The sequence below is a fragment of the Balaenoptera ricei genome, chromosome 1 (assembly GCF_028023285.1).
Source record: "Balaenoptera ricei isolate mBalRic1 chromosome 1, mBalRic1.hap2, whole genome shotgun sequence".
Classification (NCBI taxonomy): Eukaryota; Metazoa; Chordata; class Mammalia; order Artiodactyla; family Balaenopteridae; genus Balaenoptera; species Balaenoptera ricei.
This window is the reverse complement of record NC_082639.1, coordinates 4,053,926-4,609,104: the sequence shown is the minus strand read 5'-3', so window position 1 is coordinate 4,609,104 and position 555,179 is coordinate 4,053,926. Positions and strand designations below refer to the sequence as shown.

Sequence of the window (555,179 nt, the reverse complement as noted above, 5' to 3'; positions counted from 1 at the left end):
TGACCCTTGGAGGCCTCCCTGGGGCCTTTGCTCTGGGGAGCTGGGAGCCACGCCTCGTGCTTCCTGGGGAGGGGCCCAGCCAGGCAGCTGAAGACAGCTCTGGGGTCATTCCACAGCACCCCATGGGTGCTTGCCCTCCTCAGTGAGAAATCCTGCAGGGCCCAGCTGGGGCTGGGGGCTGGGGTCAGAGGTCAGGAGTGGGGGGCTGGAACTGCTCCTGGAGCAGCACATTTTTCTCCTCTGAAAACTTATCTTAGCACAGAGATCACGGAACAATCGGACTCTTTTCCGGGCCTCTGCCGTCCCCAGACGGCCAGCCCGTCCCCTTGGGGGGGGCTCTGAGGGGGCCGGGAAGTTGAAATTTGTAAAATGTCTGTAGGAGGGGAAGAAAGGCGCTTTGTGTGGGGCTGGGGCCCTGGCCATTGGTCAGCTCCGAGGCCCCCGGCCGCTCCCAGCATGCTCCCCTCCCCAGGGAGGGCCGTGCTCGCCGGCCCGTGGCCAGCCCCAGGGTCTCTGCAGCCCCTCTGCAGTCCCTGCACCCACTGTGTCCAGGCCTCGGGGACCCGGGTCCCCGGGGCCGCCCAGCCTCTGAGGGCACGGGCCCGGCGGGGAGGCCTCCCCGGGCCGCAGCATGTTTCTCTACTGGAAGAAGCGGGGTGCCTACGCACTGGAGGCCCTGCCCGGTGCCCTGGCCGAGCTGGAGCTGGGGGCCGTGGAGCGCTTCTCCTGGAGCTCCACCCTGGACATCATCGAGGACCTCGGGGGTAGGTGCAGTCCCACTTTCCCGGGAGGGCTCTCAGGAGGCCCGGACAGCTGGTCTACCCGGCCACCTCCCTCTGGCCAGAGCCTGCGGCCCGCTCACCATGCACGTGCTGCTGCCCGTCACATCAGCAGCGGTGGGGGGACAAGGCCCCTCCTGAGAGCCGCCGCTGGTGGAGGAGAGGGGCCTGAGCACGAGGACCCTGGGGCCTCAGGGGCAGACAGGGCAGGCCGGGCCAGGCAGTGCGGGCCCCGCAGCTGGGCTGGGAGCAGGGCAGCAGGGGCTGGCTCTAGGCTTCAGGCCTGGGCTCTGCCTCTGTCCTCTGCCTCCAAGATCAGGGCCAGGTGGTGGGACGAGTCTTTCTGGAATGTTCGTGTTCGAGGCCCCAGGACACGTGCCATTTCTCGTATTATCCCCATTGCAGGTAAGGGAACAGAAACACAGAGAGATTAAGCCCCTCGAGAGGCAGCACAGGTGGTGCGGGATGCTGAGCCCGGCGGCCGGCGTTTGGATGCCGACCTGGCCGTGTCAGTGGGGATAAAGATACAGGTGGTGTCGTGCGGTGGCTGAGAGGACTTGCTGGGGTGACACGTGGAGCCCTTCCAACACCGCACGCCACAGAGCAAGGGCATGGTCCATGCTGGCTGTTATCATTGCTGTTTTATCATAGCTCCGCTAATGAGTGGCCCAGCAGAACGTTCAGCCTCGGGCTGGCGACTCCCCTTCTGTCAGGACACCAGTGCCAGTGATGGAAGCCCAGGTCTGGCTGGCGGAAGCCAGCAGGGCGCGGCGTCTCGGGCCTCGTTTCTCTCCTCTGTTGGCCTCATCTGGGGCCCCAGGCTCTGGCACGCCCACACCCCAGGCCGCAGGCCTGGAGAAGCAGGAGCCTCTCAGGGGCACAACTTCCCAGCCCGGCGTGGTCCTTCCCTGACCCCTCCCTGTAGCCAGAGGGCACGGAAAGTGATGGCTAGGCCTGGGATCCACCACAGAAAGAGACCACGTGGGGCACGGGTTCCACAAAGCAGGGCAGGCCATGCTGCTCTCAAGAGGGAGAATGGGTGCCTGGTGGGCATAAACGACAGCTGTCGAACCTGTGAGGAGGCCCCTCTGGGCAACCTGTCCCATTGGCCAAAGTGGACAGAGGGATGTGGCTGCTTGGAGGGGTGCGGTGGGCATAGCGCCCACCTGTGCAGGAGGCTGGGAGAGAGGAGCCCGTGATGCTGGGCAGGGGGAAGCGGGAGGACCGCTCGGGGCAGGCGCGGGCCAGCCTGGCAGAAAGCTCCCCCTCTCTTTCAGCCGGGCGCTGTTCTGGAACCAGAGGGTGGGTTGGGGGAGTGGCCTGGGGGGCACACTGAGTCCTGTCTGCTTGTACGGCTTCACCTGGCAGGTTCCTGTCTACTGAGGCAGGGAAGGCAGCTGAGGTCCGGCATGAGATCACGCAGCCAGTCCCAGACACAAGCCAGGGAGGCCCAGCAGGGGTCTGTCCCCTCTTCCTATTTGTGCTCTTCATCTCAGTCACGGCAAAGTGCCAGGCTTTCCTGCTGCTGGGCCCGCACCCACCCCCGGGGCTTTGGAGCAACCCCTGGGAGGCCCGCTCCCCCCCCTCTGCCCCCAGCCTCTCCAGGCAAGGCGGTCCCTGCCATCTGTGAGGCCTCACAGCTCACATTTAGAGGGGACTAGCCCCGTGCCAAGACTTCCCTTGGCTCCTTGCATCTTCACGCCCACCTTTGGAGGCAGGGACCATTCTTGGTGTCCCCTTCGCTCTGGAAGGGAAGGCAAGGCTCAGTGGGGTGGTGAGTGGTGGTACCCAGATCCACAGTTCCCGCCCTCAGCCTCGGAGCCACAGGACCAGGCCCTGCTCACCCACCATCACGACCCCGTGCCTCTCGGCCCCGGCTGGGAAAGAGGTCCCGGCACACGGTGGGTGGGTCATGGCGCGTGAGCTGGCCTCGGGGGCGAGCTGAGGCAGGCAGGTGGGAGAGCCGGGCACACAGCTGTCTGTGTGGGCTCTGTCCTCTGCACCCTGCCAGCCCCTGGCCTGGGCCCAGCACGGGTGGGTGGTGGGTCCCAGCGCCAGCGCAGCCCCGCAATGGGGTGGGGCTCGTGCCCGGAGCGTGATTGTCCTGAACTGGAATCTCACACCCGTTTCTGCAGTCCTGCTCCTCCCTCAGCCACTCTCTGCTCCTCTGAGGAGCCTGGGAGGAAGCCCGCGGTGGTGGGCAAATGGGCAGGTGCCCACAGCAGCCTCAGCCAGAGGAAGTGGCTGGCTGGCTCCAGGCCTGTGGGCAGACACTGTGTGGACGGTTTCTCGGGCCCCAGAAAGGAATTCTGAATGTGTCCTCCCACCTCTTCTTACTGAGTCCAAGGCGTGTGGGTGGGCAGGGCAGTGCTTGGGGGTCTCTAGGCTCCAGGGGACGATGACATCTTTAGTCTGGGCTGCAGGCAGGGACAGCATCAGAGGCCATGGTCCGGGCTCCTTCCTCCAGCTGGGTCCCCACTTGACGGCCCTACCCCACAATGCTACATGGGGCTTTGGGAAGGGGACCACATTTCTTTCCCAGGCCACCTGTGATGCTCTGACCAGAGTCTGGGGTAGGGAGAGGCGGATGGTTCCTGGGGTCAGCAGCCATTTGCCCAGGACACACCCCTCTGGCTCTTGGGCAGGTTTGGGTCAAATCTTGCCCTTCTGCAAGCTGCCCTGATGACGGGGTTCAGTCCTAGCACAGCCCACAGCAGCTGCCCAACCATAGATAGGCTCTCAGGAGGGCTGGGTTTGCGTGGGAGGGGGCATTCAAGGCCACAGCTGCTTCCTGGGAGGGGCAGCCTTTGCCTGGCCAGGCCCGGGGTTGGGAGGTGATGGGCAGGGAAGCTCTGCTTTCTTGAGGCTCATTATGCCAGGGCGTGCTCACAGGTGAGGGGCTCCCCTGAGGAATGACAAGGGTGGTTTCTTGTACGCTTGTCTCAGCCTGCAGCCAGCTGGGAAAGGGGGTCTTATGTGACAATGGGGGCATCATTTCATGTGTGCCAAGCACCTAAACATGCCAGGAACCATGGGGGCACCATGGGGGCAGTGTGGCCTGTTGGTTAGGAGCACAGACTTGGAGTCTTCCAGTCCTAGTCTCAAGTCCCAGCCTCATCGCTCACTAGCTGCATGACCTTGGGCAAGTCGCCCAACCCTCTGGGCCTCAGTTTCCTCATCTGTAAAATGGGCAACAATCAACATACCTCCTTCTCTCAGTTGTTTAGAACAGTGCTATCCCCTAGAACTTTCATCATTTTAATGTTTTTACTAGCCATATTAAAAACAAAAAGCAAAAAACCTAAAAACAAGCAAGTGAAATGAATTTTAAGAATATATTTAATTAACCCAGTCTATTTCAAAAACATGACCATTTCAACATGTAATCCTTATAAAAAAATCATCAATGAGATTTTATTTTATTTTGCTTTTTGGCCGTGCCACACGGCATGTGAGATCTTAGTTCCCCAACCAGGGATTGAACCCATGCCCCTTGCAGTGGAAACACGGAGTCTTAACCACTGGACAGTCAGGGAAGTCCACATCAATGTGATTTTACATTCTGTTTTTTTTTTTTTTTGCATGAAATCTTCAAAATCTGCTGTGTATTTCACACGTACAGCACGTCTCAATTTGGATGAGCCCCATTGCACATGCTCAGTAGCTACAGTGGCCAGCAGCTGCCCTTTGGGGTTAGACCATGCTGCAGAGGGTTTGACGGTGAAATTAGACCACGTGTGAAAGGCACAGAGTGCCCAGCAGGTGCTGAGTAGGTCAGAGCTATGGTTATAGGCAGGTGTTTCTGGAGCAATCTGGCGGGGAAGATAGGTCCAAAATAACAGGTCAATTCAAAGGCCCATCCCAGGACAGTGGGATCTAGGAGGGAGAGATTCATCTGAAATTTGGATATTCTGAGATCAAGAGGCCTTCCGGAAGGTCGCTGCATTCAACTTGGGCCTTAGAGAGTGGGCAGGATGTCAGTTGACAGTAGACAGCGATGGGAAGGATGTGGCAGAGGCAGAGGAACAGAACCAGGAAGGGCTGGGCCTCGGTCAGACGCTCAGTTCCCTCCCAGGGGAGGTAGTGAGTAACAGAGGGAGGGGGCTGGGGTGAGGCGATAGGGAGTGGTGGGGACTGTGGAGGGTGGAAGGGTGTGTGCCAGTCTAAGGCAGACACAACTGGGGAGCTGGAGCCATCAGGAATATGGGTCCAGAGCTGCCAGGCTCCTCTGGTTTGTCCATGGAAGCCAGAAATCTGGATTTTTATGTGAAATCTGACTTTTCAAAGTTGGCAACCAATTCAAATTCTTTTGAAGCACGGTGCTTGGCCAAGCAAAACATGTCTGCCGGCCGGCTTCTGCCCAGGCGCCCTGTCGGCCAGTTGTCGTAGAGATCGTGTTGGAGAAGGAAAAACGGCATCGTGTGACTAAGATAGAGGGTGGGGGACGCTGGCGTGTGGGCTTGTCTGCCTGGCTGAGGGGCCCTGGCTTTCCCCAGGATGCTGGGAGCCGCAGGGGCCCGAGGAGGCCAGGAGGGCAGCTGGGCTGTTTCAGACCCGGAGAGACAACATCTGGCACCCTGGGGGTGGGCAATTTCCAGGTTCCAGGTCTGCCCGGGGCTGGCCAAGGGCCAGCAGCCAGAGGGGTACTCCGGGGCAGGGACCCTGGGGGGAGCGAGGGCAGGTGGTGGAGGCGGCCCCTGGGAGCTGCCCCGCGGTCACAGAGCTGCTTTTTGCCCTTCCTCTCTGCTCTAGGGCCGTCTCCACTGACCAGGTGCTCCTATGGGGCCCCTTGTCCTTGCTCCCCATCAACTGCGGGGCTCTGTACCCACTCAGACTGACTTTCTGTGACCTCAGGGCTCCAGGGCCCAATAGGAGTTGCCCGTCTCAATTCAAATTCTCAAGAGAGCAAGTCCAATTGAACAGGCTGGCCCAGGCGGCCACCTCTGGCCCAATCAACTATGTCCAGGGTATGTACCACCTGGTACAACGTCTCCCCCTTACCAGGCCCACCCGTTCTGCAGGGCTGCAAACCGGGCAACTTGTCAGAGGGGAGCCCATGGCAGGCCTGGGGTGGGGACAGTCCATCCCGATGCCTGATTCCTCCCTGGCCCCCAGAGGCCCGTCTCCGGGCCCTGAGAGCTAGCAGGGTCCTCAGCGATGTTCCTGTGTTTGGAGTCTCTGGGGAGAGAAGCACACCTAGGGGCTCTAGGAGGCTGTAGCTTTCATGTGGAGTGCAGGGAAACTAGATTCCAGAGGGGCTGGGACCGAGCAGTCCGCAGAGGCCGGTGGGGGGGGGGGGTCTAGAAAGCAGACTGAGCACCTTGAGGGAACTGAAAACGGGGGGGACGGGCGGGGGGGGGACGGGGGGAGGGCGGGAGGGCAGCGGGTCGGTGCTAGAGGCCAGAGAGGTTAGCCACGTAGAACTTCAGTGCTTGGAAGAACCAGGATAAAGAACTCCAGACCCCACGACCACCCCACGGTGGCCGAGGGGAGTCTGGCCCTGGAGTGGCTGTGGCCTGGGGCGGCCATGGCAGGACCCAGAGGGCTGGCAAGGCAGCTCCAGGACCCTGTGGTGGAGTAAGTAGCCCAGAGCCTGCTGAATTTAGGACCAGAATCCAGAAGTCTTGGGACAAAGGGTGTTAGAACCCAACCCCAGGCCCCGAGTTGTGAGAACCCAGGGACTCAGGGTTACAAGCAGACCTCATCTGGCTGAGTTCCCCAGATTCAGGTAGGGTGCATGGGAAACTCCCCCAAAGCTGGCTGCGGTCTCCAGGTCCCTGGAAACCCAGATGGCAGAGGAGATGCTGCTGGATGGTGGAGAAGAGCCCTGCTTCCCACCCGACCCTTGAGCCAGCTACGGCTTGACAGGCAGGGCTGGGGCAGGGCCAGCAGGATCGCTGACCCCAGGGACCCCGTCAGGGTCCTCACAAGGCCGTTTCCCCCCTCAGCTGCCCCTGCCTCCGGGCTAGAGGCAGGGCAGGCATCCCTGGCCCTTCAGACAGCTGAGATTCCGAGAGGGAAATCAGAACTGTGTGATTCTGTGAACTGAGTGAGGCAGGGCCCGCCTGAGAGTCCCGAGAATTAGCAGGGGCCCTTCTCAGAACGCCAGGTTCCCACTGCACAAACAGCAGACTGGGGGACACTGGGGGACACTGGGGGACACTGTGCTGTCGCTTCCCTCTCAGCCTGGAAGCTTCGGAACACCGAGCAAGGCCTCTTGTGCAGCTGCTCCCTCAGCCTCCTCCCCCCAGCCGTGCCAGGCCCCACATGAGGCCCTCAAGACTTGTCAGGGTCACCAATGGGTCCCCAGTGCCCAGCCTGGGGCTAGGTACATGGTGGGCCCTCAGAGGACCCTTGCTGTGTGTTTGCTGAGTGAACCCAGAGAACCCAGAAGACTTGGGATCCATCACAGTTCCCTCTGTCACGAGTCCCTGAGGGCAGGGACGGGGTCCTGGTCACCCCTGAGTCCCCAGGGCCAGCCCATGAAATAGATGCACATAGAAAGGCAGGCGCCCTACTCTGGTTGGGGAAGGGACCAGGGGAGACTTTGGGAGAGAGACCCGGGTCCCATGGGAAACTGGATCTTCCACACCTGGATCTCATCTACCCAGAGCCTCCCAGCACCAACTTGCAGGTGGGATGGGGTCTACGCAGGCTCAGGAGAACTCTGAGTCCCTTGGGAGAGTCTTGGCCACCTCCCCCCAGGCTCCATTTCTGTAGCGAAAAGTGTTTTGTAAACATTAAAATGTTGTCCAAGTATCTCATGGTGCCATTTACATGAAGTACAAGACCAGGCAAAACTAATGGAAAGAGAGGTCAGGACAGCATCCCCTGGGGGGTGGGGAGTGGCTGGCAGCTCCCATGAGGGAGACTTCTGCAGGGGGTCTGGTGATGCTCTGCTTCTTAACCTGGGTGCCAGTTATTTTGTAAAAATACGTTTTGTGAAAATTTTCTGAGCTGTGTACTCATGAGAGCTGCACTGTTCCGTACATATTTATTTTATACTTCCATAAAGTTTTTAAAATGCTAACCAACACAGAGATGACAGTAATAAAACAACAGTAGCCACCAAGCCCACTCCATTTATGGAACCCTTACCCCCACCGCTGACAGCATCTCTAAATGAGGGGAGGGTCCTCTGCTGGGGGTGGAGGACGAAGTGTGCAGGGAGCTGTCCTGACCTGCATGCCTATCTACAAGAAGGCACCGTTTCCACTTAGACGGTACCTTTGGGGCCAGGAGAAATAGCAGAGTTGTCTAAAATGCCTTCATTCCCACTTTCCAGGAGACTGAGAAAATGTCTCCGGACCACATCAAAAACAGAGGTGTTTTCTTTTGAGGTGGCTGGCAGGCTGAGGGAGCTGGGGGGCGGAGGGATGGCCTTTGGTCACACCCACGACTTTTCAGAGAGGAGGGGGAGGCTCCAGTTTCGGGGAGGGAGGATGGGTCGCTTCCTCCCGGCAGATGCCCCGCGCCCGGGGGCAGGCTCTGCCCAGCGGGGGTCCAGTCGGAGGGGCGCAGGGGGCGGGGCGCGGAGTCCCGCCCTCCGCAGGCGGGGCCGCCGCTCGGCTCCTCCCACCGCCCACCTGCCCCGCCCCGCCTCTAGCCGCAGAGGGTCCCGCGGCCGCGGCGCTCCGGCCTCTCCCCCGGCGCTCGGCCGGCGTCCGCCCCACGCCGCCGTTGCGCTCGCCCCCGGCCGGCCCGCGGCGGCCCCCGCACCGCCCGCGTTCCCGGCCTCCCGGCGCCTCTTCCATGGGTGAGTGCGGGCCCCCCGGCCGGGCCTCGCCATGCAGGCCGGCGGGCCTGGCCGCCTCCGCGCCGGCTCGGGGAGGGGCGCGGGCGAGGGGCATCGCGGGCAGGCCGGGGAGTTTGGGGCGGGGGAGGATCAATGGGAGGGCAGGGCCAGCTCCTTCCCCTCGGCAGGCGGGGGCTCAGCCTGCCGCCTCCTTTGGGGAAGGCCTGCTCGCGGTGGGAGGTAGACGCCGGTCTCGGAATCAGGGCTGCGGGGGTCCAAACTGTGCCCCGTGTCGGGGCGCGCTTCATCACCCCTTCCCCTGGCCCTGCAAGCTGACCGGGGCGGGCAGCCTCTTCTTCCCCCTTCCTTGCCCCCTCCGCTGCTGCGCCCCAGGAAGAGAGGCAGCTAGCTTGGAGGGGACCAAATTCTGGGTCAAAGACGGACAGCGGGTGAGGGGGACCACCCCAGGCTTCTGCGGGGGAGACCATCAATAGAGGCAGCGATGTGGAGGACAGGGGTAGGAAGGGATCTTGGGCCCCTGGCATCCCCCTTCCCCCCGCAGTCTTGCAGGGATCCCCCAGGAACCCTGGGGCCCCAAGGTCACTGAGCCATCCCCCTCCCCAGACTAGTGGTACAGAGAGAGGGAGCTGCTCATTTCCAAAGACGTTTTCTCCCCCTGGAATCTGGATACTTTCCCTGGGGAGCTGCTACAAGAAAAGGGCTCTGCTAACAGATTCCCATGCAGATAAGTTGGCATTTAAAAGAGAAAGGGACACTGCCCTCCTTTGAAGGGTGCATTGAGGAGATGGCCCCACCCATCCTCTAGTCAGGAGGCTCCTGGGGCCCCGGGGAGCCTGGGTGCCCCCGCCTGGGGCGCACCCTCCCTGGGCCCCGCCCGACTAGTAACCCTCTTCTCTCCTTTGCAGAAGACCGGAGCCTGGCTGAAGAGAAGGGGCTGTGCTGTCAGAACCCCGACTGCATGGACAAGGGGCGGGCGGCTAAGGTAGGGCGGCTGGAGGGCCTGGGAGCAGCTGGGGGCAGAGGGGACAGGGCTCTAACCGCTCTCTCTGTCCAGGCCCGGAAATCCACAGGGCCCTGGCAGGGGTGCAGCTGGCCTGGCTACAGGGTCGTGTGGGTTCAGGGGTGGGCAGGGCCATAGGGTGGCTGGTTTAGGAGGCAGAGGGGCTGACCCCGGTTCAGAAACAGTGGGGCGGGGGGACTTCTGCAAGGGCTGCTGGAGCAGGGGTGCCCCAGAGCCCTTTCCTGCACTGCAGTCCTTACAGCCCTGAGGTGACAGGAGCTGCCACTCTATGTCACGGATGAGGAAACTGAGAATCAGCAAGAAGGGACACCCCCCCCCCCGCGCCCCCCACCAAGGTTCCGTTCCAGTGCCCAACGGGCACTCTTCCTGGGGCACCAGGCCACTCTTCAGGCCTGGGCAGGGGTCAGGGACACTTTGGGACTTTGTGATAGTGACTGTGGGCCTGGGGATGACAAAGGGAAGAAGGGACCAACTGGTCATGGAGTGTCAGGACTTGGGAGCTACGAGTGGACAAAACAAGAGGGATAAGGAAAACAGAGACGGCGGGGCACTTCTGCCTGGTTCGTGCTGGGCTCTGTGCCTTCTGTGCTGTGGCAGCTCTGCTGGGAAGGCGTCGGTCGTTGCCCTGTTTTCCAGATGAAGATACCAAGGTTCAGAGAGGTCCTGTGATTGGAGGAGGCCCCACAGCTCAGGAGAGACCGAGCAAGGGTTTGAACCCAGGTTTGGCCCCTCCCAGCACGCATCTGAGTGACAATAGTTGTAACTGCCACAACTCACTGTGGGCACTGCGGACTCTGTCTCCTCCCTCTGGCCTTCTGACATCTGTCCTGTCATTATTCTCATCCATAGTTGAGAGGTAGCAGCCCACCTAAGAACATATCGCTAGGATGTGGTAGAGCTGAGATTTGAACCCGGAACCCAGATCTGTATGGTGCCAGAGCCCTGTTCCTAACCACTGTGTGGCTCAGCTCTGCCAGCTGCAGGAAATTAAAAATGCCACCCTGTTACCCCCGTCCATCCAGACACACGCGCTCACATTCTGCACAGGAAGACCACGGTTAGAAGGAACGTGGAGGACTGTTCCGCGGGCGGGGAGAGGAGGGGGAGGCTTCCAGTTGCCGTGGTCACCAGGCAAGGGGGTGGCTGTGATGTCAGATGCAGTCTGCTGGCACGGATGGTGCCTGGCATCGGGGCTCTGGTGTTGGCTGGTTGCCTCTCCCCTAGATGGGGGCTCCTGGCAACAAACTGGCCTCAGTTATCCTCAGTTACATCCTGCCAGGGGCCTGCAAAGCCTTGGGCCCTCTGCCTGACCCGCAGGGGTGACAAAGGGGGCCAGGCCACACTGTCCCAGCCTCTCCTGTGGGCAGCTGCTCCTCCTGGGGCGGGCCCACAAGCTGCCGCAGGAAGGGCCAGGGGTGAGGCCTGTGAGATGAGAGCTGGTGTCAGAGCATGTGTGGGTCCTCTGCAGCTTCCAGGTCCCAGCCCTGGGCTGCCTGCAACTCAGCATGGCTGACATTGGCATCAGCAGCCAGAGGGTCACCCAGCCTGCAGGGGGAGAGCCCAAGTCCTATCACTGGTGGGACCCACTCTGGGACAAATGACACAGACTTGGGGGACAAGGATGCCTGAGCCATCAGAGGGAGAAGGGCTAGTCAGGGAGGACATCCCGGAGGAGGTGGCCTCTGGTGGAAGTGAAAACGTGGATAGGCAGAGCAGAAGGCAAGGGCCCTCCAGGAAGGGGGGACTGCCACAGGCAGAAGTGCAGAGGCAGGAGAGAAGGGGTGGGAGGCAGGTCTTGCCAAGGGTATGAGCAGGCTGGAGCAGAGGGTGAGAGGAGGTGAATGACACCCAGGTTTGGTGAGAAAGAGGAGCGAAGAATATCCTATTGTTGTTGTTTTCTATTTTCTGGCCGCACCGTGTGCACATAGGATCTTAGTTCCCCGACCAGAGATCGAACCCGTGCCCCCTGCAGTGGAAGCGCGGTGTCCCAACCACTGGACTGCCAGGGAAGTTCCAGAATATCCTATTGTTGGTGATAATAATAACCACCAGGCAGGTTGTTAGGCCCTCATGCTTGTCTCACTGAACCCTCGAGAGAACCTCAGAAGAAAAGCATTATTATTATTCCCACGTGAAATGTAAGGAAACTGAGGCTCAGAGAGACAAAAGAACTTGCCCACATCACACAGCACGACTGGCACAGCTTGGCCTGGAGTGAGACGGAGAGCATCGTTCTCACTCTCCTCCCCAGCCATTCGAGGAACGGCTAGCAGGATGTGACTAGCTTTCTGAAGGAGATGACGTCATTCATTCATTCACCAAATCAGCTTTAAGCACCTGCTGTGCCAGGCCTGGTTCTAGGCCCTGGAGATCTCCAGGCAACAAAGGTTCTGCCCTCCCAGAGCTGCATCCCAGCCCCACTGGGAGGAGGAGGGAAGTGAGGACTTGGGTTTGTCAAACTGGCCCCCCAGGCTACCCTGGGGAAGGGCCATCTTCCAACAGAGCTGGACCCTTCCGCTTCCAGGCCCATCCTTGAGGGGTTTTTTTTGTTTGTTTATTTATTTATTTATTTATATTTTTGGCTGCGTTGGGTCTTTGTTGCGCGCGGGCTCTCTCTAGTTGCGGCGAGCGGGGGCTACTCCTCATTGCGGTGCGCGGGCTTCTCATTGCGGTGGCTTCTCTTGTTGCGGAGCCTGGGCTCTAGGTGCATGGGCTTCAGTAGTTGTGGCTCGCGGGCTCTAGAACTCAGGCTCAGTAGTTGTGGCACACGGGCTTAGTTGCTGCGCGGCATGTGGGACCTTCCTGGACCAGGGCTCAAACCCGTGTCCCCTGCATTGGCAGGCGGATTCTTAACCACTGCGCCACCAGGGAAGCCCCACCCTTGAGGTTTTATTTGAGCCTCTCCTGGGTGCTGAGGCTTTTGAGATGAATCAGCCACCCCACCCCTACCTCCTGTCCCTGGAGTTCACTCTAGAGGGATGGGGATAACCAGGATGGGCTTCCTGGAGGAGGCTGCTGGTGTCGAGAGAAATGAGGGGGTATTGAGCTGGAAGAAAGCTGAGTGAGCCAGGAGGCTTTCTGAGGATGTAAGGAGCGAGCAGGGCTGAGGAGGGGATGGGGAAAGGGAGGCAAAGCTGAAGAGGGAACACCCTGATGTCCAGGTGAGGTGTCTGGATTACCTGCCTTGGGGATCACCGGAGGGAAGTTGTGTCCCTACCCTTCCCCAGGATGAAGATGTATAGAGTAGCCCACACCTGGGAGCTCCAGGGTCACAGCCCACCCCTTTCCCGCTGCGTGACCCTGGGCAAGTCACTACACCTCTTTGAGCCTCAGTTTCCTCATCTGGAAACTGAGGCTTCTCAAGTTGCAACAAGGATGAAAAAGAGGGCTGACATGTGAACTGCTTAGCACAGTGTGGCTTGCTGCAGGTGTTCAAGAGGATGCTATCTGCAGCCACGTGTCCATCTTCCTTGCAGGGGGAGAGAAACCCCTAGACTTCGCGCGTGTCCTCCTTCCCCTCCCTGAGATCTGAGACCTCCTTGGGTTCCATCCCAGACCCCAGCCAACCCCACCCAGCCAGACAAATGTTTATTGCACATCTGTCCAGTTCCCAGGGCAGGTGTCCTGTCAGGGAGACGAAGGAAGTGTTTGCTCCCTCTGTCCCAGGGGGCCGGGTGATGACACAGTGAGTGACCCCGCCCTGCTGCAAGTTAACCACAGGGCAGAGTCTGGGCTCCCTTGAGCTGGGCACTCTGATGAAAGTCTGTACAGGGCACCTCGGGTCAGAAGGGGACATGGAGGAGGGCTGACACTGGCCTAGGGGACCACATTTGAGGGGACAGAAGACTTGGGGGTGTTTATCCTGGAGATGGGGCCCTAGGGCATCATCCTTAAAGGTATTAGTTCTAGCAGCCACCATTTACTCAGCACCTACTATGTGCCAGGCCCTGCTTTAGTGCCTCACCACGGGGACCTCATCTAGTCCTCCCCCCACCCTGTGCAGTAGGGACCATCCCATCTCCATTTTAGAGACAAGACACTGAGAAGCAGGGAGGTGCAATGACTTGACCAGGCAAGGCCAGAACTCAACCAGGTCTGTCTGTCCTCAGAGCCTACCATTTCTAAGGAACTGTCAGGAGGAAAGGGAGGTGAGTTTTTCTGCATGGGTCCCAAGGGGCCTGGCAGGGAGGTGAGCTTTGGTTCAGTATAGGCAAGAGTTTCCAACAGCTGAAGCTGTTCCCTGATGCACATAGATAGTGAGTACCCCATCCCTAGAAGTATTTAAGCAGAGAGAGTGGAGATTCAATTTGATGACTTCAGAGCTCTCTTCCAGCTTAACAGTGGGCTGTGAGGTGGCAGGGATGAGTCGGGAGGGGTGGTGTGTGTGTCTAGCGGAGGGGTTGTCAGATGAAGACCAGTGGCCACAGGGCAGAGGAAGGGGTGGATCTGAGGTCCTTGTGGAGAAAGAATGGGCAGGATGTAGTGAATAATGGGAGAGGGAGTGACCTATTCTCCTGGGCAATGCTTTGGGGGTAAGAGGTAGGAGGCCAGCCAGGGTGCCCTTGAGAATGGCCAGATTCTGGGGATCTCTGGAGGTGGCTGGTCTGTGGAGATGCTAGTCAGCTGTAGACAGGGGGCAGTCCAGTGTGCAGCTGGAGAATGGGGCAGGACCAGCGGAGCAACGCAAGGGGAATTTGGGGGCTTTGGCTAAGTAATTTGGAGGGGAGAAGGTGAAAGCCCGGGGTGCCCAAGAGGCAGAGACAGAGGACCCACCTCATGCTACCTGGCGGAGACGAGTTGCTCTGGTGTGGACCAGCCCCAGGAAGGTCAGTGCTGACGAGGAGGGTAGCTCCCATTAGGAGGGGGCTCCAGCAGCCTGGAGGCCCAGGCCTGGTGAGGGGCCTGATGGAGGTGGTCTAGAATTGGGAAAATGCAGGTAGGCCTGAACCCGGAGGCTCCCACGGGGGTCCCAGCCCAACCACGCCCATCTGCTAGCTTCGGTAATTAGGGAAGCAGGGAGGTGTGCTTGGGGCTGGGTGGCCTGCCTTCTCAGTGGGATCCCTGTGTCCCCAGACACTATCTCCACCTCCAGTCCTGAGCACAGAGTTATTCTAAACTCAAGATGCTGGGAACCACCAAAGGGCAGAATGGCCCCCTTTTTCAGGACCTGCTAGGCGTGGGCCAGGAAAAAAGAGGGAGGCACGGAGCAAGGCGGGCCCGTTTCTCAGGCGCCGTGGAGGGCGCCGTTCAGAATCCAGCGGAAGCGAGCCTGGCTTGGGGCGATTCCCGGGACGGGCTGGGCCTGCGGGTACCCCCCCCCCGCCTGGACCCCGGGGGGCAGCGTCTCGCCGCGGGCCCTAGTCGGGGGCGGCCGAGCTCGGGTCTTCAAGCCCAGGTTAAAGACTACAGACTTTGAGCTTTCCGCAGGTCTGTAAAGGGCAGGCCCCTCGGAAACAGTGACAAGAGCCTCCTCCCCTCTGTCCACAGCGCGGACCCTAGATTAGCTCCAAGCGCCGGCCGGCCCTCCTGCCACCCCCCTGGGCCGCCGGGTGGGGCGCCGGGCCCTTCCCGGGACCGCAGACCCTCCCCCGTCCCAGCCGGGCGCGCCGATGGTACGTCCCGGCCCGCCCAGGTGGTAGCGCCCGCGCCGGCCTACCGTAATTCCCCTACGCCCGGCGCCCACAGCTGGCGCAGAGCGGACCGAGCCCGCCCGGCGGCTCCGGTCCCATTCTCCCTGCGGGCCCGTCGGAGCTTTGGCAGCCTTGGCCCGAGCCCCAGCCACTGGGGAGGAGACCCTTGTCCCTAGGTGAGTCTCACGGGGAAGCTGGGGTCCGGACGGGGGTGGGTCCGGGCGCCAAGACTCTCCCTGAATGAATGGACAGAACCCTGGGTGGAGGGTCCCGCACAGTCCTAGGCCAGCAGGTGGGTGTCGATGGGCGCCACTGGCCCCACCTCCGCTTACTTGAGGGTGGAATGGGCTCCAGCGCCCGCCCCCACAGTGACTCTAGGGTGCGGTCGGCTGGGAGACATGATCGTGAGGAGTCTGCAGGGCCCCAGCCCTGGTGTGAGGGCTGCTGGTGGGGCGAGGGGATCTGAAGGGGCTTTGGCGCGGCTTGGTTGGGCGGTTTCGGCGACCTTGCCCCATCTGGGCGTCTGAGTCGGTCCCAGGCGGAAAGCCCTGTCGAGGCCGGCAGGGGGCGTGAGAGTCTGCACCTCAGGCAGCCTGGGCCAAGCCTGGCCCCCGCTAGGGGGAAGGGCAGAGGGACAGGACCCATGAAGCCAGGAGAGGCCCTGGCCCACCTTGATGAAAGACTGAGGACGTGGAGGCCCAGGGGGCCCCAGGCCCTACAGATTCCTCCATTGCCTTCCCCAGGTTTGAGGAGCTCTAGGAGGATTTCACTATTCCTCTGCCCCTTTGCCAGAGTCCAGACACACAATAGGACCCAGCAGCCATCCCTAGATAGAAAATTCTAGAGAACTGGCCAGTGCCCTCTTCACACAGGTGGGGAAGGGCAGAGGGGTAGATGGGCCCCAGAAGCAGGTCTCCCGCAACCCAGGCCTGTGCTCTCTGCCCCACTCCCTCCCAAGGAGCCTTTTGTGTGGCTCTGAGGAAAGAGGCGCCAGGAGAAGGGCACAGCCTGCCACGCCGGGGTCCTGGCTCCAGGATCTGGCATATCTGTGCAGGGACTGGGCAGGAGGTGAAGTTCATGGATCACAGCCTTTCCTTCTCCCCCTAGCACCGACCAGTCCCAGCTGGTCAGCTCCCTGGGGAGGAAGGGGCCTTGCTGGCTTCTGCAGCTGGTGCAGTAGGGCTGGCCTGCAGAGAGGTTCTCTACACCCCTGCCATCTGCCCGGCACAGGGCAGGGCCGTAGGGCAGGCTCTGCGTCCAGGTGGACCCCAGAACCCAAGGATGAGGGGTGAGGCCCAGGCCTAGGGGAAGGGAGGAGCCAGGTGGGCCATTGGGAGCAGGAGAGCAGCCTGGCAGAGCTGGCTCCCCGCCGGGCAACATGCCCACGCATGCAGCCTCCGCCCCTGGATTTCCAAAGTACCAGCTGGGGCCCTGGGGCTGGTAGGCTCCCAGGGGAGCTTAGCTCAGGTAGGGAGCCCCTGGGCAGGGGTGTCCCCCTGGCCAGGGAGCCCCAACTCCTGGTTCTAGGCCAGTCTCCTGTGGACAGAGCACAGAACTGGCTCCAGACCTTGGCCCAGACCTGTGACCTCTCCTAGACAAGGAGCTCCCTCTCCCACTGCAGACCAGGCTGGGGCCCCAGCCCATTGTGGGGGAGGGGATGCCAACAGGCCTCTGCTTTTCTGGGGCTGGGGAGGTGGTGCTGGGCGGGAGTGGGAGGGGGGCTCCTGCCTTGGTGACTCCATTATTCATCAGCCCCAGCATCTGGTTTCTGGGTATCAGTTTCAACAAGCCAGTCCTGACTCATGAGCCTGGAGCTGCGGCTGGGCTGGGGAGGGGCCCCCTCCCCAGGGAGTCAGGGGCCGGGACCTTTTGGGCCTGCGCATGGGCCATTTCAGCTGTCTCGTGTAGAGAGGAGGTGGGAACCTCAGAGCCTGCTGAGGCCTCCTCCCTCCCTCCCCTGGTGCAGGGGCCTGGGGTGCCTTTCCTCCCTTGCTCTGCAGTTTCCTTGACCCTGCACTCTTGGCTCGGGGGCAGCAGGGCCCTGGCCTTCTAAGGAGCAGCCCCAGCCCTGGATGGAGGACCCAAGCAGGAGCATGATTCAGGGTGGCCAGAACCTGGTCACTCAGGTGACCTCTGGTGACCTGTCCTGGCCCAGCCCTGATGGTCTCCACTTGATGCAACCTGGTTACCCCAGGCCAGTGGGCTTGGGGATCTGCCCTGTCCCCAAGGGGGTGGGCCTCAAGACCCTGCTGCCCAAACCACCACTTGGCTGGTCTTCATGTCCCCAAGCCTTCCCTGTGCCTGAGGCACATGGGTAGTGGTCCAGTGGGCATCTGCTGTTAGTACAAGTCACTTTACCTTTCTGAACCTCAGTTTCTTTGTCTGTTGAATGGGGGTAGTACCAGTGTTTCCTCCTTATGGTCTTTTAGAAGAGTGAACAGAACTTGGCACAGGCCTGGGCACTTGGGACTGCTCCGCGGCTGGCCGGTGGGGGGGGGGGGGCAGCAGCAGGGGCAGGGGGCATGTTCAACACCTCCAAGCTTTGAGGTGGAAACTGACCTGCCTGGGGCCAGCAAGCCAAGGTCATGGATGCTAGGAGGAAGGAGAGAACCTGTGGACAGGCAGTGGGGAAAGCTTTGTTGACTGTTGGCCACAGAAAGGGACATCCTGGCCAAGACCTTTCAGGTCTCAGTGGCCTTCTCTGGCATGAAGCCCCTTCCTCTTCCTCCGCTTTCATTCATCCATTTATCATCTAGTCTGCACGGAGCACCTGTGGTGGCCAGGACTATTCTAAGTGCCGAGGATGAAGCGTGGGCCAGACAGCCAAGACTCCTGGCCACTGGAGAGGATAGTCTAGCAGGGAAAAGTGATAATCAAGAAGTGAACAAAGAAATAAAATAATATCAGGTAGTAATAGCTGCTTCGGAGGGAATGATTCAATGTAAGGGGTTTGAGAGTTTCAGGGTAAGGGGCTATTTATTTTGAGAGAAGGGTGAAGGCCTCCTCGAGAGGTAGCAGTTAAGGTGGGGCCCAGTGCCAGCTGTTGGAAGATCAGGGGCACATTGTGTCCCAGACAGAGAATGCAGAGGTGCAGGCTCTGAGCTTGGTGAGTTGTAGGGGTGAAGGAAGCCAGCATGGCGGACCACCCTGTGGAACTGGCCAGAAGGCACGGTAGGAGCCAGGCCACAGTTGGGATTTTATTTTAAGCAAGATGGGAAGCCACAGGAGGGTTTGTGGGGGAGTGACATGAGCAGGCTTTAGTTTACAAGAGATCTGCCAGTGGTGTGGACAGTGGATGGCTCAGGATTTGGGAGCAGAGGGGGTCCTCTAAAGCTCCTGGCCCGAATAAATTGCTGCTCTCCCACCCTCTTTCCACCCAGAACCAGATTGAGGGGGAGCTGACTAGGGGATGGGGGGGCCGATGACAGCATGTCCCCCTCCCCCATGGGTCCTGAGGAGTTCCCCAGGGAGGCCATTCCAGAACCCCAGAGTCAAAAGTCTGGGTGTCAGTCCTGCCTGTGGACTTTCCCCTCACTTTATCCGCCACGCGATGAATGAAGATAACAGTGCCCGCCTCCGCCTCCCGGGAATGAGTGTAAAAGCGCTTTGACAACCTACAGTGGGGACCCCGGCACCACACCCCAATCCTGGTCGGCGTCCTCGCCAGTCTCTGATGAGCGCCCCCTGGCGGTAGGGCACCCGGAATCCCGCGTGGCCCCTGGCCTGGAGGGACCAGCCCGCAGCAGCAGGGGCCTCACGGAAAGCTGAGTTGGGCTGCGGGGTTTTCCGCGACAGCCCCGTCTCACTCCGCTCCTGGATGCTCCCCAAGGACCACCCTCTCCGCCCCGCGCGCCTGCCTTCCGCCCGCCGCCTCCACCTGTGGTCACCGGCGCCCCTCTGCTCCTCTGCCAGCACCACTGGCCTGGGCAGTGGGATCGGGGGTCCCCCGGGCTCAGGCTCTGAGGCGGGGTTCTCTTGGATTGTGGGCGGGCACTAAGATGACCCTCAGGAGGGCCTCTGAGCGCCGGCGGTGGCTGAGGCGGGGAAGTCGGTGGTCAGAGCGGAGACAGATGTCCTCGGGGCTGGACAGGGATCGGGGTCTGAGGACCCGGAGGGGGATGTGTCCCTGGTCCGGTCCCCCCTTTTCTGCCGCCAGCATTAAGGGAGCTCCCTCGGGGGAGGGGGAAGAGGTCCCCCGGGCTGAGGCTCTGGGGCGGGGGTCCCCAGGGCTGGAGGGAGGGGACTGAGATGCCCTTTCGGCCGGGAGGGATCTCCTGTGCTCCAGCCGTTTGCGTTGGGGTCGGGATGGAGGTGTGAGCAGAGTGGGGCGCCCGCGGGACTGGGCGGGGGCCGGGATTCCGCAGTCAAGGCGAGGGCGTGTGTCACCGGCGGGCCCCCTGCCCCCAGCATCCAAGGAGCTCCCCTGGAGGAAGGAGGAGGCCCGGGAGGGACCCTCTGAGGCCGGGACCTTTGGGCTGGGGGTCAGAGCCGGGCTGCGGGCGGGAGGGTGGGTGTTCCCCGCCCCCGGGGTCCCGGCGCGCTCAGCGGGCGGGCGCGGCCGCACAATGGCAGGAAGCGGGGCTCCGCGCTTTGTCCGGCGGGCGGCGCAGACCGCCGCTTCCTCCGGCCGCCATGGGGACGGGTCCCGGCGTCTCCGGGCGCCGCGCGGCCTCTAGGCCGAGCCCCGGGCTGCCCTCCGGGGACTCCGAGCCCGGCTGGGCGGGGGGTCGCGGCCGCCACGGGGAAGGCCAGGTAGGGGAGCGGGGGGCAGGGCGGGGAGGCCGGGGCGGGTGCGCGCGCCCTCGTCCGCGCGCGTCTTTAAGCGGATGGGCAGGCGGCGGCCGAGACCCCTGCCCCGGGTGCACACCGCGGGGGTGCGGGGGGCGATGAGGGGCTGGGGGCCTGGGATGTGTCCCCCACCCCGGCACCAAGGGTGCCAGGCAGCGGAGGAGACCGCCAGCGCCTGGCCTTTTGTGTCTGGGGCTGACTCCGGACACACCTGTGGGTCCCAGGGCCTGGACTGGGCCACCCCTCCCCCTTTCCTTCCTCTGCCCAGGCCCTGCCCACACCCCTCCTACTCCTGCCTCTGGCCAACACCCTGGTGTGACAGGGAAGACTGACTTCTTGTGCCCCCATCCCTGTGGGGATCAGCCTAGACCATGCTCCCCAAAGGGCCCGGCCCCCTGTTATTTGTAAAATTGTGGTCCATTCTTTGCCTTTGGAGATGCAGCGTGACCTGGCTGTTCCATCTGGTGGGCTCGCCCCTCTTTGGCTGAGTCCTGGGAACGTTTGGTCCCGGACCCTGCTATCCGTCTCTGGCTGGCTGGGGTGCTGTTGCCCTCAGAGGGTGGGCGTGGTGGGCAGCAAGGAGGTGGGGAGTAGACCCTAGGTCTGAGAGAAGAGGCCCAGGGGTCTGGCTTTGGGAAGGGGCTGCCCTGCTATAGTGCTGGGGAGACCCCCAACCCTGGAGGGGGTGGAGGTGAGAGAAGGGGTGGGGAGCAAACAGTGTGGGCTCTGCCCACCCGAGCCTCCGCCTCCCAGTTGGGCTGGGGGTTCTCGGAACTTCATCCTCAGCCAAACCTGCTGAATACTCACCTGCTTCCGATCCTGGGCCTGACTCACATCGCCCCTGGTGTCCCTGAGCCTGGGGGCTGCTGGGAGGATGGGAGCAGAGGGGGTCAGCCACCAGCTGGGTTCCCGTCGTTATTATTAGCATTGGTGTCTGGTAGTAACAGTAGTAGCAAGAGGAGAAGGAGAAGCTGTGGCGGAGTTAAACAAGGCCCACCACGGTGCTGGGAAATGAATATTCCCGAGTCTCTCAAGCCCAGTGTCTTTGCAGGGCAGGGTACATAGTAGGTGCTTGATAAATATTTGTTGAATGCTAAACCTGCCTTAAAGAGTGAATCTTTGTGAAATCTGCCATCTATATACTGGATTGGTTTAAAAACGAGATTGTGGCACAGAACCAGGGACTTGGGCCGGAAGGGTCCCAGAAACCCCACCCCCACCCCGCAAACCCTTACAACCTAGCATGGCTCCTGCCATGTCACCCCCCCACCCACTGTGAGACCAGGGCCTGGGCAGCTGGTAGGTCCGCAGTCCCACTGCCCAATGCCAAGCCTGGAACCAGAAAAATGAAGCTGTCAGGGAAATGGCGAGAGGCCTGGAAGGGGTCAGGGGGGCACCTGTGCCAGCCTGGCTGCCAGGCTGGACACAGAGGGCGAGAGGGCTGCCGAGCTGGCAGGCTGTGGGACTCCTGGGAGGAAAAGACAAGTGCTTTCCCCAGATTTGTTGTCAAGAGGCGATGCTCACGGCCGTGGGTCCCAGCATCTGCAAAGCTAGGCCATCTGTCAGAAGTGCCCTGGGGATGCCAGAGGGTGGGGGGCAGAGCCATGGAGGAGAATAGGGGTTTTCACACTTTTAAAAAAATGTTTTGGTTTGTTTGTTTAATCTTTTGGCCACACCATGCGGCATGCAGGATCTTAGTTCCCCGACCAGGGATTGAACCCGTGCCCCCTGCAGTGGAAACGCGGAGTCTTAATCACTGGATCGCCAGGGGGGGTCCTCACACTTTAGCAGTAGATCAAGTGAAGATAGAAACAGCTGCTCTGCTTAGAGTGCCCCTCACCCTTGCCTCCAGCACCGAGAACACACTTGAAGACCCCTCAAGAAGGGTGTGGAAGTGCGGGGCGCCTGGTGCCCAGGCTGCCATCGGGAATATGGGCCATACTGCCCAGGGCCCAGCCCCCCAGAAGCCAGCGCCCCCTGGAGCAAGTGGCTTCTGTAGTCTGCCCCCTGCCAGCTGTCATTTCTGTGTCCATGTTCCCTTTCTGTGTGATGGAGGAGTGGAAGGGACACAAGAGCCAAAACAGCAACCATAAAACTATTCAATATAATTGATTTCCTCTTGTCTCCTTAGCCCCCAAGGCTGACCCGAAGGCAGCCTCCCCCACTCCTCTCTCCCTTCTCCCCTACCCAAGAGATGGTGTGAATGTGGTGAAAATGTGGGCTCTGAAGCTACATACCCTGGGTTCAAGTCCTGACTCCACTGGCTGTGTGACCTTAGACAAGTTACTTAACCACTCTGAGCCTCACTTTCCTCATCTGTAAAGTACAGACAATCATAGCCCCTACGTTCTGAGATGAGGAGCCCCCCAGTGCAGCCCCAGGCACATGAGGACCACGTTATCAATGATCAGACTTTTTCAGTTCCCTCTTTCCTCCTCTCTCGGGCCACTTTCTCTGCTGTCTAACCCATCCTCACCCTATCTGTCATCTTGAAAATCTCTGATCGGGCTCTCTCCAGCCAAGATCTCCAGTGATCCTCCATCACGCTACTTAATAATTGAACCAGTATTTATTGAGCGGCTAGGACTGGCGACCAGGCAGCGAACCCGACGGGCCAAAATTGCTGTCCTTGTAGTGCTGGCGGTGTGGAGGCAACAAAGTCAAGCACACAGACTGTCCACCAGTGGGAGGCCTGAAGGAGAGGAGGGCGGCGGGGTGGAGGAGGTGACCGGGAGCGCGGAGGAATGAAACCTTAGAAGGGTGAGATGAGGACTTTTGAGTGAAGGTCTGCAGGAAGGGAGGCGGCTGGTTATCTCAGCGTCTGAGGAAAAGCATTTCAGGCTGAGGGATTAGCAGAAGCCAAGGCTCAGCGGTGGAGCACGTCCGAAGAAGCACGTCAGAAGGCGGGAGGCCAGTGGGCGCAGTGGACAGAGCCAGGATGGGAGAGCAGGACCGGAGGCCCCTGAGGTCACCAGCCTCGGCAGGAGATGGGGAGCCGCTGCGGCGTTTTGAGGAGGTACGTGTGACTCCTCTTTGACCTGGGTCCACTGTGGCCGCTCACGGAGAGCAGACTGGGGTCAAGGGCGGAAGCAGGGAGACCAGCTCTGAGGCCTTGTCACCCTGCTAAGAGGCCATGGGGGCTGGGGCCGGGGCCTGAGGTGGCCTGGAGAGGGTGGCCGGGTTGAAGCTACGGATATTAAGGGTGGAGCCCGCAGAAGTGTTTGCCTGAGTGGGGGAATAACAGAAAGATCACGGGTGACCCCAAGGTGTTTGGCCTAATGTATTCTTTTCCTGGGGCTGCCGTAACAAATCAGGGTGGCTTTAGAGCAACAGAAGTTTGTTCTCTCAGTTCTGAGGCCAGAAGTCTGAAATTAAGGTGTGGACAGGGCGTGCTCCCGCTGAAGGCTCCAGGGCAGGACCCTTCCTTGCTTCTCACAGCTTCTGGCACGTCTAGGACCCTCTCAGTATTCCTTGGCTCGTAGATGCATCAGTCTTCTTGCTGCCTCCGTTGTCACATGGCCTTCTCCCTGTGTGTCCCATCTCTGTGTCTATTCTCCTCTTCTTTTAAGGACAGTAGTCATACGATTACTCCATACTCTATGCTGTATGATTGCAGACCCCAGTATGACCTCAACTTAACGAATGACATCTGCAATGCCCGTCTTTCCAATAAGGTCACGTTCTGTGGTGCTGGGGGTTAGGACTGAACCTGTCTTTTTGAGGGACGCAATTCAACCCATAACATCACCACACCCGGAAGGCGTTGCTAGTCATTGAGATGGACGGAGCTGCGTGGAAAAGTTCAGGAGCTCATGCAGACGTTTTATTTATTTATTTATTTATTTATTTTTTAATTAATTAATTAATCAATTTATTTTTGGCTGTGTTGGGTCCTCGCCTCTGTGCGAGGGCTTTCTCTAGTTGCGGCAAGCGGGGGCCACTCCTCATCGCGGTGCGCGGGCCTCCCACCGTCGCGGCCTCTCTCGTTGCGGAGCACAGGCTCCAGACACGCAGGCTCAGCAGTCGTGGCTCACGGGCCCAGTAGCTCCGCGGCACGTGGGATCCTCCCAGACCAGGGCTCGAACCCGTGTCCCCTGCACTGGCAGGCAGACTCTCAACCACTGCGCCACCAGGGAAGCCCTATTTTTTTTATAAATGTATTTATTTTTGTCTGGGTTGGGTTTTCGTTGCTGCGCGCAGACTTTCTCTAGTTCTACGCGAGCGGGGGCTACTCCTCGTTGCAGTGCGTGGGCTTCTCGTTGCAGTGGCTTCTCTTGTTGCGGAGCATGGGCTCTAGGTGCGCGGGCTTCAGTAGTTGTGGCACGTGGGCTCAGTAGTTGTGGCTTGCGGGCTCTAGAGAGCAGGCTCAGTAGTTGTGGCGCATGGGCTTAGTTGCTCCGAGGCACGTGGGATCCTCCCGGACCAGGGCTCCATTGGCAGGTGGATTCTTAACCACTGTGCCACCAGGGAAGTCCCTGTGCAGATGTTTTAAGTTTGAGATGCTTGGTCCCGACTGGAGAGTTCACTGTGGGAGCCTGCCCCATGAGACTGACTGAGTCACTGGAGGGTGGATGTGGATAAAATGAGAAGGGGTCCACGGATGGCGAGAGATCAGGAAGCAGGCAAAGGGGCTGAGAGGGGAGGGAACCAGCAGAGCACGGGTCCTGGGGGCTGAGGAAGAAATGGTTCCCGAGAGACCACCTGTGTCAAATGCTGGGTCCTGGGAGAACAGACGAGAGGACTCAGAAACGTGGACATCATTGGGGACCTGAGAAGAGTGAGTTGGGGAGGGGGCCAAAGCTTGATGGGAGAGGGTCTGAGGGAAAACGGAAGAATTAGAAAATCTCCAGTTGCAGCCATCGTAGTAATAATTGATTTAGGCAAAAGCCATCAACAAGGGCTAAAGCCCTGGAGTGTGCGATTGCTGGGGAGCAGAGTATCTCAAAGTGTCACCCCGATATGACTTCCTCATTACAAAGAGAGAATGCGACTTGACAAAGTACAGCGAGATCCCCAGATGATCTGACGCCAGGGCACACTGAGGAGGACACAGTCCACTCCCTGGCGTCCTGGCCCAAATGCTCAGCCTGAAACTATCCCAGACCTCCAGACAAGTCCACGTGGAGGACCTTTCTGCCAGACTGCTGGCCTGGCTGCTTCAAATATGTCAGTGTCATGAAAGACGGGGGCAAAAAACTAGGGCGTTCATTCTTTTTTTTTTTTTTTAATATTTATTTATTTATTTATTTTTGGCTCATCAGGTCTCAGTTGTGGCATGCCGGCTTAGTTGCCCCGCGGCATGTGGGATCTTAGTTCCCTGACCAGGGATCGAACCCGCGTCCCCTGCATTGGAAGGCGGATTCTCAACTACTAGACCACCAGGGAAGTCCTGGGCATTCATTCTTTTTTTTTTTTTTTAAATGTTTATTTATTTATTTGGTTGCACCGGGGCTTAGTTGTGGCAGGTGGGCTCTTTAGTTGCGGCTTGCCAGCTCCTTAGTTGCAGCATGTGGGCTCCTTAGTTGTGGCGGGCAGGCTCCTTAGTTGCGGCACACGGGCTCCTTAGTTGTGGCATGCGAACTCTTAGGTGTGGCATGCTTGTGGGATCTAGTTCCCTGACCAGGGATCGAACCCGGGCCCCCTGCATTGGGAGCGTGGAGTCTTATCCACTGCGCCACCAGGGAAGTCCCTGGGCATTCATTCTTAAAGGGATAAACAGACAAAACCAAATGTACGTGTGAACCTTGATTGGATCCCATGTGGGAAAAAAAATCTATAAAGGACATTATTTAGACAGTTGGGAAAATGCCAAGGTAGACTCTAGGTGGACTAAGTATCATCGCTCAGTTTCCCAAGTGTGACAGTTGTGTTGGGGTTTTGCACGAGCAGGTCTGTGTTCTCAGGTGGTGTCATGATTTCCTCCCCAGGGGAAGGGGGGTCATGAGCCATTGCGCCAAATGTGAACAACTGGGGAAGCCAGAAGGGTGTATGGATGTCATTGTACTATTCTTATAACTTTCTGTAGGTTTGAAATATTTTTAAACAAAACGTCAGGGAGAAAGAAAATAGAGGGTAATGGGAGGAAAGAACAGGAAGGGGTGAGTTTAGCTGTAAAGGGAAGGAGAGAAACAGGTTGGTTTGCCCGTGGGAATGATCCGGTGAGAGGGATGAATGCTGAGCGGGGTCCCCATTCTTAGGCTGGAGAGGGGGGTCTCGGTGGAAGGCTGGCCTGGGATTGGAGCAGGGCAAAGCCCCTGCAGCCCGGGGCAGGTGGGTGGACGTGGTGGTAGGAGCTCGTGGACCGCCTTCTGATGGCTTCTGTTTCCCTAGAAAAGTAGGCAGTTGGGTTGGTGGGGAGTGAGTTAGGGAGGGTTGGGGGACGGAGAAGATAGGACAGTCATCCATGGTGGTGGGGATGAGAGTAGCCTGGGGCGATTGGGTAAGTCTGGGATCCTGTCACTAAGCAACGGCCCGTGGGTACCACATAGGCACCCAGAGGCCAACACCATTCCCTGACTCCTCCATAACCCCCTTCACACCCTAACTTAGAAATCCAGGCGGGGTCAGCTGCTCGGGGGCCACACAGGTCATAGAATTGAGGGCAGAAGCCCTGGGCAAGGAGGAGGGGGAGGCATTCTGTTTCAGACAATGAGTTGAGCAAACCAAATGTCCTCCCCAGCTCCACTTTTTGGTGCCCTTTCTGCCTGCGCTCTGAGAGAGGCCCTGGTAGCACCCGCCTCGTGGTTACCTACTTGAAATCTCCCCTTTGGCATCGCATTCCTTGCGGGCAGGGCTTTGCTTTCTCTGCATCTCCCAGAATGGACACCTAGTAGGTGCTCGGGAAGCATTTGATGGGCGCTCTGTGGGGCGTGGATGGTTGGACCTGAAGAGTCGCCCCCGTAGGGGCCAGGAGCCCCGTGTACTGCAGTGGTCTGGGTCCACCCCACCACCCCATCCTTCCCCTCACAGGTATGCCACCACGCCGACTGCCAGCAGCTGCACCGCCGGGGCCCCCTCAGCCTCTGCGAGGCCTGTGACAGCAAGTTCCACAGCGCCATGCATTATGATGGGCACGTCCGCTTCGACCTGCCCCCCCAAGGTGAGCACAGGGAGGGGGCCCAGCCCCCAGAGCTCCCTGCCTGGGGGCGCAGTGTCCTGCTAACTGTCGGCATCACGACAGGGCCATCAGAAGGACACGAGTTGACTGTAAACGATGAAACCCAAGTCCACTGCCGTCCCTTTTGTTCCACAAGTTTTTTAACAAGAGAAAAAGTTGGGGACCGGCCCAGCTCGAAGGCAGGTCTGTCTCCACCAGGTGCCGGCTCCTTCTCGATGGGTCTGCACCTCCCACAGCTGCCCCCGCCTCTGTGCCTGCCCGGCCCAGCACGGAGAAGGTCCCCTTCCCTCTTGTCCTCAGGGCAGGGGATCTCTGGGCAGATTCTCCAGCCAGGCAGCCAGTGAGCAGTGGGTGGGTTGGGGATGGGCAGGTCGGAAGGAACTTGCAGCAGGAAACAAGAAACCCCTCCTGCTGAACAGGGACCTGGCCCAGGCCTACCGCCAACTGGCTGTGCTGGGGTGGCTCTGGTCTCCTTTCCCAGCTGGTCAGAGGGACCAAAGGCCTCGTCCCCTCTGCCAGGGCCTCCTGGGACTTTGGGTGTGGTCACCGTGGTGGGGGAGGGGACGCCTGCAAGAAAGAGCCATGGACTTGGGTTCCTTCCTGCAGCAATCCCAGAGGCAGGGCGTCTTTATCCCTAGTTAATAGATGGGTAAACTGAGGCGGACTTGTACTGGGGGCAGGGCATCACCCGGGGTGTCATCCCAGGGCCCTTGTGTCTTTTTGAGTCTGGGGGTGGATAAATGATAAGCAGTGACTGAGTCCCTCCCCTCACAGAACTGAGGGGCCCTGGCTAGTTTGGGGTGGGGTCCGAAGGTCGGTAGCAGGCCCTGGTCCCTCTGGAGTCGGCCGTGTTGGAAGGCTAAGGAGGGGGCCAGGGAGGGAGCGGGCACAACCCCACTCCCACTTTACACCGAAGGCTCTGTCCTGGCTCGGAATGTGTCCACCCGGTCATGCCCCCCGCGCACCAGCCCTGCAGTGGACGTGGAGGAGGAGGAGGAGAGCTCTGTGGATGGCAAGGGGTAGGTGAGGGGTTGGTGGGCACGGCAGACACCTGGGGGGTCCCAAGGCTGGGTCTCAGATCACAGAGCCAGGGACAAGAGGCTTCAGAAGAGCTGACTGGAGACCCCGCCGGGCCCCTGCTGCTGCCCGGATTCCTGGAGGGTGGGCCTCCAGGGCTTCTGGGATCAGACTCTACCTGATGAGGTACCGCTGGGTGTGACTCCCGGGTCGGCCACCAGAGGGCGAACAGCCCCTCGTGAGTCCTGGCTTGCCTGAGCGAACCTGAGTTACCTGGTCACCTAGGGCCAGCAACGGGTGGGCAGCCAGCTGGGGCCCGCCCATATCCCACCCTGGTGAGGGCCCACCCAGGCCTCCAACCTCTGCCCTCACCGGCTTCCTTGCAGGGACCGGAAGAGCACAGGCCTGAAGCTCTCCAAGAAGAAAGCCTGGAGGAGACACACAGATGTAAGGAGCCCCCAGGCTGGCAGAGCAGGCGCCCACAGCCTCTGCCCCTCCCGGGCCCTTTCCGTTCCCGAGGCTGGGCCCGTCTGCTCTAAGTTCCAGGACCAGGGATGGGGCCTGGAGTGAGCGTGTGCCTCCCTCGCCCCCAGCCCTGTAGCCCGGTCCTGCTTACCTTAGCCCAGGTGGGGGATGCTCCAGGAGCTCCTGCCTCCACGGAGGGATGCCGGGTGCCTCCCTGGGGCAGAAGAGGGCTGGGAGACCCCTGCGTTCACTTCCCTGCTGGGGTTCCCATCCGGAACCCTGGGGTGGGGAGGCTAGGGGGCGAGGGGTGCGGAACTGAGACCCCTGTCCTGTTAGGACCCAAGCAAGGAGTGCTTCACGCTGAAATTTGACCTGAACGTGGATATCGAGACAGAGATCGTGCCAGCCATGAAGAAGAAGTCGCTGGGGTAGGGCTTGGTGGGGAGAACGGGGCTGGGGGGCAGGTGTGGCCTCCTGCAGGTGTGACTGTGTGTGTCTGTGTGGTGGCCTATGAACAAGCATGTCCCCCACCTGTGGGCACCCCACCCATGTGCAGTGAGGGCCGGGGTGCCGTGTTTGTATCCCAGCCCCTGCGCGTGGCCCAGTCCTGCGGGGGTGAACGGGTGTGGACGGACATGCAACGGTGTCTGTCTGCCCTGGTGTGTAGACGTGAACATGTGAGGGCAAGGGCGTGTTGTCTCGTGTGTAGACGCACGCAGGAGCGTGTGAACCTCTGTGGGCAGGTGTGTGTGTGCGCACGGACCTGTGTGTGATCCCCTGGGTGTCTCCCTTTTCCTTTGGGTGGGTGGGGTGGCGCTGGGGCTGTGGACGGGGTGGAGGTTCACGTGACTGCCCCCAGCACACACGCACCTCCTGTCCCGGGCAGGGAGGTGCTGCTGCCAGTATTTGAAAGGAAAGGCATTGCGCTGGGCAAAGTGGATATCTACCTGGACCAGTCCAACACGCCCCTGTCCCTCACCTTTGAGGCCTACAGGTTCGGGGGACACTACCTGCGGGTCAAAGGTGAGCAGATGACTAGATGGGCCGGGTATCTGGGGCATGGCTGGGTCCCTTGGGGAGGGTGCTTCTTCCCAGGCTCAGGTTCCCGTTGGCCACGGCCTTGAGCAAGCTCATTACCATACAGGTGTCTCTGCTGGGCGGCAGTGCCAGGCGTTGGCAGGGCGGGGCTTCAGGGGAGGGCAGCCAGGCCTTGGTTTGGATCCTTGGGGGAGAGGGTACTGGGGCCCCCTTCTCCACTGGGCCTGGGCGTTGAGGACCTCTACTTGTCCCTGATGCCACCCCAGCCAAGCCAGGGGACGAAGGGAAGGTAGAGCAGGGGGTGAAGGACTCCAAGTCCCTGAGTCTGCCAATCCTGCGGTCAGCCGGGGCCGGGCCCCCCACCCAGGAGCGCGTGGACCCGCAGAGCCGCCGGGAGAGCCTGGACATCCTGGTGAGGAGGGGCTGTGTCGGGGCTGGGGACGGGGAGGGGCCAGAGGAGAGGTCACCTGGGCGCCTCGCTGCTCCCTCTGGGGGCTTTACTTTCCGCTTCTGGGAAATGGGGCTGGCCTTGAGGATACGGGGCCCTCTCTGGATCTAACCATACCCCACGGTGATGGGCCTCGTCTCTGAGAGTCTGCTTGTACCCGAGGACTCTGTGTGTGTGTATGTGTGTCTAAGCAGACATTGCGTGGGGAGTGAGACTTTGTGTGTCACTGGTTGTGTTCATGAGTGTGTGTCGGGGATCCACTTGGATCTGGGCTGCTGAGTGCATCCGAGTGTGTGTGTGACTCTGCGTGTTCTCCCCACCCGCTTCATGCTGCTGGCTGGGGCGGCAGGCGGGAGGGGGATCCAGCTGCATCTGTCTGGGCCTTCCAGCCCCCAGAGCACGTGTAGGTCTCAGGAGAGGCGGCGCCCCAGGGTGCGGGGGCGTGCAGAGACCCTCCTGCCTCCCAGGCTGGCCAAGGTCCCGGAAACCCACCCTGACACCTGCTCCCCGGCCAGGCCCCTGGCCGCCGACGCAAGAACATGTCGGAGTTCCTGGGGGAGGCGAGCGTCCCTGGGCAGGAGCCCCCAGCGCCCTCCAGCTGCTCTCTGCCCAGCGGCAGCAGTAGTGGCAGCAGCAGCAGCAGTGGCGGCAGTGACAGCTGGAAGAACCGGGCGGCCAGTCGCTTCAGCGGCTTCTTCAGCTCAGGCCCCAGCACCAGCGCCTTCGGCCGGGTATGTGGGCGCGTGGGCCCTGGGGCAGGGCAGCTGGCTGGCCTTGACCCCTGACCCTGACCACAGGCCTGCTTTCAGGAAGTGGACAAACTGGAGCAGCTGGAGGGCAAGCTGCATGCCTACAGCCTCTTCGGGCTGCCCAGGCTGCCCCGGAGGCTGTGCTTTGACCACGACTCGTGGGAGGAGGAAGGTGACGAAGAGGAGGACGAGGACGACGCCTGCCTGCGGCTGGAGGACAGCTGGCGGGAGCTCATCGACGGGCACGAGGTGGGTGCCGCCCGTGGCCTTCCCCTCCCCCCTCAGGGAAAGGGGGACGTTATCCCCCTACTCCACGGGGCCCTTCCTAGGGTGACGGGATGTTCCACGGGACAGCCCTGCCAGGCTGCTCTCACCGTTAACCCGCTTTGGAGGAACTCAGGCGAGGTGAAAATGTGGCTGGCCCAGAACTTGGGGGACCCCTGTGTCTCAGCTGGGAAAAAGGTTGCGTGCAGGGCCGCTCACCCTTCTCCGCCTGCTCCGGCCATCCGGGCACGCGCCAGGGCTCCTGGAGACACCCTGCCCTTCCCACAGAAGCTGACCCGGCGGCAGTGCCACCAGCAGGAGGCGGTGTGGGAGCTCCTGCACACAGAGGCCTCCTACATTAAGAAACTGAGGGTGATCACCAACGTGAGTATGGGGTGGGCCCAGAGCCACTCCGCCTACCCACCCCCCGTGGCCTCCTCTGGGTGCCCCTGAGCAGAGTTTGGGCCTTTGCAGAAGAAGCAGGTGCCAAGCAACAGAGGGGAAGGAAAGCGGGAGAAGGGCCACACCCTGGGGTGGAGGTGATTCCCAAGGGCCCCGGGGAACCTGCGAGGGGGCTTGGGGTGAGTTTGCCAGGTTGAGCTGATTAATACAGACCTCATCCTCTCACTCATCCTTTCGTCGGCTGTTTCTGAACACCTGCTATGTGCCAGGTGCCCAGCAGCCCACACCCTAGACGAGGAGGCAGAATGGGTAGGCACTGGGGGATGTGTGTAGGGACTTCGACCTTGGGGGAGCACCTGTCCTGGGCTTGTGGGTTCAAGGAAGGCACCCTCGGGGCAGAAGCTCCAGACTGAGCCAGGGCAGAGGTGGAGGGGACAGTTCCAGGTATGGCTGCAAGGGCAGTGTCCCAGAGCTTCCCTCCAGGAGGGGCCTGGGCAGGGGGACCCCCAGGTGGGCCGTTGGGGCCGTCTTTTCTCAAAGTGTGAACCCTCTCTGTCCCAGGCTGCCTCAGGGCCTCCCAGGATGGGGAAAGGGTAGAGGGGAGCCTAAGAGTCTGGGTGGGGCGTCGGGACTGGGACCCCCCCCTCCCCTCCATCAGCTGCAGTGCTCCCTGCCCCCCACAGCTGTTCCTGTGCTGCCTCCTGAATCTGCAAGAGTCAGGGCTGCTGTGTGAGGTGCGTCAGGGCCTGGGGGTGGGGGGGGACAGTACCAGAAAGTAGCGGGGGAGGGGGGAGGGGCTAGAGCAAGGGAGGGGACAGACAGGGGCAGGGCTGACTGGTGGAGTAGGTGAGGGGTGGGGCCTGGCCTCAGGGGGTGGGGCTGGGGCTGCAGAAAGGGTGGGGCGGCGCCTGGAACCAGGGGGTGGGGATGGGAGCGTGCTGAAGAAAGGGGGGAGCGGGGCCAACGGGTGGTGGGGGGGAGGGGAGGGGGACGGTCAGGGGCGGGGCCCGGTAGAGGGGCAGGGCCGAGCGCACCTCCCACCCACCCACAGGTGGAGGCGGAGCGCCTGTTCAGCAACGTCCCGGAGATCGCGCGGCTACACCGCGGGCTGTGGGGCAGCGTGATGGCGCCGGTGCTGGAGAAGGCGCGGCGCACGCGGGCGCTGCTGCAGCCCGCGGATTTCCTCAAAGGCTTCAAGATGGTACGGGCCGGGTCGGACGCAGGCAGGGACACTGAGGCGGGGCTGGGCGCCGATCCCATCTGCCCATCACCCCAGCCTCCCCCTGACCGATGGCCCGAATGACCCTTAGTGGTCAGAGGCGTGGAATTCAGAATCGGTTGCCCTGGTGTGAACCCCACCTGGCCATGTACCCTTGCTACCTGGCCGAGGGTGATCGCTTTCGCTGAGGCTTTCCTCACGTGGAAAACAGGGATAATAAGCTTGCCCCCTGCGGTGGTCGCGAAAGGCAGTAAGGAAGAGCGAGTGCCGAGCCCAGCCCGCGGGGAGCGCGCGGTAACCGGTGCTGTGCTTGTTCCGCCCTGCGCCAGTTCGGCTCCCTCTTCAAGCCCTACATCCGATACTGCATGGAGGAGGAGAGCTGCATGGAGTACATGCGGGGCCTACTACGGGACAACGACCTCTTCCGGGCCTACGTCACGGTGAGGGCGGGTGGGGCTCGCTGGTGGGCCCGGGCACAGGACGGTGGGCCCACCTGGGCGGCAGGTGCAGGGGGGGCTGGAGGAGGCGTGGCCTGCCATGAGCCCCGCCCCCGCCTCCCCGCCACAGTGGGCCGAGAAGCACCAGCAGTGCCAGCGGCTGAAGCTGAGCGACATGCTGGCCAAGCCCCACCAGCGGCTCACCAAGTACCCGCTGCTGCTCAAGTCGGTGCTAAGGAAGACCGACGAGCCGCGCGCCAAGGAGGCCGTCGTCACCATGGTAACTGGGGCGGCGGGCAGGGTCCCTCCCTGGCTTGCGGCCCCTTCCGGCCCTGTACCTCAACTGCCCTGGCCCACCCGTAGATCGGCTCGGTGGAGCGCTTCATCCACCACGTGAACGCGTGCATGCGGCAGCGACAGGAGAGGCAGCGGCTGGCGGCCGTTGTGAGCCGCATCGACGCCTACGAGGTGGTGGAGGGCAGCAACGACGAGGTGGACAAGGTGGGCGCCTCCGTCTGTGGCCCTGCTGGGAGCGAGGAAGGGCCAAACTGGCAGACAGATGGGAGGCTATGCTGGGAATCTCTCTGGAGGACTCCCCGCTGAGATGAGGAGTCAGACTCTGACCTCTCCCGCACCTGCGCCCCCAAACCCCCAGCTCCTGAAGGAATTTCTACATCTGGACCTGACGGCACCCATCCCTGGCGCCTCCCCTGAGGAGACACGCCAGCTGCTGCTGGAAGGGAGCCTGAGGATGAAGGAGGGGAAGGACAGCAAGGTGACTCCACCCCACACCCAGGGCCCTCGCCCCACCCCCTCTTACCCTGTGGGTTTCGAACACCCCTTCCTTGGGACCTCTTGTGATTCTTAGCTGCCCGGTCACTTGGGTGGCAATTTAAGAACTGGTGACTTTATGATCGTATGAGGGATGATTATCTGCCTGACGCTTGCTTTTTACAAATACAGCAGCTGGGTCCCAGCCCATCAGGGGCCATTCTGGCCCACTTACCAGTGCCACATGTGTTCCTGGTGGGAAGGAGGGGGCACCTTCCGTGAGCAGGACAGGAACAGCCCAGAGTCTTGCTACTGAGCTATTAATTTTTCAGGCACTGTGTAACCCAGAGCCTACAAAGCGTGATTTTAAAACCACCTTCCTTTTCCTCTTTAATGTAAACTTTTAACTGGCATAAATCACAAGTATATCACTTGATGAAAGAAAATCAGCTTGCCCTTCATTTGAATTTTACTCTCAGATTCGTGGGGAGTGGGGGAAGGGAGGTGTTTGACACCAGTACCCCCAGGAGAGGGTGTTGCCGCAGACAGGCTGAGGGTCCCTGCCGTGGCCCTGACCTCTGGCCTCCCGCGGCCTCCCGTCCCCCAGATGGACGTGTACTGCTTCCTCTTCACCGACCTGCTCTTGGTGACCAAGGCGGTGAAGAAGGCAGAGAGGACCAAGGTGATCAGGCCACCGCTGCTGGTGGAAAAGATCGTGTGCCGGGAGCTTCGGGACCCTGGTGAGGAGCCCGGCCCCGCCACCCCTGTGCAGGGCCTGGGACGGGCAGGGGCCGTGGTCTCAGCCAGCGCTGAGGCGAGCCCTTCCTAACCAGGGTCCTTCCTTCTCATCTACCTGAACGAGTTCCACAGCGCCGTGGGGGCCTACACGTTCCAGGCCAGCGGCCAGGCCTTGTGCCGTGGCTGGGTGGACGCCATCTACGATGCCCAGGTGAGAGCAGAGCGGTGGTCAGGCTGGCAGGGCGGCCTGGTGGGGGCCGCTGCTCACAGCCCGCTGGGGCCCTGTGCACCCACACCCGCAGAACCAGCTTCAGCAGCTGCGCGTGCAGGAGCACCCAGGCGGCCAGCAGCACCTGCAGAGCCTGGCAGAGGAGGAGGATGAGCAGGAGGAAGAGGAGGAGGAGGAAGACGAGGAGGAGGAAGGAGGGGAGAGTAGCACTTCGGCGGCCAGTTCCCCTACCATCCTGCGCAAAAGCAGCAACAGCCTCGACTCGCAGCGCTGGTACGTTTGTCCAGGACCACCCAGCCAGCCAGAGCAGGGCAGGCACTCCAGCCAGGACTCTTGACCCCGAGGCCATTAGCACTGGACAGGGCCGGTCACATCCGTTTCCTCTGAACGGCTTTATGATGTGAACCCAGTGGGGGTGGGGACAGGGGCTCTGTCTCCTACCAGAGTCCGGGGGAGGATGGCAGACGGTTTTCAACTTGAGTGCCAAATCTGGTACATTAGTGGTAGCTGCCTGGAGCTGAGCTGAAGATTCTTAGACTGTATCCAACAGGAGATGCCGTGGTCACGACAGACACCATTATTGATACCTGTGTTGTGGGCTCAGGTGCCACCTGCTTGCCATCTCTTGAGCCTTGAGCTCCAGGAGGGCAGAGGCTGTAGACTTCTGCATTGCCCAGCGTGGGCTGCACCAGGCCGTCTCGGTTTCCTTCGGCTGGGCTGACTCTCCTCTCGGCTCCACAGTGTCTCGGATGGCTCCACGGAGACCCTGGCCATGGTGGTGGCGGAGCCTGGCGAGATGCTGTCCTCTCCCGAGTTCGAGGGCGGCCCCTTCAGCTCCCAATCAGACGAGACCTCTCTCAGCACCACCGCCTCATCTGTCACGCCCACCAGCGAGCTGCTGCCCCTGGGCCCAGTGGATGGCCGCTCCTGCTCCATGGACTCCGCCTACGGCACCCTCTCCCCGACCTCCCTGCAAGACTTTATGGCCCCAGCCCCTACGGTGGAGCCAGCACTCCGGCCCCCAGAGTCATCACAAGCCCCTTCACCCCCACCCTCGCCCCGCCTCCGCCGACGCACTCCTGTCCAGCTGCTGCCCTGTCTGCCCCACCTGCTCAAGTCCAAATCTGAGGCCAGTCTCCTCCAGCTGCTATCGGGGGCCACCACCCATGGAGCGCCCCCAGCCCCTAGCCGCAGCCTGTCGGAACTCTGCTTGGCTGCTACCGTCCCTGGCACCAGGACTCAGGGTTCCCCTCAGGAAGCTGGGCCCAGCTGGGATTGCCAGGGGGCACCAGGCCCTGGCAGTGGCCCCGAGCTGTCAGAGCTGGAGGGTGGAGCCGGCTGCCCAGGTGGGGAGCCCAAAGGACCCACCAGGAGGAGCAGAGAGCTGTCCTCGGGGGCCTCGCCCAGGGTCCAGCCTGAGCCCCCCCCAGGGACCTCTGCCCAGCACAGGAAGCTGACGTTGGCCCAGCTCTACCGAATCAGGACCACCCTGCTGCTTAACTCCACCCTCACTGCCTCGTGAGTGGCCTGGCCTGGGGCGGAGGACAGGTGGCCCAGTGTGCTGGGGGCACTATCATGGCGGGGAGCAGGTGGCATTTGGGGACGGGTATGGGAGAGGGAGCCTGAGACCGGCCTCAGCACCTGGTGAGGGTGAAACAGTGGGCAGTGGTGAAGAAGAGGCCTTAGGGTTCCGGTCGGGAGGAGAGGGTGGCTGGAGCCCCTCCGAATGCCTTCAGCCAAGGAAGGACCACCTCTCCCCTCCTCTCCACTGCAGGGAAGTCTGAGCAGAGGGAGGCTCCCAAGGGTGCCACTGACCAAGGGACAGCAGACAGCACGCCTCCTGGGGTGTGCCGGCCCCTGCTCCAGCTGCCGCCTTATGTGTGCACGAGCCGGAGTGCTGGGCAGGACCCCTGCCACCGCCCCCAGGGCCCAATTTGCACTTTGCCAGACTGGATGGAAGTGGAGGAGGGCTCAGCAGAGGCCCAGGCCCAGGCTGCAGGACCCCCTCACAGTTGTCACTGTCACTAACCTGCCTGTGCCTCTGCCCCCCAGCCTAGGCAGGGTCCCTTGCCCCCTACTCCCTGAAGTCACCAGCTCCTAGCCTCTGGGCTGGGCTCCAGGGCTGGGATCCCAGGCAGCCCTTCCCACCTCCACCCTCATCTGGCCCCAAATGGGACGGTTCCCGTGCCCTCACCTCCCTCCCTCCCTCCCACCTACTCACCCACCTAGTCCTTGGGTTGGGCTCTGTGTAAAGTTGCATATTTATTGAGCGTTTGATTCTTTTATAAAGACTTGTATATACTCCACCGGAAAAAGTCCTTTGCTTTTGGAACGCCCCCCTTTCGGGACTCAGGTGCACTTGGGCGGGACTCAGGTGCACTTGGGCGCCTCCCTGGGCTCCTGCCCCCTCCCTCTGGTGGGGCCCCGCTGGAAGAGACTGTGGGAGAAGTGAATTAGTGGGGCAGAGATCGCCTGACCTGTACTCCCAAGATCAACCCCTGTCCCCTGCCGCAGACATGAGGTCCACCACTAGAGCCCCTCACGAGGTGCCCTCCCCCACGTGGTACCTTAGAGGGCCCTGCCCTGAGCCACCCCTCTGAGCTTATGCCAGGGTGGGCCATGGTCTCAGGCTCTGCTGAGAGTGCCCCCTAGGACTCCCCTCCAGGGCGGGGTGGGGGGTGGGGCACGCAGTACGTGGGGAGGGTGGGTCTCCCACCTGGGTACTTCTGGCCCAACCCCTCATGGCTGAGGGCGGGCTCTGAGGCCCAGAGAGGGGAGGTCACCTCCCTAGGAAGCGTTGGTCTCAGGGTTGAAGCTAGAACCCAGGCGTGGGACCTGGCTGCAGCCCTGTGCTGTGTGCACCTCGCCCACCAGCCGCCTCAGGTGAGCTCAGGTACGGGCTTCGGCCTGGGGGCTCGCTTCCCGGTACCGGCGGCCCCGCCCTGCCCCCTCCCCCTCCCCCTAGGCGGGCTCCTCGGGCGGCGCGGGGTAGGCGGGGCGGGCCTGCGGGCGCCGGCCTGGGCCCCACCCGCGGCGGGCGGAGCGGGGAAGCCCGGGTCGGGTCGAGGGCCCAGCGTGGCTCCCAGGGCCATGGAGCCGGGGCCCAGGGCGTGTGCGGCGGCGCTGACTGCGGTGAGTGGGGTCGCGGGGGCACGACCTCGAGCCTGGCCGGGGCCTGAGTCCCCGAGGCGGCGGAGGAAGGGGACGCGGGGATGGGGTGGGGGTGGGGATAGGAGTCTTCGATCCGGCCTCGCTGGGGGCTGGGCCGGCCCCTCTTCCGACCTAGTTAGAGGTTCAGCCGGGGTGGGGCCCTTCCGCCGAGAGGAAACACCCTCTCGGGGGCCGGAGGGATCTGGGGGCCCCAGACAGAGAAAGATCAGGGCCCCCCACCTTACCAAGGGCGTGGGTGGGAGTGGGGACCGCCTGATGCCCAGCCTTGTGAGAGGGGCTGGCGGGAACCCTCTTCTCTGCTTCTCCCAAGCCTGGTCTGTGCACAGGGGAAGGAAATTAGTCCAGAGCCCCACCCATGGGCACCCCTTTGGGGCAAGAACCTGAGAAGTGGGCTGCCCTGTGGGCAAGTGCTGGAGCCTCTGAAGGGTGGGGAGACCGGGTAGAGAGAGTCCCCTGCCTGGGCAGCCAGGCGGAGAGCCAGCAGCCCCTGTCCCCCAGGCCCTCCTCCTCCTCCTGCTGGGTGCCCAGGGCCAGGGCAGCACTCCCAGCCCCATGTGTGACTGTGTGCACAGCTTCCAGAAGAGGAGTGGTCTGGTCTGCTGCAGGGGCTGTCCAGCAGGTGAGCGACTGAAGGGGTGGGAGGGACGTGGCGGGAAGTGAGGGCCCATGGGGCAGGCGGGGGTCAGGAGGGCTGGGGAGTGGTGGTAGGCAGGCCAGGGATGGGGCGAGGGGAGGCTGGGGGGGAAGTAGGGAGCCCGGGATAGGAAGGCGGAGGGAAAGGCGGCAGCCCTCTTTGACCCCCGGTTGGGTTCCACAGGGCACTACCTGAAGGCCCCCTGCACAAAGCCCTGTGGCATCCCCACCTGTCTCCCGTGCCCCCGGGGCACCTTCCTGGCCTGGGAGAACCACCACAAGACCCGCTGTGCCCGCTGCCAGGCCTGTGATGAGGAGGGTGAGGGGCTGCCTAGTGCTTGGGGGCAGGGCGGCTCTGGAGGACAGGCCCTGGCCAGGGTCTTTCTGAAGAAAGTGGCTGGCTCGAGCCCAGCCTTTGGCTGGGAGAGCCCTGTGCCCACCCCACCCCGGGGCCCTCTACCCTGATCCTGCCTCAGGATGCCTTTGTGCCCTCTCATCCTGGTGACCTTCCAGCCCCTGGTCTGTGGTGATCCCCACATTTCTCTCACTTTGCGGGTGGCCCTGTCTCTGGTCTCCTCATCTCCATTCTCCAGGGGACCTGTCCTGCCTCTCTGTGGGGCTCTTTGGCTCTGACAGTCTCTGCTCTCCCCCGTCTTCCCAAATCCCCCTGCCAGCCTCCCAGGTGGCCCTGAAGAACTGCTCGGCGGTGGCGGACACCCACTGCGGCTGCAAACCAGGCTGGTTCATGGACTGCGTCGTCAGCCAGTGTCCCCACAGCTCTCCCTTTCGCTGCCACCCGTGCCCAGACTGTGAGGCCCTGCACCGCCGCACACGGGCCCCCTGTGGGTACCCCCGATCTGGGCCGTCTACTCCCACACCCTTCCCCTGCCTCCTTCTCTCCAGTCCTGACCCACACCATCTCCCGGACCACAGGTTCCAGCGGAGACACTCACTGTGGGACCTGCCTGCCCGGCTTCTATGAATATGGCAACAGCTGCGTGTCCTGCCCCACGTAACTTCCTGGCTGCCCTGGGCTGGGGGAAGGGAGGCTGGGAGCAGAGTGGGGATCGAGGGTCAGGGAGGACGGGGCTTGGCCCTGTGGTAAGTGGGTCCCACTTCAGGCAAACACTGGATGGTAAAGAGAAATTTGAATTCACCTTATGTCAGATAAATAAGGGGGCATATCTTCACTTTATGTCATACTTTCCTTTAGTAATCCTTCCAGCCCTACATCAAGGATAGGATGTGTCACTTACAGAGAGAGTCGCGTTAATATAGTTTCAAAACTTGGGCTGAGACTCAAGATCTGCCCCTTGTTCTCGGAGGGATCTTGGGCAAGTTACTTCACCTCTCCGATCTGTGGCCTCCCCATCTGAACATGGGGGTGTTAGTGGCTCTCCCCAGGGCTCTGATTAAGGGGTGACTAACTTTATTCACTCATCTGCTCCACAAGTGTTTCTTGAGCATCTGTCATTTCCAGACACCGTTCTAGGTGCTGGGGAAACAACAGGGAACAAAACAGGCAAATCCCAGAGTTGACATTCTAGTGACCCTCAGTCTAGTCTAGAAGAAGCTCAATAAGTAGTGTTTGTTGTTATTGTTATGGACACCAGTGACGTTTCAGCAGTACTTGGGGAACATTCTTGGGTAGAGTGAGGCTCTCTGGAGGGAAGGGCCTCCAGGATGGAGAAGATGTCAGGTGGTCCTGAGCAGTCCCCCCCAGTGTGTACTCCCTCACCCTCCACCGCATCCCCTCCCCTTGCAGGAGCACCCTTGGGGGCTGTCCTGTGCCCTGTGTGGCTGTCTGTGGCTGGAGGCAGGGTAGGTGGTGAAATGGAAACGCCAGTGGGAGAGCTGGGAGGGGCTGAGGGGAGGGTGGGGGATGGCTACCACCCACCACCCACCAGCTGCTCTTTCAGTGTTCTGGGTCCAGGTGCTCCTGGCAGGCCTGGTGGTCCCACTCCTGCTTGGTGCCACCCTGACCTACACATACCGCCGCTGCCAGCTTTGCAAGGCCATGGTTCCTGGTAAGCACACACGCGCCCACGTTCCTAGAGGCCTGGCGTCAGGATGGGTAGCCCAGAGCCCATTCAGCCTGATGCAGTGGGGGAAACTGAGGCAGGGAGTGCTGGGAGTGGGTGCAGAGGGACGCAGTTTCCGGAGCCTTGCCTGGTGGCTGATTAGACTCTCTTTGTGTCTCTCAACAGGTGAAGCTGGGGTGGAGGCCCTGACCCCCCTGCAGGTAAGATTCTCAGTAGTGTTCTAGGATGAGAGTGAGCAAGCCTTCTGGAGCTGAGCGGTTGGGCCTTATTATAACTCGTGATCCCAGCACGGCGCCTGGTAGCTGGCACGGGGTAGACCTCACGAACACATGTGTTGAGTTATCAGTGAGTGAGAGCAGCTCAGGGCCCGTCCTCAAGTGGCTCTGAGTCTACGGGGGGTCCAGACAGGTAAACAGGAGCGAACAGTTCAGTAGGAAGAGTGTCACCACGGCGAGGCCTCTACCAGGATTGGCGGAACAAGGAGGAGGCAGCGGGGGCAGGGCATTCCAGGCAAAAGAGATAGCTCTGCTACTGGGTCACAGTGAGAGAGCACGGCCACTGGGGGATGTTTGCTGACTGAGCCAGGGATGCCCACCCCTGGCCAGAGGCCCCAGAGCCAGGCAAGCGAGGCTGACCTGGGGCCTCTCTTGGCTTCCAGGCCACCCACCTCTCACCCCCGGACAGCAGCCCCACCCTTCTGGTAACACCCAGCAGCAGTGAGAAGGTCTGCACCGTCCAGCTGGTAGGCAGCAGCTGGACGTCTGGCTCTCCCCAGGCCCAGGAGGCACCCTGCCCGGAGGTGACCTGGTCCTGGGACCAGCTGCCCAGCAGAACTCTTGGTAAGGGATTTCAGGGGCCTGAGGCCTTGACCCCATTCTCCTGAGTCCGAGGTGATAAGCTGTGCTTTCCTGAGGCCACTTGCCCACTTCCCGTCCCCTAACTGACCAGGTGGACCTCCCTGCCCTGCCGGGCCCCTGCCCCTTGGCCCCTGCCCGCATTCCCCATTGGCTCTCTCTGGCCGCAGGCCCGCCGCCCCCGCCCTCGCCAGCGCCCCCTGCAGGCTCGGCGGCCGCCATGCTCCAGCCGGGCCCGCAGCTCTACGACGTGATGGACGCGGTGCCCGCGCGGCGATGGAAGGAGTTCGTGCGCACGCTGGGGCTGCGCGAGGCAGAGATCGAGGCGGTGGAGGTGGAGGTCAGGCGCTTCCGCGACCAGCAGTACGAGATGCTCAAGCGCTGGCGCCAGCAGCAGCCCGCGGGCTTGGGCGCCGTCTACGCCGCCCTGGAGCGCATGGGGCTGGACGGCTGCGCCGAGGACCTGCGGAGCCGCCTGCAGCGTGGCCCGTGACGCCGGGGCCCACCCGCCACTTCGAGGCTCTGGTGGCCCTTGCAGAAGCCCTAAGTACGGTTACTTATGCGTGTAGACATTTAATGTCACTTATTAAGCCCCTGGTACGGCCCTGCGTAGCAGCGCCATCCAGCCTCACCCCTGCGCGCCCCCAGGGTTCCAGTTAAGGGGAGGAAGCGCCAACGACCATCAGCTGTTTCTCGGCCTGTGTTTGGCTGAGGCCTTGGTATTATTAAATCTATGAAAAAAAGCTGCTGCTTGGTGTTTCCGCGGAACAGGGGGTGTTAAGTGGCCCAGGCTTGGTTTCCCAGGGGTGTCGAAAGGGCCAGAAGTCTTGCCACCCACGGTGGAGGCCAGTGTGGCCCTTAGCCCAAGCCTGCCCCTCCGGCTCCGCCGTGGCCCAGTTACCCCGAGGAGAGGAAGTCGCGGTGACGACGTGTGAGAGTGAGCCTGAGCCCCGGGCGGCTGAGAGAGCTTTAATGCGGGTGCGAGATGGCGGGGACCGGGGAGGCAGCCGTTGGAGACACAGGTTCAGGATCCCTCGTCCTCCACTCACTGCACCAGGACAGTGAAAGGGTCCGGGGAGTGCGGGGCCTGGCTGGGGACGGCGCGCAGACTTGGAGGTGGGGCGCCGGGAGCGGCAACTCTGTCCCGACAGGTAGTTTGCAGTTTTCATCGTTTCTGGTAAACAGATGACTGAGAGGAAACCCTCGGCGGGGATGGGAAATGCGGCCGGGGCTGGGCCGGGCGCTGATCTGGGTCAGGGAGAGAGGAAAACCCCTTCCCCGAGCGCGGGGCCTGCCTCCGCCCAGGATGCGCCAGCGACGCGGGTTCCGGGGTGCAGGGGAGGGGGCGGCAGCCGGGCGCGCGACCCGCAGGAAAACAAAGTCACCACCCACGGGGCTGGGGAGAGCTCTGCACACTTTGACATTCAACGGACATGCAAATATATGTAAGTAGGCATGCAAATAAGCAGCGTCTTTTTGCGTCAACAGCTTGGGCACTTTTTCTGGGCGACTGCGGCGGCGGGCGCGCTCCAGCGTCGCCCGGGGCAGGGGATGCGGGTGCCGGGGCGGGGGGGGGGTGGTTGGGGAGTGGGTTGCCCGGGGAAGCAGTCAAGGAGGGGTTCCAGCGCGGGAGGGGAGGGCGGCGCGGCTCCCAGCCCTTCGGCCCAGGCCTGGCAGGCCGGGGCGGGGTCTGGGGGCGGCCCCAAGCTCGCGAGGCTGCGAGCAGGAGGGCGGCGTCTAGTACTTAGCGATGTCCCCCTTCTTCAGGATGATCTGTCGCTGCCAGGGCGCCAGCTTGCTCTCGTCGTAGCCGAGCGTCCGCAGCTTCTCCGACTGCTCTTTCTCCCGCTGCATCTCCTCCTGCTTCTGTCGCGCCTCCTCTTTCCTGGGCGTGGGGTGGGGGGCATAATCCCGGGCAAGGGTGAGAGGGTGGGCCAGGCCCCATGGGGGGGGTCACCGATGGCAAGGAGTGGGTTACCGAGGGCAGGGGTGGGGTTGCTGGGGACAGAGGCACTAATGAATGGTGGGCAGGGCAATGGGTTGTAGGGGTAGAAGGTGACTGGGGACAGGGGGTGGGTTAGGAGGCATGTGGGCGGGATTGCTGGGGACAGAGGAGCTTGACTGGGGGGCAGACTGGGGTCACTGGGGGACACACAGGAGCTGGGAAAGCGAGAGGCTGTAGCTGGGTTATTGCTGGCTGGGGGTGTTACTGGAAACAGAGGTGCTGGGTCACAGTGTGACAGAGAGTGAGGAGGGCGTGGTGCGGGGGCTAGGACCCGAGTTCGTGGGGACTGGGGTTGGGCTGCTGGGGAACAGAGGGACCACATTATTGGGAGACAGGGGCTGGGTGATTAGGGGCAGGTTATTAGACCATGGCTAGACCTGCACTGCTGATGAGGTAGCCGCTAAGCACGTGTGGCTGTTGAGCATATGAAATGTCGGGACTGAGACGCACTGTAGGTGCAAAATGCTCATCCCATCTCGCAGACTTAGTTTTTAAAAAGAGTGTAAGACATCTCAATGATTTTCATAATTATTATTATTGGGTTAAGTAAAATAGACTATTAAGTTCACTCATCCTTTTATTTTTTCACTGTGGCGGCTAGGAATTTAATATTACATATGTGGCTCAACTTATACATCTATCAGACAGCACTCGGCTAGATTACTAAGGGCAGAAACTAAAGATCTGAGGGACAGATGCTCTAGGTTATCGATACTGAGGTTGGGTTAACTGCAAGGCAGAAAGGCTAGGTTAACGGGAGATGGGGGCTGGGTAATTGGGGACAGGTCATTAGAGCGTAAGAGCAAGACTTTGAGGTGCAGTGGATAAGTTCCTGGGGGAGAGGGGTCTGGTGGCATTACTGGGAGCAAAGACACTGTGCTAACAGGGCTGAGTGACAAGGGGATGCGCTCAAGATGGGGCTGGAGGAAGGGGCAAAAGGACTGCGACTGGGTGGGGGGAGGGGACACAGGTTGGGCCCAGCCCCACACTCACCGCTTCTGCTCCCTGGAAGAAAAGAGATGGTGTTAGTTGGTGCCACCACCTCAGGGACACGATCAAGACACCCTGCCAAGCCCCGCATCTTCCTCAGCTCACCTCTCCTCTTCTAGCTTCTTCCGCAGGATGTCCCGCCTCCAGGCGGGCATGCTGGCCAGCCAGGCCTCCTCCTCCTCCTCCTGAAACACAGCACAAGGCTTCAGGGCCAGCATGGGCTGGGACACGGGGGTCAGCGGGGGTGCTCCCCCACCCAGGGGACCTGCATGAGTCAGGGACAACGGGACACAGATGGGGTCGCAGGAAGAGACTCTTTTGATGCCCTTCTATAGGGCAAATGGATGAAGACTCAGGCCCCCGTGTCCCAGAGGCGGCGCCGGAGAGGTCAGAGCTGAGTGTAGGAGGCGTAGGAGAGGAGCAGAGGGGGAGACTCCCCAAGGTGGGGGGCAGGGGGGGTGGATAGATGGCTCCAGGCCCCTGGCCCAGAATCTCTGGGCAGACTCATACTTGGGCCTCCACAGATCCTGCCTGCTCAGAGAGGCTCAGGCCGGTCCCTGGTTCCACTGTGAAGGACCTTCTGTCCCATGCCTGTCCTATTCTGAGAGGGGGTCGACGCTAGCTCTACAATCGTGTGGCTGCAATGACATGGGGGTGGGGCCATCCAACACAGGCAGCTTACAGCAAAGTGTTTTATTACTTTCATGTTACAGAGGAGAAAGGGTCTGGACACGTCACACGAACACTGCACATGTGGCTCCCTTGACCTCAGCCAAACAGGTAGCTATGAACTCCAGTGAAAAACCAAAGAGAGAAAGAGAGCCACACTGCCCCAACGGGGACCCACAGTCCCGCACTCAGAGGGGCTGCTTCTTCCACCTGGCTCCACACGGAGCCGGGCATCGCTGGAGAGCCAGAGGGGGACACCTGGTTGGCTCTGTGCCGTGCCCTGCCCATTCCGGCCAACACCCCACAACCGGCCACCGTGGGATCTCAAAGGCTGAGGCAGCCTGGTTCTGGGCACTCTGGCTTTTCCAAGGCCACTCGTCCGGTCCTGGTTTCTTCCTGCCGTATTCTGACCTCTGGAGGGCATCAGACAGGCATCCAGGCCTGGGTGAAGACGCTTGAGGGTAAATTCCGAATTCTGCGGCTCAGATGTCAAAAAGCTCTGCCTCCTTCTCCTTCCAGAAGGAGAAGCTGCGGTCGATGTACCGGCAGATGTCCTCATTGCTGAACTCGCCCATCTCAGATACCAGCTCCAGGGGTTCTTCGGCGGGGGCTTCGGAACTAGGAGGGTCCGGCGTCGGGGGAGGCGCGGCTGGCGGGGGTGGGGACGGGGGCTGCGGCGCAGGGGCCGGCGCCTCTGGCTGCCCTTCTGGCCAGTCGCCCGTCTGAGCTGGAGCGGCCTCTTCGGTGGGCTCCCTCTCTTCCTTATCTGTCCCTTTCTTTTGCTCTTTCTCCACCTCTTCTTCCCGGGCCGGCTCAGCCTCTGGGGTGTCTCCGAAGAACTGGCGCCTGAGGTCCTCAAAGCCGTCGCTCCAGCCGCGCCGGCCGGCCTCCACCTCCTCGAGTACCACGCGGTGGAAGAGACGGATGAGCTCCCACGGGTGGCTGCCCAGCCGGTCGAACATCTCGTAGCACAGCAGGTGGCGAAACTTGCGCTCTTCGCGGCTCAGGCCCATTTCGAGCAGCTGGAAGTAGCCGAGCATGAAGAGGTCGAGCGTGAGGCTGTCGTAGCGCCGGGGCGCGCCGCCGTCGAGGGGCGGCAAGAAGTGCTCGGGCCAGTACAAGCCGTGTGCCAGGCTCGGGCCGCGAGGCTGGCGCGCCGGCACCTGCCGCAGCAGGCTCCGCCAGTGGCCCAGCAGCTTGCCCACCACCTGCCGCTGCTTCAGCAGGCGCAGCAGCCGCTCGTCCGGGCCATCGCCCGCCGGCGGCTGGGAGGCGTCGGCGGCCTCCGGGCCGGGGTCGGCGCCGGCGGCCACCACGCGGGGCAGCAGTCTGCGCAGGCGCACCTGGGCGTGGCGCCCGGGGCCGCGGAAGGTCCACTTGCGCCAATGCTCCAGGAAAAGGTAGACGATGCGCTCCTTGCGCATGTCGATGTAGTCCTGGACGCCTCGCAGCTCGGTGGAGGGTGGCGGCCTGCGCGCCAACTGCTCGGGCTCGGGCAGCGCCGCCTGGCGGCCTGGCGCCTCGGGCGGGCCCAGGACGCCCAGGGGCTCCCCCGCGGCCGGCAGGCCGTTGGCGGCGGCGGCACTTGGCTCGCCGGTGCCGGCCGCCACGTAGTCTTCCTCGAGGATGGGCTCGCGGCGCGGGGCGCCGGCGGGCAGCGAGAGCTTTCGGGGCGGGCCGCGCGCGGGCGCCGAGCCCTGGGCGCGCCGCTCGTAGGTGGCGCGGAGGTGCCGCACCGAGACGCCGCACTCGAGGATCTCGCGCGCCACGGCCTCGCGGCACCAGCTGAGCGAATGCGAGCGGCCCAAGCAGAGCGGGCCCGGCCGCCAGGGGGCGTCGGTCAGCGGCGGCAGCGGCTGGCCTGTATCGGCGGCAAGTAGCTCGGCCAGGTGCGCGGGCCGTCCGCCCAGCGCGGCCAGCAGCGTGGCCATGCTCTTGAGCAGCGTGGAGATCTTGCTGCACCAGGCAGGCAGGCTGGCGGCGCGGCCGTGCATGCGGCGCGGGTCGACGGTGAAGCGCGGCGCCGACAGGGCGGCCGAGATGGGCAGCAGCTGCTCCAGCTCCAACTCCAGCTGCTCCAGGCGCGCCTCCAGCTTCTGCGCCTTGTGCAACACTTGCAGGTTCTCGATTTGCTGCTCGATGCGGAGGATGTCGGCCTCGGTCATGAGCTCGCCGAAGGGCCCAAGGATGGCGTTGTGCTCGCGGGAGTACCTCCAGCCCTCGCGGGGGTAGCAGCACGAGCTGGCGGCCGTCAGCTAAGGCGGGGAAGACAAGAGAGGGGAGGGAGGCGCGTCTCCCTCTGGCCCGGCTCTCGCAGCGGCCGCCGGGGGCGCCTTTTGCATGTCCCGGGTGGTGTAATGGCTCCGCGGGGCTGCGTTTGCAGGGACGGGCCGCGCCTGGCCGGCGGGCGATTACACTGGGACGAGGCTTCGGCCCAGGCCGCCGCTCCAGGCGCTGGGCAGTGTCCACTCTGGTCGCTGGCGGGGACACAGCCGGTCGTTGGGCGCTGTTGCAGAGGCAGGGCCGGCAGATGGGGTCTCCACACCTGGCTCGGTCGCTCATTACACCACCAAAGGAACATGCAAAAGGCGTTGAAGCTGCGACAGACGGCAGCCCTCTCCCTCCCCATCCAAGGTCTGCGATTTCGAGGCCAGATCCCAGCGAGGCCGCTCCTCACCCGAGACAGATGACCCCTAATCAAACTCCCCTGTGGCCCAAGACCTCCCTGTCCATGCTGTCAGTTTTACTGCTGAATGAGAGGCCCTTAAAGTGGCTGAAGCTGTGGCTTTCACCCCTGTTCCCACACTCTCTGACTCCTGGAATAATAATACAACTTACAAAGCTAGGTTTGCCAGGCACTTACAGTCTCATCTGTTCCTCATTTTAGTGCCAGGTTTTTCCAGCCCAGGTGGGGGGGGGGAGGGGCTGCCGTCACCTCCTCACAGGCCTCCCAGTTCATCCTGGCCCACCACAGTCCCACACACAAAGAAGTTTCCCAAATACAAATATGCCGATGCCAACTTCTCCGCTTAACCCCACTCCCAGGCTCCCCACTACTCCAGGAGAAAGTCCATCGTCTTCAAGGCCAGGACTTAGTGATCTGGCCACTCCTGACGTCTCCACTCCACCCCCTTCAGTGGTACTGTCTTGGAGCTACCACACCCACTCTGACTGTCAGACCTCCCCGGTCCTTCCTGCTCGCTCTTTGACCCACTATTTCCCCTGTCCACTTCTTCCTCATCTTCCAAGTCTACCTGAGACATCACTTTCTCCTCGCCTACCACCACCCCAAACCCGAACAGGATGGTCGGTTTAGGGCTGCCCCAGTCCTCTGCCCTCCCCATCAGAGCACCTCCCCACTTGCTCACTCTCTCACATTGCCCTGTTTTGTCTCCTTGGGGGCACTTATCACTCGACTAAGGTCCTGTGCTTGCTTGTTGGTTGACACCCCCCGGCTCTGACATATTCACCGTGAATCCCCCAGAGGTGACAACAGTGTGTAACACATAGATGGCGCGGGGGGATGTCTGTTGAGCAGATCAATGGCAAACTATCCTGCCAGCCAGGGATGATCAACCCATCCAACAGATGAGAAACCTGAGGCTGGATGAAGCTCAGTATCAGTGGAAAGTGGTAGTTCAGGGAAAGAGCCCAGGCCAGTCTGACTACGACCAAAAGCCTCTTGGTTACTCATGTGGTCCCTTGGATGAGTCAACCTCACCCGGAAGCTTATCAGAAGTACAGAATCCCATCCCCACCCAGAGCACCTGAATCAGAAAAAGCATTTTAATAAGATCACAGGCGATTTGAGGGCATCTTAGACTGTGATAAACACTGCCATCTCATTAAAGGACAGGCTGTTGGGGGGTGGTGCTGGCGGTGGAGACTAGGAACCGTCCCAGGAGAGGGGTGGTGGCCCAATCGTGCTTTTTCCCAAAGGTAATGGGAGCCGTCTGAGGTTGAAAGGTCCCGGGCAGATTGGGGGATGATGTAGGGCATGGGCTGTGGACCCAGGTGCGGACCCCAGGGCCCTCTGGGAAGCCCAACCCCGCCCACCTTCCGCCTCTGCTCCTCCTCCTCCTGCATCTTCAGCTGCAGCTTGCGCACCATCACCTGGCGCTTCCACTCGGGGATGGGCCGGCCCTGCTCGTCGTGCGTGGGGATGAGCGCCTCCACGTCGAGCTGCACGCCCGGCGCAGGGGTGGCAGGCGGCGCCGGCGCCACACTGCCGTTGAGCAGTGGCTGGGACCCCGCGGCCGGCGGGGTGGGGCTCCGCGCCCGTGACGGTGCCGGCGAGGCCAGCGGCAGCGGCGAGTCGGGCTGCGGGGAGAAGCGGCGGGGCTGAGTGCCGGGTGGGCGGGGTCGAGGGGCTGGGGCGTCTGTCGCATCGCCTACCTGGGAGGCCGGCTGCCCACTGCCCGAGAACACCGTGGTCAGCCCCTTGCTCTGCGGCGTCGGCTTCAGACTCTTGCCCGCCTTGATCTCAGCCAGTAGCTCTGAGTTGTCGCCCGTCGGGGACATCATGTTGAAAGACTTGGTGCCTGCGCGGAGGCAGGAGAGGAGACGCTGGCCTGGTGTGAGGCCCGCGTCCCCGCCGCCCCCTACCTGCCCTCTGCTGCCCCCTTCCCCAAGTCAGCGCAGGCCGGGGCCTTCCCTTGGGCTCAGAGGGCAGCTCTCCAGGTCCCGGGTCCCGCAGGCAGCTCTCGGGGACCCCAGAGGCGGGTCCTCAGCTGGCAGCCCGCGCAGCCCAGCCATCCTCCCGACCCTACTCACGGGGTGTGGAGCCCCCGCCTGGAGGCCCCTGGGAGTTCATGATGGCTCCTGGGCCGGCCCTGGGGCCTCTAGCGAACGTCTCCGCGCAGCGCACTGACTGCCCAGCTCCAGAACACTACCTGGGGCCAGCCACCCGACCTTTGTCCCGGCTTGCCCGGCCCGGCCCCGCCAGGGTGGAGCCTCCCTCTGGCCATCTCACTGCACCAGCAAACCCCAGTGACCCTTGGACTGAGTCACCTGGGGCGTCCATGGCTATAGACTCGGGACCCTGGATGCCAGAAGCCAGCCGGCCCCCTCCCCACCCCCGCCACAGACAGACACACGCGCAGACGCACTGGTTGCAAGCCCAGACGGAGCACACTTATGGCAAAGCGCAGCGCAGCTCTGGCGGACCCGGGAAAACCGAGACCTTACTAAGGATATGGGGTGGGGGCACTCAGGACGAGGGGCCAGGCGGACGACATGCAAATGCGCGGCGCGGAGTTTGCATTTTCCGACGAGGCCGGCGGAGGTGAATGGAGTTGGGGGAGGGTTGCCTTTAGAGACAGACTGAGGAAGGAGTCAGGACTGGGTGAGGGGGAAAAAAGGGGGCCAACAGCTTCTGGGTTCCCCGGGCTGGGGATCCCAGAGCGCGGTAGTGGGAGGGGAAAAAGGGAAAAGTGCCGGTGGGCCCCGGCTGCGGGCTCATTTCTTTAGGCAAAACCGTCTGCCCGGCACAGAATGCGGGTAGAACCTGTAGTGTCCAGGACCCCTCGCCTGCCGGACCCTGGTCCCGTCCTTTCCTCAAGACCCCAGCCCGTCAGCCTGGCTCTTCCTGAGCGTGCCCTGTGCCCCACCCCCGCGCCTCAGCCAGGAGCCGCGCACGCAGCTACTCACTCTTCCTGTGTCTCAGCACTCTCACTTCTAGGGACCGAGAGGAGAGAAGTGACAGCGAAGTTAGGAGAGGGAGGGGGCTGGGGTGAGGCTAGGACATCACGGAGAGCAAGAGAGGGCCAGGGAGGGCAGGAGGAGGGGAGATGCGTGGGGGCAGGCGGGGGGGGGGGGGGGTGAGAGGAGGAACTTTCCAGTCCATCTGACCCTGGCTCAGGCTGCTCTGGGGCTCCACAAGGGTGGTCCGCTCAGTTCCCAGCTCTGTTGGTGCCCCTGAGGGCTGGGCTGGGCTGCCATTGGCCCTGGCCCCCCTAGCAAGGGCCTCAATCTTGGCATTGGGATGGGATAGGGCACCCAGCCCAGGCTCTGCTGCGAAGGGGTGTCTGGAGAAGCCCAGAGTCTATTTTTCTTCTGTTCCTAGTTTCAGCCTTGCTCCAGTCTGCCAAGGGAAGACACTGACCTCAAAGTTGGGGGCCTTTCTGGAGGCTCAGCTGACGGTGGACATGCTACCATGGGCTGTGGTCTGCAGGGGCTGCGGCTCCATAGGTACCCCAAGGAGCCCAGGCTGGCACTACCTTGGACGCTACTGCAGCCTTGCATCCCTAGTCAGGGAAATGAAGCTTTGGATGCTACCACTAAGCATGGTCCCCGAATCGAGTGGCTGGGTGAGGAAGGCAGCTCGGCCACCCCCTGCCAGGCTGGAGTGGACGCATCAGCACCCACATACCACCTCCTGGGCCTTCCAGGAGCCCTGGCATGCAGGAGACTGTCCCGCATTTCAGAAGAGAAGCCCAGGAATCCTGGTCACCAGTCTAGCTCTTAAAAAAGGATGCTCAGGGGATTCACCAGGAGGGGGAGGGCAGAGTATGATGGGTTACTGGCCTTGACCCTATAGCCAGGCCCTGGGCTGTAGCTAGCTTGGGAGAACAAGAGAAAGCAGCCAGGAGTGGAAGAGTGACTCAGGATAGACGTGGGGCAGGAAGAAGGTTGGCCAGCAACCCTGCCTCCTTGAAGCTAATTCTACTTCTCTGAGCTTCCCTCTAGCACCAGCTCATCAGAAACAGCAGCCACCAGAGCTGGGAGGCCTTCCCTACTGGGTGGAAGGCAGGGCCAGAGAGGGAAGGGGACTTGCCCCAGGTCACACAGCCCAGTCCTGCTCTGGCAGGACCTAAAGCAACTCCAAGCCTCCCCTTAGGGTCAAGTCCTCATTGGGGTGGGGCTGCAGAAAGATCGAGAAGGAAAAGAGGAAGCACCAGGGCAGTGGCAGCTGCCCGGGGCGGGGGGTCGGGGGTGGGGAGGAGGGGGTCTTGGTTTCCCTCCCCCTTCAGGGCTAGCACCGCCCCCCACCCCTCAGCCCGCCCCTACTCACTGCCAGTGGACGAGGAGGAGCGACGCTGCCCGCAGCCAGGGCTAGAGCCCTCGAAGGACAGAGGAGGAGCGGGCGGCGGCGAGCTCAGGGCCTCGGGCAGGGGCGGCGGCGGCGGGGGCGGCGGGGGCAGTTCCCTGGACGTCTTGGGGTCCGCGCCGCAGCCGTTGTGCACGTGGTTCCCGGGGAGCTGCGCCGCCTGCGGGGGAGCGGAGGGGCCAGCGAGTGAGACGCGGGCAGCCCGGCCGGGTCCCGGGCGGCCGGCTGGTGCGGGCTGGCGGGCACGCACCTCCTCGCTGTGCGCCATGCCCGGGCGCGCGGCCAGCGGCTCCCCGGGGTAGCGGCCCAGCTGGCGGTAGTAGTCCCCCGTGCTGGGCTGCTTGCTGAAGGCGCGGGGCTTGCGGCTGGAGTCCTGCCTCCGCAGCCCGTTGCGGCCGTCGCGGGAGCTCAGCTGCGGGAAGACAGCGGGCGGAGTGAGCTTCGGGCACTTGTCCCTTCCGCCTCCCACATCCCCCCCCACCCCAGCCCGCCTTCCCAGCTCTTAACCTTCCGGCGGCTCGTGGCCAGCCGCGGTCCCAGACCCTCCTGTTCTCAGAGCGGGGATGGGGCGAGGGTCCTGCGGGCCTCGGTGAAAGGGCACTCTCGGTCGGCCCCACAGGGAGGGGTTCTGGGCGCGGGCCAAGGGGCGCAGGGGCCCCCACTGTGGCTAGAAGGGGCGGGCCGAGGGGCGGGGTGGCCCAGCCCAAACGCCAGGGGGAGCTGGAGAAGGGGTAGCTCCCAGCTTAGGCAGCGCTAAGGACTCAGCCGCACCCCACTCCCGGCGACCAGCCGGTCCCACGCGAAACCAAGGCTTCGCGGAACCCTCTCTCGAGGGAGTTCCGCCCGGAGGAAGTCCACTGCTTGCCCAGGGCCCTCCGCCGCCCGGCCCCGGCCTGGGGCTGCTCCTACCTGCGACCGTGCCGGTGGCCCCCGCTGTGCACCTGGCAGCGGGGGCGGCATGGACTCGACACCTGCGCTACCTGATCCTTCCTCTCAGGTTACAGCCCAGCCCGCCCGCCCGCGCCTATGTGCGCCTAAGAGCTCTGCCGGCCTGACATCACCCAGGGCCTGCCAATCCCGGGCCGAAACCCCCAGCAGTCGGGAATGCCACGGGGGCCCACTGCTCCGCCAACACCTGGCCGCTGCGCCGCGCCTACCCCGCAGGCCAGATGTGGCCCCGCCCCCCTGCCCCTCTCTCCCTCCGTTCTGGGCTGAGCACCCCAGGCTTCATCCCCCCACTCACCCCCTCCATCCGCCAGAGACAGAATTTGGGCCTCACCACGGGCAGTGGAGCCCCCCACGTCTGGCCCCCCGGGTTCCGGGTCACGCCCCCGCCCTTTCCCTCCCGCATCTGGAAACCATCGCCGGCTGCGTAAGGGACACCGACACCCGCGCCCAAGCCTCGGGTTTCAGGGGCGGCAGGCCGGGCTCGGGTGACAGCGCGGGTAGTCCACTCCGTCGCAGCTGCCCCCCACTAAGCCCAGCCCGGGAAGAAAGACAGGAGGCGGAGGGGCCAAAGACCAAGTCACCTGGCAGGGGCTGTCCCCCGCCCCACCCCCAGACCGAGCGTCCCCACGGTGGCCCCGGACCCTCCAAGCCCCACCCGGCCGGGTTCACGTTGCAAGGAAACGCGACACCGCAGGATTTGTTTTCTGGGCCAGCCTGCCCCCTCGGCGCCCCCTGCAGCCCCGAGGCGCGGGAGCCACGACCCTGCTCCTGCCCGCGGTCCGGAAAAAGCTGGGGAGTTGGGGGGGGGGGTGCGGGGCACACAAAGGGCCCTTGTGGAGCGGCCCAGCGCCTGCCGCCGGGCACGCACACACCGGGAGAGGCACGGGACCTCGCAGTCCTGGTGCTCTGGCTCAGGGGAGGGGCCACAGGCCGGGCCGCCTGTCCTGTGGCTTGGGGCAGGGCCCACACGCCTGGCCTGCAAAGTCCGCCGGCCCTAGGCCCCCTGCAGGTCTCTCCTGGGCCCCCTTCACCTTCTGGAGATGAAAGAGGAACCCACTGAGAGCCTGGTCTGAGGCAGCAAGAAGAGTTGCAGTGGTGCTGTGTCCTCCCCCTCCCCCAGCCAGTGGCCCTGCGATGTGGGTCACCTGTGGGAACTGTTTACTGAGCTTGGCCCTGGAGCAGCTTGCCTTGGGCTCGAGAGAGAACTACAAGGTCGGGGCTCCCCCAGGACCCTAGGGGGGCTCTGTCTGCTATCCCACACTCAGCCGCCTGGGGCCTCAGGCTGCCCTCCCCTCTCAGACCAGCCTCCCTCTGTCCTCTTGGCCAGAACCCCAGGGCTCCCTCTGGGCCTCCTTGCCCAGGACTCTCAGAGCTGTGCAGACCAGCCCTCTGCCCCCTCCCCTGCTCCAAAGCCTTAGCCAGGAACCTACAGGCCCTGCGTCCGGGCACCCCACACTCAAAGTGCCCGCACCGGATTCGGCCCCTTCTTACAAGCTTGCTTCTCCCCACGGCTCCCATCTCAGGACTGGCTTGTCTACCCACCTGGGAGCTGAAGCCCCAAACTGGGGAGCCAGCCTCCATGTTACCCCCACGTCCAGCCCCCAATGCTGAGAGGGTGCTGAGCCCTGCGGGTGCTCCCTGCCCTTGCCTCCACCCTCCTCCTCCCAGCCCTCAACTTCACACCGCCTGCATCTCCCACCTGGAAGACACTCCCTTGGGACCCTTTCTCCACCTGAGCCCGGAGCTGGACACATGTACGTCTGTGGAGAGGCAGTTTGCACGTATTCTCTGCCGATTCCATGAGCTCCCTGCCACTCTGTGCAAGAGGTGGTGAGGACCCAGCTCCCGGAGAGGCATGGTTATCTGAGTATATGTTCCTTCCCCCCGCCCTGCCCCCCAACTCCCCAAAGGGTGCTGGCTTTGTCTTCCTCATCTCTCTGTCCCCAGTGCTCAGCCCTGAGCCGCCATGGGGCTGACCAGAAGCTTTGACTCCTGAATAGGCCATTGGACCAGGGACCACCGCCCCCCGCCCCCCACCCCCCGCCGCCCGCCCTGTATCCACGAGCCGGGCCACTTGTTGGCCTCTGCTGCCCCCGCATCAGCCCACTCCCGGGGCCGGAGGGCAGGCAGGTTGGGGAGGGTTCACTACCTCCTTCTTGAAGGCCTCGGTCTCCACATGGCGGAGTTTGTTCTTCGTCTGCGTGTAGATGTCAGCTGCCTGTAGCCCCGCGGGGGGCTTGGGAGCTGGGTAGCCTGGCGGGGGTGGGGGCAGCTGGGTGCCTGGGGGTGAGGGCAGTGGAGGGAAGCTGGGTGGTGGCGGTGGTGCTTTGGGTCTCTCCATCCTGCTCCGGGGCAGGCCCGGCTCTGGGCTCAGCATGTCCATGTAGCTCTGTATGTCTGCAGCTCTCGTGCTGGGAAGCCCTGGGACAGAGGGAAGGCTGGGTTTGGGAGTTTGCAAAGAGGCTGCCCCCAGGCCCAAGACCCCCTCCTGCCCGGAAACGACCTGCCACGGGAGTAGGCAGGCTCCGGGTGCAGCCTGACACGGCCCCACTGTGGGCCCCGCAGGGCTGGGCCCACCCTCACCCTGGCCCTGCCCACCTGCAGCCCTGCACTCGTTGGGGAAAGGCCTGTGCTCAGGTTTGAGGGGAACTGGCAGGGGGCCGCGGGCTCCAAGACAGGGCTGCGGAGCAGAGCCACCTGGAGGGTGGAGGGGTGGCTCCTCGGGGCAGATGTGGCCAGATGTGGCCGGGCAGGCGGCGGGAGACGGCCACACCGCATCTTTGCAGGGGGCCCCAGCAGCTCTGCAGGCCACCACCTGGCGGCGTAAAGCAGGCATCGCAGGTGGACAGACATCTAAGCTCAGGGTGCGGTCAGCATGTGTGAACACGTGTGCCTGGCTTCTGCCTGAGTGTGCCTTTGTGTATGTTCGTGAATGTGTGTACGTGCTTCTTTGTACTTATGAACGTGTTTGCACTGGTCTGTGGACCTGGGGAGCGTGAGTGCGCACGTGTAGCGTAGGTGTCTGTATGGCTCTGTACGTGTGGCTGTGCACTCATACCTGGATGTTGTGTGCACACATGTGTAGGTGTGCACTCTTGAGTGTGGGTAGGTGTGTGTAATGTCTGGGGAGCATTTTGTGCGTGTGTAAGTGAGGATACTGAATTGCGTGTGGGGTGCATGCGGCTTTTGTTGGTGGGAGGGTACCTGTGGATGTACAGGCATGTCTGTGACGGACACCCACAAGCGTGAGTGTCGCCTGTCCTCACCAGAACCAGCCCTCCTGGTGACCTGGGCAGCCTCCAGTGTCAGCTGCGGGCAGAGTGGGCCCAGGGATGGTCCTCAGGGCGCAGTGGTCTGACTCCAGTTTGCTCTCCCTCCTCCCTCTTCCCAGGCCCACTCACCATGAGGGGGGCACCGGCCCTTGATGCTGGAGTGGCTGGAGGAGCAGGAGTCGTAGTTGGAGAGGGTGCTGGTGGGTGAGCTGAGGTCAAAGTTCGGTGGCTGGACCGACATGGTGGTGTTGGGTGAGGACATGCCCGAGTCAGGCTGCTTGGTCTCCAGGTCAGCGGATGGATCCCGTGACAGCACGCGGTGCTCCACGCTCTGAGCGGGAGAGGGGGCTGTGAGGGCAACCCCGCTCCAAAGACCAGCACACCCTGCGCCAGGGTCCTGCTCGGGCACACCCTCGCTGTGTGACCTCGGTCAAGCCACTTCCCTTTCTGGGCTCCCTTCCCCATCATCTCTCAGGTTCTTCCCAGGCTAAGATTCAAACCTAGCCCCCCAGTGGCAGGACCATGGATTCCTGGGAAACTCCCAGCCCTGGCTGGTCTCTGCTCAGGGGGGTTGAGAGGCTAACAGAAAAGAGAGAGGACGCTGGGCTGGACCCCAAGCGAGGGCGGCCACGGCACCAATCTTACTCCCTTCTCATCAACGGGCAGAGGGCCAGGCTCTGGCATGGCGAGGAGGCACAGGCACTGCTGCAGCGGGTGGGAACATTTGCAGCAGCTGGGGATAGGGGAGGGGTGCACGGCACTTGCAACTTGCAGGAAAGACTGATCCCCCGACCTGGCCAGCAACCACCCTGTCTCTCCTTGCCGGACTGGGGCAAATCCCAACACGAGCCTAGCCCCTGTCTCCTGATGGGGCCTTTGGGGAAAGGATGGGGCCTGGGGTGGCCCAGCTGAGCTGGGGGTGGGCAACCTGAGCTCAGCCATCCCCCACCACTGCCTCTCCCCTGCCCACAGGCCTGACCCTCCCGCCTGGGAGCGGGCTGGGGTGGGGGCCAATGCTTACGTTGCCCATGCTGGCCCTGCTGCCGGCAAGGCTGCTGCTCGCTTGCTTGCTGCCTCCTGCCCAGGCCGGCTCCTCCCTGCCCTGCGCCCCCTCCCTGCCTGAGAAGTGTCACAGGTCCCCCGGGAACGCGAGGCAGGCCTGGCACCAGGTAACGGCTCAGCGGCCACGCTCATTGGCCCCGTAATTAGGGGCTCTGCGGGAGTGTTTGCCTTTTCTGGGCCAGTATCCTCCATGGCTTGGATCTGTCACTGCCTTGTGAGGGGGCCAGGTCCTCCACATCCCACCCAGTTCGGGGGGGCCAGGCCCTGCTGCCTAACCCCTGAGCCAACGGGAGCCATAGGAGCTGGGCTTGGGGGGCAGCCCGAACACACTCTTTCCTTGGCTGGCTGCAGTGGGTACTTGCCCAGCCCTGACAGAGGTTAGGGGCAAAGGCTTTGCAGCCTGTGGGGATGGCTTCAAATTTCATCTCCTCCACTTACTAGCTACATGACCTTTCCGTCACTTGTCCTTTCTGTCTGTACCTGAGTTTCTTCATCTGTAAATGGGTATAACAGTACTGCCTGCCCCATTATGTTATAACAAAGATTTTAAAAGTTAGTGAAGTGCCAGGGCATGGTAGCCAGTAAATGCCATATGTGTCAACTGTTAGTATTAATTCACTGTGAAGATGAACTGAGATTACATCGTAAAGCACTAGGCAGGGTACCTTACCGGGGTCAGAATTCAAGGAATGGTGCTTGTTTGCTCATTGCCTGCAGCTAAAGCCTCCATCAGGGGGCGCCAGAGGGCGCTGGGGCTCTGTGGACCACTACTCTCTCCGGATGGCCCTTTCTGCGGGGAAGTTCTTCCTTGGGACCAGATGCCATCTCTGACCCCTGGACCTTGCTGTGCTCTGGAGTCCCCAGAACCAGGGTGCCCCCATATACTCGACGACAGGGCAGACAATGCTCTGGGCAGGGGGTCATCGGCCTTCTCTCCTCCAGCCTCATTCCGCAGCCCCTCTCGTGGCCAGGCTGCCCCCCTTCTGAAGATGCCTGTGAAGCCAGCCCTCTTTCCTCCCTCCTGCGCCAAAGCAGACGTTGCACCAGAGGAGCCAGAGCCCAGGACTGGGAGCCACCCACATCTGCGCTCAAGTCCCAGTGGGTTCCTTCATGGCTTTGTAACCATAATAAAATAATTTGAAAAGAGTAACACAGATTTTCAATTATGAAGTAGCCACACAGTGAGCAAACATACAGAGTAGTGGTGAAGAGAGGTAGCTCCAGGCCCGGACACCAGGGCTCCACCATTTAATGATTGGGTGATTGGGTCTCCCCAAGACTCAGTTTACCCACCTGTGAAATGGGGATACGAGCACTCCCTACCTCAGAGTGTGGTGGTGAGAGTTAAATGAGCTAATTAATACCTGTGGGCAGATGAATGCACTTTACTGTTCCCACTGGTGTGTAAGTGTCGTTGTTTCTCCGAGCCTTGGTTCTCATCAGGACGAGGTTGGTCCTCCTTCCCTCGACATTTCTGCCCGCACACCCTCACTCCCCAGTGGTCAGTGGTTCTGGCCTGAGAGGTCATGTGGGGTAGTGATCTAGGGCACTTACTCGTGTGACCCCGGGCAAGGGGCTTCACTTCCCTTAATCTCAGCTTCCTCCGTGGTAAAAAGGGTAACAACACCTACCCCTGCGGGGAGGTGGGGGCAAGCTGTGGGGGGAATGCAATAATGCGGGGGAGCAGCGCCCGGGGCGTACCAGGTTCTCCACGGTGCGCAGGTAGCGGGTGCAGTGGCTGTGGCCGTTGTAGTCCGCGAGGTCGGCGGCCGTGTACCCGTCGCGGTCGCGGACGTCCAGCTCCGCGCCGTTCACTACCAGGATCTGGCAGCACTGCAGGGGCGCGCAGTGAGGACCCCCGGCCGACAGCCAGGACCCTGGCGCCGGGGCAGCGCTGTGCTGAGAGCGCGGCGCCAGCAGAGGGCGCCCGCCCCTCCCGCGCTCGCCCGGCCTCCCGGCCACGCCCCCGGCCCGCCCTCACCTCCAGCTCCCCGTTCTCGGCGGCGTCATGCAGCGGGGTCCCGCCCCACAGGTCGGCCGAGATCTCGCCGCCGTGCAGCAGGAGCCAGCTGAGCACTTTGGCGTGACCGCGGCTCGCCGCGAAATGCATGGCCGTGGCGCCGTCCTTGTCCTGCTCCGACAGGCTCACGTCGGTGCAGCTCACCTGGGGGGGAGAGGAGGGGGCACAGAGGGGCGGGGGCTGGGCGCCAGGCCCCTCTTGGCCCCGCCCCCGTCCCGCACAGGCCCCGCCTCTCCCGGGCCCCAACCCCGACCTGTCCCCGAGCTCACCAGCCACACGATGACCGGGCTGTGGCCCATCTGCGCCGCGGCGTGCAGCGGGGTCATGCCGTCGTGGGCGCTCAGGTGCGGGTCCGCGCCGCACTCCTGCACCAGGTACTGCGTCACCTCCAGGTGGCCCTCCTGGCATGCCAGGTACAGGGGCGTGGCACCGTTCTTGGTTTGGGCATTCACTCCCCTGCGGAAGACGCAGCACCCACCGTGGGCTCTCAGTGCCCGTCCCCCTCCAAAGCTTTCTTCACCCCTCGCCCGCTTCCGGGGAGCTCTGGAGGGCTGGGAGGGTGGGTTGGAGAAAAACCTAGTGGCTGGGCCCGGCTGCCCAACCCCCTCTGGACTCAGTCTTGTGCCAGCCTCCCTGGGTGGGGGGGCCCCTCTGGCTTGCTCCCCACCTCCCCCCGGCAGCCTTCTTTCTGCAATGCACATCTGACTGAGCTAGTCTCTGCCCTCAGTAAATAGCCCACCTTTTTACCAAGGTCTACAGGGATGTGGTGACCTGGCCTCCTCCTACCTTTTCAGCCACACTGACCCACAGTCAGTGTGAGTCCTCACACCTGCTGTCGGACCTCTGTGCCTTTGATCATGTCCCCCCTCTGTCTGGAATGCCTTCCCGTCTCTCTTGAAGACTCGGTACAGATCCCTCCTTCATGAGGCCTGCCCTGATTTCTCCAGCAGAACAGGCCTTTCCCACCTCTGTGCCTCATACTGCCCTGGGCTCACTCCACGGGCCACCTGCCATGCTCGATCATAACTTATTTTGGCCTCTGCCTCCCCCAGAAGACTGAATTCCCAGAAGGCAGAGTGGTAGTGTCACCAGATAAAACACAGGATGCCCAGTTACAATCTGAATTTCATATAAACAACAAATAATTTTCTAGTGTAAGTCTACCCCCAATGTGGCATGGGATGTGCATATACTAAACCATTATTTGTTGTTTATCTGAAATTAAAATTCAGTGGAATAGTCTGGTTGTGGTTGTCATCAGCCTGGCAACACAACAGGTGCCGCCATCCACTGAGCACCTCCCATGCGCTACGACACTAGCACGCAGGTCCTCACTGCATGTCCTAACTTAGGTCCTACCGTCATCCCCATTTTGCAGTGGGGCAATTGAGGCTCAGGGGCTGTGACTTGCCAAAGGTCACACAGCTGGTAAGTGGCATTTGAGCACAATCCGTCTGCGTGATGCAGACCCGGACGCACAGCAGGAACGAAGGGAGCGAGGAGAGGGATTGGGGGAAGGGCCATTCCATGTCTTCATTCCCTCAGCCTTCCCTCGGGCCTAGCTTGCAGCTGTCACTGCCCCTCATCCCTGCTCCCCAGCTCCCACAGAAGGGTCCTAACTGGGGAATCAGTCCCACGAAGTAGAGTGCTGCTGGGAATTAAGGAAGCTGTCCCTGCCGCTGGCTTAGCCTCAGTTTTTCTGACTTCACAATGGGTGTGGATGCCAGGGTGCAGTTACCAGATACAGACACTAGGTGGCGCCACAATCTAGGCCCAGACAGAGGAGCTCGCCGCGGGTCTAGGACACAGCGGGTGCGGGGTGGGGAGTAGGAGCTGGGTCCCTCTGGGCTGGATCAGCCCTCTGGGCCCCAGGAAGCGCAGTTCTTCGTCCGACTTCATATCCTCCCACCCACCCGCCTCTCCCATCTATTTGCTCACGGCCTCGATCACACGCTCCACCCCCACCGTCCACGCCCTCCCTCCCTCATCTAAGTGCCAGCCGCGTGTACAGTAACGTGGGCACCAGGCCACACACTCCTCCTCCATCTGCCCCCTCACCCACGCTCTTGTCAGCCACCCACGACTCGGCCCCTCGCTCTCACACAGCCCTCGGACCCTCCCGTCTGACTTCTCCCTGTCCCTAAAGCCCCAGCCCTGTCCACTTCCCTGACCCCTGACCCCAGGCGGCTTGCAGCGCCCACCAGGCACGCAGCCCCAGCTCTCTCCGTCCTCCTGACGTGGGAACACCCCCTCCTCAGACACAGAGCTGCCACTTCGGGGCTGACACCGAGTCTGGGACGGTGCCCGGCTGCCTGCCACTACCCCACCCGCGTCGGGGGCGCAGCGGTGTGCCGAGCACGGCGCACAGCGGCAGACAGGGTCGCGCCCACACGCCGCACCGCGGGAACGCGAGGGCTCTCAGCCACCGGCCTCCACGCCCCGGTGCCAGCATTGCCCCTCTCCCACCTTCACAAGCTGGTGCGTCAGGAACGGCCCGTTTAATATTTCATGACCGACACTCGATGGCCTGAATTATTCACCCCGTAACCAAGGCGCAGCGAGTGCTGGGGTCCTGGGGCTCGGAGACTGGAGGGGCCACCGCCCAGGGCCCACCGGGCTGTCTCGGGGGAGGCCTGAGGCAGTTCACACAGCTCAGGGCGCCGGCTCTGCCGGCAGCCCTGTTCTCCCAGGCCACCCTGCCTGGCTGGGATCCATGACCCAGGGGTGCCCAGCCAGCCTGAGGAGGTCTCAGAAGGTCTGATAAGCTGGCACAGGGCAGGAGCCGAGCAGGAGGGGGAAGCTGTGCTCACAGCCTCCTGCCAGGCCACTGGCTGACAACCCCAGCTGGCGTCCCTGGTACGGAGTGAGCGCTCAGTAACCCATTCAGGAGTCACAGCCCCCAGCCTGGGAGACTCCAGAATAAGGGGCAGATTCGCTGATGAGCCGGGGTGGGAAAGGGGGTCCTGGTCTTGTTCCTTTCTTCTGTGTCGACCTGGAGGCAGGAAGAATGGGCACCCTCAAACTCACTGGGGTAAACTCTAAAAATATGGAGGAGGGACTTCCTTGGTGGTCCAGTGGTTAAGACTCCACGCTTCCAATGCAGGGAGTGCAGGTTCAATCCCTGGTTGGGGAACTAAGATCCCATATGCTGTGCAGCGTGGCCAAAAGATAAAAAACATATATATATATATGGATGAGCACAGGAACAAAGTAAATTAATGAATTTCGTCCTTTTTTTTTCTTTTTTTTGGCGGCGCTTGTGGGATCCTAGGTCCCTGACCAGGGATTGAACCCGGGCCCTGGCAGTGAAAGCGCCAAGTCCTAACAACTGGACCGCCAGGGAATTCCCAACACTAGTCTTTAAATTATGAATTTAGATGGAGAGAGAGTGAATTTATATAGTAGTAGAGATGACGATAACGGATAACAGTGACAGTGGGTACCATCTACTGAACAAACTGCTCTGCGCCAAGCACTGACACATGGTCTCTATCTAGTCCTCCTAAAGACCTTACCCGGGAGGTGTCAGCATCGTTCCCCTTTTACAGTTGAGGAAACTGAGGCACAGAGGGCTAGGATCACTTGAGAGGCTGAGGGGGACCCGGTGTGAGAAGGACCTGGCGTGTGTGCCACCCACAAGTGGTGTCTTGCCTCCCATCTCTGTTCACAAAGCCGTCCACGAGTGGGGATAATGATCGTTGCTGAGACATGCTTGCAGAGCCCTCAGCAAGGCCTGGCGCCATCGCTGTATTTTAGGATCCCTCCTCCCTGTGCCTCTGTGAGGGCACTGCTGACCTGGGGTGTCCAGGCCCCAACAAGCATGGGTCAGGCCGGGCAGCATTTCTGTTGCAGAGAGTCGCTGCCTAGAGCAGAGGGATGGGGTCTCGGGAGACCTCTGGCCTCAGGACCTGCCCGGCTCCAGCCCATCGAGTTCTAGCCATAGTGGCGCCATGGGTGACCGGTCCAGTCCCAGCCCCTGCCCTTGGCCCTGGCCTCCACCCACCACCCCAACTCTGTGGCTCACTGTGTAGGGCCCCAGGGCGTCCTCTAGCCGCGCCCCCCAGCCTCAGTTTCCACATATGGCAAATGGGCATCACAACTGTTGCCTCTCCAAGCCTCTTGTGAGAGACAGAAGAGGAATCTTTGAAAATTGCAAGGTTCCTCCCAGGGAAGGCAGGGCTTGGCTTCCTGGTACCGCTGCCACAGCCTGACCCGCCAGCCCCCTCACCCGTCCCCTGGGCCTCCACACCGTCACCTCCACGCCACCAGCCTCGACTGACGTGGCCACGCCCTAACAGGCGCCCCTCACCCCGCCGAACACCTGCTCCTCTTGGCTACGGACAGGCACATACCAGGCCTTCTCAGCCTCCCTCGATGGGCCCTCGACCCTTGCCCAATCTCCAAATGTTGGGGTGCCCCAGCACCTCCTTTCTAAACACACTCTGCCCCTGGTGAGGTCATCTACTTCCCAGGGTTAAAGGTCACCTGTTCCCAATGCTGCCCATCCCCCCAGCTTGGACCTGGAGTACATGCGGCCCCTACATCAGCTCACTCATCCATCTGTGCATTGAGCAGCTTCTTGAATTTTACTTGCCTTTTTTTCTTTTAATTAAAAAAATTTTTTGGCCATGCCACGCAGCTTTCGGGGTCTTAGTTCCCCGACCAGGGATCGACCCGCGCCCTTGGCAGTGAAAGCAAGGAGTCCTAACCACTGGACCGCCAGGGAATTTCCCCTTTACCTGCCTTTACATGGAGCAAATCTCTCCACACTCTCCCTCAAACTACCTTCCCCCCTTACTATCCCCATTTCAGTAAAGGACACCAGGCCACCCTCCCTTGAGTCCAAGCTCTAGGAGTCTTTGGCAACATTTGACCCTTGAGTTCTTTATAAGTCTGAGTCTCCTAGCAAGCATCACATAAATCATGATACTTTTCTTCCTCTTGGGAACAAAGATGGTATAGACAAACTGTAACTATTAAGCAAGTCACCCTGATGACACAAGAAACATGGAATGCTCGTAAACGTTTGATAGAAATCTCCGTCCAAGATTGGTGCCACCTTACTGTGACCGTTGCCACTAGGAAACAAGGAGTGATCTGCCCACAGAAGCAGACTCCGGTCAAAGAACAGCGTTTCCAGTGGCCCTCCCCACTGGCAATCATTTCTGCCCCAAGGGAGGTCTGGCAGGGGATGATCTCCACAAGGATTAGTTCTGGCTGTGAGGTAAGTCCCGCTCTGAACAAAGACTCGGAGCCTTTGGCGGTTCAACCTCTCTTATCCTCTAATCACGCCTGACTTATTTGAAATGAACTCAAATGAGGCCTGGCCCAGTGAAGCAATGCAGCCCTGATTTAAGGAAGATTCTAGAACAGTCAGCTTTACACCCAATCCATCAGGAAGCCTGGAATATCCCCAGAAGCCTTCACTGGTCTGCAATTCTCCCAGCCTTCCAGGCCCTCCTGGCTCGCGATGAAGCCAAGCGGGATCCCCCCCCTCAGGCCTCTGCCCCGGCCAGCTCCACCTGCAACGCTCCCAGGCCAGGTCTTGGCACGGCTGGTCCTCTCCCATTCAGCTCTCACCTCCTCAGTGGGGCCTTCCTGGACCCCCTCAATTTAAAGAAACCCCCCAACCACTTCCTACGAATACCCTGTTTCACTTCATAGCACTTGTCCCTCTTGAATTGTCTTGGCACTTTTTTCATGCATTCCAGGGATACATATCACGAGGCTGCCACAGGCCAGGGCGGGGCAGAGCTTGAAAACAGTGGAGACCTGCCCTCTCAAGCTTGGTTCCACCAGGGCTGCCGGACACACCCTGACACACTGGAAAATAAGCAAGAACGTCTCTGCGTGTACACGTGCTCTTGACCTGGCTCCTTTTTTGTCCCTGGGAGCCCCCCCAAGTTGGCCATGAAGTCGTGAGGACTCACTACATCCTTAACGCTAGCGGGGCTGGGCACTTAGGGTACATGTGGATGCTAGTTATTGAGTGGATAAATGTGGGGGTGAGTGAGATGGGCAGCCAGGCCCAGAGCTCTGTGATGCCGCCTCACACATGGCCTCAGCTGGTCCATTTGCCAGACGGGCCCTGGGAGGCCCAGAAGGGAGTTCCGTCTGAGGTCACGGGCAGTGAACTGCTTGCAGGGCCGGACAAGACCCAGGGATCCCAGACTCCTCAGTCCTTCAGTGAGTATTTACTGAGTATCAGGCACCGGGCATACAGGATGTAGAAGAAAAAGAGATGCTCTCATTGCCCGGGGAGACAGATGGTAAGAGGGTGTGCTGAGATGCACAGAAAGTAATGCCAGGTAATGAGGAGGGTGCGGGAAATCAGGCGGGAGAGGAAGACCGGGAGGGAGGGAGGGCGAGCGTCTTCTTCAGGGTGGGTGATGATCCGAAGGAGGTGTGGGGCCGGCCTTACTGAGAGGCGGAGATGGAGCAAAGACTTGAAGGGGAGGAGGGAGCGGCTGTGGGCTCTCTGGGGAAGAGAGTGAGGCAGTGGGAATGGCCTGTACAAAGGCCAAAGGTCGGAGGGCAGGAGCAGCAAGGAAGCCCAGGAGGTAGAGTAGAGGAGGTGATTAGGGCGCAGCTGGAGGTCAGGTATGGGGGTGCCAGAGCGAGGAGGGCCTCTGGGCTGCTGTAAGGAAGCAGCCTTCCCTGTCCGTGAGAGAGGAGCCTCTGGCCGGTCCAGGGGTCTGACTTGTGGTCTCCAAGGTGGGCACAGCCGGACAGGAAGTGGGCAGGGGAGGGCAGAGAGGCCAGCTGGGGCCCCAGTGACATGACAGGCTTGGACCAGGAGTTACCGGTGGAGGTGAAGGCTGTCCCCACTGAGAGGGGCTTCTCCTGACCCCACCAGGCCCCTCCTTTCTCAGAGCCTCCACCTGGGTCAGGGCCCCCAGTGTGCCAGTGTGGCTCCCCCCAGGCCCTGCTGCCCAGGGGACCTCAGCAAACACCAACAAGTGCCCGGCAGGGAAGGGCAGCCCCAGGCCCAGGCCTTCTAAGGGGGAGCTGAGCCATAGGCCTGGGGCTCCCTAACAGGTGAGCAGCTAAGGTTTCCTGTTCAAGGCAGGGGCTGCCTGAAGCCCTTCCCTGGACGGGGCCCCAGGAGCAGCCAGGCCCCATGAAGGAAAAGGGGGCCACCCAGGTGAACTTGAAAAGGCCCTCAGAGGTGAGCGCCTGGCCCAGGAATGGGAGACAGACCCAGAGAGGAGGTGCAGTTTGGCCCAGGCCACACAGGGAGCTGGTGGGACCCCGGGTGGTCAGTTAGCCTCTCGGAGACACCATTTCTGTATCTTCAGCACCATGAGGCAGGGACATTTGTCTGTTTGGTTCACCGATGTATCTCTGACACTTGGAATATTGCCTGGCCCAGAGCAGGTGCTCAAGAAACATTAGTTGGATGAATCAATCTGTAAAATGGGCTGATTATAGAGCTACTGCCTAGTAGCAGGTGGGGCTCAGACTACTGCTTGGTGTCAGACCCCTAGTAGGCATTCAGCAGGTGGGAGCTGGTCCGAAACCTTTGCGCAGACTGGTTTTCCAGCTCTCTATGACTGGTAGACCACGGTGGGGCCCCAGGAGGAAGGAAAAGCCTGGAGCCCTGCCCCCAACCCTCCCCAGCCTCAGCGCTCAGGCTAAGGGTCCCAGCTGAGCCCAGGGCTCCCCTCTGGTTACTGAGGCCCCCAGCAAGCACATGGTCGAGGCATGAGATGGTTCCTGGGCCCCAGGACCCTGCTGGCTGGATGGTCAGGAGCTCTGAGGGCCACCTGCTCCTCGTCCCGTCTGAGCCCCAAATGGGGATGTGGACTCGTGACTCTGCTCCACCAGCCACCAGAGCTCCTGGCCAGGAGGGCTGACCCTCCTGACTCTGCCTCCCTCAGACCCAGGGCCTGAAGCAGCCCCAGCCCAGCTCCTGCCAGCCCCGTGCCGCTAGCTGAAGGACTCTTTTCCCCAGGGGGCTCAGAGGACGGGTCTCATGGGGCAGCAGCCCCTGAGGTCACGGTGGCAATTCCTCTGCCTCTGGGAGGACTTGCCCAGTGGACGGGGAGAGACTGGAGGAGGGGGGGGTGGGTACAGGCCACTCCTGCAGTCCTTTCTAATTCCCCAAAGTGCAGCCCAGCATTAGCTGGGCCCTCCCCCGAGGCCGCCCAGCCCTCCTGCCCCTCTGTAGCTTGTCATGGCCACGGCTCATGGCTGCCCACAGCCTCCCGGGCTGGATCGGGTTTCCCACCGGTAGGAGCTCTCCCTGCATCACCTGCTGCCAGGGAGAGCTGAGCCCTTGTGAATAATTCACAGTGTTTCACAGAAGGCCAGGAGGCTCAGGAGAGCGGGGCAACGGCGGCCTCTAAAGCCAGGCTGCCTGGGTCCCCTGATTGCACCCTGCGGCCTGGGGCAGCCTGCACCTCTGCCCCTCCCCAGCTCCCAGCCCTGGGGTCCCCAGCCTTGGGGGGGCAGGAGTCGCTACCTCCGAGTTAGGGTGTGGGCACTGGCCCCAAAAGCCCCCCGCCAGCAGGCCCTACCTCAATTCCCAGCACCCCCTCCTGCCTGAGCCCAGCCTGGCAATCACACAAAAGTGCCTCCTTATCAGCCAGGTCACGCGTCGTCACTGTGGGAATGGAGCCCCAGGCCTCTGTCCGCTTCCCTGAGATTCACGGGGGGCTGGTGGCTCACCAGCCCAGGCCATCTGGCCACAGAGTCGGCGCCAGGGCCCAATCACGGCCAGCACCACAGCCTGGCCTGGGGGCAGCAGGGTCTCCCGGGCCCTGAGCCTTCGAGGGTGTCCGCAGCACAGCCAGAGCCTTCCGAAGGCTGGAACCCCAGCCATGGAGGCTCATCCTAGGCCCCAGCCCTCTCAGGGAGGAGGGGCTCAGGGGCCAGCCTGGGGCTTCACCCCTGCCCCCCACCAGCACTTCCCGGGGCGGGGCAGAGCCCCCTCAGTTCACACCATTGGAGCTAAGTTGGCATGGCCATCAGCCTGACTTCCTGGGGCCCATCATGTGTGATGCGGGAGGCCGGCGGGTGCGAGAGGATGACCACCGCCTGTCTCTCTTCTCTTAGGGTCTCAGTGTCCTCCGTGATAAGTGATAAGTGAGGGGGTGGTGTCAGAACCACCTGGGTGCGGGGGTGGGGACATGCACAGGGCAGCGCCCCAGCCCCTACCTGGGGAGTTTACGTCGAGTCTGGGACCAGGCCCCCAGGGTGCTGATGGCTGCAGGTTGGGAGCCTGCACTCGAGGGTGTTTGGGGCCTCCTCCTTGAAATCCCACTGATTTTGGTGTCACCCAGACCCTAGCTTGTCCAGGAGCAGAGGATTCACGCCAGAGTGGTGCCCAGTGGCCTCTGGCAGGGACGGCTGTGAGGAGACCCCCGGCTGGTCTCCCACGAATCAAACCAGGGAACCCCCTTGCTTAGCAAGAACGAGCCAGGCTCAGGCGTCCTGGTCCCGGCCTGGGGGCTTTAAGCTGCTCTGTATCCACACCAGCGTGCCTGCGCCCAAGGGGCTGCCGGACGCAGCCACCCTGCCACCAGGCCACAGGGCCAGGCTGGCCTCCTGCTGCTCCCTGGCGCCCAGTGGCCGGGCAGGTGCCCTTAGGAGTGGAGCCAGGGGTGGGGACAGACCCTCCCGCCTTGTGACTGCTCTCCTCCTGAGGCTGGGTCCTCTGTCACCACTTATTTCCCAGGTACCCCCTTGAACTGACGAAGGTCCCCAGTCAGAGCCCCGGTCTGTTGGGTCCCCAGGGCCACTGATGTCCCACTCCCTCAGAGAGGGTCTGGGTGGCTTTCCCCCAGGACCCCTGCCTCCCTCCCTCCCCCAGGACCACCTCCCCACGACTCCCATGCTCTTCAGTGAACCCCATTCTTCTGCACACCCCACCCCACCCCGGGCCGTGCCCAGACTACTGCTCAGCTGCGTTCTCAGAGCAGCCGCTCGCCGAGGGCCGGGGAGGTTCGGGAGCCCCATCCCCCTGGGGAGTGGGAATGAGCTGCCGGCCACAGGAGAGGACAAGCTGCCCTCTGACAGGCCGGGAGCTGAGAGCCCAGGAGGCAGGCTGGGGGTCTGGGCAGGGGGCCTCTCCCATCACTGCTGGATAACTGACGTGGCTCCTCCTCCTTTTTGACGGTGGGTCCAGGAGATGCTCTTCACCCCTACGCCCCACTTAGGACAGTCTTGCAAATTAGCACAGGTCAGAGCCAGAGAGGCGCCTGCTGTAGGCTGTAAGCACCCTGGGGACGAGCAAGGGGTCTGCGTGCACAGCCGCTGCAGCTCAGGTGCAGCTCGTACTGGGGGAGGGTCTGCTTGCAGGGCTCTGGGGCATGTGTCTGCGGGCAGCCCACCAGGAGGGGAGAACTTTCAGTTTGGGTGGGAGCTGTCTCTGGCCGGGCCCCTGACCACGGGGATGGCCCAGAAGCACTAATTCCCCTGGCGTGCTGGAGGGGCACGGCCGACTACAGGCACCCCCCCCACCGCCGCCGCCAGAGCCCTGGCCCGCCCCACCCAGAGGCCCCCTGAAGCGGAGGGTCCTTACTCAGGGTGGTGGCCGACGAGAAGCCTCAGGGAGGGGAAGTCTCCTTTGGCGGCGGCGTAGTGAACAGGCAGGGCGCCCGTGTCTGTGGCCACGGTGGGGTCCCCACCGCCGTGACGCAGCAGCCAGTTCACCACCTCAGGGTGGCCGAAGCGGGCAGCCAGATGCAGGACTGTGGCACCAGAATTGTCTCTGTCCTGTGGGAGGAGAGCCCGTTAGTCCTAAGGCCTGGCCCTGCCCCCATCCCTCGCTCAGACCACGTCCTGCATCCCACCAGCCACTGGGGCAGTTCTGTCCTCGGGCACCTAACTGGCCCTCTCGGAAGTTCAGTCCATAGCGGCAGCACGGGGCCATCCATGCTGGGCTTTCTGAGGCCTGCAGGACACCCTGTCATCGCCCCAGCAGGAGCACCTGCCTGTCACCCAGGTGCTCGGGGAACACCTGAAGGAGCCGCTGGGCCAGGAAGAGTGGGCTGTTGGGCCCTGCTGTCAGGGGTTGGGGAGCAACCCCTGCCTCCTTCCTCTCCTCCTCCCCAGGTCTCACAAGGGAAGAGGCCTCCGGGTTGACGCATCTCCAACGACCCAACCTCAGTGCAGAGGACTGCCCCACGGCCAGCAGACTCCCTGCTCCCAGCCCCACCCCGAACAGGCTATGTCCTTGCCTCTGGCTACTGGTGGGCAGGGCCGGGGCAGAAGCCAGCGGTGGTACGTGTGGGATACAGGCAGCCCCTGGGAAGGGCTTGGGCAAGACCCCTCTCAGGCACCCCAAAGGGGACGGGTGGATGGTTTAGGTGCTGAATGAGTCTTCCGTGAACATCCAGGTGTGTGTGTCTCTTGCGGGAGGGGGTTGGCAAATGCTGTTTATGTGACCTGCAGGCCAAGACGGGCAGACACCCAGAAGCCTGGACTCAGAGGCTGGGAGTTTGGGAGAGTGGGCACCGGTTCTAGAACAGAATGAGCTCCCAGCACCAAGCACGTGGGGTGACGGAGAGGTGGGCAGGGAGCTGGGCAGGGGCACGGGGAAGGGGGTGGGGCAGCCGTGGAGGCGGGCACGGGTTACCAGGGTTCAGAGAAGGGAAGCTGCTCTGTACGCCCACCCCCGCCCCCGCCCAGAGAGAGGGCACCATGGGAACAGGTGTGGCCGAGGCAGGGGGCGCTGGAGAGACCCTGAGCTTCAGGAAGGTGAGTCTCAGTAGCGTGAGAAGCTCCTCTAAGAAATGCAGGGAAAAGGGGGGACAGAGGGAACGGGGTCCAGGGGCACGACGGGGAGGTCACATTTAGGGGATACGGGGTGGGGGGCAAACAGACCGGCTGTTGGGCAAGAACAGAGGCAGGGAGGAAGGGGAGGCAGAGAAAACAGTCCAGAGGAAGCAGAGGCCGATGCTGAGACTCCTCTGTGTGTGGAATGCCTGGGGAAGACCAGAGACAGGTGCAGTCTGTCCTCCTGAGCCCAGGGGACAAGGCTGGCTAGAGGTGACCCAGACAGGCCCATAATGAAGTATGCCCTGCGCCCCAGCTCTTGAGAAAGGCCCTCACTTCCCATTGGCCTTGGGGACTGTGGGTCTGAGGCTCCAGGGGGTCCTGATGGCTCTGGGCCTCTGGGTGAGGGTGGCAGTAAGGAGAGAATCACAGGCCTGTGACCGGTCCCCAAGGCTCCAACAGCTACGTAGGCCCCAGGAGCCTCCCGTGCTATGGCCCGCACCCTAAAGCTGCTTATCTCCCTGAGCTGAGCAGGGCCCCGGATCTAGGTCATCCTCCCACTACACACACACTTCGCCCCCAGCACCCAAGCCCTCCGGGGCGAGAGGACGGGAGACTTGATAAGCTGGGCACAAGGCCGCCTGCTCCTCCACCTCCTCTCCAGTGGCTGGGGAGGCTTCTGGCCAAGGCTGGACACCGGGATCGGAGAGGCATGCCACCTCCCAAAAGAGTGGGCAGGGACCATGTGCCAGGAACTCCTGATAACAGAGCTGGCCCGGAGATAAGGGGCCGGGCCACCTCCCAGGAGGGGTGGGATGGGAGGCCTGGCCATCCTGAGGCCAAAAGGTGGGGGGATGGGGTCTGGGCACCGCCATGACACAGCCAGCCAGCTCAGAGTCGGCCCTGCTTCCTCTCCTTCTCTATCCAGTTAACACAGTGGTCCCTGTAAGTGGGAAATCAGTTTTGTTCCTCCCTCCACTGGCTTTGCCCTACAACCAGAGTATCATGCAAATTCCTAACGCCAGCCTATGAGACGCTCTGGGACCTGGCCCTGCGGGCTTCTCCCTCCCTCACCCCGCTGCAAACATGCTCGCCTCCCTGCCGTCCCTGCTACAGGACAAGATGCGTCCCCCTCAGGGTTTTGTACTTCCTGCTCCTTGGGCTTGGTCATCACCTGGCCACTTCCCTCCCATCAGCCAAGACTCCCTTCAGAGGCCACTCCTCAGAGGGGCCTCCCCTGGCCACCTTGCCCACGCAGCTCCTGTCGCTCCCCACCACGTGGCCTAGCAGTACCTGGCGTTACCTGGTCTACTTTCTAGACTGCGTGTTTGCTGTTCATTGCCCCCATGGACCGGCAGCTCCCGGAGGTCAGGAGCACACCTGAATCCCCGGGCCTAGAACCTGCTGGATGTTCTGCGTCCAGCAGGATTGAGCAGGAGAGCTACACAAGAGGGCCTGAGCTGCCTTCTCCAGCTCAGGAGAGGCCAGGCTGGCTAACACCAGCCTGGTGGCCACTGAATGAGACCCACTGGGGTCTCAGGGCAGGAAGACTCGGGCTGGGATGAAGAAGCTGGGAGGCCAGAAGGGATGATGTCCTGGGATCAGCTCAGGTCCTTGGGAGGTCCCTCCCCCATTACCAGCCTCAACCCTCCCCTCACCTTAGGGACACATGCACCTCAGCCTGGGGTGGGCTGTAGGATTTTGTGCAAACCCCCCCACCCCCCCGCCACTTCCCAGACCTGATCCTGGAAGACATGGGCTTCTGACTCCAGGCCCTTTGTCCCCCTCCCCTGCCCACTCTCCGGGATTCCCTGGATCACTGTGTTTCCCCCACCCCCCAGCTTAAATACTATCCCAGCTGAGCCCCATTCCATTCTGGTTTCCTATCACCCAGATGGTCTTCTAGGCGGTGGCCAGGGCTTGCCAGGGCATCTGCCCGGGTACTCTCAACCCGGGGAGCCCACCCCGCCCCAAGCCCTCTGGAGGGAGCTCCCAAGCCCACCCACCCTTAAGACCCGAGGGCTCCAGACCAGAACTCTCTCCTGGGGAGGAAGCTCCCCCCCGGGTGCCCCGTGCGCGGCGCGGACTCACCTGCACTCCGCAGCCGCCCTGAGAGAGCAGCCACTTCAGGCAGCAGAGGTGGCCGGTGGCGGCGGCGTCGTGGGCCGGCGTGGCGCCGTTGCGCGCGCTGGCCGCGGCGGGCAGACCGGCCTCCTCCACCAGGAAGCGCAGACAGTGCAGCTTGCCGGCGCGGGCCGCGTGGTGCACTGGCAGCGCGTCCAGCGGGTCGCGCAGCGAGGGCCCCAGCAGGCGGGCGGCGTGCAGGGACCTCAGCACGTCCAGGTCGCCCTGGCGCGCCGCCTGAAGCGTCTGCTCCAGGGCCATGGTGCCGCCCGCGGCGCCGCGACCCGGGCTCAGCGCGTCTCCCGGGGCGCCATGCGTCTGTCCTCGGGCACCCGGAGAGCCCGCGGCGCGACCGTCGGGGCCTGCGAGTGGGGAGGCGGAGCGGCTGCCGGCCCGGCCTCTGCCTCGCGCTGCCTCGCCCGCTCCGCTCCGCCTCCGCCGAGCTCTGGGGCTGGGGGCCCCCGCCGCGCCCAACCTAAGCTTCGGGCCCGCCCCCCGCGCCGCCTCCGCCCGGCCCCGCCCGCCGCGGTCCGAGTCCCCCGCCCGCCCGCCACAGCCGCGCCGAGGGCCGGACTCCGGCGACAGAGGCGGTGCGCCCAGGGACTTCTCTCCAAATTTACCTCCGGTCAAAAAGCAGACCCCGGGACTTCCCTTGGTGGTCCAGTGGTCAAGAATCCGCTCTCCCAATGCGTGGGGCGCGGGTTGGATCCCTACTCGGAGAACTAAGATCCCACCTGCCACGCCGTGCAGCCAAAAAATTAAAAAAAAAGCGGACCCCGGTGATCAGAGCCGTCCAAGCGCTGGCGGGCAGAGCCCCCAGACGAACTGACTCATCGACCCAGTGCCAGTTCCTAGGCGCTGGGGACACGAGCCAGCAAACGATGACCGCAGTTCCAGAGAGTGACAAGTGTGATCAGAGCCGGAAAACGGGGACTTAGTAAGTTATAGGGGCTACGTGGGCAGTTGGGGAAAGGGGAGGTGCGGTGGGCTGGGCTTTATTCAAAGGCACGTACCTAGGCGCATTCCAGGCGTGGGAGACTTCGAGGGCAAAGGCCGTGCGCTAGGAACAGGCCTAACAAGTCCCTCAGGGGCTCTGGGGCTCTGGGTCTATGCCCTGGCAGGTGGCATGGGTGCTGGGCCCTCAGCCCTCCTCGGTCCCTCCAGACCCCCCAAGAACTGCCCACGTAGCCTCCCCGAGGCAGGGAGGGAGAGAAAGGAAAAAGGGCAGGAATGCCTGGTGGGCTCTGGTTTCCGGATCTAGACACCCTGGCCTCAGAGAGCGCCCAGAGCTGCCGCTGGGTGTCTGTCTGAGGCGGGGGAGTCAATCGTGAGCTTGAGGGCCCGGGGCTGCCGAATGGAGAGAGACGGGAAAGCAAGGGCTGGGGGGCAATGAGGAGGTGCGCCAGAGCAGTTGCCCGGAGAGCAGGGCCAGGACCCCTCCCCAAGGGGGCAGGATGGCCCTGGGAGGGCAGTGGGCCAGGAGAGCACACATGCGCCAACCACCCTGCCTGCTTGGCCGGAAGCCCTTCGTGGGAGCTGGAGGGAGGCACAGCAGGCTGGACAGGAGGAAGAACTGCTAGAAGATGGGGGCTGTGTAGCTGTGGGAGCACAGTCAGCACATCCTGTGCCCTTCCTCCCCGCCCTCCCCGTCACCCCCCACCTCCCCACTGAAGCCCCGTGAGGGCTCTGCACTGGGCTGTTTCACCCAGCGGGTAGCGGGGCAGGCACAGGATGGTGCTGGAGATGCCTTAGAGGGAAGCGGCTTCCAGGAACAGTGGGAATCCAAGTCCCTGGGACCAACACCAGGTGGCGCCATGTGCAATGGGCTCCAGCGCTCCATGGCACCCTCCTAAACTGGAGCCTCTGGGCCTGAGTGGCCAGGTGGGTTTCCAGCTACTTTCACCTCGCCAGACCCACCTCACTCCCCCATGGGACCTATGACGGCCGAGACCCCTACCCAAGGGGACAAGGGGAGGGAGGAGTCTTATCCTGGCCACCTCAGTGCTTCGACTGGCTCTTGGTGCCTGCCAGAGCTGCCCTCCTCTAGCCCACCGAGCGGAGCTGTACCCTGAGGCCTGCGAGTGGCAGGGGTGCTTTGATGACAAAGAGCTAAATGGCTTATCTTGAGGGCCCCTCCCTTGTGCTTCCTTCATGGAAAAAAAAAAAATCCCTGCACTCCCATGTTGGCTCCCCTGGTCCTGGACACTCTCAACTATCACATGGTTTTGTCATTTTGGGGTCCAGATCAGGGTGATGTGCTGCTGCTACGGCATTGGGCAAGGCAGGAGAGAAAACCCTGAGCCGCTCCCGCTGCTGATACGGGCATCTCCATAAAAGTCACGTGTGAGCACTCATCCTTGCTGACCATCTTCTCAGACTCCTTTCTGAGGATGCCACTCAAAGTCAGGCTGAGATCCAGGCCTTCTCTGTCCTCTCTGGGCTGCACTGGGTCCACGGGGTCCCGCTCAGCATCTCTAGCGAGCCCACGCCAGCAAGAACATATTTTTGGAAACCCTACTGCTTACCAGGCACCATGCCAGGCTTCACCTGCATATTTAGCTCCATAAGGATGCTATGAGAGAGGTACAACACTATACCCATTTTACAGCTGGGGAAACTGAGGCACAGGGAGGTTTTTGTTTGTTTGTTTTTTAATTTGTTTGGTTTTGTTTATGGTTTCCTTTGCTGTGCAAAAGATTTTAAGTTTAATCAGATCTCATTTGTTTATATTTTCATTACTCTAGGAGGTGGATCAAAAAAATCTTGCTGTGCTTTATGTCAGAGGGTGTTCTGCTGATGTTTTCCTCTAAGAGTTTTATAGTATCCAGTCTTACATGTAGGTCTTTAATCCATTTTGAGTTTATTTTTGTGTATGGTGTTAGAGAATGTTCTAATTTCATTCTTTTACATTGTTTGTTTGGTTTTATTTTTAATGTATCTTGTCCACACTGGCACTCTGTCACTGTGGCAAATAGAAAGGGGCAAATTCAGGGGCTGACACGCACAGAGGCTGACCCTGCTGTGCCCTTCTTCTCTCTGCACCTGCAGTTCCCCCTGCCCAGAGCACCCCCAATGTCTCCCACCCTCCAGATGTCAGTTGAGGGGCTCCCTCCCCCACCAGGAGGCTTCCGCTCATTCTTCTGCTGGGATCAGGCCATCTGCCCACCTGTTATGTGGAAAACACCTGTTCAGACCTCTCCCCCCACCCAAGAGCAGGCACCCAGGTGGAGTGCGTCCCCACTGTACCCTACGTGGTTCCAGCTTCCCTAAAACCTGCACCCCCATACTCCGTCCACTCGGTTGTCTTACCTAAGTTCCCCTGGTTATAAACGACTCCTTCCTCCAGGTAACCAGCAAAACCCCCAGAATCCTTTGGTTGAAGGGAACAGCAATGGGAGAAGACAGGAGAGACTTAAAATCTGGGGTAACTGAAAATGCAGTCTGCTTCCCCACCCTCCAGGCTTCAAACGGTGGTCCACAGGCATGGAGGGGGATGTTCTAGGAAGAACCTTCTTCCCCAGGAGCTAGTTTCAGGGTATCTCAGCAAGGATGCAGAGGTTGGTGCAGGGGGGCCTGTCGGCACAGAGCTGAGTGAGCCAGTGTGTGCGGCCAGGGGTGGCATGTGGGGCATCAGTTAAGGATCCATGAAGTCCTTTTCTTGAGCCCCTAAAGAATAATTAATGAGGGAATTCTATGGTGGTCCAGTGGTTAGGACTCCGCGCTTTCACTGCCAAGGGCAAGGGCTCAGTCCCTAGTCGGGGATCGCAAGCCAGGCGGTGCGGCCAAAAAAGAGAGAGAGAGAACAATTAATAACCTTGGAGGAGGCCGGGCCATAGGTACCCTGAGCTCAACGATTCAATTTGAGGAGACAGTGACTCAGGCATGCCCAGGCCCTGCTCCGCTAGATGTGTTGACTTATTCTCATAGTTAGGACTGTTACGGGGGTTAAAGGAAAGGAGGGCCAAAAGGCGCTTGACATACAGCATGTGCTCCATAAGTGGTGGCCAGTCAGGTACGGGTGGCGCGAGCTCCCACTCGACCGGATGCTCCGGGCCCCTTCCTGATGGGTGCGCTGGTCTTCTCAAGCCCTGCTTGGGGAGCACGCGGCCGGGGGGACTTAGGCGGAGCGTCGAAGGTGGGGCGCGGAGATGGGGTTTGCGCGGCGGAGGGGAGGGCCCCCGTCCAGCACCCAGGACAGCGCCGGTCGGCTCCGCCCTGTGGTTCCTCCTCCCGGCCCGGCTAGGTGGGTGCAGCCCGCCATCCGCCCGCGGGTCGGCCCGGCAGTCCGCCGTGCTGGCCGTTGCCCGGCCAGCCGGTTGATGGAGGGCAGCCCCGAGCAGATGGGCGGGGGACGCCCAGCCAGTTTGCGGCAGCACCGGCCACGCGGCGAGGAGGCGGGCCCGGAGGGAGGAGATGGGCAGCAAAGAGATGGCACCCAGGACTGCCCCGCCCCGCCCGTCACGTGAGCTCCGCCTGTGCTGTAGGTAGGAGCCCGGAGGGGGAGCCAGTGAAATGAAAATGAGCTCCGGGCGCCCCTGGGTTGCCTCGTTTTCTCTGGGCCTCAGTTTCCCCGTTCAAAACCGAGGACAGGGGAACCAGGTGGTCCCTAACTCGCTGAGGGCCGGAGGATTCTCTGGAGCCACCAGGGCCCTAGTTCTGCCTGGCCAGTTTCCAGCCGTTAGAGCCGGAGCAAGTTGAGGTCTCTTTCCGGGCCTCAGTCTCCCCTTCCAGCCCCGCAGAACAACTGGTGGGGCGAGTCCCTCCCCATAGTAGAAACCCGAGTGGTAGCTCCCTGAGGCCCGGGACTTGGGGGTCCTGCCGCCGCTGGCTAACCTGCCCAAGCCCAGGGCGGGGCTCAGAGGAGGCGCTGATCCCGAATGAGGGAAGAAGGGCGGCGTTGGACAAGAAGGGACAAGGGCCTGGCGCCACCCGCTCGCCTCCTGCCCGAGGGTCAGGGCAGCGAGGGCTTCGATGGCGCCCACACACACCCCTGCAGGTGCTCTGGGAGGAGGGCGCCCCGGGCTCGCAGCAGATGGGACTCGAAGGCCTGGAGCAGGAACCCGGGGCCTCCGCTGTCCCCCCTTCCGCCCCAACCCCGCGCAGGAACAAAGGCGGAGGTGGGACCCACAGGCGGCCTGACTCCGCGGGGCGGGACGGGGCGGAGCGGGCGCGCTGCCTCCTTAAAGCCGGGCTGCGGGCGTGGCGCGCGCTCCACTGGCGCCCGCTCCGGCCGCGCAGCAGACGTCCCTGCGGGCCTCGGTCTGCGCTCGGTGTCTGGGCGGGCACAAGTCTCCCACGCGCGGGCCCCGCAGCGGCGCCGCTTTCCCGCCGAGCATGGGGCTGCCTCGGAGGGCAGGGGACCCGGCGGAGCTGCGCAAGGTAGGAGCCGGGGCCTGGCGTCTGGGGGCAGAGCGGCGGGGGCGGGGGCCTGGACGGCGACCCGCGTAACCGCGGCCTTCGCGCCCGCCTGCAGAGCCTGAAGCCACTGCTGGAGAAGCGCCGCCGCGCGCGCATCAACGAGAGCCTGAGCCAGCTCAAGGGCCTCATCCTGTCGCTGCTGGGCAGGGAGGTGAGTGCCCGGGCGCTCGGGTACAGGCCGGGCGCACTGGGGCTGGGGGTAGGGGGTCCCGGGGCGCGGGGCGAGGAGGCCGGGCGGGCCGAGATGCCCTTGCCGGAGAAGCCGACGAGGGGACAACGCGCGGCGCCCAAGGCTGAGCCCGGGTCTGACAGGCTCGGCGGAGCCGACCCACCGCGGGCTACGGCAGGCCCGGCACCAGCTCCTGGGAGCGCGGTACTCACGGCAGCCTGCCGGAGGTCTGTCTTGTTTGTCCCTTTCTCTGTCCCTCTCCTTCGTGGCCGGGCGCAGAGCTCCCGCTTCTCGAAGCTGGAGAAAGCGGACATCCTGGAAATGACCGTGCGCTTCCTGCAGGAGCTGCCTGCGTCCTCCTGCCCGACGGCAGCGCCCAGTGAGTGACCCTGCCCCGCCCCGGCCCGGCTCCGCGCCCCGCGCCCCTCTCTCTCTCCACCCCGCGCCTCACGCCGCTCTCCCTCCGCAGCGCCCTCCGACAGCTACCGCGAGGGCTACCGAGCCTGCCTGGCGCGCCTGGCCCGCGTGCTACCCGCTTGCCGCGTCCTGGAGCCCGCCATGAGCTCTCGCCTGCTGGAGCACTTGCGCCGGAGGGCGGCCAGCGCCACCCCCGACGGCGGGCGCGCGGGGGACTCCTGCGGCCCGCCCGGGCCCTCCCCGCCGCCCGCGCCCTCACCCCCTGCGCCTCCTCGGGACCCAGGCCTCTGGCGGCCCTGGTAGTCCCCTGGCCGGTCCACGGGACCCTGCTGACAGCGTGGGACCAGGAATGCTGGACAGACTGAGGAAGCTCTTGGTGGCGGCTCTCCTTCACACCACGAGGGACCAGCCTGGTACCTACAACCTGGCCAGACCCGGATGTTTGTGAGCTGTGTGGCAGACTGACCTCCATGCGGGCTCAGGAAATAAGAGGAGAGGCCCACTCTCAGCCCCAACTTGGGGTGTCTGGGCTAGAGGTAGAGGGGCAGGTGGCTGCAGGGAGAAGAAAAAGCCTCCCACCCCAGTTGGTGGAAGGGTTCTAGGGCTGGGCCAGCCACTGCTGCCTGAGCAGCCCACACAGCTGCCCCAGCGCTGGCACCAGCCCAAGGGCTGGGCCAGGAGCTCACCTGAGCCAGGTGCAGCAATCTGCTCTGACTGGTCACCACTCTCCCAACCCTGCTTGAACCTGCCTTCTCGCCAGCTCAGCTTGGTAACCTCTGGGCACACAGCAGCAATGGCCTGAGGGGCTCTGAAGGCTGGGGAGTCATGACCTCCCCTCCTGGGCTCCCTGCCTAAGCTTCCAATTATAGGGACAGGATGCAGCCAGGGCTCTGTTTCCCGGGGGCTGGGGGCTTCCTTAGGTGGTCTTGGGAAGGATTTATTTCCCCAAGCATTAAGTTAACACCTGTGTACCACACACCAGGCCAGGTGGTCTTGGGGTGTGAAAAAGGGGTGGGACAAGAATGAGGGTGCCCTGTGGCCTCAAGGAAGCTTGCCACCTTGAAGGGCCCAGGTCCAGCACAGAGCTGGTGCCAGTGTGAGGTGAGCAGGTCCCATGTCCTGGAGCAGCAGAAATTCAAGGGCTGACACAGCAGGTTAAGGAACAGGAATCCCCCTTTCTCATTTTCTCTTCTGAACTGCTCTCTGCTACTGTCAGGACAGATAGCTGGAAGCAACTTGTTCTTAAGACTTTTCTTTCTTTCCCATGGAAGCCAGAGAGCCTTCAAAGGTCCAGTGGTGGTGGTGGGGTGCTGTGGATCCCAGCAGTGGGTGCCCAGGAGAAGGCCGGAGCAGCTGTGGCCCACCCTCAGTCGTGTTCCCAGCATCTCGTGGGGATTCGCTGAGCGTTTGTGGGAGGTTGCGAGTCCTCCCCCCAGTCCCCGGTCCAACAGCCTGTGCGAGGGACCAGGGCACTAGGGGCAAGAAGATAGAGCTGTTGGGGGGGGGGGGTCACTAAATTGAGCTATGCCACATAAACCCATGATGACCATGGCACTGATTCTGGTGGCAGGATGTGGGGAAGCGGTGGGCATTACTGAGGAAGTCAATGTGAAGACAGCAGGGTGAGCCCACAGCAAGGGGGGCTGTCCTACCGCCTGTCTGGGCCCAGCTGGCTGGACTGCAAGCTCCTGCGGGGCAGGGCCGGGGCTGAGTGTACCGCCTTGTCCCCAAGGAACTCGGCACGTGGTGGGTCCTCAATAAACATCGTGAGCCAACGAATGGGTGATGTGACGGGCCCGCTCCACTGAACCCCGACAGACTGGTTGTTGCCTCAACGCCTATCCCCAGAGCCCTAATACCACTTTGAAAAGCTGCTGCCCCAGAGCATGAGCTCCCCGGGACAGATGTGGGGAAGGGTGTGGAGAGTAGGGAGGGCAGTTCCTTGGAACGCAAGCCTGCTTTCCTGAGCTGCCAGGAGCGAGTGGAGGGGGCACGTAACCCACAAGCCCATGCTCGCCACGAGAGTTCAAGTTTCTCCCTTGGGTCAAGGACGCCCATCCATCGGCACAAACTGGGCCGACTCCCTGTCCCTTTAAATAAGAGCTTTCAGTATGGGTTGAAATTCGGTAAAAACTGACCAACCAGAGGCCCCTCTCCTCCTTTCGACCACTGCTTGCTTCTGAGCCCCATCTGGGTCCCCAACTCTGTGACTCTCGTTGATCTGACCCCAATCAAGCCACAATACAAGCGGTCAGGGACGGGGCGTGTAGGTAGGCCAGTGACACACAGGGTCAGGCATTCCGGGGATCTGAGCTGGCGGCCAGCCAGGCCTTGGCAAGGAGCTGAGACATGCCTGGGTGGGTGAGGCTCTGGGCCTGAGGCGAGAAGCCAGTTTCCCAGCAGGGACGTGCAAGAGCTGCCTAGAAGGTCTCAGCTGGTCCTCTGAGTTGGGCTTGTGAAATAGGGACGCCCACATCCCTCCCCTACAGGGCCCCTGCAGGTGCCTCCCCCTGGCAGCTCCCCAGGTATTCCCAGAGCCCCGTCTCATGGCCAAAGGTGAGCCCAGGGCAGAGCGGGCTTCTTCTGCGTGGGAGGGAAGCCGCCTCACTCAGGGGCATTTAATGATCCTTATAAGGCTCACAGAGTGCCCAGTGAACAGCTCTTGTAATGTCCTCTCTGTTCTGGTCCCATGACTCAGTCTAACTCTGTCTGGTTATCATGCTTGGTTAGAGGCAAGGCTCCCATGTCTCATAAACCAGTGGGTGAAATCGTCCAATGACCTAAGCACAATCAGAGCACTGAGCGGTCGGGGAGACTCAGGCTGGGGCCAGGCCCCACCTGTCCCCCGGCACCAGTTAATTTGGAGAGGGCAGATCTCGTTTCCATGAGGGTTGCCAGGGAGGACTCCCCTAATAAACATTTACAAATTACTCTGCTCCGCCTGTGAAGCCCAGACTCTGAGGATGAGTCTTCCGCTGGTTTATCTGGAAAAGGATCAGAATGAACATAGCCTGCGGGGAACGCCTGGAAGAATCTGTGGCTTTGAAGAATCCTCGCCACCGTGCTTTGGGGTGACCACGGCACCTGGAGACAGCGGCGGCACGTCCCCATCGTGCGCAGGCAGCCACCTCCTACTCGAAACGTCAATAAGCAGCCATATTTACTTTTTATTTATTAAAAAAAAATTTTTTTTTTGGCCTTGCCGCGAGGCATGTGGGATCTTAGTTCCCCGACCAGGGATCGAATCCGTGCCCCTTGCATCGGCGGTGCATAGTCTTAACCACTGGACCGCCAGGGACGACTCCATATTTACTTTTTTTTTTTTTTAATTTTTTTTTAACTTATTTATTATTTATTTATTATTTATTTTTGGCTGTGTTGGGTCTTCGTTTCTGTGCGAGGGCTTTCTCTAGTTGTGGCAAGCGGGGGCCACTCTTCATCGCGGTGCGCGGGCCTCTCACTATCGCGGCCTCTCCTGTTGTGGAGCACAGGCTCCAGACGCGCAGGCTCAGTAGTTGTGGCTCACGGGCCTAGTTGCTCCGCGGCATGTGGGATCTTCCCAGACCAGGGCTCGAACCCGTGTCCCCTGCGTTGGCAGGCAGATTCTCAACCACTGCGCCACCAGGGAAGCCCTACTTTTTTTTTTTTTTTTAATTAAAAAAATTTTTTTTAATTAATTAATTTTTGGCTGTATTGGCTCTTCGTTGCTGCGTGTGGGCTTCCTCTAGTTGCGGCGAGCGGGGGCTACTCTTCGTTGCAGTGAGGGCTTCTCATTGCGGTGGCTTCTCTTGTTGCGGAGCACGGGCTCTAGGTGCGCAGGCTTCAGTAGTTGTTGCACACAGGCTCAGCAGCTGTGGCTCGTGGGCTCCAGAGCGCAGGCTCAGTAGTTGTGGCACACGGGCTTAGCTGCTCCGTGGCACGTGGGATCTTCCCGGACCAGGGCTCGAGCCCGTGTCCCCTGCATTGGCAGGCGGATTCGTAACCACTGAGCCACCAGGGAAGTCCCCCATATTTACTTTTTAAAAACACACCAGGGTGGGACTTCCCTGGTGGTCCAGTGGTTAAGACTCTGCGGTTCCAATTCAGGGGGCGCCGGTTCGATCCCTGGTTGGGGAATGAAGATCCCACATGCCGCGGCACAGCCAAGAAATTAAAAATAAAGTGACAAGAGATTGTTAAAGCAATAATTGGTTATTTAACACACACACACACACACACACACACACACCAGCTTGCTATAGCCGGTCCAGAGAACTAACCCACCCAATGGTGTTATTTCCCTTTTTGCCTGGCCCCTTCCCCGTGTGGGTGCATCTCTGGGGTGCTGGGTGCCTGTGTGTGCGTGTGCATCCCTGTGCAGCCAGGTGGCCACGCTGCAGAGAGCTGCCCGGGCACTCGGTGTTGGGGAGAACACAGCCACCCACTGAGGGTTCCCAGTGAGGAACTGGTTTCACTCTGGGTTTTGAGAGGCCCTGGCAAAGCCCCAGCCACTTAAAGCAGCTATAATAAAACTCTGAATGGTTTCAGGAGCGTTGAGAAAGGCGCTAGAGGGCACACCCTAGGTGCACTCATGGTGTCTTGTCACCAAAGGGCCATTGGGGGGCAGTAGGGAGCAAGGGCTGGTGGCTGGTCACAGGACCGCGCTTTGTGAGCGAGGGGTTCCCTGGCCTGGGGGCTAAGGAAGGAGATTTCCAGCTGAACAAATGCCTGCCGCTGGTTCTGTTTGGAGGGAGGGCCCGAGAGCCACCTGTCTTGGTGCTCGGTGAATTAAAAACCTCAGGGAACACAGGACAAAGTTCTTAAAGAACAAAGAACCATTCTGGACCTCAGAAATCAGAGACAGATTCAGGTTTTATGGGGACTACATTTTGAGGCCCTCTGTAAGAAAACATGTAAAATTATGAGTATAGATTTAGGATGGAAGTGAATATTTATTCAGAAGGAAAAAATAAGTCACTGCAAACTAGTGGTGCCTGCAGGTTGACGTCCCATCCCTTTTGGTTTCTCCTTAAGCAATTTACCAACATACTTCCATAAATATGCTTCCTGGTGACAATCCTGGCCTCCCCCTGCTCCTAGAATTATTTTTTTTTAATCCTGGACCCTCGGCAGTGAAAGCACAGAGTCCTAACCACTGGACTGCGAGGGAACTCCCTCCTAGAACATTCTACTACCTGTCCTTGCTTGTGGGCGATCCAAGCTTAAGCCTCATCAGCCTCATGGTAAATCCACCCCTACCCAGAATGGGCTCTGGGTCTCCTGCAATGACAATAACGAGACAAATGCCTTCCATTTGCTTCCTCCACCCATTTCAGGCTAAATATTACAAGGTATAGACTCACACAAACATTGACATCATTCACGGCATTTTTCCCCCTTTGCACCACCTGGAAAGCTCGTTAAATGCAGATTTTTGGGTCCCACCTCCCGGGGTTCTGATTCCCTGTGTCTGAGTCAACAGCCTCATACCTTTCACCTGATGGGGGGTTAATCTGCTTGAGCGGAAACTCCCTGGTGGTCCAGTGGTTAGGACTCGCCACTTTCACTGCCGAGCGCATGGGGTTCAATCTCTGGTCGGGGAACTACGATCCCATGGTGAGGCCAAAATATATATATATATATATATATATATGCTTAAGCAGAGGCCACTCCTCTGAGTATGGGGGCAGCTGGGGGCTGGGCTGGGCGGGGGTGGGAGGTGGGGGTGGGAAAGGGAAGTTAGCATTCAGCTGGGTACAGAGTGTCCATTTTGCAGGATAAGAAGAGTTCTGGAGATGGAATGGTGGTCATGGTTGCACAGCACTGTGAATGTACTTAATACCACTGAAGTGCACGCGTAAAAATTGTTGAGATGCTAAATTTTATGTGTATTTTACCACCAAACAGTAAACTAAAAGATACCTTATCTGGAATTGGGGCAGCTACTCACCTGGGTCCTCTGGGATCCATCTGGTTTCCCAGGAATCAGACTGGTCAAGTAAATGAAGCCGCGATGCATCCTTTAGGTCTTTTAAGTGTGGCATTAATTCTTGCTACTCTAAGAATCTACATTGTTTTGATTTACTATCTTGGTTGGGGGCAGTTTGGAAGTTTGCACTTTTTTTAAAACAATGTGTTAGTAATTTATTTTTTTAAATTTATTTATTTATTTATTTATTTATGGCTGCGTTGGGTCTTTGTTGCTGCGCGCGGGTTTTCTCTAGTTGCGGCGAGCAGAGGCTACTCTTCGTTGCGGTGCGCGGGCTTCTCATTGCGGTGGCTTCTCTTGTTGTGGAGCATGGGCGCTAGGCGCGCGGGCTTCAGTAGTTGTGGCACGCAGGCTCAGTAGTTGTGGCTCGCGGGCTCCAGAGTGCAGGCTCAGTAGTTGTGGCGCATGGGCTTAGTTGCTCCGCGGCATGTGGGATCTTCCCGGACCAGGGATCAAACCCGTGTCCCCTGCATTGGCAGGCGGATTCTCAACCTCTGTGCCACCAGGGAAGTCCCGGGACCTGGCTATTTAATCCGGAACCGCTCAGTCTAGGAATTTAGTCCAGCAGGTGGTCAGAGCCAGGCTTTTTGTGTCCGGGATTTGTCCCCCAATCAGATTTTGAGCTTTCTGAAAAACAGAATGGGGACTTCCCTGGTGGTCCAGTGGTTAAGACTCCACGCTCCCAATGCAGGGGACTAGATCCCGCATGCTGCAAATAAAAGATCCCACATGCCGCAACTAAAAGATCCCACATGCTGCAACTAAAGTTCCCACACGCTGCAACGAAGATTCTGAGTGCCACAATTAAGACCCGGTGCAGCCAAATAAGTAAATAAATAAATATTAGAAAAAGAAAAGAACAGAATGTCTCCAACTCTCCCGGTGACATGCCCACCTATACAAGTAGGGCAGGGCCTCAGTAAATTCTCGTTCCATTGCACTGTCTGGGAAGGGTTATTTAGAGAGAAAGAATGAGCAGGGAAGGTGAGCACAGAGAGGAAGAGAGGCCCTAACTTATTCGTGTGCTGGGCCCCTTACTTTCATTATCTCATTTAATCTTCCTAAAGGTCTGGAAGGTGAGTATTATTACACCCATTTAACAGATAAGGAATCCGCCTTGCCTAAGGCTCCAAAGCTGGCTGTTGCTCCTGGGTCCCATCATAAGAAATTCATCCATTTCAGGACCCATATTGCGAAGAGGTGGTGGTTAAATAGGCTTGGTGACCCTAGACGCTTGCACACTAGAAAATGAAACTTTCAGTGTAATAATCTTGAAATGATAGGCATGATCCGGTCAGCTCCCTCTGTTCCTGGGACTTAGAGACATGTGGTGGGCCACCTCGCTGGTCTGGTAATGCAGGAGTAACCAGGATGAGCTATTTAGTTCAGTATAAATGGGCGAGCTTGAGTTCCATGGGTTTTGATTTTTAAAAATCTGACTACAGAAGCAATTTACGTATATTGTAAAAAATTGGGAGAAAGTCAAGTCTCATACGGGGTAATGGCTCTCCGAAATTACAGCACATTGGGACTTCCCTGGTGGCGCAGTGGTTAAGAATCCCCCTGCCAACGTAGGGGACACGGGTTCCAGCCCTGCTCCAGGAAGATCCCACATGCCACAGAGCAACTAAGCCCATGCACCACAACTACTGAGCCCACGCGCCACAACTACTGAAGCCCGCATGCCTAGAGCCCGTAATCCACAACAAAGAGAAGCCACCGCAATGAGAAGCCCGTGCACCGCAACGAAGAGTAGTTCCCGTTCGCCGCAACTGGAGAAAGCCCGCGCGCAGCAAGGAAAACCCAACTCAGCCCCAAAATAAATAAATAAATAATTTAAAAAATTTACAGCACATAGATGTGATCCCCTTTCCCCTCTTTTCTGGGTGGATTTTGAGACACCGACTTGGCCTGGACTCCACTGCTGAGCACAGGGTGTGCAACAGAACAGATCAGCATCTTTAGAGCTCCTCACTGCAGGACACGCACCCCCAAGCAAACGCTCAGCACTCTCAGGAAGTCCTTCTGGAACAACCCAGAGGTGGTGTACATCGGGCGGTGTAGACGGACCCCAATTCCTGGCTTCTCTCCAGCAGCTGCGTGTTCCTGCAGCAGAGACACTCGCTGAGGCCTGATGGTTCCTGGCTCCCCGTTTTGTGCACCCACGTGCCTCCCAGCTCGGCCATGAATGCTCCTTTACGGGAAACCGCCCCCAATTTCCTCTCAGGGCTGATCTGAGAAGGCGAGTACCGGTCGCGGCCTCCCGAACTGCCGGGCGCGGGCAGGGGGAAGGCCGCATACAAACACGCGCCACGCGGGGCGAGGCTGACCCTCGAGGTCGCCCAGCCCCGCGCCGGCTCCGCCCAACCGCCGCCGAACCTTCTGGAAGCGGCGCCCCACCGCTGCCCCGCCGCCGCCAGAACCGGACGCCTGGGGAGCCGGCGCCGGCCCGGGGGCGGGACGAGGGCGGGTGCGCGGGGCGGGGCTTCGAAGGAAGCTGCGTTCGATTCGCCGCCGGCGCACAGGCCCCGCCTCTCCGGCGCAATGGCTCCGCCTCTCCCCTCCCCCTCCACGGCACCGCCCGGGCTAATTCATTCAGCGCCGGGCCTGCCAGACACCTGCGCGCTCCCTCAGGCTCCCGCCGCCGCCACCATGTCGGGCCCCGCCGCCGAGACCCCGTCCGCCATCCAGATCTGCCGGTAAGAGGGGCGCGCGGAGGGCGGGCGGCCAGGACTCCGAGTCGCCGCCCGGGCCTGGCCGACCCCCACCGGCCCCGCGCCCTCCCCTCCCCAGTCGCCGCCCACGCCGGGCCGGTCGCCTTCGGACCCCGCCCGTCCGCCCGCCGCGGCCGGGATGCGCCTCGGCTGCCGCAGATCCGGCAGCCTCCCCGCGCGCCGCCGCGCCGGCCTCCGGAGCATCTGCGGGGCGGCGCCGAGGTCACGCAGGCCGTTTGCGCGAGGAAGCGGCGCGGCGCCCTTCCCCGGGCGGGGGTCGGAGCGCAGCCCCACCACGTCCCGCCCCGCCCGTTGCCCGAGCGCCCCGGAGCCCCAGCCCAGGTCCCAGTGAGCCCCCTAATTCGGGGTCGTTATCCGGGCGGTGGTGCAAAGCCAACCGGATCCCCCGACATGTGCGGCGCAGGTAACCCGCTCGCTGGGCGGTGGCCGGAGCCGGTTGAGCCCATCGGTGGGCGCCCGAGTGGGCGGGGGCTGCACATATGCGGTCCCTTCAGTGCCCTGCCACGGTTTTGGGCGGGAGGCGGCTGAAAACAGGAAGAAGGGTAAATACCTTTCCCCTCTAACAGTTCACGGCTAAGAACAGAGGATGGTCCATTGAGCCCGGAAGCATCTCACACAAAGGGGGCAAGGGGTTGTTCTTGTCAGGGGACCATCCCTGCCTTCCGCCACCGGCACCGGTATATAGAGGGCCCCGAGGACGCCGGAGATCACGAGCCGGCTCATTTCCGACAGATGCGGGAGGGCAGCCTCAAGGTTACTTTCCATTCCCTTGGAAAGAACGGAAGCAGGCATGGTGGCATTGGAGCCTGAGCTAAGGAAAAGCGAGGAGTCTGGCAAGGCCGAACAGGCGCTGGGGCCTGCAACAGGGCCTGTGCTGCTTGATGCACTGTTGATAGTGACCCCGCCTTCCTGTTTGGGGCCCGGTGCCTCAGATTTGGAGACCGGGCGTCACACTGACCTTGGGTCCAAGCCAGGTTGGTTTCCTGTGGATGGTGACATCTCCTCGGAATAGGCAAAGACTGGGCAGACAGTGCTGGGTCGTGGGATGCCCTGAACCCACCCCCATTTCTGACTGAGTCAAAGTCCTGTCCTGACCTCAAGGTCAGTTTTGACTTTTCTAGGGAGAAGAAATCTTTGGGGGAGCCTTGAGCCATTGATTTGTTATTGGCTGTGTGGCCGTTTTGGCGCCACCCACTCCAGGTTCCGAGGGCAAAAATAATAGAAGTAACTGATATCAGGAGACAGACGGGCCTGGAATCAGGTCCTTGGATCGGTCTCTGCCTCATATTGGCCGGGTGACCTTGCAGTTCGTGATTTGCTAAGGGCTCGTAACATCTCTCATCTCGCTTGGTTTGCCCAGCACCCCTGGGAGGGAAGATGGCAGGGAGCCCACCACTCTTGCCAGGGAAGAGGAAACTGAGGTCCCGGGAGACCCATTGCCTCTGTAAGGTCATCCGGGCACAAGAGCCCAGGGCTCTTGCGGGGTGGGGAAGCACAGCTCCTGATGGGTCTTCTGCCTCCAGACCCACTTTCTTTCCACTGCATTCCCAACAAAAGAACATACTGATTTCAATCTACTCGTGGAAGGCTGGGCTTTTATTTACTTCATCAGGATGATGAATAGCCCGTCTATACATATTACCTTTTTAAAAACCAGCTTCTAACATAGTTAATAGGCTTTTGGATAGCCTGGACACTTCCACATGTACGCGCACACTTCTTCTTACCCACGGTGCTTGCTTGCCGGGCTGCCGCTCATATATTCACAATGGCATATTGTCTCTGACTGGGGACACGTGGGCAGGATACCTGGCTGAGGTGAGCCTCAGGTGGCCAACACACCTGCCCAAGGGAGTTGGAGGGGTTGTGATGAGGCCCGTGGTCACAGCGGCTTGGCCCTGAGAAACCCCAGGACACTGGAGTGGATGTAGCAGGGTGGGGAGCCCTTTAAGGACATCTGAGCTGACACCCCATGTTGAAAGAGGAGCCTCCTGGCCTAGGGCAACCCAGCCCATGAATTTAACAAGCTTCACTGGACGCCTCCAGGGGGTGAAGTGCCCTGAGGGAGGGACACGGACCTGGAAAATTCAGTCCCCAGCTTAGCGGGTTCACAGTCTAGCAGGGAGAGGCTGCCACGCCCACCACCATCCTAGACGATGAAGAGGGTCCCATGCTCTCAGTTCAGAAGGAGGTGTTGAAGGGCTAGGGGCCCTAACGTCTGGGGAGGGCAGTGGTCAGAGCCAGCTCTCCAGTCCCAGGCCTGGGTGTGAATGTGGCCTCTGCCCCTTGGAAACTGCCTAACTTTCTGTGACCCGTTTTATCATGGGTTGTTCTGAGTGCTAAAGAAAGTGTATCTAGAGCCTGGCAGAACGGCTGGCACCTTGTAAGTAAACGGGAACTCTTTTTGTCTGAAAAGTGGGACCCAGGCTCAGGAAGCCAAGGGCCTAGGTTCGAATCCCAGCTCTGCCTCCTGCAGGTGTGGGCTTTAGGCCTCAGTATTCTTGTCTGTGAATCGGAGATAATAACAGTGCCTGTTTCATGGTGGCTGTGAGGATTAAAACCTTTGGCACAGTGCTGGGCAGTTAAAAACAGAGGGGGGAGTTTACGCCTGAGAGCCCAAGCTTTGGACAGCCAGACCGCTGCGGTGCGCTGTACCCTCCTGTACCCCCTGCAGTGGAAGCGTGGAGCCCTCACTGCTGGACTGCGGGGAATTCCCACGTCCCTCCTTTTTTATCGAGCCCTACAGATGCAGGCTCTGGGACAGCATTTAAAGTCTCAGAAGAGCACTTTTCTTTTGGTTTATTCTGAATGATGTTAGTTCACATTTTGTTAGCAAATTGCTTTTTTCCTTGTTGGACTCAGAGTTCTAGAATGTCAGAATCAGAATGACCCCTAGGAGCCCCCAGCCCAACTCTGTTACTTTACCGATGGGGGAAAATGAGGCTCTCAGAGGGTAAAGACTTGGCCTAGGGTGGCCTCGGACTCTGACAGCCAGGGGAGCGAAGGCAGCTGGTGGGTTGTTCCCTGTCCGGTGCTCCACTGTCGTGCTTTTCCACTGCTCAGCCTCACGTTCACGTCCGGTTGTGAGGCTGGATCATGGCATCAGTGTGGGCCCCTAGTAGGAGCCCCTGGGTGTTGGTCGAAGTGAAGTTGAAGGACATGTCCCATACCAGGTTGGTGGAGAGTACAACGTCCACTAGAACTTTCTGCAGTGATGGAGATGCTCCGCGTCTGCGCCGTCCAGTACGCCAGGCACTAGCCACAGGTGGCCAATGAGTGCCTGAAATGCAGTCAGACATGGAGGAACTGAATTTTTAATTGCATTCATTTAAATTTATTTAAATGTAAACGGGCTGGCCTCCTGTGGCTGGTGGCTACCTTATGGGATAGTGCAATAAGTAGAGGAATTTAAAAACCAGAATTCCTGGTAGGCCTCTGAGGGGCAGGGTTTCCTAAGGGAAGCTTGGAAGCTTTCTGGGGACTGTAGGCAGCTCTCCCAACAACAGAGCTAACGGAGGGGGACCTTGGCAGGTACATGGCCCAGGGCAGACACCCTGGAGTCCTTTGCAGGTAGATGTGTGAGGTCTGCAGAGTTTCCTTTTGCTTGCCCTGCTTGTAGGTGTAAATCCACTAGGAAGTGTCTTCAGCTCAGGGATTGCTTTGTTCACTGCTGTACCATGAATGCCCAGCAAAGTGCCTGGCATCTGGTAGATGTGCCAATAAAGATTAGTGGAATGGACTTGAATTTTAGTACAAGCACACCTCATTTTATTGTGTCTCACTTTATTGCACTTTGAATATATTGCTGTGTTTTTTTTGTTTTTTTTTTTACAAATTGAAGGTTTGTGGCAACTTTGCATTGTCAGGTGATGGTTAGCATTTTTTTTTTTTTTTTGATGGTTAGCATTTTTTGGCGATAAAGTTTTTCTAACTAAAAAAATTTTTTTATTGACGTATAGTTGCTGTACAGTATTACATAAGTTACAGGTGTACAATATAGTGATTCACAATTTTTAAAGGTTATACTCCATTTATAGTTATTAGAAAATATTGGCTATATTCCTCTTGTCATAGGTATAAAATAAAGTGTTTTTAAAATTATTACACATTTAATAGTGTAAACATAACTTTTACATGCACTAGGAAGCCAGAATAGTCATGTGACTTGCTTTATCTTCGAGGTATGCCCGTTTGGAATTTTTTCTCTTTGGGGCTTTGTCTTTGGGTTTACAGGGAAGTCAGTGAAAACACAGAATCTGAGTTACAGAAACCGCACTCGGAGTTAGTATTCTGGCACATTCCATAACGCGATGCACAGTGCTGGCTCCCTTCCTGCGGGGATGCGGGAGCTATGGGTGAAGATGCAGTCTTTGCAGCCCAGGGAGCCTGTGGTGGGCCAGGCTGTGCTCACCCACCGTCCAGCCTCCCATCAGTGGGCCAGGCAGCCTGGCATCGCCCTCGCCTTGGCACCACTGTTTCCCAGCTCCCTGGTTTCAGTCAGGCCAGGAGTTGCTTCCCCCTGTGGCTGGCGCTTCTCTGGGTGGGGCCCAGCCTGGGGTGACTATGCCCTGTGCCTCCCGGTCCACTTTCTTTCACTCTCAGAGGTATCCTGAGGAGGAGGGTAAATTATATGGTCACCCCGCCTGCGGGCTACCTACACCTGAATAACTGAGGAAGCTTATTATAAATACTGATTTCTGCATGCAAATTATGCTTCAGTAGAAAAGTCAACAACATGCAGATTTTTAAAAAAAAGAAAATTATTTATTTATTTGGTTGCACTGGGTCTTAGTTGTGGAAGGCGGGCTCCTTATTTGTGGCTCACGGGCTCCTTAGTTGTGGCAGGCTGGCTCCTCAGTTGTGGCACGCGAACTCTCAGTTGCGGCATGCATGTGGGATCTAGTTCCCTGACCAGGGATTGAACCTGGGTCCCCCGCTCTGGGAGCGTGGAGTCCCATCCACTGAGCCACCAGGGAAGTCCCCAAAATGCAGATTTTAAAACATTTATGAGATCCTTGGGGAAACGTGAATAGTCCCTTGACAGTTAGGGATACTAAGGAATTTCTGGTGGTTTTTTTTGCCCTGCCATGAGGCCTGTGGGACCCTAGTGATCTCGGAGAGGCAGCAGCAGTGAGTGGTAGTGATCTCGGAGAGGCAGCAACAGTGAGTGGTGGCTTGAAGCGAGATCTTAGTGCCCTCCCAGGAATTGAACCTGGGCAGCCTGGATGAAAACCAGGAATCCTAGCCACTAGTTCATCAGGGGCTAGAGTCTAGAAGCAAAGTTCCCCTCGTTCTTACCCCCACTGAAAAATGCATTTCTCAAGGAGGCAAAAACTGTAAAAACAGGTACAAAGTTTATCATTAGAGACACAGCACAACACGTGGGAGAGCTCACAGAGAAGCAGCTTGTTTAGTTAAGACAGAAGCAGGGCAGAGATGCACACCCGGAGAGAAAGGGTGTGGGCGTCCCCCCTAATGAGGAGGAACAGTGAAGAGGCGGTTAAGTCATTTATATAGGGCAGTTCTTCCGGGTCTTTGTTTACCTTTGGCCAATTACCTGGTTTCTTTTTCCACACCTGACCTGCCCTAGGACCCTCCCCAACCTGTGTGCACAACTTTTTTCCAAGATGGATTCTGGTCCAGAGGCCTATGGGGGGCCTTGGCATCACCTATTCTGGGTGATTTTTGACCCCCAAGGAGCCTTTCTGCACAGGTGCAATGTCTCCCTTGCCCCAAGGATGGGAAATTTAAGATCTCTTGATCTTTTACTCAAGCAAGGTTTAGCCCCTCTCTGTTCCTGCCATGACTGTTATCTTAAAGTGTCCACAGGAGACAAAGTCCAGCTATTTACCCTGTTCCTCTTGTTATTTCTATCTCGAAGTGCAGACAGGAGGCTGGTCATAAATATCTAACCTGGAGCCCACCTATCTCCTGTCTCAGGAAATGCAAACGAGAGGCTAGATGTAAGTGTCCAGCCTGAAGCCCACCTTTTTCCTGCCCCAAGAGAAGTAAACAGGAGGCCAGTTGTAAATGCCTAGCCTGGAGCCCATCTGTCTCCTGCCTCACTAGTTCCCTGACCAGGGTTCTAGGTATCGAACCCGGGCCCCCTGCAGTGGACACGAGAAGTCCTAACCACTGGACCGCCAGGGAATTACCACCCCCCCCTTTTTAAAAAAAATTTAATTAATTAATTAATTAATTAATTTATGGCTGTGTTAGGTCTTCGTTTCTGTGCGAGGGCTTTCTCTAGTTGTGGCAAGCGGGGGCCACTCTCCATCGCAGTGCGCGGGCCTCTCACTATCGCGGCCTCTCTTGTTGCGAAGCACAGGCTCCAGATGCGCAGGCTCAGCAGTTGTGGCCCACGGGCCTAGTTGCTCCGCGGCATGTGGGATCTTCCCGGACCAGGGCTCGAACCCGTGTCCCCTGCATTGGCAGGCAGATTCTCAACCACTGCGCCACCAGGGAAGCCCTGCACCTATTTTTAATGCACAGTTCACTTTTTTTTTTAAATTTTATTTATTTATTTATTTATTTTTGGCTGTGTTGGGTCTTAGTTTCTGGGCGAGGGCTTTCTCTAGTTGCGGCTAGCGGGGGCCACTCTTCATCGCGGTGTGCGGGCCTCTCACTGTCGCGGCCTCTCTTGTTGCGGAGCACAAGCTCCAGACGTTCAGGCTCAGTAGTTGTGGCTCACAGGCCTAGTTGCTCCACGGCATGTGGGATCTTCCCAGACCAGGGCTCGGACCCGTGTCCCCTGCATTGGCAGGCAGATTCTCAACCACTGCGCCACCAGGGAAACCCTGCACCTATTTTTAATGTACAGTTCACTTTATTTATTTATTTATTTATTTATTTATTTATTTATTTTTGGCTGTGTTGGGTCTTAGTTTCTGGGCAAGGGCTTTTTCTAGTTGCGGCAAGCGGGGGCCACTCTTCATCGCGGTGCGCGGGCCTCTCACTGTCACGGCCTCTCTTGTTGCGGAGCACAAGCTCCAGACGCGCAGGCTCCGTAGTTGTGGCTCACGGGCCTAGTTGCTCCACGGCATGTGGGATCCTCCCAGACCAGGGCTCGAACCCGTGTCCCCTGCATTGGCAGGCAGATTCTCAATCACTGCGCCACCAGGGAAGCCCCTACAGTTCACTTTTGACAAATGTGTACACCTGTGCAATGATCGCAGTTGTGACATAGAACTTTTCCATCACCTCAAAAAGTGCCTTCCTGGGGACTTCCCTGGGGGCACAGTGGTTAAGAATCCACCTGCCAATGCAGGAGACACAGGTTTGATCCCTGGTCCGGGAAGATCCCACATGTCATGGAGCAATTAAGCCCGTGCGCTACAACTACTGAGCCTGCGCTGTAGAGCCCTAGAGCCACAACTACTGAGCCCGCATGCCACATTACTGCAGCCCGAGCGCCTAGAGCCCGTGCTCCACAACAAGAGAAGCCACTGCAATGAGAAGCCCACGCACGACAATGAAGAGTAGCCCCCGCTCGCCACAACTAGAGAAACCCCACGCAGCAACCAAGACCCAACACAGACAAAAATAAATAAATAAATAAGTGATAAATTAATTAATTACATTTCTCAAAAAAAAAAAAAGTGCCTTCCTGCCCCTTTGCAGTTGGTTTCCTCCCAGCTCTGGCCCCTGGCAAACAGGTCTGCTTCCTATCACTAGAGTTTTGCCTTTTCTAGAATTTCTCATCAACGGAGTCATAGACTGAGCATAGTGCTTGTGAGTTTCACGTGTGTGTGTGTGTGTGTGTGTGTGTCCGTGATTCTTGCTGTTGTTGCCTAGTAGTCTTCATTATCTCTTTATCAGATAGTGAACATTTGAGTTCTTTACAGCTTTGGGCAGTTATGAAAACAGTTCACAATTGCAGATTTCAAAACATTTAGGACGTAGCTGAGGAAACTTGAACGCTTACTTGATATTTAATGATATTAAGAGGAGCTCCTGGGCTTCCCTGGTGGCTAAGTGGTTAAGAATCCGCCTGTCAATGCAGGGTACACAGGTTCGAGCCCTGGTTTGGGAAGATCCCACATGCCATGGAGCAACTAAACCCATGCACCACAACTACTGAGCCTGCGCTCTAGAGCCCGCGAGCCACAACTACTGAGCCCGCGTGCCAAAACTACCGAAGCCCACGCGCCACAACTACTGAAGCCCGTGCACCTAGAGCCCGTGCTCTGCAACAAGAGAAGCCACCGCAATGAGAAGCCCGTGCACCGCAACGAAGTGTAGGTCCCGCTCGCCACAACTAGAGGAAGCCCGCGCACAGCAACGAAGACCCAATGCAACCAAAAATAAATAAATAAATTTATTTTTAAAAAAATAAATGTTAGTTTAAAATAGAAAAAAGAGGAGCTCCTTTCTGCTTGCTAGATGGGATGCTGCCCGATTCACGAATTGTTGAATAAAGCCAATTAGAAAAAAGTTATATTAAGGAGTTCGTATTTCAGGTGGGATAATTGTTTTCTTTTTTTTTTTTTTTTTTTTTAATTTTTATTTATTTATTTTATTTATTTTTGGCTGTGTTGGGTCTTCGTTTCTGTGCGAGGGCTTTCTCTAGTTGCGGCAAGCGGGGGCCACTCTTCATCGCGGTGCGCGGGCCTCTCACTATCGCGGCCTCTCTTGTTGCGGAGCACAGGCTCCAGACGCGCAGGCTCAGTAGTTGTGGCTCACGGGCCTAGTTGCTCCGCGGCATGTGGGATCTTCCCAGACCAGGGCCCGAACCCGTGTCCCCTGCATTGGCAGGCAGACTCTCAACCACTGCGCCACCAGGGAAGCCCAGGGATAATTGTTTTCTGATTCTGTTTTTATTTTTATTTTTTGGCCGCACCACCTAGCTTGTGGGATCTTAGTTCCCTGACCAGGGATCGAACCCGGGGCCCCCAGCAGTGAGAGCACTGAGTCCTAACCACTGGACTGCCAGGGAGTTCCTGTGGTTCTGTTTTCAAACGGAGTCTTTATCTTTTCGAGGGAATGCTGAGATATTTACGTTTCATGATCTGAGCGCAGGTTGGAAAAGAATTTCCAGACACAAGGCAGAATGTAAGGAAGACAGAGTTTATTAAAGAGAAGGGTTGCTGCCAGAACAGCTGGCCGACTTCCTGGTAGCCAGGGAAGGTCGACCATGAGCATGGGTTGCTTCTCTGTTTTTATAGCCAGGGAACCTGCGAGTCATCTGCTGACCGGGCAGAGTATGTATACTTTCAGCGTGCTGAGCGGGAGGAAATCTGGGCAAATGTCTTTCCTTATATGGGATGGGAAAGGGACAGGGCATGCTGCTTGGGAGGGCTCTGGGACATGGCAATGGTCCCATTGTGACAGAGTGATGGGAGTCCTGTAACTCTTTGTTCCGGCAATATCGGCCCTTTGAGTTTATCTAGTTCTTTGTCCTTGTAGCACACTACATTCCCCCCTCTCTTTATTTACAGGGCCAATTCTTTGGCCTTATTGGATACCCTGCTCACGTCTACCTACTTGCCTAGCTCCTTCTCAGGCGTTCAGGAACCCTTTTTGTAAGGAGAAGCGGGTGACAATCTCTCTGGCTACTTCCTGCTGGACAGGGGCGTTGTGGGGCCCTGGGTCCCAATGCCCACTCTCTATCAGGGTATATTTACGGAGGGAGATGAGATCCTGCAGAATGATTAGGCAGCTTGTTCCAGTGTATTCTGTGTGCCAACTGGCTGGTACTCTTGTTGTAGCACCATCTGGAACTGAATCTTTTGAACCTGTTGAGAGATGAATTTAGATAATGTGTTAATAATGCAGGGACCAAACAACAAAACAAAGGCTATCAGGATTAATGGTCCCAACAAGGGCAATAGCCATGTCCATATCTGGATCCCCATAGAGGAGAGGAGGTCGGAAAGCCAGCTTGGGGCCCTGTCCTGCTCTCTCTTTTAAATCTTCTATTAATTTGATGTTTTTCTTTAGAATCTGGAGGTCTTCTTCAGCCTGGCCGGAGGTATTAATATAGAAGCAGCCTGTCTCATTTAGTAGGGCACAGACACCCCCGCCTCAGCTGCTATAACATTAAGGGCCCTCCTATTTTATAAAACCACCTCGGCCAGAGAGCCTAGGGCTGACTGCTCTTCCTCAGTGGCTGCTACTGTAGCCTTCCAAGGTTCCTGGACCACGATGGTGAGATGGAGAACGCTCCTCTCTAAGGTGTACGCCTGCAAACCAGGAGAGCCCTCTAAAGACGCTACGTATTATTTCAGGCTGATCAAGAACTGGGTTATCATAAGCATGTCCCCACCAAGCAGCGGTTCATTTTTGTCTCTCCAGGACAGGTCTTAAGGCCTCTTCAAGGAAGAACCCAAGGCTGGGAATGCCTCCCAAGGAAGCTAAATCCTTTGTAGTCATAATGGTCGCCTCTGGGACCACGGCAGTAATTGTGCAGGAGCCTCTCCAAAGTGTGGGAAGATCCAGATAGACCCCGTTACCACATAGAAATGAAAATCTGGTGCCCCTCAAGGATACCCCTGCTGTGGGTCCCCAGAGCCAGGCTCTGACCTTTTGGGAGTTTTCCTCTGGAAATAGAATGGGGTCCCATGGCCTAGGATTATATTGGGAAGGCCAAACTCCGAGGAAATAATCATCTATACATAAAGGGGAGAATCTGGGTTCTGACTGATGAAGAGTGTGACGGGCGGATTGGCATAACAAATTTCTGAATATTAGCTGAATTATGTTATATTTTGGAGGAGAATCTTGCCGGGAGGTTAAACTAAGTAAGTGTCTGGTGGTCACACCGATCCCCACATATTTAGTTCCCAGGACCGAGCTGTTTATGGGGATATGGTCTTCATTAATATTTTCTTAGTCACATTTTTCCTCGAATTTCCCCAACACAAAGTGAAGTTACCTTCATGTACATCATATTTATTTTCCTCGGACCAGGGATCCCACTCCAGGCTAGTCTGATTAAAATTGAGGGTGTAGTTACAAAGAGAGTCATTTACCCAGCCCCAAATGGGTCCCCAAACCATCCAGGTTTTGGAAACAGAGCTGTGCCTCGTCTGCCCAAGCTTGGGCTGATGCCCATATCCTGTTTTTCTCTTCATGAGTACAGCAAGCGGTCAGGACTACATGAACGTCTCGCCGGGTCAGGTCAAAGGTTATGATGAGGGCCTGAAATTCCTTAATAAAAGTGGTGGGATCCTGACTGAAGGAACCTAACTTGTTTTGAATTTGAGAAATGTCCGACATGGGAAAGGGAACATGGAATCTAATAGTGCCCATGTCTCCATTTGCTACTTCCCTTAAGGGAAGCATATTAGAATCTGTTTCCTGGCGTTGGGCAATCCTCGATCTTGTGTGGGGAGGGGAGAGGGGGCTTTCGCCCTGATAAGGGGGTGGCTGTTGGGAGCTGTGGGTTGAGGCGGGGGCAGGGGCTGAAGCAAAGGGGGTTGATGGGGTGGGGGACAGGAAAGGTCTAGTCGAGGGTTGCTTAGGAGATCTGATGGAGAGGGAGGCAGAGGGGGTCGGGGTGATAAGGTGGCAACAGAAAGACACATGGCGGCATGAGTCCCTCAGCTCCAGATTCTGACTAAGGGCCATAAAGTTCTGGATGTAAGGAACCTCTGAGTCCTTTCCTTGTTTCCGGCAAAAGAGATCAAGTTGGAGGATCGTGTTATAATTTAGTGTGCCATTAGGAGGCCATTGTTCTCGGTCCCCCAGTTTATACTGGGGCCAAGCCGTATTACAAAAGAAAATGAGCCTCCTCTTTTTGAGATTCTCAGGGTCAAATTTTCCCAGTTCCTGATGATACAGCCGCGGGGTGAGTCTGAGGGAGGCTCCCGAGACATACCAGAACCCATTCTTAGCCTGTATGCCATAGAATGGGGGTACTGAGAGTCACCGGGTGACAGAAAGGCGTCCCCTTTGTCCCAGTGATCTCTCCGTGCGACTAAGGCACAAAATGGGCCGACCGTCCCAACAATCGCGTCCGACCATGAGAGGTGACCCCTGAGCATGCGACTAAGGCACCTTGTGACTCAGGCAGAGAAAGAAAGGAAAGAGAGAAAGATTCCTGGGACCCACCGGGTGACTCACTGTTTGGCGATTCCCTGAAACGTGAAAAGGCACTGCTGGGATGGCTCAGAGGCAACACTTAGGCTCCTGTAAGTCAATCTGGACCGAGAAGAAGGTGAAAGTAACAGAGAAGAGAGGCTGAGGAATTGGCCTTGTAGTCCTGCGGGAAGGCGGCGGCCAAGGGGAGGGGGCTCAGTGTTCTGCTTGAACCAGTGTGTGCCTCACGGTGCACGGAAGTTGTCTTGCTGGGGGCAGATGCTCTAACAGCCTGGTCCGTTCCGTGACCCCCTTATCCTTCATGGGAGTCTTCAAGCGGCAGGCGCCCTAATGTCTTTTAAATGCCTGACCCGTGCCCGCACGATACCAATCGGCCTAGTCCTCAGTCAGGAGGAAGGCAGAGGGACCCTCACCGCAGTTACTGGGGCAAAGTGAGCCCCAGTAACTGGGCGGCAGTTACTGGGGCGAAGTGAGCGTGGAGCCTTCGGAACACACCGGGGTGTGGCCCTGGCCAGAGTCCTCTGTTGCTTCCCCGGCAGCTTGCCTGTTCACAGAGAGTCCCAAGGAATGAGGAGAGGAGGTGGGGAAAGAGATCCCCCAAGAGATATCCCTGTACGGGCCACCACAATGTCGTGGTCCGAGCGTGGGTTGGAAAAGAATTTCCAGACACAAGGCAGAATGTAAGGAAGACAGAGTTTATTAAAGAGAAGGGTTGCTGCCAGAACAGCTGGCCGACTTCCTGGTAGCCAGGGAAGGTCAACCATGAGCATGGGTTGCTTCTCTGTTTTTATAGCCAGGGAACCTGCGAGTCATCTGCTGACCGGGCAGAGTATGTATACTTTCAGCGTGCTGAGCGGGAGGAAATCTGGGCAAATGTCTTTCCTTATATGGGATGGGAAAGGGACAGGGCATGCTGCTTGGGAGGGCTCTGGGACATGGCAATGGTCCCATTGTGACAGAGTGATGGGAGTCCTGTAACTCTTTGTTCCGGCAATATTGGCCCTTTGAGTTTATCTTGTTCTTTGTCCTTAGAGCATACCACCCCGACTCCAGTCGCTAGTTCCCCTCTCAAGGGCAATGGAAGCTTCCGGTTTCCCTGGCCTCCCTCCAGGGATGGTCTACACGGGGCCTGCAGGTGTAGTCAGTCACCTAGTTGCCATCATTCTGCGCTTTGCCTTTTTTCATCTAACGGTGCTTCTCCTAGACGGTTCCTCCCTCTTGCTTGGGGCTGTGCACTCTTGTATTGTGTGGATGTAAGTTAATCTGAGTCCCTTATTGGTGGACATTTAGGACACGGCCAGTCTTTGCATGATAAACAGCTTTGCAGTGAGTAACCTTGAACACACTTGGTTTAATCATGTGTGCAGACATCTGTAGGGTGAATTCCTCTCAGTGGAATGGCTGGCTTAGAGCAGCCCTATGCATTTGGAGTTTGGACGGATAACGATAACAGCAGGTTGCCCTCCGGGAGGTTGTAGCCACTCATGCTCCCCGTTCATCGATGAGCCCCTCGGGACAGGTGGGCACAGGCAGGGCGGTGGGAAGGTCCGGGTGTGCCTGGCCAGCAGCGCTGGTCTGGGCAGGTGCAGTTTGGAGCCCTGCAGGGCAGTGGGAGATCAGGCGAGGAAAGTTCCAGATCACTGAGGGCTTCAAACGCCTCACTAGGAAGTTGAATCTTTTGTTTTTCTGGCCACCCCGCACGGCATGCAGGATCTTAGTTCCCTGACCAGGGATCAAACCCACTCCCCCTGCGGTGGAAGCGCGGGAGTCACTGGATCACCGGGGGAAGTCCCGGGAGTTGGATGTTGAATCTTTATTCCGTAGGAGGGGCCCTGGAGGGTCTGAGCAGGGGAGTGCACTCCTGCTTAAGAAGAGGGACTCTTGGGGCAGTGGGGTAGGCGGTGGGTTAGGGCTGGGAGGCAAGAGGCAGACGAAGAAGCCCCCCTGCCCTGGTCCCCAAGTGACTCCCCACATACCAGCCCTGCCTCGGTCTCCCCGAAGCCGCCCCATCCCCCAGAACAAGTCCAGACGCTGTCCCCAGCCAGCCCCAGGCCCTTGTGCCAAGCTCCTGGCTCCATCGTTCCACTCCGCCCTTCACCCCCGTCCCCGCACAGGCCGCTGGCCAGCGCTGGCGGGTTGTCATCTGTTTCTGGACCCACCGAGCTCTCCCAGCGCTGGGGCCTTCCCCTGAGATGCGCCCTCTTCTTGGAACAGCCCCTGCCCCCTGTCCCCGGCTCAGCCCTGCTCCCCCTCCGGGACTTGGCCCAGGTGTCACGTCCTGTGCGAAGTTTTCCCCGGCGTCCTGGTGAGCGGCTGCCCCTTCTGGGAGTGACTCCTTGACCCGGACCGGTGCAGCTTCCTTCGCGCCCCTGCCCTCAGCTTTGTGTCTGCTCCGGAGGGGAGCGGAGTCGGGGTGGTGTGTACCTCGCTTAGCCATGGGCCCAGCCCTGGCCATCTCATCCTGTGCTCTGGGGCAGGAGCAGCTGGAGTAGAAGGGGAGGGGCAGTGGGTGACATGGTGACATTCAGAGGCCACTGCTGGGAGGCGGGGGGAGTGGAGGATGGTGAAGGGGATGCGCGGGGTGTGGGCCTGCTTGCCAGAGGCAGTGTCTGTGCCGCCGCCGGCCGAGAGGACGTGAGGGGTGGGAAGCCGCAGGGGCTCCCTGGGCTGACCTTCCACTTTCCTCTGAAGTTTCTGGGGTCCAAGGAGCGAGGGAGTCGCAGGTTGGCATGGGCAGAGGGGCAGAGAGAGGTGGGAGGGAGAATGGGTCACACAGAGTCTCCCCCCAGGACTGGGTCAGGCCCGCCACCTGCTCTGCCCCCCGCCCCCCTGCCCCCCGAGCTGGCCTGCGTGGGGTTGAAACATTTCAGCCGGGCGTGGCCTGTCAAATATCAGGAGATGTCACGTTAGACTCTGGATTGCCAGCTTCTCTTGAAAACCCAGAGCTTCGGCATCCTGGACTCAGACCCCTGCACGGCCGCAGCCGGCCAGCGTGCGTGCCCAGTACTGCCCCGTTGCGTCCCTGCTCAGACACCCGTGGGCAGTGCCGCGTGGCATCGTGCTTGGTCTGCTGGGCTGTCTTTTCTTCTTTTTTAATGTCTTTACTAAAAGTGGGAAAACAAAAGCTCCACAGAGGGGCCACATGTTCTCCTGGCGGCCCTCGTTCCTCACCGTCCTGCCTGGAGACGACCGGCGTAGGGGGAGCTCTGGGGAAGGCGAGTTGAGGAGGACCCTGCCCAGCAGCTCCTGAGCCCTTTGGAGGGAGGGAGGGCAGGTGTGGGGTCACAGCTCAGCATGGGGATGGAGGCCAGGAAGGAACCACGGTGAGGCCAGGGGGAAGGAGTCTTGATTTGGGGCCACAGGAAAGGGGTGAGTGAGCTGGGCTCCGGCCCCCCGGTGTCTGCAGGAACTGCAGAGCCGAGTCAGGGTCAGGTCCTGGGGGAAGGTTTGTGTCTGCGCCGCGTGCCTGGGTGGCCAGCCGGCCTGGGGGGTTAGGACGGTCCTTGGGGCAGGACCCAGGGTGACCAGGACGGGAGGGGGCTGGAGAGTATGCATTCTGGAGCGTCTGGCATTTACTCCTAAGTGCCCAGGGACCCCGGGGGCAGTGGGATGTTGACGGCGTGGGGTCCCCAGGGACCCCCAGTGTGGCAGAGTGGCGCAGGCGCCATCCCCTGTTTTCCTATTTCAGAGGCCACCTCCTTATCAGTCCCTCCCTCCTCAGGGCCCTGCCGGATGCAAGCACTTCCTCCTGCACCCTGGGGCCCTCTGTCTGCACTTCTCCCCCTGGCCCTGCATCCCTCTGCACCAGCCTGGCGTGGGCAGCCCCACTTTACAGACCGGGAAAGGGAAACCCACAGAAAGGAACCAGGCTCCGCCAGAGGCAGGCTCTGGTACTCCTGGTGTCAAAACGTTTCAGTCCTCACCTGTCTGGACTAAAGCCCTTACCCCACCTCGGCATCCACCAGGCACCTGTTCCCTCATGCAGAGATGCACCATCTGGTCTTTACTAAGTTGAAAACAAATACAAAGGAAAGAGTCTGATACAGCAGTTTTGTTATTTGAATTGGCTACCTCTTAACTCAAACTTAAAAAAAAAAACAACTCAGTATAAGCTCGAAGTTTTTAAACTTAAAAAGTTTTTAAATTTTTTAATTATTTTTTCAGCTTTATGGATATATGATTGACATATAAAACTGCACAACATGGTGACCCGGCACACGTGTGTGTGGTGAAATGATAAAACTGCACAACATGGTGACCCGGCACACGTGTGTGTGGTGAAATGACCACCACAGCAAGTTCACTTAACACCCATCATCTCACATCGCTATGATTGTTTTTTCTTGTGATGAGAACTTTTGAGATCTACTCTCTCGGTAACTTTCAAATATATGACATAGTGTTGTTACCTTTAGTCACCATGCTGTACGTTACATCCCCATGACTTATTTTATAACTGAAAGTTTGTACCTTTTGACCCCCTTCACCTGTTTTAACCCATCCCCCCTGCACCCCTCTGGCCTCTGGCAACCACCAGTCTGTTCTCTGTATCTATGAGTTTGGGCTTTTTAGATTCCACATATAAGTAAAATGATCTAGTTTTTGTCTTCTTCTGTCTGACTTATCTCGTGGAGCTTAATTGCCTTCAAGGTCTATCCATGTTGTTGCAAATGGCAGGATTTCCTTCTTTTTTATGGCTGAATTATGCACACACACACACACACACACACACACACACACACACCCCATGTCCGCTTCATCCATTCATCCATCAGTGGACCCTTAGGTTGTTTCATGTCTTGGCTACTGTAAATAATGCTACAGTGAACGTGGGGCTGCAGATCTCTCTTCAAGAGAGTGATTTCATTTCCTTCAGATTAATACCCAGAAGTGGGATTGCTGGATCATATGATAGTTCTAGTCTTAATTTTTTGAGGAACCTCCAGGCTGTTTTCCACAGTGGCTGCACCAGTTTACATTCCCATCAGCAGTGCACAAGGGTTCCCTTTTCTCCACATCCTTGCCGGCACTTGTTTCTTGTCTTTTTGAGAATAGCCATTCTAACAGGTGTGAGGTGAGATCTCATTGTGTTGGGTTTTTTAAAAATGTTTTTATTTTTTGGCCGCACCATGCGGCATATGGAATCTGAGTTGCCTGGCCAGGGATCGAACCCACGCTCCCTGCTTTGGAAGCGAGGAGTCTTAACCACTGGACCACCAGGGAAGTCCCCTCATTGTGGTTTTGATTTGCATTTCCCTGATGGTTAATGATGCTGCGTATCTTTTCATGTGCCTGTTTGGAAAAATGTCCATTCAGATCCTCTGCCTATTTTTTAATTGGATTGTTTGTTTGTTTTGCTATTGTATGAGTTGTATGAGTTCTTTATGTATTCTGGATATTAATGTTTTCTCCCATCCCACAGGTTATCTTTTCATTTTGCTGATGGCTCCTTTGCTGTGCAGAAGCTTTTTAGTTTGATGTAGTCCCACTTGTTTATTTTTGCTTCTGTTGCCTTTGTTTTTGGTGTCAAATCTAAAAAAGTCATCACTAAGGCCTATGTTTTCTCCTAGGAGTTTTATGGTTTCGGGTCTTGTGTTCAAGTTTTTAATCTATTTCGAGTTGATTCAAAAATCTTTTAAAATGAAAATTTGAGAAGCCAAGTGACGCTTCTTTCCCGTGCTCTGGGGGTTCCCCTGGTCATTGCTTGGTGACCGTCGCGGCTGCCCCTGAGCCAGTGATGCAGGCGAGAAGTAGGGGGCCTGAATGCCCGCCCCCCAGGATGAAGGGGTGACATTTGGGATGGGCGACAGGTGCAGACAGCTGTCAGTCACCCCAGGATGTCGGTGCTCATCTGCTTCAGAAAATGGCAGCTACGGCTCTTTCTTGGAGCCTCCAGCCTTCCTGCGGTCAGTTGGCTGACACTTAGAGAAGAGGGAAGAAGTGCTGGTGAACGTTTATGTCTGACCGTGTGCCAGCTTGTTATCTGCATTGTCTTGAGTGATTCAGTCTTCCCCACCGTCAAATGCGGTGCTGTTGTTCCTCTTTTACAGACAAGGAAGCGGAGAAGTGAGGGTTTTGGCAGCTTTGCTCAGGTCACCCAGCTAGTGAGAGTGGGAGCCAGGAACGATCTCTGAGTCTGCCTGAAAGGAGCCAGACCCGGAGGGCAGTGGAGCTCCGTGGCCCAGAGTGGGGGGCCCGGCCTTGGGGGCCACGCTAGCTAGCGGGTTGGAACAGGCTGGGTGGGCCCAGGGATGCTGGGCACCCAGGAACCGCACACTCGCTCATTGCCTGGTACCCGTCTCTGGGCCTGAGGCTGGTGCAGGCAGATTTCATCAGCCAGACTGGAGTCTGGGAAAGTGCCAGCCTCTCTGGGGTTGCCCAAGGCAGGAGCACTAGGCTGGCTTGTTGAGACTCCGGGGATTTCACGGGGCTTCCCCACTGCCCACGGCAAGGACAGGGTTTTTCTTCTTGGGGAAATGGGGTGGCATTTCCGTCCTTCCTGACCTTGGGGAGCCCCCAGCTCTCAGTCCAGGGAACCGGGCCCCTCTGGCGCTGTCTCAGAGCCCAGGGGCAGGTGGCGAGCGGGCGTTCGCCTGCTGATGTGTCTGGGTGCTGCGACTTGTTTCCAGTTCTCAGAACATCTGTGGCCGCACGAGCCCAGCTCCCCTGGGACTCCTGATGGAGGTGGTGGTCCTGGGAATTTGTCCATTTTCCAAGGGGTCAGAGCCTGTGTGCTTGTGCTCATTCAGCTCTGCTGGTCCTTGGCAGTCCTGGAAACCAGGAGGGGCAGGTGCGCTGGGCACCCCACAGCCGGGTCGCCTTGCTGCCACGCTCACGGCCTTTGCGGAAAGTCCCCGCCACCCGCCCTTCCTGGTACCTGCCGGGCCGGGTGCCTGCGGCCCTAGGGCAGGAAGGTGGAAACACGTGGAAACACAACCCTGCAGCCCCTTGTCTGGCTGTCAGATCAGCACCCACCCTGAGCAAACACGCGGGAAGTTCTTTTTCCCTTTCTGGGAGCCATCGGGCCCTTTGGAGGACCTTCTGCCCCTCCCCAGGGTTGCTGCTGTTCACGAGTGACGTCCTTCCCGAGGCTCACCCTGCTGCTTCCCCCCCCACCACCCCCAGGATCATGCGGCCAGATGACGCCAATGTGGCCGGCAACGTCCACGGAGGAACCATCCTGAAGATGATCGAGGAGGCAGGGGCCATCATCAGCACCCGGCACTGCAACAGCCAGAACGGGGTGAGCGTCACGTGGAAGATCCCGGGCCCTGGGGGCCTAGCGTCCCCTCTGGCGATGCCGCACCCCTGTCCACTGTCGGGTCAGGAAGGGAGTTTGGGTGGAGGCCAGGCCTGGAGCCTTCCCTGCCCCGGTCCCCGGGCCTTGGGGGTTTTGGGAAGCTCCGGCCCTGGACTGGGGACCCCTTGGGTTGGCAGTTGGTTTGGGGCTCAGCGAGGAGGGGTGGGGACCTCCAGAAACTAAGCTGAGAGCTGCCAGCTGACAGAGCCACCTTTCCAGCCCTCCCCCTGTGTTCAGGGAGAGTCAGCTTCCTGAGCCCCCGGGGGCCCAGCCCCCCCAGAGCCTGCATGGGCGGCAGTTAACCCTGGGTGTCACACGGCCTGGACCCACATCCCTCCCCTGCTCCACTGACCCTGGGTCCACAGGCAAGTCTGGGCTCTCCCCTTGGTGGCTTCCGGGCCGCACAGGCCAGCACAGACTCCTGCGATGGTGCCGGCTCTCCTCCCGCCGCCCGGACAGGGAGGGCCAGGCTGGTGGCTTTAGGCTTCAGGGCAGCTGCGGGGCATTCAGCCCGTCATCTCCTGCCCGGCCCCCAGCCCTGCGGGACCTGCCGTTCTCTCTGAGGCCCCTCCCCTCGGGTGCTGGGGGAAGGAGTCAGTCTTGTGCCCCAACTGCCAACTCGGCACCAGGCAGGCACGGAAGCGGCTCTAAGGAAGCCTGAGGCTTTGGGTACCTGGGGGCCTCGGCTAGCCACTTGCTGTGTCATCGTCCTCCAGGCCCAGAGGCCGATTCCGCGCCCGCGCAGACTGTGTGCACACGCGCGTGGATGTGCAGCGCTGCACGTGTGTGTGTGTGTGTAGGATGAACCGAGCCGGGTGAGTGTGTGTGGGTGGACGTGGGCCTGGGGGCCTCCGCCTGGGGAGGAGTGGGAGTCGGTTGGGCTGGGCCCTCCATGTGAGGAAGGGGCTCTCCCGCCTGCTAAGAGTTTGCCCCTGAAGTTCTGGGGCAAACCCGGCCACGTTCAGAGAGCGCCCTCTGGTGGCTGTGAGGACAGGCCTGAGCCCGAGGGGCCGGGGCTGAGGTGGGGGCCGGGCCCCTGGTAGACGCTCCGCGAGGGAGACAGTGAGGCCCCCAGCCAGGCCTGGCAAGAGAGGCTGGACGCTGGGAAGGAAGAGCCCCAGGACTGGGGAGGGAGGGAGGGAGGAGGGCTCGGGGCGCCAAGTGGGTGACGGTGCCCTGGTAACCGCCAGGGTTCAGTGACCACCTAGGGTTTTGCAAAGCTCTGTAGCATTTAGCCTGTGTCGTCCTCACGACACCCCTTAGAGATCGAGGTGGTTACTGTATTATCCCCACTGCACAGATGAGGAAGCTGAGGTCCAGAGAGCTTGGATACTTGCCCGAGGCCACATGGGGAGGCAGGTGGCTGGTCTGGGTCTTGAACCTGTGCTTTGAATCCCTGTTCGTTCTCACTCCTTCCCCAAAGTGAGCCTGGGGTGCAGGTGTGACCTGTTGGCTGGGAGATGCCTCTGGGCTGGTGGCCCCAGGATAGCGATCTGGAATCCCAGGCTCAGGAAGTGGGTGTGAGCCCCAGGCAGCTCCAGGGGGCTGAGGCTGGCCTCTGAATGGCTCTGCTGGGGCTCTGGGTGGCTGGGGGCACTGCCATCCACACTCCCCTGGTGGTCTCATCCAGCCTGTGGCTTTAGTACCACGACACAGCCCCGAGGTCCTCTGTCCAGCTGGTGCCTCTTGGCTGGCTCCCCCTGGATGCTTAATCAGCCCTCGACCTGGATGGGCCCCAAAAGACTCTCGGGGCCCTCTCCGAGGCTGCTTCTCCCACGGCCTCCCTCTGCTGAGTAAATTTAGACCTCTGGAGCCTCCGTTGACCCCCTCTTCCTCCCACCCGTAGACACTGGCATCCAGTCCTGTCGACTTCACCTTGTGGATAGTTCCAGGTCCGAGCGCTGCACACCAGCCCCACCGCCATCTGGGCCGAGCCACTGTCACTTCCTGCCAAAATTGCCTAAACAGCTTCCTAACAGGCCTCCCTGCCCTTGTCTGCTCTCCAGCAGCAGCCAGAGAAACCCATCCTGTGTGAAGTCAGGGCACGTCAGGGCACGGCTCCTACTCCTTGCCCTCGTCACGCCCCTGGGCCACGCCAGCATTCCTGCCCCAGGGCCTTTGCACTGGCCCTTTCCCCTGCCTGGACCGCTCTTCCCGCAGAGACCCACGTGGCTCCCCCTTCCTTCCAGTCTCTGTAAATACGATCTCCATGCCCCCGACGACCGGCTCCCTCACCGCTCCCAGCTCTCGTCCACAGCACTGTCCCTCCTGGCACACTGTGTTTTGCTCATTTAGCTCTGGGCTGCTTCCCTCACTAGAATGTAAGCCCCACCAGGGCAAGGACTTTTGCCCGTCACTTCCCGGCTGGATTCCCTTAGCATCTAGGCCAAGGTCTGGAACGCAGTGGGCTCCCATTAGCTGTGTGTCTGGAGTAGTCGTCTGTGGAGAGCTTCTGTTTAATGCACACTTACGATGCACCAGTGGCCGCACTGCGTGCTTGACCTTCCTTACCTGGGGAATCTCCTTAACCCCATTTTGCAGGTGGGGAAACGGAGGCCTGGAAAAGTCATGTGGCTCCCAGAGGTCACAGAGCTGCATCCTCTGAGTGGGCATCAGCCGAGAGGGCCTGGGTGGGTGAGGGGGCAGGTGCAGCTCAAATAACAAGAGCAGTAGGAGTTAACCCTTTCTGGGCCTTGATCCCTACGTTTCTGTGAGAGCAGGGCAGCCCACCCCTCCTCTCCACACAGCATCCGCTTGATTCCTGGCAGCAGTCACTGGTACCATTTATTATCTGTATTTTGCAGAGAGACCAGGTCAAGAGCTAGTGTCAGAGCTGGGATTTGAGTCCAGGGCGCAGACCTGTTTTCTCTGGCTCTGCTTCTGAAGCTGCTGTCCCGGCTTAAAGCCCCGTGGCCCCTCAGGAGCCCAGCCCCGTGGTTTTCCAGGCATCTGTGCCCAATGGGCAGTGCAACTCAGGCTGCCTTCGGGAGCATGGCAGAGGGTGCTTCTTGGGCTAGATGCTGATCAGAACCCTCACGGCTGCTTGCCAGGTCGGGGCTGCTCCTCCTACTTTACGCCCCGAAGCAGGGAGTTACGGGTGTGTCTGAGCCGCTGGGAGCCACAGACACCTACAGCCACAGACACCTACAGCTCGGAGATGCTCACCCTGAATAAACATTTGTCAGCCTGTGTTTTGAATTTCTGGGTCACAGAGGTCTTTATGGAGTGCCTGGGGTGGCCCGCTAGGTCTTGGGAAACGGCAGCTCCCAGTCATGTTGGAGCTGCCTGGGTCCCAGCCTGTGCCGTCCACACCCAGCTGGACATGGATTCAGCAGCAGCCTCTAGCTCCCCCGGGGTCGCCCTGCCCTCCCCTCTGCCTGGGGTGTCTGCACCCCACACCTTCTCCTGCCTGACACCTCAGCATCCAGGTCTCAGCCCCTCACCTGCAGCTGCCCCTCCCACATCGGCACCTGCCACGTGCTTATCTGTCATCCGTCCCCCAACCAGACCCCAGGCCAGGGGCAGGCACCGAGTGCAGGGCCTGGTTCCATAGATACCACCACAAGTGAAGGAATGCCTCTGTAGCCCTAAAAAGGCTGGGGTCCATCTAAGGCTCAGATGTTTAAAGGCACAAGAAACGAGCTGCATTTCCATTTAAAATATTAACGTATAGGAGTGTTACCTGTGTGCGGACATATCCATTCCATAGTTTAGCCACCCTTCAACAAAGACAGCTGCTTTATTTCGTTTTGGGTCTTGCAGGTGGAGCTTGGATAGAAGCTTCCAGAAGTGGCTGGAAGTTCCAGCCAGAGGCTGGCCCCGCATTCTTGCCCACCTTGCTTCGCACTTGCCCTTCCAGCTTTCTGCCAGTGGGTGGCGCTGTAGCCACACAAATGTACTCGGGGTGACGCCCAGCAATTCCCTCGCGTTGTTTTAGCTTCAGGGGTGACACGTCTGTGTGGGGCGGGGGTGGGGGGACAGGGCCCCGGCAAGTCAGAGGGGGGGCGCCACAAGCTGCGCTTGCCTGCTCAGCTCCTGCTCTGCTGCGTTGAGAGCTGATTCCAGGACATTTATAGGAACAGAAACTATCAGAGGACCCCCGTGTGTCTGAGGCTCTCCGGGGAAGGGGTGAAGATGGAGGTCCCCAGGCGTCCCTCCAAAGAGGCAGGTTCTGCGGGTTTGGGGCGGGTCAGGGAATTTGCATGTTTGCCAGGTGTCAGGTGAGTTCTCGCGCAGGTGGGAGAGCTGTGCATTGGTGCCACAGGTGGTGGCAGGTGGCCGGTGGAAAGAGTGCAGACATGCCAGAGCTTGAACTGACTGTCACCTACAAGCTTAATATCTCCAACCCCTGCAGAAGGGGTGCTGTGAGGACCAGCTGGAAAGGTGAAGCCCAGCGCTGACACAGCGCCGACAGGCCCTCAAGAGTGGGCCCATCTCCTGCTCCCTGCTCCCCACCCAGCCCAGGGGTACCCATGCTGTCCAGTGTCCTAAAAACCCTGATTGGTTTCTGGTAGAAAGTCAAAAAAGTGCCAGGTGCTGTGTTTGGCAGTGAAGATCCACGGTCCTGTGGCTCAGACATAAGATTGTCTTTTGTGTCATTCGGTTAGCATGGATGAAAAGGAAGCTGATTCCATAATATATGAAGAATTCATACAACTCAACAACAAAAAATAGACAACCCGATTAAAAAATGGGCAGAGAAACTGAATAGACGTTTTTCCAAAGAAGATATACTGATGGCCAACAGGCACATGAAAAGATGCTCAACATCACTAATCATCAGGGAAATGCAGATCAGTACCACAATGAGATATCCCCTCACACCTGCCAGAATGGCTGTTATCAAAAAGACAACAGATAACCAGTGTTGGTGAAGATGTGGAGAAAAAGGGGTCCTCATGCGCTGTTGGTGAGAATGTAAACTGGTGTGGCCACTGTGGAGAACAGCCTGGAGGTTCCTCAAAAGCTAAAAATAAGAGTTGCCATATGATCCAGCTATTCCACTTCTGAGTATGTATCCAAAGAAAATGAAAACACTAATTCGAAGTGGTATCTGCACCCCTGTGTTCATGGCGGCATTATTTACAGCAGCCAAGACATGGAACAACCTAAGGGTCCATTGATGGATGAATGGATAAATAAATTATGGTATACACACAATGGAATGTTACTCGGAGGTAAAAGAAAAAAAGATGAAATCTTGCCATTTGTGACAACATGGGTGGTCCTTGAGGGAATTATGCTAAGTGAAATAAGTCAGATGGAGAAAAACAAATACCTGATGATTTTGTTCATAGGTAGAATATAAAAGACAAAAAATAAACGAACAAACCAAAAACACATAGATAGAACGAGGCAGTGGTTAGCAGAGGGGAAGGGGTGGGGTGGGGGAGTGGCCCAGGGGCAAAATGGGTAAAGGAATCGACTGTCTCGTGACGGATGGAAACTATACTTTCGGTGGTGAGCACGCTGTAGGGTATACAGTAGAAATATAACGTTGTTACACAGGAAACTTACACAATGATATAAACCAATGTTACCTCAATAAAAACTAAACGTAAAAAAAAAAAGCTGATTTTCAGTGCTGGTGCGGGAGTGCTGGGGCCACGTCAAGCCCTCTGCCCTGCTGAGAAGCACTTTGGGAACACACACCGAAATGTTTGTCCCTTCCGCCCAGGAAACAATCCCCAATACTGAAAATGACTTAACTAAAAGGACCCTAATCACAGGGTTATTTATAATGAGACAACTGAGGATTGATACAAATCTAACAACAGAAGAATATTTTATTTGGCCCTTAAGAAATATCTTTGCGATGGAGTATCGTGAAGTGGCAGTCGTAGAAAGTGTCAAGAAAAGAAGTGAGGAAGTAAGTCCCTCACATTCATAGAATGTGAGCTCCCAAGTGGATCCAGCTGGACCCCACGCGCACGTGCTGACTGGCTGCGTCCATCCAGTTACCAAGGGGTCCTGGGTGGCCGGGGACATACACCCTTTTGTTCCTTTTGAATTTTGAGTCATGAGAACGGGTTGCCTATTTGAAGGATAAATAACATTTAAAAAGAAGAACTGTGATTGCTAAGAGCTTGTCATAACACGGGCAGGTTATTTTTCCTCCTGTTGAGTGAAAAAAGCAGATTGTGAAAGTATATATTTAGCGCTTGCACAACTACGTAAGACTATATATGACAACTGTACATGACTGTAAGTGACAACTATCTATGACTAAAACTGCAAAACAGGGAGCCAGACAGCCAAACAAGTGAACCAGTAAAACCCCTGTTCTTGGGGCAAAAAGCCTGGAAAGAAAGATCCCAAAATAGAAACCATGGTTATCTCTGGATGGGAGGAGTGATTTTCCCTCCTCTGCCTCCTTTTCTGTACGTCCCAAATTTTCCATAATAAGTATGTATGCCTTTTTTCACGTTTCATTATACAAGTAATACGTATCTTTTGTAGAAAAGTCAGAAAAAAGAAACAGGCCGCTCGGAACCCCACCACTCAGAATCGCCTGTATCAAATGCTTTGCTGTGTTGCCCTCGGGCAGTGCTTCATCTCCTGGTTTTGCATGTAGGAGTGTGTGGTGGCAATAACTTGCGTTACTTTAACAGTGGGGAAAAAAACCAAGGGCCGTTTTGGGGGAGTGTGTCCAGGTTGGGGCCTCATGGGAGGCTGACCCGCCTCTGGTCTTTGCAGGAGTGCTGTGTGGCCGCCCTGGCCCAGGTGGAGCGCACGGACTTCCTGTCGCCCATGTGCATCGGCGAGGTGGCCCACGTCAGCGCGGAGATCACCTACACCTCCAAGCATTCGGTGGAGGTCCAGGTCCACGTGATGTCCGAAAACATCCTCACAGGTAACTTCCTCTTGCTGAGCCCGCGTGCGGGGTTGGGAACAACGGTGACAGTAGCAATAAGGCAGCAGCCGCAGCCCACGTCCATTGAGGGCTGACTGCCCCTGGATGGTCCTAACACTGTCTGTGGGTGACCTCCCTGCATTTCCACCTCCACCTGTGAGCAGGGACTTCTGCCGTCCTCGCTTTGTTTGCAGACGGGGAAACGGGGGCGCAGACGAGTTAGGCAACGAGCCCAGGGTACGGCCCCCCTGCCTTCCTGGGGAGGAAGGGGCCTGGCGGCCAGCTGGTCTGGGCAGAAGGGTGGGAGCGGGCTGGGAGGGCACATGCCGCCCTCCGGCCCCCCTGCCGTCTCCCCAGCCCCCGCCTTGCCCTTCCCCGCACGGTGGAGCTGCTGCCCCTTGGAAGACGCTGCCCTGGCTTCTGCTCTGCTCCCCTGGGCCCCGCAAGCCAGGCCTAGGCTGGCGCTCCCTGGGCGAACCTTTGACTCTGCTTTGATCTGAGTATTCTCTTCCTCGGAGTGGTAGCCATGGAAACCCCTTCTCACCCTCCCACTGGGCACTGCAGGGGGGTGTGGCTTCGCTTCACAGTCGCTGCTTTTTATAACGAAGATGCTGATGAGGCAGGCAGGCCCCTTGGGCCCCCGCACTGCCCGCTGCCTCGTCCCAGGCCACCCGCTGTCTCACCCAGAGGAGAGTCCGTGCTCGTTCTAGAGGGAGGAGCTGCCTGGGTCCTTGTGCCTCCTCCCGATGCCCTCTCCTCGGCCGTGGCTGCCTGCAGAGCTCTGTGCTCAGAGATCTTTAAGGGGCTCCAGGCTTCTCCCCGACACGGGCCAGGAGCTCAGTTATTCACCTGGAGCGTTGTGGTGACCGCAGCAGGCCCAGCCACTGCACAGTGAACGATTTAGCCGAGCCACGGCCTGGGGCGGGGGCGTGGGGAGCGGTCAGTGGGCTTGTGCCCCATGTCCTGCGTCTGTGGCCTGAGCCCGGTATTTGGCAGGCAGCTCTGGCATCGAAGGGACCTTGGATGCTGGTCTCGGGCTGTGGCACAGAAAGGGGTCCTCTGGCCCTGACTTCCCACATTGGGGCTGGCAGCCCACTGGGAGGAGGCCCAGTGCGGGCGGGCCCCTCCCCACCATCCCCCCTCCACGTGACCCAGCCCTGCTCTCCTGGGCTGTGCTGGGGGTTGAGCCTCCCTGCTCCTGACACAAGAGGGGAAATGGCCGTGCTCTCCCGTTGGCTCATGACAGCCGCGGACTCAGTCATTGATGAGTGAATGAATGAAGGAGTGGATGAGTCAGGAAGATTTGGGCCTCTGTGCTGAGGGGAAGCGGGCAGGGGGCCTTGTCTACAAGGACGTGCTCCAGCCCACTTTCTGCGGGATCCCCCCTCTGGGGGCAGGAGCGGGCAGGAGGCAGGCAGTGCTTGCCCAGAGCTGTGGTGGCGAGATGACAGCCCCCGCCCCGCAGTCAGGATGCTCTCCACCCGCCAGTGTCCCCAGCCACCCTGACCCTGAAGGATGGACACACAGAGCCTGAGCTGCCCCAAGAAGGAGAGAAGTGACTGTGAGGGGCACAGCCTCCCGGGACAGCGGGCCGGGCGTTGTGCATGTGAGAGGGACCGAGCTCAGAGGAGGAGGGGACCGGCCAGCACTGCCCAGCCTTTCGAGACGGGGGAGGCCCGAGGCCCCGGGAAGACCCCAGGGCAGGATCACAGGATGGGGACAGCGAGACCTGGAGCCCTGGGGCTGTGCCTTCTCTACACGTCTCAGTCACCTTGCCCGCCTTGCCCTGGAGCCCCTGCTGAAGGGCCAGTCGCCCCCTCCCTTACTCTCACATCCGGGTGCCCCTCTCTGGGTCTCAGCACCATGTCTGTGCATCTCTCAAACTCTCTCCGTCTTTCCATGTTTGGATCTGTGTGAGTCTCTTTTACTCTGGGACCCCGTGTCTTGAGGCCTTCCTGTCTTGATGCATCTCTGCCCGTGTGTCCACGAGGATGAGAGCCCTACGAGGGCAGACCATGTGGCCGCCTGGTCCAGGGCAGTCCCAGCGCCCGGGGCAGGGCCGCCCAGCAGGTGCTCTGTGAACACGGGCCGGGTGGGCGGGTGGACTCGGACAGGTGGGGAGACCGGGCTGGGCGGACAAACAGGCAACCAGGCTGAACCCTGAAGCTGTTCGTGCGCCGTCTCCGTGTTTCGAGACCCCAGGGGGCAGGGCCCCCGTTCTGTGCGTCCCCCTCGCTCGGGGCCTTGCCGCCTGTCGTGAGGCAGCCGGGCGAGCATGCGCCCAGGCAGACAACCAGCAAACCTTTGCTCATTCATCTCCGGCAACTGTCAAAATATTAAGCTAACTGGGACGTGATTGCTGCGAATCACTCCAGAAAATAGCTGGGAGCTCTCAAGATTTCAGAATAGATGTTTTTAGCGCTGCACTTGTCTTTTGATGGTTTTATTAAATGATAAAGTACAATTAGCGTGTTTTGCCTCATTTGCTCCACGGTGTTCATTTGGGTCTGGAGGAGGGCCACTTGGGGTTTCCATGGAAACCAGCTTGTCAGGCTGGCTCTAGCTGAGTCGAACAGGAAATCTTTATTCCCCAAAGCAGGCTGTCAGATTCACTCTCAGTCAAAGCGCAGTGACGATATTTCTCCGTGTTATTTGCCTGTGGTCCTGGTGGTGCCGTGGAGCCCGGGCGGAGCGGCGGACATCCTGGCGTGAGGAGCAGGCCTGGGCGCCAGGGGCCTCACCCTCTTTCTACTTGACCCGCCAGGGCTTGGCTTGGTCCTTGGGGCTACGTTTAAGGGGAGGAAACTGAAGCCCCAGGTTCGCCTTGGGAAGGCAGGTCAGAAGGAACTGGTAGGAAGTGAGTTACTGCGGGGGACTTTACGGCAAGCCCCCCACCACCCCGGGCTGCTCCTTGCTTCTCCACTTCCTTTCTCCATCCTGCAGTTCTCCTGTTCTCCGCTACATTGGGAATCGTCCATGACGAAGAGGCAACTTTTAAAAAGCATCCTTGCAAACACTTCTCTGAAATTACTGGGACCTGGGAGGTCCGGGTCTGTACTCAGAATGGCGTCGAGTTGCTGTGTGAGCCTAGGCAATCCCCTTGACCTCTCTGGGCTTCAAGCTCCTCCTGTACAAGTGAAGGGTGTGGACCAAGTGATCTCCAGGCTCTTTTGGCCCACGGTTTTCAGCCCAGACAGGCCTCCCGCCCTGACGGCACCACTCTGCCCTGAGGCTGGGCTCAGTGCCCCAGAGAAGGTTCTGTTTCCTGTCCTTCAGCCCAGAGCAGAAGCCAGCAGCCCACCGCCCTCTCTCAGCCCCCACATGGAAGCTTCTGCATTGGAGCGCTGAGTTACCAGCAGCAGAAGTGTCTGGTGTGGTGCCTCCCACCTGGAAGGAGGTGGCCCTGGGGAAGGGAGGGGCCGCGGGGGGCGGGAGCTGTGATGAGCCGACCCCAGGCTGTGCTCTGGGCTGTGGCCCCGCTGCCCGGGTGGGCTCTGCCTGCACCACCTCTCCGCCTCATCAGGCCCATGAGCTGCTTCCTGTCCCGCCGGAGCTCCTCTTGGTGGCCAGTCTGCCCCTCCGCACAGCCCTTCCCTCCCTCTCGCTCTGGAGGCTCCCGGGAGGGCTTCCTGGAGGCGGTGCCCTCCAGATGCGGGCCTTCCGAGTTAGAAAGGGCTAGAAAGCCGACAGGCCCAGGCCCCCCAGGCTTAGACCGCGTGACCTGCAGTCTTTCCAGCGGCCTCAGCGTGGGGCAGCATGCTGGCGTTGGGGGTCCCCAGGCTGGGGGCCACGCCTCTCCCCGGTCTGTGCCCACACGTGCACCTCGCGGCTGAAGAAGGCCTTGGGGGTGGGGGCCAGAGGTGGCATCGGCCCTGCCTGCCTTGTGCCCGGCGCCCTGCTGGCTCCCAGCCATCACTCACGTGTTTGTCTTCTCTGAAGGTACCAAAAAGCTGACCAATAAGGCCACCCTGTGGTACGTGCCCCTGTCGCTGAAGAACGTGGACAAGGTCCTGGAGGTGCCTCCGGTGGTGGTAAGGAGGCCCCTCCCACTTCTCCCGGGTGGGCGGCAGGGGCCCGGGTCCTAGGAGAGCAGCACCGGGCGGGGCTGGGCCGCAGTAGGAGGCGCCATGGGAAGGGGCGTCCCTCCTGGGATCCTTCATGCTGGGAATGCCAGTGGGGGCTGGCCTGGGCCCCGAAGACACCCCTCCCGGAGGAGCCTGGCCGGAGGGAAGGCGGGTGACGGGGCTGTGCCGGGCGTCCAGTCCTGGGGGCACAGGCTGGGACGTCTCTGCTTCAGCCCCGCTCTCTCCCCCTGCCGCGTCCGCTTCCTGCCTTGGTTTCTCTCATTTTGGTTTTGCTGTGGACAGAGGCATCTCTGGGTGAAGAGACTTGGCCACGTTCACTCCCGGGGGCCCTGCTGCAGGCAGGCTCGGGGGGCAGGCGTTTGGAGGGGGCACATTGGGCTGATAGAGGGATTTAGCGCCTTCCCTAACGGCACCCCACTCCTCCTCGTGTGGCTCCCCCGGCCCTGGATGTCCCAAGGACACGCCTGAGCGGCTCTCCCCGGAGGCCTGGTGCTCTGCTCTAACCCCTGTGAGGGAGGGCCGTTCTCAGAGGGCCGGGGCCTGGCTTAGCAGTGTCTGCCCTCAGGGAGCATTTTTCTGTGGTCGAGATGTCTGTAGAAGAAACTTTTAAGAATAATAAAACTGGGCACCAGACAGGAACTGGATAGAGCATTAAAAGGTCCCCAGCTTTTTAGGCACCAGGGACCGTTTTCGTGGTAGACAGTTTTTCCGTGGAAGGGGGGATGGATGGATGGCTCAGGTGGTAACGTGAGCGACGGGGAGTGGCTGATGAAGCTTCACTCGCTCACCCGCCGCTCACCTCCTGCTGCGCGGCCTGGCTCCTAACAAGGGGGTGGGGACCCCTGGTATAGAGCACACGGAGGAACGGTCCCTGTCCCCTCCCCCCCACTGCAAGCCCTCCCCACCCCGTCTCCCCCCTGTGCACCTTCCTGTGGGCCTGGGTCACTTGGGGCGATGGGGGGCTTGCTCCTTGAGCTGCTGCAGATGTCAGCCTGGGGGCCTTCCCTGCCCTCTCCCTGTGCCAGCTCACGTCTGACCTGGGACCCTGCCTGGGCCTCTGTGGACGCAGTCAAGGCTCCGGTGGGGCGTCTCCTGGGGGGCGACCAGCTGCTGGGCTCCAGCTGCCATTTAGTCTAGACTTTAAAAAAGAATCTTGGTAGCAGGAGCTCTCTCCATGCGGAACAGGAAGTGTGCTTAGACCTTGGTCTGCACTGGGTTGGTGGTCCAGGGTTTGGTACCCTGAGGGCAGGGCGGTAGTGCCAGGGGCACCAGGCCAGCATCGGTGCCACCTGTCCCTCCACATGTGAGGAGAGAGGGGCGCTCAGGGCCAGGGTGTGAGCCAGATGGTTCCCACGCTTCCCACCTGTTTGAGCTTCCTGGGGGCTGCTGTGACACAGTCTGGGGAGCTTAAACAACCGAGTTCATTCTCTCCCAGTTCTGAGGCCAGAAGTACAAAATCAAGGCATGGGCAGGGCTGGGCTCCCACTGGAGGCTCTGGGGGGGATCCTTCCTGCCTCTTCCAGCTCCTGGGGGCTGCAGGCATTCCTTGGCTTGTGGCTGCATCACTCCAACCTCTGCTTCTGTTGTCATCTGGCTGTCTTCCTGTGTGTGTCTGTGTCTGTGTGTGTGTGTGTGTGTGTGTGTCTGTGTGTGTGCGTGTGCACGTGTCTTAACTAATTACACCTGCACAGACGCTAGTTCTCAGAAAGGTCACATGCACAGGTCCACGTGGACAGGAATTTTGACAGGACGCTGTTCAACCCAGAACACTGGCCTTCCGTCCAGCCCACCTCTCTCTGTCTTTCTTTCTCTCTCTCTCTCCAGCTCTCTCTCCGTCTCTGTCTCTCTGTGTTCCCCCCCACCCCCACCCCCCATTCTTCCTGGAGCTGCTCTCCTCTCTGCTGCTGGCAAGATGGAAATTGCATCATTTTCAAGCAGCACTAACTGAGGGGTTTTCAAACCCAAGAAGCAGGCGTGAGTCTGAGGCGCAGTGACGGTTCCCTTTAGAGATTACAAGCGTGCTAACCCCCGCTTTCATCTTTCCCACTAAGCACTTGGTGTTAAATTATCCACATCACACGTAAATACTCAGGCACATTATTTAACTGATTTAATTTTCAGACGCTACACAGTTTAGAAATCTCTAGCAGGCCATATCTCTGGTTTCAGCACCACATGGTGGTTCTTAAGGGGTTGCTTCTGAAGGAAGATTCCTGGGCCAAACACATTAGCTTTTGTTTCCTTCTGGCTCCTCAGGGGCCCGTGTGCTGAGAGCTGGTGGGTTTTTAGCCGGTGGTGGGGAGTGAGGACGGTGGGGGGGTCAGGCAGCGTCAGTCTCCACTGTCCCTGCAGGGACAGGACAGCTCTCTGCATCACCCCCCTCATCCCCTGCCCTCCCTCCCACCTCCTGGCGGAGACCCCGGTAGTTCCCATTCCCTTTGTTTAGCCGAGTTTGATAAGACATAAATATCCACTCTGCCCGTGTTAGAGGGGAGTGTTGGAAGCGTCCCACTGGGTGCAGAGAGAGCTCCAGATGGGAGAAGCCACACGGCTCCCAGCTGCAGCCATTGCTAATGTTTATTTGCGCTTTCTTCCCCCCATACATGCTAGGCCCACGTATAAGCCTTCAGTTGATTTGAACTGTTTTTGTTTCATCATTTCATTTGAAATGTTTCATCCTGCTCTTTTCATTGGCATGGCCCAGCCGAGTCCTCACGCGACGGTCCTGGAAAGCTCAGGTCTGGCTCTCATGGGCATTTACACTCAGGTGCTGGTAGCTTGACCATCAGACTTCCTTATGTCCTGCCAGCATCCTTCTGCTGACCCTTCACAGGTAGCGGTCATTTATTAAGAACACATATGTCTCTCTGTCTACGTGTGTATCTTACACGTCTCACACATGCACATATATTACACACAGGTTGATCATACGTATATCTCACGTACACATACATAGATATCTCACACACAGAACACGCATCACACACACACACACATACACACCCGCTGTCACACATACATGTGTGTGTGTGGACCGACCACATGTGTGCGTCTCCTCGGGGGAAGCCCACCTCCCACCCTGCAGTGTCACTCAGTGAGGACTCTGTCACTTTGCTCCACCTCCTCCCCCAGGGAACAGCGACCTCAGTGGCCCAGTGATGGAAAAAGAGACCCCTGCGGTGGCTGGGGACAGCTGTGGCCCCCGAGAGGCTGGGGGCCATTGGAGAGTGGACGCTGGTTTTTATCAGTGTCTAAACATGAGCTTGAGTTAAAAGGCTCGCACTGACTGTCACCTTGGACGTTTGAGCTGAGCTGCCTCCTGCTTCAAAACAGCTGAGTCTGATGAGTCCTCGGGGGTGCGAGTTGGGTGCCAGCCCATCATCAGGACGTTCTCGTGATGTTGTCCCCAGATGTAAAGCCAGCAGGAGGCGTTTGTTTGTGAACAGGCCGCGTTTTCTTGGTCCTCGTCGCCCGTGTCAGGACCGGGGCCCCCATCGGTCCCCGTGTCACTGCAGAGGTCTGAGGCGTGTGCTGGATGTGAGGATTTATTAGACTGGGGAGCTTGGCTCATTTTTAAAAAAATCTCTTAAAGAGGCATTTCTTGAGGACACGTAAGACATCCGTGAGTTTTACTAGAAAGGCACAGCACAAACTCTACTCTTAGAGGCATTGCTCTGCGTGCTGGGACGTGGGGGAACCATCTGTTTATGGAGGAAGAGGCTAATTGTCCACGGCGACTTGAATCGTCACCATGCTTTGTTTCTTTTGAACAAACCACTCAGCTCCTTTCACAGCCTCCTTTAGAGACGGGGGTCGCAAGCCCAAGATAATGGTAATTAAGCCACGGAATGTGTTCAGACCTGGGCGGTTTTGGAGCAGAGCCACGAGCAGGAAAAGCAAGATGTTTAAAAGCGGCTTTTGGAAGAAGGTCTGAAATTGCAAGGGGCAGAGAGGAGCACGCGGGGCCCTGAGCCTGGCGGCTACTCCGCAGGCTCAGCGGGAGATGCAGGTAGAGGGGATGGAAGGGCAGCAGTCGGAGCCCAGCAGAAGGAGAGCGGCCAGGCAGGGGTCAGCAGGGAGGGTGAGGCCGGTCAGGGGGCCTGTGGACCCCGGGCCTGTCTGATGGATCCCAGGGTAGGGGGTGTTCCCTACACTGGACCCCAGGACGGTGGGCACCAGAGGGCCCAACATTCTCCATCGTGCCAAGCTTGACTGTCACCCTTATTTTTAACCTCTTGGGTCAGAACCCCCGTGATGCATCAGGAAAGCTTCAGGGGGGCTGTTTTAGCTTTGGCGGGCGTCGGCTGCCCAGGAGTCAGCAGAGTGAGGCTGCCCAGTGTCAGGGGCACACGGGGACCTGTTCCCTCCTCTCCCTGTTTGTGGGAGAGGGGGTGCAGCCTTCCTGGGGCTCCCTGACTCTGTAGTTCTATGTCCAGGAAAGAATCCCAGGAAGGAATGGGGTAGGTATAACATGGTAAGTGGCTGAGATTGTCGGTATGATTTTTTTTTAATATACATTTATTTATGTATTTATTTGTGGCTGCGTTGGGTCTTTGTTGCTGCGCGCGGGCTTTCTCTAGTTGCGGCGAGCGGGGGCTACTCTTTGTTGCAGTGCGCAGGCTTCTCATTGCGGTGGTTTCTCTTGTTGCGGAGCACGGGCTCTAGACGCGTGGGCTTCAGTAGTTGCAGCGTGCAGGCTCAGTAGTTGTGGCGCACGGGCTTAGTTGCTCTGCGGCATGTGGGATCTTCCCGGACCAGGGTTCGAACCTGTGTCTCCTGCATTGGCAGGCGGATTCTTAACCACTGAGCCACCAGGGAAGTCCCTGATACTGTTTTAATGGTGAAAAATTGGGAGCAAACTAAAGGCCCAGATATGATGGATCCATCACATAAATATGGTAGGAGGATACAGTGAGAGGAGGAAATACCATGACTTTGAACTTCACATACAGCATGGCAGAACCTTTTATTTATACACGGGCGTGAAAATAATTCTAGGGAGGACGTAACGCAAACATTTGACCCAGGCACTCTTGCAGGGGGAAGAATTCATGATATTTTCCCCTTCTCTGTGTTTTCGTTATTTATGTTAAACATATGCTATCAGAGAAAGAATAGATAGTTCCAGTCACAGAAAGGCAGCGCACACAGGAGCCGAGCCTGCGGGCCGGACCTGACCCTCTCCCGTGCCCCCCGCAGTACTCCCGGCAGGAGCAGGAGGAGGAGGGCCGCAAGCGCTACGAGGCCCAGAAGCTGGAGCGCATGGAGACCACGTGGCGGAACGGGGACATCGTCCAGCCCGTCCTGAACCCAGGTAGGGGCTGGGGAGTGGGCTGGGGCCGAGGCAGCGCGGCCACTTCACCAGCGTCCTCTTCCTGGGCCGGTGCGCCCCCTGGCGCTGTCTCCCGGGACAGGCCCTGGGGTCCCGGGGGCGCTGTCCCCTTGGCCCTGCACCTTGCAAGCCCCTTCCCGGTCGCACAGCCGACCACGGGGATGGGGGGACAACCACGCAGGCCTCGGTGCGTCTGCTCCCGTAGAGCGCTGACCTGGAGGCCCCCGTGGGGAGAGGCCCCGCTGCCCAGGCAGAGGGACGCACGCCCGGCCACGGAGAATTTGTCCCCCAAGTTCGCCCGAGAGTGTGTTCTGGACGGGGTTTCCAGCTCATGAAAGAGACAAAATGGCAGCAGCCTTTCCCACATGGTTGTTCCCCGCCCGCCGCCCAGACGCGGCCTCACGTTAGACGGACTCTGAGCGCCCGGCTGGCCGCGGGGGCCCGAGGGCTCTGCCGGGCCCGGCTCCTCGCGGGGCTGCTCCCTTCCAGCCTTCATCCTTGTGCCTGTAAGTCCGGGCTGCCGGCTTTAACAAGACGCGCCTCCACAGTCCAAACAGGTGAGGCAGGGCTCCCGAGTCCCTGACAGAACACCGCTCAGGGCGGGGCCTGGGGGCCTCGGGGCCGGTGACGCACATCACGCTCCTGTGCGCATGCGCACGCCGTGAGCACGGCTCACCGTGTGGAGAGCGGGCTGCGTGCCCGCAGCCTCTCCGCGTGGGCCGGGCTCCTGTGATGCGTGTCCATGTCCCATGCTGGGCTCCAGAGCGACTCCTCAGGGGCCCTGCACGCGGCTGCTGGGGTTCCTGACCTGGTCCTGGCCTGCCGTCTGAGGACCGGCCCCGGGCATCCCTTTCCCCTCTTGGTGCTGCTCCGCGTGCCCCGGGCGCTGCCCCCTCACCGCTACTGAGGAGCGCGGTGAGCTCTAGCGCAGGGGCTGGAGGAACTCCGCCTGCCCGCCCGCCTGCCTTCCTGGCTGCGGCCCACCTTTGGCATCAGGGTGGGCGTAGGGGGGCTGGGACTGGTGAACACCTCGCAGGCGCGCAGACTCGGACAGGGCTTTCTGGGTTTCGAATTCTGTCGTTTATCGGGTGTGCACTTGACTCCTCTGGCGGCGTCTGTGCCGTTTGGGTAGGGGTCTGCACTTTGCGGTCTCCTTCCTGAGTTCCACCCTCACCTGCCCACAGTGAAGGCCAGGGCACTGTAGGTTGGTGTCTTTACTGTTCTGCTCTTTTATTTATTTTAGTTATTTATTTTTGGCTGCATTGGGTCTTCGCTGAAGCACGTGGGCTTTCTCTAGTTGCGGCCAGCGGGGGCTACTCTTTGTCGTCGTGCGCGGGCTTCTCATCGCGGTGGCTTCTCTTGTTGTGGAGCACGGGCTCTAGGCGTGCAGGCTTCAGTAGTTGTGGCACATGGGCTCAGTAGTTGTGGCTCGTGGGCTCTAGAGCACAGGCTCAGTAGTTGTGGTGCACGGGCTTAGTTGCTCCGCGGCATGTGGGATCTTCCTGGACCAGGGCTCGAACCCGTGTCCCCTGCATTGGCAGGCGGATTCTTAACCACTGCACCACCAGGGAAGTCCACTGTTCTGCATTTTCAACAAACACCAAAAAAAAAAAAAAAAAAAAAAAAAAAAAAAAGAAAGGAAGAAAAGAAAAACCTATAAGTATAAATAGAATGTTGCTGTTTTGATGAAACCTGATAAAGTTGTATCTTTTAACAATAAAATGTAAATAGATGGTAATCCACAGGCCTTCGGGCTCTTGTGATGACTCAAGTGTATCCAGGCCCTGGGGCACATGCCACCATCAGGCAGCGACCTCAGGCCCAGCCTCTGCTTTCAGGAGGCAGGTCAGGCAAAGGCACGGAGGACTGCAGAGGGACTCAGGGGAGCTGAGAGCTCTCGGGAAAGGCACAGACTCGGTGCCGGGGGTGTTCCTGGGAGAGAGGCTGGAGCGGGCCCAAAGGCAGCGCTCCCCACCCTGGAAGACAGGTCCACGCCCGGTCCCTGGGCCCTGTGACTGTGACCTTATTCACAGAAGGGGCCTTTGCAGGTGGAATCAAGTTAAGGACCTCAAGATGAGGTCATCCTGTGTTACCCACAAACATGGGGTGGGCCCCAAATCCAACGAGCAGTGTCCTTGTAAGAGACAGAAGGGTAGAGACAGTGTCAGCCCAAAAGCAGCAAAGAGGGGAGCTCGGAAGAGGCGCTGGCTGGCATCTGGGGGCTGGACCCACCCATCCTTGGGCGGTTACTGGCCAGTGCTGGTTGGAGGCCGGGGCCGAAGGCTCAGTCTCGGGCTTTGAGAGCCATGAGGTTCATCCTGGTTTACTCCTTTGACTGACTGTCTGGGGAACTAAGATTACTCAGGGTTTTCAGTCAGTTTAAGTTCCTTCACTCATGAGATAATTTTCTGTTTGCCGTCCTCTGATTGTAAATCTGATCCATAATATTTTTCAGGATCTGTTATTCTCTAATGATATTAATGGAAAGTGGCATTCTAAATCTCAAGATTTCGTGATAGATTTTTACAAGCTTTTATTTTTTCCTTTTCTGGCCCTAATAAAAACGCATCTTTCTCAGCAATAGGGACTGGCTTTTAACCACTTCTTAAGGAAGTCACATATCCACTCTCTGGTCTTTTTGAATACTGCAGTGTGCGCTTGTCACTGGGGTCTTCTAACACTCTCCCCTTTCCTGGGAGAACCCCCGCCCCGCCCTGATGAGGCAGGCTTGGCCCGAGAGTTGCCACCCCTCCCCCCCCCCCCCCCCCCCCCCGACCTGCAAGGCCCTCTGGACCTGCGGCTCTCTGTTACTTTTGAAACGAGAATCACATTTCAGCCTCTGTGGCTGTTGCCTAGCAATCCCCACGAGGGGCCGACCTCCTCTTTCAGGTGTCTTTTCAGAGAGTCTGGGAGTTCTTTCTTATTGTTTTCTCCATCTGATGAGACAGAATACAATTACCTTGAATTCTTCAACCCATGGCCATTAGTTGTCCAGCTTTAACTGTGTAGGGACTATTTGGCCACGTGACCCACCATTCTTTCTGGGAGCTGTTGGGTTTATGACAAAATCAGCCCTGGGACTTCCCTGGTGGTCCAGTGGTAAAGAATCCGCCTTCCAATGCAGGGGACGCAGGTTTGATCCCTGATCAGGGAACTAAGATCCGACATGCCATGGGGCAACTAAGCCCACGCGCCGCAACTACTGAGCTCGCGCGCCTCAGCTAGGGCCCGTGTCCCATAAACTACAGAGCCCACGCGCTCTTGGACCCGCGTGCCGTCAACTAGAGAAGAGAAAACCTGCACGCCACAACTAGAGAGAAGCCCGCGCACCACAACAAAGAGCCCGCGCGTCACAACGAAAGATCCCGCGTGCCTCAACGAAGACCCTGCGTGCTGCAGCTAAGACCGGAGGCAGCCAAAAGTAAATAAAATAAATAAATAAATCTTAAAAAATCAGCCCTGCCTCTTCCCCGGCCTTTGTGTTTGAAGCAGTGTTCACCTCTAAGTCCAGTCCCCACTACCGGGACAGCCGGGGTCTTGGTGAGTCACACCCGCCCCTCATTCCTGCTCAGGCCCTGGACCCTGCCTCCCTGAGGTCAGCCAGTGCCCGGCCACCCTCGCAGGCTGATCAGCCCTGAGCCGCCCCTAAGAGTGCTTGGTTCCCGTTAGGGGCTTGCCCTGGGTGGGAGAGCCTTCTCCCCAGGGTCTGGCCAGGCCCTGTCACCCCGCTCTCTGCAGCACTTGACCTGGGTCAGGGGAGAGGGGGGAGGCAGGAGGGAGCAGGAGGAGGAATACAGGGTCTGGAGCCGGACCTCTGGGCTTGGATCCCAGCTCTGCTCCGTGGGGACTTAGCCCTTCTGTGCCTCAGGTTCCTCGGCTGCAAGCACGGAAGAGGGAGTTCTGTGCTCGTCTCTGGCTGCCCTGGGGACCTAACTCAGGTTCTGGACCTCATTTGGAAATCGCAGGCTCAAAGATTAGGCACTGCATTAGTCAAGGTCATTGTAGCTGCTTACACTCTAAAATCCTAGCTCCTAACTCAGTAGAGGTTTATTTACTGTAAACTCCTAATCGGGGGATCTCCTCCAGGAGGTGGGGACTCGGGATTCAGGCCCTTTGGTCTTGTAGCCCCGCACCTTTGATCAGGTGGCTCTCGGGGCACCTCGGGAGGGGAGAGAGCAGGGAGGCTCACCTCTCGGCGTTTTGATGCCTTGGGCCTGGATGCAGCACTTCCACTCACTCTGCTGTGTCAGGAGAGCAGCCGTGCAGCGGAGGCTGGGACACGCGGTCTAACCGTGCACGGGGGAGGGCGAGGAGAGGGGCTGCCCGGTCCTGCCTTCTGGTCACACGTGGTACACCTCACCCTCAAGGACAGCGACCCGGAATCCTGTCCAGCCCCACCATCTATTTGTTAAGGCAGCACTGGCAGCGATCACGGATAACCCCCAGATGTCTGTGCCTTGACCTTGAACTTCGAAGATCCTCTTCACGGTTGCCTTTAGTTCCCCTAAGGAACAGGACGTGAGGAACGGGGGAAAGGCCACTGAGGACAGGAAGTGCCTGATCCAGGGGCTGTGAACCCACAGACACGGTCCCACCCTGCGGAGCCCCATGAGTTACGGGCCACGGCCCAGGGAAGGAGGACTTGGGTGTTGGGTGTGTGGGTGTATTTTTTTTTTTCCCATCAGAATTTTGGTGTTTTCCCTCGTTAAAAGCTCATCAGTGCCAGTTCCAAGAACACTAAATCATTAGACACAGCTTAATTGATATTTTAAACATGACTGCAGAACAGTGGGGACATCTCTTTGACTAGGTTGTTATAGTCATTTCAAGTGGCTTGTCACTTGAATAAGTAGATAGTTGACATGACAAAGATTTTTGTATGCTGTTTCCATTGTTTGAAATTTTAAAAAATTCTTTTGTCATTGTGCACACGCAAACCTCTTAGCTGGTCAGAGCAGTTCCTGAGAGCAGGCCAAACTTGAGGCTTTTCATTTCCATTCATGCTGTAAAATAGCTACTTTGATGTCTTTTATGAGTGGGACCCAAAGCAAAGAAAGCATAGTAGGGCACCCCGTGGCTCTCGGGGCCTTTTTGTTCTTTGAAGAGAGAGGCCCAAGGGAGACAGTCCTTGGAGATCAGGGGTGTCGTGGGCTGGCAGAGCTGGCCTAGAGTGTTTCTCTGATGGCTGTGGTGGCAGAGGGACTTCGCTGGCATCTTCTGTGGCCCTTGGGCTGTGCCCCTCCACCCAGCCTCCCCAGGCCGGGTCCAGCCGTCTGAAGCCCCGAGGCCACAGTAGGCGTGGCCCTGGGTGCACCCTGACCTGCCAGGGCTGTTACCCGCACTTCCTGAGCACAAGGAGGGTTTCGGGTGCGTCTTCTCCACGTGGAGTGAAATTAGGAACCGGGCAGGGCAGAGTTCTGGACGCCTTCTCAGGGCCTCCCTTCTCATCCCATGCAGCGTGTCCGGCGACATTACCCGAGGCCCAGCGTGGTCTCGGATGATCCAGGCCATTCTGGATGCCCCGGGGCCTGGGAGGCAGCTGCGAGAGGAAGCATCTCCTCCCTCCGGTCGTCTGCACTGACCGAAGCCCCTGGGGATGCCAGGGGACCCTGGAGCTCCCCTCCCAGAGCCTTTGGAGTCGTCCGTGTCATCTGTTGGCTGGTTTTAGATAGCATCCTTGCGCACCTGCTCCCGCGGGGCCCACATGCAGGTGGGTGGGCTGGATGGCGGAGTCCTCAGACTGTGGCCTCTCGGGAGGGAGTTCTCCACTCGGCTGCTGACCACCAGCTCCTGATGCCGCGACAGGCTGCTGCTTCCGACGTCCCCGGCTTGAGGGTTCACCCGAGGCAGGAGCTGGGACCTCCCGTGGCGGCTGGCGCCCGCCTCTGCCAGTCACACTGAGCCAGGGAAGCAGGCGGAAAGGGAGCAGGCCTGTCGCCAGAACCCCCGGAGGTGGGAACTGACTGTGGATAATACTGAGAGACCCCTCCCCCCATCCCACCCCGCACCCCAGGCTGGAGCCACTTCGTTGCCTCTGACACAGCCGAGGGCCCTCCCGGCTGGGAGCATCCCAAGATGCTTGAGTCCTTCCCGCAGGGACCTCTCAGAGCAGATGGCACTTCACACACGAGCTCGCAACTTGAGTCTAAGTCTCTCTAAGCCGTGAGGCTTGAGAACAAATAGAAAATATCTTGAGTTTGGAAGTCAATCCTTAAGGCCCCAGCTCACCGGAACTCCAGTTTTTCCTGCTTCGTGACCCCTTCAGGCAACCACACAGTCTGAGATCCCACGTGGGGGAGCATCAGGAAAAGTCTCGGAGGCAACTGTCGATGCTTAAGAGACCCAGGCCCCGACCTCTGGGTGGGCGTCCCTCCTGGGTCCTGAGCAGCGTTACTTCCTGCACAGACTTTTCTGTCTACCGCCAAACACAGGAAGGACCTTTCTTCACCTGCAGGGTGTCCCAGCCGTTCGGGGGCCCCGCAGGCTGGCTTCCTCGGCAGCTTGGTCTTGCTGGGGCAGGAAGGGCCACACCAGCTGTCCAGGCAGGGAACAAATGGGCGTCATCCCTCCCGGAAGGCTTTGGGAAGGTGGAAGCAGGCACAGCAGTGGGGTCTGCTCAGAAGACCCTACGCTGGTGTTACCCACCCCGTTGGAAGAGTCTGTGTCGAGGGATAGTATCGATTTCTGGAGACGGGGCTTTATCTCATCTTTCTTTTGAAGTGCAGCCTCTTACAGATATTTCAGCAGCAGCAGTGCCGCGTGGGTGAGGGATGCCCCCAGAGACTTGGTGCTCTGGGAAGATGAATGGGGGACACTGGAGGAAAGGCCAGCACACCTTTCGGTGCTGTGTCTCCGGGGCCGGGTCGGGACTGAGGGCTGGCAGGAGTCCCAGGGTGAGGTCTAGGGATGCACGTCTGTGGCGTCTCTATCCAGTTCCGAGTCTCCACCTACCATTGTGTCTAATGAAGTCGAAATTTAAACTTTTGAGAAGTGGCATAATAAATTACTAAAATATTGTCAGTGCCTGTTTACAAACTTGAGAATGAAGGTCAGATGGGTGACTGTCTCCTAACCGAGGGTCGTACCAGCCCTGGGGGCTTATAGGCAGGAGGTGTTCCCTGGCTGCTCGGGAGTCAGGGCAGGGCCTCGCTGGGGACACTGGTGTCCCCAGGGAGTAGTGTCATGACCCACTAGCAGAGTGGCTAATTAATTCTCGAAGGCCTTCCCCCCTCACGGACTGGAGCGTTTTGAGACCACGGTTTTCCTTAGAGAAATCCCACCTAAGGTGATGGCAATGGGAAGGCTTCGGGGACCACGCGAACATCAGGGCACTGTCGCCACTGCTGGGCCCTTTGGCCGTGGGAATCCATCGGTCCCGCGGCCTAATCTCTCTCCTTTGTGATTCCAGAACCGAACACGGTCAGCTACAGCCAGTCCAGCTTGATCCACCTGGTGGGGCCTTCCGACTGCACCCTGCACGGCTTTGTGCACGGAGGTAAGGACCAGTGATTCTCGCTGTCCCCTTCCTGCTCCTGGTTCCTTGTTAATCCCCCCAGGAGGCCATGCTGCCATCTGACCCAGTTTAGGCTCTTGTGTTTAATGAAGTGTAAATTTAAACTTTTAAGAGATTGCATAATGAATTGCTGAAGTACTGTCGGCGCCTGTTTTCAAAATTGGGAATGAAAGTCAGATGGGTGACTGTCCTAAGGGAGGGTCACACGCAGCCCTGGGAGCTCATGGCCACGAGATGTTTAGTGGCTGCCCGTGGGTCAGGGCAGGGCCTTTTGGAGGACAGTGAAGTCACCAGGGAGTGACAGTGTGACCCGCTAAGAAAGAGGGCGTAATTCAGCACGTTTTTGCCTCTGGCGTTTGCATGTGTTTCTTCCTTTAATCAGATTCCACCTCAGACAATACAGGCCTTGAAGTTCCCAGCTTGGGAACCACAGCTGGAACACAAGAGGACTTAGCTGCAGGCTCACATAGGGACACTTTTTACTTTAACAGTGTGTAGTTATTTTTTTGGGTGATTTAGGGAAGATATAAGTAGCACATCAAATCCATAATTTAATGGAGATTATCATCTCAGATGAGATCAAAGTAAACCTTAAAAAACAAGTCGGTTTAAAGAAAAACATAAGGGGAAATGTTGCTAAGTGGTGTAGCCGTTAGCAGAAGTTGTGTCGGTGGTATGTGGGTGGTGGAGTCTGGGCACCGCTCCTCCGGGGGTACCAAGCAATTCATCGTCCCCCAGGCATGACTGGCACTTGCACATGCCGTTCATCTGCACTCTTCATTTCCAGTGGCCTGGAATGCCAAGTTCTCCTTTCTTCTCCACTCTTGAAAACTCCTATTCATCCTTCAAAACCCAGTTCCAGTGGTACCACTCTGTGCAGGATTACATTGATACTTCTACCAGGGGATGCCTCAGGAGCAGGGTTCAGTCTTATTCTTTGTGTTGGCTCCAGGGTTTCACACAGAGCCAGAGAGGTGCTTTGCAGAAGCTTGTTCCGTGAACAAGAGGCACAGGTCAGGCTTCGGTTGAAAAGCTTGGGATGAGGGGCCCTGGACCTGTCAGAATCAGAGAATGGGCCCTGATTTGAGATATATTTTTCAAGTTTGTTTCTTTTTTTAACTAATCCTCTTCTGTGTATTTCTTTTTTCAATTTCATGATTATTTTCCTCTTTCAACTAAACGCTGCTCGCGAAGCCCTTAGATATGATTAACTTAGTCCTACCTAAGGGAAGCTCTACTTTACAACAAAGGGTGCTTTCCAGCCCTGTGAATGTTGTGACAATCAGGGTATCTTTCTTCTCTGAGAGCAGCCGTGGCCTTACCAGCCTTCTTGTTCTTCGCCAGCCCTTGCCAGCCAAAGGCCGGGCTTCTGTAACTGCTAAGAACTGTCTTTGAGCCTCATAGAGCTCTGCTCTACCTGAAATTTGTGAAACTATGCTAGAGGAGTTTTTGCTTATTTCATCCAGATGTTGGAAGTTCACTAAATGTGGCATTTCCATCATCACTGTCTCCTTGGCAGAAAGTTTATACTCTTCAGTCCCATCTTTCCTCACATGCTGAGAGACGTCCGTGAAATGCAGGAAGCGAGGGAATTGTTGGAATCCCCTGGAAACCTACAGCACATCGTGCTTATTTACGGAGCCTGTGCGGCTGCATTTAAAACAAACGCGTTTTTTTAATGTGTGTTAAAGAAGTGTTTACAATGGCTTTACAATATTTAGTGCCTATTTTAGTAGCGATTTTGTGCTCATGATTTAAAAACCATGCCTAATAATTTTACGAAACCTAATCACTTCTTATAGTGCCTCGTAACTCACCAGGCGCGAAGGAACAAAATAAATACCGTACTGAAAACACTGAGCACTGTGATTTTATCGTATTTTCCTATAGAGAGAATACTGTCGGCAAGAATGGTGTCTAAGCCATTTGAATGAACGTCTCCTGTAAGCTGTAATTCAGTAGATGCCAATCGCAGGAGGAAACGGTGCACTGAGATGGATGCTAATTTGGCTTTTATTCAGTAATTCTGCACTGCGTATGGGTCTTTGGAAACCTCCTCCCGTCCTGTTTTCTGTGATTTTCACGCATTGGATAGTCTTCATCTTGAGGACTGGCTCCTACCCTGCCACTTAAAAAAACACACACCACACAGATCTTGGCAACGCCGAACTGGTGAGAGATGTAGTGGGAAGGGTTGGAAATCACAGAGGGAATCCAGGACTCCTGTCAGACGCTGGGTCTTCCCTCCTTTCCTGGCTGCAGGGACAGAGCCTCCGATAATTCATCGAGGGGATAGAAAGGGTGCAGGGGGTGAGCAGAGGACGCTCGTTTTGCCGTGTGGGAAGGCGGGCTGGCTGCTTCTCCGTGGTTCTGAATTTCAGGGCCTCTGCGCAGAAGCGCTGGCCGGGCTTTTGGCTTCTGCCCTCAGAGTCCTGCATGAATCCATGTGCAGTCCTCTCTTTCTCCTCTTGGTAGTTCTGGGATCTCAGCCCAGAAAAGGCCGTTCCCCCTCCGCTCTCCCCTCCCCCATGGCCGGCTGAAAGGGGTGACCCAGCAGCTATCTGCGGGGGTGTTTATGTTCTTGCCACAGTCAAGACCTTTTTATAAACTCACCCGGACACCCATCCTTGATAAAAACACCCGGAGTAGGAATTGATTTTACTTCCCGGACATGATAAAAGCCCTAAAGTGAACATCTTACTCAGAGGGGAGCTCGGAGGATCTTCCCCTGAGGTTAGGAGTAAGGCAAGGGACCCCAGTTAACGTTGTTTTGGGGATTTTAGCCACTGCAGTAAAACAGGAGGAAAAAAATAAAGGCACAGGAAGTGGCAGAAAAGAAGTAAAGCTATCTGGCTTTGCAGATGGTGCAGTAACATACCTGGAGAACCCAAGAGATTCAGTGATAAAAATAACTCAGATAATTAAAAATTCAGTAAGGTAGCAGCACATAAAATGAATAATCATAAAAAAGGCTTGCCTGAAATAGAAAAACTGCTTTTCATTGTTTTTGCTTGCAGGTCTGTTTGTTTTCTAAGGTGTGTTTTGTGTCGGTGAATTTTAACTCGGATCATGAAACATGACTTTTTCATAATTTGATGAAAAGGGGGCGTGGTTTTGTGTGTGCGCCTTTGATCCATCTTCTTGAAGATGGCGTTCCCTTCTCCGTGTTGGTTCCTGAGATGTCCTGCGCTCTGATTTCTCTCCTGGGGGGGCTCTCCTCGCCTGGCCCTCCGTCGGCTGTTTCCACGCGGGTTTCCCAGCCCGAGGAGGAGTGTTGATGCCACAGCTGGCCGGATGTGAAAGGAAGCGTGCTCCCCAAAGCCGGGACTGCTGTGCTCTGCCAAGACCCATCTGGCCGCGAGGGCCGGATCGGAGAGGGGAGACCCCGGAGACGGGGGCACCACAGCTCTGCCCGCGGCGTGTGTGGCTCTCAGCCGGGGGCCCCTGCCGCCTCGCGGCTCACGGCTCCCTGCGCTCACCCTGTGACTTTCTTTCCCTCAACGTGCCTCTTGCTCTCCTGCCTCGGTGTCTTTGTTCACCCTGTTCTTCCCGCCTGGCGCCGTCCGCCTGCCCATCCCAAATCCCGCGCCCTCCTGGTGCTCCCTGAGCCCCTCCCTCCCAGGCAGCTGCACGCCCTTCGCCAGCCGCCACGCCACGGCCTCTCTTGTCCTGCCCCCCCGTGCTGGTTGTGGTTTTCTCAGGCGCTCGTCTCCTGGAGGTCCCCATCTCCCTTGCCGGTCTCGCATGGTGCTCTGCAGAGAAGGAGCTTGGTGAATGGCCACTGAGTGAATGAAAGAAATCTTTTGGAAAGACGGTTTGAGTTGACGCTGCCCGGTGGCCACGTCCTGAGCCATGGGCAGCTTTTCTCTGTTAGAATCACGGGCCGTAAATCCAACTGGGCACGTGGCTCCCATGTCCTCAGACTGAGCTGCCGGGTTGGGCCCACTCGTAGGACAGGCTCTGCCCCGTGCTTCACGGCGCCCTGTGGTGCCCACGCTCCTGCAGGGGACGCGTGTCCGTCTGCCTGACACCCCCCTCCCCACCCCCAGCACCGGCGCTCTCTGCTCGGCGCCCTGGGGTGTCTGCACTCCCGTCCCCCGAGTCCAGTCCCTCTCAAGGTCCTCCCTGGAGCCGGCTCCAACTCGTGCCTCCCGTCAAGCTCATTTCTGAACTGCCGTTGCCAAAGCCGGCGGGCGGGTCTGGCCCTCACAGTACACCTGGCTCCCCTCCACCCTGCCACCTCCTTCCCAAGGCCCAGGATCGCCCCCCCCTGCTTTCCTCCGCCCGCTGCCACCCCTTCAGTCCCTGTGCCGTTCCGCCTTCCTTCCTGTCCTGCCCGGCGTCGGGTACCCGGGGCCCCATCCTCACCCCTGCACTCCCTCCCCCTGGGACTCCTCTGTCTCATGCCAGCCTAGGCCAGTGGCTCCTGACTCCAGCTGCTTCTTCGGGACGGGCCTCTCCGACCTGATGTCAGGCACGGAGCCCCTCTGCTCCCCCTGTGGTGGCGGCCAGGCCGCCCTTCCGGTTGTCGAGCCAGAATCCCTGCGGTCCTCCGGGACTCGGTCTCTCTTCAAGGGTCTCTGTCTCATCTGTCGGCCAGTCCTTCGGGCTCTACGTTCAAAACGTCAGAACCTGAGTTCTCGCCACCTCCACCGTCACCTCACCTCCGGGACATGCGCGTTACTGTGGAAATGGCCTCACACCTGGTCCGAGTTCCGTGACCAGGAGCAGCCCAGCAGCCTCACGGGTCCACTCAGAGCCGAAGGCAGGTCAAGCCGGCCCTGCTCAGCCCCCTCGGTGGCTCCCGTCTGACTCCAGGTAGAAGCCCGGCCTTCCGTTCGTGCCGCTTCTGCGCTCGCAAGGCCTCCGGGACCCGTCTCCCCACACGCCTCCCGCTCCACCGTGTCAGCGCCCGGGCTCTGCTCCTCGGCTTCCCGGGACACGGCGGGGGTGGCAGGGGCACTTCCACCTGCGGGCTTTGCACCTGCCCTTCCCTCTGCCTGGGTTGTGGTCCCCAAACAGCCGCGCAGATACCTCTCTCCGTCTTCACGTCTCTGGAGAAAAGGAGAGGGCTTTCCTGACCACCCCGTGTAAAACGGCCCCCACCCCGGTCTGCTCGCTCCCCGGGCCTGGACGGATCCCTTCCCTGAGGTGTAGATGGGCCACGTGCTGAGTGAAGGGGCCAGAGAGAGTGAAGATGAGAGAGAGAAGACTGTCCCTGAGTGGGCAGAGGGGCCCCAGAACTGACAGGGGCAACAGCAGGTCAGCCCCCCCAGCCCCCCAGAGGACGCGTGATGACGGCCCCTGACTTGGTGAGCATCCGGCAGCCCCTCCCGTGCGCCAGCCCCGTGTGGGGCTCGGGGACGCAGTCACTGCCCCGCCTGAGACGTCCAGAGACAGAACTGCTCCTGCAATACGTCCTGCACACGAGCGTCCAGCCGCCGAGGGGACACGCACGGCTGCCCCAGGATCCCGAGGCCGGGGGACCTCGCGGGACCTGAGGGAAGAGGGGGAGGCAGAAACGGCAGCCCCGGGGTGGCAGGGGGCACGCGGGCCGAGAGGAGCCCCGGCCAAGCGAAGGAGGTCTGGGAGGCGAGGCGAGGCGTGCGACCCTTGCACAGACGCTCGTGTCTGCTCGGGTTTCGTGGGGTGGTTATGAAAAAGCGGTCCTCTACACCTGGAAGAGGAACCGATTTCACGGAAAAATGCAGAAGGAGGCACAGATGCTCCTCTCCAGCTCTGTGACCTCGTTTCGTCGGAGCCCCTGCTGCGTGCTGGAGTGGGTGTCAAACCTGTGGCCGGGGAGGAAGCAAGGAGGCCAGGAAGGCGTGTTTCCTCCTTCTGAGGAGCTTCTGGTCTCATGGGGTCAAGAGGTGAGGGCGTGAAGGCCGGTCTGGGCCCCCGTTTCTTCATCGTAAGGCTGAGTTTTGTCAGGCTATGGCCCCCGTTCCTTCCAGTTCTCACTTTGCAAGAATCCTTGTTTCTGAAAACACCATTCTCTGCCGCCCAGGCTCCAGTGAGCAGCGTCCTGTGCATGTGGACGGAAGGGCGGGAGCCGGGGTCTGGTTACAGCCCTGGAACCCCAGGCGCTGTGAGCTGCCCGTGAGCTTCCTGCCTCCCCGCTCAAAGGACCTGCTGACACCCATCCCGGAACTGGTTTCCTCCTGCCCGCACTGGTCCCCTGAGCGGCTGGGGACCTGTGTAGCTCCCGGTCCCTCTTCTTCCTGAACTGCAAAGCATCTCGCTTGAGAAACCCAGTCAGCTCTACAGCCTGCACACGTCCTTCCCTACGAATGCACCGGTGCTTGGGGTTTTGGTGCCCCGTTAATCAGCTTTTGCTTCCCCTTTGGTTGCGATCATTAGGGGCACACAAGGCAGATGTCCCCTAACGGTGTCTTTCCTGTTCAACGTCAGGAGCATGAATCCTTCCGTGTTAGCCTTCACCCGTGCCTGCAGCCTGGACTCCTGGGAGGAAGCTGACACCCTCCAGAGTGGTTATGGGCCGTCAAAGGCGTGACCTTGCCTCGTGTGGACTCCGGCGAGGCCACCACGTCCCACTGGGAGGGGCTCGTGCGTAACCACTGCCACCTTTCCCTCTTCTCCATGGCATTTGGGGCAGGAACACGCGTGCCCTACTTCCCCTGTTGTCTGTTCAAAACAGGGAAGGCATTGATTCTCAAACAGCAGTAAGCAAACTTAATTGTGACCTTCTCCAGTTCCCTGACACAGAAGTAAGACGTGGCCTCGTGGCCGGGCAGCCCTTCCCCCCGGCTCCCTGGGCCTGCGCTGCCCCGGGGCGGGGGGAGCCACATCCAGCTGTGCCTGAGGCCTCCGCCAGATCCCACCCTTGACATTTGTCATTAGAAACCAGTCGTCTTCACCCTTGACATTTGTCATTAGAAACCAATCGTCTTCACTCACTGTGCATTAATTTCCAAAAACAACCTTTATTAGCTACCTTAATTAATATTCCTCTGCCCTTGGTCCCGGTTCCCAGAGACCTGCAAGTACATTTGGAACCTGAAGGGGGAGAAACCAGACAGTCTCAGGAGGCTGTTGCCTAACCGGCTCTTAGAATAACTCCCCCTGTGCTTTCCAAACGGTGGGCTAGTTAAAATAAGATGAACTTACTAGCGTTTTCTTAATATAGGAGGCCGGCACCCACACTCCTTCAGCTGGGATTAAATATAGAAATGGGGGCATCACGAATTGCCCCCCACAGCGCAGCCGGTGGCGCCGGGCTCTGAGCTGCCGACGGCTGCTTTGGGTTTGCAGCAGGCGTGACCCAGTCAGCCAGGCAGGCCGGGAAAAGAAAATTCAGCCTCTATTTTCAGGCCAGTCAACATGTTGTCAGTACTTTAAAATCAAAAACAAAAGCAAACCTGTAAGCAGTTAGGTGTTAGATTCCAAAATATCTCTTGTACCCGATGTTTATCTGGCATGTTAGTGGCCAAGCAAGTCTTACTTTTTTTCCTTCCCATAATTCCTGAAATGAACGCAGTATCCAAGGGCGGCAAATCCTACAGTTTTGTTGTCATCTTTTAAATGGCGAATCTCGGGTAATAAGAGCAGCTCACGAGAGACTAATTTGCCAAAGTCCTTTTCCCATCGTCAGCGGCACCTATCGTATCTAAATGGGAAGGAATTGATGAGGTTTTTCAGTGGGAACCTGGAAAGAGGCATTTTTGAGAAAACTCGGATACTTGATATTTTTAATTAAAGCGTAAAAAAGTGAAGGGGAGAAGGTGACTTCCAGTGTCAAAGAGGGCTGGTGGCTCCCTCTGGCAGGACAGGGGGCCCGGCTGGGCAAAGTTAGAGGAAGGGCAGTTACAAACCAGGCAGCTGGGTTTCTGGTTGTTTTTGTTTTTAAACAAAATTTACTTTTCTCAGTGGACACATTGATTGTAATGTCTCGTGTCTACAATCATAGATAAGGGTATTTTGGTATAACAGTCTTTCTTTACAAATGTCATAATGGGATGAGATTATGCGGATTTTATTGTCTGTTTTCTGCAAGGGCCATTTTCCCTTAGCAACAGAGAACAAGAATGTCTCAGCCCAGACCCATGCAGCGATGGGTCCAGGGTTGTTCCTCACCGGGAAGAGGAAAGAGGGCTCGTAATCAACATTTTATTATACAGGCAGACCTTGTTTTATTGAGCTTCACTTTATTGTGCTTCACAGATTTTTTTTTTTTTTTTTTAACAAATTGAAGGCTTGTGGCAGCTCTGCATTGAGCAACTCTGTCCAGCACCCAATTTCCAACAGGATTTGCTCCCTTCATGTCTCTGTGTCACATTTTGGTAATTCTTGGAATATTTCAAATTTTTTCATTATTCTTCTATTTGTTATGGTGATCTGTGATCAGTGACTTTGGTTGCAACAGTTGCTGTTGCAAAAGATTACAACTCACTGAAAGCCCAGATGATGGTTAGCATTGTTTAGCAGTAAATTCTTTTTATTTAAGGTATGTACATTGCTTTTTTAGACATAATGCTATTGCACACTTAATAGACTACAGTGTAGTATAAACCTAACTTTTATATGCACTGGGAAACCAAAAAATTCGTTTGACCAACTCTATTTCTAAATTCCCTGTATTGCAGGGGTCTGGAACCGAGCTCGCAATGTCTCCGAGGTGCCTGTAGTCTCGGTTTTACGAGATCAGTTCCCTTCCCTCTAAGTAGCCGCCAGAGTCCACTTTGCACACAGGACCCCAGAGGGCCCGGTTATGCTTCACGCTTCTCCATCGCGTTTGTGAGAACAGACTCGGGGCCGCCGGGAGCCGCGGGCACAGGTTCCTGCTTCCAGCGCTGACCCCGTGCTACCCGCACGCAAAGCGGGGGGCCGGGAGCCCCGCCTGTAGAAGGCCAAACACTTGAGTTCTGCACAAGTCTAAGTTTTTCCCCCAGAAAGCTTTTCCGTGTAGTGAGCCCTAAAATCTACCTTGCTGTCACTTCCCACTGACCCCACCGTGGTCCCCGGGAGGTGGAGATAACGGAGGTGGGCGGAGATGGCCCAGGTGAGGCCCGCCTGCAGCTCCTCTCCTTGTGGAGCAGACCTGCTGTCCCTCAGTGCTGGGATTCCTCCTCAGCCTTGTCACCCGCTGCCCGTATATCACTGTCCCAGTACCTGGGATCGACCCCGATTCGGGGTATCATCTGATAGTAGACTCGCGTGGTGGGGTCATGTCTGCCCCCTGACCTGGGCGCTGGGAGGCCAGGGCCTCGGTCCAGGAGCCGTCACTGTAACCACTTGTTTCCTGTGGGTCTCAGCCAATCGCAGTTCTCTCCCTGGTCTCCCAGCTCAGATTTGTGTGCCGGCTCTTGGGGTCGGCAGGGGGCTGTCTCTTCAAGTGTGAGATGAATGGTGATTTTGTCATCGAACACGTCCCCTAGCAGCTCACCTGGCTTTTCCTGGCCTCACCTGGACTAACTGTGATTGTTACCCAGGTTTGGGCCCTGTGACTCGCTATTGGAGCTGCTTCCTGGGGTCGATTCGGCGTTCCTTTGGTCCCTGACTCACTTACTCACTTGCAGCCCTTTCTGAGTGCTGTGTGTCATGTTCTGAATTGGTCAGGACACGGGGACAATAAGGCATGTCCCCACCCTGTGCCAGCTTCCGTGTCACGTGATGCGGTGGTCTGGGGGTGCCACACCGGGCTGATGGGGCATCTGGCACCAGGAGCTCAGACAGCTGCTCACGTTCCCCCGCCCCACCCCCTGTGCCCTGGGCTCAGAGCCCATCCTGGCTAGCACACGCTTTGGATCTGCAGTATATTTCGTAACAGTGAAGTCCCTCGTGGAACCTCTACCTGCATTTTTAAAATTTTTTTTATTTTTTATTTTTTATTTTTGGCTGCGTTGGGTCTTGGTTGCAGTGCGCGGGCTTCTCATTGTGGTGGCTTCTCTTGTTGCAGAGCACGGGCTCTAGGCATGCGGGCTTCAGTAGTTGTGGCTCGCAGGCTCAGTAGTTGTGGCGCATGGGCTCAGTTGCTCTGTGGCATGTGGGATCTTCCTGGACCGACGATCGAACCTGGGTCCTCTGCATTGCCAGGTGGATTCTTAACCACTGCGCCACCAGGGAAGTCACTGCATTTTGGATAAATGGGACAAAACGCTTGGTGAAGGAGCTGATTATTACTTGTTCCATTTAGTCTTCCATTCTTAGCTCCTGCTTTCCAGGACCTACAAATAAGGGATTAATTGTAGGTACTTTCTGTGTTCTAAACATTAATCCCAGTATAAATTCTTTCTTTCCGACCTCCAAGCCACCCCTCCCCAGTGACACCGTCAGGTGACTTGGGAGCTCTGGGTCCGGGACCCCCACCCTGCACACACGGATGTCGCTGCCACCACCACTTCTCAGCAGGACCTTGAGCTCCATTCTCCACTGTCCTGTCTTAGTCTCAGTACCGTGGGATCTGGGTCGAGAGGCGGCGTGGCCTCCAGTGGCCTGTGGTCAGGGGCTGGTCCCCCCACCTCTGCCCGAGGGCGTGAGCCACGGACACATGCCTCTCTGTGCCTCTACTTCCTGCTTTGTAAAACGGAGACAATAAGGGCCCCTCCCCCTCCGAGGCTGCTGGCCAGGGAGGGCCAGCACTCATTCATTCGTTCATTCATTCATTTGTTCTTACACTGAGTATGTGCTAAGAGCCTACCATGGGGCCGGCCCCGGGGGGCATCAGTGAACAAGGACAGTGTCCTTCCAGCCCGAGGGGCTCTGAGCCACACGCTGGAGCGTTGCCGGTGCCTGGACCTCCGTAAACGCCTGCTGTTTTTCGTCTAGTTCTCTACTCCCACCACCATCCTGCGCCAGACTCCAGTGTCGCCTTTCTTTGTTTTTGTCTCGAAAAAAACCTCTGGCTATCTCTGTCTCGTCTGTTCCCAGAAGGACCCTGACGTGGCTGAGTTCGCTGGTGTCTCCATCGAAAAACAGGACAGCCGCACGTAATACACATTCCGCCATAAATTTCTAACATCCTCTGGTTAAAATGCCCGCAAACCCCCCTCCCCCGTGACACACGCATACAGTTTCTACCAGAATCCCCTCTGTCTCTTCATCCTTCTTGCATTCAACTGTTTCAAGACTCTGGATCGGCCTTTTCTTAATGTAATAAATTATCGTCTTTGCAGCTGTGTTTCATGGCAAATGCAGCCGACCCCAGACACTGAATGAGCTTTGTTGGTCACTTACCGCACTGGGAGTAAGTCTACGGGAAACAGCTTCTGAATTCAAGCCTCCAGCTCACGCCGAGTCCTTTCGAGAGTGGGACCACTTGTCCAGCTGCTCTAACGACATGAATTTTATGAGGCAGGTCAGCCTAGGAGCACTCAGTCTGGGCTCTCTCACTCCCTCTAGGAAACAAACACACACGCACGTGCACACACACGCAGGCAAACACGCACACTGACCCACGGCCTCATCCGCAGGCGGTGTGTGTCGCCCTTGCCCAACGTGTTTCCTGGTGTTCTGAGACATTTCCCTTGTCTTTCTTTTTCTGTTGATATTTATCCTCTAGACCACAGCTCTCTACCCAAAGCCCCAAATTAAATCAGGGTGGAGTTCAGTGACGTCCACTAGCCCCTGAGTCTCTGAGCTGTAGCTGCTGGGCTCCTCCTGTTTGCTCCTCAAAGTCACCTGCGTGTCACCGCTGCCACCGCTTCTAATTTGCAGATGCAGCACCCAAAGCTCGGAGGATGATCTGCCCGCTCAGGGTCCCCAGCCAGGCGGGGGCAGGGGGCACTCAGGCCCAGGCCGTCCCAGCTCTGAACCACCATGTGGGAGGGACAGTGCCCTCCCCCGCCAGGTGACCTGTATGCTGGCCTGTGTTTTCACCTCCTTGGAGCCCCGGGCCAGTGAGGGACTTGGCTGCTAAGCCGGCACTTGCCCCGCCTTCATCAAGGCCCCTCCCTCACTGTGGGTAGAAAGGCCAGGAAGGACTCGTGCTGGGCTTAGGCATGGCTTCCCGGGTCCATTTCCAATATGACTTAAAATAACCCACCAGAGAGGCTCCTCGCAAAGCCAGGTGTTACCCCTTGTCTCAGACCTTGAGCGCCGAGCTGCTTGAAGCCCAGGGCCTCCCTGCCCTGCCAGCCGCCCAGGGTTAAAACCTGGCACCGGTGGTTCTGTTTTCTGCCGAAGAGCCTTTCCCCAGCCTCTCATTTGCACTCTCTTTAGAATTGGACCTTGTGTGACTTTGAGCCTCCGTTGAGCAGAATGACGCAGTATCTTTGAAAACGCTTTGAGAGTGGCAGGTGCCAGCTAACTCTGCCCCATTGTCTCCATGCTTTATCGTCATCATCAGGATCTTGCATGAGAAAAGTCATGGTAATAGAAGCATAATTTTAAAATCAACAACCCTAATGTTTTTTTAAAAAAACTTTTTTATTATGGACATGCTCAAATATACACAAAAGTAGAGAGAAGAGTATACCAAACCCCCAGGTATGCCCCTCCCAGACAGAGGGCCCCTCCCTGTCTCCCATGTTCCTTGTAAGTAGTGTCTTCTGCTGTAGTATCTGTACGAGGCCTCTGGTCCATTACAGAAGGGGCTTCTGTCCTGTTTTTAGTTTATTGTATTTTGTTTCCCCTTCACAGTAAAGAGAGTTTTAATTAATCACCAATGTTTAAAAATTGGTAGATTCCTCATAAACTCGTAGGTTCCAGGCTTCTCTTGAAATATCGTTAGTCTGGTCGTGCTGGGCCCTTGTTCCTGGGGGTGAGGGACAGTAGGAGGGGCCGAGCAGCAGCTGTCCTGTAGAAGGGTCCCCGCCAGCTCTCCTCGCTGTCAGCTGTCCGGCGTCACCTGACTGGCCTGCAGGCACTGAAGTCCACGAGCCCCACCTGAAACATGACTCCCTGGGAGCCAGGGTTTTATGAGCCTGCCTCTCTCTGCATTTTTAGAAATCATTCTGTATCCTTGGGTGGATGTACATAACTGTTTTGTTTTTTGTTTTTTGTTTGTGTTTTTTGGCTGTGTTGGGTCTTCGTTGCTGCACGCGGGCTTTCTCTAGTTGTGGCGAGTGGGGGCTACTCTTCGTTGCGGTGCGCGGCCTTCTCATTGCGGTGGCTTTTCTTGTTGCAGAACACGGGCTCTAGGCGCGCGGGCTTCCATAGTTGTGGCTCGCGGGCTCTAGAGCGCAAGCTCAGTAGTTGTGGCGCACGAGCTTAGTTGCTCCGCGGCACGTGGGATCTTCCCGGAACAGGGCTCGAACCCGTGTCCCCTGCATTGGCAGGCGGATTCTTAACCACTGCGTCACCAGGGAAGTCCCCCTAACTTTTAAGTTTTCTGATAGTTATCAGGTAGATCGATATCATTTTGCTGCTTTTATAGGTCAAAAATGGTTGAATATTGGCCATTTCATGTAGTTTGACCTAATAAAAGATATGGTTTAAGGTTTTAAATATGAGATAAGAAGAATATTGTGTTGCCCTTGGTGGGGCAGGAACGGGGGTTGGGGCGTTAGCAGCAGGTATGCCATCCTGATCCCGTCAGTTAAGGGGGCGCGAGCAGAAGAAAACGTCTACAGCCTGAGGTTTTAGACACCTTGGCCCGACAGTGCTCTTTCGGTCAGCCCACTTGTCTAGTTTTGTTTGTTTTCTTATGTAACAGCTTTATTGAGATGTAATTCACATGCCATACAGCTCACCCATTACAAGTCATTGATTTTTAGTGTATTCAGAGTTACACAACCGTCACCACAATCAATGTTAGAACGTTTTCATCACCCCAAAGAGAAGCCGCATAACCACATTAGCAGCCGTTCCCCACTTCTCCCGAATCCCCTATCCTAGGCAGCCATTAATCTACTTTCTCTATCTGTGGATTTGCCTATTCTGGATATTTCATATAAGTGGAATCCTCCAATATGTGGTCTTTTGTGTCTGGCTTCTTTTACTCAGCGTAATGTTGTTAAGGTTCATCCATGTTGTAGCCTGTGTCAGTACTTTGTTTCTTTTTACTGCTAAATAATATTCCATTGTATGGCTATGCCATATTTTCCTTGTGCATTTATGGGTTGGTGCACATTTGGGTTGCTTCCACTCTGGGGCTATTATGAGTAATGCTCTCATGGGATCAAAAACTCGTGTACAAGTCTGCGTGAACGCATGTTTTTATTTCTCTCCAGTGCACACCTAGGAGTGGAATTGCTGGGTCACGTAGCAGCTCTGTGTTTAACCTTTCGAGACCCTTCCAACTGTTTGCAAAGCGGCTGCACCATTTCCATCCCCAGCAGCCGTGTAGAGGGTTCCGATTTCTCCACATTCTCACCGGCGCTTGGCGTCTGGCTTTCTGATTGCGGCCATCCTGGTGGAGAGTGTGACGAAGCTTTCCTGGCAGGATAGGATGCCTGTAGAGGTTAGGAGAACGGTCGTGACTTTGTCAGTGGCCTAAAACCTCAGCCACAGTCATCTTCCAAAGCTCTCAAGGCAGCCAGGTTTGCGGCCCTGCGGGTGGGAACGGGGGCATTGTTTCCCACAACTTGTTTCCAGGACGGGCAGTAGGCTTCCCTTCCCCATGTCTAACCTGCCGCCTGCCCTTCTCTGCAGGGGTCACCATGAAGCTCATGGACGAGGTGGCCGGGATCGTGGCCGCGCGTCACTGCAAGACCAACATAGTCACGGCTTCCGTGGACGCCATTAACTTTTACGACAAGATCCGAAAAGGTAAGAGAACTCCGCCGACAGAGAGGGGCGCTGCCTCGGCTGTTTGGGTCCCGTGTACAGTTTGCTCTTTCACCCTGCCTGTCCCGGGCCCTGGCCTCTGCCCGTCTGCCAGGACACAGGAGCCAGAGCCTCGAGTCTGCCTTTGGTGATGCATCTGTGAAGTTACGGTTTGCCGGTTTGACTTTTCAGTCTGGTAAATTCTGTAACTCAGATGTGATTGGGGCCTTTATCCTGCTGAAGAGCAGCATAAACTTGTTCTCTTAAACTGCCCCAGGCACGGAGCCCTGCGAAGACCCTACGCGCACGGTTGCTGCGACCACTGCCACCAGATCCCGTGGCGGCACGTAACCTCTCTGGAGGGGGCACAGGTCACCCGTGCCGTACGCAGTGGCGGGGGCAGAGCAGAGAAGCCCCCGGCCCTCTCCTCGGCCAGCCTGCCTGCAGCATCCAGGGCAGCGCTGGTGTTGGTGGTTTTCCCCGACACCGAGGTCCAGTCCCAGCCCCGCCCAGAAACAAGACGGTTCCCATGCTTGTTTCACATTAATGCTCATCTGAAGAGGTACAGGGACTGTCCCCTCCTGGCACGTGGTGATTTCTGTCTGTCGTGTCTTCTGAGATGAGGCCACGCGCCCCCAGAAAGCAGCCCTTCACCGTGGGGTCGGGGGTGTCCGGGCTGCGAGAGCCTCACTGGTTCTGAAGGAGCCTCACCAGGGAGGCAGCCGTTGGAAAAGCTGAGTCAGACCCGCCCCCGGGCCGTGGGGGGACAGAGGAGAAGGAAGGGAGGCTGACTCCTTGCCCCCGGCCTCGAGGGGCGCCGCTGAGCGGAGCAGTGCTGGGTCCAGACCCACAGAGGCCTCCTCCGGGCTCCGAGGCCCCGGCCTGGTCCCAGCCCGGCCGCGCGCTCTCTCCTGCAGACACGCCTGTCGGTTGAACGCCTGAGCGCTGGGGACAGAGCGTCCTGAGAGCGGAAGGGTGAAGGGGTGCCTCCCCTTCCCGGCCTAACTGAGAGCACGTCAGTCTGACCCACACTGGATTTGGGTGCTTTTAGGGGAAGGGTGGTCTGCAGAACTGCTTTCCTCTGCTTTGCAGAATCTCTTCCCAGCTAGGAGGCGATTGCCTCAGACACAGAGCACAGTGTCATTTTAGGATTTGCCCAGAACAAGTGGATCTTGTCTGTCTTGGCTGGTCCTCCCCGGGCCTTGGTGCTGTGTGTGGTGGGGGGGGGGGGGACGTTTGGGAAGGGAAGACTCCTGTCGTGCCACGATTCCTGGCCTCTCCTTTTCTGGAACCGCTCCCTGGGTAAATTACTGTGATCACAGCTCCACTGTTTTTTTGTTTGTTTGTTTGTTTGTTTTTTAATATTTTTTTTATTTTTGGCTGCGTTGGGTCTTTGTTGCTGCGCAGGGGCTTTCTCTAGTTGCGGTGAGTGGGGGCGACTCTTCGTTGTGGTGCGCGGGCTTCTCATTGCGGTGGCTTCTCTTGTTGCGGAGCACGGGCTCTAGGCACGCGGGCTTCAGTAGTTGTGGCGTACAGGCTCAGTAGTTGTGGCTCGCGGGCTCCAGAGCACAGGCTCAGTAGTTTGGCACACAGGCTTAGTTGCTCTGCGGCATGTGGGATCTTCCCGGACCAGGGCTCGAACCCGTGTCTCCTGCATTGGCAGGCAGATTCTTAACCACTGTGCTACCAGGGAAGTCCACAGCTCCACTGTTAAACGTGACTTCAAAACCCACTGTGCAAAATGCACTTACGTTCCACAGAGCTCGCTTGTTCACTGTCTCCCGGGTGCCCTTTGAGCACCGCCAGCTAAGAAACAAAGTGGGCCTTCCTCGAGAGCCCGCCAGACTCCTCAAGGTCAGCCCTGTTGGCAAAGGTGCTTTGCAGTTGAGGGAAGCTCCCAAAGAATGAAAGTCGACCTTGGTTAGAAAAAAGGAGCTGATGAAAGAGCCCTCACCCCCGACACTTCACCCTCAGTCCCTCGTGTGACCAGAATTACCTTTCAAAGAGGTCAAGGAGGGGCCGCGTTGGTTCATTTTGAGCGGAGACAGTGAACCCCGGCTGGAGGAGAGCGCTTTTTCTAGGGGTACGTTGAGGGGCCTGGGGTACGTCAGGGCTACGTGGGTGCAGAGAGGACTTTGTTTCTAAAATGTTACTCGTATTCCAAAGCACAGAAAGGGACCTCCATTTTCACTAGCCGTACTTCCTGGCGGAACATTCCACCGTGGATGGAGTGAGAGTGCGGGGCGGGCTGGGGGCTCACCAGCTACCCTCTGTGGCACTGAGCCCTCCGCAGGCCCCCCCATGCGCCTCGTGCCGTCACAGCCTTGGCCGTGGGCCTGTGCGGCCTGGAGCCCCAGAGCTGGGCCTCCTGGCCTGGGGAGCGCCCCAGGGAGCAGAGAGGTTGCTTCTGTTTTCTCAGGTCACATCTTGTTTTGTGTATAGAGGAATTTGGGCCAAACTGAAATAACAGTTATGGAGTCCCCTGGGGCCGTTGGACAGTGTCACACCTTATTTGTTGTTTTCCAGGGAGTGTCCCTGCTCCTCCGCTCTCCGCCCTGCGCTGTGGCTCCAGCGAGGAGCCCGGCCGGGCGCTGCCAGGCCAAGGTCGCTGTTCGGCCGCCTCGCACACAATGTCACATGCCGTGTTCGATGCCAAAGGGCAGCGGCCCCTGTTCCCCCGTGCTGTACTCTCCTTTCTGGGGAAGCACAGGGCGAGGCCGGCTGCGCCTGGTGTGGCCCCGTGGGCTCTGGGTTCTTGGCACTGGGCATTGGAAGCGTGTCAGACACCCAGTGAAGGGGTGGGGTTGACATTCCCGGTGGCTCTGCTTTGATTTTCTGATGCCAGTCTGCTGAGATGGCTGTGAGCCCGCGGGGCTCTCCGGGGCACGGCCTGCGAGCTGGGCCGGTCCCTGGCCTCGTGGTTCTGCTCCAGCGTGAAGGGGCCGAGAGGTGAGGACGCGGGGCAGTGAGAATGTGTGTGCATGTCCCCGGGCGGCACAGCCGCGACCACAACCTGGGGGCTCGAAGCACAGCAGTGTGTTCCCTCCCGGTTCTGGAGGCCAGGCGTCCGCGCCCTCCAGAGGCTCCGGGGAGGATGCCTCCTGCGTCCCTGGGCTGTGGCCCATCCTCCGTCTCCCTCCCGGGGCCGCACCCCGCCTCTCTTCTCTTCCTCTGTGACTTATGAGGATGCTTACAGAGGATCTAGGGCCCACCTGGGTGATCCAGGAGGCTCTCGTGTCAGGTCCTTAATGACACCTGCAGAGACGCTTATTCCGAATAAGGTCACATTCTCAGGTGCTGAATGGACTGATCTTTTGGGGGCCACCGTCAACTCACTACAGATGCTTTCTTTTCTTACAGTTTAACTCTTGTAGACACAAGCTCACTTTCTCTTCTGCAAAACTGTAGGTGGGTAAAGACTCTTCTGTGCCCCAAACCACCCTTTCCCTGTCCCGTTGCCCACATGGATGTGGGTCTTGCCCTGATGAGAGCCAGCGGTCAGGTCAGCGCCAGCCCAGAGGAGGAGCAGCTCTGAGGGGTCCAGAGGGAGGTGCCCCAGTTCTGAGACAGGCAGTTGCACAGCTGGACGGGGGGCAGCCCTGGGACCTGACTCCAGAGAACAGCCCCCCTAGGGCAAAATCGAGAGGCCGTGTGCTCCCGGCATGGGGACACTGAAGAGGGACCAGTGGCTTTTCTCCAGGTGGCAGAAGAAGGAGCCGAGAAGCAAATGTTTAGTGATGACAGGAAAGCACAATGGCGTGGACCAAGGGGTCACACTTCTTCTTCTGGAGGTGTAGAATTAACTTGTCCCTAGGTCGAGGGTAAAACTTAGCACAAGGACTATTTTTTAAGTCATGTTATTTTCATGGAAAAGGTGCCAGCAGGTGGTCCTGGGCACACGCAGGTGACTGAGCAGGTGGGCACCCTGGGATGTGGCCATCGTGCAGCAGCTGTCCATGCCAGCGCCCGGCCTCATCGGGCAGTGCCCACCCGTCCTGTTGGGGAAATCCTTGAATGTCACCCTGGTCACATCCCACCTCTCAGACACACAGCTGGGGGTCCCCTCCTTTCTCCCCCCCACCACTCATGAGCAGCCTCCTCCTGGTCCTCCCGGGAGGGGTGCCCCCCACCCCCTAAGGCTGCTGTGACACAGTGGGGGAGAGCCCAGAAGTTACTATGCGTTGCCAGCCGCACATGCCATCCGTATGAGTTTCCCATCGCTGTTGTTTGAATTTTCACAAACCAGTGATTTAAAAACAAAAAGCATTCTTTTATGGTTCCCAAGGTCAGGTGTCTCAAAGAGGTCCACAGGCTGTGATCCTTCTGGAGGCTCTAGGGGAGGGTCTGTTTCCTTGCTTTTCCAGCTTCTAGCAGCGCCTGCATTCGTTGACTTGGGGCCCCTTCCTCCAGCCTCTGCTTCCGTCACCCCATCTCCTTCCCCTTGCTCTGACCTCCTGCCTCCTTCTTATAAGGACCCTTGAGGTGACAGGGGGCCTGCCCGGATAATCCGGGATCCTCTCCCCATCTCCAGGTCCTTAACTTAATCCCATCTGCAAAGTCCCTTTTGCCATGTGAAGTAAGGTATTCACAGGTCCCCTGGGTTAGGGCGTGGGCATCTTTGGGGGCCATTATTCTGATGACCATAGGTGGTGTCTTAGCAGATGGGGTATGACTTTATGACTTACCCATTTCAGCATATTTCATTAGAAAAACAGCTGGAATGGAGAGGAAGCCAGGCCCTTGGGTTGACCAGCTTCTTCAGGTCTAAGGCAGGAAGTGCTTTGCTCTATCTCCGTTCAGCCTCTGGTGAAACTCCCCACTCAGAAGGACAGTGCTTTGTATGCTTTCAGCCAAACGCCAGCCTGGCTGTGGCCTCACCTGTCACTCGGGTGGGGTGTCTGTCAGGAAGCCACGCCTGCAGCTTAGCAGCCTGAAAACATAGCCCCAGAAGGTCGGAAGATGACTTTGAATTTCAGCCACAAAGGGTGTGCGCTGAGAGGGGAGCCTACCGCACCCGCACTTAGGACACGGTAGGGGCAGCCCTCAGGGGCGGGGACTGTGCCCTCTCACAGGGTGGCAGGTTTGCTGTTACCACTCAGATTCCTCTAGGACGCCATCACTGCCGGCCTGGACCATGGCAGGCCCACCTCTCTTACACCCTCGCCCCCCGCCCCCAGACCAGCCCATATCCACGGTCTTTAACGCTGGTGACCTATCCTTCTGATCACGGCCTTGATGGCTGCCCGTGACACACCAGGCTCAGCCCAGCCCCTCCGCCGGCACTGGAAGTCCGCCAGGACTCGCCCCCCTTCCCGCCAGGGTTCAGCGGGTTCGGGGACCTCGGCAGTTGTGCACAGAATCAAACTCAAGCCGGGAAGTTGAGGTGAAGGAGGAGCGCTTTGTCCACGAGCCGGGATTGTGTGGGATTCCAGCGTCACAGGCCCTGTGACCCATCAGAAGATGGGTAGCAGTGTGAGGCCGCCTGCCTCACTGGTCCGTGGCCAGCAGTGTTCTGAGCACCCTGTGCTGGCGGGGTGGTGGGAAGAGGGGCCCCCCCAGGCACCCGCCTTATAACGGGGCTGCCAGCATCACTCAGGGCAAGCTGATGAAGCCCAAAGACCTGAACTTACTTCCACTTGCTCCATTTCTGAACTGTTTTTTAACTGAGATGCTAAAATGCTAAGAAAAGTTAAAAGGGGAAAATAGTTGCCTTTGAAATAGTGGTTTTGGAGGCCTTGGGTAGGAAAACCTAAAGCTGACCTAGTCCTCTTGTGGAGAACTAATCTCCCCAGACTATCAGGGTAGGAAGGGAGGAATCTCTAGAAGATGCTTTGGGTGTGTCATGTCAGAAATACCGAAGTTAGGTCCCCACGGTGAGCCACAGCCACCCCCTGCCTCTGCAGGAGACCCTCCAACACTAGCAGAAAGATAGACAAGATGAAAAGGCAGAGGGCTATATACCAGATGAAGGAACAAGGTAAAACCCCAGAAAAACAACTAAATGAAGTGGAGATAGGCAACCTTCCAGAAAAAGAATTCAGAATAATGATAGTGAAGATGATCCAGGACCTCAGAAAAGGAATGGAGGCAAAGATCGAGAAGATGCAAGAAACGTTTAACAAAGACCTAGAAGAATTAAAGAACAAACAAACAGAGATGAACAATACAATAACTGAATGAAAACTACACTAGAAGGAATCAATAGCAGAATAACTGAGGCAGAAGAACGGATAAGTGACCTGGAAGACAGAATGGTGGAATTCACTGCTGTGGAAAGGACTAAAGAAAAAAGAATGAAAAGAAATGAAGACAGCCTAAGAGACCTCTGGGACAACATTAAACGCAACAACATTCGCTTTATAGGGGTCCCAGAAGGAGAGGAGATAGAGAAAGGACCCGAGAAAATATTTGAAGAGATTATAGTCAAAAACTTCCCTAACATGGGAAAGGAAATAGCCACCCAAGTCCAGGAAGCGCAACGAGTCCCATACAGGATAAACCCAAGGAGAAACACGTCGAGACACATAGTAATCAAATTGGCAAAAATTAAAGACAAAGAAAAATTATTGAAAGCAACAAGGGAAAAATGACAAATAACATACAAGGGAACTCCCATAAGGTTAACAGCTGACTTCTCAGCAGAAACTGTACAAGCCAGAAGGGAATGGCATGATATACTTAAAGAGATGAAAGGGAAGAACCTACAACCAAGATTACTCTACCTGGCAAGGATCTCATTCAGATTCGACAGAGCAATCAAAAGCTTCACAGACAAGCAAAAGCTAAGAGAATTCAGCACCACCAAACCAGCTCTACAACAAACGCTAAAGGAACTTCTCTAAGTGGGAAACACAAGAGAAGAAAAGGACCTACAAAAACAAACCTAAAACAATTAAGAAAATGGTCATAGGAACATACATATCGATAACTACCTTAAACGTGAATGGATTAAATGCTCCAACCAAAAGACACAGGCTTGCTGAATGGATACAAAAACAAGACCCATGTATATGCTGTCTACAAGAGACCCACTTCAGACCTAGGGACACATACAGACTGAAAGTGAGGGGATGGAAAAAGATATTCTATGCAAATGGAAATCAAAAGAAAGCTGGAGTAGCTATACTCATATCAGATAAAATAGACTTTAAAATAAAGAATGTTACAAGAGACAAGGAAGGACACTACATAATGATCAAGGGATCAATCCAAGAAGAAGATATAACAATTATAAATATATATGCACCCAACACAGGAGCACCTCAATACATAAGGCAACTGCTAACAGCTATAAAAGAGAAAATCAACAGTAACAAAATAATAGTGGGGGGCTTTAACACCTCACTTACACCAATGGACAGATCATCCAAAATGAAAATAAATAAGGAAACACAAGCTTTAAATGACACAATAGACCAGATAGATTTAATTGATATTTATAGGACATTCCATCCAAAAACAGCAGATTACACTTTCTTCTCAAGTGCTCATGGAACATTCTCCAGGATAGATCACATCTTGGGTCACAAATCAAGCCTCAGTAAATTTAAGAAAATTGAAATCATATCAAGCATCTTTTCTGACCACAACGCTATGAGATTAGAAATGAATTACAGGGAAAAAAACGTAAAAAACACAAGCACATGGAGGCTAAACAATACGTTACTAAATAACCAAGAGATCACTGAAGAAATCAAAGAGGAAATCAAAAAATACCTAGAGACAAATGACAATGAAAACACGACGATCCAAAACCTATGGGATGCAGAAAAAGCAGTTCTAAGAGGGAAGTTTGTAGCTATACAAGCCTACCTCAAGAAACAAGAAAAATCTCAAGTAAACAATCTAACCTTACACCTAAAGGAACTAGAGAAAGAAGAACAAAGAAAACCCAAAGTTAGCAGAAGGAAAGAAATCATAAAGATCAGAGCAGAAATAAATGAAATAGAAACAAAGAAAACAATAGCAAAGATCAAAAAAACTAACAGCTGGTTCTTTGAGAAGATAAAATTGATAAACCATTAGCCAGACTTATCAAGAAAAAGAGGGAGAGGACTCAAATCAATAAAATTAGAAATGAAAAAGGAGAAGTTACAACAGACACCGCAGAAATACAAAGCATCCTAAGAGACTACTACAAGCAACTCTATGCCAATAAAATGGACAACCTGGAAGAAATGGACAAATTCTTAGAAAGGTATAACCTTCCAAGACTGAACCAGGAAGAAACAGAAAATATGAACAGACCAATCACAAGTAATGAAATTGAAACTGTGATTAAAATCTTCCAACAAACAAAAGTCCAGGACCAGATGGCTTCACAGGTGAATTCTATCAAACATTTAGAGAAGAGCTAACACCCATCCTTCTCAAACTCTTCCCAAAAATTGCAGAAGAAGGAACACTCCCAAACTCATTCTATGAGGCCACCATCACCCTGATACCAAAACCAGACAAAGATACTACAAAAAAAGAGAAAATTACAGACCAATATCACTGATGAATATAGATGCAAAAATCCTCAACAAAATACTAGCAAACAGAATCCAACAACACATTAAAAGGATCATACACCACGATCAAGTGGGATTTATCCCAGGGATGCAAGGATTCTTCAATATATGCAAATCAATCAATGTGATACACCATATTAACAAATTGAAGAATAAAAACCATATGATTATCTCAATAGATGCAGAAAAAGCTTTTGACAAAATTCAACACCCATTTATGATAAAAACTCTCCAGAAAGTGGGCATAGAGGGAACCTACCTCAACACAATAAAGGTCATATATGACAAACCCAGAGCAAATATCATTCTCAATGGTGAAAAACTGAAAGCATTTCCTCTAAGATCAGGAACGAGACAAGGATGTCCACTCTCACCACTGTTATTCAACATAGTTTTGGAAGTCCTAGCCATGGCAGTCAGAGAAGAAAAAGAAATAAAAGGAATACAAATTGGAAAAGAAGAAGTAAAACTGTCACTGTTTGCAGATGACATGATACTATACATAGAGAATCCTAAAAATGCCACCAGAAAACTACTAGAGCTAATCAATGAATTTGGTAAAGTTGCAGGATGCAAAATTAATGCACAGAAATCTCTTGCGTTCCTATACACTAATGATGAAAAATCTGAAAGAGAAATTATGGAAACACTCCCATTTACCATTGCAACAAAAAGAATAAAATACCTAGGAATAAACCTACCTAGGAAGACAAAAGACCTGTATGCAGAAAACTATAAGACACTGATGAAAGAAATTAAAGATGATACCAACAGATGGAGAGATATACCATGTTCTTGGATTGGAAGAATCAATATTGTGAAAATGACTATACTACCCAAAGCAATCTACATATTCAATGCAATCCCTATCAAATTACCAATGGCATTTTTTACAGAACTAGAACAAATCATCTTAAAATTTGTATGGAGACACAAAAGACCCCGAATAGCCAAAGCAGTCTTGAGGGAAAAAAACGGAGCTGGAGGAATCAGACTCCCTGACTTCAGACTATACTACAGAGCTACAGTAATCAAGACAATATGGTACTGGCACAAAAACAGAAACATAGATCAATGGAACAAGATAGAAAGCCCAGAGATAAACCCACACACCTATGGTCAACTAATCTATGACAAAGGAGGCAAAGATATACAATGGAGAAAAGACGGTCTCTTCAGTAAGTAGTGCTGGGAAAACTGGACAGCTACATGTAAAAGAATGAAATTAGAACACTCCCTAACACCATACACAAAAATAAACTCAAAATGGATTAGAGACCTAAATGTAAGACCGGACACTATAAAACTCTTAGAGGAAAACATAGGAAGAACACTCTTTGACATAAATCACAGCAAGATCTTTTCTGATCCACCTCCTAGAGTAATGGAAATAAAAACAAAAATAAACAAATGGAATCTAATGAAACTTCAAAGCTTTTGCACAGCAAAGGAAACCATAAACAAGACGGAAAGACCACCCTCAGAATGGGAGAAAATATTTGCAAACGAATCAACAGACAAAGGATTAATCTCCAAAATATATAAACAGCTCATGCAGCTCAATATTAAAGAAACAAACAACCCAATCCAAAAATGGGCAGAAGACCTAAATAGACATTTCTCCAAAGAAGACATACAGATGGCCAAGAAGCACATGAAAAGCTGCTCAACATCACTAATTATTAGAGAAATGCAAATCAAAGCTACAATGAGGTATCACCTCACACCAGTCAGAATGGCCATCATCAAAAAATCTACAAACAATAAATGCTGGAGAGGGTGTGGAGAAAAGGGAACCCTCTTGCACTGTTGGTGGGAATGTAAATTGATACAGCCACTATGGAGAACAGTGTGGAGGTTCCTTAAAAAACTAAAAATAGAATTACCATATGATCCAGCAATCCCACTACTGGGCATATACCCAGAGAAAACCATAATTCAAAAAGACACATGCACCCCAATGTTCATTGCAGCACTGTTTACAATAGCCAGGTCATGGAGGCAACCTAAATGCCCATCGACAGACAAATGGATAAAGAAGAAGTGGTACATATATACAATGGAATATTACTCAGCCATAAAAAGGAACAAAATTGAGTCATTTGTTGAGACGTGGATGGATCTAGAGACTGTCATACAGAGTGAAGTAAGTCAGAAAGAGAAAAACAAATATCGTATATTAACGCATGTATGTGGAACCTAGAAAAATGGTACAGATGAACCGGTTTGCAGGGCAGAAGTTGAGACACAGATGTAGAGAACAAATGTATGGACACCAAGGGGGGAAAACCACGGTGGGGTGGGGATGGTGGTGTGCTGAATTGGGCAATTGGAATTGACATGTATACACTGATATGTATAAAGTTGATGACTAATAAGAACCTGCAGGGGCTTCCCTGGTGGCGCAGTTGTTAAGAATCCTCCTGCCAATGCAGGGGACAAGGGTTCAAGCCCTGGTCTGGGAAGTTCCCACACGCCGCAGAGCAACGAAGCCCATGCGCCGCAACTACGGATGCCTGCGTGCCTAGAGCCCGTGCTCTGCAACAAGAGAAGCCACTGCAATGAGAAGCCCACACACTACAACGAAGAGTACCCCCCGCTCGCCACAACTAGAGAAAGCACGCACGCAGCAAGGAAGACCCAACGCAGCCAAAAATAAATAAATAAAATAAATAAATTTTTTTTTAAATTAAAAAAAAAAAGAACCTGCAGTATAAAAAAACAAACATACAAAAAAAACAGCTGGGCTTCCCTCGTGGCGCAGTGGTTGAGAATCTGCCTGCCAATGCAGGGGACACGGGTTCGAGCCCTGGTCTGTGAAGATCCCACATGCCGCGGAGCAACTGGGCCCGTGAGCCACAACTACTGAGCCTGCGCGTCTGGAGCCTGTGCTCCGCAACAGGAGAGGCCGCGATAGTGAGAGGCCCGCGCACTGTGATGAAGAGTGGCCCCCGCTTGCCGCAACTAGAGAAAGCCCTCGCCCAGAAACGAAGACCCAACACAGCCAAAAATAAATAAATAAATAAATAAATAATTTTAAAATAAAAACAACTAATACTAAACTTTCTTTGGGTTATTTGTATGGAAATATGTTAATATAAATGTTTCAGACATTACATGAAATTTCTAAAAATCATATGTTCTGATATAATGTTATAAGTCATAATTCTAGTTATTTAAAATGTATATCTCAGAAATAACTAAAAGAAAATTTATAAACAAATAAATAAATAAATAAAAATTTAAAAAGCAATACCGAAGTTGCTTCGCTGATTCCACGCTTTCCTTAAGGACAGTCACTGCCCCGGCTCTCTGGAGCTTAAACGCTGAGCTGTCCTTAAAGTTTGCAACACTTGACAACGTGGCCTTGGGAAGAACAGTGTTTTATCATTCTGTTTTCTTTTCCAAATCCCTGTCCTCTTGCTGAAATCTGCCCTGGAAGAGGCCCCGGGTGCTGGGGGAGTCGGTGGGGCACCTGCCAGCCCTCCTGGGTTGTGCCACTCCAGGCAGCTCGACCGGGATTTAGAAACCGAGATGAGCTCACAGCTCTGCTCACTGCAGGTGCTCCGTCTATTTAAATATAACTCTGGCAAACGTTGCTCACTTTCGAGTGCCAGACTTTGTGCTAATAAAGTGCTTTTTACGATTACCCCTCACTTGGGGGTGTGAGACAAGAGCTCTTGTTATCCCCGTTTTTCCGATCTGGAAACTGCCGATGGAGGGGTTAAGGAAACTGCCCACGGCCGCAGGGCTGGTCCATGGTGGAGCCTGGCCGGGAAGCCGGACAGTCGGCTCCAGGGCCAGAGCTCTCATCCCCAAGCCCTGGTGCCTTCCCACCACCGACCGGGCTTGAACCACATGGCGTCCGCTGCACGGGCCCGGGGGCGTCCGCCTCGGTGGGTGACGCCGATCAGTGCAGTGCCATCCATCTTAGACGCCCGCACTGGACCGCCAGAGCCGCCGCCGTTCCCCACCCCCCCACCCCCCCGCAGTTGTGTGTGAAACTCCTGCCTTCGTCAAGCAGCTTGAAACAGGGCTGAGGGTTCTCGCAGTCAGGGGCGTCCAGTCCAAGGAAGGCCCGGCTTTGCTCGCGTCCCCCTCATCGGTCTCAGCCCAGGGGCCCCCTTTCCTGCTGAATTCGGACAGCCAGAGGCAGACAGTTCAGTCTCTGCTCCCAGCAGCTCTGTCCTCTGGTTACGTCAGATTTGCCTGCAAGAGCCCATCAATGCCAATGCCGCCTCCCACAGCGGTCAGAAGCCACACGTGGCTGTTCCCATTATAATTAAAAGTAAGTAAAATGAAAAGTGCTGTTCCTTGGTCAGCAGGGCTGCGTTCCTTCTGGAGGCTCTAGGAGAGAACCGTTTTTTGCTTTTTCCAGCTTCTAGAGGCAACGTGCATTCGCTGGCTTGTGGCCCGTCCTCCATCCTCAAAGCCGGCAGCCTCTCTCTGACCCTGCGTCTGTTGCCACGGCTCCTCGCTCTCCCGTCCTCTTGTGAGGACCACTGTGATGACCTGGGGCCCACCTGGTGATCCAGGCTGAGCTCCCACCTCAAAATCCCTAACCTCGTCACACCTGTGAGGTCCCTCTGCGTGCGAGGTAACATTTTCACAGGTTCTGGGATTAGGATACGGACGTCTTTGGGGGCCCTCGTTCCACCTGCCACGGTAGTTAAATTCCAGCTGACACAGAGAGGCAGGTAGGGCTCCAGCCCACTTCTGAGCTCTGCCTTTTCCCTGCCCTGTGTCTTACCCTGTGAGCCCTGTGGACAGGACGCTGGCAGAAAACTCGGAAGAGCAAGGGGCTCCCCAGCTCTTGGGGTTTCAAGGCAGCATGAAAAGAAGTGCCCCTCCCTCTGTCCCAAGCCTCCCAGCCGAGGACATGGCACCTCTGAGGTTCGGGGATTAGGGGTGAGTGTGGAGGCAGCAGGCTCGTCCCCGCCCCTCGTAGAGCGTTTGCACTGGAGCTGGGGTCCCCGTGAGCGCAGCTGAGTACCCGCCTCTCAAACAGGCTCACGTGCTGCAGATGCTGAGCTGTGGCCCAGGCCTTCTTCCCCTGCGGACCGGCTACGGATGTGGTCACACCTCAGTGTCAGGTCCGCACAACTGCTAATGTCCTGGGGACCCAGGGAGGAGGGGCAGGGGTTCGTTGCCGTGTTCTTCACCAGCTGAAGAGCTGGAACTCCCTCGCGGAGATAGTCGCCCATTTTATTCATTTAGACAGCGTCAGAAGCAGCTTCTTGCCCAGTGTAAATGTGCCTGCTGCAGAAAAAGAAAAAGGAAGGGAGTGCTTTGTTTTAAATGTCACTGCTTATTATTACCTTGTTGGAATAACTCTTTTTTTTTTAATATTTCCACTTTTAATTTATTAGGCTTATATTGACAAAGAAACCATAAGCTCATTTATTTATTTATTTGTTTAATTTATTTATTTTTGGCTGCATGGGGTCTTCATTGCTACGCGCAGGCCTTCTCTAGTTGCAGCCAGTGGGGGCTACTCTTTGTTGCGGTGCATGGGCTTCTTCTCATTGCAGTGGCTTCTCCTGTTGCGAAGCACAGGCTCTAGGCGTGTTGGCTTCAGTAGTTGTGGCACGCGGGCTCAGTAATTGTGGCTCGCGGGCTCTAGAGCGCAGGCTCAGTAGTTGTGGCGCACGGGCTTAGTTGCTCCGCAGCATGTGGGATCTTCCCGGACTAAGGCTTGGACCCGTGTCCCCTGCATTGGCAGGCGGATTCTTAACCACTGGGCCACCATGGAAGCCCTGGAACGATTCTTTTCACCCCCTGCAGACACAACAGGGAGTTCTGCGGGCACACTCTCCCTTTGGGTTTGAGACGCCTTTCCCCGGAGGGCTGTTGCAGAAGGGCACTCAGACCCCACCAGAAATGACTGTCCTGGGCTTCTGTCCAGACAACCTAACATGCGGGAGTGACCTCCGCCGAGAGACGGCCACTCCTGCACCCATTTGCAGATGAGGAAACCGAGGCACAGCAGGTTCCTGGCTTGCCCCCTGCCCACGTTCAAGCCCAGGCCTGTTGGACCCCAGAGCCCGAGGACCCCAAGGCTCCTCCCCAGGGCACAGTAGCCTGAGGGAACTGTGGGCCCCGGGGGCTGCTCCGGGCTCAGAGAGGCTGCCTCTCATGGAGACACTCGTGGGGACTGTCTGGTTGTGTCAGGGCTAATCTGTCCCTGCTTCCGAGGCTCAGAGGAGAGCTGGGTGGTCCCTTCCTGGCCTCCTTCCCTGGATCCAGAGTGGCCCCAACACCCCACCCCTGTCCAAGGTGGCACATGGCGCCGAGTGCCACCAGGAGGTGCTGTTTCTCCCCTTGAGCAGGTCACCCCACTCTTTTTTTTAATATATATATATATATAAATTTATTTATTTTATTTATTTTTGGCCGCGATGGGTCTTCGTTGCTGCACGCGGGCTTTCTCTAGTTGCAGTGAGTGGGGCCTCTCTTCATTGCAGCACGTGGGGCTCCTCCTTGCAGTGGCTTCTCTTGTTGTGGAGCACGGGCTCTAGGCGCACGGGCTTCAGTAGTTGTGGCTCACGGGCTGTAGAGCGCAGGTTCAGTAGCTGTGGCTCATGGGCTTAGTGGCTCCGTGGCGTGTGGGATCTTCCCGGACCAGGGCTTGAACCCGTGTCCCCTGCATTGGCAGGCGGATTCTTAGCCACTGCACCACCGGGGAAGCCCCGGTCACCCCACTCCTAAATAAACTAGTCATCCTCTGGGCGGATTTGGACGTGTGACCTAGTGGAAAAGTCCCCAGGCAGCGTCTCAGCACTTCGGACCGCTCAGTCAGGGCGGAACGCACCTCCCCGCCGCCCCACGGAGCGCCCTGGAGCACGTGGCAGGTCGTGCCCGCTCTGGCGGTTTCTGAGACAAAGTGAACAGCAGCCAAGCTAGACTCGGGCTGGGGTCGTCCCCTGCTCATATGGGCCCCCAGGGTCCCTGGCTCTGACCCCTGTGCCTGGGGGAGGGTGGAAGGAGCCCGGCCTTGCTGGACTGCTCAGGCTGAGGGCGGCCACGATGCTAGTTGAGACGAAGTGTCTACAGAAGTGTCCCCATCCGGCTGGAGTCTGCAGTGGCCCGCTATCCACACAGGGCTACGTGTTGGTTCAGGGGTGATGGGGCGCCTGCTCTCGTGGGGTTCCCAGGCTGGGAGGGAGGCAAACATCAGACAGGCCATCAAACGGGTTGGGTACCCTGAAGGAGAGGAGCTCTGTTCTAGAAAGAGAGCGACGGGGGGCACCCGAGCTGCCGTGAGAGGGTGGACCGGGCTGGGCAATGGGGCAGGGGCGGCGTGGGGTCTGTGGGGTGGAAGGGGGGGACTGTAGGGTGGAGGGGGGGTCTGTGGGGTGGAGGTGTCTGTTCCCACAAAGCTGGGACCCATTGCTGGGGACCCTCCACCACTGTGGACTGGCCGCTCTACACTCTTGGGTGCTGGGGGAGCCTAGTGATGTTACAGTGGCTGGTGGCAGCAGAGGAGGCAGGAGGTGAGGGATTTGGTGGGAGCCTTCCCAACATCTGGGAGCTGACGAACCGTGGACGTGGCTGGAGCTGCCCTGAGGTGCTTCTGACCACCCCATCCCCCGCGAATGACCACAGACCCCAGAGTGCACTTTCTGAGCCGAGGGTCAGGGAAGGGGAGGCCCTCAGCAGCACGGGGGTCTCTCCTTGTCAGTTTCAAATTAGGTCCCAGCCCCTCAGTGACCTAGTCCGTCTTCCAACCTTCAAGCACCTTCCTGTGGTGGCCAGCCAGTGGTAAATAAAGCCTGTGGGCTGTGAGAATAAAGATGTCACCATCTCTGAGAGGTGAAGAAGCTGGTGTTTTGGCTATAATTGAAGTTTTCCCGACTTTTAAGAAGTGATCAGGGACTTCCCTGGTGGTCCAGTGGTTCAGAAACCACCTGCCAATGCAGGGGAGAGAGGTTCGATCACTGGTCTGGGAAGATCCCACCTGCTGTGGGGCAGCTAAGCCTGTGCGCTGCAACTACTGAGCCCGCGTGCCACAACTACTGAAGCCCGCGTGCCTAGAGCCCGTGCTCCGCAACGAGAGTAGCCCCTGCTCGCTGCAACTAGAGAAAGCCCGCATGCAGCAACCAAGACCCAACGCAGCCAAAAAAATTTAAAAATTTAAAAAAGAAGTGATCACTGTGTCTCCTACCATAAGTGACACTCGAGATGGTGTCCTCTTGTGTCTAATGCTCATAATCAACTTCTTCGTTGTTTGAAATCACTTTTGATTAGAAGTTTCTTCGGATTTCTACCCGAAATGAGACGTGATTAGCCACGTGGTTGGTGGGGGTGCTTACACAGGAGACAAGCAAGGGTGTGTTTCCATTTGTTCTTTGAACAAACAGTCAGTGTTGAAATGCCCCGAATTCACTGCCCCCGCATCCCTGCCCCTTGGCCAGGGAGTTCTGGCAGGTTTCCTCTTGAGGGGGGGTCTTGTCCCTCCCTGCCTCTCGGCTCTTGGGCCCCAAGTCTTCTGTTTGGTCGTGGGTGAGAGGGTGCTGGCTGGCACTGGGGGTGGCATGATGGGGACAGGCAGGGACGCCTGGAGACCCTCGGGGATGCCCACCTCCCCTTCCTGCTCCCCTGGAAGCGGCCCATGGGGGCCGTATGGGGGCTGTTCCCAGGGTGGGCCCAGGCGCTTTGCATGCCACAAATAACCGCTCCCGCTTCTGGCTGCCCACGCGCTCACCACCCTAACAGCCACCCGCTGCCCCAACTTGTCTGTCTTCCTGGTCTCTAAACATGTTTTGTGGGGGCCTGTCTCCATGGAGCTGGGACACTGGGGTTCCCGGGGTGTTAAAAGGTCCCTGCAGTCAGCACCGGTCAGACCTGGCCAGGGATTTCCTTGAGCCCAGCCCGGAACCAGGCTGCATTTGGGGTGGTGGTCCTGACCACATGGTCAGTGGAAAGGATTAGTGCTGCATCAGGGTCCAAAACAACACTGCTGGCGGTAATGACCGCACTGCATGCCTCCTGCCACCAGGCAGGAGCCTCGGCGCCTGGCTCGTTTCATGCCAGCCCCATAGTTACCCCGTGAGGCAACTTGCTTCTGTTTGTACAAGAAAAGCTGGGCTCCATGAGATGAAGTCGAGGGACGGGAGGGCAAGGCCAGTGGTAGCTGGGAGCCCGTGACCAGGAGGGCGGGACAGAAGACATGCTCTAGGGTAGATGTTCAGGACCCAGGGGCATGGGGAGTGCAGAGAGGTTGGGGCGGCGTGGAGGGAGAGCGGGACCCCCAGGACAGTGTTACAGGAACGTGTGACTGTCTACAAGGGAAACTGCTGGTGTGGACGGTGGGGAGCACCTGGGGACCCTGACCGTGGGCAGGGCGGCGGGCGTGTTGTCGGAGGGCAGATCCGCAGCTCAGAGGAGAGCGCTGGTCCAGTGGGCAAGACTGACGGGGCGGGGAGCCTGACGGGACAGACGCAGTCCCGCCTGCACAGAGGGTAGGAGGACGTGGGCCGAAGTGCAGACAGTGGCTCCAGGGGGACTTAGGACCACGGTCAGCGTGGCAGCTTGGCATGACGGTGCATGTGACGCTGCCCTCAGACCAGCATCGGGAATGCTGGAGCCAGGGAGCTGGGGGGCGGGGGGGGACCGGGGAGGGTGGAGGAAGGTTCTTTAGTGGCGCTCAGAGCAACTTGGTGGGGCAGCCGTGTGGCTCCAGTGGCACAAGTAAGGCCAAAGCATGGACAGTGCAGATTCGTCCTTAACCTGCGGAGGGACCTGAAAGCAGGTTGGGGGCTGGCCCCGAGGGGCGGGACCGACTGGAAGCATCCTTCCAGCAGACGCTGCCTCTCCCGGGGAGTAGAGACCCACGCTTGGGTGGCCACCAAGATCCCTTCGGCTCTAAATGTTTCCGCAAGTGAAGGAAACGCCCTCTCACTGACTAGAAAGGTGAACACTGGGGGGCTCCGACGTGCTGCAGTTAGCAGGATGGTCTGTGCCGTCTAACCAAGTGTCTTCCAGCATCCTCGGTACTGCTGATTCCTGCAGCCTCCCTGCCCAGCCCGACCCGGCCGCCTGGCCGCCCTGGGTCGAGGCTTCCCTGACCCGCTGTCTGTGCTCCGCAGGCTGTGTCATCACCATCTCTGGGCGCGTGACCTTCACCAGCAATAAGTCCATGGAGATCGAGGTCTTGGTGGATTCCGACCCCGTGGTGGACAATTCCCAGAAGCGCTACCGGGCCGCCAGTGCCTTCTTCACCTATGTGTCCCTGAGCCAGGAGGGCAAGTCTCTGCCTGTGCCCCAGCTCGTGGTGAGTGGCCCCTCCGGCCCGTGTGTCCCTGGGGGCAGCTGCCCCCGCTGCTGGGCCGGCCCCCTCGGCGCTCGCTGGGCTCCCAGGAGAAACAGAGCTACATGAATCCATTCTGGGCAGCTGGGTCCGCTCAGCTCCTGAGGGGCCAGCGACCTTGGCTGCGGGGCAGGTCAAACGTGAGGCCCCGTCCCTGCGGACTGTGGGGGAGGGACTGGGCAGACAAGGTGAGAGGCGCCCCTTACGAGCTCCTTGCCGTGGGATAAGCACGCCGCCTTGCGGGTCCTGGCACCGTGTACAAGCGCTGGAGTGGGGGTGAGGACCCTCCCAGGGTGAGCTCTCGAGGAGGCCCTGGCCTGCGTGTCCTGCATCATGGGGCCAAGCCAGAGCCCTGCACCTCGGGGCTGGGCGTTTGGGCCTCGTGGCCTTTCCCTGCCCTGGCTCCCCAGCCAGGCTCTGCCCTGGGTGTGCCGAGGGCAGTGGCAGGTGGGCGGCCGCCACTGGGAGCAGAGCTGGGGGCTCTGGCCCAGGCACGGATCCTGGCGGGTCTCAGCCACCAGCAGGGTTTGCTCGGCTGCCGTCCTGGGCTCCACAATCCAAGAGGCTGCTATTGGAGCTGCGGGGGGCGGGGGGGCACAGGTGAGTCACTAGCATTTTCTTAATTTGGAAAAGAGAAGGTTGGATTCACTGAACATGTAAGGGTTTCCCTCCCTCTCGGCCCCGGCCCCCTCCTCAGCTCTCGGCGCCCACGGGCCCCCAGCGCTCAAGGCCACAATCCCCGGAGACTTCCGGGGCTCCCACCCCCTCACGCCCACCCCACGCCAGACCCCGATCCACGGTCTGGCCTCGTCCCTGCCCTGCCTTTCTCCAAAGCACCAGCCCCCCGGCTTGCGGGAGCTGCTCATTTGCCGGTTGTCCCTCCCCCACTGGACTGAGCTTCACCAACTGGAACACATGTGCTCCTAGTGGCTCACTGGGGCTGGAACAGTCTTGGCAGTTAGTGGGTGCGGTTGGGAAAATGCGTGAATCCTGCTGTGTGCAAGGCCTGAAGCCAATCCCAGTAGGAGAGACAGGCGGCGTGGACGCTCGGAGGAGCCGGGGGAGCGCGCTGGGCCGGTGGCCTCCACCTGGGGTGGACGTGAAGTGGTGCCCGGGGAGTGGGCAGGAGCCCCCAGGAAGGCCAGTGGGGCAGGGGGCCGTGTTGGGCGGTCATGGGAGCTGTAATCCCAACACCTTGGCGCGTGCTAGCTGTCGGGGAGCCCGGGAGTCAGGGAGCCCGAGGCGGCCAGCGTCAAGGGGGGGCGCGGGGGGGCAGGGTGGCGAGGAGGCCCAGCTCAGAGGCACGGGGCGACTGTGTGTTGGACGCAGGAATGAACGAGTGAACGAATGAACGATGCCTCCAGATTCCCCTTGAGGCTGATGACAGCTTATGAGCCTCACACATTCCTTACCTATGCCGGTCAGGCTAAGTGCCCCCGCCTGGAGGGCGGCCCTGTGCCCGCTGGTTCTGAGTCCTCTGCCTGCTTCTCTCGGCCACCCTCAGCCCAGCAAGGCTGAGGCACTTGGGGAAGGTCACACAGCCGGTCTGCGGGAGCCTGGGTGTAGAGGAAGCCTCCGTTCAGGCTGCTCCTGATTTGTCTTGAGCCAGACCCTGCGTCTGTCACTAGGGGCCCAGGAGGAAGCCAGAACCCTGGGCGGTGGTTGAGGTGCGGGTGCGGAGCTGAGAAGCCTGGGGAGGGGCCGGGGGTTAGGGTCTCGAGCGCCTGACGCTTGTGTGGAAGCGACTGGCGGGCGACTCAGGCCCCCCGCCAGCCTCCCAGGGCTCCTGCAGCATCTGCTCCCACGCAGCTCCTGTGCCTCCTGGCAAAGAGCATGTACTGCAGGCCTGTGTAACGATAAACATACTGCGCTTCGGAGCACTTCCTCATCCAGGCGGGCGCGAGGCCCCCGCTTGCTCCTTGCTGTGGCTGAGGGTGGCCGCCTGGCCTGCCGAGGAGGTGCTAACCCCCCAGCCCCGCTCCTCTCTGGGGCCTCGCAGGCCCACGGGGGGCAGCGCCTCGGTTTGGTGGGGGAGCCCTCTGGCCTCGTCAAGGCCCCTGACGTGGCCGGAGGAGCCTCGGCTGCCCACTGGGCCCTCTCCTGTCCCTCCCCCGTCCTCTGCGGGCTGCCTCCCACTCGCTCTTCACTGGCGTTGGGTCCCCACCCTGGGGCTCCAGTGAGTCGGGGGGGGCGGCGTGGGGTGAGACTGTACAGGGCAGGGTTGGTGAACCTGGCCTTAAAGGATGGGGGGCTCCACCGTGTGGAAGGAAGGAAAGGGGAGCCAGGGTGGGCACCGTCCTCAGGCAGGCTCTGCACCGTCACCTCCCCACGTACGAACCCAGGCTGCTGGGGAGGGGTGGAGGGTCTGGCAGCCTTGGCCTCTCCCGAGTCCCCAGTGCTGTAGCCCCCGGCCTCGCATCCCTCCTCCTCCCCACCTCCCACCACTGCCCCCCCCCCCGAGGGGCCCTGGGCCCGCCTCATCGGAGCACGAGGACCGGGGTGCCCGTCCCGCCCTCCATCCTGATGGCTTAGCAGGATGGCTTCCACCTCGCCTCGGCCCCTCGGCTGATGCACGCGCCTCCCCCCGACCTCTGTCCACAGGCCTGACCTCCTTCTGCCTTGACCTTCGCAACCACGTGTCTCTGGGTCTCAGACCCCTTCCTCTGGGAACCTTGCCTGCTCCTCTTGGCCCCCAGATGCAGGCTCGCCCTCGTTCTCCCCCAGACCCTTGCTCCATCTCTCTCCATATTGCCACAGGGCCCCTGGGGGACACCTGTCGGCACGGCTGCCCACAGCATCTCCCTCCTGGATGCTGAATTCCCGCTCCACACAGGCGAGCCCTTGACCTCTGTCCTCCCCACCTCCCCAGCCTCCAGGCTCCAGCAGAGTGGCCAGATCCAAGGACACTCTCTGTCTTTATCTCACTGGCCTCTCCCTGGCGTTGGCACGCCTCACTGAGAGGGCCTCTGCTGAGTGTCCAGATGGCCACCCCATGGCCCCGAAACACGGGGCTCTGACAGATCCCAACCTGCACCCTGCCCTCCTTGGGTGGTTGGGACCGGGCCCCGGGCCTCCTTGCTTTACTCTCCCATATGGGCTGCCACGGCTGCCTCTCTCCACAGGGTCTCAGCAGGCATTTCAAACGTAACATTCCGATCTGAACCGTTGTCTCCCAGCCGCCTCCCCCCCAAACTCCCACTCCTCCCGGTGGATTCCCTCCCGGTGAGCCTGGGAACCGGGCTGGCCCCTCTCGCCCGCTCAGCCCCAAGCTGTACACCCTCCCCCATTCCTGCTGCCCGCGCCCTGACTCTGCGCTGCATACGGCAAGTTTTTCAGAACAGAATGGCGTTGGCCGCCTCTCCCGCCTGAACTGCTCAGCGGCTCAGCGGCCCTCGGCACGGGGTCCAGCCAAGCCGGCCGCCTCTGTTCCTCAAATCCCAAACTCAGTCCTGCCTCAGGGCCTTTGCACTTGCTGTTCCTCTGCCTGGACACCTTCCCTCATATGGTCACAACAGCAGCTCCTTCCACCATTTCTCAGATATTTCCTCCTTTGATGACCTTCCCTCCCCTCACTGGATAAAGCCTTACTCCGCACGCCCACCCCATCACCCAGAGACTCTTTGCCGTTGCCTGGAAACCGGCCTGGAGTTGGTGGGAGAGAGAGCAAAAGGAACTGAGAGGGCTGGGGGCCAAGCTGGCCTCTTGTAGCGGGAGAGGAGGGGCAGGGACACACCCGAGGCCCCCCAGCTGCTAGAGGGCAGGCCCGGCCCAGGACCAGCCTTCCGGCCGTCCCGGCCCTTTCCTCTATCGTCAGCTGAGGGAGAGTGGGGCCTGCGGGGCACCCCAAATGGCCCTGAGACCAAGGATAGCCAAGGAGTCGGGACCATCTTCATTTTGAAAAGGCTCCCCCAGAGTACATGCCGGAGGACAGGGTGTCCCGGCAAGGTCTGCATTCCGGCCGTAGCCGGCTGTGGCGTGCGCCCGCCCGGGAGCCCAGGAGCTGCCTCGGGCCTGACTGGAGCTCCCTATGGCTGCCCCTCCGCCCTGCCCGCACCCCAGAGCTCAGGCAGCTGGGGAGCCCAGGGCCGCAGCCAGGGTTGGGGGGCAGCAGGCTGGGCTCAGGGAGGAGAGCCTCCGGCCCCGGGCTCCAGTCCGCACAGAGAGCCCTTTGTGGAGGAGCCCGTGACCTTCCCAGAGCTGGGACGCTCTCATGGGGCCGGGCTGGTCTGTGAACCCTGGGGGCTGTCTGTGCCCTTTCCAGAAACCTAGGGACCTGGGGGTCAGGGGGTCGGTGCAGGAGGGGCTGCAGGGGGTTAGGGGAAAGTCACCTGCTTGAATGAAGGGGAAGGGAGGGTGACCGAATTCCCGGGTCTGAGGGGCCGGTGGTTGGCAGTGGCCACATCTTCCCGCTGGCCGGCTGCATGTCGATCCAGGCTATTGTTGCTAATTAAAGATGGGCTTTGATTCTTCACTGAGGTGTCCTGGGGCCCACCGATGTGGATAAAAATAGCCTCTGGGGGTGGGGGGCAGACTCCCTAGCCTCCAGCCCAGCCTCTGCGGCGCTCACTTGGGAACCACCGACACCACGTTGTCTGCCTCGCAGCCCACGTGCGCCCGCGTCGGGGCTCAGCCCTCCCCACCCCTGCTGTCAGCACTTATCCTCCTGTCTATTTTTAGCTCCGGTCCCCAGGGCCCGGCTGACACGGAAGGCAGCGTGGCTGTTGGAGTTCTTCTTGATGAATATTTTATGCTGGGGAGGGCCTACTGCACCGCGCCCGCCCGGCAGCTGCCGGCACTTCCAGGCTGCTTATTAGAGGAGGCAAGCGCGGGACGCGGAACCAGCCAGGCCCAGGCCCTGCCTCCCTCTAAAGGCCTCCCTGTGGCCGTGCCCTCTGACCTCGGGGGTGGCGGACAGACCCACACCACCTTCCGGCGCTGGAGAGGCGGCCCATGCAGAGGGACGTGGGGGAACGCCACCGAGGTGGCTCCCTGGGACCCGGCTCCAGACCGGCCCCAGCACCTCCCAGCACCTCCCAGCACCTCCCAGCACCTCCCAGCACCTCCTATGGGCGACTCCCCAGCCCGGGTGTGGGAAGCTTTTTCAGTCTCCAGAAGCGTGAGAACCCGATGGACAGACTCTGTGTTGAAGCCAGAGCAAGCCTGTCCTGGGCGCAAGGCCGGCCTCCATTCTCTCTGGTTCACATGTGGGCGCTGCAGCCCCTGAGGCCCCAGGAGACTCGCGTGCGGGAGAGGTCGCGCTCTCGACAAGGGAGAAGCCTGAGCTCCATCGCAAGCACGCAGGCGACGTGGGTTTTGAGAGAGCACGTTCACAGCTGCTTCTGTGAGTCATGTGGAATAGGAATGTTTTCCCCAGCGAGCCGAGCGGCATGGCCACGGCACGTGGAGGCAGCGGAGCAGGGTCTTTCCGAAGCCGCTTTGCTTGGCTGCCAGAAAACCCAAACCACAGAGCGGCCTGCGGCGCAGGGGCCTCGGCCGCTGCTTGTAGACCCTCGCCTCCCGGTCCACACGGACAGCTGGCGTGCAGAGGACAGGGGCCCGGACCCTGGGACCTCCGTCGTCAGCCACTGAAGTGACAAGTCGGGATGAAAGCGAGGGCGGTGAGGAAATCGGGGTGGCAGCCGGCCTTCCCTCTCGCAGCCGGTGGAGCTCCGCCAAGAACACGGCAAAACATGTGCTTCTGCGCTTTGCTTCCACTGTACATCACACCCGGACCTCAGGGCACCCTCGAGGGCCAGTCGCCACCAGGTTTCCTGAGCGCCCACTCCCTAGGGCCAGGTGCCCGCCGAGGCCATTCTCTGTCTCCTGGGAGGGGGCTGGCAGGGTGGATGCCCGTGGTGCCCACAGCAACGATGGTCCCATGGGAGGCAGCTGAGCGTTCACGAGATGCCGACCAGCCTCCCCGGTGGGTGTCAGGGTGGGTTGTCCGAGCCCACAGACAGGCCACAGTGACAGTGATGGGCAGGGACTCGCCCAGAGTCCAGTGGCCGGCCCTGACATGGAGTCGACCTGGAGCAGACCCTGAGCCCCTTGGCCATGGCAGCCCCTTCTGGTCTCTGAGCCTCCGTTTCCCCACCGGAGCTCCCCCGGGCCGGCAGGTCCTCTGTGGTCTCGGCACCATCTCCGTGATCTAACCAGAGAGCTCCTCGCTACTTTGCACCGAAGAGGAAGCACGGGGCCAAGGCTTCCGGCAGTGGTCAGCTCCTCGACCCTAGGACCCGGGCCTGGCGGTGAAGGGGCCTGGCATGCTCCCAAGGGCCCGTTCCTCGAGATGAAGCAGCAGCAGCAGAGGCGGCCACCACCTCCCCCGAGCATGGCCAGCCCTGCTCTTTACAGCCTGTCACGGCGAAAGGAGCGTACGCCCCGCCCCCAGGGAAGGGAGAGGGCCCTCACATGGGGCTTGTTTTGGGCTGGGGGCCCCAGGTGGCCCCACGGCTTGGGGAGACACCTCTGTCCCGGACATTCGGTGTGCTGGAATGATTTCTACTGGCTCCCTGATTTAAGAAACTCAGGCGCACTGGAGCACAGCAGGACTGACTCGTCTGTTCCTGGAAGGGTCCGGGAAGCCACGTCAGTGAGGGAGGCTGTGCCCTTGCTGCCCGTCCACAGGAGCGAGTCGGGGACTAGAATATTCGCGAAGCTTCTTGACCCCATGTCCTCTCTCTCCCTCCCTTGGCTTCGGAGGCTTAGCAGGGAGTCTGCCTTGTCCTGGGAAAATGCCAGAATCCTGAGGCTGCTCCTGTCCCCTGAATGGGTGGTGTCTGGGAACTTGTAGCGGCCTGTGAGTGGCACCTCCCCCTGGAAGCAGGGGTGTGGGTACCACAGGGGGCGTGGATGAGAGGGTGCGGCCCCCGCCAGCCTGGCTCTCACCTCCGCTCTGCCATGAGCCCAGACTCTTCCTCTGACCTTCTTAACCCGTCCAGTCTTCACGTCTGCTGAAGATCCCGGGTCCCCGGCGGCTCTGGGCTGGCCTCTTTGTGGAACAGCAGTGCTCTGGAGCACACTCAGTTCACGTGCAACAGTCAGCTCCGGAAGAGGGCCCAAGGCACCGATGACACACTTTTTCTCGTTAAAACGTTGGTAGGTTCTACCTCTGGAACATCAGCTTCTTGTTGCTTCAGTGCTCTGTCTCCAAATCCAGGTGACCCCAGCTGTTGTGATTTCTATAGAAGGTGAAAGCCCGAGGCAGGCTCTCAGGGGCCCTGTTAGGCCTGACCCCGGATGGTGCCGGAAACATGGCTGCAGGAAGAGAGGCCCGTGGGCAGAGGGTGCAGCAGAAAGAGGAGAATCCCAGCTAGAGTCGGGACAGCCTTGATTCACTGTGGCCCCCCTGGAAGGTGACTTCGAAGCTGGGGAGAGGACTGTGAAGGTCATTGGGCCCAGGCAAGGGCCACGGCCGCAGGGCCTGAGAGGGTCTTTCAGGAGGGTGAGCTCATGCCCGATGTATCCTGGGGTGGACCACAAGGCCGCCCCCCCATGTGAGAACCGTGGTGGCTTCTTGTCAGCCTTGTGCTTTCTCTGTGAGGTGGCATGGAGTCCCCTGGCAAAGGCCTGCCAGGGACAGGGACACTTCTGAACCCTGTGCTCAAAGATGCAAGGAAGAAACAGACCCCGGAACCCCGCAGTGGGAGGAAGAACGCAGAAGGATCTCCCCGCTCATGTGCACACACAGAATCAGAGAACAGCATGCCGGCCCTGCCAGCAGGAGAGGAGATGCTTCCTCGGGGGCGGGAGGGGGTTGTCCACGCCTAGGTGTGCCGGACGCCCCACCTTGTGCCTCTGTCACCAGTGCAGGCCCCTGCCGAGCCCCTGGGTGGTCTGAGCCTTCTGGAGTTGCTTGGGGACAGAGGTTGCCTGAATGTGTCCATTGAGCAGACTCTTTAACACACAGTCACACTGATTTGGAATTAAGGCCTTCTTGCTGCAGTCTTCGTTGGTTTGCTCGTTCACTCAGCAAATGCTTTCCGGGCCCTGCCGTGTCCCAGGCCCCGTGCTGGCCTCAGACAGACAGCAGGGAAGACGGCGACACGAGTGGGCACACGCAGGGCCAGAGGCTTGCAGTGAGGACGCCGCCCCTGGCCGGGGCCCAGCCCGTGGGAAGGGCTCAGAAAAAGGCGGCGAGGACCTTGTAGCTGTCATCTGGTGGGGACAGCCGTGTCCACATAGCTGGTACAGGGGCCAGTGCTGTGAGCAGGGCCTGTGTCCCCTCTCCCAGCGGAGACTGGTACCCGTCGCTGCCCTTTCCCAGGCAGCGCCCGAGCTCCCTGCCTCTTCCATAGCCTCCTCTTGGCCCTTCCGCAGGGGAATTTCATGACCGCACACGAGGGCAGTGATTTCAGGGGCTGAGCTGGTGCTATGGCGTGAGGGGAGCCCCTGGCGAGGGTGTCTACAACTCCCCATGGCGGTCCCATCATTGGAGGCTTGGGGCTGCGTGTGCTGGTGGCGGTGGTGGTGAGACCCAGCCTGTGGCCGCTGGGAGCTGGGCCCCCGGACAGCGGCTTCCCGGGTTCCCAGCCCAGCACCCCTGGGGTCGGGGGTCTGCAGGTGGAGCTGCACTTGGGGGACACAGCTGCCTGCGGGGCTGGGGGCTCCTGGACACCCCCATGCACAGAGCCCCTCGCCATGCCACGCCACGCCACGCCGAAGGGCCCCAGCAGTTGGAGGATGTCTTAATTGCCTTCATGATTGTCCCAAGATCCCTCTTGTCTCCTGTTATGAAGACCGGAGAGGCTGTGCCGCATGGCTGCCTAATTAAGAAGGTCTGTGTCCCTCAGGCTCACAGGAAGTTGTTATATCACCACTGGGAACCCGCTTCGCACCAGACGTTCGTTAATTACAAAAAGGACAAGCTCTTGATTTTACTGAGGGTGGAACTTAGTCACTCATCCTCCCTGCCAAGTTCCAAATGTGTGTTCTGGAAGCACAGAAAATGCAAAATGGAAAACATTTGGTTTGCACTGACAGGAGCCCGGAAGACAGCGTTGGCAGGAAGCGCGGGGGGTGGGGGGAAGAGGGGGAGAAGATGCACATCGGAGGCCCGGAGCCAGCGGGCGGGCGGGAGCCAGCGGGGCGCCCAGAGCACAGAGGGGCCGGCCCTGGGACCCTCCCCTCACCCCCACGTCCCTGGGGCTGTGTGACGTTCCAAAGGCCCAGCTGCCTCAAGGTGACCCCCAGGGCCATTCGCCCTCCTCCCAGGGCAGTGGCTATGGGTCGGCAGACAGGAGCGCACTTGGCCTCTAAGGCCATTTGTGATGACAGTAGTTCACGAGCGTGCACGTGCGCACGCACACACCTGCGGTGTGACTGCCGTGCGCGGAGAGCGGCCCGCACTGGCACTGCAGGAAACCCTTTGCCACGTCACCTCCTTGAGAACCCCATTTTACAGGTGGGAGGACCTGGCCCTGGGGAGGTGGGCAGCGTCTCTTGAGGCCACACAGCAGGTCCCTGTGACCCTGTGGTCCTCACCACCCCTCCACTGTCCCTTCCACTGGGCAGGTAAACAGGGGTCACCACGCCTTGAGCGGCCTGTGGGCCCCTTTGCTGTCACCTCTCCTTTTTCATACCCACAGGGGGCCCCCCAAGGCTGGGGGAAGGGCTGCCGAGAGCCACTTGCGGGGGGGCGGGTCGTGAGCCCGCCTCCCTGCCAACAGCTTCAGGCACTTGAGGGAAAATGTGATTTCCCACGGAGGAGCTTTGTCCTTCTCCCCATCACCTCCAACCCCCTTTAAAAACAGCAACAGCCAACAACTTATGTATTTATTTACTTTGCCGGATGGAGGGAGACGGGCTGCGAGGAGGCGAGGAGGCGGCAGCTGGGCCGTGGGCGGGGCCGCGTGCGGGGAGCCATCTGTCTCGTTCTGTCCGCTCCGTGCCCAGCAGGGAAGTGGTGGCCCCTCTTAGTCACTTGGCCAGGAGAGCTGTTTATCAGAGCTTGTGGCCCTGGGGAGACTGAGTGTCCACCAGCCAGCAGGGTAGGGCGCCCACCTCCACAGACAGCAGAGAGGCTGCTCTGCTCACCTCTGGCTCTGTTTCCCCCTGCGGTGGCGGCCAGGGCCTGTCTTCATAAACGTGTGCCCTCGCTGGGCACCTTCCAGGGCAGGCCGGTGAGGAGGGCCGTCAGCATTTGGGGTGGCAGCACCGAATCCTCAGAGCCTGGAAGGTGCAGCACAGGCTGCCGTCCCCAGAGGCGAGAAGAGGGATGAGCCCTCGTCTGGCTCCTTCCTCCCAGGCCTTGCGAATGGCTCGGCCACGCTCTCCAGCTGGCCAGCTGCCTGTGCACCCATCATCAGGCGGCGTGGGGTCTGTCCGAGGGCAGCTCCTGGCTGATGAGTTAGCTGCAGAATACCGAGCGTCAGAGACTCAGGGCCGCAGCTCCGAGGCCCAGTGCTGGGCGCGGGCCCCTCCCTCCACTGAGCAGAGACTAGAATGTACCCTGTCTTGTACCTGCACCTTGGCCTTGGCCCCTCCTCAGGTCATGCTTTGAGAGGAGAATCCAGAGCCTTTGGTGCACCTGTTCTGGATACGTGGTAGCCCGTTGGCTGCCGAGGGGGTGAGTAGCTGCAGTCGTCTGGGGTGACCCGGTAGAGGGCTGGGCTCGTCACCAGCTGCACATCAGGGCCTGGTGGGACAAGGGGAGGCAGGCGAGGCGCCCACCCTGTGTGGCACGACCCGGAAGTGTACACCCCGCCCACTGCCCCAGAACCGGCCCTGATGAGGACCCAACATGGTCCTCCCCTGGCTTCTAGATGCTGTGCTACCCCCAGACATTCACCCCTCACTCCCAGAGCTTATGACCTAGAGAGGGCATTCCTCGTGAGTGTGGGGGGAGCATGGGGATCATGGCCCCAAATGTGATGGAAGGGTCGGCATTCTTGTTTGTGTGTGTGGAGATCCGGAGGACGCTCGGGCAGCCGCATGTGGCCCTCTGGCACTCACGGGACCTGGCAGAAGGGGAGGGCGCAGCGCCCGTCTGCTCTTCGCCTCTAGTGCCCAGGCAGCTCCTCAGGGAGGCGCCTGGCTCTGAGGCTGGGACAGGAACGCACCCCTGCCCCGGCCTGTCCCCTCCCGGATGGAGAAGAGCCACGGGGCCTGGGCCGCTGCAGGCCCAGGGGGCTCCAGGCTCATTCTGGAGGGTCCCCAGGGTGACACGGGAGGGCCACTGCGTGCCCTGCTGCCCACCGACAGGCCCGCCCCGAGAGCCCGTCAGCAGAGGCTGGTCTGGAGGGTGGCAGCAGCTCAAACCGAGGCTCTGCCACTTAGCGGCTGTCGCTTGGGCCACTCGCTCAGCCTCTGCCCCGCCCTCATTGGTGGGAGGGGAGCGTGACAGCTCTGGACCCCTCCTGGGTTGTTACACAGACTCTCATGGGCTGGGTGGTGCCCGCACGCCTTCCCAGGAACCCTCCCCAGGACCTGGCCCTCGAGACCACCTTGCCCTGCTCTCCTCTGTCTTTGGTCCCTGCCATTGTCACGTTCCTAGTGCTGCGTCGGCTACCTCTTTTCCCGTGTGTTGTCAGCTAGCGGGTCAGCTCCCCAGGGCAGGGTCCCGCAGCGGGCGGTCTGTGTGCTTGTGGGGAGTGCACGCGTCCAGGCCCGGGTGCCGTGGCGGCCAAAGTGCCTGGTTTAATTCAGTGAGCATCACCCCCGCCCTGGTGCCCCTCCCTCATGTGCCCGGACTTGGGTGGGGGCACCGCCCTGCTGAACCTTCCCTTTGACTTTCTGTAAACTAGGATGGCACTTGTACCTCTGGGGTGCTTTTGAGATATAATGACACGCCATACAGTTCCCCTGCTTAAAACGTACAATCTGCGCTTCCCTGGTGGCGCAGTGGTTGAGAATCCGCCTGCCAATGCAGGGGACACGGGTTCGAGCCCTGGTCTGGGAAGATCCCACCTGCCGCGGAGCAACTAAGCCCCGTGAGCCGCAACTACTGAAGCCCACGTGCCTAGGGCCCGTGCTCCACAACAAGAGAAGCCACCGCAATGAGAAGCCCACGCGCTGCAACAAGGAGTGGCCCCCGCTCGCCACAACTAGAGAAAGCCCGCACGCAGCAACGAAGACCCAACGCGGCCAAAAATAAATACACAAATAAATTATTTAAAAAGAAGACGGAAAGAAATGCTTGCATTTCTTTAAAAAAAAAAAACCCAAAAGACACAGCTCACCACCAGTCTTCATCCCTCCCCCAACCCCTGGCCACCACTAATCTGTGTTCTCTGTCGACTTGCCTGTTCTGGACGTTTGTGTAACTGGGCTCACACGTGAGGTGGGCCTTTGTGCCCGGCTTCTTTCTCCTGCGGCTGTCGGCCAGCTCTGAGGGCGTGCCACAAGCTGACCTCAGGAGAGGGTGGGCAGCGCTTCCCATTCGGCCACCCCTAAGACGAGAGTGAGGTTCCTTAGGAAAAGGGGTCCCCGGCTAAATCATTGTGGGACAGCCCTGATTAAACACCGTTAAACAGGTTTATTTGACTACAAGATTTTGACCTGTGTGCATCATTAGCTGGGAGAGGCTAATTAGCGTTCAGGTTTCCAGACCCGTTTGGCCACAGATCATCAAGAAGGCTTCATCTCCCTTTTGGAGCTGGGAGACAGAGACCCGGGATGCAGGAGGCCACAGAGCCTGCACTCCTGCCGCAAGCTTGCAGGTAGTGGTGTCAACGCAAACGGAACGGTGGTGTGCGTCCTCGAGGGAAAGAACCCAAGTGCGCAGTGTGGGCGGCCCCGAGGGGTCAATGGCTAGGTGGCCGCAGAGGGTGGGCTGCTCCCCGGGCGTCTCCCGGGCCCAGCAGCCCTTCCTCAGTCCCAGTGCCAGCCCTGCACCAGGCCCTGGCCTCACGTGGGCCATCCTTGCCTGACAGACAGGACACCAGCTCCTGAGCTCATGCCAGCACCTCAACGGGGCCGTTTGCCACCCTCCCTGGGTCCCCTCCCTGCTCCCTGGAGCCCCAAGGGCACTTGGCTGATGACCCTGGCACTTAGGGACCCAGTTCTCACCCGAATCCCACATCTGCTGGTTTCCAAGACCACTGATGGGCTGGAGAAACAGGAAGCCCCTCTCGCGAGGCAGGCCCTGGCTCCGGGGGGCTCTGCAGAGGGCCTGGTAGCCTCCCCCCTTGGTCCTGCTGCCTTACCTAGGCCAAGCTCACACTCTCTTGCTTCTGAGAAATCTTTTTCTTTCTAATAAGCCCTTGCCTTCTTTCCCCTGCCCCCGAGATGGCAACTCCACCAGCTAGAAGGAGGGCCTGCTCCAGAACCCCAGCAGAGAGGGGCGGGTTTTTAGAGCTGGCAGGAACCTTGGAACGTGGTCCAGACCCTGCACTGCCCTCCTCCAGCTCTCCTCTCAGCCAGCCCCACCAGGCCCCGACTCCCCGGTTCCCAGCTCTGGGACCCCATAGGCACTGATGGGGTCGTCTGCAAGGCAGGCAGGAAGCCCGGCTACACCCCTCCTCCCACTAAGGAAGGGCTGTGCCTTCGGGCTGCAGGTGGATGGGAGCCACAGGTCTCCTCAGCCATGCCAAGCAAGTTCCATATAGGGGAGGGGGAGGAAAAAGCCCCCACTGTTCTAGCCTGGTGGCCTTGACCTTGCATTCTTGGCCGCTTTGGCTGTCCCCCATTTGGAACAGGGATGGAGATGGGGAGGGGCCAGGGTCCTGCTACCCAAAGTGCTCTGCGGGCAGCAGCATCGCATCACCTGGACCCGTGTTAGAAATGGGTCTCAGGACTTCCCTGGTGGCGCAGTGGTTAAGAATCCACCTGCCAGTGCAGGGGACACGGGTTCGAGCCCTGGTCCGGGAAGATCCCACATGCCGCAGAGCAACTAAGCCCGTGCGCCACAACTACTGAGCCTGCGCTCTAGAGCCCGCGAGCCACAACTACTGAGCCCGCGTGCCTAGAGCCCATGCTCCACAACAAGAGAAGCCACCGCAATAAGAAGCCCGCACACCACAAGGAAGAGTAGACCCCGCTCGCCACAACTAAGAGAAAGCCTGTGCGCAGCAACGAAGACCCAATGCAGCCAAAAATAAATAAATTTATGAGAAAGAAAAAAAAAAAAAGAAACGGGTCTCAGCCTCTGACCCCCAGACCCACCGGGTCAGAATCCACATTTACAAGATCCTCAAGTGATTCATGCGTACGTGAACATTTGAGAGGCCCCGATCTAGCACATTCTGCCTGGATGTGTGCAGAAACCTTGGGCTGGGCCCAGCAGGATGTGGACTTGTGTTCGTGGGGTGCCTTGGGCAGCAGGGGCCGGAGGACTCGGGGGTCTTGCCCGCTTAGAACTGCCTGCTGAAACTGAGAACATTTCTTCTCCCTGTGCTGTTTCAAGTCAAATTGAGTAGCCTCAAATTTTATTTTTAAAAAGTCAGCCAGAGGTGAAACCAGAGCAGGCCTTCAATAAAGTGTCTTGGAAAAACCACCATTTTCCATGTCTGCCCCGAGACTCTTCAGACAGGAACCAGAACCACTATAAGAAGCACGGTCGCAGTGGTTCAGAAACCCGAATGTTCTCCTGGCTCCGAGCCGCAAGGTTTGACGCTTTACACCTGGTGACATTTAGAGAACAATTTCTGAGAAGGCTGAGGGGGAGGAAGTATTTGGTATGACCTGACATTCCATCCTCTGGCTGATCGTTCTCTCTTCTGCCAATATACCATTTGTCTGTAAAACCCTTGGGCCAAAAATAGCTGCTAGGGCTTGGTGTCATTGTGGATGAAGGGCAACTGCCCCATTTCTTTGGCTTTCAGACACCCTCAAAGTGTCGCAAGGCACTGTCATCCCAGAGGAATTCGCATAGCTCTTTAAGCCCGAATCCCTGGCCCCGGGCGGCGAGAGAGAACTTTGCGGTGGGACAGATGGGGCTTTGGGAAGTGACCCCCTGATGCTGCCGCAGTGGACCTCTCTGGCCAGGGCCACACCACTTAGCGGCCAGGCCAGGCCACTCTCAAGAGTGAGAGGGGGCACCGTTCGCCATCCTGCTGGGTTGGCAGGCACAAGCCAGGACTGTCCTGGGCAAAACCCAGCCCTTGGCCAAGTCCCGCTGGTCACTCGGGGACCTGGCTTCTTAGGTTGCTCAGAGGAAAAAAGCAGCAGAGGAGAGGTGAGGAGGACACCAGGTGCCACTTCCTAGGCGTCTGTGCTGGCCAGGGCTCGCTGCCCACAATGTGGTCTCTCACTCCTGGTACAATAAAGTGGCCTTCTCAAGGTCACCCAGACAGCACCGTGTTTGTCCCCACTTCCCTTCGGGGCAGAGACGGAGAGCAGCTGGCATTCCCTGGGAGTGGCGCAAACGTGCGGGTCCCCCTTTTCCTTGCTCTGGCTTGGCTCTGCTTTAGGCCTCCCCTCCCACGTTTCATCATCAACTGCATTTTCAGCTGAAGTTCATTACCAAAGTGGCGCTGGGCTCAGGATTCGGCCTGCTGTGGAAGGTGACACGGGGAGGGATGCTCGCTGTGGGCTGTCAGGAAGATGGGGCCTGGGCCGGGTTCTCTGTGCCCTCGGGCAGGGGCGGGGCGGGGCAGGGCCCAGGCTAGCCTGCAGTCACAGGTTCTCTAACCTGCCTGCTTCTCTGTGTGTGGTCCGCAGCCCGAGACTGAGGACGAGAAGAAGCGCTTTGAGGAAGGCAAAGGGCGGTACCTGCAGATGAAGGCAAAACGACAGGGTCAAGCGGAGCCTCAGCCCTAGACGCCCCCTCCTGCCGCTGGGGCCTGGAGCAGCCCCCAGCGTCTCATCATTTAGAAGTTACCCCTTGGCCAAAAACCCAGTTCACGTTGACAGCTGGTGTTGTGTGAAGTATTCGTCTCGCAGTGTTAACCTGTGTTAACCTCTCCTGGAAACCTATACACCAAAGCTTTATTTATATCATCCCAGTGTAAATGCTACACAGTATTGTCCCGACGCCCCAAGGCATTCCCTGGAAACCCTGGGGAATACTGGGGCGCACGCTGTACGGTATGGAAAGAGTCCAGCATCACTAATAAAGCTGCTGTTTGGCTGGACCTTGGTCTGGGTGGTCGCTTGTCTTGGGCGGCTGCTCTCCCCGGGGTGTGGGGGGCTGTGGGCTCCCATGGGTCCCCCCCTTCCTCAGGGCCACCCTCCCGCCCCCGCCCCCGGGTGCCTGTACCTGCACGTACCCCAGAACCTCTGGCACAGCGGCACCCACTTGTGTTTGCCCGACGGCTTGCTGGACAGAGAGAGAGCACCCCTTCCTCCCTTCCCACCCTCCAACCCCCTCCCGGGCCCTGGTTCCGTGTCCTGGCTCTGAGGCCCCACTGGTGTCCCACTGGCCTTCCTGTCGATGGGGGCTGGGGTGCTTTTGTGAGGACTCAGGCAAGGAGCTGGGCAGAAAGAGCTGGGCTCAGCCAGACCAGACCACAGCTCAGCATGGGGCAGCCCTGCCCTGGGCCTGGCCTCTGCTCCCTGGAGGCAGCTGAGACACCTCAGAGCAAGAGGCAGGGATCCTGCTGGAGGGAGCCTCCCCAGCTGGTGCCAGGGCCCCTGTACCCGACGTGGGAACCCCCAGCCACTCGGGCAGGGGGGGTATTGGGAAGGCTCATGGGGTGGGGGTCCGAGGGGCAGTGTGTGTGTGTGTGTGTGTGTGTGTGTGCGCGTATGCACGTGTGTCAGCATCCGTCTCTGCACACGTGTGTGTGCACATGTGAAGTATGGGGCTGTGTGTGTGCACCTGGTCCAGCAGCCTCAGGGCAGATACGCTGCCAAGGCCACTCCAGCCCCCCAGCCCCAGCCCCAGCTGAGAAAGGCCCCTCCACCAAGCACTCCCGGTCACCATCGCCTGGGAGAACGCTCCTGACCCAGGCTGGTCCCCGAAGCCTGGGGATGAGACTGGCCACCAACAGCTACGGCCTCACGCAGGGCTCCCTCGGGCCCCGACAGAGAGAACGTGGCTCCAGATGCGCAGAAATGCCCGCCAGGACCTTCGGTATCCGTCTCGGGCCCCAGTCCTGGCTGACGGGGTTATTTCCTGCCTGGGAGCAGGGGGAGGGAACAGACCACAGCAGGCCACGGCAGCCCCACCCTGCCCCCCGACCCCCTGGAGGCTGCCTCAGCCTCCCCAGCTCCACCCACACCCTGTGCCAACTTCCTGAAGGCCATAGGCGGTGCCCTGGGCAGGGAGTGGTGCGGAGGCAAGCCAGCCCAGGCCAGCCAAAGCCTTGGCCTGAGAAACCAGAGTCGGCCATGCCAGCCCCAAAGTGCCTGGGCCCTGGGCTTCCCCACGGTGGCCATCAGAAGCTCATCTCCCACCTGCCCCCAGAGCCAGCTAAGCCAGGGGCAGGGGCACGAGTACAGGCGGCCGTGGTGAGCTGGGCTCGCTGGTGGAGGTGCACTTGGGGCCACAGGCGTGGGGCAGGCTGCCTTCTGCCAGCTGGGCAGCGGCCTGGCCCATGCTCTGGATGGCTGGATTGCCTGTTTGCCTTAGAAATGCCACACTTGACTACCAGCTACCCTGTGTCAGCCTCCTACTGCTGGTGCCCTATTTACAACCAGGGTCACATGGGCAGGGAGCTGGCCTGTCCACGGAGAGCTCATCAGGGGCCCTGACCACCCAGAATCCACACACAGGGAGTGCGTGGCCCAGGACGCGCCATTTACCAGCTCTGCTTCATTGTGGAATCTTGCTATACAAACACTTTTACTTTTGTCTCATGAGACTGATCCTGGGGACTTCCCTGGCAGTCTAGTGGGTCTAGTGGTTAAGACTCCACGCTTCCAATGCAGTGGGCGCGGGTTTGATCCCTGGTCAGGGAACGAAGATCCCACGTGCCGCGCAGCGCGGCCAAAAAAAAAAAAACCTGATCCCAAGACTCACTCTGGGCCCCCTAAAGCTGCTTCTAACTCCCCAGCTGTTTCTGGGGTGCGGAGGAGATGGTGTAGGTGGGCACAGAAGCCAGGCTATGGAGTGGTACAGGCAGCACTGGCTGCATTTGGTCGAGTCCAGTCCCGAGCAGATGCCCGCCTTCCTCCGGACACAGGGCTGGGCACTCGTGGACGCTCCCACTTGTGGGGCAGGACAGTGCCCTGCGGGGCAGCCCAGAGTGACTCCGGAGGCCTTTCGTCCGGGATGTGTGTGGTCACTGGCTTTCTAGAAGAGGCAAGCAGGATCCTCTGACTGGATGGGAGGCCAGGATGCCAGAGGCCACTCTCTCTTGTGACTTGGGTCTCCAGAGACCCCCATCAAGGGGACTAATGGGTTTCCCCACCTAGCCTAGAGGTGACAGCCTGTGCCCCGCTAGGAGTGCTAAGTGGAGGGCAAGCTCCTGAGGGAGGGAAGAGAGAGGGCCAGGGGTGCCAGGTCGCAGGTCCTGGCCTCTCCCAGCTGCGTGGTCGTGGTCTCAGCTTCACAGAGAACACTTCTGAGCCCATGGGGGGAGGGACAACCACCCGGCGGCCCAGTGGCCCATTCACTTGATTCCCGCAGTGGAACCCCCCCACCCCGAAGGCCCGAGGGTAAGTCTGAATCCTTAGCTGACCCAACCTCACCTCTCCCTGCCCTGGCTCCCCCCCATGAACGACTCCCCAATTTCCAGAGGCCACCAGTCCTCAGGGCCCCCAAGTCCTCCTTACGCCCCGCCCCTATAGTTCACCTTAGATGTGACTTCCTTCAGGAAGGCCTCCCTGAGCCCCCCACCGCCGGCCTTAGGTTCCCACTGTCCATTCCTGCCCCAGGCCCCTTAGGCCTACGTCTTCCCCAGGAGGCTCGCAGCCGGCGTCGGGAGTATGGACAGACCGGGAGTACGGACGGACATTCCCGAGTCGGCAGCGAGAGGCCCAAGCGTGATCCAGGCGTCGCGGGAGGCGCCGCCCACCCTAGGGGGCTTCGGCCGGGAGGCGCGGATGCGGAGGGCGCTCCCCCGCGGGTACAAGACAAACGCGCGGACAGACAGACACACGCGGCGGGCCGCGCCTCCGAGGGGAGGGGGTGGGCGGTCCGAGGGGCGGCGTGGAGACGCCCGCGGAGGCCTGCGCCCTGCTCCGCCCCCCGCCCCCGGCCGCCCGGGCGCAACCAGCCGAGCGGCGGGATCGGAGCGCGGCGGCGGCGGCGGCGGCGCGAGGGGAGGGAGGGAGAGAGAGAGGAAAAGAGGGAGGGAGGGAGGGGCGGCGGGGCCGAACCGAGACGAGCGGAACGCGCAGGCCACGGGCGGCCGCCGCCAGGATGCCCCGGCCCGCTGGCCGCTCCGCCGCCGGCCACCCACGCGGTCCCCGGCGGCCCGCGCTCGGCCCGGGGGCGCGGGAGCCGCAGCCGGAGCCGGAGGCGGGAGCAGCGAGCTGGAGCCCCGGGCGCCCGAATGCAGGGTGAGCGCCTCCGCCCTGGCCCGGGGGCGGCCGGGCAGGGGACCCCCGGCGGGAGGACTTTGGGCGGGGAGGGGCTGTCCGTGGTCGGTCGGTCACGGGGTCTGTCCGATGGCCAAGGGCTCCGCTAAGGCTGTGCACCCCTCCCCCCAACTTGGGGACCTTCGGGGTAACTTCCCCGGGGTCCGCCCCTTCTTCTGAGCCTGGCAGCGCCGCCCCGGGGGGCTTGCTTTCAGGGGGCGGGGATGGCCGGTCTGGGGGTCCCGGGCCCACCGCTGCCCAGCGTAAGTCGGGAGGCGTCCGGGACCGCAGTCCCGTCAGCGTTCGGCTCGCGGCCGACGCTCGGACGCGCCCTCGGGGCTGGGCAGAGCTGGGGGCCCCGCTGGGGCAGGACCGCGCGCCTGGCCGGGCGGGGGATCGGAGGACAGAGGAGCGGGGACCGCGGGGGTGGGGGGCGGGCGTGGCGGAGATGTGGAGGCTACTCGCCGAGAGCTCCGCCCTGGGCGGCGGCCGAGCGGGGCCCTGCGGGACTGATGGGTAGCAGCGCCGGCGGAGAGCAGCCTGGGGGCGGCAGCCTGAGCCCGGGAATCCTTTCAAGTTCTGGGTTCTCTTTGTTGCGCAATAGAGCCCGGGGGCCATGCGGCCTCATTGGCCCGGGGCCGCGACGTCACGCCGGAGCCCCGCCCGCAGACCCTGCGGAGAGAGTACTGTGGGTCCCAAGCCCGCCACACCTGCAGCCTGCACTGCGGTGTCCTGGGGGGAGTGGGGGCAGGGAGCGTCTCCGGGATCCAGGCGGAGGGGGAAGCCCAGTCCTGAAATGCTGCGGAGCCTGAGTGGGCTGCGGGAGAAACTTCCCAATAGGGGGCGGCAACACCCCTGGAGTGTTGGGGTCTGGACCCTAGTGTCCCCTGCTCCCTGTGATTGAGAATGAACAGAAGGTGTCACCAACCTGGAGGAAGGGGGACTCCTTGTTTCCGCAGAGCCAGCCGCCTCTCACTCTGCATTTGGAGACCTTGCTCTCCACCCCACCCCAGTGACACTCCTCCCCCATCGCAGGACCACCACGCTCAGGAGTCCACAAAGCCAGCCTTCATACTTCCTCCCTGTGCTGCACTGGGCTCTGAGCCTCAGTGTTCCCATCTTCATTGTGGGGACAGTAGGACCCATCTTGCAGGGGCAGGAGGCCCAGAAAGACAACCTCAGCTCAAGGAACAAAAAAATGCCAAGTTTCCGAGCATTTTAATGTTTCAGACATCAGGATTTTGATGTCAGGCGGGTGGAGTTTGGATCCTGGCTCGGGAACCTAAGAGCTTGGTTACCTCCCCTTAACCATCTGTAAAATGGGAACGATGGCAGTCCTTCAGACAAGATCACTGGGGGTGCGAACTGAGGGGAGTGTGCCTGTCCGAAGGAGGATTGCCTCCTCCCTCTACTTGTAGGGCACATTCTCCTGCCCACAGACCTAGGGCCTTTCCCTGCAGTGAGACACTGCTCGGCTAGACTCAGGGAAGAACCGGCGCCAGGAAGGGTTGTACTAGTGGCAGCCTGTGGCACCTTCCCTACCACTCCGCACCGGCAATCAACAGGTGGGCAGGGTGGGCTGGGCCGGGCGCAGGGTCACAGGAGTCAGACAGCCTGCTTGGGCTTCTGAGGGAAGGCCTCCCAATCTGACGGCCAAGGCGGCGCGATGCAAGTAGAAATAGATGGCAGCCCACCAGGTGCATGCCGAATCCGGTTTTCTGTTTGATAATGTAAGCCTCTGGCCCACAGCAGCATGCAGACTCTGCCTGCTCTGGACCCCTGGTAGGCTGCCAGACACCCCACCTGGCTGTGTGTAGCCCTGTGGCCTCATTACCCTCCAAGCTGGGCTGTCCCAGGTTCTGGCTGGGGTGACTGTGCGTCTGCCTGCAGGTCTGAGGCTCGTGCACACCTCTGAGCTCAGTGTCTTGAAGAGACAGCATAGCTCAGTGAGCAGGGGGGTCTTTGGTACAGACATCCATGTGGCAAGCATTTATTGAGCACTTACTGTGTGCCCGGCTCCATTCTAAGCGCTTTCCCTGGCACAGCTTACCGGCTACCCACACACTTCTCGAGGTAGATACTATCATGTCTACGTACAGATGAGAAAACTGAGGCCCAGCTGAGTCACGTGACTGGCTGGGGCGCTAAAGCTGGAGCCTAACAGCTCTTCACCCCACACCGGGTGGCCTCTGTATGCTGAAGTCAGGGAAGCTCGCTGGACACCGGAACGGCTGGGGGAGGGTTCAGCGGGGCCGCCTCACCTCCCACGCTGGGTCTGGGGTGGGGAAGGGGAGGCAGCTTTGCGAGCAGAAGCCTAATGTTTGGGAAGGAAGTTCCCTGGCCCCAGAAGTCCCCCAGCCCCCACTAAAAGGCCCTTAGTGGGCACTGGTGTGGTCCAGATTAGACTCCTCCTCTGGGTCAGGGGTCTGGGCAGGCCCACTGCAGGGGCACAGAGATGAATGAGACCCATCAGGACTCAGATCCTTCGGTGTCCGTGGGGCTCAGGCCGCACTCTGCACAAGACAAGCAGGGCAGCCTGGCAGCGGGCTGGGAGGTGCCACTTCCCCTGTCCTGAGCGCCAGGGGCCTGCGATGGCCTGTCCACCCCAAGCTGGAAACAGTCCCTGAAGGATCATGTGGCTGTGTCTGGGGGGCTGTGTCTGTGTTGGGGGCAACAAATTTGCAGCCAATGAGATTACACAGGCTAGAGGGTGAGAAGGCCCAAGTGTGGGCAGCGTACATGGTAGACCTGCACTTAGCCCTGCACTTGTGCCCCACGCCACCTGCTCCAGGCTGTGGCCAGAGGGGCCTCCTGTGGGGGGGCCTCGCATCAGAGGGACCGGCCAGCGCTCCGCACAGGGACGTGCCGAGCTGGGAAGGGGGACTCACCGCCTGGCCCACTGGCAGGATGGGGCCTGCCCCGCGTCCTAGGTCCCTGGTTCCTGCCTATCCACAGGCTGTCCTTGGGGGCAGGTTCCGGTCCCATGCTGCCCACGGCATCCGGAGCGGCCACTGTGCGTGAGAGCGGGCCTGCCCCAGGCGTTAGAGATGTGGCGTCTGTCCACCCCAGCCTCCCCCTGCAGGAAGCCTCATCGTCCCCGTTTCAGAGTGGGACGTGGGTGCAGGGACCTTGCTGGGGCCACAGGGCTAGTGCGCTAGAGCTTAGTGTGCCCCCCAGCCCGGGGTCGTGCCAGGGCCTGCCAGGTGCGCACGGCCATGGAAGGCCTGCTGGGGGCTGACCTGGGTAAAGCAGGCCGCCCTTTCCCAAGGCGGGCACGAGAGTGGTCCCCAGAGCATCCCTTCCTCACAGGGGAGGTTCGGGGGGCTCATCCCCCAGGCGTGTCCTCACTGGCCAAAGGAAGTGGGACCAATGGAAGTGAGGGCCCCCAGCATGCACTGGGGGAGCCTCGCGTGGGCTGCGTGAGGGTTGGGGAGTTTGATGGTGAGACGGCTGGTTCTGGGACAGGACCAGGTACACACGCGGCACAGCGCCCACCTGGGCCCGGCCTGGCGGCTTCCCTGAGGATGCAGGCGGCCTGGAAGGAAGCCTAGATGCCGCACCTTGACCAGGAGTAGGTGGAGGTGAGGGGATGTGCACTTGTTGAGCACCCCTGTATACATCCCCTGGGAGCCAGGAGGCTCCATAGAGGGGAGAGGAGGGCGAAGCAGCCCCGCCCAAGCCAGGACCAGACAGGCAGTGGAGCATGAGGGGACCTCCTCTTTCTCCCACTCCCAAGAGCCCCAAGAGCTTCACTGCCGGAGCCCAAGGGAGAGTCACTGAGAGCTCTTTGGCTCCCCCCGAACCCACTGCAGATGCTCACGGCCCCTGGTGTCCCCAGGCCGCCACGTGTGAGGGCTGCTGCTCTGAGCCGAGGCCTGGCTTGAGGAGGATGTCCCAGCCGCCGGCCAGCTCCCGTCGGCACCATGAGTGATGAGCGGCGGCTGCCCGGCAGCGCGGTGGGCTGGCTGGCCTGCGGAGGCCTCTCCCTGCTGGCCAACGCGTGGGGCATCCTCAGCGTGGGGGCCAAGCAGAAGAAGTGGAAGCCCCTGGAGTTCCTGCTGTGCACGCTCGCGGCCACCCACATGCTCAACGTGGCCGTGCCCATCGCCACCTACGCCGTGGTGCAGCTGCGGCGCCAGCGCCCCGACTACGAGTGGAACGAGGGCCTCTGCAAGGTCTTCGTCTCCACCTTCTACACCCTCACCCTGGCCACCTGCTTCTCCGTCACCTCCCTCTCCTACCACCGCATGTGGATGGTCCGCTGGCCCGTCAACTACCGGTGAGTTCCTGGGCGTGTGCCCGTGTGCACCTGAACAGCTGGTGTCCTTGCAGAGGGGGACGTGGGTGCCTGAGCGCACAGGTACCCTCGGTGTGGGGACAGGGTCCCTGTGCGGTGTGCCGCACCCATGCTGTGCTGGGGTTGCAGGGGCGAGAGCGCGTGTAGGTGTACGTGGGTGTGTACGGTGTCCGGTACAGAGGGGCTCGGTGAGAAGGACACGTGACGATGTGCTGGCTGCGGGGCTGGGGCAGTTGAGGACCCTCTGCCGGTCCCCAGGGGCCTGCGGAGAGACCCTGTGAGTGACGCCAGGTCCCTCTGTCCTGCCCCCGCCCCATGCCAGGCTAAGCAACGCCAAGAAGCAGGCGGTGCACACGGTCATGGGCATCTGGATGGTGTCCTTCATCCTGTCGGCGCTGCCCGCCGTCGGCTGGCACGACACGAGCGAGCGCTTCTACACCCACGGCTGCCACTTCATCGTGGCTGAGATTGGCCTGGGCTTCGGCGTCTGCTTCCTGCTGCTGGTGGGCGGCAGCGTGGCCATGGGCGTGGTCTGCACGGCCATCGCCCTCTTCCAGACGCTGGCGGTGCAGGTGGGGCGCCGGGCTGACCGCCACGCCTTCACCGTGCCCACCATCGTGGTGGAGGACGCGCAGGGCAAGCGCCGCTCCTCCATCGACGGCTCCGAGCCCGCCAGGACCTCGCTGCAGATCACCGGCCTGGTGGCCACCATCGTCGTCATATACGACTGCCTCATGGGCTTCCCTGTGCTGGTGGGTGAGCCCGGCGGGTGGTAGGAGCCCGGCGGGGGGGGGCGTGGGCTCTGGGGCAGCCCTGGGGCTGGGCGCGCTCCAGGCATGAGGTGGTTGAATCCTCACGCCCCATCTTTTCAGGAGGCATCATCATCATCCCCATTTTACAGAGGTGGAAACTGAACTTCAGAGAGGTCAAACGACCCGCCTAAAGTCAGGGCATCCATGGTGGGACCTGAACCCATGTCAGGTGGCTGCAGAGACCAGGGTCTTTTGTCACACGGCAGGGGACTTTCCTCTCCTGACCTGAGTGAGACCCATTTGATGCAGAGGGTATGGAAGGTGGGGTGACATGCCACAGGCTTCCTGGTGGGTCCAGGTCCCAGGATGGACAGAGGGGGGATTTGGTGTGGCAGAATTGGCTTTGATCCTGAATCGGGAGGCAGGGCAGGCCTTGAATGTGTGCTGGCGAGTTGGACTTGATCCCAGGAGCTGAGGAAGGTCAAGGTGAGGGCTGGTCTGAAGACCCTGCCAGCAAGGGTCCAAGGTCCACCGAGGCTGCCTGGGGTCCTGTCTGTGAGGCTGTGCCCCAGGCCTAGCCCAAGAATGGACTCAAAGACAAGCCCTCCCACTGATAGGGCTCCAGCCCAGCCCCTGAAGGCTATGGAGCTGGACAGGGCAGGGTCTAGGGGCACGGACCAGATAGAGGCTTCATCCTAGCAGCTGGGCAGGGAGCCACTGCAGGACACAAGCTCCAGAAAGTGACAGGTGGTGTGGCAGCCTCATAGTCAGGGGTGACCTTCTGCGCCACCCGCAGTGGGCCAGGTACCCCCCAGGTAGAGTCCTCCTGTGTGCAGTGGGGCCTGGTGTCCCCAGTCCCTTTGCTGATAGAGGGAAGGCGCATGTGTGAAATTGCAGAGCCAGATGGGAATGGCAGTGGGGGAAGGGCCCCCCAGCTTCTCTTCAGGGCCGTTTGTGGAACCCACTCCATGCTGCAGGCCTGGTACAGTGTCTGGAATCTTTACCTCACCCTGTGGGGTGTTCTTGGCCCATTTCACAGATGAGGAAACTGAGCCCTAGAGAGGTTTAGCATCTTTCTGAGGGTCACACAGCTCGCATGGAAGAACCAACATGATGTCTGCATCATGCCCACTTCTGCTCTGAAAGAGGAATAGTTATGTCACTCAGTGGGGTCATGAACTCTCCTGGGAGCAGAGGAATGAGGGGTCCCTGGGCAGTGACCCAAAGGCCACCTGGTTGGATCCTCTGACCCCCAGAAACTGCTTTGATTCTAGACCTCTGGGGTCTGAGGTCTAGACCCTCAGAGTAGGGGCAGGGCCAAGGAGGCCACTAGCTGTGGAGCAGCGGGGATGGTAGAAAGGTCCCTGAACTGGGAGACTTGAGACCTGGCTCTGAAAAAGGGGATGGTAATCCACGCCTCCTCCTCCTTGGGCAGTCACGGGTGAAATGAGGGAGGCCATGCCCAGTGCTACCCGGTGCACTGTGAAGGGCTATGCACACACGGGGCTGTGACCGTTCATCTTGGCACCAGCGGCTGTCGGTGGGCAGGGACTTCTCCCCTCACACTCTGTCTCTTTCCTGCCCAAGAGCCCAGAGCTTTGTCCGTCTCCTCCTCCTCCCCCTCCATCTCCCCCTCCCCCTCCTCCGGCAGGTGGGCACTCAGACCTGCCCCACAGGTGGGAGCACTGAGGCCGGGAAGGGAAGCTGGGTGATGGGGGTCCTGCCGGGTGCCAGGCCCAGCCCTGTGCCCACAGGTGGTGAGCTTCAGCAGCCTGCGGGCTGACGCCTCGGCGCCCTGGATGGCACTGTGTGTGCTGTGGTGCTCAGTGACCCAGGCCCTGCTGCTGCCCCTATTCCTCTGGGCCTGCGACCGCTACCGCGCTGACCTCAAGGCTGTCTGGGAGAAGTGCGTGGCCCTCATGGCCAACGATGAGGACTCGGATGACGGTGAGGATGGTCTGAGAATGCCCCCCAGGGAGAGTGGCGCCTGGGTGAGGTCACTGGGGGTCCGCGGGGTAACAGCTGTCAGAGCCCCCTTGTTCTACCCCAGAGGTTCTTAAACCCCTAAAGGACCCAAGCCTGGTGGCCCACGGGGCATTCCCCTGTTTGGCTTGGCCGCCCCCCAGGGTTCCAGTTAATCAGACGTTCTGGTTAACAGAGTGGCTGTGGACTCCAGCCTGAATGTGTTTCGTGGAGCTTCCAACCTTAGGGGTCCTGGCGAACTGCCCCGGGGCTCCTGTAGACCGGTCCTGTCTCCCTGCCAGCAGTAATAATGTGACCCTGGGCTGAGCCCTTGCCACCTGCCAGGCAGTGTCAGCTCCTTGTGTCTATTTAGTTCTCACCCCCATAGAGGAGGAAACTGGCTCAGGGTCTGTGACTTCCCCAGTCCCTCAACTAAAAGGTGGCAGAGTCAGGATCTGAATAGAGGACCCCGCCCTTCTCCTTTTCTGTTAACCAGCCCACCAGCCACGCGTGTGTCTCTGGGGGTCCCTGGGACCCATTCCTGGATGCCCCCAAGTTTCCATGGCCCTAAGCTTCTGCCCCGCCCTGCAGAAACCAGCCTGGAAGGTGGCATCCCCCCAGACCTAGTGTTGGACCGCTCCCTGGACTACAGCTATGGGGGTGACTTTGTGGCCCTGGACAGGACGGCCACGTATGAGCTCTCTGCCCTGGAGGGGGACCTGCCCCAGTTCTGCCCTCCGCGGCCCTTGCAGGACGACAAGATGCAGTACCTGCAGGTAGGGGCAGCCAGGGCTGGAGACGCAAATAGGCCTCTCCAAGGCCTTTCCGCTCTGAGCCCGTCTCACGCCTGCCACAGCTCCTGGGGCTGGCTTTCATCCTCCCAAGACGGGCTGGCCCCAGGTCACAGAGCCTGTGCAGGTGGACCCATGGGGGGCACCCCAGCCCCTGTGCCCAAGTTCCCTGGTGCTCTAGGAGGATGGTCCATTTGGTGCCTGTGCTGTTTCCTTGGGGCTCAGCACCCTACTCAAGCGGACTTCTCCCCAACTGACCCAAGCTACAGATGACAACACTGTGGTTTGGAGAGATTGTCTCTTGCCCCAGATCTCACAGCTCCAAACCAGGGTGCCCTGGACCAGGCCTGGTCCCTGACCTCAGGCGGCCCTGCTCGGTGAGGGGAGGCTAGGTCCCCCTTTTCCAGGAGGGCAGCCCGGGTTAACCCCTTGGTCCTGACAGGTCCCGCCCACGCGACGCTTCTCCCACGACGACGCGGACGTGTGGGCCGCCGTTCCGCTGCCCACGTTCCTACCGCGCTGGGGCTCTGGCGAGGACCTGGCCGCCCTGGTGCTGCCCGGCGGGCCCGACCGGCGCCGCGGTGGCCTGCTGGCGGAGGACGCGCCCCCCTTCCGCCCGCGCCGTCGCTCGGCCGAGAGCCTGCTGTCGCTGCGCCCCCCGGCCCTGGACGACGACCCGCGCCTCGCCCCCGGCTCGCCCCCCGGCAGCCCGCGCCGCCGCGCCGGGCCCGGCGCCCGCTGCGCCTCGGCCTCGCTGCTGCCCGACGCCTTCGCGCTGACCGCCTTCGAGCGGGAGCCGCAGGCCCTGCGCCGCCTACCCGCCTTGCCGGGGCCCTTCCCCGTCCGCGCCCTTCCCCGCGACGGCGCCCAGCCCGGCGGGGAAGCGGCGCCCCCTGGCGGCGGCGGCGCGCAACGGAGCCCCGGGCCGCGCCCGGCCGCACACGCGCGTCCCAGGACCTTGCGGACCGGCCTGAGCGCGTCGTGGGGCGAACCCGGGGGCCTGCGCGCGGCGGGCGGCGGCGGCGGCGGCAGCACCAGCAGCTTCTTGAGCTCGCCCTCGGAGTCGTCGGGCTACGTCACGCTGCACTCGGACTCGATGGGTTCGGCGTCTTAGGGCCCGCCGGCGCCTCCCCAAGTCTCCAGGCGGGCCGGGCCACCCACGGGGCCAAAGCACCAAAGATGCCATCCTAACCCGGCCCAGGCTCGGGGCAGGCTACGCTGAGACCGCCGGCGGCGCCTGGACTTGCGCTAGCCCTGACGGGGCGAGCTGTCTGCTGCCCCGGAAGCGGCCATTGCCTGGAGGGGCAACGCCCGCCCTGGACGACCACACTGGGCGCGGACCAGCCTCTGGGCAGGGCATCTCCGGGCAGAGTGAGGCTGGGGCTTGGGAAAAGGCGGGCTCCACACGGGGCAGCTGGGCTGGGGACGTGGGGTTGCGGGGAGCCCGGAGACGGGGCTACCGCCGGACGGAACAAAGCCCAGCCCTGCAGGAGCCACCAGACTGCACCCGGCTTCCCACTCTGCACCGTAATTGTCACACCTCAGGGGGTGGGGTACAGAGGGTCTGTAAGCACAGGGGTCTTCAGAGCCCAAGCCAAGTTCTCTGAGCAGGTCTCCCTGCTGACTTGTTCTGCCTTGGTTTCCGCATCTGTAATGAGCAGGTGACCATGTTAACGCTCAGGACTGCGGACAAGTCTCCTGGTCTGTGTGCCCCGGCCGCCACCGAGTGGACACGAAGTAAGAGTAGTGGAGGACCCTCCATGGGTCCTTTGTGGGGGCCAGTTTTCAGGGGCCTGGCGTGGCCCCCAAGCCTGAGGCCTCCCACACTTAGTGCCCCTGGCCCCCTTGAGAACTCTCCCCAGCCGAGCTAAAGCACAACACTTTTGCACCATCACCATGGGCACCACACCCACCTTGGCCGCTGTTAGCATCCCACCCTCATCACTGTGCCTCCATTGCCTATGCACACCATGTCAGCCACCTCTGTGACTCCCACCATGAAGGTCGTGGGTACATGTGGAGAAAACGGAAGCAAAGGGGGAGCGGGCTTCCTTATCCTGGTGCCCACCCCCAACCCGTGCAGGTCTGGCCAGGAAGGGATCTTGGCTTAGAGGCCTCGCAGCTTCTGGGTCCAAGGCCTGGTCCATGGTAAGAGTTCCTCCACCCTGGGGCAGGGGTCTTCTTTGCTCTCCATGCTGGGCAGACCTCTTGCAGGCCTGGGCTTGGCCATGGGCCCTGGGGAGGGCCTGCTGGGTCTTGCATGGAGGAAGACCCTAGACTCAGGCTAAGGAGAAGCCCGGGAATAGCTGTGGACTTTGAGCTGGAGGGGCCGGGGTGAATGCAGAGGCTGTCTCCTTCCATCCCCTGCCTCCATGCAGTGGCCCCTGCATGTGAAGATATGGAGGGGGTTCCGGGGCCTGCAAGGAGCTGGTCTACCCCCTCTTCCCTCCTGCTCTGCAACCTGGAATTGCAGCATTGCCTCTGCCCCTCAGGTGGCCAAGCCTGTCTCCTCACCCTCCAGACAGGGTCCCAGCTCCAGAGAGGCCTCTGGGAGCCGGGAGAACAGGGGGGACTACGCAGCTCTGTCTCACCTTCAGAGGCCCCTTCAGTCTCTGGCTGTGGGGTAACTTGGGGGGAGGAGCTGGCCACAGGTGAGTAAGGCAGGGGCCTCCGGTCCAGCCTCAGCCGTGGGAGGCCTGCCTCGCCAACGCTGCTGTGCCTTCAAGGACCAACATGTGCTATGGGGGCAGAGGTAGCCAGTTAGCCACTGTTCCCTGCCCCCCGCCGGCCGATTTGTCACCTTGGGTTTTTATATCCAATCTGTGTATTTCATATCCAATGGCAATACTTGCAGGGAGGCATGGTCCCCTGAAGTCCCTCCAGTCCTGGTTTTTACAAAATTATTAAAGAGGAGGGAGGACCCCAAACAGAGGCCCCTGGAGTCTGGGGCTCCCTCTCTCACTTTGTCTAGCCTCCAGGCCTGTTTGCTGCCCTGATGAGCAGCTTGACCCTGGGTTCACTGTGGAGGGAGCTCTGTCTTCATACCACCACCCAGCCCAGAGCCAGGGATCCGTTTGTAGTTTTTTTGACAACTGAGCATTTATCTTCTGTACAGAATCTAATAAAAACTTCCTATGATTTGCACCAGGCAATCCGAGGCCGGTTTCATGGAAACACTTAGAACCTAACAGCACCGCTGGCCAGCTGCCCCTAAACGTCTCTCCCTCTCGGTCCTGAATTCCTCCGCTAGTGCACCCTTCCTTTGGGTTGGACTTGCCCCTTTCTCTAGGCAAATCCAGCGGCCCCACCCAGCGAGTGAGTCAGACCTGGAGCAGCGGCAGGATGGAGCGGCCTGGTGGGCTCCAAAGCCCCAGTAGAGGACGGAGATTACCTATGAGTGCAGATGGCAGCCCCTGCCCGGGTTTGGCTTCACGGACCGCTAACCACAGTAAGGCTGATTCTGGAGGGCGAGAAGGGCAGAGCAGTTGGAGCCGTGCCTAGGGGAGGAGGACCCATTGTGCCGGTTGACCCGCCCACCAGCCTGGGTTGGAATTTGGAGGACGTGCCCTGGGTCTGCGATGTAAGATCGCCACCTGGTGGCCGACAGGAGCCTGGTGGCCTGCAGAAGGATTAGTGTCAGGAAGTTGAGACCCGAGAGGCCGCCCCGGGACCACCACTGCAGGACCCCCGCCCCAGCTCCGGAGAGCCCAGCTCCGGAGAGCCCTCTCCCCGCGGTCTGACCAGGACGGGCTTAGCACACGGCAAGGCAGGGGCAGCCCAAAATGAGAAACGTTTTATACAAAGTTGATGTTTGTAGTTCAAAAAGATTCACCTAAGTAGGCATCATGGGAGAAATTAGAACCTTCGTGGCCTCTTTATACCCATTTCAGAAGTTCGCACTGTCCTTATTTTGAATTTCAAGCTGGTGGGAGGAGGTGCTAGGATCTCTTCCTGGGCTCAGCGCAGGACCTGTCCTCCAACCCCAGGCTTCCCCTCGCGGGCCGGGAGCCCCGGGTTCGAGTCCGGGCACAGCAATGACCTCATTTTCGGACGAGTCGCACAGCATTCCCAGGGTCGTCAAGGGTGGTGGGCTCCCTGGAGGCCCCAGAGGTCCGGAGTCGGGGACTCTGCGGGGCCGGGGTCTTTTCCAAGCGGGGAGAAGTGAACTCTCCCTTGAGAGGAGCCGGGGTGTGCCCTAGCAGCCTTCAAGTTGGTGCGACAGTGGGCGGGGTCCCTACGAGGAGCCGCGCGGAGCCAAGAGTCGGGTGGCCGGGGGGGTGGGGTGGGGGGGGGTAGGTGGAGCATCTTACCGGGCGGGGCCACAGCGCTGAGCGGGCGCAGGGCAGGGTCGCTAAGGAGGGGGCTTCAGAGAGGGCGACTTAGGAGCGCGCGGCAGCGGGTGGGCCGCGCCGCGTGCGGAGGGGGTGGGGATCCCTGGAAGCCGAGTGGGTCCGGGATGGGGATGGGATGGGGGCCACTTGCCGGGGGGGCGGAGCCTGGCGCGCTTTGTGCCGGTGGGAACCGGGCGTCCCTGGCCGGCTGAATGGGCAGGGGCGGGGCAGCGATTCTCCTCGCTGCGAGGGGTCCGCTCTGTGACGCTGCCGACGGCGACCTTCCCACCGCGACGCGGCCGCGGGGCGGGGACGAGCTGCCCGCCAGGGGCCCTGGGAAAGGGGCGCAGCCCGGGACACCCACTCCCAGCCCCACTAGAAGGTGGGAGGAGGAGAAAGCGGGTCCGGCCTAAGTGGGTAAGGCTGGGGTGGGGGGTGGGGGGTGGGTTATGCCTAGACGCGCAGAACCCGGTCCAATCGTAGCTTCGTGTATTTCCCCGAGTTCGAAGAGACGCGGCACCCTCCCGGCCACCCCGTCCCGGGACCAGAACCGATGACCGGAGTCCCGGCCGTCCAAAACAGTCTCTGCGTCCCCAGGCCAGACGAGGGCCTCCGTGAGTCCGAGGCCGCAACAGATCCTCACCAGGGCCGCCACAAGCGCAGCCCTGGCCCCGGGTTCTCGGCGAAGCGGCGAGACGCCGACTGCGGCGCGGGGATGCTGGTGGACTGACCGGGGAGACCTCCAGAGAAGAGGAGCCGGGGTGGCGGGGACCGCGAGCCGCCGGCGGCCGGATCAGGGGCCCAAACTGGGGGGGCGCCGGGGCCGCGCCGCGCGGGCGCCTCGGGGCCGGGACTGGCGCTGTCCATGGTGCTGCCACCCGCGCGCTCGTGCGCCAGGGGGCAGCGCAGGCCGTCGCCGCCCTCCTCTCCGCGCCGCAGAAGTTGGCTAACGCCCGGCAGACAGCCGCGGAAGCCCGACGGGTACTCGGCTCCGCTGGGGACCGGCCAGAGCCCTGGGGGGAGGGGAGCGGATGAGAGAAATGCGGAAAGGAGGGGAGAGGAGGAGGAAAGGAAAGATGGAGAGAGGAGAGAGCAAGGGAGGGGAAAAGTGTGGAGGGAGGGAAGAGAAGGGAGGGGAGTCAGCCCGAACCCGCTCCCCCCCTTCCGGGGTCCAGACCTTCGCCCACCCGGATTACAACTCCACAGCCAGCCGGGCTTTGCTGCCTGCCCACTCACAGCAATATGGGGCCCCCTCCTCACTCAGCTGCCCACTGACCTGAGCAGTTCTTCTTCATCCATCCCTCCTTTATCTGGCCTTGTAGAATCCATGGCTCTGACCCCACAAGTTCCCCCGCCTCTTCGCCCGACCCCCCAAGCCATCCCGCTACCTTGCACCGAGTTCTGAAGGCTTTTCATGTACTTGACGCTCAGCTCCAGTATGTCCGCCTTCTCCAACTTGCGTTTCCGGATCTGGGGATCCGTGGAAAGGGCTCTTAGCGCCGCAGCCTGGGCTGGAGCGGATGAGGCTGGGGATCGTATCATCCCTTACCTCCACCGAGGCCCCTTTCTCACCTGGTGCGAGTAGTGTTTCTCTAGCAACGATCTGAGCTGCTCCAGCGACACATTAATGCGCGCCCGTCGCTTCTTCTCCATCAGCGGCTTGGAGATCTGTGGGTGAGCAGCAGTTAGAGGGCAGGGCCTTGGCCCTCTCGCCCTCTGCCTCACCCCTCACCCCCGCAGCCCTCAGGACCCCAGACCTTGCGGAAGTTGCCGGCGGGGCCGCCAGAGCTGCCCTGGGTGTCGGACTCAGTGCCCATGTTGTCGTAGCGGAGACCACTGGAGGCGGCACCGCCTTTATAGGGGCCCCTCGTTTACATGTCAATGAGGCGCTCCTGGACTTGTGGAACCCCCAGGGGGAGGGGATGAGAGAGGGACAAACTGGGAAGTTCGCCACCTCCCTCTGCCTCTTCTCTTCCCTTAGTCCAGGCCTCACCTCCAGGACCCCTCCTCCCTCCTGAGGGACCACCTTTACCCTTTCTCAGTCTTTTCTTTTTTTTTTTTTTTTTTGTCTGCATTGGGTCTTCATTGCTGCGCACGGGCTTTCTCTAGTTGCGGCGAGCGGGGGCTACTCTTCGTTGCGGTGCGCGGGCTTCTCATTGCGGTGGCTTCTCTTGTTGGGGAGCACGGGCTCTAGGCGCGCGGGCTTCAGTAGTTGCGGCACACAGGCTCAGTAGTTGTGGCTCACGGGCTTAGTTGCTCCACGGCATGTGGGATCTTCCCGGACCAGGGACCAAACCCGTATCCCCTGCACCGGCAGGCGGATTCTTAACCACTGCGCCACCAGGGAGGTCCTCTCAGTCTTTCCTTTATCCCTCTCACCCTCACAACTGCCTGAGTCTGGAATTCCTTCCCATGCCCATCCCCTCCGGTCCCAGTCTCCCTAAATTCTGGGCCTCACCACCAAGCCCACTGGGGGAGGTCCATGGGCCCAGCTGGCTGCAAGACCCACTAATGACTATGACTGAGCACCGGGCCTCCTCGGGCCTGATGAAGATGCGGAGGCAGGGAGCACCCGCCAGCGAGGCCTTTCTGCGGGCTCCACGCTTGGGCCGCGCTGGCAATGCTGCATTACTCGCCCTAATGTCGGGACAATGCAGCGATTTTCTGCCTGTGGCCACTCAAAGCCAGGTGCAGACCAGGCCCGCGGGGGCCAAGCAGCAACATGTGTCCCATTAAAGCATGCAGCCCGCCCGCAGGGCCACAGCCAGCCTCCTCCTCCTTGGGGCCTTGGGACCGGGAGCAGTCCTGCGTCGGGGTTCCGTCTGGGCTCGGGGCCCTCTGGCCCTGTTAGGACCCAACCCACACTCTTCAAACTGGGGGGCAAGCTGCAGGCAGCCTCAGGCCAGGGCAGTCAGAAAGGCCTCCCCCACCCCCAGTCCTGAGTTTGCAGGCTGGAAAACTCAGGCTCTGAGGACCTTTCCTTCACAGGGAAGGCCTAGGTGTTTATTCCCCCCACCCCTGCCCATTGGCCTTCTCTGGGTCCCAACAAATGGGAGGTGGTGGTGGAGACCACTGAGCATCTGGGGAGAGCGCCGTTCTGCACGTTTGGAGGCCCGGGATGTCAACCCCTTTTCATTATTCAGGCGGTGGCTGAAGACCCCAGGAGCTCAGAGAGGAGACACTTGCCCCCGGACCGGCTAGGCCCTGGAGCAGGACTCCGGTGCAGTCCCTGCTTGCGCTTCAGGAGGCTGGGCTCCAGGAGCCGTGAGGGACGGGAAAACTGACGTCTGCGGGAGCCCCTGGGTTCAAACCTACACAGCTCCCTTTACTGAGTTCCCTTGGCCTCGGTGAACATGCGGCCCCTAGCGCTGCTTGTGAGGGCGCTGTGGAAGTCGCAAGGACCCAAAAGTTCGGCAGTGGAGCCCTGCTGCCGAAGACTGAACAAACTGGCCTTCGCGGGGCCCCAGTGGGAGGGGGAGGGGAAATTGCTGGGTCCTTGGTGGGCCCCAGCTCCATCCTCTTACCCATCCACCCCCGCTCGGGGTACTGATGGGCCCCCTGCCCGGCAGTGGCGTTCCCAGGCGCCAAGCAGCGTGGAGAATCGCTCCCCGCCCTCCTTTCAGGCAGAAGCTTCGGCGACAGCGGCTCCCAAGTGTTCTTTCACCCCGGCCGCAGGGCCCGCCGGCCAGATCCGGGCCGGGCCCGGCCCAGGGCGGGTGGCGGGGCCGCGGCGGGACTGCGGGCGCTGGCACGCGCCGGACGGCTTTGAAGCGCCGGGGCCAGCCGGCCCCGAGTGGCTTCCGCGGGTTCGCTCCGGCTTGGGGCGGTGGCGGCGCGGTACAAAGGCGCCGCGGGGCGGGCGGGCGGCGAGGCCGGGCACAAAGAGGGCAGCCGAGTGTTAAGGGCATTGTGCCGGCCCCACAAAGCCGCGCCCCCGCCCGCCCCCTCGGGGCCAAACTCCGGGCGCCCCGCCGCGCGCGGGCTTCCAGCTGCTGCACATCTGCGGGGAGGCTGGGCGCGCGCCTCGCTCGGGCGGTTCCCCTCATCCCCGCCCTGCTCTCGAGCCGCGCGGGCAGCCGGGCAATTTGTCCTCTAATTATGATCCCTCCCCATAAACCGCCGCCCGCGCCTTTCAACTCTGGCGTTATTAGCAAACCAATGGCCCTCGGCGCAGCTCTCGCGGCCCACAGCGGGGGCGCCGGGCCCGCCCCCTCTCCAGAGTTCGGGCCGCAATAAAGGGGCCCGCGAGACGCCCCCGCCTGCACCCTGGCCCCCGCAGCTCCTAGGGCCACCACCCCTCTCGAGCCCGTGCCCCGAGATCCCGGCCGCTCTGGGTGGGGCCGCTCACGTGGGTGGCTTAGTGTTTCTTAAGCAGTGGAAAATTGACCGCAAAATGCGCTAATTCGCAATGTTCTGCTTTGGCTGCGGCAGGCGAGGCCGGCCCGGGCGGCCCGGGAGGAATTCGGGCTGTCAAGCTCCGCCCTTGCCGGCTCAATGGGCCTCCGCCTCCGCTGCCCCCGACCCCCACCCCGGCACTGCCCGCTGCGCCCCCTCCCCCTCTGGCAGGTCCTCAGCTGGCGTCTCCCCACCTAGGCCGATCCCCTCCCCCACTTTCCGGGCTTGCTCGGGTCCTCGCGCGGCTCCCTCACCACGAACAGCCACCTTGGCGCGTTCGTCGCCTCCAGCTGGCCGAGGGCCGCGCGGGACTCAAGGCTGAAAGGGATCTCTGCAAGTTCCATCTTACCTTTTTCCCACCTTCAGAGACAGTTTCTTCGCCACCCTCACCACACTTTACCCCCAGTTCGGGTCAGTCTTCTGGGCAGCCGATACCCCCACTAAGTTAAAGGCAGATTTTTGCATTTGGCAAGGTCATTGGAAAAGACCGGAGTCTCCACCGAGATCCTGCTCGGAGACCCAGGCTAGGGACCCCCGGGTCTGTTTGCAAGTTTTGCGTCTGGGCATCTTACACACCCTAGGCAGGCTGGGCTCCGAGGGCGCGTGCAGAGGCGGGGGAGGCATTTTCCGAGGTAGGGGGAGCGGCTGCGGGGTCACCTCGTCCTGAGAGCAAACAGGACCAAGCGCTCTCGGGCTGCCGGCAAGGGCATGGACCAACTTAGAAACCCGGCTTATGCAAGCCGGGATGTAGGCCACCGACTCCCTTTCCATCTTTAGCCTCTGGGGTTCCCAGGGGGCTTGGAAAGGAGCACAAGTCCAGGCAGAGCGCTGGGGGGACACAGGCTGCCCTCTGCTCATTCAGGAAAAATTCTTTCTGTAACTCAGGAGAGCTCTGGGGGCTTCCAGGGCTACTCAAAGCCCGTGGCTTCCTCAGGCTGGGGAATTTAAGGCCCAAAGTGACCTGTGCCTTTGTCCTCTCTTCCTCCATTTGGTTTTCTTGACTTTGGCAAAAGAACATTACAGAACGATGCAGGCCCTGGATGGGAACCCCTGCCTTCCTGCAGCCCCCAGGCATTTAAAGCTACCCGAGCTGTTAGGTGCTGCGGAGGCCACTGCCTGTGCAGTGGCTGGAGGGAGAAATGTGCGTCCCCCTCCGGGATGCATTTCTAAATGGAATGAAGTGATTGCTCCATGTAATTAACTATTGGGACACAGCAAAAGCTCAGAAATGACTCAGCCAATTGTCTCCAGATGGGCTTGGAGAGGCTGCGACTGTTTAACTCTCTTTGGCTGGGTTAGGACTCCGAATAGCCCGGCAGCCAAGGGCCCTCCAGGGGACAAAGGCTGGGACTCCGGTGAGTGCATCAACACTGAACCGGGCTGGCCCAGCTCAGAGAGGGTGAATTCTGGGAGACCCTCATTGTCCCAGCCTTTTGTGCTTCTCCCCAGCTGGCTCTAATCTTTAAATATTTACCCGGCCCCTTTGTGCACATATGACTTACGCACGTTGGGCTGATGTTCTCATAAATTACGAGTCATTTACCAGACTTGGGGTGGGGGGCGGCGGGCTCTCATGCCTGGAGTGGGGAATGGCCAGAGGAGGCGAAGAAAAAACAACTTTTGGAGGATCAGAGCAAGCTGCAGCCACACTGGACAGGCCCCTCTTGGCCTCCACGTGGGAAGTGGATAGGGCAGAGGCCTGTGAGTGACAAGGAGTCCCAGGAGGTCACCCACCATCAGGGAGAAGGGAGAGGCAGAGTTCCAGAGCTGTTTCCTACTTGGTGTCAGGCTTGGACAGGAGCCAGCCTTTCATCCTGGGAAGGTTAACACCCATCCTTGCCCCTTCTCCTGCTTGCTCTGCAGCATTCCCCCTTCCTACATTTCCTCTTTCTCCGTAAAGCAACCTGTTTGAGAAAAGGGAGCCTAATTTCACCTCAGCCTGCAGTTTAACTTGGAAAAGTCAACATGGTTCTGATGGCTTTTTAAAACAAGAGGGATCCCTACTTGGGCCCAGGATGGAAAGCCACCTCAGCTGGTGGGTGGATGGCTGGATTGGGGGGCGGGGAGGGGAGGCCCTAGAGAGGGAACTTCCTGCATGAGAAAGGGTTCCCTTTGTGCTTGCCTCACAGCTCCTAGAACAAAACACATTCAAATGCTTATTTAGAGGGGAAAAAATGGAAAGCAAGGAATCCCCAGGCTGACTAGTTTCTTTTCTTATATTACTGTAGGTGTGCTGTTCCTCTAGCCTAGGGGATGACAAACTGGAGTGACACAGGAGAGCTGGGTGCAGAGTGGACGTGTTTGATCAGATTGCTTTCCTCTCTGGTGGGAAAGCAGGCCTCTGTGTTTCTGTCTATATCTCTGTGAATTACTGTTTCTCTGTGTGCCTGTGTATCTCTCTGTGTGACTTTGTTGCTCTGGGTCTATGCCAGTGTGTACATACACTTGCTTACTTGCCTTTCTCTTCCATCACTCCTCTGTGAACCCCCGGGCCCTGACAGATTCAGCAACTCTAGTGACTTCTAAAACTTCCCCTTCCCGCTGGTCTGGCCCTACCTGGAAGGGGACTGCCTCCCCCTTCTTTCTCCCTTCTCCAACTTGGGACTGATGGAGATGTATGGTCTAAGAGGAACTGATGGGCAGAGAAGAGAGAGTTGCTCAAGCCTTCCAATCTGCATTACATGTTACTCTGTGCCCCCCAGAACAGGGACTGCCCCTGCCATAAGTCAGCATGGAGAGCAGATACCAGTGGCCAGAAAAGGAGCTTCCTGGGAGCAGCCCTCTGCCCCAGGACCAGACTCACTCCCCGGAGTGAAGATGCAGTGAGCACCCTCTAGTGGCCCTGAGGTGTCCTGGAGATGCAGGAGAGGTCCTGAGTCGGGGAGACAGTAGAAACAGGGGACAGCCAGGACCCTGGCTCGCAGCCCCCAGTAACAGTCCAGGCTTCCCACATGGCGCTGCAACTGGGTGATGCTGGATTTTAAAACATTAAATCTCCTTTCAGTTCCCATCTACCGAGTTTAGCGAATGTCTTCTGAGCACATTTTAAACATGATACTGGGTTTACAGAACATCGGTATGAGATCCGTGAAATCAGGATCGCCATTTTATAGGAAGTTGAGGCTCATAGAGTTGCTTTGCCTGAGCTCACAAAGCTGCTGAGGCAGGCTCTCCACCCTTCCCTGAACCCAGCTTTCCAGACACCAGGCCTCCTGCCTGGTCCTGCAAGGACACAGGAAGGTAGGGTGGCCAGGGACTCAGAGGCAGACTGGGCTGACTGCAGCTCACAGCCCACCTGCCCTTATGGCTCTCTGACCCACTACTCTGGGTTCCAGCCTCCCCCAGGGCCTGTCCCCTATCCCGCTTCAGGCTTGCTTCCTCCTGCCTCTGTGTCTGCAAAACTCGGTCCCCTCCCTCCTGTAGATGTCCTTGCTCTCATTTCCAGCCTCAGGCGGGCTGCCAGTACCGACTCTTCCAGGGCAGACTCCTAACGCTCCCACCCACGGGCCTCTCTCTGGGGTCGCTCCCATTCCCTCTCTATCCCTACTTGGCTCCTGACCCACTCCCATCCCACCATAGTTTATTCTAGTCATTTGCTTACTTGCCTTTTTCCGCCATCAGGCCTCTGTGAGCGCCCGGAAGTGGAAGCATTTACCTTTTAAAAAATTAAGGAACAGGACTTCCCCAGTGGTCCAGGGGTTACGACTAAGCCCTTCCACTGCAGGGGGCACGGGTTGGATTCCCGCTCCGGGAAGTTCCACAATGCTGCGCCGGTAAAGTAAGGAACAATTCCTAAGTAATATAGATTGATTGTAGGCCAGATGGAAAATACAAAAACATATAAAAAAAAAAGACAGTAAAATTCTCCCAGAGTCCCTACCACCTGAAGATTACTGTTGTGAAGTAATTTTGGCTTCTATTCCAAACATTTTCCCAGGTTCACACATATGCTTTTCTTTCCCAAGTGAAGTGAAGTCAGGATCACACTGTAAAGTTTTGCATGCTGCCTTATAAAAAAACGTAATGTCTTGAGGATTTCCACCGTCGGCTAACATTCTCCCTCGACGCGAACTGAAGTGGGCGGTCACCCGGCTGCGTGCATGCCCCAAGGGTAGTGTCCCCGCAGCCTGGGCGCCCAGCGGGCGCTCGGAGACCCTGCCGAGGGCGGGTGGTCTCTGCGCGCGGACCCCCCGGGGCGGGGTGGGGTGGAGGCGGATCGCCGGCTCGCGCCCGCATGCCCAGGACTGTCGGTTTCGCGGGGGACCGCGCGGGGCCAGTGAGCGGCGGGGGCGGGGTGCTTTAGATTTCACGTGATTTCTCTGGACGGGGACATTATGGAGTTTGGGGCCGACTCCTGGCAGACGCCGCCGGCAACTTCTCGGCCCAGGACCCAGCCTCCCCGCGGCCCCGCCAGCCAGCCGCAGCTCTGCCTGTGTCAGTGGGTCCCGGGGGGATGGCGGGGCGGGGCGGGGCGGCGCGGCGCGGCGGGGCGGGGCGGCAGGGCGGGGCGCTCCTGTCAAATTCGGGCCCCTGCCGCACGGCGCGGCGGTATCGCGACAGTTCACGGGCGGTGCGCAGGTCTGGGCGGCTGCCCTTCCCGGCCGGCGTCGGCAGCGCAGTGCGCAGGCGCGGCGGGCGGGTTTCCCCAGGCTACGGTTGGGGCCGCCGCCCGCTGGTCCGCCGCCCTGCGCCATGGCGGGCTGCGCGGCGCGGGCTCCGCCGGGCTCCGAGGCGCGCCTCAGCCTCGCCACCTTCCTGCTGGGCGCCTCGGTGCTCGCGCTGCCGCTGCTCACGCGCGCCGGCCTGCAGGGCCGCACCGGGCTGGCGCTCTACGTGGCCGGACTCAACGCACTGCTGCTGCTGCTCTACCGGCCGCCGCGCTACCAGGTGCGGGCCGGGCCGGGCCGAGGGCCGGGGCGGGGACCGGGGGCCGGTCGGGCTGGGCGCGGGGCGTGGGCACCGTCCCCCCGGGGTCGAGGTCCGGGTCTGCCGAGAGCGCGGCCCGCGAGAGGGGCTGCCTCCCCCGGCCGCGTCTTTTAGCAGCTGCGAGTTCAGGTGGCAGGAGGGCCCCCTCCCTGCCAGTCCCGGGGGGCGTGGGGCGCGGGCCCCCTCCACCCGGCGGAGTGGGTGGGAAGTTGCGGTTGGTGCCGTTCAGCAGCTGCGGCAGATGCACGTGGGGTGGGGAGTGAGCGGGCCCACGAGTTCTTTTATGTAATTTAAGGTGTGGAGAACTACCTGCTGTCAAGTCTGAGGTCAGAGGCCCCCGCAGTTACGTGGAGGGGGCTGGGCGCAGAGTCCCGGCTGCCCGACCAGATTCGCTGCATGGACTTGGGAGAATCCGGCCAATAAGCTAGGTTTAACGCAGTTTTCCCACAGCCCTGAGTGACAATAACAATCATAATAGTAATGGTAGCTAAACCTTACTTACGAAGCACTTCGTCTTAAGTGCTTTACTTGGGTAATCTTCACAGCAGTCCTCAGAGGTAGGTACTCTTGTCATCCCCATTGTGTAGATGGGGAAACCGAGGTCGAGAGAGATTAAGTAACTTGCCTAAGGCCACAGAGCCATAGAGGGGTGGGCTTGGGATTTGAACCCAGGCAGCCCTGCTTCACCCTGTTAACCTCTGAGCAAAGCGGCTCCGTGGACTTGCGGGTGGCCTACTTATCCCAGGAAGTAGGATGTATGCTCTGTGAACAACCAGGTGACTGATCCCCTTTTGGGTCCATTTCAGATAGCCATCCGAGCCTGTTTCCTTGGCTTTGTGTTTGGCTGTGGAGTGCTGCTAAGTTTTAGCCAGTCTTCTTGGAATCACTTTGGCTGGTAAGAAGTGCTTTGGGAATGATAGTTTTGAGGTGAGGGTGGGCGGATCAGAGGGTCAGTAGTGATATTCCCGCATCCCTGGCTGGCTGAAGGCTAGTGAGGGCTCTAAGGGAATGAGGCCTCTAGCTTCCTAGATTCCCGCATCTCGAACCTTGAGAACTTGTGCCCGTTGGTTGCTTCTGTCGCAGGTGGAAACAGGTCTCCCTGGCGCCCTTCCCATAGGTGCTCTCATCTGCTGCACCTTCAGTAATGTGACCAGCCCTTCCCAGAAGAGGGTACTGGTCCTCAGTGACAGGAAGGGGCAAGGCTCTGGCTCGTCTTCACAGGCCTTTTCCGTCTCTAATTTCTATTAGGTCACATCTAGTGCCTCCCCCACGGCCAGTGTAGGATTTTTCCCTACACTGTGATTTCAGTCCCTTGAGCCTTCTAGGCCCTGACCTGGATATGAACCAGTGGCTTCAAGGTAAAAAGCTTCATCTCCTATTATCAATACTCTGAGCCATCTAATCCTTCTTTGCTGGAATTATTTCAGTTTTTCGAATTTTTGTATTCGACATACATCACTACTTTATTTTGATACTTCTCTCTTTCATGTTTTACTGTGTGTAGTGTCATTTTAAAAAAGGCTGAAGGCCTATGGTGCCTTCCTAACCTATGTTTTTTTGTTTTTTGGTTTTTTTTCTTTTTTTCCCTCCTGTGACATTCAACAACATAGTCCCTTTACAACCCCCCTTTCTGCAAACCTCAGGGAATAATGCTACATGTGGGTGCCTGATGTCCACTCTCAGACAGGTGACAGCAGGCCCTCATCATAGAATTCAGGGACAGTTCAGACCAAATCTGTACTTGGACTTAACGGCTAACTTGATTCCCTTGCCCCAACTTACCTCTCGTTCTTTTTGTTTTTAAATAGGTATATGTGCTCCCTGTCATTGTTTCACTATTCTGAATACTTAGTCACAGCCGTCAATAATCCCAAGAGTCTGTCCTTGGATTCCTTTCTCCTGAATCACAGTGTGGAGTATACAGTAGCAGCTCTTTCTTCTTGGATAGAGTTCACACTTGAAAATATCTTCTGGCCAGGTCAGTGTGCCCTGCTCTCCCCTCTGCAGGGGAGATGGGTGGCTTCCACGTGGGCCTGAGGACAGTGACGTGGGTTCACCTCTCAGTTCTAATCTCCCCGAGTGATTTTCCCCAGACCTCTATCCTCACTAAGCTCTTTATAAGGGACAAGCTCCACTTGTGAATTCTGCTTCTGGATTTTGAATGGAGGATGTGTTGACCTTACGCTTTAAGCCTTGCAGGACGTAGTGTGTACCATTTAACAGGAAGTCCCAACCTCTGATAGCTGTAATACCAATTTTACAGTCAGAAGATTTGGATCTGTTCATTTTCTGTGACTTGAGAAATTTCATGTAAAAATTTTATTAGCAAAAACTACTGCATCTGGAACCTACTCTGACACTGAACTTTCCACAGCAAGTTAAATGAAATGTATGTAGTTCCTGAGATTCAGTAAAGGGCCAAGACGGGAGACGCTGGATCCTTCTCGGCTTCACTTAGCTGTGTTTGTCCCCAGAGGAAGGATGGGAGCGTGTGGCGGGGGGTGTGGATGAGAGCCCGTCAGCTCCTTGCCGTGACTCTCTAACTGGGCTGTTGGCGTTCTAACGTGAATGGGTGAACAGCACGACTTAGGGGACTGTGTTTTGTTTATAATTAAATTTTAATGTGATGACAGATGCCGATTGCCCACTAGCATGTGTTCTAGTGTCCCTGTCTTTCGAAACGTAGGTTAATTTTAAGCATGCAGAGGGGAACTCAGCAGTCCAGGGTCTTCACTCCCCGGTTGTCACCATCCCTCTCCTGCAGAACTGAAGCAGATCACCTGGCTCAGCGCCACGGGGCTGCTGATGGTGGTCTTTGGAGAGTGTCTGAGGAAAGCGGCGATGTTTACAGCTGGTTCCAATTTCAACCACGTGGTGCAGAATGAAAAGTCAGAAACCCACACTCTGGTGACAAGCGGAGTATACGCTTGGTTCCGGCATCCTTCTTATGTTGGGTGGTTTTACTGGAGTATCGGAACCCAGGTATGCTATCAGATACGATACTGGTCTCCTTTAAAGTTTTTAAAAATATGTTTTAAATCGACATATAATTTAAATATCATAAAATTCACCATTTCAAAGTGTATAATTCGGTAGATTTCAGTGTATTCACGAAGTTGTTGGTCTTTTTAATTGTTTTTCCATTTTCTTTCTTTTTTTTTTTAAGTGTTGTGTTTACTTATTTATTTATTTATTGGCCACGCTGTGCAGCTGGTGGGATCTTAGTTCCCTGAGCAGGGACTGAACCTGTGCCCCCTGCAGTGGAAGCATGAGGTCTTAACCACTGGGCCGCCAGGGAGTTCCCTGTCGGTCCTTTTAAAATAGGTACACATGTTCCCTGCCATGTTTCAAGTGGTAGTTAAATAAAAGTCAAAAGAACTGATTTAGTCTTTAGCATTTTTTGCTATGTACTTAAAATCTGGGTGTCCTAAGCTTGTAAACTCTCGGCGATTCTAGGTGCCGTTACCCACCCCCCCCGTCGTACCCCTTTTCTGCCTCTTTAACTTAGATCTGGAGCATCCCAGTGGGATGAGGACAGAGATGGGGCTTTGGGGAGAGCCCTCTGCCACTCAAGGGGCAGCTTAGCTGACTTTCATTAGAGGCTGCTGTGGATGAGCCCAGGGTCATGTGTCGGGTTTAACATGAGCGATGGAGGTTTGCTCTGTCTCAGGCTGCAGACCGAGCCTTGTTTCTTTCTTTTTTTTTTTTTTTAATTAATTAATTTATTTATTTATTTTTGGCTGCGTTGGGTCTTCGTTTCTGTGCGAGGGCTTTCTCTAGTTGCGGCGAGCGGGGGCCACTCTTCATTGCGGTGCGCGGGCCTCTCATTATCGCGGCCTCTCTTGCTGCGGAGCACAGGCTCCAGACGCGCAGGCTCAGTAGTTGTGGCTCACGGGCCCAGTTGCTCCGCGGCATGTGGGATCTTCCCGGACCAGGGCTCGAACCCGTGTCCGCTGCATTGGCAGGCAGATTCTCAACCACTGCGCCACCAGGGAAGCCTCCGAGCCTTGTTTCTTGAGCATTGTCTCTTGAATCTGTTTTCTTAGTCCTAGAAGGACTTGGCCAGAGAACGTGGATAGAGCTTAGAAAACTCATCACCTCTTTGGGAACATCGGGTCTGGGCCCCCAGGCATCCCATTGCAGTGCATGCTGTGGGGGGGCACTCTGGTGACCCCCAGTGGTGTAGCAGGTTACTGCACAGCATTTGTGTGAAAACTTGCAACTCTGAAACTTAAGACTGCCGCATTAACGATCACATTCCCCGGGAACAGATTGATTGTAGTGGAATCATGTAATTTGCTGTTAAGTGCTAACTAATAAACCTAAGTGCTCTAGGACTGGAGAGCTTTTCATACTTCTTTGACTATAGATCTTTCTACACCATGACCCAGCACACAAGTGTGTGTAAAAGCTGCACACATCTTTCCTGAACAACACTCACCCTGACTGTGTACAAAACACTCTGTTTCCTATCTTGTTAGTGTTTGTAATGCCGTTTCGGATGCACGGGATTGATCTCCTGGCTCCATGACGGGTTGTGGCTTGAGACTGGGAAACCCCGCTCTAGGGTCTGCTGGCGGTGGCGGCACAGGCTCTGGGGTCGCTGGCGGGCGGGTGGGGCCGGTCCGGCTCTAACATCAACTGATTGGCCTCTGTTTCCTTGCGGGTTAAGCGGGGGTGGCGGTGCTACTCAAGAGGCTTGCTCTGGGCGTCGAATGGCTTACTGGTTGGTGGTAAAGGGCTTGGCATGTGCTGGGGACACAGTAGGTGCTCAGTAAACAGTGGTGAGAAGAAGTGGGGTCACCCATGTGGGGAAGACATACGTCCCGGGCGGGGGCCGGGGGGCCCGTCGGCGTGGGCAGGGGTGGATCAATGGGCTCCGTGAGCTACACAGAAGTGGGCCGAGGAGCTGCTTTCCTGGACTTCGAAAGCCGGGCTCAGGAGGCGTGGTTGAGGCCTTGGTGCTTTCTGAACAGGGGAGTGATCTGATGGAAGAAGTGGCTTTGGGGGCTCAGCTGATAGCAGTGTATCGAGGGCACTTACGCAGGAAGGTTGCGGGGGCCAGAGGCAGGGGGCCAGGCAGCTGTGGGGTGGGAGGGAGCGTGCTAGGGAAGGGGCAGGCTGGGAGCCACGCGGGAAGGCGGTGGTGCTTGGAACGGGAATTCACGAATGGGGGTGGAGGGAGGAGTTGCTAGCACCCCTGCCTGGGGGTTGAAATGCAAGAGGTTGCTCTTTCCTTTCAATTTTTAGATATCTCTCAGGTAAGAGGAACAACAGAAAGCATACGAACGAAAGCTGCAGTGATGGGTGTTTAGCCCTGTTGTGAAAGTGATGGTGTGGTTTCCGTTAATGGCGCCCTGGCTCAGGGTCTCAAAGACCCTGGTGATATTTCGGGAGTTTCTCGGGCTCTTGGCAGGAAGTCCTCTGTGGTTGCTGGAGAGCAGCACGTGCCGCTAAAGTTCAAGGTGTCGGATCACACTGACCCGAGTCCACTAACCCTGTGTCCCTTCGTCAGGTGGTGCTGTGTAACCCCATCTGCGGCGTGAGCTACGCTCTGACAGTGTGGCGCTTCTTCCGCGACCGGACAGAGGAGGAGGAGATCTCGCTGATCCACTTTTTTGGAGACGAGTACCTGGAGTATAAGAAGCGGGTGCCCACGGGCCTGCCTTTCATAAAGGGGGTCAAGGTGGAGCTATGATAGGCCCGGGCGGCCCAGGCCAGGCTGGGGCGCCTCCCACTCCAGGCAGCGTGGGACGGAACTGCTTCCTGTCGGCCGCTCTGCAGAACGGACTTTCTTAAATCATTTTGTATGTCACCAGTTACTCTTCTGGAATATCACTCAAGATCAAATGGTCAGAAGGCCTTAGGACCAAAGGACCCCCCTCCCACCCCCACTCCCACCTTCCCCTGCCCCGGAGCAGCGTGTTCTCGGGCTGCATCAAGGTAGGACGCAGATTAAAGGTGGACGAGATGCAGATAACAGCAGTACTCGGCAGTGCCCCCCCCCCCGACGTGCCCGGGGAGAGCCTAGGCCACACTCCATCCCCTACGAGGCCGGGGCTGTTAAGTTGTGACCAAGACCTCTGGGGAGAGGGGGGCTCGCTCCTGACGCTGAGTGAGGCTCCTGCAGCAGGAGGGGTACGTGGGCTCCAGTACCTACTAGCGTTAGCAACCCATTCAGAACCCTTACTTGGACTGAAGCACACAGACAGCACAGCTTTAACCTCCCTGTTTCTGTCCTTAAGTGCATGAGGATCTCTATAGTTTTAAAGACACTTCCTTATAAGGCACTTTGGCTCTTCATGTATCTCATCATGTTTACTTACCTGTTTTCAAAAACAGCAGTATGAACTCGGGGGACTCGCTTGGCGTGTGAGCCCCACCTTTCATTTGGCAGAAAGGCAGCACAGACCCCTCCAGATGCCTCAGCTGACGCTTTGTGTTACCAGGGCTCCCCGGGCCAGGGAGACTGTGGGCCCCTGTGGCTTTCCTGGGTCCTGGCTCCTCCCAGAAGGGGGCTGTTACCAGTGACAGGCGTGTCAAAGATGTGTCATTTCTCCTTTATCCAAAAAAATGCTTCCTGGACACCTGCTCTGTGCAAGGCATTGTTAAACGTTGAGAAATACTGCTCTCCGTTTACTTGGGGTTTATTCTTATTCTATCATAGCTTATATTTTTGTGTTTTGACTTAAATCTATTAACCATTGATTTCTATGTTCTGTTCTCAAAATTCCATCGTCCCTAATGCCATTTCAAACTGTCTTTTCCAAAGGGGTTTGAGCATAAACAACTATGAAATTCAAGCAAGTCAACTCATGAAAAAAATAGGGCAAATAATCCCGGTTGAGATTTAGTCAGTACTTTTGTTTTTCCAGTTCGGGAAGAGTGGTTGGCTTTACGAGTCAAACATACAAGCTTTGAGACCCTTGTTGAATTGTGGACCAGAGGGCAACTTGCTCTCAGTGTGAATTCCTTCCGTGCAGTCCTGCAGTGGCACCAACAGAGCGTGAATCAGAGGTGGCATCGGCCCCTGGCTGGAGCGCTGCCACGCCACGCCACGCCATGCGGTTTTCGAGGAGCCACTAAACCTTTCCGTGCCTAGACCTCCCCATCTGTAGGATGGGGTCAATACCACCTACCTCGCAGGGGTCTTGTGAAGACTTAGAAGACCAATGTCAAACGTTTTTAATACTTCGGTGACAGAGATGACATAAACGAAACCAATATTGCATGAGTTACACAAAATTGGACGTTTGATTCACTGTACCAGATACCGGAAATGTGTGTTCAAAAAAGCATTTTACCAACTCAAAATATTAACTTATTTCTAGATTTCATGGCCTAATTAGTTCTTTCATCATTATATATACCAAAGAGGTTTACAGGTTCATCGGTGACAGGTGCGCCCTTTGCTGGTTTGAGGGCCGGACAGATTCCAGCCTCGGCCTCCTGAGGTCTCGCGGGCAGACAACCCAGGCAGCAGCCGGAGCCTCGCGGCAGATTCCTCTGGCGGGAACGCTGCCCGGTGGGACATCAACGTGCACTTGCTGTGTCTGGGGACTTGAATCAGTGCTAAACTTGTTCTCCAGACCACTCCTAGTGAAATAAACGCCACTTAATAGGATTGCAAAACTGAGGAGGGCGTAGCTGGGGTTTTGGCGGCCACCCCCAGCTCTTTGAGGGAAAGTCCTTTCTTGCTGCATCTAGCAGGTTAGGACCCAGCTTTCGTTACCACGGGGGGTCGTGAAGTTGTCTCTTTAGCAGATGGAGAGGAGCTAGTGACGACCCTGGCTTTGCAGACAGTTAAGACCGGAGGTGTTGGCCTCTGACGGTCTGTCCCTCCTCCGCCTGCCTGCCAGGCCTGGAGCTCAGGAGGCAGGCCCTGGTGTCGGCAGGGAGATGCTGCCGTCACACCACCTGCGCTGGACGTGACATTCTGCTCTGCTTGAAAGAGCAGGTCCACAAGCAAGTTCCCACCCTGATTTGTAACCCAGGGCGGAAGTCCGCCAATTACTTGGGGATCAAAGATGAACTGCTTAGGGGCGGGATTTGGCAAGTGATTGACTTTCATCTAGCACTGAGATCTTCAGGTTATTTTTAACTTTATAAATTCAGCAGTGACAGCGCACAGGGAAGAGAATCAGGTTAATGAGGTACAGGCTTTTTGGGTATTCCCGAAAGCTTATTTTGGGTAAAGGCCACGTCGCCGGTTCCCTCAAATTAAGAAACCGTCAAGAGATTTCTTTTTCCATTGCAGGTTTCAAAGCGGGGACTCTGAAATGGAAAATAGGCACTGCACAGAGCAAAGCTATTCTGAAGCAGTGCAAAATGAAACATTTCATGAGGGTTTGCAGGCTGGGGCCGAGAATGGCAGTTTACGGAGACGAGGTTGTAGGCGAGCCTGGCAGAGGGCAGAAGGCAGCGCGCCCCGCCAGCCCTTCATTGTCACAAACTGCTGCACAAGCCTACAAAGTGAACGTTATTAATCCCTTCCACTTACTTAGCACTCTGGGTGATTAACATGATGGGGAAGCATCGCTAAACCAAGCGGTTGTGTTGACAGGTGAGGTTCTGTGGGGTCCCGACTGCAGCTCCGTTTGGTCGCAGCCCCTCTGTGACAGGAAGAGTGAACCACTGTCCCTTCTCTGCACTTCCTTACTGCCGTAGGGAGTTGTGCTCTCCCTCTGCGTTTTGCCTCTGCAGTGACCTGGTGAGGCCAGGCGACCCCAGCCTGTCTGGCACGGTGGGAGAGGCTTGCTCTCTGTGCCCCGCTATGGAAGCCTGATGCCCCGTCCTGGGCTCGGACGACCGGCCATCAGCAGCGGTCCCAAGCGCTTGCTCCTGAGGGTCTGTCCCATAGCTTAAGCTAGGAGACTAACCTAATGGGGTAATTACTCTTCTTTTTACATGCAGAAATGTTTATTTAAATATTGGATTTTCTTTCACAGAAATTATTTCCAATTCTTAAATAAAACTGTACTTGATTTCACTGTGAACAATAGTATGATTGTGTGGGATTCAGAAACTTTTTAAAAAATATTTATTTATTTATTTGGCTGTGCCGGGTCTTAGTTTCAGCATGCAGGATCTTTTAGTTGTGGCATGCGGGATCTAGTTCCCTGACCAGGGATCGAACCCGGGCCCCCTGCATTGGGAGTGCAGAATCTTGACCACTGGACCACCGGGGAAGCCCCCGGAAACTCTTAAGGTCTTTTTGCTTCTGACTAAGAAATGTCCAAAACCTATAGCGTAAAACCAGATGTGTTTTGCCTCCTCGATTCTGTTCTGAAGTCCTACCTCTAACCAGTTTGTCTTGACAAGTTCCTCCAGCCCCCCAGGCTACCGTGGAGGTTTATGATGCTTTGGGATGGGAACGTCGGTGCTCTTGACAGCAGGTGTGGAGGTGTCGGGTACTGATGTGGCAGATGGGTCAGTGTATTGACCTGCAGGCCTACCTGGCACATAGAAGCCACTCGCTGTTTGAACCACTGAATCAAGCTGATGTTTGCTTAAAGCATGATTCTTTGGGCATCATTTTGCCTCCAAAACTTTACATTTTAGGTCATGCAGGTTAATTTTCTTTTTTAAGCATTTTGTTTAAGTTCCGCTTGATAAAAAGGGTACTGGGTAGGAGTGGAAAACCACTAGAGCAAAGTTGCTGGTGAATCGTGCTTTAATATCAATAGAAGGTGAACACAGGAGAGTGACAGCAGGCAGGGACAGCGGTGGGGAAGTCGTGACGGAGGCCACCTCCTGCCATGCGGGCCACCAGGTGCTATTGCGTGGCTTTATGCGCTCAGCCCTGGCCCTACCGTGAGAAAAGCTGGAGCGAAGGGTTTTTTTTCCCCTATGCTGCTGAGTCAGCGCTCAGATTAGCGGGTGGAACTTTCCAGCGGCGCCCGGTTAACAGTGGGGCTGTGGTTCAGGAGGAGCCGGATTCCTCTGTGGCAGGGCAGGTGCTGCACAGTGGGCGAGTCTCATCACCCGAAATTCAGACGGGTGCACACCCCACCCCAGCGGGAGCTCTCGGGACTAGCACACAGACGCCAGGGAGGTGCAGGGGGCGTGAGGGGCTTCAGGCTGGATGTTCACTCATGTAACATCTTCCACGCGGACTGGGATGCCGTCCCGAGTCACCGTGATGAGGACCAGGACTCGGGGCGACACGAAGTCTAGCTCAAGCCAAAGAACCTGAAATTGGGACCTGGCAGAGACTGTCTGGGTTTTACTGCTGATAAATGATTACACATTAAACAGAAAATCATGATGGGAACCGCCTCTTCTTAAATATCCCAGCCTTGACGTGCATGTTGTGAAACGCCCGACCTCCGGGACCAGTCCCATGCTAAGCTGGGCGCTCTCTCCATGTGGGGACGTCACCCCCATTTTTCGGTTTGGGTCTGTGAGAATCTTTATTTTTCAGTGGAGGCTCTTCTGCGAGGCTGCTCAGGGTCCGGCTGTTTCTCGGCTCTGAGGTCTTCTCTCTCCTCTCCGAGACACTCACTGGATCGTTCCTAAAGAAACACTTAATGTGAGCTCCTCTCTGCTCCCCTGTCTCCCTGTGTCCCAGCACTAAAATCCACCCAGGCAGAGGCTTTCAGAATGGCAAGCCTTCCGGGAAGGCACCAGCGGGTGATAGAACCTTAACTACATCATCTCCTAAAGGAATCTTTTTTTTTTTTTTAATAAATTTATGTATTTATTTATTTTTGGTTGCATTGGGTCTTCGTTGCCGTGCGCGGGCTTTCTCTAGTTGTGGCGAGCGGGGGCTACTCTTCGTTGTGGTGCACGGGCTTCTCATTGCGGTGGCTTCTCTTGTTGCAGAGCACGGGCTCTAGGCGTGCGGGCTTCAGTAGTTGTGGCTCGCGGGCTCAGTAGTTGTGGCGCGTGGGCTCTAGAGCGCAGGCTCAGTAGTTGCGGCGCACGGGCTTAGTTGCTCCACGGCATGTGGGATCTTCCCGGACCAGGGTTCGAACCGGTGTCCCCTGCATTGGCAGGCAGATTCTTAACCACTGCGCCACCAGGGAAGCCCCTCCTAAAGGATTCTTATTCACTTCTGATGACTTTTAGTTGCCAAAACATCAGCAGTGCAGACCATTTCAGTGGCTTGTGGTGACCCTGCTCTTTGAATTGACACCCCCCCCCCCCCCCGAAGCATGGTGCCTGGAAGGGTAGGGCTGCTTTCTGCTCTGTCGCCAACCTCGTGGTGGCTCTGGATGCAGCAGACCTCTCCCCGCCCCCAGGCCCTTTTAGCTCTGACTTTCTACAACTCCAGAGAAATACGAAAAGATCAGCCTGTGACAGTGACACATCTGTTATTGCACATTCTCTTCTCCCTCTGGCAATTATTTTGGCAAACACTGTGGCTCCAGTGAGTAGCAATGCTCTCTCACAGGAAGAAATAACCCTCGATCCCTTTTTCTCGAGTCACAGTGCTGTAGGAGCCTGCGCTCTCAGAGGTGTGGGTGGGGCAGGCGGCAACCACGGCTGTCCCTAGTTATAAACCTCACGTCATGTCTATCAGGGTCACATCTGTCATCTATGAGGTCATTTGTTTGAAGGCACCGCCCAGTTTAAGAACCCCTCTGATCCTGTATTTTACACACTGAGGCCCAGCTGAGGCCGTAGAGCTGGTCAGTGGCAAGTTGGGACCAAAAGAAAACCGGAGGTCAGTCTTTGTCGCCTGTATTTGTCTCTGAGATTAAATCGTTTGCCCGCTCAGGTTGGAAAGACTCACTTTACCTGGCCTGGGCCTCGCCGTTCACGCCATCATCATGCGTGTTTTGTAGATGGTCTGACGGTTCATCCACAGGGGCCTGAAACCTGCGTGAGAGAAAGCAGTTCCCAGGAATCTGGATGCAGCAGAGCTGGCCCGCTGCGTGTGCTTAGGCTCACTGCACAAACACCAAACTTGAGCAAACACTTTGGGCCTCAAATATTTACCGAGGGCCAGGGCCACGGCAGTGGACGAGAGAGGCTGGGCCCTGCTCTTGTGGGAGACCCGTTCTGCGGGGGGAGACACGCCAAGGTTGGGAAGGAGGCCCAGCGGGGTGGATGATGGGGAGTGACAGTGAGGGAGACCCGCTTTCAGTAGGGTGGTTTGGGAAGGCCTCCCTGCTGACGTTCAAGCTGAGACCTGGGTGATGAGGTCCATGGAACAAGGCGAAGCAAGAACATTCCAGGCAGAGGCAGGGAAGTGGCAGCCAGTCTAGCTTCTTTGCGGGACTGAAAGGCCGTTGTGCCTGGGGTGTGGGGAGGGGCCGACGTGGTCAGAGGTGGGCAGAGAGGGTCCCGAAAGGACTTTCAGGCCCCAGCATGATAGGCTTTAGAAAGACCACTGACTGTGACGTGCTGGAGGGGCCAGGGTCAGGGGGTTGACGACGGCGGCTTGGATTGAGGGTCGCAGTGGAGACAAAGCAGGTGGACCAAGACAGTTGAGCCAACAGGACTTGAGGGTGGGTTGGCAATAGGGGTGAAGGAAAGAAAGGAATCCATGTCTCCTGGGCTTTTTACTCGAGCGCCTGGGTGACTGTGACGCCTTCACTGAGATGAAACAGGAGTAGCATGTTCGGGGGGGAGGAAACCAAGTTCGGGGCCATTGTGGGGTTTGAGGTGCCCTGAGACCACCAAGAGGAGACTCTCCCAGGAAGGGGCACTTGGAGATGAGTCTAGAGCTTGGGCAGATCTGTGCTGGGGAGGGGGATTGGGGGTCCTCTGCCATACCATGGGGTTTTAAAGCCAGGGGACTGGGTGAAGCCCCTTAAGGAGAGGGCGTAGGATGAGAAGAATGCCTGGGACTGAGCCCTGGGGAAAACGGACACTTGGGCCTTGAGCCGAGGAGGCAGAGCGCAGCCAAAGAGACTAGGGAGGAACAGCTGGGGGGCCTCCCTGGCGGCCCAGTGGTTAAGACTCCGTGCTCCCAGTGCAGGGGGCCCGGGTTCGATCCCTGGTCAGGGAACTAGATCCCACGTGCATGCCGCAACTAAGAGTTCGTATGCCACGACTAAGCAGCTGGCGAGCCGCAACTAAGACCTGGTGCAACCAAATAAAGATAAATTAAAATAAATAAAAATTTTAAAAAAGGTTCTCTTTCCCTTTAAAAAAAACAAAAGAAGGAACAGCTGGAGGGGCAGGAGGAAAACCAAACCGGGAGTGTGGGGCGTCTCAGAAGCAAAAGAAGAGTGTGATGAAGGTGACAGACAGCCCAGGCTCCCGGGTGCTCTCCGAGGCCAAGGGGTGCAGCCGACAGGTTGCGGATGGTGGGAACAAGAGCAGATTTGGTGGGTGGGGTTGGTGTGAGTTGCCAGCAGTGGGAGGGGAGGAAGCAGAGGGCAGCTCCGGATACCTGGAAAGTGGGCCGTGAAGAAGCGTAGAGGCAGCCTCCCTGCTTGCCCCAAGCCTCCAGGAGCTGGGCTCCTGCCCGAGCTTTCCATTTGCTGACACCAACCACAGATGCCACCTCCCCGCAGAGATGTGACTCTGCCGGGGTGTGGCCCCCTGCAGGCAGGCAGAAGCACCCTACCTGAAGCCAGCTGCCCACCGAAGCAGAGCACACAGAAGGGGAAGGACGCCAGTGGTTAAGAGCACGGCTTAGAACGGGCACACAGCGTGAACAGGCTGGGTAGGCGGCACCAGGATGTCACCTCCACCCAGAGGCCCCCCAGAATAATCCCAATCTCAACTGCTAACACCAGGGGTGAGTTCTGCCTGGTTTTGAGGTTTTATAAATGGAATCACACAGTATCTGGAGTAAACTGCTTAGTAAATGTCAGCTTAGGAGGACACTGTAACTAGTCCTGGCTGGTCAGGGATTTGATCAAAATTGTGCAAAAGGCATGATGAGTGCAACCTCTCAGTGTGACATGTTAAAATAGTCACTTTAAAGGTGGCTTGGCAGTTCTGGATTAATACAGCAATTGCACACACACACACACACACACACACACACACTCTAATTTTCCTTCTTCCCCAAACTCATTAAAACTAGTAAAGGGACCAAAACAATGAGGGGGAAAAAAACCTCTCCAGGTTGACAGCAGGAAAGGATAACAGCAAAATTTTGGAACTGGAGAGCATGTAGACAATGGTCACTAATTCAGCAGACCTGAGCGGCTGAGGCCCGACCAGTTCCCACCACAGAATCCTCAGGGGGCCCAGGCACGGGCAGCCCCGATGCCTCTGCAAGCAGGAGGGTGGGACTGAAATAGGACGATGAAGGTCAAGATCCCTACCTCCGAACTGCTGCCCCCACCCCCAATACTGAAGGGTTAGTCTCTGGGAGGGTGCGACCCACCGTGAGAACTACTGAAGGACAGAAAATCAGCTGTGCATACAGATACTCCATACGGTGACCTTCCCGGGAGGAAACTGGGCAAAGATCTAAAACTGACGTTGGGGCATCAAAAGTAAGATAAAGCAAAACAAAAAACGCTGCCCACCCAGATCCCTTACACTGAAGCACCGCCCATGTGCTCAGAGCTTCCAGCCTGCTCTCCCCAACCCCAACTCCTAACATGAACAGGTGATCAAAGACTTCCTGACAGCTGAGAAAAGCCTTTAACAGGGAAGGTAGAAACCTACATAAACAAAAAGTAACTTGGAGGAAACAGACTTCAGGGAGAAGGAAACTTAAAAAAACAAAAGCAAAAAAACATCTATCAGCCCCCAAAGGGGTAAGATATTCTGTCCATGAAACAACAGAATGCTGTGTAACAAGAGCAGTCAGGGTACCAAAAACACCTCTTTGGAAATGAAAAACAATTTAAAACATTTAAAAGAGCTCTTGGAAATTTTCTTCAAAAATGAAGAACTAAATAGAAGAGTCAGAAGATAAGAGAGGAAATCTCCCAGAAAGTACAGCAAAAAGATGAAGAGGTGGAAAACAAGACTGAAAAGAGATGGTAAATCAGAGGGCCAGCCCCAGAAGGCCAATACCCAGTAAGAATTCCAGAAAGAGAAAAAGTGGAGAAAATCAACTAACCAGTTCAAGAAGAAATATGCCCAAACAAGGACATGAATTTCCAGATTGAAAGGACCCACCGGTACCCAATGGATAGAATTAGACCCTCACCAATGTGAAATTTCAGAACACTGGGAGCAGAGAAGATTCCACCAGCTTCTGAAGAGAGAATAAGTGGGGACTTCCCCAGTGGTCCAGGGGGTAAGACGCTGTGCTCCCAATGCAGGGGGCCCAGGTTCGATCCCTGGTTGGGGAACTAGATCCCGCATGCATGCTGCAACTAAGAGTTCACATACTGCAACTAAGAAGTCCGCATGCTGCAACTAAAGATCCCACATACCGCAGCTAAAGATCCCACGTGCTGCAACTAAGACCCGGCACAGCCGAAATAAATAAATATTAAAATAAATAAATAAAGAGAATAAGTGGGTCACATTATAAGGATTAGGAATCAGAATGCCTTCAAACTTCTCAAAGACAGCCTTGGAAGCCAGAAGACAGTAGAGTGATGCCTTCGAAGGAAAATCATTTCCAATTTAGAATTTCCATCTAGAATTCAATACCCAGCAAAACTATCAGTCAAGTGCAAAGGCAGAATAAAGATATCGCAGCCTTGCGCTGTTCAAAACATGCCCCTTCTCTGTACCCTTTCTCAAGGAGCTGCTTGGGGGATGGGCTCCACCAAACCATGAAAGAGGACATGTGTCATATGGGAATCAGGAGATCTCACTTTGGAGTGAGGCAAATGGAGTCCCCTGGAGGGTGGTGGAGGGAGAGGCCAGGTTGACCACTGTGTACCAGCCCTACAGGGCAACCACCCTGGGGCGCAGACTTGAGAGGCAGGCACATTGAGGACCTGCCACCAAAAATCCTCTGCCACTGTAACACCTCCAGTGCCCAAGTATGGTGCTGAGAGCCTGGTCCAGGTTCCTATCTAGACTTGGCTTAACCATGTACTGGGGAAGTTCTCTTTCCTCTGTGTCCTGCTGTCTGGATCAGCTAAGGACCCTCATTACACCCCCAAGGTGTAAAGAGATGGGCAGTTGTGTGCAGGAAAAAAGCAGAAACTCAGAGCAGCGTGCTCATTCTGTGTTTTGGCAGATGTCCAGCACCTGGTCCTCCCAGATGCCCTGATTAAACCTTCACGACCTGGCCCACTGACTTCCCTGAAAGGGGCTCTTCCAGAGGTGTGGCACCTTTCCCACGCCCATTCTGAAGTGTCTTGGTTCCCCCGGAACACTCCCTGGTCTCACCTGGGCTCTAGCCGCTCCTTCACCTTGGCAATGGAGCGGACGTAGGGCGTGATCTGCTTGGTGATGGTGGTCAGGTAGGCATTCTCCTGCTTCAGCTGGAGGAGGTCATGGAGCTGGGCTGTGGGGGCCCAGGCCAGAGCGTTAGGTCTTGTTGGCTTCAAATTCTTACTCTCCAGCCTTGAACCATCTAAATAACCCAACTATTTCAGTGATTACCTCTAAGTAAAGAGTGAGGCAAGACTCGTGAAGGCATCCTACTTACTGAATCCTGATCTCAGATATATCATTTGGGGGCCGGTTAGCAGCTGTGAGGCAAAGTCAAGAGCTGGGGGGAAGAGCACGGGGGTTCGTATCTGGTTAGTGGGTAACTGGCTTCCTGCCCCTGAAAGCATGTGGATTAGCTCCAGGGCAGGGGTGTGCCCAGCAGCTGCCCAGGACCTTCATAAATCTCCTGCTCGTTAGCCACGCGCTGGTAGGATTCCTCCCAAATCTGAAAGAGAAAGTAAGTTGGATACTGCACGTGGCCGTGAGTTGGAATTTCCCTTGGCAGCATTTCTGTCCTCTAGCTACTCAGAGCCATAGGACACTCCCAGCCAGTTCACGTGGTTCCAGGCAGCAAAGGCCCAGGTTCCAGAGCCTGCCACACGAGGGACTCCTGGGGCACCAGGCCAAGGTCCCCCCCCCCCTTCCTGTCTTGGGGTAGCCCATGTACATGCTGACAGGTGGGGCTGCAGGGGAGGGAGGTTCCTCGGGAAGGGCTACCTCCTGGAAGACTGCTCTCATGCCCTCCACGGAAGCATACTCCAAGGCGATCTGTGTGTCCACCTGCAGGGACTTGTGCAGGATATCACCCATGATCTCGGCCTTGATGAGCGAGTGGTGCTTGGTGAGGTCCCGGTGCAGCTCCTGTACCTGGTCCTTCAGGTTCTGCATCTCTGCCTGCAGGCGCTGGGGGGAGAGACCGCGTGAGTGCCTGTGTTTCCTGCAGGCTGGGTGCACTGCGGGGGCCTCGGTGGAGGGACGGCTTGCAGGCCAGGTGGCCAGGACTAGATTTGGCCGCTGCACCTTGGTGAGAAGGGGTGGGGCCTTTCCCAGCTGGCAGGTCCCTGGCCCCCTCACCCGGTAGGAGTTCTCAAAGTGGCGGCAGTGTTCCGTGAAGGGTGAATCGTTGCCCTCTGCCAGCAGCACCTTGGTGCTGATGGACCGGTGCAGCGTGGGCTTTTGGACCGGTGACCCCAACATCTTTCCCACGGGGGAAGGGCAGATGGGCCCCATCAGCACCTTGGGGCCCGAGCCCCCTGCTAGCCTGGGGAGAGAACTAGTGTGGATGTAGACGTAGGGGGTCCAGAGGGTCTTCCCCTCCCCCAGCCTCCCAGCGCGTTCTCAGCCCTCTCACCCCAGGCTGCACACCACAACCACGCAGGGGCTCTGAAAACACCTGACGCAAGGCTGTGTACACCCAAGACCAATGACATCAGCAGGGTATTTTTAAAAATCCTGAGGGTGATGCCAATGTGCAGAAGAGTCCACCAGGATGTCCTCAGGGATGTCCACCAGGATGTCCTCAGGCAGTTATGTTCACCCACACACACTCGACCTTGCAAATCTGGCCTGATGCCCAGTATCCCTTGCCTGGGGCCCTGGAGCTCTTAGCAGACATATCCAGCTTAGGCATTTCTCCTAACTCCCCCGGGGGTCTCCGGCTCTCTAGACTGGGTTCCCCCCCCCCCCGGAAGTCAGACCCCCTGCGGCTTCTGGCGACCCAGGTCCCACCCTAAGCTACCCCTTCCTTTCAGGGCTTAGACACCCCAGTCCGGGTGCAGCGGCGGCGGTTGGGGGCGCCCCTGAGTCCCTCTGTCCACCCCTGGCCTGGCTCCACTCCAGGTCAGCCAAGGGCTTCCGATCCAGGGCGGCCCCGACGGCTGTTTCCAGGCTGGGCGGACTCTCCCTCCCGCGTGGACGTCTTTGGAGCCCAGACGCGGCGCGGGGAGCTCGGCGAGCTGGGAAGGGCGGCCCCCACCCCAACGGGGACCTTGTGCCCGCACCCCCTTCCCGGTCCCGGCGCCCCTGCGGCTCACGTGCTGGTACCGCCCCCGGCACCCGCCGCCCGGCGCGGTCCCAGCAGCAGCAGCGGCTCCAGGCAGCGCGCGAACTCGGCGCGGTGGTCGCTGGCGATCTGGGTGGGTGGGGGGGGGGGGGAAGGACGAGCTCGTGAGGCAGCTCCATACTCCGCGGGCCTCCGCCCCGGCCCGGCGCACCCCGCGGCCCCGCCCACCCCGCGGCCCCGCCCACCTTGCTGCTCTGAGCCGGCCGTAGGCGATGTGGCCGCGTGACGATGCCCTGCAGCCTCTCCACCAGCTCCTGCGCTCAGGTGGGTGGGGGCGTGGGGGTGACAGGGAGGCGGGAGGACCCGAGGGCGCGTCCGTCTTTAGGACTTCACCTGCCATCCAATCCTCCACACCACCCCTGCCCCCAAATCCACAGGAAAGCCTGGGGGGTCTGGACTCCAGGCGACACCCTGCACCTCGGGGGAGCAGGCTTATGCCCCCTCCTAAGGCTTTGCTGTCCTCTTATTTTTTTGTTTATTTTTTGGCCGCGCTTTGCGTGGCTTGCGGGATCTTAGTTCCCCGACCAGCAAGGATTGAACCGGCTGGAGTCCTAACCATTGGACCGCCAGGGAATTCCCTGATGTCCTCTTAAAAGGGGTTCAGGTAGCCCCTAAATGTTTTGTAGATGATGGTGTGGAAGAGGGGGCCACCCAAAGACCCTCTAGTCCAGCCTCCAGGTAACAGGCTGCCCAGCCCTGAGGTGGGGGGCTCTGGTGTGCAGGGTGGGTTCCTGGTGGGGAGGAGGGGAGACACAGAAGCTGTGGGCACTCACATAGCCCAGGTCCAGGAACTCAGCCTTGTTGGCCAAGCTGAGGAAGGAAGAGCAGATGACCAGGTGGACCTGCGAGAGGGACACTGCTCAGTGCCTGGGCTGGGTGCCCGGCCCTGCGCCCCCAGCTCCCCTTACCTGCAGGGTGGGCAGCAGAGTAGCCAAATGGGAGAGCTGCTCCTTGAAGGCCTTGTCCTTTTCTTCATACTGGCTGGGGGAGGAGCAGGCAGCCTCATCTCCAAGGGGAGGGCTGCCCACCCCCACTTGGGGGGCGGGCTCAGAACTGGGTGGTTCCATCTCCCCACCAGCTTTGTGCATCCTTCCTTGACACCCCTTCCCTGAGCCCTGAGCCCCGAGCCACGTTTTCCTCCTCACCGGTAGACACCTGGATGTCTTGCTCTCCAGGGTGGGCCGGGGCCTGCCCAGGCCCAGGCTATGAGACAGGTGTCTGGAGGTCAAGGGGCAGGGGATGGAGAGCCCGCCACCACTCACCTCTGCACCGCCTGCAGCAGCAGCGCTTTCCTCTCTGCCAGTTTGTCCTGGGAGGGAAGGTCTGCTACTGACCGGGCAGACTCGGCCCTGCCACCTCCCAGCACTCTCCCAGTCCCCTGGGCCCCAGCCACACAGCCGCTTAGGCTGGCTCTCTCTCCAGCCCACCAGCCCTGCTGCCCGAGCCACCTCCTTCTTGCATCTCACTGCCTGAGAGCCCTGGTGCCCTCACCTTAAATGTCACCTCCTGGGGGAAGTCTTCCCTGACCCCCTCTCACCACCAGCGCCAGCCTGGGGCAGGCCCGTGCTCCACCTCTAGAACTCTCCTGGCAACTACGATTAAGTAACTTCTGAACGTAGCTCAATGCTCGCTGCCCTGCTACACTGGAAACTCCACGAGGGCCCCGGGGGGGAGGGGCCTGCCCTGTGTCCCCGGGACCGGTCCTGGCTGATAAGCGTGCTCAGCCTGTGGCTGTCTAGTTCCCCCTACCCCTCACCTGCATGCTGCCGAAGAGGGCGTGGATGGCGGCCTCCTCATCCGCCGCGCTGCGTCGCACCTCGTCCACCATCGCCTGCAGCAGTGCGATGGCCTCCCGTGTGGCGGTCTGCAGGGCCTTCACCGCCTGGGGACAGGGCGGCCTCAGCCTTGTGGGCGCGCGTTCCCAACCCCCGCCCCGGCGCGCCGGGCACCCCGCGCTCACCAGCATCGCCTGCTGCAGCCGCTCGCAGCCTTGCACGTACGCCGACTCGAGGTCCACGCAGTGAGCCCGGCTCTCCCTACGGGGAGCCCGCGGATGAGCCCTGCTCCGGCCCACCCTCCAGCCCCCTCCCCTCCCGCGCCCTCTACCCACCCCTGCATGTCCCGGAAGCAGCGGATGCACAGCAGCGACTTCCTGTCGGTGGAGAACATGATGTAGGGCTCGGCGTGCAGTGCTGCGGCGGGGGGCGGGGAGGGGGACGGCGGTGAGGGCTCCGGCCGGTGCCCGCCCCCATCCCCGCCCAGCGCTGGTCCCCATCGGCACGCCGCACTCACTGCACTTCTGGAGCACGTCGCGGCTGCGCTGGCCCAAGGCCACGATGTCGTGGCGCGCGAACATGCGTGCCCTGTGCGTCTCATCGCGGCAGCGCGCGCACAGCGGCTGCCCGCACGTGTTGCAGAAGTACGTGGTCTCTGCGTCCTGCGGACAGAGCTCGGGCTCAACCCGCCCGTGAACTGGGAGCCTGATCCCCATCACAGCCCGCGAGGGAACCGCAGCCTCCGCACGTCGCGGCTGTGCGTCTCGGCCCCAGCCTGGGGCAGGCCCGCGCGGTCACATGCAGCCCTTTCATGTAACCCCAACGCGCAGCGCTCTCATGTACCCAGTTTACAGACGAGAATATTGAGGCTCAGAGAGTAGGTAAGTAGGTCCAGTAAGGGGCAGGTACCCAGGACGGTCTTGCGGAGGGGGTTACATGGGGTTGTGGGGAGGGCAGGCACTGCATTTGCAAAACATTTCACCTATAACAAAAACGTGTGTGTACGCCTGTGCGTGTGTGAAGCCCCCCTTGGCACCCTCAATAGTAGCCACATGGATGCCCACCCCGGCCATCTGGAGTGGGAACTTGGCTGGGAGGAGAAAAGGAGTGAAGACCTGCAGGTGCCCTTCCCCAGGGCTGAGAGTCCAGGGCACTGACCCCAGCAATGGCTATGAAAGCACAGACCCCCAACTTCCTAAGTTGGCACTCAAGGCCATTTCCTCCCCACGCTCTCCCTACCTCCAGCCCCTCACCTCCTTCTGGTTATCTCTGTACTTCTGCGTAGCACATATTCTAGAACTTGCCCGCCCTCCCAGACCTTTTGCTCCGGCAGGGACATCCTCCTGGGATTTGGAACACCTGGTCCAGCCTCCACAGGCCAGAGAGAGTCTCGCGTGCCCTTCACTGTCCAGCCTGAAGCCTGGCCTCTGCTCCCTGGTCTTTCAGGATCACCCCTCCCCAACGGCACAATGTCCTCACTTCCCCTTGGGCTGTTGATAGCTGCTCACAGCTACCCAGGTAGCAGCGGACCCCAGAGGGCTGGCCTAGGCCTGTGCCCTGGCATGCCCTTCCTGTTCCAATTCACAACTGTGTTCTGAGTTGGGGACCAGTAAGCTCCCCCCAAATCGAAATAGCCTTAACCCCTGCAACTATCTTGGTGTTGGCCCAAGGCAGTTGTTTTGGACCTCAGTCTCCACACCAGTAAAATGGGGCCCACATTCTGGATACAGGGTGCCTTAGAGAGGCGTTGGAGAATGCGCTGATGGGTGATCCTCTGATGACATGGCGCACACTGCAAGCGTCAGGACAGTGCAACCTGGCACCCTCCGCTCCCCACCCCACCCCCAGGCGCCCCTGCCTGCTTGCCGCACTCCTGGTCGCAGTTGGCACAGCGCACCACCTCCATACCATCCCCTGAGCTGTCCACCAGGAACTGCAACAGCCGATCCACCGGAGGCAGCCCGCTGGGGCCCTTCACCACCGTCTGGTGTCTGCGGAGAAGCTCCAGCCAACATCCAGAGGCCCCTTCCCTAAGGCTCCCTACCCGCTTCCTACTCCATACATTCCAGGCTGGAGCTAAAAATAGGGCGGCGGGAGGTGGGATGCCTGCAGGCCTGACGTCTATAAATATCTCAGCCAGTGCTCTCTCTGACCCCGTCCCTTTCCAGTCCTAGGGGAATCTTGGGATGGGGTTGGCGACTCAGGGTGTCAAAGGCAGAAGGCTCCCCTCAACCCCCTCTCACGGCATTGGGCAAGTTTAGGGCCACCCCGGGTAACTTGAGCCAACATAACCTGCTTGTGTTGACTGAAGACTTCAGGACCCCCAAGTGAGTTACTGGGAGTGTCCAGACGCTGAGCTGAGATCCCCTACTCCAGCAGCATGGAATCCGACAGCACGCGTACTCTAGCCCGCCCTTGCCCCCTGACTTTCTGTGGGAGGCCTTGGGCCATAACCCCAGGTCTCAGTTACCCCATCTGTAAAATGGGCCGAAGCCTTCACGTTCTCTGGCGGAGAGGTGCAGGCTGTGTGCAGCCTCTCCCAGCCGTCTCCACAGGGAGTCACAGCCCTGCCCTCCCAGCACCTAGGTCCCTGCCCAGCGGGGCCAGTCTCCCGTCTTCCGGGGCTCGAGGCACTCACTGGCACAGCGGGCAGGCGAGGCGGCCGTCGGCGGTGCGGCCGCGCAGGCAGCCGGCGCAGAAGTCGTGGAAGCAGTCCAGCAGGCAGGGGTGCTCGTACTGCGCGCGGCACAGCGGGCACACGAGCGGGGGGCCGCTCGCCGCGTCCAGGGCGCCCGGGCCCTCCAGGGGCGCAAAGATAGCTCCCGACATCTTCGGGCACGGCGCAGGAGGGCGGCGGGGCGCCCGCGGCCCCTCTGCCCCGGCGCCGCCTCCCTCCTACCTGGCCCGCTGGACCCCGCGCGGCGTCCAGCGGTCGTGGAGCGGGGAGCAGCGAGCAGCGAGGGCCCGGGGCTGGGGGCCGGAGCGCCGGGCGCGGGGAGAACGGGCAGGAGGCGCGCGGAGGGGCCAGACCCTGTGCCGCCGCCCTCCCCGCCTCTCCACGGCAGCCCTGGAAGGTCAGTCGGTGCCTCCTACCCAACGCCCAGCCTCCCCGGGCCTCCCCCTCTCCCACCTCCCCTCACCCCCACCCCCACCCCCACCCCAGGAATTCCCCTCCCGGTGTCCTCTGGGTGACCCGCAGCCGACACCCCTTCTGCGCCGGGCGCTCCCGGGCTCGCGCGCGGTGCCCCCGTCCACCTTCCCGAGGCTGGCGCCGGCTGCCTCGCGCCAAAAACCTGGACGGATCTCGGCGCTCGCCGCCGCTGTGACCCAGGGCTCCGGTTACGGCCACGGCCGCGGCCACTGCACCCCTCGCCCGGAGGAGGAGAGGCGGCAACGCGCGGCTGGAAAGGACCCCGCCGGGCAAGGGTTCGAGGTTCGGACTGGACCCCGCCCGCGGTGACAGAGCCCGGAGCCCGGAGACGCGGGAGCGCCGCGCAGAGCGGGGCCCGAGGACCCTGGCTGCGGGCTCCTCAGGGGCGTACGGCCCCGCTGGCTAGGCCAGCTCTGCGCGGTCGGATTTGGGCCGGGACAGGAGTGGGTCCGCGAGGCCCCATTTCCTCGATGGGCAGTCGAGGGCGCCCGAGAGCAGCAGCCGCCCCTCCCTCCCGCAGACACTCCAGTTCTTGGGAGAGCATGTGAGAGGGCTTGGAAGCCCAGGGCTGCCTTTGGCAGGCTGGGTCTCTCGGCCAAGTTTCTGACCTCTGAGAGCCTCAGAGCTGGGGTAGAATAGGGCAGCCGCCCGGTGATGAGGTGAGACTTCAGTGAAGTGAAACGCACATCCTAAGCTTCCAAAATAATTAAGGCCCCACGCCCATCATCAGCGAGTTCCCAAGGTAGGTTTGGGTGGGAGAGTGATAGAGGAAGCTCTGAGCCTTTCCAGCTGGGCCCCCTCTGCCCTTCTTAGCCTGGCAAGTGCTTGTTTCACCCAGTGTCATTTCCTCCAGCGTGCCCGCCTTCTCTGCACATGTCACCCTGAGCTCCAGGAAAGCGGCCCCTGTAGCTGTCCCTCCTGAAATCAGAGTCAGGCCCACAGCCTGACCCATAGAAGGTGCTCAATAAAATCTTACTAATCAGGGACTTCCCTGGTGCCACAGTGGTTAAGAATCCGCCTGCCAATTCAGGGCACACGGGTTCGATCCCTGGCCCAGGAAGATCCCACATGCCGCAGAGCAACAAAGACCGTGGACCACAACTGCTGAGCCTGCACTCTAGAGCCCGCGAGCCACAACTACTGAAACCCACGTGCCTAGAGCCTGTGCTCCGCAACAAGAGAAGCCACCGCAATGAGAAGCCCACGCACCGCAACGAAGAAAAGCCCCCGCTCACCGCAACTAGAGAAAGCCCGCGTGCAGCAACAAAGACCCAACGCAGCCAAAAGTAAAATAGATAAATTTTTTTAAAAAGTTATAAAAACCAATCTTACTAACTAGAAAAAACTAGGAGATAATACTCCAGCTGTTTTTTTTTTTAAATAAATTTATTTATTTATTTTTGGCTGCGTTGGGTCTTCGTTGCTGCGCGCGGGCTTTCTCTAGTTGCGGTGAGCGGGGGCTTTTCTTCGTTGCGGTGCGTGGGCTTCTCATTGCGGTGGCTTCTCTTGTTGCGGAGCACAGGCTCTAGGCACGTGGGTTTCAGTAGTTGTGGCTCGCGGGCTCTAGAGCGCAAGCTCACTAGTTGTGGCTCACGGGCTTAGTTGCTCCGCGGCATGTGGGATCTTCCCGGACCAGGGACCGAACCCTTATCCCCTGCACTGGCAGGTGGATTCTTAACCACTGCGCCACCAGGGAAGCCCCCTCCAGCTGGGTTTTGAAGGATGAGTAGAAGTTTGCCAGGGGAAGAAAGGAAGTGAATTCTAGGCAGGAACTACCTATTCTTTTAAGGGTCCTCCCTAGCCCTGGTTCCATTTGTGCTCCAAGTCATAAAAACTGTGGTCAATGTTTATGGGTCAAGATATTATTCAAAGCTCTTATACTTGTATTATGTCATCTAATCCTGACAATGTTACTATCTGAGTAGTATTTACTGAGCATCTGCCATGCGCCATACACAAGAAGGGCGCCTAACCCACCAGGCAAGGTTAACCAAGTACACAAATAAACAAGTACAATAATGACAGATTGTGTTAAATGCTCTGAAGGAAAGAATCAGGATGATGTGATGGAGGGCAGCTGGGAGGGGGTGGAGTTGAGGACACACTAGATAACCGTGGGCAGAGCCCCTGGCTGATGAGAAAAAATCAGACACCAGAAAAGCCAGGAAGAGTTCAAAGCCGAGGCGGGAATTCCCTGGCGGTCCAGTGGTTAAGACTTCACCTTCCAATGCAGGGGGTGAGGGTTTGATCCCTGGTGGGGGAGCTAAGATCCCATATGCCTCCAGGCTAAAAAACCAAAAAACATAAAACAGAAGCAATATTGTAACAAATTTAATAAAGACTTAAAAACAATCTTAAAAAAAAAAAAAGTGGAGGCAACAGCAAGTACAAGGTCCCAGAAGTTGGAATAAATTTAGAGGAAGGAAAGGAAGACCAATGTGGGTGGAGATGAAGGGACACAGGCTGCGGGGTGAGGCTGGGGATGGAGAGCCGGGGTAAGGGTGGAGAGGTGAGAGTGGTTTCATGGGGGTGAGGGTGGTCACCTTGACCCTCTAGTCTAGAGAAGTCAGGAGTCCAGAAGTCAGGAGTCCAGGATGGAGGCTAGAGAAGTCAGGAGTCCAGGATGGAGGCTGCACATACAGACCTGGGGAGCTGTATTTAAGGATATGAGTCTGGGGCATGCCAAAGGTCAAGTGCAGATGAAGATGAGAGGAGCTCCGTGCCCTGTGGCTCTTCAAGTCCGGGGAGGAGGGAGAAGCAAGGACACGGAGAAGGAGCAGCCAGTGAGGTGGGAGGAGAACCAGGAGAGCCCGAGGTCCTGGGGGCCCAGGGAAGAAGGGTCAGCAAGGAGGAGGGAGTGACCTGTGGTGTCAGATGCTAACAGAAGCAGGAAGAGGAGGACCAGGACCCGACCCCAGTGCTTAGCAGGGGGACATCACCAGTGACCTTGATGAGAGCTGTCCTAGTGGCTGGGGGGGCGGGGGACAAGAGTCTCACCAGAGTGGGTTCAACAGGAAATGGGAGGAGAGAAATTGCAGACAGCACACAGAGGAAACTTACAAGAAAACTGGTTAAAGAGATTGTCTTAGTTCAGGCTGCTGTAACAAAAATATCACAGGCTGGGAGGCTTAAACAACAGAAATTTCTCACAGTTCTGGATGCTGGAAGCCTAAGATCAGGTGCAAACAGCTCTGGCTCCTGGGGAGGGCCTTCTTCCTGGCTTGTTGTCGGCTGCTTTCTCCCTGTGGCTCACGTGGCAAGAGAGATCTCATGTGTCTTCTTTCCCTTAGAAAGGCACCAGTCCCATCATGGAGCCCCACCCTCATGATCGCTAATAAATCTAATTACTTCCCAAAGGACTCACCTCCAAATACCATCACTTTGGAGACTAGGGTTTCAACTATGAATATGGGGGGACACAAACATTCAGTCCATAGTAGAGAGGAGACAAAAGGGGTGGTAAGTGACCGGGAATGTTGGGGGTTGAGAGATTGCTTTTGCTGTTTTAAGATGGGGGATTTTATCTTTATTTTATTTTATTTTTTAATTTTTGGCTGCGTTGAGTCATCGTTGCTGTGCGCGGGCTTTCTCTAGTTGCGGTGAGCGGGGGCTACCCTTTGTTGCGGTGAGCGGGCTTCTCATTGCGGTGGCTTCTCTTGTTGCGGAGCATGGGCTCTAGGGGTCTGGGCTTCAGTAGTTGCAGCACGCAGGCTCAGTAGTTGTGGCTCGCGGGCTCTAAAGCGTGGGCTCTGTAGTTGTGGCGCACGGGCTTAGTTGCTCCACAGCATGTGGGATCTTCCCAGACCAGGGATCAAACCCGTGTCCCCTGCATTGGCAGGCGGATTCTTAACCACTGCGCTACCAAGTAAGTCCCAAGATGGGAGATGTTAAAGAATGGTTGAGTGCTGATGGAAAAAAATCCAGAAGAAAGGATACATTGATGATTTCATGGGGTGGGGGGCAAGGACTCTTGGAGTGAGGTCCTCAAGTAGGCGGCAGTATGCCAGAAGAATGCACTAGTGTTGGGTTGACCTCAGATGGGGGCAAGGACGCTTCTTCCGCAGTAACAGGAGGAAAGGCAGAGCTGGGTAAAGCTGTTGCTGGATGGGTAGATGTGGAGGCAGGTGCGTCTGAAAACTCTCTTTGGATTGCTTCTGTGTTTTCAAAAACAGAGCAATGGAAGTCATCAGCTGAGAGGGAGGTTTTGGGGCGAGGAGCTGGCATTCTGATCAGAGGTGTGGAAACAGTCACTTAGCGGATTGTCAGGCAGCCCCCAGGCTTGCTCAGAGTTAGGAGAGGTGTCACTCGGGAGGAAGCACACTAAGGATTGTTAACTAGGTATCAAGACTTGACTCTGCGCTCCCAATGCAGAGGGCCTGGGTTCAATCCCTGATTGGGGAAGTAGATCCCACATGCATGCCGCAACTAAGAAGTCCACATGCTGCAACTAAGAAGACCGCGTGCCACAACTATGAGCCCGTGTGCCGCAACTAAGATCCGGTGCAGCCAAAATAAATAAATAGTAAAAAAAAAAAAAAAAAAAAGATCAGTAGCAACTGCCGGAAGTGGCTACCACTCACTCCTAGGGTGGTCTTATTAAAATGGAGACACTTAAAGAACGGGGCCCAGGAAGCTGACACCTGAGAAAGGGGTGCTGCTCAGCTGGGGCTGGGGTTTCTGGGGAGAAGAAAATGAGGCTGGTTCTACAAGCGTTGGAATAACTGCAAACTGTATTCAACTGCTGTTTCTGGAATGTTCCAACTGTTGCTACCAGGATGAAGAAGCAGGAGTAGGTGACACCAATAGAACAGGAACAAGCAGGAAGCAAACAGGGAGAAGTCTCTTCTTTCTCCAGCCTGCAGTCTCCCCTCTAGGCCCCCGTTGAAAGAACCTGACCAGGTTGCAGGTGGCAAAGCAGAAACGTGGTTTGCAGTCAAGAACAGCAAGGTGGGGGCTTCCCTGGTGGTGCAGTGGTGAGGAATCCTCCTGCCAATGCACGGGACACGGGTTTGAGCCCTGGTCCGGGAAGATCCCACATGCCGCAGAGCAACTAAGCCCGCGCGCCACAACTACTGAGCCTGCGCTCTAGAGCCTGCGAGCCACAACTACTGAGCCCGTGTGCCACAACTACTGAAGCCCGTGCGCCTAGAGCCCATGCTCTGCAACAAGAGAAGCCACCACAATGAGAAGCCTGTGCACCGCAAGGAAGAGTAGCCCCCGCTCACCGCAACTAGAGAAAGCCCGCGCGCAGCAACAAAGACCTAACGCAGCCAAATATAAATAAATGAAATAAATACATTTATATATAAAAAAAAAGAACAGCAGGGTGGGTTTGGAACTTGGTCAACTGGCAGAGTAAGCCTGAGGGTAAACCTAGACCAGACAGCATGGGGAGTTTCCTCCCCCACCACTGTGAGCCAGGATTGGGCTTCTGCTAGGTGAGTACAGGGCACACAGGGGCTGGAGGGTGTGTGCAAGTGAGCGATTGTAACTGGTGAGGACACGACGGGGGGGAGAGTGGGTGAAAGTGGTCCAGTCCATGGACTGTAGGTCTGGGCATGAAGACCGTTGCCACTCAACTTTGGTCCGTGGGCCGGCGGGAGCAGCATCTCCTGGGAGCTTTGAGTAATGCAGAGTCTCAGGCCACTGCAACCCACTGAATTGGAATCTGCATTTTTACGGGATTCCCAGGTGATTCCTGTCTATATGCCAGTTTGGGGAGCGCTGGCAGAAGAATGTTTGGAATTGGGAAACTAGAAGGGAAGAGCTGGAAAGCTGGGAGGTGATGATCGGAGTGTGGGCGGCTTGAACTTGAGGTGGTGGAGAGTGTACCTGACTGCAGCAAAGAGGGCTAGCGCAGGGAGACATCCCTCTTATCCCCCCCACCCCCGGCACCAGCTTCCAGGCTGGGCGCTTTAGGTAGGAAGAAGCCAAGTGCTCTCGGGCAGTAGGACCCCAAATTAGGCCTCACCTCCCCAAGTTAGTGAGTTCGACTCCCATCCCAGTAGCTGGTAGTTTATGGTTTATTGAATTTCCTTATTTTTTTTTTTTCTTTCTAAGACTTTCAAAAGTAGAGCGAACCCCTTTATTTCTCTTTGGGCTAGTCTAGCATGGCTCCCCGCTCCGATCCTTCGCAGTGGGATAGGCCACTCGGCCTCGCTCCCCCTACAATCCTCCGGACGGGTGAGAGGACAGGTTTTGCATTCAGGCAAAAGAAATCGCTCCCCGAGCGTACAGAAGAGGGCGAGATGGTGGCGACCGAGGGGCGTGGCAGAGCGATTGGTACGGCCTGAGCCCTGCGTGCTCTGCGCGCTGCGGCCTCTTTGCGTCTGCGTAGTTCACCCAACTCCTTTTCTGCCTCCGCTGCGGCGATGGCGCCAGTGGTTAGTATGGCTCCGTGTGAGGCCTCGGCCCTGGGGAGAGGCACGTGGGCCTCGCCGGCCCGGCCCCTGCCTGGCTCGCGGTGCACGGCTCTCTGCAGCATCCTGCCGGGGCCGGGCTAGCAGGCCGGCCGGAGCAGGCTGGGGCGGCCGCCGGGCCCCGCACGTTGTGGGCGGAGGAGGCCGCGGCCCGAGGCGTGAGGGGCAGACCCGGGGCTCTCGGAGGCCGCGGCTCGGGCTTGGGCCCCTGCCTGCGCGGCCAGCGGGGAGCTGGGGGCCTGAGACTGCAGCCTGGGTCGGTCATAGGCCCTTGGAGCCCGGCCGGCGTTGAGGCAGCCGAGGCCTGGGCCTGGTTACCTGGGCGGAAGGCGGGGAAGGAGGGGACCCGGCGCCCTCGGTGACCAGTGGAAAGGTCCACGGACGGTGTCCTGGCCGGCGTGTTTTCAGAGGGAGGCCCGGGTTAGAGGAGCCTTTCGCGTCTGCGGAGGAAGTTAGATCTTCAGGATGCAGCTCTACAGCCCCTTTTAGGTGTCGGGTGAGGGCCCAGTTCCATTCTCTCTCAGCCAGTCTGGGACTGGGCCCTCGCGCGGCGCCCTCACGTCACTCTGGCTGCAGATGGTTCTCCCAGGTTACTGGGCGGAAGTTTTCCTGCCCTCCTCCTTTGCTGGGACGCCCTTGTGGACATTTTCGGCTCCTCTCCATTTTTCTGCCTGGGTGGGCTTGTAAGGCTTCTAGGCATTTGTATGCTTTTGGTTTAAAACCGTGGTGGGAGGTACGGAGGCCATTGCTGGCAGGTCTTTTATTTGCTGATTGTATATTTCCGGGGCTAGATTTTTAAACCAGACCTTCTGATTGTTACTAGGAAGACATGTTAGGGGGGAGGAAAAGTGACTTGGTGAAAGCTAAATGTTTGAAAAATTGACCTAGTTAATACAGGTTTTAGGTGAAGTTTTTTGAGACGTGAAGAGAGGTAAGATGGGTTCTTGGAAAGGTCTTTTTAGATTCTGAAAGGCTATTTCAGCTGCAAGTGCGGGTAAGTAGGTTGTCCAAATGCTTTTTTTTATGGTGTTACACTTGTAGACGGAGAAGAATCATATAAGGTTTTTTCTGAGAGTGAAGAGGCTGGAACCTTGTAGTTAAACTAGTGGTTTGAAACTGCTAGATTGAATCAGTCAAAAGGCCAGAAATTGTCGCCAGTAATGTTATAATTAGAACCTGAGTTTTAGCTTTACCCTTGTCCCAGCTGGGGTTAGATGGGCCGCTAGGATGTGTGGTTCTGGTCGCTGTTCTGAGAAGGTAGATGAGACAGGACGAAGGGAAAACGGCTAAACTGGATCAGGACCCGAGTCTGGAAAGTTAGGACACGAACTTATTGCAGATTAAAATTGTTTTGGGTCCGCAAAGCATGTGCATGCCTGTGTCTTAATCCTGGAAGAAAACGAATGAGTATTTAATTTTATTTTGGAAATTTTAGGGCAAATAAGAGGAAACGTTCATTTTATTGTAGTTCATAAGCTAACACACCTTCATGCTCATAGAAATTGGGGAGACTGGAAAGTGTACGTGGGTCAGGAGTGCTAGAATGATTTCCCCTTCAAGAGGGCATGACCCCAGGTTTATAGAGCAGCATTTTGAGTAGTATCCAGCCTCCACTCTTGGTGCCTTTGCAGGGGAACACAGTTTCATGGTTTTTGCATTTGTGTGTACTTTTACAATTGTAGTTTTGCTTTTGTTGAGTTTTTTTTTTTTTTTTGGACTGGTTATGCCTTCATCTCTGTTATCATTTGTATACTTTTCTTAGAAAAAGCTTGTGGTGAAGGGGGGCAAAAAAAAGAAGCAGGTCCTGAAGTTTACTCTTGACTGTACCCATCCTGTAGAAGATGGAATCATGGATGCGGCCAATTTTGTAAGTTACACCCTTGATGCCACCCTGGGCAGTAGTGAACCCTTTGGGTCGTTGCTGAGAAAACCTCCTGGAGCATGTTTGCTGGCGGGCTCCGGCTACTCTGCTGTTCTGGCTCTACTGTTTGAGCCTGGAGCTTTGTCTCGTTCTGTTTCTAACCCTTGCTTTCCTGTGTAGCAGTTGTGAGGAGTAAAGGAGATGCACTCTAGCACATCAGTGCCAGAGAACTAGGTCATCATCATCTTCTCCTCCAGTTTCCAAACATGATTTTACTTAAAATTTACAAGGAAACAGGCACACCTTTGCACTTGGGTGTGTCTAAGTGTAAGCTGTGGGCCCTGACCCTCAGGGCCAAGGGGGTGCCTGTGACCTGGGCCTGATGCTTGGCTCTGGGGCCTTGGACAGATGGCAGCATCTCCTTGAGTTTTCTGTTTTATTAAGCATCAGAGCTTCAGTGTTCATGTGAAAATACCTTGCTTGCTGATTTGTAATTGGAGCTTGGTTTTTTTTCAGGCCTTGCTCTGTACTGATTTTTTACCCTCATGTTGGCCCCATTCCCCAATATTCCTCTATTTCACGTAAGTCTAGAATAATGAACCTCATTGCCACATTTTTGACTCTGCAACTTGGTTTTGGCATTTTACTGTTTTCCTCTCCAATAGCCAAGCTTGGGGGAATTCAGACATATTGTGCAGAACCCTAAATTGACATTTTCTCTTTAGTCTCCAGAAGGTCAACTATTGCAAGATAAATATTACAACAAGAATAATTTTCAAATAAAAAAATTAAAAGTTTGGCTTACAGCCACTACTTACAAAGTGTGGAATTTGGGTAACCTGTAGTTCACTGCCCTCTTGTAGATGCCTTTTGTGTCCTGGCCTGTCCTGCAAAAAGTCCTTCGCTTGACTCCTTAGTTCCTTCTCCAGCCAGTGACTTCTTGCTTTTCTCCGTGGCCTCTTGTCCCTCGTAACTTGTGGCTTCTTCCAATTTGTGTCTGGGGTGGTCCTGTTCTGACATTTATTCCCTTCTCCCTTCCTCCCTCTGTACTCATCTGTGTATGTGACTGTCTTCCTTCTAGACGCCTCCTTAGGATAGAAAACACAAGTCATTTATGAGTCTGAGATGCAAAGGTCAGGATTTCTGACCTAATCACTCTTTTCCCCCGTCACCAGTTAACATATTGTGTATTGGAGTTTTTAAATAGAGGGCTGTAGGAGTTGGGAGCTGAAGGGACTTCATATCATTGCAATAGCAAGAAAACCAAAAAAGAGTCCTCCTTTTTGGTCGGAGACTCCTGAAACCCATGGAAGTGAATGACCAGCCCAGGCTTCCACGGGGCTTTGCCCAGAGTCCACCTCTGGGCTCCTAGGCCACTGTCCCTTCTGCTGTTCGGTGATGGTGCACGTGGCCCCTCAGCAGATCTGTAATTGTTTTGGTCACTGTATGTTTTTGTTCCTTCTGCTGGATTGAAGACGTATTTTCTCTTATCACACAGAGGACAATGCTTTATATGTCTTAGGTCCAGAAGTTGCTTGTCACTGTGGTTGCCTGTATCTTGTAAGTTTGGGCCTGGGTTTCCTGACTACTCTTTCCCATGACCCAGGAGTCAGAGCCTTCCATGGCATAGAGGCACATTGACCTTGTGTGGGAGCAGTCACGTATGTTCATGCTAGGGTGTTTTCAGTTACATATGTAAACAGTTGAATAGTACCATTTTCTAATTGCTGTTCCTAGATTTCGGATCTTTTGCCAAAGATTTTCTTTCTTCTTTTCCGTTTTTTTTTTAAGATTGAACATTTAATGAACTATATTTGCTTAGAGTTGGGAGTATAAAAAAAATGAGATGGGTGAACTGGTCAATTTGATGATTTCTACAGGAGCAGTTTCTTCAGGAAAGAATCAAAGTGAATGGAAAAGCTGGGAATCTCGGAGGAGGTGTTGTAACAATCGAAAGAAGCAAAAGCAAGATCACTGTAACTTCCGAGGTGCCTTTTTCCAAAAGGTATGGGAAAGAGCTGAGCGTCTCTTGCCTGCATCCTAGCGCTGAGCTTCCCACCCCAGCTTGGCCAGGAGTGTTACTCCACCTTGAGTAATCTGGTCTGTGGTTACCTCTGTTAACCTCTGGAGCAGTGTCCAGTGTAAGGGGCTGGTGAATGAATGGATGAATGTTATGGTAGTTAAAAGTATTCAACTCTTAGTAGTTTTTTACAGTTTTGTTTTTCACAGGCTAAAGTATTTCAAGCAGTAAAGATGCTCGGACTTGCTTAGACTGTGTTCTTGAAAGTGAAGATATTGCTTCCTTTGCCTCTAGATGACGTTGAAGAGCTTTCACTTTTAATTTTATGGGTTTTTTTCCCCCCTGTAAATGCTACTGTAATTAGGTGAGGGATCTGAAATCTCAGTTTAGACTGAAGCCACTCTGTTAATTCCTTTGGGCCAATTTTTTTAAGTTGGAGACATCAGTTCACTTGCCCTGCTATATTTACGTCTTCTGTTTTGAGAATGAGGTTAAACAAACGTTACAAGTCACTAAGGAATTGGACGTGTTTATACCTAGCTCCTAGCCCAGAGCCTGGCGTATAATTCTTAGGAGCGTTTAATCAAACTGAATCAAACAGTGGGAAGTTTGAAGTGTTAGGACAAGTTGGTTATAGTTAAGCCTTTGCTTTTATTTTTATTTATTTATTTAAAGAATAGGGTTTAATTAATCAATTAATATTTATTGGCCGTGCTGTGCGGCTTGCGGGATCTTAGTTCCCTGACCAGGGATTGAACCAGCACCTTTGGCAGTGAAAGCGCCGAGTCCTAACCACTGGACCGCCAGGGAATTCCCCTTTGCTTCCATTTTTAACTAAAACAGTCAAGAGATGACTTTAAAGCTAAGTGAACTACTCCTGTTCTGTCTGACTGCGTTATTTCATTTGTGCAGAAGGCAGTTTGATGGTGTGAGAGATGGGGCAACTGGCGGGCCTCCAGGGTGTGCTTAACACCCACCCCACTGGGCTTCTGCAGAGCTCTCAGGGAAGCGCTTTTAACCTAGCTTCCCCCAACATGCTATTAGAATACTCAAACCACCTAAACTTTTGAATTAACCACCTCACCTGAATACAATATAGTAGAAATAAATGGAAAAAAAAGAATACTTTTTAGATGAAACTAACAAACTGATTTATTTTTATGTAGGGAAAGTGGGTAGAATTGAACTGAGATCTTCACATCTTTGTGAAGATTGCTTTGTTGGCGTAAGTAAGACAGTTGAACAGTGTTCATTTCTTGGAGTTGCTGAGTTTGTTGGTTGGTTAATGTTTGGGTCCTGGCTACAGTGCCACGGTTTGCCGTGCGTCTCGTTTAGTTTGTTTAGTTTGTACCCGTCTGAAGAGGTGCAAGTACCCTGAGTCCTGTTTTACAGAGGGCGAGCCTGAGGCCTGGAAGGGTCCGTTTGCCCAGTGGTGGGTTTGCTGGGCCTTCTGTTCCTCTTTGTGGCTTTGGGAAGATGCCAGAGTAGGTAAACCTCAGGGCCTCATAAGCAGACAGCTGAGAGAAGAAACAGGGTTGCGGGCTTTCTTTTGAGCCCAGGAGGCATCGCTGCCTTTAGGTGAACAGAGTTTGCTGACAGCGCTGGGCAGGTTGGCTGCTGAGCTCGCTCAGGCCGAGGCAGCCGCTGGGTGGATGGACTAGAGAGGCCAAGTGCTCTCGCTGCCAGGGCGTTTGCCGGGGGGGAGGGGGGGCGTGGGGAGATGAGCGTCACGCAGCAGGAGTGAGCGTGTGTGTGCCCCGCCCCGGCCCTCAGCCCCGGTCCCAGTAACCCAGCAACCTCAATGGCAGGTTTCAGTCAGTGAGGTGAAGTACTTGGAGCTCATTGGAAATCCAGCGGTTTCTCAATAAAAGGTACTAAGATTGTGTGCTTAATTGCCAAATTACTACCTTGATCTCTTTCCCTAGTGGTCGCTAAAAACCATTTTATAGGTGAGGGCTATTGTTTCATGGACAGCAGTCCCATCTTAATCTGTTCTCATTTTTATGTCCCGGTTAGATGAAATGTGACTGATGTTTATCCTCGTTAGAGCGTTGGCTGGGTATATTTGCCTACCTTTGCCATTTTTGAACCATGGGAAAACACCTTCAATTGTAATGACTTTGAATGCAGGGGTTTCATAAAAGTTACAGTGTTTCAGAATGTAAGAAGGCCTTGTATCTGGTGCAGTTCTGAAGTGTTCTTTCTCTGCAGGTATTTGAAATATCTCACCAAAAAATATTTGAAGAAGAATAATCTCCGTGATTGGTTACGTGTAGTTGCTAACAGCAAAGAAAGTTACGAATTACGTTACTTCCAGATTAATCAAGATGAAGAAGAGGAGGAAGATGAGGATTGAAACTCAGTTATCTGGAGTATTTTGTATGAATTCTTAAATAAAATTTAGGAAACAAAATGGTGGCTTTCCTTGTATCTCTGCAGTGTGGATTGAACAGAAAATTGGAAATCATAGTAAAAGGGCTTCACTTGGGCTGCCACTCACTTACTTGTAATTACACTTTTTTTCTGCTTGAAAATTTCAGTTCTTTTGGTAGAAGTACCAAAATGGATAAGTCTCCTTCAAGGGAACTGACTACTGTTTGACATTGAACAGGTGGATGAGAGCGTGGAGATGTGAGTTCAGTTAGTTACTATTTTACCGAAAAAGGGGTGGGTCAGTTTCATCTGGTACTTTTCTCAAAGATTGAGGAGTACAAATATGGGAACTCCTGATTCACTGAAAGCAGATCCAGTGACTTGTTTCTGAGGTTCTTTTTTTGGGAAAGTGGCAGTGTCGATAAAATGCAGGCTTCTGGGGCATTTTGTCTTTTCATTTTCTGATTACAAATTACTCTTGACTCACACGGTTACTATGTGTGTTAATCCTTTTTCTTCCCGTAGAAATAAAATGTGGTCCTGTTGCTTCGCATATTCTACTACCCCTCGGGAAAGGGTCAGGAGAGCAACTGTAAAAGTCGCAGGTGTTCAATTAAGGAGAGGTCTACAAAATACGAATTTGTAAATAATCATTGTTTCTACAAGTCTTTGTACCAGACTGTCACTTTGAACCCCACCAGGGGGAGCTGGAGATGAGGAATAGTGGAGCTTCCAAAGGTGGGTGTTGGTGAGGTTCCCTGGGGTCAAGATCAGAATCCCAGAGTTCTGGAGTCTTAACCACGGGGGCAGATATGAAAGAGAGGGGCCTGGGAGACAGGGTGAAGAGAAGTGTTGAGATGCCCAGGGAGTAGTCCCTTTCACACCATTTAGGCCACGGCTGGGCTTAAAAGTCATTCTACAAACACATTAAGCAGGGCCAGACTGAAAGGGCTTCCCACGATATTGGGGGTTCTGTCCTATGTGTAGAGGCTAGAGATCTGTGAAAGGTCATTAATGAGATCATAAAGATGTGATTGTTGCTGACAATATCAAGAGTGACTTTGAGAAGAGACCCTGATGCCTTACGGTGCCCTCTAAAATTTAAATTTTACAGGAATATCTGCATTGTCTTAAGATTACGTTGTATCAAATTCATGTATTTCAAGAGCTTGCCTAGGGTGCCTTTCCACACCTGAAATTCTTGTGATCTTTCTAGTTGCATAGCTGGAAATTAAATGTTTTGAGTCGTACCTTGGCTCCAATTTAACATTTGGTGCTCCTTGGGTTGAATTTAACATGTTGAGGCTTCGTAATTTCATTTGTGGTAAAGGCTCTAGCATTTTCTATTTCTATGCAAATTTCTTGAAGCAGAATTGTTTGCATGTTTCTCTGCCCTTGAGAAGGCAGTGTTTCTTTCAAATTTAACTGAGGCATCAGTTGCTCTTTGGTGCTGTCCATTACCATGATTATTAACTTTGTTAGCAAGTTTGTGACTTGGGTTTGCAAATTTTACTTGTTTGTTGCATTGATGTTCCCTTGTAGTAATTCTTAGTTCGGTTGTAAAAAAATTAGCCCTGGGCTGAAATTAGCATATAAGTTTTTTTGTTTTTAAAACTATTCCCAGAATTTAAAACTTGTAATAAAATTGAAACTTCTTGGTTTTTCTATGCCTTTTGAACTCTTGTATTTTGACTTTTGATCACATTTTATATTAAAAGTGGCTAACGCATGGCTACTATTATTGTACAAGGCTTTTTTTTTTTTTTTTTTTAAAGGATTGGCATGTTAATCTGTTTAGCAACAATGAATTGGTTGTTTGTCCTCACTGATGAATTGCTGTACCAACAATGACCTTGGACTTCATTAAGTTTGAGAAGAACATACGTCTTTTATTCCCACTTTCTTCACCCTAGTTATGCCGCGGTGCCTCAGGTTCTGGAGTTGACTTATAACCGACCTCTCCGTGTAGAATTTCTTCAGACCCAGAGCCGGAGAATAACGTTGCAAACACATGACTTTTTCTGATGGATATGTGATGTGAACTTGAATTACATGGCACCCATTATCCCAGCTGTGCCCGAGCCACAGTTTAGACCCATTTCACCTGCCTGATCAAGGCACAGGAAGAGACTGGGTCTTGGCGCGTTTCAAGCTGAGATTTAAGTGCATAAAGGCAGTGAAATAGGAACTTGGTGCAGCCTTGTTTTCAGCTGACTCCAAATCCAGCATGGCCTCACCCTTGGCTGGGTCAACACCATCTCTCATCTGAGGTTTACATTTGTTGTTTTCCTTTCAAAAGCCCCTGCTACCCCCTTCTGTGGCTTTTTCAGTGGTGAAGGTGTGCTTTTTTGAGTAGTGTCATCCTCCTAGCATTTCGGGATGAGCCACGTGGTGAAATAGACCAGTGCTGGCTGGTAAGTGGTGCCGAGGTGTTCGGAAACATTGGTGTCACAGACGGGGGAAAGTGGGAGAGTTTGATCACATCAAATATATTTTAAGACAGTTGGTCAAAATTACAGAATGTTTTGGGGTATTTAGACCTCAGCCTTTTTAGGCGTCTCTTGGTTTCTTGGAAGGTGAGCAGGACCCCAGTAAGGTGATAATGGTCCCCTGGTCCATCACTGACACGCTCGGGGGAGCCTGGAAGCTGGCTCGCCTTCCTCTTGCTGCCTGGCCCTTCTGCTGACTTACCCCCCAACTTCACAAGGCTGTAAGCAGGGCCCTGTGCGGGCCCCTTCCCGTGAGGGGGGCACATCCCTAGGAGGTGGGTCCCTGACAAGAGACAACTACAGATTTGGGAGTACCAAGGGGACAGGCTTCTGCTTGGTAACCTTGGACAGAGCCAATATATTTTTAAAAATAGTTTGATTTTTTAAATGAATTTTTATTGGAGTATAGTTTATTTACAATGTTATGTTAGTTTCTGCTGTACAGCCACGTGATTCAGTTATACCTATACATGTATCCACTTTTTTAGATTCTTTTCCCATATAGGTCATTACGGAGTATTGAGTAGAGTTCCCTGTGCTATACAGTAGGTTCTTATTATCTATTTTATATATAGTAGTGTGTCAATCCCAGTCTCCCAGTTTATCCCCCCCCCCCTTCCCTCTTGGTAACCATAAGTTTGTGTTCTACATCTGTGACTTTATTTCTGTTTTGTAAAGTTCATTTGTACCATTTTTTTAAGATTCCACATATAAGCGATATCATATGATATTTGTCTGTCTGACTGACTTCCCTCAGTATGACAATCTCTAGGTCCGTTCTAAAATATTTTGATTTTATTTATTTTTGGCTGTGTTGGGTCTTTGTTGCTGCGTGCGGGCTTTCTCTAGTTGCGTCGAACGGGAGCTACTCTTCGTTGCGGTGCGGAGGCTTCTCATTGCAGTGGCTTCTATTGTTGCGGAGCACGGGCTCTAGGCGGGCTTCAGTAGTTGTGGCACGTGTGCTCAGTAGTTGTGGCTTACGGGCTCTAGAGCGCAGGCTCAGTAGTTGTGGCGCACGGGCTTAGTTGCTCCGTGGCATGTGGGATATTCCCAGACCAGGGCTTGAACCCATGTCCCCTGCATTGGCAGGCAGATTCTTAACCACTGCGCCACCAGGGAAGCCCTAAAATATTTTGATTTTGAATTGTCACTGAGGTGTAATTACAAGCTTTGTGATCAGCAAATCCGAGAATCATGTCTCGTGAAACTGTTACCTTAATGACAGGCTTCCTCTTGGAACTGCAGAGTTTATCGAATTTTCACCTTTTGGGGCTTGTTTTTTTTGGGGGGGCTTGTTTTTAACAGCAGTCATTTTTGGCACATTGTTATTAAAATGCATATTTAATAGTTTAACAGTAATCAACACTCTCCTTTAAATATTACTAGAGATTTCTAGGCAAAAATCCATTTGTTTCTGCCCTTCCAGTTTCTGTTTTGCTTTGCTTTTGGTCATTGAGTAATGTTACCTAGCTGCAGCCATCGCAAGAACAAGGACGGGGAGAGGATTATGAGTGATGAACATCTCGACTCTAATTTGCCAAATTAAGCAGTTGGAACTGTTCTTTGTTGAATGATGTCTGACTTAACCTCACCTTGGGAGCTGGAGCCAAGGTTAATGGTGCGTGTGTGGTGGGCTCTCTGGTGATGGGAAATGCTGTAGGTCACAGTTTCTCTGAAGTGGGACAGGGGACCTGTGGAAGTGTCCTGAACTCATTCCACCATGTGGGAGGGGTTGGGGGCAGGGCTGGAGACGGGGGTGGGCAGTTTGGTGGCACTTAGGGTCTTTTCCTGGTTAACATTCAGGAAGACAGGAGGTCTGGAAAGAGGAAGGCAGCCTTGCCAGGGAAAATGCAGGCCTGCTAAAGCCTCAGTGGTTGAGGTTCCCTCAGCTACATGCCCAGGAGGTGAAATACAGCTTCAGGCCAGGAGGATCCCTTGCTTTCTTAGTCCGCTTCCCTGCTGCCCTTCCCTTGGCCCTCACAGGCCACCTGCTTGGGGCAGATTCAACATCTCTCCTAATGTGGTTTAAAAGTGATCCAGGAGATGGGATTCCCAGCGCCCTGCACTTTTTCTGGGAGGCTGGACAGAACTGTTCTCTCCCAGGCATGACTGAAGAGGAGCTTTGGTTTGGGGCTTGCTGACAATTTCATTAGGTCAGAAGGGGGAGGAAGAATGTGCTGCATATTTTTCCAGCTTTCCCCATGCCATCCATCACCTTCAGGTCACAGCTTGGGCTCACTGTGGAGTGGGTTGTGGCCACCTCCCCAAGAGGTCTTGCACTAGGGGCCCTTGCCAAGCACCCACAACTCTCCTGGTTCCTCAAAGTCCTCAGGAAGGAAGAGCCCTGCTGGTGATGCCAGTGGCTAGGGTACTGGTGAAACAGGTGAATGCCCACCTGGATGGAGCGGGTACTCAGCCAATACCAGGGGGGGGGGTGGTGCCAGAGAGGAAACCTCCTCCTGGCTGCTTTGGGCTTCCCAAGTTAGGTAGATCTTGAGGGTCCTTGGCGTGACTGGGTCTCCAGTGGCTTCCCCCAAACGTGTCTGGCCCCAGGCAGTGAGGTGAGGGTGCCCTCCCTTTCCGGGCTCTTCTAGGGTTAGAAAGCCCGCCCCTGAAACTTCTCCGTTCTTAGAGTAGCTTGAAGACTTGCTGCAGCCGAGACTGGTGGTGCTTATTTAAAATTCTAGTCTTGCTCCCGAGGGCTTTGGCCTCCATCTTCACCTTTAACAACCGAGGGCTGGCGGCGCGGTTCCTTCCCGCTCCGCGCGGGAGTTTTGGGCACAAAGAACGCAGGGCCGCATCACCCCCGGGGGTCTGGGTGTGTTTAAAGCGGACCCCGCCTGGAGGGGCGTTTTGGAAGTGGGCACGTGGGCGGTGGGAGCGGGGCGCGATGGCGTGAGGGAGGAGCCAGCCTGTGCATATTTTTCTGGAGGAATCAGACCCACTGTCTCCAGAGCGGCCCTTCCCCGAGTGCGGAACGCATTTTTCTTCGAATCCTCTTTGGAAAGGGGATTAGAAGCGTGTTGCGGGCGGTGCGGGGCGACCAGGGTCTCGGCGCGTGTGAGCGGAGTACGGGAGCTCGCTGCCCGCTGCCCCGGGGACCCCGCCTCCGCGCCCTTGGGGACCCTTCCCGGGCGGGGGCGGCAGCGGCATTGGGCCCTGCCGGGGGTGCGCGGGCCGGCGTTTCCCCGCCTCCCACTGGGCCCGGCCCATCCAAGTCCCAGCTGCCAGCTCGGCCGTCGGGTCCCCGGGCGTGTGGTCGCCTCGACGGCTCCCCCTGCCGGAGCGCCCTGTCCCCACCCCGCACCCAGAGTCTCAGGACTAGTCCCCCCAACTTGTTCTCTGCTGTTAACTAGTCGCGCTGCCGGAACGATGGGATGGGGTTGCCACAGCAACCAGACTGGACGTCACAATCCGGGCATGTGTGCCGCCCCCCCCGTCCCCCCCCCCCCCCCCCCCCGCCTTGCTGCCGTGCCGCCGCCACCTCGGTCGGCTGCGGGACTCAGGCTGCGGGGCGCGGTGGGCGGAGCAGCCCGGGCTTTGCGGGGAGCGGGGCGAAGGCGGCCGAGAGGAAAGGGGTCGAGACGGGGGGGGTGGAGGTTTGGGGGGGTGGGGGGGGGCAGGCGGCCGCCATCTTCTCGCCGAGGCCGCCTCGCCCGCCGCGCGCGCCCGTCCGGCAGCGCACGGGTTAAGGCTGGCACCGCGCCCGGCGGTAGGGGGGGCGCCCACCTCCCCTCCCCCCCGCGCCGGGCATGCGGGGCCCGCTGGGCACCGAGGAGGAGCTGCCGCGGCTGTTCGCGGACGAGATGGAGAACGAGGACGAGATGTCAGGTGAGCGGGAAGCCGGCTGCGCCCGGGGCGGGCGGCGGGGGTCGAGGCGACCGGCGGGGCCCCGGGGCCGGACCTCGCGGGCGGCGCTGGCGGCGCGCGGGAGGGGGTGCCGGGCTGCGTTCCCGCCTTGCTGGCGCCGCGCGGCCAAGGGCGCGGGGCTGGGTGAGCGGCGGGGCGCGGCGCGCGGGCCGCCAAGGGCGGGTGCGATGGGGACCACCCTGGCCGCGGCGCGGGCGGGGGACCGCGGGGGGCCTGCGCCGGGCGCCCGAAGCGGGGAGGGGGCGCGGCGCCGCGGGGGTCAGCCCGCGTGCCCTTGAAGGGGGCGGGAATCGCGCTCGGCTGCTGGTGCCGCGCACTCGGCGCTCTCGCCCCGCGCCGCGCACCCCTGGCCTCGCGGGGACGGGCGGGGGCCCGCGGGACCAGATACCCGGACCCGGCCGATCTCGGCCCCAGGGTGGGCTGGGTGGGGCCCGGAACGGGCGGAGGACGGGACGTACTAGGGGACAGGGCGAGCGCCCTGGCTGGGGCGGCTTCCCTCCGGGCCCACGAAAGCTCCGGGCTGAGGCGCGCGGGCTCGGACTCCCGCTCCCCTTCCGCGGCCGCCGGGTGCCGTGACTGCCGCTCCCAAGCACTTTGCCCGGGCCGCCGGCGTCTTCCTGGCGCGCCCTAGCGCCGGCCGGCGCCTCCAGCCCGCGGTCGCCCGGCTAGTGGCGTTCCCAGCCCACCCTGCTTTGGCTCCGGGCCTGACTCGCAGGGCCACCGCCCCTGCCCTTGCCACCCCTCTCCAGAATTCAACAGAAAGAGGGCTTGTGGGTCAGGGGTAGCCTTGCGGCATCATTCTTTTCTTAACTGCTCACCGTTTGTTTGGGACGTTTCTCCTCCTGGCACAGCTGGGCAGGGCCTCACCCTGTCAACCAGCCTTCCTCCTTCCCTTCTGGGGGACTCTGTCACATCGCAGCTTCCCCACACCGAGTCATGGCCCCTGCTGGGCACCTGAGGGACTTGTGGGCGGTGCCGGAGCCCTCCCTGGCCCTGGAGTGGGCTGTCTGGCCCCAGGGGGGAGCATATGCCACAGATTGGCACCTGAACTCCTGTGTGCAGGAGGTGAGAAGGGGAGGACCCAGGGGCGGCAGCTCCTTGCTGCTCTGCCTCTCCTAGGGAGGGGCTTCCCACCAGGTGGCCATGCTCACTGGGGGGTCTCCTCCCCCCTCCCCACTTGTTTGCTTGCTTTAACAGGGTGACTGGGGCCTCACCCTGCCTTTCAGACAGTGCAGCCAAGAGCCTGCTGGGGTGAGGGGAGTGGGGGTGAGGTGGCCACACATGGGTGGAGTTGCTTGGACAATAGTTGACTGTTACATGCTGGGGGTCCAGAGAATTAGGCCCATTTCCCGGAAGGGAACACAGAGGCCTAGCACAGGCCCTGAAACCCATGGCTGTTTTCTGCTCAGGAAGCTGGCTCCTTGGTAAGCTGGTCACTGGCTTCCTCAGTGAGTGGTGCTCGGGGCGTGGCCCTTTGTGGCACTGATGGGGCCAGTGGACAGCTGAATGTGCGTGAACAGGCTTATTTCTGGGACTTCACCAAACCCCTGCTGGGGTCCCCTGTCCCCCTTTCCCACGCATTCTGGCTCTCCCGGGTTGTGTCAGGGCTCGGAGGGTGGGGAGGCGAGGAGGCCAGGCAAGGTGCCCCCAGACTGGCGGGCACCCAGCTCACTCCCCTTGGGCCTCGGTCCGGGTCACCTGCCCACCACCTTTCCTCCCTCCTGCTTGCGCCTGCCACTCCAGGGCAGGGCGTGGGGGGGGGGGGGCTTGCCCCAGGGCCTCTAGGAAGGCCCCCAAAGTCCCGCAGAGCCGAGGCTGCAGCCTGTCCTTCAGCGAGGCCAGGGGCTCCCACCTCCAGAGCATGTCCTGAGCCTTCCCGAGCTGCCAGCTCCTCTCTGTGTCCCTGGTCCAAGCCACTGTCCCCTCCAGCTGGTCCCCTCTAGAGCCTCCTGACCAGTTCTCACCGACCACGCTCCGCTCAGCAGCCAGGGTCACCTTTGAAAACACAAATCGGACCCGGACCCCCACGGCTTGGGCTGACTGCAAAGTCCCTTTTCTATTCCACTCTCATCTCCAGCCCCACCTCCTTGTTCACACTCTGGCCTCCTTGATGCTTCTGGAACCCCCCAGGCTCCATCCTGCCCGGAGCATTGGCCGTGACCCCTTCCAGACCCAAGCTTTCCTCGGCTCACATCTGCCTCCTTCCTGCCGGTTAGGTCTCAGCTCCTGGCTCCAGCGTAGCCCCCACCCCTGTCATTCTCAGGCCCATTTTAATGCTTTATTTTCTTGGCAGTACTTCCCTGGAATATTATCATCAGCTGACTTGTGTCCGTGGGCTCCCGCCTTGGGTGTGACTCCCGTGACCACCCACTGTGCCCGGCGCCTGGCACTGTGGGCGCTAGAGAGAGGGTTGTGGTCTCAGTGTCTGAGGGCTGGGGGTCCCTGGGTCACCCTGGCCTTTGGACGTGATGACAGCCTCGGCCTAGGCCTCGTGTCTCTCCTGAAGCGCTGGCCGCCTGGCCCCCTACCCTCCACTGCGGCCTCTCTGCAGCCCTCCGCCTGAGCTCGTGGCCGTGGCCCACAGGGATGTAGGGCCGGCAGGTCCCCCAGGTGGCAGCTTGTGGATGGGGGAGCCGGCGTGCTGGGAGCTGCCACACTAAGTTTTCCATCTGCCGCGGCGGACTCAGTGCTTGTCAGGCCTACTGCCTTCACTCTGCCCATCCACCACCCCCCTCAGCAGGGTTCTTGTTGCCACCCGGGCTTCGGTCGGGCAGCTCTCTGGCGTTGAGGCGGGTGGTTGAGCCTGCTTGCGGGGGTGGGGGGAGGTGCCTGCCTCTCGGGCTCAGGGACCCCAGCTGCCAGGTTCTCCTGGGCATTCAGAGGGCTAGTCCAAGAGAGGGCTCAAGGGTCAGGTGGCTCCGCCTCTGCGGCTTGTTTGTGGCCTGACCTTGGGCAAGCTACCCAGTCCCTCTGCCTCAGTCTCCCCACTTGTGGAATGGGCTGTGGTGCCAGCTACCTCATAGAGGGCTTATTATGAGGACTGATGAGGCGGTGCACGTGGAACAAGTAGGTCACAGTGCCCGGCACGTAATAGGTGGCCAATAAAGTGTGGCTTATAATTAGCACCATCCAAGGGGAGCAGTTGGCCTGCCTTCCCCAAGGAAATGCTTCTGAGACATGCACCCTCAGCCAATAAGCTGGGGGGCTGGGAGCCTGGGCCAGAGGGGCTGGAGCGAGGGAGGGAGGAGGGGGCCTCAGCATCCCAGGCCTTTTCCCTGCCTTGTAGGCCCAGCCCTTCCTCAATCCCACACGGAGGGGTGGGTTTCCTAGAGCTGGTGAGCCCATCTTCTCTCCAGGCCAGACAGTGTGACCACTCTGGCACTTGACTGGCCCAGGTCCCCCTAGCCCATCTAGGCTTCTGTGGGCCCAGGGAGCAGGAGGGAGAGAGAGCCATGATTCCTGAAGGTCTGTGCCTTCTTAGTTTGCTCCCCCCACGTTGGGGAAATGTGGGTTTGGGGCATCAGGAGGCCTGATCATATTTAATACTTTATGCTGAGAGGAGGGAGGTAAAGTGGTTAGCACACTTTGCCCAGTGGCTTGGCCTGTGGGATAGTCACTGCATTCTAAATTGATTTATCATTTCATCAGTTCATTCAATCACCCACGCACTTGTTAATCCACCCACCCATGTATCCACCCTCCCACCAGAACATCTACCCATCCAACCACAGAACCGACCAGGACACCCACCATACACTGGCCAGCCATCCTACCCATTCATCATCCATCCAAACATCCACCCACCCACCCATCCACTTATTTAATCTGTCCAGTCCTTCCTTCCATCTATCCATCCATTGACCCATCATCCATCCATCCACCCATCCATTTATTTATCTGTCCATCCATCCATCCACCCACCCATTTATTTATCTGTCCATCCATCCATCCTTCCTTCCTTTCATCCATCCATCCACCCATCCATTTATTTATCTGTCCAGTCCACCTTTCCTTCCTTCCTTCCTTCCTCCCTCCCTCCCTCCCTTCTTTCCTTTCTTCCTTCCATCCATCCATCTTAACCAGTCTCCATCCATCCATTTATTTATCTGTCCAGTCCATCAATCCATCCATCGGTCCATTCATCTATCTGTCCATCCATCCATCATCCATTTGTCTATCCATCCATCCACTCACCCACCCAGCATAGATTTCTTGCATGTCTTCTCTGAGCGAGTATTGAACACAGTATGCGGTGTCTGACTTTCTGGGGTTTTTGCAGGTAAAACTTTCGAGACTTCCTGCCTTATCTCTTTGGCTTGTCCTTATTTCCCTCTTCCTGTTCTTATTCTCACTCACTCTTTCCCCATGTCTATCCCTTTGTCTGTCTGTCTCCAAGTCTGTCAGGCTGTCTTCCCCGAGTCCTTGCTTCTCTCTCTCTGTCTGTCTGGCTGTCCCTCTCTTTCCCTCTATTGTCCCCGTCCCCTCCCTCCTGGCCTCTCTTTCCTCCTTTTCCCCGTCAGTGCTCTGGGCCCCCAGCCTCCTCCATCCTCACTCTTTCTGGCCCCAGTCCCTTAGGGTAAAAGCCTCCCCTGTCCTCCGCCCCCCACCTGCCTGCCTGCCTGCCCGTGGTGCTCAGGACTGACGTTTTGTTTGATGAGATGCCAGTGAGGTGGTGTCTGGGTTTTGTTAAATGTCATAAATGAATTATTAATCCTCTCTTGGGCGGGAGTACTGCCCCCCCCCAGCAATGTCAGTAGAGAGCTGTGGTGTGGGGGGCACTCCAAGGACTGATGGGAACGTTAGTCTTGGTGACCCCTCCTTGGCCAGCCCTAGGGTGGCCCTGAGAACCCCTGGCCCAGCAGTGCCCAAACGAGAGACCCCCCCTCCCCCCGCCATCCACTCCTTCAGCCCCGGCCATCCTAACCCTCCTGAGGCCCTGGGACCCGCCTGCCACTGCCAAGCACTTAAACTGCATCTCACAGTTTCATCACCCCGTGAGAAAGGCAGTTCTCAGCCCATTTATCTTTAAATTTTTATTGATTGATTGATTTATTTTTGGCCACGTCGCTCAGCCTGCGGGATCTTAGTTGCCCGACCAGGGATCGAACCTGCGCCCTCAGCAGTGAAAGCATGGAGTCTTGACCACTGGACTGCCAGGGAATTCCCAATACTCGGCCCATTTTAAGAATGCGGAAGTGGGCTCAGTGGAGAAGGGATTGGGGGCCACCCCGCCAGGAAGGGGTGGTGGTTCGAAGCCTGCGCTCCCCTGTCCCTCCTCCTGGCCACCAGGTGGTCTTGTTTCCTGTTTGGGGGAACGGAAGGAGACCCTCTCCACAGGCTTCAGAGAGGATGGTGGACGTCGAGCTGGGTCCCCGTCGCTGACAGATTTGCTCACCTTTCCGGACTCGGGTGATGGAGCTCTTGATCCGGCTCCTGGCTGCACCTCCCCAAATCCGTCAGCCACCCCGAATCAGACGACCTACCTCTTCCTTCCACAGTCATGAGTTTTCTTTCGCTCGGATCACCTTGTGTTTGCTAAGTTCCCTGTCCCCAGAGGACAGGGGCAGGGGGTGGGCAGAGCATGGGGACTTGCGCTGGACTAGCCCTGACCCTCCCACCCTGAGGGACCACAGGTGCTCTTTCAGACCAGGGGGCGGCCTGAGTCACCTCAGTGTCCCCTGGGCGTGCCTGAGCTTGGCACATGGGCTATGCTGTTTAAATGCTTGTGAAGTAAACGTGGGGAAGGTCTGAATTCTGGGAGGGTCCTATACCTGGAGGGAGGGGCAGGCGCGGGACCACACCTGGTGGTGGGAGCCACCTGCCGGAGCTCCATCCTGGCTCTACCACCTGCTGGCTGTGAGAGTCAGAAGTGGGCAAGCGATGAGATCCTCGGAGCCTGTTTCCTTGTCTGCAAATGGGGGTGATACTGTCTCCCAGGGTTGCTGTGTGCAGTAGATGAATTCATATAAGTGAACATATGCTACCTGCTTCGAGCTTGGTGCAGGTGGTAGGTCCTTCCACTGTTATAAGGTGTTTCGCTAAGAAGGGTCCACCCCCCCTGCCTGGGCTGCAGCCTGCAGAGCAGCCTGGGGGTGCCGCAGGGCTAAGCCAGAGTGTGTGCGGGGAGCTGGTGAGGGGCTGGGGGAAAGCAGCAGAAGGTGCAGGTGCCTCTCTTTGCCGTCCCCCCCCTTGTCCCCCCCCCCCCCACCGTCTCATCTCTGAAGCAGTCTCCCCCGGCCCCGCCCCAGACCTGGGAGACAGATCAGGGCTAATGGGTCCTAATTATAGCCCATCTGGGGTCGATGGAGCCTCGGGCCCTGGAGGGGCAGGGCTGGTGCGCGAGGGCACGGCCGCCTGGCCGGAAGGGCTGGGGGGCAGCCGGGGGCTGGCAGACAAGGAGTCTTGAGGCCGCTCCTCCTCAGGACCCTCCCCCAGGGCGGGCGGGCTCCCACCTTACTGGTGGCTGGGTACCCTGAGGAGGCACAGGGCTGGGCTCTGGGAGGGGCCGATGGGCACTGGGAAGGACTGCTTGGCTGTGACTCTCCAGGTCTGGTTTTAGAAGAAGCTCAGGGCCGGTTGCAGAAGAGGGAGGAGGGGGCAGGGCTGAGTGGGAATCGTGGGGGTGTCGGGGAGCAGCGTCACAGGAGGTCAGCCCTGGGCGTCCTCAGGGCCACCAGAAGCCGTGTGGGGGAGGAGGACGGGGGTTGGGCAGGGTGGGGTCCCCGTGGTCGTGTGCCAGCTCCGGAACGTCCCTGGAGGAGGGATTTAACCAGACAGATGGCCCTGGGCCGTGAGGTCTTCTGGGAATGGAGGAGGGGTCTGTCCAAGGGCAGAGGGCCTGAGGACTTCTCCTCCGAGCCCTGTCCTGGGCGTGGGTTAGGGCTAGAGGTGCCCCTACCTCCTTCCCAGGCAGGGTGGGGCGCAGCCCACGGGAGATCCCAGGCTTCCTTCTAGAACCTCCCGCGGCCTCCTGTGCATCCACTGTCTGTGCTGCTGGCCGGTCAGTCTGTGACCGTGTGCTGGGCTGGCCTCCCCAGTCTGGGGACTGCCCTGAGGGGACAGGGGATGTGGGGAGGTGGCAGGAGGCGGGAGAGAGAGGCCCCCTCCCGATTGCATCAGCTGAGCCCGTTACATAACCGTGCTGGGCACGGCCAGGGTGCGGGGGCGGCTCTCCCAGGCGGTCTCTCTGTGGCTCCGGGGGAGGTGGAGGCCGGTGGGAGAGTGGGCAGGCGTGGACGGGCGTCACGTCGCCAGCTGCCTCCCCACTAACCATGTCACTGTCTCCCAGAGCCCTCCACTCCCGGATGACTCCGGGGGTCCCTATGAACGTTTCCAACTGGCCCCGAAATCCTTGCCTCTCCCATGCCAGGGCTCAGGGGACAGGACGGGGTCGGCTCCTGCTGCCCTCCCTGCCCGCCCCGGGGGCCGTAGCCCTGGCCAGGGCCACAGCAGCTGTGCCCTCCACGTGGTCCTGTCCTCAGCACTGCCCCTGTCTGCCAGTCAGGACCGCTGAGCTGGCTTCCCGGGGATGGCCGGCACTCAGGCCACCCTCGTGTCACCTGCACGGCAGCTCCCTCACCTGCCTGGAGTTGGTCTCTCTCCATGTCTGTGTTTGCCTGGCAGGATGGGGAGGGGACTGAGACTTGGGCATGCCCTGTCCCCGTGGACTCCTGGGGGGGCCGTGCAAGGCAGGGCTGGCACTTGCTTCCTGGGGGGCAGGGCCACAGGCCGGGGGCCCTGGAGCAGAGGGGCGCTGAGACGGTGGTGCAGCCCCCGCCTTCCCTGGGTAGGGGGGTGGTACGTGTGGGAACTGGCCCTCCAGGGGTGAGGGGGAGGGGCGTTCACTGGGCCACCAGCGTCACCAGCGCCCTCTAGCTGCACCCAGAGTGTGGTGATGGGCGCCTTCCCCCTCCCCGCTGGGGACTCTAGGCGGCAGGGTCCCAGGCCCTGGGGTGGACCCCTCTGGAGGATGGGCGGATGTTGGAGCGCCCAGGATGTGTCGGCGTGTCCAAGCATCTGTGGGTCTGACGCGTTCAACAGCCAGGATGTTTTACTCTTAAGAGTTTTAGACTTCCTGGGCGGGGTTGGGGGCCTATCATTTAAACCCGATTCAGTGAGGACGCTGCCCATTTCCCATATGAAAGTCTCCTGCGTGGCCCTGGGACTTTCTGCCCTCCTAAGGGTCTCCCAGGGTGGCAGCCCCACAGTGGGGTCCCGCTCGAGGCAGACCCCAGACCGAGCGAGACTCCCTGTCATGTCCCCCCACCCCTGTGGCGCTTCTCCCTGCCCTTCACTCCCGCGGCGCCCCCCCCCCCACCCCCGTGCACATGGGCAGTGAGGGGCGTGGGATGGGGGATAAGCCGCTGGTGTGGAGGCTGGCTGGCTTGTTGGGCCCCTTTTGTGGACTCTTTGGAGGTTGCACCGGTGCCTTCTGGAAGCTTCCTTCATTCCAGGCAGACAGATGCATAGCTCTAGTCTGGGTGGTTTGTTCTTGCGGTGTCTTTTTGCTGCCGTTTGCCCCCAAGAGGGCCCTCCCGCTCTCCGCACCCCCAGCCCTGGGGCCCACGTCCGGTCCCAGGAACCCAGGGCTCGTGCCCTTTCTCACCCCTGACTTCCTGGGTGGGAGTTAGGCCCCAGCCACGGGCTCCCTTTGGGGGCAGCAAGAAGCATGTAGCCTGCAGCTTCTTCTAAGATGCCCACGTGACACACCTGCCTGCTCCCCCCAGCCTTTCCAATGCGTGAAGGAATGAGGATTCAGGAAAGGCGGGCAGCTTCTAGAAAACCCACCTCTCTGTGGACCGTCACATCGTCCCGAGCGCCCAGTGGAGTGTGTTTGGCATCCTGCCGTGTGTGTCCGGGTACCTGTGATGGGGAGTGGGCCTGGGCAGGTGCGGATGGGGACCAGGCAGGGGAGGCAGTGTGGTCCTCGAATCCCCATTAAGGGGAGCCCAGGCATCCTCCGTGCTGGTCTCTCCTCCAAGCTCCCGGGCACTTGCTCCAAGGCACCAAGTGGTCCTAGGGTGATGTGACCTGTACGTCCCTGTCATCCTGCACTCACAGGCTGTCTCCTGGCCACGCCGTGGCCCTCTGGAGGGCAGAGGTGGGCCTCGACCCCTCCCTGGGCCAGCTGGAGATGGCTTTGTGACTCCGTGGGGCTGCTTTCTCCCTGGGGCGCCATGTCCACAAGGCCTCTTACTTGGTCATTTGTTGTTTTTTTTTATTTTTAAAATCTATTTTATTTTATTTATTTATTTTTGGCTGCGTTGGGTCTTCGTTGCTGTGGCACGGGCTTTTCTCTAGTTGTGGTGGAGCGGGGGCTACTCTTCGTTGCGGTGCGCGGGCTTCTCATCTAGGTGACTTCTCTTGTTGCGGAGCATGGGCTCTAGGCACACAGGCTCAGTAGTTGTGGCTCGCGGGCTCTAGAGCGCAGGCTCAGTAGTTGTGGCGCACGGGCTTAGTTGCTCCGCGGCGTGTGAGATCTTCCCAGACCAAGGCTCGAACCCGTGCCCCCTGCATTGGTAGGTGGATTCTTAACCACTGCGCCACCAGGGAAGCCCTGGTCATTTGTTTTTGCTTCAGTTTCCCAAGCACTGTCACAGCAGGGTAGGTGGTTATTGTTCCATTTTACAGGTTGAGAGGAGGAGAGGCCCAGAGAGGTGGGGTGATGTGACACAGCCCAAGGGGCTGGGGTTCCACTTGGCAGGTCTGGGGGTGGCTTTGAGCGGTTGGGGCAGGGGAACTAGGCGGAGAAGGTGGGGAGGGGTGGGGATGGGCTGGGGAGGGCAGGGTGGCCGTCACCCGGCACAGTTGGGTGGCAGAGGAACTGACTGTCCCAGCGGGCCCTGCCTCTCACTCTGTGTCCCTGGGGGTCGCCCTGAAGGAAGCAGCAGAGTAACCCCCTCCCACTTCTGATTCTTCCAGAAGAAGAAGATGGTGGCCTTGAAGGCTTCGATGACTTTTTCCCCGAGGAGCCCGTGAGCCTTCCCAAGAAGAAGAAGTCCAAGAAGCTCAAGGAGAACAGGTGCAAAGGGAAGAGGAAGAAGAAAGAGGTGAGTGGAGTCGGGGCTGTGCTGGGGTCTCAGCTGCTCCTCCTGGGCCTGCAGAGAAAGACCTGGGCTCCCAGGACCATCTGGTGGAGGGCTGCCTCCAGAGAAATGAGCCTGAGTGAGAAACACCAAAACCAGTGTCCCCACGGACACCTGCCCCGAGATGTATCTCAAGTGTCCTGTCCTTTTTTGGCCGCATAGCGCGGCTTGCGGGATCTTAGTTCCCTGACCAGGGATTGAACCCTGGCCACGGCAGTGAGAGTATGGAGTCCTAACCACTGGACAACCAGGGAATTCCCAAGTGTACTTTTTTATTTTTGGCTGCGTTGGCTCTTCCTTGCTGCGTGTGTGCTTTCTCTAGTTGCGGCGAGCGGGGGCTACTCTTTGTTGTGGTGCGTGGGCTTCTCACTGCGGTGGCTTCTCCTGTTGCAGAGCACGGGCTCTAGGCGCGCGGGCTTCAGTAGTTGTGGCTCGCGGGCTCTAGAGCGCAGGCTCAGTAGTTGTGGCGCACGGGCTTAGTTGCTCCGCAGCGTGTGGGATCTTCCTGGACCAGGGCTCGAAGCCGTGTCCCCTGCATTGGCAGGCGGATTCTTAACCACTGCGCCACCAGGGAAGTCCCTACTGTCTTCTTAAACAGGGTGTTCTGGGGTGTTTATTCTGGGCCGTGACAGCATGGGGTCCCCGGCGCTCCCACCCCTTCACTGAAGGGCCCTTACTCCCGCTTGCATCTGTGTCCGCTGCCTCTGTGCTCTTGGTGGTGCCTTCTGCTACCCCCTACGTATCTGCTTCCCAGCAGCCGTCTGTCCCTCTAGTTTGCTGCTTCCAACCTGTTGTGAGTTGGAATCCTGGTGAACAAGATACAAATGGGAGAAGAGTAAGGAGACCCCGGTGAGGGATGGGTCTCCTATGAGTAACTCGTGTGAGCATTTCTAGAATGCCCCACACGGACTCACTTCATCCTCAACATCAACCTTGGGAGTCAGGGGCAGGGATGATTATCACCGCCCGACAGAGGGAGAAACCGGGGCTGCCTTGTAGCTTAAAGCCCTCGGCACTTGGAGGGGATGGTCATACGGCAACGTGGGGACTCCCGTCTCCCACCTCATGAGAGCTGCCACCTCTCCTCGGCGTCACTCGATCCTCCTGGTGGCTTTATGGGGAGGGGCTGGTGTGCACCTTGCTTTACAGATGAGGCTCAGAGATGAACTTGCCAGGGTCACAGCAACACAGCCCCCTGCCCCCCAGCCTGGTCCTCCCCTGGCCCGCCTGCTCCGAGGGGAAGCGCTGTTGGTCCTCTGGCTTTCTCTCCTCCCCTGCCCAGAGGAGACCCACCTGGCCTGGCCTCACAGGGGAGGCGGTGGGGGAGGTGTTATCGCCCTCGGTGGCCCCGGGACAGAGTAGCAGTGTGTGCGGGGGCCCTGCTGGGATGTTCTGACGTGGCCTCAAAGGCCACTGTGGGCCTCTGGCTTGTCCCCTGCAAGGCTTTGTGCGGAGGGGGCCGTGGTATGACTTAACTCTGGAGGGTCCCCAAACAGGCTGCGGGGGCGGGAGGGAGGAGACTTCTGAGGACAAAGGGCTCAGGATGGTGGGCAGGCGATGGGCGGTGGACTTTCTTCCCCACGTCTCCCCAGGCCACTGCCCACACCTGTCTGAGCCTTGCTTCTGTGTCTGTAGTAAGGGGAGCCTCGCCTATGCACACCGCCCTGCTTGTTTGGGGGCAAATCAGATATGGGCCAACAGGGCGTCTTCACGTGAGAGGTGCCACGGGGAAGGCCAGTGGCCCTTGGGGGCATCCAGGGTGTCAGCCTGCAAGCGTCTGGAGGGCAGGGCCGGCCCTGGGCGGTGCCCCGGGTCCCCATAGTGGTTAGCTCCAGGCTGGCCTGCCTGGAGCTCAGGGACTGGGGCAGGGAGGTGTCAGCCCCACCTCCTCCAGCTGGAACCACGCAGCTACGTCCGGCCTGTGTTCCCTGGTGAGCTTGGGGTCAGCATTTCTCACCAGGTCCGCCCCCTGTTCGGCTCTCCTGGCTCCCGGGAAGGGCCTCCTTAGGACAGCTGCCCTGTCCAGGCTCCTGGCCAAAGCTGCCCCGGAGCCTCTCCCTGCCCGCTTGCGGCCACACCCGGCTGTTCCTCTCCTCTGGCGCGCATAGACGACCCTTTCTCCCCGCAGAGGGACCCTGAGCCTCCTCCGAGCCCAGCACTGCCCCTGTCCGATGCCACCCTCCATCTCTGCTGCCCCTCAGCTTTGTCCTCACTGCCTGGGCTCCTGGCATCCTTCCAGGATTGACAGGTCTATCCCCTCCTGGGACACCCCACCCCTAACCCTGCGGCTGGTACGTGGGCTGCACGTGGGAAGGTTTGTGAGCTGCAGCTTTCTGTCTCCATTACCCAGGAGGGGCAGTGGAGGCAGGAGAGGGGAAGGGGGGACCCATGCCTGGAGGCTCCCCCCACACCCCCGAGGGAGGTGCTGTGGACCAGGTCCCCCTGCTGTGGGGAGGGGGCTCCGAATGCCCTGCTGCAGCTCCCCCCAGCCCCTCCTGCACCCTGGCCCGCAGGTCTGTCTTTGTTGGGGGCAGAGGTTAGGTGGCTCAGGGCTGGCGGGGCCCTGGGGTGCAGGGGCTGACTTCCCGGTTGAAGCTCTGAAATCTTGCTCTGTTGCGGCCACTGCTGTCAGCCCTCAGACCCGATGCTCTGTGGCTGCGGGGTGGAGGTAGATCCTAGGGTCCTGGGGCATCCCGCACAAGCACCTTCTCCCCAGCTCCTCAGCGATTTCTCTCCTTCTCCCGAAGCTTCTTTCTTGGGAACTGGGAGGGAGGCTAGGCCAAGGCGGGCAGTTCCACCTGGTCCTTGGTCTGCCCAGTTCCCAAATGCCGATGAAGGACCATCAGGGCTGCCACGGGTTGCCCCGCCTCCCCCCCTCCCAGCCCCAGGCTGGGCTGGGCTTTCTCTTGCCCTGCCGGCTACAGGGTGCAGCAAGACCCTCCCCTCTGCCCTGCTTACGAAGGAGGCAGGAGGTGGGCAGTGTCTGGACAGCAGGGAGGTGGGGGGAGTTTGGCCAGGGGAGGTGGGGGCCAGTGGTCTCCGAGGCCAGGGGGGCTGGTGCTTGCCTCCCACATGCCTGATCACCCCGCTCACCCAGGTCTCCTGTCTCCTTCCTCTGGCCCTACGGGACACGGGGTTTGGTTCTCGTCTCTGAGCCCGTCTCTCACTGCTGTGGCTTGAGCATGGCCTCTGTGCTGTATCCATCTCTTGCTACCTCTTCCTGGGTCTCCCTTGCCCTCCTTCTCACTCCTCTGCATTTCTTCTCCGCCCACCTCTTCTTCCTCCCCCCCTCCCTTCCTCTCTCCTCCTCTCCTCCATTCCACTCTCCCTCCCCTCACCTCCTCTCCCTCTCTCCTTCCTCTCTCTACTGAGATGCAATTCTTGGATCTCAAAGGACATGGAGGCCAGGGTAGACTGGAGGGCCCCGCAGATGACCGGGCAGTGCCAGCCAGGCCCCCAAGGTGGCCCTCGGGCCACTGCTGCCCCCTCCCCAGCATTGCTGAGAGCCTGGCTTGGCAGCTGTCAGATGTCAACAGTCTGAGCATGCTGCAGCCAGAGAGCAAGATCCTGGCCGCCATGTGCACACTGCCCGCCCGCCCGCCTGCAGACCCCGGTCCTCAGGACGTGGGGAGGGGAATGTCACCCCTTTTCTCCTTTTCATCTCCAACCAGGTGGCCCCAACACAAGGCTCTGGGTGGAGGGAGCAGAGGGCCCCCGGTGGTGGAACCCATGTAGCAGCAGGTTTTTTGGGGGTGGGGTGGAGGGACAGGCAGCAAGTCGTGAATTCTGATTTACATAAAATAACCGGGGCTTCGGCCGGAACCTGAGCATATGTAGATGAAGCTCCTTGTCAGACCCAACGCAGGAGGGAGAAATGATTTCAACCTGTGCTGCAGCGGTTACCATAGCAACCAATTATTCAGTGCTAAATTATAACTGTTTATAACACTCGTGAATGGGAAGGCTCATATTTCATTCTTTCTTTTTCCCTCTCGGTCTTGAAGGACCCCAAATTGAGAATGACCAACTCTCTGAGTCCTTCCTTTTGAGTTTAAATGCCTGCTTTTTAGAGAGATGCGGTGTGTGCTGAGAGCTGGGCGTAGAGGGAAGGGAGAGAGAGATGGGAGGCCTGGATCGAAAGACATCTGCAGAGCTGGGGGAGGAAGGGTGGGCATAGACTGCCCACTCGGGGTCCCCAGGGCCTTCACGGGTGGCATGCCGTGCCTTCAGTGGGCCTGGGGCTCAGGGCAGAGACCCCTCCTCCCTACCCCCAGTTCCTCGCACACCCAGCCCGGGCGTAGGATTTAAGGCAGCTTTGCAGATGGATTCTGTTGGGACTCCAAGTTCACTTAGATTCTTCTAACATCCAGGGCATCCGCTATAGTCATGCCTGGGGCTGCTGCAGCCCGGAGGACAGCATCAGGGTCACAGCCCCGACTGGTCCTGATGTTCAGAGCCCACAGTGTGGCTCGGGGCTCAGGTTGGTTCAGGGCTTTATTAGGGCATTTTTGCTCTGTGCCTGTGTTTCCTCCCTGAATGTGGCTTGGCACGCACTCTCGTAAGTTTCAAGATACCGAATGGTTAGTCTACTCCTGGTTCTTGATCGTTCCTCCCCTTCTTGCCACTGGCTGACCTGCATCCCTCCGGGTCCTGCTGATGGGTCACTCCTCTTCGAGTTGTTTTCAGAACCACTCGCTGCCCTTCCGCTTGCCCCTTTCTCTGCAAGGGAAGAGTTTGGAAAAACAAAACACAGGAAAAAGGAGGCCCTGGTCTAGATGTGTCTGGATACAGAGAGACGCTGTGGATACAGACTGATTGTACCATCGGGAAACCCATCTCCAAAGACCTGTCCTGCACCCCGCCCTCCACCAGCCTCCCAGGTGGGCAGGGGGGCTTGGACGAGATCCGGGTGCAGGCGGGGGAAGAAGGCAGGGCAGAGAGGGGATCAGGGAATGGGCGGGGAGTCTGAGTCTTCTCAGGGCAGGGAGAGGTCTGCTCCTTCCCTGAAACGAGGGGCTGCCATCATTGTCACCCCCGGTGGGCCGCTGGGGCGCTGACTGTCCTGCTGTAGCTCCGGCTCATTCCTCGAGAAGGAACTCTGCCCTCCTGCTCCCCCACTTAGCCCCGGAGTGGCTGCTGGGCTAACACTCCTGGCAGTGCACAGCTTGGGACCTTCTGCCAGACCTGCTTCCCCCCCCCCCCCGCCCCGCCCACTGTGCACACACCGACAGGGCGTCCGCTGGAGGCGCCTTCCCCGCCTCCCTCCCTCCCTCCCTCCCTTCCTCCCTCCCTGCCGCTCCCTCTGGGCCCTGCTCCCTCTGGGCCCTGCGTTCAGAGCTGTGCTGGCCACTCCCCGCCTCTCCTGCACTTGGGATGTGGCGTGCAGGAGGATGTGTCCCCCTCAGGTGCGGCCACAATAGCCCCTTCTGTTGGCGTCCTGTTGCCCGTCTGCACTGTAATTGTTGCCCAGCTGCAGGCACTGTCCATGCACTTGGCTTTAGTCCAGCCCCGATTTGCAGAAACGAGGGGGGATGAGGCTCGTTGTGTCCTCCGGTTTGTGGTCCTGGCTGCATCTTCAGCTTCCGAGCAGAGTTGGGGGCATCATGGGTACTTGGGCCTCTCCTACTTCAAAATGCTTAAGGCCTTCTCTCTCACATGATCTCCTTTGTTCCTCTTACCGCCCTGTATGGCATCCCCATTTCACAGATGAGGAGGCTGAGGTCAGGATGCTGCAGTGATTTGCCCAATTCCTGACTAGCAAGGGTCAGAGCTCCGAGACAGTCTCTGTCCTGCAGCCTCCCCGGGGAGCCCCCGGACCCACCGTGGGTCCTCCTGTCTCTTCCCTGGTCTGGTTCGTGGGGTCCCCAGGGCAGCTGAGGGCCAGCCCCATGCCCCTCCCTCGGCGGGCCCCACAGCCTCTGTCCGCGGTGCTGAAGCTTGTGGCGGTTTCCTCCTCCCATCCTTACCTGTGCGGGGGTGTGGCTGGGATTGAGCCTGTCTCTCAGGTCTATCGAAGGGTACTCTTTCCAAGCTGGCCAAACTACATCCTCGGGGGAAATGGACATCCCTGTCTGACCCCTGCCTCCCCAGAGGACCGAGGCAGGGCTGGGAGCTGTGGCCACGAGCCCTGGGAACGGGATCGCGTGCAAGGCTGTCCTGCCCTGGGCGGGCTCTGGCAGCAGCCAGGACCGGCGCGCTGCCCCTGGAGCCCGGTGTGGCCGACCGAGTCAGTATTCCGGGAAACACGTGGGTTCCGGAAAGGCCCAGAGGCCCTGCTGCCTGCCAGCCACCAGCCAGCACACTGACTCAGCAGCTTAATGGGCATAAAAGGTTTGGGAGCCGGGAGCCGGCGGTAGGGAGAGAGTGAGCTGAGCGGCAGGAGAGTCAGGAAGTGCAGGGACCCCAGGGTGGGTCCTTTCCCAGCTGTATCTCAGCAAGAGCCTCCCTCCTGGGAAAAGACTCTCCACTCCACAGTGCGGCTGGAAAGGGCAGAGCGGGCTGGGGGCCTCCCAAGACAGATCCACGGCCCTTGCTGCCCTCCTTCTTCTCTGCCCTTCTTCCATCTGCTCCCTCCCCTCCCCCCTTCCTTCCTCTCCCTCCTCCCCTCCTTCCTCCTCCCTCTCCACCTCCTCTTTTCCTCCCTCCCTCATTGCTCTTTCCGGAACTCACATCCTTCATTTCTCCAGTTCTTTCTTCATCTCTTCCGTGCCTCTCTTTGCTCACGTTGAAGACAGTAAACCGCCAGCATGAAGATGCCAAGTGTCATCTTCATTGGCGCATCCGTGCCTGGCCTCTCCTGCAGACCCAGGCCGGGAGGGGCCTAATCAGCCTGCTTGCCTCTTGAAAAGCCCCAGATACACAGCCTTCTCAGCTTTCTCGCAGGGGCAGTGCCTTTCTGAAGGGGATGCTCTGTCTGTAAACACCCTTATCTCCATATAAATGGGCCATTTTCTGCCTGTACGAGGGAAACTAAATCAAGGAAACCAAGCTTAAGAGCTGCCTAAATTACTTTGTCTCATATTGAGATGAAGCAGCCAGGGTGCGGGCGGCGGGGAAGGTGGGCTTGTGCCTTAGCAGCGTCCGGAGAGCGCACAGGCGGATGAAACTGGGATGTGCGCCCTGTGTTAATCATAGGTTTCACGTGACACACAGACTCCATAGGATGCAAAGATACACGGAGAGGTGAGGAGCTGGGAGCCGGGGCGGAAGTTGGGGGCTCTTCTCCCGCGTGGACAGCATTTTGGTTTTTGGCTCTGGGCGTCACCTCCTCTCTACGAGCGCCTGGGTCCAAGTGCCATCGCTGACACGGTTACAGTCCCAAAGTCCACAGAAACCTGAAACAGGGCCGTCCAAGCGGGCTGTGCTGAGCTTGCCTGGTGCGGGCGCGTGTCTTCACCCGAGGCCTCGACTCACCTGCACAGCACCATTTGTCACCAACCAGTCATTGGGGACAAGACCCTTACCCCGTGCTGGCTCAGGGCAGCCCCTCTGCCTGGGACTCTGCATTTTTCTTTGGGCCCCTGTTGTCCTCACCGTCGACCTTTCTCTTCCAGGGGAGCAATGATGAGCTGCCGGAAGATGAAGAGGATCTGGAAGAGAAGTCAGACAGTGAGGGCAGTGACTACTCCCCAAATAAAAAGAAGAAGAAAAAACTCAAGGACAAGAAGGAGAAAAAAGCCAAGCGAAAAAAGAAAGATGACGACGAGGACGACAACGATGACGGATGCCTCAAGGTAACCCTGAGGCCGGGCTGGGGGACACCTGCTTGGACGGGCTGAGCCTCCTGCTGTCAGCTCCCTGCCTTCTGACCCGGGAGCCCCTGTGGGAAGAGGGCCAGAGCATCCTTTCCCACGAAGGGCCGTCGGGGCGGATGGGTCTGTGGGTGTGAGTGCACGCGCGTTAAGGTTGGACACAACTCGGTGAGAAAGACTGTAGCCACAAGTCTCGGAGACACATTAGAAGTAACAGTGGATGACATTTAGGAGTTTGGGGAAGAAGTCGTGCGGCCTCTTGCTGATGTACTGTCCGCTGTCTTGCCCAACTTGAGCGGTCAGCTGCTTCTGAGGAGAGCGATGGTCTGAACTCAAGTTTGGTGTCAGGAAACTCTTGGTCGGAGCAGTCTGGGAAAATAAAACAAATGGAGGTTTTGCTAAGAAGTGGCTGGACAGCTCCACTTATGGTGGAAAGGGGCCTTAGTTAGCACGTGTTCTGAAATTCATCCCACGTGGGCACCCAGGAGAGTGTCCCAGGGAGCGAGAGTCAGGGAAGCTATAGCGATGGGCCTGCAGCTCTCCCCTGGGGAAAAGCCTCCTCCCGGTGAATGTGGGGCATGATGTGGCCCCTGGAATGTCAAGGCCACTCCTTGCGGGGGCTCCACAGGGGTGGGGGGAGGGGCCGAGGGTAGGGCGGCAGACGGGCTCTGGGTCTCTGGGTCCTGGGTCTCTGGGTCGGGCAGGGGCAGATGACAGATGACAGCACCTCATCCGGGAACCTCCTGCTGCCTTCGATCTTTGACGAGGCTCAGTTTGGGCTGGCCGTGGATTTGAAGATAAGTGCTCCGTAAATGTTAGTACAGTGGCTGCTGGGTGAGGCAGAGGTGGTGACTATCAACGACTGAAGTTGGGAAGTGCCGGCGGTGTCCCGACACCCAGAGGGAGCTCATTAGTTGGCAGGTGTGTTATGAGCCACCTGTGACTGATGACGGCTGAGAAGCTGACAGATTTGGAAGATGAACTTACAGGAGTGATTCAGGGTCGTCCTGTAATAATGTCATCGCTCACTTGCTGCTCTGCTTCGTGGTGGGAACCTCCAGGACTGGCTGTGTGTCAGGAGCAGGTTGGCCGAGGGAGGGGGTCCCACGTGGGAGCACCTCTGAACTGCCACAGAGAACAGGAGGCCGGGAAGCGGGTCCCTTGGGGCCGAGGGAGGCTGTGTGTTCTGCCCGGGTGGCCTTCCCTTGCTGGAGCAGACAGCCCAGCTCTGAGGGGCTTAGGCGGTAAAAGGGGTCTGTTGGATCAGCAGCCCTAAGAGTTGAGAGGCAAGGGGACTTCCAGCTAGGGGGACCCAGTGGTGTCATCCAAGGCCCTGTTTCTTTGCCTTTGGAGGGTCAGCTTTGGGTTCAGGCCAGGCACCCTCGTGGCTGGGAATGTGTGTAGCAGGAGTGCAGGGCTTCGTGGACACCCCCTGCCCCATCCAGCAGGAGGGAAAGCTGGCTTGTGTCCTAGCTGTCCACACAGGAGAACCAGAGGTGCCCCTGCCTGGACCGGTTGAGTCACATGCCCACCTGGATCAGTGACTGTGGCCTGGGATGGCATGTGCTGATTGGTGGAATGGATCAGTGGGTGGGGCTGGCGCAGCTCAGGGCTGCCTGGAGCAAATGGGAAATTGGGGTGAGGGCCCTGTTCCAAGTACCTGTGCTAACTCCCTCCCTCCCGTGAGGCAGGCGCTGTTATCCCCATTTTACAGATGGGGAAACTGAGGCATAGGGAGGTGAAGTAGCTTGTCACTCTCACTGCTAGTATGTGGCAGAGCCAGGACTGGAGCCTGCATCTGTCCAGCAGGTTCCAATCTCATAGCCAGCACCACCGCCCACCCCTCCCTTCCCAGCCATCCAGGGTCTGCTTTTGTGACCTGACGCCTGGGCTGGCTGTCTGTGTGCCCTTGGGAACTCGCGCACCTCCCTGGGCTTCAGTGCCCCATCTGGAGAGTGAAGCAGGAGCCGAGGGACCCTCTCTGGGCTCTGCCCCGAGCTGGGCCACTGCCCTGACCAGGGCACACCTTCCTGGTCCCAGAACCCGCAGTGGCCTGTCCTTTCACGAGGTCCAAGTGTGACTGTACTAGGTGATTTCCTGGGGCGGACAGAGTGAGTCCTGTTATTATTCCTGCCCTGGCTTCCCTCCAAACCCCCACATTAACCCCCCAGGCGTGTGGCCCGCACCCCATCATGAGCTGGCATCTGGGCCATTCCCACTGATCAAGGGGCTGGCGGCCTGAGATGCTGTAGGATGTTTTCAGTAGTGGGTGAGAACTGCTTTTGTTAAGTTGCTGACATAATCCCCCTGCTTTTCCGAGGCACCCTGGGTGGGGCCCTGGTGGGGGGTGCAGGGTAGAAGGACCCCCACCTCTCATTCCACCTCCGGCCCGTGTGTCTGTAGGAACCCAAGTCCTCGGGGCAGCTCATGGCCGAGTGGGGCCTGGACGACGTGGATTACCTGTTCTCGGAGGCCGACTATCACACGCTGACCAACTACAAGGCCTTCAGCCAGTTCCTCAGGTGGGCCTCGGGGCCACCATGGCTGGGCATCCACGGAGACTGCCCTCGAGGCCTGCCTCCCCCGGGGGCACCAAGTGGGGCGGCCAGAGGGACAGGGCCCCGGGCTCCTGGGGTGGGCTGCCAGGCTGACCTTGACCCTGGGCAGAGCTGGCAGGAGGGGCAGGACCCTTCCATCTCAACAGGTGGTCCTGCTTTCCCTCGCTGGTCCTACCCCCAGGGATGGCGACCCCAGTCATTCCCAGGGGTCTTAAGCCCCCGTGGCCACACTCAGCTCTAAAAGAAATGGGACTGGCCCCCCAGGGTCCTGCTGCTGTAGGCCCCTGCCTCCAGCCCCTCGGGTCTTACAGGGTCTGAAAACCCAATTAGAAGATCACCCGCCACGTAAACAGGGTATCAGGAGCCTTGGGGGTGGACTGCTGTCTCTGTCTTGGTCCTCTTCCCTGCCCTCCTTTCTGCCCGGTTTTCCCAGTTTGCTGCATATCCCAGGTGTGGGACCTGGGAGAAGAAGGGTGGGCCCTGTCGGGGGTCACATGGGGGTCTCATCCCCTCCATGGGGCTGTCCTCACCCTCCTGCCTCTCCCCCCACGCAGGCCACTCATCGCCAAGAAGAACCCGAAGATCCCCATGTCCAAAATGATGACCGTCCTGGGCGCCAAGTGGCGGGAGTTCAGCGCCAACAACCCCTTTAAGGGCAGCTCGGCGGCGGCAGCCGCAGCGGCAGTGGCCGCAGCCGTGGAGACAGTCACCATCGCACCTCCGCTGGCCATCAGCCCCCAGCAGGCACCCCAGCCTGTGCCTGTCCGCAAGGCCAAGACCAAGGAGGGCAAGGGTAAGGCTGCACCCAGTCCTGCTGGCAGAGGGCCCCCAGGCCCTACAGTCCGGGACAGCCGGGCCGGTCTCTGTCAAGGACCCAGTGCCTTGGTTGACCTTGGACCCACCCACCCTTCCTCAGCTGTGTTGTGGCATCTGTCCTGCCTCTCTCTTGGGGCTGGTGGTGAAGTGGAGGAGGTGGTGGGCTCAGAGCTTTGGGAGTTTCCCCAGGCGTGGAGGAGGGGACAGAGGTGTGGCCCGTGCTGCTGGGAGTTAGGGGGCTCCTGGGTTTGAGGCTGCACCATTCCCAGGGGGAAGGGGTCCCACGGTGACCCGTGGATCGCTCTCTTCTGAGCACCCGGCCCTCGGGGTAATGGATGTACATGGGCGTGGACGGGGCCGCTTTCCCAGGGAGGCCAGGAAGGAGGTCCAGATACAAAATCAGACTCTGTGGTGGTGTCTGGGTGGGGAGAATAGGGACAGCAGAGGCTCTCTGCAACTTGAAGTTCTAGGGGAGGGACCTTTCTTCCCCAGATGGAGGATTTATGGCCTCACTGGGAGTAGGGACATTGATCTCCCCGGGGCTCTGAGTGATGGTGTCGCCTGCAGCTCATCTTCCTGGGTGCCCTGACCTGGTTTTTTTTTTTTTTTTTGGCTGCGTTGGGTCTTCGTTGCTGCGTGCGGGCTTTCTCTCGTTGCGGCGAGCGGGGGCTACTCTTCGTTGCGGTGTGCGGGCTTCTCGTTGCAGTGGCTTCTCTTGTTGTGGAGCACGGGCTCTAGGTGCGCGGGCTTCAGTTGTTGTGGCACGCGGGCTCAGTAGTTGTGGCGCGTGGGCTCTAGAGCGCAGGCTCAGTAGTTGTGGCGCACAGCTTTAGTGGCTCCGTGGCACGTGGGATCTTCCCGGACCAGGGATCGAACCCGTGTCCCCTGCATTGGCAGGCGGATTCTTAACCACTGCGCCACCAAGGAAGTCCCCTGACCTGGATTTTGATGGGGGGGCAGAGTGGACACTGGGGACCCCTTGTTTCCGCCCTAAGGAGCTTTGGTTTCTGGGATGATGCCTCCCTTTACCAGGTCCCACAGGGGCCCCGGGGGGTGAGTGACGCGGGCTTTAGAGACTGCTCCCGCTCAACTCCCTCGCTGTCTGCCCAGCCAGCCTTCTTTCTCATTTCCTCTCGGGCTCCAGCTGCTGAGCTATCGATTCCCTGAGCTGCCTAGTCAGAGCCTGAAAAATTGAAATAGATTTTCCGTGGCGCCACTGAGGTTACAGCTGGGCTCCCAGACCCAGCTCGGTGTGTGTGATGTGGGTGGCGGAGGGCCTGGGGCGAGGCCACCTGCCTTCAGGCCCCCACTTTCCCTGCTCGGCCTGGTGGGAGAGGCTGCTGGGGGGTCATTACTCCCCAGGTGACTAATTGTCCTGTGACCAGTTCCATAAAAACAGCCTCACCCCTGCTGGCCACCTGGGAGCCAGCATTTCCTGGGGATGATTGGCAGAGGTGGGGGCGGTCTTGAGTGGTGCCGGTGTCGGGTATGGCAGGCAACCCGGAGGCTGGCTGCTGGGGAAAGGGCTTCCTGCCCTAGCACATCCCTCCAGGGCCTAGGTACGGTCCGCAGGAGGGTGGGTGTGCCCTAAGTGGCCCTGGGGGCTGGGGGCTCCACTGGGGACAGCTCCTTTCGGGGAGAGGGCTGGGACAGGGCTGTTCTCAAGATGGCAGTGCAGCGGCCCGAGCGGGGACTGGGCCGGCTTGTTCTCTGGCTTCCCCTTCTGCTGTGCAGCTTTAGCGAGGACGTCCCCTTTCTGAGCCTCAGTCTTCTCACCTGAGAAGGGGCAACGGCAGAAACCATCCTTTCCTTAAAGCGGGTTCTCACGAGGCCGAGTGAAAGCACGGCGGCGAGTGAGTGAGCCGTGGCGGGCGCTGGTTATTCCACCCGTGCTTTTCAGGGCCTGGAGTGAGGAAGAAGATCAAAGGCTCCAAGGATGTGAAGAAAAAGGGCAAAGGGAGAAAGGTGGCCGGGCTCAAGTTCCGCTTCGGAGGGGTTGGCAGCAAGAGGAAGAAAGGCTCCTCGGTGAGTGTGAGTGTGAGTGTGTGTGTGCGTGCGTGTGTGTGTAACAGGCAAAGGCTGGGTGACGTGGAAAGCAGGGCTATCAGTTTATTCTCCTGAACCAGGCAGGGGGCAGGTCTTGTACACACCATCCCCCTGCCCCCGCCCCGGACTCTCCCATTCTACATTCAGGCCTGCTGGGCCTGTTTCTCCACCTGACTGGTGAGGGGCTCAGCCTGGATCCTTCCAAGGGCCCCTGTAGCTTGGACTCTGGGTGGGTAGCTCTCCTGCCCACCTTGCTGAGCTGGGGGCTCAGTCCCGGCTCCTTCCGCCCCAGCTGCCTCTCCAGCTGGGCAGCAGGCGGGAGAGTCCTGGGGGGCGCCTGGACGCCCAGATGTGCTGGGAGGGCAGGCCCCAGGAAGGTGGCATGTAGGCAGGATAGGGCTGGGCTGGAGCCCTTCCAGGGCCAGCTCTGTCACCAGGTTTGGAATGACCCTAAGTCCGTGTCTGAGCCTTTGAGCCCTCTTTCTCCGGGGGTGGAGGCATTCACCCCACTCCTGCCCCTACAGGGCACCTGTTTGCCTCACCTGACCCAGCCCTGCAGAGGGGCAGAGATGGAAGCCATCTCTTTGTGCCTTCGTAGGGGCAAGTGAAAGGTCTCAAGTTTAGCTGCTGTGGAGGGGAGCACGGGGCAGCAGGCATGGTCCAGCCCGGAGCTGGTGGTCCAGCTCAGCTTAGCTCTTGAGCACATACTAATGTGCTAGGTCCTCTGCTCCACCACGGTGGGTCCTGCTCTGGAGCTACTCACAGTCTGGAAGGGTTTGGGCATGTGCACTGGGAGAGAGCCAATGACAGGCAGATGGGACACGTCGGACCTGGCACAAGGCTGTGCAACAGGTCTCATTAGGGAGAGATCTGGGAAGGCTCCTTGGGGGAGGTGTCCTTAGGGCTTCCCCTTGAGGGATGTGTAGGAGTTTGGCAGGGTGGAGGGCAGGGCCTGGGAGAGTTCTGGAGGTGGAGAGTGTGGGGAGGGTCTGAGGGCTGGAGAGCAGGGCTTGGGGAGGGTGGAAGGCCATCAGGCTGGACCGGTGGGCTGAGGGTTTTCTAGCTGGGTGGAGGGACGAGATGAGCCAGAGATAGACGGCACTGTGCCTCTGGAGCCTCCACTGTGCCCTGCCCCACCCCCGCCCCAGGCCTGCGAAGCCTGGAGATGAGCCCCCAGGGCTGGCTCTGGGCTCACAGGGCCCTCCCCTGCACCCACAGAGCGAGGAGGAGGAGCGGGAGGAGTCGGACTTCGACAGCGCCAGCATCCACAGCTCCTCCGTGCGCTCTGAGTGTTCTGCCCTGCTGGGGAGGAAGAGCAAGAGGAGGCGCCAGAAGAAGAGAAGTAAGACTCCTGTCTGCAGGGTTCCCGTGGCCACCACGGTGGATGTGGGCGTGCAGAGCCCCCTCGGGGAGCGGAGAAGGGCACCCTCAGGCCTCGGCAGGCAGCTTCCCTGTGCTTCCTCAGCCACCCTGGCCTCTGTGGTTAGGAGAGGGGCTCCTGTCCAAGTGAGTCTGCATACGTTAGGGACCCGTGATGTGAGCCACCCCAGGGCATTTGCACTGGCAGAGGGGGGGCACAGGAGATGGAGTTGCTTCTTAACCTCATCCACCCTCTACCCATGTATCCCCTCACCTCCATTCCCCTACCCATCCTCGTTCCCTCTCTCCATCCTCGTTCCCTCTCTCCATCCTCGTTCCCTCTCTCCATCCTCGTTCCCTCCCTCCCTTGCCTTTATTCATCCAGCCATTCATCTTTCTGTGCATTCACCCATCTTTCTTCTTTCCTTTCTCCTCCCTCCTTCCCTTCCTTCTTTCCTTTTATCCATCTCTTCACCCCTTTGCTCTTTCAGTCATCCTGTTGACCCTGTCTGTCCATCCACCATCCAGCATCTATCGAGTGCCTAGTATGTGCCAGGGCAGCCTGGCGTGGAGATTGCTTGTGCACTGGGAGTGGGAACAAGGCCCTCCATGACTGCCTCTGCCCCCTCCCCAGTTGATGACGGTGACGGCTATGAGACGGACCACCAGGACTACTGTGAGGTGTGCCAGCAGGGTGGGGAGATCATCCTGTGCGACACCTGCCCGAGGGCCTACCACCTCGTCTGCCTGGACCCAGAGCTGGAGAAAGCTCCCGAGGGCAAGTGGAGCTGTCCCCACTGCGTAAGCCCTTGGCAGACGCGCGCCGGGGCGGGGATTTTGTCTGTGCCTGGCTTCCGGACTCCTGCACGGTCTTCTGGGGCAGAACATGGGGAAGTGCGAGCCGGAGGGAGGGAGTCGCTCCCTGGTGGAGGGGGGGGTCCTGGTCCAGGGTGCCTCCACCTGGACTCCCCCCCTCCAGGAGAAGGAGGGGATCCAGTGGGAGCCGAAGGACGACGACGACGACGAGGAGGAGGGCGGCTGCGAGGAGGAGGAGGACGACCACATGGAGTTCTGCCGCGTGTGCAAGGACGGCGGCGAGCTGCTCTGCTGCGACGCCTGCCCCTCCTCCTACCACCTGCACTGCCTCAACCCGCCGCTGCCCGAGATCCCAAACGGTGAATGGCTCTGCCCGCGCTGTACTGTGAGTGTTACGCCGGCCCCGCGCCGAACGCCCCACCCCCGGCAAGGCCCCGCCCATCATGACCAGGCCCCTCCCCCGGCAAGGCTCTGCGCACAAAGGTCACACCCACCGAGGCCCCGCCCCAGCAGGCCCTGTCCACCAAGGCCCCGGCCTCCGCCGGCCCAGGCTACGCCCACCACGCCCATCGCCATGCTGCTCCAGGCCTCACCTACGAAGGCCCCGCCTGGCTCTCCGCCTACCAAGGCCTCTACCCGCCCCTTCCCATCCAGGACACGCCCCACGAGTACCCGCCCGCGTCCCCCCCCCCCGCCCCACCCCCCGTCCCCGCCGGGGCTCAGTCAAGCCCCTCCCATCCGCCCCGAGTCCCGCCCACCGCCTCACCCAGGCCAGCTCTGCTTCGCAATCCCCTTCACACTTTCTGGAAACAGCCGCTATGGGAAGAGAAAAGCGGTGGTGATAATCCCACCACCGCCTACCATAGCCACTGTTTACTGGGCATCCCTCTAACGCTTACTGAGTTTTCCAGCACCAGGCCTTTTGTTATTCCCATTTTTAGATGAGAAAACTGAGGCTCGGAGAGGTAAAGTGACTTGCCCAAGGCCACACAAGGCTGAACTGTCCACTCAGACTCAGCCTGGACCTGGCTCTTGTCCCAGGGCTGGGGGTGGAGAGAGGGTAGGAGGCCTCTGGGGCTGGGGCCTCAGGTTCTGCGGGGAGAGGAGAGCACCCTCCGTCCCTCCCCCCAATTCACTGTAGGCGTTTGAAGGCCACCATGCTCCGAGTTGTCCCCAGCCCACCCCCAGTGCTGGGTCCCCCACCCTCTGGATCCTGGGCTGTGCCGTGCCAGCCCTCGGTTACCTGTGTGCATATGGGCTTCCGTTATGCGTGTGTATGTGTGTGTGCACGCGTGTGTGTGCAGACCTGTATCGCCTCATCAGCGTGCACGGCATGGGTGGTCTCCTGAGGACAGAGTGGTGTCTTGGAGTCACCGTGGTGCTGTCTGACTTGGAGCAGTACAGCTTGTTGGAGGGAGCCTCGGGGTGGGGCCCTGCAGCTAAGCCCTGAACTTGGGAACCCTCCTCTGTCCACAGTGTCCCCCACTGAAGGGCAAAGTCCAACGGATCCTGCATTGGAGGTGGACAGAGCCCCCAGCCCCCTTCATGGTGGGACTGCCGGGGTCCGACGTAGAGCCTGGCGTTCCACCACCCAAGCCCCTAGAGGGCATCCCGGAGAGAGAGTTCTTTGTCAAGTGGGCTGGGCTCTCCTACTGGCACTGCTCCTGGGTGAAGGAGCTACAGGTGAGGCACCTGGGCAGGTGCGGCTGTGCTCAGGACCTAAACGCCCTGGCCAGCTCCCTGAGTGAGGGGCATTGTTGGGAGTTGGGGAGGGGGAGGCGGAAGGTGAGGACTGTCCTGCTTGGGACCCAGGCTGGGGGCTGGGGGAGCTGGGTTGGGGGACATGGGGGGTCACGGCCCATGTCCCTCCTGTAACCTCTGTCCCCTTCGCGAGCAGCTGGAGCTCTACCACACGGTGATGTATCGCAACTACCAAAGAAAGAACGACATGGATGAGCCACCGCCCTTTGACTACGGCTCTGGCGATGAGGATGGCAAGAGCGAGAAGAGGAAGAACAAGGACCCCCTCTACGCCAAGATGGAGGAGCGCTTCTACCGCTACGGCATCAAGCCCGAGTGGATGGTGATCCACCGCATCCTGAACCACAGGTGTGTGCTCGGCGGGTGGGGCCCTGAGCCTCGCTGGAGGTGGGTGCCTGCAGGTCTGGGACACGCCGGCCCCTTCAGCCTGCTAAATGGGCTCAGGACCACGTGTGGGTGTGGTAGGGGAAGGGGCCCCACTGTCGGCGATTTGACTGTCCAGCTGGAGGGGTCCTCATGCACCTGGGTGCATGGATGCACGCATGTTTACACTTGCATATGCATGCATGTCCCTCTCGTGGTAGGAGAGCAGCTCCTAAGTCATATGTCTAAAGGGGCAACTTGACGAACGGCCAGTGGAAGTTGTAGATGGGACACTTGGGGGGTCGGGACCCTTGTGCTCCTGGGTGTCTGCTGACGTCAGTGCTTGATACCTGCCGGAAGGTCCTGGGGACCAGGGTGGGCCTGAGCTGTGGGCTGAGAACATGCTTGCTGCTCCTTTATAACACGGCTAACACCACTGAGCGCCATCTACCGAGAGGTAGGCGTTTTATTTCCGCCTTCGTGTTTATGGATGCCAGCACGGTTAAGTCACTTGCCCAGAGTCACACAGCCAAGAGGCAGGGGTGCTGGGATTGAAACCCATGCTTTTCTGACGGCAGGACTTGCTTTCTTAGCCACTGTTCCAAACCCCAGTGCCCCTGCAACAGCTCTTTGTTGAGCAGTGTGAAATTGCCCAGGTGACAGTGGTCAGAGGCTGCAGAGGCCAGACGCAGAGACCAAGGCAGGAGCCCTCCCGGACTCCAAGAGTTTGGCTTTGGTTTGGTGGGGAGGTGGGAGCTCTTGCTCATTCTTTTTTTTTTTTTTTAAATTAATTAATTGATTAATTTTATTTATTGTTGGCTGCATGGGGTCTTTGTTGTTGCGCGTGGGCTTTCTCTAGTTGCTGTGAGCGGGGGCTGCTCTTCGTTGTGGTGCGCAGGCTTCTCATTGCGGTGGCTTCTCTTGTTGCGGAGCACGGGCTCTAGGTGCGCGGGCTTCAGTAGTTGTGGCACACGGGCTCAGTAGTTGTGGCGCACGGGCTTAGTTGCTCCGTGGCAGGTGGGATCTTCCCGGACCAGGGCTCGAACCTGTGTCCCCTGCGTTGGCAGGCGGATTCTTAACCACTGCGCCACTAGGGAAGTCCCTCTTGCTCATTCTTGAGCTCGGGCGCTTGAGAACCGGCGGTGGCTGATAGGTGGGCTTAGGGTGGGGCCCATGGAGGCTCTGCCTCGGGGGGACTTGGGATCCAGCAGACCACAGGCGTCCCGAAGGCAGGAGTTGGGTAGAGCAGAGTTTAAGAACCTGATCCTGTCACTCGGATTTCAACCCTGGCTCCCATTTTCCGGGCTCTGTGAAATGGGATAATGAGAGTACCCACCCCACAGGGCTGCCGCGGGGGTTCAAGGAGTGTGCCAGCGCCTGGTAGCATGGCCGTCAGGAAGATGGGCCAGGGGAATTTGAAAAAGTACCCCCTTGACTATGAAATGCCTCCTCTTCCCATCCCCAGCCCTCACTGTGACCTGAGCTCCCCGTTGAACTGATCCACAATTTTTTACCTTTGTTAAATTGCATGTTCAAAACAAAAGTGGCAAGTTTTCTCCCTGCCTTCAAAGCGGGGTAGGTGAATTTCCTCCAGTTGTATTACCTGAATGGAGTCTGAGAAATAACCAATCATTTATTGAAAAAAAAAAAAAAATCCATCGGTTTCCATGGTGACTGGGGATTGGTCTCTCTGTCCGTGGCCCCCAGGCTAGCTGTGGCACCCCCGGCCCTGCAGCGCTGCCCCGGCTCGGTTGCCCAGTGCACTCAGGTTGGGTGGGAGGCCCCAGGACCCTCCCAGGAGCCATATTCAAGCTGCAGTGCAAGGTGCTTCTCTGCAACAACCCCTCTGGGCTGCTGGCTGGGCCATCAGGTCCCTGTGTCCCCGGGGGTCTTTGGGAGAGGGCATCCCACCTGCAAGAATTACATTCGTTTCTACTTTGCAGGGATTGGCCCCAGACCGGGATGGGCACCCCTCCAGTCCTTGGGAGGTTTTTTCTTTTTTTCTTTTTGGCCACTCCGTGTGGCATGCGGGATCTTAGTTCCCCGACCAGGGATGGAACCCGTGCCCCCTGCAGTGGAAGCTCGGAGTCTTAACCACTGGACCGCCAGGGAAGTCCCTCTTTGGGAGTTTTTAAGCGAGAAAACAAAGGTCTGTGGTCAGGGGAGAACCATCTGACTCAGAAATCGAGAATTCTGGGGGAATCCTCATGACTGAATGGGATTCACGGCCACCGAGGATGGAGGATGCTGGTTCTGTGCTCCCCCATTAGCGTGGCCTCCCAGATGTCCCTCTGCTCTGCCACTCGACCCGTGCCCTCCTCCCTCCCTCTCCCTCTCTGTGTGGCCTCGGCCAAGCTGCCTCACCTCTCTGGAGTCCCTGCCTGGTGCTGCCCTCCTGGCTGGGGCTCCCAGGGGACCGCGGGGGTGAGAGGCTTTGCATCCTGTGAGGTGCCCTCCGTGGACTCTTGCCCGGGTGACCCGCCCTCCTCCACCTGTTTACCGTGTTGCAGCTTCGACAAAAAGGGGGATGTGCATTACCTGATCAAGTGGAAAGACCTGCCCTACGACCAGTGCACCTGGGAGATTGACGACATTGACATCCCCTACTACGACAACCTGAAGCAGGCCTACTGGGGCCACAGGTGGGCCACGGTGGGGCCCCTGGGCGGGGCCTCCCGCCCCCCACCGGCCTGAGCTCTGCTCTCATCATCCCGTGCTCCCTCCCAGGGAGCTGATGCTGGGGGAGGACGCCAGGCTGCCCAAGAGGCTGGTCAAGAAGGGCAAGAAGCTGAAGGACGACAAACAGGAGAAGCCCCCGGACACGCCCATTGTGGATGTGAGCGGGGAGGGGGCCCCGGGGTGGGGTTGCCAGGGCCTCCACCTAGGCTTGGCCGTGGAGGAGGGTATGGTCTCCGGAGGTCTCTGGAGAACTCGTACTGCGGGTCTATGCACACGGGGCCGCACCTGTGCAGGAGGGGGCTCTGCGGCTCAGTCAGGGACAAGGGTGACAGGACCCAGCCCTTCCCCGCAGGGGAGGGCTCACACCCTGGAGTCTGGGTCCCCCAGCCTCATGCAGAGCGGCAGCTCCTGGGGGACAGAGCGATTTGAAGGGTGGGTCACCAGTGCACAGACTGTGGAGCAGATAGTCTCTACTCAGCGCAGCTCACGAAATTGCATTCCTTTCGTTGAGCTAATTCCAAGCACTTAAATCAAAAAGTGTGTCTCTTACCTCAGGAACATAACTGCTGATTTGCTAATTACACACCATTCTTATCTGTTAACGGGGAGGAGACCCACAACTTGCCCCGGAGCTTTGATCCCATCTGGGAGTGGAAGGTTGACTATTATTCATTTAGCAAACTTCTCTGGGGTGTCTGCTAGCACCTGGCCCTGGGCTGGCCCTGGGGGAACAAGGCTCTGCCCCCTGTTTCACGAAGTGCTCATCTTCCAAGGGCCCATGGCAGGTACACACAGCAATGGGAGTTCAGCTTGAGACTGGGGGATGCCAGGGAAAGGTGAATGGGTCTGATACATTAGGAGGACTTCATGGGGGCGGTGGCCCCGAGCTGCAGGATAAAAGGTGATGTTCGGGATCAGGCACCCTGGGCATGCATCCAACAAATGTTGCCTAAGTGCTCACTGTGTCCTGGTCACTGTATGGGACTCAGAGGAACAGGTCACCAGTATGGTGACCGCAAGCTGAGCTTAAAGTCAGAGAATCCAACACTTGGGAAACTGCCCTGATAGGAGAAGTATAGGGTCGACAAGGGAGGACTTGGTGGGAACACCTAAGCCAGGCCAGGAGTCAGGGAGGACTTCCTGGAGGAAGAGGCATTCCAGCTGTGACCTGAAGGATGAATAAGTTAGCAGGGATGAGAGGAGTGGGAAGAGTACTCCAGTCATAAGGAACTGCGTGTGCAAAGGCCTGGGGGGTGGGCCCTGGTGGCCCAGGATCCAGAGTACGTCTGAACCTCTGCCTCCTTGCAGCCCACGGTCAAGTTTGACAAGCAGCCGTGGTACATCGACTCCACGGGCGGCACACTGCACCCGTACCAGCTGGAGGGCCTTAACTGGCTGCGCTTTTCCTGGGCCCAGGGCACCGACACCATCCTGGCCGATGAGATGGGTCTGGGCAAGACAGTGCAGACCATCGTCTTCCTCTACTCCCTGTACAAGGAGGTTTGAGGCCCAGGCTGGGCGGCTGGGGAGGGGTAGCCGGTGCTGGCTGTGGGCCAGCAGCCTCAGCGCGTCGTCTCCCTCCCCAGGGCCACTCCAAGGGGCCCTACCTGGTCAGTGCGCCCCTGTCCACCATCATCAACTGGGAACGTGAGTTTGAGATGTGGGCGCCCGACTTCTACGTGGTCACCTACACGGGGGACAAGGAGAGCCGCTCTGTGATCCGGGAGAACGAATTTTCGTTTGAGGACAACGCCATTCGGAGTGGGAAGAAGGTGTTCCGGATGAAGGTGAGCACTCCTCACCCCGGGGACCCTGCACAGGCGCCCAGTCTGCCCTGGGGGCCGCAGGGGCCCTGCAGTCCATCTGGGGTCTCTTCTTTTGGGCCCTGGTGGAGGCAGTGGCTGGCACAGAGCTTCTCTTGAGGCAGAGTTACCTGCTGTATCCATGTCCTTCCTGGGGCAAAGAACCATAAACGGGGTGGCGGTGGGGCTGAAAACAGCAACAGAATTTATCGTCTCACCATTCTGGAGGCCAGGAGTTCGAGATCCAGCTGTCGGCAGGGTCCTGCTCCCTCTGAAGCTCTGGGGGAGGACCCTTCCGCCCCTCTTCCAGCATCTGGTGGCTGCAGGCGTTCCTTGGTTTGCAGCTGTATCACTTGGGTTTCTACCTCTGTTGTCAGGTGGCCGTCTCCCCTGTGTGTCTGTGTCTCCTTCTCTTATAAAGACACCCACCCTAATCCAGGATGACCTCATTTTAACTAATTACAACTGCAGAGACCCTAGCTCCAAAAAAGGTCATATTCTGATGTTTTGGGTGGACCTGGATCTTGAGGGGACACGATTCAACCCAGTCCACCAGCTGTGTGACCTCTGGCAAGTCACTTAGCCTCTCTGTGCTTCAGAATCTTCTCAGCAAAATGGAGATAACAGACCCAGTCTAGAGTTGTGGAGGGTTGAACGAATAGGCACTAGGCAGGGCCGCTCAGACTTCCCTGTGCCCCCGGGTCAGCAGGGGTCTTGTTGAAGGGCAGGTTCTGATCCAGCAGCTCTGGGGTGGGGTCTGACAGAGTCCCGGATGATGTGCACGCTTCTGGTTCTCAGGCTGCACTCTGAGAATCGAGGACACAAAGCAGTACTTCCTGCGCCTGGCACGCGGGGGCACTCAGGCAGTCTTGGCGCTCTCACGCGCTACCTGCAGTGCTGGGGGCTGGCGGATCACCTCCAGCCTCCCCAGGGTTCCTCACCTCGGCTTTTCTCCATCGTCTGGGGATAGTCGTGGCCCCAGGAGATGCTCAGTAACTATTTGTGTGGGTTTGTTTTTTTTGGCTGCGCCGCGCGGCTTGTGGGAATCTTAGTTCCCCGACCAGAGATTGAACCCCGGGCTATGGCAGTGAAAGCGCTGAGTCCTAACTACTGAACCGCCAGGGAGTTCTCAATAACTATTTGTTGAATGAGGGAATGACTCAGTGATTCCAGAGGGATGGGCCTGTGGGCCTATCAGTCACAGAAACGACTTCTGAGCTCACCCTGGGGTCCTGCGATGGGCTGGGTGCTTTGCTGACTCAGCTTTTTAATTTATTTTATTTTTTAAAATTGTGGGAAAATACACATAACTTAAAGTTTGTCATCTTAACCATTTTTACAAGTACAGTTTGTGGACATCAAGTACATTTATGCTGTTATGCAGCCATCACTCCCATCATCTCCAGAGCTCCTCATCTTGTAAAACTGAAACTCTGTCCCCATTAAACACTAACTTCCACCAGCCCCTGGCAACCTCCTACTTTTGGTCTCTGAATTTGATTATTCTTGGTACTTCATGTAAGTGGAATCGTACAGTATTTGTCCTTTTGTGTCTGGCTCATTTCACTCAACACGTTGTAGCATGTGTCAGGATTTCTTTCCTTTTTAAGACTGGATAACATTCCATCATGTGAATAGACTACCTTTTGTTTATCCATTCATCTGCCCATGGACACTTGAGTGTTTCTACCTTTTGGTTCTTGTGAATAATGCTATGAACATAGGTGTGCAGAAATATTCATTCAAGTCCCTCCTTTCACTTCTTCTGGGTCTATACCCAGAATTGGAATTGCTGGATCGCATGGCAATTCTATGTGTAATTTTTTTTGTTTGTTTGTTTTTGTTTTTATATTATTTTAAAAAAATTTTATTGGAGTATAGTTGATTTACAATGTTGTCTTAGTTTCAGGTGTACAGTAAAGTGAATCAGTTATACATATACATATATCCATTCTTTCTTAGATTATTTTCCCATATAGGTCATTGCAGAGTATTGAGTAGAGTTCCCTGTGCCATACAGTAGGTCCTTATTAGTTATCTATTTCATATATAGTAGTGTGTATATGTCAATCCCAATCTCCCAATTTATCCCTCCCCCTGTTTTTCCCCGTAACCATAAGTCTGTTTTCTACATCTGTGACTCTGTTTCTCTCTTGTAAAAAAGTTAATTTGTACCATTTTTTTAGATTCCACATATAAGCGATATCATATGATATTTGTCTTTGTCTGACTTACTTCACTCAGTATGACAATTTCTAGGTCTATCCATGTTGCTGCAAATGGCATTGTTTCATTCTTTTTTATGGCTGAGTAATATTCCATTGTATATATGTACCACATCTTCTTTATCCATTCCTCTGTTGATGGAAACTTACATTGTTTCCATGTCTTGGCTATTGTAAATAGTGCTGCAGTGAACATTGGGGTGCGTGTATCTTTTCGAATTATGGTTTTCTTCGGATATATGCCCAGGAGTGGGATTGCTGGATCATATGGTAGCTCTATTTTTAGTTTTTTAAGGAATCTCCATACCGTTCTCCATAATATGTGTAATTTTTCGAGGAACAGACTTGCCCTTTTAATTCTTGTGGCATTCCTCCTATAGACAGTATTGCTCCCTTTTTACAGGTGAGGAGACTGAGGCTTGGGGAGGTTAATTACCTTGACCAAGGTCTAGCTCAAAAGAGCAGGGCTGGTGCACACCCAGGTGTCGCCTACAGGCTCCCCTCTGCCTCTCTCAGCCCTTCCCCGCTCTCTTGGGGAAGGTGCTCTGGGCCTCAGCTGACCCCTTCGCTCAGTGGCCTGTGTCTTCCTCTCAGTCCCAGGGCTCCCTGGGCTCTCTGGGGGTCCTGTCCACACTCCTCCTCGCCCCTTCGTCTCTGGAGACCTTGATCTGCTGCTCTCCCAGCTCTCCTCCCAAACGCCTCCCTTTCCCTCCAGAAAGAAGTGCAGATCAAATTCCACGTCCTGCTCACCTCCTACGAGCTCATCACCATTGACCAGGCCATCCTGGGCTCCATCGAGTGGGCCTGCCTTGTGGTGGATGAGGCCCACCGGCTCAAGAACAACCAGTCCAAGGTAGGAAGTGCTGACTGCTGGCTCCGGTGCTTCCTGGATGGGCCGGCTGCCTGGTGCCCCCTGACAGGCCCCCTGTCCCCCCTCCCCAAGTTCTTTAGGGTCTTGAACAGCTACAAGATCGATTACAAGCTGCTGCTGACGGGAACCCCCCTTCAGAACAACCTGGAGGAGCTCTTCCACCTCCTCAATTTCCTGACTCCAGAGAGGTTCAAGTGAGTCAGGGGGGCCGGCCGGGGAGGTGGGGTGGGGGGCAGCCAGGGAAGAGGGGTCAATGCCCGTCCCGGCTCTGGGGCTGCTTGCTGGACCTCAGTTTCCTCACCAGTAACATGGGAGTGTTAGCAGTGCGCTGACCCATGCCGAGCCCCTGGGAAACATCCGCTGCTGCTAATCCTGCGGTTTTTCCTCGGCTCTGCCCCTGAAGACCCCGGGGGTCCTCCTGGGCTCCTGTCCCTTCCCCACACCCCGGGCCCATTCCTGTCCCTCCACAAAGATCGAAGTGACCACATGGGGGGCAGCGATGGGAGGCAGAAGGCTGGGGTGGTGGTGGTGGAGACGGGGGTGAAGACAGAGCCCCGGCCTTCTTGTCTTCATCTGACCCCTCAGTTTCCTACTCAGGGGATTCAGGGAGGAGAATGCTGATTCTGGAATCAGGAGATGTAGATTCGAGGGCAGGCTGGACTGTATAGCCTTGGGCACCCATCAGCCTCAGTTTCCTTATCTGTGATATGGCTAAGAGTCCTAGAGACTGCATGTCCAGGACAGCTTTGAGGACAGGAAGGCATCCTGTGTGGCTGAGACAGCCGCGATGGGTGGGGGTGACACAGGCTTAGACAGAGACTGGAAGGACACCTAGGGCAGGGCCAGGGCTCCGTGGCCCACCAGCCAGCCTGCCCTGTGACAGGCCTGCCCTGTGACCCTCTGGCAGGTGGCCAGGGGCTGGCTGGCCCACTCCCCCACCCCAATCCTGGTTCCCTTTGCAGAGGGCTTTGGCCTGCTCCAGGCTCTCATCCCAGCTTTTTCTTGCAGCAACCTGGAGGGCTTCCTGGAGGAGTTTGCCGACATCTCCAAGGAAGACCAGATCAAGAAGCTGCATGACCTTCTGGGGCCGCACATGCTAAGGCGGCTCAAGGCTGATGTATTCAAGAACATGCCGGCCAAGACCGAGCTGATTGTCCGCGTGGAACTGAGCCAGATGCAGAAGTGAGCAGCCTGCCCCGTGTCCCCTGGGCTTGTCTTCTAGATCAGAAGGGCCTGACCTGGCCTTCCTGGGCTGCTGCCCCGGGTGGGTGGGAGGGCCTTTCAGCCCCGCCCAGGCCTCAACTCACCTTTTGCACACACTTCCTTCTTGGGGCCTCTTAGATTTCAGTGACCAGGGTTGGGGCTGCCTGGGTTCTTGCACTGTCCCCGAGCAACTTGCTGGGCAGCGCCAGGCCTGTGGCTTCACCTCTCGGGGCTCCCCTTGGTCTTTCTGTAACCGGTACTTGGGCAGCAGCCCCCAGGCTCCCCGCAGAGCAGAGTGCCCTCTCGGAGGCTGGTGTGGCCAGGTGTATCCAGCTTGCCTTTCCCTCTTCCTCTGGCAGGAAGTACTACAAGTTCATCCTCACGCGGAACTTCGAGGCGCTGAACTCCAAGGGGGGTGGGAACCAGGTGTCACTGCTCAACATCATGATGGACCTGAAGAAGTGTTGCAACCACCCTTACCTCTTCCCCGTGGCCGCTGTGGTAGGTCCCCATGGCTGCCACTGTGGCCGCCGTGATAGGTGCCCTTGACCACCATGGTGAGTGCCTGAGGCTGCTGTGGAAGGGGCCTGAGGCCGTGGTAGGTGCATGTGGCTGTGCTGTGGTGGGTTTTCTGTGGCTCTCGTGGCAAGCAGCTGTGGCCATCATGGTGCCCCTGGCTGCTGGGGCAGGTGCTCAGGCCCTCAGCTGCCAGTCCTCCCTGAGAATGATTTGGAGGTGATATGGGTCCCCACTGTGCCAGAAGTATCTGAAAACCTACCTCTGTCCACTGCTCAGCCAGGCCCTCTCCTTCTCTGGACCCCTTCTCGTGACCATAAAGTAATGGGGGGCATCGGGGCACCACAGAATCCCCTCCAGCCTCAGCGTCAGGGGACCCCAGGCCAGGATTCCGAGGGGTGACCTGGCAGTCGGGGAGGCCTGGGTGGGGCCCCCAGGTGATCTGATGTGCAGCCCTGGCTGAGAGACTGGACCCCCAGTCAGACCCCCGGCTCCAGTCCTGTGGTCTCGGGACAGTCAGTGGTCCTCTTGGGGCCCCAGGTTTATCCTCTACGAAATGGGGACAATAACAGCAGCCCCCTGAAAGGGTGAGGACCAGACCAGGAAGTCCACGTCAGTGCCCTCGGAGAGAGCCCGGAACAGCAGTGCTCACTGAAGTCACGGCTATTCTGGTTCTAATTTACACCTTCCCCCTTCCCCCATCCCTGCCCCGAAACAAGGAGGCCAGTGCAGAGTTAGGCGTGGAGGCCGTACTGTGGGTGACCTAGACTCAGGCAGCCCCAGGCTGATCTCACCGTGGTGGCCCAGCAGAGGCCTTTGGGCTAAGGTTCTGCCCAGCTGGGGGGCCGGGTTGGCCTTGCCTGGATGTGCCCTGCAGGGACTGCAGAGGCCAGGCCACACTCCCGCTGGGACGGCCGGCTTGGCTCAAGACTGTGTCATCCTTCCGTCCACTGGTGCCTGTGGTCTTGGTGGAGTGCCAGCAGGGGGAGATGGAGGGCAGGGCCGGCAAGTCTGAGCCCTGCCTGGGGGACACGGCGCTGGGAGCATCCGTGTGACCTGCCCACACGCCCTGCAGAGCCTGGCCTGACCCGGGCTTGGGCTCGGTGCTCCACCCACTGTTGGGCCCTTGTCCACTCTCTGGGGCCACTGGTGCAGAGTCAGAGAGGAGGGGGGAGCCCCCAATGCCCCACCTTCTGCTGTGTCCACAGGAGGCCCCTGTCCTGCCCAATGGCTCCTATGATGGCAGCTCTCTGGTCAAGTCGTCAGGGAAGCTCATGCTGCTGCAGAAGATGCTCAAGAAACTGCGGGACGAAGGGCACCGTGTGCTTATCTTCTCCCAGGTGAGCTGCCCCCAGGTGGCTGCTGGCCTCCCTGCCTTCCCTAGCCCAACCCCACACCTGCAGAGGGCGTCCTGCCCCCACTAGCTGAGGGCACAACCTGCCAGCAGCCCTCTGGGCCCGATGCCATCCCCACGTGGGTTGTGTGTCAAAAGTCGCTCCTCTGGGCCCTGGTGTGATGCAGCCAAGGAGAGCTGGTTGGGTGCCAAGTTCACGGTGCTCAGGGCATGTTGGTGGGGAGGACCAAGGTCCACCCCACCACCTGCTCCTCCTGGAGCTTCTGTCCAGGCTGGGATGACAGCCCTCTCCTCTCACCCTTGCAGCCCAGCTTCTCATGAAGGTGGGGCCCTGTGGTGGGGGCAGCTTGGGGTGGGGTGTGTGTCCCTCTTTCTAGCTTGATCCTGAAATTGCACTTGCAGCATCACTTTTTGGGCGGTCAGAGGCAAAGCTGTCCAGCCCCAGGGATTTGTTTGTCTGTGCGCTTCCTTTATCCTTTTGCATCTGTCATATGTGCGGCTCTGTGCTAGGCATGGGGGTCCAGCTCTTGTCCTCAAGACCCTCATAGTCTAGTGTGGGAGATGGAGGTTAGAGACAGTTATCCAACCCCAAGGTCATCTCTGTGATAAGGGTCAGGGATGGCCCTAGGGGCCTGGTGTGAGAAACGTTCCACGGTGGTGTGACTGAGCCAGAGACTAGGATGTGGGTCCTCTGTGTGCAACAGTCCACATGTAACAGCTGCTCCTGCCTGCAAGGCCCTGATCCCACCCTGGGCCTGCAGCAGGCTGAGGAATCTGGGGAAAGCTGACCAAGCCTGTGACTGTGGGCTGAGCTGGAAACTGGATCCAGAATCCCCCAGCCCCCTGCCAACGTAAGACATGCTTCTGGGCTGAGGCCCCAAGGGACCAAGTAGAGGGAACTGCACAACTTCTAGAAGTGTACACAGAGAGAAAGTGACAGCGATGGAGCCCTGCCAGCCAAAATAAGCCTGAAAACCCCAATTCCGAAACTCATGAAAACGTTCAGTGAGACATTGAATGAGACATCCCACAAAATAGTAAGCAGAATCCAAGTGGAAGGAACAATAGAATAGCCTGAAAAGAGTTCAAGTAAACACATTTAGGAACCTCAAAAATACCAGAAGTGACACTCATAAATCAAGAAGAAATCGATTAAGCACAAGCAGCAAGAAATGAAATAAAACTAGCTGGATAGGAAAAGGATCTGCATGAAATGGAAAACAAAACATTTCAACAGATTGGATAAACTCTCAACACTGTTGAAGAGAATGGTGGTGAATGGGAACCTGGCATTGAGGAATTTCCCCAGAATGCAGCAGAGAGAGACAAAGATAAAACTGAGAAATTACATGGAGAATGCCATGAGAGGCTCTGGTAATTGTGTACTAGGAGTTGCAGAAGAAGAAATAGAGAAAATGGCAAAGAAGTCAGACTTAATGAGAGTTTGCAGATAGACATGGAGAAAGATGTGAGGTCTCAGGTCTGAAGTGCACTCTGGAGTACCAAGCAAGATAAATATAGTAAGTCCCCTACATATGAACGAGTTCCATTCTGAGAGCATGTTCATTAAGTCCAATTTGTTCGAAAGCCCAACAAAGTTAGCTTAGGTACCCAACTAACACAATCGGCTATATAGTACTGTACTGTAACAGGTTTATAAGACTTTTCACACAAATAACATAAAAAACAAACAAACAAAAAATAAGGAAAACATTTTAAATCTTACAGTACAGTACCTTGAAAAGTACAACAGTACCAGCTACATCACTGCTGCTTTTACGCTTGCTTCCAGACATCCTGGGCTTGAAATAAAGATACTGTACTACTGTACTCTATACAGTACTGTACAGTAAAGTACACAAAAGCACAACCACTTGTAGAGGATGCATGCGTATGACAATGTACGCCAGACACATGCACTAACTTATGTGATTGGACATGCGAATGCACGTTTGTATCTTTGAAGGTTCACAACTTGAAGGTTTGTATGTAGGGGACTTACTGTATAAATAAAGGAAGCCCTAGGCACATCATGGGGAAAATGCCACACTTCAGACCTAGTATCTACAAAGGAATGACAATCAGACTCTCCTCAGATTTCACATCAGCAACAATAGGTGGCAGAAGACAACTGCAAAACCTTCAATACACTGCGGGAAAATGGTGACTGATAATTTTATATCCAGCCAAACTATCTCTCCAGATTGATTATGGGAGGAATATGGGAGCTCAGAAGGGACTGCTTTTCTCTTCTCATAGGAAAGGGTGAAATCTGGGAAGACATCACAGAGGAGGTGCTGTTTGAGTTTCCTAGGCGGTAAGGGGGTGGGAAGAGAGTTCAGGTAATTTGGGATGGTTGGAGAGTATGAAGGAAGCATTGGGAAATGAAGCCCAGATGGGCTGGGCACCAATCCTGCAAGCCTGGAATGCCAAGGTGAGGATTTGGGGCTTTATCCTGTGAGGAGAGAGCAGGGAGGCGCGTGCTTAGAGCCGTGTCTTAGGCAGATGGCTGTGGGGCTGGTGTGGGGGATGGAGTGGCTCCGGGGGTTGAGGTTGGAGGCTGCATTCTTCAGAGAATGGCCCTGCATCAGGTCTGCCTGGGTCCCACCTGTCTCCCCACTCAGCAGGCTGTTCTGTCCTCTCCCCCACCTGTCATGGGGTCCCTGCTCTGCGGCAGTGCCTCAGGCATACCATGTCCCCTGCAGATGACCAAGATGCTGGACCTCCTGGAGGACTTCCTGGAGTATGAGGGCTACAAATATGAGCGGATTGATGGTGGCATCACCGGGGGCCTCCGGCAAGAGGCGATTGACAGATTCAACGGTACCCCCGCCCCACCCCATCCCGGGGCCCCGTCTGCCTCTCCTCCTACGCTAGGCTCTTAGCCAGACCACCCAACTCATGGTCAGGGTAGCTGCTCCTCAAACGGCCGAAGAAAGCAGACCAGTCCTTAGGTCCTAATAGCTGGTAAAAGGGATTCATTCCGTGGAACTTTCCAGGGGCCTGCTGGGGTGCAAGAAGCCAGTAGATAACACTTGCTCAGAGCTGAGAAACAGACAAGGAGGAAGGCAGAAGGGGAGGAAAATCCCTCTGTTACTAAATGAAGCCGGTGCTGAGGGTCTGGCCAGCACCTGTGGGCTTCTGGTATGGACACCAGCTAAACCTCCAGTTATAAGCAGGGCCGAATGGGGCCTGTCCCCGGAACACAGGCTGCGGGGAGGGCCAGAGCTGAGCAGCGCTCCCTTAGAGGAAGGACAGAGGGAAGGGCAGGGCCACACAGGCCCAAACTTCCAACCTGCTCTCTTGCTTGCCTGGGAAGGAGAGGTGAGGGGGGCAGGCCAGGAGCTGGCTCTGGAGTGGAGGAAACCTCTGGAGGGGGAAGTGGTCCAGCACCTCTTTAGTGGCAGGTTTGCAGCAAGTGCTGATGAGCTCTCTTTCCCTGGGGCTTGTGGCTGCATCCCGCCTTCCACCCTCAGAACAGGGCTGGGGTCCCACGGCTCCAAAACCCAAAGCAGCGACTCCTGTGCAGTTTCAGCATCTAGATGCGGCCCCAGCACACGTCTGAGTGGGAAGCATCAGGAGTATCGGACACCTGTTTGCAGCTCGAGTAGGTGCCGTGGTCAGTCCCAGGTCACTCAGGGAAGGGCCCTGATGGGCCTCAAAACCAGCTGTCCTGCCACAGTGGGCACTGACCAGAGGGTCGGCCTGGGTCCTGGAGCTGTGACCCTGAGTGTTCCTTGGCTGCTCTGACAGCATCACGGGCAGGGGAGCTGTGAGGGCGGGAAGGACCGAGTTCTCCAGGGCTCCCTGGGGCCTGACCCTCAGGGGCTCTGCCCTTATTTGCTGGCTGTTTGCAGTTTCTTCTTTGCCCGCCTGGGCTTTGAAAATTGGTTCCTTCTCATTCTGGCTCCATCCTGTTGGCTCAGGGCTCAGAGCTGGGGGATCCATGGGGCTCAGGTGGGCTGCTCTGTCCCCCCGCCCGGGGCCCCAGGCCTCCTGCGGCTTCCCTGAGCACATTTCAGGCCATTGTTGCCTGTGATGGGGTCACAGTTCTAGCCCTCCCTGCCCCGATCTCCCCTCCAGCTCTCCTGTCTGCCATCCACCTGTCCCCACCCCTACCCCTCTGGGTGTGCCCCTCACTCACCCCGCTGGACGCCCACCTCTCTTCCTCAGCCCCTGGGGCCCAGCAGTTCTGCTTCCTCCTCTCGACCCGGGCAGGTGGCCTGGGCATCAACCTGGCCACGGCGGACACGGTCATCATCTACGACTCAGACTGGAACCCGCACAATGACATCCAGGTGTGTGGCCCTGACACCAGAACCTTCTCAGAGGGCCCCTCGCTGACCCTGGCTCTGTGGGCTTTCCCTCCCTCCCCCCACAGACTGTCTCAGGGCTTTACCTCTCCCTGGACCCGCCTCGTGGAGTCCCAGCCCCAAGAGGGACCTGGGAGGTGAGCCCCTCCAGCTCCTTTATTGTACAAAAGAGGAAACAGCCCAGGGAGGGCAGGGGATGTGTCCAAGAACACGCAGCGATCTGTGTGACCATGACCCCTCGTCTGTCCCATCAGTCTTAGGGTCAAGGCCGTGGAGTGGGGCAGGATGAGGGGGTCCTGGGACCCAGAGGGGGCCAGTTTGGGAGGAACAGGAAAATAGAGTTTAGGGGACAAGGCCTGTGGAGGTGGGGAGAGGAAGAGATGGAGGCGGGGGCAATGGGGCTGATGAGGAAGGATGGGAGGGTTGGGGGGCAGGGGTGGTGGGAGTAGAGACACACTCTGCTGTCCATGGCCACCCCTCTCGGGGCAGGGCCGGGCACGCACACACTTTACACTCTTGGGGCGCACACACAAACTCATGTCTCATGCACACGTGTGTGCACCCGTGCACAGTCACCCCCACAGATCTAATCACACCGGATCACGTCACGCGGACACCTCACGCGCAAATCCCCGGGCATGTCCTCATAGCACAGCCTGTCCTCGCAGGGTGGCTGTGCATCCCACTAGTGGCCACTCCCGGGGAGCTGCAGCCCCCGTCTCGGCATGAGCACCGTCAGAGCCCCGTGTGGCTTCATTACGTCAGGCACACTGGCCACACTGCCGCTCACACCGCTGCCTTGCACACCTGCAGTCACCCCGAGTTCCGTCTGCACAGGCGCCCCGGCCCACAGGAGGCCACACGGGACGCGAGCACGGCTGCCCTGGTGCACACACGTCTCCGCGGGCGGTCAGGCAGCTGGTTCCACGCAGAGCGCGCTCAGGAGCCCACGTGCATGCCTCCCCCCGCCCTCCGGTGCCTGGCCCTGAGCCCCCGGCCCTCTCTGGGTTGAGCCATGGGTGCTAAGCTGCAGGTCGCCCGCAGGCCTTCAGCCGCGCCCACCGCATCGGGCAGAACAAGAAGGTGATGATCTACCGCTTCGTGACGCGGGCCTCGGTGGAGGAGCGCATCACGCAGGTGGCCAAGCGCAAGATGATGCTCACGCACCTGGTGGTGCGGCCGGGCCTGGGCTCCAAGTCCGGCTCCATGACCAAGCAGGAGCTGGACGACATCCTCAAGTTCGGCACGGAGGAGCTCTTCAAGGACGACGTGGAGGGTGGGTATCCCGGGTGCCGGGGCACGGGGGGGTGGTCCTGCTCGAGACACTCCCTTCCCAGGGCATCTCCAGTGTGCAGCCTTTCCCACCTCTGCTCCCCTCTCCTGGCCAGGATGGGCGGGGCCAGGGTGGCATCTCTGGGTGCTGCCCCCCCAGCTCTGCGGCCCCCCACCTCTGTCCTACAGGCATGATGTCTCAGGGCCAGAGGCCCGCCACGCCCATCCCTGATGTCCAGTCCTCCAAAGGGGGAGCCCTGGCCGCCAGCGCGAAGAAAAAGCACGGCAGCACCCCGCCAGGTAGGGGCCCACCCAGCCCAGCCCCCAGACCTCCTGTACCCCGGATGGCTTCTCCTGGAGAGGAAGGGGGCCCCCCAAACCCATTTTGTCAGGTTCCCCTGCCTGTGGACTATAGGTGAGCGGGCAGTGGGCTGTTACATTCTCTGATCACCATGCTCCTCTGTTGCAAGCCCTCGAGGGGACTGGGAAGGGCCACTGTCTGGAATCTGTTCTGGTGGGGGTCCCCCAGCTCTGCACCTTGTCTGCCCCCAGGCGACAACAAGGACGTGGAGGACAGCAGTGTGATCCACTACGATGATGCGGCCATCTCCAAGCTGCTGGACCGCAACCAGGACGCCACGGACGACACGGAGCTGCAGAACATGAATGAATACCTGAGCTCCTTCAAGGTGGCGCAGTACGTGGTGCGCGAGGAGGACGGCGTGGTAAGCCCCGCCCCTCCTCGGCCCCGCCCTCAGTGACCACGCCCCTCCCTTCAGCGGCTCCACCGATCTGCGGCCGCACCCCTACTGCAGCTTCTCCATCTACGCTCCGAAACCGATTATCCAGAAGGCCGGCTCCCTGGTCTCTCCTGAGTGGGCCCTCCACCCTCCACGCGGACCCTGGGTGCTAATTATTCTTCCACGTGCCAGTTTTCCTTTTGAAACTGGGGGCCTCCTGAGGACAAGGGTGGGGCTTATTCTGTTCTATACCCCAGTGCCTGGCACAAGGCCAGGGAATACTTGTGGAGTGAATGAATGAATGAATGAATTACTGCGGCAGGAGCAGGAAGAGGAAGAACATGTGGGGCTGGGGGTGATCAGGGAAGGCTTCCTGGAGTAGGCAGGCTTTCCAGTTCCTCCTTGAGCCCCTAGAGGGTGAGATGTGATAGAGGCAGCGAGGCCTCCTGGGGCGGAGATGCGCGCTGGCCCCGCCCTCACGGAGCCCATGGCACCTGCGTCCCCAGGAGGAGGTGGAGCGGGAGATCATCAAGCAGGAGGAGAACGTGGACCCCGACTACTGGGAGAAGCTGCTCCGGCACCACTATGAGCAGCAGCAGGAGGACCTGGCCCGCAACCTGGGCAAGGGCAAGCGCATCCGCAAGCAGGTCAACTACAACGACGCCTCCCAGGAGGACCAGGGTGCGTGTCCCGGCGGGCAGGATCGTGCCGGAGGGGAGGGCATCCCTGTGGCGGGAAGCCCTGGGCGTGGGAGAGTAGCAGCCGTGTGGAGTGGCCTGAGCCGGGAGGCGGTGGGGAGAGCTTCTCGGAGAAAGGGTGCTCCGGGGCAGGTGTGGGGTGTTGGGTATTTGGGGGAACAAGATGGGTAGTGGTTCAGTGACTTCACGGCTAGTGGTGTGACTTTAGGCAAGCCTCAGTTTCTCCATCTGTAAAATAGGGACGACGATGGTATAAGGTCTTAGGATGTAGTGTAGGGTTGTAGGGATTCTACGGGAGCTCACCGGAAGTACATGAGGGCTCTTTTCGTTGTCACTGTTCTCGGGCTGGGGTGTAGGGGTTTGGTGTGCCCCTGGGTGTGGGGGGCTCGGGTGGGCTTCTGCTTGCACAGCTCACCCTGCACCCCTCTGCCTGACCCCCCACAGAGTGGCAGGACGAGCTCTCAGACAACCAGTCCGAATATTCCATTGGATCCGAGGACGAGGACGAGGACTTTGAAGAAAGGCCGGAAGGGCAGAGTGAGTCTCAGCGCGGGGCCGGGGCCCAGGCGGTGTGTCGGGGAGCTGGTGGTCGGCATGGGGCGCCCTGGGGGCATCAGGACAAGCATCCATCCTCCAGAGTGGGTCCTGAGGGGCCTGCTGTCCTGGGGCGAGCTGCTGGGTGGGTTGGGTCAGGACCCCAGGCCCGGCTGAAGGGTCGTGGCGGGCTGCTCCCCCAGGTGGACGGCGACAATCCAGGAGGCAGCTGAAGAGCGACAGGGACAAGCCCCTGCCCCCGCTTCTCGCCCGGGTCGGCGGCAACATTGAGGTGGGGCCTGCGTGCACACCCCGCTTTCCCAGCTCCCATTCCCCAGATTTCTCTTGTCCCCTTTCAGAGCAAAGAGCTCCCTGCTGCTGCCACTCCCGGGGCGCGGAGGAGGGGCGGGAGGGCCGGGGGATCACGCTGGGTCAGTGCCAAGTAGAGGTGGGCCTGGGACAGGCCCTGGTCTGGGCCGTGCCCCTCTGGGTCCTGCCCCCGCTGGAGACCCCTGCTCCTCTGTGCCCCTCCCTTCCCTGTGCTTTTCTCCCACATCTCTGAATTCCCCGCTCCCTCACCCTGATCTCCACCGGCCCAGGTGCTGGGCTTCAACGCCCGACAGCGGAAGGCCTTTCTGAACGCCATCATGCGCTGGGGCATGCCCCCCCAGGATGCCTTCAACTCCCACTGGCTGGTGCGGGACCTTCGCGGGAAGAGTGAGAAGGAGTTTAGGTAAAGGGGCTGAGGCGGTGGCCCGGGGCGTGGCCGCCCGCCCTGCAGCGGGCAGGCTCCAGCGGGGCGAGCCAGCACGATGGGTGGCGTCTCCGCCGGGTTAAGGGCATCCGGAGAGCTCACTGCTGTCCGATGTTGGCGTGCCTGGGGTCCAGGCCTGGGCAGGGCTCATTGGCAGAGAATGCTGACCAGTCCCCTCTGCCAGAGCAGCTGGTGTTAACGGCAGCGCGAAGGATCTGGGTTATCTGGGGCGAGGGCCGTCCCAGGAGGGTCCCCTGCCCGGGGGGCCTCTTCTGTCCTTCCCTGGGGCCTGACCCAGCCAGGCCTGGTTGGGAGGCAGGCGACGGGTGATGATTCCAGCCAGGAGGTCCCCCGGGGGTCCTGCCGGCCCCCCACTCCCTGAGCCCCGGTCCCCCCCACCCCAGAGCCTATGTGTCCCTCTTCATGCGGCACCTGTGTGAGCCGGGGGCTGACGGCGCGGAGACCTTCGCAGACGGCGTGCCCCGCGAGGGCCTCTCCAGGCAGCACGTGCTCACGCGCATCGGGGTCATGTCACTAGTTAGGAAGAAGGTGGGTGAGTAGCCTTTGCTGGGCTTTTCCTGGTGGCCGACCACGGCCCAGGTGTGCCCCTGGGGGGTCAGCGGGCAGAGGGCAAGTGCCTGGCTTTCCAGGGTCTGAGTCAGGCTAGAGGCATGGACCCACGATACCTCTCTGGGTGGGGAAGTCGGAGCGGGTGGGGACTGGAGGCCGGGATGGCAGGTGGGGCCGGGCTCGGGGTAGGGGCTGGCAGGGGAGTTTGCAGTCAGAAGGGCATGTGGCTTGGCCAGCCTCGGGTGGAGGCGGCACCTCTGCCTCACCCCAAGCCTGGGACGCCCCCAGTCCCACGGGCTGCCCTGAGGCCCTCAGTTCTGAGCTCCGACCACCTCCCTCCCTGCTTCCCTCCCACCTGCCCCAGGTTCAGGAGTTTGAGCACGTCAATGGGAAGTACAGCACCCCGGATTTGATCCCTGAGGGGCCCGAGGGCAAGAAGCCAGGCGAGGTCATCTCCTCGGATCCCAACACACCAGTGCCCGCCAGCCCTGCCCACCTTCTGTCTGCCCCGCTGGGCCTGCCAGGTCTGGGCTCTGTCAAGCAGGGGAGGGCACCTGGGTCACGGGAGGTGGCGAGACCCCACGTCCTCCCCACATCCCACAAGGGCTGGCCTCCCTTCCCGCCCAAAGCTTCTGGCTGCAGAAGTGTCACTCCCCTGAGAGATTTTCTTTTTAATGGCAGCTTTTTTTTTTTTTTTAGCACCTTTAATATTTATTTATTTATTTATTTATTTATTTGGCTGTGTTGGGTCTTCGTTTCTGTGCGAGGGCTTCCTCTAGTTGCGGCAAGCGGGGGCCACTCTTCATCGCGGTGCGTGGGCCTCTCATTATCGCGGCCTCTCTTGTTGCGGAGCACAGGCTCCAGACGCGCAGGCTCAGTAGTTGTGGCTCACGGGCCCAGCTGCTCCGCGGCATGTGGGATCTTCCCAGGCCAGGGCTCGAACCCGTGTCCCCTGCATTGGCAGGCAGATTCTCAACCACTGAGCCACCAGGGAAGCCCAAATGACAGCTTTGAGATGTAGTTCACACACCACCGTGTTCCATCTTTAAAACTGTATTATCCAGTCGTTTCTAGTAGATTCATAGGATTGTGCAACCATTGCCTCTAATTCCAGAATGTTTTCATCACCCCAAAGAGAAACACATACTCATTAGCAGTGGCTCCACATTCCTTCTCCTCGTATCTTCCTCAGCAACCACTAATCTACTTTCCGTCTCTATGGGTTTGCCTATTCTGGACATTTCATGTAAATGAAATTATACACTATGTGGCCTTTTGTGCCCGGCTTCTTTCACTAGCATAATGTTTTCCAGGTTCATCCACGTTGTAGGGTATCAGCACTTCATTCCTTTCTGTGGCCGAATACTATTCCATTGTTTGGATCCACCACATTTTGTGTATCCACTCATCAGCTGATGGATTTTGGGTTGTTTCTACCTTTTGGCTATTGTGGATAATATTGTGAGTAACATTGCTTTGAACTTTTGTGTTCAACTGAAAACAAGTGTCTTCATTTCTGTTGGGCGTATAGCTAGCAATGGAATCACTGGGTCACATGGTATAACATTTTGAGGAACTGCCAGACTTTCACAGCGACCACACCATTTTTCATTCCCACCAGCCACGTGTGAGGTTCCAGTTTCTCTACATCCTCACCAGCACTTATCTGACTTTTTGCTTACAGCCATCCTAGTGGGTGTGAAGGGGCGTTTCGTTGTGGTTTTGATTTGCATCTCTCTTTTGATTTGCATTTCTCTTTTGATTTGCATCTGTGATGGCTGAAGATGTTGAGAATCTTTTCATGTGCTTCTGGGCCATTTGTGTGTCTTCTTTGGAGAAATGTCGTTTCAGATCCTTTGTCCTTCTTTAATGGGTTATTTGCCTTTTTGGTGATTTGTGTGTTTATCTGGGCAAAGCATCTTCTTCCCTCAGTCAGACCCCTCAGGCCGGGGGCGTCCTGCCTATCCCAGGTGACAGGTGAGGCCCCGAGAGGCTCAGCGCCTCTGAGGACGTCCTGCTTCGGGGCACAAGTGCCCTCTAGTTTACTAGACATGCCTAGCTTACTTCCTGGACCCATGTGCCCGTGGGCAAGTCCCTTACCCTGCGGGCCCCGTTTTCTCATCCGTGATGTGGAGCCAGGATAGTGACCACCTTCCAGGGCTGCTCAGAGCACGTGGGTCACTGGCCCTTTGCAGGATCAAGAACTGACTCAGCGTGGGGGAGGCACGTGGCCAGTCAACCAGCCTGAAAGCCGGGACCACACCCAGCCGTCCTGGCTCCTAGTCTGGGCCTCCACCTACCTCACTTCCCTGCTTCCAGATGGGAGGCCCCCCACCCCTGCATGTAGCTCCGTCCTGTCGGCCCCTGGCTTTGGCCTCACTGGGCCCAGGGTCCTCCCACGCTCCTCACATTGCAGGCCTGGCCTGGGTGCTCTCGCTCACCTGGTTCACCTGTCCTTCTGGAGGTGCCGGGCCCGGGATCCTCTCTGACGCCCCATTTTCTGCCCTTCTCCCCCTCCCCGCCCCAGCTCACCTGTCTCACCCCGTCTCCCTTGATCTTTCAGACAAAATGGAAGCCCAACTGGGCTACTTGGAAGAGAAGGAGCTGGGGGTGCAGAAGCCAAAGAAGCCCCCAGAAATCCAGGTATGGAAGATGCAGGTGTCTGGGCCCCTGTGGGGTGGGGGTGGGTCTGGGGACCTTCTCAGGCCTTGCCCAGGCAGCTGTCACTCAGGCCCCCTGGTTCCAAGTTCGAGCCTCTGTGTCTGGGGAGCGGGTTGGGAGCGAGCAGTGGGAGCCGGGAGAGTGGGTTCCGAGCCCAGCACCCCTCCCCTGCCTCCACTCCTGTTGAGGCGCCAGGCCCCGCAGCTCCCGAGTCTGTCCTCCCTAGGCCCTGCCAGCTGCCCTGGACAGAGCGGAGGGTGAGGACAAGCACGAGAACTCGGAGGGCAAGGAGAGGGCCCGAGAGGAGCGACTGGAGGAGACGGAGAAGGCCCAGCCCTCCCCCGAGCAGCTGCCGAAAGGTGCGGGCTTCCACCCTGATGCGACGTCAGGCCTGGCTCAGAGGAGGGCAGCCAGGCCGCCCTCTGCCCCGTCTCTGCCTGGCCGGGTGGTGGGCTGTGCATCGCTCTGTCCTGGCACCACAGGTGCCAGGGTGAGGGGAGAGCCAGGGGCTCAGTTCTCTGCATGTGGGCTTTAACTTTTCCTGCTGTACAGTTTGGGGGTTATTGGGCTACATCTTTTTTTTTTTTTTAATAATTTTATTTATTTATTTTTGGCTGCGTTGGGTCTTTGTTGCTGCGCGCGGGCTTTCTCTAGTTGCGACGAGCGGGGGCTGTTCTTCGTTGCGGTGCGCGGGCTTCTCCTTGCGGTGGCTTCTCTTGTTCCGGAGCATGGGCTCTAGGGCGTGCACGCTTCAGTGGTTGTGGCTCACGGGCTCAGTAGTTGTGGCTCGCGGTCTCTATAGAGTGCAGGCTCAGTAGTTGTGGCGCACGGGCCTTGTTGCTCTGCGGCATGTGGGATCTTCCCGGACCAGGGCTCGAACCCGTGTCCCCTGCATTGGCAGGCGGATTCTTAACCCCTGCGCCACCAGGGAAGCCCGGGCTACATCTTTTTATTAGTTATTTCTGAATCAGTGGCCTCGTGGTCTGAACACATGAGTCTGTATGATATTGTTTTTATATGATACTGTTGAAACCTGCTTTCTGGCTTAATGTGGTCAGATCTTGTAAATACTCGTGTGCTTGAAAAGAATGTTTGTCCTTTCATTGCTGGGTGTAAGGTTCTAAATATATGCATTAGATCATTATGTTGTTCAGATTTTTTTATATCCTTACTTATTTTTGGTTTGCTTTGATCAGTCACATCTGAGAGACTTGTGTTAAAATCTCTCACTGTGAGTGTGGGTTAGTCTCTGTCATCGTAAGGCCAGATTTTGTTTCGTATAGTTTGGGATTGGGTTGTTAGGTGCATATTGGTTCAGGTTTTTTATAATTTTCTTGTGAAGTGGTTTTCTGTTTATTATGTAATAACCTTCTTATCCCTCCTGATACTTTTTGCTTTAAGGTTCATTTAGGCTGATTTGGATTGAGCTTATTTTTGTTTAGTATACACTTGGTGTATTTTTTTTTTTTTTCTTTTTGGCCATGCTGTGCAGCATGTGGGATCTTAGTTCCCTGACCAGGGATTGAACCTGGGTCCCCTGCAGTGGAAGCGCCGAGTCCTAACCACTGGACCTCCAGGGAATTCCCATACTTGGTGTATTTTTTTCTATCCTTTTACTTAAAAGTATAAATAAAAACTTTATTGTGATATAATTCATATTCCATACGGTTCACCCATTTAAAGTGTATCATTCAGTAGTTTTTATGTATTCACAGGGTTGTAGAATCATCAGCACAATTAATTGTAGAACATTTTCATCATTCCAGAAAGAAACCCTATGCCCATTAGCCCATTTTCTCCTCCCCACAGCCTGTGGCAATCACTAATTTACTTTCTGTCTCTTTGGATTTGCCTGCTCTGGACATTTCATATAAATGGAATCATAAAATATATGCCTTTTTATGTGTGACTTCTTTCACTAAGCACAGTGTTTTCAAGGTTCATCAGTTTTGTACCATGTATTGGAACTTCATTCCTTTTTGCTGAATAACATTCTACTCTGTGGATAGACCATATTTTATTTTCCCATTCATCAGTTGATGGACTAACCCAACATCAGTTGGGTTATTTTGCCTTTTGGCTATTATGAATAATGCTGCTGTGAACATTTGTATATAGGTATTTGTGTGGACATAGATTTCAGTTCTCTTGGGTATATACATAGGAGTGGAATTGTTGGATTGTATGGTAACTTTAATATTTTGAGGAACTGCCAGATTGTTTGCTACAGTGACTGCACCACTTTACATTCCTACCAGCAGTGTATAGTTTTCCAATTTCTCCACATCCTGGCCAACACTTGTTATTATCTCTCTTTTTGATTATAGCCATCCTAGTGGGTGAAAAGTCATAGCTCAAGTGGTTTTGATTTGTATTTCCCTTCTGTGTAAAGATGTTGAGTATCTTTTCAAGTGTTATTGGCCATTTGTACATTTTTGCTGGAGAAATGTCTTTTCAGATCCTTTTGTCCATTTTTTAATTGGGTTATTTGTCTTTTTATTATTGAGTTATAAGAGTTCTTTATAATACATGTTCCACATCAGATATGGTGATTTGCAAGTATTTTCTTCCATTTCTTAATTTTTAATCTATCTGTATAATTAAGTTTTAGGTATATCTTTTGTAAACAGTATATGGTGGGATTTGTTGTTTTAAATCTAATCATATAATCTCTACCTTTTAGCTGGCAAATTTAATCTCATTACATTTATTGTAATAGCTAGGTATTTGGATGAATTTCTACTCTTATTTTGTGCTTTATATCATCCTTGCCTTTTCTTCTTTTTTCTCCTGACATCTCTTGGATTGATCACATTTTCTATTTTCCCCTTTTCCCCTCAACTTCTTTGGAAGGTTTACAGTCAATTCTATTTTGTACTCTTAAATTTTTAACATGTTACCTCCTGAATACTATAAGGACTGTAGGCAACTTTAGCTCTGACGCACTCCCTTTTCATCTTCCACGTGCTGTTGCTTATTTCTAAAAGTTTTGTGTTTGCTTGTTTGTTCATTGTTGATTTGTTCAGTGTCCTCCTTCCCAAAATACACCCTTCAGTGGTGCTTTAAGCAAATTTCTGTGGATGGCAAATTCTCTCATTATGTGTTATTTTTCCTTTACATCTTATTGTATTTTTCTTGAATAATAGCAGAATTCGAGGTGGGATAGGGGTTTTCCCTCAGCACTTAAAGATGTTATTTCTTTTGTATTCTGGCTTCCATTGTGCTGAGAAGGCTGCTCTCAGGGTAATTGCTGCTCCTTTGTAGGAAACCTGCCTTTTCTATCTTTCCTAACACGGAAAGACCATTTGTAAGATACTCTGTTTGTCTTTGGTCATGTGCAATTTCACAACAATGAAATTTTTATTTATCCTGCTTGTGACTGACTGTGATTCTTTTTTTTTTTTTTTTTCTTACTGACTGTGATTCTTAAAGCTGAGTGTTGTGTCTTCTATCGGTTATGGGCAGATTCTCAGTCATTCCCTCGCTGAATGTTATCTTTCCTCCCATTGTGTTTATTTTCTCCTGGCATTCCTCTTACTCATCAATTCATTCATTCACCCAACAAATATATATTGAAGGCCTGCTGTGTGTTGGGGGCTGTCCTAGGCTCTGGGGACACAGACAGTGAACCAAAGCCAAAGCCTTCACATGGAATTTGTATTCTACTGGAGGACCCAGGTGATCAGCAATAAGCACAAGTAGGTCTTGTTCAATAACAGACTCCAAATGCAATGAAGAAAAGAAAGCAGGTACAAGATTTGTGAAAGAGGGAGGCGGACGTGTCTTTCACATCTTTTACTTTTTTGTTTCCTGTTTCTCTGCAAGGCTTTTTGAGTCATCCTCAGATCTAGCTTCAGTTCCTACTTTCTTTTATACAGCTATTCATTTGTATTATTTTCTATGGTTGCAAAACAAATGATTACAAATTTAGCAGCATGAAGCAACACCCATGTATTAGCCCACAGTTGCATGGGTCAGAAGTCTGGGGTGGTGTGGCGGGGTTCCCTGCCAAGGGACTTGCAAGACTGAAGTCAAGGCATTGGCTGAGCCGAGTTCTCATCTGAAGGCTTGGGGGAAAATCTGCTTCCAAGCTCATTCTTGCTGTTGGCCGACTTCAGCTCCTTGGGGTTGGAGGACTGAGGCCTCCTTTGCTGGCTCTCAGCTGGGGGGCCATTCTTAGCACCGAGAAGCTGCCCACGTTGCTTGCCACGGGGCTCACTCCATCTTCAAACCAGCAATGGTGCACCAGTCCCCCTCAGGCTTCAGATCTCTGACGTCCTTTTCTGTGACCATTCAGAGAAAACTCTGCTTTTAAAGGGCTGGTGTGATGAGGTCAGGCCCACCTGGATAATCTCCCTCTTTTAAGATCACCTGTGCCTCATCGCATGACCTTCTCAGGGGAGTAGGATCCATCACATTCACAGTCCTGACGACTATGTACAAGGCTTGTTCTCCAGGGCCAGGAAGTCGTGAGGATGTCTTAGAAATCTGCAAGGAGATGTCTAAAATGTTAGTGATTATGTATTTCATTTCTAGAAGTTTTATCTGGCTTTTTCTACTTCCTTTTTTTTTTTGATTTGTCTTTTCTTACGATTCTCTTCCTTTTTTTTCTCTCTGTCTGGCTGTGGGTATTGTCTTCTGAGTTTCGTTTGGGTGCATCTTCATCAGAGATTGTTTTATCCATGAGAACCCATGTTATTCCTGGGTAGCAGGAAATGTCTCCCCTTCTATTTCCGTGAAGCCCAGGGCCTAGTGGTCTCACTAGTGACTTGGCTGGTCTGGGACCAGTCTTTATGACACAATTCAGATTCCACAGCCTGCATGCCTTTGTGTTGGGTTTGGACCCTCACTGGGGGCTTTCTGCCCCCTAGATTCCATGTGGGAGCCAGGCTTTCTCAGCTTGGCCATGAGCTGGCGGATGGAACTTTCCCTCTTTCGCAGAGAGCACAGCAGTTGGAGGGTGTTGGTTCACTGGTTTAATTCCAGTTCTCTGCATCTCTGGGGCTTGCGGCCTCATCCTTCCTGTCTGGTGTTGAGACACAGCTGGAGCCCCCCAGACCTCTTCCTGGTGTCCAGTCACCCTCTGCCCAGGCCCCCAGCATATGCTTCTCGAGCTTTGAGTTTCCATTCATTTATGGCACCTGGCAATTTCCTTTTCTTCTTGTGAGTGCACCCGTGTGGTTTTTTTTTTTTTATTTTTTAATTTTTAATTTTTATTTTTTTATTTTTTTGTTTGTTTTTATTTTTGGCTGTGTTGGGTCTTCGTTGCTGTGCACAGGCTTTCTCTAGTTGTGGCGAGCGGGGGCCACTCCTCGTTGCGATACGTGGGCTTCTCATTGTTGTGGCTTCTCTTGTTGCGGAGCACGGGCTCTAGGCACGCAGGTTTCAGTAGTTGTGGCTCGCGGGCCACAGTTGCTCTGCGGCATGTGGGATCCTCCCGGACCAGGGATCGAACCCGTGTCCCCTGCATTGGCAGGCAGATTCTTAACCACTGCGCCACTGGGGAAGCCCCACCCGTGTGTTTTTTTAATGTGATAGATATTGCCTGACATTTCTGGGTGTCTGTAAGAGGGGTCTTGTGTTAACGAAGCCCTGACATGTTGCCAGAACTTTGAGTCCTCTGGTTATCACTGTGGTAGGGAGGGTTCGGAGACTGTGCCGTGAGAAGTTTGGGGGGAGGGTGCTGCTGGGATGGGTGGGTGGGGTGAGGTCCCGCCCCCACCCTGCCTCCCCAGAGGACCCTCCCTGATGGTACCTGTTGGGCTTCTGAGTAAGATGATGGAGAGGATTCCGTGCACGGCTAAAGCACTGTTGGGAAGCCACCAGCCTGGAGTCTCCTCTGCCTTTCCGGACCCCTCCCCACTCTGTGAACACACTTTGTCTTGCAGAAGAAGTGCTTGCTGAGAAGGAGAAGATTCTGGACAAGTTGGAGCTGAGCTTGATTCACAGCAGAGGCGATGGCAGTGATTTCAGGCCAGGTTTGGGGCTCTTGCATGTGCTCTGTCCTGTGTCCCTTGGTCTCTTGAGGGAACCATCTGGAGCCTCTTGGTCCTCTTGCAGCCTCCTGGGTACCGTCCCCTTGGCCCCAGGCCCTGATCAGAGCTGCTGGGTGGGAGCCTGGACTCGCCAGCCCCTCAGGGGACAGACCCTCCACCTCCTCTCTCCTGACCCCTCCTGTGGCCCTGGCCACCACCAGAGGGAAGGAGAACTGGTCATAGAGTTTGGCCTAGAGCATTTGGGGTTCAGCAGGCAGCCTGTGTCCTTCTAAGTGCTGGAATGTTCTGGAACGGTTGTCCCAAGATCAGAGCCCCAAGGCGGCACTGCCCTACTTCAACATAAGCTGCATTTTCACAGTCCCCCGCATCCCCCCTGTTCCCAGGTGGTCCTGACTTGGTGGAGGGACACTCAGGCTTGGAGCAGCCCTCCCTGCTCAGGATGGAGAGAGGGGGCTGCTGGCTTGTCTGTTTCAAATCCCTTTGGGCAGTGAGCCCCTTGCGGGTGGAGAGATGTGATTCCCGCTTGCCTTTGGGTCCCCAGTGCTTGGGGGAAAGAGGCCCCTGGGCAGTGCCTTTGGGATGGATAGATGAAGGTGGGTCTGTCCTCCCACAGATGACACCAAAGCCGAGGAGAAGGAGCCCATTGAAACACAGCAAAATGGTGACAAAGAGGAAGATGAGGAGGGGAAGAGGGAGGACAAGATCGGGAAGTTCAAGTTCATGTTCAACATTGCAGATGGGGGCTTCACAGGTACTGGGGTGGGGCCGTGGGCAGAGAGCAGTGCCTGTTTGTGTCGCAGGCTTCCTGATGGTGGGTCCCAGGAGTCTGGGCAGATGTTTATGTTATACTAACGTGTGAATGGTTGACAAAAATCCACGGTATGACCTTTCCTAGTAACGCTGGAACACTGCACCTCTCGGGGTGGGGAGATGGTAGGTAGTGAGGGAGAGGCTTTCCTAGGCCCACCTCTGTGGGGGCTGGGGGGCACCTCATTCTGCTTCCCTTGGCTGGCTTCCCAGAGCTACACACACTGTGGCAGAACGAGGAACGTGCTGCTGTGTCCTCGGGGAAAATCTACGACATCTGGCACCGGCGCCATGACTACTGGCTGCTGGCGGGCATCGTGACGTATCCTTGGCTAAGCCGGGCTGGGCAGGACTCTGGTCTGTTCCTCTGTGGACCTCAGGGAGGGGTGTGGGGCTTGTGGGATGAGGAGTCAGGGGCTGGTGCTCCTAACCAGGTGCCAGCGACCCTTTCCTGGTGATGATGACAGTGACCGTGATCATAACTGTAGCGTGTCCCTTTATACTCAATACTCCATCCTCACAGCAGCCTTCCCAAAGGGTCACTACTACGATCCCCGTTACACAGAGGAGGAAACAGGTGCTCAGAGAGGCCAAGTGACTTGCTCAGGGACACACAGCCCTTTCATCTGACTCCACAACCAATGCTCCTAATTCCTACCTGATACAGACCTCACCTCCTCCCACTGATGACACCTGAAGGGTGCTTCACCATTTAGGAAGGCTTTCATTCATTCGTTCATTCTTCAATTCCATCTTTACTGATCACCTGTCATGTGCCAGGCACGGAGGATGCAGCCATGAACAAAACAGGCCCAAATCTCTGTCTACCTGGAGCTCACATCCTACTGGGGGTAGATGGTGAACAGCATAAATTAGCAAAGTGTGGGGTTTAAGGAACATGATAAAGGGAGGATGGGAAAACGGAGCTTTGTGGGTGGGGGTTGCCTGTAATGTGGGAAGGTCAGAGAAGGCGACATTGAGTACAGACCTCCCAGAGACAGGGAGAGGGCCACAGTGCTACCCGGGGGGAGCCACCCAGCAAAGCCGGCCTTCATGACGGCCTGGAGTGGGGCTGGTTATTATAACAAGAGGTGGAAAGTTGTAGATCAGGGGTCGGCAGACCTTTCCTGGGAGGGACCAGGGAGTGGATATTTCAGGCTTTGCAGAGGACTCCTCCAGTCTGCCATGGTAGCAGAAGTAGCCACAACACGTTAACCAACAAGTGTGGCCGTGTTCCAATAAAACTTTATTTACAAAAACAGGCTGTGGGCCGGATTTGGCCTGTGGACCCAGTCGTGGAGGTTAAGATGCTTGGAGCCAGCCTGCCTGGGTTCGAATCCTGACTCTGCCCCTCACTAACTGTGGGACTTTGGGCAAGAAAACTGTGCTGTTTTTCTTTGTTCCCTCTGAAGGCTCTAGCGGAGGCCCCTTCCTTGCCTGTCCCCAGCTCCTGGTGGAGGCTGTCAGTCCTTGGCGTCCCTTGGCTTACAGCTAGCTGCACCATTCCAGTCTCTGCCTCTGTTGTCACTCACATGGCCTTCTTACCTGGGTGTCTCTCTGTGTCCAAATTTCCTCCTCTTACAAGGACATCAGTCACTGGATTAGTGCCCACTCTCTCCCGGGATGACCCCTTCTTAATCTGATTACACCTGGAAATAGCCTATTTCCAAATAGGGTCACAGCCACAGGTGCTGGGGGTTAGGACTCGGATGCTTCCATCCTCTGGGTTTTGGGGATGAAGGAGTTTATCTGATGAAGGCTCGGTGCCGTGTCTGGGCTCCTGGGGGCCCCTGTCGGTGTCCACTGATTGTCAAGTCACCCTTGTCGACGTGCTCATCTTGCAGCCAAGGTTAATTATCTGGAGAGCACAAAGCCAGGGCGCCGAACCCCGGGCTGGTCTCCCGCCCACCACCCCGTGGCCAGGTTTGCCCTTAACGGTGCCCCACCCAGGCACGGCTATGCCCGTTGGCAGGACATCCAGAACGACCCGAGATACATGATCCTCAATGAGCCCTTCAAGTCCGAGATCCACAAGGGCAACTACCTGGAGATGAAGAACAAGTTCCTGGCCCGCAGGTTCAAGGTCAGTCCTTGGCAGGGCCAGAGGCTGGGGGCGGGCTGCTGCAAGAGGGCCGGTTACATGAAGGTCTGGGGCAAGTTACGTGAAAGTCTGGGGCAAAGAAATGAGCGAGCAGCAACCCCCCACCCTGTATATCCGGATGCGGGCCAGACTGTCCAGGAAAGGGAGTCATTTAGTCAATCAACGAACAGGTGCTGGGTCCTTGCACTGGGCCAGACCCCCCCTGGGCGAGTGTCCCTGCCCTGAGTGATGGGTGCAGAGAACTCAGCTTGGGGCGGGCTCTAAGGGGTGGCCCAGAGGGTGGACAGCCGGGTGAGGGTGTGTGTCCTCCTTCCCTGCTTTCCGCCAGAGCCTTGGCCTGCGGGGGTGGGTGCTGGCGGAGGGGGGCCAGGCCAGCGCTCAGTCCCTCTCCTCCCCCCGCCCCCTCAGCTGCTGGAGCAGGCGCTGGTCATCGAGGAGCAACTCCGGAGGGCCGCGTACCTCAACATGACCCAGGACCCCAACCACCCCGCCATGGCCCTCAATGCCCGCCTGGCCGAGGTGGAGTGCCTTGCCGAGAGCCACCAGCACCTCTCCAAGGAGTCCCTCGCCGGGAACAAGCCTGCCAATGCTGTCCTGCACAAGGGTGAGCGAGCCCGCTCCCTGGAGGGGGGCCCACCCGCCTTGCTCCTGCCCAGCGGCTCCATAGCCACAGGTGTGGGCGTGGGGCTGGGGACAGGACATCAGATGGGACAGGCTGTCATCCAGCCTCTGCTCTTAGCTGTGGGGAAAGCGAGGCCCTTGCTTTTCTAGCCTTTTTCGGAGGGTCAGCGCCATGCAGGCCCTGGGCGGCGGGTAGGTGACATAGAAGACTATTAAGTTGTACAGCTCGTTTATCGAGCCTTGACAACATGTTTTATTTTTTAATTTTTTTTTTTAGTGAAAGAGGAGAGGACCTTTTTAAAATTAAAAAAAATTTTTTTTATTGGAGTAGATTTACAATGTTGTGTTAGTTTCAGGTGTACAGCAAAGTGAATCAGTTATCCATATACATATGTCCACTCTCTTTTAGATCCTTTTTCCATACAGGTCATTACAGAGTATAGAGTAGAGTTCCCCGTGCTGTACAGTAGGTCCTTGTTAGTTATCTATTTTATATGTAGTCGTGTGTTTGTGTCAGTCCCAGTCTCCCAACTTATGACAGTGTGCTTTAACTACGTTCTCTCTTTAATCCTTGTAATATCTTTAAGTGGTGAGGTTTCTCATCCCGTTTTAAAGTCGGTGCTCGGGGAGGTGAAGTAGCTGCCCAAGGTCTCCCGGGATTCACATCCTTGACCCTCGTGCTCCAAATCCTGAGGAAGTTCCCAGGCTGGTTAGGGGGCGGGAGTGAGCCAAGCTCACGTGAGGGTCCCTGGACTCTGCGGCCCCCGCTGCCTGGGAGAAGTTTCCTGAGGCTGCTCTGCCTTGGGCGTGGACCCTGTCCCCCGCAGTGGCCAGTGCTGCAGGCCTCCCCGGGAGCCAGGAGGCTGGCTGAGGGCCCGGGGGGAAGCCCAGCGTTGGGTCGGGGTTCCTGGCTGTCACCTCTGCAGCCCTCGGCCCGGGAGAAGCTGCTGGGAAAACTGGGCTCTTGTCCAGCAGCCGGCGGGGCTCTGCTTGGCTGGCTGGGAGGGCCGGGTGAAGGGCGCCCCCTGGCGTCCGCTGCGCGGGTGCAGTAACACAGCGACACAGCCTGGTAGCTAAGTGCCCGCCTGGGTGCCGCGCCCCGCGCCTCCCCTTCCCTCCCCAGTCCTGAACCAGCTGGAGGAGCTGCTGAGCGACATGAAGGCGGATGTGACGCGCCTGCCCTCCATGCTGTCCCGCATCCCCCCGGTGGCCGCCCGTCTCCAGATGTCAGAGCGCAGCATCCTGAGCCGCCTGACCAACCGAGCCGGGGACCCCACCATCCAGCAGGTCAGGCCCGGCCTGCGCCCCGGCCCCAGCCCCCCACGCACGTCCTGGGCGCCCTGGGTGGGGGCTCGGGCCGGCGCGGGACTTGGACCTTTAAACCTGAGTCCTTGCCTCCAGGGCGCTTTCGGCTCTTCCCAGATGTACAGCAACAACTTTGGGCCCAACTTCCGGGGCCCTGGACCGGGAGGGATTGTCAACTACAACCAGATGCCCCTGGGGCCCTATGTGACCGGTAGGTGCCCGTCTGCTTCCGGACGGCATGGGCAGGGGCGCCCGCGGGGCCCCAGCCGGCCCCCCGCCGCCCCAGGCAAGCCGAGCTCTCCTCTCTTTGCCGCAGATATCTAGCCGTCCCCGAGATTTCCCTCTGCTGCCGGGCTCGTTTCCAGTGGAGGTGAGGCCACTCGTGGGTGCTGCGCTGTCCCTTGTCCCTCCTTGGCTTGGCGAGTCAGGCCAGGCCAGTACAGGCCCTGGTCCCTGAGCTTCTTCACGGCCCTGGGGCCCGGGGGCCTCGCCCCTCCACGCTCGGGGACCGTCTTGGGGCCGGTGTGTCTTCCTAGGCTTCCAGACGCTTCCCCGGGAGGCTGGGGGGGCAGCACATGGCAGGGCAGGTGCACGTGGGTGTGCTCCCCTGTGTACACGCGTGCTTCTGTACACCGGTGTGTTGGTGTGCGTGCGTGACCCCGGCAGTGAGTCAGGGACCATTGCCCCCAGCCTGGAACCCTGACTCCACCGTTCTGCCTGCGCTTTCCTGCTGGGTGGTGGACGCCCTGGGATGTCACCTCCCCCCAACCCCTGCCCAGGACCAGGAGGGTGGCCCAGCGTGTGTGTGGCTCAGTGTTACCGGCTGGGAGAGGACCAGGAGGGTGGCCCAGCGTGTGTGTGGCTGTGTTACCGGCTGGGAGAGGACCAGGAGGGTGGCCCAGCGTGTGTGCGGCTCAGTGTTACCGGCTGGGAGAGGACCAGGAGGGTGGCCCAGCGTGTGTGCGGCTCAGTGTTACCGGCTGGGAGAGGGTTTGAGTCCTGAGAAACCACCAGTCTGCTGTGGCCACCTCCGCCCCGCTGACAGCCCCTGCTAAGCTGTGTGTCCCATCAGAACCTCTGCTTCGGCGCGGAGGCTCGGGGGTGGGGCGGTTCCAGACAGGCTGCTCCTTGGGGTCCCTGCCTCCTCCACGCCCCGGGTGTGGCCGTGGCCCGAGGCTGGGAGGTCTGGGCTAGGGGACCCCCTGGTGTCAGTTGGCCATGACAGGTCGTAGTGGGTGGTCTAGGGTGTTGGGTGCCACCCCCGTGGGGACCCGAGCGCCCAGCTGTGTGACCCGTGATCTGCCTCTTGCAGCCGCGCCTGCCGGGCCCCCTGCCCGACCCCCGCAGGAGAGAAAAGCTGCCGCCTTTCTAGAGCCACGCCACCCGAGGACAGAAAGGGAAAGCGAGAAATGCCACCTCATGGGGACAAGGCCACCTGAGCCCAGAAGTGCCACCTGCTCCTAACCCAAGTGCTCCCCACACCACCCGGGACGCACCCCTCGGCCACCTCTGCCAGGACGACTTCCTAGAAGAGATTTCATTTCTTTGTACATCTTTTGCACTTTCCTGTTGAAGACTTGAACAAGTTTGTCTTGATAAACGTCGAGTGACGCGTGGGGCAGTCTGACTTGCAGCACGTACGTCTCTCTGCCGACGGGTTCCGGACCTGAAGGGACGCTCCTGGGAGCCCAGGGGCCGCCCACGGACTCGGCCCGGCTGAGGAGGACGAGGTGCCCGCCCTGGGCGCCCTCAGTCTGCCCCCATCCCCCCATCCCGCCTGCACCGTGCTCCAGCCCCTTGCCCGTGAGGCCCCCCGGTGCCAGGTGGGTCAAGACTGGGCAACTGGCTGGCCTGAGGGTAGAGACCTGGCTGACGCCCAGGTCAGGCCAGGCCGCTTCCTGCAAGGCTGGAGACCACCAAGTATGTGCTGTCTCCGTGGGACAGGTGTCTGTCCCTGGCCCAGCCTGTCTCTCAGGCCCTGGACTCGGTCGTCACCAGTGGAGGGTCTGTGGCCCCTGCCCTGCGTGGCAGGTCACTTGTTCCCCGGAGGGAAGGGGAGGGCAGGGCCTGCAGGTGTTGGCCTGGGGGCTGCCAGAGGCTTCCTCTCAGGCCTCCGTGGGAAGGGGCGTGCCCTCCCCCTGCCGGGGTGTGGCTAGCGTTCCAGTGGGGAGGGTCACAGCAGCGCTGAGGGGGGCCCAGGAGCCCCTGGTCCTGCCCTGTGCCCTGGGGGTGCCCATCACCCCCACGTCCAGGTGCACACTCCCCGTGCGATCTGGCCGCAGATGTGGAGAAGCCAGGCCACACGCTGGAGCCCGGGCTTATCCCTCCCTCTCATCTTGTCCCCGGAGAGGCCTTGATCTGGGCACTTGCCATCTGGAGTGGGCCACGACTGCCCTCGCTGTGTTCTCGGAAGGCTTGGGGAAAGCTTGGAGGCAGGAGACTGGACCCAGTAGCCTCTGCAGTCTTCCCAGCTGGAGCATCCCCAGCTTCCTGCCTTGTTTCCTGCCAGTAACGCCCCACTGGAATCCTGATCCTTCCTCGCCCAGCCGGTGGTGCGCTGTGATGGCCCCAGTTTGGAGGAAGGGAGGAACGGGCCAGGGCCTGGGCCTGTCTGTGTCTCATGTTCCCTGTGGCCCAGCCTGGAAGGGAATTCCGAGCCTTGAGCAGGGAGGGGCCTTCCTGGCGTGGAGCCCTGGGTGCAGAATCCTGTCTGAGAGACAAGCTGGGCCTGGGGGTGGAGGCACCAGGGGGGTTCTGTTCTGCTCCCTGGCCAGGACTGGGGCCAGGATTTGGGGGTGTCTTGGGGACACAGGGCCATTGGCCAGCTCTCCCTGAACCCCTAGAGGGCTGGACCCCCAAGGCCCCTGCCATCTCCAGGCTGGCCAACCCTGGCACTGTGGGTGGGAGGAGTGGGGGGGGCGCACAGGTGTCCAGGACACACGTGACAGCCGCTGACCCCGCCTCCCGGAAGGGTGGGGTCATTCCTGTCCCCTATGGTTTGTCCAGTGCCATGTACGTACATTCGTGGTCCTCCGACCCGTGCCCCCCTGCAGAGGTTCCGGCTCAGGCCACGGGCAGCGTGACCGCCAGGAGCCCCCGACACGGTGCCCTGTGACTCTGCCCTCTCAAGCAGGCAGTCAGCCTGCCAGACTGGCTGGCCTGGTGGGGAACACAGTGGATGGGTCCTGAATGTCAGGTCAGGGGGCACGTGGTAGAGGACGGGGGTCTGTGTTGTCCCCGCTGCCTCACGCCAAGGGAAGGTGGTCCTTCCCCTGCCAGCCCTTGCTCCCCAGCCAGCTTCCCTCTGCCCTTCTGTTTCTGCTCCTTCCCAGGCCTCCGCCCTTTTCCTCTACCAGCCAGAGCCAGGCACCCACGGATGGCCTGGCCCCCGGCACTGCCTGGTCCAGGAAGGGCTCAGCTCTCCAAGACCAGCACCTGGGAGGCCTGGGAGGGGGGCTGCGGACAGCTGGGGAGGGGGTTTCTGGCTGACTGGTTTTGGAGAAGAAAAAGGATCTTAAGAATGTTTTCTTCTTGGTTTATCAAGTTATCTCCTGCCGAAAGTTGTAGTGGTGGGGAGGGGGTGTTGGCCATCTTCAGCATCTTCAGGCTGGGTTTGGTTTATCCCGCGGGCAGAAGGAGAGTCGTCACGTGCAAGCGGAAGCCGGAAGTGCCAGCCCGCATTTTTGTTTCCAGCCACCTTATTATTTAGACCAGTGCCGAGTAGGCTTTCTGTTGAACCATCTTGGGGCCACAGTCTCGGAAGGCGTAGCTGGCTGGGCTCCTGGGTGACCAGGGGAGTTTGGGCTGGACTGTGTCCGGGGGTCCCCTTGCACACGCCCACCACGGAAGCACATCCTGAGACCCCCTGTGCAAGGAGGCCCTCCCTGCAAGCCGCCTTCAGAAGCTCCTTTGTTTTCTGCAAGTGATGACCATGGTACCACCATGGTACCATGGTCCTGTTCTGCTGGTACCACGACTCGTGCAGCCACCTGCCCTCCTGCTTGTTGGGCGTCCCTTCCCAGGGTCCTCTGGGGACTCCCTGGCCCAGGTCAGGGGCTGGCTGAGTCTTGCCCCAGGGACACCTGTAGCCCTTGCTGCCAGGCGTTGGGTCCCAGGGATGCTGAGGGCCTGAGGGGATCGTGTAGAGGGTAGGCTCGGGGACCTCCGGAGTGTGCCCAGAGTGGGGTGGCAGGAAGGAGCTTGTCTGGGAGGCGGGGGCTGAGGTCTTGGCCTGGCCACAGTCCAGGGTCCCCCCCTCCGTACCTGCAGCTGTCCTGTGCCGACCACTCTGTCTGTCGAGGAAGCTGGCTCCCGCCCCATTTTATATTTCTGGAAGTTTACAGTCGTGGTGCATCAGCCCAAAGTCATTGGCTTGTGTTTGGGTATTTCTTTCTTAGTTTTCAGATTTTTTTTAAACAAAGTATTTTTTTAGGTGCGATAACCCAGAAAGGGCCCGTTGGGTGTGTGTGTGTCCTGAACCCCTGATACTGAGCTGGGAGCCTGAGCCTCCCATGGCTCCTCTGTGCCTGGGGTTGAGGGGAGGGGGGAGGGGCCAACCCCTGCCTGTGCATTGGTGCGTGGGAGCATGAGGGAGCAGATGCCCGCACCCAGGCCGGCATCTGGCCCAGCGGAGAGGGGCCGGCCCCTTGCCTGGTAGAGCCCCCAGCTGGCAATGGGGCCGGGGCGCTGGGGCGAGTCGGGACGGTCCCAGCCGGGGAGCCGGGGCTGGAGGCTGAGCCCGTGTGTGTAGTCACCTGTCCGGTCCTCGGGAGGATGTATAGGAGGCTCGACAAAGACTGTAACCGACCCCGTTCCCTTTACTTTGTACTCTGTGTATGTCTTGGTTTTCCGTGTTTTAATAAATCCTTTGGGAAAGGATTGGATCAAAGAGTGTTCTCCTAGCTTCTCACTGATCTAGGATGGGGGTGGCCGGGGAAGGATGTGAGGGGGATGGGGTGTCATCTAAAGCCACCTCCCACCTGAGGAGACACGGCCCCATGAGGCTGAAAGGCTCGCTGGGAAGGGGGCGCCCCAAAAAGGGGTGTTCAGGGGTGGTGCCCGCCCCTCCCACCTGCCCCCTGAAACAGCATTGCTCAGAGGAACACTGAGCCCCCAGAGACAGCCCACAGGCCTCCCTGGATCCTGACCTCTCTGTCCTCAGGGGCGTCCAGCAGCCTCCCACCAACTTCCATCCTTGAATCACTTGGGAGAGAAGGGGGTCTCGGTCCCCAGTCTTGGCCTCTCCCCCAGGGCCCCTTTCTCCCAACCTCTGCTCGGCCCCAGTCTGCTGGCCTCTGCAGGGGGCAGCCTCCCCCCCCCTCCCACTGCCCTTGGCCCAGCCCTGACCCCGAGGACCCCGCAGAGGAGAGGAGCAGACCCTGACGGGCTTGGGTTTTATTTCGTCATTCCATAAATACGGCGCTGCGTCTCCACGGAGTGTCATTTGGAAGTGCGAGGCATATGGCATCTCTGCCTGTGTAGGGGATGCAGTTAGCTGAGGAGCCACAGTCATTAAAATAAAGGGGGGGAGAGAAAAATAGCACATTATTTACATGACTCGAGAGAACAGAAGACAGAGCAAGCCCCCCTCTCGTCCTCGGGACCTCGAATTTGCCGTAGATTCAGGATGAAAAATGCTGGGGGCTGTGTGTGTCATTAGCAAGGAAGACTGGTCCTGCCCTGACCCACACTGGGCCTTCTTCCCGTGTGGGGCACTGCCAGGTGGACCCCTGGGGGCAAACTCTGCTTCAAGGGGAGGGTGAGAGGCTGGCTGGCAGCTGGGGCCCTTGGCGGGCTTCCCCTCAAGCAGGTGGGCTGCGGCTGGCTGGTCTGAAACCCATGCCGGGCAGGGCCCAGGCTGCCCCACCAGGGCCTGCTTCTGCCCAGCTCTTCTGTTGCCAGGCTCGGACCGCCCTTGGGCCCCACTCCACTGTTTCCCCGCTCCGGCACCCTCCAAGTCGGGGGACCCTCCCTCAGGAAGCGGGGCGCCATCCCTCCACACCCACTTGCAGGGGGCGGGGATACAGAACCAGGCCGTGGATGGTGCCCCAGGGCCGGGAGGCTGCCTGGGTCTTTGCGCTGGGCATTTAGGCCTTGGTAGAGCTCAACCCTGCGGGCCCTTGTCTCCCTCCGTCTGGGAAACATGCAGCCAGCGGGCTCGGCCTTCCCAGGTGTGGCTCATGGGGTGGGGGGGGGTGGCAGTCCCGCCCTCGGCCCGATTGCTCGCCCTGGTCCCTCTTCCAGCAGTGGGTGGGCAGGGTGACAGCAGTGTGGAGGGGGGCCCAGTCATCTCGCCAACGAGCAGCCGGTAACCTGGCCCCTGAGCACGGCCGGCTGCTGGGACTGCCCGGCCCAGAACACTTGGTCCCCGCCTGGATGGGCCTGGGATGGAAGCCGCCCCACTGCAGTGTCCTGTCCTCAGAGCCAGACTCCCACCATGTGATGGTGGGGAGTGGCTGGGGATTCTGCTGGGACAGGCTTGTCCCCTCCCCACACCCACAGGCTGAAGCGTGCAGGAGACTTGGTGAAGAGGACCCCCAGGGGCCTGGTCTACAAAGAGGGAGAAGGTTCTAGACTCCAGGGTCAGCACAAAGGTCAGGAGTTGGGGGAGGAAGGTCCCCCCCCCCACATCTGTGGCTTTCTTAAAGCCAGTTTCCCAGGCCTTGGCTCAGCCAGGACTGGACGGCGGCCCCTCTGAGAATAATGGCAGGGAGGGGCCTCTCTGAAGGGCAAGCGGGATGGGCTGTGTCTGCCCAGGGGCACGAGGGCCCGTATCCGGTGGGCTGGGGCGTCTGCAGAGCCTGGCCCCCAACTCCCACCCACCACGGCCAGCAAAGGCTGGGTGCCGCTCAGGACTATGGGGGCTGCTCCTCCTGGCGGCCGGCCCCCTCCCTGCCTCCATCTCTGCAGCCCCAGGCCCGGCTGCAAAGGGGATGACACTTGTGAATGTCCTGCCCTCCCTCCCTGTCCCCAGTCTGTTCCAGGCTTGGGAGGAGGGGGCTGGTGTGGAAAGGAATGACCAACCCCAGCCATCCCTCCGTCTTCGTGGGCTGTGTGGAGGTGTCCTGGGGGTGGCACTGCTGCCCTGGTAACAAGCTCTGAGCACCCAAGACAGAGCACCTCACCCCACCTGGTCTGAGGCCTCGCAGGGGACACTGCTCCACAGACAGGCCCCCGGGGTCTTTTCCTGGACCGCGGGGTCTGCTGCTGGCTGTCCCCCAGGTCCCAGGCGCGCAGCACAGAAAACCACAGGGACTCTCCCTCGTTGAAAGGGTCCCAGCACGTTCTCTCTGCAGACCCCAAGGCCACCACCCCCGGGCACAGCAGAGGCTGGCTACCTGGTGTGTGGTCAGCAGCCCCAGTCCAGCTGAGCACGTATGACCTCGGGGCCTTCTGGGGCGAGGACAGAGGGGCGGAGAACGGGGTGCCTGGCAGGGAGGGAGGGCAGGTGGGGCCCTGGAGGGACCTGGACTGGAGCCCAGGCACTGGGGCTCATCAATTGTTTGTGGGGAGGAAGCCGGCGGGGCGAGGAGCTTGAAATCAGAGCCCCCCAACTTTTTGTGGGTCCCAAACTGCAGGGCGAATCCCCCTGGATCCCTGCCCCTGCCAGCAAGGTTGGGGGGTGGGTCAAGGGGCAGCTCGGAAGGCCCCTCGGAGACACACTGGGGCGGGTGGTTGGGAGAAGGGGCTGGGGGAAGAATCCGAGGTCAGGCCCGAGGAAAGTACCTGGAGCCCTTGGCAAGAAGGGGAATGAGGGAGACCCCAGAGGGAGGCCTGCCCCGACCAGGGCCCCACCGAGGGGCCACAGGAAGAGGCAGACCCGGCTTCCTCATCCCTTCCCCAACACTGGGTGGGGTTCTCGGCAGAGGAGAGGCCAGCTCTGCCTGCCCCCAGGTCCCAGCTGGTCTCGGCCTGGCCGGGACTTGAGTCTCTGAGACGGGCCGTGGCTGGGCGAAAACGTGGTGGTTTCTTGGAGGAGGAGCAGAGACGGCAGGCTTGGGTGGGACCACATGAGTGCCTTCGAATCAATGCCGACTCCCCGACACGAACCCGACATCGGTCCTGCGAAGCAGCGGGTGGTGTGTGGCAGAGACTTTTGAGATCTTTTCCCCGTGACATCTTGGTGCGTTGTTTTGTTTTTGAAGCAAACCACACTCTTGACTTGGCTTCAAAATAGCTTAAGCGAGCGAACAGAGAGACTAGGAGGAAAACGGAAACGGTCCAGGCAAACGGCCAGGGGCTTCTTAGGATCTGTAGTCCTTTTTGCTGTAGGGTTTATTGCCCAAAATGCTATCGATCTCGTGGATAATGGAAGACGACAGTTTTGGAAGGACCTGTGTGCAAAGATGGGAGCTATTCAGAATCCACCACCAAGACTGGCCTGGCCTGCAGGTGAGGTGGGGTGTAATGGAGCAGGGCCCTATGGGGCCTTCCTGGAGCACAGCTCCGCCCCCTCCACCCCACAACGTCCTACGCCTGCCTCTTGTCTGTAGAATTTTAGCCCAAGGATAAATTTAATTGGAGAAATGAGAAAATGCAAAAGCAAAGAAAAGCAGTCAAACGGGACAAAATAATAATAGTTTAGCCATTAAACAAAGTCAAGGACTTTTAGTCCCTCCTCAAGGGCTACAGGTCATATTCTGAGCCGTGTCCTTTGAGCTGTTTTGCAGCTACTGAAACCCCCACCAGGTATAAAAAGTAACTGCATGATGACCAGACTGTAGCCATGAAATAAGCTGCTCCATCCTGCACAATTCCAAGAACTGGCCTCAGGGAAATGGGAACAAACTGACCCTGGAGTTGAAGATTAACTGTACTTAAAACAATCAGGTGACCCTGCTCAGATGACCACACGACCAATTTCAAGATGACTGTCGGAGCTAACTGTGCTGCTCTGTACACAGCCTCCTACCTCCGCCCCCAAAGCACCCCTGAAACTCCCCTTGAAAAGCTCTTGCCCCCTGATCGACATGGGGAAATTGGATCTTTGGGACATGAGTCCACCTTCTCCCAGGATCGCCAGCTTCCTCAATAAAGCTACCTTTCCTTTTACCCAACACTTGCCTCTCAGTATTGGATTTTTCTTTTTTTTGGCCGCACTGTGCAGCTTGTGGGATCTTACTTCCCCAACCAGGGATAGAGCCCATGCCCCCTGCAGTGGAAGGGCAGAGTCCCAACCACTGGACCTCCAGGGAAGTCTCAGTATTGGGATTCTTGAGCGACGAGCAGCTGAACCTGAGTTCTGTAACAGGGGGACATTCATCCAGCCGCCCACTGGCCCCAGACTGTCCTGCTCTCATTGCATGCGGCTCCGGAAGCAGATGGGGGCCATGCTGCTTCTGTATTCCAGAAGGTTTGGGGCAGAGGGAACCTGCCCTGGTCTAAGCTCTGCCCCTCAAATGGAAGGACAGCGACGGCATAAAATGCAGATTCCAGGACCAGAACACCTGATAATCCACACCCCCAAATTGCTTTTTCCAGCCCTCTTGACCTCAGCCAACAGTAACATCCCCCTTCCAGATGACAAACCCCAGGGGCTGTCTGACCTGCTATCCCGCACCCTCACATCCAGCCTGTCAGCCAGTCCTGTCGGTCCATCTTCCAGAACATCCAGATGATCCAACCAGCTGTCCATCTGCACCATGGCCATCCCTCGCCCCGACACCGTCATCACTTCCCAGCAATCGCCCTGCTTCCCTTCTGCTCCCCAAACTCTTTCCTCCACTCAGCAGCCAAAGAGCGAGAGGGAGCCTTTTAAAATCTAAGTTGGACCCTGCCCCTCCTCTGCTCCCATCTCACTGGACCATTGCCAAAGTCCTTAGAGGGCGTGCAGTGGCCCATGGGTCTGCCCCCACGCCGAGCTCATCTCCCGCCCCTGCCCCTCTGCTCCAGGCCCTCTGGCCTCATTGCTGTCCTGGGCTCGTGCCCACCCTGCACCTTCCCATCAGCCTGGAGCGTTCTTCCCCTGAGTATCTGCACTGCCCACTCCTCATCCTTCAAGCCTTTGCTCACAAGTCACTTTGTCAACAAGCCTACACTACAGCCCCCTTCAACCTGGGTCCACGGCTCCCCCCCTCCCCGCCCCTGCTGGACACCCCCGACCTTGCTCTAGGTTTCTTTTTCCAGAGTCCTTATCACCCTCCGACACATATTCTAATCTTATTTCTCGCATTTAGTGTTTTCCGTCTGTTCCAGCTAGAAAGCCAGCTCTTCGAGAGCAAGGCTTTTTGGTGGTTCACTGCTGTAGCCCAGGTGCCTTGAACAGTGTCCGGTATGTAGTAGGTGCTCAATAAGTACGTGCTGGACAGATGACTGGCTGAGACCCTGAGCTCTGCCCAGCGCAGAGCAAGGCTGGCGGCCCCCACTCACCTGTATTGCTCCAATATTCTCCATCAGCTGGTCTGCGCTGGAAGCGCCCAGGAGCACGGAGCTGACCCCCTCGTTCCTCAGGCACCAGGCTGGGGGGCAGCAAGACCAGAGGTGAGGGAGGCCCACCCAAGGCAGGGCCCTCTCTGGTTCTGCCCTGACCCTGCCTAGGCCAGCCTCCTGGGCATGGGGCTGAGGGTGCCCAGGAAAGGCCTGGCAAACCAGGGGCTCAGCAGTGCTGGGGGGACCCTGGCACCAACTGCCGCCAGTGGAGAGACGGCCCAAGTGCTCAGGGACCCCCCCATCCTCTCCCCATGAATGTGGGAGCCCGTTACCCACAGCTGGCTGGTGGAGGGGGTGTGGCGCAAGCACTCAGGGACTCCCGACATCTCCCTGGGACATGGGTCTCCACCCTGCTCCCCAGCCTCTTACCTATGGCCAGCTGGGGGAGGGTGCAGCCCAGGCGCTCCGCGATGGCCTGCAGCTCCTTCAGCTTGGCCTGCTGGCGCCGGCCCTCCTCACTCAGGATCTTGTCCTTCAGCCACTGGTAGCCCTGGTTGTGGGGTGGAGGCACAGCACAGCCCACAGGTGAGGGCAGGTCACCTGGACCTCTGTGTGCATGGCACAAAATGATGATTTGGGGCACGGCAGCACCCCCCGGCCCCGGCCTAACCATGTCCTGCTGTGGTCCAGACCTGGGCAGTTGCAAGGATGGGAACCGTTGCATCTGAAGCCTGTGGGCTGTCGGGGAGCTGAGGCCAGGCCCCTGAGCCTGGACAAGGAGGTGGACAAGCTGACCTTCCCTTCTCCTGGGTGGCTGGGCGGCCCAGGAGGTGTGGCCACAGCGAAGTCAGGGAGCCCCCTGGGAGGCTTGCTGGGGGTTGGGCAGGAGTGGGTGGGGCAGGCCATCCTGCTTTTGAATCTGGGGCTGGGGTCTCCAGTATTGGCTCTGCCCTGGCCTGGGCAGGTCTTTCTCCCCCTGCTCCTTGTCCCCCAACCCCTGCAGCCTGGAGACCCTCCTGAGTCCCCACTCCGAGGTGTGTGTGTGTGTGCGTGCGCCTGTATGTGGGCCGGGGGGACTTGTCCTGGGGGGCATCTCTGAGTGACACTGAAGAAACCCCGCGGCCCTCAGCCCAGAGGTCTCAGGGATGGGCCACAGAGAGTGTGCGGGGTGTCTACAGGGGGAGGAGGCATCCCAGGGGGCACACGCGGATCCAGCGCAGGTTGTGAGGGCTGAACCTGCGGGGAGGGCAGGACGGCGGGAGAGTGAGGGGCTTCTTCACCTGGGGGATGTCCCACAGGTGGGCAGCCTTTCTAGACATGGGGTCAGGCCAGCTGGGGCTCCAAGTTCCCACGCTCCGAACCGTCCTGCAGACAGTGGCCCAGGGAAGCCCCGCCCAGCACCAACGTGTCTGCCCAAAGGCCCCACCCCTCCAAAATGCCCGTCCTGCCTGTCCCCTCCCCCAGCCCGGCCGCTTCTTCACCTTCAAGGAGGCTCTCGAGTAGGGCGGGATGCCACTGTCGTACTTTCCGGACACGATGCCGCAGGCCAGAGGGGACCAGGTCATGGCGCCCACTCCTGGGAGAGGAAAGCCGGACGAGGTCAAACCCAGGGTCCCGAGGACGGGCGGGGCGGGGCGAGGGGGAAAGGGGCGTGGCAGGTCAGGGGCGAGGGGCGGGGCGAGGGGATCTGGGATGGGGTTGGGGCAGGGCTGGGGAGGAGGCGGAGCGAGGAAGAGGGTGGGGCGGGGCCGGGAGGGGAGGCGCGAGGGCGGGGCCGGGCCGGGGAGCCCACCTATCTTGTGGAAGAGCTCGGGAAGCTGCACCTCCACCTTTTCGCGCTGGAACATGTGGTACTCGGCCTGCTCGCAGATGGGCGGGATCAAGTTGAACTGCCGGGCAACGGAGTAGGCCTCCTGGGAAAAGCAAAGAGGGGCATGGAGGGTCCCTGCCGGTCAGCGGTTCTGGGGGGCCTCCGGGGCAGCAGGGAGAAGACACAAAGGCATCCCCAGGAACGGCTGGCCCGCCTGCCCCTCCCCTCTCCTCTCAACTTTCCTGGCAGCCTGTTAGGCCCCCCTCCACGAGTGGAGAAAAGTGAGTGGGTTGTGGGACCCCAAGGCTGAAGGGATTTGGGGGGAAAGCACAACTCAGTAGTGAGGCTTGGGTTCTGGCACTTACTGGCCGGGTGTCCTTGGGTAAGGGGCTCACCCCCCTGTGCCTCAGTTTCCCCATTTGTCATGAGGGTCAAATGAGCCAACAGTGTTGGCAGCCCTCAGGACAGTGCCTGCCTGTTACTGGTTTTATCATGATTGTTACTCTAGGGCCTGGACCCAGGATGATAGCAGGGGCAGAAAACACTAGGTCAGGAGGGGAGAGTGGCTGGCATCAGCCCATCTCTGGGATTTGGAGCTCAAGGCCTCCACTCTGCAGACCGGATGGGTGTGAGCTCCTGGGGAAGCCCATCTGCCAGCCCGAGAGGCCCTTTCCCATTTAGCTTGAGACTCAGCTTTCACATCTGTAAAGTGGGGATGAGATCCTGACACCTCAGTGAGCTCTGTGCTGGGTCCAGGCAGCTTCAGAAAAATGCCAAATGATCACTAATGCTGCAGACTCCAAAGGCCGATTGATACAATGGGCTTCTAAAGTTGTCTGTAACTTGAAATGAAAATCCTGCTTAATTTTTTTTTTTTTTTGGATGAACCAGAAATCTGGGGCTTACTAGAGGAGAAACCCCCTAGCAGGGATGCCAGGACGTGGGAAATTCTGGTGGGTGTGGCATGGGAAGGGCTGAGGTTGGGAGGAGGCCTGGAGGCAGGCGTGAGGGGGCCAGCCTGAGAGCTAGTCCTGTGAAGACGCTGTCCCCAGGCCTCTGCCCTCCCCCCACCAACCAGCTGCCTGCCTCTGAGAAGCCACCCTGCCGACCCTTCTGGGATACCCCAGAAATATTATGAAACATCTGTCACCCTCAGCTACTGATGGCTCCCATGGAGGGAAATGACAAGGAAGGGGATGCCTTCCTGAAAGTGCAGGTGAAGGGGAAACATCATGGATTATGAGATGGAAGCCCAGGCTCTGAGCTGCAAGGCCTGAGCATCCATCTTGGCATGGGCTGTGTGACCTTGGGTGTGTTACTTAACCTCTCTGTGCCTCAGTGTCCACATCTGAAAAACAGGCTAACGGTAGCACTTACCTTATAGGGTGTTGTGAGGATTAAATGGGAGTCAGTCCACATGGAGCCCTCAAATCTAACGGCACCTGGAACATCACAAGAGCTCAGCACGGTGGCTGGCTCTGTCACCACTGCTGAGCACTGGCTGAGCCCCAGGACCCCCGCTAAGAGCTTCACACCTGTTCTCTCAGATAATCCTCACAACAGCCTCGTGACGGGGTAGGTTGTCCTTGCAGTCTTGTTCTACAGGTGGGGAAACTGAGGCTCAGAGAGGCGAAGCCATCTGTCCCGGGCCACGCAGTGCTGGGATGCAAGCCCAGACCCCTGTCTGCAAGGCCTGCGGACATCACTGCCACATGTCACCATACTGTCCCTCCCCATAGTACCCAGTTATCTGTGCATTAGGGACCGACGGCACTGAACCTGCTAGAGCCCCGGGGTCATCACCCACAGGGCTGGGGCCGGGAGCCCAGCTGGGGGACACGCACGCACCGAGAGGTCACCGTACCATGATCTCCATGGAGCTCCAGCGCGATGTGCCCCAGTACATGGCCATCCCCTGGTTAATGACGTGGGTCATGGCGCGCACCGTCTCTGTCACGAGAGAAGGGGAAACCACAGGTGGGGGGGGTGGCTGGGGGCACGAGGTCTGGCCTGGGGACATTCTGCAAATACAGGTGGGCGCCGGGAGGAGGGGGAGGGTGCTGCCAGGACGGCTTGCAAGCAGTGTACTTCCCGGCTGCGGAGTTGGGGGCGGCCTGGGTTTTCTGGGACCACAGAAAAAAGTGAGCCGCTGTCCAAGAAGCTGGTCTTGAAAACAATGCCCCCCAAATAGTTAGAGGTCTTATGGAATCTTAGAAAAATGGGTTATGGATGGATTGAGACGTTTCTATGGCAGATTAGAGGGATGAAGGAAAGGTGAGGTCAAAGAATGTGACTCTAGAATGGGGGGTGTTCTCTAGTCTGGGGAAGAATGGGGGACCCTGATCGCTCAGGAAGAACCAGATAAACGTATTAAGGTTACAATCAGATTGACAGATGGCAAGAGGAAGTAACATAATTTCTGCCCATTTCTAGTCTCCCAGTTGGGGCTACTCCAGACTCTCACTGGAATCTGGAGAATCGAATGGAGAGGTAATAATAACATCTGTCGGGAGAAGGGCAGGGTGTGGGGCCCTGGGTGGTCCCAGGGGTTGGGGGCTGCAGAGCGGAGCTCCCCTCGAGTCCAGAAGAGCCAGCAGTAGACATGGAAAGCCCCTGTGGACCACGCCCCGACTTTCAAACCAGCCCAGTATCCGGCAAGGGACCCTCTCCCCATCTACACTGTGATAGAGTCTTCCTTAGACTCAAAAAAGTTTTTTGAGAAATAAAAATCTGCCAGTTAGAGTTGCCCCTGAGGCTGTTTTGGCCCCGGGGGGATATTGTGGTTTTTAAAATTGAACTTGACCTCAAATTTTAAAATTTTAAATGGCTCTTAGCTTTGCGGGATGACGGGCTACCCCACCAGATTTCTCTCAGGTCCCATACAATGCTTGCAAGTTCGACTGCCCAAGGCAGCCTCGGAAGTTCAGTTGAAGTACAGGTGTTTCTAAAAGCAAATACCCCTTGAAAGTCCCCATCTCTCCCGAAGTGGCCACTGACATGGGGCAGCTGAGGTCCCTGAAGATGGTGGGGGTGGAAGGAAGGATGGAAGGAAGGAGAATGCAGGTCAGTTCCGAGAGCTCCACCTTGGAATGGCCCAGGACCACCAGAACCTTCTCTGGCAGAGAGCGGCACCTCTGTTTTGGGGTGTCCCTTCCCATCCATCCTGGGTCCCTGAGTGCCCCTTTGGCCGAGGTCCCCTCTTTCAGTAGAAAGCTAAGGTAGCTGGGGCTTCTGGGGTGGTGGTCTCCGTGGGCTTTCCGAGGACCTCTGAACAAATCACACCTTGGTTTCCACGCCTGTAGGCCAAGCCCTGTCCTCTCCTTCCTTCCAAGGTCAGGGACTCGGCTCTTCCCCGCGCATCCCAGGGAGGGGGTCTGGCAGGGAAGCGCCCCCCCTTGGGCTCTCAGCGGGCCACCACTTTAACGGCCAACACTATTCGATGTGAAGGTTGAGGGTCCCAGGAAGAAACCTGCCCACATCCGAACCCTGCGTCTGGGCTCCCAGCCCGGCTGTCCTTCTTGGGTTCTTTAGAAACACTCTTGGGGGGACCTGTGACCTTGCAGTGTGACTGCCCGATTCTTTTCAGCCCAGGCTCAGGCCCACATGCCAGAGAGAGGGAAGCAGAGGGCACCCCCGTTCGCTAGCCTGGCTTCTTTGAGCACAGCTCTCTCCTAACGCCCCTTCCATGCAGAGAGGGGAGTCCAGCGGGAGCCTGGGGGCCTGGGAGCCTGTGCGAGCCTGTCGCTGGCCTGAGAGGGAAGGGGTCCTGGGCAGTGGCAGGCTGGGAGTGCAGCCCATGCGCAGGAGCATGGCCCTTGTGCTTCTGCCCAAGCCTGGTGTCAGTGACACCAGAAACAGGGACAATTAGGGACAGCTGTCCACCTCAATATTTAATGCTGTTGAACAGAAGCAGGAGGACCAAATCCTTCCAGCTGCTGCCAAAACCCATGGCATCTCCTGCTGCGTCTCAAATAATACATGGGAGGGGTCAGGTGGCAGTGCCAGTTGGCAGGCAGGAGCCCTTTCATTGTGGACCACAGCCCAGTTCCCAGGGATACCAAGGCCTGCCCTTCGTGGGTGGGGTGGGGTCCCAGGGTCCTTTGGCTTAGGGGTGGGCAGAGACCACTGCATGGCCAGAGGCTGCCCCGGGTCTCAGAGTTTCCCCAGCTCATGTAGGTATTTTTCAAGGAGGAAAACAACTGCATTTCAATGGTGAGCTCTGGCCACATGGCATGGGGTGAGAGTGACAGGTGGCCCAGCCCGCCCAGGGGACTGGTGGGGGCAGGGCAGCTGGTCGCTGGTGCCTTCACTTCTGGTTGAGGTGGGAGCTTAGCAAACGTGGAGAAGATAAAACCTGCTGGGGGCCAAGGTTCTGGGGTCCCCGATGTGTTTGCTCCTGTGGGAACCTGGTCTCCCCAGCCCTCTCCCAGACCATCTGGGGTCAAGGTTTCTGGTGCGGATCACAGCAACCCCAAGTCAAGAGGAGGCCCCGCGGATCACGGATCGTGGCAATGCAAGGCAGTGCGAGGAGGGGGAGGCATGCACAGGAGAAGGGGAGGAATGAGGTGACAGCGTGGACCAGGGGGACGGCGGGGCTCTGCGCCGCTTTGCTTTTCTTCACTTGCAAGGTGTTCCCATAAGGCACTTATTTCTCCTCTGTGCATTTTATGGAGAAGTTTAGTCATGGGGGCAGGGGAAGAGAGTCGTGTAAATAAAAGCACTGTCTCATAAAATGCAGCTCGGACACAGAGGTCAGTTGTCGGGCCGAGGGTACTGTGTACCTTCTATGATGAATGTCCTTGACTTGGAGGAACTAAATGGATCCCCTGGTGATAAAAGAAAGATGGAAAGAGACCAGAGTTCACAGCTGTGGGAACGCTGAGGGGCACAGTCTGACAAAGGGCACGGGGACGGAGGCTCAAATCACTTTTCGCAGAATACTCGTTTGGATAAAAAACCAACCACACACACGCACACACACACACGCATATATACACACGCACGGGTGCATGGTATATATACAAACAAATGAAGAAAAAGTAACTTGAACATAACTGAATTTTCCAAGTCCCTGAAGCAGCAAAGCACAAATGAGAAGATGCCCGAAGCAGAAAGTTGGAGGAGATGGGGTGGTGGGGGGGCGCTGAGATCGCAGGAGTCAAAGAATAAACAAGCGCCTGAGAAACCAAAACCGCTTTTCAAAGCACTGCACGTCTTTTTTTTCTCCTCTTGAGTAACAGTTCATTCCCCAGAGCAAAAGTCCCCTAAACCCTCCCAGTAGAATGTGGACCACGATTGAAAGAACGGAAAAGAAGGCAGCCCTTGCAAAGAGTCATCATACTGTGACTTTAGCTAACACCGCACACAGCTCAAAGCCAGGATGGGCGCGGACCCAGAGCAAGGGTGGGACTCAGCCCGGAGGTGCTGGGGTGCACGTGAGGGGCCGAGCAGAGGCTGAGCTCGGGCCCGCGCCCCGCCCCTCCCCACACGGGGGAGGCCCCACCCTCCATACCCCCAGGCCTGGGTGCGCAGCGGGCCCTGCGGTGGAGCCCTCAGAGGCTCAGGTGCAGAGCTTTCTGCTCTTTTTGGAGCCGTGACTCCCGGTCAGTCAGTGCTTCCGGGGAGAACGTACCTTCCATGGGCGTGTTGGGGTCCGGGCGGTTGGCAAACACCACGTCCACATACTCCAACTGCAGCCGCTCCAGGGAGGCTTTCAGACCTGGGGGAAGGAGTGGGGAAGGGCTGTTACCATCTTCACAGACATTCCTGGGCCCTCGTGCGTGCGTGCGTCTCAGGGAGCAATAGATGAAAGGGACGAGGCCCCTGGCACCGGGAGCTGTGGACGGCGGGCCGCATCTGTGGGCACGGGCCACCAAGGTGGAGAACAGCCATGAGAGAAGAGGGGGCACACCCCAAAGGGGGCGGGGTGGAGTCCACAGGCCCAATGTTCTGTGACTGCACGGAGGGGGCCCCTCCTAGAGTGGCCCGGCTGGAACTGGGAGAGCCAGGCCACCTGACACGGAGGACAGCTGCGTCGATCATCTATGGCACCGAAGGCCAGTGGGGCCCGAAACGCATGAGTACTTCGCAGCGGCTCAGAACAGAGCTGCAGAGCGGAAGTGCCGGGCTGGGGGACGGGGAAGGGCGGGCAGCAAGGCCTCCTAATCATTTGATTGTCAGTGGAGTGACTGTATTACCTTGGCGGCAGTGAACATGGGGAGAAGAGGCACGGAGATAATACAAATCAGGATAAGTGAGACATCCTGGCACCTCGACCCCAGTGCTCCCGTGTGCTGAGGCCCAGGCTGTGTCTGACACGCACCCTCACCTGGGTCCTTCCCGATTCCACTAACCCCAGATGTGGGCATTCTTACCACGCCCATTTTACAGATGCTGCCACAGAGGCCTGGGGAAGTGATGTCCCTTGCTCAGGGTCACCCAGTGGGCACAGGGCCGAGCCTAGATTGAAACCCAGGCCTGTCTGTGTCTTCTCAGGGACAACACTGCCTACCCCAGGGGAACCGCCCACCCATACCCCTGTCCCCTCCCTCACGACACGGAGTGTCCACCCCATGCGAGCCTGGGTGAACCAGAGCACGGGCTGTCCCCAGGCTCCGGGCCTGTAGCATTGGTGGGGGAGGGGCACTGTGCTTCTTCACTTTCACATTCACGGGAAGATTCTGTGGGTTTAGGGGGCCGTGCGGAGCCAGGGCCCCCCTCACCTTCTATTATGTGCTTCCTGGAAAGGCCCCTCTCCGTCTCGGCTCTGAAAAACAGGCGACAGCACGTGTGATATTGCAGGCGGTTTGGGGGAAAATGTTCATGACGCAAAAGTAGGTCAGCTCATGCCACTCGTAGTCTGCTTCCACTTTGGGGATGAAACCACGAGGCTATGCGGATTTGCTTGTGGAGATGACCTGGCAGAGCTGGGCCGCCTGCCCGCCACCCTGGGGAGGTGGGGCCCACAGCGGGGGATGGAGGCCTCTGCTTTTCAATTTGCCCTTCTGTCTGGCTTGGATTTTTTTCTTTTTTGGCTTGGATTTTTTTAAAAATTAAAAATGAATCCCATTTCTAATTCCTATGAAGCCCATTTTGTCCAGCCCCAGAGAGAATATGGGGCCAGATCCCTGGAGGATGGCAGGAGTGGTCTGTGGCCCAGGGAAGGTGGAGTGATTGGGACAGTTCATGAATTTTCTGTGTTTTCCAGAAATGTTTAGGATGTTACCTTTGTCATCAGAAACAAACCAACCCACAAAAGTAAAAATAAAAATGAAACAAGGTTTGAGTACAAGGCAACTCAGACAAAGCTGCTTTTCTGGAACGTGACGTCCCTCAATAGGGACGGCACGAGCCAGGACAGACGGCTGCACAAACGCCAGCCCGCCCCCTGCTTCCGGCACCAGGAGACAGGAAACGGTGCTGCCCACGTGCTGTCCTCCAGGAGGTTCCTGAGGTCCAGGACAGACCCCGTGCAGCCTCTGTTTCCCCAGGATAACTACCCCCTCCCCACCCCCAGGGGCCTCCTAAATCAGGGGTCTCTGCAGACCTGGCCCCCGGCCAGGGGCATGGTCTGCCCGCTGCACCTACTTTCCTCCCCAGAAGATCTTGGTGGTGATGACGAGGCTGGATCGTCTGCGGAACAAGAGAAGGAGGGGTGTTACTGGGCATGATCCCTCGGGGGCCTCCCTCCCCCCACCTTCCCCACTGTCTTCAGCTCTTACACAGGGGTCCTAAACCCTTCTCATCCTGGAGCATAGGGCGTGAAATGGGGCACCTCTCTGCCATTCGACGTTTGGGGTGTGCCGAGCCCAGGGGCCTGGGGCTCCCCATTGAGCCAGGAGACAACCCACAGATGTAACTAACCTGTGGATGCAACTAGCTAACCATGGAACTAGGGTTGGGCAGCGGGGGCCGGAGGGAGACAGAGTCTAGTGTGATGGAGTCTGGAGCCCAGAGGAGGGGGGACATTCGGGAGGTGGGGGGACACGGCTCAGGGAATAGATGGCGGCCGCTGCTCCCTGGGGACTCCAAGGAGGTCGAGTGTAGGGGCTGGAGGGTGGATGGAGGGCTCTGGGGAGGATGGAGCGAGGCAAGGGACCACACCGTCTGGTTCTTCCTCTACTGGCTGAGACTGTTTCAGAAAAGCTGTGTGTGGGGCAGCCTTGGGGAGAGGCCTGGGGGCCACTGAGGCGGGGACAGGCTAGGGTGGGGCTGACCCGAGAGGCAGGCAGGTGATGTTCCTGGGGGTTCGGGCTTCGGTGGCTGAAAGCCCGAGGAAAGGGTATAGAGTCAGGTCTCCCGCTGCAAATCCACAAGAGGCAGCGCTGACACCTTTGTGACTTTGCCTTGGAGGGACAGGTGGGCGGGGGTCATGATGGCCCCTCCTGGCCACATCTCACCTTGACCATTCCCAAAAGAGGGTGACAGTGTCCCCTGGGGTTGTGCTTTCCTCTAGTGGGGGGTGTAGGGGGAGGACTGCTCAGGAAACAGCTCCCCAAAGCCAGGAGCCCCACAGCCGCCAGTGTCGCCTGCGGGCAGGCGGGGTGACCTAACCGGAATCTATCTCCTTCCGAGTTCACCTAAGACGTTATCAGGGCCCTCGCTAACAGGCGCAATTTCCTTTTAACTGCAAAGTGAGCAGGGATACATTTTGGTATCAATTAGAGCCGAGAAGAAACAACATGGGTGGGGCAGGAGGAGCGGTGTCAGTCATCCAGGCCCCAGAGGTTGGGGGAGACTCTGAGTTCGTGCACTAGGGGAGGGGAGGGGAGGGGAGGGGAGGGGGGAGGCCCAGCCTTCTAACTGCTTCTGACTTTGCTGAAAATAAAGACACACAGGCCTCAGGGACCCCAAAATGCAGGCAAGTGCTCAGCCTGGCCTGACTCCAGGAGGGCGGGCGGGAACTCTGCTTGACACCAGACACGAGGCTCCTGACCAGCTTTCCGGGGGAGGGGGGAGCTCACCACGGCGCAGGCCCTGGCTCCTCGGGGTGGCCACCCACAGTGTGAATGCTCGCGCCCCCTGCAGGAAGCATGGGGCTGCCTCTGTTCTGGGACGTTCTCACCTTCCCAGCAAGAAAAATTCTGGAACCGCCAGGCCTTAGAAAGCCTGGCTGGTGGCACAGGGGTGATGAGGCCAACCCTGGGTGCTCCACCGGAAAACAGGAAGGAACAGCCACCGGATCCTCGCCCGGGGGGCCTGCCCATCCCATCCAGGACCCCAGGGTGGTCCTCTTCCCTCCCACCAGCCTTCTCCAGCCTCTTCCCTGTGTGCGTGCGCCCTGGGGATGGAGCACAGAGAGCACGGTAATTACCTCCATCCCTTCTTCTTGATGATGTTTCCTAGCACCACTTCAGCCCTGCCAAGAAGACCGAGACATGGGGGCTTCGTTACAGCGTAACAGAAACACCAAACCTCGCCCCACCTTGACAGTCAGCCACAGGGTCCCCTCTGTGAAAATGCCACTGGGCCAGGGAGCCGGGCTGTCAGTGCCCGCTTTGGCTCGGGAAGCTCATTCCAGAGCGAGGAGAGCGCCTGGGAGCAGCTGGGTTACTCCCCCGTGGAGGTGGCCGTGGGCGTGTGCCACTTGACCCAGCAATGGCAGCTCCGGCTCCCGCGGAGAAGGAAGGAGCAATGTCCTGCTTGGCAAGACCAGCAGCAGACCGTTGCCCTGGCCCGTTGGAAGTTCACCGGGGAAAACGCTCGGCAACGTTACATGGGTGAAGTTTCTAGACACGTATGTTTTTTAAAAGGTAAATTATTCACCAAGGACATCCTCTGTTTGCAGAGACAATCAACATGTACTCAGGGCTGAATTTCCAGCCGAGTGCGTTTGTGTGTGTGTGTGTGTGTGTGTGTGTGTGTGTGTGTGTGTGTGTGTCCCTCTTGTTTCTTGCTTCTGAACAATAGAGAGACAGATGCCAGGCTGACCGCTGTCTGTTCTGCTTGGCGTCCCTCCGGACCCTGCACCAAACTCAGGCCAGCCGGGGTCACGCGTGGACCGTTCCAGCCTCGCTTGGCACTGCAGCGCTGGATTAACTTTTAAGAACTTTCTGCTTGTGGCGAAATGTTTCTGAGCAAAAACAACAGACGGAGAACCATCTATACCCAGCGCTACATTCCAATTATAACAGCGCCTGAGTCATCCACTCAGAAATAACGGGCTCTAATTTGTGAGCTGTTTAGCATACATTCTGAATGTTCTTCATTTGTGGTCAAGATGCACAGAAAGTCACTCAGCCCTGGGTCTCTTCCTTTTATTCCTGGGTCCCTCGGTGGTGGCACAAAAGATCAGGAAAGGAGGAAGAGAGGGGAGCAGGCAGTGGTCCTGGGGCTGCAGGAGCTGTAGGCAACGACTCGCCCGAAGCCTGTTGCTTTCGGCTGTGAATTCTCCTGGCCGTGAATTTGGTCAGCCTCTGCCCAGCGGGGGCACAGAAATCCTGCAGCTCTCCGGGAAGTGCCCAAAGCATGAGAAGCAGGGGCACTCAGTAAGACAGACGCTTGGCACTCTGGTTAGCAAGAGGGACTCAGTGTGCTGGCCCCGGCGTGCCAGCCCCGGCTGTCCAGTTAAGCTGGGGGAAGTGAAGACAGTGACGCAGACAGTGTGGCTGCCGTGATAAGGGGGTGCTGGGCCTGGACACAGGGCCATCTGGAGCTGCCTTCCTCACGCTCTCCTGGGCAGCGAAACGGAGGCAGGCGCAGGGCCAGGGAACAGGCTGGGGTGCTCGGGATGGTGGGGGGACGCCTCTGGGCTTGGCATCTGCATCGGGCTTTTCCACCTCTGACCCTTCGGCTTAGCTCATCTGTCTGGAAAGCATTTCGCTCTGATGGAAAGCAGCTGCCGGTTTGGAGGGGTGGGGAGGGAGCTGTGGCATCAGGAGGACAGAGGGCTGCTGACAGGGGCTGGAGGAGATTTGGGGGTCCCAGTGGAGGCCCTCGGGGCTGTCAGATCATCAGACCAGGACTTGAGCAAAGTCCCAGCTGGGGTCCTGATTCTCGGTACCCTAGGCCCCATCGCGAGCTGCAGGTGATAACCCAGAGCCTGCGAGGCAGGTGCTGGCCCTGCGGCCACAGTGCACGGGCGGTGGGCCAGGCTGAGCAGCCCAGCTGATGGGAACTTGGCTCGCCCCAGGCAGCAGGGGGCCAGAGGGAGGACCAAGAGAGAGCCAACAAATGATTTCACAAACAAAAGCTGACTTTTGGAAACCCGATGCAGGCGAGTGGATGATTTGATTACAGCCAGTCTTTAAAACTGAAGCCAGCAGCCTTGGCTGAAGAGGGCTTTTACATAATTGAGTAGGAAAGTTCACTGCCAAGATGGGAAGAGCAGCTCCCTGCAGCGCTCAGCTCAGCAGACCCTGCTCTCCCCAGCTCCTGAGAGGCCCTGAATTCCCTGCAGCCCTAATTGCACCATCAAGATGTGAAAATATCAGGCATGTGGGGCTGCCTGCACTTCGCGGGCGCGGCAGGAGAGCCCCCTGGACTACAGCTTAATCACGGCTCTCGCCCAACGCAGCCTCTTTGGCACCAGAGGGGCTGTGGTCATCTTGCTGCTTGAACACACGGGAGTTTAGCAAGTGACCAAATGTTCTGTGATTCTGGCCCCGTGAAAACACTACCTCCCCACGCCGTTTGCAGTTTAGAAAAGCAGGCAGAGTGGGAGGTGCAAACCCTCTGGGGAGCAAGAAGCTCCGGCTCGTCCCAGGGAAGCTGGGCTTGGCCGGCACCGCTTTTTCCCGTGAGAAAAGGCACGTACTTGCCCGCCGCGTAGACTTCTGCGGTATCGAAGAGGTTGATGCCGTTGTCGTAGGCCAAGGTCATTAGCTGCTCTGCCATCTGAAACGAGAAAACCGGGGCTGCTCACAGGCGGCACCATCTTGCCAGCCCAGGGGGAGGGCCCGGAGGCTCCAGAGCACAGCCTCTTGGCCCGGGAAGACCCCCCGTGTGCCTAGGCGGCCCTGTCCCCGCCGCAGGACAGGCTTGGAAGCAGCTCAGTCACAAACCCATAGAGAAGAAAGAAGACAGAATGAATGCAGAAACAGCTTCTGGATTGTGAATTTCTTGTGAGCAGGGACCCCACCCATTAGGTCATCTCAGGGCTTAGCACCTGTGCTGAGTTGAATCATGTCCCCCAGATTCATGTCCACCCAGAACCTCGGAATGTGACCTTATTTGGCAATGGGGTTTTTGCAGATGTAATTAGTTAAGATGAGGTCATACTGCATTAGGGTGAGTCCTACATCCAACATGAGTGGTGTCCTTATAAGAGTAGACACAGACACACAGGGAAGAGGCCATGTGAAGATGGAGGCGAAGGTTAGGGTAATGAGCCTGCAATCCAAGGAATGCCAAGGACTGCCAGCCAGCAGCAGAGCTGGGAGACAGGAACAGAACTCCTTCAGAGCCCTGGAGGCAGCGTGGCCCTGCGGACACCTTGATTTTGGACTTCTGGCTTCCAGAACTGCGACAGAATAAACTTCTGTTGTTTTACGCCACCCAGTTTGTGGGACTTTGCTCCGGCCGTCCTGGGAAACTAACACAGCCCACAACAGGAGCGTGAAAAATCTTGGCAGAATAAATCCTCTTCAAAAGCTGTGGCTAGAATGTGCCTGTGGTGCTGCATCCCTCTGAATTCTTCCCGGCAACGGCATGAGGGTGAAATTACTGTTTGCAGATGGAGAAACTGCCATCCTCAGCTAGCCCTCTGGCCTTGGCCCTGCTTCTCCAGTGCCTTGCGGACCGGGGTGGATGAATGGCAGCCGGTGGGCAGTCAGGGCGAGGATCCGAGGCAGCCTGCCTGCAACTGACAGCCTCCTCCAAGATGCAGTGGACAATGAACTCTGCTGGCCCGCTGGACGGTGCAGGCGTCCGTCTGAGCCTGCAGGGGTCACAGATGCAAACTCCCCCACCAGCCACTTCTCGAAGCTCAGCTCAGAGCCCCAAGCCTCCCTCCCAGTAGCTAGCCCAGGGTGCGGTGAATACTACTTAACCCTCAAAAACTGCACGACAGAAGGCCAGCCAGCCAGGTGCAGCTTCTAGGAGCTTCTCCCAATACCAAACGCAGAAGCCCCACCGGCCAGGCAGGTAAGGAGAGGGAGGCTGGTGCCTGGTGAGGGTTAGTAGGGTGGAAGGGGGCTCAAACACTGCCAGGTGTGTCCAAATCCTTTTATTTTTCAAGAGAAGCCAGAAATCCAGGATATCGGGGAGGGGGGTAAGTTCTGATTTTCAAACGTTGGCAATGAACCCCAAAGGTTTCAGAGGATGAACAGGCCAAAGCTAACCCCCGTCAGTCAGCTGCTGTCTTCCGACTAGGAAAGCTCATTGATGGAGCAGTTTTCTGGATCCGTCTGCGGGGCGGACTGGCTCCTCTCCTCCTTCCTCTGGCTCAAGTGTAACAATGTAGCCGAAGCACCCCTGCATCCTCCTCGGAGCCCTTCCTCCCTCCTCCTCCTCCTTTCTTTGCCTCCAGAGCTCCAGGCACACCAGGCTCCTTCCCTGGTTATCCCGCCTTCACCCTTACTTTTCCGGGATGTGTCCCACCAGGCCGCCGGAGCTCTGCCCAGGAGAGGACCATGTGCTGGGCCCCGCAGGTTACGCAGATGGTTTCGGCGTGCACGCTGTCTTCTGGGAGGGTTCTGAGCGAGGTGACCCAGGGCCAGCGCTTTTATTTTCATATTTCAGACACACACATATTTTCTTATGTCCCCATCGTGCTCACAGGGAGGGTACCACACTGCAAGTATTCTTTTGCATTTTGCTTTTTTCTCTTACAATACATCCTGGAAATAGACCCATATCAGTTCGTGGAGATCTTCTTCATTCCTTTAAAAATTTTTTTTAAAAATCAGGGTAAAATATACATAAAATTTACCATTTTAACCTTTTTTTTTTTTTTTTTTTTTTTGCTGTGCCACGCAGCATCTTAGTTCCCTGACCAGGGATGGAACGCGTGCCCCCTGCAGTGGAAGTGCCCAGCCTCAATTGCTGGACCGCCAGGGAAGTCCTCTAACCATTTTTAAGTGTACACTTCAGTGGCATTAAGTAGATTCACACTACTGTGCAACCATCCCCACTGTCCATCTCCAGAACTTTTTCATCGTCCCAAACTGAAATTCCGTCCCCATTAAACACTAGCTCCCCATCCCCTCCCCCAGCCCCTGACCCCCACCCTCCTACTTTCACTCTCTATGATTTTGACTCCTCTAAGTACCTCACATAGGTGGAATCATACAGTCTTTGTCTTTCTGTGACTGGCTTACTTATTTCACTTAGATGCCCTCAAGCTTCATCCGTGGTGTAATGTGGCAGAATTTACGGGGCTGGGTTTTGAAGGGTGGTTAGGAGTTTGTCAGGCAGGCAGGAGGAGGGCAGGTGGAGCAGGGGCCGTTGCAGGCAGTAGGGCCGGTGTGTGCCGAGGAGCACAGCCTGCTGTACCTGCTGCACCTGTGGTCTTGCCCGTCCTGTGCTCAGGTCAAACACCTGGCCACCCTCCACTTGGCTTTCTCCCAATCCAGCATCAAAACCTTTAGCCAGTCCTATCAGCTCCCGCTTGCAAACGGATCTGGAATCTGACCGCTCCTGCCTACCTCCAACCGGGCCCATCTGGTCCAAACTGGAGCATCCCTCAGCTGAGTTTTTGCGGTAGCCCCCTAACTCTCTCTGCCTCTGTCTGTGCCCCTGCCACCCCTGCTAGGCAAACTGTGGTCCACAGGCCAGCAGCATCAGTGTCAGAGATGCAGAATCCCAGGCTCCGCCCCAGACCTGCCTCATCAGAATCTGCATTTCCAGCAGATCTCCAGGGACTCGCGCACACGTTACGGTCTGAGAAGCACCTCCACCGGCCATACTCAGTGCAGCAACCAGACTGAGCCTAGTGAGACCTAAGTCAGGGCAACCTTCCTCTTTGCTAAAATCCTCCAGTGGCTTCCATGACACGAAGGGTCAAAGCCAAAGTCCCCACCAGATCTGCTCCCTCACCTCTGACCCCATCTCTTGACACCCCTCCCGCCATGGCCTCACGCAGGTGGGCACACACCTGTCCCCTTGGGCTGGAACGCTCTTTCTCTGGATCACCAGGTGGCTCATTCCCTCACCCCCTCCTTCCTGGATCGTCCTGTGCAAACCAGGAGCCAACACCCCAGTCCTTCTTTCTCTGTTTTCCTGTTCTCTGTGGTTGACTAAATAGTGGTTCCCCAAAGATATCAGGTCCCTGGAACCTGTGAATGTTACCTTAGGTAGAAAAAGGGACTTTGCAGATTTGATTAAATTAAGAGAGATTCTCCTGGATGAGCTAAGTGGGCCCTAAATGCCACCACAGGTGTCCTTACAAGACGGAGGCGGTGGGAGATTTGACACTGACAGGGGAAAGGGATGTGACCACAGAGGCAGAGGCTGGGGTGATGCGGCCACGAGCCGAGGACTGCAGGCAGCCCCCAGACACTGGAAGAGGCAGGAAGGACCCTCCCCTGGAGCCTCCACCGGAAGCGCGGCCCTGCTGACACCTTAATTTCAGCCCAGTGATACTGATTTTGGACATCTGGCCTCGAGAACCGTGAGAGAATAAATGTCTGTTGTTCTAAAGCACACAGCTGGTGGTAATTTGTTATAACAGCCACAGGAAAGGAATGCACTCTCCATCGTATGTTTAACCCTCGGAGATAAGATGTGCTTATGATCTGTGATCTGTCCCCCTCTCCAGACAGAGAGCAGCCCGTGGGCAGGGACCTGGAGCTCGGCAGGTGCTCAGCTGGCATGAGCTGAATGGAGGAAGAAAGAAAGACGTGAACACAATCCTAAGTACACCCAGGACAGTGCCTGGGTGACTATGGACAGAAAGAGAATGGGGGAATCTGGGAATTTTCAGGGCTGATTTCTGATTTTTGGACTGCTATGATTTGGGTGTAATTCCTCTTCCAGGTTTTTCTATGTGACTACATGCTTTTTCCCTGCAACACTGCAACTCTGACATACACACGGCTGTCTCTGCTGTTTTCCGTGCTCTCTCATCATGGTTCTGTCCCCTTGTCAGTCATCAAAACATGACTTCTAAAGACTTCTGCTCTGTGGGTGCATCCTGCGTTATGTAATGGAGCTTCTATTTGGTGGCTTTTCAGTTATTTCCAATGTCAAGAGTCCCAGAGGCTGGAGGCAGAAGGAACCTCAGAGGACATGTGGGCCACCTCCTGTCACCCCCTCCCAGGGGACAGGGAGGCCATCCTGCCCCCGCACGGTCCCCCAGAGCTGAGAGCTGGCTGTAGGCTCTGAGGCATGGAGCCCAGGGAGAATCCCTCTTCATCCCTCTCCAGGTGTGACCTTGGGCACCTGCTCAGTCTTGAGGCTCTGCTTCCACGGAATGGACAATAAAACACCTACCTCCTTGGTTGATAGAGGATTGAGAGCCATGATAAATGTAAAGTTCAGCCACTATTCTTATTAAATTCTTATTGCCCAGGCTGCTGGGAACATGTGCCCGAGGGGGAGTTTTCCACCTGAGCAGCTGTGTGAGGTCACAGAAAGGGCACTGAACCGGAGTTTGGAAACCTGATTCTGTCCGGGGCAGCTCCGGTACTTGGCCACGTGATCTTAGGTTTACTAACACTGTCTGCTCCCCGTGTCCCTGCCCAGCCCACAGAAGCCTCCCTCCCTGGGACGACAACCCACAGATATTTGCAGATGGTGCTGTGACCCCACAGGACCGGGGACGGCAACCCTTTTCTGTAAAGGGCCAGAGGGTAAATATTTTAGGCTTTTCGGATGGTCTCTGTGGCAACCACTCCACTGTGCCCTCACAGCATGAAAGCAGCCACAGACCATATGTAAACGAACTGGCGTGGCTGCCTGCCAATAAAACTTTATTTACAAAAACGGGCTGTGGAATTCATAGAGGCAGAGAGTGGATGAGGGGTTAGCTGGGGCTGAGGGGTTATTGCTTAATGGGTACAGAGTTTCTGTTTGGGGTGATGAAAAATGCTGGAAATAGACTGTGGTGATGGTTGCACAGCAAAGTTAATGTACTTAACGCCGCTGAACTGTATATTTAAAAAATGGTTAACATGGTACATTTTATGTTATGCTTATTTTATCCACAAGAAAAGTGGTTAAAATGGCAAATTTTACGTTTCATATATTTAAGAAGAAAGAAAAAACAAAAACAAAAACAAAACAAAAAAACCAGGCTGGGGACCAGATTTGGCCCCCAGGCCATCACTTACTGACATTTCCTGAGTCCTGCCGGGGAACGCCACTTTGCCATAGTAAACCGGCCAGTTCCTTGTTTCTGTGTCTCTCTGGCATCTGGGCGTGGCATCTTGCACACAGGAGGTAACTCTAGAAACAGGACTGTGTGTCTGGATTCTGTGGCATGCCAAGCGCCTTCCTTCGGACATGAAGTTAGTGTTCCGGGTGGGGTCACCCAGCTGGAGTGAAGCCCCGGCCTGGGGCCGCTCTGGGTTTGGGCAGCACACGTGTTCCTCTGCAGCCCAGGAGGGTCCTTGCTTCCTGTGGCGCCAACCCCGCTGGTGCAGACCAGGCAGCCAGCTGAAGAATAAAATCCAGGCATTCTTCCCCTGACCCGTGGAGAGGTGGGCCCCTCAGACTTGATGCGTTGATTGTTTGGGATACTAACCGTAGGGTTTAATAGGAAAATTCCGCTGGCTCGTTCACTCAATCATTTTCACCTGCCAGGACCTTTTAGAACCCTGAATCTGTCATGTATTGTATCCGCCGTCCTCCCAGCTTTGTGTCATCTGGAAACGACTTCCATCATCTTCATACATGTCACCATGTCCCTGATGGAGCCACGGTGGAGGCCGGAGCCAGCTGTGGCTGTCATTGGATCATTAATCAATACTCTTTGGGTGTAATGGATCTGTTGGTGAAAAAGTCACCTAATTGGACGGTTACCATCCGGCCACTTCTCTATATCTTTCCCACAAGGACAATGCACACAGCGTAGCTAATGCCATTAGGAAATGAAGTCACATCCTCCACAGAATTCTTCCACATTGAAAGGGTAACAGGCGAATTAGACACCACTTATTTGGGGTAGACCACGTGGGCTCCGGGGCTCCAACCTCCTAAGTGCTTGGAACCAATCTGGTGGCTGAAGGCGAAACAATTCCCTGCATCTTAAAAACTCCTGACTTTACCTGAGATAGCCCCCAGAACCTTAAAGCCAGGGCAAATAATTCTACAACAGCTACCATCATGAAAGAAAAAGGAACAAGAATGCAAATTAAATGCATCTAGATTTTGATGGAAGCCAAGCTTTCCCTTTGAAAAATAACTGAGCAATCACAGTTACAAGGTCTCAAGTGAACTCACTTATTCATTTTTAAATGCAATCTTTCCAATAGGAAGTAGAGCAGACACGAAGACAGCTTCTTGTGCAGAGGTTCAGAGCTCTCTGAGCAAAACCACTGTTCCCACTTCCACAATATTCACTCCCTGCCCAGAAGTGCACACCAGCCTGGGAACACTGTCTTCTCCAGGACAGACGCTGGCTGCACTGAATCCCAGTTGTGGAGAGAGAAGCCCCAGCAAGTACATCCCACGGCAGTGCATCCCATTAACGATGGCTATGGGGCACGCGCAGTTAGGAGCTTGGTCAAACGTTCATCTACTCGGTCTTTGGTTTGCAGCAAAATTTCCAGGATCTGCATTCTAAATGACCTCCACAGATATTTACTGATGTTTCAAATTCACGTGGGCATCCTCTGTAGGAGTGGCAAAGAATTGCATCGGGCTTGATGATTTGGAAAATGTGCTCTCCCTGAATTCCTCTGGCTAACCGTGGGATAGGTGTTATGCAGGTGAGGAACCTGATTTCTGGGACTTTCAGGGACTTGCTGAAGCCCCAGTGCACCCAGCTGCTGGGTGTTGGCACCACTGCGGCACTCACCCTTCCTGTTGTCCCCCAGGGCACCCTGGAGAAACAGTAAGAGGGGAGCCAAGGCGGCTGCCCTGAGCACTGGCTACCTGGTGCATTTCACATACTTTACCACGTGCCTGGGCATGGGCGGCCCTCCCCGGGGCCTGGGGGAACGAGGGAGCCCATCTTACCTCGTCGGTGATCTGGCCTCCGAAGGTCACCCACGTTCCTGATGGGAGAGACACAGGCTCAAGTCAGAGAACGGCCCCGGGCAGCCCAGTTCTCCCCAGGGAGCTTGGACCTCGGGCTGCAGGGCGCAGGGGGCAGCCACAGGCCGCCGTGCCGCGCTGCGGGAGCGTGTGCTTGGCACGCGTGGACACCTGGCCTTCGGGGCATGTCTCCCTCTCTTGGAGCCAAGGAACCAAGGGGACAGTAAGTGCCCAGAGCAGGCAGCTGGCTGCAGGGCTTTGACGCGCTCGTTGGCGCTCAAGCCGCTGCAGCTCCTATTCCAGGGACACGCCGCGGGCAGCGGGACCGGGGCTGTCTCCCTGAAGATGTGCAGGGCTGACAGCCGTGCCCTCGCGCTTGCTGGGCGGTGTGTGTGTGCGTGTGTGTACGTGTGCACCGTGGAGGTGGAGAGACAGCGTGTTCTGGGAACAGAGCTCATATCTGGCAAAAGAAGAAAAAGGGCAAAATCTGACTGCCCTTCGTGAGGGACTCTGTCACGTAAGGAAGGAAGATGCTGGCACCCGGGGGCAGGGGGCTTGCCTGATTTTCTGCTGCTGGGCAGTGGGCTGTGTGTGCAGAGGGCCCTGGTACTCGCCTCACTTCCCCTGCTAAGGCTGCATCTCTGTTCTCCTCCCTCTCGTTGGCCCCTCCCCCACTGCCTCTTGGTTACCATGGCAACCGAGCCTCTTCCCTCCCCCCCCAATCCTGGCTCTGGGTACAGCTCCCTCCCCCACCCCCAGCCTTCCTGCCACCCCCGCTTCCTTGCGCACCACGGGACCAAGAGGACCCCACACTCACCGAGCCCCAGGCAGGAGACCCGGAGGCCCGACTTGCCCAGGTTCCTGGAAGACAAACGTGGCATGAGTTCTCAGCGGCCAGGGCAGAACCCATTGTTTCTACTGCCCAGCCTCCCGAACCGCCCACCCACCTCTTTTGAGGCTGGGAAGGTAAGGGATCCTTTGGAGAGAGGCCTGCTGCTCGCCCACCCTGGGGGTAAAGGGCCCACCAGGGCAGAGCCACGTTGCTGGGACAGGCCACGCTGTGACCACGGCAGGGCCCCGGGAGCCACCTCGGGGAGAGAACATGGAATGGACCCCATCTTATTCCATGGGCTGAAACAAGATTGGTTCAGGCCTTGTGGCCCCGGATGCAGGGTGTCCTCTTGTAAGAAGCTTCTCTTTCCATTTCTTTAGTGTCATGTCTGCGGTTTTGTGTATCTTCACTCCCTCTCTCCGAGGAGCGGAGGAGAAATTAGTCCCACATCACCTGGGCCACACAGCCCTGGGCCCTGTCTCTCTGCAGGAGGAAGTGGAGGGAGATGAGAGCCCTGTTGAAGGGCACTGGTGCCCACAGCAGGCCTGACCCCCAGCCAGGGCCGCTCAGGAGGGCGAGAGCCAAGATCCCCTGGCAGCACACGTCCTGATCAGACCCAGGGGCCGCAGCTGCGCTGACTGTCCAGGGCTCCATCACAGGCCCGCTGAGGCGCCTGCCAGATGGGGCACATGCTGGGGTCCACGTGGGTGAGCGGCAGGCTGTCGTTAATGTCCTCAGGAGGTCATGGAGGGCAGCAGTGCCCTGCTGAGGACGCCGGTCCGTCCTGGGCTGTCCGTCCTGCACAGGCTGCCTGGGAGCCTGCAGGGCCGCAACAGGCCGGGGTCACTGACGCCCCGACAGCTGTCGGGCAGGTGCTTTCCTTTTCCTGATGTTCCCATTTTACAGAAGAGCACGCTGGACCTGCCTGGGAGCAGAGGAGCTGGGGTTTCACGCAGGCTCTGAGAACATGCTCCCTGCCGCAGCGGCATGCTCCCGCAGCCCCGGCCCTTTGTGGGAGCTGCCCGGATGGTGAGGTTGCCAAGTGGCAGAGCGGGAGCCCACTTCCCTCGCGAGATCCCACTGCTGGCATCCCGGTCCTGGGACCAGCCCGGGGTGCGATACCCTTCTAGGCAGTGGGAAGCCAGAGAGCTGTGAGAGCTGCAGTGGGTGAACCCCAGCCTCCTTCCCTAGGGCTGTCCGGCATTTCTAACTTTAGTGGCTGCTGTGTCCTGTTTTTCTACCCTATGTGGCCCCTGGGAAGCAGGTGTGGGGCTGAGCGGGATCTGCCCTTCTCTGACATGGGCCTGCTATGACCTTCTGCAGCCTGGGTTTCCCTGGTTACAAGATCCCTGGACGCTGCCCACATTACAGGTGGTGGTTGGTTGGGGGTGGATAGAATAAACTTGTAAGCGGTTTGATAACAGTTTGTCACCAAATTTAAAGTAGTTCTAAATTGCCCAGCTTTCTTGTTAAATTTCCCATTAAAACCAGCCCAGCCACCGGCCCACTGTTCCTACAGGGAATGCTGGGATATTTCCCTGAGGACATAATCACAGCTGGTTTCTTTTTCGGGGAGGGGAGCAGATCGGCAGTGGCTACAAGCAGAGGCTCTGAAGCTGGAGTTCAAATTCTGCTTCGACCTTCCTGGCTGTATGCCTGCCCCTGGGCATGTCATGTAGCTGCCTGATGCCTCGGTGGGCTCATCTGTAGAATGGGCTCGAGATGCTGCCTCTCTCAGGGGGTGGCCATGAGGATGAAATGGGATAACACATGTGCCTGGGGCACAGGGTCACAGAGAGCACAGAACGGGGGACAGCAGCCTTTTCCTTACACGAGAAACAACAATGGACAAATCCAACAGGCTTTAAATGTTACCGTGTTAAAAAGGGAACTGAAATTTCCCCTTGGTTTTTTTCCCCCTATAAATCAGTGAAATACTCTACTAGTGCCCTCAGCATTGCTTGCGTATTCCGGCCCAGAGACACTAGGTTTGTGACCCTAGAAAGAGGCACGATTTGTAACTATGTGAGGCGATGGACGTTAACTAAACTGTCTGTGGTGATTGTTTCACAACAGGTAAATGTATCAGCCCGTTATGTTGTACCTTAAACTTACACAATGTTATGCATCAATTATATCTCAAAAAAAAAAAACCTGGGAAAATTCTTGAATATTCTTGATTTAGCTTCAGATTTGCTATGAGAGATTTCAAATACAATATGCATGAAATTCAAGGGCTGAGTAGTCAAACACATTCTTCAAAAGTTTTCTTATAAAGTTTAAATCATGCTTGGATTGATGTCACTTGCTAAGTAGAGAGTAAACTTGTGTATTCTTGTGTATAAGGAAACTGGAATTAAAAAGGAATTAAAAAAGAAAGAAAGAAAAGCACAATGGCATCACCAATAGACCCTGCATCAGGCCAGCTCCATTTAGCAGATTAGGTAAATTTTCTCACACTGGCTAGAAAATGCTTGTGGTGAGAAATTAGAACGTTGCTTATGAGCAGTCTGGTAATGGAGCAAAAAGGACTAAAAGTTGTAATCAGCGGTCTTAACAATTTTGGGGTCACAGACCCTTTTGAGACGCTCCTTGCCTGGAAATGCTCACAGACACAAAAACCTTCAGAACCTTGTTTGCAATGCCCGGGCATTCGAAGGCCTGGGTACGTGGTCTAGATAAATCCGGTGCCGGAAGGGAGGCTGAGCCCCTGCCTCTGCAAAACCACCCCCGTGCGTGATGGTGGGGGAGCAATTTCCTGGCGAGGCTCTGCTGAAGGTCAAGTTCTAGGCATGTCCTCCTGCAACTGCCCTTCGTCACCGTGGAAACAAGTGCTGGCACGTGCTGCGTGTTCAGGGGATGGGCGGCTTTAGCAGCAGACAGGTGAGGACACAGGACAGCAGGCTGAGCCCACCTGTGTCTGTGCCTGAAGACAGGTGACACCCCCTCGCCCACCAGAAGGGTCTCCGAGTCTCCTCGGATGGACGCAGGGTGTTTGGCGATGCAGCTGCTGCCCCACCCACCGCCCACAGGAATAATTTAGCAAAACTAGGACACCAAGCGATGCTGCAATTACCCCGCTCAAGTTGTTTCCCTGTTAAAATGATGGTATTAGTTCTGCCATCCGCTGCCAGGCCTCGGGAGAAGGAACGAGAAGGGACAGGGTATCTCAGGGCTAGGAGCTTTAGAAATATGGCAGCTCGGTGGGGGTGGGGCGAGCTCAACAGATCACAGCCTCGGGTAGACCAGGGCTGGTGACACGCTGCCACTCGAAACTTTCAACACGCGAAGATCGTTTCCTACAGCTTTTCCTCCCCTAATTAAAACCTGACATCATGATAAAATAGTTGGCTAAATCTCTCAACCCCAATAACGTTAGTCTTTATTAATTTGCCTCATGTCCCTCCTGGGGTCTGGAAAAATGGCTAATGAGGACTCAGGGATTTAACCTTTGCTGGAGGAAGACAGTTGACGCCCATCACGCAGCCCCCCGGCGCGCTGCACCCCTAAACACTGCACCTCAGACTCCGGGCAATTACAAATCCTGTAAAAATAGCTGTTCAGGGCCTTTAACTTCAGCCATCTGGGCGGAGGACAAAAATATGATCGGGTGATGGAAAGCAACGGGGTCTTGATGAGCTGGCTTGACGGACAGGGTTGTCAGGGCCTTTTCTGGTTGGTTGTCACCCTGCGGGGGATTATCTGTTTTCAGCCCCCAGGCTCCAGGCTCCCTAAGGACAGGCCTGGACTTCCAGGTCTTTGCTATCAGACTGTAGCTGGCAGCTGCAGGGTCCCAGGGGTGCTTGTTGGTGTAATGTGGGGCTGAGAAGTCCAGGCCCTGGGCCCAGACCCTCAGGATCAAATGCTGGTCCCTCTCCTTGCTCACGGGGCTTGGTGTACCCCTTCCCCCGCACTGAGCACCCCTGGCAAGAATGTGGCACCCTGGTGCAGGCCACACACCTTCAGCCTCACTGTGAAGGGCCAGCTTCTGAAGGAGGTGGAAGAATTGGGGCAGATCTGGATCAGGTCCCCTGCAGCCCCTACCTGCGTGCACCCTGGCTGTGGCCCTGGGACAGTCATTATGGAGCAACCCCGTGAGACAGGCACCCCAAGGCAGGCACCTCATGCTCAGCGAGGGGAGCCAGTGGTTTGGATTCTGGCTCCCATTTCAGCTGGTATGAGACTACACATCCTACAGGGAAATGAACCCACCTTCCTCCTGCCACTGCCAAGAAAAGCTCCCCAGGCCCTGCCATGTGTAAGGACGGGCGGGGGCCCCCCAGTGTGGAGGAGCTGGGGCTGGGATCTGAACCCATATCCTCAGACTGCAAACTCTCTGGCCCAACGAGCACCTCCCTTTACTGCCTGTCTTGCCCTCCCTGCCTCCACATGTGCCACACGCACACACGTGCACATGCATGCACTCACACACAGACGCACACACGGAGATGTGCACACACACACAGGTGCACACACGGAGATGCGCACTCACACACAGGTGCACACACGGATGCACACACAGAGAGCTGCGCACTCACAGGTGCACACACAGAGACGCGCACACGGAGAGATGCGCACACACACAGGTGCACACACAGATGCACACATGGAGAGATGCGCACACACACAGGTGCACACACAGATGCACACATGGAGAGATGCGCACACACACAGGTGCACACACAGATGCACACATGGAGAGATGCGCACACACACAGGTGCACACACAGATGCACACATGGAGAGATGCGCACACACACAGGTGCACACACAGATGCACACATGGAGAGATGCGCACACACACAGGTGCACACACAGATGCACACATGGAGAGATGCGCACACACACAGGTGCACACACAGATGCACACATGGAGAGATGCGCACACACACAGGTGCACACACAGATGCACACACGGAGAGATGCACACTCACAGGTGCACACTCACAGGTGCACACATGGAGACGCACACACGGAGATGCACACACGGAGATGCGCACTCACACACAGGTGCACACACACAGATGCACACAGAGAGAGATGCGCACACACAGACGTACACATGGAGAGATGCGCACACACAGACGTACACATGGAGAGATGCGCACACACAGACGCACACATGGAGAGATGCGCACACACAGACGCACACACAGAGAGATGCGCACTCACAGGTGCACACATGGAGACGCACGCACGGAGAGATGCACACACACACAGGTGTACACACAGATGCACACATGGAGAGATGTGCACTCACACAGGTGCACACACACAGATGCACACAGAGATGCACACTCACAGGTGCACACACACTGGTGCACACACACAGACGCAGTAATCTTAAGCCCTCAGGCTCTTTGACATATCTAATCCTCAGTGGATCTTAGGAGCTTGGGAGGGAATCATGTCAATAGCCACATTTTCCATTTACAGAGTGCTTCGTATTTTTGGAAATGGTCTCACTTGTACTAACTCCTTTGATATCCTAGGACTGACTTAAAAGTCCCAGCGGATAACACAAATCTAAACTAAAAAATAGATTCTGTTTACTCCTAGCCTTTGATTCCCACTGAACAAAAGATATAAACCACCAGAGCTTCTAGAAGAGAGAATTCTGCTCTGGACTGTCCTCACTGAATTTAGAGAATGGGAACAAAAGCCTTGTACCCCAGACGCCCATAAAAGAACGTCAAATGTCCCCCAAGGACCAGGGAAGGAAAGGATACGGGTAGAGACGCAGAAGGACCCAGTTATTCCAGAATTTGTCTCAAGGACACCTGGGACTTAGGACACGGCTCCTTCACATGAGGTCCAACTTCCGGGCACTGGGTTTGTTTTAAGCCACACTGCTCAGTTGTTAAAGATCCATTCTCTCAATACTTTTCAAGTCGGCACCAACACCAGCTAGAAACCCAGGCATTCTCCTCAAACACAACCAGACTCTTCTGTGGCTTTTTCTGAGGCTGGTGGCCTGTGAGATTTGAGTCACTGAGAGCAGGGTTGGGAACCAGGGACCTAACTTAGCTTTTCCAGCTCATGCAGACGGTTTGTTGTAAGAACCCCCCTTTCCCCAGTAATACCATTCTGGAAGCGCTAAAGGCTCTAAGTGAAGAGAAACTCATGAATGAGAAAAGCTAGACCTCCAGCCTGGTGACCCACAACCCTGCCCTCGCGGACCCTTGGTACAAAGCCAGCCCTCCTTTTCCACGCGGGTACATCCACCGGCCATCCGAGCCAGGCCCTGGATGGAGCAAGGGGGGCATGCAAGGAACAGCAGGAAGGCCCCTGCCCCCTGACACTGGTGCTTTGCACTCTCTCCACGTACCAGTCACGGCGAGCGCACCCAGAGTAGGTGGGGACTGGGCCGAAGCAGAGGGACACACAGCAGCCTGGATTGAGCCCTTAGCAGGGAACTCCAGCTGCTGCTTTGTGCCCTGTGGAGCATTAGCCCTGCCTGTAGAGGAGCCCAGGCCTGGGGTCGGGCTCAGTTGCGGGGGGAAGATTTAACTCCATCACATGGTTCACCCAGTATCCCTGACTATTAAACTGAGGTTTGTCAAGGCGGCTTAGCTGCAAAGGCATCAGACCACCCACGGGGCATCTTTGGGGCCTGTGTGCCCAGGGGGAGGGCAGGGGTCTGTGGCCAGTGCCCCGGGGTTCCCAGAAAGAGGAAGCTTTACCTGGAGTCCAATAATGGGGGGGCCCAGCTATAGTGACCCCTCCCAAGAAAGGAAACAAACGGGCAGAAGGAAAGAAAGGCACCATCATCCCCTGCAGTCGGGAAGAAACGGGCGCCTGACCCTGAGCCTCGATTTTATTTCTCCCCCCATCTGCAAAGCTCCCCCAGACGGGGGTGGGAGGGCAGCCCCCGACCCGCACAGCCGCCCCGCGCCGCGTACCTATACTTCATCCCGGGTTGCATCACGCTGGCCTCGCCTGTGCTCAGGAGGCTCTGCACCGACAGCTGTCCCAGGCTCCGGGCCACCATGGCCACTGCGCGGAAGTGGCCGCGGGTGCCCAGGCTGGGGCTGCTGGCTGCCGGCCGGCCCAGCCGCTCCTCGGGGCCCCGGCCCTTGAGGCCGTGCTCCGAGCACACGAAGGACACCTGCATGTTTCCGGTGCTCAGCTCCTGGCCACGTCCCCCCTCCTTCCGGGCTCCGAAGTCACCTGCCCCTGGAAGCCCTGCTCCACCTGGGACAAGACTTTATCCCAGAAGGTGAAGAAGCCACCAGGCGTTGCTTCAGGAGTGCAGATTTCTGACGTAGAAAAAGCCTGTGTGCTCTCCGGGGGAAGGGGGTGAAATTTCCAGAAATGTGCTAGAAAAGACCTGATCAGATAGAGCTCAGGAATCGAGGGGTGGGGAGGCGGCCATTCCCTCTCCCTTCTCGGCGGGTCCTTCCTCTGCCCCACCCTGGTCCGGCTCTGTCCGCCCGAGCCCCCAGCCCAGCTGTGTTCGGCAGGGCTGGGCTGCCAGCAACTCACGACCAATGAGCGACACCGCTGTCCCCTGACAGCAGGAGGAGGAGGGAGGGCGCCTCCCATCAGGGTGGCAGCCCAGGGGTTCGGGGAGCAGCTGCTTCTCCAGGCTTCCCCGAGTCTCCTGGAGGGAGCCTGGCGTCCACCCCCGGCTCTGCGCACTGTGGCTCTTGGGACTCCCAACAAGTTAACGAGGTGACCGGCCAGAGGCATGGGAGGTGCAGGAGGTGATTCATTATTAATGAAGCGGACGCACAAGCCGCCCCGATCGCCCTGGCCGATCCCCGGGAGGTCGGCGCCGGTGCTCCAGGCTAACAGCTGCTCAGCCAGGACCGGACGAGGCAGGCACTGCAGCCAGGTGGACAGCTGAGGGTGCAGCCAGCTGGCCTGGCCAGCTCTGTCCCCTGGTGGTTCTCACCCAGGAAGGTGGGGCTGCCACCAGGGTTCAGCACAAGCAGTCAGATCACCAGAAATCTGGAGGAGAGAGGACCATTCTGTCTAGATGGTAATGACGCAGGTGACGTTAGGAAAGAAGCCCGGGGTCCAGGGACCAGAGACCTGAGAGGCTCCAGCACTCCGCACAGCACTTAGCTCTTGGCACATGCTCAATAAATACTTCTGGAGTGAATGAATGAATGAATGGATGGATGAATGGGTGAATGAATTGATGAATGAAGATCCCCCTGCTTTACCCCATCCTCCTTTCCCACACTCATGGGATCAGGATGAAGACAGAACAAAGCGCACGGGTTTCCTGAAACCCAGAGAGATGCCCCCGTTGGCAGGAAGGGCTGGCTTTGCCCTCTGACCCCGAGCAGGCCACTCTCACTCTGCAGGGTGGCCCTGGCCAAAGCTGCCTTTTGGATCTCATCTTGCCCTGCGGGAAGGGCTGAGAAAGCGTGGTGGATGGGAGGCAGGTGGTCAGGGGTCTAGCTCAGGCTCTGCTGCTAATTCGCTGTGTGATCCCAGGCAGGTGTCCTGCTTTCTCTGGGTCCCTGGGTATCCACTGACAGAATAAGGTGGCTGGCCTGAGGACCACGCCGTCCCTCCCAGCTTGGCTCTGCAGGAGCCTTCCACGCCTGCTGGCTGCCCACCCTATGCTCTGACGGGACCCAGAGAGGAATCCACCCAGAGATGTTCACGGTAGATGGTGGCTGGACTTGCTCTCAGCTCTGGCCCCGCCTTTCTGACACAGAAGTTAAGAATCAAACCTTGTTCCAGTCCCAGCCTCCCCGCTCCTGAGCTGGGCAGCCTCGGGCAAGTGACCCCCTCTCCGAGCCTCAGTGCTCTTGTGTCCAACGCAGGTCACAAAGACACGGCCAGATCACGCCTGCAAAGCACTCACACAGCTGGTCCTTGGGAAGCACTCCCACGGTCCCTCAGCAGAAAGGAGTGGCTTTCTGGCCGTGGAGTCAGGATAGACCCCTGTGTGAGACCCTCCCCCATCCCCACCAGTAAGAATACCCCTTCTGTCCTCCCCGTGGCCTGACTCGGCAGCAGGAACCACCCCTGAGGTGGGGACCTGGACCTGGGGATAGAGGCCTGGGGAGGGCAGAGCTGGTGCCTTTGCCCAGGGGGCCCTGGCAGGTCACAGATGCTACCTGTGGAGGCCAGTGGGGCCCCTCAGGACCCACAGGCCAGCTCTGCCTTCCTCTTCCACCTGCCCGTAAAAACCTTGGGGCCTGGCTGGCCTGGGTCCCTGAGCTCAGGGTAGGGTGGGGTCCTCCCTGAGCCCCTTGGGTGGGTGGGGGAATGGGAGGGAGGAAGGACAGCCTGCAGTGCTGGCCCTTCCACCTGCTGAACCTCGCACTTGAAGACAACAGGTCCTGGCCCTCTGGAAGCCCACAGGCCTGCCAAAGAGGCTGCAGGTGGCAAAGACTCTGCCTGTGGCTCCTCCCCAGGCTCGTGGAGCTCATGTCCACGGCAGAGATGCTCAACCCCTGGCCAGGATGCTAGAGGAGCTTGTTGCAAATGCAGATTCCTGGGCCCCAACCACAACTACTGAATCAGTAGCTCCGGGGCTGGGCCTGGGAAGCTGTGTTTTTATCAAGAGCTTTGAGTGGTGCTATGCACTGGCTGAGAGGATGTGGAAATCCCCTACTTCATTCCACCTTCTACTGTCCTCTGTGCTCTGGCAAACTGTCAGATCCTACAAGGCCTGGCATCTTACTATTCCTCAGGGGTTGCTCTTAACCAGATGGTGTGCTTTAAGCTTTAAGAGAGATCCACAAAGACTTAGTCACCACAGTGTGTAAAAGGTCACCTGCCTCACCCCCCAATCCAGCAATTCCACTCCTAGGTATGTACCCAGAGAACTAAAAACATACGCCCACACAAAAACTTGAACACAAATGTCCACAGCAGCATTACTCATCACAGCCCCAAAGTGGAAGCAATCCAAATGTCCATCAACTGACGAATGGATAAAAAAAATGTGGTCTACAGCCGCATAGTAGAATGTTATTCAGCCATACCAAGGAATGAAGTACTGATACATTCTACGACACAGATGATCCTTGCAAACATCATGCTGAGAGAAAGAAACCAGTCACAAAAGGTCACATATTGTATGATTCCATGCATATGAAATGTTCAGAACAGGCAAATCCATAGAGACAGAAAGTAGATTAGTGGTTTCTGGGGGCTGGGGGGAGTGGGGAATCAGGGAACGATAGCTAATGTGGGTGCAGGATTTCTTTTTGGGGTGATGAAAATGTTCTAAAATGGGTGACTTTTGGACAACTGTTTGTACTAAAACCATTAAATTGGATGCTTTAAATGGGTGTATGGTATGTGAATTATATCTCAATAAAACTTACCAAAAAAAAAAAAATGTCAATGACCTCAAAAGTCTCTGGGCCTTCACTCTTGCTGTTCCCTGTGGGAGTGCCCTTCCCGTTTCTCTGCTTTTGAAATCCTTGTCGACCTCTGGCATCAGCTGAGATAGTACATGCAGTGTGAAGCAGTCCCCCGCCCCCCGCAAGCAGCAGTAACCTTTCCTTCCTCCCAGTGTCGCCGACCTCAGCCTCCCCAGTGATACCAGGGGCCCGGGAGCCACAGCAGGAAGCAGCCCTCCCAGACTTCGGCAGCAGTCAAGCCTTCACTCTTGCAGGACCTCCTGGGCCTGGCCTGGTGGTAGAGTCCCCAGCCCCGACTCCATCCCACTATAACGTGCTGTGGGGATGATGGGAATGGACATTTGACCTCAGAACCCACCTAGGGAATCCAGGGCAAAGGTGTCTCTGGGTCCAGCAGAGAACTGCCAAGCGGGGAAGTCGGGTAGGTGGGTTTTCACAGCTGGCCAGAGTCTGTAATTTTTCATGTGCCCCAGACAGGGGTCACAACTCATAATATTCTTAGAAAATCACAAGAATTAGACAAGAATGGAAAGCTGAAAGCTTAAGACCTTGACCCGAACTTGCCACAATTAAATGTCACCCCCAAAGGGTCTCTCCTTTCAAACACGTTTGGGTGGAGAAGGGAGTCCCAGACACGGGCTGGTCGACTTGAAATGGGCTTTGGGCAGAAACATCGAGTGTGGATGGTTGATTTTGATCCACAGCAGATTCTGGGTTCTTTTTCTGCCTCTCCAGTACCTGCTATTGTTAAAACAAAGCAGCTGGTTCCTGCTGTGATTAATCAGAGGGGCAGCCATCCCAATTAAAAGCTCTGCCGTGTCCATAGAGTGCCACCAAAGAGAGCTTCTCGGGACAGAAGCTTCCTGTGTGGTGCCTGGCGTCCACCCCCCACCTGTCCCAGTGAGGGATGGGGAGATAAGAAAGCTGGGGACCAGCCAGATCCTTCCCCCAAGACAGTGACAGGTTCACAGTAGGAGGGGACAGGACCCTCCCTGCACAGAATGAGGCCCGTGGAAGCCTCAAGGCCTGGAGTAGAAGTTTTAGAGATGGCTTTAAAATTTTTTGGGCGCCGTGCCCCTCGATTGGACCAGGCGGGCGCTCAGCAGTGAAAGTGGGGAGTCCTAACCACTGGACCACCATGGAATTCCCTAAAGATGGCTTTTAAAAGCACGGACTGCAGCAGCAACTCAGGAATGAGGACGAGCCTCGGCTGTGCCCTGCAGAGGCCTGGGTGCCTCCCCTGTATCAGTAAGGCTGCCCCAACTGTGCTGTGTCCTGATTTGTACTCAACAGTGACTTCCTGCCCAAGGCGGGGGCAGCTGCTGAAGAGTTGGGGGCCACCCTGACGGAGCAGTGGGATGGGAGGTCCTTGGCCCCTGAGGTTTCTGAGAGCAAAGGGTGGCAGACCGGTGGCCTTCCTGGAGGAGGTGTCCTCTGGTACGTGAGAGCTGAAGCCCCCTCGGGGGCTCAGTGCTGTGGCTGTGCTTCCTTTGGGAGCTCACGCCCCAGTCACGCTCAGCGTTACCCGCCCTAAAAGGCAGGAAGGCGGCTCAGCCGTGAATTGGCCCCTCTTGCTTCTTAGTTGCTGCCTTGTACTAAGCGGCTGTACCCAGGCCAGAGTAAGCGCTTCTTGCACCTTTTCTCTTTTCATCCTTAGAAGCACCTTGGAGGCATAACAACAACGACAACGGCCACAGCGCTAACACTTACACGGTGCCCGCTGCGCCCCAGCCGTTGTGCCGGGCGCTTTTTGAGTTCCCACCACAACCTTCAGCTGGGCCCTGCGATGCTGCTGTTCGCTGGACGACACCGAGGCACAGAGAGGTCAAGGAAGGGAGACCGACGCTGGGCTCATCCTCATTGCACCGCGGAGGCTGCTGCTCTCAGACCCCAGGTCAAAGGGTGAGGGGGGGGACGCTGCCTGGCACTGGTCTGCGGGTCTGACTGGGTTGTGCTGACCCCCGCCTTTCCAGGTGGACAGCAGAGAGCCGATCAGCCAGGGCTCCCGTCTTGCCCAATCAGAGGAGCCTCTTGGGGGCGGATCCCGCAAACCTCTGGGCAGGGCCTGAGGGTCGGCGTTGCTGACAGGTGACCCCCGGATTCCGGCTGCCAGGCCGGCTGGGAGACACTGCGTTGTGCTGCGCGTTGGTTACAAAGCCACACATCAGCAGTTGTGTTAGGATCGCGCAGCCCTTCCCGACCCCGACACGGGGGAGGGAGAGGCCGTGATGTCCCTGTAAAGGCAGGGGAGCTGGGGCGGGAGGCCCAGGACCCGCAGAGGGATGGGTGGCTGTGTCCAGGCCCGGGACCGCCGCTGGGCCCCAGCACGGTGGCCACCGCCAGCAGAAGCAGACCCAGCACGAAGGCAGGCCATCGGTGGCTGACACCACGGTCCTGGGCCGGCCCTCCCCGGGGGCCCACGAGGGACCCCCGCATCATTGCACGGCAGCTCGTCCCGAGTGACTGGCTCGTCTCGCCACCTCCCTCCCCGCTCCCTTCCCATCTGCTTGATGTCCACACAGAGCAGGAGCTGCATCTCCAGGTGCTACTGTTTGCACCCATGAGATTCCAAGACTGGGGTTTCTCTCCCACCAGGAGCCAAGCCGGGAGCCCTAAGTTCCGTCACTATCTCATTTAGTTCTCAGGACACTTCTGTGAGGAAGTAACTATAGTCTCTGCTTTCCAGATGGGGACACTGAGACACGGAGAGGCCAGGTGACTCGTCCACATTCATACAGGTACCGGCGGGGGAGCCAGGATTCCCCTCAGGATACTCAGTGATGTCCCTGCAGGCTCAGGAGTTGAGTCAGCCCTTGGGACCCGCTGTGGGTTGAAATGTGACCCCAAAGAGACATGTTCAAGTCCTAACTCCCGGCACCTGTGAATGTGACCTTATTTGGAAACAGGATCTTTGTAGATATTATTACGTAAAGATTGAGGTCCTGTTGGACTGGGGGTGAGCCCTGAATTCAATGACTGATGTATTTATAAGGAGACGGAGATTTGGAGACAGACAGAGATGCACAGAGGGAAAACAGTCATGTGAAGATGGAGGCAGAGATTGGAGTGATGTGTCTACAGGCAAAGAAAGCCAAGGAAGCACGGATGTAGAAAGCAAACTTATGGTTGCCGAGGGAAAAGGAGGGGGGAGGGATAAAATGGGAGATTGGGATTGATATATACACACTACTATATACAAAATAGATAATTAATAAAGACCTACTGTATAGCACAGGGAACTCTACTCAGTACTCTGTAATGACCTATATGGGAAAGAATCTAAAAAAGAGTGGATATATGTAGATGCATAACTGAGTCACTTTACTGTACACCTGAAACTAACACAACATTGTGAATCGACTATACTCCAGTGAAAAATAAAAAAGAGAAAGAAAGCCAAGGAAGGATGTTTCCCTAGAGCCTTCAGAGAGAGTGTGACCCTGCTGACCCCAGGACCAGACTTCTGGGTTCTGGACCATGAGAGAATAGACAGCTGCTGTTCTGAACAGTGTGCTGGGCGCTGTGTTATGGTAGCCCCAGGACACTGACGTAGGACTGTCTCAAGGTGGACCGGCCCCCGCTTGGCCGCCTGGACTGCTCTACCCACCGTCCCTCTCTGGACTCTGCTCTTCCTCCTGCCCCTCCTCCTTTTCCCACCCATCCTTTAAGACACACCTGGGTTCCCAGCTCTTCCAGGAAGTCTTCCCTGACTGACCTCTTGTGAATAAATGAGCAACTGGAGAGTCTGTTCGATGAACCTGACCACAAATCAAATACTGCCTGTGATTCCTGTAAGAGGCTCGTGGTAAGAGGCTACGATCTAGAGGCAGAAACCACAGGCACGCAGGACGCCCCGCCCTGCCAGAAGCTCAAGACCAAGGCTCATTGCCCAGGGCTCCCCGCCCTCCGGGCTGCATCAGAGAGTCTCAGACGCAGCTTCCAGTTCTGCTGCCAAGGAAGCAGCAGGAAGGAGACACATTTTACAGGGGAATATTCTGAAAAGTGGGTTAAGACTGAGACCACATAACGCCACCCAGGCAATACTTACAGAGGCTCGAAATGTCCTAGGTGCTGGGAACAGACAGAGGCTGTGCTCCCGGTGGGGTGCAGATGGGCAAAAACAAGGTAAGAGAGACAGGACAGTGGGCTTGAGGATGACTCACTGGGCATTTATTTAGACTGGGTGGTGCGGAAAGTCTCTTTGAGGCCAAAGATGTGATGATGGGAGGAAACCAGCCCTGTGAAAATCTGGAGGACACACCTTCCAGGGGAGGGAATAGAATGTGCAAGGACCCTGAGGATGCAATGAGCTTGCATGTTTGAGATAAGGAAGGAAGGACGGAAGGAAGGAAGGCGCACCCTGAGCGGGAGGGAGGGTGTACAAGCCGAAATCAGAGACAGCACGGGCCGCGCAGGGCATGGTGGGGACTTTGGGTTCATTCCCGATGCCGTGGGTAGCAGACAAGGAACACACCTGAACCAGGCCCGGTGTCCAACTGGCACTGCCTGGGCCCAGGTCACAGCCTCTGGCCGGCCTATGGCCACAGCTGCTGTCCTGTCTCAGGCCACATCTCCAGACCCTCCATCACTACAGTCAGGTGGACATGGAGAAGGGGAGCTTACACAGGGACTGTGTAGATTTAAAAATTCAGTGCATTTTTTTTTTTAAACAGCAAGAGTTGAGGACAGTTAAAAAAAAAAATGGGAAAAGTTAACAAGAAAGCCTTTTCCCCCAGCTGCAGGCTCAGGTCGGCTGATGTGGTGTCTGGGCCCATGGTACGGTGGTTGCCTTGCTCCACGGAGGAGCACTTATCTGGAGGCTTTATCTTTTTTATATTAATATTTAAGACCAGGTTTAGCTGAGTCCCAGCCTAGCTGCTGCCGGGAACATTAACCGCGGAACGGCATCTATCTGGGATCTTTAATAACTCTTGGTCGTGGTTTCCGAGGCCCTCTTCCCAGTTAACCGAAACCCCTGGATGCGGCAAGATGAAATCCACCAGATAAAGGGCGGGCCCTACGGGGGCGACATCTGGCCCATCAGACACTAAAGGCTCAAGTGGTTTTCTTGTCAACTCAGCTCTTTGGGAAGCAAGTTTCCCCAGGGTGTTTCAGCCCCACAGTTAGTCCCGCATGTTTCAGATGGGACACAGCCCTTTTCCTTGGGGTGTCAGGCAAATAAGAGATTTGTTCCAGTACTCACACCTCCCGGCTGTGTTCGGGTCCTGGGCCATGACAAAGCTCCACGAACTGGGGGGGCTTCAAGCAACAGAACCTGGTTCTCTCACAGCTCCGGGGGCCAGAAGGCTGAAATCTGGGTGTGGGCAGGGCTGCGCTCTCTCTGAAGCCTCCAGGGGAGGATCCATCCTGGCCTCCGCCAGCTTCTGGTGGCCGTGGTTCCTTGGCTTGTGGCCGCGTCCCTCCCACTGCTGCCTCCACCACCAAAGGGCCTCTTCCCTGTGCGTCTTCATTGGGCCTTCTTATTAGGACACCAGGCGCTGGATTTAGGGCCCACCCTATTCCGGTGTGAGCTCACCTTAACTAATTACATCTGCACAGAGCCTATTTCCAAATAGCCTCACATTCTACGGTTCTGGGTAGATGAAATTTTGGGGGACAAAATTCACCCCAGTGCCCCCTCCATTACAAACGGTATCCACGCCTGAGGGAGTTGGGGTCTCCCTGGGGTGGGGGACAGGCTCCGGCCCCCCTGCCCGCCCCGCCTCACCTCTACTGCTCTCGCCTTCCTCGCTCTAGCCCTGGGCCTTCTCTCCTCACATGTGCCCCTGTCCCCTTGGACTGGAAAGTTCTTCTCCACGTCTTCAAGTGGTCCTCCTTTCAGACGGCTGGGGTCTCAGCTGCCCCTGGTCTCCCTGACTCTCTTAGGCATTTACTTGCTTTTTCTCTGCCATCCCCCAGCAGGATGTAACGTCCAACAGGGTGGGGAGGGACCTTGTCTGTCCTGTTCACGCAGCATCTGGCAAGCCTGGAGCCAAGTAGATCTTCAGTAAACATTTGCTGAATTAATGAAAAGTATCAATGACTTGCCAAAAAAAGAAAAAAATGCAGGGACTTCCCTGGTGGTCCAGTGGTTAAGAATCCGCATTCCAGTGCAGGGGGTGCAGGTTTGATCCCTGGCCGGGGAGCTCAGGTACCACATGCCTCAAGGCCAAAAAACCAAAACATAAATCAGAAGCAATATTGTAACAAATTCAACAAAGACTTTAAAAAATGGTCCACATCAAAAAAATCTAGAAAGGAAAAGAAAAAATGCAGACCCTCATCTCCTTCTTGAGAAATTTCCATCAGAATCAGGAGGTCCTCGAGGCCAAACTAGCTGACCCTTTGTCCTTCCTTTACATCTGGATTTATAATGCAAAGCCTTAAGAATTCTGCCATCTAATGGACTCAGGGCAGAAGTGCTTTATATCTTTAAATGACAACCTCATGCTGAAGAGCCAAACACTTGTCCGCAGGAGAAAATGTTACAGCCACAGGGCTGGCCTCTGTTCTTCTCTCCAGACAACAGCCAGATCACCCCGGGGCCTGCGCTAGATGGCAACCAAGTCAAATATAGAACACTCACTTAAATCTGGACTTGAGATAAACAACGAATAACTTCTGCTATTATGTCCCGATGATGGCATAAACTGGTTGTTTATTTGAAATTCAAATTTAACTGGGTGTTCTATATATATATTTTTTTAAAAATAAATTTATTTATTTTTGGCTGCATTGGGTCTTTGTTGCTGTGCGTGGGCTTTCTCTAGTTGCAGCAAGCGGGGGCTACTCTTCGTTGCAGTGCGTGGGCTTCTCATTGCGGTGGCTTCTCTTGCTGTGGAGCACGGGCTCTAGGCGCGTGGGCTTCAGTAGTTGCAGCACGTGGGCTCAGCAGTTGTGGCTTGCGGGCTCTAGAGTGCAGGCTCAGTAGTTGTGGCACATGGGCTCAGTTGCTCCGTGGCATGTGGGATCTTCCCGGACCAGGGCTCGAACCCGTGTCCCCTGCATTGGCAGGCGGATTCTTAACCACTGCGCCACCAGGGAAGTCCTGTTCTATATTTTTATTTGCTGAATCTGGCAACTGTACATAGACTAGGTGGGTGGGTGGGGTCCCTTCTGGCCAACTAGCTCTGGCCAGGACTTGTCCTTGGGAGGCACAGGAATAAAGCCTCATGTATGTAACTTATCAACTCAAATGCCAGCTCTGGGGCTCTCTGGCCACTTTCTGAGGTTTTCAGAGGAGAAAGTGGGCAGGTCAGAGCACTGTCCCAGATGCTGATTTCAATGACAAGCGAGCTAAACAGAATGTCTTTCTGAGGTTCAGAAGGAACCCTCCAAACCCAGCATCCGAGAACACAGGGACACCTAATCCACAGCCTTTGCTAATCACAGTTACAAGCGTAGTTGCAGCAACCAATTCAGAGGCCACTTCCCATGAGGACAGCCCAATTTAAGCACATCTTGGTCCCCAGGACCTCACACGGGTTTCTGGTGCTGGGATGGATTTGTTGGTAGAGACGATGAATTGAGGGATTTCTCCTAATTTGTGTTTAGTCAACCCCTAATAATTAATGTGTCCCAATGACACGGCAAGAAGACAAATGACATAGTATGTTTACCCCTGCTGCACAGTTTTTTCAGGAAACCATACTCTTTTCCCATGGAGGATACACCAAACGCAGCAGTGCTTATCTCTGGAGGAGAGGACTCTGCAGACTCTCATTTTCCTCTTTTATACATTCCTACGCAGTCGGCATTGTTTTTTTTTTTTTTTGGCTGCGCCACACAGCATGTGGGATCTTAGTTCCCCGAACTGGGATCGAACCCGTGCCCCCTGCAGTGGAAGCGTGGAGTCTTAACCACTGGACCGCCAGGGAAGTCCCACGGTCAGCATTCTTAAACCCCAAGGAGTCTGCCCCAGTTGACAGTGACGCCGTTACCCCGTTTCCTGGGCTGCATCCCTCTCGCAGCCCCTGCCTCGGCCAGGGGACCTCCTCCTGCCCCCGCCCAGCCCAGCCCTTACCGGTACTTCATGCCGGTGCACCGGGCGGTGCAGCTGTCCAGGGAGAGGCCGTGCATGCGCAGGAAGCTCTCCATGTTCCTGGCCTGGGCGGCTGCCCGCACCTCCCGCAGCTGCTGCAGCTCCAGCGTGCTGGCCTGGCGGACGGGCTGCAGGGCCCAGTCTGAGTGACACCTGCTCATCACGCTTCTCAGGCTCTCGCTGTACGTCATGGACAACATGGTCCCACCCGGCCCAGGAGCTGCCACTGTCCGGACGGGAAACGCCGAGTGGTGATGGGTTAGAGAGCATCCCGCCGTCCCCGGTGCCCAGGCTGGACGCCGGCCCTGGGGCTGGGGCAGGGGCTGCGGCAGGGACACATCCTCCAGATAGAGCGGCCACCAAGGGGTCTTGGCGCCTGGGGACAGGGCCCGGCCCCGGAATGTAAACACCTCTTGGCTTGAGATTCTCGGTCCTCAAAGCTGCACTGGCCGGGAACTCTGGCTGAGCCACCCCCTCTGCCCCTGCACCCATGAGACAAGCACAGGCGAAGCTGCATTCCAGGTGGGAGATCTCAAAAAAATGCTCCAAATGCGAAGGGGGCAGGAGCATGCAGAGAGCCCGGCCCCCAGAGTGGAAGACTTCACGGCACCCCCTGGAGGTGTTCCCAGGGTAAAACCAGGTACAGGGCCGTCCCGGGAAGCAGCATAAGCACACCTGTCGCTGAAGCAAATTCCAGTGTGATTTTGCCAGGGGGCATCGCGCCCCCAGGAAGGCCCTATTTGTTGGTTCACAGCCTGGTAAAGGGACGTGTTATCCACATGTGCATTCTCTGCTTGTACAAAGCGCCGTTGCACCAGCACAGTTCTTTGGGCTCCATGCTCAAATTAATTATGGCACAATCGACGAGTTTTTGCAATAGAAACACTGAGCGGATGCATTTAAGGAGGGAGTGAAGCGGGGGAGGGAATAGGTTTGGAAACTGCAAAGCTTAAATGTTGAGAACCATTGCTAAATCGTCATCTGAAAGGATGATTACACTTGGAAACTAAAAACATAAATGTCCATCAATAGGAAATCGGGTATGTAAATGATGGCTCATCCATAGAATGGAAATTTGTGCAGCCACGTGAGGTGTCTCCACGTGGACTGATAGGCAATGAGTCCCAGGAGACAGCGTCAAGAAAGGAAAGGAGAGGGGAACACATGTGTGCACAGAATGCTGCCCTTGTGTCAATTCACGCGCACACGTGAGTAGCTCAGCAAAGGGCCGGCGTCACAGCTGTGCGTCCACATCCTGCGGTGGCTTTGACTGGGCAACACGGACACGGCCACAGGGGGCAGGGCTGTCCTACAATCCAGGGACTCTCCCCCGCTCCCCCCTGCATCTGACCACGGGCTTCTGCCCCGGCCCAGATGCCTGCACCGTGGCCCCAGAATCGTCACCGTCACCGAGGTGAGATGCGTCTTTTCAGCTGGGTCAGCTGGACCCTGGAGCCCAGCCCTCGAACTGGAGGAACCAGCACTGTCCCCACCTCTGCCCTAAGGGAAAACAAGTCCCATTATCCCTGCGAAGGGCTGGGCAGGCTGTCCTGGGGGCTGAGGCAGCTGCAGAGTCCCTAGGGCGGAGAGGGCGTTGGGGTCGCCTGGGCTGGTCCTTCCTCAGGTGAGCTCTCCATCCCCAGTTCGTATCCCCCTTTCTCCACGGCAGGTATCATCACCTGACGACGTGCTTCTGTCCTCTCTAGTCATCTTGTTTGTTGCATCTGACCCCCTGAAGGTCAGGTCCAGGAGGGCAGGGACTTTTCCATCTACTTTCACTGCTGCACCCTCAGCTCCCGAAGTAGTAACTGGGTATTTCCCTGGCCGTGCCGGCAGCACCTGGAGGGGCTGGGCTGGCCCCCTGACTCAGGCCAAGGCTCTCTGCAGGCTGCCTTCTCCTGGGCCAGGACTTGCATCACCACAGCTCAGACCCACAGGGGGGCCCAGAACCTCTAGCATCCCCCAAGGGTTTGGACTAAGGTCTCTGAGGGATGCTTTTGCAGGACATGAAAATACCCACCTTCCAGGAGAACCATTCTGGGGCAGCAGAGGGGGCCCAGGCTCGGTGGGGGTGGGTGGGTTTGACCTTGGATGTGGCACCATGGACGCCCACAGGTAGCAACGCCAGCTCCCTCCCTCCCTCCTCCCCTCCAAGTGCACGCTGCCCACTACCCGTCAGGCAGCTGCTTCAAAGGCATCTCTGTGTGGCCTGCGTGGGGCAAAAGCAGGCCAGTCCTGGCTTCCCTGGGGGTCCATGTTCAGAGAGAACAGCCGGGCAAGCAGCAGTTACGGGGTGCTTCCCGAAGAGCAGGACCCACCTCAGACGCGACCGTTCCCAGCCAGGCCCAGCCAGGCTGAGATCAATAGCCATTAGAGCTTTCAAGACATGACCCGCAAAAAGCAATCCTGGTCTGACCTGGCTCTGGAAATCTAGCCCTGGCCCCAGAGCTGCAATGCCAGTGCAGCTGAGTGCCCTGCTTCTGGACAGGGGCAGCCCTGTCCAGTGGGTGTGTCACCCACGCGGTGTGACCCAGGCAGGCACCTGCACCGCTCCGAGCCTCAGTCTCCACGTCTGTGAAGTGGGATGAGCAGAGGCCTATTGTGCAGGCTGCCTTGGGCTGCACGGGACCGGCCTGGAAAACTGGACAGGGGCTGGCCTCGCCGTGGGAGCATGCCACGTGTGGGAGGTGGCCACCAACCACGAGGTGTGGACCATGGCACCAGTTACGATAAGTGGCGTGAGGACAAAATACACAAAAGGGGGTGGAGGGGAGGTGGGTGGGCCAGCGGGGGCCTCTCTAGAGGCCGCACGTGAACATGGGCCTGAGTGATTCGAGGGAGCCGTGTAGGATGAAATGTGGACGTTATCCATCGCCCCTGCTCTGGCGGAGACACACATCCCTAATGAGATGGGTGCAGTGGGTGCGGCCAGGACTTGGAGGGCGCCTCTCTGTGGGGCTGGGGTCCCTCCTGCCTGGGATCTCTCCTCATCTCGAGTTATAGCGGCCTTGGGAGGGGCCCCTGGGTGGGGCAGGGCCACCAGCTGCATGGAGGGAGCCCAGAGCCTCCTGCTGGACGTGAGGGTCCTGGTGGCGCAGGGCAGGCTTGGGCCAGGGGACCCGTGGGAGGAGGGGTGGGCCGTGGGCGAGCACGGTGGCCCCTGACCTGGGGTGGAGGGTGAGGACCTGGTGTCCACAAGGGGGTCTGTGACCGGAGGGCCAAGCACAGCTAGGAAGGGGCTGGGAAGCGTGGGTCCTCCTAAGGCCCTCGAGGGCGGGGGAGGAAGGACACAGAGGGACTCGGACAGTCACCAATGCTGTCCAGCGGGAGAGGACGGCGTAATAAGCCGGCTTCCTCCGCAGGCGAGCAGGGCTGGGTCCCTGGATGAGGGGCCCCTCGAAGACTCCCCTTGTTGGGGCTCCTGCCTTGGCCACCTGGCTTCTCAGGGACCCCGACCTCTCGCTCCTCCTCTTTGCCATACTGCCCCCCCATCTCAGGAAAAATCAGCCCTCTTTAATAGCCATCACTAATTACAGAGCCTACAGGCCCCCCCCACCCCGTGCTGGGGCCTGCCTTTTGCAAATCTATTCCTGTGGACGGGGGTCTGGGGAATTCACGCGAATGAACCGCGTGACATGGAAAAATGGAAAGAGACATTAACCTCGTTAAGTCCGTGGGAATCGCGACCTTGCTGAAGAGCCTTCCACCTGGAATTCCTGAACTGAGGTCTGTTTACTGAAAGCCACCAAAACACGAGACATGGGATCCGGAAGGAATCCGGAAAGTCTCTTTGAAACGGCGACATGTGTCTCGACACCGGAGAAACCGGCCTAAGTTCCTAAAGCGGGAGCGCAGAGGGCAGCGGCTCGAAATCATTCCGGAGCGCGGCTCGAAAATGCACAGCATTGCGTCAGGGCAAAAACAAAATTATTTTTGCTCGAGAACCATCAGCAAACCAAGGCCCAAAGAAGCAGCCCCCGGCCCTCTCAGGCCTGTGTTTCGAAACAGACCTTTCAGACAGCACCCAGCCTCCTGCTGCCATTCTCAGGGGGGAAACTTGAAAATGCTGGATCTTAGTGGGGAACCCGACAGGGTACCAGCTGCAGCCCAGGTCTCCCCGGATGGGAGAGTGGCAGGGTTGGGAGGCAAGCAGGTTCAAGCGGCAGAACGCCCACCCTCCTTCCTCCCGTGGTTACCTAGGGCTGGCTTTTTTTTTTTTTTTTTGAGGTTTTCCGCTTTGAAAACACAGAGGGTCTAATTTCTGATCAGCCAAACGCATCCCCAAAAGCTGTCCCTGTCCTTTCTGTTCCCGGGATGCTTGTCCCCCAGCAGCATTCCCCCCACCAAGAAGGCAGCTGCCACTTGTCTCCTGGAGCTGAAGGGATGAAGGGACCACTCACCTGCCTTGCTGGCGTCTGCTGGTTAAAAGGGACACAGTCTAGTTTATTAGGGTTCACAAGGCGTTTAAGGAGCTGGTGCAGCAGCTCTCTCATTAGGGAGTGTCACTGCAGAACGTCAGAAGCAATTGGTGAATAAGTCCCACAAGGGTCGGGTTTGGAGGCAGCGAGTCCATTAGTCCTATTAGGGCATCTGCATCTCAGTGAAAGAGGCTGAATTATTCACGAGCGTGCCTCTTCCCCTAAAAGCCTGGGGAGTGTGGTTCCGCGGTGCAGCCTGGCAAGGCAGCCTCCTGCGTGCTGGCTGGGAGGGGGCACCGGCTGGGGTCCTGCCATCCCCTCGGGTGCACACCCTCTGCCTCGAGACCTGACCCTGGGAACCGCAGGTGGAGAGGCGCAGGCTGTGCTTTCTGGTATTTGAGGATGGGACCCAGGCTTGTGGCTGCCGTCCCACCTTGTTCTTAACTGTCTGCAAGCAGGGGAGCCCCGAGGCCCCACGGCACGTGACCACCACCCACAGTGAAGGGGTTGAGGTCTGGCAAGACGCACCCTCAGCACACGCAGACGGATGCCCCACCTCCCTTCCACCGGGACGTGCCCCAGATTGTACGTCTTATACTGCCAGGACCTATAAATGGCTGGAAGGTTCCTGCAGTTTGCTATATGGACACCACACTGCTTCTCTCTCCAGGTGGGGGCATGGAGACCCTTCCTCACAGTCCTGACCTGAGGTTTGGAAAACGCTTTGAGGCTGAGCCCTGGGGTGATGTTATGCTGAGCCCCCGTTCCGGGTTCATGACCGCAGGGGCCCTTCGTGTCATACTAGGATCCCCCCAAAGTCTCAGCATGACACTATCCTCTAGCTGAGAAATCGCGCCGGTGCCTGTGGGATTCTGGATGGAGGCTGAGCTGATTACCCCATGACAAACCTGCTAACGGGGTGGCTACAAGGGGTGGGGGGATCACTTCACCAGATCCGGAGTAGAAAGAAATGGGAGGCCGGGGGAGGACGTGGAACCGGAGGTAACTGGTAGTGGGTGATGATCTGGAAAGGCCTTCGTGATGGACTTGGGATGGTTTTTCTTTTCTTTTTTAAAAAATTTATTTATTTTGGCTGCACCACGCACCTTGCGGGGTCTTAGTCCCCTGACCAGGGATCGAACCTATGCCTCCTGAAGTGGAAGCACAGAGTCCTAACCACTGGACCACCAGGGAATTCCCTGGGATGGTTTTTCTTAAAGGCTGAAGCCCACTGTCAGGTTCCATGTCACGTGTCACCCCCTGGCTGGAAGTGGCCGTAGTGGGCCTCATTGCTGGGTGGCGGTCATCAGCCTGACATGCTTGGAATGAGGCTCATCTCCTTCCCCTGGGGCACCGTTCCCCTCTCATCACATTGTCCCTCTCAGCACCTGTACCTCAGACACCAAGCCCCATGGACGTGGCTCCTGGTACCCTTCACTCTCTCTTCCTGTGGCTCCTGTGGTTCAGCCCTTCTCCATCTCTCCTGGCTCCTCATCCAGCATCTCCATCCCCCGTCTCACTTCCTGCTACCAGGCTTCCTTCCTGCAGCAGAGCCCTGCCCCCTGCCCTGCTCTAACACCATCGATGGCTCCCCAGTGCCCACTGAATGCCATCCAGGCTCCTCTGCTTGGCATTCCTGGCTCTCCCTCCTCAGACCCCCAGCTGCCTCTACAGTCTGGCCTCTGTTTACTCTCCATCCTGTCCTGTCCCTGATGGCCCAGATGGTGTGACCGCTACTTCCTGTTCTCAGGGCGCCTCTCCAAGCTGTGCTCAGGCTGTCGCATCTACTGGAATGTTCTTCCTGGTGTCTGTTGAATTCTGTCCAGTCTTCAAGGTCCAGCCCAAAGGTTCTATGCAGCCTTCCCTGACTCTCAGCTGGCTGTGACCCCTCCCTCCTCGGAACGCCACCAACTCTCTGGACTCTCCCATGACCCACTATTTTTTTTTTTTAAATTTATTTTATTTTTGGCTGCATTGGGTCTCCGTTGCTGTGCACGGGCTTTCTCTAGTTTCGGAGAGCGGGGGCTACTCTTCGTTGTTGTGCGTGGGTTTCTCATTGTCGTGGCTTCTCTTGTTGCAGAGCGCAGGCTCTAGGCGTGCGGGCTTCAGTAGTTGTGGCACGTGGGCTCAGTAGTTGTGGCTCGTGGGCTCTAGAGCACAGGCTCAGTAGTTGTGGCGCACGGGCTTCGTTGCTCTGCGGCATGTGGAATCTTCCTGGACCAGGGCTCGAACCCGTGTCCCCTGCATTGGCAGGCGGATTCTTAACCACTGCGCCACCAGGGAAGCCCCCCATGACCCACTTTGCCTCCTAGATACTGTTAGAATGATTTGGGTTCGGAGTAGATTGCACTACCGTGGCCGATCCCTTGCCCCCTCTCTGCGTCACGTGACCATGATTCCTCCCATGGGTCGGTGGGGGGGAGTATATTTTCCCCTTGACATTGGGCTTGGTCATGAGCATGCTTTGGCCAAAAGAATGAGCAGAAGTGACTGTACCAATTCTAACCGTCGGCCTTCAGAGACAGTTGTGTTTCTGCTGTTTTCTCTGGCACTTCTGCCATGAGAAGAGGCCTGGGATGGCCCCTGGTTAGGAAGGACGGAGAGATGGTGAACACCGGCGTCCAGCCTGCAGCTCAGAGACCAACCCAGCTAAGCCCAGCCTAGATGAACTGACTCCAGTCAACCCACAGACATATGAGCAAGGAATCAATGCTTATTGTTGCTGCCCCTGTGACTTGGGGTAGTTTGTTATGCGGCCTTCTGTGTAAAAGCTGACAGGTACAGGGTCTTCCCTCCCTTACCCGTCTGTGAGCTGCTCGAGGGCAGGGCCCTGGACACCTTTGCCCTGTTGGAGGAGGGGGTGCCACCCTGCTGGCTGACTTAAATAACCATCCAACAGCCGTGTCAGTGCCTGGGTGACGAGGACCCCCCACTGGGAGTGGCACCCAGTTTGCTGAACACAGACCCCACCCCCTTAGAGGTCATCACCAGAGGCCCCACAAAAGATGCCAAATGTCTGTGGGAAGTAACCATGCCGGAGCCCCAAAGGGCAGGACAGCCAGAGCCTGTGGCATTGAACGTGGAGCTGAGAGGCTGGGGGTGGGTGGTCTTCAGATCTGGAGATTCAGTTCTCTAGCAGAGCCTGTCCACCGGGCAAGAAGACCTCATGGGGACAGGACGCTCAGCCAGAGGGGTCGCAGAGGGTAGACCACAGGGTGGATCCAGGGGGTCCGGGGGGCCAGCAAGGGGCGTGGACCACCCTTTCACTTCAATTCGACTTACTTGGCACCTCTTAGGGGACCAGCACTTTCAGCCGGCTGGCCTGTTTTGGGGATTTTTCTGCCTGTCTCAGCTCACTCCTTTCCTTCCAGGAGTGAGGCAGGCCCAGGACCTCTGAGGATGCGGCTCAAGTGCATGTTTGGTTTCAAGGATTCAAGTGCATGTTTGGTTTCAAGGATTCAGTTTGAATCCTTGTGGACGGATGGCAAACATTCATTCTGGCATATTATGTCATACATACATACATACACACACACACACATACATACGTATATGATGATAAACACTTCATTCAATAAGAGCATTTGCAAGCTCAGACCTAACTATTTCAAGCAAGACCTTATCTAGCAAAAATTCCAGTAGAATCAAAGATTTGCTCGTCCCTTTAGAGCTCTCGGTAAGCGGTGAGACCTCATGGGAGGCACTGAAGCAATGGCAAAATTAGCCTGAGGACCCAGGCCCACGGTCATGTTCGGAGGTGCCAAGGCTGTGGGAAGGAAAAAGCCACATGGAAATCCAGCGCCGACCCCAGCACCCACTGCCCGAGCGAGGTCCCTGGTGCATCGGCGATAACGGCCCCACAGCTCCGTCACCGCTGCGGGTGCACATGCCGGGAACCAGGTCTGGACCGAGAGACCTCCCAGGCCTGGAGGCCAAGACGCACAACAGACACCAGGGCCCTGCCCCCACGAGCCGTACTGAGTGTCCAGCCCCAAAGCTGGCGGAGCTGCCCTGAGGGTTCCGTAAGCCTGGCATGTTCTCGATGGAGGGAAACGTCAAAGTAAATTCCCAGAGTTAGAGATTTACAAGAGCACGCGTGTCTGTAGTGCACGCCCCACCCCTACAGGTTAGGAAGAGGCTGCACAGAGGGAGGAAGGGACCCGCCTGGGGGGCTTTTGCTGATGGACGTGCCTCGGGCTGGACCTCTGGACGCCGTGTCCCTCTGGTGACAGACTCTCCCCCAGTGGACACATTGTGATGATTTCCAACAGGAAATGCATCAGAAAGATGCCAGCGCACCTGTCCCAACCCTGGCCTGGGTCCTATCGCAGCCGCACACCCCAGAGAGCTCCATAGGCTACAGATCAGCTCAAATTCAAGGAAACGCGGAGAACACTGGGCTGGGTGCATCGTCTTTCACTCTGATCACCTAAGAAGCACAAAGCTGGGCTGACAGGAAAGCACCCGATCCGCTGTCTGAGGGGTGAGGTTTGAAAGGCGATCTGGCGAGAGCTCAGCTCAAATCAAAGCAAATTCTAGACGACGAGCCCACACAATGAGCCTGACTTCACGTCTTTCATCACCATGCCGTGTCGTGGCACCGAGAAGAGGACCAGAGCCTGGCTCTTATGGGGGAGTTTTCACGCCCGAGAAATCACCAGCACACCCGGCCTGGGCGACGTGGCTCTCCCACCCGCTGCCCTGCTTGCCGGTTGTAGGGAAAACGGAGGGCTCGTTACCTGTAAAACTGGAGCTGTCTTTTGGGGCTCCCATACCGAGTACTGCGGACAGCAATGGAGGAGAGAGAAGGAAACAGGGAGAGAAGAGAGAGAAGCCACAGTTGGCATCAACCACGCACAGGGAGGTGCCAGCCCGGGAAGCATCTCTGACGCCCGGCAGCCCCAGCCCCAGCCCCACCCCGCCCTCTCGGGGCTGTCGGAGGATGTGCCCGGGTACCAAGTCTCGGTAGCAGCGCCACCCAGTGGCACAGGGAGGTGGAGGCCCGTTTGTTTGGATGCCAGGCTCCTCTGTGCCTGGCCTCGGTTTGGGTTTCTTTTTTTTCTGGTCACCCCGCGCGGCATGTGGCATCTTAGCTCCCCCGCCAGGGATTGAACCCACACCTCCTGCAGGGGAAGGGCAGAGTCTTAACCACTGGACTGCCAGGGAAGTCCCTCTGTTTGGGTTTTCATGAAACATGCTTTTTCAGACCAACGGTTGAAAACCTTGAAACCCAGGAATGCCCATCGCCCAACACGCTGGGAAGTCTGCACGTGACCATGGGGTTCTCTTTAGGACCTGGATGCAGGAGGGACGCCCCCATCCCCTGTGGTTTCCATGGACGCTAGCTGTGGCTCAGGCCCTCACAGTTATCTGAAGGTCCAGTGGCTCAAGGACTGGCGGGCCCCAGGGTTCCACTTGCGCCCCAGTCCTCCGTGACAATGATGCCAGCGGCTCCCACCCCGCGCCTTCCCCATGCCCTCCCTGTGGTTCAACCTGGGCTATTTTCCAAACAGAAAGACCCAGGGCTGGATCTGGAAGTGGGCTCCACAAAGAGGTCAAGGGGGCCCGGTGAGCATTCCACCCTCCGCGGGCTCCACTCAGGCCTGTAAGGCTTGGAGCCTTGCTCAGGGCGTCAGGGGAGCCGGTGGGACCACAGGGGCTACAGGACCTGCAGTGTGTGTGGGATGAGAGAGATGGAAACCGGGAAGCGCCTCTGTTACCTCCCACGGAATATTTCAGAAGAGTCAGGGACAAGGCAGGCGTCTAATCCTGGCTCCATCCACCTGGAAAACCTTGGGTTTTTTCTTTCCCATTTTAGTCTTAAAACCCTCCTTTCCTTGGAGAAAATGCAGGCTTGCGTGCACCTGACAGCCCTGTGGGCTCACTCGGCCCCTCCCTCTGGGTCAAGGGGAGGAGACTGGCCTGCGGACCTCCTCAGAGGCAGCACTGGCCCTGGGAGGGCCTGGGTGGGGTGGCACGGGGGCGTCACCTGTAGATCATGCCAGGGGAGCCGGTCTGCCGCAGGGAGAGCCGAGCCGGGGACCCCGTGGTCGATTCCGGATACATGGAGCCGGCCTCACTCGTCCCGACCCACTCCCTTCTTCAAGGAGGGAAGATCCTGGAGGGAGAGCAAAGAAGGAGGGGAGGCGGTTACAAAAAGACCAATCAGTGTGGCCAGGATGCTCTGTGATCCTGAAGGCCTGGTTCCTTGGGCATCTGCATGTCCCTCATCAGACAGACAGACGGGCCCATGGGGGCTCGGGTGAGGCTGATGGTCGGGTCCGTGACCGTGAAGGATTTCTACTCCTTCTTTCCAAGCCCCCACTCCGCCCCTCCCTGACTGCCTTTCTGAGGTTCTGGGAGCACTTCCTCGTTGCCCAAACTATGCAGAAATGGTGGTTGCAGAGGGAATCTGTGGACTTGGGAATCTGGGCTGTCTTCCCCAGGCCAGGAAGTGGTACCACGGTCACCCAGGGTCATCCTGGATGCCTCACCTCCCTGACCCCTGACTCCTGCCCTGAGGCACCCCCGGGCAAGTGAGGGACACGGACGGGAAACCAGGACCACAGAGGGGAGGGTGCACAGAGCGCCAGGCCTTGTGTGCTAGGAGCAGAGCCATCCCCAAGGCCAGTCCAGATGCTGGTCCAGAGGCCCCGGGGAAGGCAGGGTGCACGATGTCCTCACACAGGCTAACGGGATGGGGAACAGGCAGCCAAGGGCAGGCCGGGATGCACGTGCCCTTTACTGGGGGTGCGGCCCACCCCCACCCCTCGCTCTCCTCTCTGGCTTTCCCTGGGCCCAGCTGCTGTGTGGTGACACCTCAACCCCCAGCTCGGGCACTTAGGGATGTTTAGTGTCCAGAATTCCGAATCACAGACTTAATCTGCCTGAGTCCCCAGGTGACGTCCGTGTTGTTTGTCCAGGGAACACACTTTGAGGACCCTTGGCCTAAAGCCAAGCTCCCGGACTAGAAGTCGGCAAACTACTGCCAGCAGGCCAAAAATTTCTGTAAATAAGATTTTATTGGAGGTTCTACCTCCATGCCCATTTGTTTATGAATTGCCCATTTGTGCTACTATGATGGGGTGGGTCGTTGCAATGGAGACCATCTGGCCTGCAAGGCCTAAAATATTTACTACCTGTCCCTTTAAAGGAAAAGTCTGCCGACCCCTGTTCTAGGCTATTCTCTCCCCCACTCTCCAAGATGACACGGCCCAGCACCTCTCTCCTGAAATCACGAACACTTCCTTTCCCGTGTTACCCATAGCTCTTGACTTGATGCTTCCTATTTCACTAGCATCAGACCCATCCTCCAGCATCAGCACAAGGAACATTCTGCTCCCCTCCCATTGCTACCGGGTGACCTGGCCACGCCCACGGCACCCACACTCTCTGCCTCGCCCCCATTCAAGGGCATCCTGCAACAGGACTCTTGCCCACAAGTCCTTCCTTCTTTACGGAGCAGAGCCATCTGCACACAATCAATTACTACTTCTTCTATCTTGGGACTTCCCTGGTGGTCCAGTGGTTAAGACTCCGCACTTCCACTGCAGGGGCACAGGTTCGATCCCTGGTCAGGGAACTAAGATCCTGCATGCCACGCGGTGCGGCCAAAAACCCCCAAACCACCCCCCCCAAAAATGACTTCTCCAGATGGAAGGAAAGTTGGTGGAGGAGAAGGACGTGCGCTCACTCCCTCTTGAGAGAGCACCATCATCACAACTAACTGCTGAACAATCATTGACAAGAAGACAGTGGAACTCACCGAAAAAGATACCCCACATCCAAAGACAAAGGAGAAGCCACAATAAGATGGTAGGAGGGGTGCAATCACGATAAAACCAAATCTTATAACCGCTGGGTGGGTGACTCACAGACTGGCGAACACTTATACCACAGAAGTTCACCCACTGGAGTGAAGGTTCTGAGCCCCACGTCAGGCCTCCCAACCTGGGGGTCTGGCAACGGAGGAGGAATTCCTAGAGAATCAGACTTTGAAGGCTAGCGGGATTTGACTGCAGGACTTTGACAGGACTGGGGGAAACAGAGACTCCACTCTTGGAGGGCACACACAAAGTAGTGTGCGCATCGGGACCCAGGGGGAAGGAGCAGTGACCTCATAGGAGGCTGAAGCAGACCTACCAGCTAGTGTTGGAGGGTCTCCTGCAGAGGCAGGGGGCAGCTGTGGCTCACTGCGGGTACAAGGACACTGGCAGCAGAAGTTCTGGGAAGTACTCCTTGGCGTGAGCCCTCCCGGAGTCTGCCATTAGCCCCAACAAAGAGACTGCAGACTCCAGGGCTGGGTCGCCTAAGGCCAAACAACCAACAGGGAGGGAACTCAGCCCCACCCATTAGCAGACAAGCAGATTAAAGTTTTACTGAGCTCTGCCCACCAGAGCAACAGTCAGGTCTACCCACCACCAGTCCCTCCCATCAGGAAACTTGCACAAGCCTCTTAGATAGCCTCATCCACCAGAGGGCAGACAGCAGAAGCAAGAAGAACTACAACCCTGCAGCCTGCGGAAGGAAAACCACAATCAGAGAAAGATAGACAAGATGAAAAGGCAGAGGGCTATGTACCAGATGAAGAAACAAGATAACCCCAGAAACACAATTAAATGAAGTGGAGATAGGCAACCTTCCGGAAAAAGAATTCAGAATAATGATAGTGAAGATGATCCAGGACCTCAGAAAAAGAATGGAGGCAAAGATCGAGAAGATGCAAGAAATGTTTAACAAAGACCTAGAAGAATTAAAGAACAAACAAACAGGAATGAACAATACAATAACGGAAATGAAAAATACACTAGAAGGAATCAATAGTAGAATAACTGAGGCAGAAGAACTGATAAGTGACCTGGAAGACAGAATGGTGGAAATCACTGCCACAGAAAAGAATAAAGAAAAAAGAATGAAAATAAATGAAGACAGCCTAAGAGACCTCTGGGACAACATTAAATGCACCAACATTCACGTTATAGGGGTCCCAGAAGGAGAAGAGAGAGAGAGAAAGGAACTGAGAAAATATTTGAAGGCATTACAGTCGGAAACTTCCTTAACATAGGAAAGGAAATAGGCGCCCAAGTCCAGGAAGCACAGAGAGTCCCAGGCAGGATAAACCCAAGGAGAAACACACTGAGAGACATAGTAATCAAACTGACAAAAATTAAAGACAAAGAAAAATTATTAAAAGCAACAAGGGAAAAACGACAAAAACATACAAGCGAACTCCCATAAGGTTAACAGCTGATTTCTCAGCAGAAACTCTGCAAGCCAGAAGGGAGCATGATATATTTAAAGTGATGAAAGGGAAGAACCTACAACCAAGAATACTCTACCCAGCAAGGATCTCATTCATATTTGACAGAGAAATCAAAAGTTTTACAGACAAGCAAAAGCTAAGAGAATTCAGCACCACCAAACCAGCTTTACAACAAATGCTTAAGGAACTTCTCTAAGTGGGAAACACAAGAGAAGAAAAGGACCTACAAAAACAAACCCAAAACAATTAAGATAATGGTAATAGGAACATACATATTGATAATTACCTTAAATGTAAATGGATTAAATGCTCCAACCAAAAGACATAGACTGGCTGAATGGATACAAAAACAAGACCCATACATATGCTGTCTACAAGAGACCCACTTCAGACCTAGGGACACATACAGACTGAAAGTGAGGGGATGGAAAAAGATATTCTATGCAAATGGAAATCAAAAGAAAGCTGGAGGGGCTTCCCTGGTGGTGTAGTGGTTAAGAATCCGCCTGCCAATGCAGGGAACACAGGTTCAAGCCCTGGTCCGGGAAGATCCCACATGCTGTGGAGCAGCTAAGCCTGTGCGCCACAACTACTGAGCCTGCGCTCTAGAGCCCATGAGCCACAACTACTGAGCCTGCGTGCCACAGCTACTGAAGCCCGCACACCTAGAGCCTGCGCTGCACAAGAGAAGCCACTGCAACGAGAAACTCGCGCACCACAACAAAGAGTAGCCCCCACTCGCCGCAACTAGAGAAAGTCTGCACGCAGCAACAAAGACCCAATGCAGCCAAAAATAAATAAATAAATAAATAAATTTATTAAAAAAAATAAAAAAAGAAAGCTGGAGTAGCAATTCTCATATCAGACAAAATAGACTTTAAAATAAAGACTATTACAAGAGACCAAGAAGGACATAATGACCAAGGGATCAATCCAAGAAGAAGATATAACAATTGTAAATATTTATGCACCCAACATAGGAGCACCTCAATACTTAAGGCAAATGCTAACAGCCAAAAAAGGGGAAATTGACAGTAACACAATCATAGTAGGGGACTTTAACACCTCACTTTCACACCAATGGACAGATCGTCCAAAATGAAAATAAATAAGGAAACACAAGCTTTAAATGGCACATTAAACAAGATGGACTTAATTGATATTTATAGGACATTCCATCCGAAAACAACAGAATACACTTTCTTCTCAAGTATTCATGGAACATTCTCCAGGATAGACCATATCTTGGGTCACAAATCAAGCCTTGGTAAATTTAAGAAAATTGAAATTGTATCAAGTATCTTTTCTGACCACAACATTATGAGACTAGATATCAATTACAGGAAAAGAACTGTAAAAAATACAAACGCATGGAGGCTAAACAATACGCTACTAAATAACCAAGAGATCACTGAAGAAATCAAAGAGGAAATCAAAAAATACCTGGAAACAAATGACAACGAAAACATGACGACCCAAAACCTGTGGGATGCAGCAAAAGCAGTTCAAGAGGGAAGTTTATAGAAATACAATCCTACCTCAAGAAACAATAAAAATCTCAAATAAACAACCTAACCTTACACCTAAAGCAATTAGGGAAAGAAGAACAAAAAAACCCCAAAGTTAGCAGAAGGAAAGAAATCATAAAGATCAGATCAGAAATAAATGAAAAAGAAATGAAGGAAACAATAGCAAAGATCAATAAAAGTAAAAGCTGGTTCTTTGACAAGAAAAACAAAATTGATAAACCATTAGCCAGACTCATCAAGAAAAAAAGGGAGAAGACTCAAATCAACAGAATTAGAAATGAAAAAGGAGAAGTAACAACTGACACTGAAGAAATACAAAGGATCATGAGAGATTACTACAAGCAACTATATGCCAATAAAATGGACAACCTGGAAGAAATGGACAAATTCTTAGAAAAACACAACCTTCCAAGACTGAACCAGGAAAAAATAGAAAATATAAACAGACCAATCACAAGTAATGAAATTGAAACTGTGATTAAAAATCTTCCAACAAACAAAAGCCCAGGACCAGATGGCTTCACAGGTGAATTCTATCAAACATTTAGAGAAGAGCTAACACCCATCCTTCTCAAACTCTTCCAAAATATAGCAGAGGGAGGAACACTCCTAAACTCATTCTATGATGCCACCATCACCCTGATACCAAAATCAGACAAAGATGTCACAAAAAAAGAAAACTACAGGCCAATATCTCTGATGAACATAGATGCAAAAATCCTCCACAAAATACTAGCAAACAGAATCCAACAGCACATTAAAAGGATCATACACCATGGTCAAGTGGGGTTTACCCCAGGGATGCAAGGATTGTTCAATATATGCAAATCAGTGAATGTGATACACCATATTAACAAATTGAAGGATAAAAACCATATGATAATCTCAATAGATGCAGAAAAAGCTTTTGACAAACTTCAACACCCATTTATGATGAAAAACTCTCCAGAAAGTCAGCATAGAGGGAACCTACCTCAACATAATAAAGGCCATATATGACAAACCCACTAAATGGGGTCATTCTAAATGGTGAAAAACTGAAACCATTTCTTCTAAGATCCGGAACAAGACAAGGTTGGCCACCCTCACCACTATTATTCAACATAGTTTTGGAAGTTTTAGCCACAGCAGTCAGAGAAGAAAAAGAAATAAAAGGAATCCAAATTGGAAAAGAAGAAGTAAAACTGTCACTGTTTGCCGATGACATGATACTATACATAGAAAATCCTAAAGGTGCCACCAGAAAACTACTAGAGCTAATCAATGAATTTGGTAGAGTAGCAGGATACAAAATTAATGCATAGAAATCTCTTGCATTCCTATACACTAACAACGAAAGATCAGAAGGTAAATTAAGGAAACAATCCCATTTACCACTGCAACAAAAAGAATAAAATACCTAGGAATAAACCTACCTAAGGAGGTAAAAGACCTGTACTCAGAAAACTATAAGACACTGATGAAAGAAATCAAAGGTGACACAAACAGATGGAGAGAGATACCATGTTCTTGGATTGGAAGAGTCAATATTGTGAAAATGACTATACTACCCAAAGCAGTCTACAGGTTCAATGCAATCCCTATCAAATTATCAATGGCATTTTTTACAGAACTAGAACAAAAAATCTTATAATTTGTATGGAGACACAAAAGACCCCGATTAGCCAAAGCAATCTTGAAAAAAAAAAAAAAAAAAAAAACGGAGCTGGAGGAATCAGACTCCCTGACTTCAGACTATACTACAAAGCTACAGTAATCAAGACAGTATGGTACTGGCACAAAACCAGAAATATAGATCAATGGAACAGGATAGAAAGCCCAGAGATAAACACATGCACCTATGGTCAACTTATCTATGACAATGGAGGCAAGGATATACAATGGAGAAAAGACAGTCTCTTCAATAAGTGATGCTGGGAAAACTGGACAGCTACATGTAAAAGAATGAAATTAGAACACTCCCTAACACCATACACAAAAATAAACTCAAAATGGATTAAAGACCTAAATGTAAGACCAGGCAATATAAAACTCTTAGAGGAAAACATAGGAAGAACACTCTTTGACACACACTGCAGCAAGATCTTTTTTGACCCACCTCCTAGAGTAATGGAAATAAAAACAAAAATAAACAAATGGGACCAAGTGAAACTTAAAACTTTTGCGCAGCAAAGGAAACTATAAACAAGACAAAAAGACAACCCTCAGAATGGGAGAAAATATTTGCAAGTGAATCAACAGACAAATGATTTATCTCCAAAATATATGAACAGCTCATGCAGCTCAATATCAAAAAAACAAACAACCCAATCAGAAAATGGGCAGAAGACCTAAATCTACATTTCTCCAAAGAAGACATATAGATGGCCAAGAGGCACATGAAAAGCTGCTCAACATCACTAATTACTAGAGAAATGCAAATCAAAATTACGAGGTATCACCTCACTCCAGTTAGCTGGGCATCATCATAAAGTTACAAACAATAAATGCTGAAGAGGGTGTGGAGAAAAGAGAACCCTCTTGCACTGTTGGTGGGAATGTAAATTGATAGAGCCATTAAGGAGAACAGTATGGAGGTTCCTTAAAAAAATAAAAATAGAATTACTATATGACCCAGCAATCCCACTACTGGACATATACCCAGAGAAAATCATAATTCAAAAAGACGCATGCAGCCCAATGTTCATTGCAGCACTTTTACAATAACCAGGTCGTGGAAGCAACCTAAATGTCCATCAACAGACGAATGGATAAAGAAGATGTGGTATATACATACAATGGAATATTACTCAGCCATAAAAAGGAACGAAATTGGGTCACTTGTAGAGACGTGGATGGACCTAGAGACTGTCATACAGAGTGAAGTAAGTCAGAAAAAGAAAAACAAATATCATATATTAATGCATATATGTGGAATCTAGAAAAATGGTACAGATGAACTGGTTTGCAAGGCAGAAATAGAGACACAGATGTAGAGGACAAACGTATGGACACCAAGGGGGGAAGTCTGGGGGGATGAATTGGGACATTGGGATTGACATATGCACACTAATATGCATAAAATAGATAACTAAAAAAAAAAAACCAAACTACTTCTGCAGTTTTCAAAAACAACAAGCATAGTTTCTTGGACCCACTTCCTTCCCCACTCTTGTCCTACTTCTCTGCTTCCATCACAGGAAATGTCCTCTTGTCTGTAATTCCCCTCCCTTCTGCCCTCATGCCTCTGAGGAAGCTACCATTGCCAAGGTCGCCGTGACCTCCCTGTTGCTAAGCCTGATAGTGCCCAGCGTACGGGGTGGATGGTGGGGCCGCACCATCCTCCTGGCTCTGGGACCCCACGCTGCCCGCTGTCCTGCTGCCTCCCCAGCTGCTCCTTCTCGGGCTCCCGGGCTGCATCTGGTCCTGTCTCTTGTCTCCAGCTCTGGTTTCTGCTCAGGCTCAGGTCTTGAATCTCTTTTCTTTTCTGTCTACACGAGGTTCCTCAGATTTCCACCAGTCTTCTGGCTCTGACCTCCATTGCTACGCTGCAGACCCCACGATTGTATCTCCAGCCCCCATCTCTCCCCTGGACCGCAGATGCGTGTATCCAACTGTCCACTAGGCATCTCTACAAGGATGTGAAACAAGCACCTTGGGTCCATGCATCTAACACGAAGCTCCTGACCACCCTGTCAACTACAAATTGGCACTTGCCATGGGCACTTGCCATCTGCCTCTACAAGGATTAAATCATGTGCTGCTGCAGTTGCTGACTTTCAACATCCCCTGAACGGAATTCAGGGTGGAGAGCAGAAATAAGGCACTCGGTGCTCTGAGAAAAACTGGCAGAACAGGTCTTCAGATAGTTAGATATTTTCAGAAGAAGATTTAATGAGCCTAATTTTTGGGTTTCCTCATATCTAGAAAAACACTAAAATCCTTCATGGTGATGATTGCTCCTCGTGACTAGCAGAAACCTTCTGGAAAAAAATACATGCTTGATTGCATGTACTCCCTCTTTGCCAAAATCACATACATACTGACCTTCCCCTGACCTCTTTGGTGCAGTTTCTCAGAGCTATCTGAAATGCTGTCTCCCGGGCCGCAGTCCTCATGTTGTCCCAAATAAAACTTAACTCTCACTCTCACGTTGTGCATTTTTTTAAGTCGACAACTCCCACTCCAGTCCTGTTCTTCCACGGCCACCCCGTCATGAGGCCATCTTCAGAAGCCACCAGAGTCCCACGCTTCTTGCGGTGACCTCCGCCTCCTCCTCCCTGGCCTGGCTGCCACCTTCCCTCTCGTAGTCCCCACGTCAGCTTTCTGACAGGTCTCCTGGCTTCCACCTTGACCAGGAGCCAGAGCGAACCTTCCGGAACATAAATCAGATCATGTTGTTACTTTGCTCAAACTTTCCAATGGTTTCCCATTCTACCCAGAGTGAAAACCCAAATCTCAACAGTGGCCTCAGCCCGGCCCCGCCTGAGCCACGACCTTTCTGACCTCATCCCCGCCCCCCCTCGCTCACTCCGCCCCAGACACGGGCTCCGTGGGGTCCCGTGAACCCAGCAGACGCTCCAACCTCAGGGCTTTTGCACGTGCTCTTCCTTCTGCCTGAGCTCTCTGACCCCCGACCCGCCGGAGGGACCCCCTGACCTTCATCTCCTAATACAAAGGTCGCATTCTCAGGGAGTCTTCTCTGGACACTTTATCTTAAATTGCAGACCTGTCTTCCCTACACTCCCCTGGTCCCTCCCCTGGCACGTGTCACCTTCTAACACACCTTCTATTTCACCTACTGTCTCATTTATGACCCCAAGATGCCAGCTCCATGGACGCAGGGAGTTTTGTCGGCTGTGTTCACAGCTATGCCTGGCACACCTGTGGTAGGGGGAGGGCCTGGGGACTCGGCTTGCATGAGGTGGCAGGGGTGGGGACAGGGCTGCCTTCCTGAGGGTGCAATGCCCGCTCTGTCCAGCGGGGGTGTTCACGGCAGCTACAGGTGCCACTGGCCACACTTTGGGAGGCATCCCCAGGGAGGTCAGCTGTCCCACTCCTCACCCTAGCCCGGACTCTGGAAGCTCAGGTCCTTCAGGGTCAGCAGTCAGCTCCTCCGCCCACAGTCGGGCACTGGCCACGCTCTGATGCCCACTTCACGCGGAAAAGAACTGCAGGCCACGAGCAGTGCTTCTGTCTCATTCCTCCTGGGGGGTTGGCACCTTTGCCACCTCACGGGGGGGAAGAGGTTTCCCCAAGCCCCCTGCTGGGCATTCAGGATACAGTCCGGGGCACAGCCAACGTGCCCAGAGCCCACCTCCTTGCCCTGTGGCTGCCACTGTCCAATCAGGAGCCACTGCATCTGCCTGTCAGCCAGTCCCCAAGGAGCTGACGTCCCAGTGGGGATGCTGTGACTCCCAGCCTGCCAGGTGCTGGGCTCTGCACCCCTGGGGGAGGAAGGCAGGCACAGCTGCCCAGCCCACCTCCACCCGGCACCGTTCAGAAACCATTTGGCAACATGCCAGGCTCGAGAGGGACGAGGGACGGGAGGGGCGGCTGAGAGGGTGTGGCTCGGGGGTCCAAGCTGGGAGTCCGAAAGCTGGGTCCCTCCCATCTCCTGCATGCCCAGCTGGTCTGCGTGGGACCTCGAGCAAACCACCCCGGTTTATACTTGGAGACATAAGCATGGAGCGCTCACAAAGGCCCGTTCATAGTTTCTCATGGGAGCAAAGAGAAGATACGCTCTGAGCCCAAGAGGAAAGATGTTGAGTCAATCCCAGCTCTCACCCTTTGCAGGCTGAGCTGAGTGATGACAGGGGACCTAAAAGGCTCCATCTGTGGACACTGTCTTCTCTCCAACTTATTTTTTTGAAAACTTTCAAACATCAGAAAAATTGTAAAAAACTAGAATAGCCACAAACACCTATATACCCTTCATCCTACTCACTGATAGTCTACATATGCCTCATTTCCTTGCATTGCCTCTCCTCCCCCTCCCCCTCTCTCCCCTTCACCTCTTCCCCCTCCCTCTCGCACACACTTTTTTTCTGAGCCATTTGACAGTTGTGATCTCATGCACATCACCCCTCAATACTGCAGCAAGCATTTTCTGAGAATAAGAACTCTACCTTACATAACTACAATACCATGATCATATCTAAGGCAATTAATTCAATACGACCTGATACGTAGCCTATATTAAAAATTTCCGCCTTCCTCAAAAAACAAGAAAAACCTCAAATAAACAATCCAGGCTACCACCTAAAAGAATTAGAAAAAGAAGAACAGGGACTTCCCTGGAGGCACTGTGGTTAAGACTCTGCACTCCCAATGCAGGGGGCCCGGATTCGATCCCTGATCAGGGAACTAGATCCCACATGCATGTCGCAACGAAGAGTTCGCATGCCACAACTAAGGAGCCCATGAGCCGCAACTAAGGAGCCCGCCTGCCGCAAGTAAGACCCGACGCAACCAAATAAATAAGTAAATAAATTTGAAAAAGAAAGAAAGAAAAAGAAGAACAAACAAAACTTAAAGTCAGCAGAAGAAAGGAAATAATAAAGATCAGAGAAGAAATAAAACAGAGATTAAAATTTTCCCATTGATTCCAAAAAGATAGTCTATAGTTTAAAAAAATCCAGAATCCATTCCAAAAATAGATTCTATAGCTTAAAAAAAAAACACCAGAATCCACTCAAGGTTCACCTAATCCAGCACCCCTCAACTAATCTCTTAATCCAGCACCCCACCCCCCTACCATTTTTTCATTTTTGTTTTTCTTGGCATTGGGTTTTTGTATTTGTTTTTGAAAAGCTCAGGCCATTAGTCCTGCAGACTGTCCCACATTTTGCATTTGCCTGATTTCAGCCTGATGATTAGATCTGGCTAAACCTTTTTGGCGAGGTGTGTCCTTCTGGTGCATCCAACCAGGATGCACATGCGCGTTTGTCCATGACGGGCAAAGCCAGGGCCTGCCACTTGGTTAAGGCAGCTTCCGCCTGGCACGGAGCACTAATTCCTTCATAATTAACCAGGAACCGCAGGGAGGGCTCTTTGAGGCTGTGTGAGAATCCAGTTCCCCTGCAACCTCTCACTGTGTTTTCTCCACTTTAGTTTTCCCAGAAAGGTCACTATGCAGCCTGTTAGGGCTCCGAGTGCAGAGGACGCGAGAGGGCAGGAGGCCGAGTTTAAATGGGAAGAAAACACAAAAACGGATTCCTGGAGTCTTAGGCTGTCATCAGAGCTGCAGCCCCGGCCAGGCCCTGATGCTCAGATTCTCAGGGACTGACCAAAGGCCCCACGGGGCCTCTATGTGACTCTGGGGCCTGGGATTGGCCCTGAGACTCGGGCTGGCGGTCTTCTGGAAAAGTGGACCCATGACATGATTTTAAACATGGACAAGCACATTTATACACACAGAGGGAAAGCCCCAGAATAAACCAGATGGACTGTGCAAAATGTCCAGGGTCACAGCAGACCACGGCGAGGCGCCCTTGACCAGGACACACGAGCTCGCTCTCTCTCTCTCTAAGCCTCAGTCTTCTCATCTGCAAAATGGGGGCCTGGCCTACATGAGCCTCGATTTCTCTGTTGGAGCTAAGAATAAATGATTATATTATTCTGGGGGCTAATGTACCTGGGGGTGTCCAATTCGGAGCTGCAAGTGGCGCTCTCTCTCTCTTCCTCTCTCTCTTTCTCCCTCTTTCTCTGCTCCCTTCAGCCTCAGCATTAAAGATGGAATCTGTAGCCTCTCAGAGTTGATGAGAGCTACTTGCACGAGATGGGAAGAATTCAGTGCATCCAGGCGAGAGAAGAAAAGGAATTCACAGCTAAGCCAAGAAACCACAAAGAAGAGTCAGACTGAGCCCACGAGTCCAGAGACACACAATAATAGGAGATGCTTTCTGAGTGACCCTGCTTGGGGGACCACCTGTTCTGGTTCCTCAGATGTTCTGGTTGATGAGCTGGCATCTGATTTGCATAGAAGGAAGGTATGAGGGTCTAGGAGATTGAATCATCGGTCCCCATTCCTGGCTCCTTCCGTATTCATGTCCTTTGCTGAGTGACTCTGCCACCTCCCCCCAACATGCACGCATGCATACAACACCCACCCCACCTCCACACACACACAAACACACTCTTGGGCCAATGGGGAGCGAGCAGAATGACGATATGCCAGCTCCAGCCACAGGAGACTTGCCCTGGAGCCCCTGCCATCATCATGGACGAACCTGCTCCAGACACACCCCCCGCTGGTCCAAAGAGGCCGAGCTCACATGCAAGAGCCACCCGGCCTGGACCGGGCATCACCCATCGACCTGCAATGTGGAGCCAGCAGACCCACGAATGCAGACAAACGAACCTCTCTGTGGGCCTGCCACCAGGACTGTTACACACAAGGTGAATGGAGTTTTAACTTTAGCACCGCTGGGAGCCGTTCTGCTGTGTTTTAATATTCAGGGTGATTCTCATTACATTAAATTATAACTCCAGTGGGAGGCCGGGAGCTACTTCCAGTTACGGGAAAAGGATGCCACAGCTGTCTCTTTACCATAGATTCTGGAGCACAAAACTTGGGTGATGGGAACCTTCAGGTAGTGAGAGCTCTTCATGTGAAGCTAGCCCTTTGAGCTCTGGAGAGGGAAACTGTTTCTAAATCGAAACCTTGCCGAGTCGACACCCGTTTCCATCTTCTTCTGGGGCTTGGTGGATGACACAATTCCCCCCTCTTTGGGTGATCCAGGAGACCACTCCAGGTGGTGGGGAGGGAGGTGAGGTCCAGTTGGGGTTCAGATCTAGCCCTCGGTTTGCATCTAACTCTGCCATTTATTGGTGTCTGACCTTGGGCAAATCTCCCAACCTTCCGAAGTGTCAGTTTCTCCATCTGTGAAATGGGAGGGTAACAGGAGTCACGGAGGAGCTGATGCGCTACCAGGTGGGGGTGTGCGGTGACGGCCACGGAGGCTGGGATCCGCCCGTGCCCGGCGCTGGAGGAGGGAAGGTGCTGCCCGAGGCGTGGGAGTGCTTCTCGGCAAGTCCGCAGTCACGACTCCTTCCTGAACCGCGGGCCAAAGGCAGGTGAGGTCACTCTTGCGCAGAGGCATCTGCCCCAGAGGCAGCCTGCTCCCAGGCAGTGGTCCTGCCTTCCAGAAAATCACTTTTCAGGGTCCTCAGACTCACTGCAACCTCTCCTTTTCCCATGCTGCCTCTCTCCCCTGCTCTCAGAAGTCTTCTCATCTTTTCCAGTTTCCCAGAAAAAGGCTCATCGCTTACGGAGGTGACCAGCCATGCACAGGTATGACTCGCTGTCATTGGGGGGGCCCTCTGGGGCTGCATCCTCATTCTGGATCATCCTGGAAGCTCAAAGCTTCCAGAAGTCTTGGCCCTAGATCGCTGAGGTCTTAAGAACAATGAGACTGTATGAGTTGTCTACTGCCACCTGACAAGGGTTGGCGGCTTACAACAACAGATATTACTCACACAGTTTTGGAGTCAGGAATCCGGGACTGACTTGGTTGGGTGGTCTGGCTCAGGGTCTCTCCTGAGGCTGTGGGCAGGATGTCAGCTGAGGCCACCATCTCATCTGAATGCTCCTTGTCTTTGCTTTTTTGCTGCACCGTGCGTCTTGTGGGATCTTAGTTCCCCAACCAGGGATTGAACTCAGGACCTGGGCAGTGAGAGCGTGGAGTACTAACCACTGGACTGCCAGGGAATTCCCCTGAAGGCTCCTCTTCTTCGATGTCTCCTGCGCAAGGCTGTGGGCCGTGGGCCTCGGTTCTGTACTCCTTGGATCTCTCAGGCCAAGGCAGTTTGCTTCCCCCAGAGCAAGGGATGGAGAGAGAGAAGCTGCCGTGTCTTTCTTGACTGAGGCTCAGGAGATTTGTTTATTGGTCACAAAGACCAACCCTAATACGATGGAGTGGGTGAGGACCAGGAGGCGGGGCCACTGGAGACCATCTTGAAGGTCACTGCTGTGACACCCGTTATGGACTGTTCCTCACCTTTACTCTGTCCCCATTTGCCCTGAGACCACAGGGATGTTGGCTCCTCCAGGGCAGGGGCTTTGCCTCTTCTGCTCACTGATGTGTCCCAGCAGTGCCAGGCACGTGGCCGATGCTCCGTGAGCTCTGACTGAGGGACCAGGGAGGAGAGGCTTACAGCACCTGGGTGTGACAGGCGTGTGACAGGCGTGTGAAGGGCGTTGGGTGATCTCCCCGGAAGCTTCAGGAATCAGGGCTAGGACTTAAGCTCCTGCTTCTCAAACTCATGTTACTTTGCATGTTGCTTCTCGAACCCCGTGAATCCTGTCTACCAAAGCCCTGAGGTATGGCTCTGACTGTGACACGGCATGAAACCACTGCCCTTTATGGGCCCAAAGCCTGTGGGAGGCTCGGCGGCCACAGGGTGCCTCAAGAAGAGACAGGAAGAGGTGTAACTTCTGAAAACCACACATATCCGGAAGGGCGCTTGTGTAACACCCCCTTCCGCTCTCACCCAGAGGCCAGGAGCTCCGAGACAGGAGCCAACTCTTCTCCTGCGAGCAAGATGGGTGGCAAAGGGCGAGAGTTGCTGAACCTGAGTGCACTTGGGGTGTCCGTTCTGCCTGTGGAGTCACCTTGGAGGACAAACAGAGAGGCCCAATTGCCAGAAGGGGCTGGAGGTCAACAGTCCCACACCCAAACAGCACCATCCAGATCTCGCTCAGATTCAGATGGAGCTGGGGGCGGGGAGAATGGTGCAATCATTACTGGGGGCTGGGGGTCACGGCCAGGACCCCCTCTGCTCTTGGCCAATGAGAACCTCAGTCTCTTCTCTAAACTCCTGCGGCCTGAGCCGGGGGGACAAGCGGCATGGGGACCCCTCCCCAACCCAACACTAAAAACCACGGACCTCACGTGGTCAGACCACGGTGGAAACATCTGGACCAGCCACAGAGTCCACGGCAAGACTGCCCGACAGGGCGTCTGTTCACGAGTCTAACTGATGCCCCATTAAGAATTCCTTATAAAGATCACAGACTGGAAGTTTCAATCTTTTCAAAGCAACCTTCAAGCACCTGTTCCCTGATTACGAACAAATCAACCAACACAGAGCCAGGGTTGGACTGTTGCAGGGAGAGTCCCTGTTCAAATCGAATTGATTCCACAGTAAAAAAAATCAAATCCCAACTCTCCCAAAGCAACGGTGGAAGGTCTTTCCCCTGGTACAGCCCACCCAGGTCCTCACCGTGGCTCAGGCACCTACTGGCTGGGCGCCTTCCGATCACGGGGAAGGCTCGCCGTGGCTCCTGGTTACGTCAGGGCTGCGCACAGTGATGGTGGCGGGGGGCGGAGTGGTCTGCTGGGGTCAGCAGCCGAAGGCCCCCAGTCGTGGGGACAGCCACCTCCTCTCCCTTGGCTCACGGGGTGGAGGGGCCTCGTCTCCTGGCCACGGCTCCCCCATCTCCATCCGCATCCCGGTGACCACAGGTGGAAGGGTGTGGTCACCGAAGTCTGGCCAGAGGGGCCTCAGTGCTCTACAGACCACGCGAGCTGCAGCGGATCAGGGCAAGATGCAGGAAACAGAAGCCCGCACGTGCTCCGGAATCTCCATAACCTTCCCCGGGGGCCCAGGCCACAGGCCTCCCCACAGTCATTCATTTAGCAAACGTTAGAGCTCTCCCGTCCCAGCTCGGGAAGCTCACAGCCTCCTCCCAGTCCGCCGCCCTGGTCTCCCGTGGGGACCACAGCCTGCACCAGTATCCTGCTGGGGCCCAGAGTGGAGAGGACAGCAAGGTCGGGGAGGGAAGCAGCAAGAAGCTGGGCTTTTCCAGGCCGGGAGGGAGATCCTTAGGCATCAGGGAGCCCTCCCCGCCCCCCTCACCCACGTGGTGACCATGGGCTGCCCTTCCCGGACAGACCTGCAGGGTGGGGAAGGGATTCAAGGGGTCCTCGGCCACCCTCCCCCTTGCATGCGGGATCTTAGTTCCCCAACCAAGGATCGGACATGCACCTCCCCCTCATCCCCCATTGGAAGTACGGAGTCTTAACTACTGGACCGCCAGGGAAGTCCTCGTTTTGTTTTTAAGGCAGGGACCCTTACTCCTTCCGCCTGTGAAACTACTTTGCACTCAGAGATGGGAACCCAGGCTGGGGGTTCCCGGGAGACAGTGGATGGGCAGGAACCTCTCCAAGAGCCTGCTGGGGCCCCTTGGCAGCTGTGCCCTCACCCCCCAGGCTGGACAGAGGTGGCCCTGCCGCATTCTTGATCTCCGGGCAGCTCCTTGCCCCAGGGATGAAAGCAGAAGCCAGCAGCCCCGGAGGCAGAGCCGTGTCAGACGCCTCCTCTGGGTCCCACCCGCTGCGCCCCAGCAGTCACTGGGTCACGGGAGGCCTGCCGGTCCCCTTCAGGGAGGACGCCTGCAGCCTCTGTGCCAGCCAGCCACGTGGGCTCGGCCTGGGTCCAGCAGGGCGTCCACAGGGGTAGCTCCCACCCTGGCGGCAGCCAGTCCTGCGGGGGCACAGGGCCCAGGGGGCTGCTGGCCTGATGAACCCTGGACGTCAGGGGAGCTCCCAGACCCTGCAGAGGGAGCTGGGGTCCCATCCCCTCAAGCACAAAACCCATCCTGGGAAGCAGGGTCCCCGAAACGCCCTGGGTACCTGCTCCTGGGTCAGAACAGCCAGAGACAAGACCATCCTGGTGTGTACGAGGTGGAAGGCGAACACCGCAGGACCACGGGGCCGACCAGGAAGCCGGCGGCAGCGAGTGACACTGCAGAGGATGGTCGGCGAGCCGGGGCCCCGGCGAGACGGGGTGTGGCCTCCAGTGCCAGGCGTGCCCGACGCGGGCCCCAGACACCCCGACCTTCCTGACAGTGCAGCAGCTGCCCTGGGCAGGCAGGGTGGGGGGCCCCTTTCTGGGGGAGGGGGAGGGGGAAGGGGAGGGGACAGACACGCAGCTACCAGCTAGTTCTGGGGATGTTCCAGTTCCTGCTTATTGGCGCCAGCTTTGTGCCCGGGCTGGGCTACGTGCCTTTTACCCACGTCCCCTCATCTGATTGTCCCCCCAGCCCTGGGGGGTCACTGCTGCTCCCCCAACGCCATCGATGATGACCCTGAGAGTCAGAGGTCAGGCCCATGGCTAGGATTTGAACCCGGGGCTGGGCTGATTCCAGAGCTGTACTCTGAGCTGGGCACTGCTAGGATGCCCCCCAACTGGACGGTGAGCCCGGGGCAGGGCTCTGTCCCTCACTCGTGTCCCATCCCCGGTCCCACCACTGCGCCAGGACACAGCAGGTGCAAGCAGATGACGTGGTGGTGGGGCGGGGTGGCCCGGGAGGATGGGTGAGGGGGGATTCCCCTCTGTGGGGAGGAGGCTTTACCCACGGTTCCAGGGAGTGGGGTGGGCACGGGGCTCTGATGTTGCAGTGGGAGCAGCCGCTGTGGGTCCCCGGCGGGGTTAAGACACAGATGGGGCGGTGGGGAAAAGAAAGAGGAAAGAGAAGGGAGAAGTAAACAGTTTGGGGCGCTCTGGAGCATCTCATGACTGATTGAAGACAGCAGCTGTCGGGAGGTGAGCAGGAGGGGGGCGGAGAGCAAAGGGACAACGGAAAAAAGAGAGGCTCTGGGGGGCGGCCTCGGGAGGAGAGACCCCACAGCTGACCCCCCCGCACACAGCCCTTGCTGTCTTTAACCCCCTTAGATGAGGGCACTTTTATACACGGGAATCAAGGCCCATGAATACTAAATGCTACCCAAGGCCATGGGCCCATCAGTGGCAGAGCTGGAACGGGAACCAGGTACGTCTGGCTCCAGATTGGGGCTCTTTCCTCCACCTGCCCTGGAGCCCCTTCGGGCCTGACTCTGGACAGGTACCCTCTGCTGCCCACCAGCACGGAGGAGACCCTGTGGGTCCACGAGGCACACTTAACTCACTGCTCTTACACACCTCCAGGCAGCAGGTAGAAGCTGGACATTTCAAACTAATGCCTGTAACCTCGCGGGCCGCTTGGCAGTGCTGGCCACCGTGAGTCAGGTCTCAAACCGCTGCTTCATTCCTGGCCCCTAAGAGTAAATCGCATTTCTTCAGGTATCTGCCAATGCTTTTTCAAGAAGTTCCTTTGGACCGGGAGGGCAGGCAGCCACTAAATGCTGGGCTGTGAAGTTAGGGATACTTCATTTGGACCAGGGGCAGCTCCTTTTCTGCGTGGACGCATCCGAGCCACAGATTTAAGCTGGATCAATAAACATGACAGACAGAGCCGCTGAGTGGCCCAACTGCCACCCACATGCCCCATTTCCTGAATCATCTTCCAGCTAGTGTGGCCTGGGACACGGTCTATCAGCAGAGTCCTGGGGGTAGAGGGGCATCCAGGGAATTTTGCTTTCCTTGTGGAAAGGGACAGAATCTTCTAGAATGTTCTTCTTCATGGAGGAGTTTGTGTCCATTTTCAGCAGAAGGAGTGATACGGGCGGAGGTCTTTCAGGCTGGATCGGGGGCAGGAGGCGGTACCTCAGAGGCCTGTGTGGGGTGACCTGCGGCAAGTAGTCTTGTACCGTCCCCCCAGCTCGACCACAGAACACGATCGTGTGCCAGGCCGGTCTTGAGACCACCTGAAGTTACCTCCTGGCAAGTGCGGACCTCATAGGGATTCTAGCTGTTTCCACAACTTACGGAGGAAGTTCTGAACAGATCTGCCTCAAGGTAACTCACATTCCTTTGGGCCGGGACCTGTCCCCGGAGTGTAGGCGGAGGACTGAGTTCATGCATCCTAGACACTCCCCGTGTGAGGAGCAGAGAGCGGGGTCCAGAGCTCCGGAGACACACGACTCCCTCTGCAAACCCCCATGGGGAACTCTAAGCAAATGAGTCCTCTGGGAATGACCGAAATGATGAAGCATGTCCTTTTTTTTTTTTTGAAACATGTCCTTTTTTATGTTGATTTCAAATCAATATCCTTGTAACTTCTACCCACAGGGCCCACCTCTGTTCCCCGGCCGGGGAACTAAGGATGGTTTTCACGTTTTAAAAAAAAAAAAAAAAAATTAATTAATTAATTAATTTATGGCTGTGTTGGGTCTTCGTTTCTGTGCGAGGGCTTTCTCTAGTTGCGGCGAGCGTGGGCCACTCTTCATCGCGGTGCGCGGGCCTCTCACTGTCGCGGCCTCCCTTGTTGTGGAGCACAGGCTCCAGACGCGCAGGCTCAGTAGTTGTGGCTCACGGGCCTAGTTGCTCCGCGGCATGTGGGATCTTCCCAGACCAGGGCTCGAACCCGTGTTCCCTGCATTGGCAGGCAGATTCTCAACCACTGTGCCACCAGGGAAGCCCGGTTTTCACGTTTTTTAAGTGGTTGGAAGAAAAAGAGAAGAATATTTCATGGGACGTAAAAATTATAAAAAATTCAAATTTCAGTGTCATCAATACTGCTTCATTGGTACAGAGCCATGCTCATGTACTGTTGGGCCTCCATAACAAAACGCCACAGATGGGGTGTGGGGGGGACTTCAATAACAGACATTTTTCTCAAAGTTCTAGAGGGTGGAAGTCCGAGATCCAGGTGCTGGCAGATTCAGTGTCTGTGAACACTCTCTTCCTGGCTTGAGGACGGCCACCTTCTCCTGTGTCCTCACAGGCAGAGAACGAGCTCGCTCTGGTCTCTTCCTCTTCTTATAAAGGCACCAACCCATCATGGGACCCCGCCCTCAGGACCTCATCTAAACACAATCACCTCCCAAAGGCCAACGGCATCCCACTGGGAGTTAGGGCTTCAACATATGAATTTTGGGGGACACAAACATTCGGGCCAGAACACTTATTCACGTATCGGCCACGACTTCTTTCACGCCACGTGGCAGCACTGAGGAGTTGGGATAGAGCCTGCACTGCCTGAAAGGCTAAAACAATTATTCTCTGACCCTTTGTAGAAAAGGTTTGCGGATCCCTGTTCTAGGAGTTACCTCGGCCTCTAGAAGGCTACACCTCCCGCCTGGAGCAACAGGGGCTTCAGGCACCCTTTGCACAAAGCCTTTGGAGCCACCGACCTCTGCTGCTGGACCCCGCCTCTCCCCCTGTGAGCCCACACCTGTTTCCTGGGCCCAGGTCTCGGCTGTTACCTCTCTTCGAGTGGTGCTTCAGTTAAGTGAGGTCACCGCACGAAGCACTCTGCCTGGGCCCCACGCGCACTCTTGGTCACTGTCATTCTGTTCATCTCCTGCATTCAGGTGTAGCTTGCGTGGTTTGGTGACTTTCAAGCCAACCCTGGGGTTCTGTTGAGAGTTTTCAGCGTATGAGATCACAACCTCCTCTCCGGGGACTGGACAGGAATCCAGTTTAATAACTGATAGCCAGAAGCAGACCCATTTCAAAGGCAGCGTGATTTGTAACATTTTGCAGCCCCTTTCAAAACCTCGCTTGGGGAGGGGGGGAAAAGGCAGGAGGTGTATTTGTCAATGCTGGTGCCTGGGCGCTCAGCTCCGCGTCCTGCAGACCCCACCCTGGTCACATCATGGGTGAGGGGTCTCCTGGAGCCTTCGTAGAAATGCAAACCTTCATGGTTGAAAAGCTCCTTGTGGTTTTTTTTCCCTGGGGGACACCTCCCGGGTGACATGTTATGCAAATTTTCCAAGTGTTCCAGACAGGCCACGTGCAAAATCCTAATCAAATTCACAATGTGGCTCCATGGTCTGTCCAAAGGATCCTCTCTCTCCCAGGGGCGTGGAGGTTTGAAAGGGCTCCACAGTGACTCATGGAAGCTGAGTGGCCCTGAGGACATCGCAGGAAAGGGGACCCCCAAGAGGTGCTTCTCTACCCTGCCCAGTGGGGTCCCACCTGCTCCTCCCCTTCAGATGTCTGGGGAACAGAGCAGGGAGGGTGGCCCCCAGGTGGGGCCCGGGGGTTTCCTGCAGCTGTTAACCTGCAGGGTCTGAGGTTAATCATGTGACTCAAACGTGCCTGCCCCAAAGATGTTGCCTGCACAAGAGAAAGCTAATTACTGCAGAATCTTATTATTATTTTAAAAAATCTCTAAAGCCCTGCATCAACATCAGCAAACCAAAACACCACCAAACAAACCCCCCTATCACTGGTAGATGTCTTTTGATGGATAGGATACCTCCCTAGGATGCTGGAACACCTGATGAAAGATGTCTCCGGTGGGGACGGCAAACCTCTGGTGGCTGCAGCCAAGGGATGGGGGTGGATATTTGGGCTTTGTGAGTCTCTGCCATGTGAAAACAGCCAGAGACAATTTGTGAAGGAAAGGGTGTGGCTGTGTTCCCATAAAACTCTGTTGACAAAAACAGGTCGTGGGCTGGATTTGGCCCTCAGGCCATAGTTTGCAGAACTTTGATCTCTGACATTAAAAAAAGGTGACATCCACTGAAATTAAGACAGAAGTGTGGATCCTTATGATGTCCACAGCACTCACAGCTCTGCTCTGTCCTTTTGTGGGGACACTCTGGTCAGGAAGGGGACCCCCTCAGGTCCAAGATAACTCCCATGCTGCCTGCTGGCTGAGCCCCTGACCCCGTTGCTCAGCGGGGCTGCTGGGGAGGGAGAAGGCACAGAGGTCCCACATGCCCTGAGTCCTCATTAACCTGCTAGTAATTCTGATTTATCATCGGACCGCAGGCCTGATTAATCTGCTCCTAGTAAACATGTAAAGCCGCCCTCCCAGCCGCTTGCTGGGGACAGCTGGCCATGGTCGCAGGCTGCCTGCCGCCTCTGATGCCATACTATTTTTGGTTACTCTTTCTGTCTCATTTATTTTTGATTTGAGTTGCTCATACAGACTGTATGTTCTCTTTCTTGCTCCTGCACTGAGATGAAATAAGCATAGTATTTTTAAACCCAGCTCGTGCTGCCTCAGTGCAGCACCTGGAAAGTGCCGTCCAAGGTGGGGCCGCCTGCCCTCTTGCTCCGGCCCACAGCCTTGCCTCACTCTCCTGGACACGGTGACCCACTCAGTCCTGGGGAGACGCTGGGCCTTCAGGGTCCTGCAATGACACTGGGCTTTCAATGGCTGTGGGTCCAGGACATCTGAGTGCCCCCTGAGTGGCATGGACGGACGAGGCACCAGACACCCACCTGACCAGCATCCCTGGCCTCATCCCTGGGCGGGGACCAGTCCAAGCTGCTGGTGACCGAGTGCAGGGGTGTGATGCGCTGGGATAAAGGCTTTCACGTGCACTCACTCACTTAGCCTTCACCCCACACCCCGTGAAGTTGGTACTGCTTATTGCCAACCACTGGTGATGGCTGGGGAAACGGAGGCTCAGAGAGGTCCCGTCGGCCTGGCCATGGTCGCCTGGCAGCCCTGAGAGTCCCTCCTCTGAACCACAGCCCTGCGCTGCCACGGGCAGAGAGGAAGCAACCAAAGGCCTCCTCCCGACAGGGGTGAGACAACCGTGCTCTTCAGGATGAGAGTGGCTGGGATGGGGGGGGGGGCAAAGGCGGGGGGCGGTTCTCCTTAGGAGACCAGCAACGATGCAGGTGCGAGCCGGGGAGGCCTGGTCCAGGGTGGGCCGGCAGCCGCTGGAGCCGGGAGGTGGAGACCAAAGGCCGGCTGGCAGGTGGATGTGGGGTGCTGGGGGAAGACAGGGGAGCAGGGTGACCCCCCCAGCTCCGACATGGGGGAATTGGTGGGTGCAGCAGGTTGGGGGAGCCTGGACCCTGGTGGCGGCTGCGTCCAGTCCGAGGGGCCCGTGGGACACCCACGTGGGGGGCTGGGGTCTTCCTCCGGGCTCCTCCCCTCTCTCCTGCCACAGAGCCTTGGCAGGTGCCATCCCTCTGCCCGGGACGCTCTTCCTTTGTGTTCCCGCTCAGATGTCACTTCTCCAGAGAGGTCGACCTGGAAAGCCCTCTCCAATGTCCTGTCCATCACAGCAGCACGTGCATTTCCTGCAGAGCTTGTACCCCAACCTGCGGTGACTCCACCCGGCTGTCCCCCTGACCAGATGGTGAGCTCAGAGGGCAGCCACTGGGTTGGTCTCATTCCCTGCGGAATCCCTCGTGCCGAGCCGGGGCGATTGCTGAACGCGTGCAGGCAGGTCACGCCTGCTCTGCATGGCTCGCGTGCTCCTTCTTCCTGCAGCTCAGCACCTCCTCCGCGGGGTTGCACGGTGGGAGAGTGCAGCTCGCAGAGGCCCAGGTCAGGGTCTCAGGCTATCACTGGACTGACAGTCTCTACCGGGTCTGGAGCCCCCGACCAGGATGATCCCTGGTTCACAGCACAAGGACAGAGCCAGGCATCTCAAGGGCACGTGTGCACGGGCATAGCACATGTATATGCATGTGTAAACACGCACATACACTCACACACCACCTTTACCACCTCCATGACCTTCACCTTCATCACTTCTACCACCTCTAGCACCTCCACAACCTCCACTTCTATCATGCCCTCCACCTTCAGCCCAGGCTGGCTCCTCTTCCCCCAAGCACTGCTGCTTTAGAGTCTTCCCCCGCCGAACGACCCTCTGAGCTTCAGTTCTCACCTCCATGCCCACGAGTCCCACGGCTGCACCGTCAGCACCCCCGGCCTGAGCCCCAGTTTCAGACTCTCAGCTGCCTGCTGGCCCCATCCACATAGCTGTCCCCGGAACACTCCCTCTCTTGCCCATCTCCACTGCCAGCCTCGGGTCGACCACCTGTCACCAGAGTCCCATTCCTCTTTCTCCACCGCAGATCCATCAGGCCATGCCTTTACTGGCTGCCCAGGGCCTTCAGCCTCAGGCCCAGTGCCTGGGCTTGGTCTGCAGAACCACTCACAGCCAGGCCTGACTACTTCTGTAGCCTGCTCCCTCTTCCCCGGCCCTGGCTTCCCACACGCCTGCCTGCCTCTTTCCCCACACACCTGGCCTTGGGCACGCCTGCCTGCCTCGTTCCCTCGTGCTCCTGTACCTGTGGCGGCCCCTGCCCTTGTTCCTTCTGTGCCCCACCCTGGGGCGGGTGCCGTGTCTCCCCATCCGCTGGGGACGCCACCAACCTCAGGGTCCAATGCAGTGGTTGCTTCCCCGTCCTGCACGGGTCACCCCACACTATTTGCAGTGGTTACCCCTGGGGCGGCAATAGCGGGGAGGGTGTCGGCACTTTCCATGACTCACACCTCTACCGTCCGAATCTTCTGAACTACCCTGCTAAAGCTCTAAGAAGCAAAGAGCTGGGGCAGGTCTACTCAACTCCAAAGCCAACACTCTTAACGCCCCCTCATGCCATTTTGTCCCAGGCTTCCATGATGATTTCTGGAGAAGAATGCTCCCTGCAGCTTTCTGGTTTAAATCTTTGACACTCGAATGCCAGCCCAGCCTCATCCCCAATAAAACCTCCCGCTCTTGCCTAAATCCAACTGGGGGACATATGGGGCTGATGTCCCCCACCCCACCCCGGCTTTTCTACCTCTTTTATTCACCGGAGCAGGGACGAGGAAGGACTCGTCAATTTGCCCTCAGAACGTGAATAACCCTGGACCAGGCATTCCACCTGTGAACAGGAGGATGGGGATGATCGGAGGGGGAGGGGCAGGCAAAACACCCTCCAATTCCCAGAAAACAAGCCGGTGGCTCATTCTGGAATCCCCAAGACAGGGATTTTCAAAGTCTGTGTGTCCTGGTCACACCTGAGATAGTTCTCGAATCTAATATTTATCTACTTATTTTTCCAGTTATCTTTGAAATATGACAAGTAATGCTGGCTTTCCCTTAATTGCAGGAATGGCAAGTTTCATTTCAAAATAAGCTTATTTAAGAAAAAGGTTTAACCAGCTGAAAGAGAAATGCAAACTCTGAAACAGGTCTGGCTGTGTGCACATATGACTCAGAGCATCAGATGAAAGGCCAAGGACTGGAGTGTGGAAATACTTGCCAAAGACAGAGAGACAGACAGACAGAGATACAGAGACAGAGGCACCTGAGCGCAGGAGGGAGAGTGCTTCCTGAAACCCACGGCCTCAGAGTCTCATCCCCAGAAATCCCAGGGGAAGGCATGTAGACTCCACCGCGGAACCACAGGGCAAAGGTGAGTTCCAGGTCGTCATGCAGTTCTTTCTTTTCTTTAAAACTAATTTTCCTCCCCTTTTGTGAAAGCATGTCAGAGTTCCTCCAATTACAGGAAGTTTATCAAGAGAATCTCGGGAGAGACCAGAACCCCGGCGGGATGGAGCATTCCAGGCCAGCCCCGGAGAGCAGCTCTGATGAGGGTCTGGGTGGGGGGACGTGCCTCGGAAAGGGTGTGTGTGTATGCACGCACACACACACACACCACAGGTGTGCATACACGCACGCACACGCACGCACACACAGGCCCACTGTACCCATCGGCCAAGCAGCCCGAGGTCTGCTGCCGCTCATGTACCCCAGGAGACGCTGGGGAAGGCCTCTCCTCCCTCAGGCCGGATGCTCTGCCCCAGGTCAGGCCAGAAGGGTGGCCTGAGCTTCCCGTGTGTGCGAGGACTTGCAAGCTCACGGCCCGCGTCCCAGGTGGTCGCAGGCCAGCCCCGGGGGGCCTCCCGCCGCTCCGAAAAGCAGATACTCCACAGAGCAGGTGAAGATGGAGGACCCAGGATCCCCCCCCAGTAGGGGGGTTGTGGCTAGAAGGACTTGAGAGCCATCTGGGCGACCCAACCGTCCAGCCAGAGCACATCTCAAACACGACTCAGAGAGTGTGTCCCACACCTTTGGGGGAGGCAGAGGGGCTGGGCCCGCCCCTACCTCCCCTGGGATGAAGCGCACCCAGGGGTGCTTTTGCTCTCCTCCCTCTGGGGCCTGGCTGTGTCCACTTCCTGCCTCAGTGGATGCTCCCAGAGCCATGGGCGGGGCTGTCTCCCTGGGAGGAGCCGGGCCCCCATCAAGGCAACAGGCATCTCCTCACCCAGCGCCCCAGGCCTGAATGCCCCACGTGCACCAGCCCCTCTGTGGAGGCTGGGGGTCAGGGGGCCACACACAGCGCGAGATCTGGCTGGGGGTGTGCTGTGGGACAGAGCTGTGTCGCCCACACTCTACCGCCCCAGCTCTCTTTTCTCACCGGGAGCGTTTCTCGCCTGTTCTGGTATCTGGACCTTGTCCTTCAGAGGGGAGAGGTTCTTAAAGATAAAGAACAGCGGAACCAGAGCGACCTGTCCCCAGTGCTGACCACTGTCAGGGGGACAAGGGGGGCTTCCTGCTGCAGGATGGGGACTTGGCTGACTGCCCGGAGGGCCTTTCCCTTACGAAACCCAAGCCCTGTCCTTCACGCCAAATAGAAGACAAGCTGCAGGTCTTAATGGCCCACCTCCAGGATTCCCTCCCCACTGGCGCCGGTGAGGGGGTCCGGGTGAGGCAGCAGCTCCTGGCCCCCCACACTCACCAGCACCAGCTCCCTGGGGGGCGGTCGTGCAATCCCAGAGGACTCCAGGCAGCACCCACGGGCGGCACTGAGTCCAGGACACCCTGCGGTCAGCATGCCTGTGGCATCTCCAGCCCCTCGGCTGCGGCTGCAGTGCCGCGAGTACCTGGCTGGGGCGTCAGAGACAGAACCTCTTCATCCGCCTCTGAGAGGGATAACCAATGAGCCGAGGGACTGCGGGAGGGGGAGGTCTGAGCACGCGCTTCCCCTCCCCCTTAAGTGGTCCTGGTTTTCCCCACTCCTTGGGGGGCATCCACAGTAAGAGGGACAGAGAAATGCCGTATCTCCTATCAGAGCCGGACTGAGGTCTTTCCAACTGAGCCTCGGTGGGAAGAAAATACAGAGTTTGGGGGGCAGGGGGCGGGGAGGAAGAAGCACCCCTTGCCAGTGATCAGGGCTGTGACCCCTGTGATGATTCAAAGCCTGACTCAGCAGCTGACACAGGCGGGAGCAGAGGCGGCCCAGAGCTCGGCAGATGGCAGATGGAGGGAGCAGCTCCAAGCTGCTTCCTTTGGCCCGGGCAGAGGGGTGGGTTTTAACCGCTTACCCCCCAGGATGGGAGCAGGAGGGAGAGGCCGGCACCCTGGTGTCCCCCAGACAGGCAGCCTCAGAGTCGGTCTCTCTAGTCCAAGTGGACACGTTGGCGCCCTCTTGTGCCACCAAGCAGTCCCTGGACACTCGGCCCTCCCCCAGGGCTTCCTCTCTGGAGCCTTGGACAACCCACACCCTGAGGGGCCCTCCAAGCAGGGTGCCGGGCAGGGAGGACTTGGGGAGCCGTGGGTGTTCCCATCTTGCCCGCTGCTACGAGTTTCTGCAGTAACATTGGGGGGCTGGTGGTGGGCCATGGGGATGGGGGCCACCTACTTCTGGCCAGCCCTGTGCAGGGGCCTCTGGTCACCGTGTCCAGCCAGGCCCCTCCCCTGTAGATGGCACAGTGCCTGGCACAGCACAAGGCTGACTGTCTGCAGCTGATCCCCCAAACTCCGCGTGATCGCACACACGGTGGTGCTGGACCCCTGGGCTTTTAGGGGGATTTCAGCGGTGACCCGTAGAAGAAGTTGAGGGACAGACCTTGGTGCCATCTGCAGAGGGAATCAGGAGCCTGAGAAGAAGCTTGCTCGCCAGGCAGCGTGCCTGAGGGACGCTGGGCCCCTAAAGGCTGTAGCACAAACCCGTCCCTCCCCGGGGCGGGCACAGGCTGGCATCCTGAAAACGGGGCCCTATCTGAGCACCTCCCATCTGCCCTCGATGGGGCACGCTGCCCTGTCTCACCTGCTCACCTTGTCACCCACAGGTGAGCTCCATGCAGCCTCCCCAGGCTGCTGGGTCCACCGCTCTGAGGCCAGGAAGGGGGCTCTGCCCTCTAAGTACACTGGCAGGTATGGCCAGGGTGACCCCCTACTGGATCCCACTCCTCATTACGGGCCCCGGCTCCGGGTGGAACTGCTGGCTTTCCAGAGAGCGGATCCAACTCGACCCAGCTCGACCCCAGGTCCACACCCCACACTCCCACTTTTACCCCTTAGCCAGTAACACCCAACATGCAGTCCCTGCCAAGGGGGAAGAATCAGCAGACCAGAAAGAAAGCCATAGGAGCTTCTGGAGGGGGCCCTGGGGGTGGTGGTGGGGAATCAATGGCAGAAACCTGCTGTGGTGGCTCAAATTGTGTCCCCCGCCCCCCAAATATATGTCAGAGTCCCGATCCCTGGTATTGGTGAACAGGACCTTAGGAGGCAAAAGGGTCTTTGCAGACGTAATTAAGGTCAGGTCATCCTGGATTCGGGTGGACCCTACATCCAATGACAGGTTTCCCTAAAAGAGGAGAAGACACAGATGCAGGGAAGGAGGCATAGTGATGGAGGCAGAGATTGGGGTGATGTGTCTCCCTTTGCTGGGGGGGACCTGTGTCCCCAGCCCTGGTTCAGTTCCACACCTTGAGGGGAGGGGCAGTTTGCAGGGAAATTTCTGCAGCCCTCCTTGCATTAGCATTTGTGAACAGGCTCCTGGGGCCCTCCCCGCTCTCCAGGGGACTGTAAGAATAAATAACAAATGATTTCAAAGAGGATTATGCTGCTGGCACCACGTGACAGAGGCATGAAAGATTAATATCTTGCCCATGCAGCACTACACTAGCAATTGGAAAGCCAGCTTTACTCCACCTCATCCATTAAAGGCTCTGCTGAATTAAAAGAGATGCAAAAGAAAGCCATCAGGCACTGTGCCTTTGCAATCATATAATTAACAGGAAAAAAAAATGCGTTTTTAAATGAAAATACTCATTGCAGGTGAGGTTGCAAAGAAGCTACTCCAATGAGACGTTGCTGCTTCGGGGATGTGTGGCACAATCTTTTGGGAAAGTAATTGGGCAGTAAAGATCCATAGCTTGGGATCCAGAAATCCTACTTGTATAAACGTAACCTAAGAGTCCAAGAGAGGAAATAAACTTAGATGCACACCCGTGTTCAAGACAGCATTACTGGGAAGAGTGAAAAGATGCTAAATCCCTAAGGAGATCATGTTTCAGTGAATTTCGGGAAAACAATAGGATATAACTCGGTCACTGGCAGTGATGTCTCCGTGTTTGGGAAAGTGCTCGGGCAGTGATGTGAGTGGGGGAAGAGGGGAGCCCCACGATTCTGCCTGCCGGCGGGAGGGGAAAGCACACAGGAGAGTGGGGAGGGGTCCCGCCTCCCAACCGCACTCTTCCTGCCTCGGACTCAGCGACCCCCTTCTGGTGGGAGGGTCTGCGTACATGAGGCAGGGAAAGAAAGAATCCAGTGGGGCTCTGCCAGCACTGAGCTGAGGGCTGGGCTGGACCTTTATGCGGTTTCCTCTTACCAGGAATCCTGGCGACCCCAGCCCAGGGGGAGGCCAAGGGTGAGCACCCATCCCATTAACAAGGCGATATGGGGCCCAGGGTCCTCTGCTGGCTGCGTGACCTGAGGTCAAGCATGGAAGCTGTTCTCACCCATGAAGCACCTACTCCTGGGGTGGCTGGAGGGTTACGAGTAAATGCTTGTAAGGTTTGAGCAAGAGCCTGACAGAGCAGATCCCAGACAAATGGCGGCTGCTGATACAAATAATGATAGGACAGCCACTATCCTACCCCTCCTCATCCCCACCGTCACCATCATCATGGTCATCATCACTGCTGTCATCACCAAGATGACTGTCATCCTCATCATCACCACCATCACCATCACCACTACCATCACCATCACCACCATCACCATCATCAACACCATCACCATCACCATCGCCATTACCACCAGCATCACCATCACCACCATCACCATCATCAACACCATCACCATCACCGTCACCATCACCACCATCACCATCATCACCACCATCACCATCGTCACCACCACCACCATCACCATCATCAACACCATCACCATCACCACCATCACCATCATCACCACTAACATCACCATCACCATCACCACCACCATCACCATCACCACCAGCATCATATGAACTGCCTGCCTCCTTCCCGCAGTGGGGCAAAGGCTTTCAGCCGTCCAGCCTCCTTCCTGGAGGTCCCCAGCTCCCGTGGAAACCTGCTCACGGGGCCATGGCCTTCTCTGCCTGCCGCTTGGGACCACTCAATCTGGACGCCCTGGGACGGCTTCTGCAGTTAGAAGGCATTCACTTCGCATAACTAAGTGGCTCTGCTATAAACACATGAATGTGGCTGCCGGGCACCGAGCGTGCAGTCTGTTCGGGGAGGCTGCCGGCCCGCAGGACACAGCCCACCTGTCCAGATGCCAGGCGGCCGGGAGCCTGTGGCCGCCAGCCCAGGATGCCAGCCCCCGCACCGGAGCTGCCTCAGCACACAGGCTCTGAGCACCTGCCTTTGTCTTGCCCTCAGCTGCAGGGGTGTATCCTCGCTGACTGCCATCTTTGGCTGGGTGCCAGGCCCCCGAGGGCACGGCTGCTCTGCCCTCCCTGGGGCGTTGCCTGTTGTTCGGGGTGTGGCAGGATCGTGCCCTGGGGGTAAGATACTTGGCGGAGAATCCTTCAGTGGGGTGGGCAGCCTGGGGGAGAAGGAATCAGGGCGCCCCCGGCGGGGACGGCCACTGCCTGCTTCCAGGAAGCCCAGGCTTGGTCCCACGGATTCAGCTCAGGGATCCAAAGCTCACCAGACAGCTCCTCCAAGCAGGGCCTCTGAAGGTTCCTGGGGTGGATGAGTGGACAGAAGGGGAGGTGGGAGACCTGTCCTGCCTGCGGGCAGCACCAGGGCCAGTGCTAGGACTTCATTCCTGGAGTGAAGCCTCACAAAGAACGGATGAGTGGGATTGTTAGGACTGTAACATCACCTCTCTGCAGCTCCGAGCCCCGGACATCGATGCTGTGAGGGGATGGGAGGCAAGGGCAGCCGTCCGACGCTTGCGACGCGCTGGCTCAAAGGACCGTGGGCTCTTGGAAGTTGGGGAAATCAGCCTGGGTCAGGCTAGTGTTCCTCGGGCCTAAAGGGAGGGTGACAGGCCTAGTGGTCCTGCCTCTGCACCAGCAATATTCACCACATGTACAGGGAAATGAGCATCCCTCCGGAGGACCAACCATGGGCCGTCTGGCTGAGGAAGCGGGGAGGCCTGGGTTGGGGGGATGCAGGAGCACCCTGAAAATGGTCTGATGTACGGAGGAGGTCCCACGGAGGATTTGGCACGAGGTTTGGTTCTTGCCCAGGGGTTTCCCTTCTCTGATCATTCCGAGTCAGGTGGCAGCCACTAGTCTGTGGGCCGGAGTCCCCCATCCCTTCCCAGCTCTGCAGAGGGTGGCTCCAACTTGGGGGGGGGGCGGTGTGGGCCTTACATGAGCTGTTTCCTACCCTGTTCTGCCTTCTGGGAGGGTCCATCGTTCCTGATCGTTGCTGAGAGCCTGCTTCTGCCACGCGCCTGCCCAAGGGCTGAGCTGGGGGTACAGAGGTGACGGGACAGACACGTCCCATCCTCACGGGGCACACGCTCTAGGAGGGACCGGATGTCAGTAGCAAAGGCCATCGTGGAGTGTTGCTCAGAGAGACCTACAGGATGCTGGTGAGGGCTGCTCAGGGAGTGAACACAGGCTGGCAGTCAGAGACCTACAGGATGCTGGTGAGGGCTGCTCAGGGAGTGAACACAGGCTGGCGGTCAGAGACCTACAGGATGCTGGTGAGGGCTGCTCAGGGAGTGAACACAGGCTGGCGGTCAGAGACCTACAGGATGCTGGTGAGGGCTGCTCAGGGAGTGAACACAGGCTGGCAGTCAGAGAGCTGTATGGTGGCCCCAAGCTGCCGACAAGTATGATTCCTCCCCGAGCCCCAGTTTCCCTCTCCTTAAAACAAACAGGCTGGACCACATGCGTCAAAGAGTAAGAAGCCTGAAGGGACTTTCCTGAGCGCTGCTGGCTGGAGGAGCCCAGGGGCCCCAGCCTCACAGTAATAAATGAAATAAAGCCCCATAATACTTCAAATGCCCACTGGCTTGGGGGCTGCTTTAGAGACCAGGGGTTCTGCCTGAACCTGGGAGCAAGTGCCCTCTCGTCCCCTCAAGGGACTGGGGAAGGGTCCCCTGAGCTGTGCCCTCTCCCCCTGAACTGGGGCCCTTTTGTTTTCAGAGCTTTGGGTGACTGTTTGGGGCTGCACCCGCCGCCGCCTCACCTGCTGCTCGCAGAGGCTGCTGCCCAGGGGCCCACGTGGCTGTGCCGTGGGCCCCCACCAGGGCCTCAGCACCCAGGCAGCCCAGCAGGTGGCTTGGGAGCCTCCAGCAGTTCCCCATGGTTACCATGGTTACCAGGCTGCGGGAGGGTGGGGAGAAACCCTGTCCCCCACATCCCTCCCAGTGGTACCCCAGTGGGCTTTGTCAGAACCTTCCAGCCCTGGGTGAGGCAGGGAGCGAGGGCCCAGCTGGGCACACAGGCTTCGTGTGTGTTTTGGGGGGAGCTGTGGTAATCATGGTAGCTGGAGCAGCTCAGGGCTCCCGAGGGAACCACGGGCACGGGACAGGGCTGGGGGCCTTGAGGGGCCTGCTCAGCTTCTTTTCCCCCATTCTGCATGCATGACCCAGCTTGGTCCCACAGACGAGCCTCATCTGTCCCTTTGCTCTTGCCAAGGACATGGGATGCCTGGAATAGGGACTGCAAATTCCAACAAAACATCGCCCCCTTTCTGCATGGACACAGGTGCTCTGACTCCCAGGAGCGGGGGATGCCTCCCCGTTTACATCCTCCCGTGTCCTGGTCAGGACACATCTTTCTTCTAAAGAGGAGCAGCCCCTAAGATCTTTCCTCACTTAGCCCGGCGTCCCTCTCCTGAGGTCCCCCCAATACCCCAGGCCATCTCTCACCTTCTGGCACAGCTCTTCCTGCCCAGAAGACCGCCCTGTCTTGTCTCCCTCTGTCACCCAACACAGAGCCACACCGGCTCCAGCCTCGCCTCCTCCCTCCCTGACCACGTGGGAGGCACACTGCCCCTTCCTGCCCGGTGGGCCTGCAGACACTTCCGCTGTGGCCCGAGTGGCGCCTCCGTGGGCTGGAGCCGTGTCTCCTCCCCCACCGACTGTGGGCCCTGAGGGCAGCGGCCTCGTCTACCCCCCGCTTCTCGGGTCAGTGAAGGAAGGGGTGACGTGCAGCATGGCCGCACCTGCACAAAGCCAGAGCAGGAGCAGGGTCGCTCCTACGAGCAACCACCGCCCCTCGAGTTGCGACATCAGGCCCAGGGTGGCCGATGAGTCTCATCTGAACAGCCTCTTTATTTAGGACGTGGGTCCACGTTTACCCACAGGAGCTGTCCCACGAGCCGTCAGAGGCCTTTCCCTAACCCAGCCTTCGGGATGAGGAGGGAGTATGGCAGCATCTCCAGTAGCATCCCTGGAGCCTCTGACGTGTCCTGGGCAGGACATGCGCGGGCACCCCAGCGCCTGTGCCCCTACAGAAAGGGGGCGATGTTTTGTTGGGATCTGCAATCTCTATTGGGATCTGTTGCAATCTCTGTTGGGATCTATTGCAGATCTGTTGGGATCTGCAATTTCTATTCCGGGCATCTCATGATCTTGGCAAGAGCAAAGGGACAGAGATGGCTCTGGGCAGCCTAAGCTGGGTGACAAAAACCTTCTCCCCAGTGAGAGGCAAAGGCAACACTGCCCGGGGGGTGAGGGAGCCACTGAGCAGAGGTGGGGGCTCACGAGAGGGGGAGGGGAGATGCCACAGGTTCAGTTCCAAGTGACAGGCTGGCTCCCGGGAGGGGGAGGGGTGCCCGCTTCCGTCACACGGGGCGGGTGCTCAGAGTCAGCATCCCAGCCAAACCTCATTCCAGGAGCGCTGGGGCACCACGAATACCAGCACGTCCCCACCCACGGCAGGATTAAAGCTCGATTCAGGATTCAAAGCTGACAAAGGCGTAGCAGGTCGCCCAGTAGAACAAGGGCTTCCTATGTTCCACAGTGTTGAAGAAGCCCCAGGAAGGCTTGCTCATCAGAGCTTCCAGTGATCAAGGCGTGTTTCCTTGGGTGCTGCTTTAAGAAGTGGAAATGGGAAAGTTTATGACAAACTGGGGAGTGTTTCTCAAAGTGTGGCCTTGGAACCCCAGGCAGTGGCTGCTGAGCTGCACCAGGACCCACAGGGGCTGTTTCCAGGCACCGCCCCCTGTGACCCCGATGTGTGCCCCAGGGCTCAGGACTGCCTGGCACCTCCGGGGCCACCGCAACCTCCGCATTCTCATCCTCTGCAGTTGCATCATATGCAGAGCCATCCATGAAGCTGGAAGGATGAGCCCCGCAGTTCACAGGTGACCCCAGAAATGTCCCCATTAGGGCAGGACACAGAATCACGCACCATGGAGACTGAGGATGCGGCTGATGGACCCGGCTAACCAGAAAAGTGACTTTTCTTCCCACCGACCTGCTAACCCCGTGAGCGCGGCCCCTCTCGCCTCCCTTCCTTCTTTCACCGTCAATTTCTCAAGAGCCATTTAGGCAGCAGAATGCAAAGGTCAGGAGGGCGGGCGCTGGCACCCAACAGCCGGGGTTCAGATCTTGACTCCTTGTTAGTGCTCTGTGACCTGAGGATAGTCACCTCGGCTTTCAGTGCCTGTTTCTGCACCAGTAAAATGCAGACAACGCCATCTCCTTGAACTGAAGGAGTGGACACAGAACAGGGCAAAGACGCGGCGTGTGCACCTGTTATGGGGGGGCAGCTCTGTCGCCTCCCCTCTTGGCAGAGACTGTGGCCCCAGCAGCGTGGGGCCCGCCTGATGCAGCGGACACCTGCCCCCACCTTCTATCTCCCTCTCTGACTGGGCTCCAGGATAACCCAGGGTTTCCTCCTGTCTTGACCTTCACCTTCCCTCTCAAATCCTGCACTCACGGCCACTCCCTGGGCTCCGTCTTCTGCCCCCTTTACTCTTGGCCCCACCTCCTGGGTGACGTTGTTCACTGCCAAGGCTGTGACTGGTGGGGGGTTGGCAATCACCTCTGGTTTGAACCCCATTTGAACCCATGGCTCTCCCTCTCGATGCCCACAGCCGTGACTGGCCGAGGCAAAGACCTTGGACCCAACGAGGCAGCAGGGTCAGCAGGATGTAGCCCGAGCAGACCCAGCGATGAAAAGGGGACCCCGGGCTCCACTTGCTGCCCGCATCCCACTGCCACCCAGCTCCACAGCAGCTTTGCCGTGACGCTCTCCTGCCTATTCATTCTACTCATCCGCTCGAGACAGATTTACGGGGTCCCACTCTGTGCGTAACGCTGGGCCTACAGCAGCACACAACACAGGTAACAGTCTCTCTTTAGGATGACACGCGATCTCCCCTGCCATCGCACGTGGTCCTCACCCCACACTGCAGACACATCTGCCTCCTCCATCCCGGTGTGGACATGTCACTGCTGGTTCCAAAACCCCCAGGGGTCCGACGGCTGGCCTCCCAGACCCCAGTTCCTGCTCCCCCTCAATGACTCCCATATTCATGTCCCACCTGTGCTCCCCCTGGGCCTCGGCCACTGTCCAACCCCCTAGTCCTTCCTCCGGGGCCTGGCCCAATGCAGGGCTCTCTCCAGACAGTCCTTTCCCAGTTTTGCTATCACAACCCTGCCTTCTTTCAGGGTCTGGGTCAAATAGCAACCCCACCTGCCTCCCATCTCTCTTCTATCAGCAGAGGCTTCTCTGATGGTTCCTGGTCTGTGGTTAGGTTAGGTGGGTCTTGCTCACCCTTGGCCTTTCAAATGTCTGCTGCAGAGGGCTTCCCCAGTCGGCGGTATTTATAGGTTTGAAACAATGTTTAAATTCTAATTTACTTTTTAATGCATGGATTCGTTAGAATTTCCTTGTGCTAGTTATTTCTGAGTCTCCTCCATCCAGAAGGGGCAGGAAGGGCACTGTTTCCAGAGAGACCCTGCCACCACAGAGCACTGGGGAAGGCAAGGTTCCCAGGCAGATTTCTAGCTCCTTCTGCCCTGGGCTGTGTTTGACAGCTTGTGGACATCAGGTTGCAGTTCACTCTGAGAGCTCGTAAGGCTGCTGAAGGATGGAAAATGAAAACATGCCGTGCTGCAGAGGGTGGGCGTGCTTGGGGCGGGGCTCTGCAGCCCCCACAGGCTACTGTACAGGGGGGTAGGCGGGCAGACGAATGCCCCGCAGGCTTGCGCACCCGGCCCTCCAGGAGGCCTGGGGTTGGGAGGACAGGGCAAGCCGTGTCCCTCCACTCACTGGGAGGCCATGATCTGCAGAGACAACAACAGGCTCCCGCCCTCCTTCCTCCACGAAAGCCACCAGCTGGGTTCTCCCAGGCTGTTCCCCAGGAGCACCCAGCCCCTCTGAGGAGCCCCACGTGGGCTCATGAAATGACTCAGAAGGGGACCTGAGTCCCTTTGCTTGAGCTTTCCCGGAAGCCACCTGGGCTCCAGGTAGAGCGAAGGTTTGCGCTCAGTCTATGACTGGACACAGAGGCTGGGAAGCTGACGGAGTGCCCGCCCTGTGCCAGGGACTGTCCGTATGCCTCTGCTTGCCTCATTTTACCAATCCCGAAAAAGGGAGACGCAAGCACAAGGCCAAGCGGCTGGGAGAGTGAGAACCGGACATTCAGAGAGCTAGCTCTCCACTGGGGGCCACGGGCCAAGACCCCAGACAGGGGGCCCTGCGGACAAGACCCAGTGTCTACGGGACCCAAGAAGTCGCTCGCTTACTGGGGAAACGAGCCTGACGACGAACGGTTTGCTGGTTTGTTCTGAACCCAGTGCAGGGATCTGAGAAGGAGAAATATACACTTGGCTTTCAACCATTGAGTTGGATGATGGATCTCAGCCACTCAGCAGCTGGGGCTCAAGATCAAGATCACGTTAGGTGGGGAAAACCCCCTAAGAGGGCTCAAGATCCTGGTGGGGAAAAGTTCCCTACCGGGTCTGCAGCACAGGTGTGAAGCTGAGGGAGACATCCCCAGCCCATCTCCGCTTTTCCCCCTTTCCCAGTCCTATTTAATCTGTACCCTGTGTGGCATTAAGACAGTCAGTTCTGGGGGCTTCCCTCGTGGCGCAGTGGTTGAGAATCTGCCTGCCAATGCAGGGGACACGGGTTCGAGCCCTGGTCTGGGAAGATCCCACATGCCGTGGAGCAACTGGGCCCGTGAGCCACAACTGCTGAGCCTGCGCGTCTGGAGCCTGTGCTCCACAACAAGAGAGGCCGCGATAGTGAGAGGCCCGCACACCGCGATGAAGAGCGGCCCCCCGCTTGCCGCAACTAGAGAAAGCCCTCGCACAGAAACGAAGACCCAACACAGCCAAAAACTAAAATAAATAAATAAATTAAAGAAAAAAAAGAAGCTAATCTATGTATTAAAATTAAAAAAAAAAAAAAAAAAGACAGTCAGTTCTGCAAGAGCCTGTGTGCTGGAGCTAGAGGGAAGAGAGGTTGACTGCAAGGAGGAAGTTCAAGGCAGGCAGGTGCCAGGGATGTGGGTGAAATAGGATGAGGGACACATACAAGCCTGCGGACTCCGGGTCTCCAGGGCTAACCACCTGGCCACTCGGTGGAGCAGGGGGTGACCTCCTGAGACCCTGTCCTCTGTGCTATGAGTTAGAAAGTGTGCAGGCGCAGGGCACACTTCAGCTGGGGGCGGGGGGCCGGGCCCAGAGTGCATCCCTCAGTGCAGAGGGAGAGGAAGGCTAGCCCCGTTTTAGCCCCGCGGGATGTGGCAAAGGGTAAGAAGACCCAGCAGCTGCTCACGTCCGCTCGGGCAGGGAGACTCATGTTCTCGCCAAGCCCAGGCCGGATAGGAAGCCTGAAGCGCCCCCTCCCCCGCCCAGTGACCCGATGACCCGTCGGGTGATGTCCCCAGCTGGCCCCTTGTGTGTTTTCTCCTGGGGAGGCCCTGACCCTTTTCCTCCTCTGTACTGGCTGAGCCAAGGACCACATCTCCTCAGAGTCACCCCAAAGAAAGGGGGGACATGCTGTGGGTGGCGGGCTGAGCGTGCTGGGCTTCCCACCGTGAGAAAGGCAGCTTCCATGTCCCTTGGGAGCTAGGATTGAACCTGACCCTCCTGCACACTGGAGGAGACGCATCTCTGGGGGGTAAGGATTTCCGGCACTTGCTGATGGGCTGGAGGGGGCCTGGTGCAGCGGGAACAGAATCCAGGAGGCTGGGTCCGTCTCACCACCGCTCTGTGCCTGTTTCCCATCCAGGCTAACCAGCCTCCCTCGCAGGGGTGATTAGGGTTATTTACAAGGACCCGCAGCGAAGAGAGGTCAAGGCACAGAGTCCCTTCTTCCCTTTCATCTCACCCGGCGGCTCGGCCCCTTGCCATCTCTTTGATGACATCTTTGGAGCCACAGGGCCCTGGCTCTGGGGAACTGCCAGGCCGGGCAGGATGCTGTCGCCGAGAACTCTCTGTGGTCGGTAGCATCTCCCACTCCTGACAGCCCCAGTGACTCAGACGCACCCGGGGTGCTGTTTCCTCCACGTGTGTCAGCACCATCTCACAGGTGCGTCCTGAAGGGTGGCTGGAGCTGGTGGATGGCATGTCCACGGGGTGCTGGTTTCCTCCAAGGGCAGAACCAAGGGAGTGACCTGGCTCAGACTGGCGGGAGGTACGGGGCCTGACGCGGCTCACCTCTGAGTGACCTTGGAGAAGTCTCTGACTTTGCCAAGGCTTCCGTTGCGTCCTCCAAAGGGGAAGATGCCCAACCCCTTGTAGCTCTAGCACGCTCGCCTCTATGAGGCGGGACCCCTGGCTGCGGAAAGGGGAGAGGAGGGGTCTCTGGCCCTGGACACCTTCAGAGACGGTCCTCCCCGAATGCTGCCTGCAGTGTCACTGTTCTGCCTATCATTCAGGGACTCCAGGAAACTGCTCTGGCTCTGGGACCTTTGGCGAAGCAAAGGTCACGGAGAAGTGAAGGTCAAGGACTAGATACACGCTCCTTCTAGCCAGAGTCCTGGGAAGCCACACACGTTCGTTCCCCTGGGTTCCAGCAGTGGAGGAGGCCTTCCTTCGCCACGTGCGTGCTGCCCAGTTGCCATGGGCCCATCACCAACAAAAAAGGAAAGTGGAGAGGAGGCCCCCTCCCTTACCGGAAGCTGTCAAACCAAAACTTGTGCCACTCCCTTCCTCCTGAATCATTTGGGGTTTAGAAGATCATTGAAAAAGGAAAGAAAGCCAGCCCCATGGTGTGAAGCTTCTCAATCTGCCCCACCCCAGAGCTCGCTCACCCCTCCATCCCCCAGAGCCTCGGCCTGTGACCCTCACCAGATGAGCAGTAGTGTCCGTCTTGCCACACCTCCTGTGTGCAACTGCTTTCACACCCATTCATTCCCGTCCAGGTGCCACGTCCAGACCCAAAAGGTTTGAGCACGAGACCCAGTTTCGCACTGTTCGTGACCCTCCCTCCCCCTGTGCCCTGGTTCAGTCCCCACACTGTCTGTCCACTGGCACAGCACAAAGAGGCACAAAGAACGGGACCTTGGTTTTGTAGGGGAGCCTCCAGCAGGCTGCTTTCGAGGTAGGAACGTGCTGCAGCCTGGACACCCTCAATGTCACTGAGGCCGGGTGGGGGCTTGGAGAGTGTTCCTGATGGACAGGCCCCAGGGAGCCAATGCCCTCTGGGCCCCCGTTGTGATAGCACAGGGGAAGGAGCCCAAGAACCACACACAAGCCTGGGGTCTGCAGGTAGATGCAAACGCCAAGCAACAATCAGGAGGGCAGGTGTAACTCTCCACACTCAGGCCCCCAAACCCTGCAACGTGGGGCCTGAATGCGGTTTTGTTTGCAGAGCAGGAGCTTGCTCTTGGCATTGGAAGGCGGATGGCGTTTTTGAGGGGGAGGAGAAGTTGCAGCAAAAGAAGAAATCCTGAAACGACAGGCAGTGGGACAGCTGTGGCCTGAACTTGGTGTTCTTGCTCCTCGGATGTGGATGTATTAATTTCCATAAATGCTAATAGCTCACTTCCCCAAGAGCTATTACTTATGTCATCTCCCCTTGGATGCATTTCAACACAGGGCAGACAAGTGAGAGAGAAGAAAGGGCAGCCCCCACTGGTGAGTTCCCATTCCCCAACCCTGTCCGCACCAGGCAGCTCAGGACTGTTCCCTAAGGTGGCCCCTCTAACTGCAGGGTCAAGACCCCCCTGCCTTCGGCCCCACAACCAGGTCCCGATCATGCCAGGAGGCAAAGAAAGTTACCAACCCCAAAAATGCTGAATCACAAAGTAAGCTGGGTAGGAAAGTGGGGGTGGGGTGGGAAGGGAGCCGGTGGCTAGGGAGGAAGGCAGGAAAGGGTGCTAAGGGGCTTCTCACCTGGAGCCCCCCAGGCCGCTCTAGACAAAGCGTAGACCCTAAAGGAGCCCCCAGACAAATGCCAGGAGGAGCAGAGCCAGGGTAGGGTGGGAGGGTGGAAAGGTGGGCAGGTACAGGACTGCTACTGCAGCAGGAAGCGGTGCAGCAGCTGGGTCTCTGTGTCCTGCGTCCTGCAGGAGCAGCAGCAGGTAGGGGAGGTGGGGAGCGAAGAGAAGCTGGAGAGGGGGCAGGGGTATAGGGACCGGGGTGGGGTGGGGTGTGTAGGTAGCCAGATGAACTGGTGCAGGAGGAGAATGCCAAGGTCCTGGGGAGCAAGGCAAGGTGCAGAGAGGGCGCCCACGGGGAGAGATGTAGCGATTGGGAGCAGAATGGGTGGGAAGATGGGGCCAGGGACCTGGAAGGAAAGGCAAGATGAGCCTTCAGGAGCAACAAGGAGAGAGATGCGGAGGACCAAGACCAGGAGCGCTCCGACGGGGCTGCGCTGAAGGGGGGATGGGGGAGGGGGAGGCGAGGCTGCGGGGAAAAGGAGGGGGCAGAGACGGGACGAGCGGAAGGATGAAGTTTGGGGCAGGGGTCGGGGATGGGAGCTAAAAGGTCGGGCGGGTTGGCAGATAGGGCAGGCAAGGGAGGACGGGTTGGGGGAAGGGAGATGATGGAGAACAAGGCGAGCCGGCTGGAGAGGAGGTGAGGACGGAGGCGGGCGCGGGGACGCGCTGGGGGAAAGGATATGGAGAGTCAGCGCGGGCCTCGCGGGGGCCCGCCGCCGCTCTCCCGGCGCACGGCCGTGTACTGCGCGGACGGCCGGGGTCTCCCCCTGCACTCACCTGGGGGCTCCAGCTCCGGATCCTCTGCCCCGCTCCGGATCTTCCTTCCCGCCCTGCCCCTGCCCCTGCGACTTCAGCGCCCCCGAATCCTACTAGCTCCACCAGGTTCCGCCCGCAGCATCTTCACCTCGTGGGACGCCCGGGGCCACGCCTCTGCCAGCTTCTCATTGGCTGGCCTTCACGCCACTCACATTCCTATTGGCAGAGGGATCGCCGACCATGCAAATCAGAACGGGCCCGCCGCCGCGCCTATTGGCTGGCGCTCCCGGAGCGGCGACCCTGGACTTGGGCTCTGATTGGTCCCGCGGTGCTGCTGACGCAAGGGTCGGGGGGTGGGTTCTTTCCCTTCTGAGGCTCCTCCGGCGGGTGGCAGCGGGTCGGGTGACCCTCGGCCGGTCCTCGGACCGCAAGGCTTGCGGCTCCGGTGGGCACCGGCCGGCCGCCGGGCCTCTGCATCCGTCCGAGGGGCACATCCTCGAAAGCTTGGGGCTCGACGCCCCAGGGCGGGTGCGGCAGCTGCAGCCTCGTCTCCTAGGTAACGCTGCCCGCCGCGGGCGGAACCACGTTGGCTGGCTCCGCGGGGGAGGTTAGACGCGGCCCGGAGGCGCGGGGGCCGCCGAACGGGTCGGGGCCTCGGGCCCGGGGTGGGGGTGCTCTGTGCGTCTTTCCCCGGGGACCGGTGCCTGCGGGGCGAGGCGGCCGGGCGGGCGCGGGGCTGTGCCCGCGTCGGTCGCACCTCCTTTCCCCCTCCGTGACACTTGGTGCGGCCGGGGCCGCAGGCTTCGGGGGCTTCTTGGGGCTCAACCTCAGTACTCTGTCCCTAGACCCTGCGCCCCCTTGCAGCCCTCCAGCTTAAGGCGAGCGCGGTGCCGCCGGCCTGGGCTGTGCTGAGACCGCGGCTTTGGCCCTCCCCTTTTCCCCGTCGGACCCCTGCCTGGGACCCCTGCTTTTCCTGTCCCCACTGGGTGCCTGTCCCCCGCTGGCCCTGCCGACCCGTCCCAGCGCCGCCGCCCAGTGGAGATCTGGAGACTCCCTGGCCCTCGCAGGAGGCCCTGCCTTGATGGCCCTGCCTGCCTACGGCCTCCCCTGGAGCTGCTCCCACCTTCCCCTCCGCTGTCCAGCCCACCGACCTCCGGACCGCCTCCGAGCACCCCACCTGGGCCCTTCTCGAGACCCCAGTGCTCGGTCTCCTGCTCGCTTCTTCAGACTCAGAGGCCCCACCTTTGCATCTCTCTTCCATGCCTGTCTCCCTAGAAGACAGATGCCTTCTCAGACCCGGTCCTGCCTTCGGTGTTGCACTGTGTCACTTGGGTTGAAGCATACGAAGGAAGTCTGGCTTCCCAAGCTTGTGTAGTTGGAAAAGGTGTCCTTTAGATGATTGTGGATAGTCGCCCCCAGTTCCCGCCCAGGTCTTCATCACAGCTCACTACACCCTCCGGGCCTCTGATTTTCAGAGGTCATAGCCACCTCCTTTGTGTGCTAACTGGCATCCTGTCTTTCTGCCTCTCTCCAGATACATTCCTCGAGGGCAGGACGGTTTCTCCACGGCCTGGCACGTGGTAGGTACTCAAAGACTATTCCTTGAATGAGGAATTCCTGGCAGTGCTTAAGTAGACCTCTACTTACTCTCAAAAAAGCTCCCCAAAGCTTTCAGGTCTCAGGCATTCCAGATTTTGTTCACTTCTGGGTGGGAAGCGTCCCTGTGTCCGGGCAGCTCCTTGTGGTTCCTGCTCCTCCCTTTCCTTGGTGAACCACTGCTTGTGAGACATCAACCCAGCTTAGCACTTCAGCGCCCGGATTCCCTGCTCTTCTCTACCCTCCCTCCCCCGCCAAAAAAAGGAGTCTGGATTAGGCTTGTCTTCTGCGTGCTGCTCACACTCGATCCCTTGTTTTTTTAATTTTTAAAATTTTATTTTATTATTATTTTTTATACAGCAGGTTGTTATTAGTCTATTTTATACATATTAGTGTGTATATGTCAATCCCAATCTCCCAATTCATCCCACCATCCCCCCACCCTGCTCCTGCTTTCCCCCCTTGGTGTCCATACGTTTGTCCTCTACATCTGTGTCTCTATTTCTGCCTTGCAAACCGGTTCATCTGTACCATTTTCTAGATTCCACATATATGCATTAATATACCATATTTGTTTTTCTCTTTCTGACTTCACTCTGTATGACAGTCTCTGGGTCCATCCACGTCTCTACAAGTGACCCAATTTCGTTCCTTTTTATGGCTGAGTAATATTCCATTGTATATGTGTACCATATCTTCTCTATCATTTTGTCTATTGATGGGCATTTAGGTTGCTCCCATGACCTGGCTATTGTAAACAGTGCTGCAATGAACATTGGGGTGCATGTGTCTTTTTGAATTGTGGTTTTCTCTGGGTACATGCCCAGTAGTGGGATTACTGGGTCCTGTGGTAGTTCTATTTTTAGTTTTTTAAGGAACCTCCATACTGTTCTCCATAGTGGCTGTATCAATTTACATTCCCACCAACAGTGCAAGAGGGTTCCCTTTTCTCCACACCCTCTCCAGCATTTGTTTTTTGTAGATTTTCTGATGATGCCCATTCTAACCGATGTGAGGTGATACCTCATTGTAGTTTTGATTTGCATTTCTCTGATAATTAGTGATGTTGAGCAGCTTTTCATGTGCCTCTTGGCCATCTGTATGTCTTTGGAAAAATGTCTATTTAGGTCTTCTGCCCATTTTTTGATTGGGTTGTTTGTTTTTTTAATATTGAGCTGCATGAGCTGTTTATATATTTTGGAGATAAATCGTTTGTCCGTTGATTCATTTGCAAATATTTTCTCCCATTCTGAGGGTTGTCTTTTCATCTTGTTTATTGTTTCCTTTGCTGTGCAAAAGCTTTTAAGTTTCATTAGGTCCCATTTGTTTATTTTTGTTTTTATTTCCATTACTCTAGGAGGTGGGTCAAAAAAGATCTTGCTGCGATTTATGTCAGAGAGTGTCTTTCCTATGTTTTCCTCTAAGAGTTTTATAGTGTCCAGTCTTACATTTAGGTCTTTAATCCATTTTGAGTTTATTTTTGTGTATGGTGTTAGGGAGTGTTCTAATTTCATTCTTTTACATGTAGCTGTCCAGTTTTCCCAGCATCATTTGTTGAAGAGACTGTCTTTTCTCCATTGTATATCCTTGCCTCCTTTGTCATAGATTAGTTGAGCATAGGTGCGTGAGTTTATCTCTGGGCTTTCTATCCAGTTCCGTTGATCTGTATTTCTGTTTTTGTGCCAGTACCATATTGTCTTCATTACTGTAGCTTTGTAGTATATTCTGAAGTCAGGGAGTCTGATTCCTCCAGCTCCATGTTTTTTCCCACAAGATTGCTTTGGCTGTTTGGGGTCTTTTGTGTCTCCATACAAATTTTAAGATTTTTTTTTCTAGTTCTGTAAAAAATGCCATTGGTAATTTGATAGGGATTGCACTGAATCTGTAGATTGCTTTGGGTAGTATAGTCATTTTCACAATATTGATTCTTCCAATCCAAGGACGTGGTATATCTCTCCATCTGTTTGTGTCATCTTTGATTTCTTTCATCAGTGTTTTATAGTTTTCTGAGTACAGATCTTTTGTCTCCTTAGGTAGGTTTATTCCTAGGTATTTTATTCTTTTTGTTGCAATGGTGAATGGGATTATTTCCTTAATTTCTCTTTCTGATCTTTCATTGTTAGTGTAAGGGATGCAAGAGACTTCTGTGCATTAATATTGTATCCTGCAACTTTACCAAATTCATTGATTGGCTCTAGTAGTTTTCTGGTGGCACCTTTAGGATTATCTCTGTATAGTGTCATGTCATCTGCAAACAGTGACAGTTTTACTTCTTCTTTTCCAATTTGTATTCCTTTCATTTCTTTTTCTTCTCTGATTCCCGTGACTAGGACTTCCAATATTATGTTGAATAATAGTGACGAGAGTGGACATCCTTGTCTTGTTCCTGATCTTCGATAAATGCTTTCAGTTTGTCACCATTGAGAGTGATGTTTGCTATGGGTTTGTCATATATGACCTTTATTATGTTGAGGTAGTTTCCCTCTATGCTCACTTTCTGGAGAGTTTTTATCATAAATCGGTGCTGAATTTTGTCAAAAGCTTTTTCTGCATCTTTTGAGATGATGAAATTGTTTTTATTCTTCAGTTTGTTAATATGGTGTATCACATTGATTGATTTGCATATATTGAAGAATCCTTGCATCCCTGGGATAAATCCCACTTGATCATGGTGTATGATCCTTTTAATGTGTTGTTGGATTCTGTTTGCTAGTATTTTGTTGAGGATTTTTGCATCTATAATCATCAGTGATATTGGTCTGTAATTTTCTTTTTTTGTAGTATCTTTGTCTGGTTTTGGTATCAGGGTGATGGTGGCTCGTAGAATGAGTTTGGAAGTGTTCCGTCTTCTGTGATTTTTTGGAAGAGTTTGAGAAGGATAGGTGTTAGCTCTTCTCTAAATGTTTGATAGAATTCACCTGTGAAGCCATCTGGTCCTGGACTTTTGTTTGTTGGAAGATTTTTAATCACAGTTTCAATTTTATTACTTGTGATTGGTCTGTTCATATTTTCTATTTCTACCTGCTTCAGTCTTGGAAGGTTGTACGTTTCTAAGAATTTGTGCATTTCTTCCAGGTTGTGCATTTTATTGGCATAGAGTTGCTTGTGCTAGTCTCTTATGATGCTCTGTATTTCTTCGGTGTCCATTGTAACTTCTTTTTCATTTCTAATTTTATTGATTTGAGTCCTCTCTTTTTCTTGATGAGTCTGGCTAAAGGTTTATCAATTTTGTTTATCTTCTCAAAGAACCAGCTTTTAGTTTTATTGATCTTTGCTATTGTTTTCTTTGTTTCTATTTCATTTATTTCTGCTCTGATCTTTATGATTTCTTTCCTTCTACTAACTTTGGGTTTTGTTTGTTCTTTCTCTAGTTCCTTTAGGGGTAAGGTTAGATTGTTTGAAATTTTTTTCTTGTTTCTTGAGGTAGGATTGTATTGCTAAAAGCTTCCCTCTTAGAACTGCTTTTGCTGCATCTCACAGTCATGTTTTCATTGTCATTTGTCTCTAGGTATTTTTTGATTTTCTCTTTGATTTCTTCAGTGGTCTCTTGGTTATTTAGTAGTGTGTTGTTTAGCCTCCATGTGTTTTTGCTTTTTACGGTTTTTTTTCCTGTAATTTATTTCTAATCTCATAGTGTTGTGGTCGGAAAAGATGCTTGATACGATTTCAGTTTTCTTAAATTATCCGAGGCTTGATTTGTGACCCAAGATGTGATCTATCCTGGAGAATGTTCTGTGTGCACTTGAGAAGAAAGTGTTATCTGCTGTTTTTGGACGGAATATCCTATAAATATAAATTAAATCTATTTGGTCTATTGTGTCATTTAAAGCTTGTGTTTCCTTATTAGTTTTCTGTCTGGATGATCTGTCCATTGGTGTAAGTGAGGTGTTGAAGTCCCCCAGTATTATTGTGTTACCATCAATTTCCTCTTTTATAGCTGTTAGCATTTGCCTTATGTATTGAGGTGCTCCTATGTTGGGTGCATATATATTTATAATTGTTATATCTTCTTCTTGGATTGATCCCTTGATCATTATGTAGTGTCCTTCCTTGTCTCTTGTCACATACTGTATTTAAAAGTCTATTTTATCTGATATGAATATTGCTACTCCAGCTTTCTTTTGATTTCCATTTGCATGGAATATCTTTATCCATCCCCTCACTTTCAATCTGTATCTGTCCCTAGGTCTGAAGTGTGTGTTTTATAGACAGCATATATTGTTTTTGTATCCATTCAGCGAGCCTGTGTCTTTTGGTTGGAGCATTTAATCCATTCACATTTAAGGTAATTATCGATATGTATGCTCCTATTACATTTTCTTAATTGTTTTGGGTTTGTTTTTGTTGGTCCTTTTCTTCTCTTGTGTTTCCTACTTAGAGAAGTTCCTTTAGCATTTGTTGTAGAGGTGGTTTGGTGGTGCTGAATTCTCTTAGTTTTTGCTTGTCTGTACAGCTTTTGATTGCTCTGTCGAATCTGAGTGAGATCTTGCCGGGTAGAGTAATCTTGGTTGTAGGTTCTTCCCTTTCATCACTTTAAATATATCGTGCCACTCCCTTCTGGCTTGTAGAGTTTCTGCTGAGAAATCAGCTGTTAACCTTATGGGAGTTCCCTTGGATGTTATGTGTAGTTTTTCCTTTGTTGCTTTCAATAATTTTTCTTTGTCTTTAATTTTTGTCAGTTTGGTTACTCTGTGTCTCGGCGTGTTTCTCCTTGGGTTTATCCTGCCTGGGACTCTCTGTGCTTCCTGGACTTGGGCGCCTATTTCCTTTCCTATGTTAAGGAAGTTTTCGACTATAATCTCTTCAGATATTTTCTCAGTTCCTTTCTCTCTCTCTTCTCCTTCTGGGACCACTATAATGCAAATGTTGGTGCATTTAATGTTGTCCCAGAGGTCTCTTAGGCTGTCTTCATTTATTTTCATTATTCTGTTCTCCGGCAGTGATTTCCACCATTCTGTCTTACAGGTCACTTATCCGTTCTTCTGCCTCAGTTATTCTGCTACTGATTCCTTCTAGTGTATTTTTCATTTCAGTTATTGTATTGTTCATCTCTGTGTGTTCTTTAATTCTTCTAGGTCTTTGTTAAACATTTCTTTCATCTTCTCGGTCCTTTCTCCATTCTTTTTCCGAGGTCCTGGATCATCTTGACTATCATTATTCTGAATTCTTCTTCTGGAAGGTTGCCTATCTCCACTTCATTTAGTTGTTTTTATGGGGTTTTATCTTGTTCCTTCATCTGGTACATAGCCCTCTGCCTTTTCATCTTATCTATCTTTCTGTGAATGTGGTTTTTGTTCCACAAGCTCCAGGATTGTAGTTCTTCTTGCTTCTGCTGTCTGCCCTCTGGTGGATGAGGCTCTCTAAGAGGCTTGTGCAAGCTTCCTGTTGGGAGGGACTGGTGGTGGCTAGAGCTGACTGTTGCTCTGGTGGGCAGAGCTCAGTAAAACTTTAATCCGCTTGTCTGCTGATGGGTGGGGCTGGGTTCCCTCCTTGTTGGTTGTTTGGCCTGAGGTGACCCAACACTGGAGCCTACCCGGGCCCTCTGGTGGGGCTAATGGTGGACTCTGGGAGGGCTCTCGCCAAGGAGTACTTCCCAGAACTTCTGCGGCCAGTGTCCTTGTCCTCACGGTGAGACACAGCCACCCCCTGCCTTGGCAGGAGACCCTCCAACACTAGCAGGTAGGTCTGATTCAGTCTCCTATGGGGTCACTGCTCCTTCCCCTGGGTCCCAATGCGCACACTACTTTGTGTGTGCCCTCCAAGAGTGGACTCTCTGTTTCCCCCAGTCCTGTCGAAGTCCTGCAGTCAAATCCCGCTAGCCTTCAAAGTCTGATTCTCTAGGAATTCCTCCTCCCGTTGCCGGACCCCCAGGTTGGGAACCTGACGTGGGGCTCGGAACCTTCACTCCAGTGGGTGGACTTCTGTGGTATAAGTGTTCTCTAATTTGTGAGTCACTCACCCACCAGTTATGGGATTTGATTTTACTCTGATTGCGCCCCTCCTACCGTCTCACTGTGGCTTCTCCTTTGTCTTTGGATGTGGGGTATCTTTTTTGGTGAGTTCCAGTGTCTTCCTGTCGATGATTGTCCAGCAGCTAGTTGTGATTCCGGTGCTCTCGCAAGAGGGAGTGAGCGCACGTCCTACGCCGCCATCTTGAACCAATCTCCACCCCCTTGTTTTTGTCCCACTGGATATTTAGATTCTTGAAGACAGGGTATTTGACAGTCCGCTTCATGGTGTGTGTACTGGGACAGAACAAGTGCTTGGTGAATATTTGTTGACCGGGTCTGCAGAAGCAGAGACCTCCAGGGAACTTTACAGCCGCTCCTTTTGTAGATGAGAAGCAGGCGCCTGGAGGGCCAAAGGCTTTTCCAGAAGTCTGAGAGGAGAGGGAGGACCAGCCCGGTCCTGGACCAGTGCCCTCTCTGTGCCCTCAGGGCCTCTGCTCCTTTGCCTCTCCTGGCCTTGGTGGGCAGAGGGCCGGCATGGCTATAACGTCTTTGATGTGAGTGTGACTGGCTGTGTGCTTTCAGACTGGCTGTTTAACCTCTGAGCTTCACTTTCCACATCTATAACATGGGGACAGTAATGGTACTTACCTTACGGAGATGTTGGAATAATGAATATGAAGATGTTTGCGAGTGCCTGGCTCACGATAAGGATTCAATAAAAGCTGGTGCATTTTCTTTATTTCCCCTCTGGAGAGCCCACTGTACCCTTCTCTTGGGCTCAAAGCATGGGACCCTCCCAGTTTTCCCTTTTCTGTTCATCTAGCCCCAAAGGCCCCTCTGCCCTTCCTCCGCAGACTTCTTAATTCCTCCACAGCATAACTTAATGATTTACTGAATCAATAAAAAAGTTTTCACTGAGGGCCTAGGCCTGACCTCGTGGAGCTCAGTCCTGCAGGACAACCGGGACCACGTAGCCTGGTGGAGCCTGGTGGAGCGGGGTGCCTTCTGTGGCAGGGTCCTGTGTGGGGGATGGAGGTGCTCTCCTGGGGAGGTGGCTCCTGGTCTGACTTCTCAAGGAAGAGGAGGAGTCACCCCGGGGTGTGCGCCTGTTGGGCTGGGGGGTGGCACGGACGTGGTGTCCGGGAGGAACTGAAGCAAGGGCCGCGTGGAGTGGACAGGAGTGAGGGCTGGGTGAGAGCCGTTCTGGGTGGGGGGGTGGGGGAAGGCAAGAGCTCTGCGTGTCCCAGAGCCCCTGGGACCGTCTGGGCTCCCACCCCCAGGAGCCCGTGTCTCAGGAGTCACCTCCCTTCCGTCTCCCTCTCGGAATGTTGCTGCCTGCTTGCACCTGCCCGTCTCAGTTCTTTGATTTTGGGTGGCCTGCCTTTCCGAGTAGCTGCCTCTTGTGCCGGTGCATCTTCTGCTGGTGCTGCCTGGGGCATCCTGTTGTGCGTCCCCTGCCCGGGCGACCGTAGCGGGAGGCTCCGCAGCAGCTCCCCGCCAAGTGTGGTGCTGGGTCCCACTTCCCTCAGGGAAGTGCGGGGAGGTACTGGCGCAGGAATCTGGGGCACGGGAGCAAAGTCTGGAGCGCCCTGCAAAGGAGACTGCGTCCTGGGCTCAGGAAACACCGCGGGGCAGGGTGTGGGGCTGGTGGGGCCCCTTCCAGAGGGTATCCTGCCGCGTGTGCTTTACTCGTGCTCCCGAGGCAGGAAGGGCTTCCCTGTAGATACGCACTCACTTTCTAAGGATAAACCTCCCAATTTTATAACTAATGTCAAGGGGAAAAGCACATTTTCCTGAAAAACAAATGTTTGGGAGTCAAGTTTATTGAAACTTAAATTTCATGATTGAATTTGTTGAGTCCTGATGAACAGCCTGGTACCAAGGCCACAAGACAGTAGGTTCCATTCTGCAAGCAGTGGGCCAGTGAGCAGATCAGTACAGGACAGGTGACAAGTGCTCAGAGGCCTGCTGGGTGTTGGTCAGACCTCTTCTGCTTATAGGTCATGGACACCTGTAGGAGTTCCCATGGCTTCTGTAACAAATTACCACAAACTGGGGGACTGAAAACAATTTCTCTTCTTTCAGTTCTGAAGGTTAGAAGTCAGAAATCAGTCTCGCTGGGATAAAGTCAAGGTGCGTGCAGGGCTGTGATCCTTCTGGAGGCTCTAGGGAGAATCGGTTTCCTTGCTTTTTCCAGCTTCAAGAGGCGCCGGCATTCCTCGGCTTGTGGTCCCTCCCTCCGTCTTCACGTCTTTCCTGCTTCTGCCTCGCCTGGCCTTTTCTCTGACCCCCCTGCCTCTCTCTCATCAGGACCCTTGTGACGATAGCAGGCCCACCTGGGTAATCCGGGTACTCTCCCCATCTCATGGTCTTTAACCTGCTCACACCCACAAAGTCCCTTTTGCCACGTGAAGTCCAACATTCATAGGTTCTGAGGATTAGGATGGGGACGTCTTTGGGGGCCATTATTTAGCCGCCACAGGCCTCCACAGGCCTTTACAGCTCCTGTAACTCAGCTCTGGTCGGGGTGGGGCTGCCTTCCATCAGGCTCTCTCCACCTGGAGGTCTGGGTCCTGCCGGCAGGGCCGTCCTCGCCACCCTCCATCTCCACCAGCCTCCCCTGGGCTGGCCTCTACCTTAGGCTCTCCCTGGGGTGGCAGAATGGCCCCTGGGGCTCCAGGCCGGCCTGGGCAGCTCCTGGCCTGGGGGAGAGAGAGCCTGTCCAGAGGGCGGCATGGCTGGAGTCCCAGGGAAGACACACCCAGTGTGTGTCATAGGTTCATTTCTGAGACCGTCGCTGAAGCCCTCTGGCCGGAACTGGGGAGGGTCGTTCCACAAAACAAGGGATGTTGGGTAGACAAATATAACCTACAAAGGAAAAAAACCCCAAACTAACCAATGTGCGCGCCTTCCTGTTCATACGGTAACAGTGTGGATCTGGAGGCTGAGGGGTGTGCCCGCCCAAGGGGGTGCCGGGTGGGAGTGGCATTCCAGTGGGGGGCTGGGCCCCGCCCCGAGGCCCGCCGGGTGTGGGAGAGCAGCTCGGGGGCCGGTCACATCCGTGCCTCCCAGACCCCCTGCCTTCCCAGCACAGCCTGTGAGCGTGGAGGTGGGCTGGCTGCCCGAAGCCTCGAATTTTGGGTCCCTGTAGAGCAGCCCTTTTCCAGCTTTTGAGTGTCAGATCCCTTTATGCTTTAAAAAATGATTGAGGACTCCAAATAACTTTAAAACTTGAGTGATATCTACCAATATTTATTATTGAGAAATATCTACAGTGTTATTAATTCATTTAAAAACAGTAGACCTGTTACATGTTAACATAAAGATGTATTTTTTTAATGAAAGCCAATTGTGTTTTCCGAAACAAAAACATGAGCAAGAACTGTGGGGTTGTTTTGCTTGTTTGTGAATCCCTTTAATATCCGGCTGACAGACTGCTGAGGACTGCTTGGTCTGGTACAGGCTTCTCTGTTGTGATGGGTCATTTCGGCTGAAGTATTTGAAGGAAATCCAGCCTCACCCAGATAAGGGAGTAGGCCCTTAGAGAACTGTGGATATTCTGCTTTGGTGCTGTACCCAAATCCACAAGTGGTTGTTTCTTAAGGGTGTCTTGCGTGCGGAGTTTGACACCCTGTTCGTGAACTTTCATAGTGTTAGGTTAAAACCCTCTGGTCTGCCTCGCACTTTGGGTGGATCTTTCATCCATGCAGAATTTTACACCATCATGCTTGTTCACTCAGAAAATACCGCTTCTGAGTTAGGCAGATCTTCCAAATATTGACACATCTAATCACACAATTTCAAAAGATCACTTTCGTTACCTGCGCTACCCATCTTGTCAGGAAAGTCTTTAAAGAAGTATGCAGCTGTCAGGCTCACAGTGGAGGGTACAGACTTTCCCAATTCTGAATTTTGCCTGAAAGCTCAATTTTTTTGATGAGTTTTCCTTGCAGTGACAGGTTCATTTTGTTCACGTTTGCGAGATTGTCTACAAAGCACCCAAGTCTGAAAAACCATGGTTTGTCTGTGAGCCGTTCTTTTAGTAAGAATGGTGTTGCTGAGTGAAAGAAGAAGCTAGTTCAGCCCGCAGCCCAGCTATCACGCCCGGCTCACCCTGGGGTGACCATTGTCTTTCATCTGGCAGCAGAAATGCTTTTCGTGTATTTCCCGTTTCATCACAGAATGTTAAAAGCACGCACCCTCAAGGGTCAAGACGTCATAAAATCCATAGTTTTCACAGCTTCCCCAAGGACGTTCTTAGGTGAAGCTGTTGTACTTTGTGCCGTGAGAGGTGAAGAGCACAGGATGGCTGGTGGGGTGTGGTGCCCTCTGCCTTGGGGCGTAACGAGGCCCCAGCAGCTTCACCCACCACTGCCTCGGCGCCACCCGCGCCAATGCCAACCCAGTGAAAGAGGCAAGTGGCATCTGGAGGTTATGAAAATAGCTTTGACCCTGTGGAGCCCTTGACCACCTTGGGCAACCTCAGGGGTTTGGGAACCACATTCAGAAAACTGCTGTCTTAGAAGATCAAACCCCATGCCTTCTTGCTTGCCGTTTCAGCATACAGAATTCGGCCTCTGTTCAAGGCCAAGAGCTTAAGATTCTGTGTCAGCTGAAAACAGTCTCTCGAGAAGGTTCAGATCCCTGTCTGCTGGAAGGCAGGTAACATCCTTATTGAGCCAGGTCGCCAAGACACCCGGAGCCCTCAAAACCTGTCCCCACCTGACTTCACCAGCAAGACTGCATGTAGCTCAGCTGTCTTGGGTGCCGGACTTCAGGGTCCCCTTGAGCCAGGGCTCTCGTGATGACATCTGGACCCATTGGCCTTGCTCTGGCTCTGCCTGCCTTTTTGTATGTGTCTCAAGGTAGCTGCTCCTGTGGTGGCCTGGGCAGCTTCAGGCTGATGACCTCTCTGCTCCGAAGGCCACAGGGAAGAGTGTTTCCTTCTCCTAACAGAACCAGCAGAAGCGCTGAGATCACCTCTCGTTGGCTCTGAGTGGGTCATGCGCCCCAAGCCACTCTAAGACAGCCCTGGTTCCCGAGGCCTGGTGCCCTTGTGCAGGGCTCGACCTCCACAGCTGGACAAAGCACGTGCCGGTCCCTAAACCAGTCACTGAGGCCAGGATAGGTGTGCTCTGGTTGGCCAGGGGAAGGTGGCGTGGGCGCCAGTCTGCTGCCCTGGGGGCTAGAGGGTGGGATGGCAGAGTGTGGGTTGCAGGGGTGGTGGTTTCCCTGGGGTTCCCGGGAGGTAGGAAACTTTCAGAACTGCTCTAAGAACTGTGGCCCTCATAACTCTTTTCTTTATTTGAACATGAATGCCGCAGGTAGTCCTAGAGGCCCCCAGCGACCCTCAGACCGGCAGAATGCATAACTGGCACAAGATCTTTGACCAAAACCTGCTGGTCCCTCCCCACACACAGAGAGCACGCCAGCCTCTAAAGGAATCGACGGCATTTCAGTGTGTCCTGAAGTGGCTTGATGGCCCGCTAATTAAGCAGGTAAAGAAATTGGTTCTTTACTGTCAAATGCATGCTGTCGCTGCTCTCACCTGAGATGGTATTGATTTTCACATGTTTATTTGAGTCTTGCACTGTACCCATCACCCCGGGCGTTGGCAGTACTCGGAGGTAAAGTGGTCCATCAGCAAAGAGGATTTGTGATTCAGCGACTCGGTCAGCACTTTTGACCCTGGCTAAAGGCTGCTTTTTGCCTACAGTGGAGCAATCTAAAAACCCAGGTAATTCGATTCCCTGGGTTATGTCCTGGCCACGTTGTTTGCAGGAGGTGGCCTTGTGCGTGGCTCAGCGTGGCCTGCTTTTCGGCCTGGCAGTTAGAACAGCAGGGGCGGGGCTCTGGGCATCCTGGGGGATGTGCCTGGGAGGTACCACCGCCTTTGCACATTCAAGCCCTTGCTCTGTGGCTCTGCGTCCACCTGTGCCCTCCAGCCGCCAGGGAACCTGCCGGAGAAGCTGGTGCTCCTGTGCCTCCTCAGACCACCCACATGATTGGATGGTCCTAGGGAGGCCCAGTGTCCTGGGGGGCGCACAGGCAGGATCCAGCCCTGCCAGTGTGAGCATGTGGCTTGGCAAGACTGTATCTTTTTCTTCTGCAGCTGGCAGGGTCATTCTCCAGGCACTCAAAGCTGTCGGAGCACTGGGTCTATTACTAAATCACTCACATCCATCCTGCATCATCACTTCAAACTCTTTGATTGAGCACCTGCTATGTGCTTGCCACTGTGTTAGGTACCGTGGTGATTACTGCTCTTACTACTTTACTTCTTAGCGCTTTACTTGTATTAGTTCACTTCGTCCTCATGACAACCCCAAGATGTAGGTAGCATCATTACCCCTGTTTTACAGAAGAGGAGGCAACCCGAGAGAGGTGACCTTGGTTGCCCAGGGTGACAGAGCTCCAGCCGGCCAGCTGGGACTCCAACCTAGGGAGACCAGCTCCAGCAGTCCTGGCCTTCCAGGAGCTCACAAGATAGTGGACAGCAGTTTCCTCTTTCTTAGGAATTTTGCAAAGGAGATTTTATTTATTTTCCCATTTTACTTTATTAATTCATTTTAATTTGTTTTTGAAAAGGTAATTCCCATAGTTCAAAATTCACAAGGGCGCACAGGGAAAGTGTATTGTCCCATGAAGTCCCCAAGGCACCCAGTGTCCCACCCTAGATACAGCCAGTGTTAACCTGTTTTCTGTACAACTTTCTGGAAATTCTAAGCAAATACAACAAATAAATACAGTTGTATGTATTTTTCCTTTTTTTTACATAAATGATAGCTTATATTCTGTTCTATATCTTCAAAAATATTCTTAACAATATGTGTTATAGGTTGTTCATGTCATTCCATGAAGAATTTCTGACTCTTTCTTAAGACAGCATAGCTTTTCCTGTGTGGATGACCCGTCATCCATTCATTAGGCCCTTGCTGATGACCGGTTGGACTCCCTCCAGGGCTTTGCTTTTACAGACATTGCTACAATGCGTAACTTCACTGACATCATTTAAAAAAATGCACACATATGTCTGTGGAATGATTCCTACAAGTGGTTTCATGATCTCGAGTCACGCATTAAATGTTTTCATTTAAAACCCAATTATAAGTTGTTTATAAAAAATCACACTGTAAACCTAAAGTGTATGTCTTCAAACCGTATGTATGAAAGGAAAAGGATGGAAAAAAGGCCGTGTAAACACTAAGCATAAGAAAGCTTTGTGACTATACTAATATCAGACAAAGTAGAGTTCAAGGTGAAGCATATTTCTAGAGATAAAGGGGCATTTCATAGTGATGATGGTAATCAGGAAGACGTGACAGTCCTAAATGTGTATGCACCTATGTCGGGAGCCCCCAGAGGCACCCGCCAGGTTCGGTGATACACTAGGAGGAGGACTTGACATGACTCAGCACATAGTCATCCTCAAAGGAAAGATGTATTTCAGTGAAAAATTACCGAGTAAGATCAGCCAAGGGAAAGGCATATGGGGGGAAACGGGTGTGAGCTTCCAGGGTCGTCTGCCATGGGAATCCCACAGGACACACTTCATTCCCTCAGCAACAGGCTGTGACAACACCTGTGAAATGCTGCCAACCAAGGAAGCTCGTTAGAGACTCAGTGGCCACAGGCTCTAAAAAACCTCAGGGCTTCTTGGGAACTGGTCGTGTAGACACCCTCTGCCTAGCACGTACCAAGATTCCAGAGTCCCAGAAGGAAAGCAGGTGTTCAGCATAAATCACTCTGTACAAGCAGTTTAGGTACCGGGAGCCATTCTTATTCATTAGGGTGGTGGGGAACCCCACGTTCCCAGACTCTAGCCAAGGGCCAGGCTTGTAAGCCAGCCTTTCAAAGCATAACTGGCCTGCTATGATAACTCTTTTGTGCCCGGCACCCAATAACACGGCTTCCAAATCCGTGAAGCAAAATTTGTAGAACTAAAGGGAACTACATTTAGGTTCACCTTCATAATTGGAGACTTTTCACTCTCTCTCAATAATTGATAGAACAAATAGACCGCCCCCCCCCCAAAAAAAATCATAAGGATTTGGAAGATCTGAACACTACCACCAACCACCTTGACCGAATTGCCACCTCTAAAACACTACACACCTAACAAATAAAATACACATTCTTCTCAAGTGCATGCGGAACATTTACGGAGATAGATAATATGCTTGGTCATAAAAATAAGTCTCAAGAAATTTAAAAGGATTGAAATTACAAAGAATATGTTCACTGACTAATATGTTATTAAATTAGAAATCAATAACAATGAGATACCTAGAAAATCCCCAAATGGTAGAAAATTAAACAGCACACTGCTAACTAACCCTTGGGTCAAAGAAGAATTCAGAGAGAGGGCTTCCCTGGTGGCACAGTGGTTAGGAATCTGCCTGCCAATGCAGGGGACAAGGGTTCGAGCCCTGGTCCGGGAAGATCCCACATGCCGCAGAGCAGCTAAGCCCATGCGTCACAACTACTGAAGCCTGCGTGCCTAGAGCCCTTGCTCTGCAACAAGAGAAGCCACCGCAATGAGATGCCCATGCACTGCAACTAAGAGTAGCCCCTGCTGCCACACCTAGAGAAAGCCTGCGCAGCAACGAAGACCCAATGCAGCCAAAAAATAAAAATAATAAAATAAATAAATTTATAAAAAAAAAGAATTCAGAGACAAATTAGAAAATAATTTGAACTGAATAATGTAAGAATATATCAAAATTTGTGGGATGCAGTTAATGCAGTCCTTTGAGGGAAACTTATAGCTTTATATGACTAGGAAAGAAGAAAGGTACAGGCATACCTCATTTTATTGTGCTTTACTTCACTGTGCTTTGCGGATATTGTATTTTTTACAAATTGAAGGTTTGTGACAACCCTGCATGGAGCAAGTCTATCAGTGCCATTTTTCCAGCATTTGCTCGCTTCATGTCTCTGTGTCCCATTTTGGTAATCCTTGCAATATTTCAGACTTTTTCATTATTATTATATGTGTTATGGTAATCTGTCATCAGTGATCTTTGATATTACTACTATGACTCACTGAAGGCTCAGATGATAGTTGGTATTTTTTAGCAATAAATTGTTTCAAAATTAAGGTATGTACATTGTTTTTTAGACATAATGCTATTGTACACTTAATAGACTACAATATAGTGTAAACATAATTTAATATGCACTGGGAAACCAAAAAATTCGTGTGACTCACTTTATTATGATATTCGCTTTATTGCAGTCGTCTGGAACTGAACCCTCAATGTCTCCGAGGTCTGCCTCTATAAAAATCAACAACCCCTGCTTCCTCCTTAAGAATCTAGATAAAAGGAACAAATTAAAACCAAAGAAAATAAAAGAAGGAAGTAGTGAATTTCTGGGCAGAAACCAATAAAGGGCAAATAATAGAGAAAATCAGCAAAGCTAGAAGTTGGTTCTTTGAAAAGATTAATAATACTGATAAACCCCTGGCAAGACTGGTCACGAGAAGAGAGAAAAAACAGATTACCAATAATAGGAAAGAAAGAAGGAGCATCACTACATATTCTACGGACATTAAAAAGATAATCAAGGGATATTATGAATAAATTGTGTCAATAAATATAACTTAGATGAAATGGACAAATTTCTCGAAAAGCACAACTTACCAAAAGTGACACCAGAAGAAATAGAAAATCTAAATAGCCCTATATTTATTAAGGAAATTGAATTCATAATTAAAAAGCTTCCAGACTTAGATGACTTCACTCTTGAATTTAATAAACTATTAAAGGAAGAAATAATACCAATTCTAGAACAACTCTTTCAGAAAATAGAGGAGGAGGGAATGCTTCCCAGGTGCTTTTTTGAGGCCATCATAGCGCTGATACCTAAACCAGGCAAGGATGTGGCAAGAAAAGTACAGATGCATATCTCTCATGAACCTTAGCACAAAAATCCTTAATATATTAGGGCATCAGATCCAGCAATATATAAACATGATGGGGTTTATTGCAGGAGTACAAAGTTGGTTTTACATACAAAAATCAGCCACTAACATTTAGAAGATCAAGTAGGGAACATGTTAAAAGTTCAATTTGGATCATCTTACAAATTTGTGCAATTTTAGTTAATTTGAGAATTGATAGCTTTAGATGATAGCAGACTTCCCTGTGAAAGGTGTTGGCTGAAAATATTACATGCTTATTTTGAACTCAAGGCACTTTATTAGTCATTTTGGTATGTTTTTCTTACTATTCATTTACCTTTTTGGTTTAGTTTAATTTTACCATGAACGTTGATTACTTTCCTTTGGGATGGCTATTTCAATTCAATTTGGTATTTACTGTGTGTTTGGAACTGTGCGGGGGACACAAGGGTGACCACCCCACACTCTGTCTTCATGGAGCTCTCGGTCCAGCGCGGGGAGATGGACCTAGAAACTTAGACCTGAGTAGAATTGGGTACAGAGTCGCAGAGAGGTGGAGGAGGTGGTTAGGGTGTGGAGTTCCGGGAAGGAGACCAAGTCTGCAGGGGAGATCTGGGAGTCCCCAGTCCCGGCTGGTGATCTCCCCTCCCTGAGAGAGTGGTGAGGAGGTGGAGGGGGCCGATGGTGGTGCCCTGGGTGGTACCAGCTGTGAGGGGAGGCCTGGCCCCCTGGGCAGGTGTGCACACTGAGCACCTCCCCAGGCATGGTCTAGTCCCCAGCCCCAGGGATGGAGCTGGAGGAGGATATTCCAGGCTCTTGTCCTCCTGGAGCTGACATTTAGGTTGGGGTGACCGACCACCAGCATGTAAACGGACAGCTGATGGACACAGGAAACAGAAAGTGGGGTTGGAGGACAGGGGCCTGGATGGCGGGGGTCAGGGAAGGCCTCTCTGGTCAGGGCCTGATGGAAGCGAGGGAGCGATCACAGCAGAGGGGCGGCGGGGAGGGAGGGGGGTGTGGGGCGGTGCTGAGAGAGGGGGGAGATGGGAGAGGGCCTGGGCTTGGGATCCCCCCAGACCTGTTGCATCCTCCCCACCTTCACACACGACACCACCTCTCTCCCAGCTGCTCTGGACGGGGGACGAGCTGTCATCTTTCACTAGGGGCTGGGACTCCCCTGCCAGACCCGGGAGGCCTGGGCAGACAGGCGGTCGCCAGCCTCTCCTTCCTGCCTCTCTGCCCCTCGCATCCCGAGTCTGGCCGTTGCCAGGGTCGCTGGGCAGTTCTTTCACAGACGTCCCGAACGTGCCCACTCCTTGTCCCACCTGTGGCCCCCCCGGCGCCCCCCACCCCCGCCTGCCTGGGTGACGGCAGCAGCCTCCTCACGTCCCCTCCCCACATTCCCATCCCCATGTGGAGCTGGAGTGGTTTCCTTTTCCAGCGTTATTGACATATAATTGACAAATAAAATTGTAGGGTACTTGAAACGTACAGCATGATGATTGGGCGTCCATGTGGGTTGTGGAAGGATTCCGCCAGCAACTTCACACACCCATCACCTCACACTGGACTGATTTTCATAGAATCTCGAATCAGGTGGTGTCACTTCTGCTCAGGCTCTTTCCCTGGCTTCTCCTCCAATTTGGAGTAGAAACCCGGCTTCAAATCACGCTCTGTGAGACCTGCGTGGGCGGCCCCTGCCCCTTCTCCGCGCCCCTTACGCAGTCCTACGGGCGCAGTCCTACGGGCGTTCTGTTTTAAAACACACCTGGGCTTTTGTTTTTATTTTGTTTTGTTCTGGTGGGACCAGCAGAGCAGGAAACGATTGCCACTGAAAGATGGTTTCATCCTCGTGGTTCCCCGGGGGAGGGGCCGCACCACGCTATGCAGGGCCACACGGGGAAGCAGCTGGGTCGGTTAGGAGACAGTGGGATGAGGGGAGAGCCTGGGCAAGAGCCTGTATAGCGGTTTTCGTGGGAAGGGATGGGCGAGGCCGGGTCAGCAGATGCACACGCTTAGGACTGGCCAGTCTGAGTAATTTCAGTGGCTCCCGGGGTGGAGGGGCCGCACCTGGTTGCCTGGTTCTGGCCCGGGATGATTAGGGTGGGAGGATATTGTCTCCTGGAGTGTGAGCCAGGAAGGGGGCGGGTGGGGCTATGGGCTGGAAGGCAGGTCATTTACTGTCACTAGGAATTAGCTGGCCCTGGGCGGGGCAGTCTCTCCCCATGAGGGAGGCCCCAGCGGTCAGAGCACTAAGAACACAGGAAGTGAGAAAAAGTAGTTAACGTCGTTACATATGGTCAGGGTGCTTTCTTGCTGGTCCCTGAGCACCCAGCTCTCTTGGCCCAGAGCCGCCTCCTTCCTGGCTCACTCTCCGCAGGTCCACTCCTGGTTCCCACCCCCTTAGTTCTCAGTTCACACGTCATCTTTCAGAGCCCCTTCCCTGACCGTCCTATTCAAAGAGCCAACCCACTCATCTCCCCTTACCCACTTTCATTGTTCTTCATGTGAGCCCCAAGGATGGAGATTTTGTCTGTTTTGTTCCTTTTTGTGTCTCTGGTGCCTAGAACAGTGATACACAGAATAGATGCTTAAATAATGTTTACCAAATGATCACATGAGAGGAAAACAGAACTCCTGGTCCCGGGGCAGACAGTAAGAGCTGCACCAATGCCAGCTGCACCAGTCACAAAAGCACTAAAGGCCCAGGCAGAACCTCACTGTAGGTGGTGCCGCTCTGGGGAAAGGGCTGGTCTTTATAGTGTCTGGTGCCTTGTCTGTATTTGTGGCCATGACTTCTCAGTTCTCAAAGATCCGCTTTTCTTTTGCTCATACCCCAGCGCCACCCCCAAATAATTCTGGCAAGTTGAGTTTTTAGTTTGTGGTTCTATCAGGATGTAAATGGTAAAACAAAACACAAAAAACCATGCAAAATAGCTTAAGCTTGAGGTAATTTGTTAACTCACATAAAGACAAACCCATAGTTAGCATAAGCTTCAGGTGTGGCTTGATCCAGAATCTCATGTGGTGTCACCTGGACTTGTTCTTTCTTGGCTCCACATGGCATCATGTGTGTCTGTCTCTGCAGCTCTGGCCTCTTGTGTCTCGTTGCTTCTGGGTGAGTCTCCAGCCTGTGTCTGGGCCCAGGGACTCCAGCCTCTGGTTGGCCAGGGGAGGGCCGTGTACTTTGACTCATAACCTCACCAGGACCACGGGCCATGGGAGAGAGGTAGTTCCCCGAAAGGAACTGAGACCTAAACTGGGGGATGGATGCCGAGTGGCCCAGTTCTCCGTGGATGGTCCGTCAGCACTCGTTGGGAGGCTCGTGACCTTGAGGACCCTTCAGGGCCATCCCTCTGTCTCCTAGGGTGTGCTGGAGGTGCTGTCAGAGGTGGGCTGCCACCTGCGAGTGTCCCTCTTTGACGTGACCTACCGACACTTCTTCGGGAGGACGTGGAAGAGCTCGGCGAGGCCCGTGGAGCCGCTCTGCGGGCAGCCCCCCAGGATCGTCTTCAGTGAGGTGGGCGCGGCGGCAGGCGGGTGTGCGGGGTGGGCGTGCAGGGTACAGCGGGCCTGGGGGCGCCGCCAGCGCGTCCCAGACCCCAGGAACGCCCCTGAGCAGCAGGCCCAGCCCTCGCAAAGCTCGTCCTGGCGGCCGGCCCCTGTTTCCAGACAGAATCTTGGGTGGAAGCCACACGCCCTGAGCGGTTCAGCTGGGAGTGGGAGGGACACACGAGGGGGTTTCGTTGCCTTCACGGAACCTTGCAGCTTTTGGAACAAAGTTAAAGTTAGGAAATTATCGATCTCATCTGACTCCCCTACTTTTCCTCTCCCCTTCTTTTTCTTTCTTTTTAGTTTCTTCTTCTTCTTTTTATATATATATATATATATATATATATATATTTAAATTAATTAATTTATTTATATTTATTTTTGGCTGTGTTGGGTCTTCGTTTCTGCGCGAGTGCTCTCTCTAGTTGCGGCAAGCGGGGGCCACTCTTCCTCGCGGTGCGCGGGCCTCTCACTATCGCGGCCTCTCTTGTTGCGGAGCACAGGCTCCAGACGCGCAGGCTCAGTAGTTGTGGCTCACGGGCTTAGTCGCTCCGCGGCATGTGGGATCTTCCTAGACCAGGGCTCGAACCTGTGTCCCCTGCATTGGCAGGCAGATTCTTAACCACTGTGCCACCAGGGAAGCCCTCTTTTTTTTTTTTTTAAATGAGCAACTTGAGACCTAGGAGTAAAGTGACTTACCCAGGTGGAAGGTAGCAGAGCCCGGAGCCCCTGCCTCTGCCTGCAGACGGGGTGGCTGCGTTGGCATCAGTTGGTGACATGATTTTGCCCACGTAGCTGTGTCTGGCCGCCCCGCAGATAGCGTTTTCCATCTTCGTTCAGCTGCACCAAATTCGCAAGCATCCCTCCATCGCCTGCTGTCTGCTGGCCATTGTGCCGGGCGCCGGGGCGACGATGCTGGGTGGACGGCCCTGGCGTGGCTCTCACCCTGGACAACTTGCAGGCTGCGGGGACGACACACCCAGGCAGGCGATGGAGCAGGTGCAGGTGTGGTAGGTTCCCGGAGGAGACCGACAGCTGCTGCCCCGAAGAAGAAGGGAGGTGTGCTGCAGGCAGTGGTGAAGGGGGACCTCTGCGAGCTGGGCCCCAGGATGAGGAGGGAACCAGCCCCGGGGTGAGCAGGGCGGCAGGTGCCGCAAGCAGGGCAGGCCCCGCACGTGCCCAGGGGTGGGGGAGGGAGGCGTGGGGAGGCGGCCGAGGGTGGGCTTGGCGGGCTGGCTGGGCAGGGCCTTCCTAGGGACACTGGGCTCTTCCTCAAGAGCGGGAGGCGTCCCAGAGGTCTTCTTCCCAGCTGCTGCTTCAAGCTGAACCTGCAGGCAGCGGGTCCTGCGGGGGACGTTCACGGGTATCGGGAGGGTCGGTGCTGTGTTGGCTTTATCCTTCCCGTGTGTAGAGAGTCAGGGAAGCCCAGTAAGTGACAGTACAGTGAATAATGGAGGTGGTGGCGGTGACCATGGCCATCCTGGGGGAGGTCACCATGCATAACCAGACCAAGCGAGCCGCCCTTTTCTGCAGGGGGCGGTCCTGGCCCAGTCGTGAGGCCGCCGGGTCGTGACTCTGCACTTGGCGGTCACCCAGAGTCGGGATGCCATGTCTCGGCCTGTATTGATCCTGACTGGTCCCCTTACTGAACGTGACGGAGAGGGTGACGCCCCCCCCCCCCCCCCCCCCGCCCCGGAGGTCAGGAAAATTAGATAAGGCCGTGGGTACGTGTGTCCTGCGGCCCAGGACCGCGGCTGGTGTCCAGGCTGCCAGACGGCCTGTGAGGTGCCCCTTAGAGTCCGGCCGGAGAGAAAGGCCACGTGTTGTAAACCGGGGAGTGACGGTGGGCAGCTGCTTAGGGTGCTGTCCCAGCTCAGGCGGTGAGTTGCCTTCACGCCTCTGACTTGGGGCGGTCAAGGCCTGGCAGGAGCGCGGTGGCCCCAATGTTGCTGGGAGCCTTCCAGGGCCGGGCTGTTTGGATTCTCTTTCTCGGGCGGACAGTCAGGCCCCGGGAAGCCCGGTGTGGTGACAGTTACTACGGTGACACAGGGTCCTCTCCGGGGGAGTCTCCATGGGAGAGGCTGGCTCCCAGCACCTTGGTGTGGTTTCGTCCCGCCATCCGCCTCTGGAGGTCGGTAGATCATCTCTCCGCCTTGAAGAGCAATCTGGCAGGTCAGAGGCCGTGAGCGACACCCGCCTTGACCGCAGGGATTGTTCTCAGGCCTTGTTTTGACCCCGGGCATCGGAGGGGCCCTGCAGGCTCCGTTTGGAAGCGCTGCCGGGTCGAGGGGATGGTTATGCTCTGAAATCAGCACGGCAGCACTTTGCCGCCACTGGGGTCCCGAGAAGAGCCCTCCCTCTGTGGCTTTCCCCTTGCTTTCCCCTTGGCAGTGGCTGTCACAACCTTGACAGGCCACGCGCGGGGGGCCTGCCCTGTCCCCCAACCAGCTCGGTGACTGTGAGCCCTGCAGAGTGGAGGTCGCGTTGCAAGGAAGCCTTCAGAGCTGCCGCTCCCCCTCCTGGACTCGTGCAGGGTTTAGCGTCCGTGCCCGAGAGGGCTCCTCGTGTGTCCCCGTGTCCTGGGAGCTGTGGGTCTCCGGCCTTTTCAGCTCACAGCTGAGGTCTGATCTGAGCTGTGGGAGCCGAGTGCCGCCGCATCATTTGTGTTCTGCTGAGTGGGGCACGGGGACGGGGCCGTGTGTTAGGGAGGACCACAGCCCTCACAGTTTCTGGAAGAGTCTGCACCCTTCAGCCTTAGTTACTGAAGTGGAGCTCGCAGCAAGGCTGGTGTGGGTGAGCAGAGCATTTTCGGCTGGGAGCTGGTGCCAGAGCCACGGAATTGCTCAGGGAAGAGCGGCGCTGCAGCTGCTATGCCCAAGGCGAGCAGCAGAGGCCAGTGGTGCCCCAGGAACGCCCATCCCGATGAGCCCCTCGGCAGCATCCTCCTTGCCCCGCGCTTTCCTCTCGTCCTTGACCTTGAGAGTTTAGTTAGCTAAAGAGACTCCCCCTTCGCCGTGTGTGCGTACCTGCGTGCGTACGTGTACGTACGTGTTTACATGAAACGTGGAGCGTTCCCAAGGTGGCCGAGGTAAGCAGGAGGGACTGGTTTTGTGGCCTCGTCACCTGAGCAAAGCTCTGCGTCCGTACCTGTGGGAACAGAGAGGAACACAAGCCGCCCTGTTCAGAGGTGATTCTGAAATTTGGTGATGGTCTTCTTCTGATTTTGCTAATTGCCTGGGTTTTTCTGGTTCTACCGATCAGCCGTGGTTTGGGGGTGATATGACGGGAGGTCGCCAGCTGCCAGTAGCAGGGGACCATCTTTGGAATCGGCGTGGCTGTCCGGCCTACACGTGGATTCCTGAATCAACCGCGTGGGCTCTGGGTTTTGACTGAGTTGTCACTGTAATATGCAGCCCTGAAAGAAGATGTTATTTCATTACTTTGCAAACAATGCCCTGAGGAAAGACTTGGGAAAAAAGAAGTCCTTCCTTGAGCCCGAGCTGGGTGTTTCTTTCTGTGAGTGATGAATTCCTCATGCCGCGCTCAGATCCCCTCTCGTCCCAGCCTTTTGGCTCTGCCTGGCGGAGCCCCGGGGACCAGCTCCGGGCCTCTCAGCCCTGACTCAGAATTATGTGCTCTCCTTCGAGACCGCCCTCGGTGGAGGGGAATCGCCCTTCACTTGCGCTGAGACGGTTGATCATTCATTCAGCCTCTCAAAAGATATCTTTAAAAAATAATCTGGGAGGCCAAAGTACCGTGCAGTTCCTATACTTTCTTTCTGAGATGGACATAATTCTCCCTTAGATTCTTTCCTCAACTAACCATGCTCAGCCTTTCAGTGACGGGCTCATTTCTCCTCCTTTATTGATTGTATGCGAGTGACTGGCGGGAATCCTAGTGGTTCTTCTCAGGCAGCCGGAACCCAGACCAGGAGATGGTTCCTCCTGAGCCCGTCTCAGCCCGAGGTGTTGCCGAAGTCACAGGTCGATCCCTGGCTTCCGACAGACACAGGTAATGGGGCTGCTTCCTCTTCCCATCGCCAACCGAGAGCAACCAGCTCCTGAACGTTCTTGTTCGTCAGAGTAATGAGAGTGAGGTGACTCCCCTTTAAAAGTGGAGGCTGTCCATGAAAAAGAATGAAATCGCGCCATTTGCAGCAACGTGGATGGACCTGGAGATGATCATACTAAGCGAAGGAAGTCAGACAGAGAAAGACACGTACCATAGGATATCACTTATATGTGGAATCTAAAATATGACACAAGTGAACTTATCTACGACACAGAAACAGACTCACAGGCACAGACAACAGACTTGTGGTTGCCAAGGGGGAGAGGTAGGGGAGGGAAGGGTTGGGAGTTTGTGCTTGGTAGGTGCAAACTATTGTATATAGAATGGATAAACAGCAAGGTCCTAATGTGTAGCACAGGGAACTATATTCAATACCCTGTGATAAACCATAATAGAAAAGTATATAAAAAAGAACGTGTATATATGTATAACTGAATCACTTTGCTGTACAGCAGAAATGAACACAACATTGTGAATCAACTATACTTCAATAAAATTAAAAAAAAAAAGTGGAGGCTGTCAAGGAATGTCAGCGTGTCCAAACGAAACTCTGGGAGGCTTTGCTGTGCCTTGATTAATCTCCGGGTTCTTGAACGTGCCTTACCCGCTTCTTACACCTCTCATGTGTTCCAAGAGCTGCTCCTGATGTAAACAATCTGCAAAGCAGGAATCCAGTATCACTCCCGGGCACCGTCTCTACGGAGGGAGCCTGCCTCAGCCGTGTCACCCGAGGAGAGCTTCTCTCCTCTCCAGCTCAACAGAAACCAGTCCTGGGGACACCAAGGCAGGAATGGACGGTGGTAGGAAGTGGACAGAAATGAGTGAATGAATAGAAGGGCAAAGGATATCTCTCCATGATGTTTCCAGCACTGGGATTTAGTTGACTGTATGGTGATTTAACTGTCTACCACGTGGGGACAATAGAAAGCTTTGAATTTGTCAGCTTATGCTGTTGTGTGTTCATCACAGTCTCCTGGGGGTATTTTTGCTTCGGGTTGTAACTGGGTTTGCTGTCTCTGAATAAGCCAAGCCATCGTTCTGCAGGCGGGAGCAGGACGGGCTTTGGCCTCGGGGGTGGGATCTGATGTCAGGTGGGTAAGGGCTGAGTCCTGCTCCGTCACTTACTCCTGGGGGGTCTTAGGCCAGTTGTTTAAACTCTTTGAATTCATCTTCAATGCAGCGCCCATCTCCTCAGGGTCCAGAGTGTAAACAGTAGGTTTTTTGCAGACAGGCGCCCAGGGAGCAGTAGGTGTTCACTCAGCAAACACTGGCTGGGGGTCTGCTATGTGCCAGGCTCTGCTACATTAGGAGCTGGACGTGCCCGGATGGGTGAGATGGTGTGCGGTCATTTCAGCCGTGGTGGGGTTTGCGTTGTCACCGTAGATCGGGGCTTGTCAACCCTGGCTCCGCGGACACTTTGAGCCAGATAATTCTCTTGGTGGGGGGCTGCCTCCAGGGCTGTGTCCCTTCCTGTGGGTAGTGGTGGGCCCCACCCCGGATGCGCGGAAGCCTCTGACTTTGGAATTAGAGATTTTGCATCTCCCGAGATGCTTGGCAACTTTGCTTGGCGAGTTTACTGTGCTTGGAGCACTCAGTCTTGTGTCGGCTTGTGTGCAGGAAACTGCTCTGAGCCTCAGGTGGAAGGTTGAGCTGGCAGATATTGGCTGCAGGAAGGATTTGTGATATATTTACCTTCCTGAAGACATCCTATTAAAGGTTTATTAAAAAAAAAAGGTTTGGAAGGCACTAGTTTAATTTCTGATCCTCTCTCCTGTGGCCTTGACCTCAGCCTGGGACCGAAGAGCACGTGTCTAATTAGGGCAGATCAAGCGGAGGTGTGGCCGGGAACTCGAGGCTGCAACCTCTCCATGGAGGCACATCATCTGAGGCCCAATCGTGTGGGTGAAAATGGAATCTGGGCCCCGAGGCAGAGTGGTGTCCGTGTGTCTGAAGATGAAGGCTTTGAGACAGGAGCATTTCTGTCATTTATTAATCTGTTTCTCCTGTCAGGGAGGCAGCTTGTCAAGGGTGGGTGAGTGAGCTGTGAGGTGGGGGAGAGCCAGAACCCCACTCTGCCATCTCCCGCGGCTTCTCTCGCAGGTAATTGGATGGGCTTGACTCCAGCTTTTAATCATGCAGTGGCAGCCGACGCATCTGCGAGCATCCTGCACGGCCTTCTTGAGGCGTCCTGACACTGGAGGGCTTGTTTGCAGTGCTGCTTGACCGCGGTTGGGATGTCTGGCCAACCCCACGGGGCTGGGGGTGGGGGAGTGCCTGGGTTCCAGGTGACTTGGCCCTCCTGGGGACCCCCCCCAAACACACACACACACACACACACACACACACACACACACACACACGGGTTGAAGCTGCAGAGTTGTGTGGTTCATCCCAGGAGACTTTTGCTTCCACCGACCCTCCGAGCTGGTTGGCCCTGGGCAGGGTGTGCATTTTCTACCTGCCTAATCTAGCCTTTACCTTTGAACTTTGAACTTCTTGAGGGCTGGATCGCGTTTTCCAGTTTCCTTAGAAATTCTTTAGCACGCGCTGTGCCCACACTAGAGGGGCAATAAATGATGTTTGGAAAAGCATCCGTCCTTAACCAGCAGTAATGATGGGATGAGACCCTCAGACCTCGTGTCGCCTTGTGATTCACGGAGCTTCCAAGGCCGACCCTCCTGGTGAAAGTGGAGTCTCTGGAGACAGACCAGGGGGCTCCGTGGTCGGTTTGGTCTCAGAATAATCGTTTTCAGTGGTAAAGGAAAGGGAGAGGCAACAGCCATGAATCCACACGTGGGACGTCCCAAAAGCAGCTGGTCCACCGCCTCCAGGCAAAGGATCTCAAGGTGACCTCTAAGCTGGAGGCTCATTGCTGCTTTGCATCAGAGCTGACAATGTTTGTTTCACTGCCAAGAGGAAAAGTGGGTAGTGTTCATAAAACTGATACGCACAGGTGTACATGTGAGAGGTGAGATAATGACAAACTTGACTTTACAGCAGGCCTTTTTAAAACAGTTCTTGAGTCTTGGAAACGGAAACATAATTCTCTCTGGGTCCAACCACCTGTCAGCTGTAAGTGGTCACTATTTCATCATTTTGCAATAAAAGATAATAGAATAACGATTTATATCTCGTGGCTGATGTTTTAATGTGTCTCTCTGTTATCCTGGGCTGACAGTCTGTGATTATAGTAAACGTTGTCTCGGTGACACCATGGTAATGACTCGTTAATGGGGGATTGTTCCAAGTTTAAGTCACGTTGCCACAGCCCGGCCAGGCCCGGCCCTGCCTTGGGGGGAGGGTGGCCTTTGTGTTCTGCTGGTGACTCTATACCTGGGCTTTGCCCCAACAAGAACGCTGGGTTCCGGGGACCACTCGGGTCCAGAGCCTCAGGTCAGCGCGGACCTGGACTCCTGGGATGCTTGTTGCCCATAGATTTGCAAACCCAGTTAGTGCCTCCATTTCTGTCTCCTGTGTCTACGACGTTTGTTAGCTGAGAGCAACTGCTTTGGATTTCAGGAGATCGGAAAACAGCAGCAGAGGGAAGGTGCTTCCATTCCCACTTGGGAGGGTGCATCTCAGTGATGGGAGCTGGATTTGACCCGCCCGTGTCCCCCCTCCCTCTGGTGAGAGTGAGGGCTGCCATCTGTACCTTAGAGGATGGAGAGGCTGCAAGTGGGAAACCTTTTAGGAGCACTTTGAGTATCATCTACTTGGCTTGGGTCCACAACTCCTATAATAAAGAATCCCACCGTGGGACTTCTCTGGTAGCCCAGTGGTTAAGAATCTGCCTGCCAGTGCAGGGGACACGGGTTCGACCCCTGGTCCGGGAAGATCCCACATGCCGTGGAGCAACTAAGCCCGTGCGCCACAACTACTGAGCCTGCGCTCTAGAGCCTGCGAGCCACAACTACTGAGCCCGCATGCCACAACTACTGAAGCCCTCGCGCCTAGAGCCTGTGCTCCGTGACAAGAGAAGCCACCGCAGTGAGAAGCCCGCGCACCGCAATGAAGAGTAGCCCCCGCTCTCCGCAACTAGAGGAAAGCCCACGCGCAGCAACGAAGACCCAACGCAGCAAAAAAAAAAAAAAAAAAAACCCCACAGCAATATTCATCATAAAAAGATGTTAGTTGGACTCCGAACTTAGGATCCTGCTTAGTTTAAACAAAATTCATTCAGGTGCAGCCTCATGGTATTTCCACATGAAACAGGGATTAGAGTCAATACTGGCAAGTTGTGATTGACGTTTGACAGCGGTGTTGCATGAAATGGCTCAGCGGGTGCGTGGGTGCGGTGGGCTACTTACGTCTTTGGGCTCGTGGTCCTCCCTGGTGATGGGCGTGGGGCGTGTGGCTGCCCAGCCCCTTTCTTCTCCAGAGGCTCTGGGTCTGTTGGCATTTTTTTGTGGATGGAAAGGTCCCAGAGGAGAAGCAAGTAGTTTGATGTCCCAGATGCTGGGCACCCTGGAAGGAGGAGCTGTGAGGGGCTCGCTCACTGGGCCCCTTCTCTTCTCTGGCGCCTGGAAGGGACGCTGCTCCCCACGCGGCGTGTTTGTGGCGTTGACGTGACGACGGTAGAGGGGTGAGGAGGGGGCGCACCCGCGTGCCTCCGTGTTTCTTCTCTGCAGGTCGTGAACGTTCAGTCCGTCCCTGGCTTCTCTCTTGCAGCCCTTCTATTTCCACACGTCCTTGAACCACCCTAACGTCGTGGCCGTGGTGGAAGTGGTCAGTGAAGGCAGGAGACGGGACGGGACCCTTCAGGCTTTGTCCTGTGGGTTTGGAATCCTTCGGATCTTCAGCAACAACCCGGAATCTCCTTCCTCTGCCCCCCAGGACAAACGGTATCTGCCTCATTTGCCCCGTCGCTGGGGTTTCCAGCGTCTTTCTGTGGTGATTTAACGGCTCATTATTTGTCCGACTAGAAAGCTTTGGATTTGTCAGCATATGTGTTCATCACAGTCTCCTGGGGGGGTATTTTTGCTTCGGGATGTAACTGGGTTTGCTGTTTCTGAATAAGCCAAGCCATCGTTCTGCAGGCGGGAGCAGGACGGGCTTTGGCCTCGGGGGTGGGATCTGATGTCAGGTGGGTAAGGGCTGAGTCCTGCTCCGTCACTTACTCCTGGGGGGTCTTAGGCCAGGTGTTTAAACTCTTTGAATTCATCTTCAATGCAGCACCCATCTCCTCAGGGTCCAGAGTGTAAACAGTAGGTTCTTCCCAGACAGGCGCCCAGGGCGCAGTAGGTGTTCACTCAGCAAACACTGGCTGGGGGTCCGCTATGTGCCAGGCTCTGCTACATTAGGAGCTGGACGTGCCCGGATGGGTGAGATGGTGTGCGGTCATTTCAGCCGCGGCGGGGTTTGCGTTGTCACTGTAGATCGGGGCTTGCCAGCCCTGGCTCCGCGGACACCTTGGGCTGCCCCGTGCAGTGTACGAGGTCTCGTAGCGCCCCTGGCCTCTGCCCACTAGATGCCAGACAGCCCCCTCCCCGCCCGGCTGTGACAGCCAAAAATATCTCCAGACTTTACCAGACATCCCGACGGGGGCAAAATCGTCCCGGGTTGAGAACCACCACTCCAGACACACAATCGTGGAAACCCCTCAAACGTTGTTTTCCCGGGACATTTCCAAGCATGACCAACTCCCCAGGCATTGTTTTCTAGAGCTGAGGTTCTCAGGCTGCACTCGGGCCATGCTGTGTGTGTGCTGGACAAGCTTGGCCGCGAGTGCCGAGGGCTTGCGGATCTGATGCTGTCCACAGCCGTCTGTTTCCCACGGAGGGTCGAGAAAGCTCCTGGAGGTGTGGTGCTGGGGTCCCCAAGGCCTTCCTTTCAAGAAGCACAGCTGACATCCCATGAGTAAACACAAGATGCTGACCTGCATCTCACGGGTCTTGTTTTGCAGGTTGAGACTGTATCACGGCAGCCCCCGAGCCCTCCTGCACCCGCTTCTCCAGGACCCCATAGAACGTAAGAGACGAGGCCTGGCCAGGCCTGCTCCTGCCGTCCTCAGCAGCACCTGTTCGTCATATGACTTCCCTGAGTGTTAGAAGCTCATCAGCTTAGCGGAGTTGTTAATAGATTTGGGGAACATGTAACACTGGGCTTGGAGTTCTGACATAATTTGCAGATCTGAGACACAATAGCCTGTAAGGATGGTGTAGCTGTGTGAAGACGACCCCATGGGGGCCACCTGGTGGGAGGGCTGTTGGCCCCCTTGCCCCTGGGGTGGCAGCTTTGCCCCCACGTGAAGTAGTTGCCGTCCATCGCTGCCCACTGGCTGTCCCAGGAAGCCTTTGACCGCGAAGTCCATAGGTCATCTCCAACACAGCAAGGTGTCCAGCGGTGCCTAGCGAGAGTGACATCCTGCAGGAGCACCTGCCATACATGGGCCCCGCGCCGGGCGGCCGGCCTTAGGGCAGAGTGGGCTTCCCGCCCTGACTCTGTGGCTTCTCCTCCCGAGCAGTCAGGGTACCCGTGGGAGGGACCTGTGGCCCCCTGGCTGCCGGCCGCGCGGTGAAGCGGGGGGATGGGCTAACAGGCTGTTTCAGGGGCCCGTGTGGGCTCTGTGCTGGCCCTCGGGGAGTGTGGACGGGGGCCAAGCGGTGGAGGTGGGTCTGTTTGGGGTGGGGGGATGACTTTCTGTCTCTTTGCGATGTTGCCCAGATTCCACGATGGGCACCCAGCCTGTATGAAAAACCCAAGCCTACCCGGACCCATCCACTCCCTCTGAATTTGGTGAAAATCTCACAGTAGAGGAACAATCGGTCAGAAATTTGGTTTTGTTGATAAAGACTGGCTTTTAGATTATTTCCCAATTGAATTTAATCATTAACCTGCCAGCGTTTTCTCTCCTGAAGTATCCTTAGACTCAGCACCTTTCGAACAGCAGACACAGCCCCCAGGTTTGTTCCAGGCCCGGATCTGGGTGCTGGTGGAGGGTGTGAGAGCTGCGGCCGTGTGAGGGGGGCCTGGGGAGGGACCTCCTCAGGCCGTCAGCTCATCTTCTCAGGGGCATTTCTAAAAGTGTGGGGCTGTTTTTCTTGGATGGGTAATGCAGTCACATGATCCAGAATTCAAAGTACTGAATAGTATGAAAAGGTTCAGGTGAGGTCTCCTTCCGCCTCTGCTCGGCCCTTCACCTGCACCACAGGGGACCTTCCTCTCTGGGATCTTGTGGGTCCTTCTAGGTCCTCTGATGACACACAAGCAAACGTGCATTTCCCTGTTCTGTTTTTGCCCCCGTTTACTTGTCCCAGACCTTTCTTTTTTCCCTTAATGATTTATCTTGGAGAATGTTTCATATCAGTACCTAGAAAGCGTGCTCATTCTTTTTACAGCTGTGTGGTATTTCATTGAATTGCTGTTTGTGATTGAACCAACACACCACAAATGGACCCTTGGGGCAGTTCTGTAAGAACAGAGGGTTGAAGGCTTTGCTGCAGTGGACATCTGCCCTTTTGCAAGTGTGCACGTGAATCTGTAGGGTAAACTCCCAGAAGTGGGATTGCTGGTCTGAGGGCCTGTGCATTCACAGTTTCGTATTATTTCCCCTGTTTGCCCTCCATAGAGGTTGTACCAGCGTGCTCACCAGCCAGCCATGTAGCAGAGTGCCTTTCAGGGTACTTAACATTTTAAAGTAAGCAGATCCCATGTTTGGAGTGGTTAGATATTAAAAATCTGGTTTTTGATAATATAGTTTTGTTTTTCTAACGAATGTAGTAGGTCATATTTAGTTCTTTTCTTATGAAATCACAAAGTACGCCTCAGGAGGTGGTGAGTCCCCTATCAGTGGAGGAAATCAAGCCCAAGCAAGATGGACCATTTGATGGGAATGTGTTGAGGGCCTGTCTGTGGTCCCTCCCAACCCAGTTTCTATTGACGCCCTTCCCTCCACTTTCCCGAGTGCTCTGTATCTGAGCTCTTCCCAGTGGTTCCTTTCTCCAGGACGCTTTCCCTCTTCCCACTTCCCCTAGCATGTTATCCGAACCTTCCTTGGGGTTCGAATCCTGTTCTCCTGTGTGTTATGGATGTTGGCATGCTTGTGTCTTAGTCCCCCCAGAAGAATGGTCCCTCCTTGAGGACAGGACTCTGTCTTGGAGGCCACCGGCCACCCAGGGCCGAGTCCTGCTGCTTTGTGGGTCTTGACGGATGCAAGGCTGAGACTGAAAGGGATGCAGACCTCTGGTCAGAGGGCCTTCTAGGCTCCCTCTGATTATGGGAGCAAGCGATGCCTGACTTCACTGCTCTGGGGGAAGAGGTGAGCGGAGAGATTTTGTTATGTCGGATCAAAAACAAGTATCTCCTTCGTTGCAATTTTACCAGTGAGAGTTATTTAAGGATTGATTCTTTTTTGCTCTTTGGCTGAGCAAACAGAGCAATTCCCTTGTCTCCCTAGAAAAATACTTTTCCTGTTTGTTGAGTTCTTTTCCAAGATGCTCAGTTTATTGGTCGGTTTGGCCGAAGGTGCCTTGGTTTGGGCTTCACAGGCGGTGTTTTCTCCCTCAGAAAACAAGCACATGACCCTCATTGAGAACTGCAGCCTGCAGTACACGCTGAAGCCACACCCGCTCCTGGAGCCCGTGTTCCACCTTCTTCCCGAGAACCTTCTGGTGTCTGGTCTGCAGCAGATACCTGGTCTCCTTCCAGCTCATGGAGAATCGGGTAAGGGCTCCTCTGTTTCTGTCCACTTGGTGAGTCTCTGTTAGTTCATGGTCAGACCTTGCAGGAATTGGGGTGAGTGCTGGCTGGGCCCCCCAGCAAACAGCCTGGTGGTGGGGGGAGGGGGAGGAGGAAGGGGAGGAGGGGGAGGGCAGCAGTGTCGTCTCGTTCACAGTCCCTTCCTGAACACGCCTCACATCCCTCAGGTCATCTCTGCCTTCTCTCCTCGAGAAATGCTTTCATAAGACAAATAGCCCATGTCTGTATGACTGTGGCCAGAAAAACCACTGTTGCTAGATCCCACCCTTACTGGGCCACCGTATCAGTGGCTTAATTATTATCATTTTTTAATTGTGGTAAAATAGACATAACATAAAATTTACCGTTTTAACCATTTTCAAGTGTGCAGTTCAGGGCCATTAGGTACATTCACACTGTTGTGTAACCATCCTCCCCGTCGACCTGCAGAGCCTTTTCATCGTCCCAGACTGAGACTCTGTCCCGCTAGACACTGACTCCCCATCCCCTCCCCAGCCCTGCCCCCCCCATTCTGCGCTCTGTCTCTATGAGTTGACTCCTCTAGGGACCTCCTAGGAGTGGAATCCTACAGCATTGGTCCTTTTGCGACTGGCTTATTTTGCTGGGCATAGTGTCCTCAGGGTTCATCTCTGTTGTTCTGTGTGTCGGAATTTCCTTGCTTTCTAAGGCTGAATGGTGCCCCGCTGTATGCATGGACCACGTTTTGTTTATCCATTTAGCTGTGCATGGACACTTGGGCTGTTCTACCTTTCCACTTGTGAGTGAAACGGCTCGATTCCTTTGGAACTGAATTTCACGGGACAGGCTCAGGGCTGTGTCTGGGTGTGTTTCAGAGGTTGATTCTCCTGGTGGGTGTGGGTCAGCCCTTCACAGCTGCGAGTCGCTGTGAGGGCTGCTCTCCTCTCGGGTCCTGCTGACGGGCCTCCCCTCCTTGGTCTCATGTTCCTTCTGGGTACCCTTGGGGGCTTTTTGCCTGGCCGTCTGGGAGAATCCAGGAGGAGGGACCGCCCCAGCCTCCCCACCTGGGGCTGCAGGGACCTCTGGTCTCCGTGGGCTGGCTGCAGCTCCCTTCCAGGAGGGGCAGGATGTGGCTGTGGGTGTGAGTGGCTGGGGAGGAGAGCTGGGAGGTGCTGAGTGTTTGGCTCGGACCAGAAACACTCAGGACCCAAAGAGACGGCTCAGCTCCGGGAGGGGGAGTGTTCGTCTCGGTGACGATGTCCCTGCCTGGGGCCTAGGTGCTGGGGTCCAGGCTGGGGTGCCGGCCTTGTTATCTGAGTTCATGAACTCCTGGGACGGGCGCACGGTGGTCGTCACCGTCACGAGGGCACTGTTTCTCCAGCGTCTCAGAGAAGAGACGATGATACATGAGAAATGACCAGTTAACAATGAACAGGAGCACGTCCTGGGCGGGGGGGTGGAGGGGGTCCCAGGTTTGGATCTGCCGTGGGTCACCGAGCTCTAACGCTCCTGAAGCCCCCCGCAGGCAGCTGTGTTGCCCTCTGTGATGCGCCTGTGTTCACCCAAGAGGGAGGGAGGAGAAGCTAGAGTTACAGGCAGGCAGAGGGAGAACCTCCTGGTCGTGCTGTTGGGATTGAGAGGGTGGAACCTGCCTCCGGCTCTGAGCCCCCTCCCACTGGTCAGGGGGGCGCTGTCAGCACCGCTGTGACTACGCGGGTATTAGGCACCTACGTGCGCGCCTGCGGGGAGCTCAGCTTCTGTGAGTCTTTCTGACCTGGGATTCTGGGCATTTAAACAGAATGTTCTTGGGGCCTGAGGTGTATCCATCACCAGTGGGTGTCAGTAGAACTGCAGATAAAACATGAAAATACGGAAGCGGAGCTCGGACCTGCTTCTGTGTCCTTCCTGGAAGGCGAAGGAGAAGCTCAGATGCCCAGACAGGCCCCGCGTTTGTTCCCAGAATCTCAGGTCGGACTGCGGGAGTCAAGGGCCGCGTTACAGAGAGGAGTTCTGGATCCCGGGAGCATGAGTTCAGCTCCTGACCCTGAAGTTCGTGTTTTCGGAAGAGCTGGGCCCCGCTGGCCTCCGGTTTGCCTCCCTGGAATGGAGCGGCTGGCACTGGGCATTTTTAATAGATGCAGGTGGTGCCTGTAAAATGGCAAAGATGAAGGACAGTTTACGTTGTTGTTGTTTAAAAACAAACAGCCGGAATCGGTCTGGCGGGCGGGCGGGAGCTGCCGTCACCCGTGCAGGAGCTCCTCTGGGGAGGGGCCGAGGGCAGCCTCCCCTCCGTCCCGAGACCGTCAGGGAGCAGAGACCCTGTTGCTCAGCCCTTTCTGACAGTGGTTATTGACTCCGTTGTCAGTTCTGCCCCGAATCTTACGGGCTTTTGTGACTCACTCTTTGAGAAAGGGTTTCTTTGCTGGATACCGTTTTATGGCCCTGAAAGGGCCCAGGCAGGGACTGGTGCTGGCCTCCGTGGTGGGAATCGGGAATCGCTTGTCTAATTTGCAGAGGGTTTGGTTTTATTTGGATGCCGTGTTGGGACTGGGATATTTGTTCCTTTGTAAAATGCCACAATACAGGAGGAGTGAGTTGTTTTCCACTGAAATGTGGACTGAGGTCACTGCAGGTTCACACGCGGTTTTAGTTAAGTGGGGCAGCCTCGCAGCAGCTGCGGGAGGTCTGGCTGGCAGGGGTGGTGAGGGGCGCCCCGGGCACCGTGCTGGGCCGTCGGTGCAGGGGGCTCACCGCCGTCAGCCAGTCATCCCTTGTCCCCTGCTGGGCCTGGCTCGCTGCCGCTGCTCCCCGGGATCCCACCCTCCCTCCTCTATGTCGAGCATCGGCGTGCCAGCTCTGTGCCGTGCGGGGCAGTCCCGGGGCCAGCCCGCCCTGTCGGACCCGCCAGCTCGCTGACTCCAGCCCCGGCTTCGTCATCTGTTAAACCCGAGCTCGGCAGCCCTGTCCGCAGAACTGACTTGCCCGTCTGCCGCGTGTTGGCCTCCCCTAGCTTGGTGTGTCCCCGGGCCGGCCCTCTACTTACCTACCTGAGGTGGTTCCCCAGCCCCGACCTGCCGGTGCCGCATCTCAACAAACAACATCGAGGTCCCGGGTGGGGCCCCGCACCCCAAGCCTGAGCACCTCGTGTAGCGGTGGGGTTCTGCCCCCGGGCTTCCCAGGCTGTGCTGACGGCCTGCCCTCCCCGGGTCTGGGAGCGTGGCTTCTAGATTCCCGGATAGTGACCGCGGTCCCCTGCAGAGAGGGGGTGAGGGGCACAGGGGCTTCCCGCTGCCGCTGTGAGCTGGGGGCTGGTGCTCCTGCAGCTTAGACTCTGGTCCTTGGCGCCCTCTTAGGCCGAGGACAGCTTAAAATGACAGAATCAATCTTGATTCAGTGAATTCGGTAAGACTAAAAGTTTTCCCTTCCAATCTCACTCCCAGAGAAAACCACTGCTAATAGCTGGGTGTATGCCTTTTGTATACTAGTTTAGTCATTGATTCATTCACTTACTTGTTGATGACTCAACACGTATTTGTAGAGTAGATCCTCTGCGTGGCAGGCCCCGTGCTGGGGCTGAGGGTGCAGCCCTGTATTCCCAGTGGAGCATCAGGGCATCTTTCCCGGGTGCAGGTACGTGAGGGCCAACCTCACAGTCTAACCACGGTCCTCACGGGCAGTAGGAGGTGTTTCAGAGTATGTGTGGACCGGCGCAAGCTCATTTCCACTCCTGCCTAAATCGTACCTCAATTTCGCTTGCACTCTGTTGCCTCTGTTGCCGTGTTCTCTCTGTCTTGTGAGGTGCATTCTGGCGAATGAAATACCCTCGGCAGGAGAGCCATGTCCCCGGGAGGCTGGGGTCCGCGGGTGGGGGGACGTCGTTAGGGCCTAGCGGGGAGCTCCTTGGGCATCTCGGGTGTTTCCAAGCGCTTCCCTGAAGGATGTCGCTAGGGAGGGGTTCTGGCGGTCCCCCTTTTCTCTGCAGTGCGTTCAGGGGTCTCAGAAGAAGATAGATCGTCGTGCAGTAGGGTTTGTCTTCCCACGGGAGCAGTGCTGTTGCTGGGAGTTGCAGCCCCATCCAGAGACCTGGCAACAGATGGGTGAAAGCTTGACCCAGTTACAGAGCACGAGGGTCAGCAGTCGCCACCTCCGGGAGGTCAGCTCTGCTGAGGCCCCTTGCGTCTGTCCTGGCTGCTGACGCTGGTCGGTTGAATGACTGAATGACAACGTCAGATGGCAAAGCTGCGCTTTGTGGGCGCTTCTGGAATGCTGGGGAAGAGCCCTGAGGCCGGCGGTGGTGCGCCGGCTCTGCTCCTGGCCCCGTGGGATGGCTCCAAGCCTCTGCTGTGGCCGGTCTCCTCTGTAAAATGGGGACATTATGAGGACCTGCCCAGAGAGGGACACAGGGAGGGTCCAGCGAGCGTGAGCGGCTGTTCTTTGGTCAGGCAAGTTCTGCCTTGGGTTGAGCCAGAAGGCTTCTCCGACGTGGCCACCCTGTGGCTGCCGCAGGACGTCTGGGAGGTAGGATCTGTCTCCTGTGCAAGGGCCCTTCAGGGCCGTTCTTTCTTCAGTCGTGGCTTCTGGAAGCTCGCAGAGCAGGTCCCCGGCCAAGCCAGGCTTGGAACTGGGCGCCTTGCGCTGGGAAAGGCGTCGGTTCTGGGTTTTCCTTCTGCTCCTACGGCGGCCTGCAGATGGGGGTCTGGCTGGTGGCTGTTCCCTCTGTTCCAGTGCCTGTTGACCACGGAGTGGCCTCTGGCTTGGGGGCCACGCAGACCCTCTGAGGGAGCAGCCCCCGGGGGAGGGCACTCATTTCCCACTCACGCTTCTCTGGAAACAGGACTTGACGTGGGGGCAAGGTGAGCAGGTAACATGTCGGGGTGTCCCTTTGGGGTCGGGTGATTTTGCTGCTCAGCACGGGACTGTTGGGGAGAGGGTGCCGGGTGCAGCCCGTGTGTCCTTCCCTGTGTGTTCAGTGGGCGCTCCCAGGCTGCTCTCTGCCCCAGAGATGAGAGAATGGGGTGTCCGGGGGGTCCCGGCTCCCTGGGCTGAGTGATGGAAGCCCAGGTGGGGGGCAGGGTGAGATGGTCCCGACAGCGTCAAGGCCTGCATTGACGTGTGTGTGTGGGTCCTGAGTGTGGGGTGGGGGGAGGTAGGGGGGGGTCTCACCAGGAGTACAGGGAGCTCAGGGGCCGCGGCCACCTCCCTCTGGGGGAGGGGCGTGGCCGCCTTACCTGGATCCCCCTCCCCCCGCCCCTCTCCCCCATGACTGCCCACAGAGCCCTGGACCACTTGAGTCTGAACACCTGTTTTGACCAAGAGTTTAATTGCGATCAAGAGGAGGGGGATTGTTTGGTAACCAGCAAACGAGCCTGTCTGGGCTTTAAAGCAGCGAGCAGAGTCATGCAGCTCAGGGTCATGGAAAAAGGCAGCAGTCTTGTGTTAAAAATGCTGAAATCACTGGAAGAGGATTGCAGACACATGAATTAACTTGCAGAATGCAAATATTATGGAGTCTGCAAAAATAAGGGGGTGACAAGCGTCCTTCACGTGTCCCTCCCACTTCCCTCTGCTCCGTCTCTGCACACTCACCTCCTGCTGCTCTGGGTCCTGCCAGCGTCGCTCCCTGAAATCCTGCAGAGACAATCTGTACCGCTTCCTGTCAGTGGAGGCCCCGGGTTCCTGCGCCTTGCTGCAGGAGGTGGACCCTTCGCCCTGCCCTCCTCCCCTCCCCCGCCCCCCCCTTCTCTCTCTGACGGAGGCTCCCAGTTCAGGATGTGCTTCGGACACTCGCTTGACCATTTCATGAAAGGTTGCAGTTTATATATTTCTGCACTTAAAAAAAATCGTGCTAAAATAGACGAGTCATAAAATGTACTCTTTTAACTGTTTTTCAACGTGCATTCAGTAGCATTAAGTACATTCACATCCTTGAGCAACCCTCCATCTCCAGAACGTTTTCCTCCTGCAGAACAAGACTCCGCACCCACGAAGCACTAACTCCCCATCCCCCGCCCCCCAGCCCCTGGCAGCCTCCATTCTCCTTTCCATCTCAGAATTTGACTAATTTAAGTACCTCAGATAAATGGAATTATCCAGTACTTGTCTTTTTGTGACTGGCTTATCTCACGCAGCATAATGTCTACAACGTTCATCCATGTTGTAACATATGCCAGAATTTCCTTCCTTTTTTAAGGTTGAATGATATTCTGTTGTGTGGATGGACCACATTTTGTTTGTCTGTCCATCTGTTGATGGATACTGGGTTGTTTCCACTTTTTGGCTACTTGAATGATGATATCTGCACTTTTTTTTTTTAAACAGCTTTATTGGAGTATAATTGCTTTACAATGGTGTGTTAGTTTCTGCTTTATAACAAAGTGAATCAGTTATACATATACATGTGTTCCCATATCTCTTCCCTCTTGCATCTCCCTCCCTCCCACCCTCCCTATCCACCCCCTCTAGGTGTTCACAAAGCACCGAGCTGATCTCCCTGTGCTATGCGGCTGCTTCCCACTAGCTATCTATTTTACATTTGGTAGTGTATATATATCCATGCCACTCTCTCACCCTGTCACATCTTACCCCTCCCCCTCCCCATATCCTCAAGTCCATTCTCTAGTAAGTCTGTGTCTTTATTCCCATCTTGCCACTAGGATACCTGCACTTTTAATTGGGTCTGATTCATCAACTGACCTGCTTTAAACAATTAAAAAATGATGAAAGGAATACATAAACTTTCTCAGAAGTATCAATCAAACCTAGTGCGTATTTGTGATAGGGAAGGTACAGAAAGCCACAAAGAGGGAAATAAAATAATCTGTGATTACTGCCTACAGATATACATGCATAGGCCACCATCAAAAAGTCTATAAATAATAAATGCTGGAGAGGGTGTGGAGAAAAGGGAACCCTCCTACACTGTTCGTGGGAATGTAAATTGATACAGCCACTGTGGAGGACAGTATGGAGGTTCCTTAAAAAAATAAAAATAGAGTTACTGTATGATCCTGCAATCCTACTACTGGTCGTATATCCAGAAAAGATGGAAACTCTATTTCGAAAAGATACATGCACCCCAAGGTTCATAGCAGCACTATTTACAATAGCCAAGACATGGAAGCACCCTAAATGTTCATTGACAGGGGAGTGGATAAAGAAGATGTGGCACATATATACAATGGAATATTACTCAGCCATAGAAAAGAATGAAATAATGTCATGTGCAGCAACATGGATGGACCTAGAGATTATCATACTAAGTGAAGTCAGAGAAAGACAAATATCATGATATCACTTATCTGTGGAATCTGAAAAAATATACAAAGGAACCTATTTGCAAAAAAGAAATAGACTCACAGACTTCAAAAACAAACCTATGATTAACAAAGGGCAAAGGGGGGGAGGGATAAATTGGGAATTTGGGATTGACATATAGACACTACTATATGTAAAATAAACAACAAGGACCTACTGTATAGCACAGGAAACTATATTCAATATCTTGTAATTATCTATAATGGAAAAGAATCTGAAAAAGAATATCTATCTATCTATCTATATATCTGAGTCACTTTGCTGTACACCTGAAACATTATATATCAATCATACTTCAATTAAAAAAAAGAAAAACAAGAACAGAGCAACTACTCCAAAAAAATGATATACATGTATACATGTAAATGCATATATTTTAAATAAAATTGTCATAAAATGGACTAATAATACACAGTTTTATATGTTGTTTTTTTCACCTACAATATCATGATTACTTTTTGATTATTAAATAATCTTTGAGAATATGATTTTTTTCTCATTTTATCTGGATGAGCCATAGATTATTTAAATTCTCCTATTATTGAACATCTGGTGGTTTCTTATTTTTGTCTGTTATAAATAATGTTCTAATGAGTATTCCTGCAAATAAAGCTTGCTTCCATCTTTGATATCTTGCTAAATAGATTCAAAAGTGGCATTACTGGGGCAGAAGGTGGATATGGACATTTTTAAGGCTCTTGACACACACAAAGTTAGAGAAAATTGCCTCTTAGCTGTACTGATTTATAACCTTTCAGCAAGGTAGAGTGTTCCTTTCACCACAGTTTCATCAGCATTGAGTCTTTTTTTTTTTAACATCTTTATTGGAGTATAATTGCTTTACAATGTTGTGTTAGTTTCTGCTGTATAGCGAAGTGAATCAGCTATATGCATACGTATATCCCCATATCCCCTCCCGCTTGTGTCTCCCTTCCACCCTCCTTATCCCACCCCTCTAGGTAGTTGCAAAGCACGGAGCTGATCTCCCTGTGCTATGCAGCTGCTTCCCACTAGCTAGCTATTTTACATTTGGTAGTGTATATATGTCAGTGTTACTCTCTCACTTTGTCCCAGCTTACCCTTTCCCCTCCCCGTGTCCTCAAGTCCATTCTCTACGTCTGTGTCTTTTTTCCTGTCCTGCCCCTAGGTTCATCAGAAACTTTTTTTTTTTTTTAGATTCCATATATATGTGTTAGCATACAGTATTTGTTTTTCTCTTTCTGACTTCCCTCTGTATGACAGACTCTAGGTCCATCCTCCTCACTACAAATAACTCAATTTCATTTCTTTTTATGGCTGAGTAATATTCCATTGTATATATGTGCCACATCTTCTTTATCCATTCATCTGTTGATGGACACGTAGGTTGCTTCCACGTCCTGGCTATTGTAAATAGTGCTGCAATGAACACTGTGGTACATGGCTCTTTTTGAATTATGTTTTTTTCAGGGTATATGCCCAGTAGTGGGATTGCTGGGTCGTATGGTAGTTCTATTTTTAGTTTTTTAAGGAACCTCCATACTGTTCTCCATAGTGGCTGTATCAATTTACATTCCCACCACCAGTGCAAGAGGGTTCCCTTTTCTCCACACCCTCTCCAGCATTTACTGTTTGTAGATTTTTTGATGATGGCCATTCTCATGGGTGTGAGGTGATACCTCGTTGTAGTTTTGATTTGCATTTCTCTAATGATTAGTGATGTTGAGCATCTTTTCATGTGTTTGTTGGCAATCTGCATATCTTCTTTGGAGAAATATCTATTTGGGTGTTCTGCCCATATTTGGATTGGGTTGTTTGTTTTTTTGATATTGAGCTGCATGAGCTGCTTGTATATTTTGGAGATTAATCCTTTGTCAGTTGCTTCGTTTGCAAATATTTTCTCCAGTTCTGAGGGTTGTCATTTAGTCTTTTATATGGTTTCCTTTGCTGTGCAAAAGCTTTTAAGTTTCATTAGGTCCCACTTGTTTATTTTTGGTTTTATTTCCGTTTCTCTAGGAAGTGGGTCAAAAAGGATATTGCTGTGATTTATGTCATAGAGTGTTCTGCCTATATTTTCCTCTAAGAGTTTTATAGTGTCTGGCCTTACATTTAGGTCTTTAATCCATTTTGAGTTTATTTTTGTGTATGGTGTTAGGAAGTGTTCTAATTTCATTCTTTTACATGTAGCTGTCCAGTTTTCCCAGCACCACTTATTGACGAGGCTGTCTTTTCTCCATTGTGTACTCTTGCCTCCTTTATCAAAGGTAAGGTGACCATATGTGTGTGGGTTTATCTCTGGGCTTTCTATCCCATTCCATTGATCTGTATTTCTGTTTCTGCGCCAGTATCACACTGTCTTGACTACTGTAGCTTTGTAGTATAGTATGAAGTGCAGGAGCCTGATTACTCCAGCTCCATTTTTCTTTCTCAAGATTGCTTTGGCTATTTGGGGTCTTTTGTGTTTCCATACAAATTGTGAAATTTTTTGTTCTAGTTCTGTGAAAAATGCCATTGGTAGTTTGATAGGGATTGCATTGCATCTCTAGATTGCTTTGGGTGGTATAGTCATTTTCACAATGTTGATTCTTCAAATCTAAGAACATGGTATATCTCTCCATCTGTTTGTATCATCTTTAATTTCTTTCAACAGTGTCTTACAGTTTTTTGCATACAAGTCTTTTGTCTCCTTAGGTAGGTTTATTCCTAGGTATTTTATTCTTTTTGTTGCAATGGTAAATGGGAGTGTTTCCTTAATTTCTCGTTCAGATTTTTCTTCATTAGTGTATAGGAATGCAAGAGATTTGTGTGCATTAATTTTGTATCCTGCTACTCTACCAAATTCACTGATTAGCTCTAGTAGTTTTCTGGTGGCACCTTTAGGATTTTCTATGTATAGTATCATGTCATCTGCAAACAGTGACAGTTTTACTTCTTTTCCGATTTGTATTCCTTTTATTTCTTTTTCTCCTCTGACTGCTGTGGCTAAAACTTGCAAAATTATGTTGAATAATAGTGGTGAGGGTGGGCAACCTTGTCTTGTTCCTGATCTTAGAGGAAATGGTTTCAGTTTTTCACCATTGAAAACGATGTTTGCTGTGCGTTTGTCGTATATGGTCTTTATTATGTTGAGGTAGGTTCCCTCTATGCCTACTTTCTGGAGAGTTTTTATCATAAATGGGTGTTGAATTTTGTCAAAAGCTTTTTCTGCATCCATTGAGATTATCATATGGTTTTTAATCCTTCAATTTGTTAATATGGTGTATCACATTCACTGATTTGCATATATTGAACAATCCTTGCATCCCTGGGGTAAACCCCACTTGACCATGGTGTATGCTCCTTTTAATGTGCTGTTGGATTCTGTTTGCTAGTATTTTGTTGAGGATTTTTGCATCTATATTCATCAGAGATATTGGCCTGTAGTTTTCTTTTTTTGTGACATCTTTGTCTGGTTTTGGTATCAGGGTGATGGTAGCCTCATAGAATGAGTTTAGGAGTGTTCCTCCCTCTGCTATATTTTGGAAGAGTTTGAGAAGGATAGGTGTTAGCTCTTCTCTAAATGTTTGATAGAATTCACCTGTGAAGCCATCTGGTCCTGGGATTTTATTTGTTGGAAGGTTTTTAATCACAGTTTCAATTTCAGTGCTTGTGATTGGTCTGTTTATTTTTTCTATTTCTTCCTGGTTCAGTCTTGGAAGGTTGTGTTTTTCTAAGAATTTGTCCATTTCTTCCAGGTTGTCCATTTTATTGGCATATAGTTGCTTGTAGTAATCTCTCATGATCCTTTGTATTTCTTCAGTGTCAGTTGTTACTTCTCCTTTTTCATTTCTAATTCTGTTGATTTGAGTCCTCTCCCTTTTTTTCTTGATGAGTCTGGCTAACGGTTTATCAATTTTGTTTATCTTCTCAAAGAACCAGCTTTTAGTTTTATTGATCTTTGCTATTGTTTCCTTCATTTCTTTTTCATTTATTTCTGATCTGATCTTTATAATTTCTTTCCTTCTGCTAACTTTGGGGTTTTTCTATTCTTCTTTCCCTAATTGCTTTAGGTGTAAGTTTAGGTTGTTTATTTGAGATTTTTTCTTGTTTCCTGAGGTAGGATTGTATTGCTACAAACTTCCCTCTTGAACTGCTTTTGCTGCATCCCACAGGTTTTGGGTCTTCGTGTTTTCATTGTCATTTGTTTCTAGGTATTTTTTGATTTTCTCTTTGATTTCTTCAGTGATTTCTTGGTTATTTAGTAGCGTATTGTTTAGCCTCCATGCATTTGTATTTTTTACATTTTTTTTCCTGTAATTGATATCTAGTCTCGTAGCGTTGTGGTCAGAAAAGATACTTCATACGATTTCAATTTTCTTAAATTTACCAGGGCTTGATTTGTGACCCAAGATATGGTCTATCCTGGAGAATGTTCCATGAATACTTGAGAAGAAAGTGTATTCTGTTGTTTTCGGATGGAATGTCCTATAAATATCAATTAAGTCCATCTTGTTTAATGTGTCATTTAAAGCTTGTGTTTTCTTATTTATTTTCATTTTGGATGATCTGTCCATTGGTGAAAGTGGGGTGTTAAAGTCCCCTATTATGATTGTGTTACTGTCGATTTCCCCTTTTATGTCTGTTAGCATTTGCCTTAGGTATTGATTTGCTCCTATGTTGGGTGCATAAATATTTACAGTTGTTATATCTTCTTCTTGGATTGATCCCTTGATCATTATGTAGTGTCCTTCTTTGTCTCTTTTAATAGTCTTTATTTTAAAGTCTATTTTGTCTGATATGAGAATTGCTACTCCAGCTTTCTTTTGGTTTCCCTTTGCATGGAATATCTTTTTCCATCCCCTCACTTTCAGTCTGTATGTGTCCCTAGGTCTGAAGTGGGTCTCTTATAGACAGCATATGTACGGGTCTTGTTTTTGTATCCATTCAGCCAGTCTATGTCTTTTGGTTGGAGCATTTAATCCATTTACATTTAAGGTAATTATCAATATGTATGTTCCTATTACCATTATCTTAATTGGTTTGGGCTTGTTTTTGTTTGTCCTTTTCTTCTCTTGTGTTTCCCACTTAGAGAAGTTCCTTTAGCATTTGTTGTAGAGCTGGTTTGGTGGTGCTGAATTCTCTTAGCTTTTGCTTGTCTGTAAAGCTTTTGATTTCTCTGTCGAATCTGAATGAGATCCTTGCTAGATAGAGTATTCTTGGCTTTGATTCTTTTCTTTCATCACTTTAAATATATCATGCCACTCCCTTCTGGCTTGCAGAGTTTCTGCTGAGAAATCAGCTGTTAACCTTATGGGAGTTCCCTTGTATGTTATTTGTTGTTTTTCTCTTGTTGCTTTTAATAATTTTTCTTTGTCTTTAATTTTTGTCAGTTTGATTACTGTGTGTCTTGGCGTGTTTCTCTCGTTTTATCCTGTATGGTACTCTCTGTGCTTCCTGGACTTGATTGACTACTTCCTTTCCCATGTTAGGGAAGTTTTCCATTATAATCTCTTGAAATATTTTCTCAGACCCTTTCTTTTTCTCTTCTTCTTTTGGGACCCCTATAATTCAAATATTGATGCATTTAATGTTGTCCCAGAGGTCTCTGAGACTGTCCTCAATTCGTTTCATTCTTTTTTCTTTATTCTGCTCCGTGGCAGTAATTTGCACCATTTTATCTTCCCGCTCACATATCCATTCTTCTGCCTCAGTTATTCTGCTATTGATTCCTTCTAGAGTTTTTTTTTTTTTTAAATTTATTTATTTTTGGATGCGTTGGGTCTTTGTTGCTGTGTGCAGGCTTTCTCTAGTTGTGGCGAGCGGGGGTTACTCTTTTTTGAGGTGCACGGGCTTCTCATTGAGGTGGCTTCTCTTGTTTTGGAGCGTGGGCTCTAGGTGCGTGGGCTTCGGCAGTTGTGGCTCGCAGGCTCTAGAGCGCAGGCTCAGTAGTTGTGGTGCACGGGCTTTGTTGCTCCGCGGCATGTGGGATCTTCCCAGACCAGGGCTCAAACCCATGTCGCCTGCATTGGCAGGTGGATTCTTAACCACTGTGCCACCAGGGAAGCCCTCTAGAGTATTTTTAATTTCAGTTATTGTGTTGTTTATCACTGTTTGCTTGCTCTTTAGTTCTTCTAGATCCTTGTTAAATGTTTCATGTATTTTCTCCATTCTGTTTCTGAGATTTTGGATCATTTTTACTATCACTACCCTGAATTCTTTTTCAGGTAGGTTGCCTATTTCTTCTTCATTTATTTGGTCTTGTATTTTTTAAGCTTGCTCCTTTGTCTGTAACATTTTTTTTGTCGTTTCATTTTTTTTTTTTTTTTTGATGGGTCGGGCTGTATTCCTGTCTTACTGGTTGTTTGGCCTGAGATGTCCAGCACTGGAGTTTGCAGGCTGTTGGATAGAGCCAGGTTTTGGTGCTGAGATGAGGACCTCCGTGAGGCCTCACTCCAACTGATATTCCCTGGGGTCTGAGGTTCTCTGTTAGTCCAGCGGTTTGGACTTGGAGCTCCCACTACAGGAGCTCGGGCCCGACCTCTGGCCTGGGAACCAAGATCCCGCAAGCTTTATGGCATGGTAAAAAAAAAAAGAAAGAAAGAAAGAAAAAAAAGAGCAGTACAATATCAAAGAATAAAAAACAAAATAAAGTTAGAAAGATAAAAAATATATTAGGAAAAATAAAACTATAATTGAAACAACCGGTCACTGGGTGTTCCTCCTGTCCCCTAGGTGTCTGTGGTCCCCCACTGGTGCCTGGTGGGTGCCCTAGTTGTGAGGAGACGCGAATTCGCATCCTCCTAGTACGGCACCTTGACTCCGCCCCCCAGCATTGAGTCTTACGTCAATTTTTTTTTAAGTTTAAAATTGGCTTTCAAAATCGAAGACTTTGTACGTAAATATTTAAATAATCATAAAAATTTAGGAAGAGACAGACAGGACCAGAACCAGAAAGATGACACTGATGGGGACGTAAGGGACACACCCCTGGGCGTGTGTTTGGCTGGGGAGCAGCTGGCTTTGCCTTCTTCCTCCTGTGTCACCTTTGCTCCAGAGCCCATGGAGAATCCTCTCCAAATGGGTGTGATGCTCTCCTCTCGTGGCCGCGGCCGGGTTTCCATGTACCTGCTTGGTGCGGGCGCTGGGCTGGGTGCAGGGGCCGCTGTCCCCTTCTGTCCTCACGGAGCTCACAGTCCAGGGGTGCTTCTTGATCGGGGTGGGACTTCCCTCGTGGTGCCAGCCCAGCCTGAGTTTCTGCTTGTTGCCGTGCCATGCTCATGCCTATGCCTGCGTGTTTCCACATGGTTCAGGGTAAACCTAATGAAACGAGAAATGACATAGTTGGCTGTGCCCTTGCTGGATAGGAAGTCATGATAAAGGGAAGCCGAGTGCAGGGGACAGATGTCACTCTGCCTGAGGCTGTCTGTGTGCCCTGGATGGCCGGATTAGGGGATTTGTTCCTGGAGATGGTTTGGGGTAGAATTTGGAGCAAAAATGAAATTTGCGCTTGTTTGATCTGTTTGGTGTCTGGGCTTGGACTGAGGTGGGCTCTGGCTGTGAGTCCTGTCTGAGTGATGCCCATGCCGCCTTCTCTGTGCTTGGCCTGCGGCCTGGACCCCCCGTGGGTGAGAGGACCCTCCGGTGGTTTTGTTTCTGCGGGTCATCCCTCTGAGCCTCTCGTTGTGCAGGGGACGCCCTCCGGAAGCCTCGCCTTCAGAAGTCTCTCACGTGGTACCTGGACGATTTGTTCTTCACGCTGTATCCCTCCCTGGAGAAGTTTGAGGAGGAGCTTCTGGAACTTGTGATCAGCGATCACTTCCGGGAGGTACAGTCTTGGGTTGGGGAAGTTAGTCTGAACAGTGCAGGTGGAAACGGCAGGCGGAGCTGGGGAGCTCCCGGCCTCTCAAGCCCCCAGGTGGGTGGTCCAGCCCCTGGTGACACCTGTGGTCCTGTCTTTCGTCTCTTTGTGGCTGAAGAGGGACACTAGCCCATTGTCTTTATTTAAAAAAATTTTTTTTTAATTTTTACTTTTTGGCTGCGTCACGTGGCATGTGGGATGCGGGATCTTAGTTCCCCAACCAGGGATCGAACCCAGGCCCCCTGCATTGGAAGAGCGGAGTCTTAACCACTGGACCACCAGGGAAGTCCCACTAGCCCGTTGTCTTAACTTTGATATTGACGAGGGTGCTGTTATCCTGAGACATTAATTAGCATTCACTTCAAAGTAACTTAATCAGTCCTCATTTAAAAGTAAATTAAATCACCAAATGAGCATAGGAAAACCTGTGAAATAATCCACATTTACAAGGGACATTTTGAGGATATTTCCAAGGAGACGACTAGGGATCTCAGCCACTTCGCCCCATCGAAGCACTTTACTGTGAGCGGTGCTCCCCCTGACGCTGCTCGGTGTTGCCTGTGTGGCGCCGTCCTGCAGCCTCCGCACCGTCATGCCTCGTCCCCACATGGCCCACTTTCCTGCATGTTCTTCGTCTGGATCCGTGCACCACCCCTCTCAGGTTTCGTGTCTCGGTGCAGACCTGTTGCCCGGGGGGCCCCTGCCCAAGCCGCAGGCAGCGTCCCCCTTCCTCCCCGCCAGGCGCGCTCTCTGGGTGCTTGGCCCTCGCGAAGAGCACCTGGTTTCCCTCCTGTTTACGGGTGGATTCTCGGTCCCTCTCTGGAGTATTTGCACCAGGAGGACAGGGACTTGGTTTGCTTTACCGCTGCACCTGATGTGCCTAAAACGGTCGGCACATAGTAGGTCTTTAACATGTATTTGTGAGAATGAATGATGCAGTCAGTGGGTGCCCGTCCTCGTAGCCTGTGAAGTTAGCAAATTATTGACACCCCCCCCCCCCCCACACACACAGACACGAATGTGTGTACACGCACGAATAAGATGGTCTTTCCTTTTGCTCTCTACCTGTTCTTGAAAATGTTGTTCCACGTAATGTAGTCTCATGTGAAACAGAAACACGAAGCAGAGAAGAGGATTGAAATAGCATCATACATTTTCTTGGCGTAGTTCCTGCTCTTTTCTTATTGCTCAGAAAAGATTGTCTGAGGGTAGAAAGATGCTTAAGAGTATCATTGTTGAATTTTATATATTCCCATAAAGATCACTTTATTATGTGTTTTTACTCTCTTTGTATTTTTGTTCCCATCCAACCGGCAGATACTCCGTTATCACCTTCGTTTTATTTTCATTACTTAGAGACTAATGGGCTGAATTTACGTCTGTTCAGCATGATTAATGGGCAATGAAGAAAACTCGAAAATTCAGGGATCATTTTGCAACAATCACATAATTTAATAAACAATAATAGCCTGGAGGGATATCCTTGCTCATTTGTTAGGGCGCCTGTACGTTTTTTTTGTTAAGATGAAAACACTTTAATATCCAGGGATCACTTTGGGGCAGACTTACTGTCTAAATATGCCCACTCTTCCTGCGGCCCTGTCTGCCCCAAGTCTCAGGTGTCTGAGCTGGGGGAGGGCAGAGGTGTTGAAGCTCGCTGTGTTCCGCCTCTGTCAGCGCCTGCCCTGGACTCCGGGACCTCCCACTTCTTGGAGCCCCAGGTACTCTTGGAGGTGCTAGGGCCCCTGGTGTCTGCGTCTTGAGAATTGTAGCTCAACCTTGGAAACCCGGAGCGAGAGTTAGCTGATTCAGGCATCCTAAGGGATGTATTGCTCTACAAGATGATGCTACGTGAGAAATCCCCAAAGTACCTAGAAAATGCCCTGAGGCCAGTCTGCTCTGATTGGATGGTGCTTCGCTAAGCTCCATCTGGTCTGGAATGTCTGAAACCTCTGTTCTAGTTTCTTGTCTCTGCTGGGGCTCTCTGCTGGGAGCTTTTCTGGCGAGCTCCCTCCCCCCTCCGCACTGACCTCATTCTGTGCCATGTGTGCTTTTCCCAGGCGGGCAGCCCGCTGGACAGCGGTGCCCTGGAGATCTTGGAGCGGCGCCTGTGCGTGGGCGTGCACAACGGGCTGGGCTTCGTGCAGAGGCCACAGGTGGTGGTGCTGGTGCCTGAGCCGGAGGTGGCCTTGACGCACTCTGCCAGCTTCAGCCGGAAAGTTGGCGCCTCTTCGAAGGCCAGGTATTTCCCCCGGGGTCCCAGGTCGTGGCCCGCGTGGAGTTAGGAGGTGCGGGTGGGCACCTGACCAGGGATCAGAGTGAAAGGCAGTTGTTCTTACACGTGAGGTGTGCGCTCATCCACCTGGGTTCTTCCCCGGTGCCTTTGATTCCTCTTGCTTAGTCGTCCCCATCAGGAGCAGACCTCAGTGTTGTGAGGTTGGAAAGATCCTGGTTTTTGTGCCACGACGGGTTTTGGAGTTAGCATTACAGATGCTTCCAGCTGTGGAGCCCTGGCATGAATTCCTCCAGACGCGCCCTGTGATCCCTTTCTCACGTGACACAGAACCAGAGGGCAGTAAGTTCTGCCGCTCTGTTCAGCCCTGTGCTTCTCAAGTCACAATCAGAGACATCGCCTAGGGGTTCCATATGTGAAGCTGGACGGAAGCCGGCCTTGGAGGGGGCACCTCCCTGGAGACCTTCCATCCTCCTGATACCGGTGCTGGCAGTTTGGGAAAGTGCTGATTGCAGCACCTAAGAAAGGCTCTGCTTTGGGAAATTACCTTGATGGCCAAACACCCAGAAGAGCTCAGTGCCATTGCTTGGGGGACTCACTGTACCAGACTGTAGCAGCAGCGCCCGGTGCTGCGGCGCCCGAGCTGACGGTGGGGTGGGGTGCCGGGCCGCAGGAGCACCGCCTGACACGCCCCCTCTGTGTGTTCTCGGCCCAGATCTGGAAACCACACTCTGGTCTTGAGAAGCCGCCTCCAGCTCCCTGAGATGGTCTGTCACCCCGCGTTCACCATCGTCTTTCAGCTGGAGTACGTGTTTAACAGCCCTTCCGGAGCGGACGGCAAGGTAAGAACCATCAGCTTGTTTCGTGTGCCGCCTGGCGACGGGCTCCACGCACGCAGAATAAGCGTAGTCACCATTAATTTTTCTTCCGTTAAAAGCAGTGTAATTATTATTAACAATACGGATAACAAGCGTGGAATATGAGTCTAGAAAACACTTGTTCCAAGTGATAGCTTTGTTCTAATCATTTCCCATCTTTATGGTAATAGTACATACATTCTGCTGGCAGACGGTATAAACAGTTCAACAGGCATCATGCATCATAATATCATTAATTCATAATTATTGAATCAATAATTATTTTGAAAAAATGAGACCATTTTAATGCATTTTTCAAATGATACTAAGTGTAGTAAAGCTTAAATCTGCACAAGAAATGAATGTTTTCTTAGAGCGGACTTTGTATGTGCCCACATCAGAACCAAGAGTAAGAATTTATAGGATTCAGTTGGAAGAAATGTAACAAAGAGACATCATTTACATCATTGATGCAGATTTTTTGGAAAACCCAAGTCATGCTATTCTTAAGATTCAGATTTTTGTTTGAAAAAGCAAATATCAATTTAACAAGTAAATTAAAAATAAAAAAAGGCCAACAAGACACCTTCTGTGGTGGTCAGTCTGCCTGCATCACCGTGCGGCTGAGGGGAGAACAGGGGGCTGAGAGCGGTCGTGGGGGGCCTTTGGAAGGAGAATGGGGTGTCGGCACAACTGCTGTGTTAGTTCCTGATCTCCTCTGGTAGCAGTGAACTGACCTCTCTGATGTCCGTACCTCGTCGTGTAATTCAGAGTCCTAATCAGGTGAACAGACCCAGAGGCAGGTATTCTGAGTATAGCCGAACGAATGATCCCCGTTGTTCTCACAAAGCTCGTGTTCCCAGCTCTGCTTTTCTTTCTTTGTTACCAGAAATTTCAGCTAAAATGCAACTGTATGCAGATATGCTTGTCTGCCCGGGGCAGGCACTCCGGGCCTGGGGTGGAGCTTTACCAGGAGGGAGGGGCTTCTGGGGCTTCCCCATCCTGGGGGGAAGTTCGCAGGCTCAGGTGCCACATCCCTGGTGCTGCCACTGGGCGTGGGCAGGGGGTCGGTACAGAGGGAGCCCCTGAGGAGCAGCGGGCCTGGCTCTCCACTCATTTACATTTAGATTGTGTCCCCTCGAGAACGGTAATTACAATTCGCTTGTGATTATAAAGCCTGTGTCCTGAAACCTTTATGCCTTACCCGACACTTGACTGCTATTTTTTAACTCTTCACTGAAATGCTTACCCGCTGGCAGGTGGATCCGCCGCACGCCGTTGCTTGTGGAGCTCTTGGAATGTGGCTTGAAATAGCTCATCAGTTCTTTTTGATGTGGAGGTTTATCTTAACATGGAATATTGGATTCCGTTTTACTGTCATCAAGTGTACTTTCTTCAGTGTAATCTGGGGAGGAAATGTTCCTGTGTCTGAACTGATTTTCCGCACAAATTACTTGCTGCATGGAACGGTGAGGATGGGTTAGCATTCCGGGGGTGAAAGCCGAATCAGGCGTTCCCACCACAACCAGACTTAGATGTACAGGAGAAAACAAGCCTGATGCTGTCGACGTGGGCTGTCGCTCCTTCCCCCAGGAGTGTCCCAGGAGGGGACGCGGCCCACAGGGCCTCCTGCAAGGTCAGGGCTCGGCCTTGGAGGGACGGGTCGCAGCTGGCATGCTCCTGCTTCCCTTTGCAGTGCATTATGGAGCGTGTCTTCGGGTGCATTCAGCCTGCAAATTCCTTTCTCCCTTTTCTTTCCTTTTAAAAAACTCTATATGATGGACATTCCAAGTGTAAACAAAATAAGCCCCAAGGAGCTTCAGCAGTTATCCACTGTGTGGACAGTCTTGTTTTGTCCATACCCTCTTGCACAACCCATTTTGGTTCATTTTGAAGCGAATTCCAGTCATAATTGCATCTGTTTTGATTATTGTAAACATTTCGGCATGTACATTCTTTTCTTTAAGACCTTTTTAATTATAGAGAATTTCAAATATAAAGATAGAAGCGTACGATAAACCCAATGAATGTTCCCATCGCCAGTCTCAGAAGTTATCAGCTCATGGCCAGCCTTGTCTCTGCCTTTCTTTCCTGTCCAGATTCCTCCCAGATTATTCTAGAGCAAATCCTAGACCCCGTGTCATTTCCTCTGTGGACAGTGCAGTAGGTCTTTCCAAAAGATGGGGGTAAAACTTCCCTGCAATACCATCGTCACACCTCAAAAACTAAAACAAAGTTCTCGGTATCATCAGGCACCCAGCCTGCCTGGGTGTATGTTTTAAGTATTTTCCTTAATCAGAAATAGACCTTTGTGAGACTGTTCACTTTCGAGTGTTTATCTAGATCAGCGAGAGGCCACCTGGGCTAATAGTGCCTCCAGTTTATACCCAGTCACCTGAGTCTCAGAGGATTTTTTTGGTCCTGAGTATTTTGGTAGTCATTAGACACAAACTAGAAAAAAGTTTTGAGAAGACACACCCCTTGTTTGTAATCTCTTAACCAGAACCACTAAAGCCTTTGTGATTTGTCTTCGGGTTAACTGTTCTCTTGATCCAGACAACGTACCTTCTAGAAACTTGAGTCCATGGGGACAATGCACCCACGGCAGATGGCCCGTTTTGAAATGCCGTGAGCTTTGCAAGTGTGGCTTCCAGAAATGTTTGCTGTTTGAATAAAGCTGATAAAGCAGACTGCCTAGAACATAAGAGTGATGTGGAAAGAAGGTAGCTGTAAAAATAGCTAGACCCAGTGTCCTTTGCTGCGTTTTTATGTCAGAATAAGTGCAGATCGCCACGGGGCTGCCAGGGGTCAAATGAGCTCTTTTCTGGGGAGTGACATAGCAAAATAACCCTCTCCCACATCTCTGGGAGGTAAAACTCTAATTTATTTATATATTTGCTAGTATTCTTTGAACAAAACAAGTTCATATAACAGAGATTTGAGTACTTAACATAGGAATCATGCCTGGATTTACTCTGAAAATTACATAAATTTAAACTTCCTAGAACTTGGAAATACAGGTGTCTTGAGGGTTCTCTGGAGAGCTTTCAAAATAACCCGGCCTTGGACCCTGGAGCGAGGTCCGTGTCCCGACTGAGTCACCTTGCAGCTGTACGCACGTTGCAGCCATACGTCTCGCTGTGCTGCAGCTTGAGGCTGTCACCATCCGGGTCCCCCCAGAGCGGGCAGGACCTGCTGAGTGTCCGACTGTCTGCTTAGGTGGAGGTTGCTAAAGAAGAGGGAATTGGTGCAGAGTCTTCTATTTTGTCCTGAATGTTGGGTTTCCCTTATGGTTTTAAGAAAGATAACAACTCAATTTTTAAAAATTGTTTTTTTTTAATTTGTCTTTTTCAAAAAAGTATTTTTTCATTGAGAAGTTCACATAACCTAATATGATTTTTAAAGTGTCCAATTCAGTGGTTTTCTGACTTTTTTTTTTAAATGCCTTTTTTTCTTGTGGGAAAATACGCATAAAATTTACCATCTTAACCATTTTAAAGTGTACAGTCAGTGGTATTAAGTACGTTCACAGTGTTGTACAACCATCACCACCATCCATCCCCATAACTCTTTTCATCTTGTAAAGCTGAAGCTCTGTGCCCATTAAACAAACTCCCCGTTCTCCCCTCCTGCTAGCCCTTGGGAACCATGATTCTACTTTCTGTCTTTATGATTTTGACTATTCTAAGTACCACATGTAAGTAGAATCATACAGTATTTGTCCTTCTGTGACTGACTTATTTCACTTGTATAAGTCTTCAAGGTTCATCCATGTTGTAGCATATTGTAGAATTTCCTTCCTTCTTAAGGCTGAATAATATTCCATTGCATGGATAGACCGCACTTGGGTTGCTTCCATGTTTTAGCTATTGAGAACAATGCTACTGTGACCATGGGTGTACAAGTATCTCTTTGAGACCTGCCTTCAATACTTTTTGTGTATATACCCAAAAGTGGAATTACTGGATCATATGGTAATTCTATTTTTAACTTTTGAGGGGGTACCATTCTGTTGTCCACAGTGGCTACACCATTTTACATTCCCACCAACAGTCCACGTCCTTGCCAATGCTCACTGCTTTCTATTTTTTAGATAGGAGCCATCCTAATGGGTGTGAAGTAGTCTCTCATTGTACTTTTGATTTGCATTTACCTAGCGATTAGTGATGTTGACCATCTTTTCATATGCTTGTTGGCCATTTGTGTGTCTTATCTGGAGAAATGTCTAGGTTTTTTGCCAGTTTTTTATTGGGTTGTGGAGTTTTCTGTATATTTTGCATATCAATCCTTTATCAGACATACGATTTGCAAATATTTTCTCCCATTCTGTGGTTTCCCTTTTTACTCTGTTGATATTCATTTCACTTCCAGCCTGTATGTGTCTTTGGTTCTCAGGTGGGTCTCTTATAGACAGTGTATAGTTGGATCATGTGTTTTTATCCATTCTGCCAGTCTCTGTCTTTTGATTGGAGAGTTTAATCCATTTACATTTAAAGTAATTTATGATAAGGAAGGACTTACTTCTGTCATTGTGTTATTTATTTCTATGTGCTTTACAGTTTTTTTTTTTTTTTTTGGTCCCTGCATTACTGTTTTCTTTTGCGTTTGGTTGATTTTCTTTGAAGTGAAATGTTTAAAGTCCTTTCTCATTTCCTCTTGTGTATATTCTATAGCTCAGTTCTTTGTGGTTATGGGGACTACATTTAGCATGCAGAAGTTATAACACTAATTTGAATTTGTACCACCTTAATTTCAATAACATACAAAAACTCTGTTCATTTGTAGCACCATCTCCCACCCTTTCGGTTGTTGATGCCACAGTATTACATCTTTATACATTGTGTGCCCAAAACATAAAATAATAATGCTTTTCAATGTGTTATTCTCTTAAATTATGTAGAAAACAAGATATGGAGTTACAAACCAAAGTTGTAGTAGCTTTTACACTAATAATTTGTTTTTGTCCTTTATATGTATTAGTGTTTTAAATCATGTAGACAACAAAAAGAGCAGTAACAAGCCATTGTTTCAATAATATTAGCTTTTATAATTGTCCATATATTTACCTTCATTGAGATCTTTTTTTTCCCATATGGCTTTGAGTTGCTGTCTAGTGTCCTTCCATTTCACCCTGCAGGACTCCCTTGAGCATTTCTTGCAAGCAGGTCTAGTGATAATGAACTCCTTCAGCTTTTGTTTATCTAAGTATGTCTTAATTTCTCCCTCACTTTTTAAAAAAAATTTATTTATTATTTATTTATTATTTATTTTTGGCTGTGTTGGGTCTTCGTTTCTGGGCGAGGGCTTTCTCTAGCTGTGGCAAGCGGGGGCCACTCTTCATCGTGATGCGCGGGCCTCTCACTATCGCGGCCTCTCTTGTTGCGGAGCACAGGCTCCAGACGCACAGGCTCAGTAGCTGTGGCTCACGGGCCCAGCTGCTCCGCGGCATGTGGGATCCTCCCAGACCAGGGCTCGAACCTGTGTCCCCTGCACTGACAGGCAGATTCCCAACCGTTGCGCCACCAGGGAAGCCCTCTCCCTCACTTTTGAAGGAGAGTTTTGCCAGATATAGGATCCTTGGTTGACAGTTTTGTTTTCCTTTTAGCACTTTGGTATGCTGGCTCACTGTCTCTGGCCTCAAGTTTCTGATGAGAAATGTGCTGATAATCTTATTGAGGATCCCTTGTATGTGACAGTTTGCTTCTCTCCTTGCTTTCAATTTTTGCTCTTTGTCTTTTGAAAGTTTGATTACAGTGTATCTCAGTGTGGATCTCTTCAGGTTCATTGAGCTTCTTGGATGTTTATATTCATGTCTTTCATCAAATTTGGGAGGTTTTCAGCCATTATTTCTTCAGATACTCTCTCTGCCCCTTTCTCTCGCTTGTCTCCTGGGACTCCCATGATGTGTATATTGGTCCAGTTTATAGTGTCCCATAGGTCCCTTAAGTTCTTTCTGCTTTTTTTTCAATTTTTTTTCTTTTTCAGACTCAGTAATTACCATTTTTCTATCTTCAAGTTCATTGATTCTTTCTTCTGCATGTTCACATCTGCCTTTGGATCCCTCCAGTGAATTTTTCTTTTTTGGTTATTGTAATTTTCAGTTCCAGAATTTCTTTTTAGGTTTTCTGTCTCTTTATTGATATTTCCATTTTGTTCATACAGAGTTTTTGTGATTTTCTCCACATCTTCCTTTAGTTCTTTGAGCATCTTTAAGACAGTAGTTTTAAGGCCTTTGTCTAGTATATCTACCATTAGGTCGTTTTCAGGGACAGTTTCTGTTGATTTATTTTTTCCTTTGAATGGGCCATACTTTTCTGTTTCTTTGTATGCCTTGTGCTTCTGTTTTTGTTGCTAAACACTGGACATTTGGGTCTAATAATGTGGCAACTCTGGAAATCAGATCTGCCCATACCCCAGGGTTTGCTCTTTTTTATTATTATCCTTTTTTTTTTTTTTTTTTTTTTTGGATTGCTATGGGCTTTCTGTGTGCTGAGGATCATCCAGAGGTATAAACTTAAGTTCTTCTCAGGTCTTTTCTGGGCCTGTGCCTTTCCCTGGGCATGCATGGTCACTTTCTAATTTTCCACATACGTGCAGTTGTTTTTCAATGTCTGAGTCTTTAATGTCTGGCTCCCAAAAGAGGAAAAAGAAAAAGGAAGGTGGAAAAGGCTCTGAGCCTTCAAATCCTCTGCAGCTGGAGGGAAGGTGCAACAACACTAGTGCATTCCCCTTTCCTGTACCTCTGTGATCAGAAGCAGCAATCAGAGCATAGATGGGTGGGTTAGGGAGGGTGGGAGGGAGATGTAAGAGGGAGGGGATATGGGATGTATGTATACACATAGCTGATTCACTTTGTTACACAGCAGAAACTAACACCATAACTAAACCAATTATACTTCAACAAAGATGTTAAAAAAAAATCAGAGCATGGATACCCAATCTTTAGAGGAGGGGGTCTTTTTTCCCACCCTGGTTCCCACAAGCTGTGCACAGTCTGTCCCAGGAACATGGGCACAGCTGCCTGCCCCCTGGTTGGGGTGGGGGTGGGGAGCTGCTGCTGGGCTAAGAGTTGAATTTGCCCCCAGTTGACCACAACTTACTGTCCAGTTCTTCCCCTGGAGGTTGCAAGCCTTCAGTAGTCTCCCGAGTTCCAAAATAATTACACCAGACAGTCCTGCCAGAGCAGGTGTTGTCCAGTGGGGAGAGGTTCCTGGTGTCTCCTGCTCCGCCTTCTTTGCAGGATCCTCTCCTGACTGACCTTTTGAAGTAAGTTTCTCTTTGTGTCCATCACTTCTTTGGTTTAGCTCAATTCTACCCAGTCCCAAATCTCATAAATTACGGGTCTTCATCGTGGTTTGGTTCTGCCCCAGGAGTGTAAGGTGTGCTGCATCTAACATCTCTGACCTTAGTGCATCGTTCGGTATTTCTCACCCAAGGTGGAACAACTCACCTTTAATTCAGTGATATGAGCCCGGTAACGCTGCCTTGGGCGGAGCTGCCTCTCATTTCCCCATTGGTGGTGTTTCCGTGGAGAGAATGAGGAAACGGCTTCCACTCCAGGCCCAAATGAGATGCTGGGATGGCAGCCCTGCCCCGCTTGTTTGTGGTTCTTTCTGCCCTGTTGACTTACAGGTCTCTGGTTAAACGTGGAGCTGGTGTTCCTCTTTTATTTCTTCTGGAGATAAGACTGGTGATAGTAGTCTGTCACAGGTGAAAGTGCTCCTGTAATTGTCCCCTCCTTCTAACACCTTCTAACACTTGTCAGGTTTTCACTTTGGGAACCAGCTGAAGGTTCCTTGCTCAAGTCGATTCCTCACAGGGCTTCAGGAAATGATCTGGAGGAATCCCCCGTCCGTTATTAATTTGGTGATTGCTCAGGATATTGGTATGCGATGCACAGAAGCTTCCGTATTCTGCGGCATCCTTCCTTTTCTCTTGCAGCACCCGACCCGTAATCTCTGCTTTCCTGCTCAGGCAGTGTGCTTAGTTGGGGGGGGGTGCATCTTACATCCTGTAGAATCAGAAAAAGGCCGATGCCTCCTGCTCCTGGAAGCGAGGCAGGCGGAGTCATTCTGGGTGCAGGTGACGAAGAGCCTGTATAACTGCCGGACTTCCAGGGGCCGCTTCTTTGGTGCAAATGCACGTCTCTGTAGGCGTGTGAGTTGAGACTCTTATGGTTACTAGAAACAGAAACTCGGTTCAGTCCAGCTTAAGCAACAGAAAGCGACGCTCTTGGCTCTTAGATCTGGCGAGTCGAGGAAGGGTCTGGTCTCAGGCACTTCAGGGGCTCACATGATTGTTTTGTTCTTGAAGTAAAGCTTACCTTTGGTGACCTGTACAGGTCTACGCTTACTTCTGTGAGTTCTGACTAGTATCACCTGTGTCTCCCCCACCGCTTCCAAGGTGCAGAACCTCTCTACTCTTCCAGAAGTCCGCTCCTGTCCCTCGCAGGCAGTTTCCACCCCCTGTCAGCAATTGCTGGCTTGGTTTTTATCTTTAGAAACTTCATTAATATTCTGTGACTGCTTACCAAATTACCACAAATTTGACAGGGTAAAACAGTGGATATGTATTCTCTCATAGTTCTGGAGGCCAGAAGTCTGGAGTCAGTATCACTGGGCTGGAAACAAGGTGTGGGCAGGGCTGTGCTCCCTCTGGAGGCCACAGGGGAGGCCCCTTCCTGCCTCTTCCAGCTTCGGGGGCTGCCGGCACTCCTTGGCTGTGGCCCCATCCCTCCACTCTTGCAGGCCTGCATCTTCACGTCTCTGCCGCTCCATGTTGGCACGGCCCGCTCCTCGGTGTGTGTCTCAAACCCCCCTCTGCCTCCCTCTAATAAGGACACTCGTGACTGCATTTAGGGCCAGTCAGATAGTCCAGGATGATCTTTCCTTCCCAAGATCCTCAACTTAATCCCGTCTGAAAAGATCCCTTGACCTTACAAAGTAATATTTACGAGTTCTGTGGATTAGGGCCTGATATCTTTGGGGGCCATTATTCAGCCCACTACAACCACAGATGGGTTTTGCCTATTTTTGAACTTCATCTAAATGGAATAATGTAGAATATGCTTTATGTGTCTGGATTTCTCCCATCCAGCATAATGGTTTGGACATTCATTCATGTGGTTCATTCATTTTTTATTTTAAATTTTAAAATTTATTTATTTATTTATTTTTGGCCACGTTGGGTCTTCGTTGCTGCGCGTGGGCTTTCTCTAGTTGTGGCGAGCGGGGGCTACTCTTTGTTGTGGTGCATGGGCTTCTCATTGCGGTGGCTTCTCTTGTTGCGGAGCACGGGCTCCAGGCACGCGTGCTTCAGTAGTTGAGGTACGTGGGCTCAGTAGTTGTGGCTCGCGGGCTCTAGAGCGCAGGCTCAGTAGTTGTGGTGCACGGGCTTCGTTGCTCTGTGGCACGTGGGATCTTCCTGGACCAGGGCTCGAACCCGTGTCCCCTGCATTGGCAGGCGGATTCTTAACGACTGCGCCACCAGGGAAGTCCCGGTTCATTCATTTTTATTGCTGAGTTTTCTGTCCTATGAACTTGTTTCTTCGTTTTTCGGTCGGCGGGCTTTTCTACTTTATGAATGGAGCTGCCTGAAACATTCTTGGGCAAGTCTTTTTATGGACGTATATTTTCATTTCTCTTTGGTAAATACTGTGGAGCAGAGTTGCTGGGTCACAGATAGATGTGTGCTTTCTTTTTAAGCCATGCCAGCTTTTCCATGTGGTTGTACCAGCACTGTTTGAGAGCTTAGTTTCTCCACATGCTCACCAGCATTTGATTTTGCTTGTCATTTTAATTTTAGGCACTTTAGGGGTTGTGACTGTGGCTTTACTTTGCATTTCCTTGGTGACCAGTGATACTGTGTACTTGTTTGTGTGTTTGTTGGCTGTTCCTAATCTGCCTTTGTCAAGTGGTCATTCCATTGTTTTGGGTTGTTTGCCTTTTTTATTGCATGGATGGGAGTTTCTTTTATATATTTTGGATATAAATTCTTTGTCAGATACATAGATTGTGAATATTTTTTCAGTCTGTGGCTTGCCTTTTCATTTTCTTCACACTTTTTTTTTTTAAAGGCATAGTAGGACTTTATTTTGTTCTGTCAAAAACTTTTTATTTTATTTCTTTAAAAACTTACAGACAAGTTGCAGAAATACAAAAAATACTGGTTTAGTCTTGGTCCAGTTTCACTGACTGATTACATTTGCCCCATTTGCTTTATTTGCACTCGCTTGCTCATGTTTCCTCCCTCCCTCACCGTGTGTGTGTGTGTGTGTGTGTGTGTGTGCGTGTGTGTGCATGTATGTAGACTCACACACGTATTTTCTCTGAACCACTTGAGAGTAAACTGCAGACATCATGCTCCTGACCCCTAAATGCCTCCGTGCCTCCTCAGGATTGAGGGTGTCCCCAGTGTAAGCGCAGTGCAGGGGTCAACTTCAGTTCACTTAGCCTCAGCTCCACGCCCCCATCTCCCATCCGCCTTTTGGTTCTGCCCATCCGTCCAGCCGTGTCCTTTGCAGTGTTTCTCTCAGTGCAGGACCCAGTGCAGGATCACACGGCTCTGTGGTCTCCTTCAACCTGGATCAGCTCCACGGCCTTTCTTTGTCTTTTTAAGACTTTATTTTTTATGCCATATTCTCCCTCCTTTAAAAAGTGTCCTAGAGAGGAAGCTCCCTATTTTGGATTTGCTGATGTTCCCTCCTGGTGGAGTCGGGTTGTGCATCCCCGCTGGACGCTGTGTGAGGCGTGTCCCCAGGGTCTCGTGCCCACAGGTGCAGGTGCACGGTGTCCATCTGAACCTCACTGGCCTTGTTAACTTTGGTCGTCTGGTTGGGTGTTGTGTGATGTCTCCACTGTGGCGTTACTGTTTTTCTCCTTGCAGCTAATAAGCAGACCGTGGGAGGCTCTCTAAGCCGCGCAGATACCTGCTCCGTGTCTGAGTGTCCCCCTAGGTTGGCATCCATCGCTGCCTCTCTCAGAAGCATGATTTCCAACCCCAGCCTTTCCCCCACATGGCTTTCTACTGTCCAGAACCCTCCCTTCTCCCCCGCGGATGGATTGATCGATTGATTCGGCCATTGAGTCCATATTGGTATGGACTTCTGGATCCCTATTTTTAAAATGACCACCCCTAATTATTTTTGGTGTTCAAATTGTCCCATACTTAGCCAGAGTCCCTTCAGGCTGCGTCCCTGTGACATCCCCCGTCATGTTTGGTTTTTGAGCGTTTTCTGGCTTTCTGGCAGAAGATGCTTCAGGCTCATCTTGCCTCTTCCCTGTGCCAGCTCTGGAATCAGCCATTTATGTGGGGAGCTGTGGTTTCCCACCTCTTCCTTTTTCTAAAACCCTTTTTATTTTGGGAAAGTTTTAGATTTACAGAAAAACAGCGAAGATAGTGCAGAGAGATCCCATATACCCATTCCCAGTTTCCCCTATTATTAACGTCATTAGGATGGTACATTTGTCACACCTAATGAACCGGTATTGATGCATTGTTACTAACCGAAGTCCATACTTTAGGTAGGTCGAATTTCCTTACCTAATGTCCTTTTCTGCTCCAGGACCCCATCCAGGAGGCCACATGACATTTAGTCATCATGTCTCCTTAGGCTCTTCTGGACTGTGACGGTTTCTCAGACTTTCCTTGGTTTTGATGAGCCCTGGCTCTTTTTAAAGGGGACTGTGTTAGAATCCAGGTCTGGGCGCTGGGATTGTCTTTGTTTCTAAGCCCGCGCAGTGGACAGAGCTAGGACAGTTTACATATGGAAACACACATGCACGTATATGCGCACACACAGGTACGCACGCATACACATACTTAGACGCACACACATGTACACGCGTCCGCGTGCATGCACACAACTTAGGAACTGAGCTGCTGCTGAGCCCCAGCCACCTGGCGGGGAGCCCCAGGCTTCACCTTCCATGTCTGCACCTCTCCTTCCACAGAGAAGCCTGGCTCCCAGTGCCGTCCGCATGGCAACTCGCTTGCTCAATCCTAGGATGTACCTAAAGTAACGTCAGAGTAGCTTCGCCCAGACAGCTGTCAGAAACAAACCTACCAGGCAGAGTTCAGGGTTCGTTAGCGGCCGAGACCCAGGGGAGCAGCCAGTGTTGTCCTGGGTCCCTTGGCTCGGCCCCTTCTGTGTGTTCATGCTGTTCATCTGAATGCAGTCGGGTCCTTCTGTTTCTCTTTGCTTTCAGTTGTATACTTATTTCCCCTGCCCGTCCTTATTGAGTTAGTTTTATTTTTTGAATATAAAGAACACAAATACAGTTTTGAAAGTCAAAGTTCTACCGAAAGGTGGTCCGAGAAGAGTCTCCTGGTGGGAGCCAGCTCTGTTGCTCGGGGCCCCTCCTTCCTGGGCTGCTTTGTGCGACTATCACAGATGTGTGGGTGTTGACTCAGCTCCCCTTTACACGCGGGGGGGGGCGGGGAGCAGACCTGTGCGTGGGCCTTGCGGATCGTTGCGTCTTCTCCCCGGCCCAGCTCACCCTGGCAGTCCCACCCGGCAGTCCCGCCTCCCCGCTCCTTTTTCCAGCTGCACTTGCTCCATTGTGCTCTGCAGTTTATTTGCCCGATTACCTATATTTGGATATTCAGATAGTTTCCAGTATTTTGCAGCTGTAAGTGATGCTGAGATGAATGGTCTTGTGCATGTGCACTTTTGTGTTGTAGGAGGGGCACCTTCAGGGTGAGTTCCTAGAAGTGGGTTTGCTGGATTGGAGGTTAAATGTATGTATTGTGTTGTTAGCTGTTGTCCAGTTTCTCCAGAGGGGTTGCACGCTGTTCTGTTCTCACTGGCAGTGTACCGGGGGACCTGTCTCCCCCCTGGCTCACCAATAGCTGCATCGTCAAGCTTTTTTTTTTTTTTTTTTTTTTTTTTTTCGTCAAGCTTTTGAGTTCTGCTAATCTGATGGGCAAGAAATGGTATCACAGTATAGTTGAATTTGAATTTCTCTGATATAAATGAAGTTGAACATGTGTTCATATGTGTGTGAGTTGTCTATTCACGTCTTTTGCCCATTTTTCTGTAGTGCTCTTGCACCTTGTCATCAAATGTTAAGAGCTCTTTGTATGTTAAGGATATTTTCTCGCTTCATCTGAGACATATATTGCAGATATTTTCTCCCAGTTTTGCCATTTGTCTTTTTATTCCCCTCGTCCCTGATTTTTTTGGGCCACGTGTCTTAGTCTGCTCAGGCTGCTGTAACAAAATGCCACATATTGGGTTGGGTGGCTTAAACAACAGACATGTATTTCCCGCAGTTCTGGAGGCTGGAGGTCCAAGATCAAGGCGCCTGCAGATCTGGTTCCTGGTGAGGCCTCTCTTCCTGGTTTGTGGACACCACCCTCTCGCTGTGTGATCACGTGGCCTTTCAGTGGTGTATGTGTGTGGAGGGAGAGGGGGAGCTCTCTCTTTCTCTTCTTATAAGGGCACTAATCCCACCAGGGGGGCCCCACTGTCATGACCTCATCTAAACCTAAGTACCTCCCAAAGGCCCACCTCCAGATGCCATCACTTTGGAATTAGGGCTTCAATGGATGAATTTTGGGGAACACAAGCATTCAGTCCATAACATCATGTAAACTTTAAAATTTTTTGATCTAGTCAAATGTATCAGTCTTTTCTTTCGTTGTATCTGGATTTTGAGTCATAGTTAAAAAGCCTTTCCCTACTCCTATAGAAGAATTTATCCGTGTTTTCTCCTAGTACGTGTATAGTTTCAGTTTTTATGTTTAGATCTCGTTTGTGGTGTGAGGAATGGATCTAATTTTATCTTTTTCCAGTGGCCATCCAGTTGTCCTGATACTACTTATTAAAAAGTCCTTCTGTGCTGCAGTGATTTAAGATGCCTCTTAGTCATACTCTAGATCTCTGTTTATACTTGCATCTGCTTCTAGACCTTTATTCTGCCCGTGGCCGCTCTGTCTGTTTCTGTGCTGGGACCACAGCGTCTCGGCAGGGGCCCCGAGGCTGCCGGGTCTCTGGGTGGCGGGTGCGGCCTGCAGCCCCTCCCCGAACTTCAGCGTCAACAGGTCCAGCTCCATAAAGAGAGCTCGTTGGCATTTTTATTGGGATTGCATTCAATTTATTAATTTGTGATGTCCTAACCAGGAAGAGGGGAAGTCTTTGTGTTGGTCCACTTCTGTTTTTGTGTCTTTCAGGAGTGATTTTAAATATAGGTTTACAATGTAGATTTTAAACAGTTGAACAGTTCTTACTAAGTTTATTCACAGATATTTGATTTTTGTGCTGCTCTTGTAAGTGGGATTTTCTCTTTCATGTGTTCTGGATCTTCTTTTTTTGTGGACAGTCATTAAACAGTTTTTTTTTTTTTTTAACCAGCACTTTATATAGCTTTTGTCATGTACCTCACTGTTTTTTAAATTACACTTTATTTTGACGTCATTACAGATTCACATGCTGTTGTAAGAAATAAGCAGAGAGATCCCACGTCCTCTTTACCCCTTGTCCCCAGTGGTAATGCTGTTTCTTGGTTTCAAGTCCAGCTGGCCGACTTTTTCTTTCAGGTCTTGCATCCTCCGCACGGCCTCAGCCTGGCTGGCGTGGAGGCTCTTCCCCTCCGTCCCCCTCCCCTGCGTTCCCTCGCCTGCCCTGCGTGTTTCTCTGTTGCCCGCTTCTCTCCCGCTGTGCTCAGGATTTCATGGTGCCCTGGGGGTTGGGGTAGGGGTGGCAGCAGACAGCTTCAGTCTTACTTCTTCCCCGGGTGGTGACTCTGAATGCAAGCGAGCTGCCTTCTCCTGAGACCCCCCTAGGGACCCCCTCATAGAAAGGCTAGGGCTGGCCTCAGTGCGTCCCTTCCCTGTAGTAGCCGTTATTCCAGGCCGTGGAGTTCCCTGTTGACCTGCACTGGGGTCACGGCCCCGTGCAGCAGAGGTGCCCACAGGAAGGGATGCCAGGCTACCAAGCCTGAGCCCCAAGGTCACGGGCTCTGTAGGAGCCAGTGGGAGATGCGAGGAGGGAAGCAGACCCCGGCAAGGGGCCGGTTCTCCAGAGGAAGCAGATACGAAGTCCCTGGAGTGCCCACGCTCTGGCTGCTGGGCTGCAGACTCCGAAGGGCAAGAGGCTGCACGCCCGTCCACCTCACCAGCCACGGCCCCAAACTCATGACGGATTCCCTGTTGCTTCTTTCAGCTCTTGTTGAGTTGATATCTTTTTTGCAAAGAGGACCAGAGTGTTATGAGCCCTTTAGCCAGTATGAAGAGTAATTCTAGGTTTACAACTTTCTTAAAACCATACCCCTGTTGTTCTTCATTGCTCATGTGTATGTTTAAAAATAATTACTGTACTCTGTAGAATGAAATGAAAATATTGCCTGCCAAATGATTACTGTGCTTTTAAATGACTCTGCATATACTGTGTCGTATACGGGCAGCTTAAACGACTTTAATTATATGTCGTTAGGTTTCCTTTTCCACCCTGAATATGTATGAAGGAAATCAGTCTGCAGCAGCTGCCGCGTTCTCTGTATGTCTGAGTTGGAAAAGCTTTTGGCGTATAATCGATCCATTTCTGGAAGGAATGGCTTCGGGCTGATGGTATGTGGTTTGTGAGCCTTCGCTTTGCCCGGTGGTCCTGGGTGCCTCGTGCTCCTTGGCGGGAAGGAGGGGGGGAGATTCCGGCTCTGGACGCCTGTTTCTCTCCTAACCCTTCCCCTTGGGTGTGTTTCAGGCTCTCGGGTCCTGCGAGGTTCACCTCAGTGGCCAGGCGCCCAGCGTCCTCTCAGGAGGATGCGGGAAACAAGTCATCTTAACCTTGTGCGCTGCCTGTGGCCCAGCTCTGAGACCTCAGAGCCGCCGGCTGCCAGTGTGGACCGGCCCGGCTCGTAGGCGGGTGCACGCTCCTTGGTCTGTGCCGCTGGGCTGGGCCTTGGCCCTCCCTCCGTGGCCAGCATTCGTGGACGGTGCAGAGGGTCACATGGGCCAGTGCATGTGATGGACACCCCAGAACAGACCTGTGCCTGGCCCAGGCCGGACTGCCTTCTGCCCCGTCCTCCACCTGTCCCGTGCTTCCTAAATCTCTCTCTGTGACTCTCGGTCACCACAGCCTCTGTGATGGGCGTGCTGTCGGGGACATTTGCACACGTTCTGACACAGCAGTTTGCTTTTCTCATTTGTGCTCGCCAGGGGCCCCAGCGTGGCTGCCCCGATCCAGGGTCTGGCCCTCGGGCCCAGCTCTGTCTCGGGAGGTGGCCTCAGGGCCAGGGGACCTCCCCCCACCCCATGGGTTCCCTGTCACCTCTGCAGTGTGTTTCTGGGCCTTGGGCTGTGGTGACCAGAGTTAGCATGGAGGGGGCTCAGTGGGTGACAGGGGGCCCCGGCAGGAGGAATTAGGTCTCACTGAAGATCTAAAGGAAAGTCAACCTCGTGAAATAACCTGAAGTTTTACCTGCCTCAAAGGGATTTCTGAGTTGGTCTGAGGACAGAGGCTGAGGGGGTTCCTCCTGGGGCGGCCTGAACAAATTGCCACAAACTACTTGGCTTAAAACAACAGACATTTATTCTCTCTCAGTCAGTTCTGGATCCAGAATCTGCTGGGCCAAAATCGAGGCGTCGGGAGGGCCTTGTTTCTTTTGGAGGCTCGGGGGAGGATCCTTCCTGCCTCTTCTAGGTTTTGTTCCTGGGCTGTTAAAACAAAGTGTGGGAAGTGGATGTTTGTGTAACTGACAGCTGCCTTACACAGAAGAGTGCTGTGCAGACTGAGGGCGAGAAAACCAAAAGGTGTGTGAAACCGGAAGCTGGGCATCAGTCACCGCACTTGAAAGGTTGAGCCAGAAGGGGTTGCACAAATAGCATGAAAATGGGGGCACGTGTTTTTATTTTCATTTTGATCCTGTAATAAACTTATGAATTTTTTGGGAGACGGCTGTTTGCAAACGTAGTCTAGGTAGTATTGAATCCTTATAGTTTTTTTAGTGGCCAGTTTTGCTAATACATTTATAATTTATTTTTAAAAAGCAATAGACTTATATCAACTTTTCCCTGATACACTGTAGTTTGTTCAGTACCGTTTTATCCTGTCAATGGCTAACGGGATGGGAAGGGCAGACCGTCGTCTTTGTATTTGACAGACATTGAAAGTTATGGCACAGAATCAGACTCTTAGGGTTCTTAACTTGGCTGATTCTTTGCTTGTACTTCCAGGATGTGGGTTTTTTTTTTCTCATTGAGTTGACAGGGACCCAAATCCTTGCTCATGTGGTGGTATGAAGTATCCCACCCATGGTCTGAAGTTTGGCTCCAGTAAAGGATCAGAATAAGCTGAAGTGGGTGGTGTGAGGTCCAGTTACGAGGGGGCCTCAGGAAAGAGAGATTAATTCACAACCAGGCACTGATTCTGGATGTTCCCCCACGTGGATATAAAGGATATAACGGGATGGGATATCATCTGGAATAGTCTGGGAAGACTGACTCGGATGAAATGCCTGCTTCCTGTTCTGTGTTGGGGTCCCCTCGTGCACACCCTCTGCTGTGGTTTGAGCCAGTTGGCCATCAAGCCGCCTGTGCTGGATTCCAGCCAGAGTCCTTTTGTGTGTGTGTGTGACGATCTGCCCTGGACCTGAGTGCAGTCAAGTCCTGGCTGTGACAGTGGCACACAGCTCACCCGTGTCCAGCCACATGAGCAGGGTCCGTGGGGAGCCCCGGGCACACCGCTGGAGCCTTCCCTGCCTCTGTGGCCCCAGACACAGCTTGGGTCAGAGGGTCCCCGTTGGCATGGCCTTTCCTTTGGGACCGTGCTCTGCACCATCACAGGCAGGCTTGGGCTTCCATTCCTTCCGAGAGTCCGAGGCCCCCTCCTTGCAGCTGTCAGCCTCCCTGTGACCACGGCCTGAGTTAGGGGGCGGCTGGGTTAGTGCGTGCAGCCGGTGGTCAAGAGGGACGGAGGGCCATTGGCTCCCTCGGCTGCCCGGTGGCAGTGAGGTGCCACGCGGTCCTTTGCTCTCGTCCTCGCAGGGTGGGAGATGCTGTGGCCACGTTGCATTTTACACCTGCCGCCTTTGGGTGGCTTCTCCGCAGCATTACCGCCGAGGCTGGAATTGTGGGGCAGAGGCGGGCGTGGCCGCTGCCCCGAGTCCCGGCTGTCAGTCTGACTGCGGTTAGTGCCGCTGGGCTCTTGGGGTGGAAAGCGCTGTTCCTGGGCTCCAGTCTCACCTGGTGTCGCCAAGCGCCCCGTGTCCTCTGGTGGCGAAATGGCCTTCCTGGGGGAGCCGATGTGCCAGGGAACCTGCAGAATCTGCCATTCAGGGCCTGGGGCAGAGCCGTTGTCTCTGAAGCTGCCATAATGGGGTGGATCACAAGTCTTGTTGCCCAGCCGAGCAGGAATTTCAGGACCCGACCACGGCCCACTCCGAGTTTCGCTTTATTCTTGCTGCTTTTTTTTTTTTTTTTTTGGACCATTTTTAAAGTCTTTATTGAATTTTGCTACAATATTGCTTCTGTTTTATATTTTGGTTCTTTGGCCGTGAGCCATGTGGGATCTTAGCTCCCCGACCAGGGATCGAACCTGCACCCCCTGAATTGGAAGGTGAAGTCTTAACCACATGACTGGCCTCTTGCTGCTTTTTGAATAAGTGGATGAAAGTCGTTTCTTTAAAACACTACTGAATCAAGCCCTGAAGCCGTATTTGTGAAAATGGCTTTGTTTGAACGTGGAGGCTAATTCTGGGGTGTCCTAGGGTCCTCTTCCCTTGCATCTGGCCAATGATAGAGGCAGTGAAAGAAGGAACAGCACGTAACATTCAACCTGACTGATTTCCTAATTACACATAAGTTACATAGGTAGAACATACCATTAGGAGCTGAAACTTTGGGGGAGAAACTGTGTGCTAATAACCCTAAATTGAATATCCATGTGCATTCTTTTTTTTTAAATTAATTTTTACTGGAGTATAGTTGCTTTACAATGTTGTCTTAGTTTCTGCTGTACAGCAAAGTGAATCAGCTATATGTATACATATATCCCTTCTTTTTTGGATTTCCTTCCCATTTAGGTCACCACAGAGCATTGAGTAGAGTTCCCTGTGCTATACGTTAGGTTCTCATTAGTTATCTATTTTATTTTTTTATTATTTTTTTCCATTTTATTTATTTATTTATTTTTTTGCATTGGGTCTTCATTGCTGTGCGCAGGCTTTCTCTAGTTGTGGCGAGTGGGGGCTACTCTTTGTTGCGGAGCACGGGCTCTAGGCGCACGGGCTTCAGTAGTTGTGGTGCGCAGGCTCAGTAGTTGTGGCCCACGGGCTCTAGAGCGCAGGCTCAGTAGTTGTGGCACACGGGCTTAGTTGCTCCGCGGCATGTGAGATCTTCCTGGACCAGGGCTCGAACCCGTGTCCCCTGCTTTGGCAGGCGGATTCTTAACCACTGCGCCACCAGGGAGAAGTCCCTTAGTTATCTATTTTATACATAGTAGTGTGTATATGTCAATCCCAATCTCCCAATATCCACGTGTTTTCTTCATCATTTTACAAAGTGTCTCATCACTAACACAAAGTGCCGTTCCTGGTGTTTTATTCATGGATTTGGGTAGATGTTGGTAAGGCACAGAGTGTTTGAAAACCTGCAGGAAGATCCTACAGGAAGAGGAGGAGTCATAAAGATGGTGTTGGTCTTCAAGAGGGTCCTGGTTAGGGGGGTGGGGTCCCAGAACTGGAGACTGGCTTCCCTGCTCTCTGTGAGCCACTGATGTGATGCCGTGTCCTCCTCCTGTGGTGGTTCTTTCTTTGTGATGAACCCTTGCCTTGCTACACTGCTCTCTAGTGAAATTTTACCGGGAAAGCACTGTTGATTTCCCCCACCCAAGCGGGCTTGGTAATGACTCACGACCGATGTGCTTTGTTTCCATTCCAGGCAGCTTCGGTCACCTCCTTGTCGAGCCTGGCGTGTATGCACATGGTGCGCTGGGCTGTCTGGAACCCCGTGCTGGAAGCCAGCTCCGGGCGGGTGATGCTACCTCTGCAGGGTGGGATCCAGCCCAACCCCTCGCACTGTCTGGTCTATAAGGTACCCCCAGCCAGCATGAGCTCCGAAGAGGTAAATTGTTAGAGGCTCCGTAAGTATGATGATTTTCTATGAGCTTCTAGCAAGTTCATGCATTTTCAAAATCAGAAGCTGACAAATATGTTTGCTGATGTTTCATGAGCACTGTTTTTTCACGTCATGGCTGTGCCCTTAAAAAATAAGTGTGGTTTCTGAGTCATAGTCGGCTGTGAACTCACTGAGGCCGGTTTTATCTGGGGTCTTATAATGTCCCCGGTCATGTGTCAGTCTCTCAAAGTGACCTGCGGGGCCTGTGGCTCTTATTTGTATACATGATGCCATGAGATCCACTTCTGTGCTTTTTAAAAAGCCCTCTTTTTTTTTTAAAATTTATTTTTTTTTGAAGTATAGTTGAATTACAATGTTGTGTTAATTACTGCTGTACAGCAAAGTGACCCAGTTAACATATATATACATACATTTTTTCATATTCTTTCCCATTATGGTTTATCACAGGATATTGAATATAGTTCCCTGTGCTATACAGTAGGACCTTGTTGTTTATCCATTCTAAATACACTGGTTTGCATCTGCTAATCCAAAACTCTCCCCCCCAACCCCCTCCCCCTTGGCAACCACCAGTCTATTTTTTGTGTCCCTGATTCTGTTTCTGTTTCATAGATAGGTTCATTTGCATCATATTTTGGATTCCACATATAAGTGATATCGTACGGTATTTGTCTTTCTCTTTCTGACTTCGCTTAGTATGATAATCTCTGGGTCCAGCCATGTTGCTGTAAAAGGCATTATTTTGTTCTTTTCTATGGCTGAGTAGTATTCCATTGTATATATGTACCACATCTTCTTGACCCATTCATCTGTCCATGGACAGTTTGCTTCCATGTCTTGGCTATTGTGAATAGTGCTGCTGTGAACATTGGGGTGGATGTGTCTTTTTGAATTAGAGTTTTCTCCAGATATATGCCCAGGAGTGGGATTGCTGGATCATGTGGTAATTTTATTTTTCGTTTTCTGAGGAACCTCTCTACTGTTTTCCGCAGTGGCTGCACCAACTTACATTCCCACCAACAGTGTAGGAGGGTTCCCTTAATAAAAAGGCCCCCTTGAAACGTTTGGTGCACTGGGGGCTGTGTCTCGTGTGCACAAGCCTGGGGTGGGAGCCGGGCGGTGGGCACTGCCCTGACTGGTCTTTGTGACTTGTCACTTATACCCACTGGACCTCAGCTCTCTCCAGCTGTGTCTGGAGGGGAGGGACCACAGCAGGACTTAAAAAAAAATCCATTTTGAAATGAAGCTTTCTCTGATCCCCAGTATAGAAAGCAAATAAAAGTGGGGCAGGGCCAGTGGAAGCGTGTGTGTGTGTGGGTCTTATCCCCTGGCCTCCACTGGCCCGTTGGCAGCCTTGCGGGGTGGGGAGCAGAGACCTGGGGGCCACAGACACCGTGTGACACCACTGCTCTGGCTGATGTCCCAAGTCCTTCCTGACACTACTAATGGGTTGTGACAGCGTTTTTGCCTGGGTGTGTTGTTTGATTCTTCTGCTGACATTCCTGAAGTATACCCCTCCTGTCTCAGCAGCACAAACAGGAGGCTTTTAGGACTCAGTTGTCTTATTTTTCTTAGGTAAAGGACCAGCCCTGTTATATCAGTATGTCATCCATGTGCTGAGTCTAGTGACAAACATTGTTTTCCGTGTTATTATTTGTGGTTTGGATTATGCTTTGGGAGCCTGAATAAGGGAGCAGCTGATTGTGCAGCTTTTCTTATTATAAGCAATGTCCCTCATTATGGGTCCACATTTTGCTGCATTCCCACGTGGTCTGGTTTGAGCCCTTATCATAAAATTGCCATTAGAAATCCTGAAGCCATTGCCATTTTCTCATTCTCATTCTCCCTCTCTCTCTGTGTATGTATGTAGGTATGTAAATAAATCCTTGTTCTGTTTAATTTTAGCCTTCTCATGCCACTACATCTCCTTCGCTTTTTAAGTGTGTAAACTATATTGGAGCATAAGTGTTGTGAAGGTCTGACTCTCTTAAGGACACAAATGTATTAAATACCATCATTTTTCACGAGGAATATCACTTCTAATCAGGGCTTCTCAACCTCAGCGCTATTAGCGTTTGGGGCCAGGTAAGTCTTTGCTGTGGGTCTGTCCTGGGCGCTGGAAGGTGTCGAGCCGCGTCCCTGGCCTCTTCCCACTAGATGCCAGTAGCATTCCCCCAGTGATGACAGCCGGAGTGTCTGCAGACATAGCTGAGTGTGTTCTTCTGGGGGCACAGTCGCCCGCAGTTGAGGACCACTACTCTAAACAGATGTAATTCGCTAAAATAATAAACTACCACTGGTCACAAACTTGATGCACTCTCCTGCTCTCTAAAAGTGCCGCTCTGCTTTGTCCTGTATTTCTCATCTCATGTAGCAGTGCCAGCATCTACCCAGTCAGAGGGGTGGAAACCTAGGTAAGCCTGGTCTCTGCCTGTGCACCCGTCAGATCTTTATCTTATTTGTTCATTCAGTGACTTTTTATTGAGCACCTGTATCTGCTCCGGGAAAATTATCTCTAATCCCATGGAACTTACAGTTGAGTAGGAGTGGCAGATGTTAAAGAAAAAAAATACATGCTATAAACATCCTATAATTTTTTACTAAGTAAATTTTGCGGTTTATGTTATTATGATTATTTACTGTGAAGGTAAGTAGTGTAATATGATTATGTTTTCCTTCTTAAACAACTCCTGTATTCTTTCCTTGAGCAAATAATTGTCTTTAAAAAAAATATCTCCAGAGGCAGCCGCTTTCAACTCTTAGCTGTGACGTATGGTATTTACTTTGTTTTCTAAATATTATGCTTCTACTGTTATTTCTTAGTATATCAATTTTAGAAATTGTATATTGTCTTACAGTAATGATAGATGGGAACTTTAGCTCTTTTATACACTCCTGCACTTAAAAAACAACCCCACTCTGTCCCCCCACTGCTTGGCCTTGCATTCAGGTACTGCTGCCAGAGGTGTGCAGCACAGTGGGGTCTGGCCAGAGGATTGGAAGGGGAGCCCCAGGAAACTGGAAAGAACTAGGGGGGTCTGGAGAGGGAGGAGCTTGGAAAGTACCCCATAAAGTTGTTTAAGAAATGCTGAGCTAACCCCCAGCTTCACGTGCCTGAATCTGACCCTAAACAGCATATCGCAGACTTTGAGAACTGGTCTGTGGATGGAGTTGCTCACTGGGTGGACCACATGCAGGAGAGGCCTGAGTATCACTGCACAGGCTTTGAAAATGGAACTGGTGTTGAAACCACCACCCACAGGAGGCTGGTTGGAAACTGGGGCTTGAACCCAACTGGGTGGATTCCTAACTAAACAAAAATATCAACGTTCTCCATAGGATTTAAACGAGGCTCAGAATCTTATAATGTGATATTCAGAATGTCCATGATACAATCTAAACTTAATTGACAAAGAACCAGGAAAATCTCAACTCGTAAGGGAAAGACATTCAACAGACAGCAATACTGAGGTGACACAAATGTTGGAATTATCAGACAAAGCCTTTAAAGCAGGCATTATAAAAATGCTCCAGTAAATCGGAGCAAACACTTTTGAAACAAAGGGAAAGGTAGAAAGTCTCAGCAAAGAGATGGAAGATAAAGAAGAAGCAAATGGAAATTTTAGAACTGAAAAATAAAATTGCCAAAGTAAAGTATTCGCTAGGTGGACTCAATAGCAGAGTGGAGGTGACAGAAGAAAAAGTCAGTGAAGTTGAAGGTAAATCAATAGAATTTATCCAGTCTGAACCACAGAGAGAAAAGTGATTGGAAGACAGTGGACGAAGCCTCAGGGACCTGTGGGGCAGGACCACAAAGGCTAACACCTGTGTCATCAGAGTCCCAGTAGAAGAGAAAGGGTTCTGTGCAGAAAAAACATTTGAAGACACAGTGGCTGAAAACTCCTCTAATTTGGCAAAAGACTTAAACCTACAGATTGAAGAGGTTCAGTGAACCCAGAGATAAATGCAAAGAAATCCACAACCAGACACATCATAATCAAACTGCTAAAAAATAAAGACAAAGTCTTGAAAACAGCCATAGAAAAATGATGCATTACTTACACAGAGACAATAATTTGAATATCTGTGGGTTCCTTAGCAGAAATCATGAGGGCCAGAAGGAAATGGAGCAACATTTTAAAAGCAGTAACAGAAAGACCCCAGAACTCAGCATTCTATTCCAGCAAAAGTCCTGCAGGAATGAAGGTGAAATAAAGACATTCTCAGATGAACTAAAACTAAGAGAATTCATTGGCAGGAGACATGCTCTAAGAGAATTGCTAAAGGAATTTCTTCAGACAGAAGAGAAATGATACCAGATGAAAACTTGGTACATCAGGAATGAAGGAAGAACATCAAAAATGATAACTATAATATAGTATTCTCCTCCTTTTGAGTTCTTTAAAATATGTTTGATGGTTGAAGCAAAAAGTATAGCAGTGTCTGATAGGATTTTTAAGGTATGTAGGTATAATAGGTAAGGCAGCTATAATACACAGGGGGCGGGTAAAGAGACCTGTAGGGTGATAAGGTTTCTACATTCCACTAGCAGTAATAAAATATAGATTTTGAGTAGATTGTGAAAAGTTAAATATTTACATTGTAAACCCCAGAGCAGTCACTAAAAATAAGATACAAAGAGACAGTGAGAAACCCAATAGATAGATAAAATGGAATAATTCAAAATAAGGCAAGAAAGGGGAAACAGGAATGAAAAACAAAGGGAACAAATCGTAATAAAATGATAGTTCTGAATCCAGGCACACCAATAATTACATGACATATAAATAGTATGAACACACCAACGTCAAGACGGAAGTTGTCAGGTGGCATAAAAACTCAAGGTCCAACTGTATGCTGTTTACCAGGAACTCACTTCAAATACAGTGATGTAGTAGGTCAAAAGTAAGAGGATGGAAAACCATTCTGTGCAAACACTATTCAAAAGATAACTGGAGTAGCTATATTAATACCAGACAAAGTAGACTTTGGAGCAAAAGAAATTGCTAGAAATTAAGAGGGATATTACATATCATAAAAGAGTCAATTCACCAAGAAGACATACAATACTAAAAGTGTGTGCATCTAACATAGAGCTTCAAAATGCAAAAAGCTAATAGTGCAGAAAGAAGAAATAGAAAAATTAACAGTTGTAGTTGGAGATTTCAACACTCCTCTTGGAGTAAACTATAAACCTGTAGATAGAAAATCACCAACATATAGAACTGAACAATATCATTAAGCATCTGGATCTAAATGACCTTTATGGAATGCTCCACCCAACAACAGCAGGATACACATTCTTTTCAAGTGCACGTGGAACATTCACCAAGATAGACCATATCCTGGATCATAAAACAAGCTTTAATTTTAAAAGAACTGAAATTACACAAGATATATTCTGCGATCATAATGGAATTAAACTAGAAACCAATAACAAAGATAACATAAAAAATTAGAAACACTTGGAAATTGATACACTTCTAAATCCATAAGTCAGAGAGGAAGTCTCAAGAAAATATAGAAGATATTTTGAACTGAACAAAAATGAAAATACAACATATCAGAATTTGTAGGGTGCAGCTAAAGTGTGCTTACATGGAAACTTATAGCGTTAAGTGCTTATATAATAACAGAGAAAAGTCTCAAATCAATAATCTAATCTTCCACTTTTAGAAACTAGAAAAAGAAGAGGACAATAAACCTAAAGCAAGGCAGAAGAAAGTCAGTAATAAAGATAAGAGCAGAAACTAATAAAACTGAAAACAGAAAAACAATAGAGGAAAAACTAGAGAAAGCCAGTGAAATAAAAAACTGATTCTTTGAAAAGCTCAATAAAATTGACAAACCTTTAACAAGACTGAAAGAGTAAAGAAAAGAGAGGACACAAATTACTAATAATAGGAATGAAAGAAGGGATACCACTACAGACCACACAGGTATGAAAAGGATATTAGGGGAATACTATGAACAACTCTATGCCCATAAGCTTGAAAATTTAGATGAGATGGATCAGTTTGTCTTAAGCAACAAACTATCAAAACTTGCCCAAGATGAACTAGATAATCTGAGTAGTCTTATAACTTTATAGAAAATGAGTTCATGGTTAAAAAACTTTTGAAAAAGAACTATCCAGACCTATTCACTGTAAATTGTCCTAAACATTTTTTCCTTTGAGGAAAAATAACACTGATTTTATACATTCTCTTCCAGAAAGTAGGATAGATAGGAGCAATTCCCAGTTCATGTAACAAGGCCTGCATTACTCTGATATCAAAACCAGAAAAAGGCAGTACAAGAGAAGAAAACTATGGATACGTAAGCCTCATGAACTTAGATGCAAAATACTCAACAAAATATTAGCAAATTGGATCCAACAATATGGAAAAAAAGAAACACCATGACCAAGTTGGGGGTTATCTCAGGAATGCAAGGCTATTTTCTATTTGAAAGTCAAAAATATATAATTCATCATAGTCACAGCCTAAAGAAGGAAAAACGTATGGTCATAACAATTGATGCAGAAGAAGCATTTGACAAAATTCAACGTCCGTTTACGACAAAAACTGAGCAAACAGGAATAAAGAGGAACTTCCTCAGTTTGATAAAGAGTGTCTACAAAAATCCTTTAGTTAGCATCACACTTAATGGTGAAAGATTGAATTCTTTTCCCCGTAGATCAGGAGCAAGTGAAGGATGCCCACACATAGTACTCAACATCTTATTCAACATTGTACTGGAAGTTCTAGCCAGTGCAATAAAGCAAGAAAACAAAATTTAAAAACCATACAGATTGGAAAGGAAGGAACAAATCTTACTTGCAGACAACATGATTTTCTGTGTGGAAAATCTCAAGGGATTTACCGAAAGCTCCTAGAATAAACAAGTTTAGGGAGATTTCAGGATACAACAGGAGGTCAAGATAGAAAAATCAATCACAGGTCTTTACACTAACGACAGCTGGAAAGCAAAATCTAAAAAACAGCATTATTTACAAAGGCTGAGTCAAAGAAGACCTAAATAAATGGAGAGACGTCTTTATGGATTGGAAGACTGTTTCAACATAGTAAAGATATAAATTCTGCCCAAATTGACCTATAGGTCTAATGCAATTTCAATCAAAATCCTTACATGATTTTTTGGTATATACAGACAAGCTGATTCTAAAGTTTATACAGAAAAGCAAAGGAATTAGAAAGAGTCAAAACAATTTTGAAAAGAACGATAAAGCTGGAGGCTTCATACTACACAATTTCAAGACTTTCATTAAAGCTACGGTAATCACGATAAAGTGCTGTTGGTAAAGGCATTGACACATAGATGAATGGAACAGAATAGAGTCCAGAAGCAAGTCACAGTTTAGCAGTTTCCTGTAAAATTAAATATACACATACCATATGACCCAGCAATCCTACTCGTAGAGAAGTGAACCTTATGGGAATGAAAACTTATGTCACACAGAAGTATGTATACCAGTGTTCCTAGCAGCTCTATTTATAACCACTCAAGCTGGAAACAGCCCGAATGTTCCTAAATGGGTGAATGGATAAGTACACTGGGGTGCATCATACAATAGAAAACTGCTCGGCAACAAAAAGGAACGGGCTGTGGGTACACACTTTGGCCCGGGAGAGTCTCATCAGTATCGCAGGGAGTGAGAGAAGCCAGTCTCAAAGGTTGTATAGCATGTGATCCCATTTATATGACAGAAGAGAGGGGTAGATTGCGGGGTTGGGTGTTGGCGGGATGGTGTACAAGGAGGCAGTGAGGGAATGTTTTGGGTGGTGGGGCTGTTCTGTACCCTGGCTGTGGTGGTGGTTACATGTGTTAAAACTCAAAGAACTATACACCAAAAGGGAAACAGTCAGCATAACATAGGTTAATTAAAAAACGCATTCGAAACTGGAGCAGCAGTGCTGTGATCTCTGCTTGGTGAGGGTGTTCTTGTGATGGTGGTCTCCTGGGGTTCTGATTCTCATTGGTCGTCTTAGGGCCAGGCGAATTGTTCCTGGTTGAGTTGTTCTCACCGAAGGGTGCTGCTGAAGGGAGCGTGGCCGTCACCGCTCTTGTTGTGGTCGATTGCAGGTGAAGCAGGTGGAGTCGGGGACAGTCCAGTTCCAGTACTCACTGAGCCCTGAAGGACACTCGGACACGCCCATGGAGCACGCCATTCGCCCCAAGGCAGAGCAGCGGCCTTCCAGGAAGCCACCCACCTCCCCTTCAAGTAAGTGTGTGTAGAGAGCTGAGTCTCCCAGCTCATGGCACAGCTCCATCTGTGCCCAGTACAGCAACATTTGTCAGATACTTACTGCAGATTGCTTTAATTTGAATCAGTTGGTTGAGTTTTTGCTGAATACAGAGGTGTAGAACTGGGCAGTGATGAAGTGTGGCCCAGCGCTTTGTGCTTCAGCCACGAGTCAGCTCTGTTGCTTGCAGCTCCCTGACCGAGGGCCTGGGGAGGTCTGTTGGTGACCCTTAAAGGGACACATCATGTGGGTGCCCTGCAGATACAGGGCTCAAGAATCAGAGGCTGGCTGAAAGCCAAGGACTGCCAGCTTTATTTTGCACTGTTAATGTAGCCATGAGTTTGCTGTTTTTAAAAAGTGCTTTCTACTCCCTTGGAGCACAGTCTGAGAGTGGGGAGGCCGTGACCTCAGGGTGTGGCTTTAAGAAAGGGATCGAGGGCCGTCAGCAGAGTGGTGTCCTTCCTGTGGGTGGTGGCGTCCCCACGTGTGGCCACGGCCATCAGCGTTGCGTTGGCTACACCAGCACCTTGTGCTGAGGCCGGTGCCTTGTGTTCAGGGCCTCTTAGTGTATTCCCAAGGACAGGCAGCTAGTGTCCTGGGGAGGAAGCCCACCTGTGGCGGGAAGAGGAGGAGGTTAGGAGGAGAGTTGAAAGAGCATTGAGCCCTTGGCTCTCGGCTTCTAGGGGTCTCGCTGGCTGAAAGAATGTTCTAGATCATGGGCAGTTAGGCTCTTAGAAAGTCGGAAAGGTAGGGAATGAACAAAAGTGTAAGCTGTAGAGGGGGGCTTAGTGTCCAACCATCCTCCACCCAGATGGATTTCCTCTGATGGACACTGCTGGGTGTCCATGGAGGCCTGGGCAGTGTGTCTTGGGCAGCAGGTCCTGGGTGCTGGTGCAAAGGCACCGGTGAGTCTGTCATTTGGGAGTGGTTTTTTATGAGTTGAGATTCTAGTTTTTGGAAACTGGTCTTGTTGAATTTACTGGTTTATTTTAAAAATATTTATTTGGTTGCGCTGGGTCTTAGTTGTGGCAGGCGGGCTCCTTAGTTGCGGCTCTCGGGCTCCTTAGTTGTGGCATGAGAACTTTTAGTTGCGGCATGCATGCGGGATCTAGTTCCCTGGCCAGGGATCGATCCCAGGCCCCCTGCATTGGGAGCACGGAGTCTTCACCACTGGACCACTAGGGAAGTCCCGGTCTTGCTGAATTTAATCTTACAGTTGGTGGAAGCAGCACACTTGTTTCTCTGGCCTAGAACTTGATGTGCTGGCCTCCATCTTTGTGACCTTCCAGGATTTTCCGAGATATTTAAAAATATTCAGGTACCAAAACTTAATAGTTGATTGCTTTGGGACAAAGCACATTATTAAGTATTTTCCTTCTTCCCCGAAAGGCAGGTACATGTGATGGTTTTAATTGTTTTGTTCTTTGTAGTTTTGAATATTGTACTTACCAGACTGTTCTCAGGATTGCTGTTTACCACCAGTGTGTACATTAATAATCTCATCTTACATAAGTGGTACTGGAATGTATAGTACCACTTATACTTGAGGAATTGCCAGAATATCTGCTAGAATCCCTTGCAGTGGTGGGTGGTAGGCATGTGTTTTCCATCAGAGTCAGTTTAGAATAAATTTCCAATTTTATCTGATAAAGTTGAATGCATTGACAGCATAGAATATATAGTTAAAAATATTAAACAGAGTCAAATTTATTTCTAACCCGTTCCCTTCTTTAAATCTAGTATCTTCCCTTCTTTGACATATGTTCGTAGTTACGTTCTAAAAATAAAACAAGTACCAACCTCTAAGAAATATAAGTATGAAAGAAAGATAGTATCCTAGATTATAAAAATATGTATATTTTGTGATTTTTTGATTAAGTAACTCAAAAGGACAGTAGTGAAATGTAATAAACCCAGTTTAAAATAATACAGTTTACCCTGGTCCTTAGAAATGTCTGAATAGATCATTTTCTTAGAGAAGAAACCCATACAGCTGTCGTTAAGGGAAGAATATAATTACCTTTTCTGGAAAGGAAATTTCCGGTGTTGAATTTTGATGTAGTTATGGCACTGGAAACAGCATCTAGTCTAATCTAATTGTCAACCAGGATGGGATGACCCTGTTGGCTTCTCCGGCCTGACCTACCGTCAGTGTGGCTGTGGGATTTGGGTTTGCTCTCCCAGCTGCCCTGTCTGTTCTCATGAGGGCCTTGGAGGAGATTTAAAGCCTAGTCTGCTGCTGCCTCTGTTTCCCAGAATTGTCCTTTAACTGAGTTTTTGCTTGGGGTTCACGGAACTTCTTGGATCTCTGGGTTTTTTAAATCACAGTTGGAACAATTTTGATCATTCCTTCTTCTGTCCTCCTCTCTTTTCTCCCTCAGGGCCCCCAATTACGCATGTATCAGGCAGTAAGCCTCACTTCTATTTGTGGTCTTTTCTCTCTGTGTCCCGTCCTAGATCATTGCTATTGCTGCACCTTCAGGGTCACTCATCTTTTCTTCTGCAGTGTCTGATCTGCCATGAATCCCATCCAGTGTAGCTTTCATCACAGATACTGTAGTTTTCATCTCCAGAAGTTGTCTCAGGGTCTTTTTCTGTCCTCCATGTTCAGTGTTTCCTGTTGCTTCTTGAACATGGGAAATACCTGTACAACCACTGACAAGCTTATGCTTTAGTCTTCCTCTCCAAAGAAGGCAGAGGTAGGTAGACCTCTTAGACCTGCCCAGCAGTTAATGTTCCAGTATTTTATCCTATTTGAAATGACCCAGATAGTGACCCAGATAGTGAGTGAATTCTGACTTTAACTTGGTTTAGTTTCAAGTTACCAAAATCTGGGGATAATGTTACAAAGTTTGTCCCTACTTTAATATCTTTGTTTGCCAATTCTAATATCTTGGTCAGTTCTGGATTAGTTTTGATTGATTGATTTTTGTCCTAATTTGGGTTGTATTTTCCTGCTTCTTTATATTCATAATTTTTTTTACTGGATACCAGATATTGTGAGTTTTCTCCTTTTGGGGACTGAATATTTTTGTAGTTGATAAATACTCTTGAGCTTTGGAAACGGTTTGGTCATTTTGGGTCTTGCCCTTAAGATTTGTTAGATGGGACCAGATCAGCATTTAGTTTAGGGCTAATTATTCCTCACTAGGTGACAAGACCCCTTTTGTTACTCTGCCTGGTGTCCCTGAATTGTGAGGTTTACCAGTCTGAGAACGGCTTCTTTCTGGCCTCGGGTGAGCCCCGGGTACTGGTCCTTCTAATTTTTCGGGTGGTTCTTTGCCCATCCTTCGGTAGTTTCCTCATCAGTGATCTACTAAATCCTAGAGGGGCCCTCTAAGTGGCTGGAGCTCCTTCTCTGTGCACCCCTCCTGTCTGTGTTCAGCCCTGCAAACTCCAGCTTCCTTGGTCTCCTTGGACTCTCAGCTTGGTCTTCAGATCAGGGCCCCACTGCGCACTTTCTGGGTTCCCCCTCCCTGCCCTGCAGTCTGCAGAATCACTCAACACTGTGATGTGAGGACAAGTGAGGAGTTTACTTCTCTTGTTTCCAGTTCCTCAGGATCCTTTCCTGCCTGAATTCCAATGTCTTAAAGACTGTTGTTTTATATATTCTGTTAAAAAATTTTTGTTTCAGATGGGAGGGAAAATCTGGTCAGAAGTAGAAGGCTTTGCCTGCTGTTAATGGTTTCTAGGCTACTGAAATCATCCACCCCAGGGATGATCGTCCAGTGGTTTTGAAAGTTTTCCTGGCTGCTTCGTGCTGCGTGTGATTCACTAAACATGTCGTCGTTTCATGACTTTGAGTCTTGGCTCATGCCCTGAGCCTAGAAAGCATCTCCCTTGTGTACTGTGTTTATTTTCTTTTAAGATATATTCTTTTTTTTTTTTTAACATCTTTATTGGAGTATAATTGCTTTACAATGGTGTGTTAGTTTCTGCTTTATAACAAAGTGAATCAGTTATACATATACATATGTTCCCATATCTCTTCCCTCTTGCGTCTCCCTCCCTCCCACCCCTCTAGGTGGTCACAAAGCACCGAGCTGATCTCCCTGTGCTATGCGGCTGCTTCCCACTAGCTATCTATTTTACATTTGGTAGTGTATAGATATATTCTTTTTGTTAAATTAAAAAATTACATATTCAAGAATAGCCAAGGCAGTTTTGAAGAAGAGAGGCTTCCCCTTTCTTGACTTGCAAGCTTAACGGCAAAATTATAGTAACTAGCACAGTATGACGTTGGTACAGACATAGATCAACAGATAACGAGACAAAATAAAAAGCGTGATGTATGACAAATTACAGATAAGGAGCATATTACTTTCCTACTGTTGTTATAACAAGTTATCATAAGCTTAGTTGCTTAAAATAGCATGAAGTTAGTAACATCCGGTTCTGGAGATCAGCAGTCCAAAGGTCTCACAGGCTGAAGTCGAGGTCTCTGGGCTGCACCCCTGCGGAGGGCGTGGGAGAGGATCTGCCTCGTCACCTTTGCCGGCTCCCAGGGCCCAGCGGCACCTTTGGCCCCGTCCTCCATCTTCAGAGGCAGATTCAGAAAAGCATTTCCACGTCTCTCTTTGACCCTGATTAATCACTCCTGCCTCTCTTTCACTCATAAGGACTGTTGTGGTTACACTGGGCCCCCTCCACCATCCAGGACGATCTCCGTGTCTCCAGGCCAGCTGATTAGCAACCTTAATTCCATCTGCCACCTTGGTTCCCTTGGTGGCGTTAACGCAGCGTATTCACAGGTTGTGGGGATTAGGACGTGGGCACTTGGTGGGGCGGTGGGCAGCATTATTCTGTCTGTCACAAGAGTAAGGGCGGACCAGTCAGTTAACAGCGCTGGGCTGGCTGTCCAGGTGGAAAATGGAAAATCAGATCCCAGTTTCGTGCTGTGAACACAAATTCTGGATGGATTACAAAACAGAACTGTAGAAATTTTAGAATCAGAAGATTAGGAAGAAGAAAGATGATAGAAAGAGCTGTTCCGAATCAATAAGGAATGGTCCATAACAGGACAGAAAAATGGGCAAGGGATGTGAGGAGAGAATTCACAGAGGAGAAACCAGAATAACCAATCAACGTATGCAAAAGTGCTCAGTTTCACTAGCAATCAGAGAAACGCAAATTAAAATGAGAAATCACTTCATGCCCCTCGTGTTGGAAAAACCTGGCCGGCTAAATAGCATGTAGGTTGAGGAGGATTTGGGAAGCGAGGAATTCCCACCACACAGGGAGGAATGCAGGATGTACGACCACTTTGAAGAGCAATTTTGTAGTATTTAGTTAATACCCTACAGCTGGGAAGTGCCATTTCTAGACGCCCACTGCAGAGAGGAACTAGTTCATATGACACGGGGCCTGTGTTTAGTGGCTGAAGCATGGGAACGACCTGCTTGCGCCCCAGTCGGGGGATGGCTGAACGAGCTGATTTATTTGGACCGTGGGTGCTATATAGCAGTGAAAATGCCAAGATAGGGCTCTGCATATCATTATGGGTGAATCTTCACAAGAGTGTGCTGAGTGAAAAAGGCAGGTTCTGAAAGGAAATGGACAGCACGGCAGCATGTAAGTGGGTTTTTTTTGTTTTTTTTTAATTATACTGACTTTTTTTTTTTAATGCTATTCTTGTCTGCTTACATTTTTTTATGTATGTATGTATGTATGTATGTATGTATGTATGTATGTATGGCTGTGTTGGGTCTACGTTTCTGCGCGAGGGCTTTCTCTAGTTGCGGCAAGCGGGGGCCACTCTTCATTGCGGTGCGCGGGCCTCTCACTATCGCGGCCTCTCGTTGCCGAGCACAGGCTCCAGACGCGCAGGCTCAGTAATTGTGGCTCACGGGCCCAGTCGCTCCGTGGCACGTGGGATCTTCCCAGACCAGGGCTTGAACCTGTGTCCCCTGCATTGGCAGGCAGATTCTCAACCACTGCGCCACCAGGGAAGCCCGTAAGTGGCTTTGAAATCAATTGCGTGTTGTTTGTGAATCCAGACTTGCCAACTGGGTGATCTTAGACCAGTTGCTTAATGTGTCTGTCCCTCAGTTTCCTTAGCAGTAAAATGGATGGATTAAAGGCCGACATATGAAAAACAAAACTTGAGGAGTCTTAGAAAAAAATTTGGAGAATATTTTTATGACCTTGAGGTTAGGAAGGCTTCCTTAAACAAGATAGACAAAGCACAAACCAAAAAGAGAAGATTGAGAAACGTGACAATGTTAACATGTAAAGCTTTTCTGTGAGAGAAGACTCCATAAACAAAAGACAAACCTCAGGACTGGACTTCCCTGGTGGCACAGTGGTTAAGAATCCGCCTGCCAATGCAGGGGACACGGGTTCGAGACCTGCTCCGGGAAGATGCCACATGCCATGGAGCAACTAAGCCCGCGCGCCACAACTACTGAGCCCACGCACCACAACTACCAAAGCCCGCGTGACTAGAGCCCGAGCTCCGCAACAAGAGAAGCCACCGCAATGAGAAGCCCGTGCACTGCAACAAAGAGTAGCCCCCGCTCGCTGCAACTAGAGAAAAGCCCGTGTGCAGCAACAAAGACCCAACGCAGCCAAGAATAAATAAATAAAAAAATAAAATTTATATATATAAAAAAGACAAACCTCAGACTAAAAGATACTTGCAATATATAAAACCGTTAAAAATTAATTGAAAGAATGAGAAGATTAGAAAGAAGAAAGATGATAGAAAGAGCTCCTCCTGATCAGTAAGAAGGAGATAAACAACTGACAAGAAAAACGGGCAAAGGCCCTCAGAGGTCGCGGAGAGGGTTAGACGAGAAGAGGTTTGTCAGGGTGCGCGGGCTTCCCGGCTCGGGGCAAACACTTCACAGTTGCTGTCAGCTGCACTCATCTTGGCGTCCTGCTGGCTGGCAGCATCGGTGGGCAGTGGCCACAAGTTCATACCCCCTTTCAACCACTGGCCCAACTAAATACAGATCCCAAGTCTCACTGGAAACAAGGCGACCCCCAGGTCAGGAGCAAATGCAGTATTTGCACAGGGCTACTGTTGACCCCAAAGTCCGTGATGGGTACAAACCAGTGCCCGTGTTGCCATCTAGGGAAGTGGGTTCCCGCCGGGCCGGAAAGCTTAGTGTTGGCCCTGCTTCTACCGTTTTATATTAGCATTCTGGAAGAAAGTAAGGGAGTGTTTATTCGGATAGGTTTGCTCAGTGTGCCCTCCCCTCACCCATTCAGCAAACCCTATTGACAGTCTGTGAAGTGCCAGGTACATTTTAAAAAGAGACAGTAAGTGAACAAACCACCAAATATTTAGGTAGCAGAAAGAATACTGTCCCACTCTGGGGTGGGGTGTTGACAGCAGGGAAGCTGTGCCTATGGGAGCAGGGAGTATATGGGAATTCTCTGTCCTTTCTGTTCAAAGTCGCTGTGAATATAAAACTGCTCTAAAGATAAAGTCCATTAAAGAATAAGACAGAGAATAATATGTGGGGAACTTAGTTATGCCTGTCTTGATTTGATTAACTTGTGTTCAGGATTTATGTTTCTGTTTCCATATTTGAGGTTCATCTGTGGCAGAGGTCAGCAGACTTTAAGGCCAGATAGGAAATATTTTAGGCTTTGTGGGCCAGATGACCTCTGCCACGGCTACTCATCTCTGCTGGTGTTCAGTGAAAGCCATCGAGGATGTGTAAATGAACAAGTATGGATGTGTGCCGATAAAAATTTATTTATAAGCACAGATCGTTCACCAAACTTGACCAGTGGGCCATACTTTGCAGATCCTTTTTTTCTTTTTCTTTTTCTTTTTTTTAATGTGTAATAGTCTTTATTGAAACATACCCAAACAGTAGCCAGAGTAATCTCTATTTTTAAATTTTTATTTTATTAAGTCTTTTGAAAATGTAATATATTTAGATGTTTAAAAAATGTTAAAGTGGGAAATAGTAAATAGATGACCCAATTTTCTAATGGGTTGCTGGTCTTTACCAATTGATAGAAGCTCTTGTTATGTTAAACGAGCCCTTTGTGATAAGGTTGCAAATTTATTTTCTCAATTTGTCTTTTTTCTTTTGACTTTTCTTGTAGTGGTTTTGCCAGGAGTTTGCAAAAATTTTCATAGTCATCTATTTTTCTTTCTGTAAATTTATTTATTTATTTTTGGCTGTGTTGGGTCTTCGTTGCTGCGCACGGGCTTTCTCTAGTTGTGGCGAGCGGGGGCTACTCTTGGTTGTGGTGCGCGGGCTTCTCATTGCGGTGGCTTCTCTTGTTGTGGAGCATGGGCTCTAGGCATGCGGGCTTCAGTAGTTGTGGCACGTGGGCTCAGTAGTTGTGGCTCGCGGGCTCTAGAGCACAGGCTCAGTAGTTGTGGTGCATGGGCTTAGTTGCTCTGCGGCATGTGGAATCTTCCCAGACCAGGGATCGAACCTGTGTCCCCTGCATTGGCAGGCGGATTCTTAACCACTGCGCCACCAGGGAAGCCCCTCATAGTCATCTTTTTTCAATCTTTTCTTTTAAAGCGTTAAGAGATCATATTTTAGTTAGAAAGGTCTTCCACATTCCACGGTTATAAATAATTCTCTCAAGTATTTTTCCTAGTAATTTTAGGGCTTCCTTCTTATATATACATTTAAATCATTGATCCATTTGGAATTTATTCTTGTATAAAATATCAGTTTACATCCAATTTATATTTTTCTAGATGACTATCCAGTTATCCCAATACCGTTTAATTCTTAATGTTTTCCCCATTGATTTAAGATACCACTCTTATTATTTATTGAATTATTACTTGCATTTATTTATATTAGTGGGTTCTAGTTTTAAAAAATTTTTATTGGAGTATAGTTGATTTACAATGTTGTGTTAGTTTTGGGTGTACAGCAAAGTGAATCAGTTATACATATACATGTATCCACTCTTTTTTTTTAGATTCTTTTCCTATATAGGCCATTACAGAGTATTGAGTAGAGTTCCCTGTACTCTACAGCAGGTTCTTATTCGTTATCTATTTTATATATAGATCCTTTCTTTTTTGTTGTCTTTATCAGGTTTTGGTATTATGAGCATGCTAGGTATGTAAAATGAGTGTTTACTTGGGGTTCTCTAGAGAAACAGATATACATACAGTATAGGAAGAGATATATGATGAGAAATTGGATCACACAATTACGGAGGCTGAGAAGTCCCATGATCTACTGTCTGCAAGCTGGAACCCAGAAAAGCGGGTGGTGTAATTCAGTCTGAGTCCAAAAGTCTGAGAACCAGGGCAGCCGGTGGCGTGGATTTCATCTGGGTCTGAAGGCCTGAGAACAGGGGGCCGAGGGCAGGAGACCCATGACCCAGCTCTGCGGTCAGGCAGGAGGGGTCTAGTTCTTCCTTCCTCCACCTTTTTGTTTTATACAGACCCTCAATGGATTCAATGAGGCCTCCGTCCCCCCGCCCCCAACTAACAGCGGGAAGGGCAAACTGCTTTAAAACTGAGTCACCCCTTCAAATTCGAATTTCATGCAGAAACACCCGCACAGACACACCCAGAATAATGTTTAACCAAACATCTGGGCGCCCTGTGATCCAGTCAGGTTGGCACTTAAAATTTTAAGCTTTTTCTGTGTTTGCTACCTTTTCCTGTGCTTTAAAATAGTTTAAACAAAAGGCAGGACCTGTTTCTTGAAGGTCTGATAAAACTTACCCATAAAACCATCAGGAACTTGGTGCCTTTTGAAGGGATGTTTTGACAACCATTTAAATTTCTGTTTATGGTTATTGATCTATTTAGGTTTTCCATCTCATCTTGTGTTACCTTTTGGGATACATATTCTCTAGAAAAATGGTCAATTTCATTTAGTTTACAAAGATGTTGGGATAAAATTGTATGCAATTTAAAGCTTCTAATTTGTATCATTAAATAGCAAAAATTCAACCAAGTAAATTTTAAAGCTCTAACTGGCTTTATTGAACAATTCATGAATCAGATAGCATCCCATCTACCAAGTAGAAAGGCACTCGGAGGAGCTGAACAAAAAGGAAGACCTTTATAGGCAGAAGGGGGAGGGGGTAAGGAAAGAGCGGGCTACCTCACCTTCCTCTGGGGGATGGAAGGGGTCCACGTGGCTGGTACCTCATTGGTGCCAACCAGAAAATTCCAAACTGGCCAGTTAAGACCACTTTCCTGGGGAACAGTGAAACTGCAGTTAGGTTAGGTACTACGCCATGGTTCGGTGACATTGGCTTAGTACAAGTGACAAGTGACTCCATTCTGGGCCTGTTGTTTCTTTTTGAAAGTATCTATGATTAAGTTCCCTTTCTCATCCCTAATATTTTGGTGAATCTCTCCCTTTCTTGGTGAGGCTTATCCAAGGTTTCTTCACTTCATCATTCTCTTCAAAGAACTAGCTATTGGTTTTACTTATTGGTTCTCCCGTTCTTTGTTTTTGTTTCTAATTGTATCTTTAATTTTAATTAACTTAATGAAAATTTAATTTTATATGCTTTTATCAAGTCCATCCTCTTAATTTTTAAAAAGTTTAAAAAAAGTTGCATGCTTAGCATTTTTTCCCTTTATCTGTTTAGGAATAATATCACTTAAGGTTCTGCAGTTTTCTTCTAGGTGCAGCGTGGACTCTCATATGTTTTGATCTTTAGTGTTCTTATTTCCTCAATTGTTGGGTTCAATTTCTGTTTGCTTTTACCTAGAATGTAGAAGTGTTTTAAAGTATCCCCACGTTAAAAAATACACTAGGGCTTCCCTGGTGGCGCAGTGGTTGAGAATCTGCCTGCCAATGCAGGGGACACGGGTTCGAGCCCTGGTCTGGGAAGATCCCACATGCTGCGGAGCAACTAGGTCCGTGAGCCACAACTACTGAGCCTGCGCGTCTGGAGCCTGTGCTCCGCAACAAGAGAGGTCGCGATAGTGAGAGGCCCGCGCACCGCGATGAAGAGTGGCCCCCGCTTGCCGCAACTAGAGAAAGCCCTCGCACAGAAACGAAGACCCAACACAGCCAAAAATAAATAAGTAAATTAAAAAAAAAAAAATACCAATGATTTTATTTAGAAAATTGGACAGGACAGCACAGTACGGAAAATAAATATCCTCTATTAAAAAAAAAAATACACTAACCTCTTCTTGGCCTTTCAAGTGGGCCCTTGCCCTCATCCTTCAAGCCCGGCTCAGGTGTCTCTTCCCTGCAGAGCCTCCTTTCCGCATCTCCCGGCCTTTGTAGATGCTGCTCCTCATGTTATATCGTCTGTTGTCTGCTTCTTCCTTCTCCTACTGCTCTTGGGGTGTGTCAGCCAGGTTTGCCCTGGTAACAGGGAATTCCCGACTCTCACTGGTTTAAAACAGAAGAAGCTTTGTTTCCTGCTCTCGGTCCACGCCCATGTGGGGTGGTGGCGGCTCTGCTCACGGTGGCCACACATGGCAGTTGTCACCTGAGTATCGCCGGCCGCCCCCCACGGCACAGAGAAAGGCCCAGAAATGACCCGCGTCCCTCCTCCCAGCCCAGGGGCTAGAGCTGGCGTGCGGCCCCGCCCAGTCTCAGGGGCTGCGCAGCGTCCCCGCGAGGCCCCAGAAGGTGAAGAGGTGCCGGTCCCTGGTGTGGATATTCGTTCGGCATTAGAGACGATCAGAGGAGCATCTCACCAGTGGGGACTCCGCTGATTCATCTTTCTGTTGCCCAAAGCATTCAGCACGTGTGGGTAGAGAAATGGGTCACTCAGGACTCTTCCATGATAGAAACTCAACTCAAAATAGTTGAAACGGAGAGGGAATTGATTGGCTGGCGTGATGGAGGAGCCCTGACGTGAGGCCTGGCTGCGTCCTGGCCCTTGAGCGATGCGGTGAAGACCTGGTGTGTGTGTCTGTCTGTCTGTCTGTCTGTCTCCCACACCTGCCTGCTCAGCCTCCAGCTGTCCGTGGTGGCTTCCTTCCAGGCAGGGTTTCCCCACCTGGTGGCTCCGGGAGCTGCTCGGTTATCCTCGGACGTAGGCATCCCAGCAGGACGGACTTCTTTGGCTCAGTTGTCCAGTCGGGGTCCTGAGATGGAGCCCCTCCCTCTGCCGGGTCACCTGCCTGCACCCCGAGTGACGGGATGGGGGTGGGGCAGGGCGTGCGTCCTGGGTCACACACCCTCTCTTGCGTGGGGTTGGGCCAGACCCCCTGACCATGGAGGTAAGGGCTGGGGGGGTGAGTCCCCGAAGGGAAACCATCAGCGCTGCTCTCGGGAGAGAGGGTGGATTCCGGCGGTCACCTGATGGACTGAGGGCCTGATCTCCTGTCCCACGTCTTTCCCTGCACTCAGCTGTTTCTACTGCGTAGTTGCATCCCAGCTTTGACCAGCTTTTCCTGCATTTCTCGATCTTCGAATGAGTAGAGATTGGTAGTTCCTGCCAGTGGGGCCTGGCCTGTCTTCCGGAAGCCCACCATCTCCACCCCCAGAGGGTCTGCTGGGCACAGAGCAGGGCACTGCGTGGGCTCCAGGGAGCACTGTGGAGGTTCAGGGTGTGGGGGGACCCCGCAGGGAGGGCTCCCCCACAAGGCGTCTTGCTTTGGGCTCGAGGTGGTCCTGTCGCCCGCTGAGCCGAGCCTCTTTCTGGGTGACCGGGGGGAGGGTGTTACTCTCCCGTGTGCGGGGCTCACCGAGCCCCAGCGTGACGTCCTGAGGTTCAGAGCTGCTGGGCGCATGCCCTCTGGGTTCTCTACCGAAAGGGTTATTGCTGCGTCCTTGGCAGACAGGAGTGGATGCTTCAGCTGCTGGAGGACTCAGGGACTGCGCTCTGCTGCAGGCGTGCGGTAGCAGCGTCATCTGGTTTTCAGCCCCCGTTTGGGGACCCACAGATCTGCGTGGATGGAACCTGGTTCCATTTGGTTTACTTAATTTGGATTTATCACCGCATTCATGTCACGTTAATGTGATCGCCTTCACCCCGGGTTCCAAGCATTTGAAAACGTTGCCTCCCAGGACCTAATATAAGAGACTTAAATATTGGCTGATGTTTAACTTATGATGGAAACTTTTCCTACTTCAATATTTTACCAACTTATATGGTTCCTTTGGAAATCTTAACGATATGCAGCTGTCACTTTAAGTGAGGTGCTCCGGCTTTCTGTTATGAATTATCCTTTTTATTTTTTCTGCAAAATTACCAGGGAGCAAAGGTCCATTCATCACCCTCCGCGAGGGGGTGTGTGTGGGGCCGCTAGAGGGCCCTCCGTCTCCAGTTTTTGGAACCCGGCATTTCCCTGACCCATATTTTGCTTTTGAACGTTCTGGTGGCGTCAGAATTTTGGTGTGCCTGCTTAATAGATATAAAAGCAGCCGGGTAGAAGGGGCCATTGAAAATACGTAACCCTGGTGTTTCCCAGAGCACACGGAGTTAGATGCTTGACGTGGTTGTGACCTCGTGTGCGGGCGACGTGCTCGAGAGTATCCTCACTGACGGGCAGCTCGCCTGCCCCGAGTCGTGTCACCAGGCAATCACGCAGCAGTGGAGGGAGTGGAGGATGTCGGCTGAGCAGGGGGTGGAAGTTAGCGGCCGGGAACCCAACACACCTGCACAGCATCTGCCGGGGAGCGTGAGTGAGCGTTTCAGAGCCAGGGCTTCCAGGAGGGAGATCACGCTTCTGAGCCTGGTCCTTGAAGGTGACCCAGCCTAGGGCTCCGGGCACGTCTCATACTTCCCACTCCTCTTGGGCCTGATTCGCCGAGACAGGGCACCTCTGGATTCCTTCAGCACAGGGACCCAAACCCACTCCATCAACAAGCATCCCTTTACCTCTTCCTAGATTTTGCTCACTTCCTCCATTCCTGTGATCAAAGTCTTCAAGAGAATGACTTTTTAAGCCCAAATAATTAGGAATAACGGCCTTTCAAATGGGTCGGCCTTGTGAATTCTTAGTGTCTGGAGTACCATTGAATGCTGAGTAATCCTTTATTTTCAAGGTCTGATGGGGAAAGCTGTTTCTCACAATCTTTATTTAAATCACAGAAATTGTGTCTTTGGCTGTGACGACCCCTTCCTTCCCCCTGCCCCTGGGGCAAGCTGTTCGGCCCCATCCTGGAACATCCCCAGAGCCCCGCCTTCCTGGTCGGAGGCCTGGCCCCTTCCCGCCTGGCCCTGAGCATCCACGGTTGCTAAGCAACAGCCTCCTCTCCCTTCAGTTAAGCACAGGCAGGTCTGTCTGCAGGGCAGCCTTTTTCCCCACGAATCCCGCTCATCAGGCCCTGCCGGCTGATTCTCTTTTCCTCCGCCCCCCAGGGTGCGCAGCTACGTTCCAGCAAAAGCGTTCTCTGGAGGGCAGCTTGCACTGTGGGGTAAAGGGCTTGAATGCCGCCTTTCATGCAGGGCCGGCTCCGGGTTGGTGTTCATGCATGGGGACCCCACCAGCCTTCCCGGGAAGGACAGTGGAGAGACCCCTGCTCTCTCCAGCCTGGAGGACGTCCCCAAGCCTGCTGCCTGAGCTCTCTCGTGCCTGTGTTCTTACTTTCTGTCTTTCTGTGATGCTCGCCCACTCGACTCGTCAGAAGTGCCGTCTGAGAAGTGCTGACCTGAAAGGTAGCCCCTCTTGCCCTGGAGCGTGGAGTGGGCTTCAGGTCCTCGTGGTCTGCACACCTCCCCACTCCCCCCCGGGCTGAATGCAGAGAAGCGCGGGATGCAGGTGTGTGACCTGGCGGGACGCGGACAGCCCAGGTTTGGGGCAGATCGCAAGCCCCCTCCTGGCCTTTTAGTCAAGTGTAGGGCACTTGGGCTTCTAGAAGCTGAACTGAAGAGAGGACTGGACACTTGAGCTTCTGTCGACAGCGCTTTTCAGCAAGCGGAGGCTGATCCGGGAGCAATAGGGTGTCGGGGAAATTCATCTTCAGACGGGGGCGCAGCGGCTGCAGCTGCAAACGTGTCTGTCTCAAGCACTCGGTGTGGCCCTGTCTGCGCCGCTGTTGGCTCGGGTGGCGTGGCAACCGCTGACTCAGTCCCTTCCGAGGCTGAGGTGTCCCTGAGCTGCACAGAGCGCCTGGCAAAGCTGTCGTCTTAGTCTCTGCGTTCTTCTTTTAACGACCAGGTGACTTACCTGAAGCCAGAGCCCCGCGGCGCCACGGCCAGACGTGGATGTTATTCCCGGTGGGGTGACGGGAGGGCCCCGTCCGGGGAGGCACCAGCATCCCCTGCCGCGGGACCTCGTCCTCTGCGACGGGCCGCCTGGTGCCATCGGTTCAGCCAGGAGCGTGCTCAGGCTCCAGCAGGGGCACAGAGACGTCCCTGATGACGGTCAGTAAACTAGAATTTAAGTTATTTTAAATTCCACGGGTAGTACAGAAAGCACGCTTACTCACGTGTCTAAACGGTGAGGTTCTAGCCCCTCACTGTTCCTGCCATTCCACGCATTTCTGTGAATTTACCTACAGACCTTCATCCACGTGTCGTTTTCTTTCTTCTCCTTTAACAGAGGTGGGATTCCCTTACGCGGGTTGCTTGGTAACTTGTTTCCGCTCTGTAACTTGTCTTGGCAACGTCCCACGTCAGGACCCGCCCGTCGACCTCCCCCTTTTTAATTGCTTCCGGGCTCCACACCCAGATGGACCAGCTTTAATTCAGGGCTTCCATTTTCAGGAACACGTGGGCCATTCTCATGGTTTGCTGTTTTCAGCGGTGCTGCGGCAGAGGTTCTTGTGCACACGTCCTTGTGCACGCTGCAGATGTCACCACGCACGCAGCCTTTGCACACACGTGAGGGCCCCATGGTTTGGTCTTGTCGGCCCCGGCAGCTCGCAGCCTTTTCGTGCTCAGTGGCGGAAGGCGGGCTTCCCAGTGAGACCCCAACACCTCCGTCGTGGCTTTTGGGAGACTTGCAGGAATGACAGTGGACGCCTCTGGAGGACACTGTGTTGTCCGGGCTAGACCGTTAGATTGCGTAGTTCGCAAAGCAACTTAATCAGCGACTACCGCATGGAACATTAGAACAGAAAGGTTTGAAACCAAGTTATTTTGTGGTTTTGGTGTATTTTCTCACAGCCCGTGCCTCGCTGGGGTGTGTGGGTTTGGGCCCTGCGATCCCCAGCAGGCACTGCTTTCATCTGCTGCAAAGCCTTTTTTGTGCGGTTGGTTGTCTAGGAGGTTAAGATTGTGTAAGTCAGGATGTAAAGAATCACCTCAAAAGCACCACGCAGTACCCAGCTTAGACAAACTGGGGAAATAAAGAGCGTGTGAGAAGTTTAACGGGCTTGGAGGGTTTAGCTTTCCGCAGGGTTCAGATCTTCCTCAACTAGAGGACGCGCGGCCCGGCTCCCGAGCGCCGGGCTTCTCCGAGCAGAGGAAAGTGGAGCCGTTTCCTGCAGGTTTTTCCTCGCTGCCAAAATCAACCCGTGTAGTTTTCAGCCTCCTTTTAGGGTGGAACAAAGGAGAACCCGGCGTGCTGCTCTTCTGTTTCATCTTCTAGACTGATCCGGGTGGCGGGGTGGTGGTGGTGACCAGTGGCTGCCCGGATCCCTGAGCTGCCTGGGGAGACGCACGTGGCTTCAAGGACAGCGGGGCCCTGGCAGAATCCTGGTCTGCGCTTTGCTTCTCGCGAGATGACGTCTCTCCTGGGAAGCGAAGCTCGCTCGAAGACTCGCTAACTCCCTCCAAAGGGAGCTCGTTTCAGGAACCGGAGGCTCCCAGGACTAGAGGGCGCCGCGTTCTTTGGAATCACGTTAACTTGGCTTTGAGAAAGGAGCTGGGCTGGCGAGGGGCTGGAGAGCCTGTAGCTCAGCTCAGGCGGGACCAGCGGAGTTGGGGGCCTCCCTCCACGCCGCCCACCGCTTTCCCCACCCCCTGTTCCTCATCAGCTGGATCTCTCCTCCTGGGGTGAGCCTGCAGTGCCTTCTCCAGGTGGATTCCGAGGTGGCTGGAAGGGGCTTTGGTGGCATGTCGGCCCCAGGGCACAGCAGGGCCGGCTGGGGGGGGGGGTGCTTCGCACGTGCGGTTCCTGCCTGGTGGCTGAAGCTGCGGTGGTGGGATTCAGGGCCACCAGGGGAGGCGGGCGTCCTCCCTTCAGCCTGCACAGCACGCAGAGTCACGGCCCTCGGGTGCACTGGCCGGTCGGTAGGTGCTAGGTGCCGCCCGCGTCGACCCCGTGCCGTGTGCCCTGGGGCTTGGGGGCCACGGGGTCAGGTGAGCTGCTCATGGGCACCGCCCGGTCCGGGGCTCAGACGTGGCTGTGCGGGGACTTGGGCAGCAGAGACCACCGGGGAGGGAGGGAGGGCCAAGTGCGGGCAGTCAGGGCCACACGCGGGTGACAGGAGCAGGGCTAGTTACCTGTGGGGGGCACGATTTCTCAGGGCCCAGGACGTCCTGAAGTCCAGCCGGCGGTGGTGTCCACATGCAGCGGCCAGAGTCGGGTCACTGTGAAGGGGACCGACATGAATTAGGAAGACGCGGTCCTCAGGGAGACCAGACACATCACCTCGGACAGGTGCCCGGTCCCACCTGGGCCTTCAGGGGAGCGGAGGGGGCCCTGTCAGGATGGGCCCCGGCCAGCGGGCAGCCCCACCGTTGACTGGAGGCGGTGATGTTGGCGGCTGACGGCAGAAGAAGCGCGCGTGTATGGGCTGATGGGGAGGTGATGGGTGGCCCCTGACGCCGGAGCACAGTGCTGAGAGTCTGGGGGTTTCAGGGACTAGAGTGAGGCCTGGACTCCTAGACAGGAGTGCAGGGCCTGGGATGGGGGTGGAAGCAGCACAGGCAGACTCCAGCCCGGTCCTGCCCCGGGGCCACCGTGCGGTGACCGTGCTCGGCGGGTGGGGACAGCGCCGTGGGAGCGGTTGCTCCCTCCGCAGTTGGGCACCTCTGGCGCTGCAGGAACCAGCCTCGCGTCACCCAGGGCAGGGGCGCCCTCGACCCCTCGCTCCAGGGACCCCGTGGAGGACCGATCTCGACTATTCCCGGTACGAACACGCCTGCACTCACACCCATAGAGTGAGTGGGCCTCAGGGGACGGGCTGTGAGTGATGGGACAGCCAGAGCGCCCAGCCGTGCGTGCGTCTGTTTAGAAGTTTCTTATGTAACAGAACAGCAAGTGGGCCCCAGGCAGGGAAGCATCGGCCCAGGCAGACATCAGAGCCCGGCCCCACGAAGGCAGGGGAGGGTGAGGAGGGGAAAGGACAGGTGAGCCTTGAGGTGAGCGCACGACAGCCTCACATCTCCCTGAGCGCACGCGGAGTGAGTGAGCCTCGTGAGCAGGGAGAAGGAGGCTGAGGAAGTAGGCAGCGAGCTCGGGCTCCATCCTGCAGGCGGTGACTGGGGGCGAGCGCCCTGGGTCTGCTCGCCAAGCACTGGGGCTGCCCAGTGGCCGCTGCCCAGCTCCGAGCACCGGTGACCGCTGAGGGGAGACTCGCGCCAGGCCTGCCTGAGCCGGGCTCCGGTGCCCTTGCCCCACCCAGGCTGACGGCCCCTCCCCGGCCCCTGTGCTTCCTCCCAGGCCTGCCGGCACCACCGCCCCGGGGGCTCACCACCCCCCAGGACTCGCCAGTGGGACCAGGGGTAAGTCCAGGCCCGAGAGGCCTGTTTCGGAATTCCACAGTCAAGTATTTAAAGGTTCTGGGTGTGGGAAAGTCCCCTTTGCATCTTTAAGAACAGTTGATGTCCTGTTTACTTGTGTGGGCTGGGAAGCGTGCCAGCGAGCTGGGGGGGGGGCGGGGTGGGGAGGGTGTTGGGGTGCAGATGTCCTCAGTTGCCCTCCTGCCTGTCTCCGCGGCGGGTCCCTAGCGCGCTGCTCCCAGCGCTGGCTCTCAGGGCCGTGGCTTCTGCTGGTTGTTAATGATCCTCCAGTTGCCATCGAAGGCCTGTGTCCACGCTCAAGCTGATGTGTTCTCCCGCAGTTATGTCTGACGGCTGGGAATCCTTCAGGACTGAATGGCCTTTTTCCCCTTCTGAGACACTGAGGAGTGCCCTTCGCCCCCTCCTCTCCTGACCCTCTGCTAGGAGAGGGCGCCGGTGAGGCCGTGGCTTCCCCAGGCAGCAGCCGGCAGGGGCGCCGAGCAGCTGGTGCTGGAGGGCACAGGGCGGCACCGACAGAGGCCAGCATGTTGGCGGGCCTGTTGGAGAGCTGACGTCTCCTACGGTGCTAGGAGCTGCGGCCACCCCTCAGGGATCCTGAGCCGGTTGCGGTTCTGCCCGTGGCTCGGGGCTGGCTCTAGCCAGCGTGGTTTTTGAATGACGTCAGAGTTGGCTTGTCCTCCTGATGACCTTGTCTGCCAACGTCACCCTGGACGTTGGCTTTCTAGAAAAGTTGAATGATTCAGTATCCAGGGCTGTCCCCAGGATGTGGCTTTAATGTGGACCGTGCAGCTGGGAAACTGGACCAGAAGTGAATGTGGTGTTTGCCCGAAGACACGTGTTTGGGGACAGCCTCCCGGGCCCTGCTGGCCCGTCCCAGCATTTTCCCTCCAGCGGTTGGCATGGTGCCCCTAAGTGCTGAGGGACCACAGGGCAGCACCTCCAGCCCCAGAGGCAGGAGGCGCTCACGGCGGCTTGTGTGCTCTGAGGGGAGCTGAGCAGACCCTAAATTCTTCTCTGCCCCTAAGATGCTGCCCGGATCCCCCAGTGCCCCTCGCCCGTTTCTTCACGTCTTCATGGGTTGGGTCCTTCTCTGTACCAGCACCACCCCCCTCTGCCCCCCCGGGCCAGCTGTCACTGCTGATGACAGATGTCTCATTTGTTAACGTGTACATTATAAATAGAGACCAGGATTTGAGAGACGGGTCTTCAGTAGAGCGAGGGCCCTCCACCTCTTCACACCGGCCTTTTAGAGCAACGTTCGTTTTCCTCACGTTAGTCACATTTACCTGACCCTGTGCCGGGTACCTTGCCAAGCCCTTTCTCACAGTAGGCCTGTGATCTAGGTACTCTTAGCATCCCCATTTTACAGGTGAGGAGACTGAGGCAAGACCAGGTTAGTTAGGCGACTTGCCCACATCACGTGGCAGTGAAGTGGTGGAGTGGGGCTTCCAGGGCCCACGTCAGCTGCCATCATGGTCACTGCCTTAACGGGCGGGTTCATGTCGTAGGAACACAGGTGGTTAGAATCAGAAGGGGTCTTGGAGAAGTTCAGTCCAGGGATGGAGGTGAAACCCAGAGAGGTTCAGAGACCAGCCGGCCCTGCAGCCCGAGTGTCAGAGAACCCGGCTTCCCTGGCCATTTCCCCTTCTCCACTTGCTTTTCCTTGTTAATAATATTTTTATTCAAATATTACGATGTGGGAGAAACCACAGAATTACCCCTCTCGGTAGTTAGAAAAGAAGCAATTAGACGTGATGCCGGGTTCCAGGAGATTCCAGACCTCACTGCTCCCTGTGGCCACGTCAGAGTCTTCCCTTCCTTCCCAAGGGTCTGTGCCAGCGGGGGGTGGGAGGGGCTTTGTGAAGTTATTGGGGTGCATTTTGTCGTCTTACCCAAGCTCTCTTCCCTTCAGCTGTCGCTTTCCCAGCTGGCGGCTTCCCCACAGTCCCCAGCTCAGCGCCGCTCGGCCGAAGCTCCCTCAAGGCCACCGGGGAGCCCCACGCCCCCCCTGGCCCCGGGGGTAAGTAGCCTGCCCCTCCGCCCGTCTGCCTCCTTCCAGGGAATGGCTCCAAACCCCTGACTTCTGTGGAAGTCTCCGACTTTTCGAGCTGCCCTGGTCCTTGGTGAGGTGACCGAGACCTTCCTGGGTTCTCTGTGATGCGGGCGTTTGGGATGGGGGCTGGACATCACCTCCCTCCAGCTTCAGATATTTGCCACCATCCGTCTTGGTGACCAAGGGTATTTGGTCTGGGAGCTTCTCCTGCCACAGGGCTTGATTTAGGCTTTGCTCTACCTGAGAAGACAAAGTAAAAGCGCCCTTAGATCTCTGAACATGAGAGGAAAAGGAAAGTTTCGCTGGAGATGTAAATAGAGGTCCGTCCAAGTTGCCAGCTCCCCCTCCAGGACACTCGCCTTGCGGCTGGAGGAGAGTTTGTGAAGCCCACCGTCCCCGATCCCAGTGGAGCTAATGGGCTAAAATAGGTCTGTTTCCTTTCTCCTGAACTTGGGGGACTCACGTAGAGTTTGCTGGTTCACCTGCAGACTTCAGTCTTGCCTTGGAAGTCTGTTGAGGAAAAATGGTTCCATTTAATTACTTCCTTGAAAACCCTCATGGTGAAATGCTTGATTCTAAAATATATCTGGGCTCGTGTCATCAGAGGCCCGTGTCCCTTGCCTCCGGTCACGTGGGGCTCCTTCTAAATGAAACGGGAAGCTTGGGAGGCCAGCTGGAGGGAGAGCGTCCCAGACCCCATCAAGCTCTTCCTTTAGACGGAGGTGGGCGGAGGGTGCCGGTGAAAGCCGAGAGCATTCGGTGACGTGGGGACAGGGAAGCGTTCACACAGGCTCAGGGGCTCCGTCCCACAGTCTCCCTAGCGTTACTGGAGATGGTTTCCTCTTTCTGTTCCGTAGACATGGTTTTAAGGTTAATTTGCCTTCTCAGGCATCAGATGTCTCCTGTGCTACTGAGCTGTTCAAAAACTTATGATTCCTTCCTCGTTGCTTTTCGACTCACATGAAATACAGGATGCCCAGGTGAATTTGAATTTCAGATAAACAATACTTTCCAGTATAAGTGTGTCCCGGATATTGTGTGGGATATACTTATACTAAAATTATTCATCGCTTACCTGAAATTCCAGTGCAGCTGAGCCTCCTGTGTTTTCACTTGCAGTGTGACAGAGGCAGTGCACCCGTGAGCCCCACGTCCAGGCATCCTTGGTTACGGGTTGGGATCCTCATTGGCCTCACCTGGGGCCCCATTGTGTTCGGCAGGAGTTCCCCTTGGAGGGCAGGATCTCTCACCTGGAAGCTGACCTGAGCCAGACGGCCTTGGCCCCGGGCACATCCGCCGCTGAGCAGTTGCAGGAGCTGCCTTTCACACCTGTGCACGCCCCGCTCATCGTGGGAGCCTGGACCAGGAGGTGAGGGCCGGGTCTGGGAGGGCCCAGGGCAAGTGCCGTGTGATCAAGACCCTTCGACCCCCTGAACGGTAGGCTTTCCTAGAGAGCTGGCTTTCCGGGTCCTGCCTCTTTGCTGGCCCTTTCCTGGAGGCTGGCTCAGGAGGCTTTCTGTTCCAGCTCTGGAGGGAAGCCGTCACGAGCCTCCCTAGCGCTGCTGCGGTCCGCCGGCTTTCCTGAGATTCTGGATGCCAATAAGCAACCAGCCGAGGCCGTGAATCCTACAGATCCCGTGAAGTTCAGCCCTCAGAAGGAAGAATCAGACTGTCTGCAAAGCAACGAGATAGTGCTACAGTTTCTTGCCTTTAGCAGGTAAACTCTTGAATGTTTGGTCTGTTGCTCTTTTCCTGGCTTTTGCATTTCTTGCGTTGAGGAAGAACTTCTGTGTGGCTCTGGCAGAATACTACGATCAGGTCTTAACGTGACTGCGGAATGCCCTCTGTCTTTATTTTCGTTTGGCTGGGACCCACCCACTGCCATTTCCAAATGCTGTAAAACCTGCTTTGACCGATCTCCTGTGGTCCTTAGTTACAGCGTGGACAGAGTATCGCCCTGTCCTTGGGTACTGGTGTAGCCCCGAGATCTGGGCTCTCCAGCCATGCCTGAAGTGGGGGGGTGCCCGGCGGGCTCCCCGAGGTCGCAGTAGGGCAGCTGATGTGGATGAAGGAGGCGGCCTCTCACCTGCTGTCTCCCTGCGAGCGTGTGACGAAAAGCCCGGGTTCTCCGCCCGGACCCTTGATTCACTCGGAGCTGTCGTTGGATCCAGGGTGTCCCAGGACGACCAGCCAGCGCCGTGGCCACAGACTGTGTATTTCACCTTCCAGTTCTACCGCTTCCCCCCCGAGACAACGCCGCGGCTGCAGCTGGTTGAACTGGACGAGGCCGGGAAGACCAGCGCAGCCTCCCTGCCCCACCTCCTCGTCCTGATTCACAAGGACGGCTCCTTTGATGCGGGTGAGCGCTGGGCACCCGGCAAACGCGAAATCCAGGGCCAAGCTTTGTCTGCGAATTTTATTATTTAAAAAATGTTGAACAGTGAAAAACTTCAAACACGTTCACAGTTTGAGAGAGGAGTGCAATAAATCAGTGCTCCTGCCACTCACCTCTGCAGTTATCAGTGACATCCCTGCCCAGGTCCCTCCCCAAACCAGGGCTATTTGATGCAAATTCCAGACGTTATATGATTTCATCTATAGATATTTTCTTATGTAGATCTAAAAAAGTAGAGTCTTTATTAAAAAACATAAACTCAATAATATTACCCCATCTAAAAATTAATGATGAGTTAATATTATCAAATATCTAGCCAATGTTAACATTTCCCCAATAACTTCATAAAATTTTTTAATAGTTTGTTCAAATCAGGATCTCAGTTAGGTCCGTACGTTGGGATGGTGTGACTCTCCAGTCTCTTTCTATCTGTAGCCGTCATCGCCATCCTGTCTCTGTTTTTTTGCTTTAATCTATTTGTTGAAGCCGCCACGTTGCTGGTCCCCTGGAGCCTCCCGGTGTCTGCACTTTGGTTTTGCGGCCCAGTGGTGACACCTGCGGTGTTGCTCTATCCCCTGTTTTGCCTGTAAATTGGAGTTAGATCTAGATGCGTGAGCAGATGCATCCTTTTTGTTTGGGGCAAGGAGTCTGTATTGCTGGAGGTGTGTCCCCGTCTCTGCAGCAGCACGAGGCCTGGGTTGCTTCTTATGCTTCATCAGTGACCATCAGGACTGGTGCTTATGGATTGATCACTTCATTCAAGGCTGCACAGTGGTGATGTTTTACTCCTAGAATACGTCTTCGTTTGTCAGCCAGAATGCTTCCTTAAAACGAAGCTTCTCCTCATCAACTCTTTGGTTGCCTTGAGGTGCGATTCATATAGAGAAGGCAGAATAATGCTTGATTTTCTTCTCTTTTGTTTGCTAATTTTTAAAATAGTGAGACAGTTCCCAGCATCCTTCAAGGGCGGGGCCAATGGCTTTTTTTTCTGATATCATTATCAACTGATGGATTTAAACTGCAGTGGACTGAACATACCAAATATGTTGCTGTTTTTGGTGGCCAGTTGTCCTGTCTTTGGCCAGTCACATGGCTCGTAAGGGACATACCTGGGGTCTGAACCACTGCTGCCTCTTGAGTAGAACTTAACAGGTGGAAAAAGATGTGTTAAAATATTAAATGAAATGAGTTTAACAACATTAACATCAGACAAAAGTGACAAAAGGCAAAGGCATTGCTGGGGATCAAGAAGCCTATTAAATAATAATTAAGGGAATAATTCACTAGGAAAAAATGATTCTGAATCCGTGAACTTCTAACAACCACAGCTTCCAAAGATAAAGGACAAACTGATGGACTTTATAAGGAGAAACTGACAAACCTACAGTCATAGGAGGTTTTGACACACTTCTGTCAGTAAATTGATTGATCAAGCAGAAAAAAATTAATGAGAATATTATAAAATACAATTTAAAGAGATGGTCTTATAGAACCTGTACAACCAATTTAGAGAATATGCTTTATTTTCAAGTATCCTTTGAAACTTATAAAAACTGATTATTCATATATGTGTGTATATAAGGCCTCCAAGCAGGTATTGCCATATACCAAGAGACCCTATGTCTAATCTAATTTTATAGCATTCTTTGACCATAATACCTCAAGGTCAGAAATCATTCACTGCCCTCCCCCTGGAAGGCTCCAAACTGCTGGATTTTTTTGAATTTTAAAACATATTTCTAATTTTTCCCTAGGTAAATGAAGAAATCAGTATAGAAATGGCTACTTACAACTGAATGACAAAATAATATTGCATATCAAAACTAATAAGTAAAATGGCCTCAGCCATAAAAAGGAACGAAATTGAGTTATTTGTAGAGATGTGGATGGACCTAGAGACTGTCATATAGGGTGAAGTAAGTCAGAAAGAGAAAAACAAATATCGTATATCAACACATATGTGTGGACTCTAGAAAAATGGTACAGATGATCTTATTTGCAAAGCAGAAATAGAGACACAGACATAGAGAACAAGCGTATGGATACCAAGGGGGAAGGGGGTATGGGTTGAATTGGGAGATTGGGATTGACATATATACATTATTGATACTATGTATAAAACAGATAACTAATGAGAACCTACTGTATAGCGCAGGAAACTCTGCTCGATGTTCTGTGGTGACCTAAATGGGAAGGAAATCCGAAAAAGAGGGGATATATGTATACGTATAGCTGATTCACTTTGCTGTACAGTAGAAACTAACTCAACATTGTAAAGCAACTATACTCCAATAAAAATTAACTTAAAAAAAAAGCTAATAAGTAAAATGGTAATTACAGGGAAATTTGCAGCTTTAAATGCTTATATTGTTGGTAAAGAAGAAAGTATCGTTTAACATGCTGATCTAATTGTTCAGCTCAAGAAGTTTGGTGAAAAAGAACCAGAACAAACCCAATAAAAGCAGAAGGAAAGAAATGAGAAAATGAGCATAAATGCTTAGAAAACAAAGGAATAGTGGAAAGGGTCAGCCAGATTGTTGGGCGGGAGGAGTCACGGGCGCAGCAGGTGATGCCCCGTTCCCTTGTCCAAGGTCAGAATCAGTGCGGAGAGTCAGAGCCGTTGTGGGAATGGGGTTAGCCCGAGAGCCCGTGGTGCTTGCCGGGCCCCCATCAGGTGAGCGGCAGGCAGAGGTCGGGCTGGGCAGCCGCCGTTGACCTGGAACCTGGGGCAGAGCTGCCGCCCCCCGCTTGCCTGTGGACTGCGGCCTCCTCTCTTCCTGTGGACAAATCTGAAAAGAAGAGACAGGGGAAGGGGTGAGAAGCTTGGACTCTGCTTCTTCCCCCAAACCCACCAGCCTATGAGCTGCTCTTGCCCTGGGAGGAGGGTATGCTGGGCAAAGGGCGGCACGGGCCGTCCCTCTGCACGGAGGTGGGGCTGGGGACGATGTGTTCCTGCAACCTTCCTGCGTTTTGTTCTCTCAGCTCGCGTAACCGTTGAGTTTATGGCCAGCGGGGCTGTGGCCCTCCTTGGGGGAGGGGACCAGTCACCACTGGGGAGGTTTCCCAGCCTTCCTGGGACCACTGCTCCCAAACCCACCACCTTTCCTTTGCCAGTCCCCCCAGGACCAGCAGTGGGTAGTTTAGCCTATGTCCCCAGAAGGTTCGGAAATGGATCAGAATAATGCATGGATTTTGGGGCCCCTCTGCACCCATTGCTGACCATTCACTCCCTATTCTGTTTCCTGTGCTAAATGCTATCCAGTCACTTGATCCAGTGGAGCTCATCGGAGGTTCTGCAATGAGGTTAAATGATAGTGTTAGGATAATTCAATAAAAAAGGCCAGCCACTTAGAGACGCTCCTGATTTGACTGTAAACCCCTTTCCATTATGAATTGCCCAGAGAGAAATTAGTCCAAAAATTAAATTTCCCTGCAAGTGGAAGTCCAAAGAAATTAAACTCCAGAATCAAATTTTCTTGTCATGGTGAATTAAAATTCGAAGTCCACAGAGGCTTTGCAATTTCTTACACAGCTGAGTCTTGGCCAAAGACACCTCTGACTGAGCAGATCTGGGCTTCCTTTGGCAGCCCAAACTTGGGGGCTCTCTCTGGATGGACCGGGTTCCTCAAGACCTCAGAAGGTTGAGCTGGCTCAGCACCGAGTCTTTCATGGGCCTCACTTAAGACGTTTTCTTTTGTTGTTGAAATATAACATGCATACAACAAAGTGCACCATTCCATGAATTTTTTTTTTTAATAAATGTATTTATTTATTTATTTTTGGCTGTGCTGGGTCTTCGCTGCTGTGCGTGGGCTTTCTTTTTAGTTGCGGTGAGCGGGGGCTACTCTTTGTTGCAGTGCGTGGACTTCTCATTGCGGTGGCTTCTCTTGTTGTGGAGCATGGGCTCTAGGTGCGCGGTCTTCAGTAGTTGTGGCACGTGGGCTCAGTAGTTGTGGCTCGTGGGCTCAGTAGATGTGGTGCACGGGCTCTAGAGCACGGGCTCAGTAGTTGTGGCTTGTGGGCTCAGTAGTTGTGGCTCATGGGCTCTAGAGTGCAGGCTCAGTAGTTGTGGCTCGTGGGCTCAGTAGTTGTGGCTTGCGGGCTCAGTGGCTGTGGCTCACGGGCTCTAGCGCGCGGCCTCAGTAGTTGTGGTGCACAAGCTCAGTAGTTGTGGCTCGCAGGCTCAGTAGTTGTGGCTCATGGGCTTAGCTGCTCCATGGCATGTGGGATCTTCCCAGACCGGGGCTCGAACCCATGTCCCCTGCATTGGCAGGCGGATTCTCAACCACTGCACCCCCAGGGAAACCCCGTGAATTTTTAAGGATGGTTAGACCTTATTTGTTAGAGCAGTTCTAGATTTACAGAGAAACTGAGCCGATAGCCCAGAGCCCCATATACTCCCGCCCCCACTGTCTCCTCCGTTAGCAACTTCTTACATTCACGATGAGCTGATATTGGTAGAGTGTTAATAACTGAAGCTCAGAGTTTACATTAAGGTTTACTCTCCCCACGTTGTACGTTATATGGATCTTGACAAATGTGTAACATCATATATCCACTGTTACAGTATCAACCAGAGTAATTTCACTGCCCTAAAAATCCCCTGTGCTCCACCCTGCCAGCTACTGATCTTTTCACTGTCTCCATAGTTTTGCCTTTTCCAAGGTGTCATATAGTTGAAATTATATAGTGTATGCTTTTCAGATGGCTTCTTTCACTTAGTAACATGCATTTAAGGTTCCTCCATGGCTTTTCGTGGCTTGATAGCACATTTATTTTTGGCACTGAATGATACTCTGGACGTACCTCAGTTTATTTATCCATTCACCTGCCAAAGGGCACCTTGGTTGCTTCCAGTTTGTTGTTCGGGATTTTGTGTGGACATACATTTTCAACTAATTTGGGTAAATACCTAGGAGCCCAGTTGCTGGATCGTATAGTAAAAGTATGTTAAGCTTTGAGAGAAACTGCCCAACTGTCTTCCAAAGTGGCTGCACCATTTTGCATTCCCACCAGCAGTGAATGAGAGTTCCTGCTGCTCCACATTCTTGCCAACATTTGATGTTGTCAGTGTCCTGGATTTGGGCCATCCGAGTAGGTGTGTAGTGGTAGCTCATTGTTTTAATTTACAGTTCCCTAATGACAGATGATGTAGTGTGTCTTTCCATCTGCTTACTTACTATCTGTATATCTTCTTTGGTGAGATGTCTGTTTGGATCTTTAGCCCATTTTTAAATTGGATTGTTTGTTTTCATATTTGTTGTGTTTTAAGAGTTCTTTGTATATTTTGGATACGAATCTTTTATCATGTATGTGTTTTGCAACTATTTTCTCCCAACTTGTGGCTTATCTTTTTCATTCTCTTAATGGTGTCTTTCTCAGAGCAGAGGTTTTAAATTTTAATGACATCCAGCTTATCAATTATTTCTTTTATGAATCGTGCTTTTGGTGTTGTAGCTAAAAAGTCATCACCAAATCTGAAAGGTCACCTAGCTTTTTTCCTATGTTATCTTCTAGGAGTTTGATAGTTTTGCACTTTACATTACAAAAATTAACATTTTGAGTTAATTTTTGTAAAAGATGTAATTCTTACAAAGTGAACACACCTGTGTAACTACCACCCAATTCGGATGGGGCTGTAGAACGTTACAGAGCAACCCCCCAACCCCAGTTGATGACCTCCCCCAAGGGTAACTGCTCTTCTGAATTCTGTCACTCTGCATCAGTTTTACCTGTTTTTTGAACTTAAACGGATCATATTATCCATACCATTTTGAATCTAACTTCTTTCGCTCAACCTCATGTCTGGGAGATTCCTCCATGTTGCTGTATGTAGCAGTAGTTTGTCCGTGATCTTGGCTGTATAGAAACCCGTTGTCCGAACATTCCACAATGCTTACCCATTCTGCTGTGCACAGGCCTTTGAATCATTTCCAGGTTTTGGCTCTTTTGAATAATGCTGCTGTGAACATATTTAAAACATTGTGAAGTGATCAGCCCAACAAGTCTAGGTAGCATCCATCATCGAACATAATTATAAAATTCTGTGTTTCTTGTGACGAGAACTTTCACGATCTGCTCTCTTAGCACCTTTCAAATACGCAACACGGTGTTATTAACTGTGGTCACCGTGCTGTGCATCACATCCCCGTGACTGACTTATTTTATAACTGGAGGTTTGTACCTTTTGGCCCCCTTCACCCATTTTGCCCACCCCCTGCCCCACCTCTTGCAACTACCAGTCTGCTTTCTGTATTTAACGAGCCTGATTCTTTTTTTAAAGATTTCACGTATAAGTGAAATCATATGGTATTTGTCTTTCTCTGATCCATCCACGTCATCACAGATGTCAAGATTACCTTCTTTTTAACGGCTGAGTAATATTTCGTATGTATACATACTGCATTTTCTTTATCTGTTCATCCATAGGTGGACACTTAGGTAGCTTCCACATCTTGGCTATTATAAATAATGCTGCAATGAACATGGCGGGGGTGTGTGTGCAGATTTCTTTTCGAGTTAGTATTTTTGTTTTGTTTGGTTAAATACCCAGGAGTGGGATTGCTGGATCATGTGGTAACTCTATTTTTAAGTTTTTTGAGGAACCTCCAAAAAAGGTTTGGAGGAGGCTTTCATAGTGGCTGCACCGCTTTACATTCCCAGCAACAGCGGACAAGGGTTCCCTTTTCTCCACACCCTCACCTGTACCGGCTCTCTCTTGCCTTTTTAATAATATACGATCATTCTTTTGGTGCACGTGTGTGTGTGCGCATCTGCGTTGGTCTGTGCCTGGGACTGAAGTTGCTGGGTCCCCGGGCAGCACAGGTCTAGCTTTGGTGCATTCCTTCCCCAGTGCTGTGCCAGCTTATACACCCACTGGAGTAGACGGAAAGTCTGAACTGCCCGTGTCCTTGCTGGTTGTGTAATGTGTGTGGCTCTGTTTGTTTCTTTCACGTGACCTCCTGATGGGCATGTGCCGGCGTCTCCTGGCTGACCGATGACCTTCCACACGCTGTCGCCTTCGGCAGATCCTCCTTTGAAGTGCTTTGCCCATTTTTAATTGTGTTGTCTGTTTTTCAGTTTGTAGGTGTTATGTATATATCCTGATCCCAGACCTTCTTCAGATGTTATAAATATCTCCTTCCGCCTTTGACTCTGTTAATGGTATCTTTTGGTTAACAGGAGTTTTCCATGAAAATTACGTCCAATTTATCAGTCCTTTCCTTAATGGGAAGATTTCCTAAGCTACACCCAAAATGAGTTTGTCTCCATAAAGTCTTGAAGATATCCTCCTATGTTACCTTCTAGAGGCCTTTTTTCCCTTTTTTTTTTCTTTTTTCCCTTTTTATATTCAGATCTAGAATTCATCTGGAATTGATTTTGTGTATCCTGTGAGGTAGGGACTGAGGTTTGTGACCTTCATAAAGAATGCAGAGAGTTAATAGGACATATAAAAGGTTTTAAAAGCATTGGCTCCACACCCACCAAGCTTACGAAGTGAGTCATTTCTCAGCCTGGAATACTTATTTTAAGCAAACTGTTGTTCCCAGAATCCAAAGTTTGGTTTTGCCAAAGATGATAGCAGAGACTCAGGGGTGCATGAGGGCAGAGAGAAAAAGCCCTGGTCTCAGCTCTGCCACACGATTGCTCTTTTCTGGTGGGTGGACCCACTTATGCAAAGTGGCGTTTGAGACGTTGTTGTCTTCTGGCAAAGTCTGGACGTTTACAGTCCTGGCAGCCCTGACCGCCAGCTCCCGTGGAGGGTCACCGCTTCCCCTCCTGGTCTGCGTCCTGGGGCCCAGAGTCCATGATGCGGCTCCCACACGCCCTTGTGGGCAGCCTTCAGGAGGCTCATGCCGAACGGCGGCCACATCTGGTCCAGCGGGAGAAACCGCAGCTGCTGGAACCTGTGGCCCGTGGGCCTGGTGACTGTCTCTGCCACTCTAGTCACTGTTCTCCATTGTGAGTAGACTTTCTTTTGTTTCCTCTTTTTCTTCAGGAGTGGGATGTGCCTCTGGACTTTTCTCACTTACTAGTGTCCCCTGCTCCTTTCAGGAAGGTTCCCCCAAGTTTGTGACCATTTCATCTGCTTGTGTTGGTCCCCGTCCTTCTACACCACATGCACGGGGCCGCCTTTCCTTGTTATTTCCCTTGCTTTCTTGCCTGTTTTTTTCTAGCATGTTGTTTGTCTAACATGCGTCTCTTGGTGTTTTTGTCTAGTGGGGTCTTGCCTAGTGTGAGAGCTGGAGTCTGGGTCAGCCAAGAGCATCCATTGTCCTAAAGAACTCTCGTCCATCTTCCCACCCCTGAGTTATCCCAGCCAAGGGGGCATCTCCCACCAGACCAGCGTCCAGGTCTAGACCCTCTAGTACAGCCTTGATCGCCTCTTCCTTACTGGATCTTGTCTTTCCTGTGCCTTCTCCAGGTGCCCTAATCCCGTCTCCCCAGCTACAGAAGTTGTGTTGGTGCATTTGGGAATACCTGCTTTATCTCTTTGTTCATCTTTCCCCCCACCTCAGAATCATTTGAATGTAAAATGCAGGCGTGGTGACCCTTTACTTCTAAATATAGCAGCACACATTACTTAAAAATAAGGACATCTGGGACTTTCCTGGTGGCACAGTGGTTGAGAATCCGCCTGCCAATGCAGGGGACATGGGTCTGAGCCCTGGCCCGGGAAGATCCCACATGCCGCGGAGCAACTAAGCCCGTGCGCCACAACTACTGAGCCTGCGCTCTAGAGCCCGCGAGCCACAGCTACTGAGCCTGCGTGCCACAACTACTGAAGCCTGTGCACCTAGAACCCGTGGTCTGCAACAAGAGAAGCCACCGCAATGAGAAGCCCACGCACCACAACGAAGAGTAGCCCCCGCTCACCGCAACTAGAGAAAAGCCTGTGCACGGCAACAAGGACCCAATGCGGCCAAAAATAAAATATAAATAAATAAATTTATAAAAAAATAAGGACATCCTTTTCTATACACACAATTCTGTTATCATACTTAAGATTATAAGAATTTCATAGTCAAGTTTTCCCATTTCCCCTCATATGTCCATTGTAGCTGTTTTTTGCTCTGACATCCAGTCCAGGCCCATGTATTATCTGTAATCATGTGTTCAGTCTCTTTTCATTGAGACTTGTCCCCTGCATTCTCTGTCCAGTGTTGGTGCCTGTTTGAAGAGACCGAGCGAGTTGTGGAATGTCCCACATTCCGTGTGTCTGATTGTTTCCTCACCTGGTTGTCTACCTCGTTCATCTCCAGTAGTTCTCGTCCACTGAGGGAAGGGCTGAGGGCTCAGTCTCATCCTGGATTTGGTGTGAACTCTTTATTGTTGAGGCCGCGTGCTGCCTGTGCGTCCCATCGGAGGCGCCGAGGTCAGGCCGTGTCACCGTGCAGGTGCCAGTGTGAGCACTTGGTAGGGGCACCCGCCCCAGGTGTCTCCAGTGGGAAGAGGTAGGCGCTTCCCCCTTTGCGCTTGGAAGACTTCTTGGGGCTGTTCTTGGGCTTCGTGTGAATATCCGACCCCTGCAGCCCTTCACCTACTGTCCTAACATCCTTGGCTGTGCTTTGCCTGGATCAGCTATTTAAATGGAGCTTTCAAAATTGTAATTCTTCTAATGCCATCATTCGGTCTTCTTTTATGAGCTGGCTTTCTTCTATAAAAAGAGACTTTCTCTCATCAGCCAGTGGTGAACTACATATATGTTCTCCAAAAAAGGCAGGACAAATGTTACTTTCCCTTTAATTTCTAATTTTCAGAGTAAGAACTTACTGTAATAGTTACTCTAATAGTGACAGTTCAGGTTTTGTATATCCTAGCTCTTTGTTTCGTCTTTGGCCAGCTGTAGCCCTTCGAGTTGGCCTGAGTCTGTTGACACGCTCTGGTTGGACTTTGGGCAGGTCCTCCCTTTCTGGAGCAAAGGTGTCCAGGCTCGCCTTGTGCTTTTTCTGCCTCAGATCCGGTCACCCGTTTCTCCCAGGAGCCTGGCCCCCCACTGGGAGTGCTTTCTAAAGATCACTATCTGGGCGCTTTTGATCGGGGTCTCAACTGCTTCTAGGCCTTTCCCTGGGCAGAGCTGGGACATGTATATTAAAACATGAGTTCACCTTGATATTTCTAATTTAAATTTAGAAGCTTTTCCCTAAAGTATTTTATTTGTATCTCTTTCCTCTTAAACCGAAAATCGTGTTTCCTGATAATATATTTACTTATTTACTTTCCCTTATAATTTACACAATGTATTTTCAAAATTACCCCGCTAGTTTGAATACTAATGATACATGGCTGACAAAAGTTCACATTTCTTTGTGTTCTTCTGGTCTTGGGCTGTGTCCCACCGAGGATGTAGAGTGAGTGAGTGTGGCCCAAAGCCCTTGTGTTCATTCTTTTCTCTATGGAGTTATGTTGCCTATTTGATGTTCAATCGAATTTGTTGGTTTCAGTTTGTTTTCAATTTCATATTTGCTTTTATTTCCTTTTTGTAGGAGCAGTTCCACTTGTAGATGTATTTCTAACGTATCTGTGGGAAGGAAGGTTGTCTCCGCGTCTTACTCTTCCGCCATCTTGCCCAGACCCCCCTCCTTTTTGATTGGAATATTTACGTGGCCCCAAACATAAAACCGTAGTTGAATGAGCACTCAAGGCTCCCTTCGACCCTCACCCCTCTAGACAGTCCCCACCTGCTCACCGGCCTGGGGGTGACCGGGTTTCTAGTTTCTGGCTTAAGCAAATATTTACGTTTTTATTTTTTGTTTTTTCTTATTCAATAGGTGGCATACCAAATACACTTTTTCACTGTGCTGTTTTCAGTTAACTTTCCATCCTGAGTTCCACTCCATGTGGAAACCGTCTGCATTGTTTTTACAGTTACATCGTCCTACATTGGATGCATGTTCTGTGGTTTATTTAACCGTCATCCTACTGATGGAGGTTTGGGTCTTTCCAGGGTTCTGCTATTTCAGATAATGCAGCAATGAGTAACCTTGTGTTTCTCGTGTTTTCTGCGTGTGGAGGTGTGTTTTAGGGCAGATTGCTGGCAGTGGGATTATAGGATAAAAGGCTTCAGTGGTGTTGACAGACACCACCACCTCCCCTCTGTTAGCCTGAGATCTTTTGGCCTCCTCCACAAAATAGGTTGTTACGTTCTGATTGATGTGAGATAGATCTTAGTGAAGTTTTAATGTGCATTTCTCTTGTAATGAGTGAAGTTGAGCATCTTTTGTCTTTGTCTGCAAACTTCTATTCATATCTTTTTCCATTTCTCTGTCAGATTTTTCATCTATTTTGTCCTCTGTTTTGGGAACTGTATTAGGAAGATTAGCTGTTGCCTGTGATATACATTGCAAATATGCTTCCTACTTTGCCATTTGTCTTTTTGCTTTGCTTATGATGGGTTTTGCTATGTAAAGGTGTTACTTTCGTGTAGTCTAATGTGTCAGTCTTTTATTGCTTCTAGCTTCTTCAGTCATAGATGCAAAGGCTTTCTCCTCCCCTAGCTCAGCAAGAGATTCGTGCGTGGTTTCTTCTAGGATTTACAGGTTTCATTTTTCACATTTAGATTTCTGATCTCTATATAGTTTATCCTGCTCTGTGATGGCAGATACGGATCAGTTTTATCTTTTTCCAAATGTCTATCCAGTTGACCCAGTACTATTTATTAAAACGTTCGTCTTTTTCCCCAGTGACTTGAGAGCCACCCTTATCATATACCAAACTTTTTTTTATTACTTGGGTGTAATTCTGGATTTTCTTGCTCGTTCCATTAGACTAGAGGTTGGCAAACGGATTTCTGTTAAGGGCCAGATCATAAATATTTTAGACTTTCTGGGTTCACATATGATCTCTGTGTAATCATTTTCTTCTTTTTTTGACTTTTGTTTTTCACAACCCTTAGAAAATGTAAAAGCCATTCTTAGCTCACAGCTGGGTTGGCCTGTGGGCTGTAGTTCACCAGACTCTTCATGAGACTGTCTGTCTACACACGAAGGTCACGCTCTTTGATCAGAGGTGTTATGCTGTTCTTTTTTGCACGGTTCTCCAGACATTCTTGCTGGTTTAGTTTTCTATGTGAACTTGTTAGGCTCTATCTGGGGTTCTGGAGAAGTTCATAGATGAACGAGAGGAGAACTGCCCTTGAAGGACAGGAGGGGGCCTGCCCAGGAACGGGGATGTCTTCCCATCTGCTCATTTCTGCTTCCCTGTCTTCTGAAGGCACATAAGTGTACCTTAAATAGGTTTTGCTATTTTCTTGTTTTTTAATCAATTAGATTTTGCATTTCTCTTTATTATTACGCCCCTTCCGCTTTCTTTTTGGTATTCTCTATTGTTATTTTCCTAATTTGTTTGAGTTGCTTAATTCATTTAATTCTTTTGTTCTTGTGGATATAAAGTATTGAAGGCTATGAATTTTCCTTTGATTATTGCTTTATGTTTTGGTGATTCTGATAAGTAGTATTTTCATTATTATTATTCTAGAAAATCTGTTTTGATCGTGTTTTCCCTTTGACACAGAATTATTTAAGAATAAGTGAATTGTTTTGAAAAATTTTTTCCAATTTCTAGTTTGTTGGATTGTGATCAGAGAATATTATTTGTAATATTTCTACTTTAAGGAGCGTATTTAGGTTTTCTTTGTGGTGAAATAGACAGTAAATTTTTATTAATGTTCCAAATATACTTGAAAAGATATATTCTCTGTTATTGGGGTACCATGTTGTATGTGTATGCATACACTGCCTTATGGGTTAGCTGGTCTGGTCTTCTGTATCCTTACTTATTTATGGTCCACTTGACCTGCCTTGAAAGGAAAGCAGTTGTTTGGTCTCCACTGTCATTGTGTTTTCATCTGTTTCTTCTTACATCTCTGGATTTCTGCTTTGTTATTTGGTGCATAGATACTCCAAGCTGTTACGCATTCATCATGCATTGTAGACTGTAGTGTTATAAAGTGTTTGTCATCAGAGGAGTCGTGGCTGCCTTCACAGAGCAGGAGGTGTTTGTCTTGAAGGAGGGGTGGAGATTGAGAAGAGGGGTGGGGGAGGACCGTCCAGCTGGAGGCAGAGCATCTGCCAGACCTGGCCGTGGTGGTGGGGCAGGACTGAGGTGCAGCAGGGACCCCAGCTGGGCTGGGTGGCGTCTGTGAAGGGGTGAGGGGGGTAAGCCGGGGAGCCTGAGCAGGCCCTGTGGGGTGGTACCACTACCCCCAGGAGTCAGTGGTCAGCGCCACTGCAGGCTTTTGAGTGGGACGGAGACGACGCAGGATTCCTTTCGTGGATGCTTCGGCAGTGCCATGGGATGGACTGTGGGGAGCCTGGACCTCAGGGAAGGCCACTGAGGAGTGGGTTGTCTTAGCCAGACAGGAGCAAAGGGGTCCGAGCCTACAGTGGGGAGGGATTGGGAGGGTCCAGCGTGAGGGGCCTTGGGCTGTGCCCAGACCAGGATGGCCCCCGTGTGCGACACTCAGCACACTGTCAGCTCGGGGCTCAAAGTGTCCCCCCGAGACCGTGAGCTCCATCAGGGCAGGGACCCTGTCCGTCCTGATCTCCCCACACGACCCCACACAGGGCCTGGCACATTTGCCGCATGTGAATTCATGGTCGTATTGCGGGGACTCGGCAGCTGACGGGACGTGGTGACGATGGAGCCCAGCCAGGGCGTCGGGAGGACGCGGTGCCGGGCGGCACTCTGGGGGGGACGCAAGGGGGAGCTGGCTGGGGAGGAAGACGCGGGGTCCAGCTGGGACATGCTGCGTTCAGGCGCGAGTGCAAGTCTGGGTGGAGGCTCCGTGGGACTGGAGGTGTCGGGGGTGGTGTGAAGGGCACCCAGGGAAGGGTGCCTGTGGGTGTCGTCTGGGAGGTCGCCCCGCACGTTCGCGTCCGGCTGCATCCTGGGCCGGCAGTCGGCCCGGCGGGACCCGGCAGGTGGCGCTGCCGGCGGTGCTGTGAGCTCGACCCTCCTCCTTCCCCGGTCCTCATTGCGGTCCTCCCTGCGCCTGGATGAGCCAGCCTGCGGGCGGCTGTCGGGAGGCTGATCGGGTGCCGCAGGCCGCTTGCTTCTCACACCTGGCCGTGGGGGGCCGGGGTGGGGGGACGCGTGACCCTGGCCTCCACTGGCCCCGTGACTTGATCTGAGCGCTCGGGTGGGACACTGGGGCCTGGCCTGCCGTGCGCGACGTTATTCCCAGCCCCTCCCGCGGTCTTTGGGCTGCTGCTCTCTGCCCCTCCATCCTGGAGGGTGCTTCTGTCGGCGCTCCAGCTGTGGCGGAAGCCAGGGCCCCGCTGGTCCTTGCTCCGCATCCCCTGGGCCCGCCGGGGGCCCTCCCCCCCGCGCTCCTCCTCAGCGCCCAGAGCTGGGTCCCGTCCTGACCTGCTTCACTGCTCCCGCTGACCGCACTGTCCTGGCCTTGAGGACAGCGGAGAGGGCGCTGTGTGGGCCCCCACGGGGCGAGGTGGCTGTCGGGGGATGAGGGTCTCAGCCTGCCCGGGGCCGCTTGGGCTGCTGAGCCAACATCCGCCTTCTTCCCTGGGGTTAGCGGTCTGCTCAGCGGGGCCACGTAAATACTGTTACATTATTGATGGAAAGGGCAGAAATGTTGTTCTCAGTGTGTTTCCCCTGCATTGCTGTCCCTGCACTTTAACTAATGGTGACTTCAATGACATCTGTGCCAATTTAGGATTAATGGTGATGCCACTTCGCAAAGGTGAAGGCGGGGGCCACAGTCCGGCTCCTGTCTCGTAGTGATGAGCCTGGCACCAGGAGCGACCTTGGAGAGGCCTGTGCTTCTGTGGGGCTGCTGGGCGTGTTGGGGCGGGAGGCATCGGGGTGGCCTAAGCACCGTGTGCTGAGCTCCGTCTCAGTTTGAGCTCTCCATGCTCCTGTGTGTGAATACCCAGGTTTCTAAAAAATTTTATCGGAGTCTAGTTGATTTACAAGGTTGTGTTAATTGCTGCTGTACAGCAAAGTGATTCAGTTATACATACATATACATTCTTTTTCATAGTCTTTTCCATTACGGTTTGTCACAGGATATTGACTATAGTTCCCTGTGCTATACACTAGGACCTTGTTGTTTATCTATTCTGTATATAATAGTTTGCATCTGCTAACCCCAAACTCCCACTCCGTCCCTCTCCCACCTTCCTCCCCCTTGACAACCAGAAAGTCTGTTCTCTGTGTCTGTGAGTCTGTTTCTGTTTTGAAGATAAGTTCATTGGTGTCATATTTTAGATTCCACATATGAGTGTTATTATATGATATTTGTCTTTCTCTGTCTGACTTACTTCACTTAGTATGATCATCTCTAGGTCCATCCATGTTGCTGCAAATAGCATTATTTCATTCTCTTTTTATGGCTGAGTAGTATTCAACTGTGTATATGTACCGCATCTTCTTTATCTGGTGACCACCCGGTTTTGACAGAAGATGTAGATGGCATTTCTCCCTAAATCCTGTGCGCCCAGAGTCATACTCGGTGGCCGGCCCCGTCGGGGCATCTGTCCTTATCCAGCATAGACTGTTTCACCAGGACTCGGTTAAAAAACATCAGTCTTATTTGGGGAGGAGCTTTTTGTATACCTTGGAAAGAAATGTAATGTTTCGATTAATGTATTTATTAAGCTGTAACTCTGACAGAAGCAGGAATTAGTCATCATGACCAGAACAGAAACTCCTCCAAGTGTAAAGATAATAAGTGATTCCAATTACTTCTGGGCACATTTGGGGCCTCTTTGCACAGGGTCTCCGGGCTTTCAGCTGAAGTACCTGGTGGACCCTGGATTCCTGAGACCCGGGGAGCAGCGCTGGTTCGCCCGCTACCTGGCCATGCAGACCCTGCAGATCGACATCTGGGACGGAGACTCCCTGCTTCTCATCGGATCCGCCGCCGTTCAGATGAAGGTAGCGTTTCCCCGTGGTCCTTCCTGTGCGGTCTGTCGCCCGGCAGTGTGGGCCATCGTCCAGCGCTGGGCATCGTCCAGGGGCCTGGCTTCTTGGTTCACAAATTCAAAACACTGCCGAGTCCTCTCCTTCCCCGAAGGAAAGGATGTTCACAGAGTCTGAACTCGATCTGCTAGGTTACATCCGTCCAGTTATCAGTTCCTCCTGTGAACCGACCCACCAGGTGACGTCACCTCTGCTCCCTTGACGGTGAGGATGGATGTTCCCTGAGAGCAGCTCGGGATCGGCCTTGTTCCGCAAGAGCCTGGCCGGTCCATCAGAGGTGTGCCCTCAGGACGGAGGACAGGATGAATGAATGATGGGGTGGGAAAATGTTTCCTGATGCCCGGTCTCAGTTCCATGAATTGTGCTTCTCTCGTTCTAACTAGAATCAGAAGCTAATTCGTTTTCTAACTGTGCTTCCCATTCTCCTCATATTCTAAAACTGAAGTCCATGCATTAATTCAATTTTCTTCCCAGGGTTTCTCCCCAAACCTTCCCTTTCGTGTGACCAGGACCCCAGAGGGTCACCGTGGGGTCACATGGCGGCCTCTGGGCCGGGCACTGGGCCACATCCACTTGCCGACATGCCGTCCCGAGAGTTTTCCTCCCTGCCTTGAGGTGGACGGGAGAGAGGATACAGCACCATCGCTGCAGCTCTGCAGTCTCTCTGACCTTCATTCACTTTTCCTTCATCCCACACAGCTATTTCCCTTCTGGATTCCAGCCACGGGCCCCCTTGGTTTCCCTTCCTGAGCCTTGCATGGCTGGTCACTGAGGCCTGCAGATCTGGTCCCCTCCCCTCTTGCTCCTCAGCACCCCGGCCCGCGAGGATCTCATGACTCCTGTACCGCAGTGGCCCCCGGCCCCGTGCTCCCCATCCTCTGGGGGCCGCCTGCTCCTCCGTCCCTCCCTTCCTCTGGCGGCTGACCCGGGCTGTAACTGTCGCATCCACCGGGGCTCAGGGCCCTTCCCTGAGGGGCTGAGGCCCTCAGGACAGTGGAAGGAGCCGGGGGGCAGTGGGCAAAGAGTTACGGGGCGGGGTCACAGCTGGTGAGGACTCAGCAGGTGTCGGCTGATGTTCTCATTCCTCAGGACCCCCAAGGTCGTCATGGATGTTGCCCGTCTGTCTCCTACACTGGCCAGTGATGCCATGGAGGGTGGGAATGGGATGGCCACTGACGCCTCCCCAGCAGTGTCCTAGGCCACCGTGGGTAGGGCATGGCTGAGAATGGATGAATAGAAGGAGGGAGGGAGGGGTGAGGCGAAAGGCAGGAGGGGCGGAGCGGGGCGAGGCGAGGGGAGGGAGGGGCGAGTGAAGCGAATGGAGTGGTTATTTGATCTCATCCTCCACGAAGAGCCCCTTCAACAAGTGCTGTCAGGTTTACTGACACAGAATTGGTTTAAATAAAATGGAATTTTACTTTTTAAAAATAAGCAAGTCTTCACGTTAACATCTATGTAGAAAAGATGGAAAATTTGTGCAAGTCCAGGTCCTGAGCTGTCAGGTGCTTACGTGCGCTTCTGTGGGTATTTCCTGCGTTTCCAGACGCATCACAGCTCGTCGCACTGCCCCCCGTTGTTGGACAGTTAAGCGCCTTTCCTGGGGGAAACACTGCAGGGAACATCTTGGAGTCATGTTGGCTCACCTCTCCAGCTCAGTTCCTGAGCGGTGACAGCGCCAGCATCGCTGGGGTCTCGCGGTGGTCGCTGCCGGTGCCTGGTTGCCCCCCAGCTCCGCTGCGGTGTCCTCCGCCCGGCCCTGGGACTGCTGCCCTGATCCCCGTGTCCAGCAATGAAGCCGAGGCCCCAGGTCGTGCTGGGACCAGGCTTTCAGCCCAGGTCTGACTCCATCATCTTCTCCCCAAATGAGAACGCCCCAAAGCCGCATTTCCGAGTCACGGGTGCGCAAATGTGGAGCCTCGGGCAGGGGGCCCAGGGGCCCGGCATGGCGCTCTTCCCAGAAGATGACCAAGGCGCCTGAGGGTGGGAAAAAAAACCTCTGCAGTTTCCTAGGCGAGACGCGATACCCTGTTTTTATTGGCATCACTGCTCCTGGGGCAGCCGGGCGTCGCTTCTTGCCTTGACTGGCCACCCTCTGGAGGGGTCTTCACCCCGTCTGGCTGCCGAGGCTCCTGGACCGTGAACGTGTTGGCGTTATGTGGACAAGCGCTGCTGAGCAAGCAGGTTCTCCGGAGCTGGAAGCCCCAGACCCGCTCAGGAGGGATCTGGTCTGGGCGTGTCCGCCCCAGAGACAGGCAGAGGACAAGTGCTGGAGGGACAGGGCCCGAATTCCAGAAGCAGGACCTGAACCTGGCCCCGCACTTCCATTTACGGGTGGCAGTCAGGAGGCCTGGTGACGTGCCCAGGCCTCCCAGGAGAAGGGGCCCAGCCTCCCTCCCGGCCGGCCCCACTCGCTCTTGGGCTCAGGAGAGTTCCGAAGGGTTAAACTTGATTAGCAGAGAAGAGTGGGGTCGGAAAGGACCCTCTTGACACAGCTCCGTCTGCCCCGCGGCCCCTCCTCGGACCTGCTGCCTGCCTTTCTGCCACACTGACGCCCCCTGTGTCCCGCCCGGGCCTGGCGTGCCCCACCCCTGCCTGGAGGCACATCTTCGTCCTGAGGGGCCCAGTGGAGGCTCCTCGGGGCTCCCGCCGACGCGGAGCTGGGCTTCCTCAGCATCCCCCCTTGTTCTGCGCCGTGTTCTCATCTTCTCTGCGCGGAGGGGGCTCCATGCAGGTGGCTGCCAGGCCCGCTCGTGCATCCCTGGGGTTTGCTCAGTGGGTGAATCGGGATGCACTTTGTTAAGGATTTGGGGGAAAGACCCGACAGCAGGGACTTGGGTTTTCAGAAGCAGATAGCGCCTGCCTCGGCCGCCCTCTGACCGGTCCTTTCTCCTCCGCAGCACCTCCTCCGCCAAGGGCGCCCAGCTGTTCAGGTCTCGCATGAGCTTGAGGTCGTGGCGACAGAGCACGAACAGGACACCATGGTGGTGAGTGGAGACGTGACCAGGTTTGGCTGCGTCAAGCCCATCAACGTCCACACGGTGGTGAAGGGCCGGCTGCACCTGACCTTGGCCAACGTGGGTAAGAGTCCCTGGCAGCTTTGCTCTTGTTCCTGGGTGGCTACTCTTCTTCCCATTTGGGGCGTGAGCCCCCTCAGGACAGTGGTCACATCGTGGGCATCAGCACTCAGTAGGAATTCAGAAGAGCTCTCGTTAGCTTGACTACTAATTATGCCCTTGACTGCTGAGCATCTGTCCTTCATCACCGAGCATCTGCCCTTGACCACTGAGCATCTTCCCTTGACCCCCGAGCATCTGCCCTTGACCACTGAGCATCTGTCCTTCATCACCGAGCATCTGCCCTTGACCACCGAGCATCTGCCCTTGACCACCGAGCATCTGCCCTTGACCACCGAGCATCTGTCCTTGACCACTGAGCATCTGTCCTTGACCAATGAGCCTGTCCTTGTCCACTGAGTGCCTGCCCTTGACCACTGAGCATCTGTCCTTGACCACTGAGTGCCTGCCCTTGACCACTGAGCCTTCCCCTGACCACTGAGTCTGCCCTTGACCAATGAGCCTTCCCTGGCACCGGTTGTTTGGTGTTCCTGATTTCTGGTCGGGGTTTGGTATTATTAGCTGTCTCCGTCTTGCCCACGTTTTATTTCTGGTACCATCCATGGGGCATCGCTGTGACGATCCTCAAATAAGATGACTGGTTTCGGGAGAGAGTTTCATCTGGAGTTTCAGCTCATAGCACTGCCTCATTGTGGAGGAGAGAAGAGAGAACTGTTCCTAAACTTCCGCACCACACAGCTTGGGAACAGAGGGGCAGAGGGACGTGCTTGTTCAGAGCCGAGCACCTTGACCTTACGTCAGATGGTGTCCCAAGGGCTGCTCGTCAGAGACGCCGAGGAAAGCCCCAGTCCTCCTTCCATGTGGGCAGGAGGCTGGGGCTGGGTGTTGCTGGGATGGTCCTGCCTGGACATTCTGGGGGCTCCACTGAGGCCCCTGATGGGACAGGGGACGTTAGGCCAGGCATGCCTGCCTGTGCCCGCCTCAGGGCAGAGGCCGGTGTGAGCCCTCGTGGGGCTAGTGACAAGCCCGCTCCATCCCCCTCGAGGGGACAGAGGAAGGATTGAAAGCAGGACAACACCAAGCCATCTGAGGTTTCTGGACTCAAACCTCTGTCGTTTTATTGGGGAATTTTCCATTCCTTACAGCCCAGCCTGATTTTAGACCTCGAGCCCCGTGGGCCATTTCCACCTGTGCCGAGAGCGCGGAGCTGGCAGAGCTGGGACAGAGCGGCAGGTGTGAGCGCGGAGCCCGTTAAGCCAGGTCTGGGGCTTCTGCTCCCGTGTTTACAAATGTAGGATCCAAGGCAGCCTGGAGAACAGACAATATGGAAACGGCAAAACTCAATTAGGTTCTGGAGAAATAAATGAGCTGTGTGTGAGAAGCAGACATTATTCAAAAGCGCCTACGGCTGAGGGGAGTTGCTAGAAGCATTCTGCTTCCAAGATTGTGTTGGTTATTTTTATTTTTAATTCACCAGCCCACAAATGTGCAGTGATTCCAGATTTTAAAATCTTATCTTCAGAAGAAAGATTAGCTCCATTATGCGTTATCTTAAATTGTCATTTTCATACGTTGCCTGCAAGAGAGAGATAAGCTCGTGGGAAGGAGCCTGAGATACCCAGCCTGGGAGGCCGTGAGGCAGAGGACAGATGCCGCGCGCAGCACGCTTGTACGACGCGGCCGCACCGTGCTTTCCTCTGTACATTCTGCAGTTCTTGAACAAAAAAAAAGCGTCGTGGCTTTTGTTTCTTTTTGAAACTGGTTGTTCTGCAGCGCGCAGCAGGCGCGGGCCAGCAGATGGGGTGCTGCCGTGCGGGCCTTCAGGGTGACAGAGGCACGGTCGGCGCCTGCCCGGATGGGGCCCCGCCTCTGCATTCACAGCCGCGGATCCAGGCATCTGTCACCCACGCCCAGGTCTCCTGTGACTCTTTCCGTGGGAGAGGGCCGTCCTCGTGCTTGGCGACTTCTCGGCTCAGGCGAGCTTTTTGACGCCGTCTTTTTGCCAGCCTCTTCTGAGGCTTTACGGGGTCATTCATCATTTAGAGATCCCAAGAGCCCCTTTCCTTTCTTTGACCCCGTGATCCTGGCTGTGCGTGTGGCCACGGCTCCCCTGGGAGCTCCGCTGCCACTGTATCTGCAGGTCTCCCGTGGGGCCTCCCTGGGGAGGGCAGGCTGCCCTGACCGCCGGCTCACGGTCAGGTACCGGGGCTCTCAGGGTGTCTCCCCCGAGGCGTGTTTGGGCGCAGACGTGTGCAGAAGGGCACAAAGGCCTTGGAACAGCATGACACTCGAGGGCCTGACAGGAGAGTCTGCGACCATCCCAGAGCCCGGGGCCGGGCCCCCTGGAGACCTGCCCTGAGCGTCTCGAGCCCCGACTTGTGGTGGGAAAGCAGAGGTTAGACAGAGGAGAGTGTGGACCTGGAGAGCAGGGAGCTCGAAGGAAACGGGCCTCTGCCCACCTGCCGTTTCTCTGCTGCAAAACGAACTCCGACCTGAGAGTGGAAAGTGGGGTTGTGGGCGGGGATCCGGGTGAGTGTCATCGACTCTGTTCTGGTACTTATGTCTCGTGCGGGGCGGGGGGTGTTTTTCGTTCAGGTCACTTGTGTGAACGGAGAGTGAGGAGTCCCAGCTCACTGCCACCTTCCAGGTCGCGGGTCATCTCGAATGACGGAGCCACCGGCTTCTCGGGAGGTGGCCTTCTCACGCCCGGGGCTCCCAGGCGTGAGTGGAGAGACCGAGGGGCCTACGGGTGGAGGCTGGGGGTTGTGCTCGGGGCGGTGGGCGGGCGGTGGGGCAGAGCGAGAGGTGGAGGGCCGCGTGTGTGTGCGTGTGTGTGCGTGCGTGTCCGTGTGTGCGTGTGCAAGAGCACACGCGTGCGCCTGTGTTGTGGGGCCCTGCCCTCTGGATCTGGGGGCCCGAGCTGTGGCTCCGCCTCCGGCTCAGTGACCTGCAGGCCACGTCGAGTCACTGCGTTTGTCAGCCCAGCGCTGTCTAGGCTGGGCCCTGGGGAAGCCGCCGGTGTTACTTGGTGGAGATTACAGTCCTAGGAGTGGCGTTTGTTTTCGGGTAGCTGCTCCTCCCCAGGGGAAAGGGGACAGGAGGAAAAGGTCAGGATGAATGTAGGCTGTTTTTTAAAAACTAATTTGAAACTCCCCATGTTGGGGAGAAGAGAGGCTCGGGAGATAAAGACCTGGGCTTGTGAAAATATCGCATAACACGGAAGTTTTTCCGTCCCCTTTCAAATGACCCCCCAGACCTGAATGTAAAATACTTGGCATTGGAATGAAAAGTGTGAGGTGCCCTTTGAGGAGCAGCCCCCAGAGGTTGCAGGTCATCTCATGTGAATCGGAAACTGCCATGAGCGTCTTGTGTTGATGGCCCTTGACTTTGTTGGTCTTGAACCTGTGCCCTGGGTGGGAATTCCAGAGCTGCGGGGGTCAGGACTGGGAGGCCTTTGGTGCCATCTTGGAAGGTCTCCAGAATCCCACGAGTCCCCTGAAACTCCAGCCCAAACTTTATGGGTCCTTTAATGACCCATAAAACTTTAATGGCCAGCTTCCTCATTTTAATGTTGAAAAAACTGAGTCACAGAGGTCAGGTGACATGGCCGGTTGTGTGGTTAAGGGTGGTGAACTTGGGCTAGAATCTGGATTTCCTGCTTTGGGGCCAGTGCCTCCCCATCCCCAGCTGGTCCCCTTGGCCACCAAGAGAATGGATGGAGAGCTGGCTCCACGGAGCAGGGAGTGCCTCCCATCCCCCCCCCCCCCCCCAACCAGGGACAGGTACGAGAGGATTTGTAAAACCCGTGGCCCGGGGCCTGGCAGGTCGGGGGCTCCTCTGGGCAGCGCGGGGAGTTGTGACAGCGAGGGTTTGCTGAGGGATCCAGAGCCTCTGGAGTCATCAGTCTTCCAATCCCTATTTTGGTCAAAACCAGAGGGCTGGGCGCTCCACCAGAAGCCATGTCTCCACCCCCCGGGCAAGGTTCTGGAAGCAGGAAGTTGTGCCAGAGTTTCGCAAGGCGCTTCCTGGCTTCAGCAGTGTGGTCCTACACGGTCCCATCACCCCCACGGTCGGGGTGATGCAGTCTGAACACACAAGCCAGTTGATCACCCCCCCAGCCTGGCTCGTCTCCCACCCTGGCCCCTCCACTCGGGACCGGGGGCCTCGGGCTGCTTGAGCCCGATGCAGGTTGGAGCTCCCGTTCCCATGGAGCTGGACCCCAGACACACGAAAAGTGCCCTTTTGGGGTGGCCACTTGAGACGTCTGCGCCATCTCAGGGCACCTGAAGAACCTGGAAATAGCGCTTGTTTACGTGTGATGGAAGGAGAGGTGGCGCGTGAGGGGAAGCTGCTTCACCATCACGTGGAGCACAGCAGCAGGAGGCAGAGATTCTCCAGGGCGGGGAGGGGGCTCCAGCCGGCGGAGTTCAGGCTCGCGCATACTTCCCATGGTTCTGGGGGTGCCTGAAGGAAGGACATGATGCTAAGTTGGGGTGTTCCCTCTCACCTGCCGCCTGTGCTGGGTTTACTGATTGTCCGGGAATCTCACGTGTCAGCTTGTGACGTGGCACGTGCCACGTGTGCATGTCAGTGGCACAGCCAGTGATGGGAGGGAGAAAGTAGCTCTCCTGCCTGCCGGGGCCTGGCCTATCGTGGCTTCTGTTTGTCGGCTACACAGCTTTCCTGTGGGTCTAGGCTTCGAGTAGAACCCCCGAAGGAGATGGTGCTCTGGGGGCCCAGCCAGCCAGAGGCAGCCGGGTGCAGAGAGGAGAAGCTCTGGGCTCCACCCACCCCGGCTGGCCCGGGCCCTCAGGGCACAACTCATTGGAGCCCCCGATTCCTGATCTGAGCTCGGGCCTCCTGATAACCCGCACCCAGGGTGGGTTTGAGGACCTGACAGGACAGCGTACCTGAGAGCCCGGACAGTGTGCTGGGCATCGGGGGTGCTTGCTGGGGGGCTGGGGGTGAGCAGGGGCGCCATCCTGGGCGAGGGCGTCTGGAGAATCCTGAGAGCCTGAGCTTCTACAGCGCTGACCTTCTCCCTAGCAGACCCCCTAGTGGGCATTAATACATTTGTATCTAAGCACCGAGACAGAATCCCTTCTATGTGAGAGGCTGGTAAGGGAGGGACGCCGTGGAGGGAGGGTGTGTCATTTCCACCTTTACCAGCCTCTGAGGGTTTATGAAAAGCTGGAGGCTTGGCTCTGGAGGGCGTGGAGCCGTGGCTGCTTAGAGAACGTAAACTCTGACCTTTAACCTCTGGCCCTCTCTTTGAACCTTCCAGCAGTGAAAAATGTGGTGCAAGCGCAGAAGCTGGCCGACGTGGACAGTGAGCTGGCCGCCCTGCTCTTCTCGCCCCCGTGGCCGGGGACCCCGCGGCCCCAGGGCGCCGGCCGCGAGGGGGACGCCGTCCGCAGGCGCAAGATGGAGCGCATGCGGGCCGTGCACCTGCGGGAGCGCGGAGCCGAGCCCGGCCGCTGCGGGCTGGGCGCGCTGGTGAGGCTCCGCCCCCGCGTCCTCGGGAACGCCGCGGGAGCAGCCCCGCCCCCGCCCCGCCCCGCCCCGCCCCGCCCCTCTCCTGCGGGCTCCCTCATCCTCCTGCCGCGTCCTGGTTACAGAACATGTGACCCGACCTCTCAGCCACCGAGGGAAGTTTCCAGGCCAGAATTACTGGCGCGCTTTGTGTAAAAGCTGACTCCTGGGCTCCCCTCCCTTGGTTGGGGGGAGTGTCCTTGGAGCCTAGGCTTTTAAGAAAGCTCCGACGGGGATTCTGAGGGCTCCCCAGGTGTGGGGAGCAGAGCCATGAAAACGTTTACATCACGAGTTGTCAGAGTGATCGATCTTGCCAGAATTCCCACCTGAGACTAAAAATCTAAATAAGACCTAAGAAGCGGGAGTTTACGGGATAAGGAAGCCACAGGGGCCTGAGGATCCTTTACATTGAGGCAGGCGGGTGTCTGAACAGACGCCGTCCTTCTCAGGGGCCAGGCCTGTGCCCATGGCCTGGCAGACACAGGCAGTGGCCGGCCTTCCCCTGGTGCTCGCAGAGGTGGGCCGTGGAGGGAGGGAGACAGAAATAAACCACCAAGCAAAAGACCATTCAGTCCAATTGGTGGGGGGAGGAGCAGAGCACAGTGGGAGGGGCCCAGACAGCCGGCTGGACCAGCGGGTCCCGGGCAGAGGGCGGCAGAGTCTTGCTGGCCGAGGAGCAGCGCTGTGGCTGTGGGGACGCCCTGAGGGGAGGCCGGCCGTGGGCTGGGCTTGGGGCAGGCCTCCTCCCCGGCCAGCACCCAGGCTGCTCCCTCCTCGGCAGCCTCTGAGGCTCCGCCCGCTGTCAGCCGGGGACACAAGCGGCTCCCGCGTCTGGGGGGTTGGGCCCCGCGCACGGCAGGTCCTCAGCCCGACAGCTGCCGGTGGTGTTAGCATCATTGTTATTATGATTCATTTGGCTGGTTTCCTCTTATTTGATATGTTCTTTTTAATTTGTTTATTTTTGGCTGCGTTGGGTCTTCGGTGCTGCACGCGGGCTTTTCTCTAGTTGCGGCGAGCGGGGGCTACTCTTCGTTGCAGTGCGCGGGCTTCTCATTGCAGTGGCTTCTCTTGTTGCAGAGCACGGGTTCTAGGCACGCGGGCTCAGTAGTTGAGACACGTGGGCTCAGTAGTTGTGGCTCGCGGGCTCTAGAGCACAGGCTCAGTAGCTGTGGCACACGGGCTTAGTGGCTCCACGGCATGTGGGATCTTCCTGGACCAGGGCTCGAACCCGTGTGCCCTGCATTGGTGGGCGGATTCTTAACCACTGCGCCACCAGGGAAGCTCTGATATGTTCTAATAGAGAAATCAACAGGTCAGAACCCTCATTTTGAATACAGCCGTGAATTTGGAAGTAATTGGATTTCCAAATTCAAGAAGAATTTCCACTAAATTGTAATGATTTCCTGGGTTCATAGCCCTGGAGAATTTTGAGGTGAAAGTAACTTGATGTATCAGATATGCGGTAGTCTCTCTCCCTTCCAGCTTTCTCAGCCTTCCTTGAAGAAGGGATGGGAGTTCTATGGAATCAGTGGGTCCTTGGGAAGAGAGTCGACAGGAGCCGTGTCCCGGCTGGCCCTGCACGCGCGTGGTGAGCGTGTGGAACCGTGTGTGACCTCTTGTGCGGGGGGGAGGCCGAGGGCAGCTGGGGTGCAGCTTTCTCTCCCTGATGGTCAGATTCGGGGGAGGCTGAGGGTCTCGGGACTTCCTGGGGGAGGTGGTGAGCCTGGGGCCAGGAGCACAGAGTGTGGGGCTGACACCTGCTTTGGAATCCCTGTGGTGCCCTGGGACAGTCACAGCCTCCCTGTGAGGGTCACTCGGCTTAACCTGTGTGCAGTGCTCAGGACGGCGGCTGCCCTAGCGACAGCGGTCAGTCCCTGCGTCCTCTCTCCTCTGCGTACCCTCTACAGGGACACCCCAGCAGCTCCGGGATTGCCCCTCACGCTAGCAAATTGGTGGCACTAGTCCCACGTTCCATGTTGTCAAAACATGCCAAGTGCCACGGAAGAGAGGACTTTACTTTCCAGAAATGCCAGCACGTGGCCCACGGGTCTCCCTGCCCATCCCTGGACCTGTCACGGGGCCACAGTGCGAATTGCTGCCTCTTGGGGTCTGAGGGGTCCAATACGTGTCATCACCTTTGCCTGCATGGGTTTCAAATTAAGAAAGAAGACAAGTCTATGGCAGAAAGAGACCGAAACAGCACCTCTGTTTTACTGGTGGCTCTAGTCATTGGTAAAGCTGTTGCTGGAGGATTGGCTCGCGTCTGTACAAGGCTGAGCCTGCGGTTAACGGCAGCCTCGCGCAGTCTGGGTCATGCCAGGTGCCCCCACAGGTGGATCCTTCTTTCCAGCCTTTCCACCTGGCCAGGGGCCATGCGGGCACCTGATGCCCTGGGGCCACACTCTCTCGGCCTGTGGCGTTTAGCCACCAGGCCTATGGAAAACCAGGGAGTGGCCGTCACGGTGCCCGCCCGGGTGGTCAGTCTGATGGGCCAGTCCTGTGCCCACCTCCATGTGGCCTGTCCCCTAGGGCCCTCGTCCCAGGGCCTCTAACTGGTGGGCAGTACAGGTTGTGTCCCTGGCAGGTCAGAACAACCCGCTGTCTCAAGTCGAGGTTGAAAAGCCGAGCTCTGTCTGTTTCTCACCCTAAATTACATCTGGCCGTGCCGCCCAGCCCAGCCTGGTAGAGGCTCCATCCCGTCGAGAAGCTCTGATCATAAAGTGCCCACATAGGGAGGCCTCAGATGTCAACATGACCACCCTCCCGTTTTTAAATCCCCAGGGAGAAACTAAAAGCTCAGCTTCAATTCCCCTGTGGGGGAAAGGCCAAAGCTTTGGATGTTGGAAAGTCAGTCTCCAAAATAATTTAAGTGAGAGGTCAGATTCGGTCCTCACCTTCTGAGTTAGAGTCCGAAGGCCTTCAGGTGCCTGGGCCTCCTTGGTTTAGAAGGCCCTCAGTGCCCAGCTGCCTCCCTAGCACGTGGGCATGCCTTCTAGGTCTTGGGCTTGCAAAGCCTCCGACGGGCCTCACTTTTTACTGCAAGGCACCCGAGAAAGATAAGCCTGTCCCCAGCCTCTAGAACACATCTGGGGTGGCCAAGCCCATTGAAACATAAGGCATTTAAAGAAGGAGGTGGACGAAGGACCCACACTGAGCCCACCAAGGCAGCGTGCCTGGGTCTGGACCCTGGCCCAGCTTGCGGTCAGTCAGGCCCGGCCGCAGCCCCTCCTGGGGACTCTGCTCGCAGACAGGGCTCCCGCCGCCACGCCGGAGGCCTGGCCGGTGAGCCGGTCACCCGCCTTAGTTTGGGGACCATTCTTCCCTCTTTTATTGGTAGCTTCTGCTCTTAATTCCCACTGTGCCCTGGTGGGTGGTTGGAGTCTCAGGGGCATGTGGGCAGAGCCCGCCTTCCACGGGTACAGCACCTGTGGGCAGAGGGAAGCTGGGGTGCTGTAGACGGGCAGCCCCATTCCCTGTCCCCTGGAGCTGTAGGTGGCCAGTCCCAACCGACCCCGTGTCGGTGGTGGGGGGGGTGGTGATTCCAAGGAGATGTGGTGTTTGGGGCGGGTGGGGAAGGGGCCAGAGAACAGCCCCCAAGCAGCAGGGCACCCGGGACCGTGGCCCCGCTTCGGCCCCTGTGTCCGCAGGCCCAGCAGAGCATCCGTGCCCAGCACGCTCGGGACCTGCAGCTCATCGCCGCCTACCGGGAGCGCACCAAGGCCGAGAGCATCGCCAACGCGCTGAGCCTGGCCATCACCACGCGGCACACCGTCCGTGCCACGCTGGGCGCCGCCGAGTTCTTCGAGTTCGCTCTCAGGAACCCCGACAACACGCAGCACACCGTGACCATTGCGATCGACAGCGCTGAGCTCAGGTGGGAGGGCGGGGCGCCCCCTCGGGCCCCCAGCCCCGCCCGAAAGCCGAGCTGGTTTCACCCTCGCGGGTCCTGGGACCGACCGGGAAGGACATTGTGCCCAGCGCCGTCTCCCCTCCCTCCAGCCTCATCCTGGACAGTCGGGAGTGGCGGTACTTCAAAGAGCTGACCGGCTTGCACACGCCCCTGGAGGAGGACATGTTCCACCCGCGGGGCAGCCTGACCCCCCAGCTCTTCCTACGCCCCCGGGAGATGGTCCACATCCCCTTCAAGTTCCAGACCTTCTCTGCGGGTCCGCGGGCCTCGGCACAGGTGGGGAAGGCCATTCTTCCCGTGCCGAGGGGGCTGGCTGGGCACCGGGGAAGCCCATTTGCCAAGTAACGTGGGAGATGGGGGCCTCCTGCCATGCGGTGGGAGGGTTAGTCTTCGGCCGTCCCCCGCCCCACCTGCCCCTCCACACGTCCTGGCACCTACGCTGTGCCCAGCGGCCCCGTGGCTCACCTGTGCTCAGGAAAGGCTGGACCACCTCCTCTTCATTCTCTTTGCTAAATTGGTAAAAGAGCCTTTCTTAAACCTCAGAAGATCTAGTGTTTTCTAAACTCCCCAGTTACTGCCGTTTGCCCGCTTCTCACGTAGCGTTTGCTCCCCAACGTGAACCGCAGAGACTCGGGGGTTTCACGTCAGGGTGTGAGCGAGCGCGGGCTCTGGTAGGGCGGACGCGGCGTGCGCGTTTCTTCCTGACCTTGTGAGTCAGCTCTGTAGGGCAGTGGTCATCACGGAGGCGGGCGTGAGAGGCTCACAGGTTTCAGTGCAGGCTCTTTGGATGCACTTTTGGGGCAAGAGGTCATCAGGACCGTGATGAAGGTGTCAGACCTCTGGCTTCGGGTGGAGCTGGGTTACAGGACCTGACCACCGCCCCCTGTCCCCACTGCTCACACGGCCTCTGCTTCCTCTTTGGGGCGGTGGGCTGGTTAATAACAGCAGCCGCCTGGGGTTCACTCTGAGCATAAATGAGACCCTGGAGCCCTGGGCCCAGGGCAGCAGCCATTCCTACAGGTAGAGGCCCCACTGGTAGGAAGAAGTGCCTGTCACCCTGGGCCTCCGTCTCATGACCCGGGGGCTCCCTGGTTTCTCGCAGGCCTCTGCTGAGCTGAGATTCGAGAAGGACACGGACGCTGGGTCACCTCGTAAGTCCAGCACGATGCCCACCAAACACGCCAAGGTAGGCGGGCAGACCGCCCATCCGATGTTCCGAGGTCTTGCAGTGCCAGCCAGGGGTCTTGTGAGAGGACCAGGTGAAGCGCGTCATGGGTCCTGCTGTTTGTTACTTCTGGTAAATAGGACTCAGTCCCACTGCCACCTCAGGGGCGGCTTATTTGCAGGGCACACTTATCAACCCCCTGCCTGCCGATGGGATGTCCTTAGGGGAGCTTGGGACACTGTCGTTTTGTAGGAATTTCTGAAGTTTTCTTGTTGTTGTTTGTTTGTTTGGTAGACAGATGCCTTTTGTAGGAGGTTGAAAGTAAAAACAGAAACACTTTTACCCTCCACCCACCACCCCCCCAGGACAGATTTCGGTGCCGTCCCAGACTGAGGACCTGGCAGCCCTGTGTCCACAGCCCCATCCTCGGGGGAGATTTGCTGTGTTTTACTTAAATGTGGAGCCGCAGCTTTGCCTTTGTCTGAGGAATATGTCGGCTCTTTATTTAGGGCTATAAATTAAATCTGAGAGGCTAATACATTTTTCCTTACATGAGTTTGGAGTTTTAAAACAAATCCCAGATATCTTATTCAGCGTGTATCTCTAACAGATAAGGACTTAAAAAAAAAAACAAAACCGGGCTATGTGACATCACTGCCCCCAAATTAGTAACAAATCCTCAGGACGGCCCGATGTCCAGTCCCTGCTGGTCACTCATCGTATCACGGTCGGTTTGTGGGAGTTGGGGCCCGCTGTCCTCGAGGCTCTGTCTGTGGCGACGCTGGGCGTGGGCCGGCCTCCGTAGGCCAACCACGGCTTCACGTGCAGAGGCCGCGGCGGGTGGCTGTTCTGGTAGCCGACGTGTCCGCTAAGGATCCACTGCCCACATCCATTATCCCACCAGGTGGAAAACGGTGAAATCCTCTCACTGTTCTTGTACTTACTAGCTGTGACTCTTCTATAAACAAGAGCTTTCCCCCATCAGCCGTTTGGTTACCCTGAATATATTGATACTTAATACCAGAAGGTCAGGATAAATGTTGGGTTCTTTCCCTTTATTTATCAATTTTAAAAATAATGAAATGTGCCCTGGGAACATCCAAAGATGGTCAGTTTTTTGGGGGTCTTATTATGAACTCATGGTTTTATATTTGCTGTGTGGCAGGCACTGGGCTGTAAAACTGTCCTCTCTCTGGCCATACCTTTCAAGTCAGCGCCTGTGCCTTTTTTTTTTTTTTTTAAACAACTCTTTATTTTGAAAAGATCTCAAACTTAGACAAAAGTTATAAGAATAGTGCAAAGAGCTCCCATGAATTATTTACCCAGATTTCCCAGTTGTTGACATTTTACATTTGCCTTATCATTCTGTGTCTATATTTATCCCTATTTTTTTCTGAACAATTTGACAATAAGTTATGGACAGACTGCCCCATTGTTCCATGAAACTTAGAGCTCATATGGCCTGAAAATAAGGCCACTCTGCTCCATCACCACAGTAGAACCGGGGAAATCAGGAAATGGGCACTGATACAATCTCATCACAGACCCAGCTTGCACTTTACCAAATATCCCAACACTGGATCCCTCACCCACCCAGGCTCCCACGGTGCGTCTGGTGGTCCCGCCCTAGCTTTCCTTGCCTCTCACGCCCTCGGTGCTTTTGAAGCGCACAGGTCATTTCTGCTGCCTGCCGCTTAGTCTGGGTTTGTCTGGTGTTTGCTCGTCGGTGGGTTCAGGCTGTGCATTCAGGGCAGGAAAAGCACAGACGTTTTGCTGTGTTCTTCTCAGAACCTCTTATTGGGAGGGACACAACGTTGATTTGCTCTATTACCAGTGATGTTAATTTAACTCTCTTATTTGGTTAAGATGGTGTCTGCCAGGCTCCTTCAATGTAAAATCAATTAAGAAGTATTTTATAGTTGATAATTAGAAAGTAATGGGTAAGTATTTTGTCGGGAGATACTCAGGCTCTGTAAATATCCTGCTCCTCATTCAACTTCTGCAGCTAGTTTTAATATCCGCTGATGCTTCTTTTGTTTTTAACTAAAGTAGAGTTGATTTACAATGTTGTGCCAGTCTCTGCTGTACAGCACAGTGACCCAGCTGTACACATAGAGACATTCTTTTTAAAATTTCTTCACTGATGATTCTTGCATGATGGTTACCCATGGGTGACTTTCAGATTTCATCATTCCTTCCATGTTCTAAGTGAGGCAGCACTTGGCCTTCATCCGTTCACTCCTGAAATTTGTTTGTCACCATTATGGACCATGAATTCCTGTTTCATTCAGTGGGTTGTAATTTGTTCCTGTCTTTCTTTGTTTTGCTGCTCATATTGTCCCTGGCCCACTGGTGGCTTCGGCTTCAAGCTGGCCCCTCTGTCCTTTTGACATGTCCCTGTCATTCTTGGAGCACTTCCTTCGTGCCCGGCACACAAGATGTTCCAGAGTCATCTTACATTTTCCTGCTCCATTTCTGGAATCAGCCGTTTATCTAAGGCTTCTTTTAGTGGTGAATGGTGTTTAGAAACTAAAGTCTGGGTGCTGAGCGTGCTCATTACGACAGGGGTGCCTTTGCTTCCGGTCCTTCTGAGCAGAGAGAGCTAAGGAGTGTATGTCTGTGTGTGTGTCTATGTGTGTCTGTGTGCACGACAGCTAAATAAATGGCTGGTCATTGTAGAGTTGAAGTCCCAGCGTAGCAGTGAAATTCCGGCAGGAGTGTCAGGGCACAGCTGCCGGGGATGAGGGTGCAGTGGTGGGGCTCGCCTCCCAGCAGATGTGGGAAGAGACACGCGGGGCAGTGGCTTTCAGGTGATGCTCCAGGAAGGCAGAAGCAACACTGTGGGTCGCTTAAAGACCCAAAGAGGGGAGAATGGTGAAGAAAAACGGGAGACGGTGATCACAAGTTCAGGAGGGGCTCCCTGGGGCGGACGGGCAGGGTGCTGAGGGCGCAGAGGGTGAGCAGTGTGCACCGCGTGCCTGTTCCAAGCCCACAAGCCCTCGTGTGGGTCCTGATGCCGTGCCACCTGCTCTCCCGGCAGGTTCTGTTCCGCGCAGGCAGCGGCAAGCCCCTCGCCGTGCTCTGCCTGACCGTGGAGCTGCAGCCCCACGTGGTGGACCAGGTCTTCCGCTTCTACCACCCGGAGCTCACCTTCCTGAAGAAGGCCATCCGCCTGCTGCCCTGGCACACGCTTCCAGGCAGGTCCCGCCGTCCCCACGGCTGGCATTTGGCAGGTTCAACAGGTGGAAAAGGCTTCTCCCCAAGGGTGACAAGTGGTGTCCTTACGTCATCCTGCGATGCTCTTTAACAACACAGGGCACAGCTGTAAATTCTGCCACTCGCCTCAGTCGTTTGATCGTTTGACATGGTGATCTTCTCACCTCCTCCGAGATGACAGGCGCCCTTGGCAGGCTGATTCCATTCTGAAATCCACAGCCCTGGGAAGGTTGCCCGGCCTCGGGTGTCAGGCTCTGCTCTGGCCTCAGTCCTGAGCCTGGAGAGCTCTCCGGGCTCCCCTCCACCTGCTGATTCATTTCCAGCTGGTGCCTTTAGAACAGATCCGAGCCTTTCACGTCTGGCACTGGCTCCATGGCGCCCCCGCTTCCTTTTGGTTAGTCTCTTGGGGTGAGTCCCCGGGGAGGCGGCTCGGAACGGAAGGGCCAGTGTCCACGCAGGCGGCAGTGTCCATCCCCCAGCAGGGTTCACTGAACACCTGTGATGGCCCAGGCTTTCGGGAAAAGACATTTGTCGTGATATTCCCCACTCCAGGTGCTCCCGTGGGGATGCCCGGTGAGGACCCCCCGGTCTACGTACGATGTAGTGACCCGAATGTCATTTGCGAGACCCAGAACATGGTAAGTTCTGTAGCGCCCTCCCGGGAAAATCCTTCCCCGCCAGGCCCCGCCCACTATCTGCACCCCTGGTCTCCTGCAGCCTCTTCATTTGAGGGTTTTGCTTTAAGTGGTTTCTTTCTAAGATGCTGAAGGGCTACTTTGACATCCTCATGAGAGCTTTATGAATGAGTTTTCATTTTTTCTGCTAGCAGATCACTTCCTTGATTATCTGAATTTAAATTAAAAAAAAAAAGACATGAGGCAAACTGAATAAAGTGAGTGGTGATTAAGGCACTTATTAATTGCCTTTGTGTAAGGATAACGGCCATAATCATATTATGATTGGTTAGGAAACTGGGTAAAATCTCCTGTAGAATATAATTATTAAACTCAATATGAAATCAAGAAGTTAATGATTTTTCTCTTTTGCAGTGACAAAAATAGTGAATTCTGATGAGTACAGAAAATGAAAAACGTGTTAGGGGGGAGGGGGCCTGGTTCACACCTGCATTTGCTTCCTGCGGACTTGGGGGGCCGGGGTCAGAGCAGAGAGGCAGTGGTGTGGCCGTGACGTGCCTCCCGCTGTCTGGCAGGGCCCCAGGGAGCCCCGAGACGTGTTCCTGAAGGTGGCCAGTGGCCCCAGCCCAGAGATCAAAGACTTCTTTGTCACCATTTATGCGTGAGTACGTGGGCCCTGGTGGTCTGGAGGGTGGGTAAAGGGGGTGAGGAGGCAGGCTGGGGACTGCTGGTGGCAATGGAAGTGGGCCAGCCCTGTCTGCCTCTAAACTTGTGACGGGGCTGGGGGCCATCGGGCCTTTGGCCACATGAAGTGAGGTTCTCAGACTGGCCGGGGCATTGCAAGGGCGCCTCTGCTCAGAGCGGCACCACAGCCTAAGGGACATGTCGGGAGCCCAGCCAGGAGAGAAACTCGAGGCTGCTTCTGCCCCAGCACAGTGCCAGGACGGCCCAGGCAGCCCTTGTCCCTGGGGTCCCCTCCCCGAGTCCGAGGGAATGCAGGCAGCGGTCCTGCCCAGGCCCCCCAAGGGGAGGTGGAAGGTGGCATCATTTCCTTTGATGCCCGAGGACTGGGTGAAATGACCCCGGTCCCTTTACCTTTTCCTATAAGTCGTATCTCCCAGCCCTCAAGACCCTTTAAAACCGGTGCAGGCTGGAGGGTTTGGTGCAGCCCACTTGGGAACGGGCGGGGGTCTCCTGTGCTGAGTGCCCACCCGGCTGAGGGGCAGCGCCAGGCCTACACCTGCTGTGTGGTGGCCGCAGAGTGTTGTCCTGACGGCCCGTGGGCAGGTGATGCTGAACCCCATTTACAACCAAGGGTCAGTGTCCTCGGGCACCAGGCAGCTAACGCGGGCCCCAGGCTCAGGCCCACGTGACCTCCAAGCCCACGTCCTCATCCACTCTGTGCTGCCCGTGGACTTTGCTCCAGGCCTGGTTTGGGATTAAGCTGGCCTAGGTGCACATCTGCAGAAGCCCACGTTGCCATGCCTCCAGAGTATCTGTTCAGGGTCAAAGTCACGCAGAGGCCGCAGCCCCGCCTGAGAGCTTCCACCTCAGAGGGAAGGTGGCCGAGCGGGTGACGGCGGCTGGGCCCCAGCCCGCCCTCCTGGCCGCCTTTTCAGCCTCCTCGGGGCTCCTCTCCCGCGGTTGGTGTACTGCCCTCACCCGACCGTGAGTGGCTTCTGCCCGCGCAGGGACCGCTGGCTGGCGACGCCCGTCCAGACCTGGCAGGTCCACCTCCACTCCCTGCAGCGCGTGGACGTCTCCTGTGTCACAGGCCAGCGGACCCGCCTGGCCCTTGTCCTTCGGGGGATGCAGACAGTTAGGAAAGTGAAGGCTTTCAGCTCCCACCCGCAGGAGCTGACGGTATGGCCTTCGGCGGGGGTGCGTGGGGTTGGCTGTTGGGTTTTGTGGGTGTCCCCTGGCCCCTCCCCATCCTTGCCCACCCCGGGGAGGGGGTGGGAGCTGGGCTGCGGCCTGGTGGTCGGTCCTGAAGACTTTGATAGAGTCTTCATTCAGATCCCCTTTATCAGATGTGCCGTTGTGGGATGAGAGACACGTAAGCCCTGAAGGTGAATTTGTAGAATTGTTGGGAGGTAAATATTAACAGATAACTCTGGAATCAGTGCGGCTGCAACCGTACATCTGGATAACGAGGGTGACACGGACACCCTGCCAGCAGGCCAGGCTTCAGAGCTGGGGCTGTAAGCTCTGTCTCTCCTGAGGCCACTCTGACACTTAGAGCGTCGCGCTGTGTGGGAGGGGACTCGCCCCGCACAGATGGGGGCACAGACTGTGACCCGCAGGCATGGGTGCTGGTGGTGAGGTCCGCTCTGGCCTCAGATCGGGCCTTCTTACCTCTGACCCCACGCAGGCCAGGGGACCTCCCGCCCAGCACAGGGGTTCCCCTGGGACCCGCTCAGCCCCTGGGCTGCGCGCCCTGGAAACCCCTCGTCTGCACGACTCGAGGGGCTGCCTCCCGACCTGCTTCTCCTCTGTTGTTCCTGAAGACGGACCCCAAAGGCGTCTTCGTGCTGCCCCCTCACGGGGTTCAGGACCTGCATGTGGGCGTGAGGCCCCGCAGGGCGGGCAGCCGCTTCGTGCACCTCAACCTGGTCGACGTGGACGCCCACCAGCTGGTGGCCTCGTGGCTCGTGTGCCTCTCCTGCCGCCCACCCCTCATCTCCAAGGTCTGACGTGAGACGCGCTGGGCCACGCGGTTCGGGTGGTGTGTCCTGTGACCTGGCCTGCCCAGATCCAGGCCGGCGTTTCCTCCTCCTGGCCCCTCTGGCTGGGGGCCTGGGGGGTGGGTGTTTCCTCCTGTACCGTGAGCCCCGCGACCGGGAACTCGGGGGGCTTGTCTGCCGTATTTATCCAACGTCTGGGGCCCAGGAGTGCAGGGCAGACTTGGGAAGAAGTGGCTGGAGAAGGAGCCCGGGGCCAACCCCTGCCCTCCCCACAGGCCTTTGAGATCACACTGCCTGCCGGGGCCGGGAAGGGCGCCAACAAGCGCATCACCTACACCAACCCCTACCCCTCCCCGAGGGCCTACCGCCTGCACAGCGACCACCCGCGCCTGCTGCAGTTCAAGGAGGACGCCTTCCAGGTGCGGGGCTGCACGGGGTGGGGGGCCTGGGCGCTGCTTCTCCCGGGACCCTGCCTTGGGGGCGTCAGCAAGTCCTGGGGGAGCACGGCCTGTGGCCCCCAGGGGCACCCTCTGCTGAACTCTGCCGGGCCTCTGACCCAACACCCAGGCCCCGGCGGGGGCAGCCCTGGGGGCGACCTTCCCTGCAGTTTTGCAACAGTTTTATCCAGACTGCCTGGCAAGTTAGGCCTTCATCTCCTGTGACTCTTTCAGGGAAAGTGAGCAGCGGCTCGGGCGGACCCGGGTCTTTCGCTCGGTGGAGGGTTTAGTGACGCGTCTCCCGGGGCTTGGGAGGAGCAGCCGTGAGGGCTTCGACAGTAACACTGGGAAGCTTGGTTCAGAGCATGAGTGTATGTTCTGGGGCCTGCGAGCCTGGGGAATGTGTGTTTGCCTGCGTGGAAGCGGCTGGAAGAGAGAGAGAGAGGGGTCGGCGGGGTGGGCGCTAGGACGGCGATGCTTCTTGCCAGGTCCGGGGAGGCGAGACCTACACCATCGGCCTGCGGTTTGCGTCCCGTCAGGAGGCCGGGGAGGAGGAGATTCTGATTTACATCAACGATCACGAAGACAAAAACGAGGAGACGTTTTGCGTGAAGGTCATCTACCAGTAAAGGAGCGGCGGGGGCCGTCCTGCAGCTGTTCGGGGTCAGGCGGCTGCCTCGGAACTCGGTACTGTGGACTTGGCCGAGGGAGGGGGGTTGCCGTGCCCCTAACCGTTTGCGATGCTCCCACCCGGTCAGGCTGCTGCCGGTACCACCCGCGTAGCAGCCCCACAGGAGTCCTGACCGTGAACATGCGCGCCCGCTGTACCCGGGGCCCGTTTCTCTCTGCGGCACATGGAGGATTGTCACCGTCTGTGACGTTAGGATTTACTGTCAGCAAAATGTATTTTCTGAATCATTTTAAATGATAAAATTATGTTTTTTAACTGAGTTTTATACAAACACTGTATTATTTGCTATGTAATTTTTTTTATGCTGGTATTATTATTTCACATCTTTTAAAAAAGTTGTACGAAATACTAAATTTTTACACGTTTTCTCTTTTGGCAGTTTTCTTGAGCGTTTTCTGCTGTTTTCACCATTGTCAGAGTTTTCTGTCTGCAGCCTAAGCTTCCTTTTCCCTAGAGGATGACGTTGCCGAGGGACAGTCAGGTGGCCCATGGTTTGTGGCCTCTGGGAGAGTCTGCTCAGTCCTGACCTGAGGGGAGGGCAGCTCTGACCTCTGCTTCTGTTGTCACCTCTCCTGCTTTGATTCTGGTCCCCCTGCCTCCCTTTGTAAGGCCCCCGTGATGACATTGGACTTACCTGGAAGATCCAGGACAACCGTTCGTCTTAAGATCCTTAACTCCATCCCCTTTACCACGTGAGGTCACCCAGTCACGGAGTCCAGGGATCAGGTCGGGCCGGCGGGGAGGGGGCATTGTACCGCCCACCCCCATCCTGTTGGCCAGAACCTAGTCACTTGGCCACACCCAGCTCCAAGGGGTCTCAGAAATGTTGTCTTTCTTCCAGGTGGTCCTGTGTCCAGGTGACTTTGGGGGATGGTATCCCTAGCGGGGGGAGAGGGGGAAGGTTTAGCGGGGCAGCCAGTCATCTTTGCCCCAGCGCTGCTGGTGGGGATGGTGAGAAGTGGGCGGACGGGGAGCACCCCAGGGATGGAATCGGCAGGGTAGGTGACGGATTAGGGCTTAGAAACAGAAACTTTACCTTCAGTCTGTTGGAAAGATGGACAGAAAGGAAGCGTGCTGTCCCAGCCCCGGGGTGGTGAGGAGACAGCAGGGTGGTGGCCAGCTGTGCGCATGTGCAGACGGGAAACCAGACTCCCATGGAGAGCAGCCCATGATGGGGGGGTCTCTCTGTACCGTGAACCCAGGGGGGCTCCCCGTGATTGAGAGCAATAGCCGGGGAAATGACCGGGCAGGCTCTTTGGAGAGATGGTCAGGGAGGCGGCTCAGGGTCAGACACACCGTAGACGGGAGCGGGGCATCGGCTGCCCCCAGGGAGCCTGATTTAGACCCCAGCCCCGTCAGCGGGGTTATAGACGGCACCTGCACTGGAACTGAGGCCAACCACCCCACCCCCGGGAGGGGCCCCTGCCCCAGCCGCACCCAGCAGCACCCAGCAGCACCCTGCAGCCTCCTGCCCACAGGTCCTCCCCGCCAGGCGTGAGCCCCCAAAGAGCGGCGTGGAGTTGGATTCTGGGGAAGAGAACCGCCTCAGGCCTATTGACCAGTCTGCAACGTGAGGACCCACCAAAGGGCCCGTCTGTCTGTCGTTCGGATGCTCCCTGTTGTCTCTTCAAGGGCGGCCTCTGCGTTTTGCACGCCTGCCGCGCGCACAGCAAGATCTCAGCTCATCCACGCCCCGGGACAGTCCAGGCCCGGGCCCCGCCACCAGGGACCAGGCCCCGGCGGGGAGTGTTTTAGGAAGGAAGGCAGTTCTGGAGCCTAGTTGCTTGCTGTCCTGGGGGCACACGGTGTGGGGGGGAGGTGGGCAGGGGACGCTTCGCTTTCATCTCCTCCCATTTCCAGATGCTTCCAAGAGCCGGAAAACCTAGGGGCCGCTGCTCTTCCTAGAGGCAGATCCGCTGGGAGTGCACTTCACCCACACGCAGTGGTGGGACCTCAGCGGCTTCCTTACACCACGTCTAGTCTACAAGGCAGAGACTGCAACGGGGGCCGTGCAGGCCTTTCTGTGGCTCAGGCCACCGTCCCCAGCGAGCTGTGCCGAGGCACCGGCACCAGCCCTGCCCTGGCTGGAGGTGGGGTCGGGGGCGCCCCTCCCCACTGTGCCCTGGGGGCCCGCAGGCTGCAGGTGCAGGAGCTGGGGGGGGTGGGGCGCTCGAGGAAGCAGCGGCCGGCCTTGGCGAGAGAGAGGCCATCAGCCAGGGATGCTCGTGTTCTGGCCCTCACTCCCTCGTTAGTTCATTCTTTCATCCATCCGACCTTGGCTGTGGGCGCTCCTCCGGGCTCTGTTTGTGCAGGGGATGCGGACACTGTGGTGCCCTGAGACGGACACCTTCCCGGCCTCAGGTCAGGAGCTGACCTCCTAGGGGGGCTCAGACGATAAAAACTGGGTACAACATAGACGGTCGGCCGGGCGGTGATAAAGTCTGTAAGGGGAAAAGCAGGAGCAGGGCGTGGAGCGGGTTGATGTCAGGAAGGAGGTGACTGAGCGGGTGGTGGGTGAGAAGGGAACAGGAAGGGGTGGAGGGGCCGGGGCAGGTCTCGGGCTTGTGGGCTGCAGGCTGATTCTCGGGTGATGCAGGGGTGACGGGGCTGGGGTGGACAGGTGCCTCGCCTCAGGACCAGCACCGGGGGCCACATTAGTGACCCGCCTTCCCCAGTGGCCACCGCGTCGGTGCCATGGGGGCTGGTGAAGCTGGGCTCAGCTGGTTCGGGGGGCGTGGGGGGCTGGCCATGCTTTTTTAAGTCAGAAAAGCAGGTTCTCTACACACAGAGGATCTTTCCCTTTGCCCTTCTTCCCGTTCCCTCCTCCAAACGCCCTCCCCCCGGGGACTGTGGCCTTCTGGTCACTCTGGCATGTACACCCCTCTCTTCTTGGGCGCTGGTGAGGATTTGAAGCCCCTCCCGGGAGTGAGAATTGGGCACAAGATGGGGGCTTGTGCTTGTCAAAATTTATGCCGTTCTGAGCGTTTTTTTCTTCCCTTTCTTTTTCCTTTTTTTTTTCTTTTCTCACAAAAAAGAGAGATTTAAAAAATTATATTTATTCATCTTGTCTGCGCGGGTCTCAGTGGTGGCACACGGGCTCTTAGTTGCAGCGTGTGGGATCTAGTTCCCCGACCAGGGATGGAACCCGGGCCCCCTGCACTGGGAGCGTGGAGTCTTACCCACTGGACCACCAGGGAAGTCCTGAGAGATTTCTTTTGCGATAAATTTTCAGTGTTAAATAAAAGCCATGGCTGTGATCCGCCATCTTGGGGCTCTTCTGCTGGGGCCCAAACCCCAGGTTAAGTTCACTGTGCGCTCTGGGTTGCAAAACACGGGCCTTCTTCCTTCCTTTATGAACCTGAGGTGTCCTGCCCCGACGCCCTAGACATGGGCTAGTGTTTTCATCTAACTTCTGACTTCCTGGTAGTCAGTTCCCTGGTCCAGCTGGCATCTGCAGAAGCGCCAGGTGATTTACACGAGAAAGCAGGGGCCCAGCCCCCTCCTAGGGTGGATCTGCCCTAAGGGCTGGGAGCCGCAGCTTCTCCTGCACAAAGACGCACCATCTTTCAAAGGGAACCTTATCATTTCCATCAAGGGCATTTTTTAGCATTAGTATTTTATTTCTTCCCTCCTGCCCCTCCTCCTCTCACCCCGGCCGAAAGCTGCTTTTAACTAAATGGAGTCAAATGAAAGCCAGATTAGCT

General features: G+C 55.7%; 13 protein-coding genes and 1 long non-coding RNA gene across 56 annotated transcripts; 9 read left to right on the top strand and 5 right to left on the bottom strand.

Moving 5' to 3' along the window:
* Positions 1–8,469: 8,469 nt before the first annotated feature.
* On the top strand, positions 8,470–37,522 carry PLEKHG5 (pleckstrin homology and RhoGEF domain containing G5). Of its 13 annotated transcripts, none has more exons than XM_059908066.1 (23): positions 8,470–8,535; positions 9,441–9,517; positions 26,944–27,073; positions 27,155–27,274; positions 28,008–28,110; positions 28,495–28,555; positions 28,910–29,001; positions 29,460–29,596; positions 29,878–30,023; positions 30,575–30,790; positions 30,869–31,057; positions 31,361–31,456; positions 32,158–32,208; positions 32,526–32,675; positions 33,023–33,133; positions 33,261–33,410; positions 33,494–33,631; positions 33,786–33,905; positions 34,509–34,641; positions 34,735–34,850; positions 34,942–35,141; positions 35,610–36,386; positions 36,643–37,522. In XM_059908066.1, exons 1-23 carry the CDS (start codon positions 8,532–8,534, stop codon positions 36,650–36,652), a joined length of 3,327 nt encoding a protein of 1,108 aa, XP_059764049.1. In that variant the 5' UTR covers positions 8,470–8,531; the 3' UTR covers positions 36,653–37,522. The 13 variants fall into 13 exon arrangements, with proteins under 13 accessions (XP_059764049.1, XP_059764404.1, XP_059764706.1 ...); XM_059908643.1 differs by lacking the exon at positions 8,470–8,535 and adding an exon at positions 10,193–10,276 and having other exon boundaries at positions 9,455–9,517; XM_059908421.1 differs by lacking the exon at positions 27,155–27,274.
* A 607-nt stretch (positions 37,523–38,129) lies between these two features.
* TNFRSF25 (TNF receptor superfamily member 25) lies at positions 38,130–42,307 on the top strand. Of its 2 annotated transcripts, none has more exons than XM_059908930.1 (9): positions 38,130–38,658; positions 38,857–38,991; positions 39,347–39,514; positions 39,606–39,684; positions 40,438–40,493; positions 40,592–40,699; positions 40,880–40,914; positions 41,373–41,553; positions 41,739–42,307. In XM_059908930.1, exons 1-9 carry the CDS (start codon positions 38,592–38,594, stop codon positions 42,059–42,061), a joined length of 1,152 nt encoding a protein of 383 aa, XP_059764913.1. In that variant the 5' UTR covers positions 38,130–38,591; the 3' UTR covers positions 42,062–42,307. The 2 variants fall into 2 exon arrangements, with proteins under 2 accessions (XP_059764913.1, XP_059764831.1); XM_059908848.1 differs by having other exon boundaries at positions 38,827–38,991.
* A 215-nt stretch (positions 42,308–42,522) lies between these two features.
* ESPN (espin) lies at positions 42,523–73,688 on the bottom strand. Of its 3 annotated transcripts, XM_059894656.1 has the most exons (15): positions 73,395–73,688; positions 70,108–70,301; positions 59,852–60,038; positions 59,544–59,726; positions 59,264–59,395; positions 56,630–56,831; positions 55,378–55,649; positions 52,531–52,692; positions 52,245–52,440; positions 50,882–50,908; positions 49,628–49,773; positions 49,289–49,552; positions 44,669–44,748; positions 44,567–44,578; positions 42,523–43,453 (listed from the first exon to the last, which is right to left on the bottom strand). In XM_059894656.1, exons 1-15 carry the CDS (start codon positions 73,686–73,688, stop codon positions 43,306–43,308), a joined length of 2,499 nt encoding a protein of 832 aa, XP_059750639.1. In that variant the 3' UTR covers positions 42,523–43,305. The 3 variants fall into 3 exon arrangements, with proteins under 3 accessions (XP_059750639.1, XP_059750647.1, XP_059750629.1); XM_059894664.1 differs by lacking the exon at positions 50,882–50,908; XM_059894646.1 differs by lacking the exon at positions 50,882–50,908 and having other exon boundaries at positions 52,245–52,692.
* Positions 73,689–78,653: 4,965 nt separating this feature from the next.
* HES2 (hes family bHLH transcription factor 2) lies at positions 78,654–81,206 on the top strand. The gene is made up of 4 exons (XM_059894630.1): positions 78,654–78,806; positions 78,901–78,996; positions 79,294–79,393; positions 79,484–81,206. Exons 1-4 carry the CDS (start codon positions 78,762–78,764, stop codon positions 79,732–79,734), a joined length of 492 nt encoding a protein of 163 aa, XP_059750613.1. The 5' UTR covers positions 78,654–78,761; the 3' UTR covers positions 79,735–81,206.
* A 6,737-nt stretch (positions 81,207–87,943) lies between these two features.
* ACOT7 (acyl-CoA thioesterase 7) lies at positions 87,944–180,751 on the top strand. Its single transcript, XM_059894620.1, has 9 exons — positions 87,944–88,098; positions 107,299–107,416; positions 114,170–114,326; positions 118,266–118,357; positions 123,611–123,725; positions 131,152–131,238; positions 145,810–145,926; positions 164,525–164,709; positions 180,346–180,751. The coding sequence occupies exons 1-9, from the start codon at positions 87,944–87,946 to the stop codon at positions 180,442–180,444; spliced, it is 1,125 nt and encodes a 374-aa protein (XP_059750603.1). The 3' UTR covers positions 180,445–180,751.
* LOC132347790 (uncharacterized) lies at positions 141,118–142,742 on the bottom strand. 2 transcript variants are annotated; one of them, XR_009497299.1, is made up of 3 exons: positions 142,671–142,742; positions 142,453–142,542; positions 141,118–141,347 (listed from the first exon to the last, which is right to left on the bottom strand). It is a non-coding gene; the product is annotated as an uncharacterized LOC132347790 (long non-coding RNA). The 2 variants fall into 2 exon arrangements; XR_009497298.1 differs by lacking the exon at positions 141,118–141,347 and adding an exon at positions 141,364–141,443.
* Positions 180,752–183,999: 3,248 nt separating the features above from the next.
* On the top strand, positions 184,000–193,336 carry GPR153 (G protein-coupled receptor 153). The gene is made up of 6 exons (XM_059894599.1): positions 184,000–184,071; positions 187,902–188,368; positions 188,709–189,138; positions 190,893–191,085; positions 191,692–191,876; positions 192,334–193,336. The coding sequence occupies exons 2-6, from the start codon at positions 188,013–188,015 to the stop codon at positions 193,003–193,005; spliced, it is 1,836 nt and encodes a 611-aa protein (XP_059750582.1). The 5' UTR covers positions 184,000–184,071; positions 187,902–188,012; the 3' UTR covers positions 193,006–193,336.
* Positions 193,337–196,861: 3,525 nt separating this feature from the next.
* On the bottom strand, positions 196,862–197,875 carry HES3 (hes family bHLH transcription factor 3). The gene is made up of 3 exons (XM_059894585.1): positions 197,795–197,875; positions 197,611–197,692; positions 196,862–197,235 (listed from the first exon to the last, which is right to left on the bottom strand). Exons 1-3 carry the CDS (start codon positions 197,873–197,875, stop codon positions 196,862–196,864), a joined length of 537 nt encoding a protein of 178 aa, XP_059750568.1.
* Positions 197,876–205,277: 7,402 nt separating this feature from the next.
* Positions 205,278–214,542, top strand: ICMT (isoprenylcysteine carboxyl methyltransferase). Its single transcript, XM_059907740.1, has 5 exons — positions 205,278–205,504; positions 206,350–206,438; positions 207,352–207,521; positions 208,308–208,525; positions 211,059–214,542. The coding sequence occupies exons 1-5, from the start codon at positions 205,310–205,312 to the stop codon at positions 211,239–211,241; spliced, it is 855 nt and encodes a 284-aa protein (XP_059763723.1). The 5' UTR covers positions 205,278–205,309; the 3' UTR covers positions 211,242–214,542.
* Positions 212,791–228,769, bottom strand: RNF207 (ring finger protein 207). 16 transcript variants are annotated; one of them, XM_059906983.1, is made up of 17 exons: positions 228,276–228,767; positions 227,496–227,628; positions 226,155–226,299; positions 225,973–226,054; positions 225,823–225,898; positions 225,619–225,744; positions 225,125–225,171; positions 224,771–224,843; positions 224,636–224,704; positions 224,048–224,116; positions 223,834–223,931; positions 222,875–223,073; positions 222,518–222,703; positions 222,194–222,245; positions 221,756–221,942; positions 217,286–217,366; positions 212,794–213,139 (listed from the first exon to the last, which is right to left on the bottom strand). In XM_059906983.1, the coding sequence occupies exons 1-17, from the start codon at positions 228,464–228,466 to the stop codon at positions 212,923–212,925; spliced, it is 2,031 nt and encodes a 676-aa protein (XP_059762966.1). In that variant the 5' UTR covers positions 228,467–228,767; the 3' UTR covers positions 212,794–212,922. The 16 variants fall into 16 exon arrangements, 14 of the variants coding, with proteins under 14 accessions (XP_059762566.1, XP_059762650.1, XP_059762813.1 ...); XM_059907132.1 differs by having other exon boundaries at positions 221,756–221,873; XM_059907059.1 differs by having other exon boundaries at positions 222,875–223,061.
* Positions 228,770–235,062: 6,293 nt separating this feature from the next.
* On the top strand, positions 235,063–241,501 carry RPL22 (ribosomal protein L22). Of its 2 annotated transcripts, none has more exons than XM_059906410.1 (4): positions 235,063–235,171; positions 236,970–237,074; positions 238,949–239,073; positions 241,300–241,501. In XM_059906410.1, exons 1-4 carry the CDS (start codon positions 235,160–235,162, stop codon positions 241,442–241,444), a joined length of 387 nt encoding a protein of 128 aa, XP_059762393.1. In that variant the 5' UTR covers positions 235,063–235,159; the 3' UTR covers positions 241,445–241,501. The 2 variants fall into 2 exon arrangements, with proteins under 2 accessions (XP_059762393.1, XP_059762442.1); XM_059906459.1 differs by lacking the exon at positions 235,063–235,171 and adding an exon at positions 235,679–235,703.
* Positions 241,502–247,702: 6,201 nt separating this feature from the next.
* CHD5 (chromodomain helicase DNA binding protein 5) lies at positions 247,703–313,232 on the top strand. Of its 3 annotated transcripts, none has more exons than XM_059906295.1 (41): positions 247,703–247,781; positions 257,742–257,869; positions 265,459–265,638; positions 268,060–268,178; positions 268,769–269,007; positions 270,931–271,055; positions 272,295–272,418; positions 273,070–273,236; positions 273,415–273,636; positions 274,728–274,934; positions 275,149–275,360; positions 277,886–278,017; positions 278,103–278,211; positions 279,363–279,554; positions 279,641–279,841; positions 282,797–282,934; positions 283,025–283,146; positions 283,961–284,134; positions 284,515–284,656; positions 285,880–286,011; positions 288,731–288,848; positions 290,199–290,323; positions 291,383–291,614; positions 291,800–291,910; positions 292,163–292,335; positions 292,857–293,031; positions 293,493–293,585; positions 293,786–293,874; positions 294,182–294,315; positions 294,741–294,885; positions 295,271–295,430; positions 297,470–297,549; positions 297,794–297,926; positions 303,456–303,545; positions 304,177–304,314; positions 304,584–304,692; positions 306,321–306,453; positions 306,880–307,075; positions 308,216–308,379; positions 308,714–308,767; positions 309,710–313,232. In XM_059906295.1, exons 1-41 carry the CDS (start codon positions 247,703–247,705, stop codon positions 309,767–309,769), a joined length of 5,856 nt encoding a protein of 1,951 aa, XP_059762278.1. In that variant the 3' UTR covers positions 309,770–313,232. The 3 variants fall into 3 exon arrangements, with proteins under 3 accessions (XP_059762278.1, XP_059762179.1, XP_059762336.1); XM_059906196.1 differs by lacking the exon at positions 309,710–313,232 and adding an exon at positions 308,494–308,608 and having other exon boundaries at positions 308,714–308,756; XM_059906353.1 differs by lacking the exons at positions 247,703–247,781; positions 257,742–257,869; positions 265,459–265,638; ... (2 more) ...; positions 270,931–271,055; positions 309,710–313,232 and adding an exon at positions 308,494–308,608 and having other exon boundaries at positions 272,355–272,418; positions 273,415–273,610; positions 308,714–308,756.
* A 544-nt stretch (positions 313,233–313,776) lies between these two features.
* On the bottom strand, positions 313,777–411,071 carry KCNAB2 (potassium voltage-gated channel subfamily A regulatory beta subunit 2). 5 transcript variants are annotated; one of them, XM_059905749.1, is made up of 16 exons: positions 410,991–411,071; positions 369,270–369,398; positions 368,020–368,061; positions 340,470–340,513; positions 339,635–339,672; positions 332,331–332,410; positions 329,889–329,933; positions 328,163–328,207; positions 327,298–327,341; positions 326,208–326,294; positions 322,440–322,525; positions 320,558–320,678; positions 320,247–320,341; positions 319,195–319,315; positions 318,766–318,854; positions 313,777–316,730 (listed from the first exon to the last, which is right to left on the bottom strand). In XM_059905749.1, exons 2-16 carry the CDS (start codon positions 369,344–369,346, stop codon positions 316,641–316,643), a joined length of 1,104 nt encoding a protein of 367 aa, XP_059761732.1. In that variant the 5' UTR covers positions 369,347–369,398; positions 410,991–411,071; the 3' UTR covers positions 313,777–316,640. The 5 variants fall into 5 exon arrangements, with proteins under 5 accessions (XP_059761732.1, XP_059761809.1, XP_059761885.1 ...); XM_059905826.1 differs by lacking the exon at positions 410,991–411,071 and adding an exon at positions 386,689–386,744; XM_059905902.1 differs by lacking the exon at positions 410,991–411,071 and adding an exon at positions 379,115–379,165.
* Positions 411,072–411,361: 290 nt separating this feature from the next.
* NPHP4 (nephrocystin 4) lies at positions 411,362–551,841 on the top strand. Of its 5 annotated transcripts, none has more exons than XM_059905402.1 (31): positions 411,362–411,525; positions 412,504–412,553; positions 423,845–424,014; positions 431,788–431,940; positions 440,712–440,884; positions 441,946–442,010; positions 444,549–444,704; positions 459,659–459,795; positions 461,889–462,070; positions 462,777–462,903; positions 482,794–482,976; positions 491,077–491,215; positions 509,662–509,723; positions 511,654–511,761; positions 513,015–513,163; positions 513,320–513,511; positions 513,966–514,153; positions 529,926–530,086; positions 533,029–533,209; positions 535,801–535,926; positions 538,493–538,701; positions 542,385–542,611; positions 542,737–542,923; positions 543,750–543,833; positions 546,853–547,009; positions 547,581–547,666; positions 548,239–548,324; positions 549,355–549,526; positions 550,171–550,350; positions 550,623–550,766; positions 551,273–551,841. In XM_059905402.1, exons 3-31 carry the CDS (start codon positions 423,880–423,882, stop codon positions 551,411–551,413), a joined length of 4,290 nt encoding a protein of 1,429 aa, XP_059761385.1. In that variant the 5' UTR covers positions 411,362–411,525; positions 412,504–412,553; positions 423,845–423,879; the 3' UTR covers positions 551,414–551,841. The 5 variants fall into 5 exon arrangements, with proteins under 5 accessions (XP_059761385.1, XP_059761453.1, XP_059761330.1 ...); XM_059905470.1 differs by having other exon boundaries at positions 538,490–538,701; positions 551,324–551,841; XM_059905347.1 differs by having other exon boundaries at positions 538,490–538,701.
* Positions 551,842–555,179: the final 3,338 nt, after the last annotated feature.

Bases quoted from the DNA above. Each gene is read 5' to 3' on its own strand.
- PLEKHG5 (XM_059907851.1), top strand. From the start codon at position 19,819: ATGGGGACGGGTCCCGGCGTCTCCGGGCGCCGCGCGGCCTCTAGGCCG. The intron at 29,597-29,877 runs GTGAGCAGATGA...ATGCCACCCCAG, and splicing joins ACACTACCTGCGGGTCAAAG to CCAAGCCAGGGGACGAAGGG. The intron at 33,411-33,493 runs GTAACTGGGGCG...GCCCACCCGTAG, and splicing joins AGGAGGCCGTCGTCACCATG to ATCGGCTCGGTGGAGCGCTT.
- TNFRSF25 (XM_059908848.1), top strand. From the start codon at position 38,592: ATGTGTGACTGTGTGCACAGCTTCCAGAAGAGGAGTGGTCTGGTCTGC. The intron at 38,659-38,826 runs GTGAGCGACTGA...GAAAGGCGGCAG, and splicing joins CTGCAGGGGCTGTCCAGCAG to CCCTCTTTGACCCCCGGTTG. The intron at 40,700-40,879 runs GTAAGCACACAC...GTCTCTCAACAG, and splicing joins TTGCAAGGCCATGGTTCCTG to GTGAAGCTGGGGTGGAGGCC.
- ESPN (XM_059894646.1), bottom strand. From the start codon at position 73,688: ATGGCCCTGGAGCAGACGCTTCAGGCGGCGCGCCAGGGCGACCTGGAC. The intron at 60,039-70,107 runs GTAAGGACCCTC...CGTCTTCCGCAG, and splicing joins CTCGTCGGCCACCACCCTGA to GGGAGTGAATGCCCAAACCA. The intron at 49,774-52,244 runs GTGAGTAGGGGC...GCCTCCGCGCAG, and splicing joins CTCCTCCTCGTCCACTGGCA to GCACCAAGTCTTTCAACATG.
- HES2 (XM_059894630.1), top strand. From the start codon at position 78,762: ATGGGGCTGCCTCGGAGGGCAGGGGACCCGGCGGAGCTGCGCAAG. The intron at 78,997-79,293 runs GTGAGTGCCCGG...GGCCGGGCGCAG, and splicing joins TGTCGCTGCTGGGCAGGGAG to AGCTCCCGCTTCTCGAAGCT. The intron at 79,394-79,483 runs GTGAGTGACCCT...CTCCCTCCGCAG, and splicing joins CTGCCCGACGGCAGCGCCCA to CGCCCTCCGACAGCTACCGC.
- ACOT7 (XM_059894620.1), top strand. From the start codon at position 87,944: ATGGCTCCGCCTCTCCCCTCCCCCTCCACGGCACCGCCCGGGCTAATT. The intron at 114,327-118,265 runs GTAACTTCCTCT...TCTTCTCTGAAG, and splicing joins GTCCGAAAACATCCTCACAG to GTACCAAAAAGCTGACCAAT. The intron at 145,927-164,524 runs GTAAGAGAACTC...TGTGCTCCGCAG, and splicing joins TTACGACAAGATCCGAAAAG to GCTGTGTCATCACCATCTCT.
- GPR153 (XM_059894599.1), top strand. From the start codon at position 188,013: ATGAGTGATGAGCGGCGGCTGCCCGGCAGCGCGGTGGGCTGGCTGGCC. The intron at 188,369-188,708 runs GTGAGTTCCTGG...GCCCCATGCCAG, and splicing joins CGCTGGCCCGTCAACTACCG to GCTAAGCAACGCCAAGAAGC. The intron at 189,139-190,892 runs GTGGGTGAGCCC...CTGTGCCCACAG, and splicing joins TCATGGGCTTCCCTGTGCTG to GTGGTGAGCTTCAGCAGCCT.
- HES3 (XM_059894585.1), bottom strand. From the start codon at position 197,875: ATGGAGAAGAAGCGACGGGCGCGCATTAATGTGTCGCTGGAGCAGCTC. The intron at 197,693-197,794 runs GTGAGAAAGGGG...ACGGATCCCCAG, and splicing joins AGAAACACTACTCGCACCAG to ATCCGGAAACGCAAGTTGGA. The intron at 197,236-197,610 runs GTAGCGGGATGG...CCCTCCCCCCAG, and splicing joins CCTTCAGAACTCGGTGCAAG to GGCTCTGGCCGGTCCCCAGC.
- ICMT (XM_059907740.1), top strand. From the start codon at position 205,310: ATGGCGGGCTGCGCGGCGCGGGCTCCGCCGGGCTCCGAGGCGCGCCTC. The intron at 205,505-206,349 runs GTGCGGGCCGGG...GGTCCATTTCAG, and splicing joins ACCGGCCGCCGCGCTACCAG to ATAGCCATCCGAGCCTGTTT. The intron at 208,526-211,058 runs GTATGCTATCAG...TCCCTTCGTCAG, and splicing joins ACTGGAGTATCGGAACCCAG to GTGGTGCTGTGTAACCCCAT.
- RNF207 (XM_059906583.1), bottom strand. From the start codon at position 228,466: ATGTCGGGAGCTATCTTTGCGCCCCTGGAGGGCCCGGGCGCCCTGGAC. The intron at 225,899-225,972 runs GTGGGTAGAGGG...GGCTCCCCGTAG, and splicing joins TGCTTCCGGGACATGCAGGG to GGAGAGCCGGGCTCACTGCG. The intron at 223,074-223,833 runs GTGAGCCGCAGG...CATCCACACTAG, and splicing joins GCCGGGGGCGGTACCAGCAC to TTCTCTCCCCAGGCTAGCAG.
- RPL22 (XM_059906410.1), top strand. The intron at 237,075-238,948 runs GTAAGTTACACC...TGATTTCTACAG, and splicing joins TCATGGATGCGGCCAATTTT to GAGCAGTTTCTTCAGGAAAG. The intron at 239,074-241,299 runs GTATGGGAAAGA...CTTTCTCTGCAG, and splicing joins GAGGTGCCTTTTTCCAAAAG to GTATTTGAAATATCTCACCA.
- CHD5 (XM_059906196.1), top strand. From the start codon at position 247,703: ATGCGGGGCCCGCTGGGCACCGAGGAGGAGCTGCCGCGGCTGTTCGCG. The intron at 291,615-291,799 runs GTGGGTATCCCG...TCTGTCCTACAG, and splicing joins CTTCAAGGACGACGTGGAGG to GCATGATGTCTCAGGGCCAG. The intron at 293,586-293,785 runs GTGAGTCTCAGC...CTGCTCCCCCAG, and splicing joins AGAAAGGCCGGAAGGGCAGA to GTGGACGGCGACAATCCAGG.
- KCNAB2 (XM_059906064.1), bottom strand. From the start codon at position 359,062: ATGTTGTCCATGACGTACAGCGAGAGCCTGAGAAGCGTGATGAGCAGG. The intron at 326,295-327,297 runs GTGAGGGGGGCC...TCCTTCCCCCAG, and splicing joins CAGGAAGCACATAATAGAAG to GTCTGAAAGCCTCCCTGGAG. The intron at 320,679-322,439 runs GTACGGTGACCT...TGCTTTTCCCAG, and splicing joins GGAGCTCCATGGAGATCATG to GAGGCCTACTCCGTTGCCCG.
- NPHP4 (XM_059905347.1), top strand. From the start codon at position 423,880: ATGCATAACTGGCACAAGATCTTTGACCAAAACCTGCTGGTCCCTCCC. The intron at 538,702-542,384 runs GTGAGGCTCCGC...CTGTGTCCGCAG, and splicing joins GCTGCGGGCTGGGCGCGCTG to GCCCAGCAGAGCATCCGTGC. The intron at 549,527-550,170 runs GTATGGCCTTCG...TTGTTCCTGAAG, and splicing joins CCCACCCGCAGGAGCTGACG to ACGGACCCCAAAGGCGTCTT.